This window comes from Perognathus longimembris, chromosome 14 (assembly GCF_023159225.1).
Source record: "Perognathus longimembris pacificus isolate PPM17 chromosome 14, ASM2315922v1, whole genome shotgun sequence".
In the NCBI taxonomy this organism is placed as follows: Eukaryota; Metazoa; Chordata; class Mammalia; order Rodentia; family Heteromyidae; genus Perognathus; species Perognathus longimembris.
This window is the reverse complement of record NC_063174.1, coordinates 52,688,640-53,123,881: the sequence shown is the minus strand read 5'-3', so window position 1 is coordinate 53,123,881 and position 435,242 is coordinate 52,688,640. Positions and strand designations below refer to the sequence as shown.

The 435,242-nt window shown below is 45.3% G+C and overlaps 7 protein-coding genes and 1 long non-coding RNA gene across 14 annotated transcripts; 4 read left to right on the top strand and 4 right to left on the bottom strand.

The window, feature by feature from the left end:
* Nucleotides 1-40,603: 40,603 nt before the first annotated feature.
* On the bottom strand, nt 40,604-51,169 carry Calm1 (calmodulin 1). The gene is made up of 6 exons (XM_048362050.1): nt 50,953-51,169; nt 48,128-48,158; nt 47,054-47,197; nt 44,685-44,791; nt 44,256-44,391; nt 40,604-44,110 (listed from the first exon to the last, which is right to left on the bottom strand). Exons 1-6 carry the CDS (start codon nt 50,953-50,955, stop codon nt 44,082-44,084), a joined length of 450 nt encoding a protein of 149 aa, XP_048218007.1. The 5' UTR covers nt 50,956-51,169; the 3' UTR covers nt 40,604-44,081.
* Nucleotides 51,170-51,345: 176 nt separating this feature from the next.
* Nucleotides 51,346-52,981, top strand: LOC125363282. Its single transcript, XR_007213206.1, has 2 exons — nt 51,346-51,410; nt 52,460-52,981. It is a non-coding gene; the product is annotated as an uncharacterized LOC125363282 (long non-coding RNA).
* Nucleotides 52,982-91,287: 38,306 nt separating this feature from the next.
* Nrde2 (NRDE-2, necessary for RNA interference, domain containing) lies at nt 91,288-123,547 on the top strand. 2 transcript variants are annotated; one of them, XM_048361964.1, is made up of 14 exons: nt 91,288-91,410; nt 101,664-101,772; nt 102,858-103,085; nt 105,048-105,197; nt 109,442-109,892; nt 111,626-112,031; nt 113,078-113,211; nt 115,419-115,539; nt 116,741-116,916; nt 117,668-118,054; nt 119,023-119,951; nt 120,696-120,834; nt 122,248-122,319; nt 123,003-123,547. In XM_048361964.1, exons 1-14 carry the CDS (start codon nt 91,347-91,349, stop codon nt 123,126-123,128), a joined length of 3,492 nt encoding a protein of 1,163 aa, XP_048217921.1. In that variant the 5' UTR covers nt 91,288-91,346; the 3' UTR covers nt 123,129-123,547. The 2 variants fall into 2 exon arrangements, with proteins under 2 accessions (XP_048217921.1, XP_048217920.1); XM_048361963.1 differs by having other exon boundaries at nt 102,855-103,085.
* An 878-nt stretch (nt 123,548-124,425) lies between these two features.
* Nucleotides 124,426-136,011, bottom strand: Psmc1 (proteasome 26S subunit, ATPase 1). Its single transcript, XM_048361966.1, has 11 exons — nt 135,952-136,011; nt 134,459-134,512; nt 133,796-133,892; nt 131,428-131,552; nt 131,042-131,227; nt 130,724-130,852; nt 129,872-129,968; nt 128,925-129,114; nt 127,750-127,901; nt 126,834-126,988; nt 124,426-124,759 (listed from the first exon to the last, which is right to left on the bottom strand). Exons 1-11 carry the CDS (start codon nt 135,952-135,954, stop codon nt 124,625-124,627), a joined length of 1,323 nt encoding a protein of 440 aa, XP_048217923.1. The 5' UTR covers nt 135,955-136,011; the 3' UTR covers nt 124,426-124,624.
* Nucleotides 136,012-163,140: 27,129 nt separating this feature from the next.
* On the bottom strand, nt 163,141-222,581 carry Kcnk13 (potassium two pore domain channel subfamily K member 13). The gene is made up of 2 exons (XM_048362264.1): nt 222,245-222,581; nt 163,141-164,024 (listed from the first exon to the last, which is right to left on the bottom strand). Exons 1-2 carry the CDS (start codon nt 222,576-222,578, stop codon nt 163,141-163,143), a joined length of 1,218 nt encoding a protein of 405 aa, XP_048218221.1. The 5' UTR covers nt 222,579-222,581.
* Nucleotides 222,582-230,222: 7,641 nt separating this feature from the next.
* Tdp1 (tyrosyl-DNA phosphodiesterase 1) lies at nt 230,223-295,038 on the bottom strand. Of its 4 annotated transcripts, none has more exons than XM_048361934.1 (16): nt 294,917-295,038; nt 290,507-291,057; nt 287,397-287,440; nt 286,361-286,416; nt 283,669-283,765; nt 279,197-279,231; nt 274,400-274,492; nt 271,924-272,091; nt 271,360-271,438; nt 269,712-269,897; nt 268,325-268,373; nt 266,455-266,521; nt 264,478-264,585; nt 244,252-244,354; nt 237,235-237,343; nt 230,223-230,545 (listed from the first exon to the last, which is right to left on the bottom strand). In XM_048361934.1, the coding sequence occupies exons 2-16, from the start codon at nt 291,048-291,050 to the stop codon at nt 230,472-230,474; spliced, it is 1,812 nt and encodes a 603-aa protein (XP_048217891.1). In that variant the 5' UTR covers nt 291,051-291,057; nt 294,917-295,038; the 3' UTR covers nt 230,223-230,471. The 4 variants fall into 4 exon arrangements, with proteins under 4 accessions (XP_048217891.1, XP_048217890.1, XP_048217887.1 ...); XM_048361933.1 differs by lacking the exon at nt 294,917-295,038 and adding an exon at nt 294,032-294,059; XM_048361930.1 differs by lacking the exon at nt 294,917-295,038 and adding an exon at nt 293,850-293,956.
* A 306-nt stretch (nt 295,039-295,344) lies between these two features.
* On the top strand, nt 295,345-432,929 carry Efcab11 (EF-hand calcium binding domain 11). 3 transcript variants are annotated; one of them, XM_048361935.1, is made up of 6 exons: nt 295,345-295,464; nt 295,891-295,986; nt 298,698-298,743; nt 314,884-314,985; nt 315,849-315,939; nt 432,726-432,929. In XM_048361935.1, exons 1-6 carry the CDS (start codon nt 295,390-295,392, stop codon nt 432,805-432,807), a joined length of 492 nt encoding a protein of 163 aa, XP_048217892.1. In that variant the 5' UTR covers nt 295,345-295,389; the 3' UTR covers nt 432,808-432,929. The 3 variants fall into 3 exon arrangements, with proteins under 3 accessions (XP_048217892.1, XP_048217894.1, XP_048217893.1); XM_048361937.1 differs by lacking the exon at nt 432,726-432,929 and adding an exon at nt 423,528-423,614; XM_048361936.1 differs by lacking the exon at nt 432,726-432,929 and adding an exon at nt 367,040-367,096.
* Nucleotides 369,967-385,363, top strand: LOC125363579 (enkurin-like). Its single transcript, XM_048362865.1, is given in 3 exon segments — nt 369,967-370,209; nt 384,555-384,853; nt 384,855-385,363. Coding segments are annotated over 3 exon segments (984 nt in total). The 3' UTR covers nt 385,297-385,363.
* Nucleotides 432,930-435,242: the final 2,313 nt, after the last annotated feature.

Here is a 435,242-nt window from a genome sequence, read left to right as displayed (position 1 = left end):
CTCCCCTCGTTCCCCAATTCACAGCCTTTGTACCGGCTCCCCTCTACCTGGAGCCCTGACCACCCACCTATCTGCAAGGCCATGTTCCTCGTTCCCATTAGGTCTTTGCTCAGTGATAGCCAGTATGTTTAAACTTTTAATTTCCCCACCTGCTCTTCCCCAACCGGAAGTCCCTAGGGCTCCAAAACCCTTTGCCATGCTAGACGTGTGTGTGTGTGTGTGTGTGTGTGTGTGTGTGTGTACTCAGAAAGAAGTTTACTCACAAATGCATGGTGGTGGACACATTTGGCCCTCAGCTCATGCATAGTTGACCCTCTACTGATTTGGGGCATGCTACAGATTTCATCCATGATTGATCTCATATGGTGCATCTAGGACAAGAATAATATATGCTAATTATGGATATCATGGTCTTTATTTATCCTAGTCAGCGCTGTACTAGAACAACAAAACCTTGGAAACAGGCTGTATGTTCAACAGTAGAGTGAGCCACTGTTCAAATGGTAAATATTTACCATGTTCGACATGAAAAGAGATCCTATGCACATCAAGTAAAAAAAAAAAACAAACCAGAATATAAAATTGCATCTGTACACTTGATTTTTTCTTTTGTAGGTCCAAGGGCTTGAACTCCAGGCCTGGGTACTGTCCCTGACCTCTTTTGCTCAAGGCTAGCTCTCTACCATGTTGAACTACAACATCACTTCTGATTTTCTGGGGGTTAATTGGAGATAAGAGTCTCATGGACTTTCCTGCCTGGCCTAGCTTCAAACCTCGATCCTCAGGTCGCAGCCTCCTGAGTAGCTAGGCTGACAGGTGTGAGCCCCGAGTGCCCAGCATGTGTGTGCTCTTGCTCTCTATGCTCCACACGAAACCTCACACTCCAAACTCTCTCCATCATCCCCTGCTACATTTCGTTTTCCATAGAACTTAGCCACGTTAATGGACCACGGAATTTTATATTGCTTTGCTCATTATTATCGCTCGCAAAGCAATGACTACTTGTTCTTGCCCATAAACATATCCTGAACATCTACCACAGAACTGCCTCAGTGCATGTGCAGAATAAACAGGGATGATGGCGATGGAATGATGATGGTGGGAGGCTCAGGCCACAAGCTTGGGGGACACCAGTGACCTGGGATGGCCACAGGCACGGCTCCCCCCAATGGACTCCATCCAGCACTCCATGCGCCATTTTCCCTGTCATCCTCTCTCACACAGATGGGGTTCCCCCTGGAGGAGGACTGGACTATATCTGTGCGAAGTTCTAGAACTGTAACAGACTTTTAGGGTCATTTGTTTCCTCAAGGTGGTGGGGGCGGGGGAAGGGAGGGAGACAGGTTCTTTTTCACAGTATTAATCACCTTCTGATGTACTGATTTATTACGTTATGTTTCTAAATTTATCATATGCTATTCACTCTATTCTTAAGGAACACTTTGTCCCAGTCTTCCGGCGGCCTTCAGGGTTCCTGCAAGGCACTTTCTGGCCTTGGTTCTCTAGGGGTCCATGGAGCAAGGACACTCAGTATCCTCAACCTCAGTTAACTCCCCCAAACCCTCTTTCCTTGGCTCCCAGCCTGGCTTCTCTACCTGTATGAGCTGCCCTTCCTCTCCACAGACCTTAGCCTGAGCCGTGCCTCTGAGGGTTCTTTAAGAGCTGGCGGGCACCGTGGCGCTCTCCATGGTCCTGAACGGCCCCTCCAGCCCCTGCTGAAATGAATCCGTTTCTTTGGGAAGTAGATGGTGGGGGAGGGAATACTTGTGGTCCCTGGCTTCCCCCTCCATATTATGCTCCTCTCTCCTTGACTTCTAACCCTGCTTCTTTTGCTTATACTAAACCTCATCCTTGAGGTCTTTGTTCAGTGGGAATGAAGTCTTTTGTTCCAGATTCTGCACAGCTGAGCAAGGTCTTCTTTGTGTTCAGACGGGGTCTTGGCACTGCTCACGTTCCTGTGAAGTCACCTGGCCATTCTCCTTAAGTTTTCCAGTCTGTCCCCTTCACTGCAGGGTGCCCAGAACAGAGGCCATGGCAGGAAATTCGGGTTGAACCAATGACTGAAGTCATGAGTGAAATGTCTTCATGGTTTGTTTCTTGTTCTCTTCAGATTAACCCCAGACTACTCTGCCAGACTTTGTTAGAAACATGGAAGAGAAACAAGAGTTTGGCACAGTCCTTCACCTAATGATGACTTACCCAGTGAAGAAATTAACAGTAGTTAATAACCAGAGCCCTGTATGTGTGCATGTGTGCATGTGCGTGCGTGAGTGTGTGTTCTGGAGCACAGGAGTTGAATTCTGTAATTTGCACAAGGCACAAGTGCTCTGACATTTGAACCATGCCTCTAGCATCCTTTTGCCTTTTAGCTGTATGTCAGGCAGAGTCTCTTGTCTTTACCTGGGGCTGGTCTGTGATCCTCCTACCCATAGCCTCCCACATAGTTGGAATTACAGGAGTGACCCACAGTGCCTGACCTCCTATTATACAGAGGGCAGGACTAAGGCATCAGAATGGGAACATGATGCAGTCATGATGCAGTCACTTTCTGCAATCTTCTGTGATCACATAGCTCAGGAAGAAGCTTGAGCTTGGGCTGGGGATATAGCCTAGTGGCAAGAGTGCCTGCCTCGGATACACGAGGCCCTAGGTTCGATTCCCCAGCACCACATATACAGAAAACGGCCAGAAGCGGCGCTGTGGCTCAAGTGGCGGAGTGCTAGCCTTGAGCGGGAAGAAGCCAGGGACAGTGCTCAGGCCCTGAGTCCAAGGCCCAGGACTGGCCAAAAAAAAAAGAAGCTTGAGCTTCCACCCTTTGGCCCCAGCATCGTGCCCTCATCCCCTGTCCATGCCATCCCTTCTCTAGACAGAGTTCATGAGTGTATATGAAGACCTTGAGCTACGTCTGTCTTGACAGAGTTCTCTCAACTCCAAGTGCTCATGGGAAATGGGGAGCAAGGGCTTCATCTCTATTCTCTGAGACCATGGAGATAGCCAAGCCCTGGGCTCTGTTGTTCACACCTTATCCCCAGAAACAGGGTGGGAGGCCCTTTCTTTACAAGAGCCGGACACTTCCAAAGGCCCAAGGACCCTCCACCCCCGCATGTCTGTGCAGTGAGTCCCAGGGATGGGGTGGCACGGGAGTGTGGGGACACCTTACCTGAGCTCCTTGGGCAGCTCCTGCCTGGCTGGCCTGTGGGTCCAGGGAAACTCTACTGATGTCCAAGCTGAGCACTTTCCCCTACAGCTTGCAGGCTAGCATTCCTGCCTGATTTGTGGAACTGTCCCTGTTTCCATACGATATCCAAGGACCTGGACAGTCCTGTGAGCCCAGCTCTGGGACAGTCTACACTTCTAGTCTGGCCTATTATGTGTGTTACTCAATAAGTACGATCTGCTTAGGGAAAGGTTGTGAAGAGGTGCCTTAATCCATTCATGCTGATCTATACTGAAATGCCATGGACTTCATGAGTAATTAACAATGTGAGGAATGTACTTCTTTTTTTCTTTTTTTTGCCAGTCCTGGGCCTTGGACTCAGGGCCTGAGCACTGCCCCTGGCTTCTTTTTGCTCAAGGCTAGCACTCTACCACTTGAGCCACAGTGCCACTTCTGGCTTTTTCTATATATGTGGTGCTGAGGAATCAAACCCAGGGCTTCGTGTATGCCAGGCAAGCATTCTACCATGAGGCCACATTCACAGACCTCTGAGGAATGTATTTCTTACAGTTGTAGAGACCAGGAACAAGGTACTGGCACAATTCAGTGTGTGGTGGGAGGCTAATACTTTAGTTCTTAGTTGACCCCTTCTCGTGGTGCCTTCCCATGATAGAAGGGGTGTAAAGCTTTCTGGGGTTTCCCTCCCATCAGAAGGACTCCATTTTGTGACAACCATCTCCCAAAGGCCACGCCTGTCAAAAATCATCACACTGGTGATTAGATGTTTAACAGGCACATTTTGGAGGGAAGTGAAACTTCACCCAATCTCTCACCGTCACTGAGCGGGGGCGGGGGGGGAAGAGAGGTGGGGATGGCCTCCTCAGAGCCACGGTGGTCTATCCCCCCTGCGACCCCCACCCCGGCTCTAGGCTGCTGTCCTGTTCCCTCTCTGTAATGACCTCAAGCACTTCAGGCCCACCAGACGTGCAGCTGGCCCCAGAGAGAGGCCCCAGTGGACTCAGAGACCCAGAAAGCCTTGGCCCAGTCATGGGTGTCTGTCTGGCCAACTGTCCCGTCTGTAAAATAGGTCAGGCATGATGTTCTCTGAGAGCTTCTGGTGCTGGACACACCTTAGGGGGTCCGGGTGCAGGGCGGGGGCTCCTCCGGGGCGAGCCGGCAGCGCTGGCTCCAAGCCCTGGCAGCAGCCGTAGACGGCCGCCCCCGCGCAGGCAGGCAGGCAGGCAGGCGGGAGGCAGGGTGCTGCAGCCTCGTTGCCAAGAGCACAGAGAACTTTCCACTGGGTCCAGATTTTCCGTCTCCATGACAACCACTGGAGGGGGTGGGGTGCAGTGGGGTGGAAGCAGAATTCCTCCCAATTCCGGGGAGATTTATGAGGAAAGTAAGCACAAGAGAAATGAGCCCCTAGCCAACCTGGATTGGCCAAGAACCACACCTCACACACCCTGCGTCTCCCCTCTGCCTCTCTTGACTGCCTTCGCCCCCTTCCTCCTCCTCCTCCTCCTCCTCCCCTAAGGTTTCTTCTTTTCTCTCACGGTGCCCTTTGAGCCCTGGCTTTCAGGACTCATGGTTGACGTTGGTTATTGGCTCCCGCTGGGTGCCAGACTCTTCCCGATGGGCCACGAGTGTGACACCGGTTCACAGTCCTAGCCCCGGGCCCCAGGTACGATGACCGTCCCCATTTTACAGATGAGCAAGTGGGGGTCCTGGGAGGCTCAGCTCTCCTAGTAAATGGCTGGACTCCCAACAACCACCACCCAGCCACAAAGCCTTCGTGGTCTGAGGACCTCAGGGGCTGATAATGAGATGGAAATGGGGTGGCCCTGAGAGGGGTCACAGAGGGGCACAGGGTCTCCCCACCTCCTCCTTTCCTCTGCCAACACCCTAAACTGACCGTCCCAGTGAACGCCAGAGCAGACGGGGCAGAGCCCGCTGTCCAGGCCTCCATGACACTACTTTGGGGCTGTTTTCCTGGACTTGGCTGATGAGTGCTGGTTTTGTTTGGGGCTTGGGGAATGACACTGGGAAGGCCAGGAGGCAGAGACTGAGGTGCCATTCCCAGAATCTATTCCACTCCCCAGTGGTGCCCTGGAGAGAGAGAGAGAGAGAACCTGACCTAGAAAGTTGGGCTCAATACACCATAATCTGCCTCCGAATTCCTCCAAATTCCCAGGGTACACTGCTATCCTCCAGGCCTCTCAGGAGGTGATGGAAGGTGGTAGTTAAGAATAGCTTACCTAGATCTCACACCTGCCAGTCACTCATCTCATGGTGAGGACTTGTCCAGGCTTATAAAGATCAGAACAAACTAGCTACTGCAGATCTTTTTATTTCTGGGACAAAGAATTGTCTATTCCTGGCTTTAGAGGATGGCTGAAGTCTTCTCCAGGCTGGTTCCATTGCTCCTCACTGCCTCCTGGCTTCCTATCCTAAAGCTCAGGCTCCGACTCCTTGGCCTTGGGTGACATTTTGTGGCTTCTGATTCCTCTATGATTGCCTCAAATTTCAGAGATCCAGGCTAGAGCCCATAATTACCAGTACCACCACACTGGGTGGAACCACCGCCTCTGGATGATCCCATTGGTTGGTCTTGCCTGATTGCCAGGACAGCAGATGGCTTCTCTAGGTCTAGTGCTCCTTTAGGCCCAATCAGCTGTGGCCAGGGAGGTGGAGCCTCCTGAAACTTGAATACTGTTGTTAAGATACGTTTTCCTCCTGTCTAAGCAATTTGGGGATCCTTTGGTTTGGGCAGCTCTGTGATCTGGGTGGTGTTTTGGGCCCGTGGAGATGAGTTAGCTCCTTCTCTAGTTTGGCAAGTTGAGTGAGGGCATGTGTTGTTGGTAACCAGAATCTCACAGCTGAATTCTGGGGAGATCCCATTTCAGATGCTGCTTGTGAGATTTCAAGCCATCAGAACCTGTTTCCGATTTATGCTAGAATGTTCCAGAAGGTTGCCTTAAGAAACCTGGAGTTCTCACTTCTAGTCACAATGACTATGAAAAAGAGACTTATGGGGCTAGCACAGTTTATTGGCTATGCTGGAAAGAAGCAAAGACTCACCCAACCACAGACTACCCCGGCCACCTATGGGCTTACCGCAGACTCCACTCAAGCCAGCCATACACAGGTCTACCTGGCTCCTGGAGCCACATGATCAAAGAAACTGCAGCCGCCTCTCAAATGTATTATTCATGTCTCCATGTGTGGGCAGGATGAACCAGCTCAGTGCTGGCACAGGGATGGAACAGAGGAGAGTTGTGCAACTCAAAACACCGCTTCCTCCAAAGAAGAACTGAGCATTGAATTACACCCCATCCAATGCCTCAGCCTCCACCTCCAGTGCTACAGAATCCTCCTCTTTGGTATTTTATAGGGTCTCCCTTGACATGAATTATAGCAGGCCTCTGAAAAGTGTTTCCTCGGGGGCATCTGAATAGACAGCTGAGCCCCACCCAGGTGGGTCACCAGCCCACCCACCCCTCAACCTCCGAAACCTCATCGTGTCCACTTTGAAGTCTGCCCTTTCTCTAAAGTTGGTGGCAACCCAAGGGCCAAATCTAACCTGTCAAGTTTGCTTGGAATACAGCCACACCCATTTGTTCACTACTGTCTACAGCTGCTGCTTTTGTGCCACAAAGCTGAATGCCCACACCAGACATCAATTAATGTAGAAACTTCCAGTCCTTGTTGTAAAGCATGAATGGGCCCCAGTGTGGTGCAGGAGACCCCAAGCGGGACTCTCCTGAGTGAGCTCCGGGCATAGCTGTGGATGACTCTAGACACACCCTCAAACGGTTCCCCAGCAGTGGTCCAATATGGCTCCGGACGAGCATACCTGGTCATCAAAAATGCCCAGGTCACATGTGGACAGCCCGTTGGGAAGTCTTGTTGCCAAGCTCGTCCCTTTCTTGCGTCTTGCAGGATTTCATTCATCTTGGATCATTTCCCGCGGTAACTTTGATTCCAATCTCTTGCCTGATCGGCTATTTGGAACCCTTGATCTGTCGTCCATTTGTAAGCAAGTCCACCCAGTTCTGTGTTCTCTGTGTATTTACGCACTTCCTTTCTGTGTGTTCGTTTCTAAGGTGCTGTTTGAATGAGCCGGGCAGCCTGTCACTAGAGGCCCTGATGTCAGTTTGCAATTGATCCACCCGTGCCTGCTCCTCGCTCGCTCGCCTTAACCTCTGTGACTCCTCTCCACCTACAGCGCTAAGGATAGTGTGGGGTTGGTTCGTCAAACATTTGACTGGGCTCTGGTCACTCAGCATGCTGCCCCCCTCCCACTAGGAAATCGAGTCACAGAACAGAAAAGACTGCAAATCACCTAGCTGACCCTCTTCTTGCACATGGGGACACAGAGGCCCAGAAAAAAGTGACTTCCTCCCATGGCAGAAGGAATTGGGGGGGGGGGTGCACCTCAAGCCAAGTATTAGCTAGGGGTAGCCAAGACAAGCCCCAAGGTGTGATGGTAGGTGTTAGGAGGGGTGGGGAGGGAAGGTGTCCTTCAAATACCCAGGTTGCTTCCATCGTGTGGTTCCATCATTCTACAGCACTTTGTCATAGTCTTCCCCAGGGACTGAAGCAGAGCCCAGATGAGTCAGGAGAATCCGACTTCACCTTTGATGTCATCTCCTAGTGAGTTCCATTGCTCCCTCTTCCTGGCCTTGAGCTCTATTCCTCCAAACCTCAGCCATGTCACAGCCTTAGTAATATCTGTTCTTCCTCTGCCCATCCAGGAAAGGACCCTGATCTGGGGTCCAGGCTGACCAGGGAGACAAGGAAGGCAACAGTTCAAGTCAACAGGCAGAGGAAAGTCAGAGCCGTTGAGCAGCCGGTATGAGTTCAGTAATCATCCATTCTGCTCCCCCCGCCCCCCATCCTGTGTCAGGAAAGAACAGGAAGCAGCAGCTGGCAGGTTCACAAGTGGAGTCTGCCCACACAGAACCACAACTCTCCCCCCCCACCCCGATTTCCAGGGTGCTGGTGCTGAAGGAGGCAGACATTGAGGGGAGTCGCTCCAATGTGGGGGGCGGGTCTGCCTCGCAGACTGAGCCTCTCAGGCAGCCGGCTGGGTGATGGTTGGTGACCATGGCTGGCCAGGACCGGGAAACCCTGGCTCTTATTCCTAACATCCCATGTCTAGCAGGATCTTTCTTTGCTAAGGCTTTTCTCTGGTGGAAAAATCTAGCACTCAAGGCCTTCCCCTGCCCACCTAACATCTCCTCACAAGCTGCTCTTCCCTGGGCAGGATGACATTGAGGTGTTTACAGAGCCATGCCAATTTCCCACTCTGCCATTTATCAGTAGACAATCTCTCTGTGACTCAGTGCTCCCATCTGTAAAATTGGTCACTAAGAATTAGCAGAAATCATGTGTGGGTCAGGGCCACAGAGATTTTATTTCTCTGTGGTTTTCCCCTGTCTCCCTGGGTGCACGAGGCTTCCTCTTCCTGGTTGCCCAGTAAAACATTCACGTAAGTTCAGGCTGGATGTCCAATTAGGCTTCCAATAGCTGGGGCGGGGGAGGGGGGGGTCCTCTGGCCAGCCATGCCCGTGACTTCTTTGCCAGATTACTCACTAATGGGATCGAGCAACTAGAAGAAGGTGTGGGGCTCCAAGGGAATCAGTCTTTGCACAAAGATATCATTGTTGGTCAGTTGTCATGGTACCTGCCTGTAATCCCAGATACTCTGAGGTGGAGACAGGAGGACCACAAGCTTTAGAACAGCCAGGGTAAAGTTCGTGAGACCTTGCCTGGTGACATGGCTCATATGGTAGACTGCTTGCCTAGCATACACGAGGCCCTGGGTTCCATCCCTAGACCAGCACAAAAAGACTTCCCCCTCAAAAGAAACAAAAACCCTCACAGTCAAGCAATCTTAATAAGATATTTCAACGTTCAATCTTTACTTTTACTCTTGATACACGATCCAATTCAGAACCTATCACAGGCTTCCCCAAAGCTGTTTCTGCCTCTCCCAAATTCTCACAGCCCCTGAAGATGGCAGCCTGCCCAGGCCCACCCGTCTTCTCTCTCCATCCCTCAGTCCCTCTATCTCCTCTCGGGTGTCCTGTGCACACGAAGCTGGGGCGGGTGGCCATTAGAGCACGCACAGGCTGGCACGTCCGCTTACATTCACTTGCGTTCTTCTCCAGCACAAAGGGATTGTGGATTTGAAGGTTCCCCCCCCCATTTCAAACAGGCAAAACACTGGCAAAAATAGTGCAAAGAGCTCCCTTATATCCGTGGCCCAGGTTCACCAATTGCTTACTCTCTTTTTCCTCTTTCTTTTCTTTCTTTCTTCTGTCTTCCTTCCTTCCTTTCTTCCCTTCCTCCTTCTCCCTCCCTTCCTTCCTTTCTCTTTCTTTTCCTCCTTCTCCCTCCTTTCTCTCCATCTTTCCTTCTTTCTCCAGACAGATCTGGATATATGTGTGTGTTTCATATATATATATATATGTATATATACATATATATGTAACTTCTGAAATTATTTGCAGTATATTGAAGATACCATTCCCCTTCGTCCACAAATACTTCTGTAGGAATTTTCTAAGAAAAAGAACATTCTCTTATATAACCACAGAACAGTTGTCCAGTACTGCCAAAAAAAAAAACCAACCAGAAAATTAAATGTTCCAGAAATTACTCTTATCTATTCCATATGAAAATATCATCAGTTACAAGGCAACAAACAGTACAAGAAATGTATCCAATGCCCAACGTATGATACTGTAACCTCTCTGTACGTCAGTTTGATAATAAAAATTTGAGAAAAAAAAAAGAAAATATCATCAGTTGTCTCAATTATTCTCTGTCCAAGATCTAATCTACAATCGTGAATTGCATTTAGTTGTCACATCTCTGTGTGTGTGTGTGTGTGTGTGTTTGTGTGTGTGTGTGTCCATCCTGGGGCTTGAAATCAAGGCTTGGGCGCTGTCCCTGAGCCTCTTTGTGCTCAAGGCTAGTAAAAATCCAATAGTAACAAGAATATTTAGCATCCAGATTGTGATCTCTAAGTATCATTTCTCAGACGAAGGTCCAGGGTTCACAAGAGAAGTAGCTGATCTTAGGACTGGGACAAAGAACATGCGGATGAGCCTGGGTCATCTTGTCCTTGCCATCACTTGTATCGTGAACAACAGGGAATATGGCAAAAGGGCACAGAAGCAACTTGAGTGGACACCCACTAACCAACGATAAGAAGCATTATTTGTCAATCGGAATAATGATTGCAGTAGATAGGAACATCTCAGGCATGTTTTTAAAATCTACTAGTTATAACGGTACTCTTAAAAACATTCAGCCAAGCAGGGTGGAGACCTGCTTCATTCCCTGCACGTGGAAGGATGAGGTGGGAGGTCTGAGAGTTCAAAGCCAGCCCTGGACTACATAGGGAGACCCTGTCATAAAGAAAAACCACAAAACGATTCTTTCTACCTCTGTAGGGGAATGAGTTAAGCTTTTTATCATGGCTTTGGAATAAACAAACCATATAGGTGAGAAAGTTCCCTTTACAGAAGGACTAGAGCTAATAAAAGCAGGAGACGTGCTGCTATGGTTTGCATCTGGAATATCTCCCCAAGGCCCATGTGTTGAAAGCCTGGTCTCCAGGGTGGTGCTGTGGGGAGCTGTTGGAAACTTTAGGAGGCGTGGCATAGTGGGAGGAAGTTAGGTCATTGGGGACATGCCCCTGAAGGGGACGTTGGCACCTTAAGCTCTTCTCTTTCTTTCCTTCCCAGCTGCCACGGAGTGAGCAGGCTCCTCGGTCTCATGATTCCTGCTATGATGTTCTGCATTTGCCACAGGTCCAAAGCAGTAGGGCCAAGCATCCATGGACTAAAACCATCATGATCATGAGTTCATGAGCCCAAATAAACCTTTCAAGTAGATTACTTCAGCTACTTTGTCACAATTTCAGAAACTTACCTAATGTGTATAGAATTAGATGATCACAGTTTTTGCTCCATATTGACCAGATAGGATCTGTCTATAGACTCTCAAGAGAGTCTTAGGAGAGTCTGTAAGTCTTAAAAACACCTTAACATTATAAAAGTGTCTATAACACTGCAAAGAAAGTGTGTGGGCTTGGTTGGGATATCCATTCAAACAATAACAGAAGGGATTTTTGGAGATAATGGGGCCATTGAATATAACAGCCATTAAGCAATTAAATGTTAATTTGTAAGTGAGGATGGCATTGTGGCTCTATTAGTTGCTGATTGATGAAGCAGAGCTGGTGAATGTTAAATCTATGTGATGAGTTCATTACAGACTCTCGTTACTACTGTGTATTTGGAATTTTTCATAATAAAACAGGGTTTAGTTGTCTGTTTTATATAAAAGGCAGGACTGTAACTCTTGACAGTGCCATCCACAGCAGGCCGTTCCAGATGCTTTGGTCCCTGTGAACTCAAGCTACTGCCTGTGGTGGAAGAAGGGAGCTTGTCCTGCTCTTACCATGGGCTCATGGACGACCAAGTATTCTTCTCCATCCAGTGACGTTGGACTGCCCAAGTAACACTGGCTGCTACTGTCCAGAACACAAGCCATGACTGGGAATATCTTTGGCCAACTAGGCTTGCTCTGTTACATCCGGGTTTTCAGTTGGAGCCCTAGGCTGAGACAGAGGACAGGGCCCAGGCAAGCCACTGGATCACCAAGGAATAGGAAGTCAACCAACAGTGTGGGACATGGAGCCTGGACCCTAGCTCCCCACAGCTGAGGCACAGGGAAGCTGAGAACGCGTGAGGAATGTTTACACAAATTCCACAGGGCTATTATGAGGACTCAATGAGTAAACACCTAAAAGAGTGCTTGCCTAACAGTAAATGGTCCCTAAGAGTTTGGGTTATCAGTTGCAAAAGCCTCTGAGACCTCATCAGCTAGAAATACTGACTGTGGGTAAACATGCCAGAGGAGCACGGAGCCCAGGAGGAGCCCAGGAGACCTGGGGGAATGGAAATTCATGCAGCCTCTGCTGGATGATGGCTGCCCGGCTGCGTCAGCTACTGGGATTCTAATGCTGGGATTCGCCCCTCCCACGGGCGAAACATGACATCACCCACTCCATCCAGTCCTCTGCTGGTTCCTGGGACAACAGCGATGAATCAGATAAGAACTGCTAGCCACGCACCAGTGGCTCACACCTGTAACCCTAGCTACTCAGAAGGCTGAGACCTGAGGATCACAGCTTAAAGCCAGCCCAGGCAGAAAAGTCCAGGAGATTCTTACCTACAGTTAACTAGTTTAAAAAAAAAAAACTGGATATGGAGCTGTGGCTCAGGTGGTAGAGAGCTAGCCTTGGGTGGAAGGACTCAGGGACAGCACCCAGGCGCTGAGTTCCGGCCTCAGTACTGGCACTGATAATAATAGTGATGATGATAGGATGACACTGGAGCGTCACTCTGGTGGAGGAGGCAAGGATAGGAACAGATATGACAGTCCAATGAGAGAAGGGTTGGCTCAGGGCAGGTCTGGCCTTGGATGAGCCTTTCCGTGGCTTGTGGTCCTCACCCAGTCTCCCCACTGCACTAATGCTAGAGCTCAGGGCATGAGAATGCCTAGCAATCAGTATTCCCAAAGAGAAATCCCAATGGCAACTACAGAGGCTGCAGATGCAGCCGCTCTTTGAGTGCCCACCCTAAGTAAAATAAAGTCATGCGTGCCCAGGAACAGAGGACACCAGGCCTTGATGCCCCAGTGCCCCACCCAGTGTGGGGATCTATTATTTACTCAGTGTTGTCGGCTGAAAGCCAATTTGTTTCACGAGAGCACAGGGGGGCTGGGTCCCTTCTCCCATCCATCAAAATAAGAACTGAGCGATTAGTACATCATAGAAGGAAATGGATTTTGTAAAAGACAAGTCATCGTGTGGTCTGTGGCCTGTGACAATTCGCACCACTCCCTCACCTTTAGGTGTATGTGCGTGTGCCAATTCTGGAGTTTGGACTCAAGGTCTGGACACTATCCCTATGCTTTTGTGCTCAAGGCTAGCACTCTACCGCGTGAGCCACAGCGCCACTTCCAGCTTTTTCTGTGTACGTGGTACTGAGGAATCGAACCCAGGGCTTCATGCATGCTAGGCAAGCACTCTACCACTAAGTCACATTTCCAGCCCCACTTCTTGGCGTTGAGATGGAGCCAAGTGGCTGAGTTTTAGCCAGAACAATGTAGGCAGAGGTCCCAACCCAACAATAGCAAACTCCCTTTGGGGTGGTCTACACTCTCAACTCCTTCTATGAGATGTCAAAGCCCAGAGTAACTCAGGCTGAAAGGCCCTGACGTCCTCCCACCCGCAGTGTGAACCCAAATCCATTGCCTGTCAATACAAAGAATCAGCTGTTCCACGGAGAAATCCAGTATGGCCAAAGAATGAGATTCCGTAACCTCAAGCAAGCTACTCAAACTCCCCAGGCCTTACCAAGAAAATGAAGGGGAAACAAACACTCACAGAGTTCTCAGGATAATCAGGTTCAGGGGTCCGGGTAAATATTCTTTGTAAGTTACGTGAAGATGGTTACTATTCCATTAAGACATAACCTTGTCTAAAATGAGATCCTCCGGGTGGATTCCAGAGACAATGTGCAACATAGAAAGCTCAGAATTGCCCTAAATATGAACGAATGGTTGCCTCCAAGTTTTCAGGGGTTCTGGGGGCTCTACTTGTCCCCCACCCTGGTGACCCCATATTGCTTTGTAATTGGCATCTGTGAATTCAACCAACCATGGATTGAAAATAATGAGGGGGGTGTGTTAATAATGGATCTGTACTGTACGTGTGCAGACTCTTTTAGGTCGTTACTCCCTGGACCATAAAAATGATAGTCACATCACACTTCGGTTGTTTATAAGTTATCTAGAGATGGTTTACACAAGGATGTATATCTGTCTATGCAAACACTTCACCATTTTTGGGTGGGGGCTGGTCATGGGGCTTGAACTCAAGGGCCTGAGATAATTATTTCAGGGTTGAAGCTTCTTTTTGGACATTTTCCAGCCTAGCTATAGATGGGTATTGTTTTTGTTTTAATACTTGAAGGGCCTGGCCCCTTTAGGAGACAGTGAGAGCCATTCTAAGCAGTGTGGAGCCAGCTGGACTGGCCGGGACCCACTGGCACGCGGGCTGAGAGCTGAGGACCAGGGCGCCTCCCACAGCAGGTTGATGCTCTCAGAAACGATGGCAGCCATGACCTTCCCGGCGCCGTGACCTTGACGTGCTCCCCTGCTTGGGGTGGGCGCATCGCCGCTCTGACTGACAGAGATGTCTTCTTCCACCACAACAGTAACCAAGCACCATCTGGGCCCCACACCACATTGCCGCCTCACTCCACAATCACCTGAGGTCCACTCTTTGTTGCCTCAAATTCAAGAGTGTCCCGAGTGGAGCATGGCAGTACACACCTATAATCCCAGCCCTTGGGAGGCTGAAGCAGGAGGATTTCAAGTTCAAGGTCAGCCTGGGGTACCTAGTCAGACCCTGTCCGTGATATTTACCAGGTCCTCATAGAACCTGCTATCTGTCTGTGGCTAGCTCTCCCTCGCCCCGCCCCCCCTGTTGTCAGTCAAGTGGATCTATAGGTCTCACAGTGCATCAAATCACATGCTTCACTCACCCTTTAAACATCTGTCCCAGCTGTGCGGAAGGCCTGAAAGGCCTCCTCTTTGTCTTTTTGTTACCCATTCTATGAATGAGAATTAGGAAGGTCTGGTATCCGGCTGGTTTCCAGTTGGCTTGAATTGGCAATGGCTGAACCGAGCATGAACATTTTAAATAAAATCCATCTGTACCGACAGGTAACTATCTACTACAGCTGCAAGTACCCCAGCCGGCCAGCCCCTCCCCCGCTGCCCTTGCCCAGTGGCCCATGTGTCCTTGCTAATCAGTGCCTATGCCATTCTGGTTGTTCCATGTTTACAATATCATGCCCTGAGATTAAGTTGCATATACACAGGGACTTCAACTGGACAGACGTTTTCTTCTCTCACGCCTGGAAGAAGGAAGGAGATAATCCAGGGACTTTAAGACAGCTCCATGGTGCCATCAGGTAATATGAAACTCCTATGTCGTCCCATCATCCTCACTGCACATCCCAAAGAGGATGCTGGAGCTCCAACCATCGAGTATGCATTCCAGTTTAGCAGAGAAAGGCATGGGACAAGGGCGTTCTCCTTCCCACTGATTTTACCTCTTTTGAGTTGCCCTTCCAGAAGTCCAAAATTACACGTGTTTCCATTTCTTGGCCAGAACTTTGTCACATGGCTGTACCTAAAAACAGAGAGAAGCCGGAAAAAAAAAAAGTAAATCCCCGTGTAGTTATTAAAGGAAAAGTGGAATCAATACTAAAGACATCTAGAATTTTCCGACTCTTCTCTCACAATTTAGTACAAGAGTTGCTGTTTCTTGAGCCCTACCATGTACCAGATGCTATTCAACCTTTATATATTTTATCATATTCAATCCTCCCCCCGAAGACCTATGAATCAGCATTATCCCAGATTTGCACGTGTGGAAACTGAGGCCCAAGGGGAGATGCCACATTGGTCTAAGTCCACAAGGCAGTAGGAAGTGAAGTCAGGGTGTGACGCACAGGCTTGTTAACTGTGTCCCCCATAGCACCCAGCCCTGAGCTCAGCAAAGACCAGCCATGACACCCGCCACAAACGAATAAGACCTTGGTGGCTGATGATTGACAGGGCATCCAGATCAAAGCAGAATTAGGCAAGCAACTTCATAGACTGACATCCGGAGACCCCAGCTCTAGAAACAGCCAGGGCTGGAGGGGAGGGTACTGAGGGACTCAACCAGGGGAGCTGGGCAGAGGGGACGGGATTAACCATAAGCTGACAGGAGACTCCCTCCTGTCGACCTGTGTCCCCACCACTGGGTCATCCTGCCAGCGTTCTGCGGGGACTGCATGCCTCAAGTATGACCCAGGACACTTCATCTTCGGTGGCTCCAACAGATAAAGGCATGTCACATGTGACTAGTGAATTCCCATCATCCTCATCCTTTCTGAAGGGTCACACTGTAGCTTGGGTCCACACAAGGGTTACATAGTCATTAAAAATGAAAATACATTTGAAAATGTATTTTAGGGACAAAGGAGACTCCTTCCTAGGAGTGTCTGCCCAAAGGAAGAGATAAACAAGGCTGGCACCTGTCAGACTGCCAGGGTTGGTGGTACATGCCTGTAATCCCAGCACTTGGGAGGCCAAGGCAGAAGGATTTTTGAGTTCAAGGCCATCCTGGGTTACATAGTAAGAGCCTGCCTTAAAAACATAGTGAAACAAAACAAAAATCCATAAGGACTATCATTTAAAAAGTAAAACACAAAAACAAAAACCAACTGTCAGAGACAACTATAACTATCACAGATGATTTTGGCTGCATCAATAATAATAGTAGAAGTAGAAAGGATGAGGATGATGATTGGAATAACTATAAGGCATAAATGATTTATAAGAGAATGCTTTGCTGTAAAAACCAATTTCAAACATATACCAAAGGATTCATTTGCACCATATGAAACTGGCATTTTAAATGTAAAAAATAGTCCTGTATCCATCATACCTATAATCCTATCTACTCAGGAGTCTGAGGTTTGGGGCTTATTGTTCAAAGTTAAGCCAGGTAAGCAAATTCAATAGACTCTTATCTCCAATTAACCAACAACAGCAACAACAACAAAGAATTGGAGGTGTGGTACAAGTGGTACAACTCCAGTTATGAGCAAAAAAATCTGACAGTGCAAAGCCCTGAGTTCAAGCCCCAGTACCAGCATAAAAACCAACAAGGACAAAAGTTCCCTGTCAGTCATTTCCTATAAGTCAGCACTGGTCTCGTGTCATTCAGCCCAGAACTCTCCTTTTCTCAGCATGTGTGGATTACCTGAAAGCTCATCAAAGACAATGTGCATTGCATTCATAAATATTGCAGTATGAAACCTTCAATGTCATCCCAGTACCCTTTTCTCCCTTGAATATCATTAAATAGCCAGTCTGTGCTCAAATGTCCTCAATTGTCTCGTGAATGTGTTTAGCTTTTATCATCATGGCTGATTTTTAATGTGTTAAAAATCAGGATCCAAATTAACTCCATGTGTGATCATTGGTTTGTTATTTTCTCTTTAGCATCTGTTAATTTTAAATTCCCCCCATGTTTTCCCCTCTCATCTTTAATTATTTTGTTATTGATGACAACTGTGGCATTTATTTTGCCTGTGGAAAATCTGGCCACGCCCCCACCGTGTGGTTTAAACACATACAGGCTACCGCTACTGTATTATCCCTTTCCCTCTTCCCTCCCTCCTCCCCCCCATAAAGTCCTGAAGCTGGGGATCCTTGCTTGCTCTGATTCGGGTTTGTGTGTGTTTGTCTGGGGACAGGTTGTGATCTTTCATCTGGAGGAACACAATGTCCAAGGTCTCTCTAGGATGTTAGCGGCTGTTGACAATCACTACCTAACTACCTAGACTCATTACACTCTCAATGGTTATTAACTGGCCTGGTGGCAGGCAGGTGGAATGTTCAGTTAAGGGGCCCCATTGCACTTCCCTCACCCTGATCTCTGGCTGTGGGGTTGGAATCATCTAACCCAGGCCTCCTGTACCCTCCCCCTTCCTCCCCCTCCCCCACACCCCTGCGGGCAGGTTCACCATTAAGGGAGGCTGGGGAATAAGAAAGAGAGCCTGGAGTCTGAGCCTAGCCCTGCAGATGCCAGCCTGGGAGGTTGCTGGGTTGCTAGGATACGCAGCTCCCAGAGCCTCCTTCTGGAGCACCGTGGACCAGAATGGACAGGCTGGCATGGGGGAGGGAAAGGAGGAATGGAGGCTGCTGATAGGCCTGGCAAGAGGGAGCAAGGTCTAGGCCCCTCTTGGAACTCTGCAGGGGGGAGGGGGGGAGTGTCCCCAGAAGCTTCTCTCCCCACCCACAGTGAAGGCCACTCTGCATTTTTTTATGTCCTCCAGTCCTGTCCTCAACTGCTTCTTGCATCTCTCTTCGGCAGCATGCCCTTCTATATCAGAAAGCATCGCTTGAACGGAGGAACGCGGTCCTCTTCGCAGCGCTCCTCTGCCCAGCAGTCTTCTGGTCCCCCTAAATCTCTGCAGAGGACTGTGTCCCCGTCCTCCAGGCCCCCTGCCTGTGCTCCCAAGTGCCCAAGCTTCCCCTAGCCAGGCATCACAGCTGTGATCTGCAAGAGCACCGGCTCCCCGCTGCTCACTCTCTGTGCCTCCGGCAGAGGTGGGCGTCCATGTCTGATTTCCCTTGCCTGCCTCTGCACTCTCAAATGACAGGGAGTTGCAAAGTTCTTTCTTAAAAAGCTGAAATGGTCAGGTGCCCGTGGCTCAGGTGAGGACAAGGTTCAAAGGCAGCCAAGGTAGACAAATCTGAGAGACTTTCATCTCGAATTAACCAGCATAAAAGCCAGAACTAGAGGCATGGCTCAAGTGGTAGAGCACCATTTGTGAGGGGAAAAGCCAAGAGAAAACAAGAGGCTCTGAGTTCAAGCCCTAGTACTGCCAGAAAATGAGAGGGGGGGCATGATTCCAGATCTCAACAATTAAGTCAGGCATGGTCATTCATGTCCAGAATCCTAGCTACTGGGACGGGATAGCTAGAAGCGCCACCATCCAAAGTCAGCCATGGACAGAATGAGTGAGACGCTATCTGAAAAACAACTGAATGCCAAGAAGCTGTAGAGTACATGCCTAATGAGTGTGAGGCCCTGAGTTCAAATCCCAATACGGTCAAGAAAAAAGAAAACACCCAAAGTTCTTTTATATATAAAGCTGAAATCCATCTACCAGAAACTTCTACCTGGGACCCTTGGGAGGGAGGGAGGGAGGGAGGGGGGAGGGAGGTGACTGGGAAGAAGACAATGGGGCAGCAATGTGACCACCATCTCCTGTGTCCACCAGCAGGGAGGCTGGGCTCCTCCATTCCCAAGGCATCATGAAGGGCTTGGCACCCAGCCTGCTGGGGCCCGATCCGGGGTCCCCACGACCACCCGGGGGGCTCCTCCTCTCCCAGCCTCCATATCAGGATGTCTCTAAGCTAATGGCCACCGGCTCTGGGGCTGAAAAGGAGCTCGAGGCAGGTTCCTGCCCTCCCACCCCACCCCAGGGCTCAGCCCTACAACATTGGAGATGGGGTGTGCGGTAGGGCCGGGCTGGGTGCGGCGGGTTTCTGTCGAGGGGTGGCCGGCCGTGGGGGATGACAGCTTGGGGACGCTGACACGCGGGGCCCGGCCTGCCCCTCCGCCGCCGCCGCCGGGTCCGGCCCCCGGGGCTCTGCCCTGCGCATCCACAGACCAGACTGGGATGCAGATGGGAGGCTGAGACTCCAGCCAATGAGAGCCCGTGGCGATGATGTAATGCTCTAGCAGCTGCCGTTATTGGCTGCCTCCCCCCATCCCGCCGGGCCCTGCTCTGGAGCGGCTGGAAATGTTTCTGCAGAAGGTCGTGGGTCTGGGAATGGGCTTCCGAGGGACCTAGGGCCAAGGACCGAGCTGGGAGCCTTGGCTCCAATCCGAACAGATCTGGGGACTGGCAGCTGCCAGCTGCTGCCTCTTCCAAACTTAGAGCCCACCCCCCCCCCCGGTTCCAAACACCCCCTCTCCGTCACCTCTTGGAGCAGGGAAGTGCAGCCTCATGTCTGGGGAAGGCGAATCTTAGGGGAGTTAGAAGCAGACAGCCCCTTGCTTGGGCGGGGACGGGAAGGTGGGGGAGTTCTGCAGAAATAAAGCTTCTAGAACTTACTGCCTCCTTGCCTGCAACAGATGTCAGGGATAAATGGCAGACCCTCACCAGCCCCGAGCTATACAGGACTTAGATTTGCCCAGGAAACCACTGTGCTTGTTTAAATATAATATATACCATAACATTATATATATTTAGTTATTTGAGTGAGATATGTACCATATATATCTCACCCATAAAAACCATATATCACTCAAAAAACCATATATAGAGATAGATAGATAGATAGATAGATAGATAGATAGATAGATCGATCATTCAAAAAACCCAGAGTGGTCAGACGCTTATGGCTCATGCCTGTATTCCTAGCTACTCAGGAGGCCGAGATCTGAGGATCATGGTTCCAAACCAGCCTAGGCAGGAAAGGTCCCTGCAATTCTTATCTCCTATTTACTACAAAAAGCTGGAAGTAGAGACTGTGGCCCAAATGGTAGAGTGCTTGCCTTGAGCAAAGGAAGGAAGGGAGGAAAAGAGGAAGGATGGTACAGGGATAGGAGTGGAATTTGCTTTCCCCTCTCTCATGAGGGTGTAAATCCCCAGTGGGAGGGGCCTGGAATGAACTGCTCTAAAGGCCCTGACCCTCCCCCACCCCCAACTCTATGACATAGTCCTGATCCTTCACCCTAATATGCTGATGGGGATACTGAGGCTCAGGAGGAATCAGAAGCAGAAAGCCGGGACCTGACCCAGATCTGCCTGACTCCAAGGGGAGCGGACTTCAGTTCACACAGATGGCAGATGCAGAATGTCACCAGGGACAGAGACTGGGGTGGAGGAGGGAGGGGGTACTGACCTGGGTATAAACAGCTGCAAGTGGAAACTTGGGGAGCTTCCTGGGTGGGGGAGATAGAACTGGGGGACACCTGATTGGGTAGAGAGAGGATGGCTGATCTTGCAAAGAGATGGGACAAACTCATTCTTGTGTCTCATGTTTGTTGGCTTTTCAGTCGGGGTCTTCTGGGTGTTGGTGATAGGAGAGCCAGAATGGATTAGCACTAGGCTTGGCTTCAAGAGTTTCCACAAACACCATGCCAGGTACAAAAGCTTAGGCGAAGCTACTCCAAACCTCAAGTGTATCCTCTGCCCAGGGAAGGGGCTGGCAAAGGGATTGCCCATCAGGAAGGACGGGTGAAATCGGGCTCCAAGCCTCTCCACTGGCCTTTCTGACTGAAGACAGGCAGGATCCATCCTGGGGTTTGGGTGAGTGGTCGGAGGGGAAGGCCAGCTCAGCCAGCCTGATAACCTGGCCAGCAGAACATTCTCAGTCCAGAATGTACGGAGCACAGCCCAGCTCCAAGGGCCCCTGGCCCCGTGCTCTCATGATCTCCACAAAGGAAGGCAGGTGAGCCTGGCGGGTTCATCTTTTCTAAAGCTGCTTGGTTTTCGTGTGTGTGTGTCTTTCTTTTTAGTAAGATTGGTTCTATCGCCCTGATTCACCCCAGACTGCAATGAAGTTAGTGAGGAAAGGAGACCTGCAGCCAGCCCCATCAGCATGCAATGGGAAAGACCTCAGATCTCACCCTGTCCCTTCCTTCCTCTTGTCTCTTACCCTTTCTCCAAAGAGAAAGAATAAAGCCGGACAGCCAGGGTCCGAATCCTGGTTCCACCACTGAGTACCTTCAAGTGTGTTATTTCACCTCACTGTGCCTCCGTTTCCCCAACCATCAAAAGGACACAGTACAGCTCCCCTTGGTGATAAAATACCACCACCAATATAACAGGCAGACATGTTGCGAGTGTCAAATGAGCTGGTACATGGAGTGCTTACCCCACACACCATGAGGGCTCCCTGGCTTCCAGCCCTGAGCTAGAAGAATGGGCATTTCTGGGGAGATTGTTGTACCATACTGGAAGGGGCCAAGAGATCAACGATGAGCACCCTGAGGATCCTCCCTAGACCAGGCCAACGGGAGCCTTCGTCCTCACCATCCGGTCCTCTCCCTGCGCACTTTGATGTCTGAGTTGTGTTTCTGAATTGGCCAGGCTCCATTCCCACACCCTAGGCTCTGCCAGCACAGGCGGTGTGTGTGTGTGTGTGTGTGTGTGTGTGTGTGTGTGTGTGTGTGTGTGTGTGTGTGTTCTGGTCCCAGGGCTTGAACTCAGGGTCTAGGTGTTGTAACTGAGCTTTTTTTTTTTGCTCAAGCCTAGCACTGCACCACTTGAGCCACAGCTCTACGTCTGGTTTTTCTTGGTGGTGAATTGGAGATCAGCGTTTCGCAGTCTTCCCTGCCCCACTGGCTTCAAGCTGCGATCCTCACATCTCAGCCATGAGTAGCTAGGACTACAGACAGGTATGAGACACTGGCGGGGGTGGCTGGCGTGGTTTTCCTCACTACCAGCTCCCTTCTCCAGCCAAGAAGCCCCCTCCTCCCCAGTCTCATCCCAGCTGTGAATACCTCCTGAAAACCTGCACCCCCAGGGATGTACGAGGACAGGACTCCGTCCGCGGTGATCCGCGGCGACTCCATGCCTGTTGGAAGCTGTGTGAAAGAGCTCCTCAGAACCTGACACATCCGGGCATGAAGTTGGAGGCCGGAAAGATTCTCCAGGCATGAGCTGGGCGTCAGGTAAGGCATTTAGCCACTATAAAATGTCAGGGTTTTATATGGGATTTGGCTTTTTTGTTGTATTTTGTTTCAGCCTCACGAGCCAGAACCTATAAAGAGAAAAACCAATGTTTTGTTAAAGAAGAAATTCAGAAAAATCACTGCTCCTCTCGGCTCCTTTCAGCAAGCCGGCTCCCTGTGAAGCTGAGCTGATCCGCCTCACCTACATTTCGGGCTTATTTTACCACTGTCCTCACTCGGCTCCAGACACATGCTTCACACTGCTACTTCTGTCCGCAGCAGAGCACGTGTGTGACTGTGGACCCAGAAGATAACAAGGGACATAGCCAGGCGCCGTTGGCTCGCACCTGTCATCCTAGCTACTCAGGAGGCTGAGTTCTGAAGATCATGGTTTTGAAACCACTTTTATCTCCACTTAATCACCAACTAGCCAGAAGTGGAGCTGTGACTCAAGTGGTAGGGCGCTAGCCATGAGGGAAAAACCTAGGAGACCATATCCAGTCCCTGAGGCCAAGCCCCAGGCCTGGCACCAAAACAAAGATGGCGAGGGACTGGAAGAATTCCCATGGCCTGGTGACATATGCAGAGTCACGTGTAGAATGAGGCATTCCACACGTTTGTGGTAATGTTGGCATCTACAAATGTGCCATGAGACCAGTCACATAAAAGAATAGCACATACAATTGTGTTCCAGTTTTTACTGTGCTATGCCTCTCATTGTTCTTGTAGAGAGCATTCCTACTGATTAGGTTTACTGTACAACAGTTTTGTCAAGCAAGGATGGCCGCAGCCCTGTACAGCCCGTGTTTACCATAAATCTAAATTGCATCATTGTCTCTTGGGCTTGATTTACTTTCGTGTTGTTTTGTTCACTGTGGCCCTAGGAGCAAGAACACGTCTTGTCATTAAGCCATAGATGAGTCTACTAAATGAAGCAGAAGACATGTACAATGACTGGCTGGTTACCACAATGTAGGTCTAGAATGTCACCCAAAGGCTGCTGGGAGACGGTGGAGTTTTTAGGAGGCAGAGCTTAGGGGAAGTGTATCTGGGGATTAGAGGCTTACTGTAGAAAAGGATCTTGGAATCCCATTCTCTCTCTCTTGCTCTCCCTCCTCCCTCTATCCCCGCCCCCACCATAAAGTCAGTCTGGTTCCCTTGATGTACTGACTTAGCACAGACCCAAAAGCAACCATTGAAGACTGAAACAATAAACTAAAATAAATCTTTCCCTCTTTCTAAGTGGAATATCTTAGGTATTTTTCACAGTAATGGAAAGTTGACTAATACAAGATAGACAAAATGACATGTTGTATTGGCTGTCTAGAATCAACCTTTTTTCTAATAGCACCCAAACTTATATAGAGACTCCAGGGGAGAAAGATCCAGATACAGGATTCTACCATATTAGACTAGTACACACTGAATAATTCCATTTATACACACTTCAAAAACAAGCAGGAGTAACTTTATCACTAAAGCATATTACTAAGGTTTTACTTGGTCATAAAATTAGTTTTTTTTAGCCTTTCATACCCCATTTTAGGAGAGATCCACTGAAGCTCCTCCCTAAAAGAGATATTGTTACGGGGTTTGAGGGAGGGGATTCCCCGTCCCTCCAAGAGTCCACCACTCAGAGACCGTCTCAAGCAAAAGGATGGATTTATTGGGGAAGCAAAAAGCGAGCTGACCCGCTAGCAATGCAGCCCAGACTCGGAGCTGAAACTGCGACAGTGAAAAGCGGGCTGACCAGCCAGGGACACAGTGCAGACTCGGGAGCTGCCACTGTGACCCTGAGCAGTCCTCAAATTGGGGTTTATAAAGGTAAAAGCATAGCACAGATGTAGGGGCTTGATGCAGGGGGTAGAGCAAGCAACAAACAAGTTAAGCAAGCCATTTACAGGAGCAGAATTTTGGGATCAGGCTGACCTAATCTCTTCCCCGCCCAACCTTTCCTACCATGTTTCTCTAATCAAGATGGAGTCAGCTGTACTCCCTACAACTATATTACCTGGCTTTCCTTCTCTCATTCTACCCTTACAAAGCTTGGGGCCCAGAAGTTGGGGCCCAGAAGTTCCTGCTCTACTTGAACCCGTAGCTCCCTTCTGACTTGGAGCTGCTGTAATGTGTGTGGAACAGCCCATAAAGCATTTCCTCTCTTTTGGAATCTGTTCCTACGCCCTCCAGGCTCTGGCTGAAAAAAAAAAATTGCAACTTCCTCCCACCCACGTCTCCCTTCAAATGCTCTCAGCTTTGGGAATAGTAGAGGCTTTATTATTTTTTAAAGAAGACACACAAACACACACACACACACAGAGCTCACACCCATGATTTCCTAGCCTCCTCTGCAGTCTCCCTCCCAGAGCACAGAGGCTGGGCAGGGTAGAGCATGGTCCACGGCAGGCCAGCCTGACTCCAGTGCAGACATTACAGCTTTGCACCCCGTTCTTTGTGTCCCCACCACCTCAGCAGATGTGGCCTTATTTCCCTCTGAATAAATTGTCTCCAGCTTGGAGCCACCAGGAACTTTGCAAGCAGCCCTGCTCTCAAGGCTGGTAATTTGCCAGAATTTAGCAATGACTCAGATACAGCAAGCGTCTCCCTTTGTTCTAGCCTGGGGGGCCAGGTGGTCCCGCTATAAACCAGCCATTTAAAGACCTCAGGCTAGGGGGGCCAGGGCTATGTTCCCCTGACCTTTACCCTTGTCCCCCAGCTTCACCCAGACCGGTGAGGGAGGTGCCCTGACTGTTCTTATTTTTTTTCTTTCTAGTTCCCTCCCCCTTGTCTTCTAGCACAATAAAGAAACAACCAGGGCTGGGGATATAGCCTAGTGGCAAGAGTGCCTGCCTCGGATACACGAGGCCCTAGGTTTGATTCCCCAGCACCACATATACAGAAAACGGCCAGAAGCGGCGCTGTGGCTCAAGTGGCAGAGTGCTAGCCTTGAGCAGGAAGAAGCCAGGGACAGTGCTCAGGCCCTGAGTCCAAGGCCCAGGACTGGCCAAAAAAAAAAAAAAGAAACAACCAACCGTGGCAGACAGAAGGCCATTCTCACTACTTGCTTAAAAACTGAAAGCTTTACCAAAAACTGGTGAGACTCCCCCACCCGCCTTTTGGGGTTCTCCTTCATGCTGTTCCACCACGCACAGCTCTAGGAGGATAGGGCTGTTCCCCACTGCCCATCTGAGATCAGATCATCTAAGATCTAAGGTGGACCCCATTGCCAACCTAAGATCAGAGCACAGCCTTTCATGGAGACTTTGTTAGAAGCCTGGGATGACAAAAGCCACATGTATCTGGGGACTGGGCTCACCGGCTTCAGCTTTCTCCATCCCACGGGAGGAGCTCACACTCACACACGCACACGCGCACACACACACACACACACACCTCATGTGTATCTTCCCCTCCTGCTCTCAGTACTGTTCACCAGATGGGGGAAGAGAGGCGAAGACCCCAAGGAGCCATCCAAACTGGTTCCGCTTCAGTAGATGGAGGAGGTCAGTATTCAGGAAAAATCAAAATTTTAACCATCTTACCAACCACATTCATCAATTTTCTAGAAGTTTCCATCTCAGCAGGTCTTGGGAAGGAGCCCTGAAACTCCTTCACCACTCAATTTGAAAAAATCTAGTCTTCGCCAGGCACCGGATCCTCAGGCCTATAATCCTAGCTACTCAAGAGGCTGAGATCGGAGGATTGCAGTTCCAAGCCATCCCAGGCAGGAAAGCTCCTGAGCATCTTACCTCCAATAAACTACTCATAAATGCCAGAAGTGGAGCTGTGGCTCACAATGGTAAAGCACTAGGCCCAGAGTTCAAGCCCCAGAACTGGGGGTGGGGGTGGGAATCTAGTGTTAGCTGGATGCCAGTGGTTTACATCTATTGTCCTGGATACTCAGAAGGCTGAGATCTGAGGATCACGGTTTGAAGCCAGCTAGAAGGAAAGTCCAAGAAACTCATATCTTCAATTAACAACAAAAAAATAAATTGGAGGCTTGGAATATGGCCTAGTGGTAGAGTGCTTGCCTCATATACATGAAGCCCTGGGTTCAATTCCTCAGCACCACATATTGTTGTGCCAAGTCACGAAACCACCACCAAGAAGACCACCGAGACTCAGACACTCCAAAATGCAAAAGCAAGGCAAGGCTTTATTTAAGCGAGCTGCAACTCGGGCCTCGTCCTACCCACCGACACTGAGGAGGTTAGGAGGGAGCCTCGAGCTGAGATTGCACGGGCTTATAAAGGCAAAAACAAAGTTACAACAATCAGGTGTTCAAGCAAGCAAGATTAGGACACAGGTACAAATCTGATTGACTCAGGGCTCGAGGCTTTCTGGGGGGCGGTCAGAGTTAAGCATTCCCAGCGGTTAGAGTTCTTGACCGGCTGGGCCCTAATGGGCTTGTCCTGGGTTTGCTCATAGGGCTTGCTTATCTCAGGTTCGCATGGTAAAGTGGGGTTCACGTGGTAAAGCGTGGTTCACGTGGTGAAGTGGGGCCTGACTTCAAAGTCTGGCACTTCAATATATGGAAAAAGCCAGAAGGGGTGCTGTGGCTCATGTGGTAGAGTGCTAGCCTTGAGCAAAAAGAAGCTAGGGATAGCACCCAGGCCCTGGGTTCAAGCCCCAATAATACACACACACACACACACACACACACACACACACACACACACACACACCCCAAGAACTAAGTCTTGATTGTGTTAGCTAGCTGTGTGACCTTTCTCTTGCCAGTCACTTCAATTGACCCTCTGGTCCTCAGTTTCTCCATCTGTGAGGTAATTACTTTTTTTTATTTTGCCAGTACTGGGATTTAAATTCTCAGGGCCTTGAGCTCACTCTGACTTGCTTGCTTGACTGGAACTCTTGATCACTTGAGCCATAAGTCCAGCCTGGCCTCTCATGAATATTTTTCTCTGGGCTGGCTTCCAACCATAATCTTCCAGATCTCTGCCTCCTGAGTAGCTAAGACTATAGGCGTGAGCACTGACACCCAGCAAGGTAATTACATTTTCATGATTAGAATGAGATTGCTCGAATGGGCCCTAATCCCATCTGACTGGTATCCTATAAGATCACAAACACCCCTGCATTGCCACTGTGGGGGATCAGATTTGAACTTTGGGAACATATACAAACTAAGGGGGACAACTTGGGGCTCTGATGAGCTGTGTTTCTGTGGTTTGAATTGAGCAAAGTTGTCGTGAAAGTAGAATAAAACTTTCTGAGGAAAGATAGAGTTAGAATTACGACTGCTGGAGAGAAGAATTTATTTGTTGACTTCAAGTTACCCCTGATCTAGCTCTTTCTACGTTCTAGACCTTTTAAGTCACTTAATACAATCTTCACCAGGGACCTTACAAGAAAGATTTCTTATGCCTGTTGTATAGATAAGGAAATGGGCTCAGAGAAGTTCCTTGCCCCAAACCACACAGCCGTAAGGATCATCTTACTTTCCCCGGGAGAAAAAGCTAAGAGAAAACCTTAAACTAGAGGCAGCTCCACAGGCACTCTTTAGGAGGCCTCAGTTTTCTCACTTGAAAAATTCAAATCTTTGCCATCATTTCCCACGGTTGTTCTAAGAACTGAAACAATGCACACGCCAAGCTCCTGACAGTTGTCAGGTAAGTGTGGCTACTGTGGATGTGATCTTTCCCTTTGACAAGTTCAGCCCAGCCCACAAACACCACCTCCAACTCCACAACACACTTAGAAACAAAAGGCTGGAGCTCAACTCTTGGCCCCACAGCCTTCATTGCCAGCTCAGTTTTCAAGAGAAAGGGCCATCGTAAACATGGCATCTACTCAAACAGAACAAACACAGCTTCACAAGGGAGATACATAAAGGGACACTAGCATTACTTTGAACACAACTGCTAACAGGACATGTCTACTCTTCCCAAACCACCCCACTCTCCTTCCTCCTCACAGGTGAGGAGAAGAAAGAGAAAGGTAGAATGTCTCCTCCCAAAGCAGAGGCCTGGGGCTCTAGCATCTCTGCAGTGGGAGCTACCAGAGAGATTATCCAAGCTCAGGAAATGGAGGGCCAACTGGGAGCAGGAGCTGACCCAAGGTCATGCAAACGGCATGTAGGAGAGGTGGCCCCGCGTTAAGCTGAGAGGTTGGGCTTCCTCAAGCCTGTGTGGGGTTCCTGGCCTGGTTGTCCTGGTGCAGTTGGTGTTAGATCATAACCTTCCCATCCCCTAGCTTCCCAATGGCCTCAGCTTATAGGATTCTGCCTGCAACTGGGAACAGGCCAGATCCTCCTGCCAAAACCACCTGTCTGTCTTTTGCTGCCTTGCTAGAGATGTGAGCATTGGACAAGGGGGATTGCCATCCCAGCAGCACAGCAGGTGTGCACCAGTGTGTGCTACTCATGTGTGCTTCTACGCTAGGCTGCAAGCTTCCTGAGGGCAGGAACTGGGTCTTCACTGCCTTGTGATCTGGAACAGGTTGTTGACAATCACAAAGCAAGTATATGACTAGTTAAGCAAATTCTCCAGCCCCTGTAAGTGGTAGTTATTCTTCTTCTTATGTTATTGATTTTTTTTTATGGTTTTTCTTTGAGGCCTAACATAGTGCCAGGATCCAAACAGGGAAAGGGAGAAGAAGAGATAAAATTGGATGATGTCATCATTAATTGTCTGCTATCTACAGAACTTCTAAGCCTTTCCGTCAGTCAGCTACTGCCACAATATTCTGTGTAACAAACTACCCCAAAACCCAGAGAATTAATACAACCAACGTTTATTCCCATTCAGGAGTCTGCAGTTCAGCAAAGTGAGTCTCTTCCCCATGGGTGTTCACTCTGGGGTCAGGAAGTAGCCCTCATGGAAACAGCTAAGATACAAAGGAGAGGAAAAGAAACAGTCTCTTAGGGCTGAGGCTGAGAACTGGCATGTTACCACTTCTTTGCACCTGCCATGGGTGAAAGCCAGTCACACAGGCGGGGAAACCCCTCTGCCTCTGAGGCTGTGCAAAGGCATGGCTGAGAACTTCAGGCCCAGGGAGCGAAGAATTTCAGCCCATTTTCCCACATCCACCTTGTAGGCTGCTCACGCCACCTCTGCTTTGCTCTAGTCTGTGCCCTAGATCACCAGAAGCATGGCTCCCCATCAGATCTAGACATTGAATGAAACGTATTTTTGAAGCCTCTTGCGGGTATAAAGGGTAAAGTATAAATAAACAGTAATTCCTCTCATTTTGCCCTCTGCAGCTTGGAATGTTTGGCAAACCCTCCTAACAGGGTATTTAATTGCAAGAGCTGACAATGTGTTGTTTGCAAGCAAATTCCAGGATCTGAGAGTAAAAAACTCAAGCCCATGGCTTCTTTCCCTTGCTTGAATGCAGCCTCCATCATGCAGAGAGAATCCCTTCCCATCGGCAAAGCCCCCCCCCAGTTTTACTTCTCTGGGGCATCAGGCCCAGTCTGAGGGCTGAAAGAGGGAGGACATTTGGGGGCTTTGGCTGGTGGGATGGCTGGCGCTTCTGAGGCTCCAGGTGCCCTGTGGCTCGTCTGTGTGGGGCCCCCTCTACCCTTGGAGCTCCACCTTCTCGGGCCTCCCGAGGCCACTGGCCCGTGCAGGGAGGAAGGATGGAGGAAGCAGAGCTGTCGGGTGGGGATGTGGAAGGAAGTCTGGATTTGTTCCCTTGTAGCAGAGTGACTGTTTACCTCCAAGTCTGTGTTTTTCAAGGAAATGGAGACCGGCAGAGGAAAAACGCCCTTGTGAAACATTTCCATGAATTTATGTCGCTCTGCTGGGGAGGCACTGCCCCTCAGTTCGGCTCTTGGGATATCACATGGCCAGGATGAGGCTGGCCCGCTTCAGGCTGCTAAGAACCCATACCTACCTGGTAACTGGCCCCCAGGGTCCCCAACAGAAAACACCAGCCAGTTCAGGAGGTGACGGGCGGGAACCTAGGCTTAGGCCCATCTGAGCACAGGTAGCCTCAAAAGACCTGGATTTGAGGTCTGCTAGTGCAACGAGACACAACATTGGACCAATCACTGAACACTTTAAACCAGCCAGGTCTCGCTTTTACAGGTGGCTGAGATCTTGGACCTCATAGGAATCTTTGGGGATCAAATAAGAAAATAAGGATAAAAAGGATCATTGTGCCAGGACACAATGGCTCTTGCCTATAATCCTAGCCACTCAAGAGGGTGCGATCTAAGGATCCAGGTTTGAAGCCAGCCAGGGCAGACAAATTCATGAGACTCTATCGCTAATTAACTAGCAAAGAAGCCATAAGTAGAGGTGTAGCTCAAGTGGTAGAATGCCAACCTTGAGAAAAAGCTAAAGCAAGAGGGTCTGAGTTCAAGCCCCAGTACAGGTGTGTACGTGTGCGGACACACACACTCACACACGCACAGAAGATTAATGCATTTCTTGTCTGAACAGAGAAGGATGGGGGCATTCAGCAAAGCCCCTTGGCTGAAATGGCTCCCTGAACAGGACTAAGTGTTAGGGAGCTTTGCAAGGATGGATGAATGTGTGGATGTAGAACCTTCAAGCCAAAGGGAAGTTCCTTTCAGAATTCGAAACCAACATCCATGTGTGGCATTTGCACTAACTGGATCGCTTAGCTGTCATTTAACCAGTCTCTGTGGCCAATCAGGTCTCTCTTGGAACTGGGAGGGCGGGATTAAATCCTAGGGAAAAGCATATGGCTGAACCTATAGGACTGAGACTTCCTGAGGTCCTTCAGGGAGAAAATTCCCAGAAGACGGGGCAGTAAACAGACCCCGCAGACTCATCCTGCCAGCTAAGGGCAGTGAGAGCAAGGGGCCACCAGGGCAGCTGTCCTGGGTTCGATAGGACAGCTTAGGTAGCAAGGCCTGTACTTGATGGTACTGGTGCAACATTCAGATAGGGTCTCAGTGTCTTCACAAAATAGAAAACGTCACCCCTGGCACCCATAGTAGCTGGGGACATCTTGTCTGTGGTCCTCATTTCTCAGCCCTTGCTGACAGAGAAGGAGACAGGACAAGGTGGGGCTGGAGTGATGGGTGAACCCCAGAGGTGAAGAGTAGCGCCCCCCCCCACCCCACCTTCCCCAACCCTCATATTTTCTCCCTCTTTAATCCAGTCTAAAGCTTTTACCTTCTTTGGGGGGGCGGGAGGGGACAGTCTTCAGCTGCGTAGAGGATTTAGATCTGTTGCATTCCAAATGTTTATTCACATTTTAACTAAAACCCCTAAAACTAGTTCTGAACATTCCATGAGCCGCATAACCACTCCCCAAATCCTGAATCCTTTTCTCATCCAGGCCGTGTCTCATCAGACTAATGGGGTACAATGGGATTTGAGGGTTTTTGAGATTATTAAAGCATTGTTTCAGTCTTTTAAATTTTAGATGGTTTCCATGGTAACTAGTAAGTTTGCTCCTTTGTACTCTCCAGGTTCCCGGAGATGCCAAGGCAGCTCTCATAGGTGATCAAGTAGGTTTGGATCAAAGTCCTGAGGTCCAAGGGTTGGAAGGGAATGAGTCACAGCCTCAGTGGTGACAAGCCCCCACCAGGATTTGTACTCTCTTTGGAAAGAGGGCTGGAGCCCCCACAAGCTCTGTCTTGGCTCCTCCTCCACAGAGCTCAGAGCTCAGCACCGAGTTCCAGAGCTGCAAGGCGTGTCTCTCTGTGGGGCTAGAGATTGAGCCCAGTTTTAACACTGAGCTACACCCCCACATCAAAGCTCAAGGAAAAAGGGCTGTGGCGGGGACAGAGGTGGGAAGAAGAGTCTAGAATACTTGGCCTCAGCCTGGGGCTCCAGCATACCTTCCGGTAGCCCAGGGGCTGCTACATAGACATGCCCCAGGGACTCAGCTACTAGAGTGAAGGCCGGAGGAGCCCCATGGCGCCTGGTTTGCAAGAGGTGCCGAGTGTCCTGAGCCTATGGGTGTTTCACTGGGTCTTATAGGCCTCCTGACACCCAGCAGGAGAAATTAATAGCCAGTGGCTAGTCAGGAGAAGGCTCCACAACTGCACCTGGGAGATGACCACACTGTGTTCTGATGGGAACTGAGGACAGCAGACTCCAGACGGGCCATGGGGCACCGATGGGTCATCTGACCCTCGCATCTAGAAGAGACCGCCAAGCAGAAGACTGGACACGAGGGGGGGGCAAGTTGTTAGTTTTCCATAGTGGGTGTCAGAGGGTCTGGATTCCACCCTGGCCTCCCCCCTCTCTCCACCTGGATTGTCTCTCCTCCTGTTTGGGGCTCAGTTCTTCACCTTTCCTATGGGAGACTCACCTAGTCAGCTTAGCATATCATTTAGGTCATTTGTATCATTTATGTCATTTACATCAATCTCGTGTCTGGAGGTGGGAGAACCGCACTTAGTTAAGCTCAGGAGTCCAGGTGGGGAAAACCAAGTTGTTTCAACCTGTCTAAACCACCCACAAGAAAACAGGGGAGTCAGTAGGGGTCCCCAGCAGTCTGGATCACACTAGGCTGGGAGCAAGTATGGAAGCAACAGCAGCAGCAGCCTCCTGTCAGCCGGGCTGCCTGGGTTACAGATGCCAGGAAGCTTCTGCACACACCCAGCCTGTGTCGGGGACGTGCAGGGGGCCGGCGCAGAGTAAGGACTCAAAGCAAGAAATCATGAGGTCAATGACTGGGCTCTTAGCTTTTCCCTAAAGACAGTGAAATGGACATGGGAACCCCAAGGCACAAGCTGACATGTTTTTCCACTTGGAATAGATGATATCATACTCACTGGACCAGCATGTTCTTGGGTGATTGGAAGACGTGCTAGGATACCAGTGTCACTGGCCAAAACATGGGAGCAACACACATCCATCAGCTGGTGAAGGGAAAAACAAAATTTGGTCTATACTATCAGTGGAATATTACTCAGCAGTGAAGAGTGGGGGTGCTGACACCTGCTAGGATGATCTCTGAATCACGTGAAGTGAAGGAAGCACATCATGAGAAGCACACACGTGATTCCTCTGGTAGGGAATTGTCATGGTAGGGAAATTCAGAGAGACTTGAGGCAGAGTGCTGATAGCCAGGAGAGAAGGGATTCAGGGAGTGACAGTTAATGAAGATAGGATCATGATGTCTGGCATGACGAGATGTTTCGGAAGTTGGTGGAGATGGTGATTGTACGACACAGGAATGTACCAAATGTCCCTGAAATGCACACTTTAAAATGGTTGCTTTTGTGGTGTGTGAATTCCATTACAATTTTTAGAGGCCAAGAGTGGTATAATTTTTTTCTTCAAAACAAAGCTGTAATGCATTATACCCTATTGTGTACTGAGCCTTATAGTAACTCAGCCAGAACAATGGGAGAGCAGTTCAATCCTGCCTGCTACTGGCTTAAAACAATCACAAATTATTCATATCCATTCCATAGTTGATAAATAGTGTAGAATTTTTAATGTACTGAGACTTATCCTATAATCTAATATTTAGCCAGTCTTGACTTTCCATATAATTAATCTTACTTGTTATTAACTTGTTACTTGCTATTAATTTTTTTTTGCCAGTCCTGGGGCTTGAACTCAGGGCCTGAACACTGTCCCTGGCTTCATTTGCTCAAGGCTAATACTTTACCACTTGAGCCACAGTGCCACTTTTGCCTTTTTCTGTTTATGTGGTGCTAAGGAATCGTACCCAGGGCTTCATGCATGCTAGGCAAGCACTCTACCCCTAAGCCAGTTTCCTGGCTCACTTGCTATTCATTTCATTTAAATATCATGCTTATTTATATCACTAATTTATATTATATTACTTAATAATGCTGATGTATGTTTAATTAATATCTTTAACATGACTTCTGTAGTTACTGGTTGCATTCTTCTGCATACAGACCAGATGAAACTTGTTAATTGTGTAGTTCAAATCTTCTACTGTCCCATTTTCCAATTAGCAAAAGAAGTACATTAAAATCTCTGTAATGATGGATTTGTTTTTCACTCCTTGTCAATTCTTGCTTTATGCATGTTTATGCTGTCTGCATCCATTCTTGTGTATTTAAGGTAGTGTAAGTTATTCATTGGCACACTGCTTGGCACTTGGATTCGATAATGTCTGAAAAGGCTTCTCAAAAGATAGAAATGGGCCTTCTAATACTTTGATCAGTGCTCTGAACATTGTAGACATCAACTCTGCAAACAAATAATGACAATTCAATGCTCTCATTCTTTCCTTGAATCACCTGGTTTCTCAGTTTAAAGAAAAAAAAAGCAAGAGCAGTTTGATCAGGAAGGATGGAGGATGAAAGAATTTACCATGTTGGGTTTTTTTTTGTTTTTTTTTTTTTAGTCAGTCAGGGGACTTGGACTCAGGGCCTGAGCACTGTCCCTGGCTTCCTTTTGCTCAAGGCTAGCACTCTGCCACTTGAGCCACAGCACCACTTCCGGCCATTTTCTATATATGTGGTGCTGGGGAATCAAACCCAGGGCTTCATGTATACAAGGCAAGCACTCTTGCCACTAGGCCATATCCCCAGCCCTGAATTTACCATGTTTTAACACCCATATTGGGGCCAAGATCCCTTCAGAACCTGTCAAAGTAAAAGAACTTGCTAAGGTTTTGCCTACCTCTGGCCACCTCTGAGAGGGTGTAAAGTGTCTTTGCTCTTAACTCTGAGTCTGAAGGTCTTGGCCACTGAAGAGAATTGAGTCATATCTTTGTGTTCAAGTTTCAAGACCTGGGCATCAAGAAGAGATGAAGTAAAATGTGACCCCGTAGCTTTACTTGCTAAGGTGTTAGAAGAGTTTAGGCTCAGTTGAGCCATATTGGAGAGATAGAGGTCCTGTGGGGAGTAAGAGAGACCTGAAGAACCAGTGTAACTCTGTTGGGTCCACGAAGGTCCTACAAGAGGAACAGGGAGAGGCAGACTTCCGCCCAGACATAGATGGTAATAGGTAGGTGCTCACAGAGGGTGACAAGACCTAACCTCTGACCTCTCTCATGTTTTGGTCAGGTGCTGCTGTTAAAGAGGGTGGCCTGGAGCTGGGAATATGGCCTAGTGGTAGAGTGCTTGCCTCGTATACATGAAGCCCTGGGTTCGATTCCTCAGCACCACATATAGAAAAAGCCAGAAGCGGCTCTGTGGCTCAAGTGCTAGCCTTGACAGGGACAGTGCTCAGGCCCTGATTTCAAGCCCTAGGACTGACACAAAAAAAAAAGAAAAGAAAAGCAAAAGAAGGTGGCCTTTAACCAGACTTGGGGGGAGCGCTCATCATCTCTCAGCAACTACCAAGCCCCAGATGCTGTAGAGGATTCGGTGTGCACATCCCAGACCTGGCCTGGTAAAGGGGCTGGCTTCTACTTAATTAATCTTACTGGTAAGTAAGCGGTCCAGAAGTTCTGGAGAGCAGGCACCAGGAGATTGGACGGGTGACTGTCATTGTTACTTCTAAGGAGATGACAAATGGATGCTTAAACTTGTGGGTGTGGGTGTGCTTAAACAAAGAAAGGAAGTTCCAAGAACTCAAAACCTCACACTCTCAATTTGCTTTTTCTCTCAAGGCTGGTGCTCTACCACTTGAGTCACACCTCCACTTCCAGTTTGGGGAGGCTGTTTTCTGCTGGTTAATCGAAGCTAAGCGTCACACAGAGTTTTCGGCCTGGGTTTTCTTTGAGCCTTAATTCTCAGACCTCAGGCTCTTGAGCAGCTAGGATTAGAGGTGGGAGCCACAACGCATGGCTTCCCTGTATCTTCTTGCTTCCTCTTAGAGTTATAAAAAAGAAAAGCTATTAAGCCAGAATGTGACTGGGAGGGTGCGTGAATGTGAGAAAGAATAAGGCTAGCGGGTTGGAGCAGGATTAGATGGTTTTCTCCATGGAGCTGAAGTGGAAGCAACGGGTGGAAACGGAGACACCGATTCCAGTCTGATAAGCAGAGTGTTCCCAATGAGACTCACTGAAACAGGGTATTGGTTAGCTAGCCATACCACAGTAAGATAGCCAGCTCCTAAAAATTAAGCTCAAGAACTTGAGTAGGTGAAGAAATTTTCACTACAAAAAGTCAAAAAGGTAATAAGACAAGATGGTTTTTGCTTATGGATCCAGTCTAGACAGATCCGTGGAGACAGGAAGTAGATTAGCGCTTGTAGGGACTGGAGAGTTGGAGAATGACTACAATGAGGGTTGGGGGAAAGATGGAGAAAATACCATAAAATGAAGTGCTGGAGGGTTTAGCTCAGTGGCAGAGCACTTGCCTCACAAACATGAAGGCTCTGAGTTCAAACCCCAGGACTAGTAAATGGAAAATGTCCCCAAACTAGATGTTGATCATGTCTGTGATTACACAAAAAACCACTTGTGATGTGTAACTTATAATCTCAAGAAAAAGGAGACATAAGGAGAAAATCATAATATATGTTTAATATATGTATATACTAGAGCATATTCTTCATTTTTAAACACTATGCATAAAGATCCAACGTCGAAATTTTTTCTCTATATCCATATGGTAAGAAAAATTCTGGAAGGAAATACAAAGTGATAAGTATGGTTTATAGGATAGTGGGTGGTTTCATATCACAAATTTTATACAATAAACAGCATTTTTTTTTCCAGATTCAAAAAATACTTTTGGCCAGGCGCCAGTGGCTCACACCTGAAATCCTAGCTGCTCAGGAGGCTGAGATCTGAGGATCACAGTTCGAAGCCAGCCTCGGCAGGAAAGTCCATGAGACTCTTATCTCCAATTAACCACCAAAAACTGGAAGTGGTGCTGTGGCTCAAGTGGTAGAGTGCTAGCTTTGAGCTGAAGAGCTCAGGGACAGTGTCCAGACCCAGAGTTCAAGCCCCACAACTGAGGGGGAAAAAATAAACTGTAAAATTAAGAAAGGACTACCTACCTGTTGACAAACTTCTCATCACTAAGAGTATTTCAAAAAGTCTGAGAATCGGGGCTGGGAATATGGCCTAGTGGCAAGAGTGCTCGCCTCATATACATGAAGCCCTGGGTTCGATTCCTCAGCACCACATATATAGAAAATGGCCAGAAGTGGCGCTGTGGCTCAAGTGGCAGAGTGCTAGCCTTGAGCAGGAAGAAGCCAGGGACGGTGCTCAGGCCCTGAGTTCAAGGCCCAGGACTGGCCAAAAATAAATAAATAAAGTCTGAGAATCATCTGATACAGATGCTTGTGTTGAAAGGGAATTTAACCTACAATATATAACCTAGACTTTTACACTGTGGTATTATTTTATGTGTATGCCAGTACTGGGACTTGAACTTAGGCCCTCAAACTATAATGTTATTATTATTATTTTGTCTGTCGTAGGGCTTGAACTCAGGGCCTGAACGATGTCCCTGAGCTCTTTTGCCCAAGGCGAGTGCTCTACTACTTTAAGTCACAGCTCCACTTCTTGGTTTTGAGTGGTTCATTGGAGATAAGAGTCTCATGGGGACTTTTCTGCATGGGCTGGCTTGGAACCACAATCCTCAGATCTCAGCCTCCTGAGTAGCTAGGATTATAAGCGTGAGCCAGGCTGCTATTTGAATCCTGGCTCTGATATCAGTCCAGAGGACGAAGTTCTGCCCTTTATTATAAAATGCCACCTAAATGATATGGTGGTTGGGAATGTGGCTCAGCACATAGCTGAAATCCCAGCTACTCAGGAAGCAGAGTCGAGAGGATCAGAAATTTGAGAGCAGCCCATACAAAGGTAGCCCGACCTTATCTCCAAAACTCTAGTGATAGAGTGCTTGCCTAGCCTGTACCAGGCCTCGGCTCAGGCACCAGAACCACAAAAATAAAAATGAGTGAGACAGGAAAAGGGAGGGGCAGGCCAAAGAATACTTCAAAGGGGGGAGAAAATTAAAGGCAAACTACATGTTTCTACCAAACTAGAACCAAATGAGTGCGTGGGAAGCCAGGCGCTGGTAGGGGTGGGCGGCTTGCGCCTGTAATCCCAGCCACTCTTGAGGCGGAGATCTGAGGATCACAGCCAGGAGGCCAGCCTAGGCAAGTCCATGAGACTGTTATCTCCAATCAATCGTCAAAATGCCAAAAGTGAACCTGTGGCTCAAGTGGTAATGTGTTTGCCTTGAGTGAAAACGCCACGTGAGATCGTGAGGCCCCGAGTTCAGGCCCTAGTACTAGCACAAATAATTTTTTTTAAAAAAACAAAAACAGTTGTAACAAAATGCTCAAGAAATCATTTTACCAGCGGCATCTCCAGGTCTTTGTAAAAATGAAAATAACACTCCTAAGATGTGACATTCGAATCCCGTCTGCATGTGTCGATTCACGCTCATTCCAAAGGTTGCTGACACCAACATAAATAATTCTTAGGAGGGAAACTGCCTTTTTTTTTTTTTTTTAACCGAGTTCAGGGACTGTCAAGGAGTTGGGAAGTTGGCCAACTGCGTCAGCTTTGGGGTGTGGTTCCCCTGTGAACTGGCTCCCCCAACTCATTCGCAGGGGACGGTGGGGGGGGGGGGAGGCAGTTGGGAGAGAAGCACCAAGCTATAAAAAGCTTGATGTTTTATTTCCTTCTAAGGCATCCTGAGTCACTGGGTGCCGGAGGAAGCGCAGCTGAAATCGGAAATGCGTGTAGGATTCCCGCACACCCTTCACCCCACCCCAAGCCAGAGTTCACAAACCGGATGACAGCTGTCACCTGTACTCAATCTCTTACAGGCCCGAAGGGTAGCTTCCTATTTCCATCCGGGGAAGAGAATGGAAGTTGCTTTAACTCGTTGTACTCTTTTTTTTTCTGAGCCAGGTTCCAGTATTACATCACTGTCTTAAACACAGGCTTACATCCACCCCACTTCCCGCGTGGAGCTGCTGAGAACGTAGTCGCATTTGTCATCTCAAAGGACAGCGGCACTCCTACGTGACTCTGCCTCACTCCGTAGGCTGCAGTCTCTGTCAGTTTAAACATCCAGTGATCAGAATCCTAGAAAGCTGCGGGCAAGTGCCTGTCCAACCACCTTTCCTCACCAAGGAGGAAACTGAAGCCCCAAAATGCTAAGGAACCTGCCCTCAGGCCACCAAGGAACAGAATCAGAATTCAAGCCCACAGCCTGGGGCCGTGTCCCCTGCAGCCCAGCTTCTAGTAGTTTCTAGGCCACACTCTACCCTCAGGGCTTAAAGGCTGTCATCTCCAGCCTTTCGCCCAAGGCAGGGCCTCTCTGGTGATCTTTCCTTTCCTTGTGCCCTGGGGGTTTCTGTCTTGCTTGTGCAGGGGAATTGTAACCGGGCGAGGTGGCCTGGGAATAGATCCTTCTGGAAACAAGAGGGGGTTCAGGAACCAGGGTATGGGACAGCACTAAGGAGGTTGCCACACCAAGGTTCAGCTTGTAGTGTGCCACATCCCACCCTTGCTCAGTTCCTCTCCAGGTAGGTCAACCTGGCCTCTCTCCCAGCTATGGGTTCCTTAACACAAGTCCCAGACTTGGATTAATAGGAAGGATGAAGGCCAAAGGGAAATTCATCTATGGTGTTCATTTTCTACATAAGCAACTATGGGTTTCTTTTTTTCTCTTGTGCTGCTCCTGGGACTTGAAACTCAGGGCCTCATGTTCTCACTTGCTTTCACTTAGCTGGTCATGGGATTTCGATTGTGGGATTGAACTCGGGGCCTGGGCGCTGTCCCTGAGATTTTTGGCTCAAGGCTAGCACTTTACCACTTGAGCCACAGCTCCACTTCTGGTTTCCTGGGGGTTAATTGGTGATTTCAGATTCTCCTGCCTGGGCTGGCTTTGAACCTTGATCCACAGATCTCAGCCTCTTGAGTAGCTAGGATTATAGGTGTGAGCCATGGGTGCAGGATTCTACTTCCACTATTTTTGCTGGTAAATTGGAGATAAAATCTCTTGGCCTTTTCTGCCTGGACTGGCCTCAAACTGCAATCCTGAGAGCTCATCCTCCTGAGTAGCTAAGATTACAGCTGTGAGCCACCAACACATAGTTTAAGTGTGGCTATCTTAAGAGGCCAAGAGACTGGGTTAAAAATGCCAAATGTTAACACCCAAACAAAAGCTAGATTAAGGCTGCTAGGAGACTTGTCTGTGGGATCTTGGGTCCCTCACTCCCACCTGTTGTGCCAGTACCAACAGTAGAAAGTCATTGGAAGGCAGGCTGCTTGTCCAGAGAGCAAAAGCTAAAAACCTACACAGTTTGCAGTTAGAGATGAAAGGCTGCAGAAATGTTTATTGAATACAGTGCCAGGTTTATAAATAAAACTTATTTACAATTTCCATAGAGTTGGTCCCCCATCAGAGGAGGTGGTTAAATCTCCAAACAGTTGATCTCAAGATTTACAGAAACGTTCCAAGTACATCTCCTTTTTTCCAAGAGCCACGGTGAAAGGTAACTTCAGTAACAAAAGACTCTCCACCATCTTTGCTACAGAAGTGTTGAAAGAACATTATCATGGATTTGGAGAAAACACACACTCCACCCCATGCCACTACCTTCTTACTCCAAGGGATAGACAGCAAAATCTGTCTCCTATGGGACAACTTCAAGGGATTAAAAAAACAAACAACAACAACCAAAAAAAAAAAAAAAAACCTCTGCCAGCTGTAGGGATAGAATAATAAGACACATTAGTGGAAATCTAGTCACTGCGCAAAGGGGAAATATATTCAGGATATACAATAAATAATTGAAATGGTTCCAAGAATTGAAGAAACTCAAGAGTAGACTTGACCAAATCGACATTCTTTGTTCAGGAAGAAGTTCTCAAGATGCTGAGGGGCTAATAATATGTGATTCCTCTCATGAAACAGCAGTGCTAGGCCTACAGGGACAGCCATTCCTTACGATAGTTACAAGTACAGTGGGACATGCATTTATAAAGAGAATATAAAAATATGTACAACAGCTCATCTTCAATGTGTTGAAGTCGCCGAAAGACACCAGTTAGTATGCAAAAGTTTTTGTCAAAAAAAAAAACAAAACAAAACCAAAAACTCAGAAAAAGCCTTTTCTGGTAACAGTGCATGAAAGCCCATCAGAAGAATGGAGGCCCATTTGCCTTGCTTTGCCTCCCCCGAAACTGATGGAGAACCAAACTAAGAGAGGGTTTGCCAAGGACTCAGCAGTTTCTTATGGCAAGTCTCAGGCTAAAAGCAAGACACGAGTTAAACTAGTCACTTTATATATATATATATAAATATATGTATATATTTATAGAGTAGTTAGAAGTAGGGGCAAGTTTTCAAGAAGGTGCTACCCAACTTCAAGGGTGCTGTGCCAAGACACCCAAGCTCTTTCCCAGTGCAGCCGTCCGCCCCGGGGTGCGGGGCGGGGAGGGGGGGGTGCGGGGGCGGCTGGCTAAAGGGCTGGGTCTCACCTTGGGCTTCACAGCACAACTTGGTACTCCCAGGGTAGGGGGTAGGGTTTCTGGTTCCCATGTAGAATCCTGGTCACACAATCCTGCTAACACATGGGTAGAGAGGGCAAGCTAGGAGGGAGGGCTTCAAAAATAAGCTATCACCCCCTCCCATCCCAATCCCAAGCTGAAGGCTCAGTCCATACCTTGGTCTTTGGACTCCCTTCTCCCCTCTCCCCCCCCCCCCGCCCCCCAGCAAGAACCATCCATACCAGGGGCCTTCAGCACCTTCCTCTCACTAGTTCCTGGCGGATTCAGGTATTTGCCAAGCCAACAGCTCATGGTGTCAACCTCTCCTCTAGCAGTCGCTCCCCAAGGACTGGCAGCAGCACCCAGGCACCGTGCCCTCTCCACCGCTCTGACCCATCCCTCTGGCAGCAAACCTAACAAGCTACAAAATGCCAGAAAGACAGGGAGTAGGAGAGGGCGGGGCGGGGCAGCCGAGGGTCTCTGTAATCATCAGCCCTGAATTGCACCCCGTTGGCTGCCAAGGGCTTCTCACTGCCTCGCGAGCGACCTGCCACTGGGCACGTGAACCCCCCTCCCCCCATTCACTCGGCAGCCCAAGTGCCTCGCCTGGGAGATACGGGCACTGAGCGCCCTGAAAAACGCCACCTCCAGCCTTGGTTTCCGGAGGAGCTCCATGCCCAACGCAGTGTGCGTGTCAAGGGGCTTTTTAAATGGACTGGTGCCACTGCACACCCCAGAACAGCATGTCTTAAGTTTTGGTTACAGGTTTATAATTAGACATGAAATTCATTCTGGGCTAGAGTTTTCCTTTAAAGCCACAGGCTTAGCATTAGATCCACTTGGGAGTTAAAAAAAAAAAAAAAAAAAAAGTAAAAGTCAAGTAAAAAAAACAACAACTAAGAGAGGCTAAGGTGAAGTCTACTCATAAATTAAAAATTGCATCTAGGTGACCAGTAGTGTCTTTTAGGCATGGAGACTAGCTTGGGAAAGGCGTACTGCTTCTACCACACAGGGTGAGGATTGAATTACACACTCAATCATGTCTCCTGCACAGATGGTCTCAGTAGTTACATAAAACAGGTAATCAGCAGCACAATAATAACCCCTACACACATGCTTCACAAAGTGGCATTTTTTTCCTTGAGAGCTTGACCACCTGGCTAGATCATTCAAGGTGTCATCCTTTACCTGCCACCTCCACCCCAAAGTGCAACGAGACTTACACGGCCATAAACAATAAAGCAACCAGCAACCTGCTGTTTTTAGGCAAGATGTTAGGCTCAGAGGTTGGTGCTAGGAACCGGGTGAGGAGACCCCCCGGCACTGCACGGAGGGCCTTCCCTCTAACTACCTTGACCCCCGGTAGATCTCAGCTTTACAAAGCATTTAACACCACTTTAAGTTAATGGTCTTTTTATTGGAAAAAAAAAAAAAAGACTAGCATTTACAACTTGGAATGGACGTAAATTGTCAATTTCTTGAACAGCAATGTTGATGCTTGTGCTCAAGGCGAGAGAGCCACGGCCTGCTCTGCTGGCTCCAAGCCACGGTTCTGAAAGCTTTGGAAACAAGAGTCCAAGGATGCGCCTGGGGAGAGAGGCCTTACTTAAAAACGTGTGTGATTGGGGACGCCCGACACCCACCTCACTCTAGTGCCAGGGAGACAACGCTAAAACCAACAGACCAGGCACGCCACTAGGGTGTCACCGTCTCCGTGGACTGGAGCACGTGGAGGGCAAGAGGACCTTCCCGCCACCGGGGCTGCGTCTCAGGCTCACCCTTCACCCATTTTCTGCACATCATCCTGAGGTAAAGCAATTTTAAATGTGTCTTGTTGTCAGTAAACCAGCTAGGACAATTGATACTAACAAATTGAACTAGAACCCATTGGAGTAAGTTTCTAATTATTTTCATCTTTCGACTTTAATACAAATGCCTGACTGTGCTCAATCGTCAAGCTGCATGCATGAAAAACTGGCCAGCCCAAACAGTGTATTCATCATTAGCAAATGGAACTGCAAGGAATCCACTAAGTGCTTCCTTATCATTAAGGTAGAACAAGTATTATATTGTAAAACTCATGTGTAGCTTCATCTTTAGGGGACAGGACCACCAACCAATACATGCAGATTTGTGTGTGTGTGGGCAGAAGGGACTTTTGACATTCAGTTTTGCTATATAGAAACAGAATGAATAAATGAACTTTTTCTTTTTCTTTTTTTTTTTTTTTTGCAAGAGGTAAGTAAAAGATTCAATTTGATTCTTCTAGGGGGGAAAATTGTTGAAAGAAGGTCTTCATTTTGCAGTCATCATCTGTACGAATTCTGAAAAGACAAACAAATCATAAATTTTGTTATCTTCAGAAGCAGCTTTAATGAATACAGCATCTACTTTGAAAGCCAACTTGGATACATACAGATCCTAACAGCCAGATGGTGAGAGACTGAAGAAATAAATGTGGTGTGTTACCTTCATAGTTGACTTGTCCGTCTCCATCGATATCTGCTTCTCTGATCATCTCATCTACTTCTTCATCTGTTAGTTTTTCTCCCAAGTTTGTCATGACATGGCGTAGTTCTGCTGCGCTGATATAACCATTCCCATCCTATGAACATTCAGCAATTGTTACGGAGGGCGAGCGGCAGTGGCTGATTCCACTCCCACCAATAACTGCTCCTCATCTCCAGTTCCCACTACCAACCAAGGACTTCCCAAAACCAACACTGACGGTCACAAGGCAGTCGGTTCAAAATTCTTCTCTATTCTGCCTCCTCTTGCCCAAGGAAGTGAGACGAGGCTCAAGCAGGCTAAGTACCTGCAATCAGCTAATACAGCTTTCAAAGTGGAAGCCCTAGAAATTGCCTTACCAGCCATCTACAAACGCAGACGTGAGATTACCTTGTCAAAGACTCGAAATGCCTCACGGATCTCTTCTTCGCTATCTGTGTCTTTCATTTTTCTAGCCATCATAGTCAAAAACTCTGGGAAGTCAATGGTGCCATTACCTCAAATTGAAAAACAAAAACGCTCATGTAAGTAAGCACTACATTATTATCACGCTCTGCAGTAATCATTGTGGAACCAGTATGGAATGACTCAGTGCTTGCTAGGGTACTTATTGGGGTCAACTTTTTATAGACACAAAATGTTCAAATACTCCACAGAGTCATTCACAATTCAAGTCATTTCACAGGGTAATGATTAGCACCCAACATAGCACTTAAAGTTGCAAAGGAAACTGCCCACCGAGGGGGCAGGACAGCTCAAGAGGGAAGTAACTCCTGACGCCCGGCCTCAGCCTCAGCCTCAATCTACCCTGGCCCTCAGGATGACCTGCCCCACACTAAGGAGACAACCTCCGGCCTAACTCTACCTTGGCTAGAGTGCTAGTAATGTACACACAGTTATACCACTGGCTGTTGTCTCCGGGAAAGTCTTCTCTGAGCACATTTGTTTCGGCCACATTATGTTAGGTAGCCTGTTTTTCTTCCATCTCCAGCCCTGGTTTGGTGTGGGGACTGAACCCGTGCTCCCTTGGGTGTCAGGCAGGTCCTCTATTAATGAGCTGCACCTCAGCCACCAGCTCAGCACCTGACTCCCCATTCAGGGAAAAAAGCTCAGAGCATTTTCACGGCTTCCACCATTCCTATGTAAGGCGCTTGTCAGAAGAACCACTCTAGAGCTAGTAACCCAAACAAGTCCCCACACGGGGAGATGAGAACCTCCAAAGACAAGCCTGAGCCAAGTGGAAATCCAATTAGAAAGTCTTTCAGTTACATATTTTCACCGGCTATACACTACAGCGTAGAGCTCCACAGGAGATAATCGGTGGTCCTGTGCAAGGCCCCGGGGCTCAATCCCCAGCATGGGGGTGGGGGAGGGAGGAGACTCCTACGCCTTTGGGGACCTCCAAACTCTTTAAACATTGTTATTGGTGCAAAACAAAATGATCTTAAGCACGGTCTCAAAACCAAACAAAGATGTCCTTCGGTACCATCGACTGATTGAAAATATAGGATTCTATGTTCCACAATCTGAGGGCCAAAACCCAGCTTTCCAGAGCCCTACCAAAACAGGAAGCGAGGTTCCCATATGGTTCAACTCCTTAATAAGCATGACACGCTATGGACTTCTTCCTCTACAACAATTCTCAAGGATGAAAACAATCCTTAGAGGTAACTCTTTGTAATCATGAAACAACATCAAAAAGCTCTACTTCTATGTGTTTATTACAAGCCTAATTCTACTGGAGTACATTGTGGTACCCCTGTTTGTCTAAATGGCTACAAGTCAATCATCTATAAAGTAATCTCTATGTCCCAACAGTTTTATTCTTAGCCCATCTTTTAGAAATGTATTTACCTACAATCTTATATAATACATAAATTGGGCTATACAAAAATACCAATGTCATTTAGGGGAGGGTGCTTCAAAATCTCCCAGCAAAAGTAAGCGATTAAAGCTCTAGGGTTCGTCTTAGTCCAGAGGAACAGCAGCCAGGTACCATGGGGTCTGCAGATTCTTCCTGGTTCTAATCTCTTCCTCTGTCACTGTGCAACCCACTTCAAATCTTACACGATCCTTGTCAGCAAGCACACCTACAACTCACACTGCACTTGGTTTTAGGTTCACTTTTTTTTCTTGGGCTCATCCTGGAGCTTGAACTCATCAGGGCCTGGGCACTGTCCCAGGGCTTTTGTGCTCAAGGAGAACAATCTACCACTTGAGCCACAGCTCCACGTCTAGCTTTCGGGTAGTTAACTGGAGACAAGAATCTCACTTTCCTACCAGGCTGGCTTTGAGCTGTGCTTCTGATCTCAGCTTCCTAAGTAGTTAGGATGACAGGCGTGAGTCACCAGTACTAGGATTAGGTTAACTTGTTAGATATAGTACCCTTCACCGACTACACTTGAAGTTTCTTCTCTTATAAATAATGAACTTCATAAAAAGCAGATTCTGTGGCTACTTATTTTTACTTTCTCCAGAGAACTCAGTGCAGACTCATAGTTGGTAAAAGATTTGAACTGTAGGTCACAGAAAGCAGAAAAACAGCCATACAGTGACCTGATCCAGGAAATGTTCTAGACAGTGTGCAGGGTGAGTGGCAGTCCCATAGTCTTCTATTTTAATGTCAGGGGCCAAAAGGCAACCAGGGAAAGGAACATTATACATTGGCTCTGCTCTGGGGACCTGAAAGACAACCTTTCAACAGATCTGAACTTGAATGACACAGCCCGCGCACTCATTTACAGCTCTGCAGCCCTCACCATCAGCATCCACTTCGTTGATCATATCCTGCAATTCAGCTTCTGTTGGGTTTTGACCCAGTGACCTCATGACAGTCCCAAGCTCCTTTGTTGTGATGGTGCCATCACCATCTTTATCGAATAGGGAGAAAGCTTCCTTGAATTCTGAAAACAAAAGTTTACCCATTAGAACAAATGTGTAAGTAACCCAATCGAGCCACAGTAACTACTTCCCTGAGGCCTGCAGACACAAGCTGCCCAAGCTGTGGGAGTTATCAGAAACTGCATCATCTTTACTGCAATAAGACCACCTAGTTCTGTTGGCCTGGCTCTTACACTGCAGCCCATAAAGTAAACACTGCTCCTGGTAGCCCAGTCCACATTTTTGAAGGATAAGCTTGAACATGCTGAAATCAGTCAAGTCCAACCTGGCACAGTATTAGGTCACAATTTCCTTTCTAGTCTCCTCACGCTAACTTCCTACAGTGGAAGAACCTCTTGATTCACAAGAAAAGGTTGTAAATGTATACATTCCAAGGAAAACAGCATGATCTGTCACCTCACATTCAGAATATTTCAGAAGCATTCCTGGTTTCTCCTCCAAAAAAACATTTCAAAATAAGGTAAACATAAATTAAGTCCCTACTCCAATGGGGTGGTTCCCACACTAATTTCACCCATTCCATTTAGGGTAACAAGCAAAAGCTTCCCAAGTAAACTGATTTTCTGAGTAGCAGGAGTGCAACCTCAGCATACGCAAAGCTGCGCACACGGGGAAGCAGGCAGACTCTCCACAGAGTAACACAGCATGAGCAATTTTAGTTCCACTTCCTTCCATGTTATCTCTGAGACGCTGGAATAACGCCCAACCTCAATGTTTCTTCCTGTTTGTCACTGACATAAATTCTCAAGGGGCTAGCAGAGTAGTGGTAGAGGACCTACTTATCAGGTCCAAATCCTAGTACCACTTAAAAAAAAATAATAAAACTAGGTTTTAGAAAAAAATTTCAGATAGTAGGAAGGAACAGAGGAGACACGAAAACTGTGTCAGAGCCCAGTTCCAGCCTTCCAGAGACTTCCCAGTCATCAACTTACCAGCAATCTGTTCCTCGGTGAGCTGATCAGCCTACACAGAGAAAGAAAAGGTTATAATTCAATCCAGGAGTGCAGTGGGTATCTACTTTCTCCAATTAACAGTTTCCGCATTGCATCATTCAAGTCAATCTTTAAAAAACAAAAAATGCCAACGGTTCTACCTCCTTAGTCCTGCCACTTAATGGAGGTGGTGAGAACAGAGGAAAACCACTCGCGCTGTTTTGACAGTCAAGGGTGACAAGGAAACCACAACACTGTGGGCTTCGTGTTTTCTCCTCTGGCCTGAAGCTGGGGGCCGGCGTGGAGAGGGCGCCTCTAGCGGTGACCGGCGGTACCGCACCGCAACCGCAGCCGCAGCCGCAGCCGGCTGAGCGGGAAGAGCGCCACCTACTGCGCCAGACACTGCGGTCCCGCGGCCCAGCCAGGAGCCCAGCCCAAAGCGCGGCCGGGCCGCCGCAGCCGCCGCAGCCAGGATCAGGATCCCGTCCAGGAACAGGCTTTTAGCGCACCTTGCTTCAGGCCCTTGAAATCTCCAAACTGGAGTTACATAATGGCATTCGGCTGGATTAAACGGGCTTTCATATCCATTTTATGAGAAACAATTAAGTGGAAGAAATACACAGCGACGGGTTACCCCACTACCTTTATTCCCATGCAGTCAACAAATGCTTTTCAATCATCTAGATCAGGCAGTTTTATGTGTTTAAAGGCTACCATTTGCAATGGCTAATGGCCTTTGGTTGAATTATCCTACGACTCCAGACGCCAGGATAAAAATGGAACTTAAAAGTGTTGCTACAAAACTACAAAAATGAAGTACATAGAAAGCTGCACACATACATCATTATGAGAAGGCAAAACTCAGTTTTCTGGTGAAGAGGAGTCCCTTCAATTTCCCGGTATTTACCCTACAGACTTAACCTACCTAGCTTAAGAATGACCTAAGCCCGGCTTACAACAAACACTACTGCAGGTGGTAATGGCCAAGAGGTTAATTCTCACTTGCATTATGAGGTCTCGCCCTGTTTGGGGCTCTACAGCTGGGAACCTATGCCTCCAAGCCAGGGGAAATGGAGATCTCAAGGGGAGCTAACGTCTATTTTCATTTTATTGAAGGACGCCTAATGAAGCCAGGTGCCAAACGGAAAGTTTATTAGGTGGAAACTTTCCCCCCAGGAATGGTATTCTAATGGATTAGATCTTGACCAATCCTAAAAGTGGGTCTTTCCTTTCTGTCGCGGAGATAGATGACTTGTCTTTCAATCAACTCGAGGAGACAGGAGGATTTATGTAATACCAGGGCAACGTCTATCTTGTACAACAGGAAGCGCTGCCACACCTCGTAAGGTACACTGCGTGGATCTTACTGGGGAGAAGGGATTCCCACCTTCCCCGCATCACACTCCAGCTTCCGGACACGAAACCCCCCTTCCCCCTACGGGCAACCGATGGCCTCGGGCGCCGAAGGTGTTGCAGAACCGGGCAGGGAACCGCCACCCACCCCGCCACGCCGCCGAGGATGATGTCAGCCCGGCCTGCGGAGCGAGTTAGGGGGCTGCGGCTAACACGCCCAGCCGGGCGCGCACGGCGAAGGCGGAAACGTGGAGGAGACATCTCCCCGCGGACCCGGGGAGCCCAACGACCCGACCCCGCGAGGGAGCGGCCAGGGGCGCGCCACCACCACCCCCCCTCCCCAAGGCGATCTCCCACTTGACTCCCACCCTCGACTCCCCGGGCCGCCAGCACCTCCCACTCGCTTCTGCTCCCCCAGGCGGCGAGCCCGCCGCGCCTCCGCCTCCTCTCCGGGAGCAGAAACTTTGCGTCTCTAATGGAAACCGAGCCGCGCGCCAGCTCCCTCCTCCCCCGCCCCCCCCCGCCCCAATTAGCGCGAGCCGAGCGCCTCCCGCGGGAAGGGGGCCCTCCCGGCGCTCCGGGGCGCTCGCACGCCTCGGCCCCGGCCCCGGGCGGGGGGCTTAGGGGCGAGGTGTATGGGGAGAGTAAAGACCCACACCCGGACACGCGCGCCCGGGCCACGCCGCGGGCCCCGCCCGGGCGCAGCGCCGCCAGCCCGCCGCTTCCGCCCTCCCCGTCCCCCCCCCTCGCCTTCCTGCCCCCACCCCACCCTTCCCCGGCTCCTTCCTTCCCAGCCCACGCCCGCGCCGCGCCCCCCAGGAGGAGGGAGGGCGCCCCAGTGGGTCGGGATGGAGGTGGGGGGGGAGGAGGAGGAGAGGGAGCAAGGGGTTGGACGCCAGCGGCACCTCGAACCCCGTGCCCGGGCAATGTGCGCCACCGGCCCATTCATTCTCCGCTCCCGCCCGCTCGCTCGCTCGCTCGCCCCGCCACCTTCGAGCCGAGAAGGAGCGTGGGGGGGAGGGGGAGCTCGGGGCCGCGCCCGGATCCCCCGCCGCCACCACCCCCACCCCCCCCCCCAGGCCCCGGGCGCGGCGCAGCGCTGCAGGCAGCCCGGGCGCGGCGCGCTGGATGCGGTGGGTGCGGGGCTGGAGGTGGGGGGGCATGCGGAAGGAACACCCCCCTCCTAGTAGCTGTGCCAGCGGCCACAGCCCGTGGACAGCAGCCCACGGTCAGGTCAGGTCCAAGGGACCCATCATTTAAAAAGGAAGCTCCCTGGCGGAGAAAACCGAGATGCAAATCCGAAATGCATCCTTTTCAACCGCAGCTGCTGCGTAACACTCGGCGGGAGAGAAAAGAAACCCAGCCCCCACCTCCCCCTCTCCTCTCCCCCCCCCCAAAAAAAAGACTGAAGTGAGAATCGGGGAAGAAATCTCGGGCAGCTGCTACGCCGCTTTTGGCGCTCCCCGACCTACCATGGTGCGAGCGAAGGGAGGAAGAGCCGAGGGAGCGCGGGAGGCTGCACCAGCGCAGGGCTTGTGACGGCGGGGGTGCCTCCGCGGCTGCTGCTGGGGCTGCGAAGGCGCGGGGTGCGCTGTGCGCGGTTACCGCCGCCGCTGCCTGCGCCGCCGCCCGACTGCGAGTAACGGCAACGCGTCCGCGAGACTCCCAGCGCCACTGCCTGAGCGCGAGCTTGCGCGCCGCGGCTTATATACGGCGCGCCGTATCCCTCCGCCGCGGCGGGGGCCGCCTGGCGCAAGGCGGTCCTGCGACGGCCCGGCCGGGCCGCTTGGCCACGCCCCCTCGGCCCGGCCACGCCCCTTGGTTCTCCGGGCCTCGCAGTGCGGCTGGGGCGCGGGGCTGCCGCAGGCCCATTCCCGGGGGCCCCGGTATACGAGCGGCGTTGGGCGGGACCGGGGGGTCCTCCGTGCAGGTGCAGCGAGGTGGAGGGGGAGGGGAGGGCTCCGCCGAATCCCTGCTTGACCCCCACCTGGGGGCAGCTCTGGGCTTCAAGCTGTCTCCCCCCCCCACCTTCCCCAGCCCCGCCTCACCTGTGAGACCCTCCCACCCCTGCCGCCGAGTGGGTTTGGGGAGACTGCGGGGCGGGGCGGGGTGGGGGGTGTCGGCCGGGGTCCTGGGAAGCCCCGGGGGCGGCCGGGAAAGGCCCACACACCGCTGGTTCCCCGGGAGAGGGGGTCTACGGGGCACGAGGCGGTTTGGCCTTGGGGAAGGAATTGGTCTGATATCTTGATTTTTTCCCCCCCATTTTGGAGAACCGTCTCGGGCTCATTGTGTAGGCTGGTTGGTTCGATCTGTGCCCCAACCTTGATGTTTTCACCTTTCTCGTGAATTGTGTTTTGTTTTGTTTTGTTTTAAGATACCTAAATATCTATCCTCTACTGTTGTGATCTCATGGCAAATACTGTTCCTTCTGGCCCTTGTGTTACTGCGGTTAATGTATTTGGGCATCTTTTTTAGTAGACCTTGAAAGCTTTTAAATTTTTTTCACCATCTTCCTGGGTCCTTAGAGGAGTCAGTCTCTTAGACATAAATTTCATCCGTACGAGGAAGGAAAAAGATATTTGGGATCATGTAGATTTGCAGCTCCTAGTCTGGCTCTAGACTGTAATCTAACCTACAATCCTGACTATATCCCGATGTAAGATATTTTAATGTTTTTAATTGCATGCTGCTCTCCGTTTTTGGTTTTTTTTTTTCTGTAAACTAGAACAGGAACGATTCAGTTCGGATAGCACAGGACTTGTAAAAAGAATATATATATATATATATATTCAAATTATATATGTATATATAATTTGACAAAAATGCTGCAGTTTCTTTCCTTGCCAAGGCAGAGCACAGAATTTGATCTTTTGTTTACAGAGCCCCGGCAAGTAGCAGGTTCTTTTTTTTTTTTTTTCTCACTGGCTTATTTCAAGGAAAGGTAGCAAAGTGAGTGATTAGAATTTTGTGCTCCCAAAGGTTTTTCCTGATTATATTTGTTCCCTGGCTTTGACTGAATCTTCAGGAAGACGTTTCAGAAAGGATAGAAAATATCCCGGTGTATTGCAAATGCCACAGGACTTCTTGGAATGACCTCAGACAAGATGTCAGCGTCTGTGGAACTCTGCTTACCGAAGTTCTTTCTAGAATGCCACAGAATGGGTGAACCTGCTGTTTGACTGAGAGGCTGGAGCAGAAAGCTGCCCTCCCTCTGCAGAACGAAAATATTCACAAGTATATCCCCACAAAACAGTGCTCCTGTGCTCCTAGAGAAGAAAAGGACTGATCCAGAAAGTCAATTTAAAGCATATTCAATAATCCAGTGAGTTAGGAGTCTCTACATGGCCAAACTCATTATCAAAACTGTTTTGTTCCTAAGGGGATTTGCATTCTTTGTGCCAGGTTTTTCATAGAGTTGTTAGTTAAATGCATTTTAAAATTCAGTATGCATTGTATATGGGGGAAATAATAGCCTAGAAATGAAATGTGTTTAATTATTGAGGACCCATTTGTTTCTAATAGTCTTCCATTCCTTGTCATTGTTTTTATGAAGTTACTACAATCTGCAGTTTAAAAAAATCACTCTTTAATAATTTTTCCTGTGTGAGTTAACCATGTTTCACCCAAATAAAGTATGTTGAAAATTTTTTATGACTAATTGCTAAAAACATACATCTTAGAATTAGTTTCATTAGTGTAATAAAACTCCTTTTCGTGTTTCTTCATACTTAACAGCCTGGAGTTCTCTTCTGGTAATTTCTTTAATGTATCAAAGCACATCTTAACTTTCAAGTGTAGTAGATATGTAATGAGGTCATGCTTTTACACAGTTTTATGGCTACTTTGACACACTGAAATATAAGAAGGTCAAGTGACTTGCCCAAGAACTTACCGTGAGTCAGTGGTGGGGTATAAAATAGAGCTTGCACCCTGGCTCAGGGGCTCTAATATTAGATTATATATTGGTGAAGTCAGCATCTAAAAAATTTTAAAGATACAATGTTAAGGGTTTGTCTGTTTCAAAGGCCAGATTCTTCTGACCACTGGTCACTGAGCTTGTTCTGGATCAAATAGATTCCTTTACCTAAATAAATTTCCTAGTGTATGAAGAGATCAGCAATCCAGAAAACAAGTCACATGTAGTAAATCATTCAGTGAGAAGCAAGAAGTTTAGGGGTACCATCTGTCATATTTAGAGGAAATGGTTCTATATGGAATAATTTAAATAGTGCTAAGTGGAGGCAAAATAGAAAGGATGCAGCTGCAAGCCAGGAATCTCAGAGTCTTGGATATCATGTCTGTAACTAAGCAGACCGCTCTGGCTCCGTGAGATGGACCGAAAGAATATAAGTGTAATAACTGTATAAATAAATGTGGTGACATGTTCATGGGCAAAAAAGGATGCTTGGACTTGATCTGTCAGTGCCGTCCAGCTGTTAAAAAAAAAACAAAAGACTATAAGTCTGAGATTATATTCTATAGGATTATAAAGTATGTATGTTCATATGTGTGCATGCATGCACACATCTATTAAAGATGAGCAGGGAAATTGAGAAATGAGAATACTTTAGTATTTTCTAAGTCCTGATCGTGGCCAGGCCCTGTGCCAGAGGTAGCTACCATTTTTATTCTTAGGAGGAAACTGAAGCACTGGACAATTAAATGGCTTGTCTGGCTCAAGTAGGGAAATCTACAAATCAAGCTGAGAGCCCCAGTATTCCAGCACTCTGTGATTATTTACACCATCACCATGTCTTGTAATTTAATAGACTTTCTTTTTAATTTAGTTGACAGGAGAGAAAGCAATGAAGAGGACTTAAAATTCATCTTTGCAAAGATATTTCTTACCCAGGGAATGTAGCAATGACTCTTATCTCCCACACAAAAGACAGAGGGTTTATAAAAGGAAGTCAGAGCAACGCTTGACTTCACGATGCTTTCTAGCCAGAGGACAGTTCTTGCATTGCCTGTGAGGCCTGGAAAGTTAGGAAGGAGATTTGTCCACTGTCAGACAGTTGACAACTCTATGCTTACATCAAAGGAGGCTAGGCAAGGGCTCCTTTTAAAAAAATCTTAGACCCTGCTGTCTTTCTAGAGTTAACATCTCAACTTTGTCTTTTCCAAAATTGTTCTGGAAGCTAGGCCTGATTATGATGACATCAGTTAATACAAAGCAGAAGTAGAGCCCTTAATTTCTCCTAGGATATAGTCAGAGAATGTATTTGCCTATTGAAACCTGCCTCAGAACAAGTCTCCATCTAAATGTTGATTGTAGCCCACACTTTTCTAGGCACCACCAGTATAGCAGACTGTCTCCTTTCATGCAGCTTCCATTCTTTTAGAGAAAATGACTCTGTGTGTGTGAGAGGGAGGGACAACAAGAGAATGAGAGAGGGTACTGTTTGATTACAGTACAGAACCAGCCTAAATCCACTCTCAGTATATAATGATTTCAATTGTGTCTTCATGGCTGAATTACCAGAGGATTTTCCTAAGGAAATCTATAATCCCCAGCTAGCATTCCCCCCCCCCCCCGCCCCCTGCCAGCTATCTCTCAGAGGAATTCTTGGTCTCCACCTCTCCACCATCCCCTGCTCCCTCCTCCACCTCACAGTCCAATAGTACTTTGAGGGTTATCCATCCACCCTTGGGAATTCTCTTCCTCACTAACCATCTCCAAGCACCAGAACACAGACCTACTGAGTGCATGTAGATGTACATTTCATTAATTTTCACAGGATTTATTATTTTTAAAAAAAAAACTTTATTATCTCTATCAGCAAATAAGGATAGCTTACTTTTCCATTTTGAATTTTGCTCTTCTCTGGTTTTTATCTTCATGGATGACTCTCACAAGTAAGGAGAAAAAGGAGCACTTTTACCTTACATTTAACTTTGACACAGCCTACCTAGCATGTACACAACCTGGGTCCTCCCCCCGCCTCCCCAGGCAATAAATAAATAAATAATCTGAAACTATAGCAGAATAAAATAAGAAAGTGTTGAGCCACGATTTTCTATCCTAAGATTTTAGCATACAACATGTCTATTTACTGTTCCATGATTTTGGGTTGTTTTTTTTTTTTTTTTTGCCAGTCCTAGGGCTTGAACTCAGGGCCTGGGCACTGTCCTTGAGCTTCTTTTGCTCAAGGCTAACACTAAGCCACATTCCGAGCCCCTGTCACATGATTTTAAGTCAACCATAGACTAACCAGCTTGCGAGGTTCATCCATTTCTTTAGTTAATGGTCTAATCTGAATAGCACCATTCACGTTGTACTTGTGCCTCACTCTTGTTAAGACTTTGCTTTGTGTAGCAGAGGACCTATTTGGTCCTCCATTCACGGGGCTGGTGATTGTTTTGCTAGTAACTGTGGTGATGGATTTGCACTCATCCATTCTCTCTCTAGCCAGGCCACCCTTGAGACCAAGGTCATGAATATGCAACACAGCAAATTGGGGTCAGGGACAGAGAACTAGAACAGAGCAAAATACCTGCCACTAATAAGAATGGATCTATGATTTGGACTTCAGTGCTTTAACCAACTGAGCCCTTAAATCACAGGCAGCCAATGGTCATACGGACTTAGGCATTGAGTATTTGAACTTGGTCATGTCCCAGGGGGATAAGATCAATCATGGTTTTGGGGCATATTTGTTTATACTAAATTCAACTTATTTTTTTTTAAAAACACAATACAGCTGTCCCCAGTACTGCAAATTACCTCTTGTATAATTTTATTCTTGTTTTGTTTTGTTTTTGAGACAGGGTTGCATTTTGCAGTGTAGGTTGGTTAAGTAGCCCAGGCTGGCCTTGAACTTGTGATCCTTCTACCTGTGCCTTTGAAGTGGTAGGCTTATCAGCATGTGCTAAAACACCTGGCCCCTTTAAAACATATTAGTTTGGAAATAAGCAATCACTTTCTTCATTAACCCAAAGCTAAAGGCAAAAATACCTTTAATCAGTACCCAAACAGCAAGCAGCTCTCATGTGTACAGTAGCGGCTGGGCTGTCAAATCATTGAGCAGATTGGCAACAGTAGACACTGAGCCGTTCACGAGTGATTTAACAACTCCTTGAGAGAGGGAGACGTGGCCACAGGGGTAAGCCGGAGTGGCAGGTTTGGGGATGACTGACGGTGCCTGTCAAGCAGAGTAGTGATTGGCACAAAGTCACTCTCACTGAGGTCTTGCTATGTAGAAAACTGAATTGTAACGATACACTGAGAGTGATGGTGGAATATGTCTAATATATGACCTTACTAATTCCACCAGAGTTACGATAGCGGTTGTGTGGTTGAGTTTTATAGAGTGGATATATAGTTTTGGCCTTATCTTCTCGAGTCCGGTGGGTCCTCTAGGACTACTAAACCAGGTATAGTGATTTAAATGAAAGATAAATTAAAAATCAAGTGCTTCCATGTTGCTAGCTACATCTCAGATGTTCGATGGGTCCATATGGCCCACTTGGCTCATGGTTCTCATTTCCATACTAGAAAAGGTTTTATTGGAGAGCATCATTTAGAAACACCTTAAAAAAGGAAAGAACACCCACGCTTGCCTGAATCAATAATGAGGATCCCAAAAATTTAAATACCACATCGATGAGTTTTTTTTGTTTATCTCAATGAAATGTCCCTTCTAGTCCACCAGTCTACTGCAGATACTAGATTAGTTTCAACATTTTGTGTGTGTGTGTGTGAGAGAGACAGAGAGAGGAGAGAAAGAGTGTGTGTGTGTATGTGTGTGTGTGTGTGTGTGTGTGTGTGTGTGTGTGTGTGTGTTCTGGGAGTGGAACTCAGGGCCTTGGTGCTGTTCCTGAGCTTTATTTTATTTTTGCCAGTCCTGGGGCTTCAACTCAGGGCCTGAGCACTGTCCCTGGCTTCTTGGTGCTCAAGGCTAGCACTCTACCACTTGAGCCACAGCGCCACTTCTGGCTTTTTCTATGTATGTGGTGCTGAGGAATCGAACCCAGGGCTTCATGTATACGAGGCGAGCACTCTACCACTAGACCATATTCTCAGCCCTGTTCCTGAGCTTTTATGCTGAAGGCTAGCACTCTACCACTTGAACTACAGCTCTACTTTCAGCTTTTTTTGGTGGTTAATTGGAGATAAGAATCTCATGACTTTCCTGCCTGGGCTGGGTTTGAATTGCAATCCTCAGATCTCAGCCTCCTGAATAGCTAGGATTACAGGTGTGAGCAACCTAAGTACCTGACAACATGTCACCCTTGGCTTAAACACCCTTAGCGACTCCCCAATGCCTTCAGGACGTAAGACATTAAGTCCTCATGCCTAATATTTGAAGCCTTTTGTCCGTTTTCTGTTCTACATTTTTTAAACAAGTGTAGCTGTCTTTTGTTATTCTACATATATGTATTCTTTGCTTCAGACCATCCTACTTTCTGCCCCTCAAAATGCATTTTGATCTCTCAACTCATTGGTGTTTCTATGCCATGCTATGTTCTGATGTCTGTCCATATCCTCTCTATGTAATCCGTGTGTGTGCACACACACACCTGTGTATGTGGTATGTGTGTGTGTATGCCAGTCCTGGGGCTTGGACTCAGGGCCTTAACACTGTCCCTGACTCTTATTTTTGCTCAAATCTATTGCTCTACCACTTGAGCCAGAGCTCTACTTCCTTCTGTCTACCTCATCTAAATTAACAGGTCCTTCAGATTCAGTTTTCAAGCTGATTATCCCATCTCCAAATGAGCTTCCTGTCTCCTGACTCCCAACATTCCTTATCCATTTCTGTAGGACATTGTCTTTTCATGTATTTTATCTTCTCAGCCAGACAGTGGCAGAAGTCACCATCCTACTATGAATTCAGCATAGTACTGATTCAATAAATGCCAATAGCTTAACTGACTCGCGTACAGCTCAGTTCAGTCCTGGCATTGAAGAAGATACTGGAAGTGAATTTTCCATAGAAAAGGGAAAGGAAGCCCTTTATTTTAGTGATGAGCTACTCCCTGTAGTCAGCCTTCCTTGACTGGCTGTCAGAGCACAATGAGTCAGGGACATGATGACAGTCCTGCTTCCATTCCAGCCTGTGCCATCTACAGCCCTAAGCAAGTCTACAGCCCGGAACCACCCTTCTTTTGGCAGTTCTCTTCCTGCTTTTGCATAACTGGATCCATTCCCTGCTTCTGGTAATGGAGAAAACATGGCTAGAGGTAACGTGGTACTGAAGAGAAAAACTATCTGCCTTGATCTAGTGAAGATGAATCCCGAGTTCTATTTATTCTAAGTAGAGACTCTGAGTCATTAGCTGATAAACCAAACTCTAGGCATCACAACAGGATGATCAACAGGCTCACTTCCGGTGGGTTCTCAAGTCATACAACTGAGCATTGTGCACTTCCCTTCTCACATACGTCTCCGGGTCCAGACAGAGACACAGAAAAATCCAATTTCAATGACGGCTTTCTGTCATAACAGGGCTTTGATATGTTAGTTTGGACAAAGTTATTTCTCAAGAAGAGGACAACATTGTAGAATAATATTGGCTAGGTACCATGGCTGCTTCCTTGGTCAATCTGCCACTCAGACTCAACTAGTTCATCTGTGAAATTGGTACAACGGTTGGCCACCTCTGGAGCTTGGGGTGAGAGGTATAGGAGAGTAATTTTAAAATGTGTTTGTAAACAGTAAAGCTGTAGACAAATATGAGGTGCGTTTGCTTGTGATATTTGGAATGTCAGCCTACTAAATAGGGCAAAGTGGGTCAGAAAATCAATTGAAAAACCGAGTTAGGGAGTCCAAGTGGGATAAACAGTGGGGAGATTCAGGAGGCCGGCCATCATCCAGCGCCCCCAACAGGCCAGTGCCAGGACAACAAGGCCTGGGCTGCCTCCCAAGCTCCCGGACTCCTGGGGCAGGTGCTGAATCATCAAGGTCTTCCAGAGCCACTGAAGAGATTTGTGACTCAGAGAAGTGATTTATAGTTTCATGTTTCACAGCTCTGGCTCTTTCCTGCCACACAAAGTTTCAGAGCTGCACCTGTTTCACACCAAGTCTGAAGCTCAGGGAAACCTCAAAACTCAATCTCAGCCAAACATATGGGTCTGTTTACCAAGGGTCTAGTAGTGATTCGAATCGAGGCACTTCCATGTTTCACATCCTCAAGAAAGGTGGAACACAGATCGAAGGTATTCAGCGCTTTGTACCTGTGGGAACATGGGCTCTCACCAAATCATTCTTTCAAACTTTTGCTTGTGAATGTTTGCAAGATAGCCAGCTAGGTTGGGGGTTAGGGTGCTGCTACAGCCTGGGAATGAGTCTGTCTTTCTGTGAAAGCTAGCCACTGCACCTACATCTTCCCCATCTCTGCCTCCTGAGTAGCTAGGATTATGGGGTTTTGCTTGTTTGGTTCATTTTTGTTTCATTTTTATGGATTTTGAGATAGGGTCTTCCTGTGTAGCCCAAGTTGTCCTTGAACTTGAAGGATTTCTGCCAGAGTGCTGGATTACAGGACGTGGCACCACATCTGGCCTATGATTATTACTATTTTTTTGGTTGTGAGGCTTGAACTCAGGACCAGGGCCTTGTCCCTGAGCTCTTTTTTTTTTTTTTTTTTTTTTTTTTTTGCCAGTCCTGGGGGACTCAGGGACTGAGCACTGTCCCTGGCTTCTTTTTGTTCAAGGGTACCTCTTGAGCCACAGCACCACTTCTGGCCTTTTCTGTTTAGGTGCTGAGGAATCAAACCCAGGGCTTCGTGAATGCTAGGCAAGCACTCTACTGCTAAGCCACATTCCCAGTCTGAGCTCTTTTGCTCAAGTCTAGCTCTCTACCACTTGGAGCCACAGCTCCACTTCTAGTTTTCTGGAAGTTAAATGGAGATAAGAGACTGCTGGACTATCCTGCCTGGGCTGACTTTGAACTGCGATCCTCAGATCTCAGCCTCCTGAGTAGCTAGGATTACATGGGCCACCAGTGCCTGGCTATGATTATTCTTTATTAACATTTTCCAACATCCTAAATATGCTTCAGAATTTTCTGTAAGAATGATAATCATGTGTCTATATTCTTTTTCATTTGTTTAATACCATCTCAAACAAATAAGTTTCCCTGGGAATAAGGAAAGGAAACACTGCCAGAGGAAGACAGAAGTAAAGAAACTACGATAAAGTTTAACAACAGGAAAGTGTCAGCAACTTAAATGAAGGTCAAAGATTTCAAACAAGTAGTACAGATAAGGCCTAGGTTTGAGAATGAGTCCACACAGCCAGTCCCTTAATGGAATAACAAAGTCCAAAGCAAAGTTGTCTCAGGATTTTCCAGTCACTGGGAGGCCTCGTGAATGATAACATTCCTCTGATCTCCTTATTACAATTTCTCTTTGATTAAAATGCCTGCAAAGGTCAAAGGAAAGATCTGTCTAGTATGATGCTCAAGCCTGCTCTGTTCCTAAACAAGTGGCTTCTCCGAACAATGGAAAGGTTAGACCAGACAGACTTACTCCCATGATTTCAAATATTTTGTTTATGAATTTTGTTAGGAACTAGGAACTTACACAGAATTCCCTAGTAAGTAGGAGACTTGCAGATATTTGGATATATAAGTATATCAGAGTGTTAGATGAGGATGTATAAATAAATATATATGTAGTCTGAAATTAAGAATACATCGTTTTGTGAATGTTAATTAAGATCATTTGTAGTATGGGTGACATGGATCAAGATGCATTGTACTCATGAACTGACGTGTGGAATTGAAACCCCTTTGAACAACGACTTAAAGATGATTTGATCTTTATCCAATTTCCCAAGTTGTTGAATAGTTGTGCAAAATACAACAGACTGGACCACGTCCACCCAAATCATCTGATCCTGATACTCATTTCCTCCAATTACTAAAAAGAAAAAAATAATCAAGAGCTTAGTAGATGACATAATTACATCCTTGTGCAAAGACCAGAAAAGCAACAATAGATGGGAAAAGTGACTTATTTTGATTGAATCATAAAATTTAAGAATAATGTTCCTCCAAATCTTTGTAGTCTTCATGGAACGAAATATATATGTATAGATTATACAACACATTATAATACATTATATGTGCATATATTATTATATAGTATACATATGTATATGTATAAACTTGGAGATCAACCCTGTTATTTAAGATTAATGTTCCATAATGACCATTTTCCTTAATTTCAAAATATAAAGTGAAGGCAACTCAAGCAGAGAAAATAAAACGGTTCTACACCTCCATTGTATTCGTTCAACAAGTATCAGTCGATTTTCTTTGAACTCAACAACCCCTTTCAAATGTGGATTCTTCTACTGCTGACCTAAAGTTGAATAAAACTGCTCATCCATTTTCAGTAAACTTTTACTGAATTGGAAGGTAAAAAGGAAATGTACTAAACACAGAGAAAACAAGGACATATTGAAAGCCTCTTAAGGAGGTCACAATTTAATGAGCTAATTTGCTGATGCACTGAAAAACAACTAGCTGGGTGCTAGTGATGCCTAGCTGTTTGGGAGGATGGTAAAGGGAGGACTGTGATTTGAGGATAGCCAGAGCAGGAAAATCCTCAAGGCTCCTTCTCAACCTGTAGCGGTGCCACACACCTGTCATCCTAGTTACTACTGGAAGCCTACAACAGGTGGGCCTTTATCCAGGAACACCCAGCAGGAAGTTAGGCCCTATTTTAAAAAGAACCAGTAAAAAATAGGACTGGAGGTATGGCTCAGTAGTAGAGCACTTGCCTAGCAAGCCCATGACTTCAAACCCCAGTCCTCTCTCCTCGCTAAAATTAAAAATCCAGAGAACTTTCATATACATATACATTACAGTAACGTGGCCCACATACGATAAAAACTGGAACAGGCTTATGGGACCCTAACTTCTCTGTAAATGGGGGCCTTCCCTCCAGAAATATGATGAAGATTGACTGTGAAAATAAACTTGCAAAGCTCAAATTACTGCGAAACAGAACACTCCAAATATGAAATAATTAGTGGTCATGCAACTTCACAGTAGGTTGGATTAAGTTTGAAAATTGGATTAAATCTGAAAATTCCAATCCATTCCAATCCTCCTATTCTACATTCTAGAAAACTGAGAACAGAGAAATTCTGAGAACAGAGGAACTTACCCAGAAATTCCTGATTTGTCAGTGGCACAGATTTTTTTTTCCACATGATGATCTCACTTAATAAAAAGAAATCACATTACATATTTCTTTTGCCACATACATTGGAAAAAAATGTGATGTCTTGCTTTTTAGAGCAGTTACTTTTGTTATTGGACTGGTACTAGGGCTTGATCTCAGGGCCTTGCATTCTCGTTGGGCATTTTTGCTCAAAGTTGGCACTCTACCACTTGAACCACAGTTCTACTTCTGGCTTTTTGGTGGTTACTTGGAGACAAGAGTCTCGTGGACTTCGATCCTCAGATCTCAGCCTCCTTAGTAGCTACGATTATAGGTTTGAGCTGCCAGCCCTGGGCTGGGGCAGCTATTTTTATGGTGAGATGCTCACTTGGTAAATATTTGGGGGAATGACTACTAAGCATTTAGAGAAAACCACCGTTTTTGGTTGTTGGTTTTTTTTTGTTTGTTTCCTCCTTTCCAATCAAGACTTGGAAACTTCCAAGAAACAGCAAACAACAACTGGCCACTACAGTGTACCAACACCTAGCTACCAGGTAGAAGCCACCACAAACCTGGAGGGGGGGGCGTGATGACATTACCACCTTAGAAACAGCGTGCCAACACAGAAGAGTGGCCCCAAGAACCACATTCACCAAGCCTCCTCATGCCAGCCAGCATTCACAGGCAGATGTCCGGAAAGGGAAACAAAACAAGCGATGGCATGTTAAAGAAATCTACAACAACACTGAAGTGTCTTAGCTGGCTTCTCAGAGTGGTCGGTGACCAGAGCCGGGCAGGCCACTGATTGAAAATCTGGGTTTAGGAGCTGGGAATGTGGCCTAGGGGTGTAGAGTGCTGGCCTCGCATGCATGAAGCCCTGGGTTCGATTCCTCAGCACCACACACACACATAGGAACAGAGTCAGACGTGGCGCTGTGGCTCAAGTGGGTGGAGTGCTAACCTGGAGCAGAAAGAAGCCAGGGACAGTGCCCAGGCCCTGAGTCCAAGGCCCAGGACTGGGTTTAGGGGATGGGATCCCCCCCGCATCCTTTTGCAATCACGTTCCCCAAAAGACCTAGGGGAAACGAGGCAGAAACGCACGCAGGCTCGGTTGCAACCCAGACCCACCGGGGTTGTGTGCCCCAGCCGCTGGGATTCTGGGTGTGACCGGTTGACTTCCGGGGTGGCAGGTTTATTTATTTTTTACTTTCTCTCCTCCCGCCCCCCCCCCCCCATGCAATGAGGGCTTGGAGGGCCCTTGCAGCCCCGCGAACCGACCCCGACCCGGCCGTTCCACCCCACCTGCAACTCCATCCAGCGCGGGCAGGACAGGCCCCTCCCCGCATCCACCCCGCCGGCCACGGCCCGTCCAGGACCTCACGTGGCAGCCAGTGCGGCCCGCACCCTCCAGCCACCCCCCCCCCCCCCGCGCCCGGCTCAGGCCCCCTACCCCACCCGCGCGCGGCAGGGGATCGAGGACCACAGGGATGGGGGGTGGAGCAGGAGGCAATGGAAATCGGGGGGGCCCCCACGAGGGGGTCTGGGGAGGGGTGCAGGGTGGGGAGCCCCGCATCCCTAAGCCGGGGGTCGGCTCCGTGATCGTTCGAGTCGGGGTTTCCTTATCCTTGGGGCAGCCACTGCTTTTACACCACGCATCCGGCGAGTTTCGGGGCGCCCCGCGGAGGGGAGACGTGGTCTTATTTCCAGTATGCGTCCCAGGGAGCCCGGAGCCCAGCTCGTGGGGAGGAAAAGCTGGCCGCGCCCCGGCACCCTCGCGTGCACCCCGGGCGGGGCCGGGAGGGGCGCGGCGGGGCGCGGCCTAGTGCGGGCACTACATCTCCCGGCGGAGGAACACGCGGCAGTGGTCTGCACACACGCCCCAAAACGCGATCTGTTAGCCGGTTGCTTAGTTGGCGCTGCCGAGGCTGCTTCCCCCGTTGAGATTGACAGGAGCGCTCTGATAGGCTACCGAGGCCCTGCAGTGGTTGGCCGGAAAGAGTCGAGCCTCCTGATTGGCTGCTCCGCACCTGCAATGCGTCAAGGCGCGGCGGGCGTGGAGGGCCTCCGCGTGAATGGTGGTGGCTGGCGGGGCCGCCCGCGGCCTTCCGGAGGGAGCGGCTCCGCCTAGGGCCGCCATCTTTACTAGGGGCACCGCGGACGGGCAAGGGATGCAGGGAGGGGGGGCGGTGGGCGTTTGCCCAGCGCCTTTCTGACCGGGAAGGGGAGGGTTGTGCGTGGGCTTTTCTCTGATTATCGGTGTCGTCGCTGGCGATGGGTCCTGGCGGCTCGGGTCCCGGGGACGGGGGTGGAGTAGAAGGTGGGGCGCTCTGGAAAGGGCGGCCTCGGGGCCGGAGGTTCTAGTGACCGGGGGTGGGGGTGGGTGGGGGCTAAAACCGCTTGGTTCGCCTGGAGGGAGGGAGCCGGAGCGTTTTTTCTGGAAAGCTCTCCTGATGACGTCATGGTGGTGGTGGGGGTCCCGGTGTGCGCGCACGCGCGGAGTGCTTTCCTGTTTGTTTTGTTTTGTCTTTATGAACCTGTTCAAGCCGCGGTGCTGGAAACCCGCCGCTCACTTGGGCCTTTCTGAAGGCCCGCGTGCAGTTTGGTGCGTGCATCTCGTTTCCAGGAGACTCTGGGTTTCCACCAACCCGCCACCCCTTTGCAAAACCAACCGTCCGCACCACGCACGCGCGCGCGCACACCCCAGCACCTCCCCACCCCCCTTCCTCACTTTAATTATCAAAAGCCATGCTTGTTAGGGGCCGAAGAACCACGGAGTCTGTGCGTTCCCTTAGGTGAATTACAGAGATTAAAAGCCCTGGGTGTCTTTTAAGTTCAGCGAGTTGGGGAGGCCTTTGTGGGGTTGTTTTTTTTGTTGTTGTTGGTTTGTTTTTTAAGTTGCCCGCAGGTGCAAATTGGGTGGATTGTGGGTAGCCAAAGGTGAATTGTGGAGTTGCTTTGGTGTGGACGTTGCCATGGCTACAGGGAGGGGAGGGAGTGGATTGTGGGGCCAATAAACCTGGCTGAGCCAGGCCTTTCCTGCGTTAAGCCTTAGTAATTGACTGCCCTGGTTGGTGTAGCCGGGCGTTCTCCATTCCTGCCCCCTCCCGGATTGACCCTGGATGGATCAATCAATACAGCAGGCTGTGCCAATTTGTTACCACCCAGGTGGATTTTTATTAGTTGATGCACCTAGGATGCAATTTTTTGTGTCGTTTCTGCATGATTCGATTTCCTACTGCTCTTACTAGTTTTGAAACTTCCCTGTTTGCATTGTTTTGATGTAGGTAAACTATCGCCTTACCTTAGGGTGCCTTCTGCCCAAAAATGAATTTTATTTTTTTTTAATGATTGGGTATCAAGATACTGTCAGAGCACTGAGTTCACGGGTGTTGCAAAAGAGAAGCTTGTAGCTTTGCATAATCTCCATATAGCAACAACCACGCCTGTGTCTAGAGCACACAGGATTTCTGTGTTTGGCAGCTTTGCTTGCTTGCTGTGTGAGGTAGAGCAGAGAAACCTTGCAGAGCCAGGGGTTCTTCTGTGTTGGGAAGAACATGAAATCTGTCTCCTAGAGTTCTGAGGATTGCTTCATACTCGAATGTGCCAGTACCTTGTAAATTGTAGACTTATTGATAGCCTCCAATGTAGTTAGTAATGCATGAGTGCCTGACCGGAGAGGAAATTTTTTCTTCAAGATTTTCTATCTTGTGGGAAGAACAGATGAACAAAACTCGGATCTAAAATAAGCCTGAAGCAGCATTCTTTTTTTTTTTAATGTCAATAGTATTAATATAGGCTTGTGCCAGGTACCAGGTTTATGATGTTAGGCTTGTGCCAGGTTTACAGCCTTTCTAGTTTTATCCTTGACCATATCCTGGAAACACCTCTGTGCTAGGAGGCCAGCCAGGACAATTGGTTACATTTGGGCTCTTCAGTGCTGAGAAATGGAAGACTCACTAGGAGAGGAAATGACATCTCACCAGATGGATGGAGGTGCTTGGGTTCCTTGCAGTGGGGAGCTACTAGGCACACGAAAATGGCTGTCCTTTTTTTAACACAAGCCTGGACATGAAGCTCAGCACATCCAAAGTGGAACTGATAGCTTTATCTGTCTTTATTGCTCTTTTTTATTTTTTAGCCAGTCCTGGGGCTTGAACTCGGGGCCTGAGCACTGACCCTCAGCTTTTGAGCCACAGCAATCTTTCTGCATTTTTGGTGGTTAATTGAAGATAAGAATCTCATGGACTTTCTTTCCCAGTCTGGCTTTGAACTGTGATCTCCAGATCTCAACCTCCTGGGTAGCTAGGATTGTAGATGTGAGCTACCAGCACTTGACTGGCTCTTCTTTTTTAGCCCTCCCCCTCCCCCCACCATGGTTTCGGTTTTTAATATCTTAAAAATTCCTCCATTAAGTTATAATTGTTGTTTCTGGTGAAGATTTTACCAAACCTTTAATCACTGAGTTAACCAATGAATTAAGCACCAGGTCTATGTAGCTTAGGCCGACCTCAAACATGAGACCCATGTGCCTCAGCTTCTTGAGTTTCAGGGATTACAGGTGAGCACTACTAGCCCTGGCTTCTTTTAGTCACTTTACAATGCAAAAGTTCTTTTTCCTGTCATTCTGATACACCCAATGTGACCATGATTTATAGCCCGTATTAATTGATGGCATGCTCCAGTCACTCAGAGGTTAGTGCAAATAGAGATGTGCTATTTTTCTCTCCAAGTTCATGGACCTCTGCATTTTCTCCATGGAGTCAAGGTGGAGCGCTCCTGCTCCCTCTTGGTTGCCCCACTGCAGTTCTCTTCTCATTTTGTACCCTTGTAGGTTTTTTCCACCCCTACATTTCCGACTCTCACTGTCTTCCTTCCCATCACACAAGTCTTCCTTGGTCTGTGCGTTGGTACATCCCTGCTGCTATCACAAAGAACACAGACCAGGTTGTTTACAAATAGCAGACATTTATTTCTCACAGCTCTGGTGGCAGGGAAATCAGGATCAAGCTATCAGCAGATACAGTGCCTGGTGAAGGCTTGGCCTCTGCTTCCAAGATGACAGCTTGCTGTCTCCACACCTGGTAGGAAGTGGAAGGACAAAAGAACACGAGTGCCTCGTCCTTGTGTAGCCTGGGAGATGACAGAACTAGTCAGCGTGCTGAAGCCTCTTTATAAAGACATTGATCCCAGTCATGAGGGTAGACCTGTGGTGAGTAAGCACTTCCCCAAAGGCCCCATTACTTTGTGGGTTACGTTACAGTTTAGAAGTTTGGGAGAGACACACACTGTAACCCTAGCAGTTTCCCACCCCTAGTTCCGTCCTATGCCCAGCTGATGAAGTAATTTTCCTAAAATACATCTAGAGGCCCTGAATTTAAACCCCACACCAACCATCCGTCAGCATCTATCTTTTCCTTGTTCGAAACCCACAGTAGTTTCTTGTGGCCTTTGTGATTGAGTCCAAGTTTCTATAGGAATTCCTTCAGGACTCAGCCATTTGGCCTTTTCAGTCCCAATAATGACTACAGCTTTTGCCTCTCAGGTGACTAAATTGCACTTAAATCTTTGTACTTTTCCTCCTTTGCCATTTATTTATTGCTCCTTGGTCTACACTTTTGATTTCCATCATCACTGGCTTAACATGTAAGTTTTAGCCACTTGTAGATGGTGGATATGGATACCTGTGGGCTTGATTTGCTGCTTGGACTTTCTAGAAACCTTACAGAAGAGAGTGACAGTAGCCCTGGCTTGGACATAGATCTTTGTACTTTCAAATGTGCCCACGAGGACATTTCCTGCATGTGAACTTGGAATTTTCAAGGCATTTTTTTTCTGGCTGAAAGATTTCTCTTGGTTGAGTACCTGTTTAGAGATGTATAATGATTTTAGGCAAGGGAGAAATCATTTTCCTGTCTTCTGTCAATGGAAAATTTCATAACGTGGATGGAAAAGTAAAAATCAAACCCCATCTATGTCAGGAAACAAATCAAATGTAGGAAGGCTTGCTTTCACTCAAAGGCCATGACTTTTAAAAGTTCTGGGGTTCATTTGATAGCAATTGACTACCCTCTTCTCTTTACTAATAGTCTTACATTATTTTGAGTATGATTCAAGCCTCTCTAAAAGCAGAAATTTCCTTTTTTAAAAAAATCTATCCTTGGGGCTGGGGATATGGCCTAGTGGCAAGAGCACTTGCCTCGTATACTTGGAAGTCCTGGGTTCGATTCCCCAGCACCACATATACAGAAAATGTCCAGGAGTGGCACTGTGACTCAAGTGGCAGAGTGCTAGCCTTGAGCAAAAAGAAGCCAGGGACATTGCTCAGGCCCTGAGTCCAAGGCCCAGGACTGGCAAAAAAAAAAAAAAAAAAAAAAAGTCCATCCTTCACCTATACATTGTCTTGTACATAGCAATCACTTGATCTTGATTTGCCATTTTGTTCTTTGACTTGTGTTCCCTACCCTACACTTACCTTTGATAACAGCCCTAAATCAGTAGGGTACTAGAAGAGGGGTGGCCTTTCAGATTCACTCAATGACATTTATTGAATCCATTCCAGCTGTCAAGTCTCCTAGAGTGAGTTCTGTTCACTGTCTCCTGTCTCCTGGTGGTGGTGCTTAGGAATTTGAGGTGAGGAGTTCAATGTCTTTGAAAATCGTAATCTGATGAAAGCCATAGAAACCTGCCAGAAAATGATAAATATATTAAAGTAATTCTGCAGCCTTGTCATAGATCCTTAAACTGATTCCATTAACAACACAAACCAAAACTCATTGTCTGAAATCTAAACCATGCCAGGCAACAGTGGCTCACGCCTGTCATCCTAGCTACTCAGGAGACTGAGATATGAAGATCACAGTTTTAAGCCAGCCCAGGCAGAAAAGTCCTCATGAGACTCTTACCTCCAATGAACCACTCAAAAACCAGAAGTGGTGCAGTGGCTCAAGTGGTAGAGCACTAGCTTTAAGCACAAAGAGGCTTAGGAACAGTGCCTAGGCCATGAGTTCAAGTCTTACAATGGAAAAAAATCCAAAACACTAACAGCATTATGTGTTTACCACTATCTATAGTGCATCTATAACTACATATGTACATATAACCAGAAATTAGTATTTGGTTGATCAAACGTAGCACTATTGGAACTAATGGCTATTTTTCTTCTAATAGAATTTGGAAAAAAATACAGTACAGTATTTTCTCTTTCTTTCTCTCTCCTGCCAGTACTGGAACTTGAACTCAGAGCCTGGGTGCTATCCTTCATATTTGCCCCTTCAAGACTCTATACTTGAGTCATAACTCCACTTCTGACTTTTTGGTGTTTAATTGGAGATTAAAATTTCACAGACTTCCCTGCTCAGGTTTGGCTTCAAATCTCAGTCCTCAGATTTCAGCCTCCTGAGTCACTAAGATTATAGGCATGAGCCACCAGCACCTGGTACATTGATTTTTCATTAAGGTTAAAGTTCTAGTTCTTTTTGTTTTTATATGATGCACTTCCTCTCTGCATGTTTCTGGTTAGTATTCCCATTCTACCTACTCACACTCTCTCGGGCATATGAACTGAAAGAAACAACCCATAGACACGAAGAGAAAGAAATGAGAGGCTCAAAAGGAAACCAAAGGTCAGGCTTGGAACTTCCACCTGCACATGTCAGTACAGAGCCACGCAGGCTAAGTGTGGCACGGGCACAGGACAGGCCCAGAGGCATGAGCCAGAGGTAATGGAGCAGTCGACCACTCCACGAATCAGTCTGCTCTTATCTTCCCGACTCCAGTTTTGCTTGGCATCGCTCTGGCAACTTGAAAAGTGGCATGCTATGCCATTTGCAGACCATAGTGTTTCTTTTGAATTTTCCTTGAAAAAGCTGGTCATTATTACTACTTACAATGATTTGTCCTGGGAGTCTGAGGGAACTACCCTTTAACACATAAATATTTATATGTAGTATTTATATACATATATATATAATTTCATGTGTAAGTTAATTTATATATATTAATGTATCCCAATAAATTGGTTTATTACCTTATTATTGTAAACATAAATGTGTTTACTGTATTGGTTATGTATGTTAATGTTACACATAGTTCATCTTAATTATTTCAAAGCTGCCACATAGAATACACAGTATAAATCTTTTTTTTTTTTTTTATCAGTCCTGGGGCTTGAACTCAGGGCCTGAGCACTGTGTCCCTGGCTTCCTTTTTGCTCAAGGCTAGCACTCTGCCACTTGAGCCACAGCGCCACTTCTGGCCGTTTTCTAGATATGTGGTGCTGGAGAATCGAACCCAGGGCTTCATGTATATGAGGCGAGCTCTCTTGCCACTAGGCCATATTCCCAGCCCTGTAAATCTTTTCTGTAGATAAGGAAATTTAGTCACAAAACAGGCAACTCACCTTCCCAAGACAACACAACTTTGAAAATAGCAAGGCTGGATTTAAGCCCCGACAGTTATTTTCGTATCTCAGGATCTACATCACTGTACAGTACGGCCAAAAAGTGTGAATTTATGAAAACTACTGGAAGCATTATAACAGTTCACTTCATTAAAAAATAATAGTAATCCCCAAACACCTTTTTTTTTTTTTTTTGCCAGTCCAGTCCTGGGCCTTGGACTCAGGGCCTGAGCACTGTCCCTGGCTTCTTTTTGCTCAAGGCTAGCACTCTGCCACTTGAGCCGCAGCGCCACTTCTGGGCATTTTCTGTATATGTGGTGCTCGGGAATCGAACCGAGGGCTTCATGTATACGAGACAAGCGCTCTTGCCACTAGGCCATATCCCCAGCCCCCCAAACACCTTTTAAAACAATGGCATGGTAAGAAAATCCATAGAATACAAGCAAGAGCAGCACAAGAAGGAAGTGATAATGAAGCACCTGTTCTAAAGTGAATGTTACATTCCCATGCCCTAGCAGCCAGTGAGATGGGGGCTCTACTTGCCTCTGACATCTCCCATCCTGGCTCACTGGAGGGCCTTTGCTGCCAGCTGATGAGCTTTAGGGAAGGGGTTGGGTCACAAGTTCTCATTCTTTCCTGGAAAAAGCATTTTTCAAATTGTAGCTTGCCATATTGGTAAACCTAGTCTTTGAAAGCCTTATTTTCTTGTCTCCCTTTGGTTTTCACTTTTGTGAAACATCCCTAACTAAATTAATAACTGAAGTATAGAAATGAACATTTTTACATAAAAATTTCCCATCAGGTTTATTTAGTATTATTGACCTTTCAGTCAGTGTTTGCCTGTTATCTTGGAGAAATGTTTATTTTCGTGGAAAATCATGAATGGTGAGTTGTTTTCCTTATATTTCCTCCTTCCTACAGCCATTTTCAATTCACATGAGCATTTGATAGATTTTATCACAGAAAGACCAATGAAGAGGAGCTACTCCATGTAGATGACATTCTATTAATATGTGTGAAAGGTAGGTTAGAGGACACAGATGGAGCAAAACGCTCATTTGAGAATTATATAATGAATAGTGGTATAATTGCACACCAAATAGTATATACAGTCATTCTTAACAACCTGGAAATGTAAGTTTTCATTATTTTAACACGATATAGCTCTTGAAATTCTCCAAAAGGGTGAGATTCCAAATGGCTTTTTGGAATCCAGTTGGAGAGATTTCTTTGCTTCTGGATGAAGTATTTATTTATTTAGCCCAACTGAGGGTAGAATCCTGTCTTTTTTACTTTTCTTCACATTAACTGATTTATTAATTCGTGTGTGTGCGTGCACGTGCGTGTGCGCGTGTGTATTGGTCCTGGGGCTTGAATTCAGGGCTGAGTGCTGTACTTTAGTTTTTTGTACTTGAGGCTATGCTCTACCACTTTAGTCACAGCTCTACTTTTTCCTTTTTATTTTTATTTTTTTTGGTGTTTTAATTGGAGATATGATTCTTACACATTTTCTTGCCCGGGTTGGCTTTGAACTACTATGCTCAGATCTCAGCCTTCTGAATAGCTAGGATTATAGGCGTGAGCCACCAGTACCCAGTCTATGCTGCGCTTTTAAGGAAGCAAATCCTCCAGCTGTCTTACTTTCTGGACCTCTTTACTTTTCTCTGCTTCATGAAAACAGTTAGTGTGGGATGTGGCTTAGTGGTAGAGTGCTTACCTAGCATGCATGAGGCCCTGGGTTCGATTCCTGGCAGCACATACATTAACAAAAATAAATAAACAAATAAAATTAATAAAATGAAAAGAAAAGAAAGTTAGTGTGAAACTTTGGAATAGTACCTTGTATGTATTTTTTGTCGATTCTGTCCACTGTGTTTGGCTTGCCCCATAAAAATTGGGAATAGAGGGCTGGGGATATAGCCTAGTGGCAAGAGTGCCTGCCTCGGATACACGAGGCCCTAGGTTCGATTCCCCAGCACCACATATACAGAAAACGGCCAGAAGCAGCGCTGTGGCTCAAGTGGCGGAGTGCTAGCCTTGAGCGGGAAGAAGCCAGGGACAGTGCTCAGGCCCGGAGTCCAAGGCCCAGGACTGGCCCCCCCCCCCCAAAAAAAAATGGGAATAGAAGTGTTCTGGATCTGTTACCTGTTGTATGTCAGGTAAAATAGTTGGTGCTTAATTTCTATTGCAGTATTCATAATATGATGCTGGTCGTATGTAGAAGTTTAGTGCACCTTAGAACCACCTTGGCTAGCACGGTGACCATTTCTCCAGGACAGAAGTGTAACATCATCAGGTGCGAGGTCATGGAAGTCAGTAGGGTCCAGACTCTCTTGAAGGAGCAGAACCTTTTAACCAGGGCCTGCTCTGAGCTTTCCAACGAAGCCTGCCTGACCACCCAGGGTACTGACGAGCCTTCCTGCGACAGGCTCGCAGGAGTAGCTTGATCCAGCCTGCAGCAAGTACAGAGTTCCTTGAAACTATTATGTAGTTGGGGTTCAACATTCATATGTATTTATGTCCCTTGTAATGAAAAAGGTAATGCTTCCTTGACAAAAGTCATCTGAGGAGATGGTGTGTATTTACCCCATAGCTTCATCAACACACTCAAGTCTAGAATCACACGGATGAATCTGTGAAGAGAGGTGCGGAATTCTCTGCTTGAAATCCAGAGCTGGGGTGGCTGAGGACCAAGATGCTGGGGGAGCTGAAGAGTGGGAGATGTCCAGGGAGGGGAGGGGGAGCTGCAGAGTGGGAGCTGCAGAGTGGCCGGATCTCAGGGCCGTGAGAGGAGCAGGAGAAATCATGCAGATTAAGAGAAAGGAGGCCTGGCCTCTGACCTGGGCCCTGAGCTCCGGGGCCTGGTTTCCTTACTCAGAGAAAAACAGGATTCCAAGTTTCCTTCTGGCTATCACATTTTGTGATTCCATATGAAAGAATATGCTTCATTAGCTATTAATAAACTCTTAGATTTGTTGGGGGGGTGGGGGTTTGGCCAGTTCTAGTGCCTATAAGAGTTGCTTTTATAATGTACACATCGAATCCAGTGGATGCCTCCCAGACTTATTCCCAGCCCCTTGCGGCTGGGAATCTGCAGGCTTCACTTCAGGCAATTGCTGGAAATTATTTTTTTTTTCAAACATCACTGAGAAATCTAGGCCTGCCATCTTATGGATCCTAAATGGTACTGCCAAAAGACATGGTAATGTGTGTTACATCAGGAGATAATCTTCACACAAATTGAGAGAGTGCCTGCTTATCTATTTGCAACTTGTTTTCAAAGGACTTTATGTAGCATTTTGATGATTCTTTTTGGTGGGGGGGTAGAATTATAGCAGGGCTTCAAGCATGCTGTGGTCTATCACCCAGCTATACATGTTCCTAGCTCCTATGATATTCTCTCTCTCTCTCTTGCTCTCGCTCTCTCTTTTGGTGCCAGTCCTGGGGCTTGAACTCAGAGCCTATCCCTGAGCTTTTGTGTTCAAGGCTAGAACTCTACCACTTGAACCACAGCTCCACTTCTGGCTTTTTTGGGGGGGGGGGGTGCTTAATTGAAGATAAGAGAGAATCTCACAAACTTCCCTGCCCAGGCTGGCTTAGAACCATGATGCTCAGATCTCAGCCTCCTTAGTTGCTAGGATTATGGACATGAGCCACAGGTGCTTAGATGCTCCTGTAATTCTTAATTTTGAAACTCTAGAAAATAATCCAGTAAATCAAAGAGCTCCCAACTCACCAATTTCAATTCTTTGTTGACCCAAATAATAATTTTTAAGGGAATCATGTCATTGTATAAATGGCAATAGTTCCTTTGCCTTTACACTTATTGATTTATTTGCTTTTGATGTTTGGAACACTAGAATGGTTCTTTGAAGTAACTGCACAGAAGCGCTGGCAGAGAAGCTGTGCTCAGCCCCTCATCCATGACTGGGGGACAGAGCGGCCTCTTTATGTAGCTGAACAGTGCTGTGCTTAGGTTCCTTACAGCTGCACCCTGGCTGTTTGTGGAATTCTCTTTCTACTCTTTGCTGATGTATCCTAGCATTTATCGCTTGTCATACAGCAGATCCACTGAGCTTTAAAAATCAGACAGCCAGAATAATTTTCAACTGTTTCAAAATGAAAACTTTAAAATATTGTAAATAGAAGCTCAGGGGAGGGGGGAAAAAGACAGATTCCTACATAAATCTTAGGATATTTTTAAATAAATCCAAATATGCTTATGGCTACCTAGTAAAAGGGGATCTGGGGAAAAAAGCCAGAAGTGGAGCTGTGGTTCAAGTGGTAGAGTTCTAGCCTTGAACACAAAAGCTCAGGGATAGTACCTAGGCTCTGAGTTCAAGCCCCAGGACTGGCACCAAAAGAGAGAATATCGTAGGAGCTAGGAGTGTGTATAGCTGGGTGATAGACCACAGCATGCTTTCCTATAATATAATCTGCGATACTAAAGTATCCAAAGGATTGCTTTGCTTGCCCCTCTTTCCTTTCTCTACCTCCCTCTGGGGCATGTACTAAGCAAGTTCTCTACCAGTGAACCCCAGCCCCAACCCCACCAAAGGATCACTTTTGTTGGGCATTCCAACATTTTATCTAGGGGCAGAAATAGTCATTCTGTTTAAAGTTGCTGATTTTATTTTGTTTATTTAGCCACATTCTATTCCCACGCTTTCAATTTACTGTCAGTACATAGCATTATTCGTGGAGGTTTGAATCCCTTTTCAGTAATTACTGTAATCTAGCAGAAGGCAACATTTAGACTGGTTGATCATGAAGCACTGAATGTAACTAATTTTCATGGGCACAGATCCTTATTACCCCATCGTACATTAGCAGGCCACACCCATCACAGAACTATAGGGGAGTCCTAGCAAGCTCTTTTAGCCTCTTTGACTTCATCCTCCCTCTTTTTTTTTTTTTTAGTAAGTATGGTGGCTGAGCTTACTTTCTCCCTGTTGCCCCATGGAAGGTTGATGCTTCCTCTTCTCATTTCATGAGGATCAGATCAAACCTTTTTTCTTTAGAATTTCTTTGGCAGTTCCCTTTTAGATTCACCAGGACCTGTTACCGACTTTTAGGAAACCCTGTAAAGTATTATTTCCACACAATCAGAAGAGAATGTAAATTCCACATTTTCCCATTCCTTTTTGTTATATGTTTCAGATATTTATCAATATTACCAATATCTTAAATTTCTGATCAAAGTTAAAAAGCCTTCTTTTGTTAACTCTCTCTGATCACTTAACACATATATGAAAAGACTTTTGCTGTTTTATTTCCAGTTGCTCTAATTGTATTTCAAATTTTTTTTTCGGTTGTAGTGCTTCAACTCACAGCCTGGACATTGTCTCTGAGCTCTTGTCACTCAAGGCTAGCGCTCTACCACTGTGAGCCACAGCACCACTTTTGGTTTTCTGGTGGTTAATTGGAGATAAGAGCCTCACAGACTTTCCTGCCAGGGCTGGCTATGAACCATGACCATCACATCGCAGCCTACTGAGTAGCTAGGATTTCAGGCATGAGCCACCAGTATCTGGATGCCAATTTGCTTTTGATCTATTTTTTTTTTCAGATCCCCCTTTACTAGGTAGCCATCCTTAATAATCAGTTTGCTATAGATCTGTGGGATTCTCTGGACTCCTGACTTTGAATTTCCTGAGGGCAGTGACATCATTTCTATTGCTGATTATATGTTAGTACCTCTTGGTGAGTGCTTTTACTCTTAAAATGCGCTGTCACAAGGCAAAATAATTATGCTAAGTGCCAACGATACATTTAATAGAAATGAAATCATTCTCAAAAATAACTCACTGTAGGGATGATATCTACCTACTACCTAGTAGTGTTTTATGAGGTTCCAGTTTCATGAAAAAAATACAGTTTGGGATGATTCTGATGTCGATCTTTGGGGAAGAACTACACGTGTAATCAACATGTTGAAATACAAATATGTACATATATAATTATATATATATTTAATTGTGTAGCTATGTCTTTAACTTCAAACTTAGGCTTACTTTCTATCCTGCCACAGGAATGTTCTAGTGGCTATAAATCCAAAAATAAAAATCACTGCCAATTTTATGCCTTTTACCTAAATATGCAATGAAAGATCTTGATCTTAGGCAATTAGCTGTGGAAAACAAGATTCTAGAATAACATTTATATTGAGCTACTTGGTTACACAGGGCCCCATGTAAGGAGGTATGTTTGAAAGCTTGTTAAGACAATTGCTTAATAATAGAATAAGTTGGCTAGACAAGAAGAATATATTGTGGTTACACTGGGAGGCTTTGTAGAATTTTTTCACTGAAAGGAAGCAGCTATACTCCAAAAACCTTTCTAGGGCTAGGAATGTGGCTTAGTGGTAGAGTGCTTGCCTAGTATACATGAAGCCCTGGGTTCAATTCCTCAGTACCACATAAACAAAAGTCAGAAGTAGTGCTGTGGTTCAAATGGTAGAGTACTAGGCTTGAGCAAAGAGAAGCCAGGGACAGTGCACAGGCCCTGAGTTCAAGCCCCAGGACTGCCAAACCAAAGCAAAAAACAAAATAAAAAAGCCAGCAGTGATGCTGTGGCTCAAGTGGTACAGTGCTAGACTTGAGCAAAAGAAGCTCAGGGACAGTGCCCAGGACTGGAGTTCAAGCCCTAGGACTGGCCAACCTCCCACCCCCAAACCTTTCTAAGAGTTTATTAATAAAGTTCGCACTAAGTGTTTTGCAAGTAACCTTAACAATCTCGGAAAGCATGAATTAGAGGCATTTTGGGGTGTTGAATCATTGTGATAGGACTATATCTTGATATGGGGAAGTATCTTGGATACCATTAAAGGCATGTGGACAGGAGAAAGAGAAAGAAAGATGGAGAGCAAGGGGTAGAGGGAGAAATATTGAACTTGTAGTTCTAAAATACACTTCACAAAAACAATCATACATTTCAAGTTTCTCCTCTGTTTCTGCAGATCATTAAGCATATCTTTTTTTTTTTTTAATAGACCTGAGGATCATTTTATTATTGGGTTCTGGAGTTTAGTACTTGCAAAGATGACTGTCATTCCATAGCTGGCCATGTCTTTTTTATAATTAAATTTAATTTTGTCAAGGTGATATACAGAGGGGTTACATATGTAAGGTAGTGAGTACATTCTTTGTCATACTTGTTACCCCCTCCCTCATTTTTCTCCCACTTTCCTCTCCCTCCTCCCCAACTGGCCATGTCCTGTGGCATGTACTTTGTGAGGTCAAGATGTTGATTGATGGTGAAAAGTTTTCCATTTTAGTTGTAGTGGAAGAGTCTTGTCCTCAGAGCTTGGGAGTAGGGGCAGGGGACCCACGCTTCCTGTGGAGTGGGTGCCAGCTAGATATCCTCTCCTGCCCCCTCCCACGCCTCTAGCTGAAGAAGGAAATAGCTCCCTGGCCGCCAGTGCCTGCCAACTGTCTGAGAAGTGGAGAATTCCCATTGGCCCAGACTGCAAAGTAATGCGGTGGCCACAGCCACAGCCAAAAGTAAGAGGAGCCTTAGCAAGAAAAGGACATAAAAAAGGATGGCTTGACCCCATCGTTGTCCTCACTTTTTCTTCCTCCTGGTTCTCAAGTCACAGTTTCTGTGCTCAGGGTCTTCATTTGGCATTTTCTGCAGCATACCCACCGCCTCAAGCTTGCTTTCTGGAATAACCGTGTTTTTAATAAGCTAATACAAATTTAGATTATATGTGCTACACTGAAAACCTTTATAGTTACTGAATGATGGAATCATCTGACACCGGTGATTTAGCAACCTTCTACAGGTTCTGTCAGGCCAAACTATCTCCAAGCCTGCCTTCTTGTAAAGTGTTAGCCTCTAGTCGTATCTTCAAAAGGCTCCATTCTGCTCCTTTCTCCCACTGTTCTCACTGATCAGAGCGATGGCAGATTGACCAATAAGAACAGACCAAGCTGGGAAAAAAATCTAGAAAACTGGAGTGTCATGGAATTTTTTTTTTTTTTTTTTGGCCAGTCTTGGGCCTTGGACTCAGGGCCTGAGCACTGTCCCTGGCTTGTTCCTGCTCAAGGCTAGCACTCTGCCACTTGAGCCACAGCGCTGCTTCTGGCCGTTTTCTGTATATGTGGTGCTGGGGAATCGAACCTAGGGCCTCGTGTATCCGAGGCAGGCACTCTTGCCACTAGGCTATATCCCCAGCCCATGGAATTTTTGATGCACGAATAAAAATCTCCATAAAGTTATTGAAGTTCCCTTGCTGTGGTTGGTATTTTGCACATTTTGCAAAGGGCTAATAAATGCTAATTAAACAGTTAACACAAAATTGCTTCTCAGATTTGAGGTGAGTTGGTCTCAACTGCCTGAGCAGCCATGGAGTCCCCACAGTAACCCCCACACCCCAATTTCTGGGACTCATCAGTGCAGCTTCATGAGAACTGTTTACTTGGGAAGATAATGCCCTTCTTTCCCCTTCATTGTGTCCTTTTCATGTTAAATCCCTTATGCCAAGGAAAGTCTCCCTTCACCATTGTCACAAGCCTAACGCCATTGACTTAGGACCACCAGGCAGAGTGGATGGAGCTGGCTGAAAGAAGTCTCTTGGAATCCCAGTGGGCGGCTGATTTATCAAGTGCAGGCCAGCCAGGTTTGCTGGTGTGGATTTGGAGTCCTACTGAGACCATTTGTGCTTCTGGGGCTTGCCAATGACTCCTGGCCCTCCCTGCTGATCCAGCAATTGCGTGGATCTGGGAGTAGCACCATGAGACCTCTAACCTTTTCCTGCTCAGCCTCGCCTCCCTGTGTGCTTTCCAGCAGGGACTATGTTCCATGCAAGATGTCCTCCTGAGATGACAGGCTTTCCTGTCATCAAATCCCCTGGGGGAGGCTGGAAGGTGGCTCAGCAGTAGAGTGCTTGCCTAGCATGCATGAAACCCTGGGTTTGATTCCTCAGCACCCCATAAACAGAAAAAGCCAGAAGTGGCGCTTTGGCTCAAGTGGCAGAGTGCTAGCCTTGAGCAAAAGAAGCTCAGGGACAGTGTTCAGACCCTGAGTCCAAGCCCCAGGACTGACAAACAAACAAAAGCCCCAACAAAAACAAGCAAACAACAACAAAAACCCCCAAATGCCCTGAGAGGGGAGGGGAGCCTGGGGGAGGGGGGTGTCACTCAGTGCTGGGAGCCATGACAGTGCTCAGAAAAAGAAATACTTATAGAAGTCAAAAGTGTAGACACATTTAGGTCTCAGTGTGAAACCTAATAATCACTCCTGGGAGTTTTAAATGTGGATGGCATGATACATCAGCACTTCCCAGATCTCAGAGACCTCTTGCCAGCACTGGGTGAGGACCCAGGGGGCTTTCTGGATGAGGAGGGCTCCGCAGGACCTTCACTGGCATCCAAGGTTTCCCCATCATCCTGACTGTGAAGCTCCGCTTTGTGGGAGCTCCAGCCTCACCACTGTGGAGCTAGTGTTCCTGACTGACAGGTTAGACATAGTCATTTCATCTTTTGCCTTTATTATATGATCATCCCCCTTTAAAGGAAAATCTTCCCAACATAGTTCGTCTGATTGCTCAGCTCTTATACCATGATGTATAAAGTTTCAGAGCAATTGGGAAAAGAAGCACCCCAGCACCGGAGACAGGATATAAATCTCCAAGTTCATTAATTCAAAGTGTTGAATGTCAATTTGTAGTTATATAGCATGGCGTAAAATAACATTACCCCATAGTGTGAAAATGGGAAAGTGCAAATTCATTTTATTTTAATTTTTAATGTATTCTCCACTGCTCAAAAAGATATTAAACATTAATATAACTTAATCTGTATGCTGACATTTATCAAACCATGGATTTGTGAGCAAAATAAGCAATGTATTTTTAAAGCATTAAAGATTCAATAGTGATAATTAACTTGAAGGTCAAGGAGGATTCACGATCAGCATATTCTACAGAATCTCCATCTGTTGAAGGCTGGGAGAACTTACAGTCAGCTCCATGACACTTTATTTTTTTTAATTACATTTATTTTAAATTAGTACATAAAAATGTAGACATTGAGCCTAGTGCTGCTGGGTCATGCCTGTAATCCTATCTACTACTCAGAAGTCTAAGATCTGCGGATCTCTATTTGAAGCCAGCCAAATCTGACACATAAATCCAAGAGGCTCATCTCCCATTAACCTTTTTTTTTTGTTGTTGTTGGCTGTGGGGCTTGAACTCTGGTCCTGCACACTGTCCCTGAGCTCTTTAGCACAAGGCTAGCACTCTACCACTTTGAGCCACAGCACCACTTCCAGTTTTCTGGTGGTAAATTGGAGCTAAGAGTCTAATGGACTTTCCTGCCCAGGTTGGCTTTGAACCATGATGCTTAGTTCTCAGTCTCCTGAATAGCTAGGATTACAGGTGTGAGTCACTGGTGCTAGCTCCAATTAATCGTTAAGTGAGAGCTTGAAGCCCTGAGTTCAAGCCCTAGTACCACGCACATACTTAAAAAAGCAAAAATTGAATATTCTAACAAACAATACATATCCTTCCTTTTTAATATTAGCAAATATTTACATTACACTTCCTAGGTAAAAGTCACTATACTTTCTCATCTTTCTCCACTCTTTATTAGTGTATTGTACAAAAAGCTTTTACTGTGGCATTCCTGTACATGTATATAATATACATTGACGGAATTCACCCTTCCAGTTACTGTTTTGCCCTTCTCTCTTTTTATTTTTATTTTATTTTGTTTACTTTATTATTTTTTTTTCAAATTTTTATTATCAAACTGATGTACAGAGAGGTTACATTTTCATATGTTAGGCATTGGATACATTTCTTGTACTGTTTGTTACCTCGTCCCTCATACCCCCTTCCCTCCTCCCCTATTTTATTATTGTTTTACAGATGCTCTACAGCAGGGTTATATTTACTCAGGTAATACGTACATTTCCTTTCCAATAGTGTCATCTGCTCTCTCCTCTTCATTCCCTCCCTCCTATTTCCATCTCCTTTTTTTTTTTTTTGGCCAGTCCTGGGGCTTGAACTCAGGGCCTGAGCACTGTCCCTGGCTTCTTTTTGCTTAAGGCTAGCAGCACTCTACCACTTGAGCCATAGTACCACTTCTGGCTTTTTATGTATATGTGGTGCTGAGGAATCGAACCCAGGGCTTCATGTATACCAAGCAAACACTCTTGCCACTAGGCCATATTCCCAGCCCCTCCATCTCTCTTTTTAAAATGATTTTCCATTATTCTTTTTCAATCATATTCACACTTTCCCATCCCCTCTCCTGTCTCCTGATGGTTCCCACTTCCAAACTGTCCGTTTTACACTTTTTGTTGCTGGTTTCAGTCTACATCCCACATATAAGAGAAAAGATGGGATATTTGATTTTCTCAGTCTGGCATATTTCACTTAACATAATGGTCTCTGGTTCCACCCATTTTTCCTGCAAACCACAGAGTTTTATTTCTTCACAATAATACAGAGAGAAGTTAAAACACATGCTTGAGCTTCCTGACTTGGCCTGCTCCCTACCACAGTTTTTTGGTTAGCTTGAACTGACCTACTGTTAGGGTCCACCACTGGCCCTGTCATGGCATGCAGGAAATCCCAAGGCTCAGTGCTTGCCTCCCAGGAAAAACCAGGGACAAGGACCAGATACATTCTTCATTTTCCAACACATAACATCCGGGGTCTCCAGCCCTGCTTCCGCCAAATCTTCCCATGCTCCCCACTGCCTCGGTCTTCACTGCAGCCGTGGTGTCTGCATCGAAGATCCCTGAACAACTTGGATTTCTGGACATAAGGTGTTCTCCTCTTATGTCTGTTTTCTCCCTTACTCATTCAGGATCTCCTCCTCAGTTTTCAAGATTCAGGTGACTGGGCTGGGGATATAGCCTTGTGGCAAGAGTGCCTGCCTCGGATACACGAGGCCCTAGGTTCGATTCCCCAGCACCACATATACAGAAAACGGCCAGAAGCGGCGCTGTGGCTCAAGTGGCAGAGTGCTAGCCTTGAGCGGGAAGAAGCCAGGGACAGTGCTCAGGCCCTGAGTCCAAGGCCCAGGACTGGCCAAAAAAAAAAAAAAAAAAAGATTCAGGTGACTGGCTTTACTTCTGAAGTGCCTTCCTGAGGGACCCTGTCCCTCCTTACCTCTCCAGTGTTATTTGTAATCACTCATAGGTGTTCAATAAAATGGATAGGACGCTGTCATTTTGGACTAAGCTCTTACAATAGGCATCAATAGAACAGATTACAAGTAAAAATGGAGTCACATATGCAAAAGTCTTGCATCACCAAACCTAAACTAAATTATTGTCTGACTTGTAAGAAGTTATGAGAGAGAATAGTCAAATTTCCTAACCATGTCAATATCAAGATCAATTTCATGATTGTGAAGCTTCCTCTGTTTTAGTTTTTACCAGGAAGAAAAGTAATGGAAAAAGTGATATATTAAACAGTACTTTTCCTACTATTCTGTCTCCTTATCCCATCTTAAAAGAAGGTAACTTTGAAATGGCTAATCTGACTTTTGCTCCTTTGTTCTTTGCTTTTTCAACCCTGAACTAGTCACCTCTATTCAGCCCACCAGAACGTTTTTTTTTTTTAACAGAGCAAAATAAAGCTGAAATCTTCAAACATGTTATTCAAAATTTTTGTCTTTTGTTATAGCTTATCTGTGCATTTCGCTTTCAAAACAAGACGTGTTTGCTGTCTCTAAGTGCTGTTGGCAGGCAGCACAGAACTTTGTTGAACAGATGGTTAGTGATGCTTTGCCTTCGTTCTTTCAGGTGTGCTTGTCTGTTCAGGAAGTGCTGCTCTGCCCTCCCCGGCTGCTCTTTTCACTACCTTGCTCCTTCTTTCCCAGTGAATCATCTCCTCATCCTTAACCACACCGTGAAGTGTCTACTGAGCATTATCAACATCTGAATTGGCTATGGATAACTGATGAGATGACATGACAAGTAGGTTTGCTAAATCTAACTACAGGGAAGGACTGAGTGTTTTGTGAGTCTATTCATTGGATGAAATATATGGCAGCTTATATATGTTAATGAAGTTTAAAATAAAATAGAAATGCTTATAGAATAAAGAGGAAAAAAATCACAACTACCATGAAACAAACTTACTTTTAGTCCAAGACACTTTAAAAACTTAAAGAACCAGAAGACCTGGAAAAAAATACTCTGCAGTAGTAGATGTCTAACATATCTTTCTCATATGGAACATTTTTCTATATCATAGTAGGAAAGGATGATGGTGGATAGTTCCTTTTCTGTATTTCTCTCTCTCTCTGTGTGTGTGTGTGTGTGTGTGTGTGTGTGTGTGTGTGTGTGAGAAAGAGAGAGAGAGAGAATGTATAGGTGATGGTTCTCATTTGAATTCAGGGTCTTACCCTCATGCTTAGCTTTTTCCTGCTGAAGGCTGATGCTCTACCACTTAGCCACATTTCTACTTTTGGCTTTGGATAGTTAATTGAAGATAAGAATCTCACAGATCTGTCTGCTTGGGTTGGCTTTGAACCTTGACCCTCACATCTCAGCCTCCTGAGTAACTAAGATTACAGTCATGAGTCACCAGTGGCTGCCTCCTTTTCTGAATTTCTAAATAAGTAGGAGCAAGGAATAATATGTATATAATATAATTATATATTATATGTGACATTATATATATTATATATGATTATATATTGCCTTTCTCCTTGCTCACACACACACACACACCCACACACACACACCAGGTGGAAAATGCCGTTTAAGTTTTGCCCTTTTGGGCAAGGAAAGGAGGCAATGAAAAAAGAGGTGAGATGGAAAGAAAGGCATGCAAGGTCATAATCAGGGAGTCCTGCTGCCACACTCGAAAGAGACTCACAAGCCAAGAGAACTGCCAGACAGACAAAAGCCAGGAAGATGAAGGAGGTTTGAAATGCAGACTGGGACCAACTTGGTTGTTCAGATGTTCTTTTTCTAGTCAAAGAAAAATAGCATGAGTCATAAGGATTTAACTATTTGGTTATTGAAAACTTATTTCCCACATACTTTATATTGTTTCATGGACTGCCTTTACTATCCATAAGATGTAAAAAATAATACACTGGCTGGGAGTGAGGCTCAACAGTAAAGCAGGTGCTCCGTATGCATTACATGCATAAGGTCCTAGATTCAATCCTAGCATCAAAAACAAAATCTCACATCATTTCTAGGAGTTATCTTATTTATTTATTTATTTATCCATTCATTCTTGTATTTACTTATATATATTTATTTATTCATTGTCTATTTCTTTTTTTTTTTTTTTTTTTGGTGGCCAGTCCTGGGCCTTGAACTCAGGGCCTGAGCACTGTCCCTGGCTTCCTTTTTGCTCAAGGCTAGCACTCTGCCACTTGAGCCACAGTGCCACTTCTGGCCGTTTTTCTGTATATGTGGTGCTGGAGAATTGAACACAGGGCTTCATGTATATGAGGCAAGCGCTCTTGCCACTAGGCCATATTCCCAGCCCTCATTGTCTATTTCTTTATTTAGCTAGTTCTGGGCTTGAACTCAGGGCCTGGGTGCTGTCCCTGTGCTTTTATGTTCTAGCAGGCTAGCACGAAGTCATAGCACCATTTTCCGCTTTTTGGTAGTTAATTGGAGATAAGAGTCTCATGGATTTTCCTGCCTGGGCTGGCTTTGAATTATGATCTTCAGATCTCAGCTTCCTGAGTAGCTAGGATTACAGGGGTGAGCCACCAGCACCTCGGCTTCAGGAGAGTTAATTATCTTAACAACAAAAAGGACAATTGTTTATGAGCATGGGAAGATGTGCTAGTTCAAGGGTGAGCTACCCGGGCTGGGGATATGGCCTAGTGGCAAGAGTGTTTGCCTCACATACATGAGGCCCTGGGTTCAATTCCCCAGCACCACATATACAGAAAATGGCCAGAAGTGGCGCTGTAGCTCAAGTGGCAGAGTGCTAGCCTTGAGCAAAAAGAAGCCAGGGACAGTGCTCAGGCCCTGAGTCCAAGCCCCAGGACTGGCCAAAAAATAAAAATAAAAAAAAAAAGGGTGGGCTACCCAAGACTCATGTACATTTTTAAAAAACTGATTAACAGAGCAGACTGATTCATGCTGTATTCCCAGGGACTTCAGGACTGTTCAAGGCGCATGTTTCAGACAGACTGTGGAGTATGTGAATGGAAATTAGGCTTAGCTATACCCTGAGACCATGACTGTGTACTAAAACATTCCCAGAGCAAGACACTATCCTCCATACAAAACACACCAGGACATAAAGCAGGTCACCCTAAGGAAGTGGCTCAGGCTCTTTTATGTCCTCCCTTTTATCTCTGCTTTCCAAATGACACATTTCTTTCTGTTACTCATAGGGACTATCAGAACATTCCTGAAGATTGAGTGAGTTGATAGACCTGTTTCTCCAGTTGGCCTAAGTTAGCTAGGGAAGATTCCTCTTCCTTAAAATAAAAGGGAGTTGGCTTTTACCTGGGTAGACCAGTTGTAAAGCCTCAGTCATCATTCAAACTAACTGGGACATTTCCAGGCTCAGGGATTGTGACTGTGAGTGTGGAAACGGCAGCATGCCCTCATTCATTCTGTATTATTTGGACTCTTGGGTGCCACTGATGGAATGTGAACTTGAATTTGATTACTGACATGGGTCAATAGGTTATTTGACCATTTCCTAAAATCTGAGCACCTATATGAGGCTGAGCTCCAGGGACAATGAGGAGGAGAGTTCCAGTGGTTCTGGAACTCTCCTCTCTAACTCTCTCACCCACTTTCCCCCCTACTTCTGGAGTCATAGTTGCATTATGGCCCAGGCTAGCCTTGAACATGAAATCTTCCTGCCTTGGCCCCCTGCGTGCTGGAATCACAGGTGTGTACAACCATGCCAGGCCCGCTCTGCTCTCCCCATGGATAGCTTTCCTCTGTTTCTCCATGAGCTCCTTGGCTATTACCGGAAGTACCCACCCCAGGAGACCACTTGGACACAGTCACATACAGGAAAAGGGGTTTACTGCCAGCCCAGGCTGACAAGACCACCTCCCCCCACAGCAGTGGGAGAAGTGGCGCCTGTCCCTATCCAGGGGCATCCTTACAACATCGAGGCTAGAGGTGGAAAGTCCTCTGCGTGTGCAGTTGGCTGCTCTGGGTAGTGAAGTGGGAAGGAGATGGAGGGGACGCGAACAACTGCACCTTGCAATCAAGACATCCAAAGAGAGACTAGCGTTTGCTTTTCAGTTCTGGTTTAAACGTTCTTGGAAAAGAACTTCGCTGGCCGGGATTAGGTCTGAGATGGGTTGAGCACCTACTAATTTAAAGGCCTGCTGGGCTCAGTCCCACACTCACCCTGATATATTAGGTGGGGTTAGGTCAGCAGGTTACACTGTACTGACATGACCTTCTTGTGGGTTCAGGAGACGTGCCAATTAAGCTCATTGGGCAACTCCATTACCTATTCTTTTTTTCTTGACCTGATGCCCTCTTCCAAACAGAACTGAGATTATGTAGGCACTATTTTGCCAGAAACTACTGACTAGCCCTGTGTTTTGAATCTGTCTCTTGGCAGCCCCTTTGTTCATACCTTGTCTACTTATTTCTCAAAGGCTATTTTCTATACCTTTTTTTTCTATAGCTATTTTTTTTTTCTTTTGCTCTTACTCATTTCTACCTGTTTTTCATTCCTTTTTATGCTAATCCTGGGGCTTGAACTCAAGGCCTGGGTCCTGTTCCTGAGCTTTTGTGCTCAAGGCTAGTGCTCTACCATTTGGGCCACAGCTCCATTTCTGGCTTTTTGATGGTTAATTGGAGATAAGAGTCTTAAGGACTCTCCTGCTCAGGCTAGCTTCAATCCACAATCCACAGATCTCAGCCTCCTAAGTAGCTAGCATGACAGGTGTGAGCCACCAGCCACCTGGCTTCTTCTTCATTCTTTTTTTTTTTTTTGGCAGTCCTGGGGCTTGGTCTCAGGGCCTGAGCACTGTCCCTGGCTTCTTCTTGCTCAAGGCTAGCACTCTGCCACTTGAGCCACAGCGCCACTTCTGGCCATTTTCTGCATATGTGGTGCTGGGGAATTGAACCCAGGGCCTCATGTATACGAGGCAAGCACTCTTGCCACTAGGCCATATCCCCAGCCCCCTTCTTTTTCATTCTTATGGCCAGACTGGCTGCCTTCTTTGCTAAGATCAAACTCATCATCCAGCTCCTCCACGACTAAATTTCCTATTTCTTTTCCTTCATCTAGCTTCTCGTACTCCCTCCCATCTCCAGAGAAAAGATATACTTCCATCAAAGTCAGAGGCAATGCAGTTCCCCGAAGCCAGTGCAGCCCAGGCTGAGAATCCCTGGGACAAGGAGACAGATGCTGAATTAGTCACTTAGCAGTGCCCTGGCTTTTCCTGCCACACACAATAGAAATGCTTAGAGGAGGTTAGGTTATGCATTCACTTCCTTTCGTCATGCTACATACAAAACCAAATAATAATTTGAAATGGTTTCTTTTTTTTTTTTTTGAGAAATCTCTGCTACATGCAGGGATTATTACTATGTTTCCTATCTTATTACTATTTCAGTAGTAATAACTATTATTCCCTCTACCTTAGGTCACTATATATGAACTTGTATTTTCTAGGATTTTATATTCAGTAAGTATACTTTGTATCTGGCTTTTAGTCAGCATGCATATTTTGAGATTTATTCCTATTATATATATATATCAGTAATTGTCCTATTTGTTGTTGTGATCAAAAAAGTTTTAATGACTTGCTAATTTTTTGATTTTGGAATATTTCAGTATATTTAACAAATTAGAATCCTTTTTCACACACTAATGCAGTTTCAACAATCAACCAACCAAAGCCAGTCTTACTTTTGCTTTATATCTATTCTTTTCTCTTTTGTTGCCAGTCCTGGGGCTTGAACTCTGAGACTGCATGCTGTCTTTTTGTGCTCAAGGCTAGTGCTCTACCACTTGAGCCACAGTGCTACTTCTGGCCTTTTCTATATATGTGGTGCCATATATGTGTAGGCCATATTCCCAGCCCTCTTTTATGACTTTGAAGTGAATCTTAGATAACATATGATTTCATCTGTATTTCAGTATTTACTTGTACAAGATAGGGCTAGGTTTTTTTTTTTTTTGCCAGTCCTGGCACTTGAACTCAGGGCCTGAGCACTGTCCTTGGCTTCTTGGTGCTCAAGGCTAGCACTCTACCACTTGAGCCACAGCGCCCCTTCTGGCGTTTTTCTATATATATGTGGTGCTGAGGAATCGAATCCAGGGCTTCATGTATATGAGGTGAGCACTTTACCACTAGGCCATATTCCCAGCCCCTAGTTTTTTTTTTTTTTAAAGATATAGACACAATGACACTATTATGTCTGTAAACTTTGAACAAAAAACTCCTTGATTTTTATCAAATAGCCAGGCAATATAGAAATCAACTGTTTTGTAAATGTCATATTACTAACATATTTGTTTGAATCATGTGGAGCATATAAGGTATACAATACTACCTGAGTAATACAGATATACCTCTCAAATCTATTTAAATGTATAAGTTCTTCTTAGTTCCTTTGTGCTAGTATAAGGAAATCGTAGAGACTAGGTAATTTACAAATAATAGAAATTTATTTCTGACAGCTCTGGAGTCTGGGAAAGCAAAGGTCAACAAGGCACTGCAGGCTTCTGTGTGGTAAGGGTTGCTCTTTGCTTCCAAGATTGTGACTTTCTTCGGTGCCTTCACAAAAGACAAAGCCAAGGGAAAAATGGGGAGACAAGGGGTCTACTGTTCTTAACCATACCTTTCATAAGGATCCTATTTCTACCTTTTGAATTAATCATTGCCAAAGGTCCCACTCTTTAAGTGGAGGGGGCACCAATACTCATCCATAGCAATCCCCTTTGGCCTTGCCTTCCTTCCCTCCCTCCCTCTCCTATTCTCTACTTCCTTTTTGTTGATTTATTGTTGTTTTGTGGGGCTTGAACTCAGGGCCTGGGCGCTGTCCTTAAGCTCTTTTGGTCAAGGCTAGCACTCTACCACTTGGGAGTTTTGAGTGGTTAATTGGAGGGGGATAAAAGTCTCACTGGGACTTTTCTGCCCAGGCTGGCTTCTCAGATGTCAGCCTCCTGAGTAGCTAGGATTACAGGTGTGAGCCACCAGCGCTTGGCTGATTTTTTGAGAGTCTCTACCCACTTTATTTTCGATTTATCTTAAAAAGCTTTTTAAAATTTTAGGTAACTCAGTGGTAGAGTGTTTTGCCTAACTTATGCCAGGCCCTGGGTTGGGCATCCAGCATCACAAAAGCAAAACAAATCACAAGTAAAAGTTCATTTTGTGATAGCCTGGAAAACTGTAACACTTTTCCATAAGGGGTGAGGAGGAAACCATTGGGCAGGGACATTCCACCAAAGGAGGAAATCATGACATTGGATAAAGGCCTCAGACTCAGCCATTCCAATAACAGGAATAACAGGAGATTTAAGGTAAATTAAAGAGTTAAATGGGTATGCAGTAAATACCAGTTACCCCCAGAACCCAGACCCGAACAAGGAGGGAGTAGTCTGGAAGGTGTACCTTGTTTTGCTTGCCTAAATGATTTATTACTTTCTTTACCGGAATTATAATTGCTCTTTGTAATCAACTCACCTCCAGTTCTCCTTCTGCATGTCGGCTTGCTATCACGTGCACTACCACCTGCGTGTGGTTTATGCCATTAAAAACCCAGTTCCTGAACTCTCCTGAGTTGGGATGCAGTGGGCATGGGGCCATTAAACTCCGTAGCTCGACTGACTGAGTGTTGGTGTGGCTCTTTGGGAATCTGGGACACATCCCAGAGTCAGAATCAGAATGATGAGGATACTGCACTGGTGACTATATCTCTAAAAAATCCTTTAATTTACTGCAATCTCCCCAACCCATTGATTCCTTGAGGAATCCTGATTGACTGTTATCCCAGAAATCCCCACATATGCCCATTCCGTCCTTCTATTTGGCAGACAAGGAAACTAAAGCTAACGGTGTTTGATTAACCTGATCCCATCGAGCCAGGGAGAGCGTGAGCTCAGATGTGGGAACTGAAATCCCAATTTCCTGGCCACCCTCGGCTTCGAACTCCGGCGATTTCCGCTTTTCCGGTTCTCACAGAAGCTCCCCGGGGGGCACCCACCAACCGGAAGCTAGACTTCGCCGCGGGCCCTCCCCATTTCGATCGGCCAAGCACACCACTCCCGCTGGTCGCGGCCACGCCCACTAAGGCGGGACTCAAAGGCGGGGCGCGCCCCGAGAAAAACTACATTTCCCAGGGTGCACCGCGAGGACACAGGCCTTCCGTTGGCGCTCGGTGGCCGGCCGCCATTTCCGTGAGAGGGAACGCGGTGCGGCCTGTGGCGATGGCGCTATTCCCGGCCTTTGCTGGCGTCAGGGAGGCCGCCGGTGGTGGAGGCTCCCGGAAAGGTAAGCGCACACAAGAGCGGCAAATGGCCGTCGGCGACGTTGATGGCGGCTTCTTCCACCCTTACCTTGGATTTGTTTATCCACCGGTATCCCAGAGTTCTCCGCGGCTTTGCAAAGCCTTTTGGGAAGGCCCGGGAGTCTGGACTGGGCCTTGTGGACCTGGGACTGTGCTATGGTCGTGGGGGCAGAGCTAGGCAAGGGTGGGCTGGGACAAAGGCCTCCCTATGCCCACGGGCTTTAGCCTTAAGCCTGAGCCTCACTTCATCTTTAAAACAGGAAGGGTGGACCTCCACATTGGAAATACCCTGCGAGGAGACTCCTGATACAGATGCTGTTTCTGAAGTGCTTATTCGGTTCTAATCTTTGAGACTCAAGGATTAAGAGCCAGAGCCTAATAATCAGATGGGCAAATACATACAATAAAAACAACCAGTTGTATTTTTCTTGAGGCTTCATATTTGTGAGGTTGCAGCATTGCACGTTTTATTGAAGCCTCACCTCAAATGGGCTGCATCGTTAAACATTGAGGGACCTGTAGTGGTTTCATTTAAAAAGTAATCTGAAGTCATGCACCTTCTGTGACAGAGCCCAGTTGTGGGCGACATCTGTCAAAAAGACAAATTTACAACAGATTTTAGATTTAAAGATTGTAACTGGGCTTTTACTCAGAGTTTTAGGATTCACTGTCCCTCAGAACCAGAACAGGGTTGAAACAACAACAACAAAACAAGGGCTGCAACATTCCAGACACCATTTATAGATGAAAATGGTAGTGAGATACCGAGACAGTTTAATGGGTTTAGTGGATGCCTTGCTTGTATTAGATTGATGGATTTATTTAGATTGGCCAGTTTTGTTCCAGAGTATACTCTTACATCTAGGTTGGGCTTTTCAGTTAATAAGCCTGGTTGCAATTCCCCTGTAAGGATACAAGAATTTATCCTAGACATTCTCAGCTTGCATTTAACATCCTCTGTTAATGTACTCTAGCTCCTCCGTTTTTTGGTAACACATCTCCTAATTGTGATTTCTTATGTGGTTAGCGAATATATATTAATGTGCTCTGCCTAAGCTTTTTTTGCTCAAAGCTAGCACTCTACCATTTGAACCACAACTCCTCTTCCAGCTGTTTGGTGGTTATTGGAGATAAGAGTGTCATGGACTTTCATACCCCAGCTAGCTTTGAACCATGATCCTTAGATCTCAGCCTTCTGAGTAGCCATGAGCCACTAGTGCCCTGTTTATATGTATTTTTTCCTAGATTGTAACCTCAAAATCTGGGACAGTGTGTGTTCATTAGGTATAGCATAGTTAGCCTGTAGTACTGGTCCAAAATACAATAATCATTCCATAAATACTTGCAGATCAATAATAAGTACATAATAGTGTGTTGCTTTAATGCACGAATGGACCTAAAAAAGTAATACAAGCTAGGATGTTACAGATGTCACAGACAAACCACAGGAATATTTACTTGTAAGGAAGGCTTAAAGGATGCATTATATAAGAAGTAACTTTTGGGATGAGTCTCAAAGAGGATAGGATCTGGATAGAGATAATGGAGGGCATTCCAGCACCTTTAAAGGCAAGTTCAAGAAAAAACATGAGACCTGTGCAGAGAATTGCAAATAATCCACTTTGAAAATGTGATTGGGGCTGGTGGTAAGGGATAATAGTGGTATTTAATAACATCCAAAGATTGTATTTGAGAGGGAGTATTGCTCTTGTCTTCTGTCTTCACTGCTGTATTCTCTGGGTATCATGTATATAGACATTGGGACCACATGTATAGACTTTTTGTTTCCCCAGTACTGAGGTTTGAATTCAAGGCCTTATGCCTGCTGGCTAAGCAAGCACTCAAGCTATGCCTCCAGCCCTATAGAAGTACTTTTTTTAAAATAAAACATTTAAAATTTAAATACATTACCACACTTATAGAGGTCAACCATAATTCTTTAACATTGCAGTCAACATTCAGCTTTTCCAGGATGTCACAAAAATGGCCTTTTAGAGTTTTTTTTTAAAGTCAGGATCCAAAAGAGATCAAGATCAACATTGCATTTTGTGAATATATGTCTTATATCTCTTCCAATGTAAAACTGTCCTCCACCCTCCCCTCCCCTCCCTTCTCTTTCCCTCTCCTCCCTCTCTTTCTGCCAGTCCCGAGGCTTGAATTCAGGTCCTAGGTCCTGTCCCTGAGCTTCTTTGGCTTCAGGCTGGCACTCTACTTCTTGAGCCATGGTTCCACTTCTGGCTTTATTTGGGTAGTTTATTGGAGATAAGAGTTTCACAGACTTTCCTTCCCCACATGGCTTTGAACTGCAGTCCTCAGATCTTAGCCTCCAGAGTATTTAGGATTTCAGACATGAGTCACCAGTGCCTGGCCTCTCTTCTAGTTTCTTAGGGGATATATTTGTTGAGGAAACTGGGTAATGGTTCTGAAGATCAAATCTTCACTGTGTTATTTAACATACATCTCTGCCCCAGGAAACTGTTAAATAGATGTAGAGAACTTAGTAGAATCAGGTGTAAATTTTTGTTTACGAATCGTGTTAGAAGATGGCACTACCCAGTTTGTGCTTCCTGATGTTAAGTTTTTTTTTTTTCTCTCTCTCTCTCTGAAGTGATGAGGTGTGAACCTGGAGTCTCACACTTGCTAGGTAGAGACTCTACTGCTGAACTATGTTTCCAGTCGTGTGTGTGTGTGTGTGTGTGTGTGTGTGTGTGTGTGTGTGTGTGTGAAGGTCTTGCTGTGCAGCCTAGGTTGATCTCAAACTCAGAAATCTTCCTGCTTTGGTCTCCCAATTGATGAGATTAAAGGCAGGCACTCCCATACCTAGCTCTCACCTAATGAGTTTTTGCAGTTTGTGATTAGTTTTTAGGTTTATTATTTCACTGAAGTGGCAAAATGGTTACCACCCCCCCCCTTCACTTTCTCCTTTCTTTTTCCTCCCCTTTTCATTCCGCCCTCCCTTCTCCCCTTTTGGGCATACATAGTTTGAATTGCCCAGCAGATGCTCTGCCACTGAGCCACATCTCTAGATTGCCATTTTCATTAGGCAGTGCTATCCTTACATTGTTTTCCTTTAAGCACCTACTTTTCTCTTTCTTAAATGCCTGCCAGTGCGAAGCTTGTCTTAGGTCCTGAAGATCTCTCTTAAGGCTGTGTAGTGATCTTACTGGTGCACAGAACTCCATTGTGTGCATGTCACATAACTATTCCATCAGTTCCCTGTTAAGGACTTGGAATTGTTTCCAGTTTTACACGATGAAATATTATAAAAAGTGAAAGATACTATTAGGAGGGGTGGGTACCAAGTTCTAGTTTGAAAAAGAAAAGCACTGGCAGGAAGTCATAAAAGGGAGAGAGAGGCAGTGACAGCTGACCATTTTATCAGTGCTGCGAGTTAGGCCTGTCGTTGAGTAGCCATCATGTTCAGCAAGGGCAGTAGGGGCTGGACTGCTCATTCTGTAAACAGGTTTAAAGAGGGGCCATTGCACCAGGAGCAGCAGAGCGCCCCAATGTGCAATTCCCTCCAATTCTTGAGCTTTGCTTCTGGCCCTTAGGTTGTTTATTATGATCGCATACCTAACATATAGTTGCCTGTGAGCCAAGTCTTTGGACAGAGTTGGAATGAAAGATGGTGGTAGAGTTCACTTAGTCTCCATAATCACATATGAAACAGTTTTATTACCCCTTTGGGGCAAGAAACTAAGTTGATGATCTTTCTTCCAGAACCATTCATATTGGAAAATGGCACCACTATGCTCTCAAACCAAAACTGAGACACATGCTACGACTTCCTTCTCCCATTCTGTTCTTCCTCTGTAATTCATTATTAGTACCTTTTCCTCTCATTCTCAAACCACTACCTAATTTCCTTCTTAGTCATCACTGGATTTCTAGAGCAGCCTCCCCAAATAGTCCTGTGCCGCTTTAGCCTACACCTTCACTTCAGGAACAGCTCTCCATGCTGTAGCCAGCATGTATTTATTTTAAAAACACCGTGTCTCCCACTAGTCTAAATGCTTTACACATGTTAACTCATTGACTCCTTGTAACAGTGTTGGCACTGTGCCTTTTTTTTTTTTTTGCCAGTCCTGGGCCTTGGACTCAGGGCCTGAGCACTGTCCCTGGCTTCTTCCCGCTCAAGGCTAGCACTCTGCCACAGCGCCGCTTCTGGCCGTTTTCTGTATATGTGGTGCTGGGGAATCGAACCTAGGGCCCCGTGTATCTGAGGCAGGGGCACTGTGCCTTTTTTGATGGAGGAGGAAATGGAGGCCCAAAGCTAGTAGGTCATTTGCCCAGGGTCAAGTAGCCAGTGAGTCTCAGGCAGTGAGACTCTGGCAAGTCTGGCCTTGAAGTGTGCTCATTTGAACACTAGATGTGATTTTGCCACTCTTGCTTAAAACTCTTGGAATGTCTGTCTCTTAGGGTAAACCCAGACCACTGAATTTGTTTTTTTTTTTTTTTTGCCAGTCCTGGGCCTTGGACTCAGGGCCTGAGCACTTGAGCACTGTCCCTGGCTTCTTTTTGCTTAAGGCTAGCACTCTGTTACTTGAGCCACAGCGCCACTTCTGGCCATTTTCTATATATGTGGTGCTGGGGAATCGAACCCAGGGCTTCATGTATACAAGGCAAGCACTCTTGCCACTAGGCCATACTCCCAGTCCCTGAGCTTGTTTTTTATGGCCTGCGCTCTTCACTTTTGTTTCACCCTGTGACACCTACTATTGCCCTAGTCACGTTTCCTCGCTCTCAGACCTTGGAGACCCCCTTTCACCCTGGATCCTTGTTACGAGCTCGCTTTCCTACCTTTTCCTTTAGATCTTTCTTAGCTTGGGTGTTCTACAAGACAGCTTTTCCTGATTCAGACATCCTTTGATGTAAGGAATCTCCTGTGAGCGCTTGCTACAGTCTCTAGTATGGCTCTCAGTGCCCAGTGCTACTTCTGGTTTTCTGGTGGTTAATTGGAGGGACTTTCCTGCCCAGGCTGGCTTTGAACCGTGAACCTCAGATCTCAGCCTCCTGAGTAACTAGGATTACAGGCCTGAGCCACCAGCACCCGAGCCACCAGCACCATCTTATGCAGGTTTCAGCCAGGTTTGCTGGTACTTTTTGTACAAGTAAGCCTGTCCTCCTGGCTTGTTTGCAGAAAATAAGGAGTTTGATTAAAACAAAGCATTGGCTCATTCTTCTTAAAGGAACATGCTTTTTTCTTAATATATGAGGGAGGTCAATATTTGAGGTATGGACTCGTGTGACGCTTGCTAGAAAAGTGCTCCACCACTTGAGCTCATACCCCTGCCCTCTTTGCTTCAGTTATTTTTTGAATAGAGTCTCACGTTTTTAAAACAAATTTTTGAATAGGGTCTCATAGTTATGCTCTAGCTGCCCTGAACCTCCATCTCCTGTTTATGCTTCCAAGCTGGGAGTGATTGGCGTGTGCCATTACACCCAGCTTTTATTGGTTGAGATTGGACTTGGTGAGCTCTTTGTGGGCTGGAACCATGATCCTCCCATTTCCACCTCCTGAGAAGCTAGGATTACAGGCACGAACCACTGTACCCATCTTAGAAATGTTTGAGTTAATTCAGGTAGCATGGCGCTTAAACAAGTTCACTTAAACAAACTAGTCATCAGTGCTGTTTTGTTAGAACAGCTTGCAGAATGGGTGTTGAGCTTGGCTATTTTTTCCAATCCTCATTTAACCTTTGCTTTTAGAGTTTCTACCTTAAATCTATTCATTACAGTTCTTCCCTTTATTCATGGTAGAATCAAATGAAAGCAGTTTTCAATAGTTAATGAAGAAAAAATTATATAGTAATAGTAAACTTACTAAAGATAGTATTTCAGTGCTTAGTGACAATTATTATTTTCTGGTAAATGGTCCTGAAAGTTTATATATACAGCACATCTACCAAACAGTGGCCCATTTTTTTAGGCAATGGGTCTAGTTTGGTTTTTCTGCCAATGCTTCTGCCTTTCTTCCTCTCTTACTATGGTAGGGTAGCCGGTTCTAGGCAAGTTCCAACCTGTGATTTATTTACTGTCCCACAGGGACAAAAGTTTTGCCAGTTCTTTCTCTTAAGCCCTAGGCATTTGGTCTCCTGCTTGTCTTTGTAAAATGTGGCATCCTGCTTTGTATTGGCACAATGAACTAAATGCAGTTTGATTTCTGTCAGGCACTGCAAATAGTAAGGATGGAAGTGTCAATTGAAAAAAGACCTTGAAATCCAATTAATAAAGTCTTTTACTCTCAAATAACTTTCTCTAGGATTCTGTTTAACTAAAATTTGAGTTTAACAATTCAAATATATTTGATTAGGTAAGGAAGTAATTAAGTGTACTTACCATGTGAACAGAGCCTGTTTTGTTCTCCCCCATACCCCCAATACTAGAACTCTGCCTGATAATGTAGTGGGTGCTCAGTAATTTGTTTTATGATTGAACACTCATTGCAATTAAGAATGGAGGAAATATAATAATTATGCTTTATACCTAGATAATGGATTTTTTTGGGGGAAACTCTTTGTGTGTTCAGTGCTGGGCTATAAAGATACATCCATGTTCTCTCTCAATTACTTATTCAAGCAGCATTTACAGCACTTAAGTTACCTGCTACTACCATGGCACTGTGCTAGGACTTGGTCACACCCTTTTTGTTATTTTGATGTTTATTTTTCTTTCCATTTCCTCCCAGCCATCATCACTGCAGCTACATACTCATAAAGATTAGCTAGAATGGCTTGAGGACCTCTCTCAATATTCTGTTTTCTTCCTTTGCCCGTGACAGAATCTGTTGTGGAAATAATTCTGGTCTCAATGAGCAACCGGAACTGTTTTCACGTATCTCTTGCCAGGAATTAGGCCCAAGGGATAGGAACCATAATACCTCAGAAGGAAAAAGGAGATAGAAGAAAGATCCTGAACACTGTTTAGCACTTACTAGATAGGACTGCACAAATCACTTAATCCCGCTGAGCCCTAGTTTCCTCTTCTGTGAGAGGACAACATAGTATCTCCCTAGAGCCTTGTTATGGGGATTAAAAGAGAGGATGTACATGTTTACCCTGGTATTTCATCTATTGTAGGCACTTAACTTAGTTGCTCTTCTTGCTGTGTGTGTGTGTGCATGTGTGTGTTGTTTAATATTCCTTGACATAAAACGTATATGAATAATTATCCTTATTTTCAAGTGGTATGCTTCTGTACTTAAAAGACCTTAAAGATACTACCACAAAACTTTTAGATCTGATAAACGCTTTCAGGATACAAATCAACATACAGAAACTAGTAGCTTTTCTATATGACAATAATGAACAGTCTGAGAAATCAGGAAACAATATCATTCAATAGCCTTCCAAAAAAAAAAAAAAAAAAACAAACCTCTCAATAAACCCAAGTAATGATGTGGAAGACCTTTATGGAGAAAATAATAAGCTATTGAGGAAAGAAATTGGAGAAGACATTAGCAGGTGGAAAGACCTTCCAGATTCATGGATTGGTGGAATTAATATTGTGAAGATGATTGTACTACCAAAAGCAGTCTATAGATTCAGTATAATCATGAAATTTCCAATGTCATTCTTCACAGAAATAGGAGATAGTTCTATGTAACAAAGGAAGTAATTACCAGAATCACAAGACAACATTTAGAATGGGAGAAAATCCATTCATTGGATAAAGGATTAACATACTAAGCATATAAAGTAACAAAAGACTCCAAGAGATGGAAACAGGAGGATTTTATTGTTGTCCTTATGTTTAATGTACTAGGTGAATTTCCTTTGGCGTACCCTCTTTGGACACTGTGTATGATTTTGGTACACTGGATATGGTATATATGCTTATCTGAACTAGGGAAGGGAAAGAAAAATGAAGGAGGGTGTAACAAATAAGAAATGTACTCACTACCTTATTATGTAACTACCGCCTCTGTACATCACCTTGTCAATAAAATTTAATTTAAAAAAAGTAACAAAAGAACAAATGCTCCAACTAATAAGTGATCAAATGAATTGAATAGAGAGTCCTCAAAAGAACAAGTATAATAAGGTGGAAAAATTCCTATCTTCATAACTTGATAATGGGAATCTATAGTGTAGCTACCTTGGAAGGTAGTCTAATCGTGCCTTTTTGTGATAAGCATGTGTTACTATTATGATCCAGAAACTACTCCAGATATGTGTGATTATATGATCTAGAAACTACTGTAGATACCTACCAAGAGGAATGAAAATGCTCTTCCAAGCTGTGTGAACATTCATAGCAGTAATAGCAGTATTATCCTAGCAGTGACAAAGAGGAAGTCATGAGGATGGCTATTAGTTGATGAAGAAAACTCTCATGAATTCCATTCAGCCTCTGAATTATTCCGAATGGCAGGCTGATCCTGGCTGGGAATTGGGACACTGGCTGTTAATCCATAAGATTGAATATTATGTGGAATGAAAAAGACTGAGGTAGTGATATATACTGCAGCATGGATGAACCCTGAAAACATTCCCGTGGAAGAAGCAGTTGCAAATGATCACAGAGTATATGATCTCATTTACATGAAATTAGGCGGGTCTGGAGAGACAAAGTGGATTAGTGATTGCCTGTGACTGGTGGCAGGGTGACAGGAGAGAGGCCATAGGTATTGCCTGCCCAGTCAATGAAGCTTGTGGGGTAGATGGAAATGGTGTGGAGGCGGTTGTACAACTCTTAATACACTAGAAAGTATTGTCACTTTAAAAGTGTGAAACTTACGGTATGTCAGTAAAACTGCTTAAATGACCCTTCTCTCCTAGATCTTCAGCCATGTTGGTCTTTTTTCTCAGCCTATGAAAGGGCCTTGGCCTCCCATCATCAGACAAAATGGCTCAGAATACAAAGCCTCCCCTCCCTTACTACTGCTGTGCCTCACCTCTCTTCCTGCACAGCTGAGACTTTATTCTTTTGTTGGTCCTGGGGCTTGAACTAGGGGCCTGGATGCTGTCCTTGAGCTCTTTTGCTCAAGGCTACTGCTCTATCACCTTGAGCCTCTGTGCCACTCCTGGTTTTTGGGATGAGTCTCATGGACTTTCCTGCCTGGGATGGCTTAGAACTGTGATTCTCAGATCTCAGCCCTCTAAGTAGTTAGGATTATAGGTGTGAGCCACTGGTGCCTGGCTTCTGAGACTCTTTTTTTTGGCCAGTCCTGGGGCTTGGACTCAGGGCCTGAGCACTGTCTCTGGCTTCTTTTTGCTCAAGGCTAGCACTCTACCACTTGAGCCATAGCACCACCTCTGACTCTTTCTGTTTATGTGGTGCTGAGGAACCGAACCCAGGGCTTTATGCATGCTAGGCAAGCACTCCACCGCTAAGTCACATTCCCAGCCTCTGAGCCTCTTTTTAAAAGTTAGGAAACAAGCAATTTAGAAGTGGCTCATTGTAAAATAGTTAAAGATTCTAGGCATGCAGAAAGAAAAAAATTCTAGACAACAAATTGTTCACCACTCAGAGATAGTCCTTATTAACATTTATAGGATTGTAGCATCACAAATTGACATCTTGTGTTTTTGTTTCTAAAGATAAGTACTGTCATAGGAAAGGTTTGTAATGTTACTGTAAGATAATAGAACATTGGATATTTTTACAACGATTGACACCTCTGTCATAACAGCAGGCATATGGTGGGTTTCATGCATGATTTGACTTTTTAATACTGAGGATCCATTTAAATCACATCTGAAGTATGTAAAACCTGACGCATTGCCAACACTCAAGCTCCTTGGGTATGTGAGGTGAATGCATAGACCCCTGGCGCCTGTTAGGCCATCCTTGTTCCGTGGCTTTGCTCCAGCTACAGCCTGGTGTCTCAAGTCATTTCAGCCTAACTGTGTTAGAGTGTGTCAGATTGCTGTGCCTTGTGAATTCCATGTGCCTTCTGTGGAGTGTTCAAAATATCTAGCTGAGGGCTGGGGATATAGCCTAGTGGCAAGAGTGCCTGCCTCGGTATACCCGAGGCCCTAGGATCGATTCCCCAGCACCACATATACAGAAAACGGCCAGAAGCGGCGCTGTGGCTCAAGTGGCAGAGTGCTAGCCTTGAGCAGGAAGAAGCCAGGGACAGTGCTTAGGCCCTGAGTCCAAGGCCCAGGACTGGCCAAAAAAAAAAAAAAAAATATCTAGCTGACACTGGCTGTGATGAATGGTTTTCCTGCTCTGGAAGTCATTGGGCTAATTTCATTGATTTTTTTTTTCTCTCTCTCTTTTGTCTGTGCAGAATTAGACTGGCTGAACAACCCAAGCTTTTGTGTGGGAACCTTGACATCACTTAGCCAACCGTCAGAAGAACCCACGAGCCCTATTCCTGAGCGGTCACCCCTGAGAAGGTAGCTGTTGGACAGGTGGAGTTGGGCCTTTGTGTGCTGCGGAAATGGTTCTTTTTAGAAAGCCTGTGGTGAGAGCTGAGTTGAAGCTCTTCCTTCTATTTTACATGCAGTAAGGGACCGTCATTCCTGCCTTGCTCCTGTGAATGGCTCTTTTTCCTCTTGTATTCCTGTGGCCAGCACAGGGTACAGATGGACAGTTGGTAGGATACGTTGGGTGCCTGTAACTAAGGGTGAGGGACAGGTAACTTCACTAACAGTGTTTGTAACCCTTGGAGTAGTAATGCAGGGATTTCTTTGGGTACATTTTCAATACTTCTGTAAAAGTAGCTCATGTAACATGACATAAAATGAAATCTCAGGAGAACACTGGGCAGACACAGTTGTACACAGCTGTACACCACTGGACAAGATCATGGAATTGAGAAACGTCCTCCACCAGTTCTGGCTCCATGGCTTCATTAGTACAGAGAAAGTGCTGCACCTTCATTCGCCAGAAGACATTGGACATTGATAACAGATAATAACCAAGGGTATTTTGGTAATGAGGAAGAAGAGATCATTGTCACCTTAAAAAGCAAGGACCAAGCTAGGCACTGTTGTCTCACACCTGTGGTACTAATTACTGAGTTAAAGCCCCAGCATGCACACACTTACACACACACACACACACACACACACACACACCACACATAAGGACCTCAAACCTTTTTTCTTTTTCCTTTTTTGCCTTAAGGTTACATTGGCATAGTAAGTGACACTGAAAATAAGACTGATCATATTAGTAAATGACATTTTTCTTGATTTTTACTGGTAGGTTACTTTCATTTAAATAACTGTCTACAAAGTAAAAGGTTTCAAAGTGACAAAAATGAGAGTTTCTCCAGCTGTTTTCATTTTAGGCGTAGGTCTTCAGTGTGGGGTGAGCTATATGGTTGAGAAAGTCACTATGTAGTATATTAGAAAACACTAGGTGTATGTGAGTGTTTCTAGTACGTTCCCCAGTACGTATTTCCCTATTTTCTTGATTACCTAGCCTTTCCTACTCCACTTTTGGAAACAATTGTAAGGCTGCTTTTCTCCAGCAGGAGTCCTTTGAAGTCTGAGTCTTCAGATGGGAGTGCCCATGGCCGAAAGCTCCCACAAGTAAGCAGGAAGAAGAAGAAGGAGAAGAAGAAGAAAAGAAAGCACCATAGGAAGACGAAGAGGAAACACGGGCAGTCGAGCAGCAGTGAGTCTGAGCCCGACACAGATTTGGGGAAGGACCGGCCGTCCTGGAGCCTCACGGGTACTCAGAAGGAATCTGAGAAACCCAGGTGGGTGTCTGGCCTCAGATCCAGTGGTTTTAGACTCCAATTTGTCTCCCTTGATTGGTGCCACAAGATAGACATTCGAAGGATTATGGAGCCAGCCAGTCAGAAGAGCACTCTGCCATCGGAGCAGCTTAGAAACCAGACTGGCGGCCTGATTTTATTTGAGAATCATGTGCACCCAGTCATGACTGTGTCACCGCCGGAGTTGGGACAGGGAAAGGAGCACTGGTGCGGCATGAAGGACGTGTGGTCGGTGCACAGCGAAGCAGCTGCGTAGAGGTAGCGATCACAGGTGCCTTGCTGTGACCCTGTCACCTGACACGGGGCGCAGGGCTGTGCGTTCTGCTGTCTGAGTGAATGGCTGTATTATTGACTTCTACTCTAGTTGTTGCAGCTTCTGGAAAATTTGCCTCTTATTTACATGTCCATTTTTAGAACAGAGGAAAAGGAATGTGAAAGGATTTCCTGAAACCACACAGGAACTTCCATAAGAACTGGAAAGATCGATCAGTCCCACCTGCGCTTGCCATGCCAGAGAGAATCTTCACAGCCTTTTAGTAGTTTTAGGACCCAGACAGCATTTATTTTGCTGAATAGCCTACTAGGTCAAAATAGGTTTTTCTTTTTAAAGCTTTGGTACTGGGGTTTGAATTCAGGGCCTTGTGCTTGCTAGGCAGATGCCCTATCTCTCTTGAGCCATCCTCTCAGCCTCAAGGTAGCTTTTTTTTTTTTTGCCAGTCCTGGGCCTTGGACTCAGGGCCTGAGCACTGTCCCTGGCTTCTTCCCCTCTCAAGGCTAGCACTCTGCCACCTGAGCCACAGCGCCCCTTCTGGCCGTTTTCCATATATGTGGTGCTGGGGAATCGAACTGAGAGCTTCATGTGTAGGAGGCAATCGCTCTTGCCACTAGACCATATTCCCAGCCCCTCAAGGTAGTTTTTATCCTTTCTCTTTTCCTGCTGCTAACTTCTGCTCTCTTCTGGGAAGGTGACCTGCCAGAGTTGTGTGTTCTATACAGACAGGGGCCAAGGTATTTTGGGTTGGAATGTCTTTCCGTGATGCCAGGAGAGAGCGTTCAAGGAGGGTGGCATGCCACGCGGGACTCTTGGGGGCTCTGGGGATACTTCCCCCGGTGGTAGCTACTAATTGACCTGCATTTCCTGGAACAAGCTTTCCTTTGCCATAGGTGGAGGCAACACAGAGCTGACACTGTGTCTTGCTTCCTGCCCCTCAGTACCCACTGGGGAGAGAGGGGAGGAATAGTCTGCCATGGGGCCCTTGGCTTTCCTATTCTTTCTACAGTGCATTAATTTCTTCCCTATGGGCACTCTCTCTTTTCCAAGTCTCTTACACAGGACCTGGATGCCATCCCTGAGCTTTGGTGCTCAAGGCTAATGCTCTACCACTTTGAGCCACAGCTCCACTTCTAGCTTTTTGGTGGTTAATTGGAGATAAGAGTCTCACGGACTTTCCTGGTTTTGAATCGAGATCCTCAGATTTCAGCCTTCTGAGTAGCTAGCGCCCAGCCTTTTTGTTTTTTTGCTTTTTCCAAGTATAGAGCTGGCCTAAAATCATCACAGGCAGTCCACTTAATGTCCATGGCTGTCACCAGCTACCACCTCTGCCTTGTGTGCCAGTGTGCCTTAGAGCAGAAGTAACTTTTAGAAAAATAAGGCTTTCTTTAAAAAAGAAATAAAAATAGTGCCCATATGAAATGAAGTTGCAATCATTTAAATAAATGCTGTAAAGCACACCTGTACTCTTGAGGATTGTTTCTGAGATGGCCCCGTTCATTGGTACGGGTGACAGGTTCTGCTTTGCTTTGTCCCCTCATCCCTGGCCCCTGTGGTTTTCTGCACTTACGTGTGTCTGATGCCACGTGTGCTTAGAAAGGCTTCGCCTTCCTGTTTGGGGCTGTGCAGGAATGTTACTGGAGAGTCACCTGTCCCTTTTGCTTTGTCCACAGCCAAGGAAATACTGCAGCTGTTGGTGCCAGCCCTCACTGTGTATGGCTGGAAGACGTCGAGGCTCTGACAGGAGAAACCTTCCGTGTGGATAAGAAGCCTGATCCTGCAAACTGGGAGTATAAAAGTCTCTACCGAGGGGATATAGCAAGGTATCCAGCGGTTTCCCCTTCTGTGTTCTCTCTCAGCCTGCCTGCCTGCCTCTCTCTCCCTCATAGGTTCTGTTGGGTGTCAGCCATTGCTGCTAAGGCACACATGTCCTATTTACTATAGTACTTAGGCTTAGGTCTTGAGATCAAGTCAGACCGACTTGCTTTACCCCTGGGGCATTGCTCAGGGCCTGGTGAATAAGCATAAAAGTAACTTATTGTAACAGAGCACCTAGAAACTCTTTGGGCTTAACTATCTGCCATTTTAAACAGTAGCAAAGGCCTTTTTATTTATCCTTCCCCCCCTACACATGCCATTTAAAAAATGACATGATAATGTCTTTTTCAGATTATTTCTAGCATATACCACCAGATGATCATAAAAATAGGTGGTGGGTGGTATTTGCTTCAGTAATGAGTTTGAACTTTTCCCCTGTAATCTGTCAATCAAAAATATTTGAGTAAGCCAGAAGAGGTGGCTCATGCCTGTAATCCTACTTCTTGGAAGGCTGAGGAAGTAGAATAGTAAGTCGGGGCCAGCCTGGGGCCAACCTTACAGTTGACACTCAGTCTCAAAGCAGCAGCAGTGTGTACTTAATAAAATCTTTCAAGCACTTACATTTTCTAGGAAACTCAGGAACTGAAGAACAATATACAATCTCTATTTCCAGTTTATAGATAATGAAAATCAGAGCATTATGGGGAAGAAGAGGAGATCTTGGAGATTGTTATCCTTTATAGGCTAATACCCTTTAAATTAAATTTCAGTTTTCATTGCTTTGCCACACCTCCAGATTAGAATCATATTTCTCTTCCTGATTTTTTTAAAACATATAGACAATTCCTGCTAAAATGTCCTTGATGATGAGCTCACCGCAGTCATTTTTGGATTATTTTAATTCTCTGAAGCTGTATAAGGTTTTGTATGCCACCTCAGGGAGCCCCCACAGCCGGTGGGCACCCAGGAAGCGATGAAACAGGCAGCAGGCAGGTGGTGTGCACGTGGCCCCCCGCTTCTGCTGTGTGAGCCTGTGTGAGGGCCGGCAGCGCGCCGGCCTGTGTCGGCCTCCCGTCCTTCACTTGCTGTTTGGTTATTAGAGTTCTTGCCCTGCCTTGCCCGCAAGTACCAGAGATGTTTGTAGAGAACTAGAACTTGGTGTGCACTTGTAAGGAGTTACTATCAAGAATTGCTCTTGAGGTTTTGCTAATGAATAGCACAGGCCATAGAAAGAGTAATTAGAAAGCACTTTCTCTATTTCTTTATTGTCAAAGTGATGTACAGAGGGGTTACAGTTTCATATGTAAGGCAGTGCATATATTTCTTATCCAACTTGTTACCTCCTCCCTCATTTTTCCCCTGCCTTCCCCCCTTCCCATCCCCCGCAATGAGTTGTACAGTTGGTTTACAGAATATAGTTATGTAAGTATTGCTGTTGCATTGGTTTGTCTTTTATCCTTTGTCTCTCCATTTTGATATTCCCTTTCCCTTCCCTAGTTCCTAGAAAGCACTTTCTTAGTCCAAACTGCAAAGATGGATTTTTTTTCCCCTTTTGTGTCAATTATTTTTTTCTCCTTAGCATTTTCATCTAATTTGCTATGGAAAATGCTCCTATGACTCTTCAGGTCCAAAAGCTCAGCCATTTTGTGTGACCACACAAATGGACGCCTGTGCCTGTGCTAGCTAGCTTCCATTTCATCTTGCTCCCCGGCCTGTAGGATGCTGCGGCCCGCATCCTTCCCCCTTAGCTCTAGTCCTTTCAGGATGTTCTTAGCAGCCCAGGGATGGCTTCAGTCATTCCCCAGGCACTTCTCAATCCAGTCCATATGTCTCATAAAATTACCGTTCACCATGTTAATACCATGACAGGGGGTGAGGGACAGTTTGTAAGAAAGTACTTTCCCAAAGGGAAATTCTCTGCCCTAGAGCAATGGTGGAGGGCCACAACAAGCAGAGAGCCATCTGTTGACAGCGGAGACGCTAAGAGGCAGTGGGGGGAAGCAGAGCCTTCTGGGATTTGGACCATTGGAGGCAGCTCTGCCTGGCCCTTTTCTCCTCACACAGCACTGCATTATGCAAAAGTCCAAATATGTGGCAAAAGTTGGATGATATTTACATTCATGTGCTCGCCTCCTATATATTACCACTAATATTCTACTTAAAAAAATAATTGATAGAACATTCTTGAAACCTGTCACAGAAGACACATTCAAATAAGAATCACTATCTGGGTTGCAAGTCCTGTAGACACCTGAGTAACGTTTTACTACAAAATGTAAACTACATGAATCCAACCTTCAGGGTAAAAGTGCAATTTAAAAACCGCAAGTGTACCCTCACTGAATGTTTGTAAATGGTTTCTTCTAAGCATTACAATTGTTATAGCTCTTGAAAAAAATCAAATAAGCAGTTTTAAATTTGAAAGCATTCACTTACTCCAAACATGAAAGATGTTCATTCTGAGATACTTCAGCCCAAACATTCATAAACTAGTGAAAGTTAGAAGATACTTGGTTGTTGAAGTATCTTGCCTTACAAAATAAAGTCAATAGACTCCACTCTTAGAAATCAGCAGCTCACTATTAAGGCTTGAACCTCACTAATTGGGAACAATAATCACTAATTGGGAACAATATTAAAACAGACTGTAATGTGAGAATTGGCTGAAGTAGACATTTCCTGTAGGAAACATCTCTGAGTGCTTTTGTTAAGTACTCTCTTAGATCCTCAAACAACCACTTAAAAACCCATTCCAGGGCTCACAGTGCAGCTTGCTTGGCATGCACAGGGCCCCCAGTTCCTTCCCCAGTACTGCAAAGCCATGAAAAATGCAATTGAAAGCGTTTCTAAGATCATTCAAGAAATGGAAAGGAGAAATTTGATGGCCCTAATAGCAATGCCAAGTGTCAAGGCAATGCTTTCACTCTTACCTGATGATCTTCTGCTATTTCACTCCATTTTTCTATTGCCAGTGCACCCTTTCCTTTATTTTAGGGTATCTGAGGTTCTCTGTATCATAATAAACACTTGTTTTTCTTTTTGCTTTAGGTAAAATATTTACTTTTTTTTTTTTTTTTGCCAGTCCTGGGGCTTAGACTCAGGGTCTGAGCACTGTCCCTGGCTTCTTCTTGCTCAAGGCTAGCACTCTACCACTTGAGCCACAGCACCACTTCTGGCTTTTTCTATATATATGTGATGCTGAGGAATCGAACCCAGGGCTTCATATATGCGAGGCAAGCACTCTACCACTAAGCCATATTCCCAGCCCCATTTACATCTTTTGAAAAATACATTTAATAATTACTGTTGGAGTCCTGCACCTGGCTTTCTGACATGTAAAGAAAGCACAGCAGTAAGGCAGGTACCATCCTCAAGACTGCCTCAGGCTTGCTTCCACGCCAACTCTTTGGAAAGGTTCTTGACCTCTAAGTTTGCCTTTATAGAGACTAGAATTCAACATAGAAAACAAAGCCAGTTGCCAAGCACCTGTTCCTAACTTAGAGTTGAGCTGTACACCATACAAAACCCCACTTAGTAAACTTTTACCCAGTTTTTAATTAGATTGTTTGCTTACCTGCATCCTGGAAAGTGCACAGTTCTTCTCCTTAGCCTGTGCAGATACTCGGTAGTCGTGTGTGGGTAACTACGGGCACACCTGCATAGTCCATAAGAGCATTTTAGGACTCCGCTTCTCTTCCTCCAGAGTAGAAACATCTGAATGAAATTGCACTTGACACACTTTTGAGATTAAGAAAAGGAGCGGTAGACAAGGTCAGAGTTAACAGTCTAGGTTACCTTGTTAAGTAGAGACGCAGGGCGGGGATGGGAAAGCGGGACAGAGGACCTCGGCCCGGAGTCATTGTGCTTCGTTAGGAGCAGTGCAAGAGGAGAATAATACTTCTCTGCCTTGCCTGTCACGTGTGGCTGCAGTGGCATGTATTGGACAGTACTTGTCACTCTGAAGACCCAGGAAAACACAAGTATTAAGATCTAGAAGAGAGGCATGGTTTAAAATCCACGGAGCTGTGAATAAAGGCAGGTGTCAGAGGAAGCGAAGCCGGCAGAGGGGAGCTCTTTGCTGACCTGCTTTGGCTCTGAGCAGAAACGGACGGGAAGGTGAACGTGGACGTGTGCGCATGCGCCTGCGCATGCACGTGAACATGGGTGAGGAGAGCTCAGCGCCAATGAGCCCTCGCTCTCTACAGGTAATGACACATTCGCCCTCTGTTATTTTTTCTTTTCCTACAAGGTACAAGAGGAAAGGAGACTCCTGTCTGGGCCTTAACCCTAAGAAGCAGTGTATATCTTGGGAAGGGGCTTCGGCCTCAAAGAAGCACTCGCACAGAGTCCCGGAACGCTACTTCACGAAGAAGAACGTGGGACTTCTGCACGCCGATGGCGTGGCGGTGAGCTGTAACACTGAACTTCCCTCTTCAGAGCCCGTCTTGTTCATCCCAGTGAAGGACTCGGAGGAAGTGGCTGCACCTGTTACAAGCTGGTTGAATCCTCTGGGGATTTATGATAAGTCAACCTCGCAGTGGTTGCAAGGACTTGGTCCCCCCGAGCAAGAAGCGAAACAGCCAGACTCACAAGTAGACAGAGAGAGTGCGGTTCTCAAGGCCAAGGTGGAGGACTTTAACAGGAGAGTCCGGGAGAATCCTCACGATACTGAGCTGTGGCTGGCGTTCGTGGCTTTCCAGGTAAGTGTCACATCTCATGTACTCTGCAGCGTTGTTTTTGGTGGGGCTGTGGATTGAACCCAGCCTTTCCTTGTTTTGTTTTGAGATAGGGTCTCATTGAATTGCCTAGGCTGGCTTTGAAATTTGAACCCTCCCGCCTCCCCTCCTACCTGGGATTATAGGAATGTGGCACACGTTTATTGATTTATTTTGGTGGCACTGGGTTTCCACTCAGGGCCTGATTCTTGCTAGGCAGGTGCTCTACCACTTGAGCCATTCCCCCAGCCGTTTTTTGTTTTTCTTCTATTTTGAATAGGATCTTGGCTTTCTTCCTGGGGCGGCTTGGACTGTGGTCCTTCTGTTCTTGCTTTCCTCATAGCTGGGATGACAGCCCCACACCACCATGTCCAGGGATTCATTGTGATGGAGTCTCAGAGACCTTTTGCCTAAGCTGGCCTCAAATCATTGTTCTTCTGATCTCAGCTTCCCAGGTAGCTGGGACTATAGGAGTGAGCTACCGTGCCCGGTCCTGAAACACTTCTTGAGCTTCTACAAGGAAGTTTGGACCTACATATAAAGGATATTAGAGAAGTAGAGGTCTAGCTCAAGCGATAGAGCACCAGCCATGAGTGAAAAAGCCAAGTGAGAGTGTGTGAGGCTCCCCAAGTCCCAGTACTCCCCCTCCCCCCAAAAGTTAGACTATAGTTTTTCTAGTGAGGAATCCTGGTACGTGAGTGACTGGGAGGGATAAATGCAGCCTGGGGTAGTAAATGCTGTTGATGCCGTGTTATAGAATGTGCTCTTTGGGAATGGGGTGGGAATGGAGCAGAGTTTTTTTGGTGTGTGTGTGTGTGTGTGTGTGTGTGTGTGTGTGTTTCTGGGATGGAACCCAGGACCTTTTATGTGCTGGGCAAGCACTTTTCCCTCCAGCCAGGGAATAGAATCTTGCCCACCCAGACAGAGAGGCATTGGTGAAGTACACACCACACAGGCCGAGTGCACAGAACTGTGAGAGGGGGTTGGTCAGGCAGTTCCCTGTATGGTCCCTCTAACAGGTGGCTCTGTCCTCATTTTTCATAAGATAAGGTTGGCTCCTCTGTTTTCAAGGCCTTGCATGCCAGTCTTGGTGCATAAATGTAAAGTACAAATGGCAGAAGGACAGGCCAGTCAGGTGACATGAAGACCAGACATACCAGAGGCAAGAGCACTACCCTAGGAAATGAGCTTTTCAAGGTTACTTTTTGTTTGGCTTGCCATTTTTTTAAGCTGTATTATTATTATTATTATTCGTTTTTCCTTTTCTGGTACTGGGGATTGAACCCACGACATTGCACTTGCTAGGCAAGCGATTTGCCACTGAGCTACATCCCAGCCTTGTGGAAACGAGAAGTTCTTATCCACTGGGTCTGTGTAACAGTTGTTTTCTTTCTTTCTTTTTTTTTTTTTGGTGCCTGTCCTGGGACTTGAACTCAGGGTCTGGGTGCTGTCCCTGAGCTTTTGTGCGCAAGGCTAGCTCTAGAGCCCCAGCCCCACCTCTCCTTTCCTTGGTGGTTAATTGGAAATAAGCGTCTCACAGACCTTCTGGCCTGGGCTGGCTTTGAACTGCGATCCTCAGATCTCAGCCTCCTAAGTAGTTAGGTATAAGCTACTGGCGCCCAGCCAGCAGATGGTTTTGACAGGAGGAAGAGCCATTGCGGGTGCCGCTGTGTGACTCCGTCCTCGTGCATGAGTAACTTGGTGTTTGTGTCGTTGAGGACGAGGCCATGAAGAGCCCCGGCCTGTACGCGCTGGAGGACGGGGAGCGGGAGAAGCGGAAGGCGTCGCTGAAGCTCCTCCTGGAGAAGAAGCTGGCCATCCTGGAGCGGGCCATCGACAGCAACCAGAGCAGCGTGGACCTGAAGCTCGCCAGACTGAGGCTGTGCGCCGAGTTCTGGGAACCCTCCGTGCTGGTCAAGGAGTGGCAGAAACTGATCTTCCTGCACCCCAACAATACAGCTCTGTGGCAAAAATATCTTGTATTTTGCCAGAGCCAGTTTAGCACCTTCTCAGTATCCAAAATCCACGGTCTTTATGGCAAGTGCTTGAGCACTCTCTCTGCAGTTAACGACGGCAGCATCTTGTCTCACCCCGCGCTGCCCGGCACGGAGGAGGCCATGTTCGGTAAGGAGGTGCCAGACACCCTTCGGATTCAGTAGACAATGAGGATGTATTTTGGTTTACCTTAGAAAAGTCTGCACATTATCAAACTGATACATATACTTAAAAATCATGGATTTGTTCTCTCTTGGGCGAGCTTGGGTAAATTCTTAGCCTGCTAGAGCTCGCTCTCCGCAGGAGCAGGAGGCTGCCCGTGCCGTGGGTGTTGCGTGTGTCTGGTGCGCACAGTGCCTAGCTCCGAGCGCAGCGCAGCTCACACTGGTTTGAGCGGAACTCCTGTTATCCCTGTCGGCGTTAGGGACCGAACTGTGTTTCTGTAGAAATACTAAACGCTTCCTGAGCTGATGTAAATGGTGTCATGGTTGGGTAGCATGCCTTAGGCCCTACATTCAGTTTCCAACACCAACAGTAAACAAACAAAACAAGAACAGGAGATTCTTGTTTCAAGGCCTCATTTGCTGTAAATGGCATGACGTCCCCACTAAGGTGACCTGAAATCCAGTGTGGAGCACTGACTTTGCAGCACACTGGAGGGATGATGACAATTGCTGGTGGCAGATGTCATCTTGGAGTTGGTGACTTGCCTTTAGATACCCTATGTAGTTTTTGTTGTTAATATTTACATCCTGTGGTGGTTTTAGATAAATATGCCTAACAGTAGACTTGGCTTACAGTACTATTGTTTGTCCCTTTAGCTTAGGGCATGTCTATCCTGTAGGGTTGAAAGCAATTCTGCAAAAAGACACTCTTAGCATTTGAATAGCTGTTCTCTGTCCTTCTGTGCTGTCAACCCAGGATTATTTCTTTTTTTTTTTTTTTTTTTTTGGCCAGTCCTGGGCCTTGGACTCAGGGCCTGAGCACTGTCCCTGGCTTCTTCCCGCTCAAGGCTAGCACTCTGCCACTTGAGCCACAGCGCCGCTTCTGGCCGTTTTCTGTATATGTGGTGCTGGGGAATCGAACCTAGGGCCTCGTGTATCCGAGGCAGGCACTCTTGCCACTAGGCTATATCCCCAGCCCCCCAGGATTATTTCTTGTTTACTGGTTTGCAGCCCTCTTTCTGCAGCAGTGCCACTTTCTGCGGCAGGCTGGCCACTCGGAGAAGGCCATCTCTCTGTTCCAGGCCATGGTTGACTTTACCTTCTTCAAACCCGACAGTGTAAGAGATCTGCCGACTAAAGCACAGGTACCAAGCTCGCCCCTCATGGTCTTGTGTGTGTGTGTGTGTGTGTGTGTGTGTGTGTGTATCTCAAATATTCTCCTGATCCAAGAAAAACTGGTAACACATGGATAGATAAAAGACTCCCTTTCCTCCCCCTAAATCTGGAGCCTCACCGGTGGCTTTACTTTTGTTTTTGTTATGCCAGTCCTAGGCCTTGTACTCAGGCCCTGGCTTCTTTTTGCTCAAGGCTAGCACTCTGCCACTTGAGTCACAGCGCCACTTCTGGCCTTTTCTATATATGTGGTGCTGGGGAATCGAACCCAGGGCTTCATGTATAGGAGGCAAGTACTTTTGCCACTAGGCCATATTCCCAGCCCTGGCTTTACTTTTGTACCTGGGCCCTAGTTTAAATGCAGGTCATCTCCACTGGTCAGGACAGCAGGTGGTGTGCCACTGTAAACCTCGGGTCGCTCTTGAATGCCCTGTCTGGATCTTGTGTTGCTGATCCAATGAGCTTGCAGTCTTGGCCCGAGTTGCACAAGAAGTTATCTATAGGTTCTTGTCAACGCCAGTCCTCATGGAGGTGGGCTCATCTTTTAGTTGACAGATGAACATTTCCAGCAGTTTTATGAACAATAAAAATGTCTCAGAGCTGCTCATGTAGGATAACCTGCCTCTTTCCCTTTTCCACTGAAGGAAATAGTTTTCTGCTCAACGGGGGTGGGGGGGGGGATGGCTACGATGAAGATGGGAGAATAGCTTGGAAGGTCTTTCTGCGTGGCCAAGGACTCCATCATGTGGTAGTTTCCTGAATTGCCAGCAGAAACCGTTCTCATGATTTTACCTCTAAACAAAGTTGCCTTAGAGACTCGTACCCATTAATCTAGGTGTGACAGGTGCTTACTAAGCCCTCAGATGAAGCACTTTTAAGAATGCTTTTATATTTTAAGAATACTCTGTGCTCTGGAAGTGGATCTTGGCTAGCTTTTTGGGACTGTGAGCACTGAACCCCTTCTTCGATCTCTGCTACGCTGAGGGGTGGAGGGCACTGCTCACGGCCGATGTCCGCAGGACTGCTGTTAAATAGCAGCAGCACCTGGCCTTCCCAGCCAGCACAGGAACCTTTGAAGCAAGGCTTCGCATGCCTCTGTAGGTGAGAGACATGGTTACCACCAGCGCAGTGGCACAGCTGGTCTGGATTCCTGGGGAATAACCACATTGCTTGTAGAAGTTCTTCTTCTTATACATTGTTTCCATCACTTTTGTGAGAGCAAACCTAAGGAGAGGGAGTGGTCTTCCCAGCCCCTTCCTGGGGGTGACAGGCCGCCCTTTGGTGACTCCCAAGGGACCATGCTGGTCCCGGGCTCAGGGTGCAGAGGCCTGTGGCCCTCAGCCCCATGATGTCTCTGTCAGGAGCCTGCTGTTCTCTAGAAGTTTCTTGGAAAAGTTTTCGTGAGAGTAGCTTGCTGGCTGTCTTTCCAAGTCCTGTTGCCAACTGATAACAGGACCGCGTTCCTGCCCAGCGCTGGGCTCGCTCAGCATGAGCTCGCCCAGCATGAGCTCGCCTTCCGTTCCATGGGGAATTATTTATTTCCGTTGAGCTGATTTCCACACACCGAAGATCTATGACCTGAAGGTGGAGGAGGGCCCGAGGGCAGAGCCCCCCTACCCCCATGGGTGGAGGAGGGCCCGAGGGGCTTGTCTCCTCCTCGCCTGTGTCCACGGCAGGTATTGAGGCTCTTAATACCCGCACTGTTAGGAGTAAATCGTTACCAAAGCTCCACTTGTTGAATTCCCTTCCCTTCAGAAGGTCTCGACAGCAAATGACTTGAGGTCTGCGGCTTGGACAGTGCCACTGTCACTTGTCCCTAGTGAGCTCCCTGGCAGGGTCAGGACCAGGAAGCTAGTCCTGTCAGCCCAGCCGCAGGCCCCTGTCACCACCCCCGAGCCTGGCTTCTTGTAACCTAATCCTGAAGATCAGATCATCTTTTCTCCTGCGCTGTGTTTGATATGTTAGACATCACCAGGTCCAGCCCAGATCCCGGCGTGCACAGGGGCAGGGCAGGGGCGGGGGGGGGGGTGTGCCAGTGCACTAGATCATTCTTTTGCTGTTTGGGGATGTGTGTTATGTCTTCATGTCAAACCAGTGGCCCCCACGTTAGGCGCTAATGCGCAGTGCTCAGCAGTTCTGCGCTTGGTAGGCCTCACTCTGGTCTTTTAAACCTCCACAGGTGGAGTTCTTTGAGCCCTTCTGGGACAGCGGGGAGCCCCGGGCCGGGGAGAAGGGCGCCCGGGGCTGGCGGGCTTGGATGCACCAGCAGGAGCGGGGTGGCTGGGTGGTCATCACCCCAGGTAAGGCTCTCCGGCCGAGGGCGCGTGTGCCTCTTCCTCCTGTTTATCTGTGAAGGCCGCTTGTTAGTAGCTTAGTGAAAAATGTATGAAAGTAGAAGTCATGGCGGATAGGCTGTTGCTTCCCTGAGGCGGCCTGAGGCAGTCAGCATCCCTCAAGCCTGAGCACCGGCTCTCTGCAGATTTGAGCTTCCAGACTTTTCTTTTTTTCTGCTGGTCCTGGGGCTTGGGCCCTGGCAACCATTTCCGGATTTTTCTGAGTAGTTTATCAGAGATAAGAGTCTCATGGACTTTCCTGCCCGGGCTGGCTTTGAACCTGGATCCTTAGGTCTCAGCCCCCTGAGTAGCTAGGATTACAGGTGTGAGCCACTGGATGCCTGGCTAGGAAGGACTTGTTCTTTCTTTGATCAATGTACTCGGAGTAGAAGCAAGCTTTTGTTTTTTTTTTCTCCTTGCCAGTTGTGGAGCTTGAACTCAGGGCCTGAGCACTGTCCCTGGCTTCCTTTTTGCTCAAGGCTAGCACTTGAGCCACAGCACCGCTTCTGGCTTTTTCTGTATGTGGTGCTGAGGAATCGAACCCAGGGCTTCATGTAGACAAGACAAGCACATCTACCACTAGGGCATATTCCCAGCCCTAGAAGCAAGCTTTTGTTCCACCTTCCACCCCCATTCGTATTCTTTTTTAGTAAGCATTTAAGATACTTTTTGCTCTTTTGGCCATGTGTAGACAAATCTTTTGAAAAAAAATCCTTCTTTTTAAGGAATGTTACAAAAAGATTAGCTAGCATTTGTTACACTCATTCCACATGACCCAAGTGCTTTACGGATCCGCACTGGAGCACAGCGTGGAAAGGTGATTTTTACTATCAAGGCAGGGCCGTGTGTGTATCTTTCCAATGTACCTATTACACAGACTCTTACACTGAATTTAGTATAGTTCCAAGAATCTGATAACCCCTTCCCAATAGCAGGATCAAAGGAAAACGAGTTGATAATCATCTTTATTTTTAATTTCTCAACTCCATCTTGACACATTGAGCATCTAGAATGTAAATTGGGACTTTATCCTGCCTTATATATGTATACGTGAGGAGGGGGGTTGGGTAATACTAGAGTTGGACTCAGAGCCTCACACTTGGTAGGCAGGCACCCTATCTCTGGAGACGCACCCTAAGGCACACCCCTGCCCCCCATTCTTGTCTAGATGAGGATGATGACGAGCCGGAAGAGGATGACCAGGAAATCAAAGATAAGAGTCTGCCCCGGTGGCAGATCTGGCTTGCCGCTGAGCGCTCCCGGGACCAGAGGCACTGGCGTCCCTGGCGCCCCGACAAGACCAAGAAGCAAACGGAGGAGGACTGCGAGGACCCCGAGAGACAGGTGCGGACCCGCGCCGCCCGGAGCTGCCCTCGCTCCCCGCCTGTTGCTTCTCCACCAGGAGGCTTCGGGGCCTACCCTTGCCCGCGCCCACTTCCTTTGCTCTGTCCCCTGGGGTAGCTCCCGACCCCCAGGGTAGAAGGGAGGCTCCCGGGGCCCCCTTCTGGAGATGGCCTTCCAGGTCATTCCCTTACGTTTTCCTGTAACTATGGGCCTACGGTCTGGATCTGGGCCCCACGGTCTGGATCCCCGTCCAGATTCTTGCCTTGTATCCACTGTCCCACCGCCCTGTTGGCTCTGTGGACATGTAGCGACCAGAATGGACTGGAAGCCTCCAGGGGCAGGATGCAGAGGCCATGGCGGGGCAGCTGGCACGTGCCGAGCCCTGCTGGAGAAGCAGCAGATGTCGACCTGTTGACACCAGGCACTTCACGTGCACCGTGGCACCCGCCCGCAGGGCTTGGGTCCCTGCTGCCCCCTTCCGGGGCTGCTGGTGGCTTCGGAGGGGACAAATGCTATGTGAACACCCGCAGCATAGCTTCTGTGTGGCCCCTGAGGTGCCAGGCCCTGCCCTGTAGGTCCCGCCCCTTTCCCTCCCCCCTCCAGCACTGGGGGGGGGGGGGGGAGGGTGCTGTTCAGCTTCTCGATTCTCTTGCGGATTTTAATTGGAATGTTGGTGCACTAGTATACTGCATACAGTGGTGCCGTATTGCTGCCTTGATTCAGCGGGTCCCGGCTTCGGCTGTCGTTGCAGGTGCTGTTCGATGACATCGGGCAGTCTCTGATCAGGCTCTCGAGCCAGGCCCTGCGCTTCCAGCTGGTTGAGGCCTTCCTGCAGTTCCTGGGTGTGCCTTCGGGCTTCGTCCCGCCGGCCTCCTGCCTGTACCTGGCCATGGACGAGAGCAGCGTCTTCGACAGCGGGCTCCATGACGACAAGCCCCTGACAGCCTTCGACTTTGCGTTCTCGGGCCTCAGCTGCGTGGGCCGCATGGACCCGCTGGGCTGTCGTCGGTGGACCCGCGGTCACAGCCGCGAGGGCGAGGAATTCATCCGCAATGTCTTCCACCTCGTGATGCCCTTGTTCTCAGGGAGGCAGAAGTCTCACCTGTGTTTCTCCTGGCTGCAGTATGAGACGGCAAAGGTAACCCCACTTCCCTCCTCCCACCCGGGGGCCTTGGCTTTCACATCAGGTCCAGTCCCAGATCCAGCAAGGCTCCCTTGGCCCCTGTGTCCCAGGCCGACGGCACCTCAGGCCTGGCTCCCCTCCCTTTCCCCACCCCGCCCTCCAGGAACCACAGAAATGGAGGAAAGCAGGCACCAGCGCCAGCCCCTCGCTCAGGGGCTGGAGTTGCCTGCTGGGCGAAGTCTCGTCTTACCAGATGTCTGTGATGATACAGGCACTTAGTGTTAAGAACCAACATAAGCTTAAGCAGGGTTAGAGGATTTAGGGCTTATTAGAATAGAGAAAATAAGCTACTTACTTATCCTGTGATTTATCACTATCTGTTGGAAAGTGAGTCTCCATCTGATGTGCTGCCCTCTGCTGGCCTCTCGTAATATTGATTCCTAACACCCAGCTGCTCTACAGCTAACTACAGTTAAATACCCCAGGTTGTTCTAACATAGTGCCTTTGAAGCAGGGTGCCTGCCGGTGGCTCACGCCTGTGATCCTAGCAACTCAAGAGGCTAGGATCTGAGGATCGCGGTTCAAAGCCAGCCTGGGCAGGAAAGTCCATGAGACTTATCTCCAATTAACCACTAGAAAACCAGAAGTGGCACTGTGGTTCAAAGTGGTAGAGTGCTAGCCTTGAGGAAAAAAGCTCAAGGACAGCACCCAGGCTCTTAGTTCAAGCCCCATGACCAAACAAAATAAAATAGTGTCTTTGGTCAAGAGTGGTGGCCTCATCTCTTTGGGAAAGAAAATTTGGAGCATAGCAGCCTTCAAATCCCAATTTCTTTCTCAGCAGAGAGAGCCTCTGTGTTTTATGAGATATGTAATAAAGGAAGAACAGGCAACTTTGCATTGCCCGTGCTTCCTGAAGTTACAGTGCCTTCTGGAATGGAAATTCCAGAGCACTCAAAGTCATTCTTTTCTGTGTGTGTGTGTAGGTCATTTGGTGTCTGCACACTAAAAACAAGAAGAGATTAAAGTCACAAGGGAAGAACTGCAAAAAACTAGCCAAGAATCTCCTTAAGGAGCCAGAAAACAGGAACAATTTTTGCCTCTGGAAGCAGTATGCCCATCTGGAGTGGTTGCTTGGCAACATAGAGGATGCCAGGAAAGTGTTCGATACAGCGCTCAGCATGGCGGGCGGCAGTGAGCTGAAGGACCGGGAGCTGTGTGAGCTGAGTCTGCTCTACGCTGAGCTAGAGGTGGAGCAGCCGTCAGACTCCAGAGAGGCCGCCACGGCCCGGGCTGTGCATGTACTGACCCAGCTGACCGAGAGCAGCCCCTCGGGGCCGTATACCGGGCCTGTGTTGGCCACTCGTGTGTTGAAAGCGCGGAAGGCTTACGAGCATGCGCTGCAGGGCTGTCTGGGGGAGAACTGTGTCTCCGATGGCGCTCCCGCCGACTCCTTGGACTGCCTGTGTAGCTTGGTCAGGTGCTTTATGCTCTTCCAGTATCTGACCGTGGGGATCGATGCAGCGGTGAGGATCTCTGAGCAGGTGTTCGCCAAACTGAAGGACTCTGTTTCTCGGGAGGTCCCTGGCCTGGAGGACCGCGGCCTCTCCCAGAGCTTGCGCAGCGTGCTGGAGGCCGTCAGCCTGATGCACACGAGTCTGCTGCGGTTCCACATGACGGTGAGCGTGTACCCGCGGGCCCGGCTTCGAGAGGCGCTCGCGGACGCCTTGAGGCGCTATCCTGGCAACCAGCTGCTTTGGAGGTCCTACGTCCAGACTCAAAGCCAGTCCCACGCGGCCAGCAAGACCAGGAGGTTCTTCGACGCGGTCGCCAGGTCTGCCAGCCCCTTGGAGCCCTGGTTGTTTGCCATTGAAGCGGAGAAGCGGAGGAGGAGCCTGGCGGAGACAGTGCAGAGGTAATTACTTACCCCCCCCCCCCCCCCCGCCAGGCCTCAGGGCCCCGGCCATGGACGTGCTGGGGGGGTCCGTGCTCCGGGGGGTCACGGAGTAGATAACCGCTAGATGAGCGCGGCACTTGGAAGGTAGGCCCATCCTCCCTGGAGGCCTGGGTGCCGTCTCCCTGGGCGAGCCATCCTGGGAACCTGGCTGCTGTTTCCGGGGTGCAGCGGGAGGCTCGGGGGGTCTCGAGAAGCTGCACTGAGCAGCAGCGCTGAGCACAGGCTCTCAAGTCAGCTCTCAGCTCGGCCGCCTGTGCCGCTCAGCCCTGGGCCGTCGCCCGGCCTCTAGCAGGTTCCTCGTGTGTGCAGTGGACTAATGAAGAAGCCGGGGTGCGGGCGAGGTCAGCGCTCGCAGAGACAGTGCACGGTGATTGCCCGGCTTCTTGAAGCCACACGTTCGTTTCCACTCGAGGATATTGCCCGCGAGGGTTACTGGTGGTTTGGGCGGCGGCGTTCCTCGCTGGGGTTTCACTGCAGTACCGCAGCGTGCTTCTTCCTGCCTCTCCCGCTGAGGTGTCGTTCACTCGCCGCTTCCCTTCCCGGAGCGGAGCTCTGCGCTCGCCTCTGCTCGGCCGGCCGTGGGCCTTGCAGGCCGCATGGGGCGGGGCGGGGCGGGGCAGCGCGGCCACAGCGCCCCCAGACGCTCGGGCAGCGGGGACGGGGGCAGGACGAGCCTCGGCTACCTGGCGCCTTGTCTTGCAGGGTGGGCGGCAGAGAGATCCACGCCACCATTCCCGAGACGGGGCTCACGCACCGGATCCGAGCGCTCTTTGAAAACGCGCTGCGGAGCCACCACGGCAGCCAGTGCCCCCTGCTGTGGAGGATGTACTTGCAGTTCCTGGTAAGACACCATTTCATCTTGGCAGCGCCACCCTCCCCTTCAGTGGGACAGGAAGGCAGGTGGAAGGCTGGGAGGGCCTCCTGTCACCGCCTCGGCGGGGTTCAGTCGTAAGGACTCCCGGTGTGTCAGGCTGACCTCACTCCAGCAAGGACTCAGCCAGAGAGCGGGAACACACTGAGCCTTGCTGGAGAAAATAAGAAAGACTGGCAAACCCTAGCCAACGTGACCGGAAGTGGAGGCAAAGAAGGGGACCTCACAACCAACACCAGTGAAACCCAGAGGACACACTTTGAAAGGGAAACTATATTCAAATGAGCTGGAAAATCTTAAAAGAGTGGTAAACTTTTAGGTGCATTTAAACTTCTAACACCCAAAATAGCCCCTGGCACCTAGCTTTATTGTTTTTTATTTGAGAAAGGGCCTCCCTGTGTAGCTCAGGCTAGACCGATGCTCACCATCTTCCAGTCTTAGCCCCCTGAATGCTATGGTTCTATGATTATCAGGATCTTAGGCCTGGTTGTTTGATTTCTCTAAAAGATAATTTTCATAAAATGGTTAAAGATTAAAGGCAAAATGTCTTCTCATTCATACAAGGTCATCAGCCTTACCTCACTGAGAGTCGCATTTCCAGTGCTGTTACTAAAGCCAACATATAATAGCTCCAGTAGAGGAGAGACAGGGCTTCGTGTCAGAAGTGATTTGGGAAGTTGGGCATCAGTGACTCACGCCTGTGATCCTAGCTAATCAGGAGGCTGAGAGCTGAGGATCATGGTTCAAAGCCAGCCCAGCAGGAAAGTCTGAGACTCTTTTCTCCAATTAACCACCAGAAAACTGGAAGTGGTACAGTGGCTCAAGTGGTATAACGCTAGCCTTGAGCTGAAGAGCTTAGGGACAGTGTCTAGAGTTCGAGCCCCACAACTGACCAAAGAAAAAAAAAGTGATTTGGGCCAAGGTGGCTCACGCTTATATTCTTTGTACTCAAGAGGCTGAGATCTGAGGATTGAGGTTCAAAGCCAGCCCAGGCAAGAAAGTCCATGAGACTCCTATCTTCATTGAACTACCAGAAAACTGGCAGTGGCACTGTGGCCCAAAGTGGTAGAGTGCTAGCCTGGAGTGGTAAAGCTCAGAGACAGTGCCCAGGCCCTGAGTTCCAACCCCACAACCACCACTGCCACCAACAAAATGTCAGAAGTGTTAAACCACCACTCTGGAGCTGTTTGTGGAGGGGAAATGGCTCGGCTGTGGCGCTGAGATGGTTCCCAGGTTAGCTGGGCTCCACTCTCCTCAATTCTGTGATGGAGCCAAGTTCCCACACACGTCAACAGTGTTGAGGGCCATGTGCAAATTGTACAGAGGCTTTTTTAGAGCCAGCCTCTCTGCTTTAATCCATCATATTTTGTCCTCTTGCCTTAGGTTTCCCTAGGAAACAAAGAAAGAAGCAAAGGCGTGTTCTACAAAGCACTTCAGCACTGCCCTTGGGCAAAGGTGAGTTTTAAGACACTGACCTAGTTTCAGTTGAACAAGGACCTTCCCAGGCCCTGGCTCAGCCCAGCCAGTGTTGGAATGTTTAGCTCTGGGGGTGCAGGACCCTATCCCAAGCCCATCCAGGGCCTTTTCCTAGTTCCCCCGCCCCCCCCCCCCCCCAGTCCTGGGCTTGAACTCAAAGCCTGAGCACTGTCTCTGGCTTCTTTTTGCCCAAAGGTAGCACTCCACCACCTGAGCCACAGCGCCACTTCCCGCTTTTTCTATATATGTGGTGCTGAGGAATTGAACTCAGGGCTTCTTGTATACGAGACGAGCACTGTACCACTAGGCCATGTTCCCAGCCCCCAGCCTTTTCCTAGTGGAACTGACCCCTGTGGAATCGGAGCCTTGTGTTTCCCGTCCTTGCACTCCCTTACACTGGAATACAGCTATGGTTGGCCAGGTCCCCCCCACCCCCCCCACGTTTCCCCACAGTTGGGAGCCGTGTCCCGGTCAGGAGACACTGACTCAGCGGTCTGTGACTGCTGGGTCCACGCCTCTAGCTGCGGTTGAAATGGCGCCTGAGCAGGAGGGATGGGCTCAGGGGAGCGGAGGGTACCCACTAGGCCCCGCTGCTTTTCCTAGAGCTCTTCCGTACTCTCTGCAAGTGCTAGCGATGAGAATGGGCGTTTCCCTGCCAATAGGTGCTGTACATGGACGCCATGGAATACTTCCCTGATGAGCTGCAGGAGATCCTGGACCTGATGACCGAGAAGGAGCTCCGAGTGCGCATGCCCATGGAGGAGCTGGAGCTCCTGCTGGAGGACTAGAGCCTGGCCGCCAGCCGGGCCCTTCTAGAACAAGGGGAGCGTGGGGGGAGGGGCACGGCGCTGCAAGTGTTGTCATTTGTGTCTGGATGTGTAAATGACACAAAGCTATTCTGCATATTATATATGTGACGGTGTGCACGCGTAGAGTTGAACCGCACCAGTGGCAATGAAACCTTTGTGGTTGTGGACATGCCTCCGTGTTCTCTCTGGTCCTGTCCAGCCATCTGTGGGGCTGCCACCCTGTGGCTAGCTCTCAGTGCTGCCTGCTTCTCCCGTAACCCGCCCTCCTCTACCTCAGTGCTCACCTGTACCTGGGGGACCTGGAATGGCCGGTACAGTGGGCAGCGGCTCAGCAACTCCTCACATCAAGGGCCATGCTGTCAAGGGTTTGCTCTAGGTAGACGTTTCATAGAAAAGGATGGAGAGAGGACTTTTATGAGGTTTAAAAAAAAGAATCCCAGTTGTTTGAGGAGACTCCTCCCAGCTCCCAGCCAAGCTGGTGGGCAGGGAAGGAGTTTTGAGCTCCTCCAAGGCAGGAGACATGGCTGGCGCGTGGCGTGCGTGGCAGGAGCTGGTTATTTCCTCCGGGCCCCAGCCTGGCTCCCGCCCTTCCTGTGGAGCGAGTGCTGCTGAGCTGTGGAGGGCCAGGGATGGCACGGCGCCTCTGCTGGGTCCAGATCCAAGGCGCAGCGCTGCTGGTGCCACTGACAATCCACATTCGTCATTTTACATTCAAAAGACAAGACAGGGTAGCAAAGGCCAACCGCTTGCTGCCGCGGGAGCCAGCCGCTCACCCCCAAACGCCTCTCTCCAGTGGCCTTGTGCGGGCAGGCAGGCTGGCTGTCCTGCTCCGCAGGTGTCCGCAGCCTGGAACAGAGTGCTCTCTGAACACCCCGTCATCCAAGCCCTGACTGAGCGGAAGGGACCGGCCCGCTGCTCCGGTGAGGGGCGGCCCCGAAGGCCGAGAAGCCCTTAGCTGCCGTGCTGGAAGTGGGTTCTCCTGGTCTCCAGAAACGCAGGGCTGTAGAGGCCGTGATCTTAACTTCCTGAGGCTACGGCTCCGGCCCACCCCACAAAGCTTTTGACCTCTGGACCTGAGGTACGTGTGGGTTAAGCTGACTGCCAACTCCTCGTGTGTAAACTCACACAGGGCTTCACGCAGACCAAACTACCGCAGGGCTGCTTCGTTTGGAGGCCCGGGCCGCACTACGCCAGCTGGCGCAGGGCTGTTCTCCCGCCCTCACTCCTGGGGCACCAGCAGCTTGGGGCCCTCAGTGTGGCCATGGCACACCGACTGTTTGAGAAAAGAACACTTTATTGGGATGCAGAGTACGGCACAGTAACAAGAGACAGAGACTGCGTGAGAGGCAACCTACAAGCCACACTCCCCAAAACAAAGGGGGTTTGTAATAAAAATCAACGGACCCACGGATTCCTCGGGGCACCCCACTCCAGGACAGGGAAACGCCCATCGCTTCCCCGCAGGCGCTGCCGTTCTAGAGATAGAGCCCTTCAGGCGTGCCTTCTTGTTTCTTATAAAGAACGTTTTCTTTCGATTTTTTGAAGTCTTCATTTGTTACTTTCATTCTGCGTTCCCGCAAGGCCATCAGACCAGCTTCCGTACAGATTGCCTGAAAGAATCAACATGATGTTCAGAAAGCGGGATGCTTTTTATCTTAATTCACAGAGCTACTGTGAGATAAGGTGTAAGACAGACTAGGCACAGATTATTTTTTAAATGTTTTAAGCATATTTTCAGAATGATTTCAGCAATATAACTGGTCAGGATCAAGAGATGCAGGCTCTAAGTTTTGCCTTTTTGGGAGGGGCATCCTGGGACTTGAACCCAGGGCCTGAGTTTTTTGTTCAAGGCTAGCACTACCACTTGAGCCACAGCTCCACTTCCAGCTGCCTCCCTCCTATTTATTTTTGGTGGTTAATTGGAGACGAGAGTCGTAAGGACTTTCTTGCCTGGGCTGGCTTTGAACTGTGATCCTCAGCTCTCAGCCTCCTGAGATTACAGGCACGAGCCACCAGTGCATGGCAGATTCTAAGACTCAATTTCTAACAAGCTGAGAGGCTTTGCAGTCAATAAATTCCTGAAAATTCTATTTTCATTAATGGGACTAGTACTGGGAAACAGAAGATTACACCTCAGAGGTAGAGATGGTTGAGTACATTTATTTCCTTGTATTAACTTTCTCATTTAGTTCAACAGCAGACCCTTGGATCCACAGGTTCCAAGGAAGAACCACTGAAGAAACTCAACACCAAGTGTATGCATATGCAGAATGCATGAAGTTCAATGCCTGCACTGTGTGCTTGATTCCTGTTCCCCATAATAACTGCCTAACTCGGGCTAAGACACACCACATTTCAACAAATCTTAAATGGTCACCTTGTCACCTAAATAGAACATTCACTTTTTTTTTTTTTTTTTTTGGCCAGTCCTGGGGCTTGGACTCAGGGCCTGAGCACTGTCCCTGGCTTCTTCTTGCTCAAGTCTAGCACTCTGCCACTTGAGCCACAGCGCCCCTTCCGGCCATTTTCTGTATATGTGGTGCTGGGGAATCGAACCCAGGGCCTCATGTATACGAGGCAAGCACTCTTGCCACTAGGCCATATACCCAGCCCCTTTTGTTTTGTTTTTGTTGCCAGTCCTGGGGCGTGGACTCAGGGCCTGAGCACTGTCCCTGGCTTCTTTTCGCTCAAGGCTAGCACTCTACCTCTTGAGCCACAGTGCTACTTCTGGCCATTTTCTATATATGTGGTGCTGAGGAATCGAACCCAGGGCTTCATATATACGAGGCGAGCACTTTACCACTAGGCCATATTCCCAGCCCCATTCACTTTCATTCCTTTTGGGATTTCATTTGGTTTTGAGAATATTTCACAAAATGGACAACAGGGCGACAGCAGATCACCCAATTTAAACAAATTGCTGCTAGCATAGGATTGTTCTGCACCAACTGAGCTTCATGATGCGGAAATACTTCTGACTTTGAAACTTGGTTTTGTAAATTCGTTATCTGAATTGCCTCTGGGGTGCCATGTTGGAGCGCGAGCACAGGGCCTCATGCTTGTTAGGTAGGCCTTACCACCTGCCTGGAGATACTAGGTCAAAACCACGTGTGATAAACTCCCAGGGGGGCTTACTGTACTGTTGGGAGCACATAATTTACTAATTTATTCTCTCAATACTTACTTGCCCAAAGTGAAACAAACAAGAACTCTTTTAACACGACAAAATGTTTGATTGATCTTGGCTCTGAAATTTCTTTGGTCATAGCTATCAGGTTATTTACAAATGGTCCAGCCAAAAAATGGATGTGTGTGCACAGAAACAGCGCGCAGGTGGCTAAGATCGGCCAACTTTCGGACACTGCCTGGAGGCTCGGCGCCTCCCTGTCAGCCATGCAAACCGCGGGGAAAAAATGTCAGCTCACACACTCGGGGTGGGAGGGATACAAGCTGATACCAGGCATCCCAACCCAGCAGGAGCACGGACGGCGGTGCTGTCCCCGCGGCTCCGAGGCACCTCCCTAGCAGACTCGGGTGTGGGACTAAGTGACACACGCAAGCCTGTCACCTGGGCCCCGTGGCACACAGAGCAGACAAGTTTAGTGCAGTGACGCATCCCTGGCTACAAGGGTTTGGGGCTACAGACTCCCCGTTTCCGGAGATGAGTCCGCCCGGCCTAGCTACCTTGATGTCGGCCCCCGAGAGGTCGTCCTTTGCCATGATCAGGTCATCCAGGGTCACGTCGTCGGCCAGCGTCATCCTGCTCGTGTGAATCTGGAAGATGCGCTTCTTCGTCTTCTCATCAGGCAGGGGGAACTCAATCTTCCTGTCAATGCGGCCTGCGGGCAACAAGGCTTTCAGTCCCTTCCCTTGCCCACCTGTCCCGGCCCGGCCCTCTACACCCAGCCCTTCAGACGTGTTCTGTGGAATGACAGCCAAATGTGACAAAGCAAACCATTGTTTCTTAGTGAACTCCGTTTGAATCCATCCCATTAAAAGCCTTGAGAAATACAGGAGCCGCTCATGAATAGCATATTTAGTAAAGGAGAGACCTATCTTGTTAACAATTTTACAAAAGCCAGAAAATTACTTTTCTAGTGATAGCTATTTGTAAAGAGCACACCCAGGCTATCATGCCAATCATTTCTCAGGAAAAAGAAGCAAGTTCTTTAGACTAAAAGATAGTCCTTATTATGAGGACAAAAGTCCATGACGGGGGCTGGGGATATAGCCTAGTGGCAAGAGTGCCTGCCTCGGATACACGAGGCCCTAGGTTCGATTCCCCAGCACCACATATACAGAAAACGGCCAGAAGCGGCGCTGTGGCTCAAGTGGCAGAGTGCTAGCCTTGAGCGGGAAGAAGCCAGGGACAGTGCTCAGGCCCTGAGTCCAAGGCCCACGACTGGCCAAAAAAAAAAAAAAAAGTCCATGACAGAAGAGTGGAATTCAAAGGGCCAATCCGCACAGACTGTGAGCTCGACCTATTCAAGTTCTACTGTGATGTTTGCTGCTACAACTATCAGTTTATAATTTCCCCAAATTACACAACACAAATATACACAAACATCAGTTCTTGCTTGCTGAAACAAGCAAAGTCTACCTGGTCTGATGAGCGCGGGATCCAAAGTTTCTATCCGGTTGGTGGCCATGATGACTTTCACATCCCCCCGCGAATCAAAGCCGTCCAGCTGGTTCAACAGCTCCAACATGGTTCGCTGGATTTCTCGCTCGCCTCCGGAGTTGGAATCGTACCTTTGAAAAGGAAAGGAAAAGTGAGCCTGCCGTGATGCACAAAGGGGAGCTTTGCAAAGGCTCATGGGGACACGGTGACCGCATGCTTCTCTCAATCCGCTTCCTAGTCCAGGCAGGAAGGCTAGCCCGCTGCTGCTGTGCATCTCCAAGGCGGCACTGCAAACGCCATGCGTTAGGAAGGATGGGGAGCCAGGAACGAGCGAGGCTCTTTGCCCTTCCATTTTGTCATGCCAGAATGTAGCCTGCCTTCTCTTTTGGCAGTCCGCCACCTAAGGACAGTTTCCTCTCTTCTGGAGGACTGAGAAGCAAGACACCATCTTGGATTTTTTTTTTTTTTTGCCAGTCCTGGGCCTTGGACTCGGCCTGAGCACTGTCCCTGGCTTCTTTTTGCTCAAGGCTAGCACTTCTAGCCATTTTCTATATATGTGGTGCTGGGGAATTGAACCCAGGGCTTCATGTATGGGAGGCAAGCACTCTTGCCTCTAGGCCACATTCCCAGCCCCAAGACACCATCTTGGAAGGAAAAAGCAGCACTCTCTAGATAGCAGCACCATGATCTTGGACTTCTCAGCCCTCAGAACTGTGGGAAAACAAACTTCTGTCTACAAATGACCCTGTCTGTACTGCTTTGTCTAGAGCAGCACGAGCCTTCTAAGATGTCCACTGTCCACGCTGAGTTCTCTTTCCTCGCAGCAGATTCTGTGCCTCACGTTTTATCATTTTTTTCTGTTTCCTGTTTGTATGATCTGCCAACCTGACAGTGACCCTCAGGGCAGGGACTGCCACGCTCGTGGCCGTGTCTTCACAGTCCAGACAGCGTGGCCCAGGGAAGTGCCCATGCTGTGGCTATTCACATAGGACTGATTCCTAGGTGCTCCCAGCTTTCGGGGAGCAGTCACTTGGCCTGGAGAGCAGAGCCTAAGCATCCAGCAAGAACCCGCTACCTGGAGTCAAGATCACCCACTCTGAGGAGAGTGCACAGGTTTCCCTCAAGTAGCACACAATAGGGAAGAACCAGTATACCTTTTGGTCCCGATGGCATCAATTTCATCGATAAACACGATGGACGGCGCGTGTTCCTCTGCCACTCGAAACAGTTCCCGGACGAGCTTGGGCCCATCGCCCAGGTACTTCTGAATAAGTTCCGAGCCCACCACTCTCAAGAAAGTGGCTGAAGTTTGATTTGCTACTGCTTTAGCTAACAGAGTTTTACCTATTTAGATAAAAAGAACGAAAAAAAAAAAAAAAAAGGGAAAGGCCCTCGGTGCGGGTTCTGGCTTAGGACCCGCTCTTGCCGAGGTGGGAGGCCAGAGACACAAGGCGGCCCGCTGGGTGTCTGCACACTGCCCTCTTACTCTACTGACACACTGAGTGTGGTGAGCCGTGTTTCTCACTCCTCATGACAACGTCAGAAAACCTTGCTGCTTCTTTTTTTGGTGCCGTCCTCCTGATGCTTGAACTCAGGGCCTGGGTGCTGTCCCTGAGATTTTTTGCTCCAGGCTAGCACTTTACCACTTGACCCACAGCTGCATTTCCAGCGTTTTGCTGGATATTGGAGATAAGTCTTATAGATTTTCCTGCCTAAGCTGGCTTCGAACCACAATCCTGAGATCTCAGCCCCCTGAGTAAATGGGATTACAGGTGTGAGCCATGACACCTGACAGGGAACTGTAGTGTCCTCACTGGTCAGATTATAAGCCATCAAGGTAAGAGCTCAAGGTAAGAGCTGAGCTAGGCATCATGGCACATGCTAATTAACAGTAGCACCCGGGAGGCTGAGGCAGAAGAACTGTGAGTGTTGAGGCCAGCCTGGGCTACATAGTGAGAACTTGTCTCAAAAAAGAACTACGGGATGTAGCTCAATGATAGCATGTGCCAGGCCTGGCTTCAGCTCCAGCACCATCTAGATAGATACAGAGACAGAGATGTAAATAAGCAGCTGAGGGCTCACAGCATCCAATAAAACAAACCTGTGCCGGGCGGACCATAGAGAATGACGCCCTTAGGGGGTTTTATACCCATCTCTTCATAATACTCAGGATGGGTGAGAGGCAACTCCACGGATTCCTATGGAAAAGAAACACTTGGTAAGAACAAGGCTTTCTTACTGAAATCTAACACCATGAGAAGATCCTAATTCCACCAACTGTGAACAAAAATGTCCTAAGTCCTCAGCCCCAGCCGCTGGGACAAGCCGAAGAGGACATCACATCTCTAGTCACACCTAGTTTCCTTTTACTTTCCTACAGTCAGCCCTAAGCAACACTTAAGCTGTTCGTGAGCAAGAGAGTCTTGAGAAAGCTAAAGCTCACCCTCTCGATCAAACAACAGAGAGGACCTGGAACGACTTCCTGCTGCCTGTCCCCATCTGGAGACAGAACAACATGCCAGCTCTCTGGCAGGAGGTCTGTGATGGCCTGAATGAATTCCTTATGGATCAAAGAACCTGCAGTCAGCCAGCCGCAGCCACCCACCAATAACCCAGACTGCCACAGGCGGGGATTATGTGCTACGCCCCACCACTGTGTCTCGTACAGGCAGTGTCAAAGTCAGCAAAAGGAGAAACATGTCTGCACACAGACCCCTTACTGACCATTACATAGAAAAGTATTAGACTACAGATGACAGGGGAATGTGTAACTTACTGTTATTTCTACTACCTAACTCAGCATTAACACACCAGAACTCCATAACTGGCATGCTCTGAGTCAGTAACTGGTCTGACCAATAAAGAAAAACAAATACTGTATGCACAACTAATGCTCTACCTGCACTAGTTCTTAATCAAGTCTTAAAAACCCAGCACTGGTGCCCCACTGTACCTTAATTTCCTGGATCTGGTTGTCTAAGCCCCCAATATCTGCATATGTCTCCTGGGGAGCCTTTTCCACCTTCATCACTGTGACCAGGGGGTCTGTGTCATCCATCAGCACCCCTATCACCGCGTGCACCTAGCGACAACAGCACACTTTAACACTGGAGCATGTCTCCCATCACGCGCTGCAGCTGCAGGTCCTGCCCCTCCCCTCCTCTCCCCCGCCCCCGTCCTACCCTGCTCGGTACCCGCTTCCACAGGATGGATGGGCAGATTCAAGAGGAGGAACCAAGTTCCACGGTGTCCTTAGACACTAGCAACTCACCTTGTGGTTGAGCAGGACTGAGCAGCCGGGTTCCAGCAGATCCTTGTCCACGAATGAAAGGATGCTGACGTAGTGCTCGGAGCCCACAGATGTCGACACGATGGCATGATTGTCATCAATGATCTCTTCCAAGGTGCCTACTGACATCGGGGTGCCCCGGAGGTCATCCACCTTTGAGCGTTCCTCCTGCACAACGTCCCACAAATGGAAAGCAGCTTAGTCCTCAACGGTAGAGGACCACGACTGGACTAGATGTACAAAGCAGCCGCACGCTTCGTGCAACTCTGCATAGTCCAGTGCCTTGAACTCACTTGTGCACGGGCAGTTGTAATGCTAAGCAGAATTTACTTTGTAAAAAAGAAAATGACAGTAACTTCCCAACTTACCTCTTGCTTTTCTTCTAATGGTTTCATTTGTTCCTGATTTCTAATGAATTCTTCCTCCATGAGAAGGTAGTCTTTAATTCTCTCTAGCTTCAGTAATTTTAAGCGGCACTGAGTGTGTGGTGTCACTGTAATTAAAAAATAAGGTCTTACTCCACTTGAAACTTGCAAGTTTTTACTTAAGCAAAACTTTCAGGATTTTAATATCAGCTAATTTTAGCTGGAAAGATTCTGAACAATCCCAATTTTGTTAATTTTAAGCATTCATGTACCAATACAAAAAGGAGATGTGGGTTCCGGAATTTCTAATCAAGCACCTGAAAATGAGGACAAGGTTTATGAGCAAATAGCCAGTGTAAAATAACCAATCCTGACTGAATAGAACAGTTTATGTGCTTAAAGAAGAAAGTAACCATTGGCTGGGCATGGTGGCTCACCCCTAAAATCCCAACTATTTGGGAGGCAGAGACTGAGAGAACTGTGGTTTGAGGCCAACACAGGCAAAAATTTCTTGAGATTTTCATCTCAAACAAGCCAAATGAGGCTGCATGACCATAATCCTGGGTGGGTGGGAGGAATAATTAGGAAGGCTGCAGTCAGCAGAGGACAAAAATGCAAGCCTGCATCTGAAAAATAAACTAAAGCAAAACAAGGGCTGGGGCTCAGGTGGTATAGCACCTGCCTTTCAAGCACGAGGCATTGAGTTCAAATCCCAGTACCATGAGTAGAAAAGAAAGGGAAGGCTGGAGGGAGAAAGAAAGGGCGGGAGGGAAGAAAAGAAAAAAGGCAGGGCAAGAGAAGGAGAAGAAAGAAAGGGGGAGCGGGGGAGGGAAAGCCGTTGACTCCAAACTGTTTGTTTTTCTCCCATATCCTCTAATAAGAAGTTACATGTGTTGCCCTGCCAGCCAGCACACAGTGCTGCAGGCGGCTAGTGTGTGTACACAGACTTTGCGCTATCCGAGATACAACAATATGTTGGCAAATGTTTATTCTACATTCTCTTTTGCCTTTGTTTTGAAGGCTCATGCTACAAAATCAGTTTATCATTCATATAAATTGGCAGATTTCTATCAACCTTTTCCTTTATGGTCTCTGGAGGTTGAGATCTATTTCAGAAGGCCTTTATTCACCTAAGGTTAAATATATTCCTGAATTTTTATTTCCCCATGTATATCTGTAATCCATCTGATATGAGGCAAATTGATTTTTTCTAAATAGAAAAAAATTTTAAATGCCAGCCATTTTTATTAAATAACCTTTCTCATTCTCCATAGAATTGAAATGTTACTTTGGACATACACTAACTATCCATGTGACCTGATGTGTGTGTGTGTGTGTGTGTGTGTGTGTGTGTGTGTGTGAATCCTGGGGCTTAAACTAAGGGCCCGCGTGCTGTTCCTGAGTTTTTGTGCTCAAGGCTAACATTCTATCACTTGAGCCACATGTCCATTTCCAGCTTTTTGGTGGTTAATTGGAGATAAAGAGTATCCTAGAGTTTTCTTTCTGGGTTGGCTCATGTCTTAGCCTCGTGCACAACTAACTGGACTCTTGAACTTCCTACCCTCTTCTGTTGGCCTAATCGTCTCTTTCTGTACCAATACCATATTGTCTCAATACAGGAGAGTTAGTGACTCATATTCCTGTCTGATTCCCTGGGTTCTTAGCTATTAAATTAGGTGACTTCCTATATTTGAACTAAGTCTGAGGGACAAGCAGAAAGCCATAGGAAGGAAGGAGCCGGGAAGGAACATGGTAAGCAGAGGAAAAGGCCCTGAGATAGAGAAGAGTCAAAGATCACAAGGCCCTGGAGAGCATGGAGAGGCGGGCCGAGTCAGAACACAGCATTCTATGCACATCAGGAAGCCACGGAAAAATACTAAGTTCAGGCATCACACGACCCAAATTGTAATATAGTAATACTTCATTTCATGATCTAGTATTTCATAGGAGCTCAAGTTCCACTTTGGGTTTAGGATACAAAACTATACTTTTGTGGTGGTGATGTAATCCCAGACTTTGGGGAGACTGAGGCAGGAATGTTCCTGAGTTTGGGGCCAACCTGAGTTATCTAGTGAGACCTTGTCTTAACAAAACAAAACAAAACAACCTATATTTTTAATCCATTTGGGCTGGCTATTTAAAGAAATTTTATATAATGCTGCATTTTAAAATAAAACATATAGCTTTATACCAACCTAGAGGAACGTCACACAGGAATGTCACACACAAGTTAGGTAGAATGGGGTCCAATCACATAGAGCTAGAGCCTCTATAACCACCTACTTCCTGTCTCCCCTTCAGACTCCCAGCTACGGCACAGAGATGGTTTTAACTGGGAGCTGAAGGAAGCCAGGAGAGATCATGTTATTACCCAGTGGCAGTTTGCTGGCAGCATCTGGTCCCTTTGTTTTCTTCTTCTTTTTCCCCACTCTAGTTGGTACAGGAGGTTCATATTTCTTTTTCTTGTCCTTGAATTTTCACAAGAGCAGGGGAAAAGTCAATGGAATCATAAGGCACTTATTTCTGCATCACCATCATCTATTGTTAGGTGGTATAATTTTCCTTATCTCTTAGAAGGCTACTAAAAGACTGTCCTTGAAAGAGCTACATTTTTACCTTTCTGTAAATTCAACAAGTAAAATGTAATTGTAATAAGATAATATAGTCTCTTTTTATAATACATGTAAATCATAGTGAAAATCATAGTGAAAAAGGAGAAACTAGAATTGAGTTTCATGACATAACTGAGTAATCCGAAACAATTCTTCAACCTCAGGATGGTTAAACACTAGAAGTACAAGCATACTTTAAAAACTTTTTTACACATCTAATAAGATAATGCTTACTTATTTGATAGGTCAATAACCTTTTCAAAAACACAGGATGGGTGTTCAATCTATAGACTAGGAGAGTTTCACAACTACTGGATCACATTGCTCTTTAAAATGTGCAAATCCCCAAAGAACTCAGCTGAGACCTACGACGCTGTCCACAATTTGCTGGAAATCACAGGAAACATCTGGGTTTTATTCACCTTGTCGTCTTTCTTGCCACCTCCAGGCCCATGACCACCGCTCTGACTCTGGCCCTGAAAAAAATCAAACACAGATGTCAACTCAGAAGGTAGTCACTTCAAAAAAGCCTTCTTGTCCTATGATTTGAAAACATGAACACACCCTCCACTTTAATGTTTACATAATTAAGTCTTTTTTTTTTTTGCCAGTCCTGGGCCTTGAACTCAGGGCCTGAGCACTGTCCCTGGCTTCTTTTTGCTCAAGGCTAGCACTCTACCACTTGAGCCACAGCGCCACTTCTGGCCATTTTCTATATATGTGGTGCTGGGGAATTGAACCCAGAGGCTTCATGTATATGAGGCAAACACTCTTGCCACTAGGCCATATCCCCAGCCCCAAGTCTTTGGACACTATGGTGTGCATCTCCTATGAAAGAGACTACCTCTTTGTATTGTATAGCGGATATAACTAAGGAAGCTGTGGTGCCAAGAGTACTTAGAGCCTGATATTCCTTAACACTCTCAGACTGAGGCTTCCAAGACTCTTATTTCAAGAAACCAGGGCATGAAAGCTCCTCAACAATCATTTACTCTCCATGCAGATCACACCGGAACCCAGAAGACAACACAATCTACCTTCCATCCCTAAAGCCCTGAATACTTGATAAAATCCTTTTTCTCAATCTGAGAAGATGTCACCTTAAAGTGCCAAGAACTTAGTATATTAAAAAAAAACACAACTCACTAGGATCTCTGATTTTAACAGACCCCTCCTTTATAGTACAAAACAGAGCAGTGCCTCAAATGGTGGCTTTTAAACATGAATAATATGAACTTACGGGGGGACAGTTCAGTCCCTTCAAACTATCACATGTAAGTACCTCTAAATGGAAACTATACACAGTGTCGGTATCAAAGCCAAACGACCACATCATGCCCCTGTGACAGGAAAGGGAACCAAGGCCCGGTGAGATTAGGTGATTCGCACATTGTCACAACATTTGCCAGACGTGGAGCCAAGAAGCCCGCCCGGGTCTGCTAGGTACACAACCTGGATGTTCCTTTACTGCTCTAGAAAGCACGGTCTGTCGCCTATGTCGCAACCACTTATTGTTATTCCTTCCTTGGCAAAAACGAGAATGATATTGTTGTCAACGATGACTTCCAGGGACTGTGGTCCCCGGGCCCGGAACGGAGCCGCGCCCCGCCCGGCCCTGCACGGGGGAAGGGGCGCCATCGCCGCCCCCCTCCACGCCGCCGCTCTCCCCATCCTCTTTGCTCCAGTCGTTCGGCTCGGGCAACACCGGCCGATGACGCGGGGGGAACGGTGCGAGGCCCCGGCTCCGCCGCCCCGGGCCCCGCTCCGCCGCGTTCCGAGCCTCCGCCCGGCGCCCAGCAGGCCCTGGCGGGGAGACGGCGGCCCGCGCCCCCGAGGCAGCGCCCGAGTCTCTCGCCACAGCCGCTCCCGCCGCCGACCCGGCGCCCCCCGACCGAAGCCCTGAGTCACCACTCACCATCTTGCCCCGGCCGCTGTAGCTGCTGCCGCCGCCGGAAGCACATCCACCGCGACGTCCCGTCACGGCCGGAAGTCGCCGGGGAAGGGGGAGGGACGACGCTACGGAAGCCGACAAGGACCAAGCCCCGCAGGAACGCGTGCCCAAGGGGCGGTGCGCAAGGCTTTGGGAGCACAGGTGTCACTTAAATAAAAGACGTGAATATTTTTCTACACGAATATTTTCTTAAATAGCCGCGAGCATGACATCTACTGTCAAAGGACTAGAACAATTTTGGAAATAAGTTCAACATTTTAAATTATGGAAAGTTTGTAAGTGGGAAGTATTTGTTGCAATGCCATGGGCTGGCACTTGGAACTGGAATGTTGACCTAGGCACACACAGTTAACATTTTAATTTTGGTTGTGGAATTAGCCATGAGTTTTTGAAGTCTGTTGTTTTCTCATGACCTATGGCTTAGAAGGATGCTAAATGATATAATTATAAGTCCTGTTGTGAATTAGTTGGCCTAATTGGTGAAGTCCATCACTTACTTCACATACTGTGATGCCAAAAAGAAAGAAAGAAAGAAAGAAAGAAAGAAAGAAATAAAGAGAGAAAGAAGAAAAAAGGAAGAAAGAAAGAAAAGAAAATGAAGAAAGAAGGAAAGAAAAAGAAAAAAAAAAGGAGCCACCCTTCTGCCTCTGGAAACTTCCATTAGCAGGTGTTTTAAATACTGCTTCTTGATGAGTGTGATAGAAGGGGAAAATTGATTGGAATATAGTGTAAACATGTACAGGGATGTAGCAGTAAAACCCTCCCGTGTATAACTAATATAAGCCAATGCAAATCTTATTATTTAGTCCTTCCAAAAGAATAATGGATATTAAATGATATTCAAGATCATTGAATCCATTTTGTTCTGCTCTACACTTAGTTGCGAAACACTAAAACCTAAAAATACTTCACTTAGTAACACAAAACACATTCATTCCTTCATGTCCACCATTGCTGAGTAGTTAAATCAAACTTTTGACACCAACATGTCTCTGAAATAGTTAATCAAGTGGTTATAGATGCCAGCCACAGGTAAAAGGACAGATCCTGCAACGAAATCCCTCTACCACTATCACATAACTAGGTAGTACTTGGAAAAATGTCCACCTGAACTAAGTCCTAAGGGACTGAGGTTTTTATAAAGAAATCTTGGGGAGATAAAAGAAACAAATTGTTGGCATTAGGCCTGTATCGACAATAAATAAGAGAGCATAACACTAAAAACCAGGTTAAGTTCTTGGATAGGAGGTTATTCAATTAATGGAATTTTATATAACCCAGGCTGGCCTTGAAATAAACAATACTTCAGACTCAGCTTTCAGAGTACTGTGATTACAAGACATGCACACTGCATTTGATCATAAAGATAAGTTTCTTTTTCCTTTTCTTTTTTTTTCAAGTAAAAAGATGGATTTATTGGGGAAGTAAAAAGTATACTGACCGGCCAGGGCCACAGCCCAGACTCGGGCGCTGGGATCGTGGGCCCTCTTTTTCCTTTTTTTGGTAAGTATATATATATATATTTGGAGGTACTGGAGTTTGAACTCAGGGCCTTGTAATTCCTAGACAAGCACTCTACCACTTGAGCCATGCCCCCAGTACCTTTTTCCTTTTCTTGATTGGATAATTCTAAAAGTGTGATTTGATCTTGAAGGGAATTGTCAGCAAATAGGAATATGAAGCTATTTTCCCTTTTTCTTTCTTTTACTTTTGTTAAGTGAGCTTAGAACTGTTTGTTAAAATGAGCTTCTCTAACCTCTTTTCTCCCTCCATCCTCTGGGGCTCTCAGAACTCTTCTTTTATCACACTGTGATAGAAAGGCTTGGCACTGTTGACCTCCACAAACAAATCTGACTTCAGGTTAGCAAGACATATGAAATTGAATGATAGGACAAGGACCATGCCTTCCCAAATGCTGAGAGTAATGCCAGCTTTGCATAGGATGTTGATGTGTTATGTCCTGAGCAGGATTGGAAGGGCCATACTGTTTCTAAGTAAGATCTTACCCCAGTCAAGGAAACATAAGCTGAGGATCAAAACTTAAGATGGACCGAATTGTGAGCTGTAAACATGCACACTCCCTTTCTCCCTGAGGCTGATTCTCAGTCATCTCCACGAAGGGGACAGCCATCTTTGCAACTATCCCTCTTTCCCACCTGCGACTTCCAACCTTCTCAAATGCCGAGTGCCTAACTGTTTGGCCCTCTTCCAACTTTCTCTTAGCTGTTCAGCCTATAGATAAGCTTAATTTTTCTGGTCTTTCTAGTTGTGTTGATTTGTATCTATTTTTTGGGGGTGGATTCTCTTGAGAGAGGGATTGTGGATGAGCCCCTCCACCTTAGAAAGGGGCACAGTGGAGTTGCAAAGAGCGTAGAAACTTATATGAAGAGACAGTAACTATTTTTTAAGTGTGTGTGCGCGCGCGTGCTGGTACAGGGGTTTGAGTTAAGGATCTGGCTGCTGTCCCTTAGCTTTTTCCAAGGCTGGTGCCGCACCATTTAAGCCACAGTTCTACTTGTGGCTTTGTGTGGTTGATTAGCGATAAGAGTCTCAGGGATTTGTCAACCCAGGCTGGCTTTGAACCTAGATCCTCTATTTCCTGACTAGCTAGGATTAGAGACATGAGCCACCAGTGCCCGGCCCAATTCCATTCTTGTTCCTTATTTTAATAGATGTTGTGTTGAGAAGTCTTGTTTATAGAAATGGGAAATGAAAGACATTTTGTGATGAAGGTGTTATTTGATTCTTTAATTTAATTTTATTTTTTGCTGGGCCTGGGGCTTGAACTCAGGGCCTGAGTGCTGTTCCTGAGCTTCTCTGTGGTTCAAGGCTAGGGCTCTATCACTTGAGCCACAACACCACTTCCAGCTTTTTCTGAGTAGTTTTTTTTTTATGAATCTCCTAGACTTTCCCACCTGGGCTGGCTTCGAACCACAATCTTCAGATCTCAGCCTATTGAGTAGCTAGGATTACAGACATAAGCCACTGACACACAGGCATTTGATTCTTTTAAATCCTTCCACATACCATAAGCCCAAACCAGAGCAATTGCTCAGCAAAACCTATTACTTATACTAATCTGAATTGAGCTTTTCTTCACTGCGATTGCAAAGAAAACTTTGGACGTGAAAAATGATTTGCCCCCTAGTTGCCAGGGCAACACAATTTCTCAGTTTCTGGGAAACATCTCCCAAAGGCTTTACCATTGCTCTTCGGAGATGATCCCTTTTACCTGTTACCCCTTCATTCAGAGTTTAAAATGATAGCCTGAAAAGGCAGGGAGGGAGGGCTTGAATAGCATTTAATACCATTGGTTATTCTTTTGGGAAGCATACACATTTAATAAGGTTTCTATTGGCTTATATGAGTTATATTGGGGAGGATTGCACTGCGACATCTCCGTACGTGTTTACCCTGTATTCCAATCAATTTTACACCCTCCACCCCCAGGTTCACACTCCCTCCACCCGCTGATATACTTTCTTAATCATACAGCCTCCTTTAAGTATATCCTGGGCAAAATGACTTGAGGTCTGATATGACCCTGCCCCGTCCCCCCCCAACCCCCCCCAAACACACACACACACACACAGGTGCCATCGCTGTGCATAGGGTTCTGGGCTTGGTCAAGAGGAATACATTTCGTGACAGGTGCATGCAGTTCAGCTACTGGCCAGCAGGGGACGCAGGGCAACCTAACACTGCAGTGGTGGGCTGGTTCTCTCCCTTTATTTATTTATTTTAACCCAAGGTAAGATGTGTTTAGTGGAGGAATGGTTACCCTTTCTATCCTAACCCCGTGGGCTTTTGTGGGGGGTAAGGGAGGGCACTGGAGCTTGAACCCAGGGCCTCACACTCCCTCCTAGCTTTGTTTGCTCAAGGCTGGTACTCTAGCACTGGGAGCCCTACCTCTACTTCCAGAGGTTTTTGTTTTGTTTTGTTTTGTTTTGTTTTGTTTTTTGCTGGTTAATTGGAAATAAGAGTTTCACAGACTTTCCTGCCTGGGCTGGATTCGAACCACCATCCCCTGATCCCCACCTCCCGAATACCTCGCATTACAGGTGTGAGCCAGAGGTAGCCAGCCCCATGGGGCTCTTCTTGTTCCCCCAGCGTTTGCCCTCCGTGGCTCATCCACCCCTCAGCGGGCCCACCCTCTTCCTCTTGGTGGCCCTAGGGTGGGAGAACTTGGTGTTGGGCCATTGTCCTGTTCAGACCCTGCCCTCCCACCCAGCTTCTGGAGCCTAGCCCCCTGCCCAGCTCCTCCTGACGGACCCCCTCCGGTCTACTTGCTTTCTTTGGGAACCGGATTTCATTGCCCGACGCCACGCATTGCTGAGAAGGCAGGCAGGCCTAGCTCACACATTTTGGCTCCAAGCCCAGGGCAGAACCACAACTTTTATTTTCCTCTTTCTCTCTCTCTCTTTTTTTTTTTTGTCTTGGGGAAGAGGTGACCTTGTTCCCCCTTCCCCCCCCCCAAAAAATAAGGTACTCTTTACCTGACTTATGTAACTGTAATGCTCCTGTAAATCACCTTTATAATAAAAATTAAAAAAGGAAATCCGGAGATATTTAAAGGCCTGTGAAATTCCTTAGGTTCACATGCTACAAGCGACTACTCATGACACTGTGCAGGCTCTCGGCCCATCCTGTGAGTCTCACCATCTCTGCATGGAGACTCCCTACCTGCTTCCTCCCACTTAGCTTTCCAGTCTGGGCCTCAACACCGTGGGACCACTGAGAAGCCCCACGGATAACCATTTATGTGTGCAGGTGTGGATGTGTGGATGTATTATGTTTGTATGTACGTATGTATGTATGTATGGATGGATAGATGGATGGATGGATTTATTTTTGCTGGTTCTGGGACTTGAACTCTGGACCTGGGCGCTGTCCCTGAGCTTCTTTTGCTCAAGGCTAGTGCTCCATCACATTGAGCCACAGCGCCACTTCTGGCTTTTTCTGAGTAGTTTATTGGAGACAACAGTCTCAGGGGCTTTCCTGCCCAGGCTGGCTTTGAACTACAGCCCTCAGGTCTCAGCCTCCTGAAGAGCTAGGATTACAGGTGTGAGCCACCAGTGCCTGGCTGGTAATGAGGGGTTGGTTTTTTTTTTTTTTTTTTTTTTTTTTTTTAGGCTAAAAACACCAAATGAGAACCAGTGGGTGCAGAGGCCTATTTGGAGTTCTCCTTATCTGGCTGAAAGCAGCAACTTCTGGAACATGAAGTGATCAGGAAGCCCCGCCCCCCCCTTCCCGGGTGGGTCCACTCTCAGGAGAGTAGCCAGGGGCAGTCCCAGCACCACCCGCTCTGTGGGGAGCCCCATGGCCGTGTGCTCTTGGGCCACGGCATCACGGGACCGCTGCTTCCCTGCACGCGTGCATCCCTGTGCCCGTGCAACACCGCACCTTTGCATTCCTGCACTCAGGTGTACCCCAGCGCCCTCTACCCCTCCACCTTTGTACCACCGCATCCTCGCACCAGTGCATTTCGGTACCACTGCGTCCTGGCTCCCCTGCAGTGAGCACTTTGGCTCTGGCCTGTGCCAGCGTTCCCTGAAGGAAGGCTCCCCTCCAGCGGGGAAGGAAGGACCGCCTCTCGGGGCCCGGTGTGCTTGTCCCTGTGAGCCGTCGCTCTTCCACAGGGCTCCCTCCTTATTGCTTGTGCGTCCTGATCAAGAGGCTTTGTTGGAATCCCGGAAGGGGGGAGTCTGTGTGGCTGACCCCAGGGTAGGACTCGGGTCATGAGAGGTCCTGTGGACACCATGAAGCCAAAGACCGGGGACAGGGCAGCGTGGATGTTCCCACGGGATCTCGGTTCCTGAGGGAGGTGGCATTTTAGTCAGAGTAAGTCTTCCCCCCAAATGTGGCTATTCTTTCTTTTGATTGGAAATGACTGAAGATGCAGAGTGTGCTGGAAGGGTAGGAAGGGAGATGGCTTATGAGTGAAAAACCATCCAGGTCTGTGGATCAAGCTCTTCCTGTGTTCCTCTCTCCAAGAACCTTGTCACTCCTCAGCGGAACGAAAAGACAACCCCTCCTCTGAGCCTACATGGCTGGGGACCATGTCTGTTGTCTGAGACTCATGCCTGGCCTCCTGGCTTGAATCTGGGGGGGACAGGACTGATAGCTAAGCCAACCTCGGTTCCATGCGACTCCAGGCACGGCTCTGTTCAGGTGTGCTCTCAACACGTCAGCAGAGCCACCGTGTCCCCAGCTCCCAGAAGCCCACGGGCCTATCCCTAGTTCCCAGGAGACATCAGCCATGCGCCTGGCAGCCCCCATGCAGATGAGGCGAGGGGCAGTTTGTTAATAAATGTAGCTCTGGCTGTCTTGGCCCAGCTTTCTCTGGACAGAGCAACTGCCCTGAGGGGAAAGCAGGGAGGCCCAAGTGCCAGGCCTTTGAACAGCTGAGAAGCCAGCTGCTTGGAAGTGAAACTGTTCCAGCTGGGCAGCCCTAGCCATGGAGGGAATCACGCATAGAAGGCAGGGTGCAGTACTGAGTGTACACATCCGCTTCCATCTGTGTCTGCCCTCTTCCCAGGCAGAGAGCAGAGATGAGACAGGGAAACTGAAAAGAAAGAAAGAACAGAAATGAAGGAAGGATGTTTAGTTACCCAAACTGTGATAGAGGACGAATCACCTTAAGCCACCCAGTTTGGAATCATTGGTGCCAGTAGCTCTGACAAACAAATAAATAACAACAATGAACAAGAGAGGGAAAGTCAGTGACCCAAGCCGCACAGCTAGGAAACAGACCCTGTGGGATTCCCAAGCAGTCTGATCCTAGCGGCCCAATAGGGAATGATTAATTGAGCAATTAGTCGCTATTTAATGGGCCCATTGTGTTTGCCAATGCTGGGAGATAGCAAGAGCTGGTTGTTATTTTTGTTGCTGTTATTAATTAGATACCATCTCAGGCTGGCTCCCTCCACTGCATACTTCCTGGGATGGATGCGGAGTTCAGTAAGATAACGAGTGCCTTGTAATATTTCAAGACCCGACAGATGGAAATTACCTAGGCCCGGGAGCCCCGGTTCATCCTGGTGGGCGTGGCCAGGGATGGTGAGGATTCTGTAGCACCTTTGTCCCCCTGAGCTTTGCCTGGGTTTCATTCATGACCACAATGGAGTTGGGGGAAGATGGCCCTGAATCCCTGCATACCATGAGGCTCTCTGCAAGCCCTACAGAGGATGGAGGGGTAAGGAAAGGAGGAGGGAAGAGGAGCCTCACTGGGTTTCTGTGGGAGGCAGTGGGTAGATCTGGAAAACTCTGGAGAGACAGACAACACCGAATCTCTTCTAGAATAAGGTTAGGAGAAAAGAGACCAGGGAGCAAAAAAAAGACAGCCTGACACACAGGTGTGAGAGAGACTCGTGACCTGTGGGTATCTGGGGCCCCGGGAGCTCCCTGCCAGCCAGGACAAGAAGCGTAATGCACAGCTGGTTTTGAGGGGGCAAGACACCCCCCCCCCATGCAATTCTGCAGCTGAGGACAGGAAAAGCCACCTTTACGATGTCGCACGCTCTGCTGGGCACTAGGAATCATGGCGACAAAGGGCGTAGTGGGTCTTGATTGACAGGAGGAATGGTAAGACAGGAAGCCTTGGGGAGCCACGGAACCCTCACCACCCGCACGGCAGGGGCCGCGCCTGCCCCCCCTCCCCCAGGGGGTCCCAGCAGAGCAGCGGACCCAGGGCTTGCACTCAGGCGTCCTACCAGCAGAAAAGGGCAAACAATGGCGCGTGAGTGGGTGGAGAGGCCACGGCCACTGGCCTCTACCATGGGCCCCCAGAAACCTTCCTTGGAGACCCAAGCTGGGCTCCAAGTAGCACTGATGAGTGGGGGACCAGGCTCCCCAAGGACTGACAAGGGTCCCCCCTGGGAGGTCCAGCTTGGCCTCACAGTGGGGCTTGGGGTGCCCCTCACCTGTACCTATCTGTTAGTGTTTCCACCATGTCCCTTCTGCTCTGCTCTCCCAGGGCCACCGCTGGGGAACTTGCCAGAACTTCAACAGCACCTGCAGTCCCAGCCCTGAACCAAGCCACCAGCCATGGAGCCCTTCATCCATCCACCCGTCCACCTCTGAGCATGAATCCCACCGGTCCTTTCTACCCAATGCGCCCCCTCTCCGCATCTGTGCACCCCGCGTGTGTTTGTGGAGCACCTCCAGCGGCAGGTGCTTTTCCAGGGGCCAGACACACAGAACCGAGCATGGAGCCCATCCTGCCCAGAGCCCAGGTCCAGCAAGGAGAGGGAAATGTCAGAGCCGATCTGCTCCCCCCCCCCCCCCGCATCCCATCCTTCATTTCTTTCTCCCGGTGATGGCGGGGGCAGTAATCGCTGCCATCTGGGATGGTTCACTCTGTGCTGGGCGTTTTACCTGCATGAGCTCAGTGTGTCATGACAGTCACGATTAGCTCCCTAGTTGAAGAGAAGCTATGTAATAGCTTGGGGTCGCATGGCTGGGAAGCTGAAGGCTGGGAGGACTGCAAACACAGATTCTGTGAGCTCCAGCGACCTTCCAACGAGCCCCCCAAGCTTTGCGTGAGCCTTTGCATTTGCCCTCAGCTTTCAATGGGGCTACTATCAAAAACCCTTTCAGGCCCAAGACTGCATCTAGGTGCTGTCATGTACATTGTTGTTTTTATGTATGTGTCCTTGGGGGGTGAATATCTTTTGTGTGTATGGTGTGTGTGTGTGTGTGTGTGTGTGTGTGTGTGTGCCGGTACTGGAACTTGAACTCAGGCCATGGGTGCTGTCCCTGAGGTTTTTTTTTCCCACTCAAGTCTAAGGCTCTACCACTTGAGCCACAGTTTCATTTCTGGCTTTTTGGTGATTAATTGGAGTTAAGAGCCTCATGGACTTTCCTGCTTGGACTGGCTTCGAACTGTCACCTTCAAATTTCAGCTTCCTGAGTAGCTGGGATTACAGGCACCCAGTTAATTATATACAGGAAAATGGAATCGACCAGACCAATAGTCAGTGACTTCTAAGGCCTGGCATCCTGCACCTGTGTATCTGCAAAGCCCACCTGGAGCTGGAAGATTCTTTCTGAATGCCTGAGCCCCCATCCAGTCTCCTTGTGGGTGCTGGTAGGGGCTTAGGAGCACCTGAAAAACAAATGAGCTTTGGGGGTTCATCGTTGGACCTTGTCACAGGTGTCCTTCTCCTAGGCCATGTTTGGGGGAGGCTGGGAGACCAGACACCCCTGTAAGCACTGCTTTAATCACTGCTTTCAGTGGAAGGCTGATATGAGGAGCCAAGGAATGGGCAGAGCACCTGGCCCCTCTTCTCACCACAGCCTCAGCTGGCTGGGGCATTGTTCTCTTCAGGTGCATGGCAGTTAGTTTGAAGTTCCATCCATGTAGGAGCAATTGTGGTCTCTGTCTCACAAATTAGGAGCTGGTGGAAGGGACTGTCAGGTTACAGGTATTAGAAGTATCTATTGTTAGAAGAGCTCATCGATGGACCTGCCGGATGTCAAGGCTTTAAATGGTTAAGCATGCAATGTGATTCATGACTGCAGTCATCAGACCCAGTGGAAGAAATAAACTAAAGGAGAAATGAAAAACAGCAATGCTTCTTGGATTTGCTATCTCATCTCTCTCCGACCTTTCAAAGCCGAGCTTCTTACCAGCCAGGTTTGACATTTCCTCCTCTTCCCACCCACCTTCCCTCCGCCTATTACAGTCAGACTCTGCCCCTGAGATATCACAGGACAATAACACCCACAGGGTTCATCCCTGGCAAATCCAAGGGAGACTGTATGCAGTCCCTGTCTCCCTGAAACTGTCAGTCGTCTGCTGGTCATGTTCCTACTTCTCTGGGCTCCTTCTTCGGAGGCTCTTCTTCCTCTTCCATCGGGTAAACGTCCTCCAGGGGGCGCCCTCACCCACCATGGCGTCCACCCATCACTACTCTGTGGGATCCTGAGCCCTGGCTCTATTGATAACATTGTCTCTTCACACTGGTTACCCACAAAGAGGCACAGCAGGTACCAGCCTGTGTGGAGGAGGCTTTCTGTCTTTTGTCTCTCTGTGATATTGTCAACATTCAGTATGAGAAGAGGAGGTGCGTGTGAATGCACCACCAAAGGAATCCAAGCCTGGAACGATCCCTTAAAGGTGGCTAATTGGCAATGGGGTAGGGGTGGGGGATGACAGCAGCAGCTTGTGATTGGTGGCATTACAGAGGGCGAATCTCAGGAAGTCTGGTGAGACCACAGGATCTGCCTAACCGGCCTTTGCTCCGAGCATTCATCCACAAGGGTGAATTTATGTCTCTGAGATGGGGATGTCTTTTCTGAAATTCTGGCCAGTAACTAAGGAATGCCTGCAGGCTTTGCAGTGTTTGGAGTCAGCCTCCAACACTGCATGACAGTCGCATAATGGAAATGGTGGAGCTTCTGTCGGCTTGCAATACCACAAACTACCCAGATTCAGCAAAAGAAGCCCTTGAATTTACAAAATCAACTATGTGTTCACACAGTGCCCCCCGCAAAAGACAGAATCTGAGGTCATAAAAATATCCAGACATGTATTGACGTTGAATGAATGCCTTATTTTAGAATAATTTTAAATTCAGAGTAAAGCTGCATGGGGCTGGGAATATGGCCGAATGGCAAGAGTGCTTGCCTTGTATACATGAAGCCCTGGGTTCGATTCCTCAGCACCACATATATATACAAAAGGCCAGAACTGGTGCTGTGGCTCAAGAGGCAGAATACTAGTCTTGAGCAAAAAGAAGCCAGGGACAGTGCTCAGGCCCTGAGTTCAAGCCCCAGGACTGGGAAAAAAAATAGAGATAACAGAGTAAAGCTGCAAAAGTAATACAAAGTCACTCACAAAGGCAGAGTTCTTGGTAGGGTGTTCACACTTATAATCCCAGCTACATGGGAAGTGAAGATAAGGGGGATCATGATTTGTGACTAGTCAGTGAAAAAGAGTTAGTGAGACTCCATCACAAACAATTAGTCAAGCATGGCGGTTTACTCCTGTAATCCCGGCCAATCAGGAGGCATAGCTTGGAGGAGCCAAGCTATAGATTGTGAAGATAGCCCAGAGCAAAAAGTGAGAGACTCCATCTGAAAAGAAAAAGGTATTGAAGGCATGGCTCAGGTGGTAGAGAACCTGCCAAGCAAGTGCAAGGACTTGAGTCTGAACTTTATTACTGTCTGGGGGAGGGGAGGAGATCAACCTATGCTCTTTACCCGGTTTCCCTGAACCTTTGCCCTTTAGGTAACCATGGGTACAAATGGCAACACTGACAAATGAACACTGATGCATTGTGATGAAGGGACCTGCAGGCTTTGCTTGGATTTCACTCATTTTCTTTCTGTTCCAGAATCCAATCCAAGAACCACATCTTGCCTGGCTTTTCTTTTTTCTTTCTTTTTTTTTTTTTTTTTTTGGCCGTCCTGGGCCTTGGACTCAGGGCCTGAGCACTGTCCCTGGCTCCTTCCCGTTCAAGGCTAGCACTCTGCCACTTGAGCCACAGCGCCCTTTCTGGCTGTTTTCCATATATGTGGTGCTGGAAAATCAAACCGAGAGCTTCATGTGTAGGAGACAAGCACTCTTGCCACTAGGCCATATTCCCAGCCCATCCTGGCTTTTCTTGACCTTGGCTTCCTGGAGATTAATTTTCAGAGATTTCATGGAACAGCTCTCACTGTGGGTTTGTCAGATGCTCTTCTGTGACTTGATCAGGGTAATAGGTTTGGCAGAAGAAACCCGCTGAGTTGGGGGAGGGGGTGCTGTATCATATCGGGGTGTGCGTGGACTCCACTGGCATCGCTGCTGAGGTTAACCCTCTTCCCGTGGTGTAGCCAGGATGGCCATGTCTCTCCTTCAGGAAGTTTCTGGTTTATGCTTTGCAAATTCTGTCCTTGGCAAGCAAATCACTAAGTCCAGGGAAATCACTAGGTCCAGGGTAAGGGGAGCTATGCTTCACTCTGCGTGCATGCAGGAGCACTTCTCTGAGAGAGTGTTTGCATCTACCTTGGGAAGATGGGTCAGTGGCTATGGCTTCACAAACTGGAGGGCAGACCCTTTGGGGCAGGACCATCCTGGGTGGAGTTTCTCCTGTGAGCTCAATGTTGTGGTCCTGGACCTGGCTAGTCAAGTGGAGTCTGGGTCGTGAAGGTTGGAGACTCAGGCAGAGAAGCTCAGGTTTGGAGTTGTCATTCACAGAAAGTCCTTTCCACAGGATACAGAGATAATAGAACAAGGAGATGGGGAAATGGATGCCATTTTTTTTTTTGAGAGAGAGAATGTATGTTACAGTCAATCACAGAGAAAGGGAGAATGACTAAGTTAAGCCCATTGTCAAATCTCAGAATGATCCTGGGTCCGAGCCAAACCCCAGACAGTCTGATTGCTTGATGTTGACCACTGGTGTGTCTGTCCTTGCGTCAGTCAGCTTTCCATTGCTGTGGCAAAACACTAAGAAAAACAACTTATAAGGAGAAATATTTCTTTTGGCTCACAGTTTTGGAGGCTGGCCAGCAGACCCTGTTGCTTTTGGGCCTGTGGCATGCCAGCACAATGTGGCGGGAGCACATGGTGGAGGAGGCTGTTCACCTCATGGTAGCCAGGAAGAAAGAAGCAGCTAGAAAACAACATTGCCTTCAAGAGCACAGCCCCAATAACCTAACTTCCTCCCATCAGAGCCTACCTCTTAAAAGTTCTACCTCTTCTCAGTGGTGCTGCAGATGGGAGGGGGGGGTCCTGTGTCACAGGGGCCTTAGGGAGGGGGGAGGGGAGGTGTCACTGCAGGTCTGAACTCTGTGATGACTGTTTTAGGTGAAGCAGGGGATTCAGAAAGACAGGAACTGGGGCTTCACAAGCTCTTGGAATGGGCTGTGGGAACTGGCATGGGGCCTGTGGGCTGATGAACCTTCATGTAGTCACTGTGCACATGAGGTCTGAGGACTGCTTTGGCTATTGTCCCGCCTTGTACAGGTGTGTGTGTGTGTGTGTGTGTGAGCGCGCGCGTGCGTGCATGTGCATATGTGTGTCTTGGGGGAATATTTGTGTATGTGTGGTGGGGTGAGCCAATGTCTAATCCTCAAAATTTCCCATGCACCACCATGGGAGAAACGGAGAGAATGAGAGGAGCAAGAGACTACGGGGTTTAAATTAATGGAGAAAAGAGGGAATCCAGGTGGGGGAGGTCCAGGTGATGATATTCTAATGTCTGGAAACAAATCTCTTGCTTCTATTGAGCAGTGGCAGCCACAGGCTGCTTGGTGGTAGAAATGGAACTTAATATGACCAAAGTAGAAATGACCCCCCAGGACCTGTCCTGCAACCTGTCGCCCCTGTGACTTAGACTAAAACACTTAGAGAGCGACTTCCTGTGGGTGAGCAGTACTCCCCACTGTTTACCCATGGTACCTGCCAGTCATGGAGCCACCGAGGTGCTAATCAAGTGCGGGGCTTTGAGAATGGAGCTGATTGAGGGGCGATCTGCTAAAATGGCCTTGGGTTTTCTGATAAGAGGCAATCAAGTGTCTGTAGACAAGGACAATTGTCTCGTCACTCCAGGGCTGGGTACTTGAAGTGTTCAACAAGAGGCTTGTCTGCCTTACACAGTGCGCTGCAGACTACGCTATGCTTGACCCCACAGCTTCCATGGTTGATGTGAGAAGCAAATTAAATCAATGAAATGGGAGGTGTTTACCATCCAGGACAAAGAGTTGTAACTCCATAGTCCTGCTCCTAACAGCTCTGCATTGAAGAGAGATCTGTGAGGACAATATATAATGACATCCTCATCAGCAGTAATTGTAAAGAATTCTCCTCCTTTGTGAAGCTAATTAGAGGCAGTTATTGAAATAAAAGGCAGTAGGTCCTTTCCTCATGGAAGGGGAGAAAGGGGGAAACCGAACTATAATGAAAGAACTGTTGATATTTTCCATAGAAGGTGAGAACAAGCAGTTCCCCAAAATAATCTAGGGGAGGATGACCAAGGCAGGTAGGAAGGAAGGAAGGAAGGAAGGAAGGAAGGAAGGAAGGAAGGAAGAAGAAGAAGAAGAAGAAGAAGAAGAAGAAGAAGAAGAAGAAGAAGAAGAAGAAGAAGAAGAAGAGAGAGAGGAGCCAGAATATGTACATGTGTGTTTGGGGGCACCCCTACAATGTGTCCACACACGTGAACACACAGGATGGCACTTTGGAGTTCATTAAAAACCACTGGTGAGGCTGAGTGTGGAGGGAGTTTAAAGGCAGCCTGGGCTAAAAAGTGAGTGAGATTCCCCATCTCAATTAGTAAGCCGGGCAAGATGGGGGTGGGGTGTCTATGGTGTTATCTACCCAGAAGGCGTAGAAGGGGGATGACTGTCCAAGATCCATTCAAGGCAAAAACTTGAGGCTCAACAGGAAAGGTTGGCGCGAGTGGTAGAGCACCTGCCTAGTTAAGTTGGAGGTCCTGTCTCTAGCTCCGGTACTGTCAAAACTGAGGAATAAACAACAATGAGACCTTCCCACTGGAGAGACCATTCAGAATCTGAGCACCAGAGATGACCCCAATAAGTCCCCTGGAATTCACAGCAATGGTAGGAGAGCAGAAGGGAGGGCTTGGAACTTACCTAGGTCCTCGGGAGCACAGGATACTCCGTACCCCCACCTGAGCTCGCCAGGCCAGCATTGCAGTGAGTTCCCTGCTTTGGAATAAGGTCTGAGGGCTGGGAATCGCCAAGGTTCTGCTCTGCCTCTTTCGTCTTTTTGCTTCCACGGCCCCAGGAAACACCTGGCAGGTAGCAGATGCTCTGTGAATGTTTGCTAAATGACTGGGCGATTGGATCAACACAGCTGCACACAGATTTGGCGCTCACACGCTGGAAATAGCTGCCGTGAAACCCCAACAGTCAAAGCCAGGCCTTCGTGTTCGGCCTTCTTCGAGCTTAATGAACTCGTAGCTAATAAATGATTAAAAACACATTCAGTATCTCCTTTTAGGAGCGCTTACAGAGAGAGGCAGAGATAGTGGCTGGTCCAGTTGGCACAAGGACAGCTGGAAAAGAGACGGCTGCCAGCGGGACTCTTAGATTAGAAAGGGAGCTTTAAGGGCAGAGTCAAAGTTGGAGATGGAGAGCTTACCCTGAGCCAGGGACTTCGGGTCATTTAAAAAAAAAAAAGTCCTATCTTTTAAGAGACGCAATTCAGCTGTAAAGAGGGCATGTCATTCCACTTCTCTGACTTGGAAGCCAAAACTTGGGAAAGTTAACAAGCTTGCCAATATCCATATCCAGTTCTGCCTGATTTTTTTTCTGACCCATTTTATTTTATATTTTTATTTTGAATATTCAAAAAGAAAAGATAACTAGTCAGCCGCCAGTGGCTCACGCCTGTCATTCTAGCTACTGGGAAGGTGAAGTTAAGGAGGATTTAAGTTCAAGGCTGGCCTTGCAAGACCCCCACCCCTCTTTTTTTTGCCAGTCCTAGGGCTTGAACTCAGGGCCTGAGCACTGTCCCTGGCTTTCTTTTTGCGCAAGGCTAGCGCTCTACCACTTGTACCATAGCACCACTTCTGGATTTTTCTGTGTAGGTGGTGCTGAAGAATTGAACCCAGGGCTTCATGCATGCTAGGCAAGCACTCTACTACTAAGCCACATTCCCAGCCCCACAAGACCTTTTCAACAGAAAGAACTGGGCATGGTGGAATGCACTTGTCACTCCAGCTACCAAAGAAGGCATAAATAGCATGGTCACTGTTCTAGGCAGCCTGAATCAAAAGTGAGACCCTATGTCAAAATAACCAGAGCAAAAAGGGTTGTATGGCTTGAGACACAGAACTGCTGTCTAGCAAGCACAAAGCTCTTAGCTCAAACCTAAGCTGTGTCCTTCCCCCAATAATAATAGATAATGGCAAAGAAGCAATTAAGAGTTATCCATGTATCTAGAACTCAGAGCTCATAATTCTTAGTATCTTAGTATATTTGCTTCTTCTGGGTGCCAGACCTGGGACTTGAACTCAGGAGTTTCTCCCTGAGCTTTTGAGCTCATCTAGCTCTCTACCACGTGAGCCACAGCCCCACTTTTGGCTTTTCTTTTTTTTCTGGTTAATTGGAGACAAGAATGATGCAAACCTTCCTGCTTGGGCTGGCTTTGAACTGCAATCTTCAGAGCTCAGCTTCCTGAATAGTTAGGATTATAGGCGTGAGCCAACAGCATCTGGATCTGTCTTGTTTTCTTTTCTTAAGATAAGTCCTGGGGCTGGGAATACAGCTGAGCTGTAAAATGCTTGCTTAGCATGCATGGAGCCCTGGGTTCGATTCCTCAGCACCACATAAACAGAAAAAGCCAGTAGTGGTGCTGTGGCTCAAGTGATAGAATGCTAGCCTTGAGCAAAAAGAAGCCAGGGACAGTGCTCAGGCCTTGAGTTCAAGTCCCAAGACTGGAAAAAAAAATAAGCCCCTCTACTGGACTTATAAAAACATACTCTATAGTCTGGGAATGTAGCTTAGTGGCAGAGTACCTCCTAGCATGCAAGAAACCCTGGGTTTGATTCCTCAGTACCACATAAACAGAAAAAGCTGGAAATGGCGCTATGGCTCAAGTGGTAGAGTGTTTTGAGCAAGAGAAGCTCAGGGACAGTGCCCACACCCTGAGTTCAAGCCCCAGGACTGGCAAAAAACCAAACCAAACCAAACCAAAAAACCAACCACTCTATAAGAATTTCAAACACTGCAGAAAAATATAAACGTTTTGAAAGCTCTCAAATCCTTCAACTCAGAAAACACATTATTAATGTTGAACGGATATAATTTCAAACATCTTTTTAGGCATCAGAGTATAGTTAGAAAAATAGATAGCTGTAGAAATAAAAGCTATTGTGAGATGGAATGAGCCTATATATGACATTTGAAAAACAGTAATTAAATTTAATTTGACTTGAATTCAAAAGAAAAAAGTAACTGACAGGAAATAGAAGAAATCATTAAATTTCAAATAAATGTTTCTCTTTTTTTGAAGAGAAGATATCTCTCCATAAAGCCATGTGACGTTAAGAAATAAAAAGTGCTCAGAAGTGGAAATCATTGTATTTCTTACCGGAGTGTGAATTCAGGGTCTTGTACTTGCTAGGCAGGTGATCTACCACTTAAGCCATGACTCCAAACCCAGTTTTGGAGATGGAGTCTCTTGGAATTTCCTAACTCAGGCTAGTAAAAACCTTGATCTTTGAATTTTCAACCCAAGTAGCTAGGACTTACAAGTGTGAGCTACTAGCATCGATAGCTGCGTGTCTTCTTTTGTAAAGTTTCAACAAGATGTTTCATTCATGCTACACATATGAACAATTTCACTTCTTTATCTCTTTTCTCCCAAATGTAAGTTTTCCTAGTATAAATTGATTTGTTAACATTGTTCTTCTGAGTGGTCATTTCCCCATCTTCTGCATGTTGTGTCCTTTGCTTTTATTTTTGTCATCATCGTGTTTGTCTAGTTATCAGGGACGATTCTTGTCCGTCTGGTTTCTTGGCTATAGAATGGGGGGAAGAGGGGCTTCTTACCTCTCTTCTTACTGTAGTGGTGGTCCAAGATTTTCCAAGCTACAATGTGAGGCTGGTTGAGGTATTTTGCGTTCTGACCACTTGGCTATGGCTAGGTGTTTTCAGTCATTTTGTCAGGGGCCACACCTCCGTCCTCTCCATCGACATTCTCTTCCATGCCTCACACCTATTGGTCTTCAGATGGGCTTCCCTCCCCCCCCCCCCCCCCCCCGCCAACTACGTGTGACGTGTATCCTTTGAAAGTGATTCCATTGTTTATTTGGCTTATAGCTGTATCCAGGGTCTGAAGAATAAAAGGATAAAGATAGTCACTGTGGCTTCACCTTACGCCCTCAGTCCTGTCACCTTTGCTCACGGGAGATGCTCAAAAAGTTGCTATGTGGGATGGAGGATGTAAAAGGTGTCCAAGGAACTAAGACCTTCCTTGTTCACTTCTTGACCATCTCTGCCTTCTGCCAATTGCTCTCCACTGTTCCTTTGCATGCTACCATCCCAGCTTCTAGGCAGCCTTCCCTGACTGTCTCAATCCTCACGACTCTCACAGATCATTCTGGCATTTTTTCCTGGGGTCTTTGTTTCAGCCTTTAGTCATAGAATGCACTCTCGCAGTGTAGCAGGTATTCCTAAGCCAGGCGCTGTGGTTAGCTTTGTATATTCAAAGTAGCTCACATAGTTTCACATAGCCTTGTATTTATTATTAAGCTGACTCTCAGAAGGCTGTGTGAGATGGAAGTGAAATGCTCTGTTGTGCAGAGAAGAGAGGAGATGGCACCCAGGGTCACAACGGTGGAGATCACAAGGGCACCCTTGCAGAGAGTCAGTGTCTCTAGGGCAATATGCTCAGGCAAGCTGACTTCAGTGCTGTGCTGATCTCATATGACTTCAAGTCGTTCTCGCCCAATCCACAGCAGATCCTGTGTCTTTTCTGAGCTCTCTCCTGGGTCCCATGAGGCTCTCCAATGCTCTTACGTTGAAGGACTTGTTTCTGTAGGAGAGGGCTGTGCGTGAAAAATGCATATTCTTGGGCTCTGCTCCAAGAGATTTGGATTGAGAATGTCTAGGGAGAGGTAGAAACCTTCATTTCAAGCATAACTCCTAAGCTAGACACTGGGGGCTCACACTTGTAATCCTAGCTACACAGGAGGCTGAGATCTGAGGACAGTGGTTTGAAGCCAGCCAGGATAGAAAAGTCTGAGAGACTCTTATCTCCAATTAGCTCATAAAAAGCCAGACGTAGAGCTATGGCTCAAGTGGTAGAGCACTAGCCTTGAGTGAAAAAGTTAAGTGAGAGCATGAGGCCCTGAGTTCAAAACCCAGTACTGGCACACACACACACACACACACACACACACACACACACACACACACACACAAATGAAGGTAAAAAGGTTTGGAGGTACGGCTCAAGCCTGAGGGAACCTGCATAGCAACTGTAGGGTGTTGAGTTCAAAGTCCAGTACCACCAAAAGCAAAAAAAAAAGATACATCAACAGAGTTTAAACATAACATAAACTCTGTTTATCTCTTTTTTTGTGTGTTTTTACTTCTATTTCTTCTGTGAAGGTTCTGTGTCATGTAAAAATATTAAGTAATTTTGTATAAAATGTAATACGTCTGCTTTTTCTCCTATTTTTATGTCAGTTTAATTTTCAGCCACGCTCCCCCCTCACTAAACATGAGAGGAAAGAGAAAAAAAGTTTCTCCCATCCCTATGGTGAAAATGTAGGCTAGGTTCCATCGATATATTTCTTTCCTGTCCTATACAGCTAGCTGATGCTTAGAAGTCCATTCTTCAAAGTTTTACCTTAAAATACAATCCTAACCACGGAAAATAATAGGCACAGCTTCAGAGGCTGCGTTACTTAGATCCTCTCTTCTGAGGGAAAATAAAAGATGATTTAGTGGTTCCTTCCATGTACTAGCTCGAAGAGAGGTAAAAACCCAATTATAACCTTCAAGGAGCTGAGGGAGCCCACAAACAACCCCCCGGGGATGTTAAACAAGAACATTTCGACAAAGGACTGCGACAAAAATAAATAAATGGTCGCAAGGCTGTGTGTGAGGAATGCAGACATGACTCAGGGTACCGGGGGCGTTGGCCCTGCAGGCCGCCGGGGGGCGGGAGGTGGGTGAGTAGGCAGGTCACAAGAGAGAGGCTCTGATGGTGTCGGGGATTTGGCTGGAGCTTGGTTGCCATTGCTTTTGTGGTTCACAGTCACTGTGAGATCTTCATTTGACCCAGGCCTGGGAGAGCGGGGAGAGGCACGGGCCAGGGAAGGGATTTCAGGGACTGGATTCCAGCCGCCCTGCGCCCTGGTTTGAAGGAGAGGCGTTGTCCAGAGGCTCACATGTTCGGAGCTGGGGCTTTGTGGAAGTGATGGATGGGGTGGCAGGATTCTGACCTACCCCATGCACGGATGCCTCCATGGAGTCACAGTACCACCGTATGAGTGGGAAATGATGGGCACGTTAGGAGGAGGGGCCTCGTTGAAGGAAGTGCATCTCTGGGGGCGTGGCCTGGGAGGAGGCGCCTTGTCCAGGGCTTCCTCTTTCTAGCTCTGCTTCCTGTCCTCCAAGCAGTGAGCAGCTCTGCTTCCCTGCAAGCTTCTGCACAAATCAAAAAACAGCAGGGCTGGCCAACCACAGAGGGACGCTCTGCAGTCAGGAGCCACAACACACCCTTCTTCTCTTATGTTGTTTCTCTGGGATATTTGGTCACCTAGAAATAAGGTGATGAAGAAACTAGCCAGCCGTACCGGGTCCCCAATGCAGGCTTCTGAACGCTAGCCTAAGTGGTGAAAGCCTGCCTGCCCACCTGATGCATGATGAAATGAGACCTTAAAAAGCCGGACGACTGCTAGAAGCCAGTGGCTCATGATTGTCACCTTGGCTATCCAGGAGGCTGAGATCTGAGGATTGTGGTTTGAAGTCAGCCTGGGTAGGAAAGTCTGTGAGACTTTTAGTTCCAAATAACCACCAAAGAGCCAAAAGTGTTGGCCTGGGGATATAGCCTAGTGGCAAGAGTGCCTGCCTCGGATACACGAGGCCCTAGGTTCGATTCCCCAGCACCACATATACAGAAAACGGCCAGAAGTGGTGCTGTGGCTCAAGTGGCAGAGTGCTAGCCTTGAGTGGGAAGAAGCCAGGGACAGTGCTCAGGCCCTGAGTCCAAGGCCCAGGACTGGCCAAAAAAAAAAAAAAAAGAGCCAAAAGTGGAGCTGTGGCTCAAGTGGTGAAACATGAGCCTTGGGTATAAAAGCTAAGTGTCAGCATTCGGGCTCTGAGTTCAAGCCCTAGGACCAGTACACACGCACACACACACACACACACACAGACACACACACACACACTTGAACGATGCAGTTGCCAGTGACTCACACCTGCAAGACCTGGAAGACAAAGGTTTGAAGCCTGTATGGACAGAAAAGTCTGTGAGAGTCTCTCTGTGTCTTCAACTAACCATGGAGGCATGGCTGAAGAGGTAGAATGGCAGTGGAGCAAGCAAAGCCGAACAAGTATGAGTTCCCGAGCTCAAGCCCTGATATTGGCCTCAAAATAAAAAGGTAACAACAACAACAAATCTCCCAGAATAAAACAGAAACAAATGCATGAACACAGCTGCAAAACACAAACATTAGGGCCCTGAGCAGAGAAGGTGAAGCACCGGCAGGATTGGTTATGATGTAGATTGTTGCGTCCACGCTGCCCCTCAGTGCTTCGGATGCTTCAGGGGAACCTAAGGCCCGAGAGTTGGCACTTAGGACACATTCCAGGTGTTACTGCTGTCGCCGCTGCTGGTGGTCTGGGGATCAGCTACAGAACTGACTTCAGGCCAATGGCCAGAGCCTGCCGAGGACAAGAGGACTGAATGGGTCCCAGGGGTGTCACGTCCAAGTCACACCCAGGTCTAGACGGGATTGGCTGCGCTATCTTCAGAAAGACTCACTTTTTTTCCCTCTCTTGAATTTATTTCCCTTTGAGGTAATTTTAGACTTGTCAAGTTATAAAAACAGTACAGAGCCTATCGACGTACCTGTCACCCAACTTCCTCTGATGTTAGTGGCTTGCATAAGCACAACACCACCACGAAAAGTCAGACTCAAACTTTGGGGCCACACTATTAACTGGAACACCACATTTATTGGCCTCCACTCTCATTTCCTCTTTACGGTTCTTTTAATTTTCCAAGATCCAACCCGGGATCCCCAACTGCATTTAGTTCCGGGGTACATCCCAAAGTCGAATGACTTATCATGGGTCTTCTTTCTCCTCCAAGGTGCAATGGTTCACCAGCGTCATCTTCCATGACCTTGAGCCTCGAAGGTGACTGGATACTTGGTACAATGTCTGCCAGTTTGGGTTGCGGGATGTTTTCTCCTGATTGCATTTCTATGTAGCATTATGAAAGGCACCAGGGAGATGCCAACTTTGGTCATGTGATTTACATAACATCTTCTGGAATTCTCTCCTGCAAAGTTACTATTTTCTACTTTTGTAATGACCAAATTAATAGTTTGGTGGCAATCCTTTGAGACTGTAAACATGCTGTTTCTGCTTAAATTTTCACATCACTAATTTTAGCATCTGCCAGTGGAGCTTACCTGTGTAATGATTAATGTTATATATATACACACACACACATACACACACTCACTCCACAGGAATTCAGGTGTATCTTATTCAAACTACGGGAACAAAGACAAAGAGAAAATCTTGGAGTCAGCTAGAGAGAAAAAGAAACATTATGCTCACAAGAACTAAGAATAAACAAAATTAGCAGAATTCTTATCAGAAGCCATACAAACCCACAAAATAATTGTGTAATATCTTTATAGTATGTTTTTCTTTTTAAAGAAAAAAATCTTGGCAACACAGCATTCTGTATCCATTTATGCAAAATAACTTTCAAAACTGGAGGGGAAAGGGGCTTTTCTCAAACAAAAACTGAAAGAATTCAGCACCAGCAAAACTGCCCTATAGGAAATGTTAAAGAAAGTAAATCCCCTAACATTGCAACACAATGGGGGAGATGGAAAAATTCATACAGAAGAATTGCAATTAATGAATGCAGCAGGAGTTAGGGGAATGGAGACTTGCTGTTAGAACATCAGCATAAAAAATTCAGACCTGTTTTTGAACCATCATCCACCGGAACCCCAGTAACATAAAATAAGATCATTACTTTATATCTCTTGCTGCAGAAAACATTCAAGGTTGTTTGAAAACAACTGTCCATTTCACAGTATGGTTATGAAGGTCAGAATACTGTAATTACAAATGACTCAATCTCAGAACCATGAAATGCAAGCACGATAGAAGCTTTTCCAAAACATTTTACTACGCCATGTAGTCCAGTTAGGTTAGCTGATATTGGAATGAACGGACGAGGGCTGGTTTGGTATAAAATGATCATTCAGATAATATCATTAAATAATTGAGAAGTGTCATTGAAACACAAAGTGGCAAGTTCTGGGCAAGAAAAAGCCAAGTCTTTCCCTGTTGGATGTAATTCCTCCCCCAGTAGTACCCGCGGTCTGGGAAGTTCCTGAGGGCCTGCCAAGCTTTCTCTGTGCACCACATCAATAACTTTGTGATGTAGGCTGGCACTGGTAGCTTACCCTTGGAATTCTAGCTACAGGCTGAGATTGGAAGGGTTGAATTTGGTGGTCAGTCCAAGCAGACAAAGTTCCCGAAACTCCATCTCAATCGAAGAAGCTAGTCCTGGTGGCATCAACCTGTGATCCCCAAAATAGGTGGGTTGCAGTACAAGCATGTGCCCAGGCAGGAAGCGAGACCCTATCACAAATATAAACAGTGCTAACAGGGGCTGGAGTTGTGGCTCAGTGGTAGAGAACCTGCCCTGTGTTTCCAATTAGCTACTCATCCTACATTCAAACTCCAGTATGGAAGAAGGAAGGAAGGAAGGAAGGAAGGAAGGAAGGAAGGAAGGAAGGAAGGAAGGAAGGAAGGAAGGAAGGAAGGAAGGAAGGAAAGAAGGAAGGAAGGAAGGAGATTCCATTTTCCTTCTTGCTTCCTGGAAAGAGACAGTCTGTGCCTGGTGCCACCATGTCTTTAGCTCCTCTCCACATTTGCTGATCTGTTTTGACAAAAGGAGAAGAGGCCAGAGGCTTAGAGCCTTTATGAGGAGATGGAATCCGGCTAGAATTTAATAACATAGTTTTATCTTCATTTTATTGATTCTCCTAATTACTGTAGTCTCTATTTATAGCAAGTGATAACAGGCACTTCCATTTACTTAGTGTGCCAAAGTCTCTTTTTAAAAACAAAGCTAATTAAAAGCTGAGCTGATTAAAATGCTAAGATGACACAGACGTGTGGAGGCTTGGGCCACGTGGGCAAGCAGTGTGGGACGAGACACAAGAGAATCAGGAAAGGCCACGTCTCATTTATATGTCACGGAGAGCCCCGAAGTACTGGGATGGGAGCCCAGCGGTCTGAAACTCATGAACATATGAGGAAACCCTGAGCCCTATGGGTGGGGCCTGGGCCAACCACAGTGCTTCTATGAACACCCATTCTCCTATTGGCCAGCGAGATGCCAGAGCGACCCAATAGGACCTGGGATTGGGCCGCCAGAGAGAGACAGGTACAGCATAGGACAGCAGGGAGGACTGATGAAGAGTGCTGGAGGCGGGTCAATGGGGACAGCCGTGACCAAGAAAAATCATGGCTTTCATTACCCAGAAAACACATGTCTGCTTCCGTTTAGATCCAAGTGTGTGTCTGCAGCAGTGTTTGGCAACATGTGGGGCTCCAGGTCTGGAATCACAGCCTTGACTGTGTCTGTCTAACAGTGTCCTTGTTGGCCAATTCATGCCTAGAGTAGCTGTGGACAGATTGAACTAATTATGAATTCGTAGTTTTGTAAGGGTTCTTTTTTTTTTGGCACCTGTTACTACAATCCTTCCTTCCATCTGTCCTTCCATCTGTCCTTCCTTCCATCTGTTTTTCCCTTCATCTTTTTCCTTCCATCATCCCTCCTGCCTTTTCCTCCCTCCCTCCTTCTTCCTTCCTTCCTTCCTTCCTTCCTTCCTTCCTTCCTTCCTTCCTTCCTTCCTTCCTTCCTTCTTTCCCTACTTTCCTTCCTTCCCTCCTTCTCTTTCTCCTTTCCTTCTTCCCTCTTTCCTTCCTTTTACCCATCCTCCACTGTAAAAAGTATGGTCTTTTTTTCCTGCACCGGATCTCCAGTGTTCCCATCCGCAATCCTTCAACCTAGAGAAGAACAAGCTCATTCTCTGAGACTCAGAGGGGAATTTTATGAAGCTCAAGCTCACTTTTTAAAAATGTCGCTTAAAAGCTTGTATCAATTCCCTACCTAATTACAGAAAGCCATGTGTCATGATATAACATCTCTGCCAAAATCCTGCTACAAAAAGGACCCTTTTAGAAGGCGGGCCATGCTTATTCTGATGCTCCGTGGTCTCCCAGTCCATCCTAATCATCTCTAGGGACACTGGAGATGCAAGGATGTGCTTTATGCCAGTTCCTATGCCAGGAATCTGGAGATCAAGAAACTTCTAGGGGTCAGCACCCAGCTGTTCTAAGAGCCAAGCCTCGGGGCAGCTTGTTCTGTGGTCAGAGACTCCTGACAGGAGCCCGGCCGCAGGTCAAGGATGCTTTCCAGTGATGAGCCAGGCAGGCACTGCTTTGAGCTCTCTTTAGTGCGGAGTTGTATAGCTCTCAGTTCAAAGCCCATCACGCTTCTGCAACTTCGTACCTGGGTTGCAGGAAAACATTGCAAGCTAGAAGAGGGAGCAAGTCATCCCTGCAGAGGGATGTGGAGGGGAGGGCTGGAAGCCCTGAGCTCACGCCAGGAGACTTAGGTGCTTCTCCCCAGCATTTTCTACCCAGCCTGAGACCATGGGCAGGAGTGATCTCCGCTGCCCCATTTCCTTATGTGAAGATCAAGGAGGCTGGAGGAGGTGGGCTCGACGGTCCTCAGCTGTCAGGATCATGCTCTACCTTCCTTTGTAACCTGCCCTTGATTTCCCATCCCCCCTTCCTCCTCCCCTTCCTCCTCTTCCTCCTCTTTCTTTTTGTTTTCAGAGCTGAGGACCAAACCCAAGGCCTGAGCACATGCCCGGCAAGTGCTCTTCCACTAAGCTAAATCCCCAACCTCGACTTTCTCTCTTTTATAGGTCAGTCTCTCCTCGTCGTTTCTCAAAGTGTGGTATGTACCCAGTCTGAGCTTGTCAAAACAACTGGTGGTCTGCTATCGTTTCTAGAATGTTCTCTTCCACGTTTACAAAGAAGGTCAACAGCTTTCCTTCCTGGGTTGGATGTTGTAATGGTCTGTGAGACTCATACAAGACCTGTAGTGGACCAGACAAGAAAAGCCACTCCAAGACTCCAAGATGCTGGTGGCTCTTAAAGCCAATCTCCCACTCCTTTTATTTATTTCTTGACTGCAATAAACCCCTGTTTAATTAGATGCTTCCCCTCCACAGCCCACAATGAGTACTCAAGAAACCTGAATTAATAAAATGAGAATTTATTAAATTTTCAACTCTAATAAATAGTCAGCAATGGGCCCCAAGCCCGGGTAAAAATGAAATGGTCTCTGTGACCACTCAAAGAGAAAATGTTAAACTCGTTTTTTTTTTGTTTTGTTTTGTTTTTTAGTTACAAAAGTGAGTCTCTCTCTGTCCCCTTCTCTCCTCTCCCCAGCGGCCATGGTAGTGCAACCTAAAGGCCTGAAGTGGAATTTAATCTTCTTGCCCCACTGAGGTCTCAAAGATACCTTAACCCAACCTGCTCTTGAAAACGCAAAGGGAAATTGAAAGCCAAGAAGTTGGTATAAAGAACAGGCAGGTTGGTGCTTGTGGCTCATTCCTGTAATCCCAGCTACTTAGGAGCTTGAGAGCTCAGGATGGTGGTTTGAAGTCAGCCTGGGCAGGAAAGTCTGTGAGACTCTTATCTCCAGTTAACCACCAAAAAGCCAGAAGTGGAGCTGTGGCTCAAGTGATAGAGCCAGCCTTGAGCAAAACAGCCCAGAGACAGGGCCTAGGTCCTGAGTTCGAGCCCCAGATCTGGCACCAGGCCCTCTCCCCCCATAACCCCCAAAAGAGCAGGCCAGCTATTTCCCCTATCTATGGAACAAGTCCATTGGGAAGGGAAGCCCCAGCAGAAAGAAGAAGGTCCGGACACATTCTGGAACTGTCTTTCCCTTTTCTTGGGCTTGGGTGAGGCAGTGAATTCAGCCATTTCGAGTGCCAGGAAGGCTTAGTGTCTTTGGGTTTCTGGTTCCCAACCAAGAACAGAGTGGGAGGGAAATCAAGGCTGAGGTGAAATCTGTGTCTGTCGGGCAGTTACAAGCTTGCAGGATGATGAGGAAACCAGCCACGGTTGTCTTGGGTTGCTTGTAGGATTTACTTTGCAAAGACAAGACAGAACTGGGCTTGAAGAACAGCAGTAAGCCACAGACATGGAAACTTCCCATTTCCCAGACCTGGAAGGTGGCTGTTGGTTGGGACTAGGGTGAGATTTTGAAAGTTGGGCTTGAATGAATGGGAACAGCTCCTGACCTGAGCCTAGAGAGGCAGAGCTGAGCTCACAGGGTGAATGACATCCTTCCCCTGCCTGTCAGTCTCCAAGCCCGCCAGCCCCGCCCACCAGCCCGCCCCGCTTCTACCTGTCCCCGCTGGTCTCTGCCAACCTGTTGTTCATTATTGCAAAGGCGCCCACCCCTCCCGAGAACTCATCATCCTGGGCCGGCGTGCTGGGCTGGTGGGGGCCGCCATTGGCCATCTCGGACAGCTGTTTCTGGAGGATGGCCAGCGAGACCTTGTTGGAATCCTTCATGGAGATCATCTCCCCCGAGAGGCGACGCCCGTCCGTGTCGCTCTCGGCCACCCCGTCCGTCTCTATGGAGATGTTGCCCTTGTTGCGCACGTTGCCCGGCATCACCACGTTCCTCCTGGACCGCAGGAGTCTCCGTTGGCATTGTTGGAAGCACCTGCCGTCTATTTTCCTCAGGATCCAGTTCACCGTCTGTTTGATCAGGATGGAGATGACGTTGAACAAGGAGTAGATACAGCAGACGCCCATGAGGATGAAGAGGAAGTTGGCGAAGCGATAGAGGCCCTGGTTGTCATACTGGGCGTTCTGGCTGCTGACCAGGTCCCCAAAGCCAATGGTGCTGAAAGCCACGAAGCAGAAGTAGAGGGAGTCGAAGTAGCTCCAGCCTTCCATGGGAGTGTAGAGGGCCGAGGCGCCGCAGGAGATGAGCACCGAGGCGGAGCACAGGATCAACATGACATAGTACACCGAGGGCTTCCAGCCCGCCAGGCTGTCCGCCTCGCCCTTCCTGGGGGCCTTCAGGCTGTCCTGGGGCAGGGCCCCGCGTCTCCGCAGCTGGCGCTGATGGCAGGACCTCATGATGTAGGCGATGACGGTGATCAGACGCTCCAGGAAGAGGTTGAAGAAGAGGATGGTGCTGGCACACCCAACGAGGCCGTAGAAGATCAGGAAGATCTTGCCCCCCACCGTCGCCGGGGTCGTCATTCCGAACCCTGAAGGGGACAAAAATCAGAAGAGGGGAGAGTTAAGGAGGTTTGGCCTGTGGATGGAGTGGAGGTCATGGCTTCGATGATGAGAACAAAAGACCTGAAGAAATGGTCATTAAAAAACGCCCGGCGGGGGGGCTGGGGATATAGCCTAGTGGCAAGAGTGCCTGCCTCGGATACACGAGGCCCTAGGTTTGATTCCCCAGCACCACATATACAGAAAACGGCCAGAAGCGGCGCTGTGGCTCAAGTGGCAGAGTGCTAGCCTTGAGCGGGAAGAAGCCAGGGACAGTGCTCAGGCCCTGAGTCCAAGGCCCAGGACTGGCCAAAAAAAAAAAAAAAACAAAAAAACGCCCGGCCTTGCCCTTTCTAGCGAAGGGAGGGGAGCACTGCCCCCCCCCCCCCGCAGGGAGGCACCAAGTGCTGTTCTGAGCGCAGAGCGGGGCTGCTGAAAGCCCATATGCTACGTTGCTCTAAGCAGAAAAAGGCGCTGCCTCTTTCTTTGGCTGGAAAGAGCCAGGAAAAAAAAAATGGCTCCGTGATGCAAATGTGGTTGGATTTCAGCCTCCTCTTCCCCTCTTGTTACAGTATAGGCAGCCTAAATAACTACCAAAGGCAGCAGGCCCTGTTCAGAGAGACAAAGGCTCCTGCAAAGAAAAGGCTTTCTAGGTTCATCAGGATGCATTTATTCCACAGACATGTGATGAGCTGGGGGCAGAGCTGGACAGATCCGGTTCGTGTCATCACACAGGTCTGGCTTGGTAAGATGTGAATGGTATGCTACGTGTTTGGCTGGAGATAGTGCAGGGCTTGATGGGAGGTGTCAAGAGGGGATCCCCCCTCACACTTGGGGTTCTGGGAAGAATCTACAGGGAGAGCTGAAGGTGAAGAGGGGTGTGTGGATAAGTGGGGTATGGTGGGGGCGATCCCAACAGGGAACATAATGCCAGCACAGGTAGACATGGGAGATCACCCATGACTTCCTCAGCATTTAAACAAAACCTCTTTTGGGGTGACAACAGAGGTATGGAGTGTTATAAGCTGATAAAACATAATGTACCTCTCAATTTTCCACCTTCTTGGCTTTTTTACCTAAGTACAAAGGCACGGTGCTAAAATTATATATTGTAAGATTGTGTGATTAAGAAAATAGAGCTCAACCGGGGTGCAGTGGTACATCGCTGCAATACCAGCACTTGGGAAACTGAGGAAAGGGGGAGGTGTTTTGAGTTGAAGCCCAGCTTGGGGTATATAGTTTGACCCTACCACAAGACAAAAAAAAAAAAAAAAGTGCTAGCTGGGAATATGGCCTAGTGGCAAGAGTGCTTGCCTCATATACATGAAGCCCTAGGTTCGATTCCTCAGCACCACATATACAGAAAATGGCCAGAAGTGGTGCTGTGACTCAAGTGGCAGAGTGCTAGCCTTGAGCAAAACGAAGCCAAGGACAGTGCTCAGGCCCCGAGTTCAAGGCCCAGGACTGACAAAAAAAATGTGCTAGTGGTTGTAATCCTAGCTAGTCAGGAGGCTGAGATTTGAGGATAGCTGTTCAAAGCCAGCCCAGGCAGGAGAGTCCCCATAAGACTCTTAGCTCCAATTAACCACTCAAAAAACAAGAAGTAGAGCTAAGGCTCAAAGTGGTAGAGTGCTAGCCTTGAACACAAAGGGCTCAGGGATAGCACCAAGGCCCTGAGTTCAAGCCCTACCACTGACAAACCACCACCACCACCACCACCAACAAAACCACCAGAAATGTGAAACAGAACATTGATATGCACGGTATTTCTCAGAAGGGGCAATGAGGTCAGCCCACTCCCACTGGAGGGACCCTGATTCTTTCACCACATGCCACAGAGGAAGGCAGCAGGCTGACTTGTTGAAGGACTGACCTCAGAGTCACTCCTGATACAAACACCAGCGGAAGAAAAAAAAAGTGTAGGGGTGTAGGTGGGAGCTGGGCAGGCATCCTTGGAATTGGTTTCACCACATTTTCTTTCTTTGTAAGTTTAGTTTCTTTAGTGGCTCCCGTTACTGGGATCTAAAGGACTCATCCATTAGCCCTTCCTGAGGATCCGGCCTGGTCCTCAAGCCAGTCCTTTCCTTGCTGCTGAAGGAAGCTCAGCCAATGGCAGCCAGCTAGCACAGGAGGGGCGTGGTCACATCACAGCTTGAGATGTGTGAGCCTGTGGGATTAGGACCAGCTGGTCTCCTGAGGTTGAGTCAAGGAACCACCTACCACCACCACCCCTCCCCGTCCATATGCTTCTGTAGGACCATCCAGCTCTCCAATTAAATTCCTTCGCATCAAGAGCTACAAGGGGGTAGGAAATTAACATCTGGGAACTAGAAGAAAGAGGAAGTGACCAAGTTTAGCTTTTTGCTGGATGGGATCAAGTGAGATGGACAAGAGGCTTTGGAAGAAGGATTGTGGGATAGAAAACAAACCGTCAGGAATCAGTCAGGGCTTTTGATGGTGGAAAGAACTAAGTCAAACCATCATTTCTTCTTTTAGAATTCCTTTTTTCTTTGTGCTGGTACTGGGGTTTGAACTCAGTATCTCTTGATCAGCTCTTTTGCTCAAGGCTGATACTCTACCACTCCTCTTGCAGCTTTTTAGTGGCTAGTTGGAGATAGGAGTCTCATGGACTTTTTTACCTGGCCTTGAATCACAATCCTCAGATGTCAGACTTCCGAGTAGTTAGGATTATAGGTAGGAGCCACCAGGACCCAGTTTCCTTTGGGAACTCTTAGTGTAAAAATCGAAGTAAATATCATAGTATTTATTGAAATGAACTCCAGAAGATGGAAACAAAAGGATTTTTTTTTTTTGCTATTTTTTCTCTTTGTCTTGTTTGTTCATTTATTTGTCTTTGGGAGGGTAAGGGGGGCATAGAACTGGAGGGACAAAGGGTGAACAAATACAGCAGTGATACTAACTAGATATCAGGTTGAAAATGAACTATACAATTTATAGGTGGGGATGGGAGGGAAAAACTGGGAGAGAGCAGGGGAAGGATGACATTGTCCAAAAAGAAATGTACCCTTCACCTGACTTACATAACTGTAACCTCTCCATACATTGCCTTTATAATAATAAAAAAATAAAACATACACTTTTGAGTGTGTGGGTGTCTATTCAAATCATATAATTAAATCAATCAATCCAAACCTGTTACACTTCATGCATTCCAATCTCTATTTCTTAGGTACACAAATGAAATAAATTGTCACAGGTGGTGCTATGAATATATAATTTATTTCCTGTGCATTAAGCCTGGGATGATCTGATTTATGTTCAACCCCTAGTCTGGGAGCTGCTCAGTTGAATGAGGTCCAAGGACACAGAGATGTTGGTTTGGAGGTCAGTGAAGATCATTTCTACTCTGGTCAAGTTAATTTAAGACATGTCTTCACCTAACTATAACTTCTAAGGCAGCCTCCCCTCCCAATCCAGGCTTCCTGGTACTGACCCCATGGGGCCCCTCATTAAGACCAAGGTTTGAGGAAGGGCAAAGTCTAGAGTCTCTCAGACTTTGTTTTTGTTGTTCATTTGTTTTTCCAAAATTCAATCATGGTAAAGAAAATAAAATATTTATATTAGATTTTTCCAATAGATACGAAGATGAGAGAGTGGTATTATTAAATCCCCATTTCCCAAATTCAACCATGGTCAACATTTTGCCGGTTATGTTACACACCTTTCCATTACTGTGACAAAATGGCGGAGAGAAATCAGTATATAAAGAGAAAAGGGTTATTTGGTTCGCACGTGTGGTTCAGAGATTTCCATCGGTAGTTCTTTGGTCTGTGGCTCGGGGTGTGGGAGGTGTCAGTGTATGGTGGTGGGAGTGTGGTCTAGGAAGAGGCTTCATGGTAGCCAGGAAACAAAGAGAAGTGAAAGAAAGGGCTCCAAACTCCTTCAAGTAGCTCAACTGCCTTCCAATAGAAGCACGGTGGGGCCACCTCTTAATAGTACCACAGCCTGGAGACCAAGGGCCAGGCAGATGACCTTGGGGGTCACTCCAGATCCAAACTACAGAATAGATCATGTTTCCCCTATCCAAGCCCACCCCTCCCTTTTTTTTTTGGTGCCCATCCTAGGACTTGAACTCAGGGCCTGAGCACTGTCTCTGAGCTTCTTTTGCTCAAGGTTAGCACTCTACCACTTGAGCCACAGACCCACTTCTGTGTTTTTTGTTTGTTCTTGTTTTGTTGAGATAAATCTCACAGACCTTTTCTGCCTGGGCTGGCTTCAAACTGTGATCCTCAGATCTCAGCCTCCTCAGAAGCTAGGATGACAGGTGTGAACCACCAGTGGCCAGCAAACCTACCCCCTTTCATTCTGGGAGTATTTTAAAGCATATATCAACGGAATACCACCTCATTCATTAGTAAAGACGCACCCATGGCTGACAAGGACTTTATTTCACCAACATAATCGCTGTGCCGTCAGCACACCTAGGAAAGGCACTAGTCATTCCTTAGCATCAAACGCTGCCTGGCCCCTATTCAACTTCCTCAGCAACGTCTTTTCGTAGCTCATTTGTATGAATCAGGATTCTAACAAGGTGTGCATTTGGCATGTCTCTTCTGTTCTTTTTATTTACTTTTCATGCCCTCAATTTGTTGGATAAATGTGTCCTGTAGGCTTTTAATCAGAATTTTTGTAGATGTGATTACGGGGGTGGGGGGGAGGCCTGTGCATAATGAGTGTTCTCATATGCAGCAGCAGCATATGACTTAGAAATTGACACAAATTATCTGTAAGCAATTTGGAGATAATGGCTTAAAAAGACTCTTTCTGTCTCTCTCAAGAATATTGCCCTCTCTCCTAAATAATCAGACAGCAGTAATCAGACATGTGACTAATTATACATAGGGGGAAGCTCACCATGAGTTCTGGTTTGGATCTGAACTGTCCAGTAGCTACAAAGGCCATGTAGGGAAAGCCTCGTGGGTAGCCAATGCCGTTACTGGGAGGTAGACACACTAGGAGGCGGGGCTTAGTGGAAAGAAGTTGTGTGTGTGTGTGTGTGTGTGTGTATGGGGGGGGGAGTGGGACCCTTGTCTTCTTTCTTGCCATCTCTCTTTGCTTCGTGGACACTGTGAGGTAAGTAGTTTCCTTTGTCATGTGCTCCACCATGGTGTCTGCTTTGCCACAGGCCCAAAGTTGACAGGGTTTCTGAGTAATACCAGTCAAAAGAAAAATTTCCTCTTCTTTAAGTTCTGTATATTGGGAATTTTCTCACCTTAAAAATTAGCATATACTAGTTGTCCAAGGGAAGGAGGTTAATTCTCTGTTTTAATACCGAAAACCTTCGGGAACCTTAATGTCAGAGGACAAGGAAATAACTAAATGGAGTAGCCATTTAACTCAGTTCTAAAGCCACCAGAGTGACTGTCCCTAGACTGTCCTACTTCTAAACTTCATGGAATAGGACATCCTCCTCATGGTTAAGCCACCTTTACCATGTGCTGTGATTTGGCTGTGCTGGTAACACTGTAATGGCTGTGCTAGCTACAGCTACACTGCTATACTTTCTAAAGTTGATTCCTTCATCCTGCAGAGCTATTTAATGAGGATGCCCCTAGCTAGGCCGGAGTTGTTTTGAACACAACAGTGGTTCTGCTTATTTCCCCTCACTGTCTTCTACTGTTAGGAAGAAGTCTTTGAATATACAATGCAAACGACTGTGGAGTCTGAGTCTACTGAAAAGAACAAGTAGAGATGGAGGATGACTATACAAGGTCAAATGTTCAAGGTCAAGATGGACTTCCTCTGGCAATCACCACTCAGCTGTTGGGGGTAGGTGGGCAGGTGTTTTCTGGGACAGTTCAATGAGGTTTCGCAGACTGTGTAAGAGGGGTGCAGAGAGCAGCTAGAAGACAGATTCTTCCTGCTGGGGGCCTTGAACTTGGTCCAGGAAATACAGCACTAGAAACCACACCCAGGTTTGTTTGTTTTTTTTTCTTTGTTGGTCCTGGGGTACTGTCCCTGAAGCGTCTTTGTGCTTTAAGCTAGCATTCCACACCACTTTAGCTACAGCACCACTTCTGGCCTTTTCTGAGTAGTTTATTGGCGGTAAGAGTCTCATGGGCTTTTCTGCCTCAACTGGCTTTGAACCGTGAACTTCAGATCTCAGCTTCCTGAGCAGCTAGGATCATGGCGTGGGCCATGGGCACCCGGCTGATGATCAGATTTATAAAGCCAAGTCAATCTCTTCTCAGAGTCACTTGCAGATGCTGTACAGGCAGAGTCGTTTGGTCAAGCTTGAGGGAGGCTAGATCTGGTTGCACTTCTTACAGCTTCAAATAAGCAGCATGAGGGTGGTAGAAGACAATGTGGATAGCCTACTGAGCTGCAGTAAACCTCAAGAATGCCTCCAGGAATTTTGTTAAGCCTGGGCTTGCCAGGGTTCCCCCAAGAGTAGCTAGGATGACAGCCATCGTAGCGTGGCTCCAAACCCACATATTCAACCAGGACCCATATTGATTCTGAGACAAGGGCCACAACCAGCCACCAGCTCAGATCGGAGAGCCAGGGAGGAGACAGGGTTGGTTTGTGGAAGGTGATGACAAAGTCTGCGCAGGGAAGATTCTAGAGCCAGTGCTCTACCACTGAGCTAACTTCCCCATCCTCTACCTGAAGATTACATTTCTCAGTGACAGTTCTCAGTCTCTCAGAGCAGCGATGGTGCGGGGGTAGAGTGGGCAGAGCCGTATAGTTTCTGTGCATCTCAGGCTCGGTTTCCAGCAGTTACAGCCAGGGATGCAGAACTTTCCAGATCTTCCTACAGTGAAGGATATTTTTGGAATTTAATATTCTTAAGGTTATGACTTCCTTTTCATTTTAATAACCGTAAGGCATCTTCGACAAAACAAGATGAAATCTTCGAAGAGATCAAACTATCTTCCAGATAACTTCTGAACGACGGGGTGGTTCCAGCCCTTTCTCAAGAAGTAGTTTATGAGTGGGGGGAAAAAACATCCCAAGTGATCGCTATTTCTAACTAGAAAAAACTGACAACTGGGAGGTGACACAGAGAGTCTTTAAATCATCTGCCTTGCTATGAACCGCAGGTCACGTTGTTTATTCCCATAGTCTCAGTGCCTTAAGCACTGACCTCCTGGGACTGAGAACATACCAGCTGCTGAAGAGGAAGTTTTATAATTTCATTCTCCCCCCCCCCAAAGAGAGACATTGAATTGCAGGGGCATTTAGCCCCAGCTTCTTCCCTCAAACACCACCTCCCAAACATTTGTGGGTGTGATGATCGGTATTGTTGTTGGAACCCATAAACGCTGTCATGACTTCTGACTTTGCCTCTGTTGAAGGGGGTGGAGGCGACCACGTGATTCACTTATCTCTAGGCTTCTTCTCTTTGAAATCTCGAAACTATGCCTTAAAAGCAAGCAGATATAATTATGCTTTCTCCTGAACCAAATTGCCCTCCCCCAGACTCTGAAGAAACAGTCCCATTACGTGAAATGCTACCACCATGCAGGGTACATGCCTGGGCCGTCACCCTGCCTTCCTTCCACAAGAAGGAGAGGAAAACCAGGCTCCGAGACACTTGGAGAAATGATAGAGAGTGTCTCTTTGGTTTGATGGGCTGCTAGGCAAAAGCTTGTCATTCCACCTGCCTTTTTCAATTGCCCGGGGCACTGGGCCGGTTTGGAGGCCCCTGGAGCACCTGGTGTGGCTGAGCTCTGCTGCTCACCGAGGATGGATTCCTACCCTGCCTGGCTCTGCACCTTCCATCTCCCCAACTCAGCCACGGAAGCTCCTTTGGGGGACTCAAAGCTCCCAGAAATCTAGCTTGAAAGGCAAAGACCTACAAAACATGGGTGGTTCTTTCACTTGCATGACTTAATTTATGTAGCTGATGATAAGGTAAGCATGAAGGGAGAGCCCAGGAATAGAAAAAAAAAAAAAAAGGCCGCATTATTAAGCTTAGGAATAAATGTTTCACTGACAATATCATTACATAGGCTGCCTGTGCCTGGTTCCTATCACTCATCATTTTTCTACTTTATGGCCAAGGACAGTGTTCTCTAGAATGTTCTAGAAATGTGTGGCGAACTCTCACTGTGGTGTGAAAGTGGGTCTCGGGGAATCAAAATTCTCTGCCGAAAACTGTTCTCCTTCCCTTTTCTCTTCTGTTCTGTTGTCTCGTCTCCATTCTTCCTTCCCTTTTGTTCTCTCTTCCTCTCCCTTCTTCCTCCCTCCCCCTCCCCTTCCCTTTCTCTTTCTTTCTTTCCCTTTCTCGCTTCTTCCTCCTCTTATTTTTTGGTAGTACGGGGGTTTGAACTCAGGGAATTATGCTTGCCAGCAGATGCTCTGCCACGGGGACATGTCTCCAGCCCTTGTCCTGGTATTGCTTATTATTAAGATAAGGTCTCTAAATTTTATTTCAAACTGACAAATATATATGGTTTTAGTCCAGTGTTAAGGAATTTTAATACAACATTAAATTACTTGAACTGAACAGTTCCTTGTACATATTTTGCCTCTTCACTGTTGATATGTATGTAGAGTGAATGGAGAATAAAATAACACTAAAATATGGAACCATAGGAGCAAAAGGAAATGGTAGTTCTGCTGAAACAGAAGCATATGTGCAAATAAGCTTTGACTTCTAGTTATACATTTTGTAATTTTTGTCATTATTTATATCCTATAAAAGAGAAGATGTACCAAAAAAAATGATAAGGTCTCACTTCCTGCCTGCGCAGGTGACTGGACCTCTTTATTTATTTATTTATTTATTTATTTATTTATTTATTTTTTCTTCCTGCTATCGCTGGGATACAGGCGTCTGCCATCACGTCCAACTTCTTCTGTCGAGACAGTCTTGGGGACTGTTCCTCCCAGACTGGCCTCAAACCATAATCCTCTTGCTCTCAAGCCTCCAACATAGGATTACCAGCATGAGCTACCAGCACCTGGTATGGCATCCTTCCATTTCTTAAAACGTCAAACTTCATTGTTTTTAGAGGCAATGTCTGGGCTGATATCGAAATGCATCGCTGTTCTGTAATAAACTAGTTTTCAAGGGAGTTCTTTTGGGGCCATCTCTTTAAAACATTTATTTTTTGATACTATTAGTTCCAGAAAGCAATTATGTCTGTCCTTTTGCCCAAAGCCAGTGAGAAACCCATTTAAAAAGGCATTATGGCGTTTGTAGTAAATAGGACTGGTACACATAGTTTCACTGCCGGAGAAAATGATGGAAACGATTCTCGTGTGGTATACTCGCTAGTCACGGGGAAAGAATGAATCAACATTCATTAGAATCCAGGTTTTTTTTTTCACAGAGAAGACAATGACCTCAAGTGCTTCTATGGACCTGGAGCTGTTCATACAAATGCCAGTCTTTAGTGAGTTGCTTTAAAACAGTAGAAATGCGAAGTGGGACTGGAACTGACAAGAGAGCATGCGTGAAGCCTGAAGGGCAGGCCGGAGCTCAGGGCCACCCATCATCTGCTGTCTCTTATTCACGTCCATCACAACATTTAGGCTCACGGAGGCCACATCTGGTGGCAAAAAATGTGTGTGTAGAAAATGCTCCACCGGGGAAGAGAAGGAGGCAGCAGCAGTGCAGAAGTCAAAGGGCACTGCAGACAGCACTGTTGGCCCTCCCGCCCTCCCTACCTTGGAGATTTCTGGAACAAAGAGCTACTCATGACCTCATCGCTAGTTTCACTAGCAAAATTGACTCTACAGTAAAAATTCATCTAAGCTGCCCCTTTCACCTTCAACGCATTCTATAGCTCTACTTTTTTCTCCTACTTGTTCCTGCAGTCTGTCCATCAATCCATCTGTGCATCCATCTGTCCATCCACCCATCCAACCATTCATGCATGCATCTATATACATCAGCTTATGCATGTACCCATCTGTGCATGCATGCAACTATCCATCCATCTAACAAACCATCCACACGTAATCTATCCATGTCTATCTATACATGCATCTATCCATCCACCCATTCATTCAACCAACCAACAAGCATTTATTGAGCATCTCTTATATGCCAAATGGTCACTAGTAAAAGACATCACCACTTAGCTCTTCCAAGACTTGTAGTTTCTTTTTCTACCAGTTTTTGCTTCATTGTTTATATGTTTCATTTATTGGTCTTCTGTGAGCTGTCTATTTGCATGTGTAGTCCATTTTCCTACCAAGGTGCTTATCACGTTTCTTATTTATAAGAGCTGTTCACATGTCTCTAAGTAAGTTATCTCTATTTTTACACAGATATTTTGCAGATATTTTTCCCCAATGTATGTCTTTCATTTTCATGTTTTTTACTGTGCAGAAGTTTAGCTTTCAATCAAATACTTCTCTTGTCCTTTTGGTGATGCAAGAAAGTTTTTCCTAACCCTGAGAATGTATCAAGTGTTCACTGATGGTTCTAATATGTAGAGACAATGTAATCCTTAATTCCTCTTAAATCACAGGGATATAACGTTAAAAAATGGACTTGGGGGTGTTTGTTCATTGAGTGCCAAGCCAGTACTATGCTTAAGCTCAGGACCTCACTGTGGGTTGGCTTTTTCTGCTCAGGCTGGCACTCATACCACTTGAGCGACGCCTCCAATTCTAGCCTTTTGGGGTGGTTAACTGGAGATAAAGGTCTCTCACATTAATGTGGGCTGGTTTGAACCATGATTCTCAGGAGGCTTCAGCCTCCTGAGGAGCTAAGAATACAGGTGTGAGCTAGCAGCATCTGGCTTGACATCAATTGTAACTTCTGTTGAGATCATGGCAGGCTGGCATGCAGGTCTAAGAAGTAATAGGGAGAAGTATGGAGAAGTTGGGTTTGGACTTAACCTAGATACCTCCCAAAGAGACCAGTTTTAAAGCCATCATGAATATCTCAACCAAGGTATAAACAATGGTACTATCTACAGCTCATCCATAGTTTTACTTGTGCTGCAAACATACAGGCCCATCTATACAATTTTGTCATGGATGGGGTGGGGCTCTTCGTCATTTTTAACACAGCCCATTCTTTCCCCACTCTCTTCAAATAGCACATTTTAACCAGGACACAATTTTTATATTTGTCTCAGAGTTTTGTATTTTTTTGACTGATCCATTGATTATTATTTAGGCTGGGGCTGCTTTCCAAAACATGAACAGTCCCTCCTCTCAACTTCTCTTTTTTTCTCCCTCTCTTTTCCTCCACCTCCTCGTTTTCCACCTTTTCTTTTCAAAACTGTCCTTGCTAATTTCATGTTCAGTTTTTCTGATGAGCTTCAGACTCCTGGTTATATTCCAGAAAAGATATTTGGCTTTTGATTGGGTTTTTTTTGCCTTATATTTAGAAATTCATTTGTGGAGAAATGACATCCTTACCAAATTGACTTTCCCCACCAGGAACACAGTGTCCCTGCCTCCATTTATAGAACTCTTTTAAAAATGAGTCTTAGTAAAATTCTGTGATTTCCTCATATGAATGCTGTACAAGTCTTGTCACAGCAAACCCTGTCTCAAAGCTTTTGTAGATAATGGGAGGGAATCTTTTCTCCCACTGTATTTTTTGGTTGTTCGCCTTTTTATTATTGGCCTCTTATTGTGGTAAAATATGCATGATATAAAACTTATGCTTGAGCCACTTTTAAATGAGTCTGACTAAAATTCTGTGATTTCCTCTTATGAATGCTGTACAAGTCTTTTCACAGCAAACTCTGTCTTATAGCTTTAGTAAATAATAGTGAATCTTTTCTCCCATCATATATACTTTTTGGTTGTTTGCTTTGTAAATTATTGGCTTTTTATTATGGTAAAATATGCATGATATAAAACATATTTGAGCCACTTTTAAGTATATAGCACATATTCCTAAGGTTGAGTAACCATCACCACTATTTCATCATTTTCTCTCCTTTTTTTTTTTTTTTTTTGGTGCCAGGCCTGGGGCTTGAACTCTGGACCTTGGTTCTCAAGGCTCCATTGCTTTGGGCTAATGACAAGACTGCTCTGGCTGTGGTTACCTCCCTCTTGATGTAGTTCAGCTCAGTCCTGGGAAAGGGACCAAATCTTGGCAGTAAGGTTTTGCAGGGCAGGGACACATGGCTGGTTCCATCTGATTCTTTGTAGAAATCAGTGCTGGTGTTTCCTTTTTCCCCTTGGTCATGCATGCTTGACTAGGAAGTGGGACAACTCTATGGGTCTCGAAAGGGCAGTCCAGGTGCAGCAGACTGTTTGGTTTCACAAATATTCAGGATTGCAATAGATAGTAGAGACCAATGTGCAATTAGCAAACTGCATCGGATTCTGATGAACGCTCAGATCCAGCTACATTATATTTCTAATGAGTTTGATGGTCCAGATGGCATTTTGGATTCTTCCAGTACGAGACACAATATGCAAAATGAGCATGAATTATTTTGAAATAGCACTGATACGAGTGCCTGGTGCTGCGAGATCTCTCGCTGCTTGAATTCCAGTAAATGCATTTGTGAACATTTGTTTATACAGAGAATGAGCATTGCTTTATCCAGAAACTAAGCGTGCACACACATGCAGGATGAAAGTATTGCCACTGGCTTGGACTGGAAAGATGTGCTCGAGGTACAAGGGTCAGAGCTGAAGGGATCCAGCTTGGAGAAAGGGAAGAGGAGAGGGTAGTACAGTACACTTGAGCCAGGAGAATGTCATGGAGAAGAGTGTGGAGTCACGTCTTTGTCTCTGCCTGGGTGACCCTCCCCAGGCTGCAGTCCTTTCACTGGCAAAATGGGATGATAATAGGAACACCTGTCCCACAGGACTGCTAGCCAGATTAAGTGAAATAAGGGATCTAATACCCTCATCTCTTCGGGACCTCCTGTTAGGGTTTTCCAGACAGTCAGAACCAGTAGGATGTACGTAAAGTTGTCCCTTGGTATTCGTGGGGGATTGGTTTTAGGAACTCCTTCAGACACAAGTCCAAGACGCTCAAATACTTCATGTAAATGATGTGGGGTTTGCACATAAGTCATCCTCCTATAGTCTCTCTTTCTCCTCCCTCCCTCCTTCCTCCCTTCCTCCCTTTCTCCCTCATCTCATTTTTCTTCTCATCTTTCTTACCTTTTTCATTTTCTTTTTCCTCTTCTTTCTTTCCTCTCCCTCTCCACTTCTTCTCCTCTTCCTCCTTCCAATCTCTCCCTCTCTCCCTCCCTCCTCCCTCCCTCTCTCTCTATTTCTGTGCCCGTTTGAACTCAAGACCTTTGTTCTTGCTTGACTTTTTTGCTCACAGTTGATGTTCTACCACTTGAGACACACCTCTACCTTTGGCTTTTTGCTAGTTGTTTTAAGAGTCTTGAAGATTTATCTGTTTGGGCTGGCTTTGAATGGAGACCCTCAGATGCCATAGTCCTGACTAGCTAAGATTACAGGTGTGAGCCACTGGAACCTGGCTCTCTATGCACTTTAAATCAGCTGTAGATTACCTGTGATGCCTGATGCAGTATAAGTGCTATGTAAATATCTAATACGTTATGCAATGCATCTTGGTCAATGTCACTCCTTCCATCTTTCCCGTCCTTCTTCATCCCATCCTTCTTATCAAGCTATGTAGTTCATCTTTTACACAGTGTATGTAGAATATAATGACTATATTAGAGCAGAAGTTAAACATATTTTAATGAGAAAGCCATGAGACAAATCAATGAAACAAAAAACTGGTTCTTTGAGCAGGTAAGATAAACGTTGATTCAATTTTAGGCAGACTGAATGGGGGAAACAAGAAAAGTAAACAGAAGCCCTCAATACCAGGAATGGGAGAGGGACAACACTTCTGACCCTACATATTAAACACAATAAGGGAAAATGATGAGTGACTTAGACAATAAAGGCTAACTTCCTGGGGAGAAAATGCAATGCATGAAACATCACTGAAAAGCTAGATAACATGAAGCATCTTAGCTCTAAGGAAATTGAATTTGAGGTTAAAAATAATCTCTTACAAACCACAGGCTCAGTTGACCTCCCAGGTGATGACAGTTATTTAAGAGATCAATAATACCAGTTTTACACAAACTTGCAGAAAGTTGCAGAGGAATGAATATTTTCCAATTCATCCCATGCATTTAGCATTATAGTACCATAAAGAAAAGATGTAACAATGAAACTGCATATTGCTTCCTCCTATAACACAGACACAACAATTCTTCACAAAATTTTAGCAAAAAAAATCCAACAATATGAAAAAGAGGACAGCACATTATGATCAAAGAGGATTTATGTCTGGGATGCTCCACTGATCTAATATTTGGAAAGTCAATACAATGAACACTAGTAACCAACTCCAAGGACAAACCCACAAGGCCATTCACTAGATGCAGAGCAACCATTCAAGAAAACCCAGCATCTCCTCACAGTGATAATTCTCAGGAAACCAGGAACAGATGTGCCCTGCCTTGAAAAGTAAGTACAAAACCCCCACAGCTAGCATCACCTTTAATGAGAGCAAAGCTTTGCCACTATGAGCACAAATGAGGCTGGGATCTCTGCTCTGTTTCTATCCAACGTTGTGCTAGAGGTAGCAACCAGGCATGCAAAAGATAAAAAGAAAGGCAGAAAAAGAAAGAAGTAGAATGGACTTCATGCAAGATATGACTGTCTATGTAAAATCCAATGGAATCTAAGAACTAATAAATGAATTTAACAAAGTGGCAGGACACAATGCAACTGTATTTCTCTATTTAGCTGTGAACATACAAAAAGTAAATGAAAGTATCATTTACCACAGCATCAGAAATATAAATTGGGTCAGTGTGGTAATCCCAGTCACTTGGGTGACACAGGTAGGAAGATGGTGAGTTTGAGGCCAACCTGGACAAATTACTGAGATCTCCTATGTCACAAATAACAAAATGCAAACGAAAGGGCCAGGAAGTATGTCTCATGTGATAGAATGTTTGCCTGGCATGTGCCGGGTCCCACATTCAGTTCCCAGTATCACATACATATGTATATGTGAGTATATATGTGTGCACATATACATATATAGTTTGGAAAATACACATATATGTATATGTGTGTACATAGATGTGTATATATATTTGAAAATTTTCGCCAAAGCTGTGCAAGATTGTATACTGCAGACTACATACACTTGTCTTTTACTGAGAGAAATTAAAGCAGACCTAAACACATGGAGAGCCATATATGGTAGTGGTGGTGGTGGTGGTGTGGTGTGTGAGCCAGTCCCGGGGCTCGAACTCAGGATCTGAGCACTATCCCTGAGCTTTTGGGATCAAGGCAAGTGCTCCACCACTTGAGCCACAGTTCCACTTCCAGCTTTTTGCTGGTCAGTTGGAGATAAGGGTCTCATGGGCTTTCTTGCCCATGGTGGCCTCAAACCGAGGTGCTCAGATCTGAGTTTCCTGAGTAGCTAGGATTCCAGGTGTGAACCATCAGTTCCCGGTGTCATACATGTTTTATAGATCCTATTTACCATGGAAATCCTCCCTAGATTGAGGTATTAATTAAATTAAATCCTCATTAAATTTTGTAAATCACTTCCATACATAAGCAATTCCACAAATTACCTCCACTGTAAAACTGACATGGAAATGCAAAGGATGTAGAGTGTGCCCCCCAAAAAAGTTGAACAATGTCAGAGATTTATATTACTTGACTTCAACATGGCTCATTGACTATTTTTTACAAAGGTGCTGAGGGACAGCTGTAATTAGTTTTCAGCAGTACACGACCATACCCATACAGCCTCTTTTATCTGTAAATGAAGGTTAGCTCACAGCCTTTGGAGGCTCACCTCCAGTGATGGACCCCTCGGCTATGGCCCACAAGCCAGGTGGTAGTGGCAGGAGTGCACGTGGGAAGAAGAGCTCACACTTCAAACAGTCAGAGAGAGAGAATGGGTGAGGCCAGCCCAGTGCTTCTAAACAACCCTCTCCTAGGAACTAACCATGGTCCTGAAAAAAACTCTTCTGAGGGTAGTGTCCTAGACAGCTCTGTGTATCTCCCCCGAGGCCCCATCACCTCCACACAAACATCCTGTGAGCCAGCTTTCCCCACACGTTACACGTTTCTGGGGAGACATGTAGCATCTAGAAGATAGCAGGACACACCATACCCACATAGGCAAGGATAATTGAGAGGCAGAGAGAATCCAAGTTCTCTGCCCTCTCCCACCTTCCTCAAAGGGCATGAGATGCATTTCAAGACCTCCGGCGTGTGCCCGAACACCCCCATCTGCACTCTGAGAGTTGATCTGTCCTTGTGGCTAGCCATGCACCAGTAGCTCACACCTGTAATCCTAGCTATTTCAGAAAGCTGAGATCTGAGGATTGTGGTTCAAAGTCAGTCTGTGTAGTAAAGTCCATGAGAGTCTTATCACGAATTAACCAGTGAAAAACTGGAAGTCGAGCTGTTGCTCAAGTAGTAGAGTGCCAGCCAGGAGTGAGAAAGGGAAGAGACAGGGCCCAGGCCCTGCCTCATTCATTTTCCTTAGCGGGTCTGTTCTCCTCCATATAGATCCATCCCTACAATTCTTGGTGTTTTTGTGTTTTGTTGTTGTTGTTGTTGGTGGTGGTGGTGGTGGTGGTGGTGGTCATGGGGCTTAAACTCAGGGTCTGAGCGCTATCTTATGCTTTTATTGCTAACGCTAATGCTCATTTCAAGCCATAGCTCCACACCTGGTTATCTGGTGGTTAACTGGAGATAAGAGTCTCACAGACAAGGCTGGGGATGTGGCTCAGTGGTAGAGTGCTTGCCTAGTATGCATGAAGCCCTGGGTTCAATTCCTCAGCACCACATAAACAGAAAAAGCCGGAAGTGGCGCTGTGGTTTACAAGATGGGGGGGTGGGGGGGGCGGGGAAGAGTCTCACAGACTTTTCCACCTGGGCTGGCTTTAAACCAAGACCCTCAGATCTCAGCCTCCTGAGTAGCTAGGATTATAGGCGTGAGCCACCACCAGTGCCCGTCATATCCTCACTATTCTTAATAAAATGTCCTAGCACTTCCATTATATCTCATAGCTTGCCATGATTCTCTCCCCAGATGTAAGGATTAAGAAAGATGGTTGTACTGACTTTCCAGTAACTTCTTTTTTGGTTTTTTGCAGAGCTGAGGACCCAACTCAGGGCCTTGCACATGCTGGGCAAGCGTTCTTCCGCTGAGCGAAATCCCCAGCTCCCTGCAACATGGTTTATTACTGTCGTGTGGATCTGCTGCTTCCCGCTCAGAACTTCACTGTCTCCACATTTCCTGTCTGCAGCTGAAACCAATGGAATAGTTCTACTTTATCTCTAGGCTTCCCCCTAGGCTCTTACCCACGTGGAGTCTCCCTTGACACCAATAGTTTTAATGAAACACCTCCCGTCTTGTTACAAACCTGACAAGAGTTAATTCAAAAAGTCCTGAGAAATGCCAAGGGACCCGACGTGTTTGGAAAAATACCACAGTTTCTTTTTCCAGGAGGACTTTTCAGCCACCTACATTTCTTTATCTGCCAACTTTGGATAGGTCTGAGTCCTCGCTGCTTGTGATTATGACTAGTCAGATCTCTAAGGCTGTTCACTGAAGCACACCAAGGCAAAAATAAAATGTATCTCACCTGAAAACTTTAATAAGGGGAAGGATGTAAGGAGGACAACATCTCACCTCTCTTGGGAAGAGATCTCCAAGGACACTCTGCATAGAGGCCACCACCTTGGAAGTTAGCAGTGGTGCTGACACCCCACCCAGGATCCCAAGGCGGAGATATCTGGCCGCCAGAAAGCAGGGGTGCCCAATCCAGGGACAGCCGGGACTGAAATGGACACCCATTGTTTTCAATCTATATTCCCCAAGGGTGGCCCTTCTGTTTTGCCATTTAGAGAGTCTTCTAACGGGTGCCATGTCTTTCCCAATGGACTGGAACAGGCAGAACAGCCTCTGTCCCCTCAGATTCTCCACAGGAATGCATCCTCTAACACAAGGACCACTTTGATCCTGACAACTGACAAAGGAAATATCTCCTCGTGTCCTGTCATGTTGCCTGGCTTCAATTAGTACAGGCTGATCGGTACGGGGTTCAAGAACAGTGGCCTGTGAACAGGCGTCTTACTCATGGTACCATTGAAAAGATTAGGAAAGTGGACAGAAGTCTTCATGGCCCTCTATCAGGGGCCTTCTTCAGGTAAGGGACAATACAACTCCCAACCAAAGGAAGATCTAAAAAAACCTCCTAGAATTATAGATAACCCCTTGCTCAGAGGAACACCTGCTCCCCTTTACCCAAGACCCCAGGGTTCCCAAAGTTCCCCTTCAGCCCCATGTCCTTCTAAGTCCACAGCATACTTGTGACCAGTCCACCCTGGATCAAGAAGACGGATAGAATTGGTTCCCCTCAGCTTCTGGAATCTCTTTTGTTCCAGGGACTTTTATCTTCTCACTCCAGTCAGCACTGGCTGCTTTCTACTATCATCTGGTGGGGCAGAAATGAGCCTGTGCACTTGGGCACCTTGGAAGGGGGTACTTTGAGCCCTCTCTTTCCTTTTCCTTGGGGTCTAGGGGCTCTCCTGGGACATGTGGACTCCCTTGAACTAACTTTGAAGAGTTCACTGGAACGATTGGAACGTTTGCCATTAGCCCGACCAGAAAATTTGGATCCCTTGTTCAAAGGCTTTGCTGAGCACTTGGGTTCATTCAAGAAACCTGAGCTGCCACTTGCAGGGAAGAGACACAAGGCACAGGGAGGCAGGGGTGTTAGTCTCTTAGAGCTCGCTTTTCATCTTCTCGGGATGAAAAGCTCTAAGTATATGTTGGCTCCTAAGGAGAATTAGATCTGACTTGTCTACCGAAAAGAAAGGAAGGGGGCTGGGGATATAGCCTAGTGGCAAGAGTGCCTGCCTCGGATACACGAGGCCCTAGGTTCGATTCCCCATATACAGAAAACGGCCAGAAGCGGCGCTGTGGCTCAAGTGGCAGAGTGCTAGCCTTGAGCGGGAAGAAGCCAGGGACAGTGCTCAGGCCCTGAGTCCAAGGCCCACGACTGGCCAAAAAAAAAAAAAAAAAAAAAAGAAGGAAGGGAGGGAGGGAGGGAGGGAGGGAGGAAGAGAGGAAGGGAGGAAGGGAGAAAGAAAGGTGATTTATCTGTTTAAAGTATGGATTCTAATGTTAATGTAACTGATTTTTGTGAGTCAATTTTGTGTCTGTCTATTAATCTGTATCTAATTAAGATTTGCCTGATGAGGGACCTTATCTCAATAATAATCAGTGGCCACAGGGCTGAAGGCTTGATTCAAAGAGTAGAGCACCTTCCCCGCAAATGTACGGCCCAAAATCTAAACGTCAGTAAGCCACCAGAGTACATGCAAAGCTGGGGAGAAAACCAAGTATGTATCCTTTAACTTAAAATTGCCAGTGATACCAGGCTTTTATGGGCCTCTGTGAATATGTTCCCCATGGCTACAAGGAAACCTTCGTCATACTGATGTTAATACTGTCAATCCCACTTACTACCCTACGCTGCTGCATACAATGGAATGGACCAAACTCTTTTGCCAATTGCTACATGGTGTTTCATAACTTTTATAGACACCGCATTTTATTGATCCATTCATCTGATGTAGAGCATCTGGGCTGTTTCCATAACTTAGCTATTACGAATAATGCAGCAATGAAAAATACGGGTGTGGAAGTGTCTTTACCATATCCTGACGTGCAACGATCTAGGTAGATGCTCAAGAGTGGTATGGCTGGGTCACAGGGAAGGTCTATGTTTAGTGTGTTTTCTTTGGGGGGAGGGAACCTCCAAGCCACCTCCTGGAGTGGTTGTACTAGTTTACATTCCCACCAGCAGCGCAGTTGGGTATCCCCTCCTGCCCCCCAATCCACAGTGTCTCCCCACCAGTGTTGTTGTTCAAATTCATGCTGTTGGCCAATCTAACTGGAGTGAGATGGAATCTCAGAGTTGCTTTGATTTGCATTTCTTTCATGGCCAGAGATGTTGAACATTTCCTAATTTGTTTATTGGCCATTCTTACTTCTTCTGAGAAGTCTCTCTGCTTCATAATTTTAAGCATGGCTATTCTCAGTCTTTTTGTCATTAGAGATTAAATCCTTCTCTAGAACATATGTAGTCAGATGCACAACAATGACTCTTATAAGTATGTATTGGTCAAACTGGGTTAGCTTTTCAAAAATGAATGGATTCTAGGCAGGCTCTGTGTGGGAGTATTTCTTCTATCTCTTTGTGGCTTAAATATGGCCAGAAAAAAAAAAGTCTTACTGGCACAGACTCCCACACGACCTGACTGCTGCCCCCTCCAACACAGAATCAGACAAACTGGGACAGCTTATTCTAGCAACAAAGAGAGGCCCACCAGGCACAAGCTTATACTGTCAAGAAGGTACTATTCAGAGACAGATAGTTTAGAGGAAGAAAAAAAAATCTGTTCAGTCAAGCAGGCATGTTGTCAGCTTCTAAATGGAGTCAGATATGCCTGCCTTTTCAAATGCAACTGGAGCCAAGGAGTTGAGAGATACTAGTTCCTAAGCATGGTTACCTGATACCCATGCCTGTCTACCTAATGGGAACTTGCAACCTGTCTTTCCTCCATCCATTTTTCTATAGGCCTAGGAGGAATTTAAACGCTCTTCCTTCATGGAACTTGAACCATTCTCCAGCTTGCAGGTTGCCCTTGGACCTTCAGGCTCCATAATTGACTGAGCCAATCCCCTTATAAACCCTCTTCCATCCATCCATCCATCCATCCATCCATCCATCCATTCATTCATCCATCCAGTTGATTTATTGATCTGTCTGTCAGTGTGTCTGCTTTCCATCCATCCAGTTGACCTTCTACATCCCCAGGTTCTGCCATGGCCACTTGTAAGACTGACCCACAGACCTCCCCTTGCCAGAGAGCTGCTCCCCCAACTTCATGGTGACCACAAAGCCTTGACAAATGTCCTGTGGACTAGACCAGGGGGTGCCACATCCTGATGACAAGGATGCTTACTCAGCAAAATAAAATTCCCTGGATGACGCAGACACAGTACTGTGCTTGGACATCCTTAGGCAAATTTTCAGTAGAGGCTCTATGTTCGTTTGCTGCATATCCTTAGTATCATTATAACAATGCATTGTGGGAATGGAAATGCACAGCTTAAAAGTATTATATAACTACTGGGTGCTAGTGGTTCACACCTGTGATCTGAGCTCCTCAGGAGGCTGAGACCTGAGAATCACAATTTGAAGCCAGTGTGGGCAGGAAAGTCTGTGAGACTCTTATCTCCAGTTAACCTGCAAAAAGCTGGACGTAGCACGGTGCCTCAAAGTGGTAGAGTACTAGCTTGAGCACAAAAACTCAGGAACATACCTAGGCCCTGAGGTTGAGCCCAAGGATTGGTACATAAAAACACTAAAACAAAACAAGACCAAAAACCCCACCTGTTATCGAATTATCACCTGCCAGTCAAAACTGCCCACACTCTATAGTTGGGTGTTGGCTTATCAATAACCCTAGCTCAGATCTGCCCCGGCATTGTGGACACATTCACTTCACTGTACTTTCAAGCCAATAAAACTGTGGCTTCCTCAATTCTGTGTGTGTTTTGCTCGAGCCATGGTTCAAGCCAAGAACCTGGGAAATCTAATCAAGACCACTGTCCTGACGAGAAGATATTCATACAAAGAAGATATTCACAAGAGCTGCTATATCTGCCTTCGCCCTGACCACACCACTCCCCCTCAACATCCAGAGTAAAGTCATTTGCTTTCACATTGTAAGTGTGATCAACAGGAAATACCAGCTGGCTCTTGTCCCGCCCCTTCTTGGCAGTGGAAGAGCTCCTGCTCCTCATCGTGGCTCCTAGCACCTTTGCTCTGGATCTCACCTGCCTCCAAACCTCATTGCCTCCAAGCTCTCCTCCTCCTCCTCACAGTACCCCAACCACCCGGCGCCTCTGCATCACTCTTCTCTTGGCCTGCAATGCTGTCAGTCAGTTCCTCATCCATAGTATTTACTGACTACTGAGGCCTCCGCTCCAGTATCACCTCCCTAGACTCTTGGCTACTAACACTTAAGTCCCCCAAAGCTAAGCCACTTGCCGGGCTACCAATGCAACCTGTCTGTAATCGTTTGAAGTGCTGGACTTTTTCGAAGTATAAACGGTATGTCTAAGGCTCATTAGCAGTGCAGGCCACCACTGAGTAGGGAAATGAATTCTGACATTTGCAGCTGTAATGTGATAAATTCACAGCTGGGAGTCAATTACATCGCTCACATTCTTACAACTCACTTATTTCCTCCACCTTCCGGAATAAGCTCACGACGAATAGGTCTCATTTATTTGTTCCCAATGCATCATTTTAAAACAAGAACAGGAGCATTGGCCACAGGCTGAAATGCTGGGAAATAGAAAAGATGCCACATGCTGGTGGGCATTTCTGTGCTAGCAGGAAGTGTGAGGGCCGCTAGGAGCCGGTGGCCCCACTGGGCAGAAGGGACATCAGAAGGCAAGGGAAGCTTTGCCTTTCTGCTGTGCGTGTTGACATTGCTTCTTTCCAGAGAGGGCTGGGAATCAGCTCAGCTCAGAGATCTGGGGCTGGCCTGCTCTGTTTTCTATACTTCCACTGCTGGTCCTGAGATTTGGTCTTGCTTCCTTTCTTTTCTTCTTGGCATTTCTCCTCCATTACTATGGGAGCCAGAGAGAAATCCATGGACATGCTGGTAAAAGTCACCTTGAGACTTAAAAGACTTGACTATGGTGGCCTTTCAAGGTCTCAGGTGCTTTCCGAAGATGGACTGTGGGTGTCCTGAATTCAGCCTGGAATTTGGAAGAGACTGGAATACCTCCCACTCACCAGCTCTCTCCCTCTAGCCTACTGCAGATTTTGTCCCCAGCTGTTCCAGCTGGACAACAGGTCAGAAATGCCAGCCTCTGGCAAGTAATAATCGCCTGAAACTGAGGTGGAGAGCCGTCTGGCGGAGCTCGGGTCTCATGACGGATGCTGCGGGCTGTGCTTATGTCAATAATCACAGAGCTACACTTTTATTTCCAGTGAAACCTCAGACAGCTCCGTTTTTGCTCACATTGAATCCCCCCTCCCCATTTAAATCGGTGGGTAGTCCCTGAGTGAGGCAGGGTGGCTGTTCTGCCTTCTCTGAGGTCCTCATCAAAGAATCCCGGATTTAGCAGGAGAGGGGCTCCGGGCAGCCCGCCCCTGTGCAGCCCGCCTTGGTCAGTGGCCCCCTGCTGCCGCTCCCACTTAGAAGCAACCACGATAGAACAATGGGTCGCAAAGAAGGATGAGGACCATCTCTCTCCAGATCTGCAGGAGAGAGAGAGAGAGAGATGAAAGAGGGGAGCTGTTACACCCCAGGTGCACTGCCTTGCCCCACCCCATCTGCTCTCTTGTGTATGCTGGTCACTTTGCATAACCCTCTCGGGCCCGGGCCGAGTGTTTCTATTTCTGAGCGCCATCTGCTCAGATCCATCCACCCACCACTGCTGCCCTGGCTTTGACCTGTCGGGCCCGGCGTGGGTGTGGCCCGCATGTGGCCCCCGAGGAAGGTGCCCTGTCATCCCAGTGTGTGACCATGGCTGGAGGCAGGTTCCCATCCGTTCATCTGCACCACCGAGGGCATGAGCTCTCCTGAATAGTCATTTCAGCTTCCTTGGGAAAGTTCTTGAACATTCCACCAACAATGCCAGGCTCATGCCTGGAATCCTAGCTACTCAGGAGGCTGAGACCTGAGGATGGTGGTTCAAAGCCTTCCCTGGCAGAATGTTATCTCTGATTAACCAGCAAAAGCCAGAAGTGGAGCTCCGGCTCAAGTGATAGAGTGCTAGCTTTGAGCAAAAGAATAAAAGCTCAAGGGAGAGAGAGAGAGAAAGAGAGAGAGAGAGACAGAGAGAGAGAGAGAGAGAGAGAGAGAGAGAGAGACCATGAGGCAGGTCCTCACACTGGGCAGTGGCCATCAGATAGAGAACCATCTGGGAAACCACTTCTAGAGTCCCGCTTCTCAGCTTTGCGACAGGGCGAGGCTTGGGGAGCCTCGGCGCCTCCCTTCCCTTGGCCCTCGTGGAGCGAGGGATTGACCTCACACCAAGCATGACAGCCATGGAGGCCCAAGGAGGCTCTGGCCAGCGGTACACTTCCCCCTTCCTTTGCCAAGAAGTCATTAGTGCAGAAATGTTGTGCTTCCATGAAACCCGCTTTATCTCTGTTTTCTTTTCCAATGAGTCCCAGTTGTAGGTCTCAGGGCCAATGGACATGTTTTCCTTAGAGGCCCAGGTCAGCAGTGAGGAGGTGTGATTTCTGAATGAGCCCCCGGGGGCCAATACCTCTGCGATTGAGCAGATGACTCCCGGAAGTACATTGGGAGTTGAGATGTGGGTCGGTGGTACAGCATTTCCCAGGCCTGTCTGTACCAGGCCACAGGTTGAGTCCCCAATACCACAAAACAAAAATAAAGCAAGGAAAAGAAACTGAGGTGTTCCAAAGTGAAACTTCTTTGCAGACAGGGTAAAAACTTGTGATCTCCAGTAAGAGGCCATTTGGAGCCTTGCAACAACCAACCGGCGGAAGTCTCACCATCTTGGTTTCTACTCTACCATGGAGCTACATTCCCAGCCCTTGGTTTGTTCAGACAATCTGACTTTACAGGGTGGCCTTAAACTCAGAATTCTCCTGCTCCTGCCTCCTAAGGGCTAGGATTACAGGCACATATCACCATACTTAGTTTATGGTTTGTTTTAATAACACTTGTTTACAACATTCGGTGTGTTTTCTTCACCTTCATATTCATTGTTGAAAACTCAGGAAAAGCAGAACAATTAAAAAACTACCCATCTTGTTATATGATTGATAACCTACCTACCTATGACTCAGTGTCCCTATCAATGAAATGGAAGGCAGACAACAGAACGGTGCAAATGAAGAATAAAATGCAGCAGAGCGGGGCTGGGAATATGGCCTAGTGTCAAGAGTGCTTGCCTCCTACACATGAAGCTCTCGGTTCGATTCCCCAGCACCACATATATGGAAAACGGCCAGAAGGGGCGCTGTGGCTCAGGTGGCAGAGTGCTAGCCTTGAGCGGGAAGAAGCCAGGGATGGTGCTCAGGCCCTGAGTCCAAGGCCCAGGACTGGCCAAAAATAAATAAAATAAAATAAATAAATAAATAAATAAATAAATAAATAAAATGCAGTAGAGCACTGCTAAATAATATGAGCTGTTCTAATGATCTACTTTGGTATATTTCCTTACTGTCTTTTAAATGTCCAGAACTGTCAGCATCTCATCAATTTCTCATCTTCTCTATGGAGAAACTGTATTTGCCTTAAAATTCTTACACATGTCCAACTTCAGTAGGTTTGGTCTAAGGCTCTGTTTGATGGCTAGCCAAAAACTCAGAAACGTTTGGAAGCATTCCTTCTGTGTAAAAGGAAATGGGGTTTTTTACTCGGACCACTTGGAAATGAACTCACAGGTATGTTTCCAAAGGCGATAAGGGGTTGTTCTCCAATGGCCCCCATTTCCCCCTCATTTCCCATCTTATCAACTGTGCTGGCTTAACTGGACGGCTGTCTGGGGTGAGGGGTTCAGTTTGTAATCACAGGAAAGAAGGCAATGTGCTGTGACCCGTGTGGAGATTAGATTGGCCACCATGAAGATTGGTCTCATTAGGACCCAGAGCCCATCAGACAAGCTCACCAGATCCTACTCCGTGCACCCCTTTCCCACCCAGGTCATTTCCCTCAGAAGTCTTCTTTGATCCTGGGGCCAAAGGATGGCTTGTGGAAGGGCCTGGCCTGCGCCCGTGATTTTGGCCACAGTGTGGTTGAGACTGGACACACACGAGAGAGTGAATGCATGCGGGAAACAGCCTCAGGCATGGAGAACACGTGGTGGGAAGAGCCCTGTGGCTCTGCTCTAGCAGTCCATAGCGTTACACGGAGCTGCACTGCACGCTGGGAAAGTGCTTCCACTGAAGCACTTGGTTCCAGGACTGTGAGGTCCTGAAGGTCCAGAAGAAGGACGATGGAGCCTGTTCAGAAATCAGAGAAGCCTTGAGGAAGAGCCCAGTCTGGAAGAAGAGAAAAACGTGTCCAGTTCAAATCCAAGCTGTAACTTGCTAGCTCCATGATCTTGGGCAAGTCTTTCTTCCTTTCTTCCCTTTCCCCCATCCACTTTCCCTTCCCTTTCTTTTCCTTTCCTCCTTCCTTTTCTTTTCTTTTCCTCCTTTCCTTTTGCTTGAACTCTCTCCCTTGGCTTTTTTGTTTTGGGGTTGTTGATGTTAGTCATTGGGCTTGAGCTCAGGGCCCTGGGCACTGTCCTTGAGCTCTTTTACTCAAGTCAGTGCTCTACCACTTTGAGCCACAGCTCCACATCTGGTTTTCTAGAGGTTAATTGGAGATAAGAGTCTCACACTTTCCTGCCTAGGCTGGCTTTTATTTTCAATCCTCAGATCTCAGCCTCCTAGTAACTAGGATTATACGCCTGAGCCGCTAGCGCCCAGCTCCGTTGGCTTTTTCCTCAAGGCTGGCACTTGATCCACATCTCCACTTTTGGCTTCTTGATGGTTAACTGAAGCTAAGAGTCTCATGAACATTCCTGCCCAGGTTGGCGTTGAACTGTGATCCTTAGATCTCAGCCTCCTAAGTAGCTAGGATTCCAATTTCTTGATGGTAGAACGCTTAGTCTGAACGCTTGTGTCACTCCAAAATTCATGTACTAAAGTCTAGTTTCCAATGTGTTGTTACTAAGAGGGGTGGGGGGGGGGCTTTGGGAAGTGATTAGATCATGAGGGCAGAACCCTCATGAATGAGATTAGTGCCCCGAGAAGAAGGGCCTGACGGAGCTGCTGTACCACGTAAAGACACAGAAAGTACCATCGACAAGGAACAGGCCCGCCCTAGACATGGAGTCTGCCATGTCTTCGTGGGTCTATGAGTAATTTATTTGTTATGTATAAATGACTCAGTCTAAGAGGTTTGGTTGCAGCAGCGGAAATGGATGAAGACAAGCACCTACATTAGTAATCTGAAATTCTTCTTGAGGGGGATTTGTTTCTGCTCCTCCATTTATTTAGTGAATCATTTAAGACTATTATACTGAAATCATGGTATTTAATTTATATCTGGGCTGTGACTCAGTTATGATTGTATTTCCTTGCTCTTACCATTCCAGCTTTGGCTAGGAGGAATTCTTACAGCTGGTTTCGGTATCCCTTTGACATATACGATTATTGTGTTTTGGGGGTCTTTTTCTAAGTAGTTACTGAGGTAGGGATACTGAATCTAACCGGCACCATCTTGGCTACTTGGTGAACGATAGGGGATTGGGTTTAACTGGCACCATCTTATTTTCATGGTGGAGGCAGGAAAGGCCCACCTCCCAGGTGATGGGTGTGTCTGGGTTCCTAGAGGCAGGGGTGGGTACTTGGACAATAGGCTACTGGACCTTCCAGTCTTGGGTTGTGAATTCTCAAGCTCCCTGAGACCCTGCCCCCTCACTTGGCCCTACTTAGAAGCCTGGACCAGCTCAGGCTTGGGCATGCTGTGCCTCCTGTCTCCATGGTCATGTTTCCCGGTCTCCTGCCCGCCCTTCCAGTCACCATGGCATCCCACCTCAGCTCTCCATTGGAGCTGATCTGGTTTGTTGCTATTGTTCTTCTGCTTTCTTTCCTCCCTGGCTCTCATGGCTCAATTTTTCTAACAGTGTTAAGTGTATTCGCTGGGCTGCAGATGGGAGTCCATCTGCAGACCACAGGCATTCCAATAAAGACTCCAAATTCAACCTCTCAAAATGTGGCTTCTCCGTTTTCTCGCTGTACAACATTACATTGCTGCATGTGATTTTACTGTTAACTTTCATTCTCACAGTAAGCAGACTTGGGGGCTGGAGGAGGAAATCTGAGAAGCTATTCTTTCCCTAATTTTCTTTATAAGGCCTACTCATTCTAAGTGATCCATTCTATCTGTATTTTTCTTAGAAAACTGTCCCCTTTTCCTTTGGTCTATAGCAACAGGTTCTTTATTCTTCTTTGGGTTACAATTTCCATCAGAAAGCAGACATTGGGTCTTTCTCCTTACCTAACATTAAGGCAAACTATCTAGTACCTTCTAGAGCTGAGCTCAAGTTACCACAGAATTGTTTCTCCTATTGGAATTTGTTTTTCATATTTGAGTTGCCAAAGTTTATGACGAGAGAGAGAAGGTCTCCTTAATTTCCCGAGTGTGGCTGCAATGAGTATTCTATTGCTGATGCAACAGAGAACCACAAATCCAGTGGCTGAAAACAACACAGCTTTATGATCTCACAGCTCTGTGAAGTGGGAAGTCAGGTTTGGGTTTCATCAAACTAAACCCAGGGAGTGTGCAGGGCGGCACGCTTTTCTGGGAAACCTAGTGAGGCACTGCTTCCTTACTCATTCAAGTTGTTGAGAATGAGGTCCTGGTTCATTGCTAGCTGTCAGCGACTGAAGACCCATCATAATAAGCAGTTTATTGAGGTGACTCACATCCCCTGTTTGGTGGCTCTCTCTCTCCATCTGCAAAGCCATCAACGGTGAATGGAATCCATTCCATGCCTTACATCAAATTCCTTTGACCACTGCTACCAAAGACGCTCTGTGTTCTAGGGCCTCATAACGTTTGCTTTCTGGTGTTTTGAGGTATGGCTAAGTCTACCTAAATAATCCAGGATTTTCTCCCCCCTGACAGGTTCCAGGAAATGAGCATCATGGGAGCCCATCGTTTGGCCAGTCATATTAGCATGTGGTGCTATAAGTCTTCCCCTATTCACCCAGATGACTAACTGCTTTAAAGAAAAAAGCAGAAGAATTCTGCAAGTGGAGTGCACATGAACTGAAGATACTCTTGCAGAAAACCATTTCCTGATCAGAAAGTATGACAATTTTGCATAATGAAAACAACAGAAGACTGTTTTTTAGGATTTGGATTACGCAAGATCCTGTTTTAGACGAACGTCAGAATCACTAAGGACCTTAAAAAATCTATGCTCAGAACCTCCACAGACCAATTAAAACAGGATTTTGGGGAGCGGGGAGGGCTTTGCTATTTGCTAAAAACTTCCTAGATGATCCAAAAAACAGGAAGTGGAGAGTGAGCTACTCGCTCAGTATTGACTTGACACTGTTGTGATTCTGATACCTTTGGCTATGGGCTGAACTTCTTTCAGCTCAGTTGTGTGTGTGTGTGTGTGTGTGTGTGTGTGTGTGTGTGTATTAGTGGAATTTGAACTCAGGACCTCATGCTTACTAAACAGATGCTCTAACACATGAGTCACTCCATTGGCCTCTTTTATGGTTGGTTATTTTCAAGATAGAATCTTAATTTATGTCCAGGTCAGCCTGGACTGTGATCTGCATATTCACACAGACAGGAGATGTTGCTGTCATGACACGTATACACCACTATGCCCAGCCACTGGTTGAGAGGGAGTCTCACAAACTTTTATGCCTGGGCTGGCCTTGAATCATGATTCCCCAATCTCTGCCTCTGAAGTGGCTAGAATTACAGAGCTGAGCCACCCTTCCCTCCTTGTGACCAGTACTGAGACTTGAACTCAGGGCTTAGACACTGATCCCTAGCTTTTTTTGTTCGAGGCTACCACTTCAGTCATAGCTTTACTTTGGCTTTTTTTGCTGGTTAATTGGTGAGTCTCGGAGACTTTCCTGCCTGGACTGGCATTGAACCATGATCCTTAGATCCCAGCCTCCTGAGTAGCTAGGATTTTTTAAATGAGTTCTAATATGGATGTCCTTCCCATCTCAGCTGCTCCCTCTTTTCATGTCTACTAAGCGGTTTGGGCTATTGGGTGACTGTCATGCTCCAAGGAAACCCCAACAATTTCACATATAATCCTTAGCAAAATTGGATCTGATTCTTTTAGAAAGCAAGCCAAATTCTGGGAAAAGTCTTTCAAATACTCATACTCTATTATCCAGAGATTTCACTTTGGTTATTTAATTCCATAAAGATGGAAAATACAGCATTAGCTATACTTGTAAGTATATTACTCATAACATTATGTAGGGCAGTTGAAAATCAGCAACAACCTAAAAACCTTGTAAGTATAAGGAAAGAGATCGAATAAAACATTGTATATACCCCCGGGCCATTATGAAGCTAAGGAAATTATGATGACTATTGAATTACAGTGCCTATGTAAGAAAAGGCACAAATGTATGGGATAAAACTAAGAAGTCAGGCTGGGCGGAAATGCAACATGGCTTCAAAATGGGTGGTCTCTTTCCTCTTCCAGCTACTTCTCTGGAGTTCTAGACATTTCTTTTCCTACAATGAGCATATGCTAGGTTTATCAGAGGAGAAAATAGAGCAAATGTAAAATGATCAATAACAAACAACACACACAGGACCCAGGAGCTCTAGCTTGCTTAGAGATTCAGCCAGCCCCATGTAAAGTATCAAATGGTTTGACGCCACTGAACTAATGACAGAGCTCTGGCATAATGATGCCCCAGCCCAGACGGTCTTCCTGATGGGGGTGTGAAACACATCCTTAGGAAATCCCAGTGCTTAGGGGAGCAAAGGACAGAGGCTGCCAAGTGCTGCTTCAGCAGCTTCTCTTCCAACCCCCGTAACAAAACATTCTCCTTAATTAATCTAACAGAAACTTGTCAATGGAGGTCAATATTTACACACCCCCGCAGTTCAGATAAGGCCTACGTGTTATTCTTACACTTGGTATGTGTTCTACATAGCAGTCTCTTAATCCGTACTAAGCCAGATGTCTAAACATGGACTCTCGTCTCCCTTGCTGTCAAGGTCAAATCCAGGCCTTCAAGTTCTATTGAGGATGAACTCTAAACCTCTCTCAGACAGTCTAGTTCGTTTGGTTGCTGGTTTGACCACCATTTCCCCTCCAGCAACTGCAGTATCTCCTAGGCTAGAAACTGTCAGTGCTGCTTATCTTTCCAACACTATCATGAAATACCTCAGGCAATTACAGTTTTGATAAAGAGTTATGTTCACAGTTTCTGTGTGTGTGTGTGTGTGTGTGTGTGTGTGTGTGTATGTGTGTGTGGTTGCAGTTCTTAATCTACACTCACCTTATGGCCAGGAAGCAAAGAGAGAGAGAAGGGTCTGGAGTCCCATAGGGCATACCTGCAATGACCTAAAGACTTCATCTCATGGACTGTTGCGGGTGGGGGTGTGACAGAGAGAGGCAGAGAGACAGAAGAGTCTAGAGTCTCAAAGTCTCCTTTAAGGATATCCTTGCAATAACCTAAAGACCTCCCATTAGGCCTTACCTTGTACAGGTTCCACCGCCACCCAATAGGACTCCCCTTTTAACACTGGAACATCTGGGGGACATATGAGATCCAATTTTAGCACTATCTTTCCTCCTCAATGCATCCTCCCCTACTTCATAGTGATTCCTAAGGGAGTCACTTAGCAAAAAAGGAAAAACCCAAGCCCACATTTCCCAGTTTCTATGCAGTTGGGAGACGCTTGGACTAAGAAGAGTGAGGTGGTAACTCCTGGGTGATGTGTGCCCTCTCGCCCCCTTCTCTTTCCCATGTGCTGGAATGAGGACACAGTGACTGTGGTCTCCGACTCTTTTCATTAATTCACCAATTAATCATTTAAATGGCCATTATTTTAAATCCAGAAATCGTCATTGCTTCACTCGTATGAAGCGCGGGGTACATGTAGCCATCAGAGAAGGATCAAATTAGGCATGTCTGTTACCTCCCTTTGCATCATTCTGGGGTGACACATTAAAATTGGCTGGTAGTTATTTTGAAATATCCATTCTTATCGATCACTTGCGCATGTAATCTTGGGCAAAATGTATTCCTCCTGAAACCAGCGATTCCTCACATAGTTTCCAATTCTTTACTCCCTAGGAGGATGCACTTGAGATACAAGTGGACCAACCCTTGTATCAGATTCCTACTACTGCTATAACAAATTAAATGGCTTAAAATAACTGGAATTTATTCTCTTGTAGAACTGGAAGTCAGATATCCTAAAATCCACTTAACTGAGCTGAGATCAAGGTATTGGTAGGGCTAATCCCTCCTGCAAACTCTGAAGGGGGAGTTTGTCTTTTGGCTTGCCTCCCTTATTTTTATTCTTCGCCCCCCCCCCCCCCCCGGAGCTGGCCTCCACCTTCAGAGCCAGTGCTGGTATGTCCTCAGAGCTCACTGCTTCTGTCCTGGTTTCATCTGCTTCTGCTTCTGCCTCCTGTCTCTGTAGATCCTGTGATTCCATCAGGCCCCTGAGAACAGTCCAGGGTTGTTTTCCTACTCTATCCTGAACTTCATCACAGGCCCTAAGAATAGTCCAGGGCTGTTTTTCTACTCCAAGATCCTAAACTTCATCATGTCGGAAGGCCTTTTTTCAGGAATAGTGTCCAGGCTTTGAGTTCAAGCCCCGTTACCAGCATATGCATGCATACACACACACACACACACACACACACACACACACACACACACACACATACACACACACACACAGGGGAAGTATATTGGTATTAGGCTTTGAACTGAGAGTCTTACACTTGCTAGGCAGGCCCTTTACCATATGAGCCATGCCCTCAGCCCACAAATGCATCTTTTTTGGTACATGACCAAGAAGGCATTCAAGGGCTGGGGATATAGCCTAGTGGCAAGAGTGCCTGCCTTGGATACACGAAGCCCTAGGTTCGATTCCCCAGCACCACATATACAGAAAACGGCCAGAAGTGGCGCTGTGGCTCAAGTGGCAGAGTGCTAGCCTTGAGGGGGAAGAAGCCAGGGACAGTGCTCAGGCCCTGAGTCCAAGGCCCAGGACTGGCCAAAAAAAAAAAAAGAAGGCATTCAAAGAACTGAGGTACAAGGTTAAACAAAAGTTCATTCCATTCTCATTGGCCCATTTATCTAAAGGAGGATCCTTGGATGCTTACGCTGAAATGGAAAATAGAAATAAAATTTATCCTACCTAACTTATTCCAATCACTTTACCTAGGGATGCATTTTCAATGAAATTTCATTTTAAAATGGTTAATAGTTATTTATGCAAAGGAAAGCAGATATTCATGTTTTTTTGGCCAATTCTACACTAATAAGTGAACAATAACATGATTAGAAAGAAATTCTGTGGAAAAAAATAAGCATTATAAGCAAAGAAAAGTTTTAAAAATTAAATCCCCACTTATATAATATATGTATTTTTACTGAAATGTGGTGGTCAGGAATAGACTACCATGCATTTTGCGTTACGTAAATCCCCAGAGAGTTAGAATAAAAAGAAACAATGTAGATGTTCTGATTGTTGAAGTATTCATTCACACATTAAAAAAAACAATCATACGTAAAATCTCATATTGCTAAGGTACTTATATACTAGTGGGTACATGGAAGAAAAAGGTAGGATAGTTTTGCTCTAAATAGCAATAGTTACAATGTACCTAAAACCCATTTTTAATTTAACTTATTTATTAATTGAACACAATTTTTTTGACAAGGTGTTATGCAAAAAGGGTACAGTTACATAGTAGGGCAGTGTGTACATTTCTTGTGATATCTTATGCCCTGTTTTTCTTTCCCTTCTCTAGGTCAGGTAGACATATATACAATATACAATGTATCAAGAACATATACAGTAGCCTCGTGGCCAAGCCCAAGAAAATTCGCCTAGGGCTTTAAATGTAATGTCGATATTAGACAATATGTCGACAGTAGTCTTATATGAACATGCATACCTAGCTTTTGAGCTATTGTATTCCACTGAGAGGTCAATTTTTGACCTTTATATGTTGAGTAGTTGTTTGGTTTTAGTTACATACTGTTGGGTTGCTGACCCAATCCTGTGGGAAATAGCATTTGACAAGCAGTTTTTGGTTTCACAGACCTGGTCTCTACTGTCTCTCCGTCACCCCATCTTAACAGTCATATATCAGGGAGATCATGCCCCTTTGTTTTCTGTGTTCTAGGCTTGTCTCGCTCAACATTATTTGTTCAAGTTCTGACCATTTCCCTGCGAATAACAATATTTCACCATTCCTAATCGCTATGTAGTATTCCATTGTGTATAGGGACCATATTAAACCCATTTTTTTTAACCAATTATTTACTTTCATGATGAAATTCTAGTGGATAACTTACAAACGGCTAGTGGATCACTTACAAGTGTCACAAGGACACACATGAAGGAAAAGTCTCACAACGCTGCTTCTCAGGGATGGGGATCAGAGGCCGCACCCTCGCTACCTCAGTGGCTGGGTCAGTGGCATGGAAACAAGAAGGAAAGATGTTCAGACTCCCTCAGTCACTTCGTACTCATTTCCTTCCCACCCAGAAGCAGTTGGTCGACAGCTGATCGGGTCCAGGAGCTTCTCCAGCTGGTCGCCCCATGCTGTGTCTGGTGGTTAGAAGAGGGCTCCTCATAGCTCCAAATACTAAACCTACCCGGCTACATGCAGATACTCTCCACTCCACTAGCAGAGCACAAAACCGGACTCCAGACACCGCCTCACAGCTTGCCATGGGTCTTCTTTACTGAGTGCCCCATGAGACAGTTATTTGGAGTAAATAAGCAGGAAGTCCCACTCACAATGACCTCTCAGAGAGGATCATGTGGTCATCCTCCCTGCAATGGCCTATGCACGCACAAAACTTGCATCGACGTCAATAATCCAAAGACAAACAACTTCATCAAACAATAGGCAAAGGGCTGGCACCTGTGACTCATTTGTGTAATCCTACCTACAAGGAATACTGAGGCGTGAAATCCTGATTAGAAGCCAGCATAGGTAGACAGCTCTACAAGACGCTTATTTCTCCAGCTGATAGGCAAAAAGCTAAAGTGGAAGTGTGGCTCAAATGGTAGGACACCAGCTTGAATGAGAAAGCCTAGAGTTCAAGCTCCAGTATCAGCATGCACACATGCGCTCGCACGCGAGCGCATACACACACACACACACACATATGCACACATGAAAGGGCAAATGATTTGCATAGTCATTTCTCCAAAGACATACAAATAGCCAACACACACATATAAAAAGGTTCAGAATCATTAGTTATTAAGGAAATACAAACTAAACCCACAATGGGGTACAAGATTGCATTTATTATCATGGATATCACTGTGTTTTTTTTAATGATAATAAATGACCCATTTTAATGACCATGGATGAGTATATCTGTGAAACACAAAAAACTATGACAAGTCTTCAAAATACTACACAGGATTATCACCCAAACTAGCAATTCCACTCCTAGATATAGAGCCCAAAATATGAAAAATGAGTACTCATAAAATACTTGAAGCCATGTTCATAGCAGGTTGCAATAGACCGAAGATGGAAACTCCAATGTCCATCAATTCTAAAGCACTCATACAGGCTACAATGCAGGTAAGGCTTGAAAACTATGCAAAGCAAAAGGTGGCAGATACAGAAAGTCACATATATCATGAGTCCACTCATATGAAATATCCAGCCAGTGCCAGTGGCTCATGCCTGTAATCCTAGCTACTCAGGAGGCTCAGACCTGAGGATCTCAGTTCAAAGCCAGCCAGGGCAGGAAAGTGCGTAGGGCTAGAAAACTGGAAGTGGAGCTGTGGCTCGAAGTGGTAGATTGAGAGTCTTGGGTGCAAAAGCTCAGGGACAGCGTCCAGGCCCTGAGTTCAAGCTCTATGACCAACCAAAAATAAAAGAAATATGCAGGGCTGGGAATATGGCCTAGTGGCAAGAGTGCTCGCCTCGTATACATGAAGCCCTGGGTTCGATTCCTCAGCACCACATATATAGAAAATGGCCAGAAGTGGCGCTGTGGCTCAAGTGGCAGAGTGCTAGCCTTGAGCAAAAAGAAGCCAGGGACAGTGCTCAGGCCCTGAGTCCAAGCCCAGGAGTGGCAAAAAAAAAAAAAAATGCAGGACAGATTATTCATAGAGCCAGAAAATTTGTATGTGGCTATCAGGAGCTGCAGGGAAGGGAAAATGGGGCGAGGTTCTTGAAGGGGTAGTATTCTTTTGGAGGAATCAAAACGTTCTGCAAGGATGTGGAGATAATGGTTGTATAATATCGTGGGAAGTACTTTTCAAGTACTTTAAGTATCACTTATACTTCAAAATGTTTCATTTCCATATGCATTTCATTTTCATCTAAGTGAGTGCTATCTTCTCTGTGGAAGAATAATCAAGCCAGTTGCTGGGCTGGGTAACTGTGCGCCTGTGTCCAGGGATTTGGGGTGGCGAGGGTGTCCCCAGACATGAGACTTGGGCTGTCTGCGGTGTGGTAGTGAACTATGGAAATCGTTGTGGGGCGTGGGCTTCCTTTCCCATGGGATCTATGGAAGTGTAGTGAGCCCGGAAAAGGTGCCCTACGCACAAGGCTGTCGGTGGCCCCACGAGCCTCCTTGTCCCCTGCTGGATTGGGGTCAAGATAAACAGATTTTTAAAAACCCCATTAAAAAAAAAAAACCCACAATTTTGGACTACGCACTGGTGACTCACGCCTGATAGATACCCGAGCTATTCAGATGGCTGAGATCTGAGGGCCATGATATCAAAGCCAGCCATGACGCTCTTATCTCTAATTAAACAGCATCACCACAGAAGTGAAGCGGTGGCTCAAGTGGTAGAGCATCAACCTTGAATGCATGAAACTACAAGCCAGAAACCAGACCTTGAGTTCAAGCCCCGGTACTAGCACACACACAACAATGGCAAATAAAAAACTGGGGAGGTGAATGGCTTCTCGGAGTGTTCTGGATTTTGATCTGAGCAGTGGTTACAGGATAGAATACATAGGCAAACAATGATTGGCAAACTCACAGAGCTGCACTTGAGATTTGCACACTTGTGTGAGTGTGTATATAGGTTGTATCCCAGCGTGTGTGTGGGGGAAATAAATGGAAAGCACGCAGTGAACAATATGCTTGGAACTCTTCCATCTGATAGATGACACAAGCCAGCAGACGGGTGGAGGAACAGCATCAGAGTGTCAGTACTCTTCAGAACCAGCCACACAATGGCAGGGCCTGGGGAGGCCGTTCTTAATCCTGGCTGATTGGAAATCACCCGAAGAGCTTTTAATAAATGCCGGGGCTTGGGCACCACCCACCGAGATTCTAATTTAATTGGCCTGGGCACCAGAGAACATTTTTATAGCTCCCCAGGTGATTTGTTTTATCAGAGTGGACAAACTATAGCTCAAGGGCTCAGTCGGCCTGATGTCTGTTGTGAATGAAGCGGTTCTGGAACACAGCCACGCAAACTCCCTTCAATCGATGGCACACGGGGGCAGCTGCAGCCCGGACCGCGTGGTCCGCGGAGAACGCACCGTGTCCTGGCTGGGTCAGGCCGGGTGAGCGTGTTGAGAATCACCGAGCCAGTGTGTAAGACACACAATGAGTGTCCCACGCCCTAGCCCGAACTCTCCAGGGATGAGGCTGGGGCGAGTCGTCGTGGCAAGTTCTGTCACTTTTTCCTCTCAGGGAGTGCTACACGGGGATTGAACTCATGGTCTGACACTTGCTTGACAAGTGTTCTACCCACTCGAACCGCGTCTCCAACCCTTTTGCTTTCGGTTTGTTTCTTAGGGTCTTTGCCCTGCCTTGGACTGAGATCATCCTCCCTCCACCCCCCCACTAGCATGGATTACAGGAGGGTACTACACACCTGGATTTCCCAGCTTTGTTTCGCAGGATGCCCCAGTGCCTCTGCTGCTCTGTGGTAATGCGGTTCCCAGGGGACCCTGGCACCCAGTGGCAGTGGAGCTAGCTGCCAACTCCTGCAACTCAGACTCCCGGGGATCGCCCTGCGGCCATTCAGACCCTAGCAGTCACGCAAGCCAACCAGCCAAGCCGGACCCAAGCTTCTGCTCTGCACAGGCCATGGTGAGCCAGCCGGCGGCTGCTAAGGCGAGGGCCACGTAGCAGAAGAGAGAGCAGGTGTGCAAGGTCGCTCCATGGTGAGAACCAGTGGTCTGCCGCTGGCAAGGACACACCCCCACTCCCCGCAAGAAAGGGTACAGGCAATCTGTTTCTAGAAGAAAAGCCAGCGATCTAACCCTCGCTCTTACGGATGGTGCATGCACCTCCTAGTGGTGGAGACAGAGAATCAGGAGACCCAATTCCCACCCACTCACAGGGTGCAAGAAACACACAGAAGAGCGAGCGGCACACACACACAGCCCTGCAGATACCTGCGTGAGATCGGGAAGGCCCTGGGGACCGGAGGATGGGGTGGGGAGGCTGGCATTACGCTCCACTGGGCTCCTTAAGGAGCAGAGGGTCAGGCTGACACCACTGTCTCAAGCCTAGCCACACGGTAGCATGCCGTGTTTGGCCCCCTGAAGTGTAAGCCATGCCCAGGCTCTCTGGTGGCTACAAGCAGGCCTCCTCGGTACTGGTTGGTGCTCTTCTGGTGCATTTCTACTTCCAACCTCACTTAGACCTTCCCACAGGACTTTATTATGTGGGATAGGCTGGCCTCAAACTCATGATCCTCCTGCTTCACCTTCTCAAGTGCTTGGATTTCAGGTGTGTGCCATGCCACTCTGCTTGTTTGGGTTTTTTGTTTTTTTTTTTTTGGCCAGTCCTGGGGCTTGGACTCAGGGCCTGAGCACTGTCCCTGGCTACTTTTTGCTCAAGGCTAGCACTCTGCCACTTGAGCCACAGCACCACTTCTGGCCATTTTCTGTATATGTGGTGCTGGGGAACCGAACCCAGGGCCTCATGTACATGAAGCAGGCACTCTTGCCACTAGGCTATATCCCCAGCCATGTTTGGTTTTTTAACAAAGATCATTTTTACCAACATTCCAAAAATGTCGTTGCAAAAGTATTCGTGGTGAATTGTATTATAAGGTATGGGTTTCTTTTTTTGGTACAAATTATTACTATGTTTCTCCTGGGGAAAAAAGTCTTTTCAGTAGTTTCATTCTTTTCCTTTGATGGGATTGGGGTTTGAACAAGGGCTGTGCTTACTCTTGTTAGGACAAGGTGCTCTACCACTTGAGCTATGTCCCCAGCCCTGTTTTGCTTTTCCAGATACAGTCTCCCATTTTTGTCTGGAACTGGCATTGAGCTGTGATCCTATGCTTCCCTAGGAACTAGGATTACAGAAGTAAACTTCCACACCCTACCTACTGGTTGAAATGAGACCTTGGTAATGTTTAGCTTGGGCTGGCCTTGAATCACAATCCTCCCATCTTTACCTCCTGAGTAGCTAGGATGAAAAGTGGGAGCCACTGTCCCCATCTCAATAGGATGTTACTATGAGACGTACCAAAAACACTTGGTTCATTATTATTATTATTATTGTCAGCGTGAATGTTATTCTTTGTAGACAATGTCCTGAGCTGTCTTTGATCACATTTCTATCAAGACCTTTTTTTTGGTCTGAGACTGGGATTTGAAGTCTGTACCTGACACTTTCCCTCATCAGCAAGTGCTCTAGCAACTAAGCCACACCCTTCAAGAACCATTTTCCTAGGTTACATTTTACATATCCAAATGTTACCAAGGGTACATGATTATTGGATTTCAAGAAGAAGCCACTTACCATGTGTACGTTCTCCTTGGTTGCTTTCATTTGGTATGGTTTCTGCTATCAAATGATTCCTGGTCAGGCTCTGTGGCACTGTCAACTTTCCTAAGTGGGGTTTCTAGAATGTTCCATTTGTAACAAATTTGATCTCAGGCAATGATAACTGTTGCCACTTTCATTTTGCCGGGGTTGTTCCTATCGAGAATATTTATAGCCAGGCACTGGTGGCTCACGCCTGTAATTGTAGCTACTCAGGAGGCTGAGATCTGCAGATCTTACCCAAGCCACTCCAGGCAGAAAAGTCCATGACATCCTTATTTCTAATAAACTACTCAGGAAAAGCCAGAAGTGGTGCTGTGGCTCAGGTGGTAGAGTGCTAGCTTTGAGCACAGAGAGGCTCAGGGACAGCACTCAGGTCCTGAGTTCAAGCTCTAGAACCGGCAATAAAAAAAGAATATTTATAATGACTTGGAGAACAGATAGATCGTTTGTATGCTTGAGTCTGTGGAAGAACTGAGTGGTTCTTGGATTGTCCGGGAATGTATGAGTATCCAGAATTCATTTGGCGTTAACACTTGCTCTGTTCTTCTGAACATTTGTGCTCATGGGTTTTCCTAATGCTGTGCAGGCCAGCCTTTCTCTGCTGGGTCTCAGATCAATGAATGGGTACATTCGTTGTATCTCCTAACTGTCCTAGCCTGCTGCAGATTACAGTAAGTGAATCACTAGGAACAGGACACAGCCGGGAAAGCAAAGCTAGTTGGGCTTGCGTAGTGCACAGTTGTCAGCCATATCCATTAAAGCCAGCTTCTCATTTATGTATTAAGTAAAATGGAACATGTCTCAGAAAAACTGTACCAACATCTAAATGGTATGAACTTCTACAGGACCACCACCTTAATCCAGAATGAGAAACTCTGAAGAGCTTCCAGTGAGAGATTCGTCCCGCAGCCTCTACCTGACACCTCAGAACAGCATCTGGGGTTCAGGTAGAGAAGCAGAGCTTAGTTTCATGAAGCTCCTCAAGACACATACTGGGGTTCTATACTTTCTGTGGGGTACAGTCAGGTGCTGAGACGCAGATGCAGAGTTCCTGACTTAGGATGTCTTGAGTTAGGTTGAACAATATGGGGTCTGTGTGTGCGTGTACTTGAGGCTTGAACTCGGGGCCTAGACCCTGTCCTTGAGCTTTTTCTGCTCAAGGCTAGTTCTCTGCCCCTGAGCCATAAGCTCTATTCCCAGTTTTTTTGGTAGTTAATTGGAGATAACAGTCACACAGACTTTCCTGCCTGGGTTGGCTTGGAACTGTGACCCTCCGATCTCAGCCTCCTGAATAGTTGGCATTATAGGCACAAGCCACTGGTGCCCAGGGACCAGTGAATATTTTTGGAAGTATAATGAAGAGTTGTAAATGTAATTAAAAGTTGTGCACACCTCCCGCAGGCTCGCCCCTACAACATCGCACAGGTGTGTACCCCAGGGTTACCAGCACTTGGTCACATTTTTTTTTCTTGGTGCTGGTCCAGGGTGCTGTCTCTAGGCATTTTATTTTGTTCAAAGCTAGTGCTCTGAGACTGCTTGAGCTGCGGCTCCATTTCCTGCCTTTTTGGGAAGGGTCTCAGACTTTCTCACCCAGACTGACTGTGAACCACAATCCTCAGATCTCAGTCTCCTAAGCAGCTAAGATTACAGGTATGAGTTACCAGGGCCCAACTCACTTGCCCACTGTAGTGCAGTTAGACTCTAGCATTAATGTATTAAGATACATATTGTTTGACTATAAAATGTCTTCCTCCTTCTCCTCCCCCTCCTCCTTCTCCATAGTCATGGGGCTTGGACTCAGGGCCTGAGCACTGTCTCTGGCTTCTTTTTGCTCAGGGCTAGCACTTTACCTCTTGAGTCATAGCGCTACTTCCAGCTTTTTCTGTTTCTGTGGTGCTGAGGAATCGAACCTAGGGCTTCATGCATGCTAGGCAAGCACTCTACCACTAAGCCACATTCCCAGCCCCTGTTTCTTTCTTTTTTTTTTTTATAATTTCTGAAGTATGTTCTTTTTGAAATTGTATTTGCACATAGTTTCTTTCATGTATAAGATTTCAACATAGGACAGTAAAGATTTGTTTTATTTATATCAAATCATTCTGGCCGCATGCCAGTAGCTCAGATCTGGAATCCTAGCTACTCAGGAAGATGAGATTTTGAGAACTTTCCAGGCAGAATTCTAAGAGACTTTTTAGCTCCAATTAACCAGCAAAAAGCTGGAAGTGGAGGTGTGGCTCAGGTGGTAGAGCACAAGCCAAGGGAGAGCGCAAGACTCTCAGTTCATGCCCTAGTACTGGCACAAAATAAACACATGATGGTTGACATAAAAAAGTGATTAGGTATAATTGGAGTTGAAAATAACTATTCAGACTGACTCATGACATTTTCTAGCACTTGAGATCCAACAGATCTGGCATGCTCCTAGTGACAGGGTAAACCAGAGTCTCTAGACCCAGACAGCAAAGAATGGAGTCGCTGCTGGACGCGGCCTCCCTCCCCCAGTACCGCTGGCCCAGCCCAGATGGTCCTTGGAGAGCTCCTTGTCCCCAAGGAAACCTGAGCTACCAAGGCCTGATAATTGAATAGCATACAGCCTTAAAAGAAATTTCAAAACCTTCGCTGTATTGTCAATTACAGAAGCTCAGGATCTTTTCCTTCCATAAGTGGAAATTACAAAATAAATGGAGGCCCTTAGCCAGTTCTCTTTGGAACACAAATTGCTGCCTGCCCTCATCTGTTTAAAGTTAGGTTCAAGGCCTTCAAGGAAACTCACAAGAAAAATAACTTCCTTGATTTGGGAAGGAGATGGATTTTGTAGGTAAAGACCTAGAGCCTGAGATTCTAACATTAGTATACCAACTTTGTTAATGACAATAATACAGGGCCACAGCGTGAGTGGTAGCTAATTTGTCTATGCAGTGTCCCACAACTATTTAACAGAGAGAGAGAGAGAGAGAGAGAGAGAGAGAGAGAGAGAGAGAGAGAGAGAGAGAGAGAGAGAGCTGGCACTGGGGCTTAATTCAGGGCCTCACACTTAGCTTTTCCACTCAAAGCTAGCACTCTATCGCTTGACCCACAACTCTATTTGTAGCTTTTTGGTGGTTAACTGGAGATAACAACCCCATGGCTTGCCTGGGCTGCTTTGAACCGTAATCCTCAGATCTCAACCTCCTGAGGAGCTAGGATTACAGGTGTGAGGCACCGGCACCCAGCTTTATAAGCCAGTTGTGTTGTTCAAATGCTGGTTTCTCTGCCACTTGCTATACTTGGGCCATGCAAACTGAGTGACCCCTTGGTCTGTACCACCTTTCCCATGAGGCTGAGGGGCGATGACCCCATGGCATAATGAGCCCAGAGAAGATTCACTAAGTCAGAAGCGCTCGAAGCTAAGTAGAGCCTGGAGAATCAAAAGAACAGAAAGGAGAAGGGTGGGAGTGAGCCCTGAGAGTACTGAGAACTTCTGACTTGTAAAGAGCAAGATGGCTCTAGAAAGCCATCAGTCTCCAAACTCAAGACAGTGACATCTCACTGAGGAAGGCCCTGCCACCGTCCTTGCTAAGGTGGGTCGGGTAGAGCCATCCCAGGAGGACACCCAGTTCCCCGAGAGAAAACCAAAGACTGCCTGTCACCCTCAGGAGACAATTCTGGAATTCTTCAGATGATCACACAAAGGCCTCAAAGAAACAAAAGGGATACAATTATCAAGCAGACCCCAGGCCGCCCCACACACTGCAAGGACAATTGTCTCGTTGCCATCTGGCTGTGTGAGGTGCCAAGGGGGAGACACATCTTCAGAGAATTCCTGTCTTCAGTGGCCTGTACGTTGAACTTGACTCTATGAAACCAGTGAATGTAGCCAAGGGTGGGTGGCTTATGCCTATAGGCCTAGCTCCTCATGACGCTGGAATCTGAAGATCGCAGCCCAGGCAGGAAAGTCCACAAGACTCCAATTAACCACCCAAACAAACAACAAGTGGAAAAAAGCTGCAAGTAGATCTATGTCTCAAGCACTAGTCTTACATGGGAAAGCTAAGGGACAGTGCCTTGAGTTCAATTCTAACACACACACACACACACACACACACACACACACACACACAGAGTGAAGTGACAAGATGAAAGAAACTGATGCTGAAAGAAAATGGGGCAGAGCAGTGTGGAGAGTGAGTTGTCAGGGGAGAGATCAGGAGAGAGAAAGAGCTGAGCGTGACACCTGGGCTGGCAAGGCTGAGTCCTTCCACCAGAAACGGAGCGAAGCAAAGGCGGGCTCTCCAGGAAGCAAGGGGCCAAACATCTGGGGGAACACCTGTGCTTCCATTAAGCCAGGATGACACTGGGTAACCCCTCTCCAGACCCTCAGAAGTCACCCATGGAGGCCCTAGGCTCGTCCCCAGGACATGGGGTAGAAACAATGAAGGGGAAGCAGGAGGCCCAGAGAGAGACGAAGGGGCTGCGCTGCAGGTGAGGGCCCACTGCAGTGTCTGCTTTCTCACTGGAAGAAGGAACTGGAGCTCCACATGTTAAGGTAGCTTGGGTATTGATTTTGGAGAGTATTTCACCTTCTTGTGCCCTTCAGGATCATGTGGTACATGGAGGCCCTGATCCCATCCCTTTTTTTAATTTTTATTGTGACTATCTTGTTTTTCAGTGTTGTACAGTGGGGTGTTTGGGGTCCAATCTGATGGTTTGGCCCACAAATGGCAGCTGGTGGGCGTTCCTAGCTAGAAACCATGAGCTGGGCATGCTGCAGTGATTCAGGACTTTGAGTCGCTCACATGAGGAATTGGGAGTATGGTCTGTGTCTCTTGGTCAGATGTCTGCTCATGTGGGAGACGAGTCTCTGGGTGTACAGGAAAGGGTCATATGCTACAAAGGAAAATAACAACGAAAGACAAGATTTGGCATTTCAGCCCCTGCTTCTTCCAGTGGAACTTAGCCTTGGCAGCCCTGCCTGATCCAAGCCCCTAAGATCACCTGGTTGGATAAGAAATAAACAACGGGCTTCCATCTGGCCAATCAGATTCTGCCTTGGGAAAAAGAAACAGTAGGCAGTTAATGTTCATTGTTTCAACTGAGGAGCAAAAATCCCAAAATGGGGGTGTGGCGGGGGGGAGGGGGAAGGGGACGACTCAGCAATCAAGAGAGGAGAGAAGTAGAAAACAGAAGTCAAAAAGTAAGAGTTAAAAATAAAGTAGATATGAGGAGAGAAGACAGAGAAGAGAGTCCAAGAAAATGGCTATTGATTTCCACCTGCTGGTTTAGGACTCTCAGAGAGGGATCAACTCTACTTCCTCCTCCACAGTTCCATGCTACCCCTGGATCCTAGATACTCAAAGAGGCTGATCTGGAGGATGAAGGTTCAAAACCAGCCTGAGGGGAAAAAAAAGTCTGCAATGTTCTAGCTCCAACTAACCAGTAAAATGCTAGACTAGAGGAATGGCTCAAATGGTACAGTGCCAGCTAAGCAAGCAAGTTGCATGAGCATGAAGTACTGACTGAGTTCAGACCCGAGTATCAGGAAAAAATAAAAGAACAAGTTTTGTTCTTGTAAAACTTCTATCCTACAGAAAAGTCCTTGACAACGAGGCCTAGCGTATCCTGGGCACCAAGGGACACTTGGGTGTACAGAGTGCTAATGCTGCACATGCAACTCCCATCCAGTTGACCTGAGATGAGGCAAGACTTGATTAAATTGAAGAAAACGTTAAACAAGCACTCCCTGTCCTGGTGTTCTCTTTATAGATGATAAAAAGTAGAATGAGCTTTTCATTCTCATATTCATATTGGCCTGACCCGTGATAATTCAGTTGAACTACCATATAAAGGCCTGTGACTGCATCCCTGTAACCTCTGACTATCAGATGAAATGGTTCTTTGGGGAAGTCACATGAATGCCTGGTCTCCATTCACTGGGGGGCAAAGGCAGGGCGCGGGGACTTATGGTTGCATGAGGTCATTCCCATGGAATGGCCAACACAGATTTAACCCAGGACAGACTGTACAGAGCAAGCTGTAGGCACTGAAGAATGAGAAAAAAAAACATGGACATTAGGGTTCCACTGGATGCCAAGCCCTGGGAGTTCCTGCAGAGCCCTCGCCCTTCAAGAACGCTATTAGATGCCATGTAACCAGACAGAAGAGGCCAAGGGCAGCAAATGACACCCACCAAGTCTCAGCGAGACAAATCCCAGTGCAGTAAGTCAATTAAACAGTAAATTAGCATTCCTAAACTCCAGGCACATAGACACATTCAAGGCAATCCAAGCTTCTGGAAAGCTTCAGGAGTGGCATCCAGAGATTCGTGGACACGGGTCTGACCTACATTCACGTACAGACCCGAATCACTTGGGAAGGGGGATGGGAAGACCCCACTTGCTAAGACTGAGATGTGTGTTCTCTGTAAGAGTGTGAAACAAGGGTTTGTCATGGAGAACCCCAGCACCCCTCTGTGCTCCGTGGGGTCCCTTCGGTTCACTTGTGATAGTTCTGCCACATCTTTGGCTGGGCACATTGAGAGAGGACCCAAGAGAGACAAAATCCATCATCAAAAAGTAGCACCTTAGCCGGGTGTCAGTGGCCCCTGCCTGGAATCCCAGCCACTCAGCAGCCTGAGGTCTGATCTGAGCATTTCTGCCGGAAGCCATCATGGGCAGACAAATCTGAGAAACTCTGATCTCCAGTGAATCAGCAACAAGCTTAAGTAGCAGAGGGGCCAGCCTTGAGAGGAAACACAGAAAGCCAAGCAAGAACATGAGGCTCTGAGTTTGAGCCCCAGGACTGGTACAAACGAACAACAGCAACCACAAACCCCATTTTACTTCCTGTCTTACCCTAGATTGGTTTGAAATGCAAAGGTGGCAAAGAGAAGTCAGGGTGATGGCTTTTATAAAAGCAAGAAAACAAACAAAAAGCCATCAAAGAAGAATAAAAGCAAGAGGCAATGAGACTGATTCTGGCTTCACCAGCAGCGGATTCATTTCTTCATCGGTGCCCTGGGAAAGCAGGTAGTTAGGGACTATTGGACTCAGCTAATGAACTCGTTCACAGTCCAGTGTGAGGCTTTCCAAGGAATGGTTTAGATAAGTGTGAGTGCTGGAGATTCACGCACCTGCTTCTCTCTTTGGTGGCCGTGGGACCAGGGACAAATAACTCTAAGCCTCAGTTTACCCATCTGCAAAGTGGAGCTGTCAATATTTATCTTGGGCTGTTGTAAGAATCAGATAGGATGCTGCACACAGTTCAAAGCTTGGGACAAATCTGCCTGACTCAGCAGATTCAATTGTTGTAATTAGAGTCTCTATCTGGGATGTCTGTATCCGATGATCTGGCATCTAATGTAAAATAGATACCTCACATGGTGGCTATTTGTACCTCCCCCTCATCGGAGAATCATGGCGCCTTTTCTTCTTCTTTTTCTCCCCTGGCAGTACTGAGTTTGAACTCAGGTCTTTAAGGCACCATGAAGCTTTCTCTATTCCAAGTCACCTCTGGGGGAAGGTGGGCTAAGGGTCGGAGGGCCCTGCTCACCAGCCAAACACAGGACAGCTCTGCACAACGACTGCTGAGCTGGTCAGTGCTCTATGAGCTGGGCATTTCCCTTTTCCCCCCGCCCCTTAGTGGTATTGGGGTTTAAGCTCTTATTCTAGCTAGACTAGCGCTCTACCATTGCAACCATACTCCAAGTCCTTTTGCTTTTAGTTTACGTCTTCAGATTGAGTTTTATGCTTTATTTGGGGCCCATCTTGGGACCCTGCTCTTCTTACTATACTTCTTAAATAGCTGGAATTACAGCCATTATAGTCACCTTGTTTGAGGGGGCTTTTTTTTTTTTTTTCTATCTCAAACATTTGCCTAGGTTGGGCCTCAGACCTTGATCCTCCTACCTCTGCTTCCTGCACGGCTGGGATTACAGGCACGAACCATGTGGCCTTTCTGAACAGGACATTTCTACGTGCTGCCTCTCCCTACTGCTCTGAGGAGCACGATCAACGCAGCCCCCAAGCACGAGGTCAAGATGCTTCAGTGCCCTGGAGCTTCGGCCGAGTCACCGGGAGAGGAGGAGACTTTGCTCATTGAGCAACAGGTGCATTTGTAGTGCATTTCTGAACAGTGACAAAGGCACAACGGCCTTTACTAATCACATAGGGAGTGGCCACCGAGGCCGGGCAGGCGGGCCGCTCTTCCCCTTCATTCAAAATCACACTTGGTCTGCTTCTCAATTCCTGTTTTTTTGGTGCCTTTTTATTTTTATTTTTTTTTGGTTACAAAAAGAGACTTTGGTAGTCAGGGGAAGCTGCTGTGTGTCTCTAGGCATAATGTCTTTTTTTAACAAATGAAATAAAATGTAAAGGATTGCCAAAGCAGCCTTATTAAAGCACAGGTTTAAGCCATATAATAAATGTACAATGCCTTTTATTATTGGGGGGGGGGGGGGACAGGCGCTGGTCCTGGGGCTTGAACTCAGGGCCTGGGTACTGTTCATGCTCAAGGCTAGCACTGGGTACTGTTCATGCTCAAGGCTAGCACTCTACCACTTGACCACAGCTCTATTTCCAACTTCTTCTCCTTCTCCTCCTCCTTCTTCTTCTTGTAGTTAACTGGAGGTAAGAGCTTCACTTGACTTTCCTGCCAGGGCTGTGATGCGCAGATTTCAACCTCCTCCTGAGAAAGTGTGAGCCACTAGCACCCGGTTTCGTGATGCATTCCGGGTCATGAAGCAATACTTAACAACCTCTGCTGGCCTGCAATGTGGAGTGGGTGAAGGTGACCGGGAGGCTGGGCCACATGTGTGAAGCATGGGAACGCGATTTCCAGGGATGGAAGAGCCACCGACTTGTCCTCCCTCTGCCTTGCTCCCTATGTTTCTCATTGAAGGAAATCGTGGGGGGTGGGGGTAGGGGTGGGGGGGGCGTTGTCAGAATCCATTCTGAGGTTAATAAACAGAAAAATGGAACTCTTTTCCCATCTAAACGGACAGAAGTCTTCAATTCAATTACTAGACCCAGGCTGACAACTCCTGCAGCTATGCTGAGCATAGGGACTGGATACAGTCCCGCTGCATCAAACGGAGCTTTGTGTTTGGCCGGGGGTGGGTGCCGAGCAGGGCTGTATGAAGACAAAAAGAGAGACCGCCAGTGAAGGCTACCCAGACGCCTTCTCTGTGTTTTTATTCAAGCTGTTGTTTCTCCCACACAATAGCTTGTAAAAAAAAATATTCATCTGTGGCGATGAATACAAATGCATCCAAGGCAAAAACAAACCCAGAACCAGGGCCGTTTTCACTAGCGTTATGAGAACTTGGAGCGAAGTGCCCCATCCCAGTGGGTGCACAGAGTTTGATTCCAAGGTCCTCTAACTTTCTAGCTGCATGACCTTGGCTGAGCTCAGGTTCCTAACACAGTTCGCCACTCTGTTTCAGTTTTCTTAGGGGCTGGGGAAAATGATTGCCGCGAATCAGTGGAGGAAAGATTGGGCATGCAGAATGCTTAGTGTAGGACCAGTAGGAAGAGGAAGAAGATAGTACATGTTCGCCGTGAGAATGAGATTCTTGCTAATACAGTAAAAAACAAACAAACAAACAAAAAACTGTGTGTGTGTGTGTGTGTGTGTGTGAGAGAGAGAGAGAGAGAGAGAGAGAGAGAGAGAGAGAGAGAGAGAGAGGGAGGGAGAGAGAGAGAGCGCTGGCACTCTACCACTTGAGTCATACCTCCCCCTCTCCACTTCCAGCTTTTGGGTAATTAAAGATGAGTCTCCCAAATTTGTCTGCCTAGGCTAGCTTTGAACTATAATTCTCAAATCTCAGGTTCTCATATCTCAGGATTATAGCATGAGCCACTGGTGCCCACTAGTACAAGACTATTGTTTAAATACTTTCAAAAATTTGTATGATATATAGTTAGTATACTGTAAATTAAAATATATGCTTTCTAGAGAGCTGCTGAACTAAAAAATAATCAGAAACAACCCACATATCCTATAATTGGAAGAATAGGCAGATTAATGAATAACTGTATTATTACTGTTTATCCTAAAGAATCTCAGGAAAAGAATGATGGAAAAATGCTCCTCAACTCATCCTACAGGTCTACAGTATTTTCTTCAACCAAGACAAAGACATTAGATGCAAAGAACAACCAACAGGTGACTCTCTCTTTTGCATGCAGATGCAAAGGTCCTGTACATAATTGTTAGTGACTGGATAGGAAGTTTTCTCTGATAGGCTGGTGTGTGGAAAGCTTGGTCCCTGGTTGGTGGATCCAATTAGCCTATGGAGCCATCATTTGATGGCATTGGAGGCGGGGTCTATTTAATGGAAGGGGTCACCTGGGACATGTTATCGGGGCATGATATTCTGCCTCATCTTAGGCCCAAAGCAATGGATCAGCTGACTTTGAATGGAAACTTCTGGAAACCAGGAGCCAAAAACAACTCCTTCCTCCCTTAAAAGTAGTTTTTTCTCAGATATTTTTTTCACAGTGACAAAAAAAAAAAAAAGGCGAACACAAAAGTACTAGCAAACTGTATGTAAAAACCGTACAAAAAGAACTACATACCATGACCAAGTGGTATTTATTCTAGGACTCTAGGTGTGATTTAATATCTAAAGATGGTTTGATGCAATATCAAAAGCATAAGGAAGAAAGCACAAGGTCATCCAAGTGGATGTACAAAAGGAATCCAGGTGGGGGCTGGGATGTAGCTCAGTGGCAAAATGCTTGCCTAGCAAATGTAACATCCTGGGTTCGATCCCCAGTACCAAAAAAGAAAAGACAGAACATTTAAAAAAGGAGTCCAGGTAAATACCAGTGTCTGTGTGATTTAAAACACTCAGCAAACTAGGGAAAGAATTCAGGAAATTCTCCCAACCAATCTACAAAACTAGTACCAACGGTGAAAGACAGAAAGTTCCCCTCAGGTGGACTGAGGGGAATGAGGTAAGATGCTCATTTACACCACCTCCATTCAACACGGCTCTGAAGAGTCTTGCCAGGCTTGAAAAGAATATCACATTCACTTAAAAAGATTAAAATCATTTCCACTTATAAGTGACGTTGGTCTCTATATAGGAAATCATTAAACATGATTAGATAACCCAAGAGAACATGATTAAAATTAATATGACACAGGGTGAGCTAATATGCCATAGCAGACCACATGGTATAAAATCAACATGCAAGAATCAATTCTGTTCCTACACATCTGCAATAAGCCATCCAAAGTAAAATTAATCAAAAGCATGTGTAACAACATTAAGAACAAAGTAATTGCCAATAAATAAACAAAAAAGGATAAAACTTAATATTCTGCAACATTATTTAAAAACAACAACAAAACAATGAAAGGGCCAGGAGCCAGTGGCTGACATCTGTAATCTTACCTATTTAGGAGGCTAAAATCTAAGGATTGCAGTTCAAAGCTAGCCTGGGCAAGAAAGTCTATGAGATTCTTATTGCCAAGGGCCATTCAAAAAGCCAGAAGTGGAGCTGTGGTTCGTATGGAAGAATGTTAGCCTTGAGCAAAATAGCTCCAGGTACAGTACCTAGACCCTGAGTTCAAATCCCTGGACTGATGCATGCATGCACAGGCACACACACGGGCATGTACACACACAGACACGCACAAAACAAAACAAACCCTAATGGATCCAAATAAGTGGAGAGATCTCTCATGTTCCTGGGTTGGAATACTTAATGTTATCAGAGGTAATATTTGCAAATGAGTCTACAGATTAATATGTAGAACCTAACAAGATAACCTTAAAATTCACCTGGAGGATTAAGGAACTCAGAGAAAAAGAAGAACAGGGATGCCTCACACCTCAATTCCATAACTGACCACACAGTTACAGTGTCCTGCACAGACAGACCTATCAATCAACAGAAAATCTCAGAGTCCAGAAATCAACCCTCACATGGACGCTCCATTCATTATTGACAAGAACACCAAGACAATCTAGTGGGAGGAAGAAGAGTCTGCGTGTGTGAGTGTGTGTGTGTGTACACGCACGAGTGTGCGTGTGTATGCAGTGGTACTGGTTCTTGAACTCAGGGACTCCTGTGCCAGCTTGGGTTTTTCGCTTATAGCTGGCACTCTACCACTTCAGCAGGTGCCTGACTCTTTCTTTCTTTCTTTTTCTTTTTTGCCAGTGCTGGGGCTTGGGACTCGGGGCCTGAGCTGTCTCTGGCTTCTTTTTGCTCAAGGCTAGCACTCTACCACTTGAACCACAGCGCCCCTTCTGGCTTTTTCTATATATGTGGTGCTGAGGAATCGAACCCAGGGCTTCATGTATTCGAGGCAAGCACTCTACCACTAGGCCATAGTCCCAGCCCACCTGGCTCCACCTTTCTTCTTCTCTTCCCCTGAGCTACCCAGAATCCTTCATCACTTTCAACTGCCTCCTCACTGACACGCCCCTCTGCACCCACACTGCACGGAGAACTTTCAGTGTTTTCTGTAGGATGAGGATGTGACCCCCGCCATACCACTGTCACTGTGGTCACAGGCACACAAACCACTTCCACTTGTCTGGCTTTTCTTCCTTGGAGACAGAGTCTTGGAGACTTCTTTCTGCCCTAGCTAGCTTGGCACCATGATGCTTGAGATGACGGGCGTGTGCCACTCTACGCAGGGATAGGTTGAGAAGGGGGGCTTGAACTTTTGTTCCTCCCACATAGTGAGGATTACAGGCCGCCACTAGTTTCATAAATTTTATTACGCACACATGTCACCTGCAGGTCCAACTGTGAGGACAGCTAAACTATTCAACATGACCAGAAAAGCATGGAAGTCTTGAAAACTATGTAGGAAATATTGTAAAAGAAAAAAAAATAGTATGGATCTAGGGAGGGCTACATCACATGTGGCCATGACAACCAGAAAGTTAAGCGAATACCACTGTTCTAAGAAATAAGTGAGGGGGCAACAATACAGGTAACAAGTGAAATTCATCCTCAGAGGGTTCCAAAGCTCCTACAGGAATAGAAGCTTCAGTACGTTGTGACATCAGAAGTTCCCTCTTTGAGGGAATGGTGGGTCCTATGGGAATAGAAACTTCAGTGAATTGTGACATCAAAATGCTCCTGCCAGTTCAGCAAGAAGTAAGCAGGACTTCCTGTTTTTCTCATGTCTCCACAGAGCCAAGCCCAGCCTCCCAGGGCCCAGGCTGAGCTGAAGATTCAAACTCCCCCCATCTGGTTGGCCAGCCCAGCATTGTGTTAAAGAGAGAAAGTGAATACCTGAGTGGACATGGTTCCCCCAGGATTCCACACCCCATTCTACTCATTTCCATTTGTGGTCTCACCCCTGGGTTCAGTGACCCGGGGATTTCCCTTCCAAGGAAAGGGATGGGCGGGAGACATGCAGGCAGGCAGCTCTGATCAGATGTTGGGAGCAATCAACCCTGAGCACTTAATAAGGCTTCTCAAGATGGCTGTCTGGGGGCTGGGGATATAGCCTAGTGGCAAGAGTGCCTGCCTCGGATACACGAGGCCCTAGGTTCGATTCCCCAGCACCACATATACAGAAAACGGCCAGAAGCGGCACTGTGGCTCAAGTGGCAGAGTGCTAGCCTTGAGCAGGAAGAAGCCAGAGTCCAAGGCCCAGGACTGGCCAAAAAAAAAAAAAAAAAAAAGATGGCTGTCTGGCCATGGGAAGGCCGGGGCGGGTGGTGGTGGTGGTATTTAAAGCACAGCATTTGGAGAATGTGGTAAAATGCTTGGCAATTCAGGCAAAATAAGTGCAGGTGGCAGAAGGCTGGAAGGATGGGGGGGGGGGTCGGTTCCCATGGCCTTCTGCACCCCCCTCCCCATGCCCAAAATTCTTAAAGTCATGAATAACCTCGTGGTCTCCATCCTCACCCAGTGTCTCCTCTCCTTCCAAGGGGAGAGGCAGTTGCAGGTCAGCTCCCAGGGAGTCTTGTCCAGGGAGCATCCACCACAAACCAGACACAGGGAAACAGCACTGGTGCACCTGTCAATCTTGAGAATAGAGAGCGGGGTGCGGGGATGGGACCCCAGGGAACAGGGAGCACGTGAGTAGGGCTTAAGGAGGAGAGGTTCCAGGCCTCCCTTGAGATAAGACAGACATGGAAGGAAGTGGAAACTCCCTTGATAAGCTTCCTTTGACACTAGAGACTTTCTAAGGCTCTTTGGAGATGAAAACAAATAGAATTTATTTATTTTTAAGTCATCCAGGCAATTAGACCATGCTTTTTTGAAAGGAGGACTACTTTAGACAGGACACCAAGGAACCCCAAGAATTATCTGGTTTACATTCAAACCAAAGCTTCCTCTCCATCACAGAGAATAGCATGGAAGAAGCGACAGAAAAAGATGAAATTGAGGATTTAAAAAAGGAAATCAGGTCAGGCCTGGTGATGTATGTCTATAATCCCAGTTACTTGGAGATGAAGATAAGATTGCAGTTTGAGGCTAGCCTGGGTAAAAAGTTGAGACTGTATCTCAAAGCAAAAGCCTGGTCTGGTGGCTCACACCTGTAATTCCAACTATACCGGAGGTATAGGAAAGGGGATCACAAATTAAGACAATCCCTGGGCAATATCATGTGTCTGAGATTTTTCTGAAAAACAACAGAAGCAAAAAAGGCTGGGAGTTTAGCAAGCATGAGGCTCTGAGTTCAAACTGCAATGCCATCAATAAACAAATGAATTTGAAAAATAAAAGAAGAGGCCATTCCATTTTATGACATAAATAATTTCTAATGTGACACTCTCAGACGAACTTCTGCGACAATGCTAGATGACAGAGGTGAGAGCGACGTGCTACACAACACGACTCAAATGCCAAGCTACTGGAATCTTCCAAGTGGCAAGTGTGTCATTGAACAAACCCAAGCTTTTCTGAATGGATACACTGAGGCTTCATTAGGTTATTTTGTCCATGCTCACCCTAAATAAGCAAGATGTTTCTGCTCTCTGCACCTCAGTTTCCTTTTGTTGCAGGATGGAATGGATGCCAACTTTCCTGCCCACTTAATTAAGGTCTGCGTGCAGACATTTCCCAAAAAAGAAAGAGCCTGTTCTATGTTTTGGTGCCAGTTTATAGCTTGATATTCTCTGCGATTCTCAATATTTTATAGTTTGGATTGCCTATAATTTGATTTCAAAAGTTCTTTCCTTGGTCTTGACTGTGTGTGTGTGTGTGTGTGTGTGTGTGTGTGTGTGTGTGTGTGTGTGTGTACCCAAATTCCCCAAATGATATTCAGTTCAGATTTATACATGGACCAGACCAAAGCATACATCTGCGCGCTGAAGTCCTGAACTTGAGAGAACCCCACAGAGCCCAGCTGCCCAGTGCAAATTGTGAGCAGCACTTGAGGCCAAATGTGTGCTAGTGGGACTTTCCTTCCTTCCTTCCTTCCTTCCTTCCTTCCTTCCTTCCTTCCTTCCTCCCTCCCTCCCTCCCTCCCTCCCTCCCTCCCTTCCTTCCTTCCTTCCTCACTCTCTCCCTCCCTTCCTCTTTGCTTCCTTCTTATCTGTCTCTGTCTGTCTGTCTAGCTCTCTATCTGGGGCACTGGGGTTGGAAACTCAGGTTCTTGAACTTTCTCTACCCCTTGAGCCACTAACATGAACTAAACTTTCCTGGAAAACCAGGTGGAATGCTGCCCAACTGTGTTCTTGCTCAAGCCCTTGAAGTTGAGCGCAGTCACGTGCCTTGACTTGGCTCATGAAACGTGAGTGGAGGTAACTTGTATGGCGGTCACGTAATTGCTAGTGCTCCCCTCTTTTCTTTTTCTTCCTGGTCCCAGCTAATCTTGGAATCCCTTGGTGATCAAGAGGAGGCAGAGGAGACAAATGCCCAGTGAGTCACCCCAGCCCAGATTATACTTTATGTAAGTAAAAGGCAAACATTGTGTGTGTGTGAACTCAGAGCCTCAAATTCTTGTTTAACTTTTTTTTTTTTTTTGCTCAAGCTGGTGCTCTTCCACTTTAACCACACCTTCACTTTCAGCTTGTTGAGGTTAATTGGAAATGAAAGTCTCAAACTTGTCTGCTTGGGCTAGCCTCTAGCCTTGATCCTCAGATCTCAGCCTCCCGAGATTACAGGTATGAACTACCAGTGCCTGGCCTTTCAGATAATTCTTGTTTCCAGTGATCACCTTCCCCCACTGTTTTTTTTTAATCACAAACATCCCCATATTTGTATTTTAATTTTTAAAATTTTACTTAATCTTTCTTAGGGTGGTGAAGTTCTATAGTTATCACTTTAACCATTCATGATGGACGATTAGATAGCACTCGATATATTTACGATGTTCACCTTAGCAGTTCTGCCAAAATTAAGTTAGCCACTTTTAGAGAAAAATAGGAGCAACCCTCTTTACCTGTGAATTCTCCCTCAGCCCATACTGGAAGCTCTATCCACTAAACAGTGGTGTTCTCTTCCAGCCTTCCCTCATTCCCATCTGCTTCCCTCAGGCTTCTCTAGAAACCACACAATATTTGACCTTGTGTCTGGCTTGTTTCACCCAATAAAATTGTTTCTGAGGTCCAACCTCACTCCTTTTTATGGCTAGGAGGGGACTCATGGTGTGTAGAAACCAGGTGGTGATTTTCAAGCATCTGTGGGTGGATCCTGGGGGTGGGGCTTCCCCCTGGGCTACCGAACATAACAGCGATAGGAACACGTCCAAGTATCTGTTCACGTCCCTAATCGAATCCAGCAAATGCTGTTCTGTAACGTGCAGCAATGAATGGGTTCGTTTAGGAGGAAATGTTTAAAATGCTTAAGTGTGCGATGTCCCCACCGGCGATGGTTTGTCTTGTAATACGCATTCCCTTACAGGAGCTCATTGTTCCTCCAGAGAGAACCCTGGAAGAGGGGATCGGTGTCTAGGGAGGCAGGGGGCAGGAGGCAGGCCTCATGTGGCCGAGCAGCTGGTGTCACGGCAGGTGCCAGGATGGGCACTGTCTAGACATTAGCAGGGGCAGAACTCGAAACTCCAACTCCAGACTCTGTCCAGGTTTCATTACGCTTCACCTGCTTTGTGAACGAACCTATTTGCATCCCCAAGCCCTGTGTTTGTGATGCCACCTGCCTGTAGCATTGCTGTACCCCCCCACAACCCCCACTTCACGGCTGTCCACCATCCCCTGCGTGCTCCTTCCTGCTTCTCCATCCATGGGGAGCTTCAAGGGGTGGCTTGCAATGGGAGAGGGGAGGATTTGGCACCCCCTCTCCATCTCTTATCAAACCACCCCTCCCAAATAATCACCCACCCCATCTAGAGAAAAAAAAAATATCCTGGACTAGCTATGCAAATGCAGCAGGTCCAAGGTTAAATTCCAAGTGGCCCCAAGGCTTCCTTGTGTGGAAATTCTGGAACTGGCTTCTGAGGCGCAGGATAGGATGAGGGAGGGATGGGCGAGTGCTAAGAGTCGGGCAGTGAGTCTGGGGGTAGGAAGAGAGTGGTCGTTCTCTCCGATCACCTGCAGGGCCCCCGCGGTTCCAGCCACCGTGGAGATGGGCAGACCTTTCTCCACACAGGACCCCCAGCTACTGCGGCGCCCTTCCCAGCCAGCTGCTGTTGGACAGAGCCCTCAAGATGGGATGGGAGTTGTGAGCCAGGCGGTTGGCTGAACACAAGGCCCCTGCAACACAGCTCTGTTCCTAGGCATCCCGATTGGTCCCTGGCCTATCTTGGAAGCCTTTCCTACCTGATGGAGTTTAAGGCCAAGCCTGCTGCTCTTCCCCCCCCCCCCGCCCCTCCCCCAGGGTGCATCTCCCTAATCCAGAGATGCCTGGCCGTCTGGGGAAGTTCCCTGGCCACTGCCTTGCTGATGAGGTCCGGGCTGAGGAGCCCCAATCTACCCTGGGCTGTTGCCACCGCCAGCCTTTGGGCGGTTCCTGTGCTCTGGCAGCGGGCACGCACTTGTCTCTGGCCTTTCCAAGCCTCTTCCCCACTCTGGGTGGAGACCCATGGGGGTGGTACACAGACCCCTCCATCTTTTCCCATCTGGTGGTGGACAGAGGCAGAACCGACAGTGGCCCTGCCACACCCTGGCTCAGAATTCTCCACGGGTCCCAACTTTCCCCAGGAGCTTGAAGCCGCTGGCCCGGCAGTGGCGGTGCCCAGCCACCCCCTTAGCCAGCGCACCGTCCCAGAGTACCGCAGGCGCGCGTTCCACCCCAGACACCAAGGGCACCGAGTCCTAACGGGTTCGCGCCCCCGAAGGTGGCTCACTCACGCCTTCCCTGGTTCTCCCTGCCAGGAGGCGCTTTCCAGCTTCCCCGCGAGCCATCAGGAGCGGGGTGGGGGGGGGGGGGGGTCGCCCTCGGTGAGCTCGAAATCACCGGGCGGACCGCGCCTCGCCGGGGCTCCACCAACGCCCGCCGCTCCCCGTCCCTCCCGGGATGGAAACATCCGCGGCGAAACTTCTCCAACTGAAGAAGCCGCCTTCACGCCCCTGGGGGTGGGGGTGGGCGGTCCAGCCCCCCCCCTCACCCCAAGTTCTGACTCTGGGGAGGGAGCTGGGATCGCGGATTCTTCTGCTACCAAGCGCGCGCCGGGGGGGGGGGGGGCGGGGGAAGCCGCGATCCGAGCGGGGCGGCCCCGCACCACCTGTGGATCAGGCGGCCGGGAGGACGGAGAGGCTGGCGGCCGGGGCGGGGGTGGGGGTGGGGGTGGGGGGTGTCGTCTGGCCCCGGCTGGGCGAGTGGAGCGCCGCCGGGGTCACTTACCTATGGTGGATACGACGGTGCCCACGAAGTAGAAGGCGCCGGTGAAGTCCCAGCGCGGGCGCACGCTGTCCACCCGGACGCCCGCGCGGGCGGCTTCCTCGTAGTGGCGGAGGAAGCCGCGCAGCTCGTCGCGGCTCAGGTTGTGGCCGCGGCTGAAGTTGGCCAGGCGCTCCTCCCAGCGCTGCTTGGCCTGGCGCTCGTGCGCCAGCTCCAGCGCCGAGAACACGGCGGCGCCGCCCAGCAGGTAGAGCAGGATGAGCGCGGCCAGCAGCAGGAAGCGCGCGTTGTCCTCGTTCAGGTGCCCCGGGCCGCAGCTGCAGCCCCGGCCGGCCATGGCCGCTCTCCTCCCGGGGGGCTGGAGGGGCACCGGGCCCCGGGGATGCGGGGTGGGTGGGGGGATCGCGGCGCGGCGGATGCTGCCGCTGCGGCGGCGGCGGCGGCTCACCCCGCGCCGGGACGCCCCGCAGCCCGCGCGCCCATGGTCGCCAGGCGCTCCCCCCCCTCCACCACCACCACCACCACCACCACCCGCGCCCAGGACGCCCCGCGCCCCGCGTCCGCCCCGACTCCCGCTTTCGAATCCGCTCGCTGGCCGCCGCCCTCCCCGCCCTTCTCCCGCGCGCTGCTCTGGAACGTGCCCCGGAGATCCGAGCGCCCCGCCGCCCCGCGCGCTTCTGCTGGGCGCGAGGCTGCGGGCGCCCGGCGTCCACCCCGCCTCCCCGCCGGCCCCCGGCCCGGGAGGGGGCGTGGCGCGACCTCACGGCAAACTCGGGGCGGACGCCCGCGCGCTTCGCGGGACACCGGCGGGTGAGCGGCGCCTCGGGGGCTGGGTGGCGGCGATTCCTCGCGTCCCGGGCGTTCGAAGGCTCGGACGGGGGACGCGGCGCGGGATCTGGGGGTGGTGGGGCGGAACCCGGCTCCCGGCCTCTGGAACGACTCACCGGGCGGCGGGACTGGGGATGGGGCGCGGGGTGGGGGCGGAGGGGGGAGGGTGGCACCAGTCCGGGACCCACGCCAGGACAGAGGGACAGTGCCGGGCGGTGGCCGCGGACTCGGATCTTCCGCTGGGCCCCCGCCTGGAGCGGCGTCCAGAGGGCGCACCGGCTGGAGAGAGAGAACCGCAGGAAGCCAGGAGCCTCTCCCCGGCAGCCCCCCTCCCGCTGCCCCGGGCAGCCTCCACCCACCCCGGGCAGCCTCTCCCGCCTTGCCCGGCCCACCACGCCCCGGTCCTCTGGGCGCCGCGCTGGGCGTCTTGGGCCCCCACGTGTTTTGCTTCGCCAGCCCGGCTCCCCCGAGGAGGAGAGCGGCCTGGAGCACCGGGAGTTCCACCGGGGGCCCCCTGGCGTGGCTGCCCAGGGGGGTCCGCATGGAGCGCTCCCCGCGACGCCCTGCAGAGCAGCAGCAAGGCTCTCCAGCGACCGGCAGGGCGCCCCGCGGGGTCTCACCCCCTTGGGCGTCCTCCCGTGCCCGTGGGCTCAGCTCAGCCTTCCTCGCCGGGCGCGTTCAGACGCAACAGGTGGAGCCGCTCAGCTGCCAGCTGCAGGGCCCCCCACTCCCCGCCCCGGGCCCTCCCCGCCCCCGGGCCACGGGGACCGTCCTCCCCCAGATCCCCAACACGGATCCCCGCTCTCAGGCCCCGCCCAGGCGCGCAGACCCCCGAGGGGGCCACTGTAGAGGGGAGCGAGTGCTCATCCGGCCCGCGTGGGTCCCTCGAGGACCAGGAGAGGGCGCCCCGTGCCCTTCATAAGCATCTGCCCTCCCCACCCCCACCCCGCACCCGGTACCCAGGTCCCACGCGGCCAGTCACCCGCCAAGGGCACGTGGGAGTCAACACGGACGCGGGCGGCTGGGGGCTGAGAATCCCCGTGCCTTGCGCCAGGGTGGCCCCACCAGGCCCGCCCACCCGAGGCCCTCAGGAGGAACCGACAGCCCTGCTGTAAGCAAGTGGCCTTGAATAAAGAAATGCTCGGCGCTGGGGACTTTCCTCTGCTACCCAGCCTTTTGGGGGTATGCATGGATCTTCCCAGGGTAGATACTGCAATGATTCGGCAATTCATTCGGCACTGGATTATGGAAAACTGGCCACAGACCAGTGAAGTATGTTTACAGTGCCACCCACAACTCAACCCCCCCCCCCAGTCTACAATTAACACTGTATCAAATTTATTATATATTGTGTTCCTCTTTCCACCCATCTCCCTTTGATAGAAACCAGGAATGTTAGAAAGTTTTTGGTTACACATTGGAGCATTCATTAAAAATTTTTTTTGTTATAAAGGTGATGTATAGAGGGGTTACAGTTACATAAGTCAGGTAAAGAGTACATTTCTTTTTAGACAATGTCACTCACCCCTTCCTTCACTCTGTCCCAGTTTTTCCTTCCCAAGCCACCCACAAGTTGTATAGTTTGTTTTCCATAGTGTCTTGTGAGTGCCACTGCTGCTTTTATTCACCCTTTGTCCCTCCATTTCTTTGCCTCCCCTTAGCTCCCCCAAGACAGATAAACGAACAAACAAGACAAAAAAGAAAACAAGGGCTGGGGATATGGCCTAGTGACGAGAGAGCTTGTCTCCTATACATGAGGCCCTGGGTTCGATTCCCGAGCACCACATATACAGAAAACGGCCAGAAGGGGCGCTGTGGCTCAAGTGGCAGAGTGCTAGCCTTGAGCAAAAAGGAAGCCAGGGACAGTGCTCAGGCCCTGAGTTGAAGGCCCAGGACTGGCAAAAAAAAAAAAAAAAAAAAGAAAAGAAAAGAAAAAGAAAACAAAAACAGCCACGAGCAAAAAATCCTCATTTCCATTTCCTGGAGTTCATTTCTACATATTATTTTATATGGTCAGATGCACGTAGCTATTGCAGCCTGTGTTCCTCTCCTAAGACACAGTCGAATATTCCCGTACCATTGGTGAATGTGTTTCTTACCTTATAGTGAACTGCACAGTGAAAGAATGTGTATGTATTTACTTCCCTTAGCAATTCCCTGACATTTGTTTCAAAATAGTTGTATTAACCTCTGAGTAATGACCTCCTGATGCTCAAAATCCTTGAAACCCTCAGCAGTATCCATCGTTTTAGTTTTAAATGTACTTTTTCCTGGTGGATATCGAGTGCCATCTCATTATGGTTTTACGTTTACATCTCACGGATGTTTCATGTATGGGTTGGCTATTTTTCATCTTTCTTTATAGATTTTATGTTGAAATACTTTATCCATTTAAAAATTGGTCTGTTATTGTGGGATTATTTACATATGTAAGACAATGGTTTCTTCTCTGATACATGTGTTGCAATTCTACCTTTGACTTGTCCTAAATCTGTTTTGTTTTCTTTCTTTGGGTTAGTTGTGGGGCTTGAACTCAGAGTCTGGGTGCTGTTCCTGAGCTGTTTTGCTCAAGGCTAGTGCTCTACCACTTTGAGCCACAGTGCCAGTTCCACTTTTCTGGTGGTTCAATGGAGATAAGAGTCTCACAGACTTTCCTGCCTGGGCTGACTTTGAACCTCAATCCTCAGATCTCAGCCTCCTGAGTAGCAAGGGTTACAGGTGTGAGCCACTGGTGCCCAGTACTAAGTCCGCTTTCTGACATGAGTTTTTTCACTATGGTGAAGGCCAGTATGTCAGTCTTTTATGTTTTGTGCTCTTCATATATTAAGAAATCAATACTTCCTTCAAGCTTCCAGCTTTTATTTGTTGTGTCTGTGATCCATTTTAAAGTTTGTTTTTATATGGTCTGAGATCCGGTTAAGGTTCCCATTGATCCAGGAGAAAACTATGAATGAATTTATTTCCAGCATCTGTACACAGCTCATAATCTAGCTCCCTACTCATTAAGCCAATCTCACAGTATTTAGATTGCTTGGAATTAGGAAGTGTCAGTTTCCTAATTAGGTTCTCCTTGCCTGGTTCTCAATCTTCCTAGTTATGTTTCCATGCCACTTCACCCAGGCTTTTCTGTTGAGATATAATCTCATGAGTTTCTTGCCTGGAGTGGCCTTGAACCTTGATCCTTTGGATTTTAGCCTCCTGGGTAGCTAGTATTACAACTGTGAGCCACCACACTTAGCTAGCATGTCTTCAAGATTTCTTTGAATATTATGTTATAAAACTTCTGTTTCCATGAAAAAAACGCAATAGAACGAGCTTATTAATTTTGACAGGAAAAGACTTGCATAACCTTGAATTGAGTCAAATCTCCTGATTTGCCTTTTAGTACTTATTCATAGTTGTATTTTGTTTGCTTTTGTTTTGTTTTGAGCTCCGTGCTTCAAACTTGCTAATAAGGAGGTGCACTACCATTTAAGTCACTCCACCAGTCATTATTATTTTTTTATTTTTTATTTTTTGGCCAGTCCTGGGCTTGGATGCAGGGCCTGAGCACTGTTCCTGGCTTCTTTTTGCTCAAGGCTAGCACTCTGCCACTTGAGCCACAGCGCCACTTCTGGAGTCATTATTTTTTGAGAGTTATTTTTTGCCTGGACTGTGATCAGTAGGATGACAGGAACACGATCACGCTCCTAGTCCTTGTTCAAATGGAGTCTCTCAAATTTGCTCCCCACCCCCTGGTTGCCCTTGAACTTCTACCCATTGATCTGACTCCCAAATGCCTAAGGTTATAGACTTGAGCCACTGTGTCTGGCTGTAGTTGGTCTTTGAAGCTTTTCTTCAGAACTTTTACATTCAACAGGAGCTGTTTGGTTTTGCCAGAAACCTGAAGTGACTTGGTTTTCTTATTCCCCTACCTATGTGTTTGGGATTAAAAATGGCTTGTTGGTTGAGATGAGGGTTTAACTTTTGGTCTGGTCTGGCCTGGCCTTGACCTTGTCTGGTTCCGGCCATCTCCTGAGTACCCAGGATTACAGGTATAAACCACCATGCCAGCTCTCATGGAAATATTCAGTTAAGAATGAGTGGTTTCTAAATCATCTGAACAAAGTCTGCTCACAGTAGTCTGAAGAATCCATGAGTAAATAGCCAGCCAAGGCACACACAGCAGCAGCACCTGTGTCCCTGGGGTCCGAAGGGATGTGTGCTGACCGAGCCAGGGCAGAGCCAGCACTGCAGATGAGACACAACTCTTGTTTATGACCTGGCCTTGCGACCTTGAAACATGTTTTTCCCTCTCATGGGCTGAAGACAGTATGGGCCTCACAGTGTGATGATATATGCAAATATAATCAAATAGACCTATAATAGATGCCGTTGGGTTGCAACTTTTCTCTTGCCTTTCCTCTCTAAACTTCTCTTTATTTGTACATGAAGAAAGGAAGACTGAGCCAGGTGCTGGTGGCTCACGCCTGGAATCCTAGCTACTTAGGAGGCTGAGATCTGAGGATCACAGTTCCTAGCCAGTCCATGAGAGTCTCACCTCCAATTAACCAACAGAAAACTGAAGCGGAGCTGTGGCTCAAAGAAGTAGAGCACCAGCCTTGAGCAGAAAAGCTCAGGGACAGCACACAGGCCCCAAGTTCAAGCCTTACTACCACCACCACCAACCACAAAAAGGAGATTGATCCAGATGCCTTCTGCTTAATAACTTGCTCTTTGAAAACCTTGTTACAAAAGAACAGGGCCCAGTGAATGGAGACATTTGAATACAATGAACAACCCAAGCTCATTTCACTAGAGCATCTCATAGAACTAAAGGTCAACACACAGAAGCGAATTAGATTCTGCTTTGAGAAGGAATTCCGAGTATACTGAGATTTGTAAAGCGTTGGTTCCATTTGTTCACCCCTATCATTTTACGAAGCGTCTGCTTTTACAGTACCCTAGCCTTCCTCATCGCCAGCATCTTCTCAACACTCAGCCTTGATTCTCTCTGCCCTGGAGTTTAGGCTGAGAATTTAACAAAACACCACCATGCAATTCTTAGCTCTCCTCCACATTCTAGCTCAAAAGGAGTATGGCAGTGAGGTTGGATTTAAGTAATTCAGCAATTCAGTCCTGCAGATAAGTGTGATAGTAACTTTACATACTGTCCCATGGTTCTGTCACACTGATTCGTCATGACAGTGGAAGAAGGCATACCTGGGCTTATATGTAGTCATATTTTATGTTTACCAAACTTGCTCCCTGGCACAAACACTTTGCTTAGGTGTTTTTTGTTTGTTTTTGTTTTCCCTGTGAATGGGGATGGACTACAGTATCTTGATTGGCTGAATAGAAGAACCAAAAGAACAGGTCTTGGCAGGAATTGTCTGGCAGTCTTCTTACACAAACATCAGTGACCTAAAACAATGACTTACGAGTTGATGGGAATTTTAATAAGAAATGGTACTTTGTAGCTCTTATGCCACGAGTAGTGCTTGAAATAACTAGCCTAGTACACCTGGAAAATGTCCAAAGGTTTTATCATTATAGTACCTGACCCATGTACAGCATGAGTTAGCACATAATCAATCGAATTTTAGATGTACCCCTACACAGAGTCACGTTAGTTTTATTCCTGCCAGCCATTGTGTTCCTGTGCTGACTTTTGCTGTACTTTGTCATGTAAGATTAATATCATTAATCCATCAATATAATTGCTGCGTTTTAGGAATGTAAATAAAGAACGCCTACTTCATATTGAGGCACTCTTCAAATGCAAAGTTCTTTTTCTTGAACTTAAAGAAGGGGTTATAATTGCAATTCTTTGACAATGAGAGAAAAAAGGTCTTCAGATTTGTTACATCTAGGTCATTCAAACAGTCCTACGACTGGTCAAGGTTTAATATAAGTTTCCTGAGAAAAATAAACTTTTAATTTCACATGGGAAAAAAAAAACTTAACTGTCAAATCCAAGATTTTTTTTTTTCAGTCCTGGGGTTTGAACTTAGGACCTCACGCTTTACCTTGTAAAGTAGGTACTCTACCAACTTGAGCCACATCTACAGCCCTTCAAGGTTCTTACTGTAAACATACTGAGTTAGATGCATAAACTACATTGGCCTGTAGTCACATACCGCTAATAATTTCTATGAAAGGAAAAACATCTACCTTATACCAGAGTTCCCAGGAAAATGAAGCTGTGTCTGTGTTGCGTGGCCTGGCGTGGGAGAGCGAGCTATCAGTGGACCCGGGTTCAAAGCCAGTGCGGGCAGGGAAAGTCTGTGAGAGTCTTATCTCCCATTAGCCACCAAAAAGCCATAGTGGAGCTGTGGCTCAAGTGGTAGAGCGGGGCAGAGGTGCCGACACTGACAGCTCGGGTCACCCAGCTGCCTGGAAGCCGCTGTGGCCGCCGCGCAGTCCCCTGCCCTCCGTGGATTCTCGGTTTCTTTGCCACAATCCTTTGGTCATCTGGCTGGCCACCGGGCCCCCGCTCAGCACCTGGGCTGCGACGGCCAGTGCAGGGTGCTCCAGCTTCCTCCACGACCTCTTGGTGTATCTGATACAGGGTCTGACGTCCTGGTGCATTCACGGCTGGGGGGGGGGGAGGGGGGAGGAGCAGGAAGCCTAAGCCTTAAGTGTCTTACAAAACCAAGTCACCCTTTGGGATTTCTTCCAAGTAAAATGCCTGTGTACTTCTTGTATGACTCTCTGATCTGTCTTCTCTGGAAAGTTCTGGGGCTGGAGGGGGGCACCTATGGTGTGGCATGGAGAAGGGCTGAGCAAATGGCCGGGGTGGGGTCCGATGGGACCCATCCATAAACAGGAAGCAGGGTTTTGGACAGGGATGAGAACTTTGGGAAACTGAGGCTGGAAGCTAGGTGAGCTGCAGGGGCTGAAGCAGCTCATCCAGGGACATGAATATCCACGGAACCATCCAGAAACCTCTAGGAGACACTCCCAGGGGGCTGAGGGGCTGAATCAGGAACAGAGGAGCACATTCTTTCTCTGAGAAGTTCCCTCAGTGGCTGCATGGACAGTGCCTCCATTGGAGATGGAGTGGAGGCACCAAGCACAAGGTCAAGGTCAAGCTTTGGATCAGAACAACCGACCATTGTGGGAACCTCACCACAGTGAGGATGATTTCATATCACAGCCACACACATTTCTAACAGGGTGAAGTTTAATAACTTGTTCTCCAAAGCCGAGGAAAGGAAATTAAGAAAATAACACTTATTTTTAGTGAGAATGTGGAGAATGACCATTAAAAGCACAACAGACCTCTCTGCTCCCAAGTGGCCTTTGCAAACAGTTTCGTGGGGTGCAAATAGGATTTGTAGGGGAGGTGCACCTCTGTGAACAGTGCCCAGGGTTCTGGACGTTTTCCCATGCCCGGGGAGGGGCCCCGCATCGCTGCACATCAGGAGGGCACCCACATGTTCCCGTGTGTGTCTGGCGCTTTGACGTAAGGAATATTCCAGATCCACGGCCGATCTGGGGAAAGAGCACATCACGTAATCTTTATTTGAACGGAATCATGCAACGTTCACTCACTGCGCACCCCATTCTCTTAAGCGGCTGGGCAGAATGTTTTAAAATCAAACACTTTTAGATAGCAACTTTCGTAAGAATTCATGTTGGGGCGCAGGGTTCAAGGAGCACGGGGACGCAGACCAGCAGAAACCGAGGTGAACCTTGGCACTGCCACACCAGCAAGTCTCTTCGCCAGTCTGTGCCTTGCCAAGGCGCTGTCATGAGGAATAAATGAGAGGGAGGCATGCAGCCTGCAAGACACCGTGCCTGCACCCCACAAACACCCAGCAGAGGACAGCTATTCCTTCCTTCTCTTAGGAAGCTTCAGAGAGCAACACGGTGGGTGCTGGTGGCTCACGCCTGTGATCCTTCCAACTCAGGAGACTGAGATCTGAGGATCCGAGGTTAGAAGCCAGCCCGGGCAGGAAAATCCGGGACATTCTTATCTCCAATTAACCAGGACAAAGCTGTTTATCAGAATGAATGTCAGGAAGTGGAAACATGTTTATGGGGGGGGTGACTTATCCTTTGTACAAGTACATCATCATCATCATCATCATCATCATCATCATCATCATCACAATGTAAAAAAGATGATGGAAGTGGAGCTGTGGTTCAAGTAGTAGAGGACTGAGCAAAAAAGCTCAGGGACAATGCCCAGGCCCCCAGTTCAAGCCCCAGGACCGGCACCAAAAACAAAATAAGAGAACCCAAGAAACAAGCAAGAAAAAAAAGCAGCAGTAACAGCTTCCCAGCCCGGGCCTGTGAGTCTGCTCTCGGCAGCTCACATGAAATGGAGAAGCTGGGCGGCACTCATGGAATGCTTTGTGCTGTTGTTAAAGGACGCATGTTCAAATCCCCCCTCGTGTATCTGAGCACCTCAGGGAAGGCATTTATTTGGGGTGCGGCCTCAGGTGCCTCCTCTGTGCCAGGCATTGGCCGGGGACTGCCATGTGGCAGAAATGACAATGTGTGAAAACCCTCGGCCCGTTGCGGGTGCTCTCTAAATGGGAGCCTGTCTTCGCTGCTTTTCACGGATGCTTCAGACGTTAAAAACCCAAACCCCAAACTCTCAACATCACTGCGGTAAGAATCCACCATTAAGGAAAAAAAAATATCCACCAAGGCAATGCGAGCTCAGAGGACAAACAATGGCGTCTCCTGTCCCCTTGGGGAGCCTCTGCTTGTGTGGCACGCAGCACTGCTGTGCTTGTGCACAGCAGCCGGCCTCCGGATGCGGGGTGGGGAGCTGCAAAGATGGCAACATCTTATCAGAACACTGTCGCTAGTCACTGGGCTTGGAAGGCTTGTGAGCGTGGAACCCAACACTTTTCCAGTAACTTAGCAAGCTTGCAGGGGGGGGCGGGGAAGCTGGCCAGGCGATCCCCCTGCCTTTGCTAGACCCACCTTTCTCTCCTTCACCAGAAATCTCAGGGAACACTCGATTCTTGGGGTCTGAGAGCTATGAGAGCCATGCATCAGTCATGCAGATTTGTACTACAGATGCTTAGCAGCCTGCTTATAACTTGAGGATCACCATAGCACGCACTCCTTCCCCTCAAAATGAGGCACAGAGTCCACCCCTTCCCCTGCAGTGAAAGCTTTGCTGGGCAGATAGAGAGGGAAGATGAGCCAGACACAGAAGCTCCATGGAGCTCCTTGCCCGTGGGAGGAGACAGGTCCAACTGAAGTACAAAACCTGGTTCTATTTAGGAACCAGAAGCCACTGGCTGTCACCTGAGCAATCAACGTTTACTACCTTCCTTACCCTGGACAAAAGCAGTCTGGGGTAGGGGTGAGGGCATCCTGACAGATAAAACTCGTTAGCATGGGAGGTCTGCTCCATGCAGGGGCCTACAACCGTAACCCTGGCTACACGGGAGGGGGAGATGGGGAGAATTACAGTTTGAGACCAACCAGAGAGAACCTCAATGTCAACAACAGCTGGGTGTGGTGGTATAAGCCTTGTTATCCAGCTAGGTGGGGAATGTAAGTATTAGGATTATGGTCTAGGCTTGCCTGACAAAACAACCCCCCCCACCCCCCACCCCCCGCAAGAAAAAGCCCACAAAAAAAGAGACCTGTGATTAACCAAAAAGGGCTGGTGGCATAACTCAAGTGGTAGAGTACCTGCCTAAGCAAGTGTGAGGCCCTGAGTTCAAACCCCAACACCATAAAGAACAAGTTCCATCTGCTTAGGCCTAGTTTAAAACCAAGGAATGTGTAACATCCCAACTTGAAGTGCAAAGGAAAATTCTAAGATGTGTTAATCTGGTTTATCAACTTAGCAGAAATACACAATCATTTATTATTTCAGTATCAAGGTCATGTGAACCTTTCTCTATAAAGAACCACACCACTAATCTGTGATCAGAACGCAGCAAGCTTAAAATGAGTACTTAACTTATTTTCAGGGAATTGAGTAAATTATTTGCTATTCTTTGCAAAGTTCTAGGTTTCCTTAAGAATCCTGATTATAAAGTCCTAAAAGCTGAGCCAAGAGTTTCAGTCTGCTATATGTAGTGTGAAACCAAAACGGAAAGGGAGAGGACCAAAATCAATCTAAAAAAAATGTTTTAGGTTGCCTCATTACAAAAAAAAATCATTTTAAAAGATCTTTCCAAAATAGATCCTTAAAAATAAAATGTAGCAATTTTAAGTAACTTCAACTTGTTCCCCATTTTATATGGAAAGGACAACTGAATCGATCTTGTCTCTCTTAGAAGAATACAATCTGGACTTTGCTATGTATTTCTGGGCGTCTGCACTGACGTTTGCTTGGCTGTTCTCTGAGTGTGAGGGACTATCGTAAGTTAGACAAGCAGGGAATGGCCATGCCAGATGCTTAAAGCATGTTAGGTCTTGTGCATTCCTTCTATAGGTACATCTCCAGGTGTAGCAGGCTCATCTCGTGTGCCAAGCAGGTGTGAAGGAGTCTTTCTGTTGGCCTTAAGTTTTATTAGCATGGTTCTGGCCACTTTAAAATTTATCTTTAGTTTTAAATTTAATTGTTTTTAATGTTTTAAATCCATTTGAGTTTCCAGAGAGGATCTCCAGTGTTTTCGTTGGGTCTGGATTATGAACTTCCTATGCTCTGGCATGGATGGGATGACACCTGTGTGCCGCCATGCTCTTTGTTACTGTTGTGGTTAAGGTGGGGTCTTGCCAATATTCTGCCCGAACTGGCCTCGAACCTCAATCCTCCCTATCCCCACTTCTCAAGTAGATTGGATTACAGGCAGGCACCCCCCATGCCTAGGTTGGCCACTTACACTGGGAAACCCATTTGAAATCAGCTGGGTGCTGGTCTTTCATACCTGTAACCCTAGCTACTTAGGAAGTGTACAGACCGGTGAGCTTGCTTTCCAGGTACCTGTGGGTCAATGGCGGAGGCTCATCTGGTGTGTGACTGGCCCAGGTCCGTCCTGATCTCAGGGAAAGGCTTCTAGTTTGGATTTGGCTGGGCACAGGTTTTCAAAAGAATAACTTAAACTTGATGTGGGCAAAGGCCTGTGCCCATCTGGCGCACTGATATATTCAAGACTGCTGTGGCTGCCTACATACAGTAGGTGCTCAATATGTGTCTGTGGAAAGAATCCACAAACAGCAACCGGCGCACACAGCAGGGGAGCCCAGTAGGTGAGTCTTAGTTTTTGCTTCATCTTATGTGATCATTTTCTGTCTTTCCAGGTAGTAACTGGTTCTAGCTTTTCAGAGCAATGGATTCCTTAACTAAGCTTTTTTGTGTAGTCTTCTGGTTAAGCGAATACGAGTAGGATTTTGAAGCGCTGTCCTGGTTTGGAAATGGCTTTAAGATGAAGCGCTCTGAGGTGCTCAGCCCCACTCTCTTCCCTCCATCTTGGTAAACACCTTGCTATGTCTACACCGCTCCCTGGAATTGGCTGTGTTTTAAATGGTGATAACTGAAGTCACCGGTATCATCTACACATTTTGTACTATGGACTGGAGCAATATAGAAAAGAGAACTGACAAAACATAAGATGCTCCCACTCCTCTTGTATGTATCTTTCCAAGAAACAGCAACAACACCATCAGCAATGACACTCTGCCTGCTGGTCAAGTAAGATTTATCTTTCCGAAGTCTAAGGTACAGCGGTAGGTTTTGAGTTCTCGCAGAGCTTTATCTACTGGAGAGGAAGGGGCCATAGGGCACTTTGAAGGGCCTTCTATGTCTTCCATCCTGGCAGCGAGGGAGGAGGCCAGGGTCAGACACTACGAGAGAGCCCGCGGCCAACACGGCAGGCCTGGCTCTGCCAGGTCTCCTCAGGACAACCTGGATTAAGAGGAAAAAGAGGAACCTGAAGAACAGAAAGGGAGAGAAGACAAAAGCGGAACAGAGACGGGGGGACAGGAAGTTTTAGACTAGACAAGCGCCCACTCTGGTACCTCCACCCTCTGAGCGCTAGGATGGAAATCACCGAGCACAAATGGGAAAGAGAGGGGTTCGTACTGATTTACAGTCTAGAATGTGCCAGAAATTGCATCAGACATCATAATAACAGTGATCATAAAAGCAACTCATACGAACTCCGTTAGACACTGCCAAGCACTTTTCCAATGACCCTGTAAAGAAGGCACACATACTTCCTTATTTTGCAAATGGAGACAGGAAGGGCTAGAGAAGTGGCTGCCTGACGCCACTTGGCCCTCTGTGGAGCTGGCATACAGACAAGGTCTAGTTGTAAAGCATGCTTCTCCTTTCTCAGTGGTGTGGCGGGGAGGGGGTGGGGATGAGCAGAAATTCTGTCAAACTCAGTGTCACTTTGCTAGTAGAAAGAGCTATGCAAGGGCATGCAACTGGCCACCCTGGAGGAGGGATGCCTCGTTAGCTGTAGCCGGGCAGCGGCCGGCACCCTAGCAGAGGAAACAGGACAAGCTCTGTTCCTACCCAGCCACACAATCTGGAAAGAAATGGGGCCACCAGAGGAGGAAGTTTGGTTCACCAAGAGAGCCCAAAAGTGTGAGTTGAGGACAAGGAAGCTGCCCGGGTCCAGCCACGCCGGGCAGGGGCAGCCCTGATAAGAAATGGACTAAGACTTCCCAATCAAAAGAACATCCTTGCTCAGCGCTGGTGGCTCACGCCTGGAATCCTAGCTACTCAGGAGGCTGAGATCTGACGATCACAGTTTGAAGCCAGCCTGGGCAAGAAAGTCCACGAGACTCTTATCTCCAATTAACCACAAAATGTTGCAAGTGGTTCTGTAGCTCAAATGGTAGAATGCTCCTCTTGAACAAGAGAGCTTAGGGACAGCACCCAGTCCTCAAGCTCAAGCCCCACTACTGGCACAAAAAAAAAATGAAAAAATAAAAATCCTCTGTTCAGACTTAGCCTGTATGTATTTTATACTGTAGCTATTATAATGTCTTGAAGGTTCGGGGTCTTTCTCTCGCCAGTTCTCCTGGGCCTACCATTCTTGCTTAGCTTTTCTCGCTCCAGGCTGGTGTTCTACTTGAGCTGTAGCTCTACTTCCTGGACCCATGTCAAAGCCAGATGTTCTTGGGCTGATAAAAGTGGTCCAGCAGCTTGTGACGTAAGGCTGGTCCCAGGATGGATGGGGGTGGTGCGGCTAAGCCACCCGTCACGATATTCCACCCGACTATTTAATCTAGAAACATACTTGGTCACTGCCCCTAGCAAAGTCACAGTCCAGTGTCCCTGGGAGGGGGTTTCTGTGAGTCAAAACCATTTCAAGATGAGAGGACATCGCATGCTGCTTTCACATTCACATCTGTGCAAGGGAGCAGAGGTCAGGTGACATAATGTGACGTCATCAGAGGCTGGGTGGGAGCAGCCCTGGCAGGCCATTCGGCTGCTGTAGAGGTCCAGTAACCAGGCATGGGAAGCACTAAATAACGCCACTTCTCTGGCTTTTTTCTAGCTTTAATTTGGAGATGGTTCGTAAAATACGTTACAATGTGTTCAATAAATCAACAAACATCTAAACATTTCTTAAAGTTCTCATTTCTATTGTAGCTGGGTGCCAGTAGCTCAAGCTTGTAATTCTAGTTACTCAGGAGGCAAGGTCTGAGGATAGTGGTTCGAAGCCAGCCCAGGCAGACAAATCTAAGAGACTCTGATCACAATTAACCAGCAAAAAGCTGGAAGTGGAGCTGTGGCTTAAGTGGTAGAGCATGACTTTGAGCAAAAAAAAAAGTGAAAGTGCAAGGCTCTGGGTTCAAGCTCCAGTACTGGCACAGGGAGAAAAAAATTCTATCATAGTAAACACCAAGAACTCTTGTAAACTGTGGGCTGGGAATGAATATGGCCTAGTGGCAAGAGTGCTTGCCTCCTACACATGAAGCTCTGGGTTCGATTCCCTAGCACCACATATATGGAAAAGGGCCAGAAGGGGCGCTGTGGCTCAGGCGGCAGAGTGCTAGCCTTGAGCGGGAAGAAGCCAGGGACGGTGCTCAGGCCCTGAGTCCAAGGCCCAGGACTGGCCACAAAAAAAAAAAAAAGAACTCTTGTAAATAAAAGCTCCTTGGGGTTCTCAACAAGTGTAACATTGCAAAGGGGTTTCTGTGATTCCAGATAGCGCGGCAAGAGGCCTCTGTACACCTGAGCACACAGAGGGTCCCGTAAGAGTGGGGTGCCCAACCTCCCACACCCCTCTCCCCATCCAGCTCACCTTTACTGCCATACAGCTCCGGGGGCAGGTCATACGGCACAGGAAACGAAGGCGTTGGCTCCCGGCTCCCAGAGAAGAATTTCTCTTTTACTTTGAAGCTGTCCAGGCCCTAAAGACACACAGAGGGGGTGGTCTATGACTGAATGCCATTTCCTGACACCATTCCTGACACCAAACAACCCACCCCCAGAACATCCCAAGAAGCAATTGTGTCTTTATGACACCTACAGAGTGAAATGATTTCAGAGCTATTTTCAAGGTTTCACAGGCAAATAAAGCTTAAGAAAAAACAACCCTCAAAACAATTTTCTTTCCTCAAAGTATGAGAGGTTTATTTGTCAGGAATTAAAAGTTTGCAAGAATTTAACAAAGCCTACAGAGAAACAATGTTGGGTATGATAAGCCAGTTCTATGGAAAGCTATGTACAGTTGGCAGGGAGCTGTATAAAAATACCTCCAAATACTTTGGATATTGCTATAGTAACCGACTGCTTGCTCTGGAGTAAGAAGTGGAAGTTGCTTTCATGTATAATAAAAGTGTTCCAATATAATATGGTAGGACTTTAAAAATTAAAATTCTTTCAGACCTACCAAAATGGAATGTTTATTCCAAGAACTCCAGAACAAGGTGTTAATCTTAGATCTGAATTGGGGGGGAGGGGGAGGGAGGTCTCCATCCCAGCTGATGTGTGCACGCTTCCATCCGTCTCTTCAGGCCTGCGCAGTACAGGCGCTTCCCCTGTCAGAGCCGCCCCCTCTCCCAAGTCCCACATCTTCTGGGCCCTTCTGGATCATCCTGGCACTCTGTTTCTTGGTCTGTCCCACTGTCTATCATCATGTCTACCCACCCACCCAAACGCAGATCCGCCCAGAGGATCCTCGATACCCCCATACCCAACCGTGCTGGAAGCCACGAAAGGAACAGGAGTTCTCAGTCCCCAGGATGATGTAGCTCGGAAAGGGGAGGTTGATCACAGGTACAATGCAGGAGCAGACACAGTAGCTGGCAGTCCCCTGGCTTCAGACAATCTGACTTCTAGCCATTGCTCTGACATACTAAGCTTGGTAAACAGCTGACAGTAGCATTCATGCCTTCATTCATTCATGCTTTCATTCACATCATTTCTGAAGCTGAACAAAAGCAAGGGCCCCAGGAGCCTGCGGGTTCCACACCTATTTCTTGTAGTTCGATAATTTCTGCCTCACTAACCCCTCGCAGTGGCCACTTTGCTAAACCTAACCAACTCTGACCCAGTGAGGAGCTGCAGAAGGCTTTGGAAGACACGCCTCCCTAGCAAGGCAGACTGCAGTAGCTTAGGGAATAACTGGATGTATCTAGAGACAGGGGAGCAAGCGTTACTGAGAACGTAAGTCTAAGTCTCAGTATTACAAGGATTAGTTACAAAGTGAGGTGACACTGGATGGTAGTGGTACTAATGCAAATCAAAAGACATGGATTCCAAAGTGACTGACTGAAAGAAATAACAAAGAGGCATGTGAGTGTCAGGCAGAGAACAGGAAGTAGAGATGAAGACACCTGGAGGCTTGGAGAGGACAGCCGGGCCTGCTCTTCCTTCCACACTCAATGGGGGGTGCTCCACACCTCCCTCCCTCATGAGCAGTACTGGGTCCTTCACGTCCCATCCTCAATGCATTCTGGATTGACATGAGGAAACTCTTCATTATGTCTTGCTTTTGTATATCACTTACTTGCTTGCTAGCCAAGTTACTTAAACCCTTTGGGACTTCTTTTCCTCATGTAGTAAATGAAGATAACCACAGAGTCTAATGCACGGGGCTCATGGGAGAATGCACTGGTTTATTCAGAACAATGACTGCTATATGTAAGGATTCCAGGAAGCAAACTGGCACAACTGGGAGTGCATTCAGGGCATGACCCGTGATGTAGCTCCTCCTGCTTTATAGAAGAAACAGGCCTGGAGGTTTGACAGAGGCCCAGGGCCACACAGCATGGAAATTAGCAAGGCTAGCAATAGAACTCTGTCTTCCCAATTCTTGCTGTCATGCTCTTTCCACTAAGCAAACAAATAGTCTCACATTCACCACCAGGAACCAGGGCCAGGAAAGAAATTGTACATGTCAGAGGCAAGATGAAGATGGGACAAATTGGGATGAAACCCTGATACACAAGTGGCCAGAGGCGGGGAAGGGGTATCGCTCTCAGAATGACTACTCCTAGGGAGTAGTCTTCTTTAGTTCCTAGCTTCATTGCTATTCTCAGCTGCACCTCAGTTACAGAAGATTCTTGCGAGTCCAGATCGGACACCCTGACATGCGTCCTCGCGTCTGACCTCAGACGTGAGAAGGTTTGAACTACTTGTATCTGAAAGGATCCAATGTGCTTTTTTATCTCCCGAATATAATTTCTGATCTAAATTCTAGGGTATTAAAAAAAAAGTACCACTTTTCCCTTCAATCTGAATGTCAAATCATTTCAGGCTGTCTCCTAATTATCATTATTTATATATCACAGTGGTATCATTTGGCATTTCACTAAACAGAGGAAGGAACCCTCCCAGGCACTGCTGCTTGAAAGACAGTGGAGACAAATACACTTATAAAACACCAGGTGAGAAGGTGGACACGTATCACCCAGGGGAAATTGCTGGCTTTCCCCTGCTCAGCTTGGGAGCCAAAGCGCTCATTATCTCTCAGCTCCATCACAGAGAGCGCGAGAGAGGCATGCTCCGATCTCAGTCACAGATGTAGACGGCTTGGTTAGCTGCGCATGTCTGAGGAGCGCCCTCACTGGAACAACCCTATGTGAGGTGTTCGGGTTCCTGAGCTACAGCAGCGACAACAGCCAAGCTTCCCAGAAGGAATACACTTGACTGAAGAAGACAGGGAAGGACATCGCAGGCACGTATGGCCGGTTCTTCCTGTCAGGAAGGATGGAAACTCCACTGCAGGTGTTTTCAACGAGGGCTTGGGAAAAGTTCACAGAGCCGGGCCTGCCAGGCTCTGCACACACACGAAGCAGTGCGTGTGAGTATCATCCAAGAGGAAAAAAGCAGCAGTGTGCAACAGCATGGGAGTGAATCAAGACTATGATCTGAGCCAGGCACTGGGGGCTCATGCCTGTCATCCTAGCTTCTCAGGAGGCTGAGATCTGAGGATCAAGCTTGAGCAGACAAACCGGAGACTCTTATCCCCAGTGAACTACCCAAAAGCCAGAAGTGGAGCTGTGACTCAAGTGGTAGAGTGCTAACCTTGAACACAAAAGCTCAGGGACAGTGCCCAGGCCCAGGCCCAGGCCCGGTACATACACAAATTCTGATGTGACAGGAGCATGGCGGATCAGCCTCTGCCTGTCACTTAAACCTGGTTGGACCTCATGCATGATGGTGCTGCCACCATCAGCTGCAGCCTCTGCTGAACACAGATCTCTCTTGAACGCTGTTCCTTCCTGTCATTCTGGCTCCGGTAGACAGACCTGAGGGCTTTCCATCTTCCAACTGTCCTGCAGGGTTCCTTCCTTTGGCTCTCGGGTTGTCTCCAGTATGTGCTCCCATGTTCTGTCTCTTTTCAAGTTCCTCAGTCTCTAGCTGAGGCCAAGAGCAGTATCCCAGGACCATGTAACTTCCAAGGGGCTGCTGCACCGTGGCCTACACTCATCAAAAGGCCCACAAGTCACGTAAGCAGAACCCAGCAGCGTGGGAGACAAGCAGGGCGGGAAAGGAAGGCAGGAGGCATGTCGTTCCGGCTCTTAGTGAACCTGATGTCACCAAAGGAATGTGCATGTTAGCCTGTGGACTGAGGAGGAACCACTAGAGAGAGAGGGGCAGTGGAATACAGAGCGGGACACGTGGCAGAAATAAGGATAAAGGGAGGGAAGGGCCAGCGAGTCCAGAGAGACAGATGGTGACATTCTACACAGGGAAGCTGGGATAGGATGTGGCAACCGGATGCAGAGGAGTGGGAGGATGATCCTTACTGGCTTAGTGGGAGAGCGTAACAGGCTACCGAGAAAAGCTGTAAGGAACACTGCTGTCCGGCTCTGGCCTCCTGGGAAATGATGGGAGGCCAAGCAATGGGCCTGGAGGAAAGCGGGCAGGAGGGCCGAGGCGGTGTGTGGAGAGGGCCTGGAGAGGGCCCAGCTGTGGCTCTTGAACATGTTATTAGTTCTTCCAGCCAGAGCCACTGGCCTAAGAAGACAGCACCAGCCATATTTCAAAAGAAAGAGACCAAATAGAGCAGAGAAAAAGTAGAGACTTGAAGACTGAAGTCAGGTAGAGACCTGACATTTAAAAGATCTGATTGAAACATTTTCCACTCTGACCACAGAAAAGAAGGAGCCCACCATGCAGGAGAGTCCCAGGAAGCTCTCCCCTCCCCAAGCCAAGTGCAGGCCCCTTGGGCTCCCTCATCTCCAAGTACTGGCTATCGGTCTAGGATTCCCAAACGGTTGTGTGCAAGGTTTGCAGAGGTAGAAGAAGAGTAGACACACCTGTAATTCTAGCTACTCAGGAGGCTGAGATCTGAGGTTTGCAGTTTGAAGCCATCCCAGGCAGTAAAAAGTCTATGAGATTCTATCTCCAATGAGCCAGGAACAAGCTAGAAGTGGAGATGTGGCTTGAGTGGTAAAGCACCATTAGTGAAAAAGCTAAGGGACAGCACCCAGACCCTGAGTTCAAGCCCCAGTACAAGTACACACAAACACACACACAAAAAGAGTTGTTGAGGCTGACACACTTGTGGCCTAGCGGTAGCATGCTTGCCTAGCATGCATGAAGCCCTGGGTTCAATTCCTCAGCACCACATAAACAGAAAAAACTGGAAGTGATGCTGTGGCTCAAGTGGGAGAATGCTAGCCTTGAGCAAAAAGAAGGCAGGGACAGTGCTCAGGCTCTGAGTCCAAGCCCCAGGACTGGGCCAGGTAAATGACAACAGTAATTCATGAACAATCAGATTATTTGCTAGTGTGGCTTAAATGATGAATGATTTTGATGGTATTAGCAAGGTTCTATATGCACAAGTACCTTACAGTAAGTGATAATCATTCTAATTTAAAGTCATGATTTATAAGGTTGAAATTCTCTGCCAAATGGCCTTAGAAACCCGGCTTTTTACTGTCCAAGTGGGGCACAGTTCAGAGTCAGTGCTGCTACCCCAATCTTTAGACCAGGATTTCAATCTCTTCCGGCCTGTGCCCACTTCCTCCCTGTTCAAGACAGAGGGAACTGTTTCTTCCTTCTTGCACGAACAAGCCTGGCTAAGACTTATGGCCAAGTCTGTCCGGAGGCCTCTGCACCCAGTGGTGGGCTTGAGCATGTGCCTGCTCATTTCTCCAGATCCAGGTCAAAGGTCACTTCCATGCAGAACCTTCTCAATTCCCCCAGCCTGCTTCTTCTTTTCCCACATGTGCCACAAGTGGGTTCTCAGCACACACTGTGGAACTTGTGCCTGTTCCCTCCACGTAGACATAGCTTTCAGGAGAATGAGGATTTTGGCTTACTCCCCATTCCATTTCCAGGGTGGCTTTAGAGCTTGCATAACCCCTCCCTTCTCTGGAGACAGGAGCCTTAGCGAGAGATGCACAGGAGAAGTTACCGGAGCACAGAGCAGCTGGTCTCTTAGGGATGTCAAGGGAGGCAGCAAGGTCTGGCTACTGCTCAGGGTCCAGGAGTTGGCCTGGCTCTGCCCACCCTCGCTCAGCTCTCAACAACTCTTTTGTTTGTTTTTGCTTGAATTCAGGGCCTGGGCACTGTCTCTGACTATTTTTGTTCAAGGTTAGAACTCTACCAGTTGAGCCACAGTTCCACTTCGGGCTTTTTGGTGTTTAAATGGAGATAAAAGAGTCTCATGGATTTTCCTTGCCAGGGCTGGCTTCAAACATTTTCTTTTTTTCCCTTATACCATTTTCATGACTGGGAATCAGGTAGGAGCAGTTAGGAGTGGAGAGAATTTTTCACACACTGATGACAAACACCAAACACAAGTGCACGGGCTGCGTTCCATTATGTATGTGATGACTCATAGATAATTCAGTCTAGGTTGAAGCACCTGCTGCTGTAACTACAGCCAGTTACTGCACACTGCTATTCTCACATCAGAATTTACCATCTCCCAGGAGCTGTGTAAAGGTGAAAGATTCTGAAGGGCGAGTGAGAAGACGGGTCTCAGGGCTGGCCCCAGAGATGACAGCAAGGGACACAAAAGGAAAAGTGGGCCATTCAGACTGCATTCCACAGACACGCTTGCTCCCAGTGTTGACAAGGTGAAGGGGAGCGCGGGCAAGGGATCTCTAGTTCTGATGTTTAATGAGACACATGGTCCCCACATGCAAGCCAGACACTCTGATGTCCGGCTGTGGAAACGGTGAGCCTCAAAGCTGGCTGACAAACTGGCTACGCTTCCAGCGCGCGGCTCTTCCCAGCGCTCGCTGGGCACGCGTGCTCCTATCCGATGCTGACTCCTGGACTCTATCCAAGGATGTGAGGTTCTCCAGTTCCCAGCTCCACTCCTGACAATTCCTTTCCCAGTGCAATGCTCTCCCCTCTCTTCTCCCTGTACCCCGATCCTTTTGCATTTTTCAGCAATCCTCTGCCAAGCCCTCCTGCCACCCAACCGCCTTTGGCAATCACCTAAACACCCGTGCTTGGCTGGGCCATTTCTTTGGGAATCTTACATCATGTTCCATTAAGTACTGTCACAAGTGTCACCTGTCAACCTCTAATTAGGCATCTCGGGACACCCAGACAAGATCATAAGAAGTCCGTCAGCACAGACTCGGTAGTAAAGAGAGATAGGGGAGAAGGAAGAAAGGGATGATATTCGTCAAGATGCACTGTACTCACAAACTAACACATCGACTCAAAACCCCACTGTACAACTACTTAAGGAAAATAAATGAGTTACATGAAAAAGAAGGAGAGCCCGGGCTCTTGGGTAGACACTCAACCCTGCTACTTGCTGATCTCACTGAGACTGAGGAAGGAGAACCCTGAAGTCCAGTTCATTTCACATGTGGCCAGCTGGAAATGAGTGTGAACTCACGAAGGCTGCAGGGAGGAACAGGACGCCGAGCTCGTAGGAGCGAATCATCAGCTGGGCGCCATTCTTTTCCAGCGCCCCCCAGGCGGCCTTGGACAGATTGGCACTGCGGAGACAAGAACACAGAGAGGCTGAGCAAGTTGGCATCTTGGGATGGGTCAGGATCCCACAGCTGTGAGGGCACTGGTCAAAAAAAAAATATAGCAGCAATCACGTTTATTCAGTTTCTAGCAGAATCGAGGCAGGGTTGAAAAGGGAATTTAAGTCCTGCTGTGCTTCGGTCCTTGGAATTTATCTAATTGCTAATTTGGGATAGCTTTACCCCTTCATCTGTTCCCCCACACGGAGGGCAGCTATTAAAACAATTATCTTTCCTTAGGCATATTTATCTCTTTATATCTAAAACCCTTTTCCTGTATGTAACCCTTTATGCACCCAGAATTTCTGGTTTTATTTTGGATCACAGTAAAATTTAAAAGAAAACTGTATCATCTTATACCATGTATTTAAGTATCTTATATTCTTGTGTGAGTGTGTATGTGTGTGTGTGTGTGTGTGTGTGTGTGTGTGTGTGTGTGTGTGTGAAGTCAGGGCCTGGCCCTGAGTTCCATTCCCAGTACCACAAAAAACAAAAACAAAGCCAACAACAACAACTCCATCTTGAATATTCAGAGACTGAGAGCCATTATTAAGTTGTCTGTCTAGGGGATGAGTCAATATTCCTTGAAATATCATCTTTAACATTTCCCCCCCATATTCTGAGTAATAACTGTGAGTCACTGGCACCCCTGGGGCCACCAGGAAGATGGGGAATGTAACTCCAGATTCTATCACTGCCTGCGTGAGCGTGGGCGGTCTACCTGTACCCGTGCAAAAGCACCAATGTCTTATGTGAGGCCCGGTGACACCGTGGGCCACCATGTGGGACCTACAGTCCACTGATTTTCCTGACCTTGTTCTTCATCTTTCTTCTGCCTCCTGTTGGGTTGAGTTGCTTTCTCCTCACTATTGCTGAAGAGAAGTAGGGTGTTGCGTTTACCTTGTATTCTCAAAGGCATGGGATTCTGGACGTCCCAAGTTCTACTGATCACCAGAAACTGAGCCCAAGCTACGAATGACTGAAATAGCGGCCTGTAGGTATGAGGGGGTGGTAAGGGGACGGGATGTGAAAGGCAGAGCTAGGAGATTACATATAAAATGTGTGTGTGCGATAGGAATTGGACGTGATCCAACCGTGGGAGTCAGTTAAACAGTCTAGGACTATTTTCTTTGTCTTGACATTGAAGCTAGAGTTTCACAGGGCAGACAGGGTTTGAGGAAGGCAGACAGAGTGACAGCAAGAAGCTAGAACTACAGCATGTGCTGGAGTCCATGAAGACAGAAACCTACGTTAGTTACCTCTGCCTTGGGGGCTGACGGTGTCTTACGGAAGCCAGGGCATTCACCACAGGGCTAGATGTAAACCTGTGGCGAGGCCCAGGAGGTGGAGAAGCTATAGAGGACGCCAGAGAGGGAGGGAAGAAGGCTTGGGCCGAGAGGGTGAGCCAGCGCTCAGGGCTGGTGGTGGTATGTGCATGCCTGCATGCACTGTCAAAGAGACAGCTGCCTCACATTTGCTCTCCACGTGTCGCTAAGAATCTGTCTTGGGGCCTATCCTAGGCAGTAACACACAAGGAAGAGAATTCTGGAAACGTGGCTGGGCCTAGCCACCGAGGGGTGGTTCTGTGACTGTTCATGACAACTAGGTAAACAGCTGCACAAGAAGAGACAGAGGGTGCTGCGAAGACAATCTCTGGGGCCGCACCCCACCCACCTTGGGTGATGGTGTCAGCTGACAGGGTGAGTGCCAGTTTGAGCAGTGTCAGAGCCACTCCCTGGCTTTGCTTTGGTGCTAACAATGACCGCTGTTATGGGAACATGGGTCTGTGTCGAGCGGTTTGACAGTCTGGGCAGCAGCTGCCCGAAGAATTCAGAAATGATTTACTAATGGAGCTTTGGGCCCCCACACTTCTGGAGTGCCAGGACTAGGCAACAGTCCCTGACAGATGCAGTCCGCCCTGTCAGCGGAGGATGCTGAAGATCAACTTGGGCATCTGTGGGGGTAGGGGGGAGAGGGGGAGGGTGGGTGGAGAAATGATGGGCTGCAGCCTCTGCTGCTCTAACCCTTTCTAGAAACCCTACAGTGGACCACTTTCCGTAAACACAAGTTCCCCTCTGGTTTGCATCTGCTGTAGGTCTTCATGTAATTAGCCTTGGGCTGCTCCTTTGTATAAACTCTAATAAAGTTGTACAAGAGATCTGGAAAGATAGTCTCACTATTGAAAAAACAAAAAAGAGACATGTTGTATATGGGTATACGCGAAGATAGAAGCTTTGATTTGGAAAAGTTCTGTCAAATTTCCCTCGAAAGCCATCTTTTCCTACTCAGACTACCACCAAAACAACGCACGGGTTGCTCTTTTCTCGGATCTTTGAGAGCAATGGGTGAATAATCTATGAAGAATTTTGCATTCTACAGGCAAACTGGATTTCTGATTTGGACCAAAGTTAAGGATTTTAAATACCTGTAAGACATCTGGGTTTAAGACTGTGAACTATCTATTTAAAATGATGTGTCCTTTCTTAACTGTTGCTTTAAAAACATAAATTCATTGCCTTCTAGAGATCAGGAGTTCAAAACGGGCTGTGGCAGATGAAAAATTAAGGTTCAGAGTAGGGTTTTTAAACTTCTTTTGAAGACTCTAGATAAAAACTTGTTTGACTTGCCCTGATTTTGCTTGAACTTTGATTTTTCCAACTTCAAGGCCAAGGGGGATGGATGAGTCCTATTCACACTGCCATCTGTCTTGAGTTCTTCCTCTGCCATCTCCAGTACCTCTGTAATTACACACTTGCCCATTTTAAGGCCTTGTTGAAAAGCATTTGACTTCACCTGCCTCAACTTCCCTTTGTGGTAGGACACACAACGTAAGTCTATCTTTGGGCAGCAGGCTACTCTGCCTCCGGCAATTATGTTGCGACTGTTTCCCAGTTTGTTGACTTGGTTTAAAAAAATCCTTTATTTACAGTTTGGAGGTTCTTTGTTTTCTTCCTTTGCGGAAAGGGGAGGGAGAAGCGGAAGGGAGCTATCCAAGTTACAATTTTTAACTTTACAGCTTCTGCATGCAAGGTCTTACTTTAGTCTTTTCTCCTTCATCACCAAATACTATCTTTCCAGGAACTGAATTTTCAAGATAGCCATTTAGTCTCTCAAAATGTGTCAGTTGGGCTGGGAATATGGCCTAGTGGTAGAGTGCCTGCCTCGCGTACATGTGGTGCTAGGTGCGATCCCCCAGCATCACATATATAGAAAAAGCCACAAGTGGCGCTGTGGCTTAAGAGCTAGGGTGCTAGCCTTGAGCAAAAAAGAAGCCAGGGACAGTGCTCAGGCCCTGAGTCCCAAACCCCAGGACTGGCAAAAAACAAAACAAAACAAAACAAAAATGTGTCAGCCTTTTATCATCAAGAATACTTTACACACAACATTTCACACTGTCAACTTCAAAGTTATGAGCATATTCTCAGTCTAAAGTTTTATAGTTTTACCTTATATTTTACTTAAGTCTATCACAGTGTTAAAATTCATGACCTGGGATAGAGGCTCTTATTATTTTTAAATCTTGATTTCTGCATGTGTACTGAATTGCTTCAGCATCACTTAATAGGAATATCCTTAGGTCATCACATTCCATTAGTACCCTTCTCAAAAACATCTGATTTTCTTATCTGTCTATTTTTGGTTTATCTGTTCTACTAACAGGTTTCTTACATGAATACCACAGTTTTCCGTGTTTTAGACAGCAAATCCTGAAAGTCATTTATAAATCTGCAAATATGTTTTCTCTCTTCCTGCTACAATTTCTGCCATCTATTTTTCTTGCCTAACTGCACTGGCTATAACCTACAGTAGAATATTATCCCACTTCTTCAACGCCATTGTGGCTTGCATATTCATGCAAGCTGTGGAACTGGCTTGTTCTTCAAAGCTGTCTTGGCTAGTCTAAATAAATACATTGTATTTCCAAATGTATTCTTTATTTACACATATGCTTACTGGAATTTTTCAATGAAGTCTCTCAATGACTTTGGAAGCAACTGACATCTTAAGAATACTGAACCTTCCAATTTTGGCCTTGTCTCTGTCATTTCTTTCAGCAGTATGGTATGTGTAATTTTCAAAAGTCTTTTTATCTATCTTTAAAAATTTTTATCTAGGTACCCAATGTCCATTGATGGCATTTTATTAAAATTCCTTAGGATTTGGTGATTTACAATCATGTTATCTGCAAACATAAGTTTTACTTCCTCTTTGCAACCTTTGTCACATTTATTTTTCTTTCCTTATTGCACTGGCTTTAACTTCTAGTACAGTACAGAAAAACAAAACAAAAGACAACCAAATCTCATTTAGACATCAATCTACTTATGACTTGAAATCACTTAGTCAGTTAAAACCTCTACATTTCCTTGACCTCCTCTTGCTCAAACGCTTAGTAGCATGTGACTTCCATATAATTTCCCCTTAACTTCTGTAATACTCTGATTTTCTTTCTGCTTTCACCTTCTCTGGACATTCTTTTTCCACCAACTGATCTCGTGTAACTGAAAAGGCATATGTAACAGAGACAGATTGGCAGAAGCAAAATCTGTTTGAGGTACAGAGGTTTCCTTAGGTCCTGGAGAATTTTTGTATGTAAAGCCTAAGCAAAATATCCTTATCACCCCCAAATTCAAAACACAAAATAAACTAAATCTGTCATGAATAGAAGATAACAGAAAATAGAACTAAATCCCCAGGATCTCCAGATGATTGACAAATTAGTAATTTAACAAGTAGTATATTTAAGTGTTCTGAAAGTAAAAAAATCCAAAAGCATAAAAAAATGTATAATAATAATTAGCACAATAGTACCATGTAGGCAGTCAGGCGCTATGTCAATCCCCTAATATAGTATCACTTCTTTAATGCTCATTCTAAACTAGTAGATATCTATGCTATCATCACTGTATACCAGATTGAAAAACAAAGTGCGAAATGTTAGTGATTTGTGTAAAATTTCATATGTAGGAAGTGACACAGCAAGAATTTAAGCTCAGGTAACCTGATTCTGATCTGAGATCAAAATCATGAAACATATAATATCTTAGGAAAATAAAGTCACTGAAATTTTTAAAAAGACCCCAAACCTCTATTATTGAATACAATAACATTTAGTCACAGCTGAAAACTAAATTAATGAACTAGAAGGGAAATGTGAAGTAATTAGGGGAGAAAGAAACTTAGAGGCAAAGAGATGGAAAATATGACACATTAGATAGAAAAGAGGGTCTAACAAGCACCTAATGAGACTCATGAAAGAGATGTACAAAAAAAAGTCATTATGTTATGAAATAATAGCGATAATATTAGTGGACTGTTGAAAAATCCAAACTTCACATTGAAGAAGTGTAACAATCCTGCTTAGACGAAATAAAAGTAGACCCACATGTATCTATCCATTCTGCTTAGACTGCAGAAAACCAGCAATAAAGGAAATCTTAAAAGCTGTCATAGAGAACAGTCAGATTTCTCTCTCATAAAGGAACAATTAAATAGAAACTTTTGACAACAACAACTGAGCTCAAGTCACTGAAAAAATCCTTTAAAGAACTAGGAGAAAATAACTGTCAACACAGAATTTCAAATCCAGTTAAATTATCACTCAAAAATAAGAGAAGTAAAAGCAGTTTTATTTATTTATTTAAAAATCTGGACTATTTGTGCTAAGAAGAGGGCTTCAATGAAATAACTATAAAGGATGTAGTTTAAGAAATCAAATCAAACTTGTTTGAAAGGACAGGACTGTGAAGAAGAAAAGGAAGCAAAGAGATCAGTAAAGTTGTAGACAACTGCAATTAAGCACTCACTGTAAGAATAATAAAGATAATGATTAATTATTTTGAAAGCCTAGGAATAAGATGGAACACAAACACTGGAGAGTGTATAGAGAAGGGCAGGTGGAACCAGAGCTCTACATTTCTTGGCTGTTTGGGAAAGGAGAAAATTATTTACTAAATTTAAATATTTTCTTTGGAAATTTTATTGTAAAGGTGATGTCCAGAGGGGATATACTTACATAAGTCAGGTGGTGTGTACATTTCTTTTTGAGAAGCGTCGCATTCTCCCTCATTTTCTCCCAGTTTTTCCCCTCCTTCCACCCTCTCCCCCAAGTTTTAGAGTTTATTTCAGCATAGTGTCTAGTGAGTATCACTGCTGCATTGGTTCACCCTTTGTCCCATCATTTCTGTGCTATCCCTTTCCCTCCACAGATCAGATAAACTTATATACAAGAAAAAGGGTATAGAGGGGCTGGGGATATGGCTTAGTGGCAAGAGTGCTTGCCTTGTATACATGAAGCCCTGGGTTCAATTCCCCAGCACCATATATACAGAAAGTGGCCAGAAGTGGCGCTGTGGCTCAAGTGGCAGAGTGCTAGCCTTGAGCAAAAAGAAGCCTGGGACAGTGCTAAGGCCCTGAGTCTAAGCCCCAGGACTGGCAAAAAAATTTTTTTAAAAAGGGTATAGAGGGCTGGGGATATGGCCTAGTGGCAAGAGTGCCTGCCTCGGATACACGAGGCCCTAGGTTCGATTCCCCAGCACCACATATACAGAAAACGGCCAGAAGTGGCGCTGTGGCTCAAGTGGCAGAGTGCTAGCCTTGAGCGGGAAGAAGCCAGGGACAATACTCAGGCCCTGAGTCCAAGGCCCAGGACTGGCCAAAAAAAAAATAATAATAATAAATAAATAAATAAAAAGGGTATAGAAATCAAACTGTGGCAAAAGGGAATACACCAAAGTTGGGAGGGGGGAGGGGAGAACCACAATAGGTACAATAAAAAGCTTGTTTCCATTTTTTTTTTTTTTTTTTTTTTTTTGCCAGTCCTGGGCCTTGGACTCAGGGCCTGAGCACTGTCCCTGGCTTCTTCCCGCTCAAGGCTAGCATTCCGCCACCTGAGCCACAGTGCCGCTTCTGGCCGTTTTCTGTATATGTGGTGCTGGGGAATCGAACCTAGGGCCTCGTGTATCCGAGGCAGGCACTCTTGCCACTAGGCTATATCCCCAGCCCATTCTTTCCATTTCTTGGAGTTCATCTTGGTAAGCATCATTTTATATGATCATATGCACATAACTACTGAGCCCTGGGATCCTCTCCTACAAATATCCTCCTTTGGTCCCACTGTGTGAATATTTAGAGCGCTGTCTAATTAATCATGTCCAAGTGTAATTTTTTGTCTTTTACTATCCAATGGGTTTACTTGTAACTTAAAGGCACATTCTAATTATTACAAATGAGACAAAGCGTGCCACATATATTTCTTTTTTTTTTTTTTGGCCAGTCCTGGGCCTTGGACTCAGGGCCTGAGCACTGTCCCTGGCTTCTTCGCGCTCAAGGCTAGCACTCCGCCACTTGAGCCACAGCGCCGCTTCTGGCCGTTTTCTGTATATGTGGTGCTGGGGAATCGAACCTAGGGCCTCGTGTATCCGAGGCAGGCACTCTTGCCCACTAGGCTATATCCCCAGCCCCATATATTTCTTTTGGTCTGGCTTACTTCACTTAATATAATTGCTTCCAGCTCTCTTCATTTCCTTACATAAATGGGGCAATGTCATTCTTTCTGATGCATAGAATTCCAATGTGTATCTATACCACATTTTCTTTCTTTTTTTTTTTTTTTTTGGCCAGTCCTGGGCCTTGGACCCAGGGCCTGAGCACTGTCCCTGGCTTCTTCCCGCTCAAGGCTAGCACTCTGCCACTTGAGCCACAGCGCCGCTTCTGGCCGTTTTCTGTATATGTGGTGCTGGGGAATCGAACCTAGGGCCTCGTGTATCCGAGGCAGGCACTCTTGCCACTAGGCTATATCCCCAGCCCCATATACCACATTTTCTTGATCCATTCATCCACTGAGGGGCATCTAGGTTGATTCCATATCTTAGCTATGGTAAACAATGCTGCAGTAAGCATGGTTGTGTGGGTGGCTTTAAAGCAGCCTGGTTTGTGGTCATTGGGGTAAATGTCCAGGAGTGGGATTGAGGGGTCATAGGAAAGCTTTAGTCTTCTGAGGAACCTCCATACTGCTTTCCAAAGTGGTTGAACAAGTTTACATTCCCACCAACAGTGTAGTAGCATTCCCTTTTGGCAACACCCTTGCCAACTTTAAATTCTTACTTATGAAAAATTGACTATACTTTTTCAGTTAACAGAAGAAAAAAGAATGATGAAAATCTGATGAACCAATGGAAGGAAGAAAAAGGAGAAGTGAAGAAAAACATGGAAATCAAAAGGTAAAAATAAATAGCAAATAAAATATAAAAAGAAAAATTTGGTCTATATCTTACATGTAAATCAGGAAGTATTTTAAGTGGACCAGAGATCTAACTGGAAAGAAGAATGAGAAGAAAACGAGGGTAAATTGATTGAAGAGCCAGGAGAGAAGGCTTTCTCTAACTATACCCTGAATCTAAATTCAATGAGGTAAAATCAGGAATCCAAAATGAAAAGGCAAATGAACCAACAGCCTTTTCTAAGTGACAGGCTAAATAAAATACACAGAGCTATTAAAATGAAAAGAAAATTACCATCAGTCAAGTAAAAAACGGAGTAGAAGATATTAGTGCTGAAATGCTCAGAAGAAATGTAAATGATCCTTCCACAAGAAGAAAGAAAATTTGGAATCTATTCAACACAGAGCTGCTGCTCGCTGACTCTCCGGGTAGCGGCTGGCCTTGAACCTGTTTGTGCTCTACTGCCCACATTGACAGCTAAGTGGATCTCTCCATCTCAGGCCATTCATTCTCCAAATTCCTTCAGTGGTTCTCAGAAGGCATCCCTATCTCCTTTCCATGAACCACCTCAGAAATGCCGCACCTGGTATCTAGGACTCTCCATAAGTGACTGTATCCAGGTTTTTCAATTTCATCTCCAATTATGCCAAGCTATTGGCAGAAGTGACTTACTGTGTCCCTGCAGACTTGTTATGTTTTCCATGGTTCTCACTTGTACAAGGCTAGTGCTTTACCACGTTGAGCCACAGCACCACTTTTGGTTTTCTGGTGGTCAATTGGGGATAAGAGTCTCACACACTTTCCTGCCCAGGCTGGCTTTGAACGGTGATCCTCAGATCTCAGCCTCCCGCATAGCTAGGATTACAGGAATGAGACACCGGTGTCCCATAACTCTCATATTTTTGGAAACATCATTTGCTTGTCCAGGATGATCCTTCCTCATTGCTGTAGACCACTGGAGCCCTTCCCTCTCTTAACCCCCCCTCCCTCCCCCCCCTCCCCCTCAACCAACTTTCCACCTCTATTAGAAGCTGTCTACCTGCAACTCCAGCCCCTGGTTATCTCCCAACACTGAAACTCACAGTTATTGGGCAGAAAAGACATGTCTAATTAATTCAAGAAAAGGAGATGGTACATAGATCTCAGACTTGTTCATGTGGATTAAGAGAATTAAACCTCTTTGACATCAGAATTTAGAGGAAGAGGCTACGGACATGTGTACTATGCTAAGTAGAACCAGAGGGTAAGAACCTGAATTCACATCTGCACTTCAATGACAATTAGTACCTGTAAAGTATGGTGATGTCTCTGCCTCTTAAAGCGGACAGGAGGATTATGCCTGATAAGGGGGTAAATCCTTGGCACATACACGATGCTTAATGAATGCTAGCTCTCACCATCACCAGTACTTTGGTAAGTTTATGGAAGGTGACTGGTCTTTTCCTCTGGGATGGCTTACTAAATGGAATGCTCTAGAAGGCCGCTCCAACCCCTCCCCCCAAATCTTACATATTTTGGTATAGATTAGTCTAAAACTGATTCACCAGAGCAGTCTTGTGACTCACTCCATAATCCTAGCACAACGTCCATGGCCGAGAGCCAGTGTAGTCATTTTGTTTTATAAAGGAAATCAAGATTTCCTTTACAAAAATACAACTATATGTTCCCTAACATGTAATTAGATGACACCGCTCCCATACGTCCCTTAATTTCTAGAGATGGTGATAAAGGGTCAGGAATATAAGACCATAGTTAAAATGAAAGCAATTCTGCCGATGCTGGGCAGAGATTAAGTACAAGAGGGGATACATATGTCAGCTGTGCTCCAAGGGTGAGCAACATTTCCTACAGAAACAGCACAGTGACACTGTGGCATGGCACCACGATCCTCAGATCTCAGCCTCTGGAGTAGCTCAGATTACAGGTGTGAGCCACCCAGTGCCCAGCCTTTGGTTCGCTTTGAAAATGCCTCTCCATTGCAGCCATCCGACTCCTAGTCATAACCCAAGCAGCTGACAAAAATTTCATGCTCTACCCATTCAGTCAGTTCACACCAAACTCAGCCACATTCTGCATCAGTAAATGCCACCCGGAGTCTGAGTCATTGGCCGTTTCTATTCTTTGGCATTGCTTTCATTCCTCCAATCATCATTCGTTCAGTCTTCAATTCCTCTGGTCTGCATTTTCAACATTATATTCCAGACCTTTTTCAAGACCCCATGCTGGGCCTGTGGGCTTTAGGATATTAATAACTAGGTCTGCCAACTACTGAGAGTGCAATCACTCTGTAGTTTGCTTTTAGTGGATGTACTCCAGGGAATTGTAGCAGTTAGGGCATCTATGATAGTACCTACTGACCAGCAGGTGGAGGAGGGATCAGAGGAGCAAGAGATCACTCCTGAGTGGAATAATTAGACCACACATCCAGGGATGGTACCTCTATGCTTGGCAGAGCAGCTGTTTGATAGGTATTATGATGTGGACACGTATGCCCCAAAGGCCTTTGTGCTACCGGCTTGGTACTAGGCTACCCTACTGGAAGGAGGTGGAAACTTTGAGGTGAGGCTTTTGGGAAGCCCTCCAAGGGGTTTCTGGGACCCTGAACCCTTTTCCTTGTGCTTGATGGCCATCAGGTGAGTGGGTCTGCTCTACTATTCACCCCTGATTATGTTATATCACTTCACCACAGGCCCCAAGGCTACCCCAGTCACCTGAGCTTGCTCATGAGGACCAGAAATGACAGGATTTGCAGAAACTAAGGCCTTCTGCGTGGAGGGCCAGGAGCAATCAAGAAGGTCAAGTCCAGAAGCAGGCAGTGTAGCAGAGAGGATGGAAGAATGAGCAAACTGCTGCTTCAGACAGAAGGGGCTGCAGGTGGTTTCTGAGCTGTGTTCTCCCCAGAGCCTTAGTCTGTAGTTTCAGTCCCATGGCAGGGGCTCAAGACAGCTAAGCCAACTAGAATGCCAGTTCTTCAGAGCAGACGCCTTGACTCACCTACCTGGTTCAGTGCCTATAAACAAAGCCTCGGCAAGAACTATTTATATCAGAGTATTTAGGCTTGAGGCTTAGCTCTGCTCTTTCACCTGATGGGTGTTTTAGCTTTCCCATCCCTAAAATAGTGGTGATTTTAGCCCCCAGCTCCTAACGGGAAGGATTAAATGAGTTAGACTAAAAAGGGGCCACGTGCCAGCACGCCAGTAATCCTAGCTACTCAGGAGGCTAAGATCTGAGGATTGCAGTTTGAAATCAGCCTGGGCAGAAAAGTCCATGAAACTCTGATCTCCAATAAACCACTCAGAAAAAGCTGGAAATGGCACTGTGGTTCAAGTGGCACAGTGCTAGCCTTGAGCGTGAAGAGGCTCAGGGACAGCACCTGGGTCCTGAGTTCAAGCCCTTGGATAGGCAAAAAAAAAAAGGAGTTTGTCAGCTTATGTACGCATGGCTAATATTTATGGGTTTTCTCTGGAGGTTAGTCGCAGGAGCTGGAGGACTCCCAAAGAGTGACTCACCAAGCCACAGGTGCACCTTGGGACTAACAAAGACAGCGTACAAAGGAACTGCAAGCCTAGGGCAGGGGGTTTAAGGAATGATGCCAGGTGAGACTTGCTTGTGTAAACTTGGAAAGGGACACACTCTGCCTTTGCTCCCTGTGCACCGGAATGCATGACCTTGGAACCAAAGGGAAGTCATCTTCAGGCTGCAGGGCTGACAACCATTATTTGTATCAGAGTACATGAAGCAAACCAAAGAAGCTCAATATCTGGGAGTTGGAAAAGGCAGGCAACAAAATCTACCTAATTACATCTAGAAATCTCTCACTATATATATACATCTGTATCTATATCTGCCTATCTATCTATCTATCTATCTATCTATCTATCTATCTATCTATCTATCTCTATGTATTGTGTGTATATGTGTGTGTGTATGAGAGAGATTCTATTTGATTTCCACCAAAAAACTCAAAGAAGGAGAGAAAACCCCCACTGTCTCAGAATCAAAGGAACAGACACCAGAGAAGAATTACATAGCAAAACTGAAAAGCAGAGGAGGGAGAATGTCTTTCATGTTTCTTCAAAAAGCCACAGCGATTTTGTAGTCAAGCACTTGTCTCATTTTCTCCCAAAGTGGCAGCACCAACATTTCTGCTCATCCTTGACTATCTCACGCTGCCTGTCAGTTGCTAGGCAACCCTAACAGCGAGCCAGCACATGTGAGCATACACCTTGCTTCCTGCCTCCCACAATGCATAGCTCTCATCATTGTTCTCACTGGGTTTGCCAATTACACGTAGGCACTCATGTCTTCTTAGCCAAGGGTTCTTCTTAAGGCTTTATCTTCTCACCTGCTTGGTGCCGTGCTAACATTTAAACACTATATGTGTCATCATGTCCCAATAATTCTTGTAACAACAAGCTGCTCATCAAATAAGAGATCATTTCATGGTAGGATCAAAACAGATGGAAGGCAAGATCTTATTAAAACCATAAATAACTTGCCATAAAAGCAAGCAGCCAAACAAAAGAGAAATTGCCAGCCAGTAAAACATTTGAAAAGTGTAAGTTAAAGCTAGTTTAAGTTTCTCTGAAAACTGACATCTGGTTGGATGTACTTATCTTGATGAAAGAGAATGACCTTGACCAATTGTCAATGTAAGCTCTTGCTGAGGTTAGAAAGAGCTGTCATCTGTGGAGAGATGTGGCTTATATAATATGTCATGGCATTACCTATGCAAACCAGATACAGGTTGCTCAAGCTGCTTTTGCAAATCTTAAGAGGCCTACTGAATGGGAGTCACTAAAAACCAAGTGATTAATGAACATTAAACACATCACACAGTTTAATGGGTAGTCTCCTCATGTGCATTCCATCACCATCCTCAGGGCATTCTATAAATCAGATAAGAACCCATATTATGATTTTAGGGCACGCCTGTAATCCTATCTACTCAGGAGGAGGCTAAGATCTGAAGATCCCAGTAAAGTTCTTCATTAGATACTCCTATCTCCAATTAAACACCCAAAAGCCAGAAGAGGAGCTGTGGCTCAAATGAGAGAATGCCAAGCATGAGCAAAAAAGCTAGGGGACAGTGTCCAGGCCCTGAATTTAAGATCTAGTATGCTGAAGACACACACACACACACACACACACACACACACACACACACACACACACGCACGCACGCACCCACAGAGAGCCTGTATTATAAATGAGTTTCCAAAATGTAAATGGCTACACTAGTACGTGGCAACCCAAATTAGGATGTGGATCTTCGGATCCCATCTCAGGTTATGTCCACAGAAGCATACTGCTGGTAACTAGTATTTCCACCCACGGACTCTGGGCTTTACATGTTAATAGGGCTAAAGCTACTAGACCCAGGAGACCAGTAGTGATGGCTTCAAGTTGAAGAGTGTGGAGGAGCTGAGAGCACAGGATGAGCTGTCTATACCCTTCTTCATATTGGGTGTTTACATTACCTATTTGAAAAGACAAAGTTTTTACAAGGGTTCCAATTCAAATACAGGCATGTGCCAAACAATGGCATTTCAGTCAGCAATGGATGCAAACCTAAATGGACACAATAAATTGAGCCTGCTTAACTACAAGTTTCATTCAGAGGGAGGATTTGAGATACACATTGAAGGAGTAGCATAATTGTTTCAAATAAGAGAAAAACAAAACCTGAGGAGCAGTCTGAAGGGAGTCTAAAGGCGTTCTCAGTTAACTCGTTTCAAATTTTCTGAGCCTCTGCAGAGCTTGTACTACGCCAGGCCCTGTATCTGTCCGTCTGGCAGCAAATGCAAGGACAAAACAAATAGTCACCAAAAGTTAGGATGAGTATTTTGGTAGGAAACAAAATACGATAATTATGGGCTCATTTTCTCTTAGAGTGAAGCAAAAACTTCTAACACAGAGTCTACTAAAACAGAAATTTCATTAAAGATGGTTTTAGTGTCGCTTGACGCTTCTCATTGATGCTGTAACTATAGCAACTCTAAACTAAAACATGACTCAGGGCTTCTGAAAAATATTCCAGTCAAAACCTAAATCACAACACAATGAAGGAGAGGAAAGAAAAAAAGATTGTGATTTGCTTTTATTTAAGACAGTAAATGGAACACTGAAGGCTAGCATTGTTAAAAGATCCTAGTTTCTGACCACCACTGGTTGGAGCTCTCACACTGGTGAAGTGTCAGTTGGATAAAACAGAATTCCTGTGTTCAGGAAGCTAAACTCCTCCACTTCTGGGCTGGGAAATAATAAGCAGGTCTGTATGAACCACAGCAAGAAGAGCACTTTGGAGGGGAGGAGATTTCTAAAGAAGGAAACCCGATCATCTGGGATGCTACTCATCTTTTCTTGAGACTATTATTTTTAACACATCTACATTCCCAAGTACACATGGTTGTTAAGCACAGCCAGGTGGCAGGGCTAAGTCCTTCTTGCAACCAGGCTGCTTCCTCTGCCTCCAGGTATAATGCAATTCTTAAACTGCCTTTGGAGCTTGCGCTTCAGAATGCAGAGGACAGTCAAGGGTTGTTTTTGCTCAGCGATGGAAAATAAACTTCGGTTTGGAAAACAGATAAGACATTATGTCAAGCCAAGTGTGCAGGATGAGATGAGGAACCACAGTGTGTAAGAAACACCAAAGAGGCTTGTAGATGAGGGCACTGAACAACAGGCCAATGGGGCCTTGTGGAAAAAAAAAACACACACTATTGGAGAATAAGCCAACGCAGACTCCATCAAAACCTTGTTTATGTTAGAAAGACTTCTGGAACAATCTTAAAAAGCACTCAATGATTCCAACCAATTCAAGTGATCACAGGCATGGATGTTGAACTGTTTTCCTCAGACCCATGACTAATAGAGCCTTGGGAACCCCATGAGGTATCACTGGCAATTCAGCCCCGAGAACAGGGCTACTGCTCAGAACCCCCTTTCAGTCAGAGGAGATCCCTGCTGCTTCTCCAACGCAGCCAAGCCCCGCATCCTCGCATTCCCCCAGCTACTCAGGCTCATGACGCTCTCCCTTCCTTTCCAGGTCTCTGTTTAAATGCCACCCCATCGACAAGGCCAACAAGGCCTTCCCTGGCCCTCCTATTTAATGGGCAGCCCCTTGCTCTACCTGGGCCCTCAGCACCCCAAAGCTGAAGCACGGTGCCTGTAGCCACACTTACTGTCTGTTTGAAACCATTTCCTAGCTTCCACAGTGATGTCCACGACCAACCGCATCTCTTCCCAGCCACACACACCTCCAGCTTAGGAGTCATTTTGAGGCCTCTCTCTTATTCCACTAGGTGCCAAACCTGGGCCACTCCATTACTGTAGACACCTCAAGCCAGCACCATCAGCTTCCAGTGAAGAAATCTGTACCAAGCCAGGCACAGGTGGCTCACGCCTGTAATGCTAGATACTCAGGAGGCTGAGATGTGAGGATCCCAGATGGAAGCCGGTCTAGGCAAGAAAGTCGGTAAGACTCTTGTTTCCACTAAAATCAGCAAAAAGTCAGAAGTGGAGCTGTAGCTCAAGTGATAAAAAGTGCCAGCTTTGAGTGAAAAAGGGGAGAGCAAGAGGTCCTGAGTTCAAGCCTTACACTGCATATGCGTGCACGTGCATGTATACACACACACACACACACACACACACACACACACACACACACACACACACACACAGTATGTACCAAAGCACCCTGCATTCCAGATGCCCTGCCAAGCACTGGGCATTGGGTGTGTCGCAGAAGATGGACAAGAACATGGCCTCAGATTCTACAGGGGAGCCAGATAATTCCACACACAGCCAAAGGCACAATGATGCTGCAGGAAGTCCTAGGTATTATGCAAGCCAGGAGGGCTTCTCAGAGAAAGGGATGTGTAAGTACTGAAGGGAAAGACAAAGTAATGGCTCTTAGTGAGAACCTTCCGGTATAGAATGATTAGAAAAGCGATACAGCTGGAATTAAATAATGTGTGCACTAAGATACTTGGCTTCAGTCAAACACGAACTCCACTGGTGCAGGAGGCCGGCATCTGTTAAGTCCTCCATTCCTATAGTGCCTTTGTGGGCAATTCATATTTTGAGTAATGTGTGGGACTGCCTCAACCCTGCAGCTTTATTCTCATCTGGGGAGAGGACAATGCAACCTCACAAGACCTTGTAATGACTGAACTGAACGAGACATGTAGGTGAAAGCCAGCTAACTGTTTGCCTGCAGAGTGCCAATTACATTCTTTCCCTGGGTGCCGGCAAGGTCTGACATTTTGATAGCGATCTCCCCGGTGACCGAGGGACTTAGCAGAGCTAGGGGACTGGATCAAGGGCCTGATAACAGGCTCTGAGGTTACTATGGGGCTTGGAGGTATAGTGTGATCTTAAGAGCTGCAAAGCCACTGTGAAGGGCTATGCTCCTATTCCTGTTATAGCAGATGGGGTTTTTATCCAATAGCTATGACCGATCTTGCTTCCTTAAGTAAGCAAGAGAGGCAGGTTGAGGAGGTTGAGAACCCACCCCTGTCTGGTGGCAAGTGCATGTAAGAGTGATCCGGAGCCCTTCACGCCAGACTTCCTGATTTCAGACTTCCGGAAATGGGTTTGGAGAGGGCCAGTGACTCAGATGGCAAGAGGCGCAGTTGAAATGTGGATGTGGTTCTACCTGACTCCAAAGCCCTGCTCTTCCTGCCATTCCATACAGTCTCTCTGGCCCCCTCCCCTGCCCCGGAACCCCAGCGGGGCCTCTTCCTACCAGCTCTTCCCCACAGAGAAATGCTGTCATCTCTCCACGTGGCCAAGCCTGGCTGCCCACATCCGCCCTCATCCTTCAGTGCTTCCCAAGATGACAAAACTGCCAAGCTCTCTGTGACCAGGCCTAGCCCCAACACCCCAGCATCCTGGCATCCCACACGTTCTCCGGCTGAGGGCCTGCATCAGCTGCTCTGCTGCCAACCATGCTTTTCCCTGGGAGGGCTGGGGCCTTCCTGCCCGTCAGCCTCAGCCTGAGCATTAACCTCCGAAGGCTGCCTTCCCTGATGGCTCTGGGCATGCTTCCACGCATCACACTTGCGGCTGGCCTTACCTGCCATTTCCATGTTTACTTGCACATTGTGTGCCTCCTCTATTCCACTCAGCCTGAAATGTAAGCTCTACTAGAGTCAATTTGCGTTTCTCGTTCCCTCTGGTACAAAGCCTGACCCACAGAAGGTGATTATCTGCTAGCTATAGAAAGGCAGGCCCTTCACTCATCCTCTGAACTAGAATGCAGTCCAAAGTTAGTGTCTTGAGTAGCAGGACCTATCATTAGAGTCCCTAAATACAACTAGGTCCTAATCCCACTTAAATCCCAACTCATCCCCACTCACACAGATCCTGTGTCTGTGTCTCATTAGGGTTTTTGTTTTGGGGTAGTACTGAGGTTTGAACTCAGGGCTTTATGCTTTGCTAGGCATTTGTTCTACTGTCATCTTTTGCTCTGGTTATTTCTGAGACAGGGCCTCCCTTGTTCCTGGACCAACCTGGACTGGGATCCTATTTTACACATTCCACTGTGGCTAGGATGACAGGCATAGGCTACTCGGCCCAGCTGTGGTTGTGATGGAATCTTGTTAACTTTTTTTGGCCTGGGCTGGCTCAGATGAGGTGATTTTCCTGATCTCCAACTTCTGCCTCACTAGGATCACAGGCATGAACACCAGTGCCTAGCTTCATTCGACTTCTTGAATGCAGAACCATGTCTCATCACCCTACAATGCCATTAATTTTCGTGAAGCACGTGCTGAGTATTGTGAAGTACTGAAGAAGATGGCTGGGTCTCTGAGCTGCACAGGTTTCTAACTGGTGTGGAGGTGACGCTGACTGTGAGAGTAGAAAATGACTTTGTGCGGTTAATTATCAGGAGGGGGACCAGATATTCCTCAGAGAGCTGGAACCCTTGGGAGAGGTGGGGAGCAATGCTGGCCAGTGGGGCATTGAATACAAAAGCACTGCAAAGCTGGGCACAGAAGAGCCTTGGTCCCTTCTGTCATGCTATAATGGAAAACCTGAGGGAGATGAGAGGAGGAAACAGGAGGGTTGGAATCTATTCCTTTATCAGGAGCTCACTTCTCTGCCAACTACCCCAGTCCCTCAATAATGGTATCTCTCCATTTGTGAGGATAGTTCATCACTGCCTGGAGGTCCCACCTTTCAACCTGGCTGCACTGGGGATTAAGTTTCCAACAAATGACCCTCTGGGAGGACCCAGGAGACCACAGACATCAGCCTTATTATAAACAGAGGAACTGTGCCTGCCAAACACAGGCGGGGCGGAGGGGGGGGGGGGATAGAGGTGAAGCAGTTAATTTGAGTGGACCTGTTGTCAGTAGTGACCTGACACCTGAACTGAGGTTACACTCTTGTCCATGAATTCATCAGATTCAGCTTGAGATTGTGGAGGTGTTTTCTAGCCTGTGGATTAAGTCCTTGGCACCTCATACCACCCCAGGGCCTATGCAGCTCAAGGACTTGGAGGCTCACAGAAACTCCTTAGGGAAGAACACTGTTCTGTGGTGAACACGATCATTTCATCTAGTATAAGCTCATACTAAAGTTTGAGCTCCAATTCTCCTCTACAGGGCCAGACACAGCAGTGAGTGAGAGAGCTCTGAGGATTTCAAAGAGATAGGGGAAGGAAAGACGAGCAGATGCTGAAGACTCAGGGCCTGTTGCTTGCTCTTGCCAGGTGTTTTGGCTCAAGGCTGGTGCTCTATCACTTGAGCTACAGCTCCACTTCTGAGTTTTGGCTGGTTAATTGGAGATGAGTATCTTGGACTTATCTGCCCGAGCTGGCTCCCAGATCATGATCCTCAGATCCCAGCTTTCTGAATAGCCAGGATTACAGGCATGAGCCATGGGGCCTGGCTAGTTTTATTTCTAAGTGCTTCTTTTGCCTAAAGTCCCTTCACAAGTACCATTATTTTTTTTTTTTATGAGTGCTGTAACTTTTTTTTAAATGGCACATAGTATACAGTAGTAGTTTTATAGAGTTTGACTTAGAAATGTACAAAAGTTGAGTATTAAAGAGGAATCGTAATAGAAAGCTCCATGGTTAAAGACTGTTAAAGTTCTCTTCCTTTAGCTATCCTCTCTCTCTTTCTTCTTCAAAGTAAAAGGGGGAAAAACTTGAAAAAAATTCTTTCTGTGATACTTTAATTAGTTGGTACTGACATCAGTTATGTTACTGAGTCATGAAGAAATGCCCAGTGGTTGAGCTTCTGCTAATGTCCCAGTCACAGCTCTATTTTCAAAGGGCAAAGCAATTTACCTTCCTTTCAAATACAGACACAAAAATGCCAGTGTCAGGGGTTCCTTACAGGGATGGAGAAAAGGTCCTAAAATTAGATTATGATGATCATTGCACAATTCTGTGAATATGTGAAACCATTACATTGTAGACTTTCAGTGGGACGATTTTATGCCAGATGAATCATTTTAGTAAAGACATTTTTTAAAGAGGTCACCTAGGAGATTTGATTGCTGAAGTTTAAATTACCTATGTAGAAACTAATGAAGGAGAAAATTAATTTAAACATTGCGTATTTCTTCTGTATTTACCCAAAATGTCAATTTTTTTCCCGTCTTCATGATTACCACAGCAAGGCATAACAGATATAAATATAAAGTGTATGCAAATCTTATAAAGACGGACAGGAAATATCAGGCAGTGATCATATACCCTACTAGGGGCCTCCTTGATGGGAGCCCATATGATATAAATAGGCTGAAAGATAGTGACAATTCACAGATCAGTGTTGAGCAACCCACTCAAGAGATGGGCATTACAGCCAGAGTGAAGAGTTCCTGCAATCAGGAAATGTAAGGGCCACTCACCTTGTGACGAGGAACCATGCGATTCTGCTGAAGTCTGGTGAGGCCCGCAGGTATGTCTTGATATGTGGCATGGCATTGCTGCGGCCAGATGTTTCAGCTGACCACTTACTATAGTGACAGAAGATAAGTGATTAGTTAGCAAATAATCCCAAATGGGAGGTGGTTTTTGCCTGTAATTCCAACTACTCAGGAGGTAGAGATCAGGAGGATGGTGGCTGGAAGCCAGCCTGGGCGAAAACTTCATAAGATGGCCTCTCAACGAAACAAGCTGGGCATGGTGGTGTATTCTTGTCACCCCCACTGTGTGAGGGACCATAGGTAGGAGGATCATAGTTGGAGGCCAGCTCCAGCCAAAATAATGAGACTTATCTTAAAAAAAAAAATAACCTAAAAGCAAACAGAGTTGGGGGATATGACTCAAGGGATAGAATACCCGCCTAGCATTCAGAAAGCCCCGAGTACTGCCAAACAGAAAAAACAAAATCAGGGCTGGGGATATGGCCTAGTGGCAAGAGAGCTTGCCTCGTATACATGAGGCCCTGGGTTCAATTCCCCAGCACCACATATACAGAAAACGGCCAGAAGTGGCACGGTGGCTCAAGTGGCAGAGTGCTAGCCTTGAGCAAAAGGAAGCCAGGGACAATGCTCAGGCCCTGAGTTCAAGGCCCAGGACTGGCCAAAAAAAAAAAAAAAGAAAGAAAGAACAAAATCAAGATGGTCATAATCCTAATATTAGGGAACAAATGCATAAAGAGCAAAATCCTGTAGTCTGTGAAATAGTAGGAGCACATTTCTGTGACTTGTGATAACATCCTAAACAATTTAGACAACAGAATAATATGATCCTTTTAGAAAGTAGGTATGTCAAAAAAGGAAATTCAGCATTGTTCCCCAAAGCACCTCGATCCTCTTGGCATACTATCTTTTTCACGCTCACACACACACACACACACACACTTGAGCAGATCCATTATTTCTGTTGTGCTTTTATCTGCACCTGTGGACATGATGCCCGGACCGTGAACTCCTCAAGGTAAGAATCGAAGTCCCACACTGTGCTGAGCAGGGGCTTCGGAAAGCTTGTCAAATCAAACAAATACAAAGGGGACAAAATGTAGTCACCAACGAGTTGAAAAGGATGCAGGGCTTTCATCTTGGCTTTGCATTCTGTTTCTTAGCTCCCAGCACTGCAGGTCTACGGTGTCACGGGAGCGCGAGCCCTTCTCCCAGGCCATCATGCTTACTATAAGACAAGAGGGCTGTTCCTTGGCCTGCAAGTGCAGAATTAGGACGAGGGAGGCCTACCACGTTTTGCAAGTGAATTTAGTCATCTGAGTCTGAAAGGAGCTCAATATAAGGTCCTCGTAAGGGACCAAGTACTGAGGAAAGGCTCGAGGATGACACACACAGGTGCAGAGGAAAGCCACTGACATGTAATCCTGCCTTCACTTCCAGCTCCCCCAGTGCAAAAAACCCCTACTGAAGGAAGCATAGGATTGGGCCAAACCAAGGACATTCCTTCCCTCTTCCATCCATTAGTTCACTGGACCTTGGAAACATTGAAAATTCTGTCTTGGTTCCCTGGAACAGTGGCCTGAGCTCCACCCCAGGTTAAGCTCAGCCACGCCCCACCCCAGGGCAGACAGAAGGGTTCTGTCCGGATTCCAGCAAAGCCAGAGAAAAGGCTACTTATGCAAATATAAACTACCCCAACAAGGGCTTTGTATTTATCATTTTCTCTGCATGCCAATATTTAAATAGAAGCCTCATGGAGATAAGTTTTACTCCTTGGTATTAAAAACCTATTCTAAAAATATTTCCAAAACCTTGTTTTTAAATTATTTCTATCAGTAACATATGCAGATGAAGGGAGAGGGCTATATTACATAAGGTTCCTTTTTTTAACCAAATAGATTGACAGAAATAACATCCTTACTCCTAAAGAAGTAATAGCAGGATTCTGGACCAATTACTTACTGGAAGTAGGAATGTAGCCAGCCTTGTTTCTCTGCTGTCTGGATGCTGTAAGGAAGAGAGCCTCCGGCTTTTAAAAGAAGAAAAAGAAAACAAGTAAACAAAAAATAACAAACTTCGATTTGAGCTTCCTCACTAAGACGAATATCGATAATGAGCAGTGAGTGAGAAGGTAAATGAAAATAAACTTATGGTTTCATCTGAAGGAATTTTTCTTTTTTTGTGTGTGCCAGTGCTAGGGCTTGAACTCATGACCTAGGCACTATCTCTTGACTTTTTTGCTAAAGGCTGATACTCTACCACTTTAAGCTTTTTGGTGGTTAATTGGAGATAAGGGTATCTGACTTTTGTGCCTGGACTACCTTCAAACAGTGATTCTCGGATCTCAGCCTCCTAGGCAGTTGGGCTTACAGGTGTGAGCCACCATACTTGGCTTAGAAGCCAATTTTTATGTATCTTAGAAAGGAAGGAAACTCCATTGTAGATTCATCAGTGATTTTCCTAACATGTTGAACTTTGCCAGTCATCTATGTCTAGAGATTAGAAATAACTCCAACACCCAATAAGGCATGTCCTGGCTCCTACTGCAAATAAGTACAACTACAGTCCATTTTCATTCAAACCAGTTAAAGTGGCTTGATTGAAAATACCACATTCTTCCCCATTACAAGTGCACATTAAGTAGATCTAGCTTATTAGAGGTACAGAAAAATTATAAGGAGAAAAACTACCATTATGTCTAAGAGTCTTTGTGAAGTAATTTTAGTTTTGCCATTAAAAAGCAACAAATAGGCTACTGTACTCGGAACATTTTGAGGTTTTTTTTTTTTTCCTGACATGGTTACATCTAACTCGTTAAGTAATAAATGGGCTGAATTAGTTGTAATTTAGTGCATTCTGCTTTCAGTCCTCAGCGATGCTAATTAGATTGCTTTTTTCCACAGCACTCACTCGCTGGGATTTTACTTCACACCACTTGATTGCACTGTGCGGGGTGCTGTGAATTCCACACAGAAGTTTAGTGCTCAGCAGTGGATTTAGGGAAATGAACGGAAGATATCTGCAAAGTAAAACTCCGGGCATTTGTAGAGGAAGACCCTGAAAAAAAAAAATCAGACCTAGCAATGAAGGTACTGCTATACAGCAATAATCATAAATTCTAGATCTTAAGTAGTTTATCTGTATCAGGAGTAACACTCGTCAAGATGCACCACACTCATAAGCTGACTTATTAAATTGAAACTCCTTTGTGCAACTACTTAAGAAACAAACAAACAAAAACATTAACTGTATGAGGTATTCAAATTTGGAAGGGCCGCCCAAGCACCTGAGTCCCAGGCAGGAAGAAAGCAGAAGTAGAGGACACAAGGTGTTAGCCAAGGCACTGGGTACTAGAGGAGGCTGACTGTAGATGAACATCTTATCAAGCAATACATTGGACACCTTATTGGTAAAAATGAGTAGAACAAGGATGCACAGGGCTACTGTGAGGAATACAGAATACATGCCAGCCACCTAACTCGGGGCACCATCTCTGGCAAACCTAGTTTATGACCCTTATCCCGTTCAGAGCAAACCATCTCATTTCAGGCTATTCTCTCTCTCTCTCTCTCTCTCTCTCTCTCTCTCTCTCTCTCTCTCTCTCTCTCTCTCTCTCTCTCTCTCCCTTTCTCCCTCCCCTCCCCTTTTTCTTTCATCCAAAATTGGGTTTCAAACTTGTTACCTGAACTTTGGCTCACTGGCTAGCACTATACTAACTGAGCCACGCTTCCATCCCATCTCTGCATTTCTAACCAGTATTGGTAAACATTTTCCCATGACATTTATGAGACATACACAGACCCACAGCTGAGACTATGTCCCCAGCAATTACCAGGGTATCCTTCTAAGCTGGTCCGCACGTTTTCCACAGAAGGATAGATCTATAAAGAAGAATGATGATAAGATGAATAATCAGGATAGATCTAATAATAATTAAGATGATGAATCAGAAAAGAGAAAGACAATAAAACTTGGAATGTGCTGTGTTGAAAAAAAAAAAAGAAATCATGATCAGGTGTCAAGAACATGCAAATCTCAATTGATTTGAGGATCTCAGCTCCAAGAGATCCTGAGATCCTAAAATCTCAGCTCCAAGCCAGCCAGGGCAGCAAAGTCTGTGAGACTCTTTTCTCTAGTTAATCACAGAAAAAGCCAGAAGTGGCACTGTGGCTCAAGTGGTAGAATGCCACTTAAGCAAAAGGAGTACAGGGACAGTGCCCAGGCCCAGAGTTCAAGCCTCAGACCAGCAAAAAAAAATTTAAAAAAAGAAAGAAAGAAAATCCTTAGTCTAAAGTGAAGGAATGGGGGGTCGGGGGGGGGGGTGGGGAACGACACTTACTGTCTAAAAAAGCAAATGTACTCACTACCTGACTTAGGAAATGGTAACCCCTCTCTGTACAACACCTTAATAATAACAATAAAATTATGTGTTAAAACAGAAAACACTTAGTCTAAAACAAACTAAGTTCCCGTTTTAATAAGAGTTCTCATCTCACTGAAGGAAAAAGGGAACATGTAGTAATTAAGCCCTACGAAGTGTGTATATGTGTGATAGAAAAATTATACTTTGATTTGAATACTTTCTCCTCTGAAATGCCAAATTAATGCTGAGTTGAATGTAAAATTAACCGGCTCACAGGTCTCTAAGTAATTAATAGAGCTCCTTGTTCTGCTGGCACTATTACACTGAATAGTTCCCCCTGCATCACTGGCTTAACAACCTGAAAGGAAGAAGGGAAACACTACAGGCCAGACTGGGGCTGAAAGAACACAAGCCAGCCAACCTTCAGCACTGGCTGATAGTAAATCACTCAATTAAAAATGACAACACTAGCACTAGGGATGTGGCTTAGTGGTAGAGTGCTGGCCTAGCATGCACGAAGCTCTGAGTTCGATTCCTCAGCACTACATAAACAGAAAAATCCAGAAGTGGCGCTGTGGCTCAAGTGGTAGAGTGCTAGCCTTGAGCAAAAAGAAGCTCAGGGACAGTGCTCAGGCCCTGAGTCCAAGCCCCAGGACTGGAAAAAACAAACAAACAAACAAACAAAAAACATGACATTAACCCTGATCTCTCCAGGTTAAAATTACTGGAAAAAAACAAAAGCAAAAAAACCAAACCAAACCAAACCCAAACCCCACCATCCATGGCCAAGAAGATTGCTTTTCAATCTTTCTCCAGAGAATACAAGTAAATTAACTGGAAGAGGAAGAGAACTCACCAAATGAAGGGGAGTGGCACTTTTTCCTGGCATTTTGCTTTGCTCCCCCAGCGTGACCAAGCTCTCCTTGAACTCAGAACACAGCCATTTGGACTCATCGGCCCCCAACGAGCCAATGCTTGAAAACTGGCCCACTATTGGCCAGCACTCGGCTTTAGGGGTAGGTGAGGCATGTTCCTTCAGAAGCTGCCGGAGAATAAAAAGAAGTGCTGCAGTCACTTGGGGATGAGAGCAGACATGCGCAATGCCTCAGGAGATGGGCCTAATTTGCTAAGAAATGCTAGAGAGATTAGAAATCAACTTCGTACCCACGTTTATGCGGTTCTCGTCTTTAAGAAAGAAGTACTAAAAAGTACGTAATGTTTTTCAAAATAGTAGGAAGGCAGAGGTGTTTTGACTTTCCAAAATTCGCTGATTTGAACTAAAAACAGAGATAGATTAAAAAAAAATAATGGATTATAGGCTTAGGCCTATAATCAATCCTAGCTACTCAGGAGGCTGAGATCTGATGATCATGATTTGGAGCCATCCAAATCTTATTTCCAATTAAGCAGTAAAAAGCCAGAAGTGGAAGCTTGGGGGAACCAGCTGTGTTAAAAACAAACAAAACAGCAACAACAAAAAACCTAACCAAGCCAGAGCTCAAGCCCCAGTTCCGGCACACAGATACCATATACACAAGAAACAAAAACTGATTTTGCTTAGACGCCAGCCCCATCCCCAAGATACGTTATTATATGTGTGCAAGTATCCCATGATCTAAAAGAGTAGGTTCTAAGTATTTCAGATAAGGGCTGATCAGCTGGAAATTTATTGATAGAGTAAGATGTAAGCCTTTCAGAAAGTCACTGGAGGCAATTCACTAAGCCTGGCCAATGGTCCAAAGAAAAATGAAGAAAACATCCATCTTGAACTTCTTGTTTTATCACCAACTTTTCTTTGTTCATTTTCATCCCAGCAACAAATGCCATTTTAAAATAACAGCTTCCTTAAGGATACTGCACTGGGCTTGTGAACAACATATAAATGAATTTGGATGTTAAAAATTCCTTTTTTCTTTTTCTGAAGTACTGAGGTTCGAATTCAGGGCTTCGTGCTTGCTAGGTACTTGAGCCATGCCTCTCCCTCTTTTTGCTTTATTTTTTTGGATAGGATCTCTTGTTTCTGTCCCTCCCCAGCTTTCTACTTCATGAATTCTGCGCAGCTAGGATTACAGATGTGCACCACTACGTATGTTAATAATTCTTGATATGTTGACAAACAAAAGCTACAATAGTTGTGTGCACAGGAAGCCTGTAATTATCTTTAATATGAGGAACATAAAAATCTAAGCAAAAAGGCCATATATACTTATGCCATTTAGGACAGTGTAGAGGCAAAAAACAAAAATAACCCCCCTGAAAAAAACCAACCAATCATAACAAAACAAGAAAACTCCTCAAATGCCCCATCTCCCCAAACCAAACCCAAACCATCTTAAAATTACTGAAAATTATAGTTAGACAATCAATTTATTGCTTGCTTTTCTCCATGAATTTTACTGGAAATACTGTGAAGTTATCATTAAAATGTACAAACATAGATGAAAATGGAGCAAGAATATACATTAATTTTTAAAGCAATGTTAAAATAGTAAATGTTCTATTACCTTCCTAAGCCTAAAATGGCCCCAGTTATCTTTATGACTTCCTTGAAAGCGTCCCGGAGTCGAACCAATTAGGTAAACACTAAAAATAAAATAAAATAATAAAACAATAAATAAAAATAAAATCTAAGTTATTAAACACAGTGACCTGCTTTAGCAGCTGAGTCAAAAAACCTCCACGGAAACCATATAATCCTGAGAGGTTTCGGGGCCACCATTTCTTCTTTGTGCCTCCTGAAGTATAATAGATTCTCATCAACTCAATTGGCAAGTCCGCTCAGCAGTAAGGCTCACAGCTACAACTGTGAAGAAGCCACTAGTTTTAGGAGTGACCCTGTGGGAGGCTTAAGATCCACTGCCTCTTTTAACACCTGAGAGCCCTGAGATGCAGACAGCAGCCAAATCTTCTTTCACCTGCTCCTCTCCTCATGAAGCACAAATACTCCCCAGCCCTTCCGGAGGCCCTGTGTTCTAGACTTGCAAGCCAAGAAGCTATAGCAGGCTGCCGAGTTGGTAAAACAACGCAGGCGCACACACATGCACACGTGTGCGCATGCACACACATACTTTGTCTCGGAGAGGTCGTGCTCTTGGATGGTGTCGATCCACTCCTGGAGAGCGGGGTCGTTGTAAGCCAGCAGGTAGCTGATGAGATCAGCTTTAAAATGTGTTCTGGATTCTCCACCTCCGTGGGCTCCATGGTCAATTCGTGGGTACAGGGGGCTCAACCAGATTCTGAAATGGAAAGCAAACAGACCCTAACCAACCTTTAATGGCCGGGAGCACAAATGATCATAAAGCTCCTTTTGTACTGATTATGCGTTCTCCCTGAGGGAAGGGATTCCTCACCACGTGTCTTCTCGTGGTTCTATTTTTTTGCCAGTCCTAGGCCTTGGACTCAGGGCCTGAGCACTGTTCCTGGCTTCTCTTTGCTCAAGGCTAGCACTCTGCCACTTGAGCCACAGCGCCCCTTCTGGCCGTTTTCTATATATGTGGTGCTGGGGAATCAAACCCAGGGCTTCATGTATATGAGGCAAGCACTCTTGCCACTAGGCCATATTCCCAGCCCCTTTTTGTGGTTCTTAGGACATAGAAATCACAGCTGCACACACCACTCTGCTGGCGTCCCATCCAAGTCACATTTATTTTTGGATGCCTAGCCATGAATCTACCATCATGTGCATACCCGTGTAGCTCTTTGGCCAAATGGGAAATAAGAAAGAAATAAAAAATGATCCCAGCTAAGAAAAACACATGTACAATCTATTTTCCATAAACAAATCCATTTTCATAATGAATATGTTGCAATGGTTTAAGATATTTTCCTATCATATACCTTTTGGCTTTTATGACAAGGATATATCACACTTAATATAATGTTAAGAGTCAACCTCAAACTTTGTAAGCACTTAAAAAGTTTTCCTATTGTCCTTTTCTGGTGGGGCTATGGAGGAGTGCCCAGCTCCAAGCTGGCAGCCCAGAGACCTGGTACAGAAGCCATGGGGAGGGGGAGTGGCAGAGGCCTGGAGGACTGACTGGGTGTGAACTCAGTGGACCCAAGTCCCCGTGGCTGCGGCTTTTAGAGAGCGGGCGCAGACATCTGAACCCTAACTCAGTTGGAATGACACTGAACTTGGAGAGACACATGTAAGGGGGACGCCTGAGTACCAGAGCACATCTGTGGTGTGTGGCTCACAGGCCGAGCAGGCCCAGGGCTCTGCAGCTGGAGGGCCGGGAGGACTCTGATTTCAACTCCACCCCAGGTGTCACCAAGCCTTGGGAGAGCTCAGTGTGAGGAAGGATGCTCTGAATTAGTTCTGGCCCAGCCATGTCCTGGGGCCACGTGAGCAGAGGAGGGCCCTGAAACGGTGCTACACAAATGTCTGCATTTCTCCCAATACAGAAAGCTGGCACACGGCGCTTTGCTAGGGCGGGCAGAGACGAGTGGAATGGCTCACGTGAAAGGATAAGGAAAGCCGCTCACAGTGGAGAGCTTAAAAGGGAGGAAAGAAAGAGCTGGACTTCATTTGAAGGCAGCCCTAAAATCCCCTTTAATAAAAACCTCCCTGTTTAAAAAGGTTTCAAAAACTACATCTATCTGTAAACTACTTAGTGATAATAAATTTAAGAAGTAAAAAACCCCCAAATACCCTACACATAAGAGCAAAGAGGAATAATAAAAATCAAGTGAGGCACCAGTGGCTCACGCCTGTAATCCTGTCCACTCAGAGGCTGAGATCTGAGGATTGATGTATGAAGCCAGCCTGGGCAGACAAATCCCCGAGACTCTTATTTTCAACTAACCAGCAAAAAGTCAAAGTGGAGTCACGGATAAAATGGAAGAGCATCAGCCTTGAGGGGAAAAAAAAAAGGGGGGGAGCGGCCTTGAATTCAAGACCTAGTATCAGCAAAAACCAAAACCAAATCCTAACCCTCTCAAATTCAGTTCTTCTTGTACAGTTTCACACCAAATTACCATCCTGAGTTTTCCCTTGATACCTGCTTGGGAACTAAACACAAGGGTGGTAAGTTCTGCCAGGGAAAGGATGGGTTTCATTTTGCAGTCTCTTTCTTGGCTCAGGTCCTTTGCGCATGCTGCTCAGTCTACCTGGCTGGAGAGTATGTGAGCAGGAGCTCATTTTCTATAGAAACCGGGTTGGGTGGGGGGAAACAAAACGACTGTGCAGGGAGCTATGTTTATAATAATGGCAGATGTGGATGAATGATTATATGATTACACCTTAAGAGGGTGGAATGGGGCGGGGGAGGAATAACGGACACTGGGGGGGCTGAATGTGGCTCACGGGTACAGCGCTTGTCTAGTGAGTGTGAGGGCCTGGGTTCATTCCCCAGCAACCACCAATAAAAGCCCCCAAACAACATACTCCCCCCGCCGAAAAAGCGCAACTCTTTCTGCACGCGGCTCCTTTCAATGCCCTCTATCCGCTGTTTGTGCAGTTAAACAACACAAAATGAACGCCCTGGCTTTTGACCCTTCCCAGCACAGGAAGCCATCACCGGTTAGTGCGCAGGCGCAACGAACCCTTGGGTTTTCTGGTGCCAGTCCTCTCGGATGAGGTTGGAGGTGTGGATGACGACGCGGAGGCCTTCTTCGTACCGCAAGAGCATCATCTTTCTGCGAAGACGGAAAGGGAGCAAAAAAGCAGTAAGAGGATTTTTCAGAGTTATGCGATGCCTTTCTGATGCAGATGCAAAAGCTAGAGGAATTCCTGAGCCCTTATAGATCACCCAAGCGTCTATCAAACTTGATAATCTGCCCTTCTGGAAGTCTGTCTCAGAGACAGGTAGAAAACCACCTTCAGAACATCTCAGAATAGTTGGTGGTGAATTTTCACTCCAGGTGGCTGGTTCCGGCAGAGCTTTGTCCTCAGGCCTGGCTCATTATTTTTGTTATTATTGTTGTTGTTGTTGCCTTTTAAGGCGAGGCAAGCACTCTACCACTGAGCTACTAGGGGCCCTAACCTGGCTCCTAGGGTCTATTGGACATCACACAAGGATGGACAAAGGGAATGTCCTATAGGGTTTTTTCATCATATGGGTGCAACCTTTTTGTGGCATGGCTAAGTGGGACACTCATGAAGAGTGTGTGCTCAGGAAGCCTGGTTTCAGCACACAAGCAAACTACGTGCATGGCACTGACTCTAGCCCTATTACACGGGGTTCTTATATTCCATGGATGTCATGCTTTTCACCAGTGTGTCTCTGGACTTAAAGCTACCACAATCGTTCGCTTCCCTGTTAACTCGGTCAGCTCTCTTTCTCCAGGCCTCTCAGCATCAAGCCTATTTCTCTCCTTTTATTTAGAGTGGAAAGGAGGAGAGAGAGGATATAAGGAAGGACTTTCCATTTGGGGTTGGGAGTTCTGAGTTCGAGTCTACCCTTCAGAAGCCACATGACCCTAGGTAAGCCAGTCAGTGTCTAAGAACCTTGGTGTTTCACTTACAACTTGAAGAAGAAATCCCACCCTGGAACTGTTGTAAATGAAATGAAAACATGCCCTTCCATGTTTCTTTTGTTTGGTTTTCAGAGGCACTGTGGTCTGAACTCAGCTATAGCCCCAGCTCTTTTTGCTTATTTTTCAAGGTCTTGAGTTTTTGCCTGGATCCCAACTATCATGTTTAGCTGGAATCACTAGCATGAACCACTGTGCCCAACTTGCTGGATGAGATGGAGTCTTAGGAACATTTTGCCTGGGTTGGTGTGCCTCTAACCACAATCCTTACAGTATCTACCTCCTGATTAGCTGGGATTATATATGGATGCTCTTATTAAATGTTAAATGCATGAATGTCATTCACTCCTTGGTTCTCTCCTTGATTTTGGTATCTAGTTTCCTCCAGTTGTCTTGTAATTATTTCAGGAATGTAAATTTTCGCTCCCTAAATACAGTGTGGCTTTTCAAGGTTATAGCTCTGGCCTGACTTATTTTATCATTTCCTCGGAAGTTAAAATGCTACTGAATTCTTACAAATGTAACTGAGTCCACACGGGCAAAAACAATGACCCAGCACTTCTCTCCAAACAAATAAGCTCATGAGCACCGCTCTTGCCAAAACGCGAAATTAACCCAAGCTGGCAAACAGATTCATGCAAGGATGGAGAACTGACAGCTGTCGAGCTGTTCTCTTTCCAGCTACATGATTTGCTCCCTAAAATCTGGGCAAATTGGCACACACAGTTCCCATGTTAGCAGCTGATTATAATTAAGGATGAGCCAGTTGGGGATTCATGATAGAAGCTTTACAAATATTTCCATTAATCAAGGCATCAATTACGAGGAAAATCATGCACTGATGTCAGTGAATCCCATCAAATAGAATTATGAATTAATTTAAGAGGAGCCATATTAATTTTCTCATAGACAGAGCTGGGTATGCTAATAAGGTCACAGTTACAAACAGAAAAGGGTGAGCAACGGGCTCTCCCCAAAGGAGGGAGACCTGCAATGCTGTCTCTAAGTGGCGTGGTAGCCAAAGGGCCCCTTCCCAAATGGGAAATCACACCTGCCAAGAGTGGAGGCAGTAGGTATGTGCCAGGCACTGTTCTAATTGTTCTACCAAGCATCACCACAAAGGCGAACCATGGAGGGACAGCTGCCCTCGTTGTCCAGCTGCAGGATTGTGGTTGGAGAGGGAGTTAAGGGCTATAGGCAGGTCATCAGATGAGCCCATGGCGGAGCTGGCGAGAATCCCACATGCCAGATGACAGGTGGTCGGTCCTGTTACTGTGCATGGCTGGCAGTGGTGACATTCATGCTACCAGGGAAGGAGTGGAGAGAGAGGACGACATGGGAGTATGATGCTCGGCAAGTGAGGTCAGAGAGAAGAATGCCCCACCACTCTGCTCTGTGACTGGCTCTGGTTTAGATAGACACACTGACCCTTCAGTTACTTTGCTTTCTCTTTATTTCCTGCCTACTCAGAGGGTCATCAGAGCTAACTATGCTCCCAGCTCTGAGCGGAAGAGCTTATCATCCTACAACATCATGAGTCAGTCTGGGGACTACACAGCATCCCACAGAAACTGGACCGGGGCGGTTCCAGTGCCTCACCATACAATAAAGCTTCAAAGGCTGAATCTTAGCTATTTCCATGTGCTCTGCACACAATACCTGGGTGATACACGCTTGTTCAGGTGTGTGGCGTCTCAGAGATGTCCCCACGGTCACTGTTGTTACCACGCTCCATCCTGTCTGGCTGGGGAGGCCCTTTCCGCCCTTTCCCTGACAGCGGATAGGACCTTCTCCCGTTCTACCTCATGTGTGCTTTGCTTCTCTCACTGAGAGAGGGACAGCTGTGAGGCCCTCGGGAGCCATGACCCAGGAACATAATAGGCATTTGTTGACAAATAATTCTTAAACAATTAGCAAGCAAAAGCAATTTCCAGATGTGAGCTTGATCTCCAAGGTACTGGCATGCCAACAAAATGTAAGATATGGATCCAATCTTCTTGGGAAAGTTCTATCATGATGACTTCCTGAAATGTTCTGAACTAAGAACTATATTAGGTTTCACCTGCACAACGAGTATGTGAAAGGCGGTGGGAGTGGCAGGGAGAACAGACCACAGGGAGCACTCAGGTAGTGGGCGACAAGACAAATCAATAACTAAGACTGCATGAGTTTGACTCCTGTGTCCATACTTGTCCTAAGGAAAACCAACTTATCTACTCTGGGCCTCAGTTTTTTTCTGGTGAGTACAATTATAAGGACCCAATAATTGTGCGTGTGTGTGTGTGTGTGTGTGTGTGTGTGTGTGTGTGTGTGTGTGAGAGAGAGAGAGAGAGAGAGAGAGAGAGAGAGAGAGAGAGAGAGAGAGAGAGAAAGAGAGAGAGAGAGAGAGAGAGTCCTGGGGCTTGACATCAGGGACTGGGCACTATCCCTGAGTATATTTGCTCTAGGGTAGCATTCTACCACTTGAGCCACAGCTCTGACTTTTTGGTGGCTAACTGGAGATATGAGTCTCACAGACTTCCTGCCTGGGCTGGCTTTGAATCACAGTCCTCAGATCTCAGCCCCCTGAGTAGCTAGGGTTACAAGTGTAAGTCACTGGTACCTGGAAGGACTCAATTAATTTTTACCAGGATTGAACTAGAGATAAACTTCTTCACTCCTTCCTAGTGAAGTATCGCCGGCCCAGGTCCTGGGCAGGCCCACCATGCTCAGTCCTTCTGGGATGACAGTGTAAGTGACACTGTCCTTTATAACAGGGTAGGCTCCCTACCGCCTGTGAGCACCAAAGTGTAGGGAGACTATTTATGTACCATGCTCATTACATAGGGCAGACCATGTGCCCCACAGGAACCAGGTACTGGTGGTCTAGCATATCACTCTAAATAAGTGACAAGCGCTAAGTGGGGGAGCCAAGGACTTCCCATTCAGTACTATGTGTAGTATTAAGCTGTCTTCACTGGAGAACATTTTATATTCTCTGGTGCCCTGTAAGCTCAGTGATACAAAAGGAGTATTTTGTGAGTGAGTTAAGTACGCGGACTCACTCTCAATTCTCAAGCTCTATCTTTGCTGGGTGAAAGCTACCCATTAGGGATACCCATTGTGTGGATCCTGCCCCACCAATGGAGAACGCCTACAATGAGATGGCATATGAGAGACACCTCTCTCACACGGAAGACCACAATCAAAAGAGGAAGATGATCACAATACCACCATGTCAGGCAGGGACAGCAGTAGTCCCAGCCAGACTCTGGATAAACATGGCTTCCTAGGAGATCAGTTCGTTCCCCGAGGGCCGCCGGCTTCCCAGCTCCACTATTGGTGGAGAAAGGAGAAGGGGCTTGCCAGAGAACCGTGACTTCAACTAGCTGCAATGTGTCAAGCAGAAAGTAACGGGAATGGCTTTCCTGTCTACGCTTACATCTCAGCTAATCATTGGGAAGGCCATCTTGGCTGGGGCAAGCATCTCAAGCTAACAACTTTTGGTAAGACCAGGCTTGTCTCACAGCATGAGGCTGACCACAAGGACTTGGCTCAAAACAACTCATTCTTACTCAGATCACAACGGCTTACTAGTTGAGGAGTTTGTTTATATATCCAATCACCTGTGACCACAAGGTCCATACCACTGTGGCCCAGAATTGCCAAACCTACTACCCAGAGCCCTGAACAGAAGGCAGAATTTCAGTCACAGGTTCACACTCCCAGCTGGACCAAAGAATCTCAGTATGACATTTATTAGTATTGCTAAACAACCCACCCATTCCAGTACTGGTCATTTTCCCTCTCCCGGCAGAAGCCATTAATCATTATTATTAGGGCATTGCTAACAACCATATCTTCACCTATATCAGAAAAGTTACTTACGTGTGATGGGTTCCAAATGCTATATCCAGCTTTGCCTAGGATGAAAAAGAAGTCATATTTTTAAAAGTCTCAGTGAATATTCCTACCTATTGGAAATTAAACTAGAAAAAGATCAAGCCAATGTTTTAAAAGAACCATGTTTGCTGTCCTCTACTGGACGAGAACTTGAATAACGAGCTTTTATTATAGTACTGGGTAAAGTCCATTTAAACACAAACAGGCATATGTACACACATAGATGCACAATTTTTCAGCATAAATCAATGCACAGTGCATTTTAAATTACAGTAATGAGAAGAAGTCTATTTTCTTTAGTTTTGAAAAACAAAATTGATTCTAACTAAAGTTTTAAAATGAGATATTTGGCTATTAGAGGAAACGAATATAGTTTTTAGAGCATATTAAAGAAACACTGAACATGGTACAACATGAAGACATACTATGATGTCAAATTAAAACAGAGACATTCTTACACTGGAAAGATAGTAGGTGCTGGAGATTAAAAAGATATTCAGTGTATTTTCTGGGTTATAAAATGACATCTTTACAAGTGGAGGGTAGAGAAAGAACACATTTTATCTACCATTCAGGTCAGCAAGACCTGAATATGCCAACCTGGTTATGCCTGTAAACCTAGCTACTCAGGAGACTGAGATTTGAGGTTGTGGTTTGAAGCCAGCCTGGGCAGAAAAGTCCCCTGAGACTCTTATAAACTCCAATAAACTACTCAAAAAAAAAAAAAAAAAGGCCAGAAGTGGCGCTGTGGCTCAAGTGGTAGAACGCTAGCTAGCTTTGAGGACAAAGAGCCTGAGGGAGAGCACGCAGGCCCTGAGTTCAAGTCATAGCATGGGCAAAAAAAAAAAGAAAGATATGCCAAACTTCCCAGGTAATAAGGAGTTAAACAACCATGAAATAGCTAAGGAATCAGAAATGAAGAAGGGCTTCGATCCTTCCAATGACTCTGGAAAACTCTTAAGGCTTCTCTGCCTCAGCTTTCTCTTTATAAGTGTATTGCAAGGAGATTTAACATTGTCAGAAGAGGAAATGAATATAAAATGCTTAGGAGGGACTTCATAGGCAGTAAGCATGAATGAATGGGAGTAGTCACGAATATAGCTTCTCTTCTACCCCACCTCCCTAACACCGGACGGAAGGATGGGACTATTTTCTGTGGGATAGTAATGGTAACTGGAATATATAAGGGGAGTACAGCACAGTTGCTGTGTGGGGCGATGTCCCAGACAGGAGCCCGCTGACCACAGACTCTCATATACAGTGCTGGGGGGAAATTCACAGACCATCACGCATTTATTTGGGTGCTCTGGAGGAGGGCTGAAAACTACTACATTTTAAAATATAAAATTGGCAGGGCTCCAGAGGCTCATGCCTTAAATCCTAGCTACCTGGGAGGCTGAGATCTCCGGAGGATCACGGTTCGGAGCCAGCTTGGACAGACAAATGCAAGAGATTTTTATCTCCAATTAACAAGGCAGTGTAGTGCAAGTAAGTGGAAGAGTATCAGCCTTCCTTGAGTGGAAAAAGAAAAAGCCTGAAGCAATGAGTTTGATGCTCCAAACTGGCACGCGCGCATATGCACATGCGCATACACACACAAATAAACAAAATAAAAATTATAAATTTAGATGTGAAAATGTAATTGTGTAAATATACTTAGCTTGGAAAGAGCATGGTAAAGACAACTGCTTGAGTCTAGTTTTGCTACAAACAGTGAGTTTTTGGGCAAGTCAAAGCACAAAACAAGGATGGTAAGATACTTAATGGGTGCCTCCTGGGGCTAAGACATCAAACCCTTGAAACTCCATGTTGAATGGCATCGGCAACGCACTTTAGGACATGAACAAATCAGGACTAAGTGACTAGAGCAGAATGACAGTGATATTGGCCAAATACCTGTGACCCCCTGTCTAATTCACATAGTGAACCCCCAATGTGACTGCAATTGGAGAGTGGGAGTTCGTGGAGATAATTAAGGGTAAATGGAGTAGTAAGGTGGGGGGGGGGGTGACCCAATACAGTGAGTGCTCATAGAGGAAGCACTCCCTCCATGTGAGGAGGTGGCCATCTCCAAGCTAGGACAAGGGCCACACCAGGGACTGAAACGACTTCCACTTTGATCTGAGATTTACTAGTTCTCATATGGGGAAGAAATAAATGTCTGTAGTGTAAGCTGGCTTGTCCAAACAAACAAACAAAAAAACAACAAACAGAAAGCCATCTAAGTATTACTATTATTTGTTATGGCAGCCTGACCAGATTGGGACAGACAGGCTGAGAGCTGAGGCAGGATCCAAACAGTGTGTCCCTAGCCCACAAGGCCTCAGGCTCCAGCATCAGGCCCCAGATTTGCAAACCAAGAAAAATGTCAACATCCATTCATTCTGTGACTAATGTCCCTCCACTTCAATGACACGGTGTGATGAAAAAAATTTAAATTCATCTTACAGACAAATGTAAAGGCATTTAAAAATCTCAAGATGGGGCTACACACCTTCTGTATCTTCAGCAGTTGGGTGGTTGGTGCAGCTCTGGCAGGTTTGCAAGCAGTGTCTCCTATGCCCTCTAGTGGCCAGCCAGGAGCATGCTATCCGCTGTAGGGCTTGCCTGGACTTTCCAGGACAGGCAGGTAGTATTTGGAAGACACAGTTTCCATTTCTTTAATTATTGGCATTTAGGATTCCTGTGACAGTGTTTTCTGCTTTTAGTCTGACTGGAGTTCCCTACCTGCCTCACCTCTTCTGCTGCTGAGAACAGAAGCAGAACGGTGGAACTTCAGGCAACTGCTCAGCAAAGGCCCGTGTGTCTAAGATGAGTCACGGACACGCTCAGAGGGAGGAGGTATGTGTGAGCGGGTGCACACGTGCACACTGGGGATCGGGCTCACTGTCTTGGGCATCCTAGGCAAGTGTTCTACCACTGAGCTATAGCCCTAGCCTCGGCACGTTTTGAAAACGTAACTATATAAAGTATGGTGGGTTAAAATGTTGTGATATGTGCTGATTGAAACTGATTGGATGGAGCTCTTGCACAGGGATCATTTAGAGTGAGAAATGATAAAATGTGAGCTGCAATTGGTGGTGTAAAGACACTAGACGAAAAAGAGCACAGACAAGGAAGCTGGATGTGGCAACTCTACTCTGAGAGCAGAAATTACTGTGTCCTCTACACGAATGGAGTAACCCAAGGGTTAACACAGAGGGAGAATTCAAATGTTTCAGCTCCTCAGAACAACTAACTCACGGTCGAACAAAATAAATACCAGGAAGCGTGGGCTTGATGTGTAGGTGTGGGAAGTCATAGGAGGGGTAGAGGAATGAGAAAAGGAAGATGGGGGTGGGGGGAAGAATGCAGTCATAATATTAGTGGATATATATGAAAATGGAACCGGGACCTTTTAGGGGATGGGTGGGGTTGGAAGAGAGGTAGGAGAATGATGGGAAGCTTGACATCAATCAAGATGCATCGTACTCATAAACTGACATGTTAAATGGTAACTCCTTTGTACAACTGAAGATAATAAAGACATAATTAAAAAATAAAATGGAGTCTTTAAAACATAAAACAGAGAAAAGAAAAAAATAGGTGTGTGCTGGTCCTGGGGTGTAAACTCAGGGCCTGGGCACTGTCCTTTTGCTTTTTCACTCAAGGCTGGTGCTCTACCAGTGGCGGGCGCTACGTAACAGCTCCACCTTTGTTGTTGTTGTCATAGGAGGTGGTGGTTAACTGGAGATAAACAGTCCCATGTATTTTCTTGCCCAGGCTGGCTTGAACCCATGATCCTCGGATCTGAGTAGCTAGGATTACAGGTCTGAGCCACTGTCATGGGCCCCAATAGCAGAAATCTTGAGGCAGTGTCACCTGTTACGAGAACATTCTATCCTCTTTCTTGGGCTTGTATGCACGCTGCCTGTGACTAAGTTTCCTTACAGGCTTCCATGACTAGATCTTTCAGTTGACAGGACCAGGGATGAAGAACAATGTTTAAAGTGTTGACGATGACTAACAGAATTTAGATGAGGTGTCACACAGTCTGCATTTGCAGAAAGAGTCGCATAGCCCCTGCACTGTACTCAGAGAGCCCGCTCAGTGCTGAAAGCCGGTTTTCAACTGGACAAGCCAGGTACAAGAGGGGTACAGGGGAGATCCCAGCAGGGCGGAGGGACGTCAATGCTGAAACCTCGGAGAACTAAAGGAAGCAGGTAGATGACTCTGAACCAAGGCATCACGCACTGCGTGTGCAGGGGGACATCAGTGCTTTGTGCTTCCAGAGCAGGAAAATCGGGACCCTCGTGTGGAAGGGGTAAGGAGGGAGACCTCAGGTGAAACGAAGGGAAAGCTTTCCAGCCACCAGGGGTTCTCACTGACAAACGGTGGGACTGGAGGATTTCTGCCCTTGGAGGCAGGATGGACTAAAACACCTTCTAACCCACGTCAAGGGGCCACAGGCAGCTTACCTGACAGAGGGAAACGTTTCCGTAAGGCTTCGCCTGGGCATGCAAGTGAGCCTTAGCCTCGCGTTTGTCGCCATGCACGAGCAGGATTGGTTTCTTCCTGCAAGGAGAGGAGAGTGAGCAGGGCGCAGCTGGTGACGGGCCACAGGCCAGGGCCAGAGCCCGGGGACTGCAGCGCCACAGTGGGGGAGGGGCGGCAGCCCAGCACAGTCATTTGCTACTTCGCTTCTTTGGCCCAAATAAGTACACAGATAACTATTTGTTAATACAATTAAGATTAAATTGATTATAAAGATAGGTTTTTTTTTTAAAGCAGTCCTGGGGTTTGAACTCAGGGCCTAGAACTTGGCTAGTCAGGCACTTTACTACCTGAGCCACTCCTCCAGCCATTTTAGCTTTCAGTATTTTTCCAAACAGGATCTTGTGTTTTGCCTGGATCACCTGGTACCAGGATCCTCCTATTTACACTCCTTGGTAGCTGAGATGACAGGCACAGACCCCTGCTCTCAACTTTCTATTGGTTGAGATTGGGGGGGGGGGGGAGTGTTTTATGAACTTTTTGCCCAGGCCGGCCTTGGACTTCAATCTTCTGGAAAGACTGTTATTGTATAGTATGATGTTTCTTTTTTCCCTATCTTTTGGATTAAGCAACAGATTCACATCACACTGCACCTATATATTCCGAAGTCATATTATATGATGTATGTCCTGTGTATCAACCAGGATGTAAATAGGCCCCAAACCTGGCATAGTGGTGCCCACACTTTGGGAGGTAGAGCAGGAGGATAGCAAAGGCTAGACTGGGCAACACAGCAAGTTCCAAGCCAGCCTAGACTACATGGAAGACAATGTCTCTAAATAAATAAACCAAAAAAAAAAAAGCGGACCAGAACAAGCCCACAGCTCAATATAGACTTCTAAATAGGTAAGTTAGATTTCGGGGGACCAGAGCCCAAAGCACACTGCAAATTTTTAAAGTCCAGAGGTTGCATGAAATGAGTCTTCCTAAATAGACTTAAAGGGCTTCTGGGGGAAACCTTCATTATCTCCACTTAATTCGAAATGAGATGATCCTTAGAAATCAGTATACTGCTACTGGGGCTTCCAGCACAAGAAAAAAATGGAATTCTTCTCCAACAAGCAAGTGAGCAAGATTTCACACCTGCAGCCACTTCCTCAGGAACCTGTCACATGTGTCATATGAAGGAAGAGCGTCCAGCTCGAAAACCACATGACAAGTCATGCCCCTTCAGTGCTAATGGCCGCTGCCTCATGCCCACCTTGCTATACTCTAACTGGGTGGGTAAAACTGAACTATGAGGCATATATCCTAACCATTTTCCTACTTGGAAAAAAAATAGTTACAACTGGAAAAAAAAAAACATATGGAGGAAAGCTTAAGAAATACGCACACATCTATCACCTGGACACAAGGAATGTTATCAGGTCATAAGGTCATCTTGAGAAAGGTAAAAGCGTATTATTTTCTATGCACAAATTCTAGATGTGACCCTAAGGGAGGAGGCCTTGACCATGGTTACGGATGGGGTGGTGGATACTGTCTAAGGCTGGAAGGGCTGCTGCCTCTGGATAGCTACTCTCTCCTTTTCTAGCAAAGCCTGATTTTATGGAAGACAAGGTGTGCTCAGCTAGAGGTGTTTACTTCCGGTCTCCCTTCAAGCTGGCTAGTGTTGTGAGGCTGAGCTGTGCTCAGTGAAGCAGAAGTGTTGTGTGGGACCTGCCAAGCCAGCTGCTCAGAGGGGCATGAATGGGACATCAGCCTTTGCTTTCTTCTCATCCTCTGTTACCTGGAACTCAGACAAGAATTGCAGCAATGGCAGCCATCTTAGACCAGGAGCTAACTTAAGACTGAAGTCACACACTAGGAGGCTGTGACAAAGACAGAAAAGGTAAAACCATGGCGCTCCCAAGCTAGACACACATTATTTTTCCAGACCCAGACTGGAAAAATTAATTTCTGTTTTGCCCGAGCTATTGTTATTCTGGATGTTCTGTTAACATGCAGCTAAACTGAGTATTCCACGTGACGGGTCAAATATAAAGCTTTGAATGCGCAGGATGCCTGAGAAATTTGAATATTTCACCGTGTACGAAAGATTTCACGTTTTTCTTGTGTATGTCTTCTTCTACCCTCCTTGCTGTTATGATTCAGCCACAGATCAGAGACAGGTGCCAGTCACTGCTGCACAGTTTATCTGGTCTGCATGGCTGCTGATGGCGGGAGAGAAAATCCATCACCTCCATAGCTTGGATACAGGAAGGGCCTGGACCTGCTTTCTCAACTCCAGAACTAAAGGAAGAACCATTCAAGGAACAAAGAGATCTTCAGAAAAGAACAGCGCTGGTGTCCTAAGCCAAGAGGGATATGCTGGTCCTCTGCCGGCACGCATGTGTCCAGATAGCCCACAAACACGATCACTTCCTCCCTGCTTCCTCTGGACACAAAGTCCTGTTACATGAGTTGCGATTTGTCCTTATTGACGTCTGGACAGAGCACAGAGGGAAATGCTAAGATCTGTAGCAAAGAATGCTTGTGATTTAATGATTGAAAAATGTGGTTTCCCCCATAGAATCCCTGTAGGAGTTCAATGGGTGGCTTTTGTCTGAGAAATCTTTTAAGTTTTATGTTACAAAGTGCTACCGATGAGGGTGGCCTGGTGCCCGTGGAACTCACCTGAACTCGGGTGGATACTGCCTTACCAGCCAGTCCACGTCAAAGCAGTAGTTAAACTAGACAGAGAGGAAAGAGTCACGGGTAGTTCAGCCAGGCAGACATGGGAGAAACGGCTTAGTTATTAAATTGAGAGACACTGTAAAATAATAATGCACTACATGTATTATTTAGAAACCTAGTTATGCTGCAACACTCATAAATGAACCTGAAATTTATCTTCAAGGAATACATTGCTAAAGCCATCCACATAAATGGAGCCAAATGCATGAGAAAATAGGCTCTAAGGAAATTATCTCTACAGGCTTTGGGCAGGGTTCAGATGTGTCAACAGGGTTTAGATGATTTCAAATAGCCCTGAAAGTTAAATTCTCATAACTCTGCGATATATTTAAAAAGCTCATAAGTGTGACCCTTTACCTCTAGGTACTTGTAGAAAGATGAGATAAAAAAAAAACCTAGGACATTTTGGAAAGGGAATTGCTGGTTTGGTACACAGGCCTCTGGGACTGGATGCTCATCAGGCTTATAATACTCACATTTTACCTTTTGTTATGTGTGTGTGTGTGTGTGTGTGTGCCAATATTGGGGCTTGGACTCAGGGCCTCTGTTCTCACTTGGCTTTTTCACTCACGGCTAGCTAGCACTCCACTTCAGCCATGGCTCTAAACTTACAGATGTTTGTTGGCTAATCAGAGATAAGAGCCACATAGGCTTTTCTGTTTGGGCTGGCTTTGCATGATTTTTAAATCTTGTCCTCCTGAGTAGCTAGGATTACAGGTGTTAGCCACCAATGTCCAGCAAACAATCACATGTTGACCACAAGTTCTATGCTGGCCTTACCTGAGGGGCCTCTCCACACACCTGCACCATCCTAGCTCAGAAAGCACCTGCAAATTCACCCTATATCACACCTGGAGACCAGGTGCCATCTCAAGGGCCTTCCACAGGACGGACACTCTGTTATAAAGCCATTTAATTATTGCTCACCTGAACAACAACAACAACAACAACAAACAACTCTTACATATAAACTCACCTGAGCTGATGAAACAAGTGTCCCAAATAGAGGAGATAAAATATCTATAAAGACAAAGGATAAAAAAAGAATTTCCAGTCAGATAAATATCCTTTGGCCTAAAAAGCACAGCTACCTTATGTAACAGTTACTGATCGTAAAGACTTGGCTCAGAAAATAAGAAACTGAAAAGGCTACCACAAAGTGACTAGTATTTTATAAAAATCCAAGGAAAAAAATTTCCCCATGCTATTAAATGATACTTATTATATGTCCTTTTACAAAATACAATGTGAAACTAAGATCTAACGCTTCAGTACTAGCTGAGCTTTGAAACTGTTGATATAGGTAATCAAGATGCCTGTTTGTTCCAGGATCCACAAGTCTTCACATCCTCCAATAGCCCCTACTAGCATCTCTACCTTTTGCAATTCTGTCCTACTTCCAAGAGCCATTTGAAGTCTCCCTTCCTCCATGCAGTCTTCCAGACCACTAACAGTTTCAGCTTATGTGAGCCTGGCATAACAAACCGCACGGGTTCAGAGATCAGGAAGCCTCGACTTAAGTCACAGCTGTGAGCTTGGGCAGTTTACGTAACTTCTAAACTCCAGAGGATGACCACAGAGGACCGTGGGAGCATCTCCTCATTGGTTGTTCTGAGGATAAAATATACGGAAAAGCTCCTTTCATGACATGATCTCCTCTTCCTCAAATCTTGGTGTTCCATCAAAACAAAACAACAAAACAATTACAAAAAAAACCCACCCAAAAGACAGTCTATAGAATGGGAGAAGACATCTTTCAAACTATTCAATGGATAAAGATTAGTATCCAGAATATACAAACAGCTAAAAGTTAGTCAGTATAAGAACAAGGAAATTCAATTTAAAAATGGGCAAATGATCTGCATACACAGTTCTTGGAAGAAGTACAAATGGCTAAAAAGTGCACGAAGAAATGTTCATCATCCTTAGCCATAAAGGAAATGCAAACCAAAACTACCCTAAGATCCCATCTCATCCCAGTCAGAGTAGCAGCCATCAAGAAAAAATAGCAAATGCTCGTGAGGACGTAGGGGATAAAGAACCCTTATACACTGTTGGTGGGAATGAAAACTATTGCAACTACTACGGAAATCAGTATGGAGATTCCTCCCCAAAACTAAAAAAACAAATGTACCTGATGACCCTGACATATCATCCTTGGTCATCTCCCTAAAGTAGTGTGAATCAATATATATTGAAGACACCTCAACACCCATGCAGCACTGATCACAGAAATCAGCTGACGCATCCAACCATCGATAGATGGAAAATACTCCATACAGAGATGGAGCAGGGGATCATCAAGTGGAGATAAGCCAAGCTCAAAAGTCCAAATTGCATTTTCTCATTCATTGGTAGAACCTAGATCTAAAATGATGATTGTAATGATGATGATGATGATGGAGTAGGTATGTAAATGAGGCACTTCTGGATGGGGTTGAGTGGGAGGGGGAAGGAAAGGGCAGAGTAGTGAAGAGGAACAAAGTATACTACACACACACACACACACACACACACACACACAAATGGAAACCAACAAATACTGTTTGAGAAAGGAAGAAATAGGAAAGGGTAGAAGGGCTGTATCGTGTGTGTGTGTGTGTGGGAACGTGATCGAAGTTCACTAAGTGCATGTAGAGCATTATTACAAGGAAATTCCCCCCCCCCTTTTTTTTTTGCTGGTCCTGGGGGTCCTGGGACTTGAACTTAAGGCCTGGGTGCTATCCCTGAGTTTTCCTGCTATTGCTCTGCCATTTGAGCCACAGCTCCGTTTCCAGCTTTTTTGGTGTTTAATTGGAGATAAGAGCTTCATGGACTTTCCTGCCCTAGCTGGCTTTGAACTGTGATCTCAGCCTCCAAGCAGCTACGACTACAAGTGTGAGCCACCAATGTCTAGATCCTCTCTTACTATTTTGGCACTCTATTTCCTGTGTTGCTCTCTTTCTCTCAAACAAAATGAAAATACTGGCAACTACCACTGATTTCTTCAGAGTACCTAGGAAAGAGATTTTAAAAGCAAAAACCTATACAACTGAACTCACTACAATATGGGATTAATTCCACAACTTATATTTAACACACAAGATATATGGATATATGAGCCAGAAAAAAAAGGCTAACCTGAAAGAAGAAGAACAAGGTTTGTTGTTGCAGCTGCCATGTGAATATACTGTGTGGGTCACTTCATACATTTACTTGCTTTTCTGAACCCCGATGTAGGGATGAGCCCACTGAAATCTGAGGAATGTCAGGTACTGAGTTAACTACAGACCAAATGAATGGTGGGTAGTGAATTTGAATATCAAGTTTAGCACTCTATCTGATTGTTGGTGCCTTATACCTGTAATTCTAGCTACTTGGGAGACTGAGATCTGAGGACAGAAGTTCGAAGCCACCCCAAGCAGAAAAGTCCATGAGATTCCTATCCCTGGATAACTAGAAAAAAAGAGCTGGAAATGGAGCTAAGGCTGAAGTGGTAGAGTATCAGCCTTGAGGGAATAATGTCATGCAAGAGTATAAAACCCTGAGTTCAAGTTCTAGTACTGGTGAAGAAAAAGAAAAAGTCTAGAGCTCCTGCTAACTGTTGTTATGGAGAAGCACCAAAGGCCAACTTCCATCCCATCTCTAAAACCATCTATTTGCACTCCTTGTTGCTTCCATTACAGGAAACCAAAGTTCTCAAACCTGACTCGGCATTAGACTCCCTTGGAGGGCTTGTGAAAGCAGACTGCATGCTCTGGCCCCAAGACTGGTGAAGCTGAGAATGTGCAGCCTGGTGTAGCTGGCCCAGCAAGCAAGGCCAACAAGTGCTGTTAGGCCAAGGCTGCTCTGTGGAGCAAGTGGTACTGGTCCGGTTTAACTGTTCACCTTGAAGTTAAATCCTGTGCTCAGAATCACCAAAGGCTGAGCTACAGAGTCTAGAGAACGAATGCTGCTGAGTGTCACCTCCTGTCAAACTCAGGCACCTGCTTGTCAGAGAGAATGCTTCCTCTCCCAGCTCCATTAAGTTAAGACCATACAGGACCTGGAGGTCATCCCAGGCTGCCGTACCTGATTGGCAGAGGGGAACACGCTGGGCATCCTTACCTTTGATGTGCAGGGCTTTGCAGTTGTACTTGCCCTTTATTCCTGAGACTCTAGTGAGGTAAAACTGGAAAGGGTTCCCTTTATCCAGCATGTCCCAAATGTCCTGGCCTTCCCCTGACGTCTCGTACTCATCGTTCTCCTCCTTGAGCCTGTGGCTGGCAGGAGGGCCTAGATCTGGGGCAACACCAGGTTTGGGCAAGGAGATGTCCTTTTCTTCTTTAACCACCACGTTCTTGGCCTTGGGCTGCAGCTCGTCATCACTGCTGGACAGACACCAGCCTAGGTCTTCCTGGGAACCAGTCTTCTGCTTCTTGGGAGGTGAAACTGACTCTGTGTCGCTGAATTTCACAGGCGAGGCCTGTCTCCGGTGCGCAGCTTTCCGAGCCTCGGAGCAGGTGTATTTTGGCTCATTCCCAGCTCCCTGCTGAGCACGGGGGGGAGAAGATGTGCATGGCTTTTCCAGTGGGGCTCCTGGGGGCTTCTCATCCTCGCTTTCATCACTGCTGGATATGGTCCACCTCCCGTAACTGCCTTCCTGAGTCATCGTGCTCCTGGAAGGGAGAGGCGGATATAGTATTTCCCACTCAGTAAGCCATTGGCAAAATACTTTTACTGCTCACAAATTCCCTATGAGATGAACTTCTACGACAGGTGCAGTACTTTTGACCCCTATCAAAGGCTGGGCCACATAACTCTGGTCACTTCACACTCTCTCCCTTGACCTTCAGTGGACATCTTAGGGAATTGGTTGGAGCCCAATTCTAAACCAAAATACTGTTGTTTTTTAACTCTGAAGCTTCTAACAGGAGCTTGGGGTTAAGGCCAATTTAGGGAATTTTAAGAGTCATTTTAAGCTGAGCACTGGTGGCTCACAGCTGTAACCCCAGCTACACAGGAGGTTGAGATCTGAGCATCATGGTTCAAAGCCACACTGTCCCTGGCTTCTCTTTTTGCTCAAAGCTAGTACTCTGCCACTTGAGCCACAGTGCCACTTCTGGCCATTTATCTATCTATATATGTGGTGCTGGGGAATTGAACCCAGGGCTTCATGTATACGAGGTAAGCACTCTTGCCACTAGGCCATATTCCCAGCCCTCGTGATACTCTTATCTACAATTAACCAGCAAAAAAAACTGAGTTGTGGCTCATTGAAAAGCTTAATGACAGCACCCAGGCTTTCAGTTTGGCACAAAGGGGGGGGGGGGGAAAGAGTAATTTTAAACTCCTCCCTCTCCCCCCCTTTTTTTTAATCTTATTTTTTTGAAACAGGTCTCACTGTATAGCCCAGGCTGGTCTGGAACTCACTATATAGCAGGGGCTGTCAAACTCATGGTGATCTTCAGGCCTCAGACCCCTGAGGGCTGGCGTGAAATTAGAAAACACTGAAGAAAGAAACTGAAGAGGATGGAAGGCCCAGAAGACAGAAGGAGCTGCTGGCTTCCAGAAGCAGGTAGAACCCTCAGTGGAAGTATTTTCCTAAATTGTTTCTAACCTGCAAGGATTAAGAAATCAGATAATTGAGCTTGTTACAAAGTCTGCCAGGATTTCCACAGGAGAGAATCAAGACCGATCTCTTAACACCTGCCAAAACAACTCAGATTTTTAAAAACTTTTTATTGTTTTGTTTAACTTACGCTCCCCAAGTGTACTAGACTCCTGAAATTGCTGGATAGATGTTGTTTTAAGCTGTGACAATTTACTTTGAAGGAATTATTTTAGTGTCTGGTCTTAAGATTTTTTTTTTAAAAAGTTAATTGAGAACAAAAGCAGCACTTAAGGAAAAATGGAAGCTCACTGACTTCTAAGACAACTCTAAAGAAAGGAATTTGGTAACAGAAACTCCAATTCAGAGACTTTGTTTTTGTTGACTTTCTAAAAAATGTACTGTGTGAACTTATTTCGTTTTTCCTTTGGTTTATTCCCTGTTGTTACTGTGTTTTGCTTTTGGTACCCTGTGTCTTGTATATATGTTTATCTGATTTGGAGAAGCGAAGGGGAAATAACAAAATGGTGAGACAAAGGAGAAAGGGTGAATCAATGCAACAGTGATCCTCACAGGATGGTATGATGGAAATAAACTTTACGGGGGGGGGGGAAGAGAAGTGGGAGAAAAACAATATTTGACAAGAAATGTACTCAATACCTCACTTATGTAACTGTAACCCCTCTGTATATTACCCTTACAGGAAAACAAAAAGTCCTCAGGCTGGGCTGAGGGCACAGCAGGGTAATGTAGCCAAGTTGTGCAGGAGGCTCAACATTGGGAACCCCAAACCTAACCCACCAAAGAGTCCTCAAGCTGCTCTCCTTCAATTCCTTCCCCATTCTAAAACAAATGTGAGATCTCAGAGTTTCCAGTGAGAAAGAATTCAGCTTCCAGTTTGAGAAAAGTGTCCTCAGAGGTTTGGTTTTGTTTTGAGATGAGCCTTGCTATGGAGCCTAGACTCACCTCAAATTCACCATCCAATTAGCTGCTGAGATGAATCTGGTGGCAGGCACTATCACACCTGATCTTTAAAATTTGGGAATATGGCCTAGTGGCAAGAGAGCTTGCCTTGCATACATGAAGCCCTGGGTTCGATTCCCCAGCACCACGTATATAGAAAACGGCCAGAAGTGGCGCTGTGGCTCAAGTGGCAGAGTGCTAGCCTTGAGCAAGGACAGTGCTCAGGCCCTGAGTTCAAGGCCCAGGACTGGCAAATAAATAAATAAAATAACTTTAATGCAATGTTTCACAAATTTGTGTGACATGCTCACACTAGGCCATCCTCGCTTTGGTTGTGTGGGTGCTATAGCATTTGCAGAATCTTGGGCCCATCACTGTCTCTTCCCAAGGGAGACACACACACACACACACACACACACGCACAGCCACCTGTACCAACACCACAAAATCCCCAAACCTTGAGACGTCGGGCAAAGCAGTGGCTGTGAATTATAGTTTGTAAGTTTTAAAGAGGGTGGGATTCGCACTAACATAGGTAAGTAGATAAATAATGTGTGGAAAAAGACATTTACTAGAGAACACAGCCCTAAACATAGTTTTAGTTACAAGATGGAGCAAAGAGCATTCCAGGTAGAGGGAACCGAACTTGCAAAATCCAGCGGCTGGGGACCGAGTTCAGGAGACGGCTGCAAGAGCAGACAGGATTTAGGACCAGGTATAGACTCACTTCATCCTTAACAACCCAGTAGCTTGGATCCCGGGCTCGCTCTCACCCTTTGTGGGGAAACTGAGGTCGGAAAGGCTAAGTGCCTGGCACGCGGGTGTGCACGCGACAAGCTTTAACACGCGAAGGCCCGAGCCAGCCCCCCTCCCCCAACCCCCACCCCCTCCACAGACGCAAGGCTGGGCTCCGCAGCGCCCCTCAGAGCCGCCGCTACCGCAGGAAACTGGGGTCCTGTGTACCCCCGGCTTCTCTCAGCCCGGCTGGCCATTCACGGGCTCGCAGGGCCCCACGAGGGGAAGGGAGCCGGATCCCGGGACGGTGGGGACAGAACCCACGGACGCGGCGGCGCACGTACCTGGCACGCGAGTCCCCGGCCCAGGCCCCGCCCCCCTGCGGGCACTGCGCCTGCGCGGCCCGGTTCAAACCCGGCGCTCCACGCGCCCAGCTACGTCGTCGTCCCTCCCTTTCCCCCCCGCCCCCTTCCCGGAAGCCCGCGCACCGCGCGGTCCTAAAGCCCACCGGATGCCAGGTGCACCGACCCCACCGCGCCCCCAGGGCTCCCCGTGGGGGAGGGCCCCTGGGCGGGCGGCGGCTGGGAACTTGGCTTCCCGCGGCTCACTAACTGCTTAAAAAAAAGGGAGAAACAGAAAAAAAAAAAAAAAGGCGAGGGAGCAGTTTGTCAATTAGCAAAGCTCTCCCTTCCTCGCCCCCCTCTGGTATGGAGATGCTTCCCAGCCTCCGGCTCCCGGGGCTACGGCCCAGGGCCGCGTTTTGAAGAATTCAGAGGGTGAAGCTAAGGTTATAGGACCGGGAAACCTGTGTCTCAGAAGTGGGCTCGGCGGGCACGCAGAGACCTACCTGCGGGGAAATCGGAAAGTTAAATGGGTTCCCACCAGACTCAGAACCGCGAATGCCCGCTTTGGGAACGGGTGTGTGTTCTTGTCAGAGATCCACTGGAAAAGAGGACTCCCCCCTTCCCCCCACTCCTTGCCCAGAGAAAGGACGTTTGCTATGCAAATGCAAATGTCCCTCCACACACCAGGCCTTACTTCCCGAAGGATGAATGAAAAGTCGGAATAAATGTTCAAAAGGCACGTTTAATTCTTTTATTTAAAGCTTCTTTGGGTCACACATACACACACACACCCCGCGGTGCCAGATCCTGGGGCGTGACTTAGTTCTACCCTGAGGCGCACCCCACTGATTTGCTACTTCAATATGAATCCTAGACTTTGCTTACGTCGTTCGGTTCTTCTCCCGCTCGGCTCACACTTCTCTAGTAGTGTTTCTAACACGCCTAACCCGTCGTGGGTCGAAACGAGCGGGAGAACGAAAGATGACACATTACAGGACCAAGAGGGAGGTCGGTCTTCTACTGCGAGGAATCGCGGGCGGCACGCGAGGAGTTAATAAACCGAGCGAGGGCGGAGCCAAGTGCTAGGGGCGGAGCCAAACGCTGGGGGCGGGCCTGGGAAACCTACGCGCCCTAGTCCGGTCCGAGGAAACGTTGGTCAACAAAAACCTTTGGCCAATAGCACGGCCGAGTCAACGCCAGTGGTTCGCACGCCGTCCAATGGGAGGAGACATTGCAGTTGCGCGGTGAAGTTCAGCGCCCCGAGCGGCGGTGGGCGTGGCCGCGAGGGGCTTTCGGTTCCCGGCGTGGCAAGACGTGGTCCCCGGAGTCGCCCGGTCCGGGGTCCGGTCCCCGCCAGGATGTTTTTCTCTGACGCTGGGGCCCGGCCTCGGACTCGGGAAACTAACCCGGCGGAACGCAAGAAGTGGGTGGAAGTAGGTGTCGGGAAGGGTCCCCTCGAGTTGTGGAATTAAGTGTGACCCGCGTAGTCTCGAGCCAGGTGAAGCAATCCAGACCTGGGCTGCCCTTGAAAGGGTCCTGGTGGACACGAAGATCCCTGGCTTCGGGTCCAGTGGCCGCTTCTGTCCACGTCCAGACTCCTTCCTTCTCCCCTTCCTCCTCCATAGCGGGTCAATTTTAGCCGTGTGTGTGTGTGTGTGTGTGTGTGTGTGTGTGTGTATCTGTCATCTATCGAGAGAGAATATGAATATATTAAAGTCAGGGTAATAAAAGTACACTTTTGAGCCCTACCCCTGAGCTGAGATTGAGATTTTCGAGATTCCAACTTAGTGCCAACCAGTAACAAAATAAAGAGTTTCTGATTTCTGCCATACTAACTGAAGGTATTTAATATCCTTTAGGTGTTTAAAGCCTGTGATGAAGATGATAAAGGCTATCTAAGCAGAGAGGACTTTAAGGTGGCTGTTGTAATGCTGTTTGGGTACAAGCCCTCCAAGGTGCGGCTTTTCTCTATGTATTTGGGGGTGGGGTAGATAAATGCAGTATGAACGGGTTGTTTATAAGGGCACATTGCTGAATTATTAGCGATTTCGGAAGTGTCTCCAGTGCTGGGTTTGTTTGCTATTTCTTCTCAAGGACACATCCCAGGGATGAGTTAGAAATCCGCCTCACTGGAACCCACAAAACCATGGAGCTTCATACAATTATGAAATCGGAGAAGGCCAAGAGAGAAGGCTGGGAGGGGGATACTGGTAACAGGAGGACTTCACGTAGGAAGTGATGTGCACCGTTTCTTGCCCTTGAAACCTTTTTTCTTTTCTCTTAACTTGTAAAAGTATTACATTCACATAGTTTTTTTTTAATCCTTTCCCTCTCTACTAGAGAATCCCACTTCTCAATAGTTGCCATTATTAACCAGTTTCTGTGTATTTTTCCAAAATTTCTCTTCCACAAGAAACATGCCTGGGTTCCTGTGGACAATGTTGGGATCTGCAAATTTTATTTTAACATTTGTTTGTCACTTAACAATACATCAGCCTAAAAGCACTTGCCTTTATCAGTTTAAAAGGTAGTTGCATAGTATTCTCTTTAGCCAGTTTCCTTTTTTTTTTTTAAACTTAGGGTTTCCATTGTTGTATTCCTTACCATCATTGCCTCATGAGCCTTCTTTTGTATCTAAATTGGTGCCCAAATGTGTAGATTTATGTGTTTGTGGGTGTATTGTGGAGTGAATTTCTAGAAGTATAAACCAAACTCTCAGAAGAATAAGGCAGAAGTATTGGTAGCACAAGGCCAGCCTTAGCCAGTATGCTGAACAATAAATTGCTAACATAACAAATGCCTGTATACCTCTCAATCATTTGTATGCTGAACTTCTAAGACATCCAATGTATGACCTCTATGAAATTTAGTAGGTTTAAAATTTAATATTAGGTTGAGAATTGGAGTTTAGTTTTGGAATATTATTTTTGAAAAATGAAATACTGATTTTCAGTTGCAGGCTAAAATGAGATAATAAATTGAAAAAAACTCCACATATAGAAAGTTAGTATTTTGAAGTGTTATTGTGAAATGTCATTTTAATCACCATACACAGGGGTGAGGATATAGCTCAGTGGTAGAGCACTTACTATCATGTGGGTGGCCTCAGGTTTGACCAATTTTCAAAAGAAAGAATTGAAGTAGAGAGAAACTCTTATACAATAAATCGTGTATGTGGGGCACTGGTGGCTCACACATATAATCCTAGCTCTCAGGAGTCTGAGATCTGAGGATGGTAGTTCAAAGCCAGCACAGGCAAGAAAGTCCATGATACTCTTATCCAAAAAAAAAAAAAAAAAGCCAGAAGTGAATCTGTGGCTCAAATGGTAAGCATTAGCTTTAATATTAGCAAAAATGGTCAGGAACAGCACTCAGGCCTTAAGTTCAAGCCCTAAGACCAGCGCGCGTGCGCACGCACACCACACACACACACACACACACACACACACACACACACACACACACAGAATCATATATATACTCATGCAGCAGTTATTTGCCCAATGAAATTTGTTAAGGGACCCTATTTAGTAAAAGGAACATTTGCTAGTTGGGAGAGATGTAAAGATGCACAAAGCCCAGTTCCTTCTCTGGATTAGTCTGCAGTTTAGTGTAGATGGGCCTAAAAAAACAAAAAACGCTTTGGCAGCTATTAAGATAGTTAAGAGATATAAGCCACAAAGAGAAAGGGACACAGAGGGAGAGTGTAATTCTGATGGTAATGTTGGTGTCATTTAGGCTAGAGAAGTTCCTCCGCTGTGACTGGAAGTGTCTAGGAACACTTAGAAGCAGTAGGGATAGTTTGTCCTCATGACTAAAGAAGGCAGTGGTAGGAGAATGGTATACCTAGCAAGCCTAAGGCATCATGATTCCTTAGGGCTTAGACACCCTTGTAAGAATCAAGGGGAAATGCTTCTATGTTAATACTTAGTGAAATCAGAACTTTATATACAGATGGCATCCAATGTGTTAAATTGCAGAGGGGAGAAAGCTGGACTATCAAAATATTGCACAATGTTTTTCATTGGATGGCCATTTTCTTCATTATATATTTGTCTGCAACAACTGTATGTTCCTTTTGTGTGTGTGTCCTGGGGTTTGAACTCTGGTCCTGGGTACTATCTCTTGTGCTTTTGCTCAAGGCTGGTGCTTGTGCAAAAACATAGCTCTACTTCTGGTGTTTTGGTGGTTAACGGGAGATAGGAATCTCTTGGGTTTTCATTTGAATTGTGATCCTCAGAGCTTAGCCTCCTGAGTAGCTGGGATTATAGACATGAACCACCAGTACTTGGCTTCTATGTTATTGTTATATCAGGAAAAAAACTAAAGCGAAGCCATAGAGTCTATTGGAACAATTACTGTTGTTTCTTTTTAAAATCTAAAGAAGAAAAGTTGTCTTTTAGTTATGGTCTATACAGGACAGCCAAATTGATTTTATGTCGATCGATTGAATAAAGTTTTGGGAGCCACTGAAGTTTATAGCAGATTAGTATCTGGTGTCTCATAGATGGTGATGGAAAAGTAAGATGTTGAGAGATATTACTTTTCTTCCGGGCTCAATAAAGTTGGTTTCTCATAAAATACATCTTGTTTCTTAGCAGCTGGAATTAAAAACTTGTACTGTGAAAACATTTGATAAAATTGTATGTCCTTTCTTCTTTTGTAGATTGAAGTAGATGCTGTGATGTCTCCAATAAATCCCAGTACTTCTGGTAATACGACACTTAAGATTCGTTTTCCACACCGTTATTTAGACACTCACAAAACCAAAACGCAGAACACCATAATGAAGAACAAACAGATAGAATGCATCATTTAAAACATACTTGTTTTGTTTTTAATTTCAAAGGAAAGGTTTTGGTTCTTTTTAATTGTGGTTAATTAATACGTGTGATAGGTGTTTTAGTAGGATAATTTTAACAATTGCAAAGCATAAAGACAAAAGTGCTGCTCATAAGTTCACTCATGTTGAAAAGGATCATGTGTTTTCTGACTTGAGCAGCTGGTGGGATGAAGGTAGCAGTTACTGAAATGGGAAGGCTGGGGTGAGGGGAATTGTTTTGATGAGACTAAGTTCCGTGTGTGCTAAATTTCACAAGTTTCAATCCATTCTGCTGTAGCAATTGGACTGCATTAAATGTGGAACTCAGAGAGGAGCAGGGGACTGAAGAAATGAATTTGGGGTCATCCGTAGCTTTAAAAATCATTGACTAGATGAGAATACTTAGAGAACTGGATCAATAGGAGTTAAGCAGAGAATAAGAAAGAGGCAGAGAGACTCAGAAATCACCAAGGAACAAGAAGAAATCAAGTGTCCGATCAAAAGCCAGGAGAACTGGGCTCCAGGGACTCATGCCTGTAAATCCTAGCTTAACTCAAAAGACTGAACTCTGAGGATTGCAGTTTGAAGCTAGCCGGAGCAGGTAAGTGCATGAGACCCTTCTCTCCAATTACCCAGCAAAAATTCAGGAGTGGAGCTGTGGCTCAAGTGGTAGAGTGCCAGCCTTGTGCCAAAATACCCAAGGGAGAGCTCAAGGCCCTGAGTTCAAGCCCCACACTGACACCTCCTCTCCACCCCCACCCCCACCCCCAACACCAAGATCGTTGGGTAGTCACATGAACAGCATGTTATGTGATGTGAACATCACTAAGTCCACCTTGTAGGATGGGTGGATAAGAACTGAGGAGAAACCATTGGAGCTGGCAGCCTGGAGGTCTTTGTGACTTGAGTAAGAGGAACTTAAACCTAGTTATATGAGTACTTTCCATTGTAGGAAAATGATGTAATGGAATGAGCCCAGCTGCCCTATCAAAAGACAAACATTTTCAGACTGGACTTTAAAAAGGAAAGCCTGACTCTGTGCATGTGGCCTATAGGAGCCCACTTTACCTATAAAGGCACAAAAAGTAAGAGTGCTTAGGCCCCAAGTTAAGTCCTAGTACTGGGGGCGGGGGTGGGGGGTGGTGGGGAAATGGAAGATCTCAAAAGATGGTTTCCACCTTTGGTTAGCTACCAAAAACAAGAAGATAAAAAGGCTAAAAATCAATTATTTTTTATATACAAGGTAGCTTATCTCATATGAAATGTGACTTTTCAAGTAATGTTATTAGTAGAGGAATAAGGTAGAGGAATAAGGGTTTTTTTCATAATTCCCTACTTAAGAGTGTTTCTCTAGGCTTTTAATTACACATTATAAATTTACACACTTCCCAAATATTGTTTCTTTGATGCCTAATTAGCTGTAACATTGGTGAAATTTTTTATCCATTTTTTCCTTGGGATCTCTTAAGTGAGTATCCTAGTGTACAGAGTCTGTCTTTTGGTAGGAGGATTTCCTGGATTGTCTGGGGGTGCTATGATAATCAGTGAGTTACTCTGTGTAGGCAGCTATCTTCCCCACTTATTATTTTATGCAGTTTCTTCGTTTTGTGGCTTTTCTGGTATGTCAGGTGTGACTGACTGGAGTGGAATCTCTTATTCATTCACATTTGGCATCTCTTATTCATTCACATTTCTTTTCTGTGTGTGGCCTCTGGCTTCAAATTGAGGATTTGATGCCAAGTCCTTAAGGATTTGAAGGTTGGGTGGTGGTTGTGTTTTTTTTCCACTTTGAGAGAAAGTTTATTTTTGTTTCTTTAATTCTCTGAGATACAGAATGGAGTGAATTCTGTAGGAAGATTTCCTACATTCTTTACCTTTGTAGTGAGTTGTCTGATAGAAAGGTTCACTGCTTTTGTCCACATTCAGTATGTTTACAAGGCTTGGTATTCCCTCATGTTTAGTACAAGTGATTTCCATAGAAAGGCTTTTCTTTTCTTTTTTTTTTTTTTTTTTTTTTTTTGGCCAGTCCTAGGGCTTGGACTCTGGGCCTGAGCACTGTCCCTGGCTTCTTTTTGCTCAAGGCCAGCACTCTGCCACTTGAGCCACAGCGCCACTTCTGGCCATTTTCTGTATATGTGGTTCTGGGAATCGAACCCAGGGCCTCATGTATATGAGGCAGGCACTCTTGCCACTAGGCCATATCCCCATAGAAAGGCTTTTCTATAGGTATTGCATTCATGTCCTCCCTCCTCCTCCCCTTCCTCCCTCAGGGCTTGAACTCAGGACCTCACACTTAGGTGGCATTCTGCCACCTGAGCTATGTAACTCCAGCCCAGCTTCTTTTGCTGATTAATTTTGGAGATGAGATGTTAAGGACTTTTCTGCCCTGGTTGGCTTTGAATCCCAGATCTCACTATCCTGAGGAGCTAGGATCACAGGCAAGAACCACCAGGGCCTGGTTTAAAAGCTCTTCTTGAGTAGGTGCTCTGATATAAACCGAGAGGTGGCTGATAGTAAATGGATATCAAGGTGTGTCGTGGATTCTTTCTTCCTCTGTGTTTTCCTAGTATTAGAGAGAGGTTTGACTTGTAACCGAACATAGCTTTTGCTCACAAAATGGACAGAAATCCTTCCTCTTGAGTTCTCTAGTGTTTGAGTTTTGCCTTTATGCAGAAGTATTTCTCTCAATTTTTACAGTCATGGGCTTGCTCCTCCTCCCCCCACTTCTCTTCCTTCTTTTGTGTCAGTATTGGGACATGAACTCAGAGCATGGGTACTGGCCCTTAGCTTTTCAATGCAAGACTGGTGCGTCACCACTTGGGCCATAGCTCTACTTCTGCCTTTTTGGTCCTTAATTGGCGGTAAGAGTCTCATGGACTTTCCTGCCAAGGCTGGCTTTGAACTGTGATCCTCAGATCTCTCCCTCCTGAGTAGCGAGGATGAACAGGTATAAACCACTGGTACCTAGCTTGGAACTTGGTTTTGGCCTGAGCTCTGATGTGCAGATAAGAGTGCCCTCCATTCATTATGGCCAAAGGATGTCTTCACCTGGACTGTTCTGATTCAGGGTTTTCTGACTTTGATCAGGTGCTTAGGGACCTGCTCCAGTATGCTGTTCCTTGCATTTAATATCAAAGGATGACTCTCAAAAACTATTTTTCAATCAAATCATTAGCATGCTTACTCTCACAGCTTCTTTTCCCAGTAATTAATTTTAAAACATATTTCAGAAGCTTGCAAAGTTTTAAATTAGTCATCTGAGAAATTCAGGGGAATATCAGAGGAAGGATTAGTTTGGAGGAATGAGGTCAAATGTTGGTGGTTAGCACCTTGTCCCAAAATTGCTCTGAAATCTATGTGATTCTCCAGGCTGGCAGTCCTTTTCCTTCTCCTTTTGGTCTTGATGCCAATATCAGATTCATATCTTTAGGATTAAAGAAATAGATTAATAACTAGGGCACTGGCTCTCCAAGTAGCATTTCACACTTTTTTTTTTTTTTTTTGGTCAGTCATGGTGCTTGAACTCAGGGCCTGTGTGCTGTCCCTGAGCTTTTTTACTCAGTGCCAGTGCTCCCCCATTTTTATTTATTTATTTATTTTTTGGCCAGTCCTGGGCCTTGGACTCAGGGCCTGAGCACCCTCCCTGGCTTCTTCCCGCTCAAGGCTAGCACTCTGCCACCTGAGCCACAGCGCCCCTTCTGGCCGTTTTCCATATATGTGGTGCTGGGGACTCGAACCGAGAGCTTCATGTGTAGGAGGCAAGCACTCTTGCCACTAGGCCATATTCCCAGCCCAGTTCCCCCATTTTGAGCCACAGCGCCACTTCTGGTTTTCTGGTGGTTAATTGGAGATAAGAGTGTCACAGACTTTCCTGCCTGGGATGGCTTTGAACTGCAATCCTCAGGTCTCAGCCTCCTGAGTAGCTAGGATTACAGGCGTGAGCCATCAGCACCTAGTGAGCTTTTCATGGTTATTTGAATGGAGGAGTGGTCCCCAATGCCATAAACATTCATGTGGGGTGATTCAGTAGCCATCTAGCAAGAAATCGCCCCCAAACCCTGCTGCCAGCATAACATTTTTTTCTATTAGAATCCTTCAATCCTGAAACCATTTCAGCCCATCAATTCCCTTTCTTCCCTACTAATGCCATGAGCACCATTTGCAGGATATTTCTCTTGACAGAAGTAGCTTCATGTGCAGATAAAGTGTCTTTTCAGATCTATTGTCTCTCACCTTGCTGTTCTAATTTTGAAGAAGAAAGTAAATGTTCATCTTGGCTTCCTGGAGCGTATTTATTTATTTGCAGTGTTGTGAAGTTCCCATAGGTTGCTATGACTTGTGAATCCTGCTTGTGTCATCCACAGCTCTTCTTACTTCAAGCCAAGGTCATGGCAGGTGTCAACAGGGCCTCCTGGCTGAGCAGCCTCTGGGGTGAAGTCCAGACTTGTGTCCTGGGCTGACCCCAGCTCAGCCACCCTTAGGCGAGGGCAGGCTTCTGAAGATGGATGCACTTAGCTTTCGCTTTGGGGACTGTAGCTGGATGAGCAGGTCCTGCTTCTCAAGGGCTTCTAGTCTTCTTAGAAGATAGGATCTGTCTGTGAACATTAAGAAGAGTGACAAGCTGCATCGAAGCAATTAGACATAAGAGTAGGGTGTGTGAATGGAAAGTACATACCTGGAGAATTTGAGGGCAGCCAGAATAAGTAGCAAAAAAAGATGCCATTGATGTTTTTAAAATTGCCCATCACCAAACAAGCAAGTATTCACAGAAGCTGTTTAAGGCAGTTGGGCACAGGTGGCCCGCATCTGTAATCCCAGCTCCTCGGGAAGCTGAGCCCTGGAGGGTTGCTGTTCAGAAATCAGCTTGGACAGAGAAGTCCATGAGACTCCATCGCCTGCTTACCCAGTGCAAAGCTAGGCTGGAGCCGTGGCCAAGTGGTCGAGTGCCAGCTGTGAACAAGAAAGCTGAGAGTCTGAGACTTTCATTTCCTGCCCTGGTATCTGCACAGAAAAAGGAAGAAGGGGTGAAAAGGAAGGGACTATTTCGGAGCCAAAAACAAAGAAAGGTCTTAGTAGGAGAAAAAAAAAATCAAGCCTCTAAGGAAACAGTAGATCCTCATGAACCTAATGAGGACCCAAAAAACTGTTGGGGGCTGGGGATATGGCCTAGTGGCAAGAGTGCTTGCCTCGTATACATGAGGCCTTGGGTTCAATTCCCCAGCACCACATATACAGAAAATGGCCAGAAGTGGCGCTGTGGCTCAAGTGGCAGAGTGCTAGCCTTGAGCAAAAAGAAGCCAGGGACGGTGCTCAGGCCCTGAGTCCAAGGCCCAGCACTGGCCAAAAACAACAACAACAACAACAACAAAAAAAAAAAAACAAACAAAAAAAACTGTTGGGTCCCTGGCTATTTGGGAGGTTGAGATTGGGAGGGTCACCGTTTGAAGGCAGCCTGGGCAGAAGAGTGTGTGAGACTCCTCCTTAACACCACAGATGGGGATGGCATGTGATCTGCAGCGATGTGGGACTGCGGTTGGAAGGATGATTCCAGCCCTGTCCAGCCCAGGTAGGTAAGTCCGTGAGACTCCATGGCAATGATGACAGGCTGGGATATGTTGGTGTCTGCCTGTTATCCTGCCAGCAGTGGGACTCTTAAGATAGGTGGACAGTGGCCCAGGTTTGCATGAGTGCAGAAAGTGAGACCCAGTCTCAAAAACACCTAGTGCAATAAGGAACGGAAAGTGTGGCTCTGCCTTAGAGTGCCTGCCTAGCCGGCACAAGTCCCTGGGTTTCAAACCCTCATACCACCAATAAAAACCCAACACAGCAACAACAAAACATCCTGGAGGGGCAATAAAGAGTAGAGAAAGTGAATCTGATCAAAGAACATTATGTGCACATTTGGAAATACCACAGTGCAGTCCCTTTATATAATCAATACGTGTTAATATGAAGAAAACCAACACAAAAACCACGACCCTAAGAAAAGAAGGCCATGTGCACGGAGTATACAGGTCTCAGGTCACTGGCTCCATTGTGGGATAAATTGTAGGCCCTTTGATATGAATAACAGCAGTGAAGATTTTGGGGCTCTGAGTTAGTGGATGGTAAATGCTGCAGATGAGAACCAGGTGCGGACAGAGCCCGCCCACTGCTCAGCTCTCACCTCTGCTCCACGCAAACCCTGCCCCACGCAACAGCGGGCAAAGCACCTCACGCCTGCTCTCGCTAGTTGTGTCTTTTTTTTTTTTCCTTATAAAATCACATTTTATAAACACTTCCTAGGAACTTAACTTTTAACCTTTTAACTTGGAGTGATGGCAAAATCAAAGAGATTGACTCACCCTCGTGGTAATTATAGGCTGTTGGACCCAACCATGCTATCCAGTGTAAGTTCAATTGAAAAATAATTTGTGGGTGATTAGGTTAATGGCCAATTGGCTTGAATGCTTTTATCTCCTACTATCTTGTCTGATGTGTTATTTGACTATTACATATATTATTCTCCTAAATTTGAATTTTCATTTTTCAGTCTTTGTAAGGCCTTGTAGTTATGTCTGTTTTGGGGTTTGGGGACTCCTATCTTTGAAACAAAGACCAAGGAGAAGCAGGGGTGATCTCGTTTCAATTAGCTGCTTCATTCATTTCCGTAATTAGAAAACTGCATACAAATTAAAGTTCCAGGGTTTATATATTTGTGTGTGCCTGGATGCTGTCCTTTAGTTTGTTTGTTTCTCTTTGGTTAGCACCCTACCACTTGAGCCACAGTTCCACTCTGGCTGTTTGGTGGTTAAATGGAGATAAGAGTCTCATGAACTTTGCTGCCCTGGTTAGCTTTGAACCATGATCCTCAGATCTCAGCCTCCTGAGAAGCTAAGATTATAGGCAGCTGGCTACATTACCATATCCTGAAATCATAATCATGATATCATCCAGAGATTTATCCATTAGTTAATCAGTTGAATTCTCCATTTAGAGAATGATGAGCATGTTTCATGTAGGATGGGAAAGAATTAGGAGATACCTGTAAGGTTTATGAAAGTAGGTAACTGATGAAGAACACTATGCAGTATTCAGGCAGGAGAGAAAAGTTTATTCCCGAACTGCTGGCCTGTGGCCTAGATGATGCATGGCAGAGAGGAGGGCTGAACCACCAAAAGGCCATGCCTGATCTCAGGCAGGGGCAGGAGGTATGGCCAGGTGGATTAGATGTGACCTCAGAGAAAGGGGAGGCAACTGCCTCCAAGTGTGCCAGCTACCTAGGTAATGCAGGTACTGGGCGCAGACCTAAATAGGCAGGGGGCATCTCCACAGAGCCCTTCTGGGGGTGGACCTTAAATACCTATACCAATACTGATGTAAGGATGGTGTGTGTGTGTGTGCACTGTTACTAAGGCTTGACTCAGGGCCTGTGCTCACCCTTGTTTTTTTCTGTTCAAGGCTAGCACTCTTATCACTTGAATCACAATTCTTCAGGCTTTTTATTGGTTAATTGGAGATAAGAGTCTTCTATACTTTAATGCTTGGAGTGGCTTCATATCACGATCCTAGGATGACTTTTTTTTTTTCTCAGACCAACATGTCATATACTAGAGAGGTAAAAGAAATTCTTTTGTGGATAGATGTTACACAAACCCTTAAGAAGCTGGGCGCCTGGGTTCACACCTGTAATCCTAGCTCTTCAGGAGGCTGAGATCTGAGGATCATGGTTTGAAGCCAGCCTGAGCAGGAAAGTCTGTGAGACTCTTATCTCCTATAAACTACCAAAAAAGCCAATGGAGAGCTGTGGCTCAAATGGTAGAATGCGAGCCTTGAGCACAAAAGCTCAGGGTCAGTGCCCAGGCTATGATAGGAGTTCAAGCCCCAAGACTGGCACTGAAAGGGAGAAAGGAAGGAAGGAAAAAGAAAGAAAAAAAGGAAGAGAGAAGAAAGAAAAAGAGAGAAAGAAAAGAAACAGAAACCTCTTCAGAAAGGAAAGAAGGAGGGAAGGAAAGATAGACAGCCCTTAAGACTTTGGAGTTCCTAGGCAGGTGTGTGCCTGGAGTTGGCCATTGGAGGTGGGTGGAATTTGGGTTGGGAGAGAAGCAGAGGCTGGAATGTATAAGTGAATGTGGAGAAGTGTCAGTTATATTCCTCTAGCTCTGTAGGCCTCTGCTCTGCCAGACAGAACTCAAGAATTTGGATTCAGATCATCCCCCTACCCCCGTCCCTTTCTACTCCCTCTGAAGCACTGGATGGTCTGGAGACTTCCCGTGGTCTTTGTCCTCAGCACATAGCTGGCCATGGCTAAGGCAGGTTACCTAACAGCCGCTGAGAACTCTGTCAGCCCATAACCCCATATCCCTTGTGGCGTTTCTCTCATAAGTACTCTGTCCACCTTCAGTGGAATTGCTTCCAGATTTCTGTCCCTCTCCTAACTACCCCTGATTCCTCCCTGTTCAGATTTGTACCCCCAGATCCATCAGCCCTCCCACCACGAGTATCCTCCTCCTTGGAGTATCGTCACTGCTGGCACCTGTAAGTCGCACACCTCATAACCGCAAATGATCTGTATTCAGCCTCATCCGCTCATCAGATAGGAGTTGAGAATTGGGATGGGCTAGGGACCAGTTTGCCGAGCAGGAGAATGAGGCTTTAAATTGCATCGTCAGGTGTTAGGCCTTTGCCCTGTGAATGCAGAGGAATCTTTGGAACTTTATGAATAGGAGATGTACATAATAAAAAGGGTAACAATTCCCATCTGTGTTTGATGGAAATAAGGTTTTATTGGCTCGGATTTCTCTCTTCTGTTGTGACCTATTTTTACTCGTTTTCCTCCCAATGATATAGTAAAACTTGATTTCTTCCATTAAGGTAGATTCTTTTCTCTTTATTCTCTGCTTTTCTCCAGGCAGCTGGAAGAACTTATTAGCCCTGTGATTTTCCTTATCTGCCTTGCTGTGACAGCCTCATTGCTGATCTTACTTCCAGCTTCTGCTTTTACAAGCTTATGCAAACACATCATATACCTTTTTCCCTCCGTGGCCTCCAAAAGTCATATTCTGAATTTGATCTCTCAAACTAGAGCAGGCTTTCATTATACTTTTTTTTTTCTAGTGCCAATACTGAGGCTTGAACTCAGGGCCTAGGGACTGTCCTTTAGCTTTTTTGCTAGAGACTGGTGCTCTACTACTGGAGCCATAGCTCCATTTCTAGCTTTCTGGTTGTTAGCTGCTGTTTGGTTGTTAGGTAGTTAGTTTTGGTTGTTATGTCAGAGTCTTTTCTTGCCCAGGCTAGCTTCAAACCGTGATCCTGAGATCTCAGCCTCCTGGGATCTAAGGTGTGAGCCTCTTCATTCTTGTAAGCTCTTTGTTTTAGTCCTTGGGAATTAATGTGTGGCACAGTGAATATGAGCTCTCTCCCTTTACTGCTAGATCTAGGACTGAACTTCCAGTCCAAGTAACCTACATTTTTCTCATTTCCTCCTTGCCTCTCCCCAGGCTTATTAAAGATTCTAATTTGAGCTTACTGTGCTAGCCAGACACTAGACTACTTCATTTTCAAGAGGATTTCTCTGCTTGCGCCAATCTTGAAACTTAGCAATGTGAAACACACACACACGTGCGCTCACACACACACACACACACACCACATAGTGGAACTTTCAAGGAAAATTTTTATATTGTCTTATTGGACTCTGACTATCTCTACCCCTGTGGTGAAAGATGATTACTCTCCTAGGAAACAGCTTTAAAACAAAACAAAAGAAAAAAGTAGAAAAGAAATAACATCCCTAACCCATCTGTCCATATGGCATATCTATATCGCACACGTTGAATAGTTTGAGATAGGAACATAGACACCTGTTTTCATTAGAGAACATGAAAAGAGTCCATTTTGCTGAGAGGATAGGTTATAGAGTGGAAGAGGATGTTTTCCCAGTTGTGTGAGAAATGCAGACTTTCAGAGTCAGGATTTGTGAAGAAGATCAGTCGTTGGCACAGTGTGGACTTTAAATGTCCTTCAGAGGTTGTTTGGTCCCTAGCCTGTGCTGCTACTAGAGAGTGGAGGAACCTTGAGAAGGCCGAGCCTAGAGGAAGGAGGTCAGGTCATTGGGGGCAGGCCCTTGAAGGGGATATAGAACACCAGTCTCTTTACTTCTTTGCTGCCATTGGGTGAGCGGTTTCCTTTTCCATGCTCCTGCCATGAGCTGAAATAAATTGGTTTCATAAAGGAACTTTCCTACTAGGAGAGAAAAGTCTACAGACTGCTGATAGGGTCCAAGTACACAGGCAGTTTCTGCATACCTTCTGTGGACATAATTGTAAATGCAAGTGATCACACAGATCTACCTGTGTGTTGTGATATTAATTTGTAACTCCAGTATAGAGTGTTTGGGTAACTGTTATCAGTGGAACACTGTACACAGAAAAGCCAACATTATATTTGGAAGTGGAATTTTCAGAACCTATTCTTTGACTGCAGGGAGAACACTGGTAATGCATTTCTCATTGGATACGAAACCTGGTGCCAATGGAATGATTGAAAGTATTGTGAGGTGGTAATTGCAGGTTTGAATATTGTGACAGCAGGTGGAGCTAGCACTAGGAATTCTATTTCTAGGCCATTTAGAAAGCAGCAAGAGATACAACACTCACATTAGTGTGCTTACATTACAGAGCTTTAGGAATAGTAAATTATTAGCTTTGGGAAGTGATCGCATTGTTACCACAGGAGAGCCAGGCTCAGTGAAGCGTCTTCTGTCTTTTCAGAAAAGGGATTTGGTTTGTATGTGTATCCTTCTGGAAGGCAGCATGGGGGCATGCTGGGAAGCACAATTTAGTGTGTCCTCAGTGGCTCTGACCTCCTCCAGAGTCAAAATCGACTTTTAAGAATATAAGGTGTGTGACTGGGGGAGCAGTACAAAAGAACTCGATCAACGTGCCGAGTTACTGGTGTTATTAGATTCTTTTTGAGCTGTAATAAAACATACAATTTAAATCTGCATACATTTTACCCTAGTAAAAGCTAAAGAAAATTGGCTTTTTAATACTCCAGGAGTGTGAAATACAGGTCTGAATATTTTATAGTTCCAAATACATATGTGGCATCTGAATATATAATGTATTGGGGTTTTTTTTTTAGCATATATTTACTGTTCAAAGTAATAGGTTTCATTATGACATTTTCATTCAGGTATATAATGTACTTAGATTATATTCTCCACTTCTTCTGTGCTCTGTCTTGTCCCCTTTCCCCGGGTAATCCTAAGTGTGTGTGTGTGTGTGTGTGTGTGTGTGTGTGTTGCTAGTACTGGAGCTGGCACTACACCACTTGACGTGCTCTTCTGTTTTCCCCTTTGTTTTTAGAAAAATATTACCACTTGTAGTTTTCTTTCCCTTGTGGGTCATACATCAAATCATAGGACTTTGCTATACCCCCATCGTTTCTCTAAGTCAGATGCAATGATAAATCAAGTGCATTTTCCTTCTCTGAATTTTGTTTATTTTATACTAGGTTGTCATCTATGTATTAAAATCGAGTTTCTACAATGACAATTCATTTTGATGCCTATGTGAATAAAATGACCTGCTTTGGGGGCATTACTTTGCAGTTACAAAATGACTTAAAAACACATCTTAATGCTTTTTGCTGAAAACCAGTAACATCTTCCTACTTGTCCTTTTTTTTTGTCGATCATGGGGTTTGAACTCAGGGACTGGGTGCTCTTCCTGAGCTTTTTTGCTCAAGGCTAGGGCTCTACCACTTTGAGCCACAGTGCCACTTGCCGTTTTCCAGTGGTTAATTGGAGATAAAGAGTCCTTGCCCAGGCTGGCTTAACCGTGATCCTCAGACCTTAGCCTCCTGTAGCTAGGATTACAGATGAGAGCCGTCAGTACCTGGTTCTAGTTGTTATTTTCTTTAATGGTACTGAAGTTTGAATTCAGGGCCTGAGCTCAGTAGGGGAGGGCTCTGTCCCTTTAGCTACTACACTTCTAACCCTTTTTTGGTTTGGTTATTTTTCAGGTAGTACCTTGTGTTTTTTCCCAGGACCAGCCTCAGGCCACAATCCTCCTGCTTTTGGCCTCCCACGTAGCTAGGATGACAGAAACACCCCACTCTGTCTGGCGTATTACATTGAGATGGGGTCTTCTGACTTTTATGCCTAGGCTGGCCTTCAACTTGAATCCTTTTGATCTCTTTTTCCAAAGCAGATGGGATTATAGATATGAGCTACCATGCCCAGCTTTAATTTGTTCTTATTTGTTCATTACATATTACTTATGAGCAAACATATAACTGATGCCATGTGGAGCATGAGGCAGAGTACTGGAGACGAAATTCTGAACAGTGCATGCTACTTTCCCTAGACATGTGGACAGATAATTACCACAGATCCTAATCAGTTCTGTGATTGTGTCATGAACACTGGACTCTTAGTCGCAGCAAAGGGACTCGACTGGGAGAAATCAGAGAAGCCTCAAAGATGGTGGTAATGCTACATCTGGAAGGCGATGTAAGCAGAAATAAGGGAGAAAGTGCTTTGCGGGTGGTGTGCTTCTATAACTGAAGGTAGTAGCAGGTGCTTAGTCACCCTATGGGCACAGGTGCTGTGCTTAGCCATGTTCATGTATTGTCAGTACTGAGCATGTACAGACTTTGTCTTTCTGCTGCAAACACTGTTGGGGCCAGGGTGCCGGAAGGACTACCCCCAACCCCAAGATGTTACAGGGTCCGAGCAAAAACAAGTCCAGCGCACGAACAAAGTTGGGAGAATTCAAGCTTTGCACAGGAACAACATCAGGAGAATTCAAGCTTTATTGCAAGCACAAAAGCTGACCAGCCAGGGACACAGTGCAGACTCAGGAGCTAACACTGTGACGCTGAATAGTCCTCCAGCTGGGATTATAAAGGCAGAAACTACACCCAGGTGGCTACCGATGGCTTGGCAGGGTAGGTTACAGTTTCTAAGCAGTATGGAAAAAAAATCTAAATTCTAACAGTCTTAACCTTCACCTAAGAATAACATCTTCATTACAGGATGCAAATAGCAATACTGAGACAGAACTTAGCCTTGAGTTGCAGATGCAACACAACGTTTGCCCTGTCAGCCTGACCATTGCTCTCCTTATCGAGACCAATTAAAAATATAGTCCCAGACCTTGAGCAGGCCTGGGAAAGTAATGTTTAGAGACTCATTCCCATGGGTGGGAGGGCTGCTAGGCCTCAGTTACTCCATCTTCGTTCAGAAATATGTGTCCCCTCATCAAACACTAACAATTATTTACATAGCTTACATCACTATAAGGCATCATAAGTAATCTAGAGATGATTTTAAGGTATTTGAGGGTAGGTGTAGGTTGGACATAGTCCAGATGCCCCAGTGGATGCTGGGAAATGTGCCTTGCTTGCCTTCCTGAAGCTGCTCCTTAGCTGTCTATAGCATTGGATGCTTGTCACATCCCACTGGTAGGGACAGCTCCTTGTCCCTACCAGTCTTCCTCTTTATCCAGCCTTCATCCCTATTTTAAAATTATTCTTTATTTTATATTTTGTTGGTTGTGGGGCTTGAACTCAGGGCGTGGGCACTGTCTGCACCTCTTTGTGCTCAAGGCTAGTGCTTACCACTTAAGCCATAGCGCACCACTTGCAGTTTTTGAGTGGTTACTTGGAGATAAGAGTTGCATGGAATTTCCTGCCAGGGCTGGCTTCCAACCACACTCCTCAGATCTCAGCCTACTGAGTAGCTAGGATTATAGGCATGAGTCACAGGCACCCAGCTTTCACCCAGAATCTACAGATTATGCTTGCCATCTTATTTCTCAGCCGCCACAAACACTCCAAGCCTAAAGCTATTGTGGCAGCCGTGTCTGTAGATGTCATTTCTCTGGGACTTAGAGAACCAGCAAAATTTCAGGACAGGAAGTGACATTTCAGCAGATGTCACATCTGTTGTAAAACATACCTGGCTACCTCTTACGTTACTATGACTGGGAAAGATGATCAGGCTAGGTACTGGTGGCTCCTGCCTGTAATCCTAGCTACTCAGGAGCTTGAGATATAAGGATTGTGGCTCAAAGCCAGCCAGGACAGGGAAATCTATAAAACTCTTATCTCCAAAAAGCTGGAAGGAGAGCTGTGGCTCAAGTGGTAGAGCACTAGCCTTGAGCAAAAGAAGCTCCGGGATGAGCACACGGCCATGAGTTCAAACTCTAGTACTGGTGTGTGTGTGCGCACGCGCACGCGCGCACACACACACAATTAGATCATGCCAGTTCTCAAACCTTTTATTGACTTCCTATTGCAATTAATGAAGCCCAGATTATTTCCTGTAGCTCAAGAGGGCCTGTGAGGTCTGACCCTGCCTCCCTTACCAGCCTTGTCTTCTTTCCTTGCTTCTCTCCCTCTCTCCCCATTCCTCCTTCCCTCTCTCCCTCTTTCCTCTTCTTACTGTTTTCCAGCCATGCATGGCCTCTTTTCATCTTTCTGCCTTCCTGCCTGATGGCCTTGGCCCATGCTGCTTTCATTCATGGCTTAGTCTTATCCAAGTTTCTTCTGTAAGAGGCTTCTCCTTCTGCATCTGTGTGCCAAGAGTTCCCCATTCTCTCTCTGTGGCCTCTCATTTTTCCTTCTTCGTGCAAAGCCATAGCGTACCCCCCCCCCAGTAAACCCCCCCCACCTCAGCTGGGCCAGTGTTTTTCTTGGAACCAGACTCATGTATCTTCTCTTCCCTGTATGTTTCCAAAGAGCCTTAAAATCATAAATCTGAATTGTTTTTTTTTTTCAAATTTGTAAATCTTTGACTTTGAATGAGAACTAGGCAAATTAAGGGGATTCTTCTTATTATTATTTAGCATTTTAAGCTATTAAAACTATTTTAGGAAAGACATAGGCTGAATATTAGTGGCCTTAACTACAAAGCAAAATGTCCTGTGTGGTTTATTACGTGATTTGGGCTATTTTTTTTAAAACAATAACTTTTTTAATGGAAATCAAGCATTATAAACATGAACTCTCTCTCTTTCTCTTTCTCTCTCTCTCTATATATATATATAAATGGCTCAATTCACTAACATGTTTAAATTCTTGGCTCTGCTCCTTAAACCTACTGCAAAGATCACATTAGAATTCAGCTTAATAGACACTGTAAGCACAGTTTCCAATCTCACATCGTCCTGCTGGGCTCTTTTATTAGGAGAGTTGCAGGAAGCTGAGCCCAAGGCTCCTGGGCACATTGTAGGGTATAGCCAGAGCCGGGAGTGGAGCCAGCTCTATTGTTTATGGAATATTCTCTCCACCTTTATCTGGGGGGGTTGCAACTGGTATTGACTTTTGAGAAACTATTACTCTGACCTGATCTCCCAGTTGGTGGGAGGGGGGAGGGGGAAGCACCCTGCTGAAATGACATCTGTTTAGGAAAAAAGAGAGAGAGAGAGAGAGAGATCAAAGTAGCATAAAGAAAGAAAATTAGGAGAAACACTATTTAATAGGTAGCTTGATGCCTGCCTTTTAGATCCTTTAGAGGCAAAGTTCAAACTTTCTCAATGTCATCAGTCCTTTATCCCTTTATCTCCATGAGTGGAAGGGTGTCTGCCATTTTCACAATGGATTGCTTAGGGGTCGGACTTACTTAGCATGTAGCAGAATGTCTTTGGTTTTGTTCTTTGTCTTTTACTTTGGTCGGTCATGGGGCTTGGACTCAGGGCCTGGGCACTGTCCCTGAGCTCTCTTGCTCAAGGCTAGCACTCTGCCACTTAGAGCTACAGCTCCACTTCTAGTTTTCCGGTGGTTAATTGGAGATGAGCATCTTGTGGACTTTCCTGTTCCAGCTTCAAACCTCAGTCCTCAGATCTCAGCCTCTTGAGTAGCTGAATTACAGGTGTAAGCCACCAGTGCCCTGCAAAATGTCTTTTTAAAAAACTTTAGTATACCATTCATGAAATTAAGACTATTGGGCTCATTGTATTTATTACTGTTCATGTCTGTTGTTGTTTTTTCATAAAGAGGAAGATAGTCATCCTCACAATGAATTTTTCTCTCCAACTTCTAGGTCTATCACTTGAGGAATTTGTGAATATTGTTAGAAAAAAGAAGGAAGCTCAGCTCTATCGGAATGAGATAAGACACATCTTCACAGCTTTTGATGTGCACTGTAAGTGTCTTTAAAGTGTTTAAAATGTTTTGATACTAAAAATTGCTGCTAAGGAATTAGACATAGAAATGACTACTCAGGGAATCAGATATGCAATATATACTTGGAGGAGTATTTTACTGTATTCTTAGGTGTTAGTGGGAATTTTATCTCCTCTATTGTGATCTTAAGTTCTTGGCATATACCAGCCATGAAATAATAGTTGCACTTTTATATAAACTTATATACTGTACCTGTGTCCTTCCGTATTGTGCCTGCATTGTGGTGACAGCATGGGTGGATGAGGGCCACCTACCCCTGTGGAAGGAGTTGGGACTGTGCTGCCTCTGCTTACAGCTCCTGCGTTGACCCACCTGTGGCTGGGGAGTTGTTTCCCATCGTGGGTGTGGCTGAAAAGGGGTCTGCAGATCTCCAACCCCACAGATCCACACACGATGAATGAGGATTCTAGACTTGACTGCTGTGAGGATTCCCTTTTGTACATTAACCTATCATAAGTATAATACTAAGCAAAGAACACAGTGAATCTTGAAGACTGAAATGTGTGTGGCAATTCACAGACTGGAAGCCTAATGCTATTAGGGCAGCCATCGCTCTGGATAGTCTTTTCCCCTGGACTGAAGGAACCAGCCAAAGAGCAGGGCTGGCCATGGTCTTCAAGGTCATTGGAGAGTGCACAGAAGGGGAGAATTTCCCTAGATTCTTAAATTCTCCCACAGAGATCAGATCAGATTACCTTCCATATAAGCTCACCTGTAAATTACTACTCTCTTTGTAACAGCGTATTTAAGTAAATATTGAGACTGGAGTAATAGTTCATAGAGTTTACAGAAGTAAGTGAATGCACTATGTTTTATAAATAGATCGTGGATTTTTAACTTTGGAAGATTTCAAAAAGGCATTTAGACAAGTGGCTCCCAAATTGCCAGAAAGGACTGTGATCGAGGTGTTCAGGTAAGGCCCCAAAGTCTTGATGTCAGTCTTCACCATTTGATTAACCATTGTCTCTGCTGCTGGATACTTCCATCTCACCATAGCATTTCATTGGAAGTGAATCTGTAGTTAGCGGTGACGCTGTGACGCCAGCCACACCTCTGACAGTCGGCTGTGCCAAAAAGAGCCGGAAGGAAGTAAGAACTTGGTATATTTACATTATCAATGAAAAATGTGGGTATATATTTTAGAATGTGGGTACTGAGGTTCTCCCATCCTGTGTGTTACATGGCTCTTGAGTTGTGGAGACTAATGAGGGCCTTTGTTTGCTTTCTAAGCTGTGGGTGCAGGCTGCAGTTCACACATGCCTGATAAAGTGGATTTAGAGATTATATTATGTAGTTCTTAAGAACTAATCCTGATGGGCTGGGGATATAGCCTAGTGGCAAGAGTGCCTGCCTCGGATACACGAGGCCCTAGGTTCGATTCCCCAGCACCACATATACAGAAAACGGCCAGAAGCGGCGCTGTGGCTCAAGAGGCAGAGTGCTAGCCTTGAGCGGGAAGAAGCCAGGGACAGTGCTCAGGCCCTGAGTCCAAGGCCCAGGACTGGCCAAAAAAAAAAAAAAAAAAAAAAAAAAAAAAAAAAAAAAAAAAAAAAAAAAGAACTAATCCTGACAAAACGGACAAGTGGCTTAAAGGTAGTTTCTCTTAGGAAGTTGCAGATTGAAGGTAATCTTAATAGCACAAGCTCATGTGGACGTGAGAAAATGGCAGAGCTCTCTCTCTCCTCTGATATCTACCATGAACTGTCACCAAGTGTGTTAGTTAGGGTTTGGTGAGAGTCACTCCAGCAAGGATGTAAATGCATTTTTCTTGTGTAAAGACTGGCAACCCACTGCTACATGATAGCAGCATGGTTGTAAAGGACCTGGGTCTCCCTTTCTTGTTGCTATAGCTACCATATACATGGCTTCCCTTTGCTTCAAGATGGCTGCTTAAGTTACAACCATCAAATCTAAATTCCAGCTAGTTTGTGGGAAAGGAGGCAAAAGTAGGGGCTGGGGAAATGGCCTAGTGGCAAGAGTGCCTGCCTCATATACATGAGGCCCCGGGTTCGATTCCCCAGCACCACATATACAGAAAATGGCCAGAAGTGGCGCTGTGGCTCAAGTGGCAGAGTGCTAGCCTTGAGCAAAAAGAAGCCAGGGACAGTCCTCAGGCCCAGAGTCCAAGCCCCAGGACTGGCCAAAAAAAAAAAAAAAAAAAAAAAAAGAATAGACAAAGGAAAGGAGGCAAAAGTTCTGCTCTCTTTTAAAAATGCTTTATATTTATTACTCCTCTTTATATCCCAGGGACCAATATTTCCATTGAGGCTCTGTACCTCTCTGCAAGGGAGCTTAGAAAATGTAGGTTCTGCTCTGGGTAAGCCATTTGCCCACTAGCCAAAGTTCTGAGGCTGAGAAAGGAGAGAGGATGGATCATGAGAGGTGTCAGATATTCCCATTGGAGAGAAAATTTAATGAGCCAGCCCTACTCAGTAGAAATCACCAAACAGGTTACTTGACTCAGTCAGTATTCACGTCAACACTGTCACAGCGTTGTATATGAAATTCATTTGCTGCACAGTTCACAGGCAAACAAGCCTGTGCAAGCTACTGAAAAGGAGCAGAGAAGGGCTACAAGATAATAGTACTTGCTTTATTCAGGGAAAGTCAATTCTTTAAAGTACACTAGCATTTTTATATACTTTGTAAGAGATGGGAAATTGAATAGCAATGTATTTCTACTTTCCAGAGGTTGTTTTAACAAGGGAAATGAAAAAATTTAACCATTTGCCTTTTTAAAAAGCTGTCCACATTTGCTGACCATTATATGTTTAAGTGGTTATTGTATATGCTGAATTGTAGAGATTTCTTTAAAAAATATACTTCAATGTACCTCTTCCTGGTAGAAATAGTGTTTTAATCATGAGTGAGGAAAGTATCTGTTCCCAGAAGAAACAAGTGAAAAATGAGAGCATATTCTTTTTAATATAGATGTTTAAAAATGTAATTATATTAAAAAATGATAGGTGCCTTATTTTAAAAGTTTTCATATCTGTGCTCACTAAATTGGAAAGGGCTCTTCATGAGCTCAGAGTAGCTCATTAAGAGTCAGTGGTTTTAGGGTACTTTTTTGTTGTTTCGTTGTGTTTTTGGATCCATTGATAGTACTCAGAGCTTCATGCAAGCTAGCAGATGCTTTACTGCTTGGGCTATGCCCCCAGCCCTTTATGTTTTTAGAATATGGTTTTGCATTTTTGTCTGGGCTGGCCTAGATATAGTCCTCATATTTATGCATCTTGTGTAACTAGAATGATAAGTATGCACCACCTTGCCAGTTTGTTGGTTGGGATGGGGGTCTTGCTAACTTTTTGCCCGGGCAAATCTTGAATCGTGATCCTCACCATTTCCACTGGGATTACAGGTGTGAGCCACTATGTTTGTATCACATTTTTTTAGATATGAAAGTTTTATAACTAATACATTTTCATAAGTGACTATTGTATCAAGAAAGATGGATATTTGCTAGCTATGACAAAATAATAATAATAATTCAAGGATAAAATTAAAAACAGATCATCAGGGGCTGGGGATATGGCCTAGTGGCAAGAGTGCTTGCCTCGTATACATGAGGCCCTGGGTTCGATTCCCCAGCACCACATATACAGAAAATGGCCAGAAGTGGCGCTGTGGCTCAGGTGGTAGAGTGCTAGCTTTGAGCAAGAAGAAGCCAGGGACAGTGCTCAGGCCCTGAGTCCAAGCCCCAGGACTGGCCAAAAAAAAAAAAAACAAAAACAAAAAAAACAGATCATCAGGGCCTTTTTTCATTCAGGGATACATAATTGCCTGAAGCATCTATGATGGCCATTAAAACCAGATATCAAAGCAAGTAGAGAGCCAGCCCAGGCAGGAAACTGTGAGACACTTACCTCCAGTTGACCATCCATTTCCCTGCAGCTGACATAATATTATTCTTTCTAATGGCTGTGTAAGATTCCATTGTGTATAAGTACCACATTTGTTTTGGATACACTCATCTACTGTAGGGCATCTGGGTTGTTCCTATAACTTGGCTATTGTGAACAGTGTAGCAGTTAGCATCGATGTGCAAATGTCTTGACAGTATCCTGTCTTGTGATATTCTTGGTTGTTGCCCATGAGTGGTATGGCTGGGTTGTAGGGAAGATATATATTTAGCTTTTTGAGGAAACTCCAGACTGCTGTCCAGAATGGTTGTACTAGTTTACATTCCCAACTGTGTAATAGGGTTCCCTTTTCCCCCCATCCCCACCAACATTTGTTGTTCAAATTCACCAAGTTGGCCAATATAACTGGAAATGAGATGGAATCTCAGAGTTTTAACTGTTATATATTTTAAATTAGATTAACAACATCATCCCAGAATAAATGATAAATAACAATATCAAGTGATGTTATGAGCTCAAAAAGGAGAGAAAATATTTGTAATAGAAATAAAGATATGTAACACACACACATACACACACACACACACACAGCACCCTATTTAATGGTGCAGTTTTTAAGAAGAAGAAAATAAGAATGAGCCTTTGAGACTGTTAATGATGTAAACATTGATAATATTTATTTTCAAGGATAAATTCATTGTTTTTGCCAGTCAAAGCTTGACCTCAGGGCTGGGGCACTGTCCTTGAGCTTCTTTTGCTCAAAGCTAGTGCTTGCCACTCAGACACTGCATCACTTCCAGCTTTTTTGGTAGTTTATTGGAGATAAGAGTTTTGCAGACTTTCTGGCCCAGGCTGGCTTTGAACTACAATCCTCAGATCTCAGCCTCCTGAGTAGCTAGGATTACAAGTGTGAGCTGCTGGTGCTCAGCAAGGCTAAACTCACTTTTTGAGAAGCTAATCTATTGATGTGAGTAGAGTTCATTTTCCAGGCCCAAGGGCACCCAGAAGAAAGCTAATCTCTAAAGGTACTCTGTAGGAAGGCAACTAAAAAGGGGAATTTTAACTGAACCCCAAGTCCTCTGTGGTTTGAATGACTGAAAAAAAAAAAATCTTTTATCATCTTCTATTCAGTGACTACAAGGTTTTTCCCAAAGATATTTCTTTAAAGATATTTCTAAAGATTGAGAAGTCTCTTTCAACAGCATTTGCCCATGCTTTACTTCTATTTTGTAAACCAAATCAAACTACAATAAAACAATAATCAAGTAACAAAATTAATAATTCAAAGAGACTTGGACATTATGCATCAGTCATTTCACTTTCTAATGTGAGTGAAAATGATGTATCATTCATTAATTCAGTGTCACAAGAATTAAATATTTTACTTTATTAATTTTATTATAAAGGTGATTTCCAGAGTGGTTACAGTTACATAAGTAAGGTAATGAGTACATTTCTTTTCAAACAGTGTTACCCCCCTCCCTCATTTTCTCTCACTTTCCCTCCTCCCTGACTCCCCTCCCCCTCACACCAAGTTGTAAAGTTCATTTCCAACACAGTGTCTCGTGAGTGTCACTGTTGCATTGGTTCACCCTTTGTCCCACCATTTCTGTGATTCTCCTTCCCTTCCCCAGATCAGATACACTTATATGTAAGACAAAGGGTACAGAAGTAAAAAACAGTGATAACAGGGAATAAATCAAAGGAGAAAGAGAACAAAAAGAAACAACTGTAAACAGTACACTAGAAAAAAACTCTTGTCTCCATATGTTGGAGTTCATTTTGGTAAGTATCATTTTATATGGTCATATGAACAAACCATTGAACTGTTGTGATCCTCTGCTGAGAACATCCTGGACATGTTCTAGTTATTACAAATGAGGGAGACCATGCAGCCAAAAACTGTATTAGTAAGTGGGCTAAAGACTTAAAGAGAGAGTTCTTTGAAGAAGAAATAAAGACTAGCCAATAGACATGTGAAGAAATGTTCAACATCTCTGGCCATAAAAGAAATGCCAATCAAAACAATATTGAAATTCTACCTCACCCCAGTTAGAATGACCATTGTCAAGAAAATTAATAATAACAGATGCTGGCGAGGATGTGGCCAAAAGGGAATGAATGCTACTACATACACAGTTGGTGGGAATGTAAACCTGTTGAACCACTCTGGAGGCTCCTCAAAAGACTAAACATAGAGCCCCCCCTATGACCCAGCAATTCCACTCCTGGACAATTATCCAGATGATCACAAACAAGGCCACACTTAGCTACCAGTGTAACCATGTTCACTGCAGCATTATTTACCATAGCTAAGTTATGGAATCAACCCAGGTGCCCCTCAGTAGATGACTGGACCAAGAAAATCTGGTATGTATACACAATGGAATTCTATGCTTCCATGAGAAAGAACATCCCATTTGTAAGACAGTGGAAAGACTTAGAAAAAATTATATTAGGCGAAGTAAGCCAGATGCAAAGAAACATAAATATTAAAGCTAGCGGATTGCTTAAATATTGTGGTGATATTTGGTGATTATATCATGAATGAGAGCAGTGTGGCCTGTATGTATACATACGTGTGTGTGTGTGTGTGTGTGTGTGTATGTATGTGTGTGTGTTAGTACCAGGCTTTGAACTCTAGAGCTTCCGATCCCTTGTTCCTTTTACTTTTTTGCTAATGGCTGGCAATCTATCATTTGAGCCGTGCCTTCAGCCTCACTTTTTACAGTCTTGACTTTTCTGTACCAGCTGACTTCTAACCGAAGAAATTGAGTCCCTTAATTGAGATCTCAGCCTCCTGTGTAGAGAGGATTACAGATGTGAGCTTCCAATGCCTGGTCAGTTTTGTTGTTTTTTTAATCAACCTAAATTAATTGTGTAAAGAGGTTTCGCTGTGATATTTATATACACAGAATGTGCTTTGGTCAAATGCAATATGGTGTGTATCTATATGTATATATGAGGTGAGCACTCTTGCCATTAGGCCATACTCTCAGCCATACATATATATATACACATATATATACGTATATATATACATATATATACGTATATATATATATATCCATCACAGTCATTTCTCTGTGTCATCTTTGTTCGAGAGTTAAATGAATTCAGAGCTCACCTCCCAAGTTTTTGTTGACCTGAAGCTTGTCCTTTACTGGTGGTCATAAGTACTGTAGCCTCTGTGGCCTTTTATCTGTCTGTCTGTCTGTATATTCATCTGAGCAATTTTACTTAAATTATAGAATAGATCAAATGCTGACATTTCTGAGTTGTATTTCCTTTGAAATGCAGAGTTATGAGACTTCTAAGTCTTCTTGTCAATTGCTTGTCAGTTGCCTGCTTTGCTTACCACTCAGTGTGTTTTCTTCAGTGTCTCCTCTTTTGTGCTGTGTTTAATGTGGCTTTCCTCCTGATTGTGTTTCTTTTTTTTTCCCTCTTAGATTTCATTCTTGAATTGTAGCTGCTAATCTTTACCCTTTTGTTACTTTTATTTTTGTTGGTGAGGGGAGTGTTTAACTCAGAGCCTTGTGCTTGCTAGGCAGGCACTCTGCCGCCAAGTCACACCTTCAGCCCCGATTTTCACTGGTTATTTCTGGGATAGGGTCTTATTTCTCATCCAGGTGGGTGCTTGAACCCTGATCCACCTATTTTAGTTTACTTTTCTCCTTGGGGTCACAGTTGTGCAACACCACATCTAGTGAGTCTCTGCTGAAATAGAACCTTTGTCTTAACCATCCTTGTAGCTTAGGATGACAACAAGCATGTCTCAATGGTTGAGACAGTGTCTCACAAAGTTTGCTGTATAGGCTGGCCTTGAACTACGATCTTCCCTTCTCAGCTTCCCAAGTAGCTAGAATTACAGACATGAGCCACTGTCACCTAAATCCATACCCTTAAAAAATTTTTATATATCTTATTATTTGATAGTATCTGTCAGCCTTTCTATATCTACTTTCAACTCCTATAGATGTGATTGCTGTAAAGGAAAGAATCATTTTTGAGATTTTTATTTTTAGTGTGTGATTGCTTAGGGCATGTGAATTATAATTTTGTTCATGTGCTAAATTAATGAAAGCAAGTTTTGGACTGAAGGGGAGAGTTGTCAGGAATAAATTACTTTTTCTTGGACTGAAGGATATTTTGTGTAAAAAAATCACAAACATTTTATAATTTGTATTTGGAAGTTGGAAATGCCTTTCAGTGTTTAAAAGTTGTAACCTTACTTCCTTCTTAGAGCTTGTAGCCATAACTTGTTTATTTGTATACTAAAATAGACAGATTGTATCAAAGATGATGCTTTATTGTTCCTCAGAAGTTGTTAGTTTATTCTTTTCTTGATTTAAAAATTTTTTCTTTCCCACTAAAAATGGCAGAAACATAAGAAGGTTCAAGATCTGGATAGTACTATTTGTAACTGTGGAATGAATGTCAGGTAGGAGACTGTTTCTAGCACTCAAATATTCAAACAAGAAACATCTTTCCTTTAATAGAACTTGTTGAGACTTTTGTAGTGGTTTTAATGACTCTAGTGAGAATAGTTAAAACTTCTTAACCTGGTTCTCTAACACCTGATCTCTTCTAATATCCTTCTAGACTTTCTTTCATTAATCCTAAACCCCTGTATCTTTTGTGGCAAAGCTCCCCTGATCACATTTATAGATCATTTTGCTTCTTTTGCCCAGCCCCAGTTTTCCATGTCCACCCATCCAAATTATGTTGGATGAGCCTATCACTTTCCTATACATTTTGATATTATTTATTGTTATATGTTGCTTTACTTAGCTACTTGATAAATCAAGCATGGTATTTATCTATATATGATATGATATATATGTATATATGTGTATATATATATATATATATCACAAGCTCTTGACTTTATGGATTTATCTTCTCTGTCCCTGGTGATACAGTGAAAACTTGAGATTTGTGGAAAGGCTGCGTGTCTTTAGTGGAAGTTAGGTGGCATTATGGAGGGAAGCTGCTTGAAACATCCACAGTATAGGACTAAACTATACATCCTGAGCATGCTCAGTTTTCTCCTAATGGTCATATCCTTGGAACGATGCCTGCAGATACCAGGAGCCTACTGTAATCATTGTATGTCAATTAGAAATGCCAGAATGTAAATCCAACCATATAAATAATTATATGCTAGTCATTTTTAAACACATGTGTGCACACACACAACAGTTTTTCCAAAGTGTTCTTAATTGATTTTTTCCCATGGATTAAAAATTATTTATTACACTTAAGAGACAGTTCTTTTACTAATATGATGCTTAGAACTGGTGATAAACAAAATGAAGTTTAGAAACTAGACTGGGAAACACAAGTTCATAATATGATAATGAGGAGGGGAGAGAAGAAAATAGACCACGGAATAAGCAGAAAGATCGATACTTGATTACATAGATTTTCAAACAAAATGTGCTATTTTGGTTTCTTGCATGAAGCCAACTTAGTTTATCTTATCAAGGATATATTTTTTTATAAGAAGGAATATGTAATCTCTTTCACATTCAGGATACTGAGATTGTATATTCTTCTTTTATACGAAACTCACCCAGCTGTGAATTGTCATCTTAAGCTATTTCTCATCCTGAAAGCCAACCCTGCTCTGCCCTCAACTCGCCCACTCTCCCAACCCCACCAAAAAGAAATTTTCTCTACATTCCACCTTAACTCGTCTGTCGTATCTTTTTTTCTCTTCATGCTTTTATGCAGTTCCTTGTTGATGTATATTCTTTCCAGACCTAGATTGTGTACTTAGCAGGAGCAGACAGTGGAATATTCATGCCCAAACCCCCAGCCCGTAGTACAGTTTTGTATTACATTTGGCTACATTTTATGTAAATGAATGGCTGTTTAAAGAATGCATGCATTTCATTATGGGTTTTGCTGGTTGGCTTGCTTTTCTCTGCAAAGGCAATGCCAGTGCCTGGAGTCCAAGCAGGCCCAAGCTGGGAAATCAGGAGATCCGAGTTCCAGTCCCAGCTCTGCCACAGATCCTTCGTTCTGTAAATCATCGAGCCTCTCATGGTTTTCTCTCCTTATCCCCAAAGAAAAGGCGCTGGGTTATATGGTCTGGCAGGCCTCCAGTTCGGAAATTCACTGGTGGGGTTATTTATCATGGAGAGTGGCATTGCAGACTCCTTTATTTTTTGAGTGTACCACAGATATTATTCAGAAGCCACCGCAGCATGAATACAGATGTGGGTCTGTCAATGTGACAAAGACTGTTCTCCGGAGGAAATTGCTGGGCTTGACAGCCATCCAACTCTGGGTTCAGTTTTTGAGATGTCACTATAACAAGTATGATGGCTGCATATCCAGTTCCTCATTTACATATAGGGTTGAATTCACTGTTCCTGCTGTAATAACATGGGGGCTATTTTTCTTTTAATTCAACTGTCACATAAGAAACTGCTGCCATGGTTTCTTTCTGTGACCAAATGTTGCTAACCCATTCAGTCATCTTTGGTGTTATTAATAGCCACATGTCATGAATGTATTCATGCCATTTTCCTTTATAGAAAATGGAGCCAATTTCTTATGTTTTTCCTTCATAATAGATGGTGAGCTTCTGGAGGGAAATTTTAATAAAATATAGGTTTTTAGAAAATAACAGAAATCTGTATTCACTGAACAACAACAACTATATCTTAGGAGATATTCACATTCATATTCCTTTAAAATGTCATGGGGAAATAGACTCAGTGTTCAGAAACAAGCCAGGTGCTAATGGCTCCCATCTGTAATTTTAGCTCCTCAGGAGCTGAGATCTGAGGATCAGAGTTCAAAGCCAGTCCAGGCAGGAAAGCCTGTGAGACTCTTATCTCCAGTTAACCACCAAAAAGCCAGAAGTGGAGCCATGGCTCAAGTGATACAATACTAGCCTTGAATGAAAAACCTAAGGGGCAGTGCTTAGTTCCTGAATTCAAGCCCCAGTACTGCCATGTGCATGTGTGCACACACACATACACACACACACACAAGAATTAAGAACCACATCAAAATCTCAAAATCATTGTCCTAATATCAGTGCCAGAGATTTACAGTTTGCATTTTATCTATGAATCTGCCACCCCAAGTCTTGCCATCTTGTCTGCCTACCTCCTACCCAGCCCTTCTCCAGCAGGCTGGCTTGACTAGATATATCCTTGTCAGGCAAAGAGGGCTCCTGAGACGATTGTATCAGCCTCAGGGAGCTCACTGCCATTGCCTAATCTCCATTCACTCCACAGGTACCAAGACCAGTGTGTTTTACTAATAGAGCCCCAGATGATTGATACACACATTAAAGTTTGAACATCACTAGTCTGCCTTCTAGTTAAATTCAGGATAATGAGAGTCAAGTATCATTGTATTTTAATGTTACTTCCTGACTCCAGTAGCTTCACATTGCCTAGCATGGGACATCTAAACTCATTCACCTGGCCTATAAGGCCCTGTCAGCAGAAACTAGTGCGCTGTTTTTCCATATGCCCCGGCATTTCCCCAATCTCACCAGATCTCTGATCTGTTTGCCATCAACTGATTGTGCCTCCTTTCTGGTCTGGCATTTCTTTCTTATTCCAGATTCACTACTCTCACCATCCCCATCCCCATCAGTGGAGCCATTCAGGAGTCAAACCCAAACAGGAGCCATTCTTTTTCTCAAGTAGCCCTTCTTTCTTGTTCTAGACCACAAAACCATCTTCTTCTTTCTCAGTGATGCTGTCATAGTCAACACATTTATGAATGGAGCCCATGAAGTAACAACACCACCAGGATTACATTCCTAAGTGTTTATTGTATACCAGGCCGCGTGTGGCAGAAATCTCACGGGAAGCTGATGGGTCTGGCTTTCTGTGCCCACTTTACAGTTGAGGAAAAAGCCTGGAGAGGTCAAAGGAATTGCTCAACTCCACTAGCTGCTTAGCAGTGGAACCAAAATTCAGACCCACCTAGGCTGACTTTGCAACCTGTGCTCTTAATTTCTATTCTCTACCCCCCTTTCTTTTAACAGTATTAGTGCTCTGAGGGGGCATGCCATGAACAGGAAGGAAGGCACGTTCACCTTGTCCAAAAGTATCCGTGTATGATTCTGTAGTTTTCCCCTGTTAGTGTGAATTGTTCTTGTTCGGGTTGTTACCGTATGGAGTTCATTTGATGATCTGCTGTCTGAAGGAAAGGAACCATTTAGGACAACACCCACAGAAGGAAGTGGATGCAGCATTTCATCACAGGAAGCTGTGGCAGGCGTCCCTTCAGGTTGCTTTGATAGGAATGTGGATATTAATCCATCTTGCCTGGGGAAATTACATGCAGTATTAAAATACTTGCCAAATAGACTGAATATTCATGATATATTTAAAATGGACCAATAGCTGGGTGCTGGTGTCTCATGCTTGTAATTCTAGCTACTCAAGAGGGTGAGATCAAGTCCTAGTGTGCTCCTATTCTCTCTTCTTCCCCCCTGGTTTGCAACCTGCTGCAAGAGGAAATCAGGCCAGAGTAGTGGTCAAATCCTCTTGAAGCTTGGTTTGATGCTCCTTCATTCCTGCTTTTTCTCTTGCTCTTCCTGTCCCAGCTTCTGGACCTGCTGCTAGCTTGTTGGTACACCAGGCTCACCCACTTCCTGAGCCAAATGCAGGAGACACAGAACACAAACACATCCTTACTCTATCCCCACTCCCCACTCCTTATCATTCACTCTTCCTTACTCTCTTACTCTCACCTATGGAGCTAGGAAGATACAGTCTCAGAAGCAGTGCCTGGTTGTTAGATATGCATCCTGGACTCTTTTTGTTGGTCACTATCATCCTTCTTTCTCCTGGTGCCATGTTCTCATCTCCTACTTCTCTTTCTCTTAGGTGTCAATATGCCCCAGGAATGTTGACACCGTTGCCTTTCTTATCTCTATTTAAACCTCAGGCCTCTGTCCAAAGCTTGCTCCCTCGGTTCTGAGCTCTGCTGCAGGGCCTGAGTTCTTGTGTGGGCACTCCAGTACTTGGACCTTGAAGAGAGATCTGAAACTCACCTACCTTTGCCTGCTTCAAAGCATCTTCTCCCCAGTGCAAGCATCTGTCTTCCTATCAGTCCGTGTGCATCTCTCTAATCCAGTGTGATAGCCCAGAGCCCCGTGCACTTTGCTCCTCTCACCTTCCTGTAGGGATCCCTGGCCACCTGCCTGGAACCCAGCATGGGGTCACATTCTCATTTCACACCATCCGCGGTCTACCTTCACGAAGGTCTTTGGAATTTCCACCCCCAGTTTCTCCAAGCCTTGGGTAATTCCAGAATGTTTCCCTTTCCAGGCTGAGGTCTGGAATGCCTGAACCTCAAGTCATGTCATGTCTCCATCGCTGTCAGTGACAACTTTATTGCATCTGTCTTCAGTTCCTTGTTATGGGTGTGAGAAAAACTGTCTTTTATATCAAAGTGTGTTGCTTAAAAGTTCCTGCTTTGGGCCAGTGCTGGTGGCTCACACCTGTAATCCTAGCTACTCAGGAGGCTGAGATCTGAGGAAAGCCAGTCCAGGCAGAGGATTCCCCATGTGACTCTTATCTCCAAATAACCACTCAAAAACTGGAAGTGGCACTGTGGCTCAAGTGATAGAGTGCTAGCTTTGAGCACAAAGAGGCTCAGGGTCAGCACCCAGGCCCTGAGTTGAAGCCCTACTATGGACCACACACACAAGAAAGTTCCTGCATTGGCCTGGTGGTTTGACTCCTGTTTGGGAAAAGAGGAGATACAGTAGCTTTTAAGCTACCAGGAAGCGTCTAGTGGAATGCTGGCATCAGAGTCCAATTTGATTATTTAGATGGAACCTTCTTTCTGTTTCTTTCTAGTACATTCTCTGTTGGGAGGGGGTCTGTTGTGTCACAGTGTTATAGCCATTCACTTTTTTTAATTTTGCCAGTCCTTGGGCTTGAACTCAGGGCACTGTCCCTGGCTTCCTTTTGCTCAAGGCTAGCACTCTACCACTTGAGGCACAGCACCACTTCCGGCTTTTTCTGTATATATGGTCCTGAGGAATTAAACCCAGGGCTTCATGCATGCAAGGCAAGCACTCTACCACTATGCTACATTCCCAGCCCTGCCATTCATACATGGTATGTATCTACAAATCAGTTGTTTTGTAGGGGGAATTCCTACTTCTGGAATGCTTGTTTTTACAGATTGACCCATTGTGTGGAGATCATATCTGTAACCCAGGGCTCAATTGTTTGCTGACTTTCTATGAGTCTCCTTTACTTGGTGTGGTTCAATTAAATAGGAAGGCAAGATAAATCGCAGTATGTATAGTCCATATGCCAGATAGAAGTAGCTATCTTTGAGACAGGGATCCTAAGTAGGATTTTTTTTTAATCCTAAATGTAAGTTATTCTTTGGTCATTTTTATTTCCAATTAAACTAATGTCTGGTTTAAATATTGTAAGCTAGCATGGTATACAGTACCATTTAGTATTCTCTTTTTTTGTCTAATTTTCATTATGGTTCTTAGTCTTTGTTTTTTTGAGGTATTTTGCTTTTTTTTGAGTATGAGTTTATGGTACAATAAATCAAATTAGCTCTAGTGGGTAGATTGAGTTTTCTCTAATGACTTCTCCTAACCAAAATATACCCTCTTCCTTGTGTGAAAAAACCCAAGGTGGATTGTTATTAATTTAGCTGACAATGAAAGGCATTTCTAATTTTATTTGGTGACCAATATAAATTACTTCACCATAAATTGAATGTGAAATAAATGTATGATTCTCTCCCAGTGAACAGAACAGACTGAATACGCAGCACATTTGTAGTGAATCTTTTTGTCCAGTTGGTGGTGCTAAAAACTTTGATAAGAACCTAGAAGGAAAAGGCGATAGATAACCTCGAGTCTTTCTTAATAAATGTTCATTTATTATTTTTGAAGAATAGGTACCAAAAATATCTACTCAAAATAGCTGCATTTCCTAAGGTTAGGAAACAAACCAAATCTCTCAGCCATTTAGCAGAATACCTTTCTAGTAAATTCCTGTCCAGATGTCCTTGGCCTGTGTTGATATTCCACATGCTGAGAATTGCTTGGTTGTGTAACAGTAGACTTCTCCTGGCGTAGCCTTTAGCCTACTTGTCTGGGGCTTTGAGGGTGTGGTGAAGAATGTGCGCTAGCAAAATCAAGTGGTAGTCCCAGTTATATGCCAAGTTTAGGTTTTAAACATATTGACTTAGCAATTATTACCATGATGTTTTTTTCTTTTTTAGTGTAAGTGTTCTTGTGAGGACATTACAGCTTAGAGCTTGTTTGGTGACTCCTTTTTAGTAGTTTTTGTTTTTTAAAGCCCTGAAGTAGTCTAAATGGAGGAGGAATGATGATGTGTTGCATTACTAGCTTTTTGTTGTTGTTGTTAGCCCTGGGGCTTGAACTCTAGTGCTCTACCACTTTGAGCCCCCGCCACTTCCAGTTTTCTGGTGGTTAATTGGAGATGGGAGTCTGGCGAACTTTCCTGCTTTGGTTGGCTTTGAACTGTCATCCTCAGATCTTAGCCTGTTGAGTAGCTAGGATTACAGGCATGAACCACCAGCACCTGGCATGACTGTGTTTTGAGACACAACATAACACAGACTCTAGAGTTACAGAGGCAAGGTTTTGAATTTCCCTGTATAACAGAACTGTCCCTTAGTTGCTTTGATGTAGGGCTCAGTTTGCCCAACTTTTCCCCAAAGTTGCTGTAAGCCTCCCAGGTGATAGTGGATGCTCCTAGGGTGTTGTCCTCCACTTCCATTTCCCTGGTTTGAAGCAGAAACCCATTCCCTTTGCAGTATTTAGCGTTTCCTCATGCCTTACCCAGGGCTTTGGGACAGGAGGCCCTCCTGTGTGATGCTACCTTGTGCTTCATGCCTGAAAAGTGATTGTTAGGTTGTAAAGCGGTGTGAGGATTTGATGAAGATTCACAAGAGAGACACATAGCGTCATATCTTGTCTCCTGGAAATATGTCTAAGTTGGTCTGAAGCTGCCCGAATGTTTAAGGCTGAAGAAGATCATGAAGGGCTGGAAACGTCTCAGAGCTGTCATTACGAGTTGGTTCATCCATCCATTTATTTGTCCCATAGACTTCTCTTGAGCATTGTTATTCTCCGGTCTTCAGCAGGCCCAGGCCTCCTCCAGGAGAGCCCAAACATGTCTGAGTAGTGTGGACTTCCACAACCAAGATGCTTCCTGTTAGGCAGGAATTGAGAGGCAAGTTCAGGTTGCCTACATTTAGAACAATACTTTGAATAGTATTTTAAAAAATCAGTTATAAAAGCATCTGCAGGGCAGGGAATATGGCCTAGTGGCAAGAGTGCTTGCCTCGTATACATGAAGCCCTGGGTTCGATTCCCCAGCACCACATATATAGAAAATGGCCAGAAGTGGCGCTGTGGCTCAAGTGGTAGAGTGCTAGCCTGGAGCAAAAAGAAGCCAGGGACTGTGCTCAGGCCCTGAATCCAAGGCCAGGACTGGCAATAATAATAATAATAAGCATCTGCAAAATTTTATTTTTTTTGAATTTAGATAAATACTATTTTATATGATCAGAGGCACAGGGGCATTGCACCTTGGGTTACTCCCTTAACAGTGTCCTCCTTTGGTCTCACTCTGTGTGAATGTCTAGAGTCCTATATAATTTATCATGTCCCTGTGTACTTTAGATCTAGCTTCTACATATGAGGGAAAATGTGCTGTTTGTTTCTCTGAGCTTGGCTTATTTCACTTAACATGATTCATTCTAGGTCCATCCATTTCCTTGCAAATGACATAGTATTATTCTTTCTAATGGCTGTGTAAAATTCCTCTGTATATATAAGTTCCACATTCTTTTATCCACTAATCTGGGCTGTTTCTTTTTTAATTTTTAAACTGATAATTTCATTGAACTTTCACATCACCATTTGTCTTTGGGGGGCTGAACTCAGTTGAAAGAAAGCTTCTGTCTGATGGTAAAACCATCAAATACCACTAATTAGGAGCTTCATCTGATACAGAATGTCAGACTGCAGTGTATGAGATATTCTTTTATTTAGGAGTAGCACAACTTATATCTTTGGTTATTTGGATCCCAGCGTTAGATTCAGATCTATGAGATTTATAGAATATCCCATCCTGGAATTAGATTGTAGTGGAGACTTTTAAGAGTCATATGCAGCTGAGAAAATGGAGGCTGCACTAATTTCTATGAATTACCTAAGTTTATCTGGGGCTGCCTCTCAAACTTGGATCTCTTGATTTCCAACTATGGGCAACTTCATTGTTTTTCCATCCTAATTTCTTCATCATGGACCATTTTCAATGTAAATATAAAGAAGTGTACAGCTCCATGCACGTTCATTCTCAATATGGCGTCCCTTTCTGCTCAGTTACCGCAGTAAAAACTTTGTTCATAACTAGGCACTGGTGCTTATCCCTACAATCCTAGCTACTTAGAAGGCTGAGATCTGAGGATCATAGTTCAAAGCCAGCCCAGGCATGAAAGTCCATGAGACTCTTATCTCTAAGTAACCAGCAAAAAGCCAGAGATGAGGCTGTGGTTCAAGTGGTAGAGTTCCAGCCTTGAGCAGAAAAAGCTAAGGAACAGTGCCCAAACCCTGAGTTCAAGCCCTAGTACTGGCACAATAAACTTTGTTTGTGAGGCATTTAATTAAGGGGCTCCTTCATGCAGCTTCTCCTTGGCACAGCATAAGGAGACAGGAACACGGGGCCCCTGTCAGGCAGTTCTCAGGAAGGGCAAGCAAGTGGCTGGTTGTAGCCCACAGAGGCCAGCAGGGCATTCACTCAGACTGCCTCGCCTTGCTGCTTGTTTCTTGCTGAATGGATGACATCATATGCCGCAGGTGTATTAGTAATTTCTGAGTTTGTTCCCCACTTAAAAAAAAAAAAATGACCTCATTGGGTTTCTTTTGCTTCTTTTCCATAATTATACAGTAACAGGGAAATAGACTGGCTCTGAGCACAGCCCATAGCAGAAATCTTGTGCTCTTTATGCAAGTTTGATTTATAGACGTGTACTGCAGAGCGGAGTGACTATGAAACATTCATCTTCCCCGTTGCTGGTTGCCATGGAAATGGCGTACACAGAGCAGTATCATTCCAGTCCTGGTGATGTCTGCAGTAGTTTATTCCTTTGTTGTTCTCGTTTCTTAAGCAACTGCCTGGCATTCTTTCATCAGTACAATTAATCATGCACACAAGTTTCCCCCCCAAAATCTTTCATTGTACATAGAAAGTATTAGACGTGTACAGCAAAATAGAAGGTATTTAAAGATTCTTGTGGCCTTCAACATGCCTTTGTAATTTCCTCTCATAGTCCCATTGGAGAAATAGGTTGTGTAAGAAAGGAGAGCTCATATCAATGTACAGAAATTTCAATAAAGAGGGCAATATAGACATTTGAGGGAAAAGCCCCGGAAGCCTTAGGGGGGTTTGAATTTGGTTTCCCCACGCTTACTGGGCTTTACTTAAGTCTGCATCTTGGGTAATGTTACATAGAATGAACCTTCCTTTGTTTTGTTATTCCCTTGAATGATTTAAATAACCTAAATGTTTGCTGGATAGGGGTAGATATTGTAGATATTAAAAAGTAGGGATGGCTTTTTTTCTTAAAAGCCTAATAAAGTTCAAGACTTTTTAAATTTAATTATTTTCCCCCCTTTATGACAGTATTGGGGCTTGAAGTCAGGGCTGGGAGTTCCTCCTTAGCTTTCTGCTTAGTGCTGGCCTTCTACCACTTGGCTTTTTGCTGGTTAGGTTCATTAGAGATAGGGATTTCATGGTCCTTCCTGCCCAGTCTGGGTTTATACCTAGATCCTTAGATCTCAGCCTCCTGGGTAGCTAGGATTATAGGCATGAGCCACTGGTACCTGCTGTTGTTGTTGAGTCAGGATTTTGGTTATGTAGCCCAGGCTGGCTTGGAATTTGCAATCATCCTACCTTCCCCCGTCAGTAGTGGGATTATAGGAATATACCATAATGCTTGGTTTTCCTTATTTTTTTTCTTCCTTCATTTTCTTCCAGTTTTCTCTCACATCATTCATAGTATATATACTATAACAATAGTTCATAAAAGTGTGTTGTTTATCTGCCACCTTCTTTCATTGGGCTTTTGTTGTTCAAGAAAAATGAGCAGACATTGTGTGTTAGCTGGGAGATCTTTGAAGAGTATCTGGGCTTGCCTTGGTTTCCCCATCTGTACAACGAGTAGTTACACAATTCAGATCATGGTCCTCTGGGGAGCTTGGTAGTGCTAAGTCATACCAGTGACTCTTGCCTGGAACCAGGGAAGTGTGCAGTGAGCGGGGACTATTTTCATGGTGGGATGGTTATTATGGCTAACTAAAGGCTAGAAGTGAGACTCACGTGACCTACATCCATTCTAGCTCTAAGTGAGGAGATTGTTCCCAGGCTCTGCATTCAAAAGATGATTGTTAGTGTTTTGTTTTACTCTGGGATCCATTTCCTCCCAGTGCCCTGGATGCCAGGACAGTAACCCGGAAGTATTCACAGAGATATTTCTACCTGCAAACTGAGAGGAGATGCCTGCTTACAGGCAGTCCTTGATGGTGCCGATTCTCATCCGTGCCTTACAAGAAGCTGTGCTTGGAGCACATTGGGAGGGAGTGGGTTGCCTTACCTGTGGAAGGTTCTAGTGTTTAAATGCAGAGCCTGGAATAGCATCTGATGCCTGCACCCCCATATCACTTGGGAGTGACTGCAGCAGCCCTTCATCTTTTATAGAAGTTTCCCAAAAGGGTGACAGAGCATTCTTTGTTGAAATTCACTCTCCTTGGCAGTCCTCCAGGGCACACTGCAATTCTTATTTATTTGATTTAGCTTTTGTTTGGTTAGGCTTGTATTTTTTTTTGTCTGTTTTGCTTTGTGAAGTTCTTTTCTCCCCCAAATTTTAATGTTTAAATCCCTTGGACTTCATTTCTATTTATTTTGCCAACTTCCTTTATAGTATTGCTAAGAGTTGTTTGCTTTAAGCTATCATAAAATGAATAATAGTCTTGGATTAATTTGTCTCCCCCGCCCCTGCCCCTACCCCGTCTGATCCATGGCGCGTGTATTAGATGCAGCTTTGTGAATGATTAAAGCAGAAGTGCCTGTGTTTACAATGTGCTCTTTGCTACAGTCTAGCATTCTACCACACTGTCTGGCTTTCCTTGCTTAGGTCTTTCTTTTTCCTTAACATGCAGTTGGTAGGCTCATGTCAGTTCTAAGGAGGTAGCAGTAGTCTTAACTTCTCTGAATCCTTTTGTTCCTTCTCTCCCTTTGTCGTTCTTGCTTTTTCACCTGAGTTTCTCAGGTACTTCATAGCTCATCCCCAACTCTTAAGTTGAAGCTTGCAGTGCCCTAAATGACTTGGGTACTCTATAGACACCCCCTTTTGGACTAGAAAAATCAGTGATGGAAACTTAGATCTTCCATGGACATTTTTAAACTCTAAGAACCCTAATTGTCTGGGTGACCGTGTGTGAGCGCACACATGCTAGGGCCTAAATAGGGCCTTTTAGTCTCACAGGCGTTTTTGCTCACAGGCGCTACTGTACCATTTGAGTCACACCTCCAGTTCTGGTTTTTTGCTAGTTAACTAGAGGTCAGAATCTCATGGAGTTTTCTTCCTGGGCTGGCTTTGAACCACAATCCTCAGATCCTCAGATCCTTCTAAGTAGTTCGGATTGCAGGTGTGAGCCACTGAGGCCTAGCGCCATATAAACTCCTGTCTTCTCTGTCACGATGGGAGGTACCTGGGCCCTATACTTGTCTGTTCTCAGGCCTGTACTTTAGTTTATTCTAAACACAAATATTGGTTAACATCTTCTGCACTGTAGACACTCGGGGTATGTAGAAAACAGACAGACACTGCCCTCCTCCTGTAGGAGATTCCAGGCAACTTGGAGAGATAGGTACTTAGAATCCAAGAGGACTAATTCTGAAAGATGGCTTCAGAGCACTGAGGATAGGATAGTGAGGTCTGACTTGGGAGGTCTCATCAATGTGAGACCTATTGGGTGAAAGTACCAGGCCTAGGGGAATGTGTTGGGTTTTTTTAAGCTAAGGTCAACAGCAGAGCATGCATCACTGAGGGTAGATCAGAGCAGCTAGTCTGCTGTGGAACACACTTGTTTTTGTTTGAGTGGGTGGAGGATTGGATGCAGATTAGTCAGCCTGGAGAGACGGGTAAGTGGAACATCATGAAGGGCCTAATAAAACTCATTGTGAAGTTTGACATCTAATTCTGGGGACACTAGGAGGCCATCCACATGTTTTAAGTTAATAAGTGACACGATCAGACTGAGACCTACCTATTCAAGGTGGAGAATGGATTAAAATGTGGCGAGGTCAAACTGTCCCTTTGGATTGATGCTAGGGACCACTTTCCCAGATCCCACTGTGTACATTCAGCTGAGCATCTCTAGCAGCTGGCATTTTCCTAAACAGTATGAGGCCTTGTCACCAATGTTAGCCCTTCACTTTCAGTTCCCTGCTGTGAAGGGCCAGACTGTGCCATCTCCCAAGCTTCTGGGTTCTTGCTGGGGGGGGGGGGGGGGAAGGGCGGGAAATCAATGTTTCACTTGGAGTACCCCCCCTAGACCCTCATTTTCCCATTGCTGGAAGAGTCTGTTCTTTTTTTTTCCTCAAATTTTTATTATCAAACTGATGTACAGAGAGGTTACAGTTTCATACGTTAGGCATTGGATACATTACTTGTACTGTTTGTTACCTTGTCCCTCATACCCCCTCCCTCCTACCCCTTTCCCTTTCCCCCCCATGAGGTGTTCAGTTCACTTACACCAAACAGTTTTTCAAGTATTGCTTTTGTAGTTGTTTGTCTTTTTTACCCTGTGTCTCTCAATTTTGGTATTCCCTTTCAGTTTCCTAGTTCTAATGAAGAGTCTGTTCTTTTACCTACCAGCTAGGATCCACTAGGATCTGGGTGGCAGCTGGAGTTGAATAATCTTTTCTCCCTGACTCTTAAACATCAGTGCTGTTCACATGATTGGCTCCTTTTGCACAGTCAGGCCAGCCCTGTACCTGAGGAAATCCTCTTAGTCCTCTTTATCCCACGAGTAGTTGAGGACTCAGATACTTGACGATCTGTCCCCAGTGCATGCTCTTACAGAGCAATGCATTTGAGAAGGAGTGAAATAGAATGAATTGAACTAGCTATCTGATTTTGGACAAGTTGCTTAAACTCTCTGCGTATCACTTTCCTCATCTACATACTGTAGACACTGGAGAACAATTAAAGTTGTTCAGGGGAATAAATAAATGTATGTCTGCATATATAAACAGATACCTACCCTACAGTGAACATTCACTGTTTATTGTTTTTATTTATGTGTCTAGGCTTTACCCTAGAGCAGAAATATAAAAGGTTATGACTTTAGGAGTAATTGGTCACAGCTCTATAGGTATTACTCTTTTTTATTTTTATTTTTTTGGTGCCAGTACTGGGACTTGAATTCAGGTCCTAATGCTCTCCCTTGGCTTTCTTTTTTCTTTTTTTTTTTTGGCCAGTCCTGGGCCTTGGACTCAGGGCCTGAGCACTGTCCCTGGCTTCTTCCCGCTCAAGGCTAGCATAGCACTCTGCCACTTGAGCCACAGCGCCGCTTCTGGCCGTTTTCTGTATATGTGGTGCTGGGGAATCGAACCTAGGGCCTCGTGTATCTGAGGCAGGCACTCTTGCCACTAGGCTATATCCCCAGCCCTCCCTTGGCTTTCTTGCTCAAAGCTGGTGCTCTACCACTGAGCCACACTTCCACTTCTGGCCTTTTGCTGGTTAATTGGAGATAAGAGTCTCAGGGACTTTCCCACTGGGTCTAGCTTTAAACCTATCCTTAGATCTCAGCCTCTTGAGTAGCTAGCTAGGATTATAAGTATGAGTCTTCAACACTGACACAAATAGGTATTGATTCTCTCTCTCTTTCTCTCTCTCTCTCTCTCTCTCTCTCTCTCTTTCTCTTTCTCTCTCCCCCCTCCCTTCCTCTCGGTATTAATCTCGAAAGATCCACTCTCCCCCTTCATTATGAATAAGGGAAAAATTCCACATCCTGCCCAGCTGGAGGGCTATGACTATAAGTGTATGTGGAGGAATGATTAAAACAACAACCACAACAACAACAGCTAACATATGGAGTACTTGTATTAACTCATTTGATCTTCTCAATAGTCCTGTATGAAGTGGATGCTGTGACTTCTTCCATCTTTCAGATAAGGAAACTGAGGCACAAAGGGGCTAAGTAACTTGACCAAGATCACATAACTGATAGAATTTGCCACTGACCCAACCATCTGACACCAGATGGAAATGCAAGTGGGTACTCCCCCCATCAGCAAGGGAGAAGCTTTGCTGCCTTTCCCCTTGGTACTTCTCCTCAAGTCTACCCTTGCAAGGATATTTTGAATCTCTATCAATCAGATCTATTGCAGCCTACAGATTTAAGGACCATTCCCAGTTCAATTTTAATAGAATAAAGATCTTGACAGCATATAAATTTTCATAGTGAAAAATAGAGCTGTCTAATCTGTAGCCATAACCCTTTCCATAGGCCTAGGGTTGTGGATAATATGAAAACACTTCAGCTGGATTGTATGTCCTTCTTCTAAAATCCCCCGATTTCTGACAATTTGGTCATAAAATCTTTTGATAGAAAAATATCAAAAACCTCATGCCATGATACTATAAAATGTAACTGTGTTAATAACAACAACAACAACAAAAAGAATTTCTAGCAGACCGTTGTGAACTGTGTAACCATCATAATGGGAAATATTCATTTCTTAAATAATTGAAGTCCATGTTTCTCACACACCATCTCAGTATCCCAACCTTTGTTAGACCTTCACACAAATCACAAACTTAGCTGGTTTGAATTTTTCTGTAATTCTTCTCCACTGTGGGGAGTGGGACACACACTAGGCGGTTAGCCAATTCTTACAAGTTTGGCTCTCAAAATAGCAGGTGTCCAATAGGTTGCCTTCTCTTTCCTCTGTTAAAGAACTTCTAGCTACGGCTGGAAACATGGCTCAAGTAGCAGAGTGGCTGCCTAGCAAGTACAAGGCCTTGAGTTCAAATTTCAGTACTGTCTCACCTTTCCCCCATCCCCCAAAGAACTTCTAGCTTTAAAATAACCCTGATTCCCAATTTTTTATGCCTTTTATTTACTTACTTTTAAAATATAGCTATTGGTATATTTGTATTTAAGGGACATTGTGGTTTTAGTTGCAGACAGCTAAATCATAGCCACAGTATAAAAAGTAACATGAATTTTTTGTTTGGTGGTGCATATAAAATTAAGTTTGAACTGGGTGCCAGTGGCTCATGTCTATAATCCCAGCTACTCAGAAGGCTGAGATCTGAGGATCATGGTTCAAAGCCAGCCCATACAAGAAAGTTCGAGAGACTCTTCTCTTTAACTGCCAAAGAAAACTGGAAGTGGAGCTGTGGCTCAAGTAGTAGAGATGGTAAAGTGTAAACCTTGAGCAAAACAAAAACAAACAAACAAAAAGACCCAAAGGCACAGTGCTTAGGTCCCGAGTTCAAGCCCCATTACTGGCATAATAAAGGGCTATGTTTCACTATACTGTAGTCTAAACTTAATATTATTAATTAATAATATGAGTATAAACTTAATGTCTTTATTAATGGCATCAGGCAGTGTGTGTGTGTGTGTGTGTGTGTGTGTGTGTGTGTGTGTGTGTGTGTGCATGCACATACACCAATAATGAACTCAGGGTCTGAGCACTAACTCTTAGCTTTTTTCACTCAAGGCTAGCATTGGACCACTTGAGTCACAGCTCCACTTTTGGCTTTTTTGGTGGTTAATTGGAGATAAGAGTCTCATGGACTTTCCTGCCTGGGCTGGCTTCTAATTGTGATCCTCTGATCTCAGCCTTCTGAGTAGCTAGAATTATAAGCATGACTCACCACCGACTGACACCTAACGGACAGACTAGTTTTAATGAGTTGTAATAATGAATTTGTCACAGAACTGGAGCTGTCTTCAGGTTATAAATTGGGTACCCAAGTCCAAATGCTGTCATTGCAACCGATTCTTTTCAATCATCTCAGTCGTATTGAACTAAAGCCAGACCTGATAAAAGGTACTTCAGGTATCATGGGTTGAAATGACAAAAAAGAGTTTGAGGGCTATTTGTCAAATGATAAACTAGAAAATGATGGAAAAAATTATCTGTCACTTTTTCATGCCTTACCAACTTCTAGACACGGTCATTATTTAATTGAATCCTTACGATAACCTAATGAGTTCTACACTTTGGCTGGTAACTTATTCTTGTTTTATAGATAAGAAAACTGAGCTTAGAGAGGCTCAATTTGCTCCCAACTTAACATATACTGGGGTGTGTGTGTGTGTGTGTGTGTGTGTGTGTGTGTGTGTGTGTGTGTGCAGTTAGTAGGGCCTGGCACTTTTTTATTCAGGACTGGTACTCACCACTTGATCTACAGCTCTACTTCCAATTAAGCAGCTTAGTTTCAAGGACTTTCCTGCCTGGGCTAGCTTTAAACTCTAGTCCTCAGATCTCAGCCTCCTGAGTAGCTAGGAGTACAGCTGTGAGCCACTGGTGTCTGCTTCACACACCACCGGCCTGATGTGGTAATACAACTCTTCTTGCATGTGACTGTTTCCCTAGCAATGGATAGGGCTGAAGACATTGTTTGAAGTATCTTATCCTGTATGTTCTTGGTTTGCAAACACTCAAGAGTTTCCCCTTCTTTCTCCCCTACCCATTATGTAGAAATAAGCTCTGGATGTATCAAGTGGCAAAACTCCCTTTACCTGACAGGATCTATGCAGCGCTCTCCTAAAGCTATATCTCAGTAATGTTTGCTTTCATGGAAAATGACCATTTCTTCCAAGACTATGTAATTTTTGTCTCAAATGCATGAAGTTTGAAAAATGAAACTTCCTATCAGACAGAATGATCTTTGGCTTTATAAAAGAATTTTTTTCTTACAGTCCATGGCTGTTCATTATTTTAAAACCCATTAGTTGTAAAGCTTGAAAAATGAGGTTTAAATTTAACTCAGATAAAATACCTCACTGAATAGATTCTGGAAATGTGCTGGTAACATTGTGTTTGAGTAACTCGTTAAGGGGATCACTTTCTGTTTTAAATGGGTGTTGAGAAAAACAGTGATTCAAACTCCAGTAGACTCATACAAGAGCTTGATGCCTGTAAGACACAGATGTAGCATTGTGCTTGGGGCTTTGACTCCGAACAACTAACCGAATATACAGGATTTTCTTTTGCTAGTCCAGAAAATGATCCCATTTTTATAAGCATTTTTATTCAGTAATATGTTCATATTGTGTTTTGCTTCTCTCTTTCTCTCATGCTCCAATACCTGTGACATATTGGAATGACTAACGGTATTGTTAGAAGAGTACAAGGTAATTTGGGTAGGAAAAGAATGTAGCCAACGATCATTAAATTAGTTTCTAGAGTAAAAATTATCGAAAGGTTTTTCACGTTTTCATAGGTCAGATCAGTATGATTAAAACACATAAATTAAATCAGCGTTCACTTCAGAGGTGTTCCTTCTGGTATCAGACCTTAAATGTCTAATCTTAAGTATTAATAATCATCTGATGGGCTGGGGTGTAGCTCAGTGGCGAAGCGCTTGTCTAGTAAGTGCAACCAAAAAAAATACAGTTAAAAAAATAATCATCTGATCATAAAGTACTCCACTTTTTTTCTCACTCTCCCAGTTTTACATCCAGCCAATATTCAAGCTTTGGAATATGAGAAAATAGAGAACACATTGGATACATCCTTGGAAGCCTTGAGCAGAAAGGCTTACGAATTGGCTGGGTATCTGCCTGCGACTCCGCTCAGGAAGTGCCTGGGCACCCTGGGCACCAGGCGCCTTCCTGAGGACTAAGGACAGAGCTAGCACCAGAGCAGGCAAAGACCCCTGCTTGTGGAGCTCATGGTTTCCTTGCCAACAGAGGACAGTGACTGAGGAAACAAGCGCTTTCCGAGGCGGGTAAAGACGTATAGAGAAAGTAAAAGAGTAGATAAATTGGCAGCTTAGGGCTCATCCCTGTCATCTTAGCTATTCCGGAGGCTGAGAGCTGAGGGTCACAGTTCAAAGCCAGGCTGGGCAGGAAAGTCTGTGAGACTCTTATCTCCAACTAACTAGCAAAAAGGCAGAAGTGGAGGTGTGGCTCAAGTGTTAGAGCATCAGCATTGCACATCCAGGCCCCAAGTTCAGGCCTCAGCACTGTCATACAAACCCAAAACAAAAGCGATACATGACAGGGAATGACTGATGAGGGAGGGGATGGTGTTGAATCTGGAAGTTAGAGATGACCTCCAGGGTGATATTTGAACTGAGACTTAAATGATTTAAAACAAAACAGCCTGCTATTAGAAGAAGAGCCATTTAGACAGAGGCGAAGCAGCTGCAAAGGCTCTGAAGTAGGTGTGCATGGAAGGATTGAGAACATAAAAGGAAACTGGAATGGTTAGATTGCAGCAAGCAAGAGGCAGTACAGTCTGATTGAAATTCGAAAGGAGGATGGGAGCCAGGTGCTGTGTTATTCACATATGCTATCCTGTCCGGTTTGTATTATGTATACTACATTATTGGAAAACATACACACATAAATAGACATCTCTCTCTCTATACACACACATAAATAATGTGTAACATGTAGAACTACATTAGATACATCACAGTATAAAAGGATTCTCATAACATAAAGGACCATATCCTATTGTATCTTTTTACTGTGTCTGTGTTGCATATTCCTGTGTCTATTTGTGTAGTCAGGGAGGTGAAAGATCCAAGAAGGTCTGTGCAGGTTTTCTGGCATCCCAGCATACAGACTTGTGCTGGTGGCTTCCTGTTATCTTAGCTTGAGTCCCCATCAACTCCCCATCTTTCTTTCTCTTTACCAGTTCAGCAGATAGTCTCTGGGTACATATTGGACATTAGAGACCCAGAAGTCCCCTGGGCTACTGTAGCTGTCTGCAACAAAATTGTGCAGCTATGCTTTCTTTGTATGGCAACTTTCCTGGATTATATCTGTTATTTCAATATAGGAGCATCTGTCTTTTCTATCACCTTATTTATCCTTAGATTACAAAGAGTCAAATGATATTCACAGCCAAATATCTAAATGTCAGTGATTCATAAGGTAAATGTAATTTTCATTTGGCCCTCTGTATTGGAAGATGCAGAACGTGAAAAATTGATTTTGAGACCTGCACATGGGCATCAGACCAGAAAATGTTTATCATTTGAATACCTCTCTTTTGGAAGAAATAAAGGAAGTTTTTTTTAAAAAAAATCAGTTTAATAAAATGTATATAATTTAAGTATACATATATATTCTTTTAAATGAAGCAACACAGAGCTGGAGACTCTGTTATGGTATGATTCAGGGTCTCTGATTTAGGCTAGGAAATCAGGAAATAACATAGATAATTTCCTTTCTCTTGTCTTCAAACCATATGTAGTCATAATATACTGACTTAAAATTTCCAGTAAATTAAACTTTCCAGTGATTTATAACTCATTGAAATGCATTACCAAGAGCAATTATTGAATCTTCTTCAGAGATAATTAATGAAAAGACTTTCTTATTAAAATAAAGAAGAAGAAAAGCATTAGTGTAGGTTTCATTATAGCAAAAATGAAGATCTAGAAACATTTCCTGGATTTGCTGGTACTAATTCGTACCTGAAATGCTAGCTTCCCTTTTTTCTTTCTACCTCACCCTGGTTCTGTAGCTTAATAGGGTTTTCCTCCTGTGCAGAACAAAACTAGAGGTGTCAGCATCACACTTGGTGTCTGTGTCCCAACACAGCCAGTCCCTCTTCCCGTGCCTCTCCTCTAGAGTCTTCTGAGTGGAACTGACAAAAGGCTCAGTGTGACAAGGTAGGAATTTGTAGGTAGCTCTCACAGCTGTTCACCTCTGTTTCTTACTCACTCCCAGATGCCCATGCGGTATGTAAACATGGAGGCATGCATGTAAAATCTTTAAGATAGACCAAAAACCTCATGCATGTTCTCTTGGATTTAGAAACAAAACATTCTCTTCCAACCACAGCCATGGTTGAAGCCCCCTGGGTACCCCTTTCTGGTTGCATTTCTTTTCCTTTGCCCCAGAGATGAGCATATCCTGATTTTTATTTATTTGTTTGTTTGTTTGTTTATTTTGGCCAGTCCTAGGGCTTGAACTCACTGACTAAGCACCGTCCCTGAGCTTGTTTGCTCAAGGCTAATGCTCTACCACTTTGAGCCACAGCTCTACTTCTGGCTTTTCTTGGTGGTCAATTGGAGATAAAATTCTTTCCTGCTTGGGCTTATTTTAAACTGCAGTTCTCAGATTGCAGTCTCCGAAGCTGGGAAGCGCAGGTGTGAGCCACCAGCACCTGGCCTTATCCTGGAATTTTTTTTTTTTAGCACCATTCATATATATCTTTGTATTTTATGACACAGATTTATATACTTCAAATAATGTGTAATATTATGGTGCTTATTTTTAAGCCTTACATAAATATGAATTGATTCTGCTTTTATCCCATTTTTAGGAGTTATCTGCATTGATACGTTGTGCATCTTCATTTATCCTCCCTGATTAATAGTATTGTACTGGGTCTCTACCAGGCACAATAACTGGTATCCTCTTTTACCATCGTGGCTCGAATGAGAAATAGACTCGTCGTGTACGAGAGTACTATACAGAAATATCAGTTTTATAAGAGAGGTAGCTCTATTAAACAGGCTGGCCTCACTAAAACAGAGCTCAGCTTTAGCCAGTCTTTCCCGTTATAGGCTGTGTAGCTTACCCGGGACTCCCCACAGGAAGGCTTGCCCTTCTGATCCTGGAGGGCAGAATGTATGTATGCATATGCCTCGCCATCAGGTGGTCCTTCGGGACAAGGGGGGGCGGGACCAGTTAGATAAGGCACTCCTCAAGGAGGAGAGTTAGTGGTGTTACTGCAAAAGAGGTCCCTCTGTGGGAAATAAGAAAACAGAGAAAGGAAATTTTCCCCAAGGACATTTTATCCAGTGTATAAATATACCATGATTCAAATGTCTGTTTTCTTACTGGTGGACCAATTCCTTTTATTACATTGAGCACTACTAAACTGTTTTGTTGTCTCCTCATCCACATGTGGCAACCATGCTGGTACATCTGGAATGAATGGGAGTCATAGCAGCCTCACTTGCTTCTCAAGTGGTTGTGTCCGTTCTCTGTCGCCCATCTGTACATTGAAATTCCTTACTATCTTCTCATCCACACTTGCTCTTGAACTCCTCTGTTTTGTTTTGTTGTTGTTGTTTTTTGAGATGCTGGGGTTTGAACTCAGGTCCTCATGCATGCTAAACATGAGTTCTGCCACTTGAGCCATGCCACTAGCCCCTTTGTGTTCCTTACTTTTGAGTTAGAATCTCCCTTTATACCCAGACTGGCCTGGGCGATTCATGGCTAACTTGCTTCTTGCAAACTTCTTGTTTGTATGAGCTTTTCAGACTGGTCTTGGAAAAGAATCTGTGGTTTTCCTGGACCTAGGATAAAGGACTTCTCAGGGTGGTGTCTTGTTCTGGCCAGATTGCTAGGAATGTTCTTAGAGCAAGACCACAGTAAGACAAGTTCACAGGTGGAAGTTTTGGTACTCATTAAAGCTTTCTTAGATCTATGTGAGGGTGTGACCATTGAACACTGAGAACCAGTCAGGGATAGGTTGTCATTGTTCTTTTGTTTTCTCCCCTCCTTTCCCTTCCTTTCGCTTTCTTTTCCTTCTACTTGGCATAGCAGCTGCTTTTATAGCCCTTTGAGTGTCTGCTTAATGTGGAGAAGTTATCCTAGGGATACTCCATGTTGGTCAGACCCTGGGTCTTACCAAACCAGAGCTCAAGTTCATGATACAGGCCAATGTCCCCAGGGCAATGGTGGCTTTGAGGTGGTCACTTTCTGCTAATCTCTTTGGGTTCTCTCTGCCTCAAGAATTTAGCCTGGCAGTTCACCACGTATCTTTCTAACTCCTCAGAGTGGCTGTGTATTGAGTGTCTTATCTCTCATTCGTAGTTTGTGCATAAGAGCAATTGATCTGAATATTGAAAAACAGAAAGTACCATGAATTATTAAATGCTTTTTCTCCCCAACTTTTCTTTTAAAATGCTATTTTCCAAGTATTGATTTCTTGGGTAGACTATTAGATTTGCTAAGTATTGGAAAAGACTAAGCCCTTCTTTTTAAAAGATGTAGAAAATATATAAAATTCTTGATGCATTTCTGAAGTTCAGTATTTTGGCATTTTATTGTTATTGGAAGGGTAAAGAAGTCAAAGAGTTCATATTACTTGCTGTTCCTGCACTGAATATCATTTAGAAGGTGTAAGCTAGTTATTTTCACATGACATAAAAGCATAGTATCAGAAAATAGTGATGTAATTTATTGAATGTCATTGAATCTCATCTTTATTATTGAATCCATTATTTTATGAGAAGAAATAGAATATTTCTTATATTCATCAAGGTATTATATCTAAAAATCTATTTTGTCTATATATATGTATATATTTGAACTCAGGACCTGGGCACTATCTCTGAGTTTTTGTACTCAAGGCTAGTAATCTACCACTTTTAGCCACTGTGCTATTTCTAGCTTTTGGGCAGTTAAATAGAAAGAGTCTCATGTACTTTCCTGTCCAGGCTGGTTTTCAACTATGATTCTCAGATCTCACCCTCCTGAGTAGCTAGGATTACAGCCATGAACCACCTGACGCCCGGCCATTATTACTGTATTTATACATAGTATAAAGCAACTGGTTATCTATGTTGGAGTGTCTCAATGGGCCCCCTTATACTAACATTAGCTTGGCTGGCTGGCAAGGAGGAATCCCAGTGCTCTGCATCTGATCGTCATCATGATTCTGATTTACCACAGTGAAAGAAACAGTCAGCAAAGGGATGAAGACCTAGGGAAATCAGGTACAACTTCCAAGGTGGAATCACATAAAATATACCTAACTCCCCAGCTTCAAGTTGGGACAACACATGTAAAACATCGCTAACTGGGACAGCTCTGTAGAGATCTGGTGTCCCGGGCTCTTATTGTGAGCTGATCACCCAGGCATTCCATGTATCAAGATTCTGGAAGGAAAGCAAGTGCTCCACGGAAGCCATATTGCTAGCACACACAGTGGAAGGCTCAGAGATCCAGTCTCATTCATCCATTAATGCTGCACACCAGGTTCCCAGATGCCAGTCACAGCCAGCCATGTGAGCAGGGTGACAGTCCAACCTGCTTTGTTGACTCCTTGGCATGACACTTCTCCAAGTGTCTGGTTAGTGTTTCTCTTTTTGTTTTGGTTTGGGTTTTTTTTTTTTTGTGCCCATACTGGGGCTAAACTCAAGGCTTTTTCATGAAATATGCATTCAACCACTTCAGCCACAGCTCCACTTCTGGCTTTTGGTAGCTAATTGGAGATAAGAGCCTCATGGACTTGACTGCCCAGGCTGTCTTTGAACTGAGATCCTCAGATCTCAGCCTTCTTTTTTTTGTATCTTTTTTTTCTTTCTTATTTATTGTCAAAGTGATGTACAGAGAGGTTACAGTCTCATACGTTAGACCTTGGATACATTTCTTGTACTGTTTGTTACCTCCTCCCCCCTCCCCAGATTTCAGCCTTCCGAGTAGCTAGGATTGATTATCTGTGTGAGCCACAGGCACCTGGCTGGCTAGTGTTTTTAAAGATCCTACTATGTGGCAGACAGTGTTCTCAGCTTATTCACTTCATCCCCACAACAGTTACACTGATGATTAGGAGAGCTGAAGAAATGTAGTCCAGGTAACACAGGTGCTAAATAGTAAACCTAGAGTGAAGTGGAACCTGGCTTCAGAACTTATGATTTCATCCAGGACTCTATTGGTCTTTTTGAAAAGAAGAATCATTTTTATGTCGTCTCACTTCATGGATAAGATACTTAATCCATTTCTGTAAAACTGTGATTGAACGGAATTGTCTTCATAAAGCATTTTTTAATCTCCAGTGTTGTTTCATGGATCTTGATTTTCAGATTTGGAAAATCATTCTAATTATCCTGTATACACCTTTCCTGATCTGATGGGCTTTTCTCAGACTCTGCATTTCTGGCTTAGAGAATCTCATTTTTTTTTTATATCTTCCCAGAGGGGTTGTTTAGTCCTTGATCACTAAATTGACTTCCACTGTTCTATTTGTCCTTCTGCTTGCTATCCTCTGAAATATAGTAATTTGACCTGTAAACACAGAAAGTATAATGGCATGATGGTGTCTAAACAAAAAGACAGGGCAGCTGTCTTTATCCTGTTGGGTCTCTGTATTAAGAATACCATAAATCAAGAGGCTGGAATGGAGCAAGAGCCAGTCCCCTGGAATCTGGGGGAGGCCTGCTTTCTGGTTCATAGATGGTGCCTTCCAGCTGTGTCCTCACTACATGGAAAGAGAGACTCATCTCTCGAGCCCTGTGGACATTCATTATTTCATTGGTAAGGGCTCAACCATCATGGCCTAATCACCTCCCAGCGGCCCAGCTGTTTTCAGATAGGAATTTTGCAGGAAATGTAAGCATTCACAACAACATTTCTGTTTCATTTCCTTCCTTGTGAGTCTCATCATTGTATTGGCCATATCATCTATTTGGGGACAATGGCTTTAGGTCTTTTCTGTGCTCCTCGGTAGCCATTTGAGGCAGAACTCATAACTAGCTGTTCTCGGCAAGTGTACTCTACGACCATGTTTTCTCCTGGTTGACATGAAAGGATTCATTATCTACGTGATCCATTTTCAAGACAATACAGTATAGCTTCAAGAAAAGTCTTGAGTGTTAGCACATGTGCTGAAATATGATACAGATGTCTAATGTCTTCCCGTGATATTATTTTTCTGTTCATATCACCTGCTGTCTTGATCCCTGCCTCTTTGCCTTCTTCATTTCATAGCACCTGTTCCTGAGAATTATTTTACAGTCTGTTGTCTTTTCTAAGTGGGTTGGTACATATGCTAGGAAAAGATGGCACTTTACCTGTGTCTCTCAGTAAAAACCTTGACAGTTCTTTGTGATTTTCTTTTCTGTGCCATTGTATTTCAACATAATGCCTTGAGACTGTTTTTACTCCAATAAAAGAAGCCATGCAAGTAAGTTATGGTGCTTCATTCAAAATGTTCATAGAGGGGGGGAAAACGTTGGTTCTACTTGTGATGTTTTAAGAAGAATTCCAAATTGCAGGCTGGCAAATGTCCCTTTATTTTTGTAGGCTTAGAGAGCTTACAACCACTTCTTTATGCTCACGTGGTCACGTGCAGGTAGTTCCGTGAGATATCTCCTTCTTTTTCAAATGACTGAATGTGTAATTCCCCAACTAAGTAGCACCTCGTTGGAGAGGCCTTCCCTCCTCAAAACAACTTCACTCCCTTGCCCTCCCCCAGTAAATCTCTGCTCCCTGGTTTGAAATCACTCATAGTACACACCAAATCTTGGAGGGGATCTGTTTTTGTTCTTTGTTTGCTTATCATGTGTCTCCACATAGTAGGCTATAAAGTTTTCTGTCTTTATAAAACCATATTGTAGCTGGGTGCTGATGGCTTGTGCCTATAAACCTAGCCTCTCACAAGGCTGAGATGTGAGGATCATAGTTTGCAGTCAGCCCAGGGAAGTGTGTGAGACTTTTATCTCCAATTAACTATCTTGTGAAGAAGCAGGTAGAGCTGTGGCTCAAATGATAGAGCTCTAGTCTTGAGTGTAAAAGCAAAGTAATAACTCAAGGTTCTGATTTCAATCACCAGTGCCAGGAACTGGGAATGGGTGGGGGGAGTATTGCTTATTCCATGTTGGTTTTCTCTGTATGTTCAAGTTAGCACGTGGCCATTTAATTCTTGTTAAATGAGTCAATTAATTTATTAAAGACTGTAGAAAAACAGGCTATTTGTGTTAGAATGAGATTTGATCTTTGTTAATTGAAATCGATGGGATTTTCTTTGGATCCAGACTTGGGAGGAAAATATCCAGAAAAACCTTATGTTTCCATTCTGGTATAATTAACTAAAAAGTTAACAATGAGTATATTTAATCTAGGCTTGATTAAGTGTTCACATTCTTTTGGCTTCTTCTGAGAATTGTGTATTTGCCATAGTTCTTTAAAAGCAATAGGAATCAGGCAGGACTCCTGTCTAATATCAAGTTACTACCTTGACCTTTTTGTGTCTATTAGGTGTATTTTGAATGCAGAAAAATGTACAGAATAACACTTGGATTTCAGTCACCTAACACCTAGTTTTAACATTTGCCATATTTCCTTCACATTTTTATTTTCATTTTCTTTCTTTATTGTGAAAGTGAAGTACAGAGGGGTTATAGTTTCATATGTAAGGCAGTGAGTACATTTCTTATCCAATTTGTTACCTCCTTCACATTTTTAAAGAAATAAAATAGTATGTGTAAAGTCACAAGTCCTATGTTTTCTCCTTGAGTCCTTTTTTCCTTTCTAGAGAAAAATTACAGACCATATTTTGGTATTTATCAATCATGAGCTTAGCTTAATATTTCTGCATTGATATTTTTCTTTAAAAATAAAAGTTACAAAAAAGACATTGACTTCTCTGACATGTATTTGCCTGTTACCTGCATGCTAATGTTTGCTATATAATCTGAACTGTCTCTCTACACAGTCAATTGTTGGAATCCATCTGTATTGATACATGCCGTACTTGATTCATTTTCACTGCTGTGTAAAATTCTTATCGGAAGTTAATTCTATGTTTTGTTTATCTAGTCTCCTCTGGAAGGATGTTTATGTTGTTTCCAGTTAATTCAACATTTTAATTGATGTTGCAGCACGCTACCTCCTCCTAGAATTTCCCTGGGGCCCTGAGGCACTTGTAGTCAATGAATGTATTTATAAAGTACATTGAAGCAAGCAGACAAATTGCTCTTGGCAGAAGAGAAACTGCCTGCCTGTCCAGGAGCATCTGGGCATATTTCTCACCACACCTGTAGGCCAGCGGCAGCCCCACTCTGAACATTGTGCTCTGGAATCGTGGTCTTTGCATTCTCTGGAAAAGAGTTCATCTTCAGATTGATAGTTGAAACTTCAAAGGAAGTTTAAGTAGTGTCCAAGCATATAACTTCCAATATCTTATAAATGCTGACATTTTAAAATAAACTCTCTCTACAGAATCTCACCACCATAGTAGCTTGAGGTTCCTATTTCTCTTCAAATGTGTGTGTGAAAGCTTTGGGGCTGGGAATATGGCTTAGTAGTAGAAGGCTTGCCTAGCATTATACATGACACCCTGGATTCGATTCTTTGATACCACATAAACAAAAAGTTAAACAAAAAGTAACGGGAGGGTGAGGGAGATGTGTGAAAGCTACGAGAACAAGTTCTTCTTCCACAATTAGCTCGTAGGTCTGACCCATGAGTAGACCCTAAGGAATTACATTCTTCCTTTACCCTCTGAGTGATATCTTTTTCCATTGTATAGAAGGATGGTTTGAGAGCAGTAACTCTCTGATCCCATTGAGCTAGCTATGTAAGCAGGCAAGTGAGGATTCAAACCCAGATAGTGTGGCTGTAGAACTTGCATTCCCCTACAGCCATGGCCCACCATCCACAAGTCTACAAGTCATCTACAAGTAACATTCATGCTTATTTTAATGAACCACCACGGATGAAGCACATTAGCCTCAAAGCCTGTATTCTTAACTTTTTCAAAAAACAAGCCATGTTGGGGCTGGGGATATGGCCTAGTGGCAAGAGTGCCTGCCTCGTATACATGAGGCCCTGGGTTCGATTCCCCAGCACCACATATACAGAAAATGGCCAGAAGTGGCGCTGCGGCTCAAGTGGCAGAGTGCTAGCCTTGAGCAAAAAGAAGCCAGGGACAGTATTCAGGCCCTGAGTCCAAGCCCCAGGACTGGCCAAAAAAAAAAAAAAAAAAAAGCCATGTGATAAGATTGAGGGCTTTTAAAAAAATCATTTGTTTTCTATTCAATAGTTAATATTTTTCCATTTTATTATTTACTTTTCATTTTCTCAGTTAATTACAACCCACCTGCAAAAAAAAAATGGTAGCAAATTCTTAGTTTAGGATCAGTTTGAAAAATTAAAAATCCTTTTAATGTGATATCAGTTAATATGAGCCCTCTGGCCATGTAGCCTGGTATATATTTAAAATTATCTTTAAATAGTTGTACAATGGGGTTGGCATTTAATAAAACCATTTATGAATACACTGCACTTTGACCAGTTTTACCCCCTTTCAATATTCTCACCCCCCTTGACCTACCCCTTCCCTTACTTTTCTTAATTATGTCTTGTTTACGATGATTAGTTGACTACATTCTACCGCGCTTTTCTTTCTTTCTTTGTCTACCCTCTTCCCATTGCCCCACCTCCCATCTTGCAAGTATCCATTTCTTGCTGCTTTTTTTGTTGGGCTTTGACTTTGTCTTTCTAAGGAATTACCTTATTTGAGTTCTTCCCAGAGTCTACTATATTTCAATTAATACATTTGTAACCACTTGCATACCACTCAAGTTGTTTACTTACAGATTTATAGACAAATTCTAGCTACCACAAATGAGGGAAATCATGCAACCTTTGGTGAATGTTAGCCTGACTTATGTCACTTAATGTCCAAGTCTCTTCATTTCCTTTCAAATGGTACAATGTCATTCTTTCTAATAGATGAGTACAATTCCATTGTGTATTTATTACATTTTCTTTTTTTTTTGGCCAGTCCTGGGCCTTGGACTCAGGGCCTGAGCACTGTCCCTGGCTTCTTCCCGCTCAAGGCTAGCACTCTGCCACTTGAGCCACAGCGCCGCTTCTGGCCGTTTTCTGTATATGTGGTGCTGGGGAATCGAACCTAGGGCCTCCTGTATCCGAGGCAGGCACTCTTGCCACTAGGCTGTATCCCCAGCCCTTATTACATTTTCTTGATACATTCGTTCTTTAGGGGAATCTGGGTTGGTTCCATATCTTGGCTATGATGAATACTGTGTAGCCTAAAATTTTTTTTTTTTTTTTTTGGCCAGTCCTGGGCCTTGGACTCAGGGCCTGAGCACTGTCCCTGGCTTCTTCTCGCTCAAGGCTAGCACTCTGCCACGTGAGCCACAGCGCCGCTTCTGGCCGTTTTTTCTGTATATGTGGTGCTGGGGAATCGAACCTAGAGCCTCGAGTATCCGAGGCAGGCACTCTTGCCACTAGGCTATATCCCCAGCCCCAGTGTAGCCTAAAATTTTAAGAGCAAGAACTCTATTAGTCCATTTATTCTACTGTAACAAACACCACAAATTTAGTGCTTATAAGCAATAGAAATGTAGCAGGGCACTAGTGGTCCACACTTGTTATCTTAGTTACTCAGGAAGCTGAGATTTAAAGGAATGTGGATGCAAAGCCAGCCTGGGTAGACAGAGAGACAGACAACCACTAAAAAGCCAGAAGCAGAGATGTGGATCAAGTGGTAGAACACCAGCCTTGAACAACAACAACAAAAAACAAAAAACAAGGAAGAATGCTCTGGCCCTGAGTTCAAAGCCCAGTACTGGCAGGAAACAAACAAACATGGAAATGTATATTTCAAAGTTCTAGAGGCTGGTAAATTTTAGGCCCAAGTATCAGCAGAGTCAGAATCCGGTAAAGGCCTAACTTCTAGTTCATAGACGGAGCCTATGGCACAGCAGCTCTCTGGCCTTGTTTATAAGGGCAGTGATCCCCTCATGAGCATTTTGGCTCCAATACCTAAGCTCTTGAATACAGACTGCATCTTCCTAAAACAGTCTCCATCACATTGATGATTAGATTTCAACCTACAGCTGGGTCATACAATAATATTAAAGAATGTGTACATACAGCATTTAGCCTAAATGGAAATTGGAAACATTTTTATAATATCCTGAATCTGAAAAGAGGATATACTAATATTATCACAGGTCCCCATGTCAAAATCTGACATTTCTGAGAGTGCAGTTGTGTCCCAGAGAATTTGTGCTTAATAAATTTCGCTCAAGTTTCCTGTGACTTGTAAAATTCCTATGTTGTTGGAGAGGTAGACATGTCACTTGACACATTCTGTAATTAGAAGAAAAATAAGACATAAGGATATTTGCAGAGTGAGACAAGCAACAATCATGAAATCTCAAGTCCTAAGCCCTTTTACCTCTCTTCTACCCATAGAAATTATTGTCTCCAGTTATTATAATAGGAACAAGAGACTCTGTGGGCCCAGCTGTGCAAGTTAGCCTACAGATTAATTTCATTTGGCAAAAGCAAAGTGTGCTCTTAGTGTACTTCAAAAATATTTGTTCAGACATGTATAAAAGAAAATTGTGGCATGTGTTTATAAGTAATTGAGGTTTTTGGGTTCTTTTTTTGTCTTATTCTTATAGAAACATTATTTTGGTAGCTTTCTATATCTAAATAAATTAACTGCATTATGCTGCACTGAAAATAGCTACAGTGTATGTAACTCTTGAAAGAAACAAGTTGAATAATGGTTATGGTTGTTATAGGATTACACCATAGTTAATATTATAATCACTACATAAATAAGAAGTGTCAGGAAAATAGCAATAACTTGTGCTAAGTCACTAGAAGAAACTGACGTCTGTAATATGGAAAGTGAGAAAAAAGATGCTAATAGGAAGTGACCTAAATTTCATGAGACAAGATGTCTCCAGTTATCCTTAATGCAAATCAAAGAAGACAAAGAAAATGGATTAAAAATAAAAGTAGACATATGATGAAAGTCTATCTACCAAATCTTAACAAAAACCCAGATATTGGACTCAGTACCTATGGAGTAATGACTAAAAATTGGGAAGATGGGTGGATATGTTTTGGCAAAAGAAAGGTCACAAGAGGACAGAAAATACAGTTGAGATTGGTTCAAATGAGGGTAAAGTGATACCAAAAAGACGATGTTCAAAAAGATGGTGAATGTATAGCCTAATGTTATGCACATTGCTTAGCAACAAGCAATTTAAAAATGGAAAAGGAAGTACAAAAAGCAGTTAAAGGAAGAAAGACACATATGCCTTGTAGAGTAATCAGGCACAAGGTGAAAATGAGAAAAGCCAAGATGGAAAGGGGAATTGAGACCTCAAAGAAGTTTAAGATAAATGATTACATTTATGATTGCTCTTAGGCCAGTTTCTTCAAAAGTTAGACACTGAGTTGTAATGAGCATTAAAATTACTGCCCAAAGTAAAGATGCTGATTGCTATGTAAAATGGACTTCAGACTCTTCATGTAAAGCAGTATTTCAATATTCCTATGATTTAATATTTTAAGCATAAATATACTTTTAATATAGTATCATAAGAACAAATCTGTGAAAATGATTAAAATATGATTTAGGAAGATGTTATGGCAGTGATTAGCTATCTTATTTTGTGTATGAATTGTTGCTTCACACACATTTAATACCTCATTTTCAGTGTTTGGACAGTGGTGAATACCCAACCTGTTGGTAAAGTTCAAAAGTACCTTTATTTAAATACTAGCTTCTAAAGGCCAATGGATGCATGTTAAAAATAAGAAGTATGCCGGACCAGTGTCTACTCAGGAGGCTGAGGTCTGAGGATTGCGGTTTGAAGCCAGTCTGGGCAGGAAAGTCCGCGAGACTCTTGTCTCCAATTTTAACCACCAGAAAGCCAGAAGTGGTGCTGTGGCTCAAAGTGGTAGAGTGCGCGCCTTGAGAGCCACAGTGTCGGAGAAAAGACACTGACTTAATAACTGCAACGTAGAAACAATTCAATAGAACTGTTAATGATTAGGCTCTGATTACCAAAATTTGGACCTGTCATGACTCATGGGATAACTTAATAATGCTTCCTTGGCAGGAAGAACTGCCAAGACAGTTGAAGAACTCCCACTGCTCACTGTTCCTAGGTGGAGAGTGGAAAATGACAGTGTCTTAATATACAAGGGTGCCTTTCCAGATACTCCGACTTGCACCTAGACTCACTCGTTAGTGAAGCTGAACAGATCTAATTAAAACAGAAGATCAAAACAGTTCCATGCCCTTCCATAGACTTAAAATACCGTATTCCATTGAATTTGAGACATCAGTGTTCCAGTAGCCTGACTACATAATATTTATTATATTCATGTTTGGTAGTACTGATAGTGACAGCAAATATTCTGCCTTGGGAAGCTATGACACACTGCTTATAAGATGCTTTACAATTTTAGATTTTATACTATGTGGGAAAAGGGCATCTGAGGATTAATGAGATGAAATAATATACACTCTGGTTGTCTTACCCAGTACGCATACCCCATACTAATTCCATCTATCTTCTTGCCCCATTACCTGTGTCTCTGCATGTAACCTTGACTTCCCTTATAAATGCTTTTGGTCATCTACACTGAGAGTTTTTCTTTGACCATCTTAATTAAACAACCCTTCCTAATCTATCCTGGTGTTAGGAGAGGAGGTAGACATCAGCTGGGAGTAGCCATGAACTCAATCTTGCCATGGTAGCAGGATCTGGGTGTCAGCACCGGCAATACAGACCCGAGGCTAGCCATGAGTACCTCAGCCTCACTGGCACTTCTTTCTCCTATTACTTCCTTGGTTCATGATATCACCATCTACTAGTTATCCATTCCAGGAAGCTCTAAGTCAGCTCCTCTTCTCCATCACTTACAACCAAATTCTTCCAGCCTTCCACTCCTCTACCTTAGTTAATTTTCCCCTCACCATCACTGATTCATGCTCTATTAGTTACTGTGCCAGAACAGCACAGACTGGATGGCTTAAACAGCAGAAATTTGTTCTGGAGGCTGAAGTCCTGAGATGGGGGCATCCATCAGGGCTGGCTTTTTCTAAGACCTTTGGCAGTGGTTTGTTGATAACTGTCTCCTCCCGGTGTCTGTGTGCTTTCTTCTCTCTTTCATATAAACATACTGCTTAGATTGGATTGGGGCCCACCCATATGCCTTTGTTTTCATTTAGCCACCTCGTTGAAGACCCTGTCTCCCAAGTGCAGCTGGCACTGAGGATGAAGAGCAGGTTTGTGGTCTTGCTGAAGAAGGAATTCAGGGGGGGATGGTACAGGAGTTTTAACAGAGCAATATCTATTGAAAGCAGAAGCAAGAAAAGGGAAACTGAGAGCAAGTGGCTTGACCAAGCAGTCAAATGCCCCGAGACCCCGAGTCTTTGCCCACTTATGGATAAGGCTTAGTAATTGTACTAATGACATGTGCATAAATGGGAAGGCTTTTCTGAGAACTGAGGATTGGTTAACCAAATCTTCTCAAAGCCAAGGTGGTGATTTGACGGGAGGTCAAAGGTGAAACTACAACTAGCATGGGATGTTGATGAGTCAGGGGGAGTCCCAGCTGGAGGGTTGCTGGCCACTGTACCATGTGGCTGTTGGTTACTGTTGTAAGTAATAATCATCTCAGCTATGCTCAGCCATTACACCAGGACCACAGTGGGGCAGTGAGAGTGCCAGAATGTTCCCAGGTGTGGTGCCACACATTCTCTCCTGCCCATCTTGCAGTCACTGTCAAAAAAACCAGAGCGTAGGACTTGGAGGTTTAATTTGGGAGACACAGTTTGGATCCTCTTCTTATAGCTTACTGTTTACTCTCCTAATTTACTTTCCCCCCTACAGTGTCATAGCATGGAGGCATTCTGCTATATCCTTCATGCCATATCAGAGGGACTATTTTGAGTTCAGGTATTAGCATATTACTCTCCCTGCTTAAGAATGTCACTACCAGATTCCTTCCAGTGGCGCTCCATGAGACTCTTATTCATTGTGCTCTACCATCCAAACTGTTTCAACTGCCCTAAAAGGTTCAGACTTACACCTCTTGCATGTGACTTCCTTTCATAGACTTAATTACATATATAACCTGTAATGACATATATAATGTACATGTAATATATATTGTCTTATTATGTTTTATATATTTATATGCTATATATTGTTACATATTATATGTATTATATATTGTATATGTTAGAAATATATGCTTATACATTATAATGATGTGTGATTATAATCTATTATATAATATTAAATGTATTACATATAATTATTATATATGTATAACTTTTTTGTGCCCGTCGTAGGCCTTGAACTCAGGGCTTGGGTTTTGTTCCTGAGCTTTTTCACTCAAAGCTAGTACTCTATTCCTTGAGCCACAGCTCTTCTTTTGGCTTTTTAGGGTTGATTGGAGATAAGACCCTCGTGGACTTTTCTACCTGAGCTGGCTTTGAACCACGATCCTTAGATTTCAGCATACTGAGTAGCTAGGATTATGGGCATGAGCCACTGGTGCTTGGCATTTAAAAAATTCTCTTTAGTTGTACAGAGGGGCTTGAACTCAACATGTCCATTTATGAGTACAATGCATCTTGATCAGTATCACTCTTTGCATCCTCAGCATTCTATATCTAGAAATTTCTTAACCCTACCTCCTTCTGACACTCCAATACTAGCTCATTTCTTTACTTAAGATGCACATTGTACAAACCAACACTGAGTGGCCAAGAAGAAATATGACAAATGGCAGTGATATAAATTGAGAGAAATTGGGATCTCTTTTCTTTGGTTTTTGTTTCTTTGAGATGAGTTCTCGGTATATAGATTGGGCTGGCCTTGAATTGCTGTCCTCTTGCTTTAGTCTCGTGAGTATTTGGGACTGCAGACATGGGCCGCCGCAGCTGGCTTAGAAATTGTTAAATGAATGCATTTTTTAAAAAATCTCTTTCATTAAAAATAGTACATTAAAAAAGGATTGGGTAATATAAATTCAGCTGGATGTGATAGACTTTTTTCATTTTGGGGGGATTCTTGAAATTTCCTTAAAGGGACAGACTTTTTTTTTTTTTCAGAGTAGGTCTTGCATTTATTCACATGGAGGGATAAGAACTGGTACAAAGAATAGCCATTATTTTAAATACAAATAAATAGTTTTGGTTTCTAGAGGAAGTAACTCTAATAGAGTCCTAACTTAAGTATTTTCTAAGTTTCTATTAAAAATAGAAGGCTACCGACACTAAGTTTTGCATTAGCATAACCTTTTGAGGACCTAAGGATAAAATGGTGCATTCTATACTTCAAGAAGTCACCAGAAAAAAAGGGAGACAGTTGCTCCCACCTCCCTGAACTCACCTCCAAGTGGAAGGAGAACCACTTGCACCACAAATATACATAGAGCTAATTAAATGTAGAGTATCTGATATCTAAAGACATCTAAAAAGACTGACCTTGGGGAAAGCACTACCTAGTCTAGGCTAGTCTTGAACTTGTGACCCTCCAGCCTAAGCCTCTCCAGTTCCAGGATTATAGATGTTTGACACCATGCTTGGTATCTTTATGTTATTAGGAAGACAATGGAAGCTTCTTCTTTTTTAACTAGTAATGAAAGTGGTAAACAGTCTTTAATTACCACGAATGGCACCTGGAGTGATTTACTTCTAGAGAAGCAATAGTGCTGCCCAGTTACAGCCTGAAGGACAGACATTTCAATTGGCATCTTCCTTTTTCTCTAACTAAGCCTTGTGCTTAGGGTTTCCCATCGCGTTGCGTCACTCCCCAGCACCTCCCTAAGTCATGAGCCACATCCAGAGGGCCGCAGCGAAACCCAGAGCCCTTCCTTGCAGCGGACTCTGCTCTTTTCACCTTCGTGTACAGTAGCAATGCAGCTCCCCTCCCCTTCTTTTCTGGGAAAAATAAAGTAGGAAATGTGAGAACACTTCTCAGAACATTAGTAGTCACGTGGTGTAAACTGTGGGATAATGTGCAGGGGAGGTCAGCACGAGAGTGATGCACCGAGTATGATGACGTTGAGGAAAGGTATGCCTTGCAGGACAGTGTGGGGGCATTCGTGCCCTAAGGGAGCTGACAATTGGGAGTGAAGGGTGTGGATTTTAGGTGATACATAGTAGGTACCTCACTGCATACCTGAACTCAGCTCATCCTCGGGAGACTTGCTGACCCTACGGACACTGACCATATTCTTGTAGTACTTGTAGTACTATCTCCAAGTAGACGTTTGTCTTTTATAATAAAGTGAATTTAAAGGTAATATTACAGGGCCACCATTCTTGTTCTTGTTTACTAGAGGAACAGCAACAACAAAAAAAGCTGAGTCAGAAAGATTCCCGCTAGTCCTCTGCATGCCTTAACATCTGAACCTCATGTGTGTCGACTGCATGAGGTTTAGAAGTTATTCTTATAAGCATACGTGTTCTGAGGACCCTTTGCTGCACCCAGATGCATTCCTCCATGCCCAAGAAAATAATCGTATGATTTCTCAAATTTTTACTCAAATTTTGAACATAGCAGGACGGGGGCATTATGCCCCACGAGCTGTTCTTGTTTCTACACAGTTTGCAAGTTGAGGCATCATCTGCCCTTTCTTCCACAGTATCTTTTCAAGATTGTGTGGGTGTAGCAAACAGCCTTGGGGAGACAAGAGATGGTATCCCCCTTCCGGAGCAAAGGGTGGGCTTGCTACTTACACTGCAGTTTGGATGTGATTTGTGCTAGAAATATATATCCTAGTGTGTTGATGTTGCAACATGGGGGGCCTTTAAGAGGTAGTGCTAAGACGGTAGCATGCAAGCCTTGAGCACTGAAGGTAAGGACAGTACCCAGGCCCCCACATTTAATCCTCAGGACTGACATACGTATGTGGGCACAGGTATACGCGCGCACACGCGCACACTCGCGCGCACACACACACAGACATCTATAATGCTGGAAACAGTATTGCCCAGGAATTGAGAAATTTGGGACAATATTCTCCATATTCTGCCATCACCCCTGTCTGTGGGAAATGGAGGAACCCATCTTACTGCCTTTCCCAGTTCGTGATGGCTTGGAACTTTAATGTGCCCCCCAAGGCCAAGGTGCTGCTGAAGGCCTCGTTGTCAGCCTGTGGTGCTACCGGGATGTGGCGGGACCTTCAGGAGGCAGTCAGGTAATTGGATGTATGCCCTTGGAAAGAAATAGTGAGACCCAGCGACCTTGCTCTCTCCCTAGGCTTCCTAGCCATCATGAGTTGAACAGCTTTGGCTAACATCCTCCCTCCCCCCCATCACATACTCTGCTAGCACAGGCCTAGAGCAGAACATGGCAGAGAGACTGTGGACTCCTGAAACCATGAGTCAAAGTGAACCTTCTCTCTTTATGAAGTAGTTGGCTCAGGTCTTTTGTCACAGCAGTGGGAAGCTGCCTGACACACCGTTCTAACTTCCATGAGTCAAGACAGAAGAGTTCTTTGAGTTGTTTGTTTGTTTTTCCAGGTGGCACATGTCTTAAGGAGAATCTTGTGCTTCTTATGTTCCCTAAGAATGACCGAAGCTTGCCGACAGCTTAGGGTAAAAGGAGGCCTCTGAGAGCTTTCAGCCCTTATCAGATGTGGAAGGATAGCTTGCTGCTCAGCGTAGCTGACCTTGGGAGTGAAGACACTCAACTCTCTGTGAAGTCTCTTAGGCATGTTGTCAGTATAAATAGTACAAGCCAATATTTTTGTCATCTGCTGTGGACCAAATGCCTTTTCATGCTTTGTTTTATTTACTCTATAGCAACCCCGAGGTGGCTGTTATCAGCACCCCCCCCCCCCGCATTTAGTTTGAGAATCAGGGACTGAAAAAGAAGCCAAGTATCTTTTCATGGTCCCTTAACCAGAACACAGACTCCGTTCTGTGAGATTTTAAAACTCATGCTTTTAGCCATGCCAGATCCTTGTCATTTAATCCTTTAATTCTAGTAATACAATGTGTGAGTGTATAGAATTCTATTTCTCTGGGCTCATGAAAGCCAGACTGCCACACATTATAATCAGAAGTTATTCTATAAAGATAAGTGAGCCAGCGTCTCTGACCTCCAGGCGGGAGGGGACACCGTATTAGCGGGGGCTGACATCTGTCTGAGTACCCTTTTAAAAAATGTATTCCATATATTTTTTTCCCCTGCCAAACTGAATCATGACTATCTGATGGTTGATCTTTTTTTTTGATAAGCTAGATTTAATATCTCTGAAATGTGATGAGAAGGGAATATGTTTGTATTTTGTTAGCCATTCTGTATTTCTTTACCCTGTACCTGGAATGAGAAGTAATGTACAAATGTTTGTTTCTGTCAGAAGGCAGGCAGGGATTCATGGGTTGAGATGATAATTGAAAAAAGTATGTAATTTTTCTCCTAGTTTGTAATCAGTTACTATGAAGAAAACCAATTACTGGGGTGTGTGTGTGTGTGTGTGTGTGTGTGTGTTTGTGTGTCTGTCTGTCTGTGTCTGTGTCTGTCTGTGTCTGTCTGTCTGTCTGTCTGTCTTAGGGCTTGAACTCAGGGCCTAGATGCTTTTGCTGAGTTGTGTTTTGTTTTGTTTTCTCAAGGCTAGCAGTGTACCATTTGAGCCACAGCTCCACTTCCATATTTTTTTGGTGGTTGGTTGGAGATAAAAATTTCATGGACTATGGGGGGGGGGTCCTTGTCCCACCAGGGGGCCCCTTGTCCCACCCAGGGCCCGGCGCCCCACCGGGGGCCACGTCCCTCCCATCCGCTCCCGGGGTGCAGCACTTCCAGGCTCAGGTACCTCGGTTCACTCCAAGGCGTCCACCCTCATGGTCCCCCACATCAACCTGCCCAAGCCAGAGTCTGCTGCGGCTTTGAAACATACAGTAGAAGCCCTGCTGGACCGAGGAGCCATCGTGAGGAACTTGGAAAACCTGGGTGAGAAAGCACTTCCTTTCAAGATGTATGCCCACAGTCAGCAGCACCGGAGAGGCAGGTATTTCTTGGTGGATTTTTATGCCCCTACCACAGCTGTGGACACCATATTGGAGCATTTGTCTCGAGATACTGATGTGATTAGACCAACTATTGTAAAACACCCTCTGACTCAGGAAGTAAAAGAGTGTGAAGGCATTGTCCTAGTCCCACTTGAAGAAAAATTATATTCCACGAAGAAGAGAAAGAAGTGAAAAGGTTGGCTGGACATTGGCCTTCCATTTACTCATCACACCTGAGCTGTGAGGATGAGTAGTTGCGAGCCTGCCCTTTATCTTAAATGTGTTTTAGCTCTAGATCCCTTGCTCTGAGAGGTGTGGGAACTGCTTGCCAATGGCTGCTCTGGAATCAATCAGTGGTAGCAGCAGATGATTCTTGATTTCATTTTCAACAGTGTGATTCTTTCATCGGTGAGGATTTTCCTTTTGGAACAGCAATACTGCTTTGCACTGCCAGCTGGTCACTGTATAAACAAAAATCAAAACTCCCTGTGTTGTATGGAGAACAGAGGTCAGAGTAATAAACACCGTTTTCCAAACTCTGAAAAACTCATGGACTTTCCTGCCCAGGCTGACTTCAAACTGCAATCCTCAGATCCCAGCCTCCTGAGTAACTAGGATTACAGGTGTGAGCCACTGGCGCCCAGCTGAAAAATCAGTTACTTAATGTGAAATGGGCTTCCAAGGCACAATATCAGATGTATTTGTGGATTCAGCCATAGGAAAAAAGAAAAAGGAAAGAAAGAAATACTTAATTCTGACTTTGAGAGGATTTAGGAGAAAGTACCGGAGGGAGCCTCTCCCAGGCTACCCCAGGATCACCCGGCAACATCTCCCTCTCTGCCCCAGGGACCCAGGGACCTAGGGACCCTGGTTACAGTGTTTTTAGAAGAGTATATAGCAGAAGACTTTCTGTTGTCTAACTCCATGGAGCATTTTATCTAGATGTCTACTTGTACAGACTTTACTTTGGTGGGGTTGGATAGCAAATCAAAATACTTCTCCTTTTGGAGTTTGTGGGTATGTGTCTTTATAAACTTGTTGGGTACCACACTCTCCCTTAGATAATACAAGGTGAACTATCATGCCTGATTTGAAGTAGCTACCAGTCCAACTTGAAAACCACATCAGGGCTTGGCAGATCATCACAAGAGGTCCTTGTACCTCATCCTTCGGGTCATGCCAGAGTTGCACTTCAGGAGACATTTTTTTTTTGACTTGGTGATTGAATGCACACTGTCAACCCATCAGTCAAACAGGTGTTTACTGCATACTTATTAGGGGCTAGTTCAGTGTTTCCCTCTTTAGAAGAAACAAAAGTAATATAGTCCTCAGTTAAGAGTCTAATGGTTTTCAGACATTTGGGAAGCTGAATCTGGAATCTAGACGGAAATAATCTTGAAGTGATACAGGTGACAGTCAGTTCCCCAGGCTAGCCCAAAGGCTTCTTGAAGCCTCATGTGATTCATGTGTAACTTAGTGTAACTGTGTTTCCTCTGCCTTCCTGGCCCCAAGGCCACCTTTGCATCAGTCCTTCCCTGTCCCAGAGCTTCCCAAGTATCCTATAGCACAACTTCAAACTCCTACTCCACAACTTCCAAACAGTGCCAGGTCCTGGTGACCCAGAATCCTAGCTACTCAGGAGTCCAAGATCTGAGGGTCACAGTTTGAAGCCAGCCTGGGCAGAAAAGTCTATGAGACTCTTATCTCCATTTAACTGGCAAAAAACCAAGACTTGTGTGGCACAAGCGGTAAATTGCTAGCCTTGAGTGAAAAAGCCAAGGGAGAGCTCCACACCTTGAATTTCAACCCTGGTGCGGCACAAAAGCTATGAGCTTCTCTCATTCCTCAGTTGAGCTGATCTCAGATGTTAGTAGGGAAGTATGATTTTAAATCATACTAACATGTGCATGAATGAGAGTTCCTTAATTCACATGAGTTATTGAAAATGAATGCTTATTAAGTCAAGCAAGAATAGATTATTCAGCACACAGATTAAGATGAAACCCAAAGAGAGAAGCTAAGCGGAGGGCCACACTTGTAATCCCAGCACTCAGGAGACAGAGGCAGGAGGATTATAGATTTGAGGCCAGCCTGGAATACATGAATTTGAGGACACTCTGTGTCAAAAGAAAAAGCAAAGGAAGTTCTCCTTTTGAGATCACTCTCCAAGCCAACCTGCCTTTTCAGCTTTTTTCTTGTACTTTTCTAAACATGAGGTTGGTTCTGAAAAAGGCTACATGCTACCAAGACATGGCAGCCATAGAAGATCTGTTGTCGGAAGTGAGGTTTGGAGAGAGCTGGGTTTTCAAGTGAAGAGCATGGAGGCCCAATTTCAGATCTAGGTTATGGATCAGCCAGAGGGTAGTAAGGTTAGATCGCTGCCCCTAGGAGGCACAGATGCCGAGCGAAGGTGGAGGGAAAGGCATTGTTGTACTCATCAGAGAGTAGAAATCACAGAATCATTTGGCACTTCAGAATCAGCCTTGCCCTTCCATGTTTATGCATCATCTCTGTGCATTCATGTTTCTTAAAGATGGTCGGAGGAGGCGCTGCAGTTTTCCTAGGTTAGGAGGGCTGGGTGGGCCTTGGTAGGGCCCAGCAGTTTGCTTTTCAGTCAAGACTCCGAAGGGCCCTACAGAACAGCAATTCTCTTACAGACCATTTTGGTTAGGCACAAAATTGAGAATTTGGTTTGCATGTTAGGTCTTTATTAATATGATTTTGGTGGGATTTTTTTTGAGGACCTTTCTCTTTTCTGAATATTTTTTTTATTATCTTTAAGTAGTTGTACAAAGGAGTTGCCATTCAACAAAGCAGTTTATGAATATGATGCATCTTTTTTTTTCTTTTTCACTTTCTTTTTTTTTAAGTTTTTATTATAAAACTGATGTACATAGAGGTTACAGTTTCATATGTTAGGCATTGGATACATTTCTTGTACTGTTTGTTACCTTGTCCCTCATACCCCCCTCCCGCCCCCCCTTTCCCTTCCCCCCCCCCCCCGAGGTGTTCAGTTCACTTACACCAAACAGTTTTGCAAGTATTGCTTTTGTAGTTGTTTCTCTTTTTTTACCCTGTGTATCTCAAATTTGGTATTCCCTTTGAATTTCCTACTTCCAATACCCATAAACACTGTTTCCAATATACTCAGATAAGATTACAGCAATAGTGTAGGTACAACCACAGGAAGGTGATACAAGAACATCATCAATAATAGAAGCTACAGATAAACATAGGACGTTGAAAGTAGTTACAACTGTGATATAACAATTGTTTCCACAACATGGAGTTCATTTCTCTTAGCATCATCTTATGTGTTCATAATGGTATAGCTATTGGGCCTTGTGATGCTCTGTTATGAATTGCTTAAACCTGTACTAATTATTCCCAAAAGGGAGACCATAGAGTCCATGTTTCTTTGGATCTGGCTCACTTCACTTAGTATAATTTTTTCCAAGTCCTTCCATTTCCTTACAAATGGGGCAATGTCATTCTTTCTGATAGAGGCATAAAATTCCATTGTGTATATGTACCACATTTTCCTGATCCATTCGTCTACTGAGGGGCATCTGGGTTGGTTCCAGATTCTCACTATGACAAATTGTGCTGAGATGAACATTGTTGTGCTGGTGGCGTTACTGTGATTTTGTTTGTGGTCTTTTGGATAGATACCCAAAAGTATGGAGATTCCTCAGAAGGCTAAATATAGAACTCCCCTATGATGCATCTTGATCAATGCCCCTCCCCAACTTTCTCGCCTACCTCTTCCTATCCACCCCTTCCCTTGCTTTTCTTAATTTTTTAGAATATATATTAAAATCTTTCAGACTGGGTTGTTGTCTCACACCTACAATATTAGCTGCTCAGGAGGCTGGAATGGGAGGGTGCTGGTTTTAAGCCAGCCTGGGCAGACAAATCCTCAAGAGTGTATCTCAAACTGGAGATGCAGCGCAAGTGGTAGAATGCCAGCCCTGAATCTTTCAGCTTTAATTTTCTCTGTTAACGTTTACCTGGTGTAGCTCTTCTTATAACTTTGAAAAATCCTAGTAATAGAGAAGCAAACTTCTGCCTTTCTTTTCTAATTAATAAAGAGCATTATTGTTAGAGGTTCCTAAATAGCAACTGTGAAAATATTGTATTTTGAGCATAGGTGTTTTTAACCTAATTGTGTTCTTTCCATTATTATCAAAACATTTATCCACCATGGTTGGTATGTTTTTTAAAATGAAATTTATTTCCATGGAATATGTAAAACTTCAGTGTCAGCAGCTTTAACTTACTCTTAATTGTCTATGAGGAAGTTTTGAAGTGTGAAATTTCATAATGTTATCTATTACAGGAAGAAGCACTTTCTCTTTGCATATGGCATGACACTAAAGAATTTGTGAGTTGGTTATAAAGAAAAGAAAGGCTCTGCTGATAGCACTTGAGTGCATAGTATCGCAGTTTTTACTCCCATCATTTGCCTCCATTCGGGCCACAACACGTGGCAGATTTTGTTTCAGTTGCCCAAAATGGTAAAGGAGCCAGGGGTAGGGCTGGCCCTGAGTGAGTGCAGGGGGCCTCTGGCTGCGCATGGCAGTTTCCTTTCTCCTCACGCTCACTCTGGGTTGGTTGTGATCTGGGCTGACGCTGCTTAGGGTTGGAGCCCTGACTCCAGCAGCTCCAGGGGATCTGCCTCCCAGCTTCATCCACCTGAGCTGCGAGCACCCTGCTCCCGAGCCTCAGGAGTTCCAGGCGTTCTCTCTGACTCCGTGAGATACCTCTCAACCAGTGAGTGATGAGGGTCAGGACTGCCCAATCTTCTCAGAGCCCGCAAGGCAGTAGCATCTTGCTGATTGGCAGAGCACGCCCCTGGAGCCCTGGATGGGACCCCTTCCCTCCTAAATCATAGGGGTCCCAGAAGCTGAGAATGAGGATGCGGCCCACTGGCTTGTAGGGAAGCCCATAAACAATGCTGGGGGCAGTTATGGTTTGAGCCTTCTTGTTCTTCGTTTAGTGTTCAAGAACATGAGCTAGGCGCTGGTGGCTCATGCCTGTAAGCCTCACTACTCAGGAGGCTGAGATCTGAGGATCACGGTAAAGAAAAGGAAAAAGAAAATGGGCATCAGCAAGCAGGTTGGGGAAGGAATTGTTTTCAGGGTGGCCGGTAGGCCACGCAGAAGTCTGTGAAACGTGTGCCCCCCTCACCAGCCTTGCCCGTGGCACTCAGTGCTCGTGTGACCTCATTGTCCAGCGACTTTTGTCTCATCTTCCTGTGCCAAGGAATCTGGGGATCGGGGAAATTTAGAGAATGAATTGAGGTGTAGGGTAGAATTCAATGACGACATAGATCCTGATGGTTTATTTAGGACCATTATTCAGTGTGTAGAACTAATGATTAAAAATTAGCTGGGTACCTATGGCTCACTCCTATAATCCTAGTTATTTAGAAGGCTGAGGTCTGAGGGTCGTGGGTTGAAATCAGCTCAGCAGGAAAGTCCATGAGACTCTTATCTCCAGTTAACTACTGAAAGGCCAGAAGTGGAACTGTGGCTCAAGTAGTAGAGCACCAGCTTTGAGCAAAAAAGAACTCAGGGACAGCACCCAGGCCCTGAGTTCAGACCCTACAACCGGTTCCCTCCTCCCTCCCACCAAAACCAAACTATTATTCATTAGATGTATTAGAATAATTTTAGAGATTAAAGTTTAGCAAAGGAAGAAGCCACAAATAAGGAAGTTTTATTAAAGGAAAATATGACAATCTTTTGTTCTTTATCTATTAACTGTAAGTTTAAATAACTTAATATTCAGAATGAAGTTTTCATTTCTTTAGATGGGAATTGTTGGGGTTTCTTTTTTTAGAGTTTACATGTATGAATAATAAAAGGCTTATTGATTGCCTTAGAAATATTTCCAAATCAAGTACTACTTATAGCACTTAGGAATTTGAATCCTAGGTTTGTTCTTCTCAATCGACCGTATTTGTTAGTGTCCCCAGAGATCATAACTCATGCAAGCCTGTGTGTCTTCTCAACAAGCATCTCTATCCTGCATGCTTCCCTTCCCCAGGGAAAAGAAAAATGAATATGTGGAAAATAAATAGCTGCAGGTTACTCAGCCCCAGGGCGGGCAGGTAGGTGGGAGGACAGTGAGGAGTTCAGAAAAGGGAACAGTTGCCTGGGGGTTGGGGAGAAGGAAGGGGCCCCAGAGGATGGGAGAGGCTCTGTTTTAGCAAAGAAGAATATCCCAAGAGGCCAAAGCAAGTTGGCTTTTTCTTTGCATTTAACCCATGTTCTCTAAAATGATTATTAGGACATGTTGTTTAATTCCAACATTTTCCTTCTTGAATAATATGTCTTGTAGGACCAGTTCCATCTCCTGGGTGACCCGCTTGCCTTGATATGGTCAAAATTGTTGCTGTTGTCTTTTTACTATTTTTTTATGCCAATGACAGGGATTTGAACTCAGGCCTTGTGCTCTCCTTTGTCTTATTTTGTTTTCAGCTGGCATTTTACCACTTGAGCCACAACACCACTTCAAGCTTTTTTTTTTTTTTTTTTCTGGAGAGAAGAGTCTCACAGCCTTTCCTGCCAGGGTGGGCTTCAAACCATGATCCTCAGATCTCAGCTTCCTGTGTAGTTAGGATTACAAGCATGAGCCACCATATCCAGCTTGTCTTTTGGCTTACCCTTGTCTTTTGGCTTAGTAGAGTCAACATGAGAATTTCAGAAAACTAAACTTGACTAAGATTGAGTTGGCAGACTTCTTAGTTGGCATTACTTCACATTGAGCTGTTGGATTTTCTTACTATTTAAATGAATTTATGATTAAAAACCCAAGGATAAGCCTAACAAAAATAATAAAATAACTCTGGGGAAAAAGGAAGAGAATGGGGGCTGGGGATATGGCCTAGTGGCAAGAGTGCTTGCCTCATATACATGAGGCCCGGGGTTCGATTCCCCAGCACCACATATACAGAAAATGGCCAGAAGGGGCGCTGTGGCTCAAGTGGCAGAGTGCTAGCCTTGAGCAAAAAGAAGCCAGGGACAGTGCTCAGCCCCTGAGTCCAAGCCCCAGGACTGGCCAAAAAGAAAGAAAAAAAAAAAAAGGAAGAGGATGCTAAAAGATGGAAAACGTCTCATGTGTGTATCCAATTTGGCCAAATTAATATTGTGAAAATGTCCATATTACCAGAATCAATCTACAGATTTAGTGTGGTCCCCTTCAAAATTCCAATGACATTCTTCATAGACACAAACAAACAAACAAAAATCTAAAATTTACATGGAAGAACAAAGAGGCTTCGTAGCCACAGCCATCCTGAGCAAAATGAGCAATGCTGGAAGAATGAAAACACCTGGCCTCAAACTATGCCTCAGAGCAGCAGGTAACAGCACAGAAACTAGGCACGTAGGCCAACGGCAGAGAATAGAAGATCCAGACCTGTACTCCTTCAGCTACAACCATCTGATTTTCAACGATAGCATAACATATGAGTGGGAGAAAAGACAGAATCTTCAACCAATGGTGCTAGGAAAACTAGATACCCACATGTAGAAAACTGTAACTAGATCCCCCACCCACCCAGTATAGACCATTGATTCAAAAATAAACCAAAGGCCATTAATGCAAGACCTGAAACTTTTAAATGATTGCTGCAAAATACAGGGGAAACTTCAAGATAAAGACAGTGGCAGTGATTTTTCTACATAAATGTTCAATGCAGGGAGGCCACGAAGGGCTGTGTATAGGCTGAGTCCCGCCAGCACAGCAGATACTGGCCTCCTTGGCCGGCTGGCTGGCCCTCTGGAGCTCTCGGAGCTCCCCTGATGGGGCCCCATGGTGGATCCTTTCTGCAGTACTGCAGTTGTGGTGTTTAGCTTGCCAAAGTCCCCTCCCAGGCACAGTGGCTTCTGGCTCATGTCCTGAACTTCCTGTGTAAGCAGTTCCGTATCCAGGAGTCAGAGTCCAAATTGCTACCAGTTTTCTGGGTCCCCATTGATTTTCGGAGTAATCCTCTGCCCAGCTAATAGGGAAGGGAAACCTCTGTGATTTGGAGATAACAAAAATATGGGCTCTTCTGCCCTCTCTGGCTAAGAAGTCTCTCCATAAATCATCTCCCAAGTTGTTTAGGAGTGCCTGGGGTTCCTTCTCCAACCTCTGCTTGCTGGCCAGGATATAGAGCTCCAGTCTTATGCTTTGGCTTTGCAGAGGGCCATTTTGTATCCCTGTGGGGTCTCCTAAGAAGGCTTTGCTTTTCTTTTTGGCTTTCAGTCCATAGTCCGGGGCGGGGGTGGTGAGAGAAGATAATATTTTCTCCTTCCCTACAATTTTGCTTAGTGTTCTGTGATGTGGTCCTTGGGTTTCTTTCATAAATCTACAGTTTGATATTTCTGGATTACCCCTAGGCTCTGTCTGTTGTTTATTGTTGCCCTCCCTTGTCTTTCCATTACCATCAACCTTCTGCCTATAAGCCATACACCTGATATTTCGTACGAGCTTTGTGGAGGCTCAGGAAAGTGCTGGGGCGTCTGGGAATTCCCCACCTCCTGACTTCTCACATGAAATTTTACACAACTCTCATAGCAACTTTCTGCTAGTTTTACCTAGCCAGAAGCTGACCTTGATGTGGAAGAGATAAGATTTACAAGGCTAGCAAAGTACTTGAATATCAATTATGTTATAAGACAGATGTGGGACACTTTAACATGTTTGATGATGTGACTGCTCAGATTTTAAGAGATTTTTGGGTTCCTCTTCTGCATAATAAAGTTCTTTTCCAAATAACTTATATATTGTAGATTCCACATGTATATTTCTACTGGTCCACAAAACTAAAGTTTGATCATGGTTACTAGCTTTTCAGAGCCTTTCTTCATTTCCCAGTAGGCAGCTTCCTGTCAGAATTCATTTCCCATTTAGAAAATATCTCTCTGACCCACAGTTTTCTGGACACAGTTCATCCTTCACATATTGAGTCTTCCCATTGTCATCAATCCTTAGATTCTCAGATGCCAAAAAGACATGTTTATGTTCAGAATGATAAGATCTAGCCAGAGCATTAAAAGAGAGAAACCTGCTCTCAAAAAAAAAAATGCTTAAAGGATTTTGTCTGTGATTTTTTTCTGATTTAAGAAAAAGATGCTTTGGGTATCCATTTCTGTTATTCCTGTTTAAGAAATTATAGTTGAGATGAGATGTGCTTTGTATTTTCCTCTCAATCTGTATATAGTTAAAATTCATCCTTGGCAGAGCTACAGTCTGATGCAGTTCCGATTTGCAGACACCTATGGAGATTCTTCTCCTGCTCTTTCCTGCCCCTGCATTATCCCAGCCTCTACAAGAGAGGGTGGGACCCAGGCGTGATTTGCTGGAGAAGGGAGGATCCACTGTAGAAGGGCATCAGGCTGGGAAGGCATCCTTCAAGGACGAATTTCACAATGCTGACCTTTGGGGGACACAGTGAACTTGACTTGCAAGGGGAAAAGCCATTCTAGGATGGGGGGGGGGGGTTGGGTGGTGGTGGTGAACTCAGCAGGGCATGTACTGGTTCTTGGGCAAGGAAATGACATGGCGAGAAAGGTTCCTATCAAGTTGCAAGCTGCAGGATAGAGCAGAGACTGAAGAGGCTGGTACGAAAGGAGCCATTGTAAATATCTAAGGTTTAACTCATGAAGTCTGATGGCTTTGATAAAGGAGATGGACACACATAGGGAAGTCCAAACCTCACAAACTGACACAGAAAGGACTGAATGTCTCTCAAGTTGATTTGATATGGAGGAGCAGTATAAAGAGACTTGTGTTCCAAGAAGGAAAGCATCAGCAGTTGAAGAGTCAGGGCGCCATATTGGTATTAGTAGGTAATTGGAAAGAAAAGGGTAGTGGGCAGAGCCAGTGATTAGGAGGGAAGAGGATGAGGAATGATCAGAGAAAAGCCATAGACTTCCTGTTCCATAGAAACAATGGAAAGAGAAACGTTGTACATGACAGGAAAAAACAAAACAAAACAGAGGTCATGAGATAAGACATCTAAGCTTAGTTCTCTATAGAATGAAATGTTGTCCTTTGAGAATTTCAGAGTGTGGTAGAAGTGGTCCCCAGATGAAAAATAAATAAAAAAAGAAAAGCTCTGGGAGAGAAGAATTTGTGTTAGCTCAAGATCCTGAGGCATTTCTAGTAATAAACCCCATTCAAGAAAATTCAGTCCTCAAGTGACTAGCGTCATGTAACAAAATGCCAGTATATTATTAATACCTGTAGATTTAAAATGTACTTGTTTCTCCACTGTAGCACAAAAACATTATTTTTACAAACCATTTGGAAATAACATTTTGATGTCCTTTGATTCTACTCTTTTCAAAATTTCATTTATCCTTCTGTGAGATTTATTTCTAGGTCATTGATTCAGATTCCAAAACTGGTGTTTTCTCTGAGCTTATTTTATGCCTACTAGACTTGAAATTCAAACGTTTTCCAGCAGTAACAACTACAGTCGCTTCAAAGACATTTTTCATTTTTCATATCTGCCTTATTTTTTTTCTCGGTTGATTATATCTCTTCAAAAAAAAAAAAAAAGCCCTAGATTGATGGGCGCTGAGATAGTAGCCTGTAGTAATGACACAAGCTTTCTAGAATTGATTGAGAAATATACTTTGGCCTTGTCCTGGTTGTTAAAGACATCTTTTAGACCCAGGAGAAATGAACCAAGGAAAAAGCCCATTAGAACAGGGTTCACAGGACCACAGTTCTGTTCTCTCCTTCACAGTATGACTGTAGGAGGTCAGCTTCTAGAGTTTCTTAGCTCTGAAACAGGAAGATTGTATTAGAGGGGCAATTAGATCTTTTTTCAAAGAAAGAAAAACATTTTAGTTCATGACTAGTACTACTTAATTATTTCATTTACTAATCAAGCTGACCACACAGAGTGATTCTTCATTTAAAGATGTACTAGGGGGCTGAGGATGTGGCTTAGTGGTAGAATGCACACCTAGCACACTTGAAGCCCTGGGTTCATTTCCTCAGTACCACATAATCAGAAAAAGCCAGAAGTGGCGCTGTGGCTCAAGTGGTAGAATGCTAGCCTTGAGCAAGAAGCTCAGGGACAGTGTCCAGGCCCTGAGTTCGAGCCCCAGGACTGGCAAAAATTAATTAATTAATTAAAGATTTACTGGGGTGTGCCTCACATATACACCTGCCTCGGTGTGGCCTCTGTCTTTCCCTTTCCCCTTGTCTGGCTGCTTCCCTTATCCTTCTAACACATTACTGGGCCCAGAGTGGTGTTCTCAATAGCTAGTACCCCTTGTATGGATTGGGTGCTCAGTAGGTACTGATGGTAGAGTGCATGGAAGGGCTTTTGTATTGTGGTGTCAACCTCCTTACTGGCTCTCTGATGAAGCTTCAGAACCAATTAAGATTTTAGCATCACAAACACCCGGACACCGCTCCTCCTAGGTCTGGTGCTTAGCCTTCTAGAAATGGGCCTGTGCATCCATATGTTTAAATATAAACAAGTCATGTCCGTGTGAGAAGCACTAGTTTCCCTCTGGGAGTTCCTGAAACATCCAGAATAATTTCTGTCATCTTATTCTCCAAGCCTAGGGTAATTTCTGGCAGGAATTAGATGCACATGAAGTATTTGTGAATAAAATACACTTTCTTCTATTTACAGATCTAACATCTTGAACCTTTAAAGAATAATTCTCACCATCCATATAAAATTATGTTTTTTAATAAAGGAAATGAATAATTTAGGTGTCTAAGCCATTAGTTTTAGTAAAAACAAGTCTGATTTTACTCTAATGATTATAGCTAGAACTACTTTCCTCTTTTTTTCCCTAATTTTTGTAGCTTTCTGAGAAGTTACTTGCTTTCATTATCACAATCTCGTCATTGACCTTGTTTAAAACTGCTGCTTAAGAATAACATGCATTTTGTTACCGTGTAAATCTAGTGTTTTAAACTCTAGTCTCTTTGAGGTGGGGGACTTCTACTTCATAGCAGCGTATATTGTATTTTTCTGTTCCATGAGAAGAAATTAAGAGGGGTGTGTGTGTGTGTGTGTGTGTGTGTGTGTGTGTGTATTGGGGCTTTAACTCAGGGCCTGACATTTACTTTGCCTTTTCCCTCCCATTTGAGCTACGTGTCTACTTTCAGCCTTTTGATGGTTATTTGGAGATAAGGGTCTCTTGGATTTATCTACCTGGGCTGGCTCTGATTCCTGATTCTTCTATCTCAGCCTCCTGAGTATCTTGAATTATAGATGTGAGCCACTGGTTGCCTGGCTAAGAGAACTGTTTTTTGAGAATACAAACACCTTATGATTGGGCTGGGAATGTGGCTCAGTGGTAGAGTACTTGCTTAGCATGCATGAAGCCCTGGGTTCAATTCCTTAGTACTACACACACACACAAAAAAAGCCAGGAGTGGTGCTGTGGCCCAAGTGGTAGAGTGCTATCCTTGAGCAAAAGAAGCTCAGAGCAATGTCCAGGCCCTGAGTTCAAGCCCCAAGATGGGCAAAACAAAACAACAACAACAAAACACCTTATGGCTGATACCCTAATGGCCCGTGTCTTAGTTAGCTATCACTGAGTAATGAATTGCCCCGCTCCTTAGCTAAAATAATAAGCATTGAATATCTCCCATGTATCTGAAGGGCAGGAATCTGGGAGTGCTAAGTCCCGCCTAGTTCATGTCTCTCAGGCGTGCCTGGGCTAGAGGATTGACCTCTGATGCATGATGGGTTGACCCTATTCTCTTACCACATAGCCTGCTTGTTGGGGCTGCTTTGTGTCTTCACAACCTGGTGGGTGAGTTTTCTCCAAAAGGCAAGTGACCCAGGAGAGGCAGCCTCAAACAAGCTCTGTGCCTACATTTAGGGATGTAAGTACATTCCTCTTAAAGGGCAGAGCATAAAGAATCTATTTCTCAGCTGGGTGCCCCTGGCACACACCTGTAATCCTAGCTACTCAGGAGGCTGGGATCTGAGGATCCCAGTTCAAAGCCAGCCCAGGCAGGAAGATCTGTGAGACTTTTATCTCCAATTAAGCACCAGAAAAATGGTGCTGTGGCTTAAAGCAGTAGAGTACTACTAGCCTTGGGCAAAAGAGCTCAGGGTCTGTGCCCAGGCCCTGAGTTCAAGCCCCACAACAGATTAAAAAAAAAAAAAAAAGAATCCATTTCTCTCATATGTGGATGTGGAAGCTAGAATAATTTAGAAATATATAAATGAACACTCCAGGGTGGTACGCAAGCAAACACAAATCTACTCACAGAACTATGGTAGATTAAGGAGAAAACTCAGATGATGTAACTCTTTTAAAAAGTGAAGTCACCAACAAAATAAACACCAGGAAACAGGTACTCAAAAGTGGGAGGACCAAGAGGGGGCTAGATGAATGAAGAGAGAAAGGGGAGAGAATACAGTCATAAAATTTAATGCATATCCTACAGAATGAAGAAAATTGAAGGAAAGGGTGGATTTGGAGAGATGGGGAAGAAGGAAAGGAGTGATATTGAGTTGCATTGTATTCATAAACTGCTTTGTTAAATGACAACTCCTTTATAAAACTGCTTACAGATTATAAAAATATTTGTTTTTTTTTAGAGAGTCTATGGACATAGGTTCAGACCTCTAGAAATTCTAACATAAAACACTGTCTACTACCTCAGCTGTTCTGCTCAGGGTCCATAGTATTTATGATCCAAGTCATTTGTTTACTTTCTTTTCCATGAATAGGAATCGTATACCAGACTTTCTATCTCAGCTTGATTATTTCTAGTGTCTACTTTGTTTTTATTCTCTTGTATAAGATAATAAGGTACAGTGGTAAAATACATAAAGTGTTAGACTCAAAAGATGTCTTTTTTTTTTCTGTCTGTGTTTGACTACAAACTTTTCCTGTCTAGACCACCATTCAGGACTTAGCCTCTCTGCGAAGCCTTCTTAATGAAGGAGAGGAGACAGAAAAAAACACACCAAAAAACCCTTAAGCAATCTGTCCAGTTTCCAAATGTGTCCATAAGTATCAATTACATAAGGCTCTTGTTTGTAGGATTATAAGGCACCAGGAATGCTGGATCTGCAAAAATCAGTGTCTCATAGGTAAACTAGAGTTTCTACAAAAAAAAAAAAAAGAACCTGGGACCATCAAGTATTTCGTTGTCAATATGAAATATGAGCTTTCAGAGACACAAGAGAAAGACCAGAACACTAACAAGCAGCTGTAAACCCAGGGGTTGGGGAAGGGAGGTGGCAAAGAAATCAAGCAGAAGATGTTTATTAAGTGAACCAGGCATCAGGCTGGTGTTTGAACCTAACTATTCCAGTTCAGTTCTTGCCTGCACCTCCAGTCCCGTCAGCCTCTCTAGTTTCATGCAACTCGATCCTAGTGCATATCCTGTCATGTTGTTACAGGTGTTGGTTTGTATCTGCCTGCCCTACTGGGGCAGCTAAAGGACAGAGCTGCGATTTGCCTCTTGGAATTTCAGGTGCCCAGGGCAATATCTGACCCCTCATTTATCGGGGGGGGGGGGGGGGGCTGATATTTGCTACGTCAGCAACATTACCTTCTTTTTTTCCTCTGTAAGTAAGCTAACAGTGAGGGGAGCAGCGACTTGACTGCAGCCCCGCAGTGAGTACGTTTTGGATTCAAGCCGATGTTTCTCTTCACTGCTTCAACTCAGATGCTGCCAGGAGGGCTAGGAAGGGACTGTGGGAAGGAAAGCCCCATCCTTGTAGATCTCAAACCGAAGAAATGACTTAGGAGGTCTTTCTGGGTTTGCCCAGAATACATCGCTGCAGTTTAAGAGACTATCAAAAGGAAGTCTGTTCATTGGATCAAAGGGTCCTTGAAATTAAGCTGACCTTTGTGAATCTTGGATCTGATGGACTGATATCCAAAATTTACAAAGACCATCTTACAACACAGGAGTAGAAAAACAAATGAAATGGGCAAAGGAAGGACCTGAGTAGACATGCAAACAGGACACAAAATGGCCACCATGTGGATAGAAAGATGTCAGAGAAATACAAGTTAGAACCACTGAGGTACCAACTCACCCATGAGGAGGGCTTTGGTCAAAAAGTCGATTACCAGCACTGATCGTGTGAAGAAGAAAAAATGTTTGCACTGCTGATGGGAATATAGGATGATGCAACTACTGTGGAAAATAGTGGGGGGGATAAGTAAAGAAATGTAAGATAGAGTGTATTCTCACAGGAAATGAAATCATCACCTCACCCCCACCAAAAAAGTTCCCATGCTCATTACAACACTATGCACAGTAATTGATGACCATTATGTGTCCACTGATAGAATAAATAAACTGTGGGTGTATGTCCACAGAAGGACAAGTGTTACAAAAAAGGAGATCCTGCCATTTGCTATGTCATGGATGATCCTGGAGAACATTCTGCTAGGTAAGATAAGCCAGTCACAGAAAAAAGTTATGAAGTGATCTCACGTGTGACATCTGAAAAAAAGAAAGAAGTCAGATATTTAGAGATGAGCATAAAACAAGGGCTATCAGAAGTGGGATGGGCTACAAGAGGAAATGGGGAGATGTAAATCAAATGACATGATCAAATGATACATCTGTGGGTAGATATATGCACACATACACACATAGATAAATAGCCCACACCATTACATTGTATTACACACACACACACACACACACACACACACACACATTTTCTTGGCAGTACTGAGGTTTGAACTCAGGGTGTTGTGATTGCTAGGTAAGTGCTCTACTGCTGAGTCCACCATTTTTTTTTCAGTGAAAAGGAACAAAAAGATGCACAATTATATTTACCAACAAAAAAGAATTCCTGGCATTATTCAGTGTCCCTCTTTAAACAGCATACTAAAATTTCCTCATATTTAAAATGCTCATGGGAAAAAAGTCTCCCTTTTCCTTACTCATTTTTCTAAAGATTCTACCTTGGAAATTGAACATGGTATTTAGATTTGAAGTTGTAGCTCAATAAATGATATTGGACGTCAGACCCCTTGGCTAAACTCTTGGGAGCTCCTAATCATGGTAAAAAGAAAAAAAAAACACCCTTATCTAGAGTGCAGGCCCCAAATGAAGAGCAGATGTGTTCAAATGCTGCTTTCTGCCTGCATCCACGGGCCCGTGGTGGTGCAGAGTGGGGTAGGGGTGACATGGCAGAGTTGAGGAGGAATCCTAGCTAGGCCTCTGGTCTGTGCCTCTGAGTGAACGGTGGCTTCATTCCCTATGACAGGGGGCACAGAAAGAGGAGCAGGTGTGGGGCTGGTGGTAATGCCAGCTTTGCAGGTATATTTTAAGTATGGAACGAATGGTCAGGTGTTCTGTACCGAAAGGGTACTGAAGTTAGAAGGTTCCATTAAAAAAAAAAAAGTTCCAAAATCTCATGGTCAGTGCCTGGGTTTTAAGCATGTGTTATGATGTGGGTGGGAAGGGAACCCCCTAAAAGACTCAAAACAATGAAGAGTTGGATCCCAACTTGGAGATCCCAACTTGGAGATCCCATCTTTGAAGGGTGAGGGCTGTGACATAATCAATGAATTGGTCCACTGCTGGCTTCCTAAGCTGATGGCATTATTGTGAGTGGTGAGAGGTGGGGTCTAGTTGGGGAAAGTAAGTCACTGGAGGCATGCTTTCGAAGGGCACCTTACCCTACCCCCTCTCTGCCTCTCTTCATCCTCTCCCTCTCTCCTTCCCTCCGTCTCTGTCCACTTGTCTCCCTCCCTTCCTTCCCTCTCCATCTCTCCATTTCTCTCTCTTTCCATCTGCCTCCATCCCTATCTCTCTATCTCTCTCTGCATCTGTTTCTCTCTCTCTCTCTCTCTCTCTCTCTCTCTGTGTGTGTGTGTGTGTGTGTGTGTGTGTGTGTGTGTATCTCCATCTCTTTATCCCTGTATCATGGCTGCTGTGTCCTCCCTTCCATGTCAATGTGGCTTAAAACAGTGGGCCCAGTAGCCAGTCATGGAACCTCAGAAACCATGAGCCAGAACGAATCTATCTTCCTTTTAAGTTGTTTCTCTCAGGTATTTGTCACAGCGATGGAAGTCTAATGGACACAGCTGGTGTCTGATGATGTTAGTTCATGGGACATTGATGGAGAAAGGAGCGGGAAGATGCAGGCAGCCTTCCTGTTGGGAGCTGCCCTCTCGGGATCTCTGCTGCCGTTTTTGTATCTCATATCCTGGATGAGGAGGGAATGTTGAGCGACAGAGGTCACTAGTGGACATAGTCACTATCTGCCCCTACCTCCTCTCCTCTCGGCAGTCTGAATGCCTGCCTTTTAATTGTCCATATCTGCTTTTGAAATCTCATATATATATATTTTTTAAATAGCCAACCACACATTCATGCATTTATTTTTCATTATTTGAAGAATATTAGTTTCTGTAATCAAACCCACATAGAAAATGCTTAATTTTATTTTACTTTTTTTTGTGTGTGCCAGGCCTGGGGCTTTTTTGCCCAAGGCTAGCACTCTACCACTAGGGCTACAGTTCCACTTTCAGCTTTTTCAGTTGAAGGTTAACGTCTCATAGATTTTCCTGCCCCTGCTGGCTCTCGACCGTGATCCTCAGCACCCAGCCCTGAATAGCTAGGATTATAGGTGTGAGCCAGTGGCACTCAACTTCATGCTTTATTTTCCAATAGACCTGTAGTTTGGCTTTTCCATGGATGTTTCTACAGATGGTAGTCGTGAGATCTCCCCAATTAGTCACTTGCTTTCTAACTCTGAATTATTTAAAATTTTCTCTCTGCCTCTGTCTCTATTCAAAGTTATCTTAAGATGTGACACATTTAGCTTTTATTGCAGTTTGAAAGTTCCTATTTTTTATTTGTAGCTTATCCTCTTTTTTCTTGTGCTACTCTGGGAGCATAATTAAGATGTCTGACTTCAGTTCTTCCTTACAAATATCTCCACACTATTCTGTCTTTAATTAGCTGAAATCATTCTCATGTAAACAAGTAACAATTGCAGACTATATGGCCTACACTCTGTTGTTGTGAGGATTTAAGTGCATCCATTGTGTGTGAAATTCATCTTAGAAAAACACTAGCTGTGACATATTTTGTCATTTTCTATGATGCCAATGGAAAACAGAGACTCATCTTTGCATTTTTATTCTTGTGAGACCTTTTTTTTTTTTTTTGAATACTCATTTTTGGACCCAGTGTGGCAGGTAAAGTGGAGACAAGCCTTGGAGACACACTGAGTTGGAAACTTCAGCCTGGACTCACCTTGGATAAACTGTTTAATCTCTGTGTAGGTGTGCTATATATGAAATGAGGATTGTGGGCTGGGCATGGTAGCTGCTGTTTGTAGTATTGACTACTGGGGAGGCCAGGGGGTTACTTGGGCCTAGGAGTTTGGGGCCAGTGTGTACAGCATAGTAAGACACTATCTTTTAAAAGAAAATGAACAGCTGGTGCCAGTGGCTCATTCCTATAATCCTAGCTACTAAGGAGGTTGAGATCCGAGGATCGCGGTTCAAAGCCAGCCAGGGCAGAAAAGTCCCCGTGAGACTTTTATCTACAATTAACCACTAAAAAACTGGAAGTGGAGCTGTGGCTTCAAGTGGTAGAGTGCTAGCCTTGAGCAAAAGAGCTCAGAGACAGTGCCCAGGCTCTGTTGTTGGTCTGCATTAAATGTTGATGACATTTTTTTTATACAAGAAGAGTTCTTAACTAGCTCCCCAGATTAAAAGGAGCTTCCAGCTCCTACACCAGACTTTCGAGAGAACACAGCCAACAACTTAAAACTTGTGACTGGCATCCCTTTATAGTACATTCATGCATTTCTACCCCAACCTGAAACTGTTGGTGTTTTTTGTTGGTGTTTATTCCCATACTATTTATATCACTTGAACTTGTTATTGCGATGATCATAAATTGTACTTAACTCCCAGTCAAGCAGATGGAAGCTAAGTGTCAAAGCCAGCTGCTTTTCTTTTATTGGGAAGTTTGGGGAGGAGTTAACAGATGACTCACTAAGGTAAGATTCCTAGAATAGTCAAATTCAAGGAGATCGGAAGCTGCCTGGGGCGGAAGGGAAGGTAAAGCCAGGGAGTGATTGTTTAATAGGTCCAGGGCTCTCGTTGTGCACTAGACAGCATTATGTGCATACACACTACAAGTGTACTTAACATGACTGTGCACTCATAGTCCTCACAGATCCAAATCCCAGAGGGGAAAAAAACTGTGTTTGTGTGTGTGTGTGTGTGTGTGTGTGTGTGTGTGTGTGTGTGTGAGAAATTTAAATGAAATACCTAAACTCACTCTGAGACAGAGACTACTGTGATTTGCCCTGTTCTCCTGTGTTGATCAGACATTCCAGGGAGAGGGGCTTAACCTTGAGCAGGATGAGCAAGGTCATTGCCTTTGGCTGAAAGCTGTGAAGTGGCAGCAGAGGATTTCTAGCCGCTGAGGGATCTGAGTGGCCCAAGGGGTCCAACAGGCTCCACATCTATGTGTGTTTCCCCCTGGCGAAGAGACTTTGAAATGAACTGGTGGTGCTTGGTCCGGCTTGCCTCCGACGGAGCATCTTTCCTGCTTATGCCCAGTCTTCTGAAGGTTTCCTTGCCTTTGATTTCCCTTATATACAACAGTTGGCCCATTTGCAATGTAGCACCACGGCGCTCTCCCATCAGTCAAAAAATGTATCTATGTATGTGAGGCCCAAGTGACGACAGGGCTCCATCCACGTCCATAACTTGCCAGTGTGTGTATGTCGGCATTCATGGGATTCATGGGACTAACCTCAGCTCTTTGCTTTAAATATATCTGAAGGCCCTTTTGGCATTTGATGATATCATTTGGCAATCTTTCTCTGTGTCTCTCTGTGTGTCTCTGTCTCTGTCTCTCTCTCTCTCTCTCTGTGCTAGTCCTGGGGTTTGAACACAGGGCGTGAGCACTGCCCCTTAGCTTTTGTTGTTGTTCAACACTAGTGCTCTATTACTGGAGCCAGAGCTCTATTTCTAGCTTTTTGATAGTGAACTGGAGATATGAGGCTCACAGACTTTTCTGCCCTGGCTAGCTTTTGAACCATGATCTTGAGAGCTTAGTCTCTTCAGTAGCTAGGATTATATACATGAGCTACCAGTATCCAGCACTCCCCATTTTTTTTAACATCCTATTTTTGAATTATCTTTGTACAAAGGATTTTCAACTCAGCATCTCAGTGTATGAATACAATGCATCTTAATCAACGTCACTTCTTCCATCTCTCTCCCCCATCTCTTCCAAACCATCCCCTCATTACCTGGTCCCATTTTCACACACACACACACACACACACACACACACACTGAACATTATGACTGTATTCACTAACCAACATTGCATTTTGGATACTAAAGGTTATTTTACTCTCATGTCCTTGCTCTGGGTCTGCAAATTCTTCAGCTCCCTTTCCATCTGCCGCGAGTAACTGCCATGCCAAGGTGCCTCACACTGATCTACCTATAGTCCCACAATCTTGGGTGCATGGCTGGTGGTAAGGTTGCCCCAATTTTACTTCTAGATATACTCTTCCGGTTCTTCAAACAAGGAGCCCTGTATCATATGGTCACACTTTTTTTCTTTTCTTTTTCAAATACAAATGTGCTCTCCATTTCTATGTGCTCTCCAGTTGTAAATGCTTCCGGAGAAGTCAGAACCCCCTTTTGCTAGTGTGACTGACCATAAATACAGTACAGCAAGTACAGCAATCCCATCATTTCTCTACAGGGTCTGTTTTCCTTCGGCATGTTAGCCTGTGCTGACCTTTTAGTGGGAATACTATTGTCTCATTTATACTTAGCCCTTCATTTAGCCACGTTTTGTTGTTTCCTTGGTTTCAAATTTTATCTCTTTATGCAAACTGGGAACTGAAGCCTTTCATTTGACTTGTGATCTTGCACATTCTGGAAGCTCATACATGTAATTGTGGAACAAATAAAGCAGCTGGAAGAAATCTTTCCTGAACAAAACCCAAGTGGGGCATTTGGAGTTGAGCCAAGATTTCAGCCGCTACAGAGGGAGATGTAAAAAGGCCGCCTATGTTACAAAGCCACCAAATCATTTCTGGCCCAATAAGAATGTCCTTCAGGCAATGATGGGCTAGAGGGTAAGGAGTTTTGGACTTTTTAGCTGTCTCATCACAAAATAGAGTGTTTAGTGGAGCCCACTCTGGTCTCTATGTCAAGTTAATTCCTGTGATAAAACTCCAGGTAAGAGAACACTGAGCGGGGCTGGGGATATGGCCTAGTGGCAAGAGAGCTTGCCTCGTATACATGAGGCCCTGGGTTCAATTCCCCAGCACCACGTATACAGAAAACGGCCAGAAGGGGCGCTGTGGCTCAAGTGGCAGAGTGCTAGCCTTGAGCAAAAGGAAGCCAGGGACAGTGCCCAGGCCCTGGGTCCAAGGCCCAGGACACTGAGCAACAGATTGATTTTGGAGGCTGTTCAGGCTGAACCCCGGCCCCCCACTAACCTACACTGTCGCCCTACGGAAGATAAGAGTCTGGGTTTCCCATCCCAAATGAGGGGTTATTATAACACAAATTTAGTTTTCAAGGAATCTCAAGAAGTTACAAAACAAAGAACCAGTAATAGATAAAGCCCTGTCAAATTAAATTCAGTGTTTATATCTGCCTTTAAAGATAAAATTAAATGTCCTTCAGTGAGCCTACAATTAAATACCTGTTTTGAAAAATATATAATGCTAAGGAGTGTCCCAGTTGTTTGTCACTGCATCCTGGCAGTATTGATCAACCTAGAATCACCCGCAGTGACAGCATACAGGTGGGGTGCAGACAGGTAAACGTGGACAGCGTCTTAGAGAAGAGATGAGCAAACCTAGATGATTAGCATTTCTCTATTCACAGAGTAGGTACAAATCAGTTTTTAAGGAAACTAGGACTAGCAAAGCTGAAATGCCTTCTCCAAATCATTTCCTAAGGAAACATTCAAGTGACAAACTTCTACCACCTAAAAAGTTTAGCAGGACTGAATCAAGCAAGCCTGCTGTGCCCTTGAAAACTGATCACCCAATCATGGGAATACAGAGTGGAAAAACCTTTATAAATGCAAATGCAGCTAATGTCATCGTGGGCGTGGCTAAAAAGCCTAAGCCAATTTATGTTGATGGCAGAACTGGAGACAAGCATGACCTGGGAACCTCAGGCCTACTTCAATAGAAAGGATTATGTTATTACACCTGAATACGTATGTACACAAAGTGAGGAGCTAAAGAAAGCCCAAGAAGCGGATGATAATTCTGTCCAGGAGAACCTCAGGAAGGCAGCTATGAAAAGACCACCAGATGAAGAAAGGGAGGCGATTCTTCAGGGGCTGAAAAACAACTGGAAAGAACTGCACAGAGAGTTCCAGTCGCCATCATTGTTCATCGATTCCATACCAAAGAAGACTCGTAAGCAGAAGCTGGAGGAAAAGATGAGCCAACTGGAACACATCGGTGTCCTGGAGAAGCCCAAAATCTCATACACTGCTAACAAGTACCCATCAACTCTTCGTGTAGAGCAATGTAATGGAAAAAGCATGGACTCTAAACAAGCAAAACTTTTAAGTGTTTCAAATAGGAAAATACCAGAAAGAGAGCAGAAATAATCCTAATAAAATGCTTAGGCAATGTTTAAAGAATAATTAAATCCTTTGGAAGCTACTTAAAGACAATTGAAAAAAATTTTAACTGAGACACAATGTGTACCGTAGGTTATCAACAAGCACGTAATATGAAATAAATGGTCCCAGAGAAATATCCTAATATGTAATTCTCAATTTTATTGCAGTTAAAAATAAAACATAAAACCCTACCCCAAATAATAGTCACCTGTAGAGTGTAAGAAGGAATGAGGGCTCATATTTTACCTGTGGGTTGGGTGGGGTGGTTGAGCATCTTTCTGGTCCTGTTCTCAGAGCCACGCCCACTTGCACTGATAAGGTGTGGCTAAAAGATGTTTTAGAGACACAAGTGCACCCAGAAGGCTGAAACCACATGAGACCTCCAGGAGCAGAGTGTTGCTTTACCAGAACAAAGACACATGATTGGCAGGGAGGGGCACAAAGAAAGGCGACCCGTGGCTAGGAGATGGCAAGAAATAGGGAGATGAGTGATCATAAGTAAAGAGCTATGCACTCTGAGCTTTTTGGTTGTTTTCCTAACCTGGCAAAGAGAAAAATCAGTGATTGACTAGCGTTGTCAGGAAGGTAGAGTTAATAATAACATTGAATTCAGCCAAATACCATGTAGTGAACCCCAGAGGCAGAGGTGTGGCTTGGAGGATAGAGCACCAAGCAAGTGTAAAACTCCCAAGTTTAAGCCCTAGTACCAGCAATGTAGTCAACCCAATAATCTGACCAAAATCACACATTGATTGAAAGTTAATCTCTTGAATATTTGTCTTCTCTGTCCTGCTAAATTTTGTAACATATGATGATTTTCATGTTCCTAAATATAACTTATTTCTTACTACTTATTACTTATTTATTACTTTCCAAGTTGTTTTTCTGTACCAGTCATCATTGTCTAAATTTATTGTGTTAATGTACCTCTAAATTGCCCATATATTAACAAAGTATCTTACTGAAAATATGGGAGGGGGGTGTTAATTACGAAAGCAATGTTTGTTTGTTACAGAAGCTATAGAGACAAACAAGCAGTCTCGATCCAATCTACATTTCAGAAATCACTGCTGAAACCTCTAGACTAACTGTTTGGATCCTTTTCTGAGTATATGTTCGTTCTTCCCTACCAAAACAGGATTATGAAACATATGTCTTAAGCCCAGCATTGTCTGTTTAAGCAATCTGTCAGTTGTTGGCTGTTGGAACGATCCCAACCTAATTCCCATTGTTGGACATTTAGTTCCATACTCAAACTAGCAGCCGAGGAACAGGAGCCACCCTGCCAGAGCTGTAGAGCGATGGACATTGTGGTGATGGAAAGCTGGGACAGAGGCCAAGAGAGAGTAGGAACCGGGAGACATGTACTAGGGCTGGGTCATGGAGAGTGAAGGATGATGGGAGTGGAGGCAGGTGAGATCAAAAGCTCACAGCAAATAGCCTGTGCTGGGACATCCTGGGGCAGAAGCCGTCTGAACTAAGTTAGTCAAGGCCAGGTACTGGTGGCTCATGCCTGTATTGCTAGCTACTCAAGAGGCGGAGATCTGAAGATCAAGGAAAATCCATGAGACTCTTAATCTCCACTTAAACTGGAAAAAGCTGGATATGGAGGTGCGGCTCAAGTGAGAGAGCTCTAGCTTTCAACAAAAAAGCTAAGAAACAGCATCTAGGCTGTGAGTTCAACCCCAGTACACAGTACCAAGAAATAGTCAAGGAATATTGTCATAGCCAGACAAAACACCTGGTAAGCACAAGGATATGTCTGGAGTATGGGCTTGTCTGCCTGCAGAGTCCTCTTTCTTAGTGTACATGTAGGGCCTCCTCCACAGACAGCCGAGCCAGATGGAATCAGTTAGTGAACTGAAGTCTTCAGTCCTGAAGTCGTCAGTGTGTTGAGGTCACACTAGAAGATCTATAGAGTGAAAAGATCGGAAAGAAAGATGCAGCCCTGGATCACTGGTATTTAAAAGGCAAGATTTTAGAAAACAAACGAATGATCTAGACTTCAGTGCCACCAGGAGATGGCTTTGGCAATATGGAAAACGTGGAGAGTTCACAGTGGCACTATGAATGAAATGGTGGGGACAGGCCAGATGGCCTTGAGGTGAGAAACGAATTGGTAATTAAAAAGTGGAGCAAAGCCTCGCTACAGAGAAGGCTGAGACCTGAGAATCAAGGTTTGAAGCCAGCTTGGACAGACAAATCTGAGTCCAGTCTCTTATCTCCATAACAAAAAGCCAAGTGGATTCAAGTCCTGAGTTCAAGCCCCAGTATTGACAGCACACACACACACACACACACACACACACACACACACACACACACACGAAAATAGAGCAAACATGTGAACTATACTATTTTGAAGAATGAAAAAGAAAGTGCCATGGAATCTGGAAGGATATTTAAGAATATATCCGAAGGCCCAGCTTCCTTTCTTCTCCTCCTAGGAGAGATATGGCTTCTGCTTACAGAAGTGTAATACCACTATTTAAAACTTACTGCATTCCAGCCATTGTGCTAACAACTTTATACAGACCACCTCTTTCCAGTCTTACAATAAAAACTCATGGAGTAGGTCTCCTTTCCATCTCTATTTTATGCATGAGGTCTCTGAAGATTAGAGAGGTTAAGCCTTGGGTCATCCGGCTTGTAAGTGATGGAGCTAATATTCCATTCTGGGCAGGGTACATGCATTGCCCAGATGTTACTCAGTGGTTGAGAGACCGGTGTGTTTCTATTTGTGGGGAAGAGGAGTCGCTGTACTGAGGATTCCTGGCCCAGGGCTCGCCACTGGAATGGAGGTCCTAGTGGGCTTCTGCTTTCTTATTGCCCGTCTTCAGCCTTATTCTCCAGAGCAGAGACGTATCGCCCAGCAATCCATCACCCTAGACAGTGCTGCCTTGCACTGTTGGGACAGCGTGAGACATCTTTTCAAAGTCTCCCAGACCTTCCTGGGCTTTCCTTGAAGAAAGGCACACAGGACATTTTTTCATTCTGTATCTGATTCTTCAAGCAATGGGAGGTTATTTCTCACACAGAATCCATGATGGAGCTCGGCTGGCTAGCGTGCAAGGGAGTTGTGTCAATGTGAAAAAGCAAATTTGAGATGCTCACAAAAGGCATATAAGAAAGCATGTGCAAGGAGAAATAAACACCTCTTTTGTCATGATTTAAACATGAGTTAATAGGTAACTTGAAAATCATATTACTCTGTTTCTAAATTAATTTGTTGTTTGCTGAAAGCTATTTTCAGAAAATGATACATTTAACTTGTCCTTTGTACACCTAACTCCAGCTTTTTAATTAAACAGTGCTTTTGCCAAGGTCTCACCCTTGCATGGAGTCCAAATGCATACTCAGAAAGTACTGCAGGAAGAGCAATGGATGAGCACATAGTTAGCCAACCGCAGTTAGTTTGTGTGCTCATTTCAGCTACTGCACACTGACCAGATGAAATCTTGTTTTCACTCTTTCCCTACAGGTCTGAAAGACTGTTTCACCTAGTCTCACAAAACAGTTGTGTTTTATATTCCAGTTAGAAATATTCTTAAGCAATATTAATTGATACCAAATCTTTAATCACTCAATCGATACCAAAGTTCTGATTCCTGTAATTCAATAGTGCTGGCTTTATACCTATAAGTCTCATTGATATAACTCTCCTTCCCATCACCTCCTCTGTCCCCAGAACATTGCAAGACAGTACTAGTGAGAGGTTCACCTGGCAGGTCACCTCACAGTGGTCCAGGAAAAAAAAAATACCAAGGAATGCTTACCTTGTTCTTGATCAGATCATGGAGCTTGAAGCCCGAGGTCTGACACTGAAACACAACGAAGCCAGGAAAACTGAGTTCCATATAGACACATTTGTTAAGGCCTAGGTGTTAACTCTCAGGCTTGAACCAAAACCAAGTGTTGGATGGGCAGCTGGACAGTGACAGGAAGCAATCGGGCAGACCAAGAGGGAAGAATGGGGGTGGGGTCAGCCACGCAGAAAATGCTCAAGAGGGACTTCAGGTCAGGAGGCCCACGGTCCAAATTGCTTGGGACAGATGGTCTTCCTGGTGGTAATTATCTTCCTGGACATTCTGTATGTGTGGACCTTGTAAAACCAAAATCTTTTTGCGTCATGGAGATGCTATTTACCTTGTTCCCCCCCCTCTGTTGGCATCTGTGTGGATGGCACAAAATCAGAAGTGGGTAATGTCACCTGGGTTATTTCACCTGAATTGAGCCAAATCAAGACAGTAGCATTGAACTGTAGTTCTTCCCTTTCCCACACGGTTAGAAGGAAGGCTCTGTTGCATGTAAGAACGTCTTGGATAGAACAACAAAAATGATTAGTTCCTTCCATGCCCATCTTTGAAGCATGCGTGTGCCATTTCTATCACCTCCCATGGCCTCATGTGTGTGTCCAGGAAGACTGTTTTCAGAGGTTGCTTTCGTGCGCTCTCAGCTGGCCTTCCCCTAATGGAATACTGCCTTGACTTCAGAAAATGACTGACAGACTACCGTGGCTCAGACGATGGTAATTTGCTGGACATTTTCTCAGAAGTGAATGAAGCAAGCCTGTCATTTCAAGAAAAACAGCTGATGGAATTTGTTGCCAATGACAGAATTTGAGCTTTCAAGTGATAATTAGAATTTGGGAGACTTGTATCATCTCCTCTGGTGAACTTGACAGTTTCTCAATAAAGACTTTTGTGATGAGTTCAGTAGTGGTTTTAACAAACAGCATGTTTTTATATCGTGTAAGGAAACGTGTTAGCATTTAGAAGATCTATACCCTGAGTGCATTCCTATTTTTCCATGTCCAGTGTAGTGTATGATGTTACAGAAACTACACATCTTGGTTAGGTGAAAAGTATACACCGATACAATGTAATAAAGTCTGAGAGGTCAATTGATACTGCTTGAAGCATTGCATTGCTGCTAGCCTTTAAGGAATGTAACTTATTAAGTGTACAGTATTGTGGAGTGTTTTTTGTTTGTTTTGCCGTACTGGGGTTTAGACACAGGACCTTTCCCTTGCTTTGCAAGTATTCTACTACTTAGGCCACACTCTCAGCCCTTTTAGCTTTAGGCTATTTGCTTTCAAATAACATCTCATATGTTTTTTGGGGTTTTTTTTGGCCAGTCCTGGGGCTTGGACTCAGGGCCTGAGCACTGTCCCTGGCTTATTCTTGCTCAAGGCTAGCACTCTGCCACTTGAGCCACAGCGCCACTTCTGGCCATTTTCTGTATATGTGGTGCTGGGGAATCGAACCCAGGGCCTCATGTATACAAGGCAAGCACTCTTGCCACTAGGCCATATCCTCAGCCCCACATCTCATATGTTTTTCCCCTGGTTACCCTTGAGCCACAATCCACCTACCCAAGGCTCCCATGTAACTGGGATTCCAGGACTGTACCACTATGCCCAGCTATCATCATTATTATTATTGTTGTTGTATTATTGTTGTATTATTATTTTTGTCCAGTTTGGCTTCAAATATGGGCCTTTATAATCTGTATTTTTCAAGTAACTGGGATTGCAGAGTGTGAAACACCATATCCAACAAGTGTACCATACTCTTTGAAAAGAGTATCTGCAGTCATGTCAAAAGACTATCAAAATACTTCTCCTGCCATTTACATAGCTGTGGAAGGCCATATTTTTTGCTACAAATTATAACCATATTTCTTCAAGGGGAATTTAGAAGCAGCTATGCAAATATAACTATAATTTATTATATAATATTTTAAATATTGTATAATACTTTAAAGACTTGCAAAAATGTAAAATCATGATAGTCTTCTTGCTGTTTCTTTGTGAAATTAGTTTTCATAAAAATGCACTGAAATGCGGTGGATTTATTATTGTTATTTTAAAGTAAATTAATATTTTAAAACGTGCCCAGTTTTAATACTCATTTCTAGTATGATACATATTGATAACTACAATAGGAACAAGAGCCAGGCACTGATGATACACTCCTATAGTCCTAGTAACTCAGGAGGCTGAGATTTGAGGATCATAGTTCATTGCCAGCTTGGGCAGAAAAGTCCATGGAAGTCTTTTCTAATGAAATACACACACACACACACACACACACACACACACACACACACACGAGAGAGAGAGAGAGAGAGAGAGAGAGAGATTTGTTTACCAGTCCTAGGGCTTGAACTCAGGGCCTGGCCACTGTCCCCGAGCTTCTGTTTTGCTGAAGGCCAGCACTCTACCATTTGAACCACAGAGCCACTTCCAACCTTTTCTGCTTATATGGCATATATGATATGAGTAATCAAATCCAGGGCTTTATGCATGCTCAGCAAGCACTCTACCACTAAGCCACATTCTCAGCCTCTACAGTCAGTTTTTAGGAATGTAAAGGAACCCCAAGGCTAAAAACTTTGAGAACCTCAGCTGTAGGGACATACATCCTGGCCTGGGGTAGTGAAGGAAGAGCATTCTGGACTGGTTGGTCAGATGCGGGCCTTGCCCAGGAAGTGAGTGGCTGCCTGCAATTACACGGCTAATTCTCATGAAGTGTGGTCATGGGAGAAGCACCAAGTGATCTGGGAAGAGTTCTAGAAGAATCCATGTGCCTGTTAATTCTTTTTTTTTTTTTTTTTTTTTTTTTTTTCAGCATCTTTGCTTTTTTAATATATCTAAATTGCAAAAAATATCATAGGAATCAAATCACATCAGATATATAAACTTTTTAACCATAAAAAACTTTTTCCAATTCTTAGTATCTCTCAAGGGGCAGTTTCAGAAATTCCAGTCAAATCACTCATTGCTGTATATTAGAACTTTTTGGAGTTGTTGTTTTTTTTTTTTTTTTTTTCTCAGATTTTTATTTTCAAACTGACGTACAGAGAGGTTACAGTATCATACGTTGGGCGTTGGATACATTTCTTGTACTGTTTGTTGCCTTGTCCCTCATGCCCCCCTCCCTCCCCCCCTTCCCTCCCCCCCGCCCAGTTGTTCAGTTCACTTACACCAAACAGTTTTGCAAGTATTGCTTTTGTAGTTATTTCTCTTTTTTTACCCCGTGTCTCTCGAATTTGGTATTCCCTTTGAATTTCCTACTTCCAATACCAGTAAACACGGTTTCCAATATACTCAGATAAGATTACAGAGATAGTGTAGGTACAAACATAGGAAGGTGATACAAAACATCATCAATAATAGAAACTACACATTCACATAGGACGTTGAAAGTAGTTATAACTGTGATATATCACTTGTTTCCATATCATGGAGTTCATTTCACTTAGCATCATCTTATGTGTTCCTAAGGGTATAGCTATTGGGCCTTGTGATGCTCTGCTATGGCTTGCCTAAACCTGTACTAATTATTCCCAATAAGGGAGGCCATAGAGTCCATGTTTCTTTGGGTCTGGCTCACTTCACTTAGTATAACTTTTTCCAAGTCCTTCCATTTCCTTACAAATGGAACAATGTCATTCTTTCTGATAGAGGCATAAAATTCCATTGTGTAAATGTACCACATTTTCCTGATCCATTCATCTATGGAGGGGCATCTGGGTTGGTTCCAGCTTCTCGCTATGACAAATTGTGCTGCGATGAACATTGTTGTGCTGGTGGCATTACTGTGATTTTGTTTGTGGGCTTTTGGATAGATACCCAACAGTGGGGCTGCTGGGTCATAGGGGAGTTCTATATTGAGCCTTCTGAGGAATCTCCATACTGCTTGCCAGAGTGGCTGAACCAGTTTACATTCCCACCAACAATGAAGTAGGGTTCCCTTTTGGCCACATCCCCTCCAACAATTGTTATTATTAGTTTTCTTGATATATGACATTCTTGCTGGGGTGAGATGGAATCTCAATGTTGTTTTGATTTGCATTTCCTTTATGGCCAGTGATGTAGAGCATTTTTTCATATGTCTATTGGCCATTCTCATTTCCTCATCAGAGAAGTTTCTTTGTAAGTCTTTAGCCCACTTGATGAGGGGGCTGTTGGTTCTTTGCAGTTTTGTTTTGGAAGAAGGTAATTTTTTTAGTTCTGCATATATTTTAGAGATGAGGCCTTTGTCTGTTGAATGTCCGGTAAAGATTTTCTCCCAGTCTGTGGGCTTTCTGTTTATCTTGAGAGCTATGTCCTTTGCCGTGCAGAAGCTCTGGAGTTTGATGCAATCCCATTTGTCCAACCTTTCTTTGATTTGTAGCCTTTCAGGGTCTTTGTTAAGGAAGTTCTGTCCTGTGCCAAGGAGCCCAAGTGTTTCTCCTACTCCTTCCTTTAGTGTCTTCAGGGTGCCTGTTTTGATTTCAAGGTCTTTAATCCATTTGGAATTGATTTTGGTGCAGGGTGATATATAAGGATCTAGTTTTAGTTTGTTGCATGTGTTGAGCCAGTTTTGCCAGCACCACTTGTTAAAGAGGCTATCTTTCTTCCATACTATTGTTTTAGCTCCTTTATCAAAGATTAAGTAGGCATAGTTCTGTGGGTTTAATTCTGGGTCTTCAATTCTGTTCCATTGGTCTTCAGGCCTGTTCCGGTGCCAATACCAAGCTGTTTTTATTACTATAGCTTTATAATACAGCTTGAAGTTGGGTATTGTAATTCCTCCAGCACTGTTCTTTCTGCTTAGGAGTGTTTTTGCTATTCTAGGTCTTTTATTGTTCCATATGAATTTCTGGATTGCTTCCTCTATTTCATTAAAGAATGGTGTTGGGATATTAATGGGTATTGCATTGAATTTGTAGATAGCCTTTGGCAATATTGCCATTTTGATTATATTAATCCTCCCAATCCAGGAGCATGGGAGGTTTTTCCATTTTCTTAGTTCTGACTTAATTTCATTTTTCAAGCTTTTAAAGTTCTCTTCAAAGAGGTCTTTCACTTCTTTGGTTAAGGTTATTCCTAGGTATTTTATGTTTTTGGGGGCTATTGCAAAAGGAGTTGCTTTCCTGATTTCAGCCTCGGTCTTCGGGTTGTTAGCATAGAGAAAGGCCGTTGATTTTTGAAGGTTTATTTTATATCCTGCGACTTTGCCAAAGTTTTGTATCAGCTCTAGTAGCTTGGGGGTAGAGTCTATGGGATTCTTTAGGTATAGGATCATGTCATCTGCGAAGAGAGAAAGTTTAACTTCATCTTTTCCTATTTGGATCCCCTTTATATTCTCTTCTTGCCTAATTGCTCTGGCTAGGAATTCTAGTACTATGTTGAAGAGCAGGGGAGAGAGTGGACATCCCTGCCTTGTTCCTGATTTTAAAGGGAATGGCTTTAGTTTTTCACCATTTAGAGTTATGCTTGCTGTTGGTTTGTCATAAACTGCCTTGATTATATTCAGGAATGTTCCCTGGAATCCCAGTTTTTCCAGGGCTTTTAGCATAAATGGGTGCTGGATTTTATCGAACGCTTTTTCCGCATCCAGCGATAAAACCATGTGGTTCTTTACCTTGCTCCGGTTGATGTGGTGGATTACATTAATTGACTTGCGTATATTAAACCAGCTTTGCATCCCTGGGATGAATCCAGTTTGATCGTGGTGTATGATTTTTTTGATGACTTGTTGAAGTCGATTGGCCAGAATTTTGTTGAGAATTTTTGCATCTATGTTCATCAGGGAGATTGGTCTGTAGTCCTCTTTCCGTGATGAGTCCCTGCCTGGTTTTGGGATGAGGGTTATACTGGCTTCATAAAATGAGTCTGGCAGTGAACGTTCTCTTTCAATTTCATTGAAGAGTTTGAGAAATATTGGAGTGAGTTCTGTTTTGAAGGCCTTGTAGAATTCTGCTGTGAATCCATCTGGACCTGGGCTTTTCTTGGATGGGAGATCATTTATTGCTGTTTCTATTTCAATACTGGATATGGGTCTGTTTAGAAGGTTTAAGTCTTCATAGTTGAGTTTGGGGGTATCAATTTTTTCTAGGAAATCATCCATTTCTTCCAAGTTCTCGAATTTGTTGGCATAAAGGTTTGCAAAATAGTCCCTTATTATTTTCTGAATTTCGGTTATTTCTGTGGTGATGCTACCTGTTTCATCTCTTATCTTGTTTATTTGAGTGTGCTGCCTTCGTTCTTTGGTCAGGTTTGCCAGGGGTCTGTCTATCTTGTTGATTTTTTCAAAGAACCAACTCTTTGTTTTGTTGATTCTTTCGATGGTTTTTTTCGTCTCTAATTGATTTAATTCTGATTTGATTTTAATTATTTGCTTCCGTCTATTGACTTGGGGTTTGGCTTGCTGTTCTCTCTCCAGAAAATTAAGGTGCTTCCTTAAATTACTGAGTTGCTGTTTCTCCAGTTTGTTGATGTATGTACTCAGAGATATAAATTTTCCTCTAAGTACTGCCTTTGCTGTGTCCCAAAGGAGCTGGTACTTTGTGCCCTCAACTTGGTTGAAGTCCATAAACATTTGAATTTCTGTTTTAATTTCTTCAATGATCCACTGATGGTTCAGCAGTGTGTTCTTTAGTCTCCATGAATTGTGGGATTTTCTGTGGTGGCTGAATGAGTTGAGCTCTAATTTTATTCCATTGTGGTCTGAAAGAATGCAGGGAATGATTTTGATACTTCTGAATTTGTACAGATTTTCTTTGTGCCCTAAGATGTGATCTATTTTGGAGAATGTTCCGTGTGCTGCCGAAAAGAATGTGTATTCTGTCCTTGCTGGGTGGAATATTCTGTAGATGTCGATTAAGTCTAGTTGGTCTATGCAATTGTTTAGTTCTGTGGTTTCTTTGTTCAGTTTTTGGCATGTTGATCTGTCCAGAGGTGATAGTGGAGTGTTAAAGTCCCCCACTATCATTGTGTTTGGGTCTATGAATGTTTTTAGAGCCAGTAGTGTTTGTTTGATGAAGTTGGGTGCTCCTGCATTTGGCGTGTAGATATTTAGGATGGTTATTTCTTCCTGTTGGAGAGATCCTTTTACTAGTATGTAGTAACCTTCTTTGTCTCTTCTTACCTTTTTTAATTTGAAGTCAATTTTGTCTGATACTAGGATTGCAACTCCAGCCTGCTTATGGGGGCCATTTGCTTGATAGATTTGTTTCCAGCCTTTCACTTTTAGAAGATGTTTACTTTTGCTGGATAGATGTGTCTCTTGGAGGCAGCAGAAAGATGGATCTTGATTTTTGATCCAACTTATGAGCCTATGTCGTTTGATTGGAGAATTAAGTCCATTAATGTTGACAGTTAGGATTGAGAGGTGATCGTTTGTTCCTTTCATTATCACTGTCTTGTTTGAAGCTGTGTCTTCCCATTTCTTGATCTAGTGTTTACTAATTAGGGTTCATTTCTCTGTCTGTGTTGGGATCCTGATTATTTTCCCTGTATAGTACATCTTTAAGGATTTTGTGTAAAGCTGGTTTGGTGGAGATATATTGTTTCAGTTTTTCCTTATTGTGGAAGACTTTTATTTGACCTTCGGCTATGAAGGAGAGTTTGGCGGGGTACAGAATTCTTGGTTGGTAGTTATTTTTATTTAGAGTTTGGTATACTTCATTCCAGGCTCTCCTTGCTTTCATGGTCTCTGCTGAGAAGTCTGGGGTAATTCTGATTGCTTTTCCTTTATATGTGATTGTTTTCTTTGCCCTAACAGCTTTGAGTATTTTTTCCTTGCACTCTGCAGAAGCTGTTTTGATCACAATGTGTCGATGGGAAGTCCTATTCTGGTCTGGTCGATTTGGGGTTCTAAATGCTTCTTGTATCTGTATAGGCCTTTCCTTCTGGATATTTGGGAAGTTCTCAGCTAATATTCTGTTAAATAGGTTGCCTATCCCATTAACCTCTTTCTCCAAGTTTTCCTCAATACCTATTATCCTTAAATTGGGCTTCCTGATTGTGTCTTGAATCTCCTGTAGCGATCTGTTTTGTTGCTTGGACTGGATTTGTATTGATTTTTTATCTTTCTCCATAGAATCTAAGGAATCTTCAGCTCCTGAGATTCGATCCTCTGCTTCAGTTAGTCGGGACTGTAGGCTAACTACTTGATTTCGAATCTCTTTTCCTTCTGACTGGTCTTTCCTGATGTTTTCCATGTCATTTCTTAGGTCCTGTATGGACTTCTTTACTTCATTAACTTCATTACTTTGGTTTTGAGTGTTGTCTCTCAAATCTTTAAGTTGGGTAGCTATCTTTTCATTTGACTCTTGAAGCTCACTTATCTTTCTATTTGTGGATGCCATGAAATTCTCCATTAATTTTTGCTTTGCCTCCTCACGCTCTAACATAATTGACTGAAGAGATTCAAACTTTTCATTTATCATGTTTATCAGTAAACTTTGTAGAGCATTTTGGGGGTTTTCTTCTATGTTTTTGATTGACTGCTCTGCTTCCTGCTTGTTTTGGGTGGGGGATAAGACTTCATTATTTGCCATCTTTCTTGTGTTTCTTCTGCCCATTTGAATTGGGAATGCCAACCTACCAGCACCTGTGAGCACTGTTTAAGACCCAAAGCAGCCCTTACCAAGCACTGTTGTGTAAATCTTACAATTTCACAATTATAAACAGATAACTTGTATACCTGTCTATAAAGTTAGATTTGGTGTTCTAAAGAATACAATTTCAATATAACATCTGATCCTGGGCCCTGTATTCAGTAGTTACTTATTTACTGTTACAACCTTATACGCAATTCTTGTTTTTATATTAAGTTCTTTTAGGACTGGCTTTCTCTGTGAACCCCTTTGATTCACTCGTATTAAGCTGTGATATCCTCTATCCAATAACCAGAAGTCAATGGAACCTGGAGGTCCAGGCAGTAAGTCCGGAGGGTAAGTTGGAGGTAGTAAAGAGAATAGAGTCAACTGTATTGGGGGAGTGGTGGTGGTGATTTTGGTTTAGTTTCAGTGACGTGGAAATGTGGAGAAGAGTAGAATCAGTAGAAAGAACATTCATAAAATGACAGACACTGGAGAGTTAGCAGAAAAGGGTGTAGGTGTTATTTATAGGAAAGTAATTTTTATAGGAAGAGGACGCAATGAGAGAAATGAAGTAAAAATACTGGAAGACAGATACACAAAACAGAGAAAAATTATTTAACAAGGAAGTATAAGTAAATAAAAAGGAAAATAACCGAAAAGGAACAAACCTAGCAAATAAACAAACACACAAAAAAACTTGATACAACAAACCAGTAAAAATGGAAAACAAACAAACAAACCAAAAAAAAAAAAACAAAAAACAAAAGAAAAAACAGCCAATGATGTTTCAGGTGTGAAAAAATTAAAAAGAAAATTTAAAAGAAAAGTTAAAAAAAAATGTTTGAAAAGAAAAAGAAACCAGTCTCTCGTTTCCCTGCAATGGACTGCAGTCTATTTTCCTGATTGGCTGATTTGACTTGATTTCAGTTGGCAAGGGGTGGTTCTGTTCTGACTTTCTCCCCTGTTGGTGCAATCGTGGGTCTCTGAGGTTCGCACAGCTTGCAGGCAGGCCTTGGGCGTCCTCTGTCGATGGGGACGTGGGCAGTCACAGGAACTGTGGCTCCTCTGTCTGCTGTTGGGCCACTGCCTTTGATGCCTGGTCTTGACTAGACTGTGAACTCAGCAGAGCATGGCGCCTCTAGCCTGTTTTGCTCCACTAAGAGTTGCTTGCCTGAGGGAGGCGGCCTCCTTGGCATAGGTAGCTATGGAATGCAGCTCCGTTTTGGGCTGGGAATTAGTTTCCTCTGTGACGGGACCGTTTAGCTGTCCCCGGAACTGTTTGTTCCTCCTTCTGTTGTTTCCGTGCCCCTGGTAGCTGCTGGCAGCTTTTGCTTTAAGTTTAGAAGTTCCGGCGGGCAGGGCGGGGCTTCTCTGGCTAGGCCCCGGACTCGCCTCCCACCAGGGCAGGGGGCGTTCTTCTGGGCGGAGCTGGTTCTCACTGATTCCGCCCCTCCTGCCCTTTTCAAAGATGGCTTTTTTGACCTCGCTTTCCCCAGGCCCGCTTCAGTTTCAGTCTGGTCTGACCCTATGCCAGTGGCAAAGATGGCGCTTTGCTCTGGCGGTGGGGACAGGGATGCCTTCCAGAAGCTGGACTGTGGGCACAAGCGAAAATAATTTTTTTTTTTTTTTTTTGCGGGGTACTCACGCGGTCTCTGCGATGTCAGGTCCTCCGTGCTCGGCTGCCGTCTGGAGTATTTCTCGCTTTAGCTGCGTGGAGTGCTGGGGGCTGTGCCCGGCACTGTGCCGGAGCCGGCGCTGGCGCCGCGGCGGGACGCCGCCTGGAGCTCAAAACTGTGTTTTCAGACCAGCAAAGTCGATTTTTCCTTCCTGGAGAGAATCCCTGTACTGTTAGAAGTTACTTTGGCTGTCTTTCTCGGAGAAACAGTTTCTATGAGGTGAGAAAACTACCATATCAGAGGGAGCTCTGCAGGGCACAGCCGCTCCTCCGCCGTCTTCTCCTGGAGTGTGCCTGTTAATTCTTAAAGGCTGAATACGAGTCATTCAGGCTACTAATCTGGATATAGAAAGATACATGCACAGGAACCCAGCTGAGTGGTCATCTGTAAAACCCTTTTGGTTGTAGAAATGAGGAAGTGACATTTAGCTAGAGCACAGGATGGAGGAGGGATGGTGTGGCACAGAGAAAGCAGGGGACGCAGCCAGAGGGCCTTGTGCTAGGGGAAATGGGCGAGTGGAGGGTTTGAAGGCAGGAGAGGGACATTAGCTTGCAGTTAGATGAGAGCCCCAGTGGGGTTCTAATACAGGGGATGGAACTCAGCTAATGTATGGCTGGGGGGTGGCGAGATGCAGGTAGACTTAAGAGATCGTGATGTGGAGTCATACATATGGCAGGTCGGCACGCCGGGACTAAGGAGGGTGGCACCAAAGGGGATAGCATTCCCTGGCAGAAGGAACACAGGATGGGTGGGTTTCAAGGGCAGAAAGAGGAATCCCATTTGGTTCCCTCCCATGGGGCATTGCCCAGTCAGCATTAGATACGAGGCTCTGGTGCTCAGCAGGAACATCTGGACTGGAGATATCCACTGGAGAGTCCTCCAAATACAAATCACCACCGAAAGATGAGTGAGCTCTCAGAGAGAGCACCAAACCAGAAGAGCAGACTGCTGGGGGGAGAGCCCTGGACAGTAATGGCACTGGAGGGATAAGGAAAAAAGGTGAGCATGCAACGGTGGCTGAACAAAGATCCCACAGAATTAAGAGAACCCAATGAGGCCAAGGGAATAGAGGATTGAGAAAAAGCAAGAAAAGAGGTCAGGATTGAACTGGCCCATCAGTCAATCATGTGATGATTCTGGGGTTTTTTGGTTGCTGCTGCTGCTGCTGCTGTCATGGGTCATGGGGCTTACACTGTTCCTGTGCTTTTCTGCTCAAGGCTAGCACTCCACCACTTTGAGCCACAGCTCTACTTCTGGTTTTCGGCCTGTTAATCACAACTTTTCTGCCCTGCCTGGCTTTGAACCACAATCCTCAGATCTCGGCCTCTTGAAGGGCTAGGATTAGAGGTGTGAGCCACCACTGTCTGGCATCTGAGAATTTTTTTTAAACAAGAAATGGTTGTTAGTGTTCACCTGTCTGCAGCACAGTGTGTCTGAACGAGCTGGCTCTAACAGGTCTAAAAAATAAGGGAGAAAGGCATAGAGGGAGAGAAAATGGCAAATGAGGAAAAAGGGGAGGGATGGAATGAAAGAGATTGATGTGCAAATATTGTATTTCTAGGAGACTGAGCCAGTCGACAGAGAGGCTACAAGTTCATGAGCAGAAAGGGGTAATCAATAGGATGATAGATGTTCTAGAAGAGTTGGGAGGGCTGAGGAACTGGGGGAAAGGTAGACGGAAGCCATGTCTTCAACAGGGAACCAAGTTCTGTCGTAGCATGAGGGAAGCGCAGTTGCTGAAGAAATGCAGGATGGAATATGGTTTAATTAGAAAGGGAAGTTCTGTGGTTTCCTGGACCCTGCATTAGGAGGGGAGCAATGAGGGTTTGGAGCAAGGAGAAACAGCACAACAGAACCAAGCATGGCAGGAGGACATGGTATTGAAGACATAGAGAGAGCTGTATCTGTATCAGATGTTAGACAGTGGTAATTTAATTACAGCAATCTGGTTTCTTTACACATTTCCATTACAACCTAAAATTTATCCTCGCCCATAGTGATTCTTAAAGAAGCCCAGATGTCATTTTCTGGCCAATTCAAATTATTGGTATATGTTTCCATATTTCCTTTTATATTCACCAGGATAAGTCTTCAGTTATGCCATTGCCATTAAGAGTTCCCTATGTAGAAAAATCCATTCATTAGGAACACATTTATTGCTTCATTGAGTTACCCATTCAAAATGCACAGAACCACAAATTAAATGTGGTGCTTTTCCATTTCTGAAAAAGGCGGATGAATAAGTACAGTTTTCTTGAATACATCATATTTGTCTCGCATAATTAACGGTCCACATTCATAGCTGACAGATGCCAAGTCTTGCTGGGTTTGATCATTGTTCTTCAGTGGTCTTTACTGAAATGGAGGCCTCCCAAGACTTGAACACCCAGTGTTCAGCACACGGGGAATGGTGAGGCAGACACAATGACGGCAGTTGTTTTTGAGGAGCAGCTGATGGGCCCCCAAAATCTATTTCTGTCAACTTAAGCAAAGTATAAAACAGCATCTCTGTTGAAATGATCAAATGAAATTTCTCAAGTAGCTTTGATAGATTAGTCATTAAATACTACTGGATTCCTGTTATATAGCCTCTAGTCAATGTCTACCACATTTAAGGCTTTGGTGTTTATTTCAGATATATATTTTAGTGTTCTGTCATAATCTTTCTAGATTGCAAATACTGATGAATTTTAATACCCATGTGATGAATATGTATGAGCATAGACTACATTATAGTATAAGGATCCTGTTAAAGGAGAAGGGCACAGGCAATGCTGATCCAGTCGAGAGGGCAGGCTTGCCTATTTCCTTTGAACAAGGCCATGTGAGCTGCTTGCTGAGCCATCCCACACCTTGGCTCCCATTGTGTCTTCTGTTTTAGTTTTTCCATTGTCAATGAAGAGGAGTTTGGGTTCCATTGCTTTCTTTTTTTCTTTCTTTTTTTTTTTTTTGGTCAGTCATGGGGCTTGAACTTTGGGCTTGGGCACTGTCCCTGAGCTCTTCAGCTCAAAACTACTGCTCTGCCACTTGAGCCACAGTGCCACTTCCAGTTTTCTGGTGGTTAGTTGGAGATAAGAGTCTCACAAACTTTCCTGCCCAGGCTGGCTTTGAACTGTGATCCTCAGATCTCCAGCCTCCTGAGTAGCAAGGATTACAGGCATGAGCCACCTGTGCCCAGCTTGGGTTCCATTTCTTAACACATATAATAGATTTTCCTGGAAATCATTGAGACTATGACAGAATAACAGGAAGACCTTTGTCCTCAATGTCTACAAATCCCATCAGGCTCAGCCCCACCATCTTTGTTGAAAGCAGAAGCCCCTCCCTTCTCTCTGGTCGACACTTTTCCATTCCACTTATATATTCCGTCTCCTTTTGTATTCTTCCTCAGCCTCTACTTTTCTACCCTCCCAGCTTTTTTGAGAGCACCCTGGAATCCCTTTCTAGGTTCTGACCTGGACATTGCAGCTGCTCTTGTGTTTTAGCTGAAGTAGGGCTCTTCCCTGAGAGCATTTCCTAGACGGCCGGTGGAGAGGGCCCCGCTCTACAAGCTCAGTGCTGCAGGGAGAACATCGTAGCTCACCCTTCTACAGACTTACTCTTGTCACCATTCTCCTCGCACTGCCTGCCCTCCATGTCCTCCTGGGTCATCCATGTCTCATGGGTCCTCAAAGCCTTGCCATCATCAAAGCTACTCCGTACTTTAGATCTTCAGTTCTCAAAGTTTCCCCATCTAGTGACCTTCGTCTCTAACACTTCTGTCATCTGCTGCTCTCTTGGTGATAGCCTCGCTACAGAATTGTAGTCATCATACTGTCATGAGCCTAGCATCCTTTTCTATTCATCCTCTTAGGGCCCGAGCAGAAAATAGGATGTTATTCTAATACTTAAATTCAGGGGATGTTCATGAAGGGAATATTTGCAAAAGGATGGGCAGGCTATTAGAGGGATGCAGAAACTAAGGGTACACAGGGCTGTTTGGGAAAGTCATTTTAGGGTCCCAGGCACCTGGAATATAGATCCTGTAACATTCAGGTAGGTTTGATCTAGGCCTCTGGTCCCTTACTTAGTCTGCTTAGATTTTTCTCAGACTGTAAGACTCTGAGACACCCCCTCTTCTTTCCCTATCTAGTCTGGGGCCCACAGTCCATCACATTCTTAGCAGTGCCTGGAACGAGCTAACCGCAGGGCCCTGTCATCACCTCAACCTTGGATCAGCCCAGCTCTCCATATTCCTGCAGTACACATGGGCTGCTGAGTAGCTGCAGTACAGACCGTGTACAATATGTCGTCCCCGCTGGACCTCTGGGGACCAGGCATCCCTCTGTTCTCGAGGGAAGGTCTTTCCTCAGAAATAATTTCAAACCTCTGCCGCTTTCATCAGGCTCTTCCTCCATCTTCCCTGCTACTCTCAGCAAATGGCTTTTGCTTTCTAAAATTTCTCTAAGAAAAACAAAGCCATCCAAACAACAGGTGTCCTTTACTACCTGCTTCCTCTGTGGGTTTACCGCACACTGATGTCCTGCTTTATATTCGAGGAGATGGAGAGGAGGTGGAGATTGTTTCAGAGTATTTACCAATGATCTACCTATTCCTGAGGGAAGGGTACTGCCCCCCCCCCACACACACACACTCTGACTCAAAATCCACCCACCAGAGCTTTGTATTCTGCCTCCTCTGGACCTGACTCTGGCGTTATCTTCTCTGTGTAAAGCTTTATGTCTAAGCTGCATTCACTTCTCTACTTATATCCAAATCCCCTTCAAATCCACTGTGATCTTGTTTCTACTCCAGTCACTGCAGACGCTGCTCTGGCCTGGCTGGCCTTGGTAGAGACCTTTCAGTTGCTAAAGCCAGTGGGTACTTCAGCCCGTCTCTTCATCTCCTCAGGGTAGGCCTCTGAGCCTGTCTTCCAAGCATGCGTCTTTTCCTTGACAGCCCAGCCCTTTCTGCTTTTAGGACCAGCGTTCAACTCTTCTTCCTCTTCTCTTACAGGAAGTTGTGTCATTAAGTCCTCAGTGCCTGGCCTGTTAAAGGTGCGCAGGCATTATCAAATTGTATATGCAAATCCAGCTGTTGGTTTCTAATTCAAGCCATAGACTCCAAAGTTGAAGCCAGAAGGAGCAAACTTTTTTGAAGGCTCCACACGTGCCATTGTAAATGATGAATTAGTTAGCTACCAGCGGTGTTGGCTGGGGTGAGAGGAGAAACCGTAAGAGCTTGTGGAGAACGGCTGTGCTAGCAATGGAAATGTTGCTGCTGTCTCCTTCAGAGTATGCTGAAGAGGCTACTTAGCAGCTGTCTCTCAACACTCATTCCATTTTGCTTCATAATTCTCAGCAGAGAATCTGGAAAAGAAATAGTAATAATAGTAATTACACTGGGAGTTGGAGGCGTGGCTCTGTTGGTAGCATGCTGGCCAATGAGCGAAAGTGTCAGGTACCGAGTTTGAATCCCAATCTCAGACCTAAGAAAAATTATTTAAAAGAAAAACAATAATAATTATACTACACCATGTTCTCCTAGATTCAGTGATGTCTGTAGTTCCAAGAAACAAATTTTTTTTAAAGGGAGCAAGGCTTCTATGGTTATGGAAAATAGAGCATTACAATGTTTTTCCCCCCTAGAGGCTCTTGATGGAACATTGTCACCTTTGTCCTTCCCTGTCTCTTAGCAAAGTTTCAGTGCATGGTATGTTCTCAGAACTTTAGCATCAAACCCCAGACATCTGCATCTTGAAGGCTACTTTAGAAAAAACACATTGAATTGTCTACCCAACAAGAATTATGTTAATTAAATGACCACTATCACCTATCCGTCTACCTGTCTGTCAACTTATCTATTTATCTGCAGAAGCACAAGTCTATGACTTAGTCTATGATGGGTAAAGTGTGTAGCTAATGTGACAGTAACCTACTTGCCTAAAGTTATCCACATGTAAATTTTAAAACACGGTAATACCCAAACAAGACCAAACAATATCCAAACAAGAGTGAAGATGGAGAGTTCTTGGTCTCTGGCTTGGGCCTCCCTTTGCTGTGTTTCCTCCAGTCTCCTTGATGCCTGCCCTCTACCCCTCATGCCTCAGATGCCTGCTGCCTCCTGCAAAAGCTTCGGTGTTGTTAGTCCATGTCTGAGAGAGTTTGCATAGGAGCCAAGCATCATTTCAAACGCTTTCTCAGACTTGTCCATTTTGTTTTTACATTAAACACGTAATATGCCTTCAAGACCAGCTCATTCCCCAAGTTCCAAGCCCCCCATACATACTATCTATCTCCGTGTAAATGACTCAGTGGCACCCCAAATTTAACATATCCCAGTGTACTTTTTCCTATTAATTCAGGACAGGACATCGCATCCACCTAGTGACTCAAGCTAAAAACTGTCCAAAAATCTTCCTGGAGAAACTCCCTTCCCTTTATTGGCCCTTGCTGTAGTTTGGGTCTGGAATGGCCCCTAGAGACAAAGTGTTAAAAGACTTAGTCCCCAGCCTGGCACTGTCAGAACGTGGTGGAACATTCACTCGAGGTACATCTGGGAAAGGGACATGGGTCTCTTCCTTCCTTTTCCACTTACAAGGCAAGAAGCTTTGTACCACCGTATGCTAACCATCGTGATCTGTGGCTTTTCTATGGACTCGTGCCATAGATTGAAACCAGGAGCAAAAACAAACCATTCCCTTTTTTAAGTTGGTTATCTGAAGTCTATCACTACAGTTATGGCAAAGAGACTAATTCAGCCCTCATCATCAAATACCCTTGGTTCTATGTCTATACCAGCTCGTCCCAGTACTATTCAAAGTGTGGCTGGCAGCCTGGCACTGATCTGCGTGTGAACTGTTGATGACTGGCACATGGCTAGCTAGGTAGAGAAACTGGGAGAATTAAATCCTTTATGGCAACTTGACATTGGTGTGCTGGCCAAGGTCACAGGGGTGGACTTGGGAACAGGGTGTAGACATTCACTAAGGATGAGCCCCCAGGGTGATTCATGTGGTGCAGGCTGGGTTGTAAGTAATCACAGGCGACAGGGCCCACATTACAACCTGCCATATCTTACAGTTGATTGTCAACTGTACCCTCACAGTGTATAAAATCCATGAAGATGTAAGCATTCATATTTGATAAAGACCTAAGGAGTTCATCTTGGTTTCCTGAGTTCAGTTTGTAACTGTCACAGATATCGGTGCACTAAAATCAGTGTGGAGATGCCCCCACTACGAACAATGAAACCCTATGGGCTGTTTACTTGCAAAGGTTATGTTAAAAACCAGAAGATCTGGGTGCCCATGGCTCACACCTGTAATCCTAGCTATTCAGGAGGCTGAGATCTGGGGATTGTACTTCAAAGCCAGCCCAGGGAGGAAAGTCTGTGAGTCTTATCTTCAGTTAACCACAAAGAAGCCAGAAGCTTAAGTGGTAGAGTACTATTCTTGGGCAAAAGAAGCTCAGCGACAGCATCTAGGCCCTGAGTTCAAGCCCCAGGACCAGCAAAAATAATTTTTTTAAGATTATACATATGTTTGATATTTCTCATACAAATATTAGGACTTTACTAAACTTTTTCATAAGTATCACTCTAGGTAGGATTATAGACATGAGGCACTGGCACCTAGCTACTCTTATTAATTTTTATAGAGTATCAGCTTGCAGTAGACTGGAAATTTACAGGAAGTGGTCTTTTTTTCACAAATTTTATGGAGCATTGATTTATGACTTGATGGCATATAGGATTTAAAGTGAAGCTTTTCTCTAAAACCTATCACCCTGAAAACATATCTTACAGAAGAGCTCCTACTATGAGACATACTTTCAGTTCTTTATTCCAAATGGAGAATAATAGTTGAAAACCTTAAGGAGGTAACCTGAGAACATAGGCAAATGAAGGAAGAGGAGAAGAGGGAAGGAGGGAGGGAGGGGGGAAAGGATAGAGGAAGGAGGGAAGGAAAGAAAGGAAGGTGGAAGGAAAGAATGAAAGAAAAAGAAGACATTTAATCCAGAGCTTAGGCTTAGTTTTACAAACCCATTATTGCAAATATTCACTATGATTATAAATAAGCCTTTAAAAAATCATTCAAGAAAGCAACTCAGTAAGTGGTCACGTATTAGAGACCACAACTATTGCATCTCAAATTGATTGAAAAAATAATTAAGATGTTATGTAACTAGCTCTATATGGCTTAGTCCCTTCTGTAAATGCTATAACAAAGTACTTGAGATGGGATACCATATAAGGAAAAGAGGTTTATTTTGGTTCATGGTTCATGAATAGTCCAAATTTGGGTCCAGGGCCTCATTCTGCATCCCGTGACAGAGTGGCCCCTTACGATGGGAGCACGCGTGAGAGCTACAAGTCACAGATGCCGGGAGACCAAGTGTGTACGGTGGCCTCGCTCTGCGGCAGGCTGCTCTCCTAAGAACAAACTCCGTCACTCACCACCCTCTCCATCAAGATGGACATTCATCTTTTCTGAGTGTGGTGCCTGTTGGCCTAATTTCCTCCCAGTGGGCCCGTGTCCGAAAGGTTCCACACCTCTCAGTACAATCACCTTGGGACCAGCAGGTGACTCTTTTTTTTTTTTTTTTTTGCCAGTCCTGGGCCTTGGACTCAGGGCCTGAGCACTGTCCCTGGCTTCTTTTTGCTCAAGGCTAGCACTCTGCCACCTGAGCCACAGCGCCACTTCTGGCCATTTTCTGTATATGTGGTGCTGGGGAATTGAACCCAGGGCCTCATGTATAGGAGGCAAGCACTCTTGCCACTAGGCCATATCCCCAGCAGGTGACTCTTGACAGACGAACCACATCCAGACGACAGCGGTAGCCTGAGGATAAAGTTTCTTGTATCAATCCCAGGCATAGAACCAAAGTCATGTCTTCCAGGCTTTACCGGTATGGTGATACCATGCTGTAGATGGGACTCCAGTGATAAAGGCAGCATTTATAGGAGAGCATGTGACAAGGGTCTCCAGCAACTGTCTGTTCTGAAGCCATTGTCTTCCTACATCAAACCCAACTTTGATGTTCTGTGTGCGGAGATCGAGAGCCACGGGTCTCCTTTACTGAGGACCTCTCATTAGATCTTCTCTCCTGGGGGGAAGAGGATACGGGACCGGAGGGAAAGGAGAAGTTGCTCCTTACTGTCCACTTGCTGGGCTGTGACAGCCACTCCAGTCACACATCCACACTCTGGCTCTCAGTGCCGGCTCTGACTGCCTAGTTTTCCTCACACGCTCCTCCATTGACTTTCCGGCCCTTTCCTCAGTGGGTCCGGGCTCCAGCTTGCTCAGACCCTCCTGCACCTTTGTAAGTTTGCCTGACCTTGGGGTCTTTCCTTTGTTTTTTCAGCCCTAAGGATGATAGAGGCTTCATAAGATGATCTTCCAAAGGTTGATGCTGCCTTTTTTAGAATTATTTTTTATTAGCTGCAGAATTCCCTTTTTTTTTTTTTTTGCCTTTTATTCCTCCAATCCCTGTCTAGGTTGTTTCTTATATGAAACACTCTCCCTCCCTCCCCGATCTCTCCCCCCCCTCCCTCCCTCCTCTCTGTCATCTCTCTCTCTCAGTAACTACTGTCATTTCTGATTTCCTGACTGGATCCCAGCTGACATAATAAATTGTGCCAGGTGTTCTGGGAGTGGTTTGGTAGCATCGTGTGCCCTGAATGCCATACAGAGCAGCTTGCCAATGCAAAATAGAATGTCCGTAATCCGTGTCATGCAGTGACATCATGATTAATCAGAGGTCCCCTGGAGTTGATGGTGATGAAGTGCTGGAGGCAGGTAGCTTGTGGGACCATGTGGCCGCTGTGGGTAGCAGTGACGGTGGTCAGCTAGTGTTGGTCATGCGGAGGAGTGGGAATGAGGTGGCTCGTTCCACCCCTTCTGCCGCGCCGTGAGAAAAATGGCAAGCCCATGTCCAAACACACAGCTCGAATTATTCATCTCCACCGTCACCAGCCCACACTTCCCACAGCCTGAAGATGCGCCACAGACTCCCAGCTGCCACTCCTCCCACCTTAGGATCCATGGCCTGGACAGTGACCAAACACCCTCCCACCTCCAATGATGCCGTATTGCACTTGAGATCACCTCTTCTCCAGCCATTTTCCTCCGCTTTATGATCTCCTCTTTCTAGCCCTCTCTGGCTCCCACCCACGGGTCTTGGTGGTTTCTTAGATTTCAGCTTCTCATGTACGTGTGACTTCTCACTACGCCTATCTGATTCCCCCCACTTCCCACCCCCTCCTGGAGCCAACCTGCCTCTCTTTCCGCTAGTGCCTGGATGTTGTGGAGTCATTGCTTTCCTAGTACTTTCACAACCTTGTTGTACGGGTGTGTGTTGTCTTCTTTGTTGTTGTCTACATTTTGTTTTCTTCTTCATCATACTGCATTTCTCAGGGACAGAAACTTGCCTGTCTTAGTCACTGACTACCATTTTTCTAGAACCTAGTACCAGTACCTGTCACAGAGTGGATGGCCAATAAACATGGTGTTGATTGAGTAATCCTGGGAAATAATTCTCCCTCGGTGAATTTACTTTTAATTATGAAGCACTCTAAGTATCCAGAAAATAGAAGAAACATCCAGATAACTGCCAAACAACAGATTTTGACATTTTGTCCTATTTAAGTCCCATTGAGTATTCTTCTGTCTATCTCTCTCATGTTTCAAGAAATAGAATGTAAAATAATTTTTTTTCATTTTCAAGTGCAAAATCATTAGGGTAAATTATGTACAGTATTCTCGTGTGATATTTTAAAGACTCTAAGGTCTGTCTTACTTTCACTCTTGATACAGATTTGTGAGTACCCTCATCCATCCATCTATTGATCTTTTAAAAGAACTACCATTGTTTCATTTATTTTCTCTATTGTGTTTTCATTTTCTGTCTCATTGATTTTTCCCCCTGTTGTATTTACCATTTCTTTATACTTATCATAGTTTACTTGAGTTTTTCTGTGGCCTTAGGGTGGGTATTTTAGCCATTAATTTTAGTCTTATTTTCATTTTTATTTATTCTTTTCAAAGGTAGGCATTTAAAACTCTTTCCATCTGTGTTAATCAACTGTCATTGTGACAAAATACCAAGGAAAGGTATCAAAGGAAGATTTATTTTAGATCATAGTTTCAGAGATTTCTGTCTTTGGTCAGTTGGCTCTACTTTTCTGGGCTTGGTAAGGCAGAGTATCATGGGTAGAAGGTAGAAAGCTGCTCACTGTATGGCAGCCAGGAAGCAAAGACAGAGAGACAGGGAGTGGCTGGGTAAGATACAACCCTTCTAGGACATGCCCTCCAGTGACCTGCCTTCTCCAACTAGGTCTACTTCCTACAGTTCCCACAGTCTCCCAAGTCTATCCTATTATGAACCCAACAATGGATGAAACCATTGATGAGGTCAAAGCCTTCCTGGTCCAGTCTCTTCCCCTAATCCTGTCCTCTGAATGTTGCTGATTTGAGGGCCACACCTTCAACACATGCATTTAGGGGCCATACCCCTAATTTAGACATACTGCAACACTGCCTTAAGCACTTAACCTTCCTAACAGATTTTGATATGTTGTGTTTTTCCATTGTCATCCAGCTCAGAATTCTTCCACCCATAGGTTAAGAAATGTAATTTTAATTGTTCAATATTTTTTGAAAGTTCAGATTTTTTGGCTATTGATCACGAATTCTATTTTATCTTTTTCATTTTAGTCCTTTTGAGTTTACTGCGATTTTTCCTCTTTTTGACATCCCACTGTCTCTCTTGGTGAGTGTTATATGAGCACTTGAATGGATAACAAATGTCTATTAGGTGTCAGGAATAGGCTCTGTGAGTGTCTTTTAGGTCCAGATGGTTGATGATGTTTTTTAACCGTATTGTTGATAGTGATTTTCTGTCTCTGTGTTCTACCATTTATCAAGAGAGGAGTGTAAAAGCCAGCAACAATAGTGGGCTCATCTGTTTCTCCTTTTAGCAGTCTCTTTTTGCTATGTATAGTTTTGGAATTCTGGGTTGGTTTGTTTGGTTGGTTGGTTTTTGTTTATTTGATTTTTTTGCCAGTCCTGGGGCTTGAACTCAGGGCCTGAGCACTGTCCCTGGCTTCCTTTTGCTCAAGGCCAGTACTCTGCCACTTGAGCCACAGAACCACTCCCGGCCTTTTCTGTTTATGTGGTGCTGAGGAATCAAACCCAGGGTTTCCTGCATGCAAGGTGAGCACTCTACCACTAAGCCACATTCCCAGCCCAGAATTCTGTTCTTTTGATACAAATAGATTCATTGTTCCCTCTGTTAACTTTAGGAAATCTTTTTTTAGGTTCTCATTTCTTCAATGACGGTGTAAGCCCTCCTTCCTCGATTGTGATTTTTTTTTTACTTTTATAATTAGTCTGTCTATATTTCAAGTTGATAGTGCATAGTTAGATCTGTATGCTTGTCCTTTCTAACAGTTTGTGATTTTGTTATATATAATATAGTTGATTGATAAGGTGGGGTTCAGTTTACCATCTTCACAATTATTGTCCTCTTTGTCATTTGTTTCCACTTTTCTCTTTCTTCCTACTTTTTATTCAAACATTTCCTGCATAGCTAGGATGACAGGTAGATATCACCCTGCGTTGCTTATTGGGTAACATGGAGTCTCACTAACTTTTGAGACCTATTCTGGCTTCAAACTGCAATCTTCCTAATCCCTACCCTCCCAAGTAGCTGAGATTACAGACATGAGCCATCAGACAGATCTGGTGATGCAGTCCTGAGGCAGAGTTGCTTCTTCTTTGAGAGAACTCAGTCTTTCCTCTGAGGACCTTCACATATTTGAGGCCCACCTACATTGCAGTGGTCAATCTACACCCTACCCCAATTGCTTCTGTGTTAATCACACCCAGAAATTTCCCTCACAGCAATAGGTAGTTGTCTGGTGCTTGACAGAATAACCAGGCTGGCCATAACCTAGCCCAGTTGACACATAAAACTGTCTTTCTTGATTGTTGTATTTCCAATTAAACAATTAAATTAGTCCAAACTATAATCTTCGGGATATTCTCAGGGAATTTCCTCACCATTGCCCAAAACTCAAGTTTACATCTCTCTAAGTAGTATTAATTAAAAAGGATTTCATAATGCAGTTCCTCTAATTATGATACTAGTGCTTCTATTAAACTCAAAATTTGCTAAGGGCTCTTTTCTGAAGCACAACCCAGCATCTGTGGGGCAGAAACATAATTAAGATCTTCACTGGCAAGTTTTCAAATGTATACTTATATTTTGAAGCCCTGATATTTTGAGATGTGTCTGTGCTTTCATTTCCACCCCTTGAATTTCTGGAATGGGCTCTGGTGTTTTTTGATGGCCTTCTGAGGATGACATTGGCATGGGGTTTTTGTTTTGGTTTGGTGTTTTGCCAGTCCTTGAACTCAGGGCCTGAGCACTGTCCCTGGCTTCCTTTTCCTCAAGGCTAGCACTCTACTACTTGAGCCACAGCACCACTTCTGGCTTTTCCTATATACTTGGTGCTGAGGAATCGAACCCAGGGCTTCATGTATACGAAGCAAGCACTTTACCTCTAGGCCACATTCCCAGCCCTGGCATGGGTTTTTGATGGCTGCATTCCAGGCCCAGAACTTCATTTCTCCTTCTGCCTGGAGTCCATCATGGTAGGGGAAAGCTTCAGGCTGTCTGCACAACAAAGTGAAACGAACCGCAGTTTAACGTCATGTCCTGACATTAGCCGTAAACGATCAGGAAGGTAGACAGGATGATGGAAGGGAGTGACACTGATCAAGATGCACTGTACACAGAAATTGACATGTTGAACTGAACCTCCTTTGTACAACTAAACTAGTCAAAGGTAATAAAAGTAAATTTATATTTAAAGGAGAAAATGGACAATGTGTGTCTGCATGGCTTATTGTAAGCACTGCATTTAGTAGATGGCATGGCTTTCAAATGGCAGTGGTAACATTTCTTTCTATGGCAAAATGGAGTTTCCACTAAGGCCTTCAAGATCTAGAAAGCCTGGAGTTATTTTTAGCTGGGCCCAGGCCTGGGCCATGAATCCAGACACCTGATTTTTCTGTCCTAGTTATGAAAGTCACTTTCTGCTCTTCAGCCTACGTTTCCTCATCTAGAAAATGAGAAGAGTGGGTAATTTTCATAGTCCCTTGAAGGAGAACATGACTTGTGCATTGTTCTGGAGAGGGCATGAGAATATGGAAGCAGGGTAAGCGGGTTAACAACAGCCTTTCTCCCGGTCCTAGGTGGGCTGGTGGAAGGCAGATCTGATGACTCAACAGCTTCCTTAACCGAAAAGTGGAACATGGGAGAAGAGAAGCAACAGGGGAAGAGAGAAGACACAAGCTTGTCTTATCTCAGGATGTTATTTCCAAGATGCTTCAGAGACTATGGCACCAATAAACAAAGTCCAGGACTATCTTATACCTATCGTTTAATTCCAAGTCTGGAAAACCATTATTTTTCCCCCTTCCACCTAGAAACTATTTTTAGGAAAACTTCCATATATGGGGTTATATTTATTGCCAGAGTGTCAAATAGTCAGACCATGCAGTCATGAGGGAAACTGCCACTGAGGAATGTACAGACCTGGGTCTGTCGGCATTACTTCTCCTGCCCAGAACTCTCTTTCCATTCCTTTTGTATAAGCTCATGTTCTGTAAGCCCTGTATGTGCTAAATGCTTTTCCTTTGTTGGCCGTCACTGTCTAGATGATTGTGTCCAAAAGGAATTTTCTCTCAGCAGTCAACTGCAGGCACTAGTAAATAGGCAAAATAAGGCCCAGGTAAGGGTGTGTGTGTGTGTGTGTGTGTGTCTCCCACACATGTGTCTATGCTTGCCCATGCTAAAGATGTAGGCATTTGGTATACAGGAGGACACTAAGATGAGTATCTGCTAAAGTAACATACTTCTGACAATTTTCTGAAAATTAAGAAAGGTCTGAAGAAGAAAATAACCACCTATCTTCTGACTGAACTAAAGACCATTCGTTTTAATATTCTGGGTTTTATTCTTTTCTGTTTCTAAATATTTTTTGTGGTTCACATAAGCGAGAGTCTTATATCCTAGGTTCTCCAATCACTTCATAAGTTTTGCTTTATAAATAACCTTACAATAAACATATGCCTCTGCATTTCCAAATTTGTTCCGTAGAAGTTCCTAGATGTTGAGGTACCACTCTCTCTTGAAGACAGTGAACTTACTCTCTCTTTTTAAAATCGTTTTTATGACTCTTTATCATTTTATAGGCACCCACTTTCCTACTTCATAAATTACACTCCCCTGGCAAAGTATGCTTCACTGTATCTTTGCTGATGACATAACATTATTTATTTTTCAAAGTGTTACAAGTCTAGTAAGGGGGAAAATAGTATCTCATGTTTTATTTTAGTGATTTAGTGATTGCTAGTAATACTTAACATTTCAGTGCATGCTTCCTAGCTCTTTCTAGTTCCTTTTCTGTAAATTAGCTCTTCTTCTTCTTGGCTCAATTTCTTTACTTAGTAGAACTTTACTTCTTCCTATTTTTATTACAACTATCTTTCCAGGTTATTGTTTTCTTTTACAATAACATTATAGTGCAGAAATTTTAAGTTTTCATTTGCTCACATCTGTGCTCTTTGCTTTCACAATTTCTTCCCTTTCATATTAAAAAAAAGAAGTTTTCCATATCTTGAGATGAATACCTATATGAATATCTACTTCAGTTACCTTGGTTGAATCCTGAGACTGTTTGGCACCTTTGATATGCATTTGGAAATTACTTCAGTGAGTAACATGGGGTGTCAAACATTTTTGCTTCCAAGTAGCTCGCCGGGTTTTTCCATGATCATTTGTTAAATAATCTGCACCTCTCCATAACATGCCTTCACTGTCCTATGCTGAATTGAGAATTTCTTCCTCCCATGTGTGGTCTCATTGTGAAGTTCCTTGAGCTCTTTTCATAGGAGCTCTTGTCAGACCCTTCTGCCCTCCTTGCTCTCTGGTTTCCCACTCCAGAGACTCACTCCCCCTTCCTTGCCAGTTCTTAGAATATATTCCCAAACCTGCTAGTTCTTGTCTTCAATTTGCTCTCCGCTCTTCTTGCTTGTTTATTTTCCAGATGAATGGTAGAATCAGTTTTTGTGGAGTTCCAAAAACTCCCATCGGGGTTTTGATGAAAATTGCATTCAACCTATAAATTAATTGGGAAGGATCTGGCATCTTTACAATGTGAGTCTTCCCATCCAGGAATACACATATGGCACGTCTCTCCATATTTTCAAATATCCTTTTATGTGTCTCCGTGGAATTTTGTCATTTTCTCTCTACAAATCCAACACATTTCTTATTAAGGTATTCCCACATTATTTTATGTCTTGAGTACTTCTAAAAAATGGAATCCTGTCTCCCTGTCCCCACCCCCCTTGGTTTAGATCACTATTTTTAATATCACTTTTTCCCCCACGTTTGCCAAGAATGAACAGGAATGTGAGTGGAAAGTACATTCATTCCTTCACAAGCTTATAAACTCTGAGATTTAGAACTGGAACCAACCTTTAATGTATTTTTACATATTTTTTTTCAAATGAGGTCAAGAAAAGTCAAACAATTTTTAAGCATATATAACTTGTTAGGAGGTCACTTTTAGATGACTATTTCCAAAGGTTTATATTCTTTCTGCCAAGGCCTTATAAGACTTAAGATATCCAAAACCAAGCTCAGGAATCTTTCCTCCTTCTATGAGTTTGCTGTGGCAGTTAGAACAAATCACCACAAATTTAGGGGCTCAAAGCAATACCAATTTATAATCTATCCTGTGTGAATGATCAGTATTATAGACCACCAACCTTGCATGGCTCTGTCAGTTTCACCTGAAGTTGGTCCACAGCAATCACAACTTCTTTGTTCCATGCCTATTCATTACTACTATCTATATCACCCAACTCCATATATCACACTTTACACAGTTATCAGTAGGTTACAGGGAGTTGGAAAAGAGCAAATAGTTTATAGGAGTTAAAGGAGCAATCTAAACAATCCAGGTGGGTCAGATACTAGCTAGGTTAGTGAAGAAATGGAGACACCAAAGACGGGCAGAAGGGAGGGGACTGCACAGCCCTGAGGTGGGCAGTGTGGTCATTGGAGGACGGCACTGAGTCTAGGAGCAGTCCGGAAGGCACCTGGTGATCTCCTGGGCAGAGGTCATGGTGCATGGACCCGGGCTCAGACCAGTGTGCCGTGCTGCTCTGCAATGCCTTTCCTTATATGTTCTCTGTGTCCCTGGGTGTGGTCTGATGAGTCCAATACATTGATTGCGTGCAACACCTGGCAGTTGTGTTTCGCCCCATCTCATCCCACTGTGTGTCCTGATCATTCTGATACGTTCAAGTCTATCTGGGTATTCCCACCATCTCGTGCTTGCTTCCACTGTACAAACAAGGGGATGAGCCATCCCACCTTGACATTGGTTCCCAGAATTGAACGACTCAGGGGTCTGTATATCACCGTACAGTTCCAAAATCCAAAAGGAGTCTCACTGGACTAAAACCACAATGCCGTTAAGTTCTGCATTTCCTCCCCTGGAGTCTCAAAGCAAGAATATATTGCCTTATTTTTTTCCTCTTGCATTCCTTGGCCAGCACAGTTTAGCATCTTTACACACACACACACACACACACACACACACACACACACACACACGCACACTCCTATTCTCTCTCTCCTTGTCTGTCTGTCTCAGTCTCACTGACTGCCCTTCTCTTCTTTTAATAACCCTAACAATTACATTGGGCCCACCTAAAAAAATCTAGGATACTTATTTTTAAGGACAGCAAACATCATTGCACACCTGATGCCCTTTCTTATGTTCTATACAGGTTCTGGGGCTCACACATAGATGGCTATTTTGTGTGTGGGAGTTAATTTTTCTGCCTGTCCAGCATGGATGATCTTCCAGAATTATCTCTAAGAAAGTGAGCTCCTTCCTTGAAGAAGTACTCTGGTGGCTTCCCATTTGTCTTCCGATCATACCCAGAATCCATAAATGAATGCCAGTCCCGTATTGCTTCATTTCCTTCACCATCCAACCTCATTACCCCCTGCGCGGCCTCAGCCTGTGCACTAGCCATAGTCGCCTTCTTCTGGTTCTGCCAGTGCTTCCTGCTCGCTCCTGTCCATCCGCAGGCCCACACCCACACTGTTTCTTCTTCCTGGGAAGCTTTCCCCTCACCTGCATCTCCCTAATTTCCTCCTCAGGGGTGGCTGCTCTGATCTTCTGCCTGGGTCAGCCTCCCTCGGCCCCTCTGTCACTCTTTCAGGACACAGAGCACACCCATCACTTCACTGTGCTTATAGAAGAATTTACGCCTTTTCCCAGCTGTACTGGAAACCCAGAGATTCTCTGTTCTCAGAACATAATGCAGGCAGTTCATCGTGGCTCTTCTTTGTCTGCTGAATGAATAAATGAGCTACAGAAGGTATTTTTAAAATTTCTTTATCTTTGTGATCTTGAGGTGGTTGTACAAGGCAATTTCAATTCAGTGTGTCAATTTATGAAAACAATGAATCTTAATAAGTATTCTCCCTTCAATCAAATCACCCCCATCTTCCCCAACCCCCACCCATTCCCTCATGTTGCCGGTTCCGTTTTCATATACGTACATTAAACAGCATGATTGTTTTTGCCCACCACGGAAAGCATATCATTACTAACAGATGTATTCATTGGCACATTTATACCAATAAATAAGACTGGAGAAGTCAAAACACAAGAAATGTGATAAAACTGTTCAATAAAAAGGTATGTAGCCATTAAAAGTGAAATTTACAGGCTGGAAATGTGGCTCAGTCATAGAGTGCTTGCCTAGCATGCATGAAGCCCTGGGTTTCAAGTCCTCAGTACCACATACACAGAAAAAGTCGGAAATGGTATTGTGGTTCCTGCAATAATAGTCTTGAGCAAAAGAAGCTCAGGGACAGTGCCCAAGCCCTGAGTTCAAGCACCAGGACTGGCAACAACAACAACAAAATCTAAATTCCAAACTAGGCTGTGGTGACACATTCCTGTAATTCCAGTGACTCAGGAGACTAGGATAAGAAAGATCACAATTCCAGACCAGCCAGGACAGAAAAATCTAAAAGACTCCATCTTACTGGAAGTAGCTAGGAGTGATGGCCCACACCTATCATCCCAGCTACGATGCCAAGCAAAAACTGGGAGGATTCTAGTCCAGGCACACCTCTAGACAGGAAGTGAGGTCCTGTTTCAGAAATAACCAACTCAAAAATGGGCTGGAGGCATGGCTCAGTGGTAGAGTGCCTGCTTAGCAAGCACAAAACCTTAAGCTCAGACCCCCAATACTAAAGGAAAGTAGACAGAAGGGAGGTAGTAGAGACAGAGGGAAAGCAGGGAGGGAGATTACCACCTAGTGTGGCCTGCAGGCTAACAAAACACTTCATAGGCCAGATTTGTCTCTATTATGACACTAAATCTTTAGGTCGGGAGTTCAGTACCAGTGGCTCATGCCTATAATCTTAGCTACCCAGACAAATCCCAGAGACTTATCTCCAGTTCAGTGGCAAAAAAAGCTGGAAAGGCGGAGGTGTGGCTCAAGTGGCAGAGTACCAGCCTTGAGCAAAAAAAGCCAAGCAAGAATACGAAGCCCTGAGTTCAAGCCCTAGTACTCCCCCCCCCCCAAAAAAAAATGAATTACATTTGCAGGGAGATTTTGGGTATATTATATCCACCTCCTTTTGTCTGTAGGATGTAAGAGATTTCCTAAATGTTCTCTCTAGTAAAAGCAGTTCTTACCAGGAAGTAGACTACATAGTCTATTAGGAAACTGGAGACTGGGGGAAGTTTTAGGCAGAGGATGTGGGAATGGGGTAGAAGAACTTTCTCCATTCCATTCAGACTTTTCCTGAAACATCCAGAAGCCCCCACTTCCAGGAAATCAAAGGAGCAATCTGTCCACGTGTAAACTCCCTTGCTTTTGTCTTATACTTGCGCTCTCAATGACTATGTGCCTCTGTGCTCGAGCATAATGTAAATACTTAATTTGTTTAATAAATATCCTGAAATAGCCTCTTTGAGTTGTTACTAGGAGGGCACGAACCTTTTAAGTCACTTAGCCAGCACAGATCAACACTTAATGTCTTTAATGATGAGCGTGATCCTTTTTTAGTGGCTGAAATGCTCTGTAATCAATGATGTAGCTCTGCCTAGAGGCAGGAGAAACTAGATAATGGGCAGAAAATGTCATGCTGGATGGGGCCAGTAATTTGAATCCCTGAAATCGGTATTAGTGTGGCAATTTATAGGAGAGCAGTTTCTTCCCAGGGCTAGGAAAAGCCCCCCACGTCTCTAATGTCCCTGGAGTGATTTACGCATTATTGAAACCCCTTGTGAGCCAGTGTCTGGAGCCTCTGCCATCTCAAGGCCTCCCTGCCTGCTGCACCAAGCTTGGGCCCAGGCCCCGCCCCCTCCTGGGGAGGAAGGTTTAGTGCTGAGCTGCAGGGAGAGGCCTGTCTGCAATGGAGATGCCCGGATGTCATATGCAATCTGTGAGATGGCCCTTAGATCCATTTGCTTTTCTTCCCCTGCCCCCATGCCATCTTTGAGAATTATCATAGTCCACTCTTCTAACTACTAAATGGAGAAGTACGTGCAGATTTTTTTTTTCCAGCCTTCAAATGTCCCTTCTGCCCTTTGACTTGGAGTCCCTTGCTTTAACCCTGGAATGTGATTGATTTGGCCATGTCCCCATTCCCTGGGCATTTTATAATTTTCTAAATGCTTAAAATGCCCTCTGAACCTTCATCTCTTTAGCCTGAGAGTCTCTTGTTAAAAGCCTGTGGTCATTCCATTTGGGGTGACTTTTTGATTATAGGTAAGACTCTTATTAATAGAGTGCTTCTGATAATTTGAGGCAATTGTTGCATTATAAAATATTATTCACTTTTTATGTTGATAGTCATTGCCCACAGGTCTAGAAGTTTTAAATGCTAGGAATTTACTATAAATGAAGCATTAGCAATTTATTGTAATTATGTTGATCTAAAGCCAGATTCTCAGTTGGCTCAGTGATACATATCAATGAGAAATGGGATAGATGGAAGATCTGTTTTCCCCAAGTGGATTATTCAACACTAAAATAAAAACTGCTAAAAATCTTAATTTCTATAAATTCCTGCATTCTCGTTTATTGGGGGAGGGGGGCAAAAGGACTACACAGGATTGGGGGATGGGAGATGGTACCAGTCCTGGGTCTCCAGCCAGGGCCTAGGAGCTATCCCTGAGCTTCTTTTGCTCAGTGTTAGGACTCTACCACTTGAACTATAGCTCCACATCTGGCTTTTTTTTTTTTTTTGATAGTTTATTGGAGATAAGAGTCTCACAGGTTTTCCTGCCTGGACAGGCTTCAAAGTATGATCCTTAGATCTCAGCCTCCTGAATAGTGAGGATTGAACCACTGGCACCCAGCTTCACAAGATTTTAAAATCACTTTTCTATGACCAAGACATAAAGAGTAAATGACTGGGATTTCTGCTGAGTCTTAGCTAATCCCAGATGAGAGGCTTTTTCAGAATTTGACCCTATCTGTCACTGTCCCTAGAGCGATGATCATGTCCTGTATCCTCCTTTGAAATACTATGTTTCTAACTAGTGAGAGCCACACGCCTACGTCATTATGTTGCTAACGTTGCACTCCCAGAACTCCTCGCTGCTCTCAGGAGACTGGGAGGTGTCCAGCTACATCTTGGGAGGAGATGAAAGTAAAGCTTCGTTGAACTTGTTTGGTCATATACAAATTTCTGGATTTTATTCTTTTTTTTTTTTTTTTGGCCAGTCCTGGGGCTTGGACTCTGGGCCTGAGCACTGTCCCTGGCTTCTTTTTGCTCAAGGCTAGCACTCTGCCACTTGAGCCACAGCGCCACTTCTGGCCATTTTCTGTATATGTGGTGCTGGGGAATCGAACCCAGGGCCTCATGTATATGAGGCAGGCACTCTTTGCCACTAGGCCATATCCCCAGCCCTGGATTTTATTCTTGATCATTAGTTCTGAAGTCATGATTATACTTTTGATTTCTGATGATTTTTGACATCATTTAAAAAATTAATTGTCCAAGTGAAGCACAGAGGGGTTACAGTTTCCTATGTAAGGCAGTGAGTACATTTCTTATCCAACTTGTCACCTCCTCCCTCATTTTCCCCCCTCTCCCTTTCCCTCCCCCCCCCCATGTGTTCTACAGTTGTTTACACCAAATGGTTTTCTAAGTATTGCTTTGGAATGGTTTATCTTTTTATCCTTTTTTAAAAATTCTGAATCTTGTAGCTTTCAGATCAACTTTAGACTTACTTGTTTCAATTTTCCTTGAAAGGGAACAAGTAGCTGTGTACCGGTGGCTCACACCTGTAATCCTACTCAGGAGGCTAAGATCTGAGGATCAAGATTCAAAGCCAACTGGGGTGGAAAGACCATGAAACGCTAATCATCCATTAAACAGCTCTACCACTGAGCCACAGCTTCCCAACCATAGGTAGTGCTGTGGCTCAAATGGTAGAATACCAGCCTTGAGCTAAAAAAAAAAAAAAAAAGCTAAGGGATAGTGCTCAGGCCCTGAGTTCAAGTCTTGGTACACACACACATACACACACTCACATACAAGTAATCAAATAATCTCTGCAATTCTTCTATCACATCTTATTGGGGGAAAAAATTCTACTCAAAAACATTACAGAGAAAAGTAAGCATTATTTGACAATTGGTGTTTTCTGACTGCGAGGCACTCTGCTTTTTAAAAAGCAAGCTTCCTTCCAAACAGTGGCTAACAATGTTATTAGCAGGGCATTCACAAATGGCTTAATGTTTATAGTTCACATTTCAACTTCAACTCTATTTGTTGCATTAGCAAAATGAAGCTCGTTAAGTCTTATTCTTTTAGCCCATCTCTCCAAGCCTTCCTGAACCCACTAATTCTCAGCTTTTTTGTCTAGAAGTAAGTCATCTTTCCTGCATTACATTTGAAAGTTCACCTCATTCCTAAACCTCCAATCAAGGATATGAACTTGTTGCTTTCCAAGAGGCCGCATCTGTGTACTGAGCCATTACGCCATCTGTGAGAGTGGTCAGAGTTCATTTTATTGCCTTCTTTGTGGACGGACTTGTGCTGTAAAAGCATGTGTCGTTGAAAACATAATTTTCCTCATCATTATGCTTTCTTTCTAGCCAGATCATAACCTGCGAGAAATCTATTGAGCCCAGAGTGAAAAGCTCTTCAGAATAGCTGTTCTTAAGAGATTAAATGATTGCCATCTCTGTCCCATTTCTTTTATCTCATAATCAAGTTCAAGATGATACTGGGTATCTCAGCAAAAGTGATTATTTGGAATAGAAATGGCCTTATCTCTGTTCATATTTCACACTGCTAAAGCAGGATCTTTTTTCTTTCCACTTATATTTATACATGTTTGTAGTTCCACACGATCGAAGACTCAAAGTACGGTTTTCAAAAGGATAAAAATGGCTTAAATGGTGAACAGGAAACGGTATACATTTTTAATTTTCCTTTTCCTTTTTTTTTTTTCTTCAATGCCAGTAGTTTGGCTCGAACTCAGGGCCCCACATTCATGCTTGGCTTTTTCACTCAAGACTCATTGTATCACTGAAGTCTTCTGGGTTTTTTTTGGCTGGTAAGAGTCTCCTGGACTTTCCTGCCAGTGCTAGGTTTGAACTGTGATCATCAGATCTCAGCATCCTGAGTAGCTAGGACTGCAGCCATGAGCCATCACACCAGTCTATACTTTTAAGTTTTCTGTATACAAAGTCACTAATTGTAAGACATAGCTTGGTGTCATCAAGTTTTAGAGCTTAATCAAATCTTAGGAACCATTCAGCCTGACAAACTGAAAAATTACAAGCAGTTAAAGGACTTACCCAAGATTCCAAAGCCGGGCAGCAGCCTGAGACCGAAGCTCCCCGCTGGGCCTCTGCCCCTACCACTCTGCGCCGGGGCCTGTAGTAGTTGCACAGATAGGCCATGGAAAGAGACTGGGAGATCCAATGACCCAAAAGTACAGGAAAGATTTTTTTTCTAAAGAGCAAGTGCCAAGATGTTTGAGTTGACTTGTATTCCTCATCCTTAAAGCTGTCTAATCTGTTTCCTTGTTGTCATTTCTCTACTGTAGAATGAAACAAAATGAAGATCGCATCACTGTTTAGTAACAGCTCTGTCAAATCAGTGCTAGAGAAGAAGTAGCCAGACTGTTTGGCAGAAATGAGACTCGGGCTATCACTGGGCCCGCACTGGGCCCTGGTGGGGTACTGAGACTTAGGCATGCCAAAATTATACTCTTTCTTCCTTTTAAAATATATCTAGCTTTTGAAATAAGATTCCTCACTCTTCAAATGTACAAAATAGGAAGCATGAGTCATTACTTATGGGTAATCATTTTTCCACCGATGACTGCATTTTACATCTCATTTCCCCCTTCTCCTTTTTTGGGGGGCGTGTATGGGGGAAACTGGACAATCTATTCAGTCACTCTGTAGGGGCAAAAAACCCATATTGGTCAAGAATCACAATTACAGACACTATGAACAGAAATTGTTAATGGATACAAGCAAGTTTCTTTTTGTGAATATAGAACTAAAGGGAAATAATTCAGAATCTTGGGATCTGAGCAGAAATCTGAATTATCTTAGGGTTTCTTTCAAAATTAAATCATTACCCTCCCCTCTCCCCGAAAAAAATTACAGCCAGGGGTTGGTGGCTCACAACTATAGTCCAAGCTACTACACAAGAGGCTGAGATCCAAGGATCATTATTCAAAGTTATCCTGGGTAAGAAAGCCTGTGAGAGTCTTATCTCCAATTAACCACCAGAAAACTGGAATTGGAGCTGCTCAAAATGGTAGAGCACTAACCTTGAGCAAAAAAGCACTGGGGGATAGCACCCAAGCCCTGAGTTCATGCCCCACAGCCAAGCCAAAAAACAAACAAACAACACAGTCTGTCCCCTCCTTACTCGTCTATGGTTTTGTTTTCCTCAGATTTGATTACTCAGTCAAAATGGAAATTACAGAAATTAAAGTTTTAAATAGCGAGCACATCACTGTGTGGAGCGTTCCATCTTGCTCTGCCCAGTGTGGTGTGGGCATTTTCCTTTGCCCGGCAGGTCTACACTGGCCCTCAGGTCCCTTACTGACCCTTCAGTCACTGAGCAACTGCCTTGATGATCAAATCTACTTTCAGAGTATCATATTGCTTATATTCACCAAACCCACATTTTGCTTGCTTACGAATGGAATTAACGATGCCAGTGATTTCATTATACTATGTTTTTATATCCTATTTTTCATCATAGTTATTATTGTACCTCATTTATGTGTTAGACATTATCATAAGGGTGTGTGCATAGGAAAAAGCAGAGTATCCATAGTCTTCAGTATTATTCGTGGTTTCAGGCATGCACTAGGGTCTGGGAACATACATTTATTGAGCTTCCACTGTCTCGCTATCAAGTTGCAGGTATAGCAAGGTCTCAGACAGGATACTTGGTATGTTAGGATGATTTCACCTTCAAGAGCAAGAAGTGCATTGCAGATTCCTTTAAATAACACAGGTGATTGATTGGGCCAGTGGCTAAGAGTCTTGACATAGGACAGCTTCGGGAATGGTTTGATTAGACTGCAGTTCTCCCAGCTATTGATAGCTTTTCCCTTCCCATGTGCACAACTCTGACTGAGGCTGATAATTACCCCCCTTGAAAGCCTGTGCCCAGGTTATTGGATCTGTGTGCCATTGGACAGGACTGATACAGAAAGGGTTTCTTGTGGGAGGAAAAGGCAGTTGTAAAACCAACACCTAACCTTTGCATCCCACATGTCCACACTGAAAGAGCTTCCTTCTCAACTTGCAGACAGAATCTACGCACTTGATTATGTTTGGACCAACTCTTTACCCATCATGAGGGGCCAGAGAAGGAGTGCTAGGTATTCATTAGCCCAGCAGTCTTTAGCCATTCACTGTGGTAAGGAGGTGGGATTAAGTGATTGACAGGATGCTGAGATCCCAGATCTTTAGCCAGTCACTGTGGTAAGGAGGTGGGATTAAGTGATTGATAGGATGCTGAGTTCCCAGATCTGGAGCTGCTGCACAGCCCAGAGCGGGTGGGATGGAGGTTGAGGAAGTAACTAACAGTGTCAACCAAAAATATTCACTGCACCGTTAGTCTGTGGCTGCATCTGGCATTACTGCAGCCAGATTTTGACCGCTTGTGTCATTCTTTTCTTGGCCTGACCTGGACATCCTTTTATTATTTATAGTTCATCCTAAACAGGCAAGACTAAACTTATAGTTAGTCAGCTCTTAGCTGGACCTCTGCACCCAAAGGGATCCTATAAGGAAGTTACATTCAGGAACTTACTTTCTTCACACTATAGAAATACTTAAAGTCTAGTCTACCTGTTGATGACTTACTAAATATTAGTAAGTAAGACATGTGTATTCAATGGTGAAGAGAGAAATTAACTTTGACATTTCAGTTGTCTGGAACCTCAACAGTTTTTTTAGGAGGAGTGATGGGCTCAAAAACGTAAGAGCCTAGGCACTGACCCTTAGCTTTTTTACTCAAGACTGGAGCTCTACTAGTTGAGCCACAGCTCTACTTCAGCTTTTTGCTGGTTAATTGGAAGATAAGAGCTTCCCAGACTTGCCTTTCTGAGCTGGCTTTAAACCACAATCCCCAGATCTCAGCCTCCTGAGTAGTTGAGATTGCAGGCATGAGCCACCGGTGCCCAGCTTCAACATTCTTCTTAAAGACAATGTTTAACTTGCTTTAAAAAGCATTTCACAAATAGCTGAAGACTCCGATCTATTTCAGATAGTGAGATCCCTGTTAACTGAGCGAGAATACGGTGTGACGTGCTGTTGCTGGTGGCTATTTAAATTCTCCGTGTGAACTTCATCTCTCAGAATAAACTTTCCACCGTGTTTGAACCTGGGTTCCTTTTGGCAGCAGAACCTGTGATGAGGGCTTGTGTGAAATAGAATGAGGGGGGAAATCAAGTGTCTGTTATCAAGTTTATTACAGCTATGAACAACTAGAGTTTGATCCTCCATTGAGTTTGAAAGAATGAAGTCAGAGCTGTCTGCCTGAGGGACTGAAGGAGGAAGCCGTTGTCCGCTGAATCACAACCTTGTTGGCCAAGGGTTGCCCTTTGGGGTCTTAATGCTGTCTTTTCCCTTAGTTTCTCTGAGTGAGTGTGTGTGTGTGTGTGTGTGTGTGTGTGTGTGTGTGTGTGTGTGTGTGTGTGTGTGTGGAGAGAGAGAGAGAGAGAGCATTCCCAGGAAAATAGCATAAGTTGATGTAACTGGAGGGGTGGAAGGGTGGGTGGGGTTGAGAGAGATGGGGAGGAACATGGTAAATTGTAATCATAAATTGATATGTTCATATAAAACTATTGAAAGATAATGAGAGCCTGGCACCCTTGGCTCATGTGTGTAATCCTGGATAGGAGGCAGATATTGGAGGGTCACAGTTCGAAGCCAGCCCAGGAAGAAAAGTCTGGGAGACTCTTATCTCCAGTTAACCACCAAAAAACCAGGAGCAGAAGTGCGGCTCAGGTGGTAGAGTGGCCAGTCTTGAATGAAAATGCTAAGGGACAGCTTCCAGGAGGCCCTGAGCTCAAGCTTCAGTCTCAGCACCAAGATAAATAAATAAATAAAAGGAAGACAATAATAGAACAGTCGTCACAGGACGCAGCCGTGGCAAGGAGCTCTCAGCAACGGCTGGGGGCCAGTGTGGAGATAGAGTAGGTGAGGTGACCACAAAGGAAGCCCGATGCACCGGAAGGGGCGCGCCTGCGCCGCAGCGGGAGGAGAACTGGGCATCACTGGTCTTCCCTGAGAAGCCGAGGGGCAGCCGAGGGGCTCGTCTTAGCATGCATCTGTGAGGAGGTAAACATTAAGCAACCGCATTAAGCAAGAGCAAGGGGGTTCCTCGGTGGGAGAGGGAGGGCTGCACGCGGGGTGCTGTCCTAATGGCTTCTGCACTGTGGGTCCCCTCGTCCCCAGCACCTTGCGTGTAGGGTAATTTTTACTCTTGTTTTCTTAATCACGGTGGCCACTTTCCCCTTCCTAGGACCCTAGATAGGAGTGAGGAAGAGATTCTTTTTTTTTCTTTTCCGCACTACAAAAATCCCACTGGCAAAACTTTCCTCCCTGAAGTCCTTGCCTCCCCCATTAAGTTTTTCGCTGATGTGTCAGGTGCATCGAACCGTGTCAGCTCTTCTACCCACGGAGTGGCGATGCCAGCAACTCATCAGAATTCTGCCTCTCTGAGGTTGATGAAGACTTTGCTGTTGTCCAGGCAGGACGCAAGGACCATGATCTGCAGAATCCATGCAGCACACACGTGCCCTAAGCACCCTGGAAGTCACTTGTTCAAAAAACGTGTCTTTAAGGCAAAACAAAACTTTTAAAAAAATTTTTTTACTAGAATATTCCCAAGGATTGCCTCAGCTCATGGCTCCTCTAGCTGGGTAGGTCTTCCTGGAGATATTTTTGGCTGTCCTAAGAGGGGTGGAGGGTGCTACTGCCATCTAGCGGCCGAATACCCCACCGTGCCTGCTCAGGCTGGGAGCCCCTGACCTAGCTGTTGAGGATTCGTACCGTGAGACACAAAGCCACTTGTTTTCGAAATTAAGACTAAAAGAAGAAATCTGTCATAGGAAGACAGAATTTCCCATAACCCAACCATCTCCATCCTCGCTGACATCTAACCAGATGACTGGAGATGTTGGATGGCCTTGCACTTACATTGTACATGACAGCTTGTATTCTTGTTTCCACATAAAAGTGGCATTTCTAAACATTGTAACTAAGATTTGTCCATCATTTTAGTGTAATAAAATCTATAAGCTATTCCCTCTTTATTTTTCTCAAGATGACTTGGATTAAAAACCATTCTCTCTCCATCTCTTTCTTCGCTCATCTCTTTTCTCTCTCTCCTCTCTCCTGTCTCTTCTCTCCCTCCCCTCTCTCTTCTCCTTCCTCTCTCTCCTCTCTCATTCTCTCTCTGATCTGTACTGGGGATAGAATAAAATCTATAAGCTATTCTTCATTCTATCTTTCTTTCCAAACCCTCTCCTCTGTCTCTCTCTCTCACCTGCAGTGGGGATTGAATAAAATCTCTAAGCTATTTGCTCTCCTCCCCTCTCTTCTCTTTCCCCACTCTGCTTTCTCTCCTCTCTCATTAGTACTGGGGATTGAACTCAGGACCTCAAGCGTGCTAGACACATGCTCTATCCACTTGAGCCATTCCTCCTGCCCCCATTTGTATTGACTGTTTTCAAGGTATGGTCTCCCTCTGTGCCCGGGCCAGCCTGGCCTGTGAACCTCCTATTTGTGTTTCCCCAGGTTGTTGGGGATGACAAACATGCACCACTACACCCAGCCATTGTGCATCTCTCATGGCTGGGACAACAGACCCGTACGGCTGCACCCACCGATTGGTTGAGGTGGAGTCTCTCTGTCCAGGGTAGCCTCAAGATACCTCCCCCCCCCCCCACCTCTGCCTCCCAAGTAGCTAGGATGACAGAGCCGAGCCACTGCACCGTGCTAAAAGCCAATGTATTTCACTCTGCCTTTGGAACCTTGGCCGTGTGTTGCAAATGATTTTACAACAAGAACTACCTTCCAAGAAGTAAGCGTGTGTGGAACATTCTAAGAAATCTGTTCGGATTGAAACCTTTTCCTACAAGAAGCGGTTACCACTTTGGAGAATAGCTCACAATGTGCCTAGTTTGTCACTTAAATAAGGCAATCACCCCACGTTTGGCTGTGAGAGCCTGGCGGGGGGGGGGGGGACTGTGTGTCCCCCGCTTCCTGCGGGGGTTTTACCAGCATGGAGTCCCTCGGGGTGGGCTTGGCAGTGAAGGCAGAGCAGGACCTGGGCTGTTGAAGACCATGCCACATCCGTCACCAGGAGGAGAGGACGGCTTTGTGTAACGAGTCAGGTGAAAAGAGAAAAACCCCGTCCCTTGCGCTCGGTCAGAGTAACTGTAGCCGCTTTGGAGGTAACGGATCTGGAAATGTGTGTGCTTTCACAGATAGGAAGCCTGCAGGAAGTGAGCGGAACCGATTGTCTGGTCCTGACGGAAAATCTCGGGGTATCCAGGTGTCAGCCAGGGCCGTCCTGCCCTGGCGGGCTCCCACAGTGCTGCCTGGAACCGCGGGGTGCTCGTTTCAAGCTCCTCACGCATTCCTAGAGGGATTGAGGCTCTGGGTTCTTCCTGCTGTCAGCGGATGGGGCACCGTTCTCGCCTCACCTGCTTTCCCTGCTCTCTTCTGCTTCTGCTCAGAGAAAAATAAATAAATAAAACGTCTCTAACTCGGGCCTCAGCTCCTGACAGTCACCTCACGCGCGTCCTCTCCCCATGGTGTGCGTGGCCGTCGTGCGCGCTCCGGGGATAGGCGTGGCCACTGTCACGCACAGCACACGCAGCACTGAAGCACCCAGAACCCTCTGCTCCCAGCCCCCCCCCCTCGCCCCCCGCCCCGGGATAGCGGGTCTCCTCACTTAGCTTCCCTCTCCCCCTGCTTCTGGTCCTCTGCCGCACTGGTTCATGCTGCCCTCCATGGAATAGGACAGCTCTTGGGAGACCCTACTCCCCAAAGCCAATCCCAGGCCTCCCTGATGTAGCTCAAAAACACATCAACAAGCAAACACCTTTAACTTGAATCGGATCTCCTTTATCTCAAAAACAAACACACACCTTTAACTTGAAGGGGGCGGGGGAGGGCTGTGTTTTTAGAAAGCAGTTTTCATTGCTAATGGCCACATTATTTTCAAATCGGTCTCACTTTTTACCCAGGCCAACCTAGCCTGTCATCTTCCTATTTACCCTTCCCATGCAGCTGGGCTGACAGGCGTATACCACCATGCCCAGGTTTGTTGTTGTTGTTTACTAGTTTTGATGGGATATTGAGAACTTTTTGCCCAGGCTAGCCTTGAACCATGATCCTCCTGATCTCAGCCTCCCAAGTAGCTGTGGTGACATCTATGAGCCATCAGGCCCAACCCATCGCCCCATTCCAACAACTTGCCAAAGTCGTCAGCAGATGTCTCCTGCACACAGTCTGTGTTTGGCAGGTGTGGTTGAGTAGAGAGGCCACATTCTGAGATTTCCTGACTGGCGGTTTCAAGGTGGCATCTTCTCTGTGTTTTCTCTCACTAACTACTTTTTTTTTTTAAGACTCTGTAGATGGGATTCACTTTCTTTCATTCCCAGAACACCTTGGGAAGGGATACGATTTTCCTAATACTGTCCCCTCTTCTCCCCAGAGTCACGGATTCCAGTGCATTCCATTGCCTGCCATGGGTTTAGAGGTGGGCACGCTCTCCAGGATCTTATTTCCGGTTGGGGAGAGGAGTGGCAGAGTGTTTTGGCACTGATTGCATATGACTACGTTCTTGGACTCTGTAAACAGAGGCGATGAGACACTTCCTGTTTACCTAGCGTCACTGTCTTCCTGTGCTCGCAACTCCAGCTCTGCCCACTATCCACATCTGTTCCTCCCTCTGACTCCGTGACTGAGTGTTGGAGCTCGGAAATCTTCACGGGCATATTTCTGTCTGTAATGACAACCATCTCTTGTTACAATTATAGCCCTGAGACTTGAGTTTCCTCTTTACCTGACCAGATCTGCTCCTCTCTGGGAAGAAGAGTCACAAGTCATAAAATAGTTCACCATAGTTTGTTCTTCACAAAAATAAGACTTCCCACTCTACGTGACGTCAATAGAACGCCACGCCAAGTCATATACGTGCACTTTGTGTGCTTTCTTGAGCATAAGGCGCCCATTTTCTGATTGCAACTTTGATGAACACAGAAAGCTGAATCGGAGCTAAAATTTGAGCTAAATACAGTGACAACAGAGGTTATTTACAGAGAAAACAGACATTGGATTCCCTTCTCTGCAAACACTCAGCGCCTCAAAAAAACAGCAGGTTCTTAGAAGCAGTTTATTTGAAACATTACCTTTTCGAGGTTATTCACTTGACTCACCCTCTGAAATTGATAGTTCAACCTTAGCAACTTGGAGTAGAGGAAGAAAAGGCCATTTATCTAATCCAATTCCTTGGGAAGAAAATACTTACACAATATTAAGAACCTTCAATTTGCTAATTTTATAAAAGAGATGATTTATATCCTGTAGTCAGTAACTTGTGATAGTGATTACTTCTAATCCGTTAGAAGAGATCTGACTTGCTGGTCCTTAAGATATAGCATGAAATCGTCATGTATATTTCACCAAAGGAAGTAATAAGAATAATGACCCCTTTAGTCTACAATCATTTTACTCTAACACACTGCAACATGGTTTTGCCGTGGGGCAGAGAAGTAGGGGTTTTCTCTACTTCAAAAGAAATGAAAAATAATCATCACTCTTATCCAGCACCATTACAGACTTCAGAGACTTTGGCATGAAATATTCAGAAAGTTTATTTTAGAATTCAATATTTTAAAAGCCTGCTTTAAAACTATTACCATGATTAGTGGCTCTCTTGCTTGGGCTGGTCTTTGCTTTCAAAAGCCCTGTGTCATGGCTGATGCTATTTGTTGCTGCCACAGAATGTAATTTTCCTCAACCACAGAAGCTCCGCTGAAGGCTTGTTATACATTGTTTTAGAATGTCCCCCTAGACCACTACCCATGGCTTTTCCTTTCAGACGTACTCGTGTGTGTGTGTGTGTGTGTGTGTGTGTTCGTGTGTGTGTCTGTCTGTATTGGAACTTGAACTCAGGGTCTTGTGTTCTTACTTAGCTTTTTCACTCAAGGCTGCCACTCTACCATTTGAGCCATACCTCCAGTTCTGGCATTTTGCTGAGTAATTAGAGATAAGAGTCTCACAGATGTGTCTGCTTGGGCAGGTTTGGAACCACGATCATCAGCTCTCAGCCTCCTGAGTAGCTAGGATTATAGGAGTAAGCTCTCAGCACCTGGCTTATTTCTTACTTGTTTATGGCACATTTCGCTTATAAAATGTGTATGTCTTTTATCATAGATAAGTGCAAAACAACTAGAGAAACAAGTATTTCTCCTTGTGTAATAATTACAGTTGGCTTCATCTCTAAATAGGCTCAGAGTATTGTTTTTGTGGATTACAATAATTTCAGTAATTATTATTCAGAAATTATGTTATATAAATCATTATCAAATTATTATCAATATAGACAAAATCCAAGGCATCAGCCTTAGTTTTCAAGTACTTAAAATAGGTTTCTGCCTCCCACAGAAACCTGCAGAGAAAGACTCTAATGTGCTCTTGAAATCATGGATGAGGATAACATGTAAATAATTTTCTGTTTCATATTTCAGGGAGGCAGATCGAGACTCAGATGGTCATGTCAGCTTCAGAGACTTCGAGTACGCCATGAACTATGGACAAAGTGAATCTTAACATGTGTGAACTAGGGTGGGCATTTGTGGGACTTTCCATAGGTTGAAGAGCAAACAGACTGCTCTGCCAACCATGGGATGCCACAAACTGGTGATTAAACTCCACGTTTTGCAGTTTTTTAATTCATTATTTATTTATTTTGTCCGTTGTTGGGCTTGAACTCAGGGCCTGGGTGCTGTCCTTAAGCCTCTTTGTACTCAAGGCTAGCGTCCTACCACTTGAGCCACAGCACCACTTCCTGTTTTTGATCGGTTTATTTGAGGTAAGAGGCTCATGGGAACTTTTCTGCCCTCCCTGGCTGGCTTGGAACTGCAATTCTCAGATCTAGGATTACTTCAAGTTTTTGAAGGCCAATAATATTCTTGGTCTCAGAATCCTAGCCCTGGGAGGAACTGGGAGTCTTCTACTCCACCCACTGCTTTTGTCACCCCCCCACACCCCCTCCACACTGCTGATTACAGAGCTCCCCTTACCTCATTTCCTAGTCCTCGCTATCCACCTGGATCCCTGGTGCTCATCAACTCCAAAGGGCTGGGGAGGGGCCCCCTTTATCCTGCCAGTAGCATATTCAACTTTGGTTGAAAAGGAGTAACATTATTCCTGTTATTGCTTACTGTGTTCAAGCAGTGAACAATGTATTGGGGAAAGAAAGACTTAAGAGTTCTCTATACCGCTTGCCAGAGTGGCTGAACCAGTTTACATCAGCCACTCTGGCAAGCGGTATGGAGATTCCTCAGAAGGCTAAACATAGAGCTCCCCTATGACCCAGCAGCCCCACTTTTGGGCATCTACCCAAAAGACCACAAACAAGAACACACTAAAGCCACCAGCACAACAATGTTCATCGCAGCACAATTTGTCATAGCTAAAATATGGAACCAACCCAGATGTCCCTCAGTAGACGAATGGATCAGGAAAATGTGGTACATATACACAATGGAAGTTTATGCCTCTATCAGAAAGAATGGCATTGCCCCATTCATAAGGAAATGGAAGGACTTGGAAAAAATTATACTAAGTGAAGTGAGCCAGACCCAAAGAAACATGGACTCTATGGTCTCCCTCATAGGGAATAATTAGCACAGGTTTAGGCAAGTCACAGCAGAGGATCACAAGAGCCCAATAGCTATACCCTTATGCACACATAAGATGATGCTAAGTGAAATGGACTCCATGTTATGGAAACGACTGTTATATCACCGTTGTAACTACTTTCAACATGCTATGTGTCTGTTATTCATGATCTTCTTGTATCCCCTTCCTATGGTGTACCTGCACTATCTCTGTATCTTATCTGAGTACATTGGAAACCGTGTATACTGGTATTAGAACTAGGAAACTGAAAGGGAATACCAAAATCGAGAGACACAGGGTAAAAAAGACAAACGACGACAAAAGCAATACTTGCAAAACTGTTTGGTGTAAATGAACTGAACAACTCATGGGGGGGAAGCGAAAGGGGGGAGGGGGCGGGGGGAATGAAGGAGGAGGTATCAAACAGTACAAGAAATGTATCCAATGCCTAACATATGAAACCGTAACCTCTCTATACATCAGTTTGACAATAAAATTTTTTTTAAAAGATTTCTCTAAGAAAATACACACAGAATCCAAATCATGATTATACACTGGGTCCAGCAGATTGGCTATAAAAGAAAGGGAAACTGTAGTGGGAATCCTAGAGTACGAGGTGCATTTGCAGAACTCTAGAAGGCCTGGCCTGGCCTGGGTATTCTGAGAAACAGAATGCCTTGGTTGCACATTTCTGGTTTTTGGTATATTCTGCCATCAAACACGATTCAAGCTCTCCACAACCTCAGCCATCCATCTTGGGTTTAGAGTCTCGGTGCCTGCAGACCCAGTGATAGCTGTGCTGGAGCAAAACCTATGACCTTGGACATGGGGCATTTATTTAAAATTATTCCAGACTAGGGGCTGGGATATAGCCTAGTGGCAAGAGTGCTTGCCTCGTATACATGAGGCCCTGGGTTCGATTCCCCAGCACCACATAAACAGAAAACAGCCAGAAGTGGCGCTGTGGCTCAAGTGTGGCAGAGTGCTAGCCTTGAGCAAAAAGAAGCCAGGGACAATGCTCAGATCCTGAGTTCAAGCCTCAGGACTGGCAAAAATAAAATGCAATGCACAAAATTATTCCAGACTACAGGGTTCGGTTCATAATTCACAACATTTAACAACATTTGTGAAACAATCTTTGCTATAATTCATACTTTAAAGTATTAAGCATTTAAAGGTCAAGTAAAATGTAAATGTGTAAAACAGAAATATTAAACAAGTTCTGTTCTCATAGAGATTATTAGCAGATGATAGCTTTAATAAAGTTTTAAAGTGTGATTAGCCAGTGGAGTCCAAGGAGGTAAGACAATTAAGTGTAATTTGGTGTCCTAGAGTAGAAAAGAGACATAAGGTAGAGACAG

Bases quoted from the DNA above. Each gene is read 5' to 3' on its own strand.
- Tdp1 (XM_048361930.1), bottom strand. From the start codon at position 293,944: ATGGCCAGCCGGGCTGAGAGAAGCCGGGGGTACACAGGACCCCAGTTT. The intron at 287,441-290,506 runs GTAAGGATGCCC...TTGTCTTTATAG, and splicing joins CAAAGCCCTGCACATCAAAG to ATATTTTATCTCCTCTATTT. The intron at 274,493-279,196 runs GTAAGTAACTTT...CCGTCTTCGCAG, and splicing joins GCATTTGGAACCCATCACAC to AAAGATGATGCTCTTGCGGT.
- Psmc1 (XM_048361966.1), bottom strand. The intron at 131,553-133,795 runs GTAATAACATGA...TTTTAATTACAG, and splicing joins TGCCAGCAAACTGCCACTGG to TGACACCACACACTCAGTGC. The intron at 126,989-127,749 runs GTAGACTTTGCT...TGTTGCCCGCAG, and splicing joins TCCCGCGCTCATCAGACCAG to GCCGCATTGACAGGAAGATT.
- Nrde2 (XM_048361963.1), top strand. From the start codon at position 91,347: ATGGCGCTATTCCCGGCCTTTGCTGGCGTCAGGGAGGCCGCCGGTGGT. The intron at 116,917-117,667 runs GTGCGGACCCGC...CTGTCGTTGCAG, and splicing joins GCGAGGACCCCGAGAGACAG to GTGCTGTTCGATGACATCGG. The intron at 119,952-120,695 runs GTAATTACTTAC...CTTGTCTTGCAG, and splicing joins CTGGCGGAGACAGTGCAGAG to GGTGGGCGGCAGAGAGATCC.
- Kcnk13 (XM_048362264.1), bottom strand. From the start codon at position 222,578: ATGGCCGGCCGGGGCTGCAGCTGCGGCCCGGGGCACCTGAACGAGGAC. The intron at 164,025-222,244 runs GTAAGTGACCCC...TGTCCCCTTCAG, and splicing joins CACCGTCGTATCCACCATAG to GGTTCGGAATGACGACCCCG.
- Efcab11 (XM_048361935.1), top strand. From the start codon at position 295,390: ATGTTTTTCTCTGACGCTGGGGCCCGGCCTCGGACTCGGGAAACTAAC. The intron at 295,465-295,890 runs GTAGGTGTCGGG...AATATCCTTTAG, and splicing joins AACGCAAGAAGTGGGTGGAA to GTGTTTAAAGCCTGTGATGA. The intron at 314,986-315,848 runs GTAAGTGTCTTT...TTTTATAAATAG, and splicing joins CACAGCTTTTGATGTGCACT to ATCGTGGATTTTTAACTTTG.
- Calm1 (XM_048362050.1), bottom strand. The intron at 47,198-48,127 runs GTAAGTTGATGA...TTTTGTTTTCAG, and splicing joins CACCGAGGAACAGATTGCTG to AATTCAAGGAAGCTTTCTCC. The intron at 44,792-47,053 runs GTGAGGGCTGCA...TTTCAATTTGAG, and splicing joins CAACGAAGTGGATGCTGATG to GTAATGGCACCATTGACTTC.